The sequence below is a fragment of the Phyllobates terribilis genome, unplaced genomic scaffold (genome assembly GCF_046119375.1).
Source record: "Phyllobates terribilis strain yellow unplaced genomic scaffold, ASM4611937v1 Scaffold_63__1_contigs__length_7903474, whole genome shotgun sequence".
NCBI lineage: Eukaryota > Metazoa > Chordata > Amphibia > Anura > Dendrobatidae > Phyllobates > Phyllobates terribilis.
In genome coordinates, this window is record NW_027362823.1 from 2673770 (window position 1) to 3225054 (window position 551285).

Sequence of the window (551285 nt, forward strand, 5' to 3'; positions counted from 1 at the left end):
GAAGTAAGTGCGTGACTTGTTTTTCAGTGAAGAGGTATTTGGGAATCCTGCAGAAAATACCTGTGTGAATTGCTGTGAGTTGTTGAATTGTGACCTGCTGAGTGCTTTTCTACCTGTTTAGTTTTATTGGGCTTTTTAAAACCTATTTTCTCTCTACAGTTTTACAGTCTCCTATTTTACTACCTGTGTATTTAAGGGTTAACTAAATTGCACTTAAATCCTGACTTGTAGCTATACTCACAAGGTGTTACTTAAGGGTGAGGGGTCATAATTAAGGGTTTATAAGGAGCAGCTGGTTGGGGCATCCAGTCCTTTGGAAGTGCATTGAGCTGTGGGTTGAATTGCTGCTAAAAGGGGAAAAAAAAAACCTCTTTAAATCTTCTTCCTTAGCCAGTATGAAGGAGCTGAGTGTGACTGGAGTGTAAGTGCAAACGGAAGTAAGTGAGTGACTTGTTTTTCAGTGACTTGGATTCAGGGAGTTTGGAAGGGAGGAATTTGGACTGAATGGCTGTCTGTATTTTATTAATTCTTTACATTTCTTTTTACTTAACATTTCTATCTAGTGCAATCCCCATTAGGAAATGAGCTCCATTATTGACAATGCTATCCAGTGTACATCTTGCCACATATATGTGTGGCACCCCAGGGGTCTGGTTTCCACAGTAATAGCAGTATTACGTCTGTGAGCAGGTGGGAGGTCTCCTGGGCAGGAATCCTAAGCATGCCACACCTCCTGCCCAGTCCTGGGAGGGGAAGAACTTCCCCTACATAAACTGGGGCTGAGGCAGGGTTAGAGAGAGGAGTTCCAGACAGAGACGGAGTCTGGTCTGGACACGCAGAAACAGGGACAGATAGACATCAGGAGCTCTGTAGGAGCCAAGGAGAAGCGCCAGGGGCTGGAGCTGTGCAGAGCTCGCCCTGGGAGAAGGTACTAAAACCGGACACAGGAGTCCGAGGCTGTGGGGACTAAGATATACCCAGCAGCAGAATCCATCCGGCAGGGGATTCCAGGTCCTCTGGCCATAAAAGCCCGGAGGCTCAGTCACAACGAAGGGACCAGCACCGCCATCCCGGAGCGGAGGCTAACAGGAGGCCCCAGGTCACCAGCCATACGGGTGAGCACCACACGGTATACCCAGGGACGTGGGCTACTTGTAACCGCCGAAAGCAGGGTAGCCAGGAAGGGTACAGACTAATGGGAAGGCCTACAACTCCACCTGGACAGGGGAACTCCGGCTTACTCGCAGACTAACCAGGCCCCAACTACTAGCCAGTACTCCCGGGGGAATTTGCCTTGTACCATCAGTAAAGGCCCTGAACTGTACCCTCGCGTCTCCGTGCTTCCTTGTCGCACCGTTAGTGCTGGGACATCCACACCATCACTCCCAACATCACCCACATCCGCTGCCCTGAGGCCATACCTCTCCCGTTGGGGGTTATATCAACATTGCTGCACACCTATACCACCGGCCTCAGCGGTCTGCCCTGCAGCGGCGGTTTCATAACCGCATTCAACGGGTGGCGTAGTCGGACACTAATACCATCATACCAATAACTGCCACTTAGTTTGACCACCCTGGGCACGGACCGGGTCACCGCCACACGAAGACTACTACCCCCATCGGATCCGGCTCCGGGTATCCCCCGCGTGCACGCGCGCCGCACTACAGCACTGGCCCAGGGGGTGAGTCAACTTTGGCGTAGTCGGCAGGATTACGTGCCCGCAACCACCGGGTACTGCGTGCCTGAAAAAAAGAGACTTTTATACTTACCTGTGGTGAAGTTTCCCGCCGTCCGGAGTCGTTTCCCGCCATCTGGAGCCGATTCCCGCCATCCGACGCCATCTTCTGCCTTCTTCCTGCCATCCGTGGAGTTTTCCCGCCATTGGACGCCATCCTGAGGGCGCCGCGCGGGAAGAAGAGGGGCGTGGACTCCGAAAGCCCGCGAGAACTGAAGCCCCGCCTCACGTCCAGACGTTGCGTAAGGTCCTGGAAGGAGCCCAGCAGACGCCGACGTCACAGGAGCGCGACGGAAGGTCCTCAACCCTGACGATCCACTGCGGAGCCGCGGCCTACGGAAGAGGATCATCGCAAGGTAGGCCACGGTCCACTAGGGGGGAGGAGGATGTCGGATACGGAGGAGAGCTTCACCGCCACAGCCGCCGCCAGCGCCACCGCTGCTGCGGTCATGCCTTTCACCATGCCCTATATCCCGGGGGCAGCCTGGCTACCCCAGTACTCAGGGGAGTCACATACCCTAAATGACTTCAGAGAAAGGCTGGATAGCCTCTTCCAGGTGTATCCCCTCACGGAGGCGCAAAAAGTGAGCATCCTGGTGGCCCAATTAATCGGGGCAGCCCAAAGGGAGGTAAAGTCCTGGCCACCTGGGAGGAAGAGTACTGTCAGAGACATACTAACCCGGCTGAAAGACACATTTGACACCCGCACCTCAGCCGAAATAAAACTAAGATTTTATGGGTGCAAACAACGGGCACATGAGAGTATAAGAGACTATGCTCTAAACCTACAAGAGGCCCTGAGAGCCATTAAGCAGGCAGACCCTGACAGCGTGGGAAATGAAGATAAACTGTTGACTGAACAATTCATTGAGGGTCTACTGTGCAATGCCCACCGAACCCAGTTGCGGGCGATGGCCTTACAGGACCCTGACCTGGACTTTGCACAGTTCAAGGACAGAGCCATCCGGGTGCTCCGAGAACCGGCACCAGGTGGCGCTGTGACCCACAGGCGCCCTGCTATCACTTATCACCAGGAGACGGCGCCCTTGTCTGCAGGGCCTGTGGGAGCTGATGCGCAGGCTTTAAACAGTGACCCGGCTACAGACCTGCACCATCAGGTCCAAGAGCTAACTAAAAGCGTTGCCGCGCTAACCCGAACTGTGCAGTCTTTACAGGTTTCTACTGCAGGGAAGATCGAGCTGGCATCCGGACCGGAGGACATCCCGTGGCGCCGACCAAGGAGGACCCCACCGGCCAGAGGAAGACCCAGCGATCGATACAACGAGGACGGACGACTTATTTGCCGCCGCTGCAATCAACCCGGACATGTGGCAAGGTACTGTCATTTAAACGGGCACAACCTGGGGTAGAGGGCCAACCCCCAGGCATAAGACCATCAGGCCCATCAAACTGGCGTGATAAATACGTAGGGGGACGTCCAATCTTGCCTGTGGTACTGGATGGCATTCCTATGAGTGCCCTACTAGACACTGGGTCACAGGTCACCACCATCCCGTACGTGCTCTTCAAGCAGTACTGGAATGATTCGGACATAACCCACTACCCAGACGACGACCTGAGTATCATCGCCAGCAATGGTCAGCCCGTGCCGCAGGTGGGATTCAAGGAGGTGACCATTAAAATCGGTAAAGTCGAACTGGCGGCACAAGGACTGATTATAGTGGACATAGACCGTCATGAGAGTCACCCTAGAATCACCCTGGGAACCAATGTAATTGAAAATTGTCTTGCAGAGGTGATTCTCATTTTACAGCAGGTTGCCAAGAACGCCAGTTCCGGCCAGCAGCGTGTGCTCCAAAAAGAGATCCGGGCACTGATGAAGCGGCAACAGGTGGAACTATCTGGTGGTGAGATAGGTAGCGTGAGAATGTGTGACCCGTTCCCTATTGCCATGCCCCCAAAAAGTGAGATGATGATTTGGTGCCGGGCAGCTATTGGTCTAAGAGGTAGAGACTACCAAGCAATGGTAGAACCCGTCTACTCAGACAGTAGGCCCACCATTTTGACAGCACGGGGGGTGGTCGATGTACGCCATGGGAGGGTGCCCGTTCGCATCATAAATATCGGTGAGAGAGAAGTACACCTGCCCCGGTATGCCACGCTAGCTAAATTGTTCACCATAAACCAGAATTCTGTACAGGCCGTGGAACCCTTGCCTCCATCTCAACCAGAGGAAGGTAACGGCTCTAAGAAACCAGTGGAGGACTGGTGTCAGCAACTACATCTGGGTACTGACTCCACTCCCTCACACCAGAAACAAGGAGTCTATCGGGTGGTTCAAGAGTACGAGAGAGTGTTTAGTAAACACCCGTTAGACTTCGGGCGAGTAAAGGGGGTAGAACACCACATCCCCACGGGAGACCATCCTCCCATAAAGGAGAGATACCGACCCGTACCCCCTGCACACTACCAACACGCCAAGGGGATGCTTAGAGACATGAAGGAGGCTGGGGTAATCAGGGACAGCTGTAGCCCCTGGGCAGCTCCACTAGTCTTAGTGAAAAAGAAGGACAACACTATGAGAATGTGTGTAGACTACAGGAAGGTCAACCGTGTCACACACAAAGATGCGTACCCGTTACCAAGGATAGAAGAGTCCTTAGCTGCATTAAAATCTGCTAACTTCTTCTCTACTTTGGATCTCACTAGCGGGTACTGGCAGGTTCCTGTAGCAGAGGCAGACCGAGAGAAGACCGCATTCACCACCCCGATGGGTCTCAGCAAATTTAACTGTATGCCGTTCGGGCTCTGCAACGCACCAGGAACCTTCCAACGGTTGATGGAATGCTATCTGGGACACCGGAACTTCGAGACGGTCCTGTTATACCTGGACGATGTCATCGTCTATTCCAAGACCTACGAGGACCACCTGAAACACCTGGCAGAAGTGTTCGAAGCTCTGGCAAACTACGGCCTAAAGGTGAAACCCTCCAAGTGTCACCTCCTGAAACCAAAGGTGCAATACCTGGGACACGTGGTGAGTGCTGACGGAGTGGCTCCTGACCCTGATAAGATCACCGTGATTAAGGACTGGCCAAGACCCTCCAGCATAAAGGAAGTGCGGCAGTTCCTCGGGTTGGTAGGCTACTACCGAAGATTCATTCCCGGTTTCACCAAAATGGCAGCTCCTATGCAGGACCTCCTGATAGGTCAATCTCGAAAAGCCAAAAACCAGAAGCCGCCCTTCAGGTGGGAAAAGCTGGAAGAGGAGTCCTTTTGCCAGCTGAAGATGGCCCTCACGGGGGATGAAATCCTGGCATATCCAGACTACAGCCAGCCCTTTATCCTCCACACAGACGCAAGTAACATCGGGCTAGGAGCCGTGCTGTCCCAGATCCAGCAAGGAAAAGAACGAGTAATCGCTTACGCTAGCCGAAAGCTACGACCCACCGAGAGGAACCCTGAGAATTATAGCTCATTCAAGCTGGAGTTCCTGGCAGTAGTGTGGGCAGTGACCGAACGTTTCAAGCATTACCTTGCCTCCTCCAAATTCATCGTGTACACGGATAACAACCCGTTGACACACCTGGACACTGCAAGGCTCGGTGCTCTGGAACAGAGATGGATGGCTCGCCTGTCCAACTTTGAATTCACCATCAAATACCGGGCAGGACGCTCAAATGCCAACACGGATGCCCTGTCTAGAATGCCGAACTTACCGGACGTAGGGGAAGATCCAGAAGATCTGGAAGAAGTTGAGCTCCCTGCGTTCCACCGTCATGGGATTACCCTGTATTCCCACCGTGTGAAGGACAGACGCTCCGCGACGTTCAATCCCTTGCCCCACTACAACTGGGCGGAGACGCAAGATAGTGATCCTGCAGTCCGTCTGGTGAAGGAAATGCTGACCCAAGCCGATGCCAGTCTGGACCCAGACGCCCCAGAGGAGACTAAGCAACTGTGGAAGGAGAAAAGTAGGCTGTTCCTCTACAGGGAGAAGTTGTGCTGGAGAATGGTTAACTCTCGAACACATGAGTTGACCTGGCAGGTAGTGGTCCCCAGACGAGACGCGGCTATGATTCTGGAGGCGTACCACAACGGAGCAGGACATTTCGGGTGGAAGAAGCTGGAGTTCTTATTGCGTGAATGGTTCTACTGGGTAGGCATGAGAGGAGCCATCGAGAGGTGGTGCAGAGACTGTGGACCGTGCCACCTAAGAAGGAAGGACCGTGCCAGCCAGAAGACTCCCTTGCAGCCCATCATCACCCGACAGCCACTGGAACTGGCAGCCCTGGACCATGTGAAACTGGCTCCAAGCAGATCTGGGTATGTCTACGCCCTCACAATCGTAGATCATTACTCCCGGTTCCTGGTGGTGGTCCCGGTCAAGGACTTAACGGCTCAAACAGCAGCTAGAGCCTTCCAGCAGCACTTCTGCCGTCCACACGGGTACCCGGACCAAGTGCTGACAGACCAAGGGCCAGCCTTCGAAGCGGAAGTCTTCCAGGAGTTCTGCAACCTGTATGGCTGCACGAAGATAAGAACAACGCCCTATCACCCACAGACTAATGGACTCTGCGAGAAGATGAACCAGGTGGTGATAGACCTCCTGAAAACATTGCCCCTGGAAGAACGCAGTCTGTGGCCTGAGAAGCTGCCTGATCTGGTGGACCTATACAACCACATCCCTGTAGGTTCTACCAACTGTACCCCGGCTTACCTAATGAGAGCGAGGCCTGGTAAGCTGCCTATCGACCTGGATATGGGAGTCCTGACGCCCGAGGACACCTCGCCAGAGGCAGACTGGGATACAGGACGGCAGCAGCAGTATCGGAAAGTGCAGGAGAGCGTGGAGCGAAGTCTGTCTCAAGCTAGAGAAAGGCAAGAGAGGGCTTATAATCAGTATGCTCCCGCTGTTCCCCTGGTACCTGGAGAGCAGGTCTTGAAGAGGAAAAGACGGCTCCACAAGTTGGACGACCAGTGGGAGAAGGACCCGTACACCGTACTGCCATCAAGCCATGAGAACCCAAAGATTTGCGTGATCAGTAAGGATGGAGGAGAAACCACAGCCGTTGTCTCCAGAGACCACCTGAAGAAGTGTCCCGAGCAGCTGCAAAACCCTGAAGAGGAAGATCAAGAAAACCCTCGACCCGCAGAGGAAAGGGAAGAAATGATCAGGACTGTACTCGGAGACTTCCCCCGGTCTTGGACACAAGTAAACGGTGCTGTCGTGGTACCCGTCCTCACCTTTCTCCAGCCGGTCCCGCAAGTGCCTACAGAGGAACCAGTAGAGCTGGAAGAGCAGCCGACCCAAGAGGCAGAAGAGTCCACGCCAGCAGTACAGGAGGATCAACCCTCTGCTAGTAGTGAGCCTGCCGTGCCCCTAGTGAGCCAAAGAGTGCGCAGAAAGCTGCCCAGCCTGCCCATAACACCTCCTACACCCTGTAGTGCAGGACCAGTTAGTGAGCTCCGTAGGTCCACTAGGGTTACCAGAGGCCAGATGCCCGTACGTTGGAGAATCTAAGTTGGCTAGTTGCTTTAACTATTTTATGTTTACCTGTTTTGTTGTAGCCGTTGCTAATTATGTTTTTCAGTTACAGATTTCTTTATATGGACTGACAGGTTATGGACAGTGAGTAACCGGAACTCTGTTGTAAATATGTTTGGAGTGTAACCCAGGAATGGACTAAAGACTGTTAAAGACTCGGGGCAGGACAGACCCCTACCTGGTTACGGCTCCCTGTTCTTTGGTGAAATGGACACCCTTATTGCTTCCCGGTTACGGACACGCCGTGACCATCTCATGTATTTAATTGTTATTGTTTATACCCTGTTATGTTTTGAAAAAAAAAAAATATGTTTAGTCCGGGAGTACTAAATTTCACTAGGGGGGAATGTGGCACCCCAGGGGTCTGGTTTCCACAGTAATAGCAGTATTACGTCTGTGAGCAGGTGGGAGGTCTCCTGGGCAGGAATCCTAAGCATGCCACACCTCCTGCCCAGTCCTGGGAGGGGAAGAACTTCCCCTACATAAACTGGGGCTGAGGCAGGGTTAGAGAGAGGAGTTCCAGACAGAGACGGAGTCTGGTCTGGACACGCAGAAACAGGGACAGATAGACATCAGGAGCTCTGTAGGAGCCAAGGAGAAGCGCCAGGGGCTGGAGCTGTGCAGAGCTCGCCCTGGGAGAAGGTACTAAAACCGGACACAGGAGTCCGAGGCTGTGGGGACTAAGATATACCCAGCAGCAGAATCCATCCGGCAGGGGATTCCAGGTCCTCTGGCCATAAAAGCCCGGAGGCTCAGTCACAACGAAGGGACCAGCACCGCCATCCCGGAGCGGAGGCTAACAGGAGGCCCCAGGTCACCAGCCATACGGGTGAGCACCACACGGTATACCCAGGGACGTGGGCTACTTGTAACCGCCGAAAGCAGGGTAGCCAGGAAGGGTACAGACTAACGGGAAGGCCTACAACTCCACCTGGCCAGGGGAACTCCGGCTTACTCGCAGACTAACCAGGCCCCAACTACTAGCCAGTACTCCCGGGGGAATTTGCCTTGTACCATCAGTAAAGGCCCTGAACTGTACCCTCGCGTCTCCGTGCTTCCTTGTCGCACCGTTAGTGCTGGGACATCCACACCATCACTCCCAACATCACCCACATCCGCTGCCCTGAGGCCATACCTCTCCCGTTGGGGGTTATATCAACATTGCTGCACACCTATACCACCGGCCTCAGCGGTCTGCCCTGCAGCGGCGGTTTCATAACCGCATTCAACGGGTGGCGTAGTCGGACACTAATACCATCATACCAATAACTGCCACTTAGTTTGACCACCCTGGGCGCGGACCGGGTCACCGCCACACGAAGACTACTACCCCCATCGGATCCGGCTCCGGGTATCCCCCGCGCGCACGCGCGCCGCACTGCAGCACTGGCCCAGGGGGTGAGTCATATGAAATCCTTGAAAGGCCGGTCGTGGATGCATACTGCTGTGCTAGATGTGTGCACATTGTGCATTTGGAAGCCCAGGTACTGGATCTAAATGAGCAGCTGGCAACACTGAGATCCATTGACAATATGGAAAGGAGTCTGCTGCTCACTGAGGAGCTGCTCACTGGGGTAGATGTGGGGGAGGGTGGTAGTAGGGAGCTGCAGGACAGTGAGGCAGCTAGCTGGGTGACAGTTAGAAGGTGGGGTAGAGGGAAGAGTGCCAGGGAGGCTAGTCCTGATCTGGCACACCCCAATAAGTTTGCAAAGTTGGCAGATGAGGGGGGTGTCAGTACAGGGGTAGTACTGCTGCAGCAAGGCATGTCCTCTGAAAGCCGGAGGAGTGTTAGCTCCAGTAAGGGGGGAGATAAGAGAGCAGGGCAAGCAAGGCAGGTGCTGGTAGTGGGGGACTCAATTATTAGGGGAACAGATAGGGCAATCTGTCACAAAGACAGGGATCGTCGAACAGTGTGCTGCCTACCTGGCGCTCGAGTCCGGCACATCGCTGATCGGGTTGACAGATTAATGGGAGGGGCTGGTGAGGACCCAGCGGTCATGGTGCACATTGGCACAAATGACAAAGTTAGAGGTAGGTGGAAGGTCCTTAAAGATAATTTCAGGGAATTAGGCTGCAAGCTTAAAGCTAGGACCTCCAAGGTGGTATTCTCTGAAATACTACCTGTACCACGTGCCACGCCAGAGAGGCAATGGGAGATTAGGGAGATAAATAAGTGGCTCAAGAACTGGTGTAGGAAGGAGGGGTTTGGGTTCCTGGAGAACTAGGCTGACTTCTCAGTTGGCTACAGATTCTACGCTAGAGACGAGCTGCACCTCAATGGGGAGGGTGCAGCTTCGCTGGGGGAGAAAGGTTGGAGGAGTGTTTAAACTAGTGATTGGGGAGGAGGGTATTCATTTTATAGGTGGGGAAGATAGTGTAGATAGTGACCTGGGCACATATAAAGACATTGGGGGTGGGGTTAGAACAGTCAATATAGTAAGAAGGAATAGAGGTACAGAGAGATGCATAAAATACATGTACACTAATGCCAGAAGCCTCGCCAACAAAATGGAGGAATTAGAATTAATTTTGTTGGAAAATAATTATGACATGGTGGGGATATCTGAGACATGGCTGGACGAGAGCCATGACTGGTCAGTTAATTTACAGGGCTATAGTCTGTTCAGAAATGACCATACAAACAAGCGAGGGGGGGTGTGTGTTTATATGTAAAATCATCCTTAAAACCCATCTTGCGTGAGAATATATGTGAATCTAATGAAAACGTAGAGTCCCTGTGGGTGTAGATAAGGGGAGGGGGGAAAAATAATAAATTACTGATAGAGGTTTGCTATAAGTCTCCAAAAATAATGGAAGCAGCGGAGAATATCCTCATAAAGCAAATAGATGAAGCAGCGACTCAAGGAGAAATCATTATTCTGGGGGACTTCAACTACCCTGAAATACATTGGGGAACGGAAACCTGTAGTTCAAGCAAAGGTAATAGGTTTTTGACAACTATGAGAGACTTTCACAACTGGTGCAGGACCCAACAAGAAGGGGGGCACTGCTAGACCTAATATTAAACAACAGGCCAGACTGCATATCAAATATACGAGTTGAGGGTCACTTGGGTAATATTGATCACAAAATAATAAGTTTTCATGTATCCTTTAATAAGATGTGTAGTAGAGGGGTTACAAGGACACTAAACTTCAGGAAGGCAAATTTCCAATGGTTGAGAGATGATCTTAGTGCAATAAACTGGGACGATATCCTGAGACATAAAACTACACAAAGCAAATGGGAGACATTTATTAGCATCCTGAATAGGACCTGTGCACAATATATACCCTATGGGAATAAACATGCTAGAAATAGGAGGAAACCACTATGGCTAAATAGAGCTGTAAGGGGTGAAATAAGTGACAAAAATAAAGCATTTAGAGAACTAAAGCAAGTAGGTGTTAGAACTATCCTGTTTGTTTTTTCCATCTTGTGTTTTGCGCTCATGTGACCATCTGCCTTTATATTCCAGCTCTGCCCTTTTGGCTGTGCTGGACTTCAGTGTTTGACTGTTTGTCTAGTCAGGTGCTTCTGTGCCTTTCTCTGTCAGTTTGTTTGGTCCTTCTGGGACCTCTTGCACTTTCTTGTCTGTTTGTCTTTTTGTGTTCTGCAACAACTTCTCTATTTAGGAGGTGTCCCATTTTTTGTCCCAGTCCTTAGTTCTTTTAGGGACCCCTCCCCTTATGCTATAGGTCTTCATTCAGACTAGCCAAGGACTTAGGCGGGTCTGTTCGCTAGGAACAGGCAGCCCGCTACATCGTAAGGATTCAGCTTAGTTTTACTGTAGGGACAATTTTCCGTTAGCTTTCCTTAGTACATGTTGCAGATCATAACAGTAAGTTCAGCCCAAAAAAACTAAAAGGAAAGAAATTCGGGGATCAGTATAGTTTCCGTCCAGGATTTGGCTCAACGCCTGCAGAGATTGTCTCTGGAGGTGGCCAAGCTCCAGCAACACGTGAGTGGCTGTTCTGAAGCGCATTTTGTGGAACCCAAGGTAGGACTGCCTGATGTTTTTTATGGTAAACAGCAAGATTTTTTTTCCTTTAAAAATGCTTGTTTGTTATATTTTCGTTTGAGAGCAAGGTCCTCTGGGAATGAATCACAGCGCATTGGTTTTATTATGTCACTTTTGCGCAAAGAAACAACAGGGGTGGGCCTGTTCTCTCCAACCTAATGATCCATGTTTAAGGTCTGTAGAAGAATTTTTTTCTGCTATGGGGCTATTATATGACGATCCTGATCGAATCTCATCTGCTGAGGCAGACCTCAGGTGTTTGAATCAGGTGTCAGGTGATGTTGAAAATTATTGCACACACTTCAGAAGATTGGCCTCAGAAGTTAAATGGAATGATCCAGCTCTGAAATGTCTATTTCTTGCTGGTCTGAGTGAAAGGGTTAAGGATTTGCTAATTGCATTCCCCGCACCTGAGACTTGGCAGGATGCCATGTAATTAGCTGTTCGTGTGGATAGAGACTGAGATTTAGACGGAATGAGGTAAAGACTCCTGTAATGCCAGGTCCTAGTCCCCAGAAAATCTGCTCCTCTCAGGAAAGAGATCGGAGGTTTGCTGAGGGATTGTGTCTTTATTGTGGTAAAGCTGACCATTTGATTAAGTATTCTGAGCTTCGTTTAAGTAAAGAAAAAAAAAAGTTCAGTTACGCCCGTATAGCTTGTTTATGCTCTGCAGGAGTATTTCTTTCTGGGAGTACTACTTTATAGGAAAATTTGATTGAATTTCAGGTATTTGTGGATTGTGGTTCAACACTTAATGTGATTGATAAAGGGTTTTTGGAAAACCTTAAATTGAAATCCAAACTTTTGTCATCACCTATTTCTGTGATTGCAATTTATAACACTCCCTTGAAATGTATTACTCACAAGGTTGCTGCATTTCCCCTCACTATCAATGGAGTTCACCAAGAAATTTTGGACTTGGTGTATTAGATACTTTACCCTCTCCGGTCATTCTAGGATTGCCTTGGTTAAAACTGCACAATCCTTTGCTGGACTGGTCTACTAATGTGATTAAGTCTTGGAGTCTGAAGTGCTATGATAAATGTTGTAATGGTCGCATTGCGGCTGTGGAAAAAGGGAAATTACCTGTACCTATTCAAGATTTTTGGAGGGTTTTTTCAGAGTAGGAATCGCAAGTTTTACCTCCTCATAGGGATTATGATTGCACCATTGAGTTTGTTCCTGGAACTACTCTTCCCAAGAGTCGCTTGTTTAATCTGACTATCCCTGAAAGAAAGGCCTTGGAGGAGTACATACAGACTAGCCTGGCTGCAGGTCACATTAGACCTTCTAAGTCGCCTGTGGCAGTTGGATTTTTCTTTGTTAAAAAAAAGGACAGGGGTTTACATCCATGTCTGGATTTTCGGGAAATTAATAAGATTACCGTACGCAATTCCTACCCATTCCCTTTAATTCCTGACTTTTTTAACCAGTTGGTGGGGCCAAGTGGTTCTCTAAAATTGATCTCCAGGGTGCAAACAATTTGTTACGAGTGAAGGAGGGTGATGAATGGAAAACTGCTTTCAACACTCTGGTAGGTCATTTTGAGAATCTGGTGATGCCTTTTGGTCTTACCAATGCACCTGCATTTTTTCAGAACCTTATTAATGACATCCTGAGACCTTTGATTGGTAAGGATGTGGTTGTGTATTTGGATGACATTTTGATTTATTCACCAGATCTAGAGTCCCATTGGCAGAGTGTACGTGAAGTTTTGCAGTTATTGAGTGATAATTCACTCCTTGCTAAGCTGGAGAAATGTGAGTTCGCTGTGCAGAAAATTCGTTTTTTGGGCTACATTGTCTCCAGTGAGGGCTTTGAGATGGACCCGGTGAAGGTTCAGGCTGTGCAGGAACGGCTTAGGCCTATTGGTTTGAAATCTATACAGAGATTTTTGGGTTTTGCCAATTATTATAGGAATTTCATTAAGAATTTTTCTGCAATTGTTAAGCCTCTGACCAATCTCACCAGGAAAGGAGCGAATACAGTCCAGTGGACTACTGAGGCCATTGAAGCGTTTGAGTATCTCAAAGAGAGGTTCAGTTCTGCCCCTATCCTTATGCAGCCTGATGAGACTAAGCCTTTTTTGGTCGAGGTCGATGCTTAATCGGTGGAGGTCGGAGCAGTTTTGTCTCAGGAGAACAAAGATGGAGTACATCCTTGTGCCTTCTTTTCGAAAAAAATTTCGGAAACCAAACTGAATTATGATGTTGGAAATCGGGAGTTGCTGGCTATTAAACTTGCGTTTGAACATTGGTGTCATTTTTTGCAAGGTGCTGGATTTCATATTCAGGTTTTCACAGATCATAAGAATTTGATCTATCTGGATGCTGCCAATCGCTTGAATGCCCGTCAAGCTAGGTGGGCACTTTTTTTTTCTCGGTTTCATTTTTCTGTTACCTATTTCCCTGGTACTAAGAACGTTAAAGCTGATGCTTTATCTCGCAGCTTCTCTCCTATGGTCGGTGCCGAGGAGGAGGAGAGCATTTTACAGAAAGGAGTTGTGGTGGCGGCATTGGACTCCGTTTTGGAGAATGGGATTCTGAAAGCTCAAGATGATTCTCCATCTAACACTCCCCATGGGAGGTTGTTCGTGCCCAGAGCCTTTAGGAGAGATTTGTTTGTGGAGTGTCATGAGTCTCGGTTGGCAGGTCATCCAGGAATTTCGGAGACTAAGAGACTTGCCTAGAGCCTTTAGGAGAGATTTGTTTGTGGAGTGTCATGAGTCTTGGCTGGCAGATCATCCAGGAATTTCGGAGACTAAGAGACTTATCAGTCACAGTTTTTGGTGGCCTGGATGGCAGAAGGAAGTCATCTAGTGGGTGCCTCAATGTACTGTGTGTGCTAGGTCAAAGGCTTCACATACTCCTGCTGCGGGGTTGCTTTGCCATCTGGAGGTTCCTAGTGTGCCTTGGACGCATCTCACAATGGATTTTATTACTGATCTTCCTGTGTCCGAGGGTTTTACTGTCATCTGGGTGGTCGTGGACCGTTTTAGTAATATGTGTCATTTGGTTCCATTCATTAAGTTGCCCTGTTCCAAGACACTCGCTAAGGCATTTGTTAAGGAGATTGTCAAGCTCCATGGCGTTCCCACGGATATTGTTTCTGATAGAGGACCTCAGTTTGTGGCTCGCTTTTGGCGTGCTTTTTGTGACAGATTGGGAGTCCATTTGTCATTTTCGTCTGGGTATCATCCTGAGTCTAATGGACAGACTGAAACAAAGAACCAGGATGTTGAACAGTTTTTGCGTGGTTTTGTGGCGGACAATCAAGAGGGGTGGTCTGAGTTTCTGCCTCTCGCAGAATTTGCTCTTAACAATCATGCATCCTCCTCTGCAGGGTGTTCTCCTTTTTCTTGTAGTACTGGGAGACATCCGTCTTTTGGTTCGTTCTCCAAATTGGGGTCGGCGGTGCCGGAGGAGGAGAATTTTTCCGGTGATTTGGAGAGAGTTTGGACTAATGTACGTTGCAACCTTCAAGAGGCTAACAAAGTCCAAGAAGTATTTTGACAGGAAACGTAAGGAGGTTTTGTTTACGGTGGGTGACATGGTTTGGTTGTCCTCAAAGAACCTGCGGTTGAGGATTCCCTCTAAAAAACTGGGTCCTAAGTTTGTGGGTCCATTTAAAGTGCTTCAGATTGTTAACCCGTCTGCTGTTAGGTTGGATGTCCCTACTTACTGGAAGATTAATCCTTTGTTTCATGTTTCCTTGTTGAAAAAGGCTGATGTATCAGATAGGGATGCCACTGTCTCAGTTCCTCCTGTGGTGGAAGACGGCGAATATGAAATTTCTCGTATCTTGAATTCTAGATGGCATAGAGGGAGATTACAGTATCTTATCTCCTGGAAGGGTTTCGGTCCCGAAGACAACTCCTGGGTAAGGACGGATGAGGTCTCTGCTCCTAGGCTTGTTAAAGCTTTCCACAGGAGGCCTGGGCCAGGAGGATCCGGAGGATCCTCATAAAAGAGGGGGTACTGTTAGAACCCTCCTGTTTGTTTTTTCCTTCTTGTGTTTTGTGGTCACGTGACCATCGGCCTTTATATTCCAGCTCCGCCCTTTTGGCTGTGCTGGACTTCAGTGTTTGACTGTTTTTCTAGCCAGGTGCTTCTGTGCCTTTCTCTGTCAGTTCGTTTGGTCCTTCTGGGACCTCTAGTACTTTTTTGTCTGTTTGTCTTTTTGTGTTCTGTAACAATTTCTCTGTTTAGGAGGTGTCCCATTTTTTGTCCCAGTCATTAGTTCTTTTAGGGACCCCTCCCCTTATGCTATAGGTCCTCGTTCAGACTAGCCGAGGACTTAGGCGGGTCTGTTCGCTAGGAACAGGCAGTCCGCTACATCGTAGGGATTCAGCTTAGTTTTACTGTAGGGACAGTTTTCCCTTATCTTTCCTTAGTACATGTTGCAGATCATAACAGTCGGTAGTGATGAGGCATTAATTCAATACAGAAAATTAAATAAATTCTGTAAAAACCAAATCAAGGCAGCAAAGATTGAGACAGAGAGACTCATTGCCAGAGAAAGTAAAAATAATCTCAAAATATTCTTTAACTACATAAATAGTAAAAAACTAAAAAATGATAGCGTTGGCCCCCTTAAAAATAGTCTGGGTGAAATGGTGCATGAGGATGAGGAAAAAGCCAATATGCTAAATGATTTTTTTTCAACAGTATTTACACAAGAAAATCGCATGACAGAAAACATGATTAGTGATGACAAAAATTCTCCATTAAATGTCACTTGCTTAACCCAGCAGGAAGTACGGCGGCGTCTAAAAACCACTAAAGTTGACAAATCCCCGGGCCCGGATGGGATATACCCACGAGTACTGCAGGAATTAAGTAACGTCATAGATAGACCATTATTTTTAATCTTTAAAGATTCCATAATAACAGGGTCTGTACCACAGGACTGGTCTATTCGGGTGCTCTGAAGAAAAGAGTAATCTCAATAGCAAAAAGAACTTCGGCACTCCATACATGAAAATATAAGAAATATTGTATCTAGACTAATGTCACTTTGAAAAATGAAGGTTTTTTGCGCATAATTTGGCCAATTTATGTGTGCCCATCAACCACGACAAGGTCACCTTCGTATGATGGGAAACTACGCTACGCTACCACTGGATATGCCACTCTTGGGCTGTAAGCCTGTATGAACAATATGTCTCTGCTTGGGCTTTTAACCTACAATGTATGGGCTGGTAGAGCTAGTTAAAACCACCTGTGACTGAATGGGAGGGACACATGGTCAGAAAAAAGGCTGTCAAACTTCTAATAGTGTGAACACGTACCTGCTGCAATGCTCCAGCAGCGGGATCCCAAAAATGATTAATAGAAAAAAGAGAGGGGTCGCTCACTGGTCTATTCGGGTGCTCTGAAGAAAAAAGTAATCTCAATTGCAAAAAGAACTTCGGCACTCCATACATGAAAATATAAGAAATATTGTATCTGGACTAATGTCACTTTGAAAAATGAAGGTTTTTTGCGCATAATTTGGCCAATTTATGTGTGCCCATCAACCACGACAAGGTCACCTTCGTATGATGGGAAACTACGCTATGCTACCACTGGATATGCCACTCTTGGGCTGTAAGCCTGTATGGACAATATGTCTCTGCTTGGGCTTTTAACCTACAATGTATGGGCTGGTAGAGCTAGTTAAAACCACCTGTGACTGAATGGGAGGGACACATGGTCAGAAAAAAGGCTGTCAAACTTCTAATAGTGTGAACACGTACCTGCTGCAATGCTCCAGGAGCGGGATCCCAAAAATGATTAATAGAAAAAAGAGAGGGGTCGCTCACTGGTCTATTCGGGTGCTCTGAAGAAAAGAGTAATCTCAATAGCAAAAAGAACTTCGGCACTCCATACATGAAAATATAAGAAATATTGTATCTAGACTAATGTCACTTTGAAAAATGAAGGTTTTTTGCGCATAATTTGGCCAATTTATGTGTGCCCATCAACCACGACAAGGTCACCTTCGTATGATGGGAAACTACGCTATGCTACCACTGGATATGCCACTCTTGGGCTGTAAGCCTATATGGACAATATGTCTCTGCTTGGGCTTTTAACCTACAATGTATGGGCTGGTAGAGCTAGTTAAAACCACCTGTGACTGAATGGGAGGGACACATGGTCAGAAAAAAGGCTGTCAAACTTCTAATAGTGTGAACACGTACCTGCTGCAATGCTCCAGGAGCGGGATCCCAAAAATGATTAATAGAAAAAAGAGAGGGGTCGCTCACTGGTCTATTCGGGTGCTCTGAAGAAAAGAGTAATCTCAATAGCAAAAAGAACTTCGGCACTCCATACATGAAAATATAAGAAATATTGTATCTAGACTAATGTCACTTTGAAAAATGAAGGTTTTTTACGCATAATTTGGCCAATTTATGTGTGCCCATCAACCATGACAAGGTCACCTTCGTATGATGGGAAACTACGCTATGCTACCACTGGATATGCCACTCTTGGGCTGTAAGCCTGTATGGACAATATGTCTCTGCTTGGGCTTTTAACCTACAATGTATGGGCTGGTAGAGCTAGTTAAAACCACCTGTGACTGAATGGGAGGGACACATGGTCAGAAAAAAGGCTGTCAAACTTCTAATAGTGTGAACACGTACCTGCTGCAATGCTCCAGGAGCGGGATCCCAAAAATATTTCTTATATTTTCATGTATGGAGTGCCGAAGTTCTTTTTGCTATTGAGATTACTCTTTTCTTCAGAGCACCCGAATAGACCAGTGAGCGACCCCTCTCTTTTTTCTATTAATCATTTTTGGGATCCCGCTCCTGGAGCATTGCAGCAGGTACGTGTTCACACTATTAGAAGTTTGACAGCCTTTTTTCTGACCATGTGTCCCTCCCATTCAGTCACAGGTGGTTTTAACTAGCTCTACCAGCCCATACATTGTAGGTTAAAAGCCCAAGCAGAGACATATTGTCCATATAGGCTTACAGCCCAAGAGTGGCATATCCAGTGGTAGCATAGCGTAGTTTCCCATCATACGAAGGTGACCTTGTCGTGGTTGATGGGCACACATAAATTGGCCAAATTATGCGCAAAAAACCTTCATTTTTCAAAGTGACATTAGTCTAGATACAATATTTCTTATATTTTCATGTATGGAGTGCCGAAGTTCTTTTTGCTATTGAGATTACTCTTTTCTTCAGAGCACCCGAATAGACCAGTGAGCGACCCCTCTCTTTTTTCTATTAATCATTTTTGGGATCCCGCTCCTGGAGCATTGCAGCAGGTACGTGTTCACACTATTAGAAGTTTGACAGCCTTTTTTCTGACCATGTGTCCCTCCCATTCAGTCACAGGTGGTTTTAACTAGCTCTACCAGCCCATACATTGTAGGTTAAAAGCCCAAGCAGAGACATATTGTCCATACAGGCTTACAGCCCAAGAGTGGCATATCCAGTGGTAGCATAGCGTAGTTTCCCATCATACGAAGGTGACCTTGTCGTGGTTGATGGGCACACATAAATTGGCCAAATTATGCGCAAAAAACCTTCATTTTTCAAAGTGACAATAGTCTAGATACAATATTTCTTATATTTTCATGTATGGAGTGCCGAAGTTCTTTTTGCTATTGAGATTACTCTTTTCTTCAGAGCACCCGAATAGACCAGTGAGCGACCCCTCTCTTTTTTCTATTAATCATTTTTGGGATCCCGCTCCTGGAGCATTGCAGCAGGTACGTGTTCACACTATTAGAAGTTTGACAGCCTTTTTTCTGACCATGTGTCCCTCCCATTCAGTCACAGGTGGTTTTAACTAGCTCTACCAGCCCATACATTGTAGGTTAAAAGCCCAAGCAGAGACATATTGTCCATACAGGCTTACAGCCCAAGAGTGGCATATCCAGTGGTAGCATAGCGTAGTTTCCCATCATACGAAGGTGACCTTGTCGTGGTTGATGGGCACACATAAATTGGCCAAATTATGCGCAAAAAACCTTCATTTTTCAAAGTGACATTAGTCTAGATACAATATTTCTTATATTTTCATGTATGGAGTGCCGAAGTTCTTTTTGCTATTGAGATTACTCTTTTCTTCAGAGCACCCGAATAGACCAGTGAGCGACCCCTCTCTTTTTTCTATTAATCATTTTTGGGATCCCGCTCCTGGAGCATTGCAGCAGGTACGTGTTCACACTATTAGAAGTTTGACAGCCTTTTTTCTGACCATGTGTCCCTCCCATTCAGTCACAGGTGGTTTTAACTAGCTCTACCAGCCCATACATTGTAGGTTAAAAGCCCAAGCAGAGACATATTGTCCATACAGGCTTACAGCCCAAGAGTGGCATATCCAGTGGTAGCATAGCGTAGTTTCCCATCATACGAAGGTGACCTTGTCGTGGTTGATGGGCACACATAAATTGGCCAAATTATGCGCAAAAAACCTTCATTTTTCAAAGTGACATTAGTCTAGATACAATATTTCTTATATTTTCATGTATGGAGTGCCGAAGTTCTTTTTGCTATTGTACCACAGGACTGGCGTATAGCAAATGTGGTGCCAATGTTCAAAAAGGGGACAAAAACTGAACTTGGAAATTGTAGGCCAGTAAGCTTAACCTCTACTGTGGGTAAAATCCTGGAGGGTTTCCTAACAGATGCTATACTAGAGTATCTGAAGAAGAATAACCTCACGACCCAATATCAACATGGGTTTACGAGGGACCGTTCCTGTCAGACTAATCTGATCAGTTTTTATGAGGAGGCAAGTTCGGGACTGGACCAAGGAAATGCAGTGGATGTTGTGTATATGGACTTTTCAAAAGCTTTTGATACGGTTCCACACAAAAGGTTGATACATAAAATGAGAACAATGGGGATAGGGGAAAATATATGTATGTGGGTTAAGAACTGGCTTAGTGATAGGAAACTGTGGCGCCCTGCTACGCACTGGTGCTAAAGAACCCAGAAGGGTGCATGGATGGACTTCTCCACAAGAGGCCCTCACACATTCACACACCTCCACCCTACCACCTCAGACCAGCAGAGGGATCCCGTCAGGGATATACATAGGGAGGGTGGAGCTAGGCAGCTCAGATTAGAGTTCTAGTTTCAGATTAGTGTTCAGATACAGAGCGGAACACAGCTCAGAATTGAGCAGAGAGTGTGCTGATGCTCAGAGAGCAGAGAAGAGGCAGCGAGCTGGCTGCTTTGCTTAGGCGAGCCAAGGCCTACAGCACGTTTGAAAGCCTAGTGAGGGCCTTGGGTGGGCCGAAGGCAGAGAGAAGAAGGAAGAAGTAGCAAGGGGGCAGAGGAGCATACCAGGCTCACCCCGATATATATACCGGACACCGGGTCTGCACCTACAGGGACCCTTTATTCCCAGTAGGAACCACCGGAACCCCTGGAGGACTACAGGTCCCAGGTTCACCAAACGCTGACTACAGTACCAGGGCTAGGAGTCACGGAGGTCCCAGCGTCCAGGGAGAGTGATCTCCAAAGAGAAGGCCCTATCTGTTATGTTCTGCTACCAAAGCTAAGGAAAGAGAGGAGATCTGTCCCTACTATAGGACTCAGCTGAATCCCTACGATGTAACAGGGAACCTGATCCTGCGATCAGACCTGCTAAAGTCCTAATCTAGTCTGTACGGAGACCTATAGATGTGGGGAGGGAATCCCTACAAGTACTAAGGACTGGGAGGAATATGGGACACCTCCTAACAGAAATAGTAGCAGACAGACGAACAAACAAAATAGATAGAACATAGAGGTCCGTAGACCAAGCAAACTAACAGAGCTAGATACAGAGCACAGGCTAGCTAGAAAGTAGATATACAATGAAGTCCAGCAAAGCCAGAAGGGCGGAGCAGGATTAAATAGGCCAACAAGGTCATGTGACCAGCAAAGGAAAAAAAACCTAACAGCAAGGTTCTAACAGTACCCCCCCTTCTAAGAGGATCCTCCGGATCCCCTAGGACCAGGCTTATCAGGAAATCTCCTGTGAAACGCTCTGATAAGTCTGGACGCGGAAACATCATCTGACCTCACCCAAGAGTTATCCTCGGGTCCGAAACCTTTCCAGGCCACAAGATACTGCAAACTACCTCTATACCGTCTAGAGTCAAGGATGCGAGAAATTTCATATTCCCCGTCCTCCACCACCGGAGGAACAGAGGCAGAGGCGTCACCATCCGACACAACAGCTTTTTTTAACAGAGAGACATGAAAGACCGGATTAATTCTCCAGGAAGTAGGAACCTCCAACCTAACAGCAGATTGGTTGACAACCTGAAGCACCTTAAAGGGCCCTACAAACTTGGGACCCAATTTCTTAGAAGGAATCCTCAACCGCAGATTCCTAGAGGACAACCAAACCATGTCACCAACAGCGAACAAAACCTCCTGTCGTTTCCTATCAAAGTAGTCTTTAGATTTTCTGTTGGCCTCCTGAAGATTACCACGCACATCCGTCCAAACTCTTTCCAAATCACCGGAAAAATTCTCCTCCTCAGGCACGGCAGATCCCAACTTGGAGAACGACCCAAACGACGGATGTCTCCCAGAACAACAAAAAAAAGGCGAACAACCAGCAGAAGAAAGATACACAGCTCAGCAGACAGTATCACACAGTATAAGATTAGATACACAGCTCAGCAGACAGTATCACACAGTATAAGATTAGATACACTGCTCAGCAGACTATCACACAGCATAGGATTAGATACACGGCTCAACAGACAGTATCACACAGGAGAGGATTAGATACACAGCTCAGCAGACAGTATCACACAGGAGGGGATTAGATACACAGCTCAGGAGACAGTATCACACAGTATAAGATTAGATACACTGCTCAGCAGACAGTATCACACAGGAGAGGATTAGATACACAGCTCAGCAGACAGTACCACACAGTATAAGATTAGATACACTGCTCAGCAGACAGTATCACACAGGAGAGGATTAGATAAACAGCTCAGCAGACAGTATCACACAGGATAGGATTAGACACACTACTCAGCAGACGGTATCGCACAGGAGAGGATTAGATACACGGCTCAGCAGACAGTACCGCACAGGAGAGGATTAGATACACAGCTCAGCAGACAGTATCACACAGGAAAGGATTAGATACATAGCTCAGCAGACGGTATCACACAGGACAGGATTAGATGCACAGCTCAGCAGACAGTATCACACAGGAGAGGATTAGATGCACAGCTCAGCAGATGGTATCACACAGGATAGGATTAGATACACAGCTCAGCTGACAGTATCACATAGGACAGGATTAGATACACAGTTCATCAGACAGTATCACACAGGAGTGGATTAGATACACGGCTCAGCAGACAGTATCGCACAGGGCGGGATTAGATATATGACACAGCAGACAGTATCACACCGGAGAGGATTAGATACACAGCTCAGCTGACAGTATCACATAGGACAGGATTAGATACACAGTTCATCAGACATTATCACACAGGAGAGGATTAGATACACAGCTCAGCAGACAGTAACGCACAGGAGAGGATTAGATACACAGCTCAGCACACAGTATCACACAGGAGAGGATTAGATACACGGCTCAGCAGACAGTATCACACAGGAGAGGATTAGATACACAGGTCAGCAGACAGTATCACACAGGATAGGATTAGATACACTGCTCAGCAGATGGTATTACACAGGATAGGATTAGATACACAGCTCAGCTGACAGTATCACACAGGATAGGATTAGATACACGGCTCAGCAGACATTATCACACAGGAGATGATTAGATACACAGCATAGGATTAGATACACAGCTCAGCAGACAGTATGACACAGCATAGGATTAGATACACTTCTCAGCAGACAGAATCACACAGGAGGGGATTAGATACACAGCTCAGCAGACAGTATCACAGGATAAGATTAGATACACTGCTCAGCAGACGGTATCACACAGGACAGGTTTAGATATACAGCTCATCAAACAGTATCACACAGGATAGGATAAGATACACATCTCAGCACACAGTATCACACAGGAGAGGATTAGATACACGGCTCAGCAGACAGAGTCACACAGGAGAGGATTAGATACACAGCTCATCAGACAGTATCACACAGGAGAGGATTAGATACACAGCTCAGCAGACAGTATCACACAGGAGAGGATTAGATACACAGCTCAGCAGACAGTATCACACAGGAGAGGATTAGATACACAGTTCAGCTGACAGTATCACACAGGATAGGATTAGATACACAGCTCAGCAGACTGTATCACACAGGAGAGGATTAGAAACACAGTTCATCAGACAGTATCACACAGGAGAGGATTAGATACACAGCTCAGCAGATAGTATCACACAGGAGAGGATTAGATACACAGCTCAGCAGACAGTATCACACAGCATAGGATTAGATACACAGCTCAGCAGACTGTATCACACGGGTGGATTAGATACATGGCTCAGCAGACAGTATCGCACAGGGCGGGATTAGATACACGGCTCAGCAGACAGTATCACACAGGATAGGATTAGATACACAGCTCAGCAGACAGTATCACACAGGAGAGGATTAGAAACACAGTTCATCAGACAGTATCACACAGGAGAGGATTAGATACACAGCTCAGCAGACAGTATCACACAGCATAGGATTAGATACACAGCTCAGCAGACTGTATCACACGGGTGGATTAGATACATGGCTCAGCAGACAGTATCGCACAGGGCGGGATTAGATACACGGCTCAGCAGACAGTATCACACAGGATAGGATTAGATACACAGTTCATCAGACAGTATCACACAGGAGAGGATTAGATACACAGCTCAGCAGACAGTATCACACAGGAGAGGATTAGATACACAGCTCATCAGACAGTATCACACAGGAGAGGATTAGATACACAGCTCAGCACACAGTATCACACAGGAAAGGATTAGATACACAGCTCAGCAGAGAGTATCGCACAGGAGAGGATTAGATACACAGCTCAGCAGCCGGTATCACACAGGAGAGGATTAGATACACTGCTCAGCAGATGGTATCACACAGGAGAGGATTAGATACACGGTTGAGCAGACAGTATCACACAGGGTAGGATTAGAGATACAGCTCAGCAGACAGTATCACACAGCATAGGATTAGATACACAGCTCAGCAGACAGTATCACACAGGACAGGATTAGATACACAGCTCAGCTGACAATATCACACAGGAGAGGATTAGATACACGGCTCAGCAGACAGTATCACACAGTAGAGGATTATATACATGGCTCAGCAGACAGTATCACACAGGATAGGCTTAGATACACAGTTCAGCAGGCAGTATCTCACAGGAAAGAATTAGATACACAGCTCAGCAAACATTATCACACAGGAGAGGATTAGATACATAGCTCAGCAGACAGTATCACACAGGAGAGGATTAGATACACGGCTCAGCAGACGGTATCACACAGGAGAGGATTAGATACACAGCTCAGCAGACAGTATCACACAGGAAAGGATTAGATACACAGCTCAGCAGATGGTATCACACAGGATAGGATTAGATACACAACTCAGCTGACAGTATCACACAGCACAGGATTAGATACAAAGCTCAGCAGATAGTATCACACAGGAGTGGATTAGATACACGGCTCAGCAGACAGTATCACACAGGGCGGGATTAGATACACGGCTCAGCAGACAGTATCACACAGGATAGGATTAGATACACAGTTCATCAGACAGTATCACACAGGAGTGGATTAGATACACGGCTCAGCAGACAGTATCGCACAGGGCGGGGTTAGATACACAGCTCAGCAGACAGTATCACACAGGAGTGGATTAGATACACGGCTCAGCAGACAGTATCACACAGGATAGGATTAGATACACAGTTCATCAGACAGTATCACACAGGAGTGGATTAGATACACGGCTCAGCAGACAGTATCGCACAGGGCGGGATTAGATACACGGCTCAGCAGACAGTATCACACAGCATAGGATTAGATACACTGCTCAGCAGATAGTATCACACAGGATAGGATTAGATGCACAGCTCAGCAGACAGTATCACACAGGAGAGGATTAGATACACAGCTCAGCAGACAGTATCACACAGGAGAGGATTAGATACACAGCTCAGCAGACAGTATCACACAGGAGAGGATTAGATACACAGCTCAGCAGATGGTATCACACAAGATAGAAATTTTAAGCGCAGCAGAGTAACCAGCGCACATACCTGTTAGCTCAGGTGAGTTTAAAAGGCTGCTGTTGATAACAAGGGCATTTGCTAAATAGATGGTGTGTGTGCAACAATATACTGAAAGGTCAATTATATTGTGCAGCTTATCTCACCACCTGTAGTTATTTAGGTGAAAGCTCCAAAATGCTTGCCTAATATGTCTGTTTATCCAAAAGGAAGTAAAAAGGGAGAGCTAGAAAGATAGCATTGCATCACATTACATGGCAATGCAATGCACAGTTGCTGAAGTTGAACCAAAATGAGCTTGTAATCTGGCTTCTGCAACTTTGAACATGAAAAATCCAATGAGGAGAAGAAAAGCAAAGCCAAAGAGTCCATCCCAAAATCCGACAAACAAGCAAAATGAACAAAAAACATTGAATTCAATTCTTTCTGATTTTAGAAACTGCATTAAAGAAGGGGTGCACCGGTCCTGGAGATACTGCAATACCAGGTCAATGCGTGGAGTGGACAGAGCAAGCTCTTTTTCCATCTCCCTGTTCTAAAAATCCATTTAATATATGGTCCCCAGATAGGGGACGTATCAGATATTAAACTGATAAGAACAGATACTACACTTGATCTTAGCCAAAAGGCCGAGAAGCGATAACCAGAATTGGTTTCAAACTACGGAGCCACCCAAGGATCCTGAAAAGTCCATTTGTGGAGATGAGCTCCTGGACTCCCGTTAAGAAGACATGTTGTCAACCTCTAGATCCCTTACATGCCTGCACTTTTCGGCTTGCTGCTGCTGCAATCCACGCGTTTTAGATCTGCATAACTCCACCTCTTTAAACACAGCACCTTCACCCCCTGCTGTTCCCACCCGCCTCAACACCGTTGGAAGGGAGGAGAACCAATTAAGGCGGGGGGTGGGGTGGAACGAGCAGCTGTCTACCCTTAGCAGGAGGGCTCCTGATTACATACCTCTCCTGCTGCTGCTGCTGCTGGCTGTCCAGCAGCAGACTGAAGGTGGCTGCTGCTGTGCACAGGTATATAAAGGCTCAGAGCCTATTATGACACGCGCAGCCAGCGTTCCATTGCCACATTCCATCTACTGCAGGCAGGATACCTGGCTGGCTGAATGTCGCTGAGAAGCTCACAGAGACCGCCATAAGCAACAGTTTAACAGAATGCCACAGACTAATCAACCAAACTTTTTGGGTTGGGTTCTCTTTTATAGTCTGCAGGCATTAAATGAAAGAAGTCAGTGTTCCAGCAGAAGGAGACAACGTTTCAGAAAAGGCATTGTAGCAAACCAAAAAAGAAATTTTAAGCGCAGCAGAGTAACCAGCGCACATACCTGTTAGCTCAGGTGAGTTTAAAAGGCTGCTGTTGATAACAAGGGCATTTGCTAAATAGATGGTGTGTGTGCAACAATATACTGAAAGGTCAATTATATTGTGCAGCTTATCTCACCACCTGTAGTTATTTAGGTGAAAGCTCCAAAATGCTTGCCTAATATGTCTGTTTATCCAAAAGGAAGTAAAAAGGGAGAGCTAGAAAGATAGCATTGCATCACATTACATGGCAATGCAATGCACAGTTGCTGAAGTTGAACCAAAATGAGCTTGTAATCTGGCTTCTGCAACTTTGAACATGAAAAATCCAATGAGGAGAAGAAAAGCAAAGCCAAAGAGTCCATCCCAAAATCCGACAAACAAGCAAAATGAACAAAAAACATTGAATTCAATTCTTTCTGATTTTAGAAACTGCATTAAAGAAGGGGTGCACCGGTCCTGAAGATACTGCAATACCAGGTCAATGCGTGGAGTGGACAGAGCAAGCTCTTTTTCCATCTCCCTGTTCTAAAAATCCATTTAATATATGGTCCCCAGATAGGGGACGTATCAGATATTAAACTGATAAGAACAGATTTTTTTTTTTTTTTTTTTTTTGAAAGCCCGAATTCGTGTACAAAACCCGAGTGCGCTTAAAAAAGTGACAAGTGCCACAAAAAAAGTGCACTAGGATGCTGGTCTTCTTGAAACCCTCTCCAAAAGGAGAAGGGTCCCCCAAACCATTCCCCGTCCCTCCGAGCCAAAAGGCCACAGCGAGGAACAGGGACAAAAAGCCACCTCCAGCCGAAGCCAGAGGCGACCCAATCTTACCCCCAGCACCTGCCCAAGTTCTCACCCGAGCAAGGCACTGGGAGCCAAAGACTGTGCTCCCCTCCCGGAAGAGGGGAGCCAACAACGCTCTCCTCCCGAAAGAGGAGAGCCAGGGGGGTTCAGGGGGGAGCGGAACCTGATGGCCACACACTCCCCCCCTTGACCTGCCAAGAGAGGAACCCGTAAGGGAACCGCATCCCGACAAAATCCTAGTAGGACGTGACACACGTGAATAAGTGGACACACAGTGACAAAGAAATTAAATAAATAGTGAAGGTTTCACAGTATAATACTGCCCGGACCTTCGACCGGGAATTGAAAAATTCCCCATCCTAAGGCCAGAAGGCCCGGAATAAGGGTGTGTGCGAAGAAAGAAAATTTGAAGTGCTTGTGCAAATGTGCCATAAACTCAAGTGGGGTTCCCAATCCCAGTGAGTTAAGGCACCCCAGGGTCACCACTCCTGGGGCACTTCACACTTCGGGCTTTCGATCTTCCCCGGCCCAATGGCGTCGATCCTGGGGGGCCATGCTTTCCACCAGATGACTATATTAGCCACCTGGCGTACTAACAAGCGCCTAAACCCCAGTGTGCATAATGTATCAATCTACTAGGGCGGCCAACATCCAAAACCGCCTTTTCGAAAGATACTACACTTGATCTTAGCCAAAAGGCCGAGAAGCGATAACCAGAATTGGTTTCAAACTACGGAGCCACCCAAGGATCCTGAAAAGTCCATTTGTGGAGATGAGCTCCTGGACTCCCGTTAAGAAGACATGTTGTCAACCTCTAGATCCCTTACATGCCTGCATTTTTCGGCTTGCTGCTGCTGCAATCCACGCGTTTTAGATCTGCATAACTCCACCTCTTTAAACACAGCACCTTCACCCCCTGCTGTTCCCACCCGCCTCAACACCGTTGGAAGGGAGGAGAACCAATTAAGGCGGGGGGTGGGGTGGAACGAGCAGCTGTCTACCCTTAGCAGGAGGGCTCCTGATTACATACCTCTCCTGCTGCTGCTGCTGCTGGCTGTCCAGCAGCAGACTGAAGGTGGCTGCTGCTGTGCACAGGTATATAAAGGCTCAGAGCCTATTATGACACGCGCAGCCAGCGTTCCATTGTCACATTCCATCTACTGCAGGCAGGATACCTGGCTGGCTGAATGTCGCTGAGAAGCTCACAGAGACCGCCATAAGCAACAGTTTAACAGAATGCCACAGACTAATCAACCAAACTTTTTGGGTTGGGTTCTCTTTTATAGTCTGCAGGCATTAAATGAAAGAAGTCAGTGTTCCAGCAGAAGGAGACAACGTTTCAGAAAAGGCATTGTAGCAAACCAAAAAATAAATTTTAAGCGCAGCAGAGTAACCAGCGCACATACCTGTTAGCTCAGGTGAATTTAAAAGGCTGCTGTTGATAACAAGGGCATTTGCTAAATAGATGGTGTGTGTGCAACAATATACTGAAAGGTCAATTATATTGTGCAGCTTATCTCACCACCTGTAGTTATTTAGGTGAAAGCTCCAAAATGCTTGCCTAATATGTCTGTTTATCCAAAAGGAAGTAAAAAGGGAGAGCTAGAAAGATAGCATTGCATCACATTACATGGCAATGCAATGCACAGTTGCTGAAGTTGAACCAAAATGAGCTTGTAATCTGGCTTCTGCAACTTTGAACATGAAAAATCCAATGAGGAGAAGAAAAGCAAAGCCAAAGAGTCCATCCCAAAATCCGACAAACAAGCAAAATGAACAAAAAACATTGAATTCAATTCTTTCTGATTTTAGAAACTGCATTAAAGAAGGGGTGCACCGGTCCTGGAGATACTGCAATACCAGGTCAATGCGTGGAGTGGACAGAGCAAGCTCTTTTTCCATCTCCCTGTTCTAAAAATCCATTTAATATATGGTCCCCAGATAGGGGACGTATCAGATATTAAACTGATAAGAACAGATACTACACTTGATCTTAGCCAAAAGGCCGAGAAGCGATAACCAGAATTGGTTTCAAACTACGGAGCCACCCAAGGATCCTGAAAAGTCCATTTGTGGAGATGAGCTCCTGGACTCCCGTTAAGAAGACATGTTGTCAACCTCTAGATCCCTTACATGCCTGCACTTTTCGGCTTGCTGCTGCTGCAATCCACGCGTTTTAGATCTGCATAACTCCACCTCTTTAAACACAGCACCTTCACCCCCTGCTGTTCCCACCCGCCTCAACACCGTTGGAAGGGAGGAGAACCAATTAAGGCGGGGGGTGGGGTGGAACGAGCAGCTGTCTACCCTTAGCAGGAGGGCTCCTGATTACATACCTCTCCTGCTGCTGCTGATGCTGGCTGTCCAGCAGCAGACTGAAGGTGGCTGCTGCTGTGCACAGGTATATAAAGGCTCAGAGCCTATTATGACACGCGCAGCCAGCGTTCCATTGCCACATTCCATCTACTGCAGGCAGGATACCTGGCTGGCTGAATGTCGCTGAGAAGCTCACAGAGACCGCCATAAGCAACAGTTTAACAGAATGCCACAGACTAATCAACCAAACTTTTTGGGTTGGGTTCTCTTTTATAGTCTGCAGGCATTAAATGAAAGAAGTCAGTGTTCCAGCAGAAGGAGACAACGTTTCAGAAAAGGCATTGTAGCAAACCAAAAAAGAAATTTTAAGCGCAGCAGAGTAACCAGCGCACATACCTGTTAGCTCAGGTGAGTTTAAAAGGCTGCTGTTGATAACAAGGGCATTTGCTAAATAGATGGTGTGTGTGCAACAATATACTGAAAGGTCAATTATATTGTGCAGCTTATCTCACCACCTGTAGTTATTTAGGTGAAAGCTCCAAAATGCTTGCCTAATATGTCTGTTTATCCAAAAGGAAGTAAAAAGGGAGAGCTAGAAAGATAGCATTGCATCACATTACATGGCAATGCAATGCACAGTTGCTGAAGTTGAACCAAAATGAGCTTGTAATCTGGCTTCTGCAACTTTGAACATGAAAAATCCAATGAGGAGAAGAAAAGCAAAGCCAAAGAGTCCATCCCAAAATCCGACAAACAAGCAAAATGAACAAAAAACATTGAATTCAATTCTTTCTGATTTTAGAAACTGCATTAAAGAAGGGGTGCACCGGTCCTGGAGATACTGCAATACCAGGTCAATGCGTGGAGTGGACAGAGCAAGCTCTTTTTCCATCTCCCTGTTCTAAAAATCCATTTAATATATGGTCCCCAGATAGGGGACGTATCAGATATTAAACTGATAAGAACAGATTTTTTGATTGAAGCTGCATCCAAGGCACTGAAAAATGTGACCGAAGTCACACCAAAACAGCGCACGAGGCGAGGATTCATGTGGACCCTTCCCGGAGGAGAGGGTCCCCAATAAACCATCCCCATCCCTCCGAGCCAGAAGGCCACAGCGAGGGTCAGGGATCTCCGATGCTCTCCCTAGCCGAAGCCGGAGAAGAGCCGTTTTCGTGCTCCCAGCTTCCATCTAGGCTGCCACCCTAGTGGAGCTGGAGCCTGTGTTGGTTTCTCAGCCCAAAGCTGACCGGACCTCCGACCGGGTTTATAAAAATTCCCCTTCCTAGCCCGGAGGCCAGGAATAGGGGGGGTTGCTCAGAAAGTATGATTGGCAAAGGTGCGGCGTGCTACGAAGCCAAGTCTTTCTGGGTTTCCCAGTCCCAGTAAGCTTGGACTCCCACCAGGGCGCCTACTCCTGGGGCACATTGCTCCAAAGCCCTCACACTTACCCAGCCTAGTGACTTCGATCCTGGAGGGCCATGTTTTCCATCAGATAACTCTATGAGCCACCTGGCGTACTAACAAGTGCACCAAACCAGTGTGTAATATGCATCAATTTACTAGGGCAGCCCAAGGACAAAACTGCCTTTTCAAAAGATACTACACTTGATCTTAGCCAAAAGGCCGAGAAGCGATAACCAGAATTGGTTTCAAACTACGGAGCCACCCAAGGATCCTGAAAAGTCCATTTGTGGAGATGAGCTCCTGGACTCCCGTTAAGAAGACATGTTGTCAACCTCTAGATCCCTTACATGCCTGCACTTTTCGGCTTGCTGCTGCTGCAATCCACGCGTTTTAGATCTGCATAACTCCACCTCTTTAAACACAGCACCTTCACCCCCTGCTGTTCCCACCCGCCTCAACACCGTTGGAAGGGAGGAGAACCAATTAAGGCGGGGGGTGGGGTGGAACGAGCAGCTGTCTACCCTTAGCAGGAGGGCTCCTGATTAAATACCTCTCCTGCTGCTGCTGCTGCTGGCTGTCCAGCAGCAGACTGAAGGTGGCTGCTGCTGTGCACAGGTATATAAAGGCTCAGAGCCTATTATGACACGCGCAGCCAGCGTTCCATTGCCACATTCCATCTACTGCAGGCAGGATACCTGGCTGGCTGAATGTCGCTGAGAAGCTCACAGAGACCGCCATAAGCAACAGTTTAACAGAATGCCACAGACTAATCAACCAAACTTTTTGGGTTGGGTTCTCTTTTATAGTCTGCAGGCATTAAATGAAAGAAGTCAGTGTTCCAGCAGAAGGAGACAACGTTTCAGAAAAGGCATTGTAGCAAACCAAAAAAGAAATTTTAAGCGCAGCAGAGTAACCAGCGCACATACCTGTTAGCTCAGGTGAGTTTAAAAGGCTGCTGTTGATAACAAGGGCATTTGCTAAATAGATGGTGTGTGTGCAACAATATACTGAAAGGTCAATTATATTGTGCAGCTTATCTCACCACCTGTAGTTATTTAGGTGAAAGCTCCAAAATGCTTGCCTAATATGTCTGTTTATCCAAAAGGAAGTAAAAAGGGAGAGCTAGAAAGATAGCATTGCATCACATTACATGGCAATGCAATGCACAGTTGCTGAAGTTGAACCAAAATGAGCTTGTAATCTGGCTTCTGCAACTTTGAACATGAAAAATCCAATGAGGAGAAGAAAAGCAAGGGCAAAGAGTCCATCCCAAAATCCGACAAACAAGCAAAATGAACAAAAAACATTGAATTCAATTCTTTCTCATTTTAGAAACTGCATTAAAGAAGGGGTGCACCGGTCCTGGAGATACTGCAATACCAGGTCAATGCGTGGAGTGGACAGAGCAAGCTCTTTTTCCATCTCCCTGTTCTAAAAATCCATTTAATATATGGTCCCCAGATAGGGGACGTATCAGATATTAAACTGATAAGAACAGATACTACACTTGATCTTAGCCAAAAGGCCGAGAAGCGATAACCAGAATTGGTTTCAAACTACGGAGCCACCCAAGGATCCTGAAAAGTCCATTTGTGGAGATGAGCTCCTGGACTCCCGTTAAGAAGACATGTTGTCAACCTCTAGATCCCTTACATGCCTGCACTTTTCGGCTTGCTGCTGCTGCAATCCACGCGTTTTAGATCTGCATAACTCCACCTCTTTAAACACAGCACCTTCACCCCCTGCTGTTCCCACCCGCCTCAACACCGTTGGAAGGGAGGAGAACCAATTAAGGCGGGGGGTGGGGTGGAACGAGCAGCTGTCTACCCTTAGCAGGAGGGCTCCTGATTACATACCTCTCCTGCTGCTGCTGCTGCTGGCTGTCCAGCAGCAGACTGAAGGTGGCTGCTGCTGTGCACAGGTATATAAAGGCTCAGAGCCTATTATGACACGCGCAGCCAGCGTTCCATTGCCACATTCCATCTACTGCAGGCAGGATACCTGGCTGGCTGAATGTCGCTGAGAAGCTCACAGAGACCGCCATAAGCAACAGTTTAACAGAATGCCACAGACTAATCAACCAAACTTTTTGGGTTGGGTTCTCTTTTATAGTCTGCAGGCATTAAATGAAAGAAGTCAGTGTTCCAGCAGAAGGAGACAACGTTTCAGAAAAGGCATTGTAGCAAACCAAAAAAGAAATTTTAAGCGCAGCAGAGTAACCAGCGCACATACCTGTTAGCTCAGGTGAGTTTAAAAGGCTGCTGTTGATAACAAGGGCATTTGCTAAATAGATGGTGTGTGTGCAACAATATACTGAAAGGTCAATTATATTGTGCAGCTTATCTCACCACCTGTAGTTATTTAGGTGAAAGCTCCAAAATGCTTGCCTAATATGTCTGTTTATCCAAAAGGAAGTAAAAAGGGAGAGCTAGAAAGATAGCATTGCATCACATTACATGGCAATGCAATGCACAGTTGCTGAAGTTGAACCAAAATGAGCTTGTAATCTGGCTTCTGCAACTTTGAACATGAAAAATCCAATGAGGAGAAGAAAAGCAAAGCCAAAGAGTCCATCCCAAAATCCGACAAACAAGCAAAATGAACAAAAAACATTGAATTCAATTCTTTCTGATTTTAGAAACTGCATTAAAGAAGGGGTGCACCGGTCCTGGAGATACTGCAATACCAGGTCAATGCGTGGAGTGGACAGAGCAAGCTCTTTTTCCATCTCCCTGTTCTAAAAATCCATTTAATATATGGTCCCCAGATAGGGGACGTATCAGATATTAAACTGATAAGAACAGATACTACACTTGATCTTAGCCAAAAGGCCGAGAAGCGATAACCAGAATTGGTTTCAAACTACGGAGCCACCCAAGGATCCTGAAAAGTCCATTTGTGGAGATGAGCTCCTGGACTCCCGTTAAGAAGACATGTTGTCAACCTGTAGATCCCTTACATGCCTGCACTTTTCGGCTTGCTGCTGCTGCAATCCACGCGTTTTAGATCTGCATAACTCCACCTCTTTAAACACAGCACCTTCACCCCCTGCTGTTCCCACCCGCCTCAACACCGTTGGAAGGGAGGAGAACCAATTAAGGCGGGGGGTGGGGTGGAACGAGCAGCTGTCTACCCTTAGCAGGAGGGCTCCTGATTACATACCTCTCCTGCTGCTGCTGCTGCTGGCTGTCCAGCAGCAGACTGAAGGTGGCTGCTGCTGTGCACAGGTATATAAAGGCTCAGAGCCTATTATGACACGCGCAGCCAGCGTTCCATTGCCACATTCCATCTACTGCAGGCAGGATACCTGGCTGGCTGAATGTCGCTGAGAAGCTCACAGAGACCGCCATAAGCAACAGTTTAACAGAATGCCACAGACTAATCAACCAAACTTTTTGGGTTGGGTTCTCTTTTATAGTCTGCAGGCATTAAATGAAAGAAGTCAGTGTTCCAGCAGAAGGAGACAACGTTTCAGAAAAGGCATTGTAGCAAACCAAAAAAGAAATTTTAAGCGCAGCAGAGTAACCAGCGCACATACCTGTTAGCTCAGGTGAGTTTAAAAGGCTGCTGTTGATAACAAGGGCATTTGCTAAATAGATGGTGTGTGTGCAACAATATACTGAAAGGTCAATTATATTGTGCAGCTTATCTCACCACCTGTAGTTATTTAGGTGAAAGCTCCAAAATGCTTGCCTAATATGTCTGTTTATCCAAAAGGAAGTAAAAAGGGAGAGCTAGAAAGATAGCATTGCATCACATTACATGGCAATGCAATGCACAGTTGCTGAAGTTGAACCAAAATGAGCTTGTAATCTGGCTTCTGCAACTTTGAACATGAAAAATCCAATGAGGAGAAGAAAAGCAAAGCCAAAGAGTCCATCCCAAAATCCGACAAACAAGCAAAATGAACAAAAAACATTGAATTCAATTCTTTCTGATTTTAGAAACTGCATTAAAGAAGGGGTGCACCGGTCCTGGAGATACTGCAATACCAGGTCAATGCGTGGAGTGGACAGAGCAAGCTCTTTTTCCATCTCCCTGTTCTAAAAATCCATTTAATATATGGTCCCCAGATAGGGGACGTATCAGATATTAAACTGATAAGAACAGATACTACACTTGATCTTAGCCAAAAGGCCGAGAAGCGATAACCAGAATTGGTTTCAAACTACGGAGCCACCCAAGGATCCTGAAAAGTCCATTTGTGGAGATGAGCTCCTGGACTCCCGTTAAGAAGACATGTTGTCAACCTGTAGATCCCTTACATGCCTGCACTTTTCGGCTTGCTGCTGCTGCAATCCACGCGTTTTAGATCTGCATAACTCCACCTCTTTAAACACAGCACCTTCACCCCCTGCTGTTCCCACCCGCCTCAACACCGTTGGAAGGGAGGAGAACCAATTAAGGCGGGGGGTGGGGTGGAACGAGCAGCTGTCTACCCTTAGCAGGAGGGCTCCTGATTACATACCTCTCCTGCTGCTGCTGCTGCTGGCTGTCCAGCAGCAGACTGAAGGTGGCTGCTGCTGTGCACAGGTATATAAAGGCTCAGAGCCTATTATGACACGCGCAGCCAGCGTTCCATTGCCACATTCCATCTACTGCAGGCAGGATACCTGGCTGGCTGAATGTCGCTGAGAAGCTCACAGAGACCGCCATAAGCAACAGTTTAACAGAATGCCACAGACTAATCAACCAAACTTTTTGGGTTGGGTTCTCTTTTATAGTCTGCAGGCATTAAATGAAAGAAGTCAGTGTTCCAGCAGAAGGAGACAACGTTTCAGAAAAGGCATTGTAGCAAACCAAAAAAGAAATTTTAAGCGCAGCAGAGTAACCAGCGCACATACCTGTTAGCTCAGGTGAGTTTAAAAGGCTGCTGTTGATAACAAGGGCATTTGCTAAATAGATGGTGTGTGTGCAACAATATACTGAAAGGTCAATTATATTGTGCAGCTTATCTCACCACCTGTAGTTATTTAGGTGAAAGCTCCAAAATGCTTGCCTAATATGTCTGTTTATCCAAAAGGAAGTAAAAAGGGAGAGCTAGAAAGATAGCATTGCATCACATTACATGGCAATGCAATGCACAGTTGCTGAAGTTGAACCAAAATGAGCTTGTAATCTGGCTTCTGCAACTTTGAACATGAAAAATCCAATGAGGAGAAGAAAAGCAAAGCCAAAGAGTCCATCCCAAAATCCGACAAACAAGCAAAATGAACAAAAAACATTGAATTCAATTCTTTCTGATTTTAGAAACTGCATTAAAGAAGGGGTGCACCGGTCCTGGAGATACTGCAATACCAGGTCAATGCGTGGAGTGGACAGAGCAAGCTCTTTTTCCATCTCCCTGTTCTAAAAATCCATTTAATATATGGTCCCCAGATAGGGGACGTATCAGATATTAAACTGATAAGAACAGATACTACACTTGATCTTAGCCAAAAGGCCGAGAAGCGATAACCAGAATTGGTTTCAAACTACGGAGCCACCCAAGGATCCTGAAAAGTCCATTTGTGGAGATGAGCTCCTGGACTCCCGTTAAGAAGACATGTTGTCAACCTGTAGATCCCTTACATGCCTGCACTTTTCGGCTTGCTGCTGCTGCAATCCACGCGTTTTAGATCTGCATAACTCCACCTCTTTAAACACAGCACCTTCACCCCCTGCTGTTCCCACCCGCCTCAACACCGTTGGAAGGGAGGAGAACCAATTAAGGCGGGGGGTGGGGTGGAACGAGCAGCTGTCTACCCTTAGCAGGAGGGCTCCTGATTACATACCTCTCCTGCTGCTGCTGCTGCTGGCTGTCCAGCAGCAGACTGAAGGTGGCTGCTGCTGTGCACAGGTATATAAAGGCTCAGAGCCTATTATGACACGCGCAGCCAGCGTTCCATTGCCACATTCCATCTACTGCAGGCAGGATACCTGGCTGGCTGAATGTCGCTGAGAAGCTCACAGAGACCGCCATAAGCAACAGTTTAACAGAATGCCACAGACTAATCAACCAAACTTTTTGGGTTGGGTTCTCTTTTATAGTCTGCAGGCATTAAATGAAAGAAGTCAGTGTTCCAGCAGAAGGAGACAACGTTTCAGAAAAGGCATTGTAGCAAACCAAAAAAGAAATTTTAAGCGCAGCAGAGTAACCAGCGCACATACCTGTTAGCTCAGGTGAGTTTAAAAGGCTGCTGTTGATAACAAGGGCATTTGCTAAATAGATGGTGTGTGTGCAACAATATACTGAAAGGTCAATTATATTGTGCAGCTTATCTCACCACCTGTAGTTATTTAGGTGAAAGCTCCAAAATGCTTGCCTAATATGTCTGTTTATCCAAAAGGAAGTAAAAAGGGAGAGCTAGAAAGATAGCATTGCATCACATTACATGGCAATGCAATGCACAGTTGCTGAAGTTGAACCAAAATGAGCTTGTAATCTGGCTTCTGCAACTTTGAACATGAAAAATCCAATGAGGAGAAGAAAAGCAAAGCCAAAGAGTCCATCCCAAAATCCGACAAACAAGCAAAATGAACAAAAAACATTGAATTCAATTCTTTCTGATTTTAGAAACTGCATTAAAGAAGGGGTGCACCGGTCCTGGAGATACTGCAATACCAGGTCAATGCGTGGAGTGGACAGAGCAAGCTCTTTTTCCATCTCCCTGTTCTAAAAATCCATTTAATATATGGTCCCCAGATAGGGGACGTATCAGATATTAAACTGATAAGAACAGATTTTTGATTGAAGCTGCATCCAAGGCACTGAAAAATGTGACCGAAGTCACACCAAAACAGCGCACGAGGCGAGGATTCATGTGGACCCTTCCCGGAGGAGAGGGTCCCCAATAAACCATCCCCATCCCTCCGAACCAGAAGGCCACAGCGAGGGTCGGGGATCTCCGATGCTCTCTCTTGCCGAAGCCAGAGAAGAGCCGTTTTCGTGCTCCCAGCGTCCAGCTAGGCTGCCACCCTAGTGGAGCTGGAGCCTGTGTTGGTTTCTCAGCCCAAAGCTGACCGGACCTCCGACCGGGTTTATAAAAATTCCCCTTCCTAGCCCGGAGGCCAGGAATAGGGGGTGTTGCTCAGAAAGTATGATTGGCAAAGGTGCGGCGTGCTACGAAGCCCAAGTCTTTCTGGGGTTCCCAGTCCCAGTAAGCTTGGACTCCCACCAGGGCGCCTACTCCTGGGGCACATTGCTCCAAAGCCCTCACACTTACCCAGCCTAGTGACTTCGATCCTGGAGGGCCATGTTTTCCATCAGATGACTCTATGAGCCACCTGGCGTACTAACAAGTGCACCAAACCAGTGTGTAATGTGCATCAATTTACTAGAGCAGCCCAAGGACAAAACCGCCTTTTCAAAAGATACTACACTTGATCTTAGCCAAAAGGCCGAGAAGCGATAACCAGAATTGGTTTCAAACTACGGAGCCACCCAAGGATCCTGAAAAGTCCATTTGTGGAGATGAGCTCCTGGACTCCCGTTAAGAAGACATGTTGTCAACCTCTAGATCCCTTACATGCCTGCACTTTTCGGCTTGCTGCTGCTGCAATCCACGCGTTTTAGATCTGCATAACTCCACCTCTTTAAACACAGCACCTTCACCCCCTGCTGTTCCCACCCGCCTCAACACCGTTGGAAGGGAGGAGAACCAATTAAGGCGGGGGGTGGGGTGGAACGAGCAGCTGTCTACCCTTAGCAGGAGGGCTCCTGATTACATACCTCTCCTACTGCTGCTGCTGCTGGCTGTCCAGCAGCAGACTGAAGGTGGCTGCTGCTGTGCACAGGTATATAAAGGCTCAGAGCCTATTATGACACGCGCAGCCAGCGTTCCATTGCCACATTCCATCTACTGCAGGCAGGATACCTGGCTGGCTGAATGTCGCTGAGAAGCTCACAGAGACCGCCATAAGCAACAGTTTAACAGAATGCCACAGACTAATCAACCAAACTTTTTGGGTTGGGTTCTCTTTTATAGTCTGCAGGCATTAAATGAAAGAAGTCAGTGTTCCAGCAGAAGGAGACAACGTTTCAGAAAAGGCATTGTAGCAAACCAAAAAAGAAATTTTAAGCGCAGCAGAGTAACCAGCGCACATACCTGTTAGCTCAGGTGAGTTTAAAAGGCTGCTGTTGATAACAAGGGCATTTGCTAAATAGATGGTGTGTGTGCAACAATATACTGAAAGGTCAATTATATTGTGCAGCTTATCTCACCACCTGTAGTTATTTAGGTGAAAGCTCCAAAATGCTTGCCTAATATGTCTGTTTATCCAAAAGGAAGTAAAAAGGGAGAGCTAGAAAGATAGCATTGCATCACATTACATGGCAATGCAATGCACAGTTGCTGAAGTTGAACCAAAATGAGCTTGTAATCTGGCTTCTGCAACTTTGAACATGAAAAATCCAATGAGGAGAAGAAAAGCAAAGCCAAAGAGTCCATCCCAAAATCCGACAAACAAGCAAAATGAACAAAAAACATTGAATTCAATTCTTTCTGATTTTAGAAACTGCATTAAAGAAGGGGTGCACCGGTCCTGGAGATACTGCAATACCAGGTCAATGCGTGGAGTGGACAGAGCAAGCTCTTTTTCCATCTCCCTGTTCTAAAAATCCATTTAATATATGGTCCCCAGATAGGGGACGTATCAGATATTAAACTGATAAGAACAGATTTTTTTTGATTGAATATATCTTTTATTAGCACAAAAAATAAGTTAACAGACAGTGTACAGTGCCGCAGCCCAGTACTCACAGAATTCTACATCATATTTACATAGCATGAGGATACGACGCACTAACTAGACACATCACACCCCTATGCTACACAAAACACTCAATCTGAAAGAAAAAGCATGTCAATCAATACAGTACGACGAACCGTGATAAGGGATGGGGATTGGGAAAAAGGGGATGGGGAGGGGAAAATCACAGGCCCGAAGCTTTATTGAAAGACAAGACACATAAGGGGAGAGGGGGAGGAGGGGTTTAGTCCTCATCCTCGTCCTCCGGACCGTCCATGATGGAATAGTCTCTGAGCAGGCTGTGGATCAGCCTGCGGCAGTCCTGGATGGACATCCTCTCCCTCCTCAAGATGAGCCGGTTCCTGGCGACCCAAACGGCATCCTTGAAGCAGTTCATAAGGCGCCAAGCCTCCTGGATGGCTCCGACGGTATGAACCCCAGGGAAGAGTCCGTAAAGCACAGAATGGTGCGATAGGCTCGCCCTGGGGACAGAGTTCCTCAGGTCGTCCTCAAGTGCAGTCAATAGGCGCTGTGCAAATCCGCAGTCCCAAAAAGTGTGCAAAGATGTTTCCTCCACGAAGGGGCACCTTGGGCAGTACCGGGTCTTGCACAGGTTCCGGGCATGCATGAATGACCGGACGGGCAGTCCGCCCTGAATCGCCATCCACGACAAGTCCTTGTGCCCGTTGGTCAGCCTGTCAGACGACACATTTGTCCACACAGTCTCCAGCGTGTCCTGGTGAAGTCCTGTGATGTTCTCCACGTCATCCTTGGCTCTGATTAGCTTGTGGATAGTTTTGGGCTTCCACAAGTCGGGCTTGAGTCCCTCCAGTTGATGCTCCCCCACAAATCGAACGACGTCTCCGTAGAACCATGGCGTCGTCCAGTTGTAGGGGAAGGAGCTGTCCCACTTGTCCCAGCCGAGTCGCCTCCAAAGAGGAAGCAGGAAGAAGCGAGACATGGACCTGCCCGCGGAGCCATTCTTGACTTGCAAAGTCCGGCGGACACAATCACACACAAAAGAGGATCGCAGGAGGGTGGGGATATCTGGAACGCCCTTCCCACCCTTGCGAGGCTCCTTGTACATGACGGCCCGCCTGACTCTGTCCATCTTGGATCCCCAGACAAAGTGAAACACTGTCCTGGTAATGGCCCTGCACACAGTGACGTGTGGGGGCCAGGCCTGCGCCGTGTACTGCAAGACGGGCAGGACCTCATTACGCAGGACGAGTGCCTTACCCTCACAAGTGAGGTGTCTGAGGCTCCAGAGTCCGATCCGTTGCTTCACCTTGGCCAAGCGTTCTTGCCAGGACTTGAGGGCCGCTCCTTCCTTCCCGAACCAGACTCCCAGCACCTTGAGGAAATCCGGTTGAATGTTGAAGGGGAAGGGGGCGGAGGAGGCCGGCTGCCAATCCCCGAAGAGCATGGCTTCCGACTTCCTGCAGTTGACTTTGGCCCCTGAAGCCCGGCCGAACCTCTCACACGTCTGGACGAGGGCGTCGACTGAACCACGATCAGCGCAGAAGACGGTGACGTCGTCCATGTAGAGCGAGCACTTGACCTCGTGTCGTCCCGGACCCGGTGCGGTGATCCCTCTGATCTCTCCATTCTGCCGGATAGCCTCTGCGAAGAGTTCTATAACACAAACAAAAAGAAGAGGTGATAGAGGGCAGCCTTGTCTGACCCCAGAGAGGACAGGGAAGGGGTCAGTCTTCCAGCCGTTCACCAACACCGAGCTGTGGATATCAAAATACATCAGACGGACATACGAACAAAACATGTTACCCAAACCTAACCGGTGCAGAGCTCGGCCCATGAACTCGTGGGAAACCCGGTCGAAGGCCTTCTCCTGATCCAAGGGGACCAGGGCCGCGTGTGCGCGGCGGACCTTGATGTACTCGACCGTGTCCCGCACGAGAGCGAGGCTGTCTGCGATGCGACGTCCAGGGATGCCGCAGGTCTGGTCCGGGTGGATGATCCGTCCGATGACCGTCTTAAGTCGTGTCGCCATCGTCTTGGCCAGGATCTTGTAGTCCACGTTGAGCAGAGTGATGGGACGCCAATTCCTCAGGTCGCACCTCTCTCCCTTCCGCTTGTACAGGATCGTGACCATTCCTTCCCTCAAAGATGGAGGCATTCTACCCTCCACCACCATCTCCTCGTACAGGTCCAACAGGTCCGGACAGATGAGGTCTCCCAGCGCTACATAGAGCTCCGCTGGAAGACCATCACTGCCCGGGGTCCTGCCGGTCCTAAAGGATTTAGCGGCAGAGAGCAATTCGCCCACCATCAGAGGTTTGTCCAAGGCTGCCGTGCCTGCAGGATCAAGATGGTTAGTGATACCTGACAGGAACTTATCAGCAGCGTCAGGGTCAGTAGTCTTGTGGGAGTAGAGTTCGCTGTAGAAGTCGCTGACGACCCTCATCACGTCCTCCTTCCCACGTCGCATATTTCCGCTCTCGTCTCGCAGCTCGTTCAGGGGCGTGTGACCGGCATGAAGTTTCCTGAAAAAGAATGAGTTACATTTCTCACCCTTCTCCAGATTCTCCACTTTGGAACGGAAGACGATTCGCTTGGACTCCTCCTCAAAGTGCCTTTTCAGGCTCTTCTTGGTCTCCTCCAGCTCCTCCCTCACGTCCCAGCCGCAGTGAAGAAGGTCCTGCAGCGACCGCAGCTCGCGCTGCAGCCCTCTGAAGTCCCTCCTCTTCTCACACGCCTGTTGTCGACCCTTGGCCTGAAAGAAACAGCGAAACTCAAGTTTAACATATTCCCACCAATCAGAGACTGTTTGGAAGCTACCCTTGTAGGACTGCCACATTGCGTAGGCTGCTCTCATCTCCTCCACGACTTCATCCTGAGCCAGCAGAGCACAATTCAGCTTCCAGGAGCCGGGGCCGGACGGAAAACCGTCGCCGAGGACACCTTGTAAGTGAATGGCTCTGTGGTCGGAGAAGAAGCAGGAGACCATCGAGTGCCTACTCTGCCTGACTGCCCGAGAGGTGAACACAAAGTCAATCCTGGAGCGGAGTGAGCCATCGGGTCGGCTCCACGAATAGTTCGTGGAGCCTCTCCCCATGGAGCCCACCACGTCCTGAAGAGAGGCCTCGGTTACCATCTCGATGAGCAGCTTGGACGTGATGTCCAACTTGGCAGATGTGCCAGAACTACGACCATCCTCCTCGATGGGGCAGTTGAAATCCCCGGCCATCACTAAGGTCCTGGTGGTGGCAAGCTGAAGCCGCAGGGTCTGGAAAAGCTCCAAACGCTCATTCTTCAGTGGGGACGCATACACGTTGATGAACCTGACAGGTTCTCCCGCCCAGTTGCCATCTACAACAAGAGCCCTGCCGCAGATGAGCTCCTGGACGGACTCAAGCGTGAATGCGCCCCCCCTGATCAGAATTGCGACCCCCGCAGACTTGCAGTCACCCCCACCGGACCAGTAGGATGGACCGTGGGACCACTCCCTGGCCAGATGTTTGAAGGACCTAGAGGAGGGAAGGGAACATTCCTGCAACATATAAACATCACACAACTGGGAAGTAAGGAAGGCATAAATAGTCTGACGTCTGAACTTGTCCTTGATGCTCCTGACATTAATGGAAAATAAGTTAATATTAGCCATCATGTAGGGAAAAAAGAAAAAGTTAGCGCAGGCAATACACCTTAGTTACCACTCCGGTCGCGTGGTCCCTCGTCGGTGTTGACTGCTGGTGATGGGATCACCAGCAGGCCCTCTTCCTCCATCTGGTAAAGCAGCGCGGCCTCGATCTCGGCGACCACCAGTTCCTCCTCTTCTGGCTCGGCCACCAGGGTCTCAACCATGTGCTCCATCTCTTCTGGCTCAGGGAGGGTATCCTCCTTTTCGCCTACGAAATCCAGAATCTTCTTTTTGGAGGATTCAGTAGCAGGGCTGTCCTCCACCTTCCTCTTTCCCCGGGTTGGAACTGGGGAGACAAGAAGGGGAAAATCCTCCTCGGAATAGATAGCGGCGGGTGGAGGAAAGGTTAATTCCACCGCTACCATGGTCTGGGGAGGGAGAGTGGCTGCCGGGGCAGGGGAAAGGACACCTGCTGAGGAGTAGGGGAAGGAGGAAGAGAAAGTGGAATCCTCAGCAGGGGTGGCCGGGGTGGGGGGGAATTGGACGGGGGTGGCAGGGGGAGGGATCGAGAGAGGGGTGACAGAACTCTTACCCTCCTTTGACTTTTTCTTCTGCTTCGGAGCTGCTGGGACCGTCGCTGGGGCTTTGGCCACCGACTCCTTGACCGCTTTGGCCTTGGTCGTCTCGGCCTTGGCCGCTGGGGCCTTGGTCGTCGCGTCCTTGACCTTCACAGGCCTGGTCGTCGGGGCCTTGTCCTCCGTAGCTGGGGTCGTCGCAACCACCGATGCCCAGGATCTCTCACGCTTGGGGCAATCCTTGTACAGATGAGCCGCCAGCCCACACAGGTTGCAGGATGTCTTCTTCGGGCAGTCCTTCGAGCTGTGTCCCGTCACTCGACAAATCCTGCAGGCATCCTCCTTGCAGTCCTTCATCTCGTGGCCGTTCTTGCCGCATCTCCTGCAGTTCCGCGGCATGTCCGGGTAATAGATGAGGCCGTAGGAGTTGCCCAGGGAGGATGTCGGGGGCAGGTGCCGAAGTCCGTCTGAGTACGCTGTGAAGTCTAACGGTCACCGACCACTTACCTGTCCAGAAGCCGAGTCCATTCAGGATGTGAGAGGGTTCCTTCACAACCAAACAGAAGCGTCTCAGGAAGGTACAGATGTCTTGGCCTGGGGTGTGCGGGTTGCGCATGGAGACCGTGATCCTCCTTTCGTCCCTCTGGATAGGGCAGCTACCTGTAAAGGCAGAGAAAGAATTATCCGGTCCTTTTGCGCTTACCATTTCCCAGAACCTCCTGCAGGTGTTCACAGTGGCGAAGGTGACGAAGAAGATCCCCGTCAAGAAGGTCTGGATGCTGAGGGTGTCCGACCTGGAGAAGCCTCGATCCAGCAGCATCTTCTGGCAGAACACGTCCGAGGACATGTCCGGCACCCTCCCATCCACTTCCTTCAGCTTCAGGGCCACCGTCTGCCGCATCCATGGCTCCAGGGCTGGAGCTTCGTGGCGGGGCTTCTGGGGTCCCTTCTGCTGGCCAGTCGTGGAGGCAGAGTCCTTGGGGTCAGAATCGGCTCCTGGCTGGGCCCTCCTGGCTGTCCCCTGCTCCAGGCTCTTCTTTTCGGCCTTCCTCGCAGCGCTTGCCATGGCTTTCCTCCTGCAGTTACTTCTTGGAGCTGGATCTGGAACTCTTCCCGGAATGGGTGGAGCTATGCAGATTCTTCTCCCGTCGTGTTCTGGACAAATTCCCCGAAAGGTCTTTGTCTCGATGATTTTCTTCCTCGAAGATTCCACAGGACAGCCCAATTCTTCTCCGAGTCTTCGTCTTCTTCTGGATTCTTTAGAGCTTCTTCCTCCCACCGATATCCGCCTTCCTTCTCCGATGTCAGCTGGGCTCCGAAGCTCTTCTCCATCCGAGTTCGATCGCTCTCGTCAAGTGTAGATCGTAGCTCTTGTGTTCTTAAAAGAACAGATACTACACTTGATCTTAGCCAAAAGGCCGAGAAGCGATAACCAGAATTGGTTTCAAACTACGGAGCCACCCAAGGATCCTGAAAAGTCCATTTGTGGAGATGAGCTCCTGGACTCCCGTTAAGAAGACATGTTGTCAACCTCTAGATCCCTTACATGCCTGCACTTTTCGGCTTGCTGCTGCTGCAATCCACGCGTTTTAGATCTGCATAACTCCACCTCTTTAAACACAGCACCTTCACCCCCTGCTGTTCCCACCCGCCTCAACACCGTTGGAAGGGAGGAGAACCAATTAAGGCGGGGGGTGGGGTGGAACGAGCAGCTGTCTACCCTTAGCAGGAGGGCTCCTGATTACATACCTCTCCTGCTGCTGCTGCTGCTGGCTGTCCAGCAGCAGACTGAAGGTGGCTGCTGCTGTGCACAGGTATATAAAGGCTCAGAGCCTATTATGACACGCGCAGCCAGCGTTCCATTGCCACATTCCATCTACTGCAGGCAGGATACCTGGCTGGCTGAATGTCGCTGAGAAGCTCACAGAGACCGCCATAAGCAACAGTTTAACAGAATGCCACAGACTAATCAACCAAACTTTTTGGGTTGGGTTCTCTTTTATAGTCTGCAGGCATTAAATGAAAGAAGTCAGTGTTCCAGCAGAAGGAGACAACGTTTCAGAAAAGGCATTGTAGCAAACCAAAAAAGAAATTTTAAGCGCAGCAGAGTAACCAGCGCACATACCTGTTAGCTCAGGTGAGTTTAAAAGGCTGCTGTTGATAACAAGGGCATTTGCTAAATAGATGGTGTGTGTGCAACAATATACTGAAAGGTCAATTATATTGTGCAGCTTATCTCACCACCTGTAGTTATTTAGGTGAAAGCTCCAAAATGCTTGCCTAATATGTCTGTTTATCCAAAAGGAAGTAAAAAGGGAGAGCTAGAAAGATAGCATTGCATCACATTACATGGCAATGCAATGCACAGTTGCTGAAGTTGAACCAAAATGAGCTTGTAATCTGGCTTCTGCAACTTTGAACATGAAAAATCCAATGAGGAGAAGAAAAGCAAAGCCAAAGAGTCCATCCCAAAATCCGACAAACAAGCAAAATGAACAAAAAACATTGAATTCAATTCTTTCTGATTTTAGAAACTGCATTAAAGAAGGGGTGCACCGGTCCTGGAGATACTGCAATACCAGGTCAATGCGTGGAGTGGACAGAGCAAGCTCTTTTTCCATCTCCCTGTTCTAAAAATCCATTTAATATATGGTCCCCAGATAGGGGACGTATCAGATATTAAACTGATAAGAACAGATTTTTTTTTTTTGAAAGCCCGAATTCGTGTACAAAACCCGAGTGCGCTTAAAAAAGTGACAAGTGCCACAAAAAAAGTGCACTAGGATGCTGGTCTTCTTAAAACCCTCTCCAAAAGGAGAAGGGTCCCCCAAACCATTCCCCGTCCCTCCGAGCCAGAAGGCCACAGCGAGGAACAGGGACAAATAGCCACCTCCAGCCGGAGCCAGAGGCGACCCAATCTTACCCCCAATACCTGCCCGAGTTCTCACCCGAGCAAGGCACTGGGAGCCAAAGACTGTGCTCCCCTCCCGGAAGAGGGGAGCCAACAATGCTCTCCTCCCGAAAGAGGAGAGCCAGGGGGGAGCGGAACCTGATGGCCACACACTCCCCCCCTAGACCTGCCAAGAGAGGAACCCGTAAGGGAACCGCATCCCGACAAAATCCTAGTAAGGACGTGGACACACGTGAAAAAGTGGACACACAGTGACAAAAAAAATTAAATAAATAGTGAAGGTTTCACAGTATAATACTGCCCGGACCTTCGACCGGGAATTGAAAAATTCCCCATCCTAAGGCCAGAAGGCCCGGAATAAGGGTGTGTGTGAAGAAAGAAATATTGAAGTGCTAGTGCAAATGTGCCATAAACTCAAGTGGGGTTCCCAATCCCAGTGAGTTAAGGCACCCCAGGGTCACCACTCCTGGGGCACTTCACACTTCGGGCTTTCGATCTTCCCCGGCCCAATGGCGTCGATCCTGGGGGGCCATGCTTTCCACCAGATGACTATATTAGCCAACTGGCGTACTAACAAGCGCCTAAACCCCAGTGTGCATAATGTATCAATCTACTAGGGCGGCCAACATCCAAAACCGCCTTTTCGAAAGATACTACACTTGATCTTAGCCAAAAGGCCGAGAAGCGATAACCAGAATTGGTTTCAAACTACGGAGCCACCCAAGGATCCTGAAAAGTCCATTTGTGGAGATGAGCTCCTGGACTCCCGTTAAGAAGACATGTTGTCAACCTCTAGATCCCTTACATGCCTGCACTTTTCGGCTTGCTGCTGCTGCAATCCACGCGTTTTAGATCTGCATAACTCCACCTCTTTAAACACAGCACCTTCACCCCCTGCTGTTCCCACCCGCCTCAACACCGTTGGAAGGGAGGAGAACCAATTAAGGCGGGGGGTGGGGTGGAACGAGCAGCTGTCTACCCTTAGCAGGAGGGCTCCTGATTACATACCTCTCCTGCTGCTGCTGCTGCTGGCTGTCCAGCAGCAGACTGAAGGTGGCTGCTGCTGTGCACAGGTATATAAAGGCTCAGAGCCTATTATGACACGCGCAGCCAGCGTTCCATTGCCACATTCCATCTACTGCAGGCAGGATACCTGGCTGGCTGAATGTCGCTGAGAAGCTCACAGAGACCGCCATAAGCAACAGTTTAACAGAATGCCACAGACTAATCAACCAAACTTTTTGGGTTGGGTTCTCTTTTATAGTCTGCAGGCATTAAATGAAAGAAGTCAGTGTTCCAGCAGAAGGAGACAACGTTTCAGAAAAGGCATTGTAGCAAACCAAAAAAGAAATTTTAAGCGCAGCAGAGTAACCAGCGCACATACCTGTTAGCTCAGGTGAGTTTAAAAGGCTGCTGTTGATAACAAGGGCATTTGCTAAATAGATGGTGTGTGTGCAACAATATACTGAAAGGTCAATTATATTGTGCAGCTTATCTCACCACCTGTAGTTATTTAGGTGAAAGCTCCAAAATGCTTGCCTAATATGTCTGTTTATCCAAAAGGAAGTAAAAAGGGAGAGCTAGAAAGATAGCATTGCATCACATTACATGGCAATGCAATGCACAGTTGCTGAAGTTGAACCAAAATGAGCTTGTAATCTGGCTTCTGCAACTTTGAACATGAAAAATCCAATGAGGAGAAGAAAAGCAAAGCCAAAGAGTCCATCCCAAAATCCGACAAACAAGCAAAATGAACAAAAAACATTGAATTCAATTCTTTCTGATTTTAGAAACTGCATTAAAGAAGGGGTGCACCGGTCCTGGAGATACTGCAATACCAGGTCAATGCGTGGAGTGGACAGAGCAAGCTCTTTTTCCATCTCCCTGTTCTAAAAATCCATTTAATATATGGTCCCCAGATAGGGGACGTATCAGATATTAAACTGATAAGAACAGATACTACACTTGATCTTAGCCAAAAGGCCGAGAAGCGATAACCAGAATTGGTTTCAAACTACGGAGCCACCCAAGGATCCTGAAAAGTCCATTTGTGGAGATGAGCTCCTGGACTCCCGTTAAGAAGACATGTTGTCAACCTCTAGATCCCTTACATGCCTGCACTTTTCGGCTTGCTGCTGCTGCAATCCACGCGTTTTAGATCTGCATAACTCCACCTCTTTAAACACAGCACCTTCACCCCCTGCTGTTCCCACCCGCCTCAACACCGTTGGAAGGGAGGAGAACCAATTAAGGCGGGGGGTGGGGTGGAACGAGCAGCTGTCTACCCTTAGCAGGAGGGCTCCTGATTACATACCTCTCCTGCTGCTGCTGCTGCTGGCTGTCCAGCAGCAGACTGAAGGTGGCTGCTGCTGTGCACAGGTATATAAAGGCTCAGAGCCTATTATGACACGCGCAGCCAGCGTTCCATTGCCACATTCCATCTACTGCAGGCAGGATACCTGGCTGGCTGAATGTCGCTGAGAAGCTCACAGAGACCGCCATAAGCAACAGTTTAACAGAATGCCACAGACTAATCAACCAAACTTTTTGAGTTGGGTTCTCTTTTATAGTCTGCAGGCATTAAATGAAAGAAGTCAGTGTTCCAGCAGAAGTAGACAACGTTTCAGAAAAGGCATTGTAGCAAACCAAAAAAGAAATTTTAAGCGCAGCAGAGTAACCAGCGCACATACCTGTTAGCTCAGGTGAGTTTAAAAGGCTGCTGTTGATAACAAGGGCATTTGCTAAATAGATGGTGTGTGTGCAACAATATACTGAAAGGTCAATTATATTGTGCAGCTTATCTCACCACCTGTAGTTATTTAGGTGAAAGCTCCAAAATGCTTGCCTAATATGTCTGTTTATCCAAAAGGAAGTAAAAAGGGAGAGCTAGAAAGATAGCATTGCATCACATTACATGGCAATGCAATGCACAGTTGCTGAAGTTGAACCAAAATGAGCTTGTAATCTGGCTTCTGCAACTTTGAACATGAAAAATCCAATGAGGAGAAGAAAAGCAAAGCCAAAGAGTCCATCCCAAAATCCGACAAACAAGCAAAATGAACAAAAAACATTGAATTCAATTCTTTCTGATTTTAGAAACTGCATTAAAGAAGGGGTGCACCGGTCCTGGAGATACTGCAATACCAGGTCAATGCGTGGAGTGGACAGAGCAAGCTCTTTTTCCATCTCCCTGTTCTAAAAATCCATTTAATATATGGTCCCCAGATAGGGGACGTATCAGATATTAAACTGATAAGAACAGATACTACACTTGATCTTAGCCAAAAGGCCGAGAAGCGATAACCAGAATTGGTTTCAAACTACGGAGCCACCCAAGGATCCTGAAAAGTCCATTTGTGGAGATGAGCTCCTGGACTCCCGTTAAGAAGACATGTTGTCAACCTCTAGATCCCTTACATGCCTGCACTTTTCAGCTTGCTGCTGCTGCAATCCACGCGTTTTAGATCTGCATAACTCCACCTCTTTAAACACAGCACCTTCACCCCCTGCTGTTCCCACCCGCCTCAACACCGTTGGAAGGGAGGAGAACCAATTAAGGCGGGGGGTGGGGTGGAACGAGCAGCTGTCTACCCTTAGCAGGAGGGCTCCTGATTACATATCTCTCCTGCTGCTGCTGCTGCTGGCTGTCCAGCAGCAGACTGAAGGTGGCTGCTGCTGTGCACAGGTATATAAAGGCTCAGAGCCTATTATGACACGCGCAGCCAGCGTTCCATTGCCACATTCCATCTACTGCAGGCAGGATACCTGGCTGGCTGAATGTCGCTGAGAAGCTCACAGAGACCGCCATAAGCAACAGTTTAACAGAATGCCACAGACTAATCAACCAAACTTTTTGGGTTGGGTTCTCTTTTATAGTCTGCAGGCATTAAATGAAAGAAGTCAGTGTTCCAGCAGAAGGAGACAACGTTTCAGAAAAGGCATTGTAGCAAACCAAAAAATAAATTTTAAGCGCAGCAGAGTAACCAGCGCACATACCTGTTAGCTCAGGTGAGTTTAAAAGGCTGCTGTTGATAACAAGGGCATTTGCTAAATAGATGGTGTGTGTGCAACAATATACTGAAAGGTCAATTATATTGTGCAGCTTATCTCACCACCTGTAGTTATTTAGGTGAAAGCTCCAAAATGCTTGCCTAATATGTCTGTTTATCCAAAAGGAAGTAAAAAGGGAGAGCTAGAAAGATAGCATTGCATCACATTACATGGCAATGCAATGCACAGTTGCTGAAGTTGAACCAAAATGAGCTTGTAATCTGGCTTCTGCAACTTTGAACATGAAAAATCCAATGAGGAGAAGAAAAGCAAAGCCAAAGAGTCCATCCCAAAATCCGACAAACAAGCAAAATGAACAAAAAACATTGAATTCAATTCTTTCTGATTTTAGAAACTGCATTAAAGAAGGGGTGCACCGGTCCTGGAGATACTGCAATACCAGGTCAATGCGTGGAGTGGACAGAGCAAGCTCTTTTTCCATCTCCCTGTTCTAAAAATCCATTTAATATATGGTCCCCAGATAGGGGACGTATCAGATATTAAACTGATAAGAACAGATACTACACTTGATCTTAGCCAAAAGGCCGAGAAGCGATAACCAGAATTGGTTTCAAACTACGGAGCCACCCAAGGATCCTGAAAAGTCCATTTGTGGAGATGAGCTCCTGGACTCCCGTTAAGAAGACATGTTGTCAACCTCTAGATCCCTTACATGCCTGCACTTTTCGGCTTGCTGCTGCTGCAATCCACGCGTTTTAGATCTGCATAACTCCACCTCTTTAAACACAGCACCTTCACCCCCTGCTGTTCCCACCCGCCTCAACACCGTTGGAAGGGAGGAGAACCAATTAAGGCGGGGGGTGGGGTGGAACGAGCAGCTGTCTACCCTTAGCAGGAGGGCTCCTGATTACATACCTCTCCTGCTGCTGCTGCTGCTGGCTGTCCAGCAGCAGACTGAAGGTGGCTGCTGCTGTGCACAGGTATATAAAGGCTCAGAGCCTATTATGACACGCGCAGCCAGCGTTCCATTGCCACATTCCATCTACTGCAGGCAGGATACCTGGCTGGCTGAATGTCGCTGAGAAGCTCACAGAGACCGCCATAAGCAACAGTTTAACAGAATGCCACAGACTAATCAACCAAACTTTTTGGGTTGGGTTCTCTTTTATAGTCTGCAGGCATTAAATGAAAGAAGTCAGTGTTCCAGCAGAAGGAGACAACGTTTCAGAAAAGGCATTGTAGCAAACCAAAAAAGAAATTTTAAGCGCAGCAGAGTAACCAGCGCACATACCTGTTAGCTCAGGTGAGTTTAAAAGGCTGCTGTTGATAACAAGGCATTTGCTAAATAGATGGTGTGTGTGCAACAATATACTGAAAGGTCAATTATATTGTGCAGCTTATCTCACCACCTGTAGTTATTTAGGTGAAAGCTCCAAAATGCTTGCCTAATATGTCTGTTTATCCAAAAGGAAGTAAAAAGGGAGAGCTAGAAAGATAGCATTGCATCACATTACATGGCAATGCAATGCACAGTTGCTGAAGTTGAACCAAAATGAGCTTGTAATCTGGCTTCTGCAACTTTGAACATGAAAAATCCAATGAGGAGAAGAAAAGCAAAGCCAAAGAGTCCATCCCAAAATCCGACAAACAAGCAAAATGAACAAAAAACATTGAATTCAATTCTTTCTGATTTTAGAAACTGCATTAAAGAAGGGGTGCACCGGTCCTGGAGATACTGCAATACCAGGTCAATGCGTGGAGTGGACAGAGCAAGCTCTTTTTCCATCTCCCTGTTCTAAAAATCCATTTAATATATGGTCCCCAGATAGGGGACGTATCAGATATTAAACTGATAAGAACAGATTTTTTTGATTGAATATATCTTTTATTAGCACAAAAAATAAGTTAACAGACAGTGTACAGTGCCGCAGCCCAGTACACACAGAATTCTACATCATATTTACATAGCATGAGGATACGACGCACTAACTAGACACATCACACCCCTATGCTACACAAAACACTCAATCTGAAAGAAAAAGCATGTCAATCAATACAGTACGACGAACTGTGATAAGGGATGGGGATTGGGAAAAAGGGGATGTGGGGGGGGAAATCACAGGCCCGAAGCTTTATTGAAAGACAAGACACATAAGGGGAGAGGGGGAGGAGGGGTTTAGTCCTCATCCTCGTCCTCCGGACCGTCCATGATGGAATAGTCTCTGAGCAGGCTGTGGATCAGCCTGCGGCAGTCCTGGATGGACATCCTCTCCCTCCTCAAGATGAGCCGGTTCCTGGCGACCCAAACGGCATCCTTGAAGCAGTTCATAAGGCGCCAAGCCTCCTGGATGGCTCCGACGGTATGAACCCCAGGGAAGAGTCCGTAAAGCACAGAATGGTGCGATAGGCTCGCCCTGGGGACAGAGTTCCTCAGGTCGTCCTCAAGTGCAGTCAATAGGCGCTGTGCAAATCCGCAGTCCCAAAAAGTGTGCAAAGATGTTTCCTCCACGAAGGGGCACCTTGGGCAGTACCGGGTCTTGCACAGGTTCCGGGCATGCATGAATGACCGGACGGGCAGTCCGCCCTGAATCGCCATCCACGACAAGTCCTTGTGCCCGTTGGTCAGCCTGTCAGACGACACATTTGTCCACACAGTCTCCAGCGTGTCCTGGTGAAGTCCTGTGATGTTCTCCACGTCATCCTTGGCTCTGATTAGCTTGTGGATAGTTTTGGGCTTCCACAAGTCGGGCTTGAGTCCCTCCAGTTGATGCTCCCCCACAAATCGAACGACGTCTCCGTAGAACCATGGCGTCGTCCAGTTGTAGGGGAAGGAGCTGTCCCACTTGTCCCAGCCGAGTCACCTCCAAAGAGGAAGCAGGAAGAAGCGAGACATGGACCTGCCCGCGGAGCCATTCTTGACTTGCAAAGTCCGGCGGACACAATCACACACAAAAGAGGATCGCAGGAGGGTGGGGATATCTGGAACGCCCTTCCCACCCTTGCGAGGCTCCTTGTACATGACGGCCCGCCTGACTCTGTCCATCTTGGATCCCCAGACAAAGTGAAACACTGTCCTGGTAATGGCCCTGCACACAGTGACGTGTGGGGGCCAGGCCTGCGCCGTGTACTGCAAGACGGGCAGGACCTCATTACGCAGGACGAGTGCCTTACCCTCACAAGTGAGGTGTCTGAGGCTCCAGAGTCCGATCCGTTGCTTCACCTTGGCCAAGCGTTCTTGCCAGGACTTGAGGGCCGCTCCTTCCTTCCCAAACCAGACTCCCAGCACCTTGAGGAAATCCGGTTGAATGTTGAAGGGGAAGGGGGCGGAGGAGGCCGGCTGCCAATCCCCGAAGAGCATGGCTTCCGACTTCCTGCAGTTGACTTTGGCCCCTGAAGCCCGGCCGAACCTCTCACACGTCTGGACGAGGGCGTCGACTGAACCACGATCAGCGCAGAAGACGGTGACGTCGTCCATGTAGAGCGAGCACTTGACCTCGTGTCGTCCCGGACCCGGTGCGGTGATCCCTCTGATCTCTCCATTCTGCCGGATAGCCTCTGCGAAGAGTTCTATAACACAAACAAAAAGAAGAGGTGATAGAGGGCAGCCTTGTCTGACCCCAGAGAGGACAGGGAAGGGGTCAGTCTTCCAGCCGTTCACCAACACCGAGCTGTGGATATCAAAATACATCAGACGGACATACGAACAAAACATGTTATCCAAACCTAACCGGTGCAGAGCTCGGCCCATGAACTCGTGGGAAACCCGGTCGAAGGCCTTCTCCTGATCCAAGGAGACCAGGGCCGCGTGTGCGCGGCGGACCTTGATGTACTCGACCGTGTCCCGCACGAGAGCGAGGCTGTCTGCGATGCGACGTCCAGGGATGCCGCAGGTCTGGTCCGGGTGGATGATCCGTCCGATGACCGTCTTAAGTCGTGTCGCCATCGTCTTGGCCAGGATCTTGTAGTCCACGTTGAGCAGAGTGATGGGACGCCAATTCCTCAGGTCGCACCTCTCTCCCTTCCGCTTGTACAGGATCGTGACCATTCCTTCCCTCAAAGATGGAGGCATTCTACCCTCCACCACCATCTCCTCGTACAGGTCCAACAGGTCCGGACAGATGAGGTCTCCCAGCGCTACATAGAGCTCCGCTGGAAGACCATCACTGCCCGGGGTCCTGCCGGTCCTAAAGGATTTAGCGGCAGAGAGCAATTCGCCCACCATCAGAGGTTTGTCCAAGGCTGCCGTGCCTGCAGGATCAAGATGGTTAGTGATACCTGACAGGAACTTATCAGCAGCGTCGGGGTCGGTAGTCTTGTGGGAGTAGAGTTCGCTGTAGAAGTCGCTGACGACCCTCATCACGTCCTCCTTCCCACGTCGCATGTTTCCGCTCTCGTCTCGCAGCTCGTTCAGGGGCGTGTGACCGGCATGAAGTTTCCTGAAAAAGAATGAATTACATTTCTCACCCTTCTCCAGATTCTCCACTTTGGAACGGAAGACGATTCGCTTGGACTCCTCCTCAAAGTGCCTTTTCAGGCTCTTCTTGGTCTCCTCCAGCTCCTCCCTCACGTCCCAGCCGCAGTGAAGAAGGTCCTGCAGCGACCGCAGCTCGCGCTGCAGCCCTCTGAAGTCCCTCCTCTTCTCACACGCCTGTTGTCGACCCTTGGCCTGAAAGAAACAGCGAAACTCAAGTTTAACATATTCCCACCAATCAGAGACTGTTTGGAAGCTACCCTTGTAGGACTGCCACATTGCGTAGGCTGCTCTCAGCTCCTCCACGACTTCATCCTGAGCCAGCAGAGCACAATTCAGCTTCCAGGAGCCGGGGCCGGACGGAAAACCGTCGCCGAGGACACCTTGTAAGTGAATGGCTCTGTGGTCGGAGAAGAAGCAGGAGACCATCGAGTGCCTACTCTGCCTGACTGCCCGAGAGGTGAACACAAAGTCAATCCTGGAGCGGAGTGAGCCATCGGGTCGGCTCCACGAATAGTTCGTGGAGCCTCTCCCCATGGAGCCCACCACGTCCTGAAGAGAGGCCTCGGTTACCATCTCGATGAGCAGCTTGGACGTGATGTCCAACTTGGCAGATGTGCCAGAACTACGACCATCCTCCTCGATGGGGCAGTTGAAATCCCCGGCCATCACTAAGGTCCTGGTGGTGGCAAGCTGAAGCCGCAGGGTCTGGAAAAGCTCCAAACGCTCATTCTTCAGTGGGGACGCATACACGTTGATGAACCTGACAGGTTCTCCCGCCCAGTTGCCATCTACAACAAGAGCCCTGCCGCAGATGAGCTCCTGGACGGACTCAAGCGTGAATGCGCCCCCCCTGATCAGAATTGCGACCCCCGCAGACTTGCAGTCACCCCCACCGGACCAGTAGGATGGACCGTGGGACCACTCCCTGGCCAGATGTTTGAAGGACCTAGAGGAGGGAAGGGAACATTCCTGCAACATATAAACATCACACAACTGGGAAGTAAGGAAGGCATAAATAGTCTGACGTCTGAACTTGTCCTTGATGCTCCTGACATTAATGGAAAATAAGTTAATATTAGCCATCATGTAGGGAAAAAAGAAAAAGTTAGCGCAGGCAATACACCTTAGTTACCACTCCGGTCGGGTGGTCCCTCGTCGGTGTTGACTGCTGGTGACGGGATCACCAGCAGGCCCTCTTCCTCCATCTGGTCAAGCAGCGCGGCCTCGATCTCGGCGACCACCAGTTCCTCCTCTTCTGGCTCGGCCACCAGGGTCTCAACCATGTGCTCCATCTCTTCTGGCTCAGGGAGGGTATCCTCCTTTTCGCCTACGAAATCCAGAATCTTCTTTTTGGAGGATTCAGTAGCAGGGCTGTCCTCCACCTTCCTCTTTCCCCGGGTTGGAACTGGGGAGACAAGAAGGGGAAAATCCTCCTCGGAATAGATAGCGGCGGGTGGAGGAAAGGTTAATTCCACCGCTACCATGGTCTGGGGAGGGAGAGTGGCTGCCGGGGCAGGGGAAAGGACACCTGCTGAGGAGTAGGGGAAGGAGGAAGAGAAAGTGGAATCCTCAGCAGGGGTGGCCGGGGTGAGGGGGAATTGGACGGGGGTGGCAGGGGGAGGGATCGAGAGAGGGGTGACAGAACTCTTACCCTCCTTTGACTTTTTCTTCTGCTTCGGAGCTGCTGGGACCGTCGCTGGGGCTTTGGCCACCGACTCCTTGACCGCTTTGGCCTTGGTCGTCTCGGCCTTGGCCGCTGGGGCCTTGGTCGTCGCGTCCTTGACCTTCACAGGCCTGGTCGTCGGGGCCTTGTCCTCCGTAGCTGGGGTCGTCGCAACCACCGATGCCCAGGATCTCTCACGCTTGGGGCAATCCTTGTACAGATGAGCCGCCAGCCCACACAGGTTGCAGGATGTCTTCTTCGGGCAGTCCTTCGAGCTGTGTCCCGTCACTCGACAAATCCTGCAGGCATCCTCCTTGCAGTCCTTCATCTCGTGGCCGTTCTTGCCGCATCTCCTGCAGTTCCGCGGCATGTCCGGGTAATAGATGAGGCCGTAGGAGTTGCCCAGGGAGAATGTCGGGGGCAGGTGCCGAAGTCCGTCTGAGTACGCCAGGTCCCTGTGAAGTCTAACGGTCACCGACCACTTACCTGTCCAGAAGCCGAGTCCATTCAGGATGTGAGAGGGTTCCTTCACAACCAAACAGAAGCGTCTCAGGAAGGTACAGATGTCTTGGCCTGGGGTGTGCGGGTTGCGCATGGAGACCGTGATCCTCCTTTCGTCCCTCTGGATAGGGCAGCTACCTGTAAAGGCAGAGAAAGAATTATCCGGTCCTTTTGCGCTTACCATTTCCCAGAACCTCCTGCAGGTGTTCACAGTGGCGAAGGTGACGAAGAAGATCCCCGTCAAGAAGGTCTGGATGCTGAGGGTGTCCGACCTGGAGAAGCCTCGATCCAGCAGCATCTTCTGGCAGAACACGTCCGAGGACATATCCGGCACCCTCCCATCCACTTCCTTCAGCTTCAGGGCCACCGTCTGCCGCATCCATGGCTCCAGGGCTGGAGCTTCGTGGCGGGGCTTCTGGGGTCCCTTCTGCTGGCCAGTCGTGGAGGCAGAGTCCTTGGGGTCAGAATCGGCTCCTGGCTGGGCCCTCCTGGCTGTCCCCTGCTCCAGGCTCTTCTTTTCGGCCTTCCTCGCAGCGCTTGCCATGGCTTTCCTCCTGCAGTTACTTCTTGGAGCTGGATCTGGAACTCTTCCCGGAATGGGTGGAGCTATGCAGATTCTTCTCCCGTCGTGTTCTGGACAAATTCCCCGAAAGGTCTTTGTCTCGATGATTTTCTTCCTCGAAGATTCCACAGGACAGCCCGATTCTTCTCCGAGTCTTCGTCTTCTTCTGGATTCTTTAGAGCTTCTTCCTCCCACCGATATCCGCCTTCCTTCTCCGATGTCAGCTGGGCTCCGAAGCTCTTCTCCTTCCGAGTTCGATCGCTCTCGTCAAGTGTAGATCGTAGCTCTTGTGTTCTTAAAAGAACAGATACTACACTTGATCTTAGCCAAAAGGCCGAGAAGCGATAACCAGAATTGGTTTCAAACTACGGAGCCACCCAAGGATCCTGAAAAGTCCATTTGTGGAGATGAGCTCCTGGACTCCCGTTAAGAAGACATGTTGTCAACCTCTAGATCCCTTACATGCCTGCACTTCTCGGCTTGCTGCTGCTGCAATCCACGCGTTTTAGATCTGCATAACTCCACCTCTTTAAACACAGCACCTTCAACCCCTGCTGTTCCCACCCGCCTCAACACCGTTGGAAGGGAGGAGAACCAATTAAGGCGGGGGGTGGGGTGGAACGAGCAGCTGTCTACCCTTAGCAGGAGGGCTCCTGATTACATACCTCTCCTGCTGCTGCTGCTGCTGGCTGTCCAGCAGCAGACTGAAGGTGGCTGCTGCTGTGCACAGGTATATAAAGGCTCAGAGCCTATTATGACACGCGCAGCCAGCGTTCCATTGCCACATTCCATCTACTGCAGGCAGGATACCTGGCTGGCTGAATGTCGCTGAGAAGCTCACAGAGACCGCCATAAGCAACAGTTTAACAGAATGCCACAGACTAATCAACCAAACTTTTTGGGTTGGGTTCTCTTTTATAGTCTGCAGGCATTAAATGAAAGAAGTCAGTGTTCCAGCAGAAGGAGACAACGTTTCAGAAAAGGCATTGTAGCAAACCAAAAAAGAAATTTTAAGCGCAGCAGAGTAACCAGCGCACATACCTGTTAGCTCAGGTGAGTTTAAAAGGCTGCTGTTGATAACAAGGGCATTTGCTAAATAGATGGTGTGTGTGCAACAATATACTGAAAGGTCAATTATATTGTGCAGCTTATCTCACCACCTGTAGTTATTTAGGTGAAAGCTCCAAAATGCTTGCCTAATATGTCTGTTTATCCAAAAGGAAGTAAAAAGGGAGAGCTAGAAAGATAGCATTGCATCACATTACATGGCAATGCAATGCACAGTTGCTGAAGTTGAACCAAAATGAGCTTGTAATCTGGCTTCTGCAACTTTGAACATGAAAAATCCAATGAGGAGAAGAAAAGCAAAGCCAAAGAGTCCATCCCAAAATCCGACAAACAAGCAAAATGAACAAAAAACATTGAATTCAATTCTTTCTGATTTTAGAAACTGCATTAAAGAAGGGGTGCACCGGTCCTGGAGATACTGCAATACCAGGTCAATGCGTGGAGTGGACAGAGCAAGCTCTTTTTCCATCTCCCTGTTCTAAAAATCCATTTAATATATGGTCCCCAGATAGGGGACGTATCAGATATTAAACTGATAAGAACAGATACTACACTTGATCTTAGCCAAAAGGCCGAGAAGCGATAACCAGAATTGGTTTCAAACTACGGAGCCACCCAAGGATCCTGAAAAGTCCATTTGTGGAGATGAGCTCCTGGACTCCCGTTAAGAAGACATGTTGTCAACCTCTAGATCCCTTACATGCCTGCACTTTTCGGCTTGCTGCTGCTGCAATCCACGCGTTTTAGATCTGCATAACTCCACCTCTTTAAACACAGCACCTTCACCCCCTGCTGTTCCCACCCGCCTCAACACCGTTGGAAGGGAGGAGAACCAATTAAGGCGGGGGGTGGGGTGGAACGAGCAGCTGTCTACCCTTAGCAGGAGGGCTCCTGATTACATACCTCTCCTGCTGCTGCTGCTGCTGGCTGTCCAGCAGCAGACTGAAGGTGGCTGCTGCTGTGCACAGGTATATAAAGGCTCAGAGCCTATTATGACACGCGCAGCCAGCGTTCCATTGCCACATTCCATCTACTGCAGGCAGGATACCTGGCTGGCTGAATGTCGCTGAGAAGCTCACAGAGACCGCCATAAGCAACAGTTTAACAGAATGCCACAGACTAATCAACCAAACTTTTTGGGTTGGGTTCTCTTTTATAGTCTGCAGGCATTAAATGAAAGAAGTCAGTGTTCCAGCAGAAGGAGACAACGTTTCAGAAAAGGCATTGTAGCAAACCAAAAAAGAAATTTTAAGCGCAGCAGAGTAACCAGCGCACATACCTGTTAGCTCAGGTGAGTTTAAAAGGCTGCTGTTGATAACAAGGGCATTTGCTAAATAGATGGTGTGTGTGCAACAATATACTGAAAGGTCAATTATATTGTGCAGCTTATCTCACCACCTGTAGTTATTTAGGTGAAAGCTCCAAAATGCTTGCCTAATATGTCTGTTTATCCAAAAGGAAGTAAAAGGGAGAGCTAGAAAGATAGCATTGCATCACATTACATGGCAATGCAATGCACAGTTGCTGAAGTTGAACCAAAATGAGCTTGTAATCTGGCTTCTGCAACTTTGAACATGAAAAATCCAATGAGGAGAAGAAAAGCAAAGCCAAAGAGTCCATCCCAAAATCCGACAAACAAGCAAAATGAACAAAAAACATTGAATTCAATTCTTTCTGATTTTAGAAACTGCATTAAAGAAGGGGTGCACCGGTCCTGGAGATACTGCAATACCAGGTCAATGCGTGGAGTGGACAGAGCAAGCTCTTTTTCCATCTCCCTGTTCTAAAAATCCATTTAATATATGGTCCCCAGATAGGGGACGTATCAGATATTAAACTGATAAGAACAGATACTACACTTGATCTTAGCCAAAAGGCCGAGAAGCGATAACCAGAATTGGTTTCAAACTACGGAGCCACCCAAGGATCCTGCAAAGTCCATTTGTGGAGATGAGCTCCTGGACTCCCGTTAAGAAGACATGTTGTCAACCTCTAGATCCCTTACATGCCTGCACTTTTCGGCTTGCTGCTGCTGCAATCCACGCGTTTTAGATCTGCATAACTCCACCTCTTTAAACACAGCACCTTCACCCCCTGCTGTTCCCACCCGCCTCAACACCGTTGGAAGGGAGGAGAACCAATTAAGGCGGGGGGTGGGGTGGAACGAGCAGCTGTCTACCCTTAGCAGGAGGGCTCCTGATTACATACCTCTCCTGCTGCTGCTGCTGCTGGCTGTCCAGCAGCAGACTGAAGGTGGCTGCTGCTGTGCACAGGTATATAAAGGCTCAGAGCCTATTATGACACGCGCAGCCAGCGTTCCATTGCCACATTCCATCTACTGCAGGCAGGATACCTGGCTGGCTGAATGTCGCTGAGAAGCTCACAGAGACCGCCATAAGCAACAGTTTAACAGAATGCCACAGACTAATCAACCAAACTTTTTGGGTTGGGTTCTCTTTTATAGTCTGCAGGCATTAAATGAAAGAAGTCAGTGTTCCAGCAGAAGGAGACAACGTTTCAGAAAAGGCATTGTAGCAAACCAAAAAAGAAATTTTAAGCGCAGCAGAGTAACCAGCGCACATACCTGTTAGCTCAGGTGAGTTTAAAAGGCTGCTGTTGATAACAAGGGCATTTGCTAAATAGATGGTGTGTGTGCAACAATATACTGAAAGGTCAATTATATTGTGCAGCTTATCTCACCACCTGTAGTTATTTAGGTGAAAGCTCCAAAATGCTTGCCTAATATGTCTGTTTATCCAAAAGGAAGTAAAAAGGGAGAGCTAGAAAGATAGCATTGCATCACATTACATGGCAATGCAATGCACAGTTGCTGAAGTTGAACCAAAATGAGCTTGTAATCTGGCTTCTGCAACTTTGAACATGAAAAATCCAATGAGGAGAAGAAAAGCAAAGCCAAAGAGTCCATCCCAAAATCCGACAAACAAGCAAAATGAACAAAAAACATTGAATTCAATTCTTTCTGATTTTAGAAACTGCATTAAAGAAGGGGTGCACCGGTCCTGGAGATACTGCAATACCAGGTCAATGCGTGGAGTGGACAGAGCAAGCTCTTTTTCCATCTCCCTGTTCTAAAAATCCATTTAATATATGGTCCCCAGATAGGGGACGTATCAGATATTAAACTGATAAGAACAGATACTACACTTGATCTTAGCCAAAAGGCCGAGAAGCGATAACCAGAATTGGTTTCAAACTACGGAGCCACCCAAGGATCCTGAAAAGTCCATTTGTGGAGATGAGCTCCTGGACTCCCGTTAAGAAGACATGTTGTCAACCTCTAGATCCCTTACATGCCTGCACTTTTCGGCTTGCTGCTGCTGCAATCCACGCGTTTTAGATCTGCATAACTCCACCTCTTTAAACACAGCACCTTCACCCCCTGCTGTTCCCACCCGCCTCAACACCGTTGGAAGGGAGGAGAACCAATTAAGGCGGGGGGTGGGGTGGAACGAGCAGCTGTCTACCCTTAGCAGGAGGGCTCCTGATTACATACCTCTCCTGCTGCTGCTGCTGCTGGCTGTCCAGCAGCAGACTGAAGGTGGCTGCTGCTGTGCACAGGTATATAAAGGCTCAGAACCTATTATGACACGCGCAGCCAGCGTTCCATTGCCACATTCCATCTACTGCAGGCAGGATACCTGGCTGGCTGAATGTCGCTGAGAAGCTCACAGAGACCGCCATAAGCAACAGTTTAACAGAATGCCACAGACTAATCAACCAAACTTTTTGGGTTGGGTTCTCTTTTATAGTCTGCAGGCATTAAATGAAAGAAGTCAGTGTTCCAGCAGAAGGAGACAACGTTTCAGAAAAGGCATTGTAGCAAACCAAAAAAGAAATTTTAAGCGCAGCAGAGTAACCAGCGCACATACCTGTTAGCTCAGGTGAGTTTAAAAGGCTGCTGTTGATAACAAGGGCATTTGCTAAATAGATGGTGTGTGTGCAACAATATACTGAAAGGTCAATTATATTGTGCAGCTTATCTCACCACCTGTAGTTATTTAGGTGAAAGCTCCAAAATGCTTGCCTAATATGTCTGTTTATCCAAAAGGAAGTAAAAAGGGAGAGCTAGAAAGATAGCATTGCATCACATTACATGGCAATGCAATGCACAGTTGCTGAAGTTGAACCAAAATGAGCTTGTAATCTGGCTTCTGCAACTTTGAACATGAAAAATCCAATGAGGAGAAGAAAAGCAAAGCCAAAGAGTCCATCCCAAAATCCGACAAACAAGCAAAATGAACAAAAAACATTGAATTCAATTCTTTCTGATTTTAGAAACTGCATTAAAGAAGGGGTGCACCGGTCCTGGAGATACTGCAATACCAGGTCAATGCGTGGAGTGGACAGAGCAAGCTCTTTTTCCATCTCCCTGTTCTAAAAATCCATTTAATATATGGTCCCCAGATAGGGGACGTATCAGATATTAAACTGATAAGAACAGATACTACACTTGATCTTAGCCAAAAGGCCGAGAAGCGATAACCAGAATTGGTTTCAAACTGCGGAGCCACCCAAGGATCCTGAAAAGTCCATTTGTGGAGATGAGCTCCTGGACTCCCGTTAAGAAGACATGTTGTCAACCTCTAGATCCCTTACATGCCTGCACTTTTCGGCTTGCTGCTGCTGCAATCCACGCGTTTTAGATCTGCATAACTCCACCTCTTTAAACACAGCACCTTCACCCCCTGCTGTTCCCACCCGCCTCAACACCGTTGGAAGGGAGGAGAACCAATTAAGGCGGGGGGTGGGGTGGAATGAGCAGCTGTCTACCCTTAGCAGGAGGGCTCCTGATTACATACCTCTCCTGCTGCTGCTGCTGCTGCTGGCTGTCCAGCAGCAGACTGAAGGTGGCTGCTGCTGTGCACAGGTATATAAAGGCTCAGAGCCTATTATGACACGCGCAGCCAGCGTTCCATTGCCACATTCCATCTACTGCAGGCAGGATACCTGGCTGGCTGAATGTCGCTGAGAAGCTCACAGAGACCGCCATAAGCAACAGTTTAACAGAATGCCACAGACTAATCAACCAAACTTTTTGGGTTGGGTTCTCTTTTATAGTCTGCAGGCATTAAATGAAAGAAGTCAGTGTTCCAGCAGAAGGAGACAACGTTTCAGAAAAGGCATTGTAGCAAACCAAAAAAGAAATTTTAAGCGCAGCAGAGTAACCAGCGCACATACCTGTTAGCTCAGGTGAGTTTAAAAGGCTGCTGTTGATAACAAGGGCATTTGCTAAATAGATGGTGTGTGTGCAACAATATACTGAAAGGTCAATTATATTGTGCAGCTTATCTCACCACCTGTAGTTATTTAGGTGAAAGCTCCAAAATGCTTGCCTAATATGTCTGTTTATCCAAAAGGAAGTAAAAAGGGAGAGCTAGAAAGATAGCATTGCATCACATTACATGGCAATGCAATGCACAGTTGCTGAAGTTGAACCAAAATGAGCTTGTAATCTGGCTTCTGCAACTTTGAACATGAAAAATCCAATGAGGAGAAGAAAAGCAAAGCCAAAGAGTCCATCCCAAAATCCGACAAACAAGCAAAATGAACAAAAAACATTGAATTCAATTCTTTCTGATTTTAGAAACTGCATTAAAGAAGGGGTGCACCGGTCCTGGAGATACTGCAATACCAGGTCAATGCGTGGAGTGGACAGAGCAAGCTCTTTTTCCATCTCCCTGTTCTAAAAATCCATTTAATATATGGTCCCCAGATAGGGGACGTATCAGATATTAAACTGATAAGAACAGATTTTTTCTTTTTTTAAGCCCGAATTCGTGTACAAAACCCGAGTGCGCTTAAAAAAGTGACAAGTGCCACAAAAAAAGTGCACTAGGATGCTGGTCTAATTGAAACCCTCTCCAAAAGGAGAAGGGTCCCCCAAACCATTCCCCGTCCCTCCGAGCCAAAAGGCTACAGCGAGGAACAGGGACAAAAAGCCACCTCCAGCCGAAGCCAGAGGCGACCCAATCTTACCCCCAGCACCTGCCCGAGTTCTCACCCGAGCAAGGCACTGGGAGCCAAAGACTGTGCTCCCCACCCGGAAGAGGGGAGCCAACAACACTCTCCTCCCAAAAGAGGAGAGCCAGGGGGGTTCAGGGGGGAGCGGAACCTGATGGCCACACACTCTCCCCCTAGACCTGCCAAGAGAGGAACCCGTAAGGGAACCGCATCCCGACAAAATCCTAGTAGGACGTGACACACGTGAATAAGTGGACACACAGTGACAAAGAAATTAAATAAATAGTGAAGGTTTCACAGTATAATACTGCCCAGACCTTCGACCGGGAATTGAAAAATTCCCCATCCTAAGGCCAGAAGGCCCGGAATAAGGGTGTGTGCGAAGAAAGAAAATTTGAAGTGCTTGTGCAAATGTGCCATAAACTCAAGTGGGGTTCCCAATCCCAGTGAGTTAAGGCACCCCAGGGTCACCACTCCTGGGGCACTTCACACTTCGGGCTTTCGATCTTCCCCGGCCCAATGGCGTCGATCCTGGGGGGCCATGCTTTCCACCAGATGACTATATTAGCCACCTGGGGTACTAACAAGCGCCTAAACCCCAGTGTGCATAATGTATCAATCTACTAGGGCGGCCAACATCCAAAACCGCCTTTTCGAAAGATACTACACTTGATCTTAGCCAAAAGGCCGAGAAGCGATAACCAGAATTGGTTTCAAACTACGGAGCCACCCAAGGATCCTGAAAAGTCCATTTGTGGAGATGAGCTCCTGGACTCCCGTTAAGAAGACATGTTGTCAACCTCTAGATCCCTTACATGCCTGCACTTTTCGGCTTGCTGCTGCTGCAATCCACGCGTTTTAGATCTGCATAACTCCACCTCTTTAAACACAGCACCTTCACCCCCTGCTGTTCCCACCCGCCTCAACACCGTTGGAAGGGAGGAGAACCAATTAAGGCGTGGGGTGGGGTGGAACGAGCAGCTGTCTACCCTTAGCAGGAGGGCTCCTGATTACATACCTCTCCTGCTGCTGCTGCTGCTGGCTGTCCAGCAGCAGACTGAAGGTGGCTGCTGCTGTGCACAGGTATATAAAGGCTCAGAGCCTATTATGACACGCGCAGCCAGCGTTCCATTGCCACATTCCATCTACTGCAGGCAGGATACCTGGCTGGCTGAATGTCGCTGAGAAGCTCACAGAGACCGCCATAAGCAACAGTTTAACAGAATGCCACAGACTAATCAACCAAACTTTTTGGGTTGGGTTCTCTTTTATAGTCTGCAGGCATTAAATGAAAGAAGTCAGTGTTCCAGCAGAAGGAGACAACGTTTCAGAAAAGGCATTGTAGCAAACCAAAAAAGAAATTTTAAGCGCAGCAGAGTAACCAGCGCACATACCTGTTAGCTCAGGTGAGTTTAAAAGGCTGCTGTTGATAACAAGGGCATTTGCTAAATAGATGGTGTGTGTGCAACAATATACTGAAAGGTCAATTATATTGTGCAGCTTATCTCACCACCTGTAGTTATTTAGGTGAAAGCTCCAAAATGCTTGCCTAATATGTCTGTTTATCCAAAAGGAAGTAAAAAGGGAGAGCTAGAAAGATAGCATTGCATCACATTACATGGCAATGCAATGCACAGTTGCTGAAGTTGAACCAAAATGAGCTTGTAATCTGGCTTCTGCAACTTTGAACATGAAAAATCCAATGAGGAGAAGAAAAGCAAAGCCAAAGAGTCCATCCCAAAATCCGACAAACAAGCAAAATGAACAAAAAACATTGAATTCAATTCTTTCTGATTTTAGAAACTGCATTAAAGAAGGGGTGCACCGGTCCTGGAGATACTGCAATACCAGGTCAATGCGTGGAGTGGACAGAGCAAGCTCTTTTTCCATCTCCCTGTTCTAAAAATCCATTTAATATATGGTCCCCAGATAGGGGACGTATCAGATATTAAACTGATAAGAACAGATACTACACTTGATCTTAGCCAAAAGGCCGAGAAGCGATAACCAGAATTGGTTTCAAACTACGGAGCCACCCAAGGATCCTGAAAAGTCCATTTGTGGAGATGAGCTCCTGGACTCCCGTTAAGAAGACATGTTGTCAACCTCTAGATCCCTTACATGCCTGCACTTTTCGGCTTGCTGCTGCTGCAATCCACGCGTTTTAGATCTGCATAACTCCACCTCTTTAAACACAGCACCTTCACCCCCTGCTGTTCCCACCCGCCTCAACACCGTTGGAAGGGAGGAGAACCAATTAAGGCGGGGGGTGGGGTGGAACGAGCAGCTGTCTACCCTTAGCAGGAGGGCTCCTGATTACATACCTCTCCTGCTGCTGCTGCTGCTGGCTGTCCAGCAGCAGACTGAAGGTGGCTGCTGCTGTGCACAGGTATATAAAGGCTCAGAGCCTATTATGACACGCGCAGCCAGCGTTCCATTGCCACATTCCATCTACTGCAGGCAGGATACCTGGCTGGCTGAATGTCGCTGAGAAGCTCACAGAGACCGCCATAAGCAACAGTTTAACAGAATGCCACAGACTAATCAACCAAACTTTTTGGGTTGGGTTCTCTTTTATAGTCTGCAGGCATTAAATGAAAGAAGTCAGTGTTCCAGCAGAAGGAGACAACGTTTCAGAAAAGGCATTGTAGCAAACCAAAAAAGAAATTTTAAGCGCAGCAGAGTAACCAGCGCACATACCTGTTAGCTCAGGTGAGTTTAAAAGGCTGCTGTTGATAACAAGGGCATTTGCTAAATAGATGGTGTGTGTGCAACAATATACTGAAAGGTCAATTATATTGTGCAGCTTATCTCACCACCTGTAGTTATTTAGGTGAAAGCTCCAAAATGCTTGCCTAATATGTCTGTTTATCCAAAAGGAAGTAAAAAGGGAGAGCTAGAAAGATAGCATTGCATCACATTACATGGCAATGCAATGCACAGTTGCTGAAGTTGAACCAAAATGAGCTTGTAATCTGGCTTCTGCAACTTTGAACATGAAAAATCCAATGAGGAGAAGAAAAGCAAAGCCAAAGAGTCCATCCCAAAATCCGACAAACAAGCAAAATGAACAAAAAACATTGAATTCAATTCTTTCTGATTTTAGAAACTGCATTAAAGAAGGGGTGCACCGGTCCTGGAGATACTGCAATACCAGGTCAATGCGTGGAGTGGACAGAGCAAGCTCTTTTTCCATCTCCCTGTTCTAAAAATCCATTTAATATATGGTCCCCAGATAGGGGACGTATCAGATATTAAACTGATAAGAACAGATACTACACTTGATCTTAGCCAAAAGGCCGAGAAGCGATAACCAGAATTGGTTTCAAACTACGGAGCCACCCAAGGATCCTGAAAAGTCCATTTGTGGAGATGAGCTCCTGGACTCCCGTTAAGAAGACATGTTGTCAACCTCTAGATCCCTTACATGCCTGCACTTTTCGGCTTGCTGCTGCTGCAATCCACGCGTTTTAGATCTGCATAACTCCACCTCTTTAAACACAGCACCTTCACCCCCTGCTGTTCCCACCCGCCTCAACACCGTTGGAAGGGAGGAGAACCAATTAAGGCGGGGGGTGGGGTGGAACGAGCAGCTGTCTACCCTTAGCAGGAGGGCTCCTGATTACATACCTCTCCTGCTGCTGCTGCTGCTGGCTGTCCAGCAGCAGACTGAAGGTGGCTGCTGCTGTGCACAGGTATATAAAGGCTCAGAGCCTATTATGACACGCGCAGCCAGCGTTCCATTGCCACATTCCATCTACTGCAGGCAGGATACCTGGCTGGCTGAATGTCGCTGAGAAGCTCACAGAGACCGCCATAAGCAACAGTTTAACAGAATGCCACAGACTAATCAACCAAACTTTTTGGGTTGGGTTCTCTTTTATAGTCTGCAGGCATTAAATGAAAGAAGTCAGTGTTCCAGCAGAAGGAGACAACGTTTCAGAAAAGGCATTGTAGCAAACCAAAAAAGAAATTTTAAGCGCAGCAGAGTAACCAGCGCACATACCTGTTAGCTCAGGTGAGTTTAAAAGGCTGCTGTTGATAACAAGGGCATTTGCTAAATAGATGGTGTGTGTGCAACAATATACTGAAAGGTCAATTATATTGTGCAGCTTATCTCACCACCTGTAGTTATTTAGGTGAAAGCTCCAAAATGCTTGCCTAATATGTCTGTTTATCCAAAAGGAAGTAAAAAGGGAGAGCTAGAAAGATAGCATTGCATCACATTACATGGCAATGCAATGCACAGTTGCTGAAGTTGAACCAAAATGAGCTTGTAATCTGGCTTCTGCAACTTTGAACATGAAAAATCCAATGAGGAGAAGAAAAGCAAAGCCAAAGAGTCCATCCCAAAATCCGACAAACAAGCAAAATGAACAAAAAACATTGAATTCAATTCTTTCTGATTTTAGAAACTGCATTAAAGAAGGGGTGCACCGGTCCTGGAGATACTGCAATACCAGGTCAATGCGTGGAGTGGACAGAGCAAGCTCTTTTTCCATCTCCCTGTTCTAAAAATCCATTTAATATATGGTCCCCAGATAGGGGACGTATCAGATATTAAACTGATAAGAACAGATACTACACTTGATCTTAGCCAAAAGGCCGAGAAGCGATAACCAGAATTGGTTTCAAACTACGGAGCCACCCAAGGATCCTGAAAAGTCCATTTGTGGAGATGAGCTCCTGGACTCCCGTTAAGAAGACATGTTGTCAACCTCTAGATCCCTTACATGCCTGCACTTTTTGGCTTGCTGCTGCTGCAATCCACGCGTTTTAGATCTGCATAACTCCACCTCTTTAAACACAGCACCTTCACCCCCTGCTGTTCCCACCCGCCTCAACACCGTTGGAAGGGAGGAGAACCAATTAAGGCGGGGGGTGGGGTGGAACGAGCAGCTGTCTACCCTTAGCAGGAGGGCTCCTGATTACATACCTCTCCTGCTGCTGCTGCTGCTGGCTGTCCAGCAGCAGACTGAAGGTGGCTGCTGCTGTGCACAGGTATATAAAGGCTCAGAGCCTATTATGACACGCGCAGCCAGCGTTCCATTGCCACATTCCATCTACTGCAGGCAGGATACCTGGCTGGCTGAATGTCGCTGAGAAGCTCACAGAGACCGCCATAAGCAACAGTTTAACAGAATGCCACAGACTAATCAACCAAACTTTTTGGGTTGGGTTCTCTTTTATAGTCTGCAGGCATTAAATGAAAGAAGTCAGTGTCCCAGCAGAAGGAGACAACGTTTCAGAAAAGGCATTGTAGCAAACCAAAAAAGAAATTTTAAGCGCAGCAGAGTAACCAGCACACATACCTGTTAGCTCAGGTGAGTTTAAAAGGCTGCTGTTGATAACAAGGGCATTTGCTAAATAGATGGTGTGTGTGCAACAATATACTGAAAGGTCAATTATATTGTGCAGCTTATCTCACCACCTGTAGTTATTTAGGTGAAAGCTCCAAAATGCTTGCCTAATATGTCTGTTTATCCAAAAGGAAGTAAAAAGGGAGAGCTAGAAAGATAGCATTGCATCACATTACATGGCAATGCAATGCACAGTTGCTGAAGTTGAACCAAAATGAGCTTGTAATCTGGCTTCTGCAACTTTGAACATGAAAAATCCAATGAGGAGAAGAAAAGCAAAGCCAAAGAGTCCATCCCAAAATCCGACAAACAAGCAAAATGAACAAAAAACATTGAATTCAATTCTTTCTGATTTTAGAAACTGCATTAAAGAAGGGGTGCACTGGTCCTGGAGATACTGCAATACCAGGTCAATGCGTGGAGTGGACAGAGCAAGCTCTTTTTCCATCTCCCTGTTCTAAAAATCCATTTAATATATGGTCCCCAGATAGGGGACGTATCAGATATTAAACTGATAAGAACAGATACTACACTTGATCTTAGCCAAAAGGCCGAGAAGCGATAACCAGAATTAGTTTCAAACTACGGAGCCACCCAAGGATCCTGAAAAGTCCATTTGTGGAGATGAGCTCCTGGACTCCCGTTAAGAAGACATGTTGTCAACCTCTAGATCCCTTACATGCCTGCACTTTTCGGCTTGCTGCTGCTGCAATCCACGCGTTTTAGATCTGCATAACTCCACCTCTTTAAACACAGCACCTTCACCCCCTGCTGTTCCCACCCGCCTCAACACCGTTGGAAGGGAGGAGAACCAATTAAGGCGGGGGGTGGGGTGGAACGAGCAGCTGTCTACCCTTAGCAGGAGGGCTCCTGATTACATACCTCTCCTGCTGCTGCTGCTGCTGGCTGTCCAGCAGCAGACTGAAGGTGGCTGCTGCTGTGCACAGGTATATAAAGGCTCAGAGCCTATTATGACACGCGCAGCCAGCGTTCCATTGCCACATTCCATCTACTGCAGGCAGGATACCTGGCTGGCTGAATGTCGCTGAGAAGCTCACAGAGACCGCCATAAGCAACAGTTTAACAGAATGCCACAGACTAATCAACCAAACTTTTTGGGTTGGGTTCTCTTTTATAGTCTGCAGGCATTAAATGAAAGAAGTCAGTGTTCCAGCAGAAGGAGACAACGTTTCAGAAAAGGCATTGTAGCAAACCAAAAAAGAAATTTTAAGCGCAGCAGAGTAACCAGCGCACATACCTGTTAGCTCAGGTGAGTTTAAAAGGCTGCTGTTGATAACAAGGGCATTTGCTAAATAGATGGTGTGTGTGCAACAATATACTGAAAGGTCAATTATATTGTGCAGCTTATCTCACCACCTGTAGTTATTTAGGTGAAAGCTCCAAAATGCTTGCCTAATATGTCTGTTTATCCAAAAGGAAGTAAAAAGGGAGAGCTAGAAAGATAGCATTGCATCACATTACATGGCAATGCAATGCACAGTTGCTGAAGTTGAACCAAAATGAGCTTGTAATCTGGCTTCTGCAACTTTGAACATGAAAAATCCAATGAGGAGAAGAAAAGCAAAGCCAAAGAGTCCATCCCAAAATCCGACAAACAAGCAAAATGAACAAAAAACATTGAATTCAATTCTTTCTGATTTTAGAAACTGCATTAAAGAAGGGGTGCACCGGTCCTGGAGATACTGCAATACCAGGTCAATGCGTGGAGTGGACAGAGCAAGCTCTTTTTCCATCTCCCTGTTCTAAAAATCCATTTAATATATGGTCCCCAGATAGGGGACGTATCAGATATTAAACTGATAAGAACAGATACTACACTTGATCTTAGCCAAAAGGCCGAGAAGCGATAACCAGAATTGGTTTCAAACTACGGAGCCACCCAAGGATCCTGAAAAGTCCATTTGTGGAGATGAGCTCCTGGACTCCCGTTAAGAAGACATGTTGTCAACCTCTAGATCCCTTACATGCCTGCACTTTTCGGCTTGCTGCTGCTGCAATCCACGCGTTTTAGATCTGCATAACTCCACCTCTTTAAACACAGCACCTTCACCCCCTGCTGTTCCCACCCGCCTCAACACCGTTGGAAGGGAGGAGAACCAATTAAGGCGGGGGGTGGGGTGGAACGAGCAGCTGTCTACCCTTAGCAGGAGGGCTCCTGATTACATACCTCTCCTGCTGCTGCTGCTGCTGGCTGTCCAGCAGCAGACTGAAGGTGGCTGCTGCTGTGCACAGGTATATAAAGGCTCAGAGCCTATTATGACACGCGCAGCCAGCGTTCCATTGCCACATTCCATCTACTGCAGGCAGGATACCTGGCTGGCTGAATGTCGCTGAGAAGCTCACAGAGACCGCCATAAGCAACAGTTTAACAGAATGCCACAGACTAATCAACCAAACTTTTTGGGTTGGGTTCTCTTTTATAGTCTGCAGGCATTAAATGAAAGAAGTCAGTGTTCCAGCAGAAGGAGACAACGTTTCAGAAAAGGCATTGTAGCAAACCAAAAAAGAAATTTTAAGCGCAGCAGAGTAACCAGCGCACATATCTGTTAGCTCAGGTGAGTTTAAAAGGCTGCTGTTGATAACAAGGGCATTTGCTAAATAGATGGTGTGTGTGCAACAATATACTGAAAGGTCAATTATATTGTGCAGCTTATCTCACCACCTGTAGTTATTTAGGTGAAAGCTCCAAAATGCTTGCCTAATATGTCTGTTTATCCAAAAGGAAGTAAAAAGGGAGAGCTAGAAAGATAGCATTGCATCACATTACATGGCAATGCAATGCACAGTTGCTGAAGTTGAACCAAAATGAGCTTGTAATCTGGCTTCTGCAACTTTGAACATGAAAAATCCAATGAGGAGAAGAAAAGCAAAGCCAAAGAGTCCATCCCAAAATCCGACAAACAAGCAAAATGAACAAAAAACATTGAATTCAATTCTTTCTGATTTTAGAAACTGCATTAAAGAAGGGGTGCACCGGTCCTGGAGATACTGCAATACCAGGTCAATGCGTGGAGTGGACAGAGCAAGCTCTTTTTCCATCTCCCTGTTCTAAAAATCCATTTAATATATGGTCCCCAGATAGGGGACGTATCAGATATTAAACTGATAAGAACAGATACTACACTTGATCTTAGCCAAAAGGCCGAGAAGCGATAACCAGAATTGGTTTCAAACTACGGAGCCACCCAAGGATCCTGAAAAGTCCATTTGTGGAGATGAGCTCCTGGACTCCCGTTAAGAAGACATGTTGTCAACCTCTAGATCCCTTACATGCCTGCACTTTTCGGCTTGCTGCTGCTGCAATCCACGCGTTTTAGATCTGCATAACTCCACCTCTTTAAACACAGCACCTTCACCCCCTGCTGTTCCCACCCGCCTCAACACCGTTGGAAGGGAGGAGAACCAATTAAGGCGGGGGGTGGGGTGGAACGAGCAGCTGTCTACCCTTAGCAGGAGGGCTCCTGATTACATACCTCTCCTGCTGCTGCTGCTGCTGGCTGTCCAGCAGCAGACTGAAGGTGGCTGCTGCTGTGCACAGGTATATAAAGGCTCAGAGCCTATTATGACACGCGCAGCCAGCGTTCCATTGCCACATTCCATCTACTGCAGGCAGGATACCTGGCTGGCTGAATGTCGCTGAGAAGCTCACAGAGACCGCCATAAGCAACAGTTTAACAGAATGCCACAGACTAATCAACCAAACTTTTTGGGTTGGGTTCTCTTTTATAGTCTGCAGGCATTAAATGAAAGAAGTCAGTGTTCCAGCAGAAGGAGACAACGTTTCAGAAAAGGCATTGTAGCAAACCAAAAAAGAAATTTTAAGCGCAGCAGAGTAACCAGCGCACATACCTGTTAGCTCAGGTGAGTTTAAAAGGCTGCTGTTGATAACAAGGGCATTTGCTAAATAGATGGTGTGTGTGCAACAATATACTGAAAGGTCAATTATATTGTGCAGCTTATCTCACCACCTGTAGTTATTTAGGTGAAAGCTCCAAAATGCTTGCCTAATATGTCTGTTTATCCAAAAGGAAGTAAAAAGGGAGAGCTAGAAAGATAGCATTGCATCACATTACATGGCAATGCAATGCACAGTTGCTGAAGTTGAACCAAAATGAGCTTGTAATCTGGCTTCTGCAACTTTGAACATGAAAAATCCAATGAGGAGAAGAAAAGCAAAGCCAAAGAGTCCATCCCAAAATCCGACAAACAAGCAAAATGAACAAAAAACATTGAATTCAATTCTTTCTGATTTTAGAAACTGCATTAAAGAAGGGGTGCACCGGTCCTGGAGATACTGCAATACCAGGTCAATGCGTGGAGTGGACAGAGCAAGCTCTTTTTCCATCTCCCTGTTCTAAAAATCCATTTAATATATGGTCCCCAGATAGGGGACGTATCAGATATTAAACTGATAAGAACAGATACTACACTTGATCTTAGCCAAAAGGCCGAGAAGCGATAACCAGAATTGGTTTCAAACTACGGAGCCACCCAAGGATCCTGAAAAGTCCATTTGTGGAGATGAGCTCCTGGACTCCCGTTAAGAAGACATGTTGTCAACCTCTAGATCCCTTACATGCCTGCACTTTTCGGCTTGCTGCTGCTGCAATCCACGCGTTTTAGATCTGCATAACTCCACCTCTTTAAACACAGCACCTTCACCCCCTGCTGTTCCCACCCGCCTCAACACCGTTGGAAGGGAGGAGAACCAATTAAGGCGGGGGGTGGGGTGGAACGAGCAGCTGTCTACCCTTAGCAGGAGGGCTCCTGATTACATACCTCTCCTGCTGCTGCTGCTGCTGGCTGTCCAGCAGCAGACTGAAGGTGGCTGCTGCTGTGCACAGGTATATAAAGGCTCAGAGCCTATTATGACACGCGCAGCCAGCGTTCCATTGCCACATTCCATCTACTGCAGGCAGGATACCTGGCTGGCTGAATGTCGCTGAGAAGCTCATAGAGACCGCCATAAGCAACAGTTTAACAGAATGCCACAGACTAATCAACCAAACTTTTTGGGTTGGGTTCTCTTTTATAGTCTGCAGGCATTAAATGAAAGAAGTCAGTGTTCCAGCAGAAGGAGACAACGTTTCAGAAAAGGCATTGTAGCAAACCAAAAAAGAAATTTTAAGCGCAGCAGAGTAACCAGCGCACATACCTGTTAGCTCAGGTGAGTTTAAAAGGCTGCTGTTGATAACAAGGGCATTTGCTAAATAGATGGTGTGTGTGCAACAATATACTGAAAGGTCAATTATATTGTGCAGCTTATCTCACCACCTGTAGTTATTTAGGTGAAAGCTCCAAAATGCTTGCCTAATATGTCTGTTTATCCAAAAGGAAGTAAAAAGGGAGAGCTAGAAAGATAGCATTGCATCACATTACATGGCAATGCAATGCACAGTTGCTGAAGTTGAACCAAAATGAGCTTGTAATCTGGCTTCTGCAACTTTGAACATGAAAAATCCAATGAGGAGAAGAAAAGCAAAGCCAAAGAGTCCATCCCAAAATCCGACAAACAAGCAAAATGAACAAAAAACATTGAATTCAATTCTTTCTGATTTTAGAAACTGCATTAAAGAAGGGGTGCACCGGTCCTGGAGATACTGCAATACCAGGTCAATGCGTGGAGTGGACAGAGCAAGCTCTTTTTCCATCTCCCTGTTCTAAAAATCCATTTAATATATGGTCCCCAGATAGGGGACGTATCAGATATTAAACTGATAAGAACAGATACTACACTTGATCTTAGCCAAAAGGCCGAGAAGCGATAACCAGAATTGGTTTCAAACTACGGAGCCACCCAAGGATCCTGAAAAGTCCATTTGTGGAGATGAGCTCCTGGACTCCCGTTAAGAAGACATGTTGTCAACCTCTAGATCCCTTACATGCCTGCACTTTTCGGCTTGCTGCTGCTGCAATCCACGCGTTTTAGATCTGCATAACTCCACCTCTTTAAACACAGCACCTTCACCCCCTGCTGTTCCCACCCGCCTCAACACCGTTGGAAGGGAGGAGAACCAATTAAGGCGGGGGGTGGGGTGGAACGAGCAGCTGTCTACCCTTAGCAGGAGGGCTCCTGATTACATACCTCTCCTGCTGCTGCTGCTGCTGGCTGTCCAGCAGCAGACTGAAGGTGGCTGCTGCTGTGCACAGGTATATAAAGGCTCAGAGCCTATTATGACACGCGCAGCCAGCGTTCCATTGCCACATTCCATCTACTGCAGGCAGGATACCTGGCTGGCTGAATGTCGCTGAGAAGCTCACAGAGACCGCCATAAGCAACAGTTTAACAGAATGCCACAGACTAATCAACCAAACTTTTTGGGTTGGGTTCTCTTTTATAGTCTGCAGGCATTAAATGAAAGAAGTCAGTGTTCCAGCAGAAGGAGACAACGTTTCAGAAAAGGCATTGTAGCAAACCAAAAAAGAAATTTTAAGCGCAGCAGAGTAACCAGCGCACATACCTGTTAGCTCAGGTGAGTTTAAAAGGCTGCTGTTGATAACAAGGGCATTTGCTAAATAGATGGTGTGTGTGCAACCATATACTGAAAGGTCAATTATATTGTGCAGCTTATCTCACCACCTGTAGTTATTTAGGTGAAAGCTCCAAAATGCTTGCCTAATATGTCTGTTTATCCAAAAGGAAGTAAAAAGGGAGAGCTAGAAAGATAGCATTGCATCACATTACATGGCAATGCAATGCACAGTTGCTGAAGTTGAACCAAAATGAGCTTGTAATCTGGCTTCTGCAACTTTGAACATGAAAAATCCAATGAGGAGAAGAAAAGCAAAGCCAAAGAGTCCATCCCAAAATCCGACAAACAAGCAAAATGAACAAAAAACATTGAATTCAATTCTTTCTGATTTTAGAAACTGCATTAAAGAAGGGGTGCACCGGTCCTGGAGATACTGCAATACCAGGTCAATGCATGGAGTGGACAGAGCAAGCTCTTTTTCCATCTCCCTGTTCTAAAAATCCATTTAATATATGGTCCCCAGATAGGGGACGTATCAGATATTAAACTGATAAGAACAGATACTACACTTGATCTTAGCCAAAAGGCCGAGAAGCGATAACCAGAATTGGTTTCAAACTACGGAGCCACCCAAGGATCCTGAAAAGTCCATTTGTGGAGATGAGCTCCTGGACTCCCGTTAAGAAGACATGTTGTCAACCTCTAGATCCCTTACATGCCTGCACTTTTCGGCTTGCTGCTGCTGCAATCCACGCGTTTTAGATCTGCATAACTCCACCTCTTTAAACACAGCACCTTCACCCCCTGCTGTTCCCACCCGCCTCAACACCGTTGGAAGGGAGGAGAACCAATTAAGGCGGGGGGTGGGGTGGAACGAGCAGCTGTCTACCCTTAGCAGGAGGGCTCCTGATTACATACCTCTCCTGCTGCTGCTGCTGCTGGCTGTCCAGCAGCAGACTGAAGGTGGCTGCTGCTGTGCACAGGTATATAAAGGCTCAGAGCCTATTATGACACGCGCAGCCAGCGTTCCATTGCCACATTCCATCTACTGCAGGCAGGATACCTGGCTGGCTGAATGTCGCTGAGAAGCTCACAGAGACCGCCATAAGCAACAGTTTAACAGAATGCCACAGACTAATCAACCAAACTTTTTGGGTTGGGTTCTCTTTTATAGTCTGCAGGCATTAAATGAAAGAAGTCAGTGTTCCAGCAGAAGGAGACAACGTTTCAGAAAAGGCATTGTAGCAAACCAAAAAAGAAATTTTAAGCGCAGCAGAGTAACCAGCGCACATACCTGTTAGCTCAGGTGAGTTTAAAAGGCTGCTGTTGATAACAAGGGCATTTGCTAAATAGATGGTGTGTGTGCAACAATATACTGAAAGGTCAATTATATTGTGCAGCTTATCTCACCACCTGTAGTTATTTAGGTGAAAGCTCCAAAATGCTTGCCTAATATGTCTGTTTATCCAAAAGGAAGTAAAAAGGGAGAGCTAGAAAGATAGCATTGCATCATATTACATGGCAATGCAATGCACAGTTGCTGAAGTTGAACCAAAATGAGCTTGTAATCTGGCTTCTGCAACTTTGAACATGAAAAATCCAATGAGGAGAAGAAAAGCAAAGCCAAAGAGTCCATCCCAAAATCTGACAAACAAGCAAAATGAACAAAAAACATTGAATTCAATTCTTTCTGATTTTAGAAACTGCATTAAAGAAGGGGTGCACCGGTCCTGGAGATACTGCAATACCAGGTCAATGCGTGGAGTGGACAGAGCAAGCTCTTTTTCCATCTCCCTGTTCTAAAAATCCATTTAATATATGGTCCCCAGATAGGGGACGTATCAGATATTAAACTGATAAGAACAGATACTACACTTGATCTTAGCCAAAAGGCCGAGAAGCGATAACCAGAATTGGTTTCAAACTACGGAGCCACCCAAGGATCCTGAAAAGTCCATTTGTGGAGATGAGCTCCTGGACTCCCGTTAAGAAGACATGTTGTCAACCTCTAGATCCCTTACATGCCTGCACTTTTCGGCTTGCTGCTGCTGCAATCCACGCGTTTTAGATCTGCATAACTCCACCTCTTTAAACACAGCACCTTCACCCCCTGCTGTTCCCACCCGCCTCAACACCGTTGGAAGGGAGGAGAACCAATTAAGGCGGGGGGTGGGGTGGAACGAGCAGCTGTCTACCCTTAGCAGGAGGGCTCCTGATTACATACCTCTCCTGCTGCTGCTGCTGCTGGCTGTCCAGCAGCAGACTGAAGGTGGCTGCTGCTGTGCACAGGTATATAAAGGCTCAGAGCCTATTATGACACGCGCAGCCAGCGTTCCATTGCCACATTCCATCTACTGCAGGCAGGATACCTGGCTGGCTGAATGTCGCTGAGAAGCTCACAGAGACCGCCATAAGCAACAGTTTAACAGAATGCCACAGACTAATCAACCAAACTTTTTGGGTTGGGTTCTCTTTTATAGTCTGCAGGCATTAAATGAAAGAAGTCAGTGTTCCAGCAGAAGGAGACAACGTTTCAGAAAAGGCATTGTAGCAAACCAAAAAAGAAATTTTAAGCGCAGCAGAGTAACCAGCGCACATACCTGTTAGCTCAGGTGAGTTTAAAAGGCTGCTGTTGATAACAAGGGCATTTGCTAAATAGATGGTGTGTGTGCAACAATATACTGAAAGGTCAATTATATTGTGCAGCTTATCTCACCACCTGTAGTTATTTAGGTGAAAGCTCCAAAATGCTTGCCTAATATGTCTGTTTATCCAAAAGGAAGTAAAAAGGGAGAGCTAGAAAGATAGCATTGCATCACATTACATGGCAATGCAATGCACAGTTGCTGAAGTTGAACCAAAATGAGCTTGTAATCTGGCTTCTGCAACTTTGAACATGAAAAATCCAATGAGGAGAAGAAAAGCAAAGCCAAAGAGTCCATCCCAAAATCCGACAAACAAGCAAAATGAACAAAAAACATTGAATTCAATTCTTTCTGATTTTAGAAACTGCATTAAAGAAGGGGTGCACCGGTCCTGGAGATACTGCAATACCAGGTCAATGCGTGGAGTGGACAGAGCAAGCTCTTTTTCCATCTCCCTGTTCTAAAAATCCATTTAATATATGGTCCCCAGATAGGGGACGTATCAGATATTAAACTGATAAGAACAGATACTACACTTGATCTTAGCCAAAAGGCCGAGAAGCGATAACCAGAATTGGTTTCAAACTACGGAGCCACCCAAGGATCCTGAAAAGTCCATTTGTGGAGATGAGCTCCTGGACTCCCGTTAAGAAGACATGTTGTCAACCTCTAGATCCCTTACATGCCTGCACTTTTCGGCTTGCTGCTGCTGCAATCCACGCGTTTTAGATCTGCATAACTCCACCTCTTTAAACACAGCACCTTCACCCCCTGCTGATCCCACCTGCCTCAACACCGTTGGAAGGGAGGAGAACCAATTAAGGCGGGGGGTGGGGTGGAACGAGCAGCTGTCTACCCTTAGCAGGAGGGCTCCTGATTACATACCTCTCCTGCTGCTGCTGCTGCTGGCTGTCCAGCAGCAGACTGAAGGTGGCTGCTGCTGTGCACAGGTATATAAAGGCTCAGAGCCTATTATGACACGCGCAGCCAGCGTTCCATTGCCACATTCCATCTACTGCAGGCAGGATACCTGGCTGGCTGAATGTCGCTGAGAAGCTCACAGAGACCGCCATAAGCAACAGTTTAACAGAATGCCACAGACTAATCAACCAAACTTTTTGGGTTGGGTTCTCTTTTATAGTCTGCAGGCATTAAATGAAAGAAGTCAGTGTTCCAGCAGAAGGAGACAACGTTTCAGAAAAGGCATTGTAGCAAACCAAAAAAGAAATTTTAAGCGCAGCAGAGTAACCAGCGCACATACCTGTTAGCTCAGGTGAGTTTAAAAGGCTGCTGTTGATAACAAGGGCATTTGCTAAATAGATGGTGTGTGTGCAACAATATACTGAAAGGTCAATTATATTGTGCAGCTTATCTCACCACCTGTAGTTATTTAGGTGAAAGCTCCAAAATGCTTGCCTAATATGTCTGTTTATCCAAAAGGAAGTAAAAAGGGAGAGCTAGAAAGATAGCATTGCATCACATTACATGGCAATGCAATGCACAGTTGCTGAAGTTGAACCAAAATGAGCTTGTAATCTGGCTTCTGCAACTTTGAACATGAAAAATCCAATGAGGAGAAGAAAAGCAAAGCCAAAGAGTCCATCCCAAAATCCGACAAACAAGCAAAATGAACAAAAAACATTGAATTCAATTCTTTCTGATTTTAGAAACTGCATTAAAGAAGGGGTGCACCGGTCCTGGAGATACTGCAATACCAGGTCAATGCGTGGAGTGGACAGAGCAAGCTCTTTTTCCATCTCCCTGTTCTAAAAATCCATTTAATATATGGTCCCCAGATAGGGGACGTATCAGATATTAAACTGATAAGAACAGATACTACACTTGATCTTAGCCAAAAGGCCGAGAAGCGATAACCAGAATTGGTTTCAAACTACGGAGCCACCCAAGGATCCTGAAAAGTCCATTTGTGGAGATGAGCTCCTGGACTCCCGTTAAGAAGACATGTTGTCAACCTCTAGATCCCTTACATGCCTGCACTTTTCGGCTTGCTGCTGCTGCAATCCACGCGTTTTAGATCTGCATAACTCCACCTCTTTAAACACAGCACCTTCACCCCCTGCTGTTCCCACCCGCCTCAACACCGTTGGAAGGGAGGAGAACCAATTAAGGCGGGGGGTGGGGTGGAACGAGCAGCTGTCTACCCTTAGCAGGAGGGCTCCTGATTACATACCTCTCCTGCTGCTGCTGCTGGCTGTCCAGCAGCAGACTGAAGGTGGCTGCTGCTGTGCACAGGTATATAAAGGCTCAGAGCCTATTATGACACGCGCAGCCAGCGTTCCATTGCCACATTCCATCTACTGCAGGCAGGATACCTGGCTGGCTGAATGTCGCTGAGAAGCTCACAGAGACCGCCATAAGCAACAGTTTAACAGAATGCCACAGACTAATCAACCAAACTTTTTGGGTTGGGTTCTCTTTTATAGTCTGCAGGCATTAAATGAAAGAAGTCAGTGTTCCAGCAGAAGGAGACAACGTTTCAGAAAAGGCATTGTAGCAAACCAAAAAAGAAATTTTAAGCGCAGCAGAGTAACCAGCGCACATACCTGTTAGCTCAGGTGAGTTTAAAAGGCTGCTGTTGATAACAAGGGCATTTGCTAAATAGATGGTGTGTGTGCAACAATATACTGAAAGGTCAATTATATTGTGCAGCTTATCTCACCACCTGTAGTTATTTAGGTGAAAGCTCCAAAATGCTTGCCTAATATGTCTGTTTATCCAAAAGGAAGTAAAAAGGGAGAGCTAGAAAGATAGCATTGCATCACATTACATGGCAATGCAATGCACAGTTGCTGAAGTTGAACCAAAATGAGCTTGTAATCTGGCTTCTGCAACTTTGAACATGAAAAATCCAATGAGGAGAAGAAAAGCAAAGCCAAAGAGTCCATCCCAAAATCCGACAAACAAGCAAAATGAACAAAAATCATTGAATTCAATTCTTTCTGATTTTAGAAACTGCATTAAAGAAGGGGTGCACCGGTCCTGGAGATACTGCAATACCAGGTCAATGCGTGGAGTGGACAGAGCAAGCTCTTTTTCCATCTCCCTGTTCTAAAAATCCATTTAATATATGGTCCCCAGATAGGGGACGTATCAGATATTAAACTGATAAGAACAGATACTACACTTGATCTTAGCCAAAAGGCCGAGAAGCGATAACCAGAATTCGTTTCAAACTACGGAGCCACCCAAGGATCCTGAAAAGTCCATTTGTGGAGATGAGCTCCTGGACTCCCGTTAAGAAGACATGTTGTCAACCTCTAGATCCCTTACATGCCTGCACTTTTCGGCTTGCTGCTGCTGCAATCCACGCGTTTTAGATCTGCATAACTCCACCTCTTTAAACACAGCACCTTCACCCCCTGCTGTTCCCACCTGCCTCAACACCGTTGGAAGGGAGGAGAACCAATTAAGGCGGGGGGTGGGGTGGAACGAGCAGCTGTCTACCCTTAGCAGGAGGGCTCCTGATTACATACCTCTCCTGCTGCTGCTGCTGCTGGCTGTCCAGCAGCAGACTGAAGGTGGCTGCTGCTGTGCACAGGTATATAAAGGCTCAGAGCCTATTATGACACGCGCAGCCAGCGTTCCATTGCCACATTCCATCTACTGCAGGCAGGATACCTGGCTGGCTGAATGTCGCTGAGAAGCTCACAGAGACCGCCATAAGCAACAGTTTAACAGAATGCCACAGACTAATCAACCAAACTTTTTGGGTTGGGTTCTCTTTTATAGTCTGCAGGCATTAAATGAAAGAAGTCAGTGTTCCAGCAGAAGGAGACAACGTTTCAGAAAAGGCATTGTAGCAAACCAAAAAAGAAATTTTAAGCGCAGCAGAGTAACCAGCGCACATACCTGTTAGCTCAGGTGAGTTTAAAAGGCTGCTGTTGATAACAAGGGCATTTGCTAAATAGATGGTGTGTGTGCAACAATATACTGAAAGGTCAATTATATTGTGCAGCTTATCTCACCACCTGTAGTTATTTAGGTGAAAGCTCCAAAATGCTTGCCTAATATGTCTGTTTATCCAAAAGGAAGTAAAAAGGGAGAGCTAGAAAGATAGCATTGCATCACATTACATGGCAATGCAATGCACAGTTGCTGAAGTTGAACCAAAATGAGCTTGTAATCTGGCTTCTGCAACTTTGAACATGAAAAATCCAATGAGGAGAAGAAAAGCAAAGCCAAAGAGTCCATCCCAAAATCCGACAAACAAGCAAAATGAACAAAAAACATTGAATTCAATTCTTTCTGATTTTAGAAACTGCATTAAAGAAGGGGTGCACCGGTCCTGGAGATACTGCAATACCAGGTCAATGCGTGGAGTGGACAGAGCAAGCTCTTTTTCCATCTCCCTGTTCTAAAAATCCATTTAATATATGGTCCCCAGATAGGGGACGTATCAGATATTAAACTGATAAGAACAGATACTACACTTGATCTTAGCCAAAAGGCCGAGAAGCGATAACCAGAATTGGTTTCAAACTACGGAGCCACCCAAGGATCCTGAAAAGTCCATTTGTGGAGATGAGCTCCTGGACTCCCGTTAAGAAGACATGTTGTCAACCTCTAGATCCCTTACATGCCTGCACTTTTCGGCTTGCTGCTGCTGCAATCCACGCGTTTTAGATCTGCATAACTCCACCTCTTTAAACACAGCACCTTCACCCCCTGCTGTTCCCACCCGCCTCAACACCGTTGGAAGGGAGGAGAACCAATTAAGGCGGGGGGTGGGGTGGAACGAGCAGCTGTCTACCCTTAGCAGGAGGGCTCCTGATTACATACCTCTCCTGCTGCTGCTGCTGCTGGCTGTCCAGCAGCAGACTGAAGGTGGCTGCTGCTGTGCACAGGTATATAAAGGCTCAGAGCCTATTATGACACGCGCAGCCAGCGTTCCATTGCCACATTCCATCTACTGCAGGCAGGATACCTGGCTGGCTGAATGTCGCTGAGAAGCTCACAGAGACCGCCATAAGCAACAGTTTAACAGAATGCCACAGACTAATCAACCAAACTTTTTGGGTTGGGTTCTCTTTTATAGTCTGCAGGCATTAAATGAAAGAAGTCAGTGTTCCAGCAGAAGGAGACAACGTTTCAGAAAAGGCATTGTAGCAAACCAAAAAAGAAATTTTAAGCGCAGCAGAGTAACCAGCGCACATACCTGTTAGCTCAGGTGAGTTTAAAAGGCTGCTGTTGATAACAAGGGCATTTGCTAAATAGATGGTGTGTGTGCAACAATATACTGAAAGGTCAATTATATTGTGCAGCTTATCTCACCACCTGTAGTTATTTAGGTGAAAGCTCTAAAATGCTTGCCTAATATGTCTGTTTATCCAAAAGGAAGTAAAAAGGGAGAGCTAGAAAGATAGCATTGCATCACATTACATGGCAATGCAATGCACAGTTGCTGAAGTTGAACCAAAATGAGCTTGTAATCTGGCTTCTGCAACTTTGAACATGAAAAATCCAATGAGGAGAAGAAAAGCAAAGCCAAAGAGTCCATCCCAAAATCCGACAAACAAGCAAAATGAACAAAAAACATTGAATTCAATTCTTTCTGATTTTAGAAACTGCATTAAAGAAGGGGTGCACCGGTCCTGGAGATACTGCAATACCAGGTCAATGCGTGGAGTGGACAGAGCAAGCTCTTTTTCCATCTCCCTGTTCTAAAAATCCATTTAATATATGGTCCCCAGATAGGGGACGTATCAGATATTAAACTGATAAGAACAGATTTTTTTTTTTTTTTTTTTTTTTTTATTTCTTTTATCGAAAGCCCGAATTCGTGTACAAAACCCGAGTGCGCTTAAAAAAGTGACAAGTGCCACAAAAAAAAAGTGCACTAGGATGCTGGTCTTCTTGAAACCCTCTCCAAAAGGAGAAGGGTCCCCCAAACCATTCCCCGTCCCTCCGAGCCAGAAGGCCACAGCGAGGCACAGGGACAAATAGCCACCTCCAGCCGGAGCCAGAGGCGACCCAATCTTACCCTCAATACCTGCCCGAGTTCTCACCCGAGCAAGGAACTGGGAGCCAAAGACTGTGCTCCCCTCCCGGAAGAGGGGAGCCAACAACGCTCTCCTCCCGAAAGAGGAGAGCCAGGGGGGTTCAGGGGGGAGCGGAACCTGATGGCCACACACTCCCCCCCTAGACCTGCCAAGAGAGGAACCCGTAAGGGAACCGCATCCCGACAAAATCCTAGTAAGGACGTGGACACACGTGAAAAAGTGGACACACAGTGACAAAAAAAAATTAAATAAATAGTGAAGGTTTCACAGTATAATACTGCCCGGACCTTCGACCGGGAATTGAAAAATTCCCCATCCTAAGGCCAGAAGGCCCGGAATAAGGGTGTGTGTGAAGAAAGAAATATTGAAGTGCTAGTGCAAATGTGCCATAAACTCAAGTGGGGTTCCCAATCCCAGTGAGTTAAGGCACCCCAGGATCACCACTCCTGGGGCACTTCACACTTCGGGCTTTCGATCTTCCCCGGCCCAATGGCGTCGATCCTGGGGGGCCATGCTTTCCACCAGATGACTATATTAGCCACCTGGCGTACTAACAAGCGCCTAAACCCCAGTGTGCATAATGTATCAATCTACTAGGGCGGCCAACATCCAAAACCGCCTTTTCGAAAGATACTACACTTGATCTTAGCCAAAAGGCCGAGAAGCGATAACCAGAATTGGTTTCAAACTACGGAGCCACCCAAGGATCCTGAAAAGTCCATTTGTGGAGATGAGCTCCTGGACTCCCGTTAAGAAGACATGTTGTCAACCTCTAGATCCCTTACATGCCTGCACTTTTCGGCTTGCTGCTGCTGCAATCCACGCGTTTTAGATCTGCATAACTCCACCTCTTTAAACACAGCACCTTCACCCCCTGCTGTTCCCACCCGCCTCAACACCGTTGGAAGGGAGGAGAACCAATTAAGGCGGGGGGTGGGGTGGAACGAGCAGCTGTCTACCCTTAGCAGGAGGGCTCCTGATTACATACCTCTCCTGCTGCTGCTGCTGCTGGCTGTCCAGCAGCAGACTGAAGGTGGCTGCTGCTGTGCACAGGTATATAAAGGCTCAGAGCCTATTATGACACGCGCAGCCAGCGTTCCATTGCCACATTCCATCTACTGCAGGCAGGATACCTGGCTGGCTGAATGTCGCTGAGAAGCTCACAGAGACTGCCATAAGCAACAGTTTAACAGAATGCCACAGACTAATCAACCAAACTTTTTGGGTTGGGTTCTCTTTTATAGTCTGCAGGCATTAAATGAAAGAAGTCAGTGTTCCAGCAGAAGGAGACAACGTTTCAGAAAAGGCATTGTAGCAAACCAAAAAAGAAATTTTAAGCGCAGCAGAGTAACCAGCGCACATACCTGTTAGCTCAGGTGAGTTTAAAAGGCTGCTGTTGATAACAAGGGCATTTGCTAAATAGATGGTGTGTGTGCAACAATATACTGAAAGGTCAATTATATTGTGCAGCTTATCTCACCACCTGTAGTTATTTAGGTGAAAGCTCCAAAATGCTTGCCTAATATGTCTGTTTATCCAAAAGGAAGTAAAAAGGGAGAGCTAGAAAGATAGCATTGCATCACATTACATGGCAATGCAATGCACAGTTGCTGAAGTTGAACCAAAATGAGCTTGTAATCTGGCTTCTGCAACTTTGAACATGAAAAATCCAATGAGGAGAAGAAAAGCAAAGCCAAAGAGTCCATCCCAAAATCCGACAAACAAGCAAAATGAACAAAAAACATTGAATTCAATTCTTTCTGATTTTAGAAACTGCATTAAAGAAGGGGTGCACCGGTCCTGGAGATACTGCAATACCAGGTCAATGCGTGGAGTGGACAGAGCAAGCTCTTTTTCCATCTCCCTGTTCTAAAAATCCATTTAATATATGGTCCCCAGATAGGGGACGTATCAGATATTAAACTGATAAGAACAGATACTACACTTGATCTTAGCCAAAAGGCCGAGAAGCGATAACCAGAATTGGTTTCAAACTACGGAGCCACCCAAGGATCCTGAAAAGTCCATTTGTGGAGATGAGCTCCTGGACTCCCGTTAAGAAGACATGTTGTCAACCTCTAGATCCCTTACATGCCTGCACTTTTCGGCTTGCTGCTGCTGCAATCCACGCGTTTTAGATCTGCATAACTCCACCTCTTTAAACACAGCACCTTCACCCCCTGCTGTTCCCACCCGCCTCAACACCGTTGGAAGGGAGGAGAACCAATTAAGGCGGGGGGTGGGGTGGAACGAGCAGCTGTCTACCCTTAGCAGGAGGGCTCCTGATTACATACCTCTCCTGCTGCTGCTGCTGCTGGCTGTCCAGCAGCAGACTGAAGGTGGCTGCTGCTGTGCACAGGTATATAAAGGCTCAGAGCCTATTATGACACGCGCAGCCAGCGTTCCATTGCCACATTCCATCTACTGCAGGCAGGATACCTGGCTGGCTGAATGTCGCTGAGAAGCTCACAGAGACCGCCATAAGCAACAGTTTAACAGAATGCCACAGACTAATCAACCAAACTTTTTGGGTTGGGTTCTCTTTTATAGTCTGCAGGCATTAAATGAAAGAAGTCAGTGTTCCAGCAGAAGGAGACAACGTTTCAGAAAAGGCATTGTAGCAAACCAAAAAAGAAATTTTAAGCGCAGCAGAGTAACCAGCGCACATACCTGTTAGCTCAGGTGAGTTTAAAAGGCTGCTGTTGATAACAAGGGCATTTGCTAAATAGATGGTGTGTGTGCAACAATATACTGAAAGGTCAATTATATTGTGCAGCTTATCTCACCACCTGTAGTTATTTAGGTGAAAGCTCCAAAATGCTTGCCTAATATGTCTGTTTATCCAAAAGGAAGTAAAAAGGGAGAGCTAGAAAGATAGCATTGCATCACATTACATGGCAATGCAATGCACAGTTGCTGAAGTTGAACCAAAATGAGCTTGTAATCTGGCTTCTGCAACTTTGAACATGAAAAATCCAATGAGGAGAAGAAAAGCAAAGCCAAAGAGTCCATCCCAAAATCCGACAAACAAGCAAAATGAACAAAAAACATTGAATTCAATTCTTTCTGATTTTAGAAACTGCATTAAAGAAGGGGTGCACCGGTCCTGGAGATACTGCAATACCAGGTCAATGCGTGGAGTGGACAGAGCAAGCTCTTTTTCCATCTCCCTGTTCTAAAAATCCATTTAATATATGGTCCCCAGATAGGGGACGTATCAGATATTAAACTGATAAGAACAGATACTACACTTGATCTTAGCCAAAAGGCCGAGAAGCGATAACCAGAATTGGTTTCAAACTACGGAGCCACCCAAGGATCCTGAAAAGTCCATTTGTGGAGATGAGCTCCTGGACTCCCGTTAAGAAGACATGTTGTCAACCTCTAGATCCCTTACATGCCTGCACTTTTCGGCTTGCTGCTGCTGCAATCCACGCGTTTTAGATCTGCATAACTCCACCTCTTTAAACACAGCACCTTCACCCCCTGCTGTTCCCACCCGCCTCAACACCGTTGGAAGGGAGGAGAACCAATTAAGGCGGGGGGTGGGGTGGAACGAGCAGCTGTCTACCCTTAGCAGGAGGGCTCCTGATTACATACCTCTCCTGCTGCTGCTGCTGCTGGCTGTCCAGCAGCAGACTGAAGGTGGCTGCTGCTGTGCACAGGTATATAAAGGCTCAGAGCCTATTATGACACGCGCAGCCAGCGTTCCATTGCCACATTCCATCTACTGCAGGCAGGATACCTGGCTGGCTGAATGTCGCTGAGAAGCTCACAGAGACTGCCATAAGCAACAGTTTAACAGAATGCCACAGACTAATCAACCAAACTTTTTGGGTTGGGTTCTCTTTTATAGTCTGCAGGCATTAAATGAAAGAAGTCAGTGTTCCAGCAGAAGGAGACAACGTTTCAGAAAAGGCATTGTAGCAAACCAAAAAAGAAATTTTAAGCGCAGCAGAGTAACCAGCGCACATACCTGTTAGCTCAGGTGAGTTTAAAAGGCTGCTGTTGATAACAAGGGCATTTGCTAAATAGATGGTGTGTGTGCAACAATATACTGAAAGGTCAATTATATTGTGCAGCTTATCTCACCACCTGTAGTTATTTAGGTGAAAGCTCCAAAATGCTTGCCTAATATGTCTGTTTATCCAAAAGGAAGTAAAAAGGGAGAGCTAGAAAGATAGCATTGCATCACATTACATGGCAATGCAATGCACAGTTGCTGAAGTTGAACCAAAATGAGCTTGTAATCTGGCTTCTGCAACTTTGAACATGAAAAATCCAATGAGGAGAAGAAAAGCAAAGCCAAAGAGTCCATCCCAAAATCCGACAAACAAGCAAAATGAACAAAAAACATTGAATTCAATTCTTTCTGATTTTAGAAACTGCATTAAAGAAGGGGTGCACCGGTCCTGGAGATACTGCAATACCAGGTCAATGCGTGGAGTGGACAGAGCAAGCTCTTTTTCCATCTCCCTGTTCTAAAAATCCATTTAATATATGGTCCCCAGATAGGGGACGTATCAGATATTAAACTGATAAGAACAGATACTACACTTGATCTTAGCCAAAAGGCCGAGAAGCGATAACCAGAATTGGTTTCAAACTACGGAGCCACCCAAGGATCCTGAAAAGTCCATTTGTGGAGATGAGCTCCTGGACTCCCGTTAAGAAGACATGTTGTCAACCTCTAGATCCCTTACATGCCTGCACTTTTCGGCTTGCTGCTGCTGCAATCCACGCATTTTAGATCTGCATAACTCCACCTCTTTAAACACAGCACCTTCACCCCCTGCTGTTCCCACCCGCCTCAACACCGTTGGAAGGGAGGAGAACCAATTAAGGCGGGGGGTGGGGTGGAACGAGCAGCTGTCTACCCTTAGCAGGAGGGCTCCTGATTACATACCTCTCCTGCTGCTGCTGCTGCTGGCTGTCCAGCAGCAGACTGAAGGTGGCTGCTGCTGTGCACAGGTATATAAAGGCTCAGAGCCTATTATGACACGCGCAGCCAGCGTTCCATTGCCACATTCCATCTACTGCAGGCAGGATACCTGGCTGGCTGAATGTCGCTGAGAAGCTCACAGAGACCGCCATAAGCAACAGTTTAACAGAATGCCACAGACTAATCAACCAAACTTTTTGGGTTGGGTTCTCTTTTATAGTCTGCAGGCATTAAATGAAAGAAGTCAGTGTTCCAGCAGAAGGAGACAACGTTTCAGAAAAGGCATTGTAGCAAACCAAAAAAGAAATTTTAAGCGCAGCAGAGTAACCAGCGCACATACCTGTTAGCTCAGGTGAGTTTAAAAGGCTGCTGTTGATAACAAGGGCATTTGCTAAATAGATGGTGTGTGTGCAACAATATACTGAAAGGTCAATTATATTGTGCAGCTTATCTCACCACCTGTAGTTATTTAGGTGAAAGCTCCAAAATGCTTGCCTAATATGTCTGTTTATCCAAAAGGAAGTAAAAAGGGAGAGCTAGAAAGATAGCATTGCATCACATTACATGGCAATGCAATGCACAGTTGCTGAAGTTGAACCAAAATGAGCTTGTAATCTGGCTTCTGCAACTTTGAACATGAAAAATCCAATGAGGAGAAGAAAAGCAAAGCCAAAGAGTCCATCCCAAAATCCGACAAACAAGCAAAATGAACAAAAAACATTGAATTCAATTCTTTCTGATTTTAGAAACTGCATTAAAGAAGGGGTGCACCGGTCCTGGAGATACTGCAATACCAGGTCAATGCGTGGAGTGGACAGAGCAAGCTCTTTTTCCATCTCCCTGTTCTAAAAATCCATTTAATATATGGTCCCCAGATAGGGGACGTATCAGATATTAAACTGATAAGAACAGATTTTTTTTTTTTTTTTTCCATATTCCAGTTTATTTTCATTTTAACTTTAGAATTTCCATTTTTTACAGGGGGGTACATATGGTGCAACAAGAACATCACAAGGTAAGTACATTCCAATCTTTTTGCTTCCAAATTTCATTAGCTTTTTTATCACCAAACAACACCTTATCTCTCCAGAAATATAAAAACATATAACTTAGGCATAACTTAATACATTCTTGTACCGATACTTCCTTATGTTTAAAAATCAAAATATTCCGAGTTTTCCAAAGCGCCATTTTCACACAAGATAAAATTATCCATACAACCTTGAACACTTCATCCTTGACACCCAACCCGTAAAAAATCCTATTAAAATCTAGAAAATTAACACCACTTAGAGCTTTAACTAAATTACTAATCTTTCTCCATACTAATTGCGCATAACAACAGTTCCAAAAAATGTGCATAGCTGTTTCGCCAGCAGCACATTTACGTCTTGGGCATTTTTCAAACCGTACCAATCCTCTTCTATATTGGAAATCTCGAGTTGGCAGACAGTCTTTAATACTACACCATATTAAGTCCTTGTGTTCATTAGTCAAACACTTAAAATTTGCATTAATCCAAATTTTATCTACAACATTATCGGAAAATCGCTCTACCGGACTAGCTATCACCCTGCTTTCTAAGACTTTTAAAATGTTCTTATGATTTCCAAGTATTTTAAGATCCATATTCATTAATTTAAAATCCCTCAGAATTCTTTCTAAAATAATATAATTCCCAGATGGCATAAACTTATATGGCCGATCCAAATGCATTTGTAACCATTTGTATTTCCTAATAAAAAAACCCAAATTGTATGTTAAAAAGGTTTTCAGCCTAGAAACTGGTCCTAATAAAGTGCATATGCAATTAGCTAAATACTTGGCATAAATGAAGGTTCTGATGTCTGGGAAGCCTTTCCCTCCTTTCCCTTTAATTTTGTACAACTCTTCCCTTTTTACCCTTTCCATTTTTGACTTCCATAGGAAATTAAAACATAACTTAATTATCTTTTTCATTACATTAATAGGAGGTATAAAAACAGTTGAAATGTATAAAATTATCGGAAGTAAGACCTGCTTTATTATCAAGATTTTGCCTTCCATTGTTAAACTTCTCAAGTTCCAAAAATCAATCTTTTTCCTTACCCTTTCAAGCAGGGACTCCCAATTCCTCACATTCCCACATGTCTCTGTAAAAAATACCCCTAAAACTTTAATTTCCATTACTCTCATCAGCTTGCAATCCGAATTTAAAAGAAATTTACCCATAGTTAAAACACCTGATTTTTCTAAATTTATTTTAAAACCAGATGCTCCACCAAACCACACAACTGTCCTTAAAACTCTATGAAGACTCTTAATGTCCCGCACTAAAACTGACACATCATCCATATAAGCTAAAACCTTCACTTGGTCATTCCTACTGCCAGGAATAAAAAAGCCATTAATAACTTTATCTTTCCTAAAAGCAGTTAAAAGGGGTTCTATTGCACAAATGAAAAGTATAGGCGACAGGGGGCACCCCTGCTTAACCCCACAATTAATATTAATATTTTCCGATAAAAAACCATTAATAGAAATCTTACTAAAACATAACTTATACAGACATTTAATACGTTCAATAAAAACACCAGGACATCCTATTTTTTTTAAAACGGCAAATAAAAACTCATGAGCAACCCTATCATATGCCTCCTCAAAATCAAGGGAAACAAGGGCCAAGTCCTGCTTCCTATCAGCCACATCCCATATTATATCTCTCAGTAAGATTAGCGTGTCGGTAATCTTACGATTCGGGACTGCACAAGACTGATCCACCTCAATAACCGACCCTATCACACTCTTTAATCTATTGGCCAATAGTTTTGCATATACTTTATAGTCTGTATTTAGCAGCGTAATAGGCCTCCAATTTTTAATCAGTTCTTTTCCTCCTTTTTTATATAATAAAACAATAAGGCCTTCTGCCCATGACTTGGGAATATTAAAAGAGGACTCCACTTCTGAAAACAACTCATAAAAATCTTCCCCTATAATATCCCACACAACCCTGTAAAACTCCACAGGGAGGCCATCCACACCTGGTGTCTTCTGATTTTGTAAAGTGCAAATAGTATTAAATATCTCCTCCTTAGTAAACTCCCTAGATAAAAGTAATTTTTCTTCCTCACTAAGAGCTTTATCCAGAACCTCTAAAAAATGGTTTTTCAATGATTCATCAATCTTTTTTCGAGAAAACAGATCATCATAAAACATTTTGGCCTGCAATGCTTTCCCTTCTGGGCTCACCTCACCCTCTAAGACCTCAATAAAATCCTTTTTTCCACATATTTTTTTAAAGAAAAACTTAGTGCATTTCTCATCCTCATCCAGGACCTTTACCCTAGAGTTGAAGATGATTTCTTTTCCCTTCTCTTTTAGTGCATTCTGAATTTTCTCCTTTACCTCACTAATACTGCTGTCCATATTAACTCCATTGTTTTGAAAATAATAATAACACTGCAAATTAGCATTTAACGCATCATAAAACTGCCTTTTCTCATACGCTTTCCTCTTTCCCAATTTAACAAAGAAGGTTCTGATCTTACCCTTCATAAAATCCCACCAGTCTAAAATACACTTAAAACCCTTTTTGTTAAGTTTTAATTCATTATAAAAAACCTTAAAGTCTTCTTTAAAATTTTCCCCCTGTAATAAAGAAACATTCAGTTTCCAATGCGAAGGTTTTTTCTTACCGCAAGGGTCTATTGCTAAAGTGCATCCCAATAACTTATGATCCGAAAAAGGATTAATACTTGTCTTAAAAGAGGAACATTTAAAAGAATCAGACATAAAAAAGTGATCAATCCTAGACGTAAAACCTCTGTTTGACCACGTAACTTCAAATTCTTTTTTACTACCATCCATAGCCCATGCATCCTTTAAACTGAAGGCAGAAATTATGTTCTTAAGGCAGGTTACCGACCCATCCCGTACATTATTTAACTGGCAGTTAAAATCCCCACCAATTAAAATCGGATCCGCACCTGATAAAAAAAGCTGTAAAATCTCGAATAAATGTAATCTTTGATTTTTCTCAGTATGAGCATAAATATTAAAACAACGCACCCTTTTACCCTCCCTCATTACTTCTACACATAGAATACGACCAGGGTAAATTTCCTCATACTTCACCACCTCCCACTCACTAGAGCACAAAAAACCCACCCCATCACTTTTCAATTCATTCCCACCAGAAAAAAACATGTTACCCTTCCATATTCCACGTAAATATTCATAGCTCATTTTCCTTTCTAAATTACATTCTTGTAAAAAAATAAAATCGCATTTCTCATTATTCAAAAAATCATATAATGCAGTGCGTTTGTATAAATTGTTCAACCCCTGAACATTCAGGGATACAACAGTAATCATCTTCTAGTAATAGGCCCAGGGCTAATCCCTCCGCCCTCATCTACCAAAGGTGATTTCACATCCACAATTAAGGATTCTTGATCAGAAGAACTTGAGGGAGATACATCCCCAAACAAAGAAGACGCGTCACCACGAGATTTTTTCCCACCCAAGTCCTCCATGATCTCCTGTTGCTCTTCTTCCCATGTACTCCTTTTCAAAGATTTTGAACTTAAGTCCATATTTTCCTGGGCACAAGGAATCCCTGACGACATCTCTGATAATACCGCCAGAGCAGCAACTGTATCCACAATACCTTGTTGCCCCTCCTTTTCCTCTTCCAATGTTCCTTCCTCTCTTCCATCTTCTTTCCTCTCTCCTTCTTTCTTTTTATCTTCTTTCTTCTTGTCTTCCTTCTTCTTGTCTTCCTTCTTCTTTTCTTCCTTCTTCTTTACTTCCTTCTTCTTTTCTTCCTTCTTCCTTTCTTCTTTCTTCTTTTCTTCAGCTTTCTTCCTCTCTTCTCTTTTTTCTCTATTACTTAGAGGTGCCAGAACCTCTACTTCCTGCGCCACATTAGAAGAACTTTCTGATCCTCCATCCTCCATCTGCCCACCATCCCCTTGTTTATCTTCAGCATCAGCCTCAGATGTTTGCCTGGCTTGCATTGGGCACTCTCTCGCCTGATGAACCGGGCCAGAACATACTTCACAAGGGGCGCAATTTTCATCCATATGGCCATATTTCCGACATCGTTTACAATATGGTGGCATATTAGAAAAAAACAAAAAGCCTCTATCTCTATTTATGAACACGACTGGTGGGGGTCTTAAGACACCCCCCTCCACTGACGGGTCCTTTTTAAAAACGACCTGATACAGTCTCTTGCCGTTCCAGGCCCCAAAACCAGTCGTACAACGTTTTTTCATAATTAATACGGAGCAAAACCTTCTTAAGTATGAAGTCACTTGCTCATCAGATATGAAAGGGTTATACATATGTATTGTTAGCATCCTTTGATCAAATTGAAAGCGAGGCGTGGCTGAAATTCCTTCCAATACCTCACTATGCTCACAGGCTGCAGCATATCTAAAACTGGAAAAAACCCTCTCACATACACCAGCACCTCTCAAAGTCACATCGTGTACTCCTCTGTTAGAAAATGACTGAACACAAAAGTACTCATCCTTGCTGATATGCAAGATAGGAGTAAAGACTTTCCTGTACAAAAAGTCCAAGTTTTTAACTTGCCTAAATTCCACACTCACCACAAACCGGATGGTGTCCTTCATGTAGGCATCGTCCTGATCCAAATTCATCTCCATTTCCACACAGAGAAAATTCAAAAGAAAGCCCGATGACGTCCAAAAATAACAGCACCAGACTCGATCCCTTCTGTTCAGCAGCGTCCAGAACTCCAGTCCTGAAGAAATCCTCCTCCACGATCCAGAATTCCTTCCACGCCGAAAGGTACGAGAAACACCTTCCTTCCTTCCCAATAGCAGCAGTTCCAATCGGAAAAGGCCGAGAAAGAATTCCAGTGATCACGAACCTGCCTCCTGACACCAATCACAAGGATCGTGCCAAAAGGCCGAGAAGCGATAACCAGAATTGGTTTCAAACTACGGAGCCACCCAAGGATCCTGAAAAGTCCATTTGTGGAGATGAGCTCCTGGACTCCCGTTAAGAAGACATGTTGTCAACCTCTAGATCCCTTACATGCCTGCACTTTTCGGCTTGCTGCTGCTGCAATCCACGCGTTTTAGATCTGCATAACTCCACCTCTTTAAACACAGCACCTTCACCCCCTGCTGTTCCCACCCGCCTCAACACCGTTGGAAGGGAGGAGAACCAATTAAGGCGGGGGGTGGGGTGGAACGAGCAGCTGTCTACCCTTAGCAGGAGGGCTCCTGATTACATACCTCTCCTGCTGCTGCTGCTGCTGGCTGTCCAGCAGCAGACTGAAGGTGGCTGCTGCTGTGCACAGGTATATAAAGGCTCAGAGCCTATTATGACACGCGCAGCCAGCGTTCCATTGCCACATTCCATCTACTGCAGGCAGGATACCTGGCTGGCTGAATGTCGCTGAGAAGCTCACAGAGACCGCCATAAGCAACAGTTTAACAGAATGCCACAGACTAATCAACCAAACTTTTTGGGTTGGGTTCTCTTTTATAGTCTGCAGGCATTAAATGAAAGAAGTCAGTGTTCCAGCAGAAGGAGACAACGTTTCAGAAAAGGCATTGTAGCAAACCAAAAAAGAAATTTTAAGCGCAGCAGAGTAACCAGCGCACATACCTGTTAGCTCAGGTGAGTTTAAAAGGCTGCTGTTGATAACAAGGGCATTTGCTAAATAGATGGTGTGTGTGCAACAATATACTGAAAGGTCAATTATATTGTGCAGCTTATCTCACCACCTGTAGTTATTTAGGTGAAAGCTCCAAAATGCTTGCCTAATATGTCTGTTTATCCAAAAGGAAGTAAAAAGGGAGAGCTAGAAAGATAGCATTGCATCACATTACATGGCAATGCAATGCACAGTTGCTGAAGTTGAACCAAAATGAGCTTGTAATCTGGCTTCTGCAACTTTGAACATGAAAAATCCAATGAGGAGAAGAAAAGCAAAGCCAAAGAGTCCATCCCAAAATCCGACAAACAAGCAAAATGAACAAAAAACATTGAATTCAATTCTTTCTGATTTTAGAAACTGCATTAAAGAAGGGGTGCACCGGTCCTGGAGATACTGCAATACCAGGTCAATGCGTGGAGTGGACAGAGCAAGCTCTTTTTCCATCTCCCTGTTCTAAAAATCCATTTAATATATGGTCCCCAGATAGGGGACGTATCAGATATTAAACTGATAAGAACAGATACTACACTTGATCTTAGCCAAAAGGCCGAGAAGCGATAACCAGAATTGGTTTCAAACTACGGAGCCACCCAAGGATCCTGAAAAGTCCATTTGTGGAGATGAGCTCCTGGACTCCCGTTAAGAAGACATGTTGTCAACCTCTAGATCCCTTACATGCCTGCACTTTTCGGCTTGCTGCTGCTGCAATCCACGCGTTTTAGATCTGCATAACTCCACCTCTTTAAACACAGCACCTTCACCCCCTGCTGTTCCCACCCGCCTCAACACCGTTGGAAGGGAGGAGAACCAATTAAGGCGGGGGGTGGGGTGGAACGAGCAGCTGTCTACCCTTAGCAGGAGGGCTCCTGATTACATACCTCTCCTGCTGCTGCTGCTGCTGGCTGTCCAGCAGCAGACTGAAGGTGGCTGCTGCTGTGCACAGGTATATAAAGGCTCAGAGCCTATTATGACACGCGCAGCCAGCGTTCCATTGCCACATTCCATCTACTGCAGGCAGGATACCTGGCTGGCTGAATGTCGCTGAGAAGCTCACAGAGACCGCCATAAGCAACAGTTTAACAGAATGCCACAGACTAATCAACCAAACTTTTTGGGTTGGGTTCTCTTTTATAGTCTGCAGGCATTAAATGAAAGAAGTCAGTGTTCCAGCAGAAGGAGACAACGTTTCAGAAAAGGCATTGTAGCAAACCAAAAAAGAAATTTTAAGCTCAGCAGAGTAACCAGCGCACATACCTGTTAGCTCAGGTGAGTTTAAAAGGCTGCTGTTGATAACAAGGGCATTTGCTAAATAGATGGTGTGTGTGCAACAATATACTGAAAGGTCAATTATATTGTGCAGCTTATCTCACCACCTGTAGTTATTTAGGTGAAAGCTCCAAAATGCTTGCCTAATATGTCTGTTTATCCAAAAGGAAGTAAAAAGGGAGAGCTAGAAAGATAGCATTGCATCACATTACATGGCAATGCAATGCACAGTTGCTGAAGTTGAACCAAAATGAGCTTGTAATCTGGCTTCTGCAACTTTGAACATGAAAAATCCAATGAGGAGAAGAAAAGCAAAGCCAAAGAGTCCATCCCAAAATCCGACAAACAAGCAAAATGAACAAAAAACATTGAATTCAATTCTTTCTGATTTTAGAAACTGCATTAAAGAAGGGGTGCACCGGTCCTGGAGATACTGCAATACCAGGTCAATGCATGGAGTGGACAGAGCAAGCTCTTTTTCCATTTCCCTGTTCTAAAAATCCATTTAATATATGGTCCCCAGATAGGGGACGTATCAGATATTAAACTGATAAGAACAGATACTACACTTGATCTTAGCCAAAAGGCCGAGAAGCGATAACCAGAATTGGTTTCAAACTACGGAGCCACCCAAGGATCCTGAAAAGTCCATTTGTGGAGATGAGCTCCTGGACTCCCGTTAAGAAGACATGTTGTCAACCTCTAGATCCCTTACATGCCTGCACTTTTCGGCTTGCTGCTGCTGCAATCCACGCGTTTTAGATCTGCATAACTCCACCTCTTTAAACACAGCACCTTCACCCCCTGCTGTTCCCACCCGCCTCAACACCGTTGGAAGGGAGGAGAACCAATTAAGGCGGGGGGTGGGGTGGAACGAGCAGCTGTCTACCCTTAGCAGGAGGGCTCCTGATTACATACCTCTCCTGCTGCTGCTGCTGCTGGCTGTCCAGCAGCAGACTGAAGGTGGCTGCTGCTGTGCACAGGTATATAAAGGCTCAGAGCCTATTATGACACGCGCAGCCAGCGTTCCATTGCCACATTCCATCTACTGCAGGCAGGATACCTGGCTGGCTGAATGTCGCTGAGAAGCTCACAGAGACCGCCATAAGCAACAGTTTAACAGAATGCCACAGACTAATCAACCAAACTTTTTGGGTTGGGTTCTCTTTTATAGTCTGCAGGCATTAAATGAAAGAAGTCAGTGTTCCAGCAGAAGGAGACAACGTTTCAGAAAAGGCATTGTAGCAAACCAAAAAAGAAATTTTAAGCGCAGCAGAGTAACCAGCGCACATACCTGTTAGCTCAGGTGAGTTTAAAAGGCTGCTGTTGATAACAAGGGCATTTGCTAAATAGATGGTGTGTGTGCAACAATATACTGAAAGGTCAATTATATTGTGCAGCTTATCTCACCACCTGTAGTTATTTAGGTGAAAGCTCCAAAATGCTTGCCTAATATGTCTGTTTATCCAAAAGGAAGTAAAAAGGGAGAGCTAGAAAGATAGCATTGCATCACATTACATGGCAATGCAATGCACAGTTGCTGAAGTTGAACCAAAATGAGCTTGTAATCTGGCTTCTGCAACTTTGAACATGAAAAATCCAATGAGGAGAAGAAAAGCAAAGCCAAAGAGTCCATCCCAAAATCCGACAAACAAGCAAAATGAACAAAAAACATTGAATTCAATTCTTTCTGATTTTAGAAACTGCATTAAAGAAGGGGTGCACCGGTCCTGGAGATACTGCAATACCAGGTCAATGCGTGGAGTGGACAGAGCAAGCTCTTTTTCCATTTCCCTGTTCTAAAAATCCATTTAATATATGGTCCCCAGATAGGGGACGTATCAGATATTAAACTGATAAGAACAGATACTACACTTGATCTTAGCCAAAAGGCCGAGAAGCGATAACCAGAATTGGTTTCAAACTACGGAGCCACCCAAGGATCCTGAAAAGTCCATTTGTGGAGATGAGCTCCTGGACTCCCGTTAAGAAGACATGTTGTCAACCTCTAGATCCCTTACATGCCTGCACTTTTCGGCTTGCTGCTGCTGCAATCCACGCGTTTTAGATCTGCATAACTCCACCTCTTTAAACACAGCACCTTCACCCCCTGCTGTTCCCACCCGCCTCAACACCGTTGGAAGGGAGGAGAACCAATTAAGGCGGGGGGTGGGGTGGAACGAGCAGCTGTCTACCCTTAGCAGGAGGGCTCCTGATTACATACCTCTCCTGCTGCTGCTGCTGCTGGCTGTCCAGCAGCAGACTGAAGGTGGCTGCTGCTGTGCACAGGTATATAAAGGCTCAGAGCCTATTATGACACGCGCAGCCAGCGTTCCATTGCCACATTCCATCTACTGCAGGCAGGATACCTGGCTGGCTGAATGTCGCTGAGAAGCTCACAGAGACCGCCATAAGCAACAGTTTAACAGAATGCCACAGACTAATCAACCAAACTTTTTGGGTTGGGTTCTCTTTTATAGTCTGCAGGCATTAAATGAAAGAAGTCAGTGTTCCAGCAGAAGGAGACAACGTTTCAGAAAAGGCATTGTAGCAAACCAAAAAAGAAATTTTAAGCGCAGCAGAGTAACCAGCGCACATACCTGTTAGCTCAGGTGAGTTTAAAAGGCTGCTGTTGATAACAAGGGCATTTGCTAAATAGATGGTGTGTGTGCAACAATATACTGAAAGGTCAATTATATTGTGCAGCTTATCTCACCACCTGTAGTTATTTAGGTGAAAGCTCCAAAATGCTTGCCTAATATGTCTGTTTATCCAAAAGGAAGTAAAAAGGGAGAGCTTGAAAGATAGCATTGCATCACATTACATGGCAATGCAATGCACAGTTGCTGAAGTTGAACCAAAATGAGCTTGTAATCTGGCTTCTGCAACTTTGAACATGAAAAATCCAATGAGGAGAAGAAAAGCAAAGCCAAAGAGTCCATCCCAAAATCCGACAAACAAGCAAAATGAACAAAAAACATTGAATTCAATTCTTTCTGATTTTAGAAACTGCATTAAAGAAGGGGTGCACCGGTCCTGGAGATACTGCAATACCAGGTCAATGCGTGGAGTGGACAGAGCAAGCTCTTTTTCCATCTCCCTGTTCTAAAAATCCATTTAATATATGGTCCCCAGATAGGGGACGTATCAGATATTAAACTGATAAGAACAGATACTACACTTGATCTTAGCCAAAAGGCCGAGAAGCGATAACCAGAATTGGTTTCAAACTACGGAGCCACCCAAGGATCCTGAAAAGTCCATTTGTGGAGATGAGCTCCTGGACTCCCGTTAAGAAGACATGTTGTCAACCTCTAGATCCCTTACATGCCTGCACTTTTCGGCTTGCTGCTGCTGCAATCCACGCGTTTTAGATCTGCATAACTCCACCTCTTTAAACACAGCACCTTCACCCCCTGCTGTTCCCACCTGCCTCAACACCGTTGGAAGGGAGGAGAACCAATTAAGGCGGGGGGTGGGGTGGAACGAGCAGCTGTCTACCCTTAGCAGGAGGGCTCCTGATTACATACCTCTCCTGCTGCTGCTGCTGCTGGCTGTCCAGCAGCAGACTGAAGGTGGCTGCTGCTGTGCACAGGTATATAAAGGCTCAGAGCCTATTATGACACGCGCAGCCAGCGTTCCATTGCCACATTCCATCTACTGCAGGCAGGATACCTGGCTGGCTGAATGTCGCTGAGAAGCTCACAGAGACCGCCATAAGCAACAGTTTAACAGAATGCCACAGACTAATCAACCAAACTTTTTGGGTTGGGTTCTCTTTTATAGTCTGCAGGCATTAAATGAAAGAAGTCAGTGTTCCAGCAGAAGGAGACAACGTTTCAGAAAAGGCATTGTAGCAAACCAAAAAAGAAATTTTAAGCGCAGCAGAGTAACCAGCGCACATACCTGTTAGCTCAGGTGAGTTTAAAAGGCTGCTGTTGATAACAAGGGCATTTGCTAAATAGATGGTGTGTGTGCAACAATATACTGAAAGGTCAATTATATTGTGCAGCTTATCTCACCACCTGTAGTTATTTAGGTGAAAGCTCCAAAATGCTTGCCTAATATGTCTGTTTATCCAAAAGGAAGTAAAAAGGGAGAGCTAGAAAGATAGCATTGCATCACATTACATGGCAATGCAATGCACAGTTGCTGAAGTTGAACCAAAATGAGCTTGTAATCTGGCTTCTGCAACTTTGAACATGAAAAATCCAATGAGGAGAAGAAAAGCAAAGCCAAAGAGTCCATCCCAAAATCCGACAAACAAGCAAAATGAACAAAAAACATTGAATTCAATTCTTTCTGATTTTAGAAACTGCATTAAAGAAGGGGTGCACCGGTCCTGGAGATACTGCAATACCAGGTCAATGCGTGGAGTGGACAGAGCAAGCTCTTTTTCCATCTCCCTGTTCTAAAAATCCATTTAATATATGGTCCCCAGATAGGGGACGTATCAGATATTAAACTGATAAGAACAGATACTACACTTGATCTTAGCCAAAAGGCCGAGAAGCGATAACCAGAATTGGTTTCAAACTACGGAGCCACCCAAGGATCCTGAAAAGTCCATTTGTGGAGATGAGCTCCTGGACTCCCGTTAAGAAGACATGTTGTCAACCTCTAGATCCCTTACATGCCTGCACTTTTCGGCTTGCTGCTGCTGCAATCCACGCGTTTTAGATCTGCATAACTCCACCTCTTTAAACACAGCACCTTCACCCCCTGCTGTTCCCACCCGCCTCAACACCGTTGGAAGGGAGGAGAACCAATTAAGGCGGGGGGTGGGGTGGAACGAGCAGCTGTCTACCCTTAGCAGGAGGGCTCCTGATTACATACCTCTCCTGCTGCTGCTGCTGCTGGCTGTCCAGCAGCAGACTGAAGGTGGCTGCTGCTGTGCACAGGTATATAAAGGCTCAGAGCCTATTATGACACGCGCAGCCAGCGTTCCATTGCCACATTCCATCTACTGCAGGCAGGATACCTGGCTGGCTGAATGTCGCTGAGAAGCTCACAGAGACCGCCATAAGCAACAGTTTAACAGAATGCCACAGACTAATCAACCAAACTTTTTGAGTTGGGTTCTCTTTTATAGTCTGCAGGCATTAAATGAAAGAAGTCAGTGTTCCAGCAGAAGGAGACAACGTTTCAGAAAAGGCATTGTAGCAAACCAAAAAAGAAATTTTAAGCGCAGCAGAGTAACCAGCGCACATACCTGTTAGCTCAGGTGAGTTTAAAAGGCTGCTGTTGATAACAAGGGCATTTGCTAAATAGATGGTGTGTGTGCAACAATATACTGAAAGGTCAATTATATTGTGCAGCTTATCTCACCACCTGTAGTTATTTAGGTGAAAGCTCCAAAATGCTTGCCTAATATGTCTGTTTATCCAAAAGGAAGTAAAAAGGGAGAGCTAGAAAGATAGCATTGCATCACATTACATGGCAATGCAATGCACAGTTGCTGAAGTTGAACCAAAATGAGCTTGTAATCTGGCTTCTGCAACTTTGAACATGAAAAATCCAATGAGGAGAAGAAAAGCAAAGCCAAAGAGTCCATCCCAAAATCCGACAAACAAGCAAAATGAACAAAAAACATTGAATTCAATTCTTTCTGATTTTAGAAACTGCATTAAAGAAGGGGTGCACCGGTCCTGGAGATACTGCAATACCAGGTCAATGCGTGGAGTGGACAGAGCAAGCTCTTTTTCCATCTCCCTGTTCTAAAAATCCATTTAATATATGGTCCCCAGATAGGGGACGTATCAGATATTAAACTGATAAGAACAGATACTACACTTGATCTTAGCCAAAAGGCCGAGAAGCGATAACCAGAATTGGTTTCAAACTACGGAGCCACCCAAGGATCCTGAAAAGTCCATTTGTGGAGATGAGCTCCTGGACTCCCGTTAAGAAGACATGTTGTCAACCTCTAGATCCCTTACATGCCTGCACTTTTCGGCTTGCTGCTGCTGCAATCCACGCGTTTTAGATCTGCATAACTCCACCTCTTTAAACACAGCACCTTCACCCCCTGCTGTTCCCACCCGCCTCAACACCGTTGGAAGGGAGGAGAACCAATTAAGGCGGGGGGTGGGGTGGAACGAGCAGCTGTCTACCCTTAGCAGGAGGGCTCCTGATTACATACCTCTCCTGCTGCTGCTGCTGGCTGTCCAGCAGCAGACTGAAGGTGGCTGCTGCTGTGCACAGGTATATAAAGGCTCAGAGCCTATTATGACACGCGCAGCCAGCGTTCCATTGCCACATTCCATCTACTGCAGGCAGGATACCTGGCTGGCTGAATGTCGCTGAGAAGCTCACAGAGACCGCCATAAGCAACAGTTTAACAGAATGCCACAGACTAATCAACCAAACTTTTTGGGTTGGGTTCTCTTTTATAGTCTGCAGGCATTAAATGAAAGAAGTCAGTGTTCCAGCAGAAGGAGACAACGTTTCAGAAAAGGCATTGTTGCAAACCAAAAAAGAAATTTTAAGCGCAGCAGAGTAACCAGCGCACATACCTGTTAGCTCAGGTGAGTTTAAAAGGCTGCTGTTGATAACAAGGGCATTTGCTAAATAGATGGTGTGTGTGCAACAATATACTGAAAGGTCAATTATATTGTGCAGCTTATCTCACCACCTGTAGTTATTTAGGTGAAAGCTCCAAAATGCTTGCCTAATATGTCTGTTTATCCAAAAGGAAGTAAAAAGGGAGAGCTAGAAAGATAGCATTGCATCACATTACATGGCAATGCAATGCACAGTTGCTGAAGTTGAACCAAAATGAGCTTGTAATCTGGCTTCTGCAACTTTGAACATGAAAAATCCAATGAGGAGAAGAAAAGCAAAGCCAAAGAGTCCATCCCAAAATCCGACAAACAAGCAAAATGAACAAAAAACATTGAATTCAATTCTTTCTGATTTTAGAAACTGCATTAAAGAAGGGGTGCACCGGTCCTGGAGATACTGCAATACCAGGTCAATGCGTGGAGTGGACAGAGCAAGCTCTTTTTCCATCTCCCTGTTCTAAAAATCCATTTAATATATGGTCCCCAGATAGGGGACGTATCAGATATTAAACTGATAAGAACAGATACTACACTTGATCTTAGCCAAAAGGCCGAGAAGCGATAACCAGAATTGGTTTCAAACTACGGAGCCACCCAAGGATCCTGAAAAGTCCATTTGTGGAGATGAGCTCCTGGACTCCCGTTAAGAAGACATGTTGTCAACCTCTAGATCCCTTACATGCCTGCACTTTTCGGCTTGCTGCTGCTGCAATCCACGCGTTTTAGATCTGCATAACTCCACCTCTTTAAACACAGCACCTTCACCCCCTGCTGTTCCCACCCGCCTCAACACCGTTGGAAGGGAGGAGAACCAATTAAGGCGGGGGGTGGGGTGGAACGAGCAGCTGTCTACCCTTAGCAGGAGGGCTCCTGATTACATACCTCTCCTGCTGCTGCTGCTGCTGGCTGTCCAGCAGCAGACTGAAGGTGGCTGCTGCTGTGCACAGGTATATAAAGGCTCAGAGCCTATTATGACACGCGCAGCCAGCGTTCCATTGCCACATTCCATCTACTGCAGGCAGGATACCTGGCTGGCTGAATGTCGCTGAGAAGCTCACAGAGACCGCCATAAGCAACAGTTTAACAGAATGCCACAGACTAATCAACCAAACTTTTTGAGTTGGGTTCTCTTTTATAGTCTGCAGGCATTAAATGAAAGAAGTCAGTGTTCCAGCAGAAGGAGACAACGTTTCAGAAAAGGCATTGTAGCAAACCAAAAAAGAAATTTTAAGCGCAGCAGAGTAACCAGCGCACATACCTGTTAGCTCAGGTGAGTTTAAAAGGCTGCTGTTGATAACAAGGGCATTTGCTAAATAGATGGTGTGTGTGCAACAATATACTGAAAGGTCAATTATATTGTGCAGCTTATCTCACCACCTGTAGTTATTTAGGTGAAAGCTCCAAAATGCTTGCCTAATATGTCTGTTTATCCAAAAGGAAGTAAAAAGGGAGAGCTAGAAAGATAGCATTGCATCACATTACATGGCAATGCAATGCACAGTTGCTGAAGTTGAACCAAAATGAGCTTGTAATCTGGCTTCTGCAACTTTGAACATGAAAAATCCAATGAGGAGAAGAAAAGCAAAGCCAAAGAGTCCATCCCAAAATCCGACAAACAAGCAAAATGAACAAAAAACATTGAATTCAATTCTTTCTGATTTTAGAAACTGCATTAAAGAAGGGGTGCACCGGTCCTGGAGATACTGCAATACCAGGTCAATGCGTGGAGTGGACAGAGCAAGCTCTTTTTCCATCTCCCTGTTCTAAAAATCCATTTAATATATGGTCCCCAGATAGGGGACATATCAGATATTAAACTGATAAGAACAGATACTACACTTGATCTTAGCCAAAAGGCCGAGAAGCGATAACCAGAATTGGTTTCAAACTACGGAGCCACCCAAGGATCCTGAAAAGTCCATTTGTGGAGATGAGCTCCTGGACTCCCGTTAAGAAGACATGTTGTCAACCTCTAGATCCCTTACATGCCTGCACTTTTCGGCTTGCTGCTGCTGCAATCCACGCGTTTTAGATCTGCATAACTCCACCTCTTTAAACACAGCACCTTCACCCCCTGCTGTTCCCACCCGCCTCAACACCGTTGGAAGGGAGGAGAACCAATTAAGGCGGGGGGTGGGGTGGAACGAGCAGCTGTCTACCCTTAGCAGGAGGGCTCCTGATTACATACCTCTCCTGCTGCTGCTGCTGGCTGTCCAGCAGCAGACTGAAGGTGGCTGCTGCTGTGCACAGGTATATAAAGGCTCAGAGCCTATTATGACACGCGCAGCCAGCGTTCCATTGCCACATTCCATCTACTGCAGGCAGGATACCTGGCTGGCTGAATGTCGCTGAGAAGCTCACAGAGACCGCCATAAGCAACAGTTTAACAGAATGCCACAGACTAATCAACCAAACTTTTTGGGTTGGGTTCTCTTTTATAGTCTGCAGGCATTAAATGAAAGAAGTCAGTGTTCCAGCAGAAGGAGACAACGTTTCAGAAAAGGCATTGTTGCAAACCAAAAAAGAAATTTTAAGCGCAGCAGAGTAACCAGCGCACATACCTGTTAGCTCAGGTGAGTTTAAAAGGCTGCTGTTGATAACAAGGGCATTTGCTAAATAGATGGTGTGTGTGCAACAATATACTGAAAGGTCAATTATATTGTGCAGCTTATCTCACCACCTGTAGTTATTTAGGTGAAAGCTCCAAAATGCTTGCCTAATATGTCTGTTTATCCAAAAGGAAGTAAAAAGGGAGAGCTAGAAAGATAGCATTGCATCACATTACATGGCAATGCAATGCACAGTTGCTGAAGTTGAACCAAAATGAGCTTGTAATCTGGCTTCTGCAACTTTGAACATGAAAAATCCAATGAGGAGAAGAAAAGCAAAGCCAAAGAGTCCATCCCAAAATCCGACAAACAAGCAAAATGAACAAAAAACATTGAATTCAATTCTTTCTGATTTTAGAAACTGCATTAAAGAAGGGGTGCACCGGTCCTGGAGATACTGCAATACCAGGTCAATGCGTGGAGTGGACAGAGCAAGCTCTTTTTCCATCTCCCTGTTCTAAAAATCCATTTAATATATGGTCCCCAGATAGGGGACGTATCAGATATTAAACTGATAAGAACAGATTTTTTTTTTTTTTTTATCGAAAGCCCGAATTCGTGTACAAAACGCGAGTGCGCTTAAAAAAGTGACAAGTGCCACAAAAAAAGTGCACTAGGATGCTGGTCTTCTTGAAACCCTCTCCAAAAGGAGAAGGGTCCCCCAAACCATTCCCCGTCCCTCCGAGCCAAAAGGCCACAGCGAGGAACAGGGACAAAAAGCCACCTCCAGCCGAAGCCAGAGGCGACCCAATCTTACCCCCAGCACCTGCCCGAGTTCTCACCCGAGCAAGGCACTGGGAGCCAAAGACTGTGCTCCCCTCCCGGAAGAGGGGAGCCAACAACGCTCTCCTCCCAAAAGAGGAGAGCCAGGGGGGTTCAGGGGGGAGCGGAACCTGATGGCCACACACTCCCCCCCTAGACCTGCCAAGAGAGGAACCCGTAAGGGAACCGCATCCCGACAAAATCCTAGTAGGACGTGACACACGTGAATAAGTGGACACACAGTGACAAAGAAATTAAATAAATAGTGAAGGTTTCACAGTATAATACTGCCCGGACCTTCGACCGGGAATTGAAAAATTCCCCATCCTAAGGCCAGAAGGCCCGGAATAAGGGTGTGTGCGAAGAAAGAAAATTTGAAGTGCTTGTGCAAATGTGCCATAAACTCAAGTGGGGTTCCCAATCCCAGTGAGTTAAGGCACCCCAGGGTCACCACTCCTGGGGCACTTCACACTTCGGGCTTTCGATCTTCCCCGGCCCAATGGCGTCGATCCTGGGGGGCCATGCTTTCCACCAGATGACTATATTAGCCACCTGGCGTACTAACAAGCGCCTAAACCCCAGTGTGCATAATGTATCAATCTACTAGGGCGGCCAACATCCAAAACCGCCTTTTCGAAAGATACTACACTTGATCTTAGCCAAAAGGCCGAGAAGCGATAAGAACAGATACTACACTTGATCTTAGCCAAAAGGCCGAGAAGCGATAACCAGAATTGGTTTCAAACTACGGAGCCACCCAAGGATCCTGAAAAGTCCATTTGTGGAGATGAGCTCCTGGACTCCCGTTAAGAAGACATGTTGTCAACCTCTAGATCCCTTACATGCCTGCACTTTTCGGCTTGCTGCTGCTGCAATCCACGCGTTTTAGATCTGCATAACTCCACCTCTTTAAACACAGCACCTTCACCCCCTGCTGTTCCCACCCGCCTCAACACCGTTGGAAGGGAGGAGAACCAATTAAGGCGGGGGGTGGGGTGGAACGAGCAGCTGTCTACCCTTAGCAGGAGGGCTCCTGATTACATACCTCTCCTGCTGCTGCTGCTGCTGGCTGTCCAGCAGCAGACTGAAGGTGGCTGCTGCTGTGCACAGGTATATAAAGGCTCAGAGCCTATTATGACACGCGCAGCCAGCGTTCCATTGCCACATTCCATCTACTGCAGGCAGGATACCTGGCTGGCTGAATGTCGCTGAGAAGCTCACAGAGACCGCCATAAGCAACAGTTTAACAGAATGCCACAGACTAATCAACCAAACTTTTTGGGTTGGGTTCTCTTTTATAGTCTGCAGGCATTAAATGAAAGAAGTCAGTGTTCCAGCAGAAGGAGACAACGTTTCAGAAAAGGCATTGTAGCAAACCAAAAAAGAAATTTTAAGCGCAGCAGAGTAACCAGCGCACATACCTGTTAGCTCAGGTGAGTTTAAAAGGCTGCTGTTGATAACAAGGGCATTTGCTAAATAGATGGTGTGTGTGCAACAATATACTGAAAGGTCAATTATATTGTGCAGCTTATCTCACCACCTGTAGTTATTTAGGTGAAAGCTCCAAAATGCTTGCCTAATATGTCTGTTTATCCAAAAGGAAGTAAAAAGGGAGAGCTAGAAAGATAGCATTGCATCACATTACATGGCAATGCAATGCACAGTTGCTGAAGTTGAACCAAAATGAGCTTGTAATCTGGCTTCTGCAACTTTGAACATGAAAAACCCAATGAGGAGAAGAAAAGCAAAGCCAAAGAGTCCATCCCAAAATCCGACAAACAAGCAAAATGAACAAAAAACATTGAATTCAATTCTTTCTGATTTTAGAAACTGCATTAAAGAAGGGGTGCACCGGTCCTGGAGATACTGCAATACCAGGTCAATGCGTGGAGTGGACAGAGCAAGCTCTTTTTCCATTTCCCTGTTCTAAAAATCCATTTAATATATGGTCCCCAGATAGGGGACGTATCAGATATTAAACTGATAAGAACAGATACTACACTTGATCTTAGCCAAAAGGCCGAGAAGCGATAACCAGAATTGGTTTCAAACTACGGAGCCACCCAAGGATCCTGAAAAGTCCATTTGTGGAGATGAGCTCCTGGACTCCCGTTAAGAAGACATGTTGTCAACCTCTAGATCCCTTACATGCCTGCACTTTTCGGCTTGCTGCTGCTGCAATCCACGCGTTTTAGATCTGCATAACTCCACCTCTTTAAACACAGCACCTTCACCCCCTGCTGTTCCCACCCGCCTCAACACCGTTGGAAGGGAGGAGAACCAATTAAGGCGGGGGGTGGGGTGGAACGAGCAGCTGTCTACCCTTAGCAGGAGGGCTCCTGATTACATACCTCTCCTGCTGCTGCTGCTGCTGGCTGTCCAGCAGCAGACTGAAGGTGGCTGCTGCTGTGCACAGGTATATAAAGGCTCAGAGCCTATTATGACACGCGCAGCCAGCGTTCCATTGCCACATTCCATCTACTGCAGGCAGGATACCTGGCTGGCTGAATGTCGCTGAGAAGCTCACAGAGACCGCCATAAGCAACAGTTTAACAGAATGCCACAGACTAATCAACCAAACTTTTTGGGTTGGGTTCTCTTTTATAGTCTGCAGGCATTAAATGAAAGAAGTCAGTGTTCCAGCAGAAGGAGACAACGTTTCAGAAAAGGCATTGTAGCAAACCAAAAAAGAAATTTTAAGCGCAGCAGAGTAACCAGCGCACATACCTGTTAGCTCAGGTGAGTTTAAAAGGCTGCTGTTGATAACAAGGGCATTTGCTAAATAGATGGTGTGTGTGCAACAATATACTGAAAGGTCAATTATATTGTGCAGCTTATCTCACCACCTGTAGTTATTTAGGTGAAAGCTCCAAAATGCTTGCCTAATATGTCTGTTTATCCAAAAGGAAGTAAAAAGGGAGAGCTAGAAAGATAGCATTGCATCACATTACATGGCAATGCAATGCACAGTTGCTGAAGTTGAACCAAAATGAGCTTGTAATCTGGCTTCTGCAACTTTGAACATGAAAAATCCAATGAGGAGAAGAAAAGCAAAGCCAAAGAGTCCATCCCAAAATCCGACAAACAAGCAAAATGAACAAAAAACATTGAATTCAATTCTTTCTGATTTTAGAAACTGCATTAAAGAAGGGGTGCACCGGTCCTGGAGATACTGCAATACCAGGTCAATGCGTGGAGTGGACAGAGCAAGCTCTTTTTCCATCTCCCTGTTCTAAAAATCCATTTAATATATGGTCCCCAGATAGGGGACGTATCAGATATTAAACTGATAAGAACAGATACTACACTTGATCTTAGCCAAAAGGCCGAGAAGCGATAACCAGAATTGGTTTCAAACTACGGAGCCACCCAAGGATCCTGAAAAGTCCATTTGTGGAGATGAGCTCCTGGACTCCCGTTAAGAAGACATGTTGTCAACCTCTAGATCCCTTACATGCCTGCACTTTTCGGCTTGCTGCTGCTGCAATCCACGCGTTTTAGATCTGCATAACTCCACCTCTTTAAACACAGCACCTTCACCCCCTGCTGTTCCCACCCGCCTCAACACCGTTGGAAGGGAGGAGAACCAATTAAGGCGGGGGGTGGGGTGGAACGAGCAGCTGTCTACCCTTAGCAGGAGGGCTCCTGATTACATACCTCTCCTGCTGCTGCTGCTGCTGGCTGTCCAGCAGCAGACTGAAGGTGGCTGCTGCTGTGCACAGGTATATAAAGGCTCAGAGCCTATTATGACACGCGCAGCCAGCGTTCCATTGCCACATTCCATCTACTGCAGGCAGGATACCTGGCTGGCTGAATGTCGCTGAGAAGCTCACAGAGACCGCCATAAGCAACAGTTTAACAGAATGCCACAGACTAATCAACCAAACTTTTTGGGTTGGGTTCTCTTTTATAGTCTGCAGGCATTAAATGAAAGAAGTCAGTGTTCCAGCAGAAGGAGACAACGTTTCAGAAAAGGCATTGTAGCAAACCAAAAAAGAAATTTTAAGCGCAGCAGAGTAACCAGCGCACATACCTGTTAGCTCAGGTGAGTTTAAAAGGCTGCTGTTGATAACAAGGGCATTTGCTAAATAGATGGTGTGTGTGCAACAATATACTGAAAGGTCAATTATATTGTGCAGCTTATCTCACCACCTGTAGTTATTTAGGTGAAAGCTCCAAAATGCTTGCCTAATATGTCTGTTTATCCAAAAGGAAGTAAAAAGGGAGAGCTAGAAAGATAGCATTGCATCACATTACATGGCAATGCAATGCACAGTTGCTGAAGTTGAACCAAAATGAGCTTGTAATCTGGCTTCTGCAACTTTGAACATGAAAAATCCAATGAGGAGAAGAAAAGCAAAGCCAAAGAGTCCATCCCAAAATCCGACAAACAAGCAAAATGAACAAAAAACATTGAATTCAATTCTTTCTGATTTTAGAAACTGCATTAAAGAAGGGGTGCACCGGTCCTGGAGATACTGCAATACCAGGTCAATGCGTGGAGTGGACAGAGCAAGCTCTTTTTCCATCTCCCTGTTCTAAAAATCCATTTAATATATGGTCCCCAGATAGGGGACGTATCAGATATTAAACTGATAAGAACAGATACTACACTTGATCTTAGCCAAAAGGCCGAGAAGCGATAACCAGAATTGGTTTCAAACTACGGAGCCACCCAAGGATCCTGAAAAGTCCATTTGTGGAGATGAGCTCCTGGACTCCCGTTAAGAAGACATGTTGTCAACCTCTAGATCCCTTACATGCCTGCACTTTTCGGCTTGCTGCTGCTGCAATCCACGCGTTTTAGATCTGCATAACTCCACCTCTTTAAACACAGCACCTTCACCCCCTGCTGTTCCCACCCGCCTCAACACCGTTGGAAGGGAGGAGAACCAATTAAGGCGGGGGGTGGGGTGGAACGAGCAGCTGTCTACCCTTAGCAGGAGGGCTCCTGATTACATACCTCTCCTGCTGCTGCTGCTGCTGGCTGTCCAGCAGCAGACTGAAGGTGGCTGCTGCTGTGCACAGGTATATAAAGGCTCAGAGCCTATTATGACACGCGCAGCCAGCGTTCCATTGCCACATTCCATCTACTGCAGGCAGGATACCTGGCTGGCTGAATGTCGCTGAGAAGCTCACAGAGACCGCCATAAGCAACAGTTTAACAGAATGCCACAGACTAATCAACCAAACTTTTTGGGTTGGGTTCTCTTTTATAGTCTGCAGGCATTAAATGAAAGAAGTCAGTGTTCCAGCAGAAGGAGACAACGTTTCAGAAAAGGCATTGTAGCAAACCAAAAAAGAAATTTTAAGCGCAGCAGAGTAACCAGCGCACATACCTGTTAGCTCAGGTGAGTTTAAAAGGCTGCTGTTGATAACAAGGGCATTTGCTAAATAGATGGTGTGTGTGCAACAATATACTGAAAGGTCAATTATATTGTGCAGCTTATCTCACCACCTGTAGTTATTTAGGTGAAAGCTCCAAAATGCTTGCATAATATGTCTGTTTATCCAAAAGGAAGTAAAAAGGGAGAGCTAGAAAGATAGCATTGCATCACATTACATGGCAATGCAATGCACAGTTGCTGAAGTTGAACCAAAATGAGCTTGTAATCTGGCTTCTGCAACTTTGAACATGAAAAATCCAATGAGGAGAAGAAAAGCAAAGCCAAAGAGTCCATCCCAAAATCCGACAAACAAGCAAAATGAACAAAAAACATTGAATTCAATTCTTTCTGATTTTAGAAACTGCATTAAAGAAGGGGTGCACCGGTCCTGGAGATACTGCAATACCAGGTCAATGCGTGGAGTGGACAGAGCAAGCTCTTTTTCCATCTCCCTGTTCTAAAAATCCATTTAATATATGGTCCCCAGATAGGGGACGTATCAGATATTAAACTGATAAGAACAGATACTACACTTGATCTTAGCCAAAAGGCCGAGAAGCGATAACCAGAATTGGTTTCAAACTACGGAGCCACCCAAGGATCCTGAAAAGTCCATTTGTGGAGATGAGCTCCTGGACTCCCGTTAAGAAGACATGTTGTCAACCTCTAGATCCCTTACATGCCTGCACTTTTCGGCTTGCTGCTGCTGCAATCCACGCGTTTTAGATCTGCATAACTCCACCTCTTTAAACACAGCACCTTCACCCCCTGCTGTTCCCACCCGCCTCAACACCGTTGGAAGGGAGGAGAACCAATTAAGGCGGGGGGTGGGGTGGAACGAGCAGCTGTCTACCCTTAGCAGGAGGGCTCCTGATTACATACCTCTCCTGCTGCTGCTGCTGCTGGCTGTCCAGCAGCAGACTGAAGGTGGCTGCTGCTGTGCACAGGTATATAAAGGCTCAGAGCCTATTATGACACGCGCAGCCAGCGTTCCATTGCCACATTCCATCTACTGCAGGCAGGATACCTGGCTGGCTGAATGTCGCTGAGAAGCTCACAGAGACCGCCATAAGCAACAGTTTAACAGAATGCCACAGACTAATCAACCAAACTTTTTGGGTTGGGTTCTCTTTTATAGTCTGCAGGCATTAAATGAAAGAAGTCAGTGTTCCAGCAGAAGGAGACAACGTTTCAGAAAAGGCATTGTAGCAAACCAAAAAAGAAATTTTAAGCGCAGCAGAGTAACCAGCGCACATACCTGTTAGCTCAGGTGAGTTTAAAAGGCTGCTGTTGATAACAAGGGCATTTGCTAAATAGATGGTGTGTGTGCAACAATATACTGAAAGGTCAATTATATTGTGCAGCTTATCTCACCACCTGTAGTTATTTAGGTGAAAGCTCCAAAATGCTTGCCTAATATGTCTGTTTATCCAAAAGGAAGTAAAAAGGGAGAGCTAGAAAGATAGCATTGCATCACATTACATGGCAATGCAATGCACAGTTGCTGAAGTTGAACCAAAATGAGCTTGTAATCTGGCTTCTGCAACTTTGAACATGAAAAATCCAATGAGGAGAAGAAAAGCAAAGCCAAAGAGTCCATCCCAAAATCCGACAAACAAGCAAAATGAACAAAAAACATTGAATTCAATTCTTTCTGATTTTAGAAACTGCATTAAAGAAGGGGTGCACCGGTCCTGGAGATACTGCAATACCAGGTCAATGCGTGGAGTGGACAGAGCAAGCTCTTTTTCCATCTCCCTGTTCTAAAAATCCATTTAATATATGGTCCCCAGATAGGGGACGTATCAGATATTAAACTGATAAGAACAGATACTACACTTGATCTTAGCCAAAAGGCCGAGAAGCGATAACCAGAATTGGTTTCAAACTACGGAGCCACCCAAGGATCCTGAAAAGTCCATTTGTGGAGATGAGCTCCTGGACTCCCGTTAAGAAGACATGTTGTCAACCTCTAGATCCCTTACATGCCTGCACTTTTCGGCTTGCTGCTGCTGCAATCCACGCGTTTTAGATCTGCATAACTCCACCTCTTTAAACACAGCACCTTCACCCCCTGCTGTTCCCACCCGCCTCAACACCGTTGGAAGGGAGGAGAACCAATTAAGGCGGGGGGTGGGGTGGAACGAGCAGCTGTCTACCCTTAGCAGGAGGGCTCCTGATTACATACCTCTCCTGCTGCTGCTGCTGCTGGCTGTCCAGCAGCAGACTGAAGGTGGCTGCTGCTGTGCACAGGTATATAAAGGCTCAGAGCCTATTATGACACGCGCAGCCAGCGTTCCATTGCCACATTCCATCTACTGCAGGCAGGATACCTGGCTGGCTGAATGTCGCTGAGAAGCTCACAGAGACCGCCATAAGCAACAGTTTAACAGAATGCCACAGACTAATCAACCAAACTTTTTGGGTTGGGTTCTCTTTTATAGTCTGCAGGCATTAAATGAAAGAAGTCAGTGTTCCAGCAGAAGGAGACAACGTTTCAGAAAAGGCATTGTAGCAAACCAAAAAAGAAATTTTAAGCGCAGCAGAGTAACCAGCGCACATACCTGTTAGCTCAGGTGAGTTTAAAAGGCTGCTGTTGATAACAAGGGCATTTGCTAAATAGATGGTGTGTGTGCAACAATATACTGAAAGGTCAATTATATTGTGCAGCTTATCTCACCACCTGTAGTTATTTAGGTGAAAGCTCCAAAATGCTTGCCTAATATGTCTGTTTATCCAAAAGGAAGTAAAAAGGGAGAGCTAGAAAGATAGCATTGCATCACATTACATGGCAATGCAATGCACAGTTGCTGAAGTTGAACCAAAATGAGCTTGTAATCTGGCTTCTGCAACTTTGAACATGAAAAATCCAATGAGGAGAAGAAAAGCAAAGCCAAAGAGTCCATCCCAAAATCCGACAAACAAGCAAAATGAACAAAAAACATTGAATTCAATTCTTTCTGATTTTAGAAACTGCATTAAAGAAGGGGTGCACCGGTCCTGGAGATACTGCAATACCAGGTCAATGCGTGGAGTGGACAGAGCAAGCTCTTTTTCCATCTCCCTGTTCTAAAAATCCATTTAATATATGGTCCCCAGATAGGGGACGTATCAGATATTAAACTGATAAGAACAGATACTACACTTGATCTTAGCCAAAAGGCCGAGAAGCGATAACCAGAATTGGTTTCAAACTACGGAGCCACCCAAGGATCCTGAAAAGTCCATTTGTGGAGATGAGCTCCTGGACTCCCGTTAAGAAGACATGTTGTCAACCTCTAGATCCCTTACATGCCTGCACTTTTCGGCTTGCTGCTGCTGCAATCCACGCGTTTTAGATCTGCATAACTCCACCTCTTTAAACACAGCACCTTCACCCCCTGCTGTTCCCACCCGCCTCAACACCGTTGGAAGGGAGGAGAACCAATTAAGGCGGGGGGTGGGGTGGAACGAGCAGCTGTCTACCCTTAGCAGGAGGGCTCCTGATTACATACCTCTCCTGCTGCTGCTGCTGCTGGCTGTCCAGCAGCAGACTGAAGGTGGCTGCTGCTGTGCACAGGTATATAAAGGCTCAGAGCCTATTATGACACGCGCAGCCAGCGTTCCATTGCCACATTCCATCTACTGCAGGCAGGATACCTGGCTGGCTGAATGTCGCTGAGAAGCTCACAGAGACCGCCATAAGCAACAGTTTAACAGAATGCCACAGACTAATCAACCAAACTTTTTGGGTTGGGTTCTCTTTTATAGTCTGCAGGCATTAAATGAAAGAAGTCAGTGTTCCAGCAGAAGGAGACAACGTTTCAGAAAAGGCATTGTAGCAAACCAAAAAAGAAATTTTAAGCGCAGCAGAGTAACCAGCGCACATACCTGTTAGCTCAGGTGAGTTTAAAAGGCTGCTGTTGATAACAAGGGCATTTGCTAAATAGATGGTGTGTGTGCAACAATATACTGAAAGGTCAATTATATTGTGCAGCTTATCTCACCACCTGTAGTTATTTAGGTGAAAGCTCCAAAATGCTTGCCTAATATGTCTGTTTATCCAAAAGGAAGTAAAAAGGGAGAGCTAGAAAGATAGCATTGCATCACATTACATGGCAATGCAATGCACAGTTGCTGAAGTTGAACCAAAATGAGCTTGTAATCTGGCTTCTGCAACTTTGAACATGAAAAATCCAATGAGGAGAAGAAAAGCAAAGCCAAAGAGTCCATCCCAAAATCCGACAAACAAGCAAAATGAACAAAAAACATTGAATTCAATTCTTTCTGATTTTAGAAACTGCATTAAAGAAGGGGTGCACCGGTCCTGGAGATACTGCAATACCAGGTCAATGCGTGGAGTGGACAGAGCAAGCTCTTTTTCCATCTCCCTGTTCTAAAAATCCATTTAATATATGGTCCCCAGATAGGGGACGTATCAGATATTAAACTGATAAGAACAGATACTACACTTGATCTTAGCCAAAAGGCCGAGAAGCGATAACCAGAATTGGTTTCAAACTACGGAGCCACCCAAGGATCCTGAAAAGTCCATTTGTGGAGATGAGCTCCTGGACTCCCGTTAAGAAGACATGTTGTCAACCTCTAGATCCCTTACATGCCTGCACTTTTCGGCTTGCTGCTGCTGCAATCCACGCGTTTTAGATCTGCATAACTCCACCTCTTTAAACACAGCACCTTCACCCCCTGCTGTTCCCACCCGCCTCAACACCGTTGGAAGGGAGGAGAACCAATTAAGGCGGGGGGTGGGGTGGAACGAGCAGCTGTCTACCCTTAGCAGGAGGGCTCCTGATTACATACCTCTCCTGCTGCTGCTGCTGGCTGTCCAGCAGCAGACTGAAGGTGGCTGCTGCTGTGCACAGGTATATAAAGGCTCAGAGCCTATTATGACACGCGCAGCCAGCGTTCCATTGCCACATTCCATCTACTGCAGGCAGGATACCTGGCTGGCTGAATGTCGCTGAGAAGCTCACAGAGACCGCCATAAGCAACAGTTTAACAGAATGCCACAGACTAATCAACCAAACTTTTTGGGTTGGGTTCTCTTTTATAGTCTGCAGGCATTAAATGAAAGAAGTCAGTGTTCCAGCAGAAGGAGACAACGTTTCAGAAAAGGCATTGTAGCAAACCAAAAAAGAAATTTTAAGCGCAGCAGAGTAACCAGCGCACATACCTGTTAGCTCAGGTGAGTTTAAAAGGCTGCTGTTGATAACAAGGGCATTTGCTAAATAGATGGTGTGTGTGCAACAATATACTGAAAGGTCAATTATATTGTGCAGCTTATCTCACCACCTGTAGTTATTTAGGTGAAAGCTCCAAAATGCTTGCCTAATATGTCTGTTTATCCAAAAGGAAGTAAAAAGGGAGAGCTAGAAAGATAGCATTGCATCACATTACATGGCAATGCAATGCACAGTTGCTGAAGTTGAACCAAAATGAGCTTGTAATCTGGCTTCTGCAACTTTGAACATGAAAAATCCAATGAGGAGAAGAAAAGCAAAGCCAAAGAGTCCATCCCAAAATCCGACAAACAAGCAAAATGAACAAAAAACATTGAATTCAATTCTTTCTGATTTTAGAAACTGCATTAAAGAAGGGGTGCACCGGTCCTGGAGATACTGCAATACCAGGTCAATGCGTGGAGTGGACAGAGCAAGCTCTTTTTCCATCTCCCTGTTCTAAAAATCCATTTAATATATGGTCCCCAGATAGGGGACGTATCAGATATTAAACTGATAAGAACAGATACTACACTTGATCTTAGCCAAAAGGCCGAGAAGCGATAACCAGAATTGGTTTCAAACTACGGAGCCACCCAAGGATCCTGAAAAGTCCATTTGTGGAGATGAGCTCCTGGACTCCCGTTAAGAAGACATGTTGTCAACCTCTAGATCCCTTACATGCCTGCACTTTTCGGCTTGCTGCTGCTGCAATCCACGCGTTTTAGATCTGCATAACTCCACCTCTTTAAACACAGCACCTTCACCCCCTGCTGTTCCCACCCGCCTCAACACCGTTGGAAGGGAGGAGAACCAATTAAGGCGGGGGGTGGGGTGGAACGAGCAGCTGTCTACCCTTAGCAGGAGGGCTCCTGATTACATACCTCTCCTGCTGCTGCTGCTGCTGGCTGTCCAGCAGCAGACTGAAGGTGGCTGCTGCTGTGCACAGGTATATAAAGGCTCAGAGCCTATTATGACACGCGCAGCCAGCGTTCCATTGCCACATTCCATCTACTGCAGGCAGGATACCTGGCTGGCTGAATGTCGCTGAGAAGCTCACAGAGACCGCCATAAGCAACAGTTTAACAGAATGCCACAGACTAATCAACCAAACTTTTTGGGTTGGGTTCTCTTTTATAGTCTGCAGGCATTAAATGAAAGAAGTCAGTGTTCCAGCAGAAGGAGACAACGTTTCAGAAAAGGCATTGTAGCAAACCAAAAAAGAAATTTTAAGCGCAGCAGAGTAACCAGCGCACATACCTGTTAGCTCAGGTGAGTTTAAAAGGCTGCTGTTGATAACAAGGGCATTTGCTAAATAGATGGTGTGTGTGCAACAATATACTGAAAGGTCAATTATATTGTGCAGCTTATCTCACCACCTGTAGTTATTTAGGTGAAAGCTCCAAAATGCTTGCCTAATATGTCTGTTTATCCAAAAGGAAGTAAAAAGGGAGAGCTAGAAAGATAGCATTGCATCACATTACATGGCAATGCAATGCACAGTTGCTGAAGTTGAACCAAAATGAGCTTGTAATCTGGCTTCTGCAACTTTGAACATGAAAAATCCAATGAGGAGAAGAAAAGCAAAGCCAAAGAGTCCATCCCAAAATCCGACAAACAAGCAAAATGAACAAAAAACATTGAATTCAATTCTTTCTGATTTTAGAAACTGCATTAAAGAAGGGGTGCACCGGTCCTGGAGATACTGCAATACCAGGTCAATGCGTGGAGTGGACAGAGCAAGCTCTTTTTCCATCTCCCTGTTCTAAAAATCCATTTAATATATGGTCCCCAGATAGGGGACGTATCAGATATTAAACTGATAAGAACAGATACTACACTTGATCTTAGCCAAAAGGCCGAGAAGCGATAACCAGAATTGGTTTCAAACTACGGAGCCACCCAAGGATCCTGAAAAGTCCATTTGTGGAGATGAGCTCCTGGACTCCCGTTAAGAAGACATGTTGTCAACCTCTAGATCCCTTACATGCCTGCACTTTTCGGCTTGCTGCTGCTGCAATCCACGCGTTTTAGATCTGCATAACTCCACCTCTTTAAACACAGCACCTTCACCCCCTGCTGTTCCCACCCGCCTCAACACCGTTGGAAGGGAGGAGAACCAATTAAGGCGGGGGGTGGGGTGGAACGAGCAGCTGTCTACCCTTAGCAGGAGGGCTCCTGATTACATACCTCTCCTGCTGCTGCTGCTGCTGGCTGTCCAGCAGCAGACTGAAGGTGGCTGCTGCTGTGCACAGGTATATAAAGGCTCAGAGCCTATTATGACACGCGCAGCCAGCGTTCCATTGCCACATTCCATCTACTGCAGGCAGGATACCTGGCTGGCTGAATGTCGCTGAGAAGCTCACAGAGACCGCTATAAGCAACAGTTTAACAGAATGCCACAGACTAATCAACCAAACTTTTTGGGTTGGGTTCTCTTTTATAGTCTGCAGGCATTAAATGAAAGAAGTCAGTGTTCCAGCAGAAGGAGACAACGTTTCAGAAAAGGCATTGTAGCAAACCAAAAAAGAAATTTTAAGCGCAGCAGAGTAACCAGCGCACATACCTGTTAGCTCAGGTGAGTTTAAAAGGCTGCTGTTGATAACAAGGGCATTTGCTAAATAGATGGTGTGTGTGCAACAATATACTGAAAGGTCAATTATATTGTGCAGCTTATCTCACCACCTGTAGTTATTTAGGTGAAAGCTCCAAAATGCTTGCCTAATATGTCTGTTTATCCAAAAGGAAGTAAAAAGGGAGAGCTAGAAAGATAGCATTGCATCACATTACATGGCAATGCAATGCACAGTTGCTGAAGTTGAACCAAAATGAGCTTGTAATCTGGCTTCTGCAACTTTGAACATGAAAAATCCAATGAGGAGAAGAAAAGCAAAGCCAAAGAGTCCATCCCAAAATCCGAGAAACAAGCAAAATGAACAAAAAACATTGAATTCAATTCTTTCTGATTTTAGAAACTGCATTAAAGAAGGGGTGCACCGGTCCTGGAGATACTGCAATACCAGGTCAATGCGTGGAGTGGACAGAGCAAGCTCTTTTTCCATCTCCCTGTTCTAAAAATCCATTTAATATATGGTCCCCAGATAGGGGACGTATCAGATATTAAACTGATAAGAACAGATTTTTTTTTTTTTTTTTTTTGAAAGCCCGAATTCGTGTACAAAACCCGAGTGCGCTTAAAAAAGTGACAAGTGCCACAAAAAAAGTGCACTAGGATGCTGGTCTTCTTGAAACCCTCTCCAAAAGGAGAAGGGTCCCCCAAACCATTCCCCGTCCCTCCGAGCCAAAAGGCCACAGCGAGGAACAGGGACAAAAAGCCACCTCCAGCCGAAGCCAGAGGCGACCCAATCTTACCCCCAGCACCTGCCCGAGTTCTCACCCGAGCAAGGCACTGGGAGCCAAAGACTGTGCTCCCCTCCCGGAAGAGGGGAGCCAACAACGCTCTCCTCCCGAAAGAGGAGAGCCAGGGGGGTTCAGGGGGGAGCGGAACCTGATGGCCACACACTCCCCCCCTAGACCTGCCAAGAGAGGAACCCGTAAGGGAACCGCATCCCGACAAAATCCTAGTAGGACGTGACACACGTGAATAAGTGGACACACAGTGACAAAGAAATTAAATAAATAGTGAAGGTTTCACAGTATAATACTGCCCGGACCTTCGACCGGGAATTGAAAAATTCCCCATCCTAAGGCCAGAAGGCCCGGAATAAGGGTGTGTGCGAAGAAAGAAAATTTGAAGTGCTTGTGCAAATGTGCCATAAACTCAAGTGGGGTTCCCAATCCCAGTGAGTTAAGGCACCCCAGGGTCACCACTCCTGGGGCACTTCACACTTCGGGCTTTCGATCTTCCCCGGCCCAATGGCGTCGATCCTGGGGGGCCATGCTTTCCACCAGATGACTATATTAGCCACCTGGCGTACTAACAAGCGCCTAAACCCCAGTGTGCATAATGTATCAATCTACTAGGGCGGCCAACATCCAAAACCGCCTTTTCGAAAGATCAGGTTTCAACATAATTTATTAAGTGCGTAAAAGATGGTTTACAATCAAAAACAACAACACAAACAGTACATTATTAAAACACAGAATTCCACCCATAAAAACCCCATATACGATTGGCATCCCTTCTCCCAATACATTTGACATCCCTCAAGTAATAAATATACATCTGGCTAAAAGCAATTTTAAGACAATCCTTCACAGAAATAGCATCACGTTTAAAAAGTAAAATATTGCGTGCCTTCCAAAGGGCGTCTTTAAAACAGTTAATCATACACCAACATATACAATACTGTTGAGGGGTCGGACATTTAAAAAGGCCATATAAAACATATTCATGGTTAAAATCTCTTAAACCGCAAGTCCATTTTAAAAGAATCCCAACTTTGTGCCAAAGTTCCTGTGCAAATGGGCAATTCCACATAAGGTGCAAGGTGGTTTCGTCATTAACACATGAGTCTCTGGGGCATTTGGCTCTGGCCACCAGGCCTCTCCTGTGTTGAAATTCTCTGGTGGGGAGGCACTGGTGGACCACCATCCATGCGATGTCCTTATGTCCATTTGCTAAGAATTTCCCGAAGACATTCTTCCAAACTTGCTTCGATCTCTCTTCTGAGAAATTTACTATGGGGGTCACATCTTCATTCCTCCTCAGAAAAGATAAAAGCTTCTTGCGGTCTTTAAAAATGTCCATATTAAAATCACCAAGGCTATAAAATCGAACAGTCTTTTCTAAGATTGCTTGGTGTTTGGGGGGGCATAGTAAAACAGGGGAATTCAACGACAACTTAAACCATCTTTTAAAAATCATCCCACAAGTATATTTTAAAAAATAACTTAGCGCACTATTACCATTAAAATGTTTGAAACAAAAGCAGAAATAATTTAAATACAAATAAATATGTAAGTCGGGGACATCCCTTCCGCCGTTCATTTTATTCTTCCTCATTATTTCTCGCCTTAATTTTTCCATTTTGGAGTTCCATAAAAACATAAAGATCATCCTAGTCATTTTTTTAATTAAAACATCAGAGGGGGGGTACACCATAGCTATATACAGTATGAGGGGTAACAACACTGATTTTATAATTAAAATTTTCCCCTCCATTGTTAGGGACCTCAAACCCCAAAATGATATTTTCTTTGACATTTTTTCTATGACATTCTCCCAGCTTTGAGTTCCCACATTCTCCTCGTTAAAAACAACTCCAAGAATTTTTACATTGTCTCGTTTTATAGTGAGCTGCGGGAGTTGGGCGGTGTCCCAGGATCCCAAAGTCAGACATTCAGATTTATTTAAATTAAGTTTAAACCCGGATGCCTGGGAAAAAAATTCAATGCGCAACACCGCCCTCCGGAGGGAAGCAGGGTCCACGCACACAACTGTCACGTCATCCATGTAGCCAAAGACTCTCACATCACTGCCACCTCCGCCTGGAACAGGAACCCCTCTAATCACTTTGTCTTTCCTTATTGCGCTCAGCAGGGGCTCCATGGCGCAGATGAACAGGATGGGCGACAAGGGGCATCCCTGCTTCACTCCGGACTCAAGGGGAACTCCATCTGTTAAAAAGCCATTAAGAGAAATTTGACTAAAACAATTTTTATATAAAATCTTAATACAATTTAAAAGCATATTAGGGATACCCATTCTTTTTAAAACTCTAAAAAGAAATCTATGAGAGACTCTATCGAAAGCTTTTTCAAAATCTAGGGCTAAAAGAGCTACATTTTGACCCCGGTCTCTGGAATACCAAATTACATCCCTTAATACGTTTAAAACCTCTGAAATACTTCTGCCTGGTACACTACAAACCTGCTCAGGCTGGATTAGTTTGGCAATGACACTCCTGAGCCGGTCTGCAACCACCTTAGCAAGTACCTTGTAATCAACATTTAGGAGAGTTATGGGTCTCCAATTCGCTAGAGTACTGCGGTCACCTTTTTTATATATCAAAGACACCACTCCTCTCCTCCACGAAAATGGCAACTGTTCACAAATAAAAACTTCTTTAAAAAGCATAAAAAGGTCCTCTTTTAAAATGTCCCAAAAAGTAAGGTAAAATTCTACAGGTAGTCCGTCACACCCAGGTGCTTTACCCTTAGAGAAACTTTTAAAAACATAAAATAATTCCTCTAAAACAATATCGCGTTCTAAAAACTCCTGGTCTGTAAAATTTAACTTAAAATCGAGATCATTAAGAGCATCAGATAAAAAGGACTCATCTATACACTTTTTACTAAAAAGATGCTTATAAAAGTTAAAAGTAGCATTCAACATTCCCTGCATAGATGTTTCACCCTCTAGATTTGTGATCACTTCTCTTTTATCCATGACTTTTTTGAAGAAGAAGCGAGAGCACTTCTCCCCCTCCTCCAAGTGCTGCACTCTAGAGTTAAAAATAATCTCTTTCCCCTTTGTGTCTATGCAGTTCTGAATTTCAGTTTTTAGGCTAGCAATATCATCTCCCACCTCCACCCCTAGCTCTTTGAATTTAAAAAGTGTTTGCAGTTTGGTGTTAAGATCACTAAAACATCTTTTTTTCTCTCTAGCTTTACGTCTCCCTGCTTTTATAAAAAACATTCTGACTTTTTTTTTCAAATTTTCCCACCAGGTTACCATAGGGGCATCAGAAGGTTTTTGTCGCCGCCAGGCTTGATAGGCTTTACCAAAGTCTTGTCGAATCAGAGGGTCCTCCAGCAGGTAAGTACTTAGACGCCAGAGGCCCCTGTTGACCCTCTGTTCATCCCGGTATTCTAGATGCACCTCCAAGCCCTTATGGTCAGAAAATATATTTGATGTTAAAACACATTTTACAGGGTTAAAATCATCTGATAGGAAAATAAAATCGATCCTGGAGGACACCCCTCTTCCGGACCACGTATAACCAGGGTCCGTCGGCAGGAGTGACCTCCACGCATCGCATAATTTAAAATCAGTTATAAAATCTTTCAATAGATGACATGACTTATCCAATTTGCGTAAAGGGTCACCCCCTGCTCGTTGTTCACTAGCACAAAGACAATTAAAATCACCCCCTACGACCAGGGGAGATGACCCAGTACAGTACAATGGCAATATCCCAAATAAATTAATTCTCTCTTGCTTATCAGGGGGAGCATAAATATTCATTACACGTAGGGTAAAACCATTAAATTTAAAATGCACTAAAACCACTCTGCCTGGTACTATTTCTGTGACAGCATTTATAGTAATATTTCTCCCACGACAGAGGAAGCCCACCCCCGCTGACTTGTTGTCATTGGAGCCAGACCAGATGGAGGGCCCCAGTCTCCAATCTGTCTTGATATCATTATAATTTAGTGCATGTTGTATCCCGCATTCCTGTAATAAACATATGTCAAAGTCAGTGGTTTCTAAATACTTGAATAGAGCAGCCCTACGAACTGGGCTCTTTAATGACCTCACATTCAGTGAGACAAGTCTTATTGTGGGCATTCATAGGTCAGGGTGGTGGATCTTCCATGAGGACACCTGACTCAAAGCCCTGTATATCAAATTGCTCCAGGACATCCGGGCTAGAAGACCCAAACGACTCGATATTCTGTGAGCCGGCGGTTGCCCCCTCGTAGGTCACGGTTCCCAGCCACATTCCAGGAGACGCTGGGGATTCGACATTCCGTCTCTTTTTCGGGGCAGACTCCACTAGGTCACTGGTGCAGTCCTCCTCTTCCTCCACCTCCTCCAGGGGGGGAGACTGGTCCATCAGGACAAGATCAGCAACACAGATTTCCTGATGTTCGCCACCTAGAAGCAAAGCCCCCTCATGTGGCTGGCTAATCGCCCTGGAAGATCCTGAGGCCATCGCTGCGTGGTCCCCTGTAGCCAACCGCACAGGGGCACCACCCTCCAGCCCAACAGGATCGGTATCGGGAACCATCGATACGGAGGATACCCTCCCAGAAGGAGGACCCCCCCGCTCCGGTCCATGCGAGGTCCGCCCATCGTTAAGGGACTTCGATGCAGGTGCCGCCCCAGAGGGGCCTCCGACTCCCTGCTCCATCCCAGCCTTCTCGCCCTTCGAACCGCCCTCCGACGCCGGCCTGCCAGTGAAGACCGGTGGGCGCATCGGCTCAGCTTCAGAAGATGCAGCTTCTGCGTAGGTCCTGGTCCTGGTCCTGTTGGGGCATCCTCGGAACATGTGCCCCGCCTCACCGCAGAGATTACATTTCCTCCCAGCGGGACAGTCCTTCATTAAATGTCCGTAACAGCTGCAATTATTGCAGCGGTCTACTTTCCTGCCCGTGCAGGACGTTTGGGTATGACCCATTTGTCCACAGTTCCTGCAACATACTGGCATTCCAGGATAAAATAAGTAGCCTCTGCTCTTACCGATTACGAAGGTTGAGGGAGGGTGTAGCATTCCTCCCACTCCACTAAGGTCCCTCTTTAGACGGGCCATATACCTTCTCTTGCCGCACCAGAAGCCTACCGCGTTCTTCACAGTACCCAGGTATCTCAGATCATCACAATAGCGGGTAAGGTAGGTCGAGATGTCTGCAGCTTCCACAAAGGGGTTCGGGAAATGCACCACGATGGGGATCTCGTCATAAGCATACAAGAGACAAAAGGTTAGTCCATCCAACTCATCTAAGTAGTTTTTCTCGTTTACCTTTTGTACGAGTTGCTGACAGCATCCCTGGCTCTTGAAGGTGATGGTGTATGTCCCCTTGTACTCGTTGTCCTGGAAGCAGAATACGTCTTCCCGCCGAAACTCCAGAACTCCAAGAAGAATCCTATGGCAGATGTAGTCCAAATTCTTCTCCATCCTCGATGCTGCTCCAACTTCAATCCTCACGGTGTTCCGCATCCGGGCATCACCCGATGAATATGTGAGCGTTGCCGGCATCCTTCACTCAGGAACGTACCGACTCTTCTCTCTGAAAGGCGCAAGCCTTCATGGGATCCCTTCCCGTTGCTCCCGGACTAATCCTTCCTCCCAATAGCAGCAGGGGGGTTAAGTCCCTCCGAAGAGGAACGATCCCCCCAGGCCGAGAGAAAGGGTACCAAGAGCACCTCACAGGCAAGACCACACAGGTAAACCTGATAGATCGTGCCAAAAGGCCGAGAAGCGATAACCAGAATTGGTTTCAAACTACGGAGCCACCCAAGGATCCTGAAAAGTCCATTTGTGGAGATGAGCTCCTGGACTCCCGTTAAGAAGACATGTTGTCAACCTCTAGATCCCTTACATGCCTGCACTTTTCGGCTTGCTGCTGCTGCAATCCACGCGTTTTAGATCTGCATAACTCCACCTCTTTAAACACAGCACCTTCACCCCCTGCTGTTCCCACCCGCCTCAACACCGTTGGAAGGGAGGAGAACCAATTAAGGCGGGGGGTGGGGTGGAACGAGCAGCTGTCTACCCTTAGCAGGAGGGCTCCTGATTACATACCTCTCCTGCTGCTGCTGCTGCTGGCTGTCCAGCAGCAGACTGAAGGTGGCTGCTGCTGTGCACAGGTATATAAAGGCTCAGAGCCTATTATGACACGCGCAGCCAGCGTTCCATTGCCACATTCCATCTACTGCAGGCAGGATACCTGGCTGGCTGAATGTCGCTGAGAAGCTCACAGAGACCGCCATAAGCAACAGTTTAACAGAATGCCACAGACTAATCAACCAAACTTTTTGGGTTGGGTTCTCTTTTATAGTCTGCAGGCATTAAATGAAAGAAGTCAGTGTTCCAGCAGAAGGAGACAACGTTTCAGAAAAGGCATTGTAGCAAACCAAAAAAGAAATTTTAAGCGCAGCAGAGTAACCAGCGCACATACCTGTTAGCTCAGGTGAGTTTAAAAGGCTGCTGTTGATAACAAGGGCATTTGCTAAATAGATGGTGTGTGTGCAACAATATACTGAAAGGTCAATTATATTGTGCAGCTTATCTCACCACCTGTAGTTATTTAGGTGAAAGCTCCAAAATGCTTGCCTAATATGTCTGTTTATCCAAAAGGAAGTAAAAAGGGAGAGCTAGAAAGATAGCATTGCATCACATTACATGGCAATGCAATGCACAGTTGCTGAAGTTGAACCAAAATGAGCTTGTAATCTGGCTTCTGCAACTTTGAACATGAAAAATCCAATGAGGAGAAGAAAAGCAAAGCCAAAGAGTCCATCCCAAAATCCGACAAACAAGCAAAATGAACAAAAAACATTGAATTCAATTCTTTCTGATTTTAGAAACTGCATTAAAGAAGGGGTGCACCGGTCCTGGAGATACTGCAATACCAGGTCAATGCGTGGAGTGGACAGAGCAAGCTCTTTTTCCATCTCCCTGTTCTAAAAATCCATTTAATATATGGTCCCCAGATAGGGGACGTATCAGATATTAAACTGATAAGAACAGATACTACACTTGATCTTAGCCAAAAGGCCGAGAAGCGATAACCAGAATTGGTTTCAAACTACGGAGCCACCCAAGGATCCTGAAAAGTCCATTTGTGGAGATGAGCTCCTGGACTCCTGTTAAGAAGACATGTTGTCAACCTCTAGATCCCTTACATGCCTGCACTTTTCGGCTTGCTGCTGCTGCAATTCACGCGTTTTAGATCTGCATAACTCCACCTCTTTAAACACAGCACCTTCACCCCCTGCTGTTCCCACCCGCCTCAACACCGTTGGAAGGGAGGAGAACCAATTAAGGCGGGGGGTGGGGTGGAACGAGCAGCTGTCTACCCTTAGCAGGAGGGCTCCTGATTACATACCTCTCCTGCTGCTGCTGGCTGTCCAGCAGCAGACTGAAGGTGGCTGCTGCTGTGCACAGGTATATAAAGGCTCAGAGCCTATTATGACACGCGCAGCCAGCGTTCCATTGCCACATTCCATCTACTGCAGGCAGGATACCTGGCTGGCTGAATGTCGCTGAGAAGCTCACAGAGACCGCCATAAGCAACAGTTTAACAGAATGCCATAGACTAATCAACCAAACTTTTTGGGTTGGGTTCTCTTTTATAGTCTGCAGGCATTAAATGAAAGAAGTCAGTGTTCCAGCAGAAGGAGACAACGTTTCAGAAAAGGCATTGTAGCAAACCAAAAAAGAAATTTTAAGCGCAGCAGAGTAACCAGCGCACATACCTGTTAGCTCAGGTGAGTTTAAAAGGCTGCTGTTGATAACAAGGGCATTTGCTAAATAGATGGTGTGTGTGCAACAATATACTGAAAGGTCAATTATATTGTGCAGCTTATCTCACCACCTGTAGTTATTTAGGTGAAAGCTCCAAAATGCTTGCCTAATATGTCTGTTTATCCAAAAGGAAGTAAAAAGGGAGAGCTAGAAAGATAGCATTGCATCACATTACATGGCAATGCAATGCACAGTTGCTGAAGTTGAACCAAAATGAGCTTGTAATCTGGCTTCTGCAACTTTGAACATGAAAAATCCAATGAGGAGAAGAAAAGCAAAGCCAAAGAGACCATCCCAAAATCCGACAAACAAGCAAAATGAACAAAAATCATTGAATTCAATTCTTTCTGATTTTAGAAACTGCATTAAAGAAGGGGTGCACCGGTCCTGGAGATACTGCAATACCAGGTCAATGCGTGGAGTGGACAGAGCAAGCTCTTTTTCCATCTCCCTGTTCTAAAAATCCATTTAATATATGGTCCCCAGATAGGGGACGTATCAGATATTAAACTGATAAGAACAGATACTACACTTGATCTTAGCCAAAAGGCCGAGAAGCGATAACCAGAATTGGTTTCAAACTACGGAGCCACCCAAGGATCCTGAAAAGTCCATTTGTGGAGATGAGCTCCTGGACTCCCGTTAAGAAGACATGTTGTCAACCTCTAGATCCCTTACATGCCTGCACTTTTCGGCTTGCTGCTGCTGCAATCCACGCGTTTTAGATCTGCATAACTCCACCTCTTTAAACACAGCACCTTCACCCCCTGCTGTTCCCACCCGCCTCAACACCGTTGGAAGGGAGGAGAACCAATTAAGGCGGGGGGTGGGGTGGAACGAGCAGCTGTCTACCCTTAGCAGGAGGGCTCCTGATTACATACCTCTCCTGCTGCTGCTGCTGCTGGCTGTCCAGCAGCAGACTGAAGGTGGCTGCTGCTGTGCACAGGTATATAAAGGCTCAGAGCCTATTATGACACGCGCAGCCAGTGTTCCATTGCCACATTCCATCTACTGCAGGCAGGATACCTGGCTGGCTGAATGTCGCTGAGAAGCTCACAGAGACCGCCATAAGCAACAGTTTAACAGAATGCCACAGACTAATCAACCAAACTTTTTGGGTTGGGTTCTCTTTTATAGTCTGCAGGCATTAAATGAAAGAAGTCAGTGTTCCAGCAGAAGGAGACAACGTTTCAGAAAAGGCATTGTAGCAAACCAAAAAAGAAATTTTAAGCGCAGCAGAGTAACCAGCGCACATACCTGTTAGCTCAGGTGAGTTTAAAAGGCTGCTGTTGATAACAAGGGCATTTGCTAAATAGATGGTGTGTGTGCAACAATATACTGAAAGGTCAATTATATTGTGCAGCTTATCTCACCACCTGTAGTTATTTAGGTGAAAGCTCCAAAATGCTTGCCTAATATGTCTGTTTATCCAAAAGGAAGTAAAAAGGGAGAGCTAGAAAGATAGCATTGCATCACATTACATGGCAATGCAATGCACAGTTGCTGAAGTTGAACCAAAATGAGCTTGTAATCTGGCTTCTGCAACTTTGAACATGAAAAATCCAATGAGGAGAAGAAAAGCAAAGCCAAAGAGTCCATCCCAAAATCCGAGAAACAAGCAAAATGAACAAAAAACATTGAATTCAATTCTTTCTGATTTTAGAAACTGCATTAAAGAAGGGGTGCACCGGTCCTGGAGATACTGCAATACCAGGTCAATGCGTGGAGTGGACAGAGCAAGCTCTTTTTCCATCTCCCTGTTCTAAAAATCCATTTAATATATGGTCCCCAGATAGGGGACGTATCAGATATTAAACTGATAAGAACAGATTTTTTTTTTTTTTTTTTTTGAAAGCCCGAATTCGTGTACAAAACCCGAGTGCGCTTAAAAAAGTGACAAGTGCCACAAAAAAAGTGCACTAGGATGCTGGTCTTCTTGAAACCCTCTCCAAAAGGAGAAGGGTCCCCCAAACCATTCCCCGTCCCTCCCAGCCAAAAGGCCACAGCGAGGAACAGGGACAAAAAGCCACCTCCAGCCGAAGCCAGAGGCGACCCAATCTTACCCCCAGCACCTGCCCGAGTTCTCACCCGAGCAAGGCACTGGGAGCCAAAGACTGTGCTCCCCTCCCGGAAGAGGGGAGCCAACAACGCTCTCCTCCCGAAAGAGGAGAGCCAGGGGGGTTCAGGGGGGAGCGGAACCTGATGGCCACACACTCCCCCCCTAGACCTGCCAAGAGAGGAACCCGTAAGGGAACCGCATCCCGACAAAATCCTAGTAGGACGTGACACACGTGAATAAGTGGACACACAGTGACAAAGAAATTAAATAAATAGTGAAGGTTTCACAGTATAATACTGCCCGGACCTTCGACCGGGAATTGAAAAATTCCCCATCCTAAGGCCAGAAGGCCCGGAATAAGGGTGTGTGCGAAGAAAGAAAATTTGAAGTGCTTGTGCAAATGTGCCATAAACTCAAGTGGGATTCCCAATCCCAGTGAGTTAAGGCACCCCAGGGTCACCACTCCTGGGGCACTTCACACTTCGGGCTTTCGATCTTCCCCGGCCCAATGGCGTCGATCCTGGGGGGCCATGCTTTCCACCAGATGACTATATTAGCCACCTGGCGTACTAACAAGCGCCTAAACCCCAGTGTGCATAATGTATCAATCTACTAGGGCGGCCAACATCCAAAACCGCCTTTTCGAAAGATACTACACTTGATCTTAGCCAAAAGGCCGAGAAGCGATAACCAGAATTGGTTTCAAACTACGGAGCCACCCAAGGATCCTGAAAAGTCCATTTGTGGAGATGAGCTTCTGGACTCCCGTTAAGAAGACATGTTGTCAACCTCTAGATCCCTTACATGCCTGCACTTTTCGGCTTGCTGCTGCTGCAATCCACGCGTTTTAGATCTGCATAACTCCACCTCTTTAAACACAGCACCTTCACCCCCTGCTGTTCCCACCCGCCTCAACACCGTTGGAAGGGAGGAGAACCAATTAAGGCGGGGGGTGGGGTGGAACGAGCAGCTGTCTACCCTTAGCAGGAGGGCTCCTGATTACATACCTCTCCTGCTGCTGCTGCTGCTGGCTGTCCAGCAGCAGACTGAAGGTGGCTGCTGCTGTGCACAGGTATATAAAGGCTCAGAGCCTATTATGACACGCGCAGCCAGCGTTCCATTGCCACATTCCATCTACTGCAGGCAGGATACCTGGCTGGCTGAATGTCGCTGAGAAGCTCACAGAGACCGCCATAAGCAACAGTTTAACAGAATGCCACAGACTAATCAACCAAACTTTTTGGGTTGGGTTCTCTTTTATAGTCTGCAGGCATTAAATGAAAGAAGTCAGTGTTCCAGCAGAAGGAGACAACGTTTCAGAAAAGGCATTGTAGCAAACCAAAAAAGAAATTTTAAGCGCAGCAGAGTAACCAGCGCACATACCTGTTAGCTCAGGTGAGTTTAAAAGGCTGCTGTTGATAACAAGGGCATTTGCTAAATAGATGGTGTGTGTGCAACAATATACTGAAAGGTCAATTATATTGTGCAGCTTATCTCACCACCTGTAGTTATTTAGGTGAAAGCTCCAAAATGCTTGCCTAATATGTCTGTTTATCCAAAAGGAAGTAAAAAGGGAGAGCTAGAAAGATAGCATTGCATCACATTACATGGCAATGCAATGCACAGTTGCTGAAGTTGAACCAAAATGAGCTTGTAATCTGGCTTCTGCAACTTTGAACATGAAAAATCCAATGAGGAGAAGAAAAGCAAAGCCAAAGAGTCCATCCCAAAATCCGACAAACAAGCAAAATGAACAAAAAACATTGAATTCAATTCTTTCTGATTTTAGAAACTGCATTAAAGAAGGGGTGCACCGGTCCTGGAGATACTGCAATACCAGGTCAATGCGTGGAGTGGACAGAGCAAGCTCTTTTTCCATCTCCCTGTTCTAAAAATCCATTTAATATATGGTCCCCAGATAGGGGACGTATCAGATATTAAACTGATAAGAACAGATTTTTTTTTTTTTTTAATTTGGCTATCCCCTGCAGAGGGATAAAACCGTTTATTAAAACTTTAACAAATTACAAGCATAATTAGACAAATACCAAACGTTAAAAGACAAATGAAATTTACAAAACAAAAAAATACAAAGATTTTAAATAATTAGGTTCCATTGGTCAACAAGCCATTTTTTGGAAATATGTACATTCTTCTTTTTGTCAATTAAATAATAAGTATACATTTCACATAAACATAAACTTAAAACATCATTCACTGATAAAACATCTTGTTTAAAAATAGCAATATTGCGCGCTTTCCAGAGAGATGACTTGGCGCAGTTCACTGTCTTCCAAGCCATTGTGTACTGGTCCATTGTGGGGCATTCCATAAGTCCGTATAGCACAGTTTTATATGTAAAGTCCTTGAGGTCTGCCACCCTTTCCAGTAGGGGGAGCAGTCTTCTCCAGAAATCCTTTGCAAAATTACATGTCCATAATAGATGTTCCACCGTTTCCTCTTCTTGGCATCCGGCTCTTGGGCAGATGGCAGACCTCACAAATCCTCTTCTGTATTGGAATGCCCGGCAAGGAAGACAGCGGTGCATGCAACTCCAAGCCAGATCTCTCTGTTCATTAAAAAGATAAAAAACGTTAATCATTTTCCAGATAGACATAGATTTGTCATCATCATATCTGTCAACATTACATATTTCCTCACTTTTACGTATTTCTTTAATTAGTTTATTACTATTTCTTAATTCCTCTATTTTCTTAGTCCCTAAATTAAAATCGGACACTATTTTCCTTAAAATCTCATAATGCGTCGACAAATTAAAAGCATGGGGCACAGATATATTAACTTCATACCATCCAAACTTTCTCATAAAAAATCCTGTATTAAAACGCATAAAAAAGGACCAATAGTGATTCTTAAAAAGGGCATTAAAACAGTAAATGAACAGATGGATTAAAAGAAACCTATTAAAATCTGGAAAATCTTTACCACCTTTTACTTTTGATTTCATCACGATTTCTCTTTTCAGCTTTTCCATTTTTGAGTTCCAAAAGAAGGTAAAACAGGTTTTGGTTATCTTTTTTAAAACATTAACAGGCGGGGGGAAAACCATGCTAAGATACAATAAAAGAGGTAAAATCACCATCTTTAAAACCAATACTTTACCCTCCATTGTAAGTCTCCTCATGTTCCACATACATATTTTCGTATTTACTTTCTGTGTAACTGTTTCCCAACTATTATAACCATCATTATTTTTAGTGAATGATATACCTAAAATGGAAATGGATTCGGAGACATTAATTGGTACATCACGTAAAATCATCCCCCCAACACTTAAAATGTTACACTTATTAAAATTGATTTTAAAACCAGAAGCTAGACAAAAGGATTGCACTTGATGGAGAGTGGCCGTAAGTGATGGTGCATCTCTACACAAGACCGCCACGTCATCCATGTAGCCTACAACCTTGGCCTCCAAACCACCGCTTCCAGGCAGAGGGACACCGCATATCTGTTTATTTTGGCGTATTGTACATAACATTGGTTCCAGTGCACAGATAAACAGTAGGGGGGACAGAGGGCATCCCTGTTTCACCCCTGACCGTAAAAATACCTCTTGTGTCTTAAAACCATTCACTAAAATCTTACTTGTACAATCCTTGTAAAATGCTTTAAGCGATAGTAAAAACCCTTCTGGTATGCCCATTTTCTCTAAAACTTTAAAAAGATAAAAGTGTGAGACACGGTCAAATGCTTTTTCAAAATCAATAGATAAAATCGCCATTTTCCCCTTTCTGTCTTTCACATCCTCAATACAGTCTTTCACTAAATTCAGATTGTCCCATATACTGCGCCCCGGCACCCCACACACTTGATTAGAATGAATAACTTTGCTGATGACTTCTTTTAGACGATTTGCACAAATTTTAGCCATTATTTTATAGTCACAATTTAAAAGTGTTATTGGTCTCCAGTTTTCTAATTTTGATTTATCGCCTTTTTTGTATAGGAGGGAGACTTCACCTTTCTTCCAGGAATTTAATAAAACCTTATTATTAAAAACCTCAGTAAACAAATAAAACAAACCATCTTTTAAAATATCATAAAAACATACATAAAATTCTATTGGGATGCCATCAGGACCAGGGACCTTTCCAGTTTTAAAACTTTTAATAGTTTTTAACACTTCTTGTTCCGTTAAAACTTGGGATAAAAACTCTTGGGATGCGGGATCTAAAACAGCTGTTAGTCCTTGCAGTGAATCATCCATTAATTTATTATCTATATTTTTTCCATTAAAAAGATTAGAAAAAAAAACCTCAACTTTACCCAGCATATTTTTTATATTATTCTCACCATCTATATGGTCAATTATCACTTTTTCTTTTTTATTTTTCCTAAAAAAATATCTGGAACACTTTTCATTTTCTTCTATATGTTGTACTCTAGAACGAAAAATTATCTCTTTTCCTTTTTGTTCTAGCCATTTTGAAATCTCTTCTTTTAAGTTTGAAATATCAACTTGTACATCTATCCCATTGTCTCTGAGCTTAAATAATGTTTGTAGGCGGGTATTTAAAATTCTATATTCTTCATATTTTTCTTTGGCTCTACATATACTCTTTTTAATAAAAAAGTCTTTTATTTTTACTTTCATTCTATCCCACCATACACTCATAGTCTCATTTGTTTTTTTCCCTTTTCTACATTTCCTATAAAACTCAATAAAATCTGATAAAATCTGCGGGTCGGTTAAAAGGGATACGTTCATTTTCCAGCTTTTCTTACCACATTTTTTGTTGTCATTTACTTTTATGGTAAAGGATAAAAGTTTATGGTCTGAAAATATATTAGTTAAAACTTCACATTTGGCAGGTATTGTTTTATCTGAACCAAAAATAAAATCAATCCTAGAGCTACAATTAGCATTGCTCCAAGTGAAACCGGCGTCCTCTGTGCTGTCACTATGACACTCTTTATATATGTCTATCAATTTAGCATCTTTGACTATATCATGTAGCATACCTGAGGTTTTATCGTAGTTCCTGCTTACAGAGCTGGAGCGCCGGTTTTCACCTTTTAAAACACAATTAAAATCCCCTGCTAAGATAAAAGGTTCAGAGTTATTAATAAATAATGGTAAAAGATCAAGCATTTCGGCTCTTTCATTTTTCTCTGGGGATCCATAAAAATGTAAAAACTGCCATCTAATACCATCAATAAAAGCTTTCACTAATAAAATACGACCTGGTAAAATTTCCTGAATAAAATCAATTAAAACGTTCCCTTTAAAAAGTATGGCTACACCCGCTGATCCTGCAGCATTCGATCCGGACCAGACAGATGGCCCACACTTCCACTCATCTTTATATTTTTGATATGACATTTCATGTGGGATATTACATTCTTGCAGAAAAAATACAGATGCAGTAAAACACGTAAAAAAATTAAAAAGAGCAGTTCTTCTCGTGTTAGATTTTATGCCTCTCACGTTGAGGGAAATACCTTTGAGTTCAGCCATCATTAGAAAATGTAGAAATTTTACTTAGGTAACTAAGAGCAACGGATTTACCTGTCCGATGAACCTGATCAGACCACTGGGCTTGCGCCTCCCTCCTCATCTGATATTATCGTCACGAGAGTCTCCGTGGAGGAGGAAAGATTACCACATTTATATAAACCCGACGCTACACTGGCATAGCTCGGAGGGCTGGCTGGCAGAACCCGCTGGGTCTCCATTGGCTGGCCATGCAGTTCCTCATCAGGTGGGTCCCCGAGGGGTTCCGACGCCCCTGTTTGACCTGTAGAAGGTCGTCCTAAAGGAGGAGGTTGCGCACAAGGCAGAGCCTCTGACTCTTCAGAGGCAGCAAGATCCCGGTCCCCACCTGTAGCAGCGGAGACCGAAACCCCTGAGGGTCCAGCGTCCACGTCCCCTTCTGGAGAAGTGTCCATCTGTTCACCTCCTGCTGCCTCCTCCGAACCACCCTTTTTCTTTTTCTTAGGACCCACCTTTATCCACTCAGCGCCCTCAGCACTAGGAGACCCAGACTGGGCATGGGCTTCTGTGTCGGCCTTTTGCCGGTCCCTTTTGACCTTACCAGTAGTGCCCTTCTGCTCCTTCTCAGCCCTCCTTTTGGACTCCCGCAGGTCCTGCAGCCAGGTTTTGGGATTTGGTATTTTACCTGTCATAGACTCTGGAGACACTTCACTATTTGGTACGCCCTTATTGTCTCCAGAGGCTCCAGGTTGTTGTTCCTCCTCCTGAGGGGTGGTCTGATCTTTTGGTCCTTGGTCGGACGTCTTGGACTTCCCCTTTTGCTCATCTTCCCGAAATCTGTGAGGGCAAGAAAAATAAAAGTGACCTGGAGTCTGGCAAAAACTGCATTTCTTTTCCTTAGGGCATTCTTTTGTCTCATGTTCTTCACTAGCACAATTTCTACATGATACATGACAGTTTTCTTTTGAATGACCATAGCGCCCACAATTTCTGCAATATACTGGCATCCCAGAAAAGAAGAAATCCCCATTTGTTTGCCCAATTTTGAAACGGGCAGGGGGGAGCCGTATACCACCTGGTGTATTTGGATCTCTTGTACACTTCACAAGGAATTTCCACTTAGATGTCCATATGTTATATTCGTTTAATATCTTCCCAATACATTTAACACTTTTAAAATAAATTGCTAGAAATGACATTACTTCTGGAGCAGAAACAAAGGGCGAAAATATTTTTACAATAACCAGTCTTACCTCATCCAGGACGTGCTCAACAATTTGTATCCCTTTCAAAACAGGACTATTTTCAACTTTTTTTAACTTTTCTAGTACATCTCTAAAAATACCTTCTCCGGTGAATGTGATGTCATAGTCACCTCTTCTGGGATAATCCTGGATGGAGAGAATTTCATTCCTTTGTACGCTAAGAAGGTTCCTGAGCACGTCCTGGACTACATACCCTAATTTCTTCATATCCGAGCCACCCGCCGTGAAGTGAACTCGGATAGAGTTTTTTAGCCTCGCATAAAGAGGCACGAGGTTAGGGTCAACCTCCATGGAAAAAGGCAACAAGGTTGCAAATTGCAGCCGCTTGCAATCTGCGCTCCCAGTGTTCTTGCAGCGAAAAACACCTGGAAGCTGGGGGATCGCAACTCGTTACCCTGGGACTAAGCCCTCTCCCTAATAGCAGCAAGCAGGTTAAGTCCACCAAAGTGGACGATCCTGCCAGGCCAAGGAGAGGGGTACCCGAGTGCCCTTCAACCACAATCTCCTGCAATAAAGCACTTGATCGTAGCCAAAAGGCCGAGAAGCGATAACCAGAATTGGTTTCAAACTACGCAGCCACCCAAGGATCCTGAAAAGTCCATTTGTGGAGATGAGCTCCTGGACTCCCGTTAAGAAGACATGTTGTCAACCTCTAGATCCCTTACATGCCTGCACTTTTCGGCTTGCTGCTGCTGCAATCCACGCGTTTTAGATCTGCATAACTCCACCTCTTTAAACACAGCACCTTCACCCCCTGCTGTTCCCACCCGCCTCAACACCGTTGGAAGGGAGGAGAACCAATTAAGGCGGGGGGTGGGGTGGAACGAGCAGCTGTCTACCCTTAGCAGGAGGGCTCCTGATTACATACCTCTCCTGCTGCTGCTGCTGCTGGCTGTCCAGCAGCAGACTGAAGGTGGCTGCTGCTGTGCACAGGTATATAAAGGCTCAGAGCCTATTATGACACGCGCAGCCAGCGTTCCATTGCCACATTCCATCTACTGCAGGCAGGATACCTGGCTGGCTGAATGTCGCTGAGAAGCTCACAGAGACCGCCATAAGCAACAGTTTAACAGAATGCCACAGACTAATCAACCAAACTTTTTGGGTTGGGTTCTCTTTTATAGTCTGCAGGCATTAAATGAAAGAAGTCAGTGTTCCAGCAGAAGGAGACAACGTTTCAGAAAAGGCATTGTAGCAAACCAAAAAAGAAATTTTAAGCGCAGCAGAGTAACCAGCGCACATACCTGTTAGCTCAGGTGAGTTTAAAAGGCTGCTGTTGATAACAAGGGCATTTGCTAAATAGATGGTGTGTGTGCAACAATATACTGAAAGGTCAATTATATTGTGCAGCTTATCTCACCACCTGTAGTTATTTAGGTGAAAGCTCCAAAATGCTTGCCTAATATGTCTGTTTATCCAAAAGGAAGTAAAAAGGGAGAGCTAGAAAGATAGCATTGCATCACATTACATGGCAATGCAATGCACAGTTGCTGAAGTTGAACCAAAATGAGCTTGTAATCTGGCTTCTGCAACTTTGAACATGAAAAATCCAATGAGGAGAAGAAAAGCAAAGCCAAAGAGTCCATCCCAAAATCCGACAAACAAGCAAAATGAACAAAAAACATTGAATTCAATTCTTTCTGATTTTAGAAACTGCATTAAAGAAGGGGTGCACCGGTCCTGGAGATACTGCAATACCAGGTCAATGCGTGGAGTGGACAGAGCAAGCTCTTTTTCCATCTCCCTGTTCTAAAAATCCATTTAATATATGGTCCCCAGATAGGGGACGTATCAGATATTAAACTGATAAGAACAGATACTACACTTGATCTTAGCCAAAAGGCCGAGAAGCGATAACCAGAATTGGTTTCAAACTACGGAGCCACCCAAGGATCCTGAAAAGTCCATTTGTGGAGATGAGCTCCTGGACTCCCGTTAAGAAGACATGTTGTCAACCTCTAGATCCCTTACATGCCTGCACTTTTCGGCTTGCTGCTGCTGCAATCCACGTGTTTTAGATCTGCATAACTCCACCTCTTTAAACACAGCACCTTCACCCCCTGCTGTTCCCACCCGCCTCAACACCGTTGGAAGGGAGGAGAACCAATTAAGGCGGGGGGTGGGGTGGAACGAGCAGCTGTCTACCCTTAGCAGGAGGGCTCATGATTACATACCTCTCCTGCTGCTGCTGCTGCTGGCTGTCCAGCAGCAGACTGAAGGTGGCTGCTGCTGTGCACAGGTATATAAAGGCTCAGAGCCTATTATGACACGCGCAGCCAGCGTTCCATTGCCACATTCCATCTACTGCAGGCAGGATACCTGGCTGGCTGAATGTCGCTGAGAAGCTCACAGAGACCGCCATAAGCAACAGTTTAACAGAATGCCACAGACTAATCAACCAAACTTTTTGGGTTGGGTTCTCTTTTATAGTCTGCAGGCATTAAATGAAAGAAGTCAGTGTTCCAGCAGAAGGAGACAACGTTTCAGAAAAGGCATTGTAGCAAACCAAAAAAGAAATTTTAAGCGCAGCAGAGTAACCAGCGCACATACCTGTTAGCTCAGGTGAGTTTAAAAGGCTGCTGTTGATAACAAGGGCATTTGCTAAATAGATGGTGTGTGTGCAACAATATACTGAAAGGTCAATTATATTGTGCAGCTTATCTCACCACCTGTAGTTATTTAGGTGAAAGCTCCAAAATGCTTGCCTAATATGTCTGTTTATCCAAAAGGAAGTAAAAAGGGAGAGCTAGAAAGATAGCATTGCATCACATTACATGGCAATGCAATGCACAGTTGCTGAAGTTGAACCAAAATGAGCTTGTAATCTGGCTTCTGCAACTTTGAACATGAAAAATCCAATGAGGAGAAGAAAAGCAAAGCCAAAGAGTCCATCCCAAAATCCGACAAACAAGCAAAATGAACAAAAAACATTGAATTCAATTCTTTCTGATTTTAGAAACTGCATTAAAGAAGGGGTGCACCGGTCCTGGAGATACTGCAATACCAGGTCAATGCGTGGAGTGGACAGAGCAAGCTCTTTTTCCATCTCCCTGTTCTAAAAATCCATTTAATATATGGTCCCCAGATAGGGGACGTATCAGATATTAAACTGATAAGAACAGATACTACACTTGATCTTAGCCAAAAGGCCGAGAAGCGATAACCAGAATTGGTTTCAAACTACGGAGCCACCCAAGGATCCTGAAAAGTCCATTTGTGGAGATGAGCTCCTGGACTCCCGTTAAGAAGACATGTTGTCAACCTCTAGATCCCTTACATGCCTGCACTTTTCGGCTTGCTGCTGCTGCAATCCACGCGTTTTAGATCTGCATAACTCCACCTCTTTAAACACAGCACCTTCACCCCCTGCTGTTCCCACCCGCCTCAACACCGTTGGAAGGGAGGAGAACCAATTAAGGCGGGGGGTGGGGTGGAACGAGCAGCTGTCTACCCTTAGCAGGAGGGCTCCTGATTACATACCTCTCCTGCTGCTGCTGCTGCTGGCTGTCCAGCAGCAGACTGAAGGTGGCTGCTGCTGTGCACAGGTATATAAAGGCTCAGAGCCTATTATGACACGCGCAGCCAGCGTTCCATTGCCACATTCCATCTACTGCAGGCAGGATACCTGGCTGGCTGAATGTCGCTGAGAAGCTCACAGAGACCGCCATAAGCAACAGTTTAACAGAATGCCACAGACTAATCAACCAAACTTTTTGGGTTGGGTTCTCTTTTATAGTCTGCAGGCATTAAATGAAAGAAGTCAGTGTTCCAGCAGAAGGAGACAACGTTTCAGAAAAGGCATTGTAGCAAACCAAAAAAGAAATTTTAAGCGCAGCAGAGTAACCAGCGCACATACCTGTTAGCTCAGGTGAGTTTAAAAGGCTGCTGTTGATAACAAGGGCATTTGCTAAATAGATGGTGTGTGTGCAACAATATACTGAAAGGTCAATTATATTGTGCAGCTTATCTCACCACCTGTAGTTATTTAGGTGAAAGCTCCAAAATGCTTGCCTAATATGTCTGTTTATCCAAAAGGAAGTAAAAAGGGAGAGCTAGAAAGATAGCATTGCATCACATTACATGGCAATGCAATGCACAGTTGCTGAAGTTGAACCAAAATGAGCTTGTAATCTGGCTTCTGCAACTTTGAACATGAAAAATCCAATGAGGAGAAGAAAAGCAAAGCCAAAGAGTCCATCCCAAAATCCGACAAACAAGCAAAATGAACAAAAAACATTGAATTCAATTCTTTCTGATTTTAGAAACTGCATTAAAGAAGGGGTGCACCGGTCCTGGAGATACTGCAATACCAGGTCAATGCGTGGAGTGGACAGAGCAAGCTCTTTTTCCATCTCCCTGTTCTAAAAATCCATTTAATATATGGTCCCCAGATAGGGGACGTATCAGATATTAAACTGATAAGAACAGATTTTTTTTTTTTAATTTGGCTATCCCCTGCAGAGGGATAAAACCGTTTATTAAAACTTTAACAAATTACAAGCATAATTAAACAAATACCAAACGTTAAAAGACAAATGAAATTTACAAAACAAAAAAATACAAAGATTTTAAATAATTAGGTTCCATTGGTCAACAAGCCATTTTTTGGAAATATGTACATTCTTCTTTTTGTCAATTAAATAATAAGTATACATTTCACATAAACATAAACTTAAAACATCATTCACTGATAAAACATCTTGTTTAAAAATAGCAATGTTGCGCGCTTTCCAGAGAGATGACTTGGCGCAGTTCACTGTCTTCCAAGCCATTGTGTACTGGTCCATTGTGGGGCATTCCATAAGTCCGTATAGCACAGTTTTATATGTAAAGTCCTTGAGGTCTGCCACCCTTTCCAGTAGGGGGAGCAGTCTTCTCCAGAAATCCTTTGCAAAATTACATGTCCATAATAGATGTTCCACCGTTTCCTCGTCTTGGCATCCGGTTCTTGGGCAGATGGCAGACCTCACAAATCCTCTTCTGTATTGGAATGCCCGGCAAGGAAGACAGCGGTGCATGCAACTCCAAGCCAGATCTCTCTGTTCATTAAAAAGATAAAAAACGTTAATCATTTTCCAGATAGACATAGATTTGTCATCATCATATCTGTCAACATTACATATTTCCTCACTTTTACGTATTTCTTTAATTAATTTCTTACTATTTCTTAATTCCTCTATTTTCTTAGTCCCTAAATTAAAATCGGACACTATTTTCCTTAAAATCTCATAATGCGTCGACAAATTAAAAGCATGGGGCACAGATATATTAACTTCATACCATCCAAACTTTCTCATAAAAAATCCTGTATTAAAACGCATAAAAAAGGACCAATAGTGATTCTTAAAAAGGGCATTAAAACAGTAAACGAACAGATGGATTAAAAGAAACCTATTAAAATCTGGAAAATCTTTACCACCTTTTACTTTTGATTTCATCACGATTTCTCTTTTCAGCTTTTCCATTTTTGAGTTCCAAAAGAAGGTAAAACAGGTTTTGGTTATCTTTTTTAAAACATTAACAGGCGGGGGGAAAACCATGCTAAGATACAATAAAAGAGGTAAAATCACCATCTTTAAAACCAATACTTTACCCTCCATTGTAAGTCTCCTCATGTTCCACATACATATTTTCGTATTTACTTTCTGTGTAACTGTTTCCCAACTATTATAACCATCATTATTTTCAGTGAATGATATACCTAAAATGGAAATGGATTCGGAGACATTAATTGGTACATCACGTAAAATCATCCCCCCAACACTTAAAATGTTACACTTATTAAAATTGATTTTAAAACCAGAAGCTAGGCAAAAGGATTGCACTTGATGGAGAGTGGCCGTAAGTGATGGTGCATCTGTACACAAGACCGCCACGTCATCCATGTAGCCTACAACCTTGGCCCCCAAACCACCGCTTCCAGGCAGAGGGACACCGCATATCTGTTTATTTTGGCGTATTGCACATAACATTGGTTCCAGTGCACAGATAAACAGTAGGGGGGACAGAGGGCATCCCTGTTTCACCCCTGACCGTAAAAATACCTCTTGTGTCTTAAAACCATTCACTAAAATCTTACTTGTACAATCCTTGTAAAATGCTTTAAGCGATAGTAAAAACCCTTCTGGTATGCCCATTTTCTCTAAAACTTTAAAAAGATAAAAGTGTGAGACACGGTCAAATGCTTTTTCAAAATCAATAGATAAAATCGCCATTTTCCCCTTTCTGTCTTTCACATCCTCAATACAGTCTTTCACTAAATTCAGATTGTCCCATATACTGCGCCCCGGCACCCCACACACTTGATTAGAATGAATAACTTTGCTGATGACTTCTTTTAGACGATTTGCACAAATTTTAGCCATTATTTTATAGTCACAATTTAAAAGTGTTATTGGTCTCCAGTTTTCTAATTTTGATTTATCACCTTTTTTGTATAGGAGGGAGACTTCACTTTTCTTCCAGGAATTTAATAAAACCTTATTATTAAAAACCTCAGTAAACAAATAAAACAAATCATCTTTTAAAATATCATAAAAACATACATAAAATTCTATTGGGATGCCATCAGGACCAGGGACCTTTCCAGTTTTAAAACTTTTAATAGTTTTTAACACTTCTTGTTCCGTTAAAACTTGGGATAAAAACTCTTGGGATGCGGGATCTAAAACAGCTGTTAGTCCTTGCAGCGAATCATCCATTAATTTATTATCTATATTTTTTCCATTAAAAAGATTAGAAAAAAAAAACTCAACTTTACCCAGCATATTTTTTAGATTATTCTCACCATCTATATGGTCAATTATCACTTTTTCTTTTTTATTTTTCCTAAAAAAATATCTGGAACACTTTTCATTTTCTTCTATATGTTGTACTCTAGAACGAAAAATTATCTCTTTTCCTTTTTGTTCTAGCCATTTTGAAATCTCTTCTTTTAAGTTTGAAATATCAAGTTGTACATCTATCCCATTGTCTCTGAGCTTAAATAATGTTTGTAGGCGGGTATTTAAAATTCTATATTCTTCATATTTTTCTTTGGCTCTACATATACTCTTTTTAATAAAAAAGTCTTTTATTTTTACTTTCATTCTATCCCACCATACACTCATAGTCTCATTTGTTTTTTTCCCTTTTCTACATTTCCTATAAAACTCAATAAAATCTGATAAAATCTGCGGGTCGGTTAAAAGGGATACGTTCATTTTCCAGCTTTTCTTACCACATTTTTTGTTGTCATTTACTTTTATGGTAAAGGATAAAAGTTTATGGTCTGAAAATATATTAGTTAAAACTTCACATTTGGCAGGTATTGTTTTATCTGAACCAAAAATAAAATCAATCCTAGAGCTACAATTAGCATTGCTCCAAGTGAAACCGGCGTCCTCTGGGCTGTCACTATGACACTCTTTATATATGTCTATCAATTTAGCATCTTTGACTATATCATGTAGCATACCTGAGGTTTTATCGTAGTTCCTGCTTACAGAGCTGGAGCGCCGGTTTTCACCTTTTAAAACACAATTAAAATCCCCTGCTAAGATAAAAGGTTCAGAGTTATTAATAAATAATGGTAAAAGATCAAGCATTTCGGCTCTTTCATTTTTCTCTGGGGATCCATAAAAATTTAAAAACTGCCATCTAATACCATCAATAAAAGCTTTCACTAATAAAATACGACCTGGTAAAATTTCCTGAATAAAATCAATTAAAACGTTCCCTTTAAAAAGTATGGCTACACCCGCTGATCCTGCAGCATTCGATCCGGACCAGACAGATGGCCCACACTTCCACTCATCTTTATATTTTTGATATGACATTTCATGTGGGATATTACATTCTTGCAGAAAAAATACAGATGCAGTAAAACACGTAAAAAAATTAAAAAGAGCAGTTCTTCTCGTGTTAGATTTTATGCCTCTCACGTTGAGGGAAATACCTTTGAGTTCAGCCATCATTAGAAAATGTAGAAATTTTACTTAGGTAACTAAGAGCAACGGATTTACCTGTCCGATGAACCTGATCAGACCACTGGGCTTGCGCCTCCCTCCTCATCTGATAGTATCGTCACGAGAGTCTCCGTGGAGGAGGAAAGATTACCACATTTATATAAACCCGACGCTACACTGGCATAGCTCGGAGGGCTGGCTGGCAGAACCCGCTGGGTCTCCATTGGCTGGCCATGCAGTTCCTCATCAGGTGGGTCCCCGAGGGGTTCCGCCGCCCCTGTTTGACCTGTAGAAGGTCGTCCTATAGGAGGAGGTTGCGCACAAGGCAGAGCCTCTGACTCTTCAGAGGCAGCAAGATCCCGGTCCTCACCTGTAGCAGCGGAGACCGAAACCCCTGAGGGTCCAGCGTCCACGTCCCCTTCTGGAGAAGTGTCCATCTGTTCACCTCCTGCTGCCTCCTCCGAACCACCCTTTTTCTTTTTCTTAGGACCCACCTTTATCCACTCAGCGCCCTCAGCACTAGGAGACCCAGACTGGGCATGGGCTTCTGTGTCGGCCTTTTGCCGGTCCCTTTTGACCTTACCAGTAGTGCCCTTCTGCTCCTTCTCAGCCCTCCTTTTGGACTCTCGCAGGTCCTGCAGCCAGGTTTTGGGATTTGGTATTTTACCTGTCATAAACTCTGGAGACATTTCACTATTTGGTACGCCCTTATTGTCTCCAGAGGCTCCAGGTTGTTGTTCCTCCTCCTGAGGGGTGGTCTGATCTTTTGGTCCTTGGTCGGACGTCTTGGACTTTCCCTTTTGCTCATCTTCCCGAAATCTGTGAGGGCAAGAAAAATAAAAGTGACCTGGAGTCTGGCAAAAACTACATTTCTTTTCCTTAGGGCATTCTTTTGTCTCATGTTCTTCACTAGCACAATTTCTACATGATACATTACAGTTTTCTTTTGAATGACCATAGCGCCCACAATTTCTGCAATATACTGGCATCCCAGAAAAGAAGAAATCCCCATTTGTTTGTCCAATTTTAAAACGGGCAGGGGGAAGCCGTATACCACCTGGTGTATTTGGATCTCTTATACACTTCACAAGAAATTTCCACTTAGATGTCCATATGTTATATTCATTAAGTATCTTCCCAATACATTTAACACTTTTAAAATAAATTGCTAAAAATGACATAATTTCTGGAGCAGAAACAAAAGGCGAAAATACTTTTACGACAACAAGTCTTACCTCATCCAGGACGTGCTCAACAATTTGTATCCCTTTCAGAACAGGACTATTTTCAACTTTTTTTAACTTTTCTAGAACATCTCTGAAAATACCTTCTCCGGTGAATGTGATGTCATAGTCACCTCTTCTAGGATAATCCTGGATGGACAGAATTTCATTCCTCTGCACGCCAAGAAGGTTCCTGAGCACGTCCTGGACTACATACCCTAATTTCCTCATATCCGAGCCACCCGCCGTGAAGTGAACTCGGATAGAGTTTTTTAGCCTCGCATAAAGAGGCACGAGGTTAGGGTCAACCTCCATGGAAACCGCAACAAGGTTGCAAATTGCAGCCGCTTGCAATCTGCGCTCCCAGTGTTCTTGCAGCGAAAGACACCTGGAAGCTGGGGGATCGCAACACGTTACCCTGGGACTAAGCCCTCTCCCTAATAGCAGCAAGCAGGTTAAGTCCACCAAAGTGGACGATCCTGCCAGGCCAAGGAGAGGGGTACCCGAGTACCCTTCAACTACAATCTCCTGCAATAAAGCACTTGATCTTAGCCAAAAGGCCGAGAAGCGATAACCAGAATTGGTTTCAAACTACGGAGCCACCCAAGGATCCTGAAAAGTCCATTTTTGGAGATGAGCTCCTGGACTCCCGTTAAGAAGACATGTTGTCAACCTCTAGATCCCTTACATGCCTGCACTTTTCGGCTTGCTGCTGCTGCAATCCACGCGTTTTAGATCTGCATAACTCCACCTCTTTAAACACAGCACCTTCACCCCCTGCTGTTCCCACCCGCCTCAACACCGTTGGAAGGGAGGAGAACCAATTAAGGCGGGGGGTGGGGTGGAACGAGCAGCTGTCTACCCTTAGCAGGAGGGCTCCTGATTACATACCTCTCCTGCTGCTGCTGCTGCTGGCTGTCCAGCAGCAGACTGAAGGTGGCTGCTGCTGTGCACAGGTATATAAAGGCTCAGAGCCTATTATGACACGCGCAGCCAGCGTTCCATTGCCACATTCCATCTACTGCAGGCAGGATACCTGGCTGGCTGAATGTCGCTGAGAAGCTCACAGAGACCGCCATAAGCAACAGTTTAACAGAATGCCACAGACTAATCAACCAAACTTTTTGGGTTGGGTTCTCTTTTATAGTCTGCAGGCATTAAATGAAAGAAGTCAGTGTTCCAGCAGAGGGAGACAACGTTTCAGAAAAGGCATTGTAGCAAACCAAAAAAGAAATTTTAAGCGCAGCAGAGTAACCAGCGCACATACCTGTTAGCTCAGGTGAGTTTAAAAGGCTGCTGTTGATAACAAGGGCATGTGCTAAATAGATGGTGTGTGTGCAACAATATACTGAAAGGTCAATTATATTGTGCAGCTTATCTCACCACCTGTAGTTATTTAGGTGAAAGCTCCAAAATGCTTGCCTAATATGTCTGTTTATCCAAAAGGAAGTAAAAAGGGAGAGCTAGAAAGATAGCATTGCATCACATTACATGGCAATGCAATGCACAGTTGCTGAAGTTGAACCAAAATGAGCTTGTAATCTGGCTTCTGCAACTTTGAACATGAAAAATCCAATGAGGAGAAGAAAAGCAAAGCCAAAGAGTCCATCCCAAAATCCGACAAACAAGCAAAATGAACAAAAAACATTGAATTCAATTCTTTCTGATTTTAGAAACTGCATTAAAGAAGGGGTGCACCGGTCCTGGAGATACTGCAATACCAGGTCAATGCGTGGAGTGGACAGAGCAAGCTCTTTTTCCATCTCCCTGTTCTAAAATTCCATTTAATATATGGTCCCCAGATAGGGGACGTATCAGATATTAAACTGATAAGAACAGATACTACACTTGATCTTAGCCAAAAGGCCGAGAAGCGATAACCAGAATTGGTTTCAAACTACGGAGCCACCCAAGGATCCTGAAAAGTCCATTTGTGGAGATGAGCTCCTGGACTCCCGTTAAGAAGACATGTTGTCAACCTCTAGATCCCTTACATGCCTGCACTTTTCGGCTTGCTGCTGCTGCAATCCACGCGTTTTAGATCTGCATAACTCCACCTCTTTAAACACAGCACCTTCACCCCCTGCTGTTCCCACCCGCCTCAACACCGTTGGAAGGGAGGAGAACCAATTAAGGCGGGGGGTGGGGTGGAACGAGCAGCTGTCTACCCTTAGCAGGAGGGCTCCTGATTACATACCTCTCCTGCTGCTGCTGCTGCTGGCTGTCCAGCAGCAGACTGAAGGTGGCTGCTGCTGTGCACAGGTATATAAAGGCTCAGAGCCTATTATGACACGCGCAGCCAGCGTTCCATTGCCACATTCCATCTACTGCAGGCAGGATACCTGGCTGGCTGAATGTCGCTGAGAAGCTCACAGAGACCGCCATAAGCAACAGTTTAACAGAATGCCACAGACTAATCAACCAAACTTTTTGGGTTGGGTTCTCTTTTATAGTCTGCAGGCATTAAATGAAAGAAGTCAGTGTTCCAGCAGAGGGAGACAACGTTTCAGAAAAGGCATTGTAGCAAACCAAAAAAGAAATTTTAAGCGCAGCAGAGTAACCAGCGCACATACCTGTTAGCTCAGGTGAATTTAAAAGGCTGCTGTTGATAACAAGGGCATTTGCTAAATAGATGGTGTGTGTGCAACAATATACTGAAAGGTCAATTATATTGTGCAGCTTATCTCACCACCTGTAGTTATTTAGGTGAAAGCTCCAAAATGCTTGCCTAATATGTCTGTTTATCCAAAAGGAAGTAAAAAGGGAGAGCTAGAAAGATAGCATTGCATCACATTACATGGCAATGCAATGCACAGTTGCTGAAGTTGAACCAAAATGAGCTTGTAATCTGGCTTCTGCAACTTTGAACATGAAAAATCCAATGAGGAGAAGAAAAGCAAAGCCAAAGAGTCCATCCCAAAATCCGACAAACAAGCAAAATGAACAAAAAACATTGAATTCAATTCTTTCTGATTTTAGAAACTGCATTAAAGAAGGGGTGCACCGGTCCTGGAGATACTGCAATACCAGGTCAATGCGTGGAGTGGACAGAGCAAGCTCTTTTTCCATCTCCCTGTTCTAAAAATCCATTTAATATATGGTCCCCAGATAGGGGACGTATCAGATATTAAACTGATAAGAACAGATACTACACTTGATCTTAGCCAAAAGGCCGAGAAGCGATAACCAGAATTGGTTTCAAACTACGGAGCCACCCAAGGATCCTGAAAAGTCCATTTGTGGAGATGAGCTCCTGGACTCCCGTTAAGAAGACATGTTGTCAACCTCTAGATCCCTTACATGCCTGCACTTTTCGGCTTGCTGCTGCTGCAATCCACGCGTTTTAGATCTGCATAACTCCACCTCTTTAAACACAGCACCTTCACCCCCTGCTGTTCCCACCCGCCTCAACACCGTTGGAAGGGAGGAGAACCAATTAAGGCGGGGGGTGGGGTGGAACGAGCAGCTGTCTACCCTTAGCAGGAGGGCTCCTGATTACATACCTCTCCTGCTGCTGCTGCTGCTGGCTGTCCAGCAGCAGACTGAAGGTGGCTGCTGCTGTGCACAGGTATATAAAGGCTCAGAGCCTATTATGACACGCGCAGCCAGCGTTCCATTGCCACATTCCATCTACTGCAGGCAGGATACCTGGCTGGCTGAATGTCGCTGAGAAGCTCACAGAGACCGCCATAAGCAACAGTTTAACAGAATGCCACAGACTAATCAACCAAACTTTTTGGGTTGGGTTCTCTTTTATAGTCTGCAGGCATTAAATGAAAGAAGTCAGTGTTCCAGCAGAGGGAGACAACGTTTCAGAAAAGGCATTGTAGCAAACCAAAAAAGAAATTTTAAGCGCAGCAGAGTAACCAGCGCACATACCTGTTAGCTCAGGTGAGTTTAAAAGGCTGCTGTTGATAACAAGGGCATTTGCTAAATAGATGGTGTGTGTGCAACAATATACTGAAAGGTCAATTATATTGTGCAGCTTATCTCACCACCTGTAGTTATTTAGGTGAAAACTCCAAAATGCTTGCCTAATATGTCTGTTTATCCAAAAGGAAGTAAAAAGGGAGAGCTAGAAAGATAGCATTGCATCACATTACATGGCAATGCAATGCACAGTTGCTGAAGTTGAACCAAAATGAGCTTGTAATCTGGCTTCTGCAACTTTGAACATGAAAAATCCAATGAGGAGAAGAAAAGCAAAGCCAAAGAGTCCATCCCAAAATCCGACAAACAAGCAAAATGAACAAAAAACATTGAATTCAATTCTTTCTGATTTTAGAAACTGCATTAAAGAAGGGGTGCACCGGTCCTGGAGATACTGCAATACCAGGTCAATGCGTGGAGTGGACAGAGCAAGCTCTTTTTCCATCTCCCTGTTCTAAAAATCCATTTAATATATGGTCCCCAGATAGGGGACGTATCAGATATTAAACTGATAAGAACAGATACTACACTTGATCTTAGCCAAAAGGCCGAGAAGCGATAACCAGAATTGGTTTCAAACTACGGAGCCACCCAAGGATCCTGAAAAGTCCATTTGTGGAGATGAGCTCCTGGACTCCCGTTAAGAAGACATGTTGTCAACCTCTAGATCCCTTACATGCCTGCACTTTTCGGCTTGCTGCTGCTGCAATCCACGCGTTTTAGATCTGCATAACTCCACCTCTTTAAACACAGCACCTTCACCCCCTGCTGTTCCCACCCGCCTCAACACCGTTGGAAGGGAGGAGAACCAATTAAGGCGGGGGGTGGGGTGGAACGAGCAGCTGTCTACCCTTAGCAGGAGGGCTCCTGATTACATACCTCTCCTGCTGCTGCTGCTGCTGGCTGTCCAGCAGCAGACTGAAGGTGGCTGCTGCTGTGCACAGATATATAAAGGCTCAGAGCCTATTATGACACGCGCAGCCAGCGTTCCATTGCCACATTCCATCTACTGCAGGCAGGATACCTGGCTGGCTGAATGTCGCTGAGAAGCTCACAGAGACCGCCATAAGCAACAGTTTAACAGAATGCCACAGACTAATCAACCAAACTTTTTGGGTTGGGTTCTCTTTTATAGTCTGCAGGCATTAAATGAAAGAAGTCAGTGTTCCAGCAGAGGGAGACAACGTTTCAGAAAAGGCATTGTAGCAAACCAAAAAAGAAATTTTAAGCGCAGCAGAGTAACCAGCGCACATACCTGTTAGCTCAGGTGAGTTTAAAAGGCTGCTGTTGATAACAAGGGCATTTGCTAAATAGATGGTGTGTGTGCAACAATATACTGAAAGGTCAATTATATTGTGCAGCTTATCTCACCACCTGTAGTTATTTAGGTGAAAGCTCCAAAATGCTTGCCTAATATGTCTGTTTATCCAAAAGGAAGTAAAAAGGGAGAGCTAGAAAGATAGCATTGCATCACATTACATGGCAATGCAATGCACAGTTGCTGAAGTTGAACCAAAATGAGCTTGTAATCTGGCTTCTGCAACTTTGAACATGAAAAATCCAATGAGGAGAAGAAAAGCAAAGCCAAAGAGTCCATCCCAAAATCCGACAAACAAGCAAAATGAACAAAAAACATTGAATTCAATTCTTTCTGATTTTAGAAACTGCATTAAAGAAGGGGTGCACCGGTCCTGGAGATACTGCAATACCAGGTCAATGCGTGGAATGGACAGAGCAAGCTCTTTTTCCATCTCCCTGTTCTAAAAATCCATTTAATATATGGTCCCCAGATAGGGGACGTATCAGATATTAAACTGATAAGAACAGATACTACACTTGATCTTAGCCAAAAGGCCGAGAAGCGATAACCAGAATTGGTTTCAAACTACGGATCCACCCAAGGATCCTGAAAAGTCCATTTGTGGAGATGAGCTCCTGGACTCCCGTTAAGAAGACATGTTGTCAACCTCTAGATCCCTTACATGCCTGCACTTTTCGGCTTGCTGCTGCTGCAATCCACGCGTTTTAGATCTGCATAACTCCACCTCTTTAAACACAGCACCTTCACCCCCTGCTGTTCCCACCCGCCTCAACACCGTTGGAAGGGAGGAGAACCAATTAAGGCGGGGGGTGGGGTGGAACGAGCAGCTGTCTACCCTTAGCAGGAGGGCTCCTGATTACATACCTCTCCTGCTGCTGCTGCTGGCTGTCCAGCAGCAGACTGAAGGTGGCTGCTGCTATGCACAGGTATATAAAGGCTCAGAGCCTATTATGACACGCGCAGCCAGCGTTCCATTGCCACATTCCATCTACTGCAGGCAGGATACCTGGCTGGCTGAATGTTGCTGAGAAGCTCACAGAGACCGCCATAAGCAACAGTTTAACAGAATGCCACAGACTAATCAACCAAACTTTTTGGGTTGGGTTCTCTTTTATAGTCTGCAGGCATTAAATGAAAGAAGTCAGTGTTCCAGCAGAGGGAGACAACGTTTCAGAAAAGGCATTGTAGCAAACCAAAAAAGAAATTTTAAGCGCAGCAGAGTAACCAGCGCACATACCTGTTAGCTCAGGTGAGTTTAAAAGGCTGCTGTTGATAACAAGGGCATTTGCTAAATAGATGGTGTGTGTGCAACAATATACTGAAAGGTCAATTATATTGTGCAGCTTATCTCACCACCTGTAGTTATTTAGGTGAAAGCTCCAAAATGCTTGCCTAATATGTCTGTTTATCCAAAAGGAAGTAAAAAGGGAGAGCTAGAAAGATAGCATTGCATCACATTACATGGCAATGCAATGCACAGTTGCTGAAGTTGAACCAAAATGAGCTTGTAATCTGGCTTCTGCAACTTTGAACATGAAAAATCCAATGAGGAGAAGAAAAGCAAAGCCAAAGAGTCCATCCCAAAATCCGACAAACAAGCAAAATGAACAAAAAACATTGAATTCAATTCTTTCTGATTTTAGAAACTGCATTAAAGAAGGGGTGCACCGGTCCTGGAGATACTGCAATACCAGGTCAATGCGTGGAGTGGACAGAGCAAGCTCTTTTTCCATCTCCCTGTTCTAAAAATCCATTTAATATATGGTCCCCAGATAGGGGACGTATCAGATATTAAACTGATAAGAACAGATACTACACTTGATCTTAGCCAAAAGGCCGAGAAGCGATAACCAGAATTGGTTTCAAACTACGGAGCCACCCAAGGATCCTGAAAAGTCCATTTGTGGAGATGAGCTCCTGGACTCCCGTTAAGAAGACATGTTGTCAACCTCTAGATCCCTTACATGCCTGCACTTTTCGGCTTGCTGCTGCTGCAATCCACGCGTTTTAGATCTGCATAACTCCACCTCTTTAAACACAGCACCTTCACCCCCTGCTGTTCCCACCCGCCTCAACACCGTTGGAAGGGAGGAGAACCAATTAAGGCGGGGGGTGGGGTGGAACGAGCAGCTGTCTACCCTTAGCAGGAGGGCTCCTGATTACATACCTCTCCTGCTGCTGCTGCTGCTGGCTGTCCAGCAGCAGACTGAAGGTGGCTGCTGCTGTGCACAGGTATATAAAGGCTCAGAGCCTATTATGACACGCGCAGCCAGCGTTCCATTGCCACATTCCATCTACTGCAGGCAGGATACCTGGCTGGCTGAATGTCGCTGAGAAGCTCACAGAGACCGCCATAAGCAACAGTTTAACAGAATGCCACAGACTAATCAACCAAACTTTTTGGGTTGGGTTCTCTTTTATAGTCTGCAGGCATTAAACGAAAGAAGTCAGTGTTCCAGCAGAGGGAGACAACGTTTCAGAAAAGGCATTGTAGCAAACCAAAAAAGAAATTTTAAGCGCAGCAGAGTAACCAGCGCACATACCTGTTAGCTCAGGTGAGTTTAAAAGGCTGCTGTTGATAACAAGGGCATTTGCTAAATAGATGGTGTGTGTGCAACAATATACTGAAAGGTCAATTATATTGTGCAGCTTATCTCACCACCTGTAGTTATTTAGGTGAAAGCTCCAAAATGCTTGCCTAATATGTCTGTTTATCCAAAAGGAAGTAAAAAGGGAGAGCTAGAAAGATAGCATTGCATCACATTACATGGCAATGCAATGCACAGTTGCTGAAGTTGAACCAAAATGAGCTTGTAATCTGGCTTCTGCAACTTTGAACATGAAAAATCCAATGAGGAGAAGAAAAGCAAAGCCAAAGAGTCCATCCCAAAATCCGACAAACAAGCAAAATGAACAAAAAACATTGAATTCAATTCTTTCTGATTTTAGAAACTGCATTAAAGAAGGGGTGCACCGGTCCTGGAGATACTGCAATACCAGGTCAATGCGTGGAGTGGACAGAGCAAGCTCTTTTTCCATCTCCCTGTTCTAAAAATCCATTTAATATATGGTCCCCAGATAGGGGACATATCAGATATTAAACTGATAAGAACAGATACTACACTTGATCTTAGCCAAAAGGCCGAGAAGCGATAACCAGAATTGGTTTCAAACTACGGAGCCACCCAAGGATCCTGAAAAGTCCATTTGTGGAGATGAGCTCCTGGACTCCCGTTAAGAAGACATGTTGTCAACCTCTAGATCCCTTACATGCCTGCACTTTTCGGCTTGCTGCTGCTGCAATCCACGCGTTTTAGATCTGCATAACTCCACCTCTTTAAACACAGCACCTTCACCCCCTGCTGTTCCCACCCGCCTCAACACCGTTGGAAGGGAGGAGAACCAATTAAGGCGGGGGGTGGGGTGGAACGAGCAGCTGTCTACCCTTAGCAGGAGGGCTCCTGATTACATACCTCTCCTGCTGCTGCTGCTGCTGGCTGTCCAGCAGCAGACTGAAGGTGGCTGCTGCTGTGCACAGGTATATAAAGGCTCAGAGCCTATTATGACACGCGCAGCCAGCGTTCCATTGCCACATTCCATCTACTGCAGGCAGGATACCTGGCTGGCTGAATGTCGCTGAGAAGCTCACAGAGACCGCCATAAGCAACAGTTTAACAGAATGCCACAGACTAATCAACCAAACTTTTTAGGTTGGGTTCTCTTTTATAGTCTGCAGGCATTAAATGAAAGAAGTCAGTGTTCCAGCAGAGGGAGACAACGTTTCAGAAAAGGCATTGTAGCAAACCAAAAAAGAAATTTTAAGCGCAGCATTAACCAGCGCACATACCTGTTAGCTCAGGTGAGTTTAAAAGGCTGCTGTTGATAACAAGGGCATTTGCTAAATAGATGGTGTGTGTGCAACAATATACTGAAAGGTCAATTATATTGTGCAGCTTATCTCACCACCTGTAGTTATTTAGGTGAAAGCTCCAAAATGCTTGCCTAATATGTCTGTTTATCCAAAAGGAAGTAAAAAGGGAGAGCTAGAAAGATAGCATTGCATCACATTACATGGCAATGCAATGCACAGTTGCTGAAGTTGAACCAAAATGAGCTTGTAATCTGGCTTCTGCAACTTTGAACATGAAAAATCCAATGAGGAGAAGAAAAGCAAAGCCAAAGAGTCCATCCCAAAATCCGACAAACAAGCAAAATGAACAAAAAACATTGAATTCAATTCTTTCTGATTTTAGAAACTGCATTAAAGAAGGGGTGCACCAGTCCTGGAGATACTGCAATACCAGGTCAATGCGTGGAGTGGACAGAGCAAGCTCTTTTTCCATCTCCCTGTTCTAAAAATCCATTTAATATATGGTCCCCAGATAGGGGACGTATCAGATATTAAACTGATAAGAACAGATACTACACTTGATCTTAGCCAAAAGGCCGAGAAGCGATAACCAGAACTGGTTTCAAACTACGGAGCCACCCAAGGATCCTGAAAAGTCCATTTGTGGAGATGAGCTCCTGGACTCCCGTTAAGAAGACATGTTGTCAACCTCTAGATCCCTTACATGCCTGCACTTTTCGGCTTGCTGCTGCTGCAATCCACGCGTTTTAGATCTGCATAACTCCACCTCTTTAAACACAGCACCTTCACCCCCTGCTGTTCCCACCCGCCTCAACACCGTTGGAAGGGAGGAGAACCAATTAAGGCGGGGGGTGGGGTGGAACGAGCAGCTGTCTACCCTTAGCAGGAGGGCTCCTGATTACATACCTCTCCTGCTGCTGCTGCTGCTGGCTGTCCAGCAGCAGACTGAAGGTGGCTGCTGCTGTGCACAGGTATATAAAGGCTCAGAGCCTATTATGACACGCGCAGCCAGCGTTCCATTGCCACATTCCATCTACTGCAGGCAGGATACCTGGCTGGCTGAATGTCGCTGAGAAGCTTACAGAGACCGCCATAAGCAACAGTTTAACAGAATGCCACAGACTAATCAACCAAACTTTTTGGGTTGGGTTCTCTTTTATAGTCTGCAGGCATTAAATGAAAGAAGTCAGTGTTCCAGCAGAGGGAGACAACGTTTCAGAAAAGGCATTGTAGCAAACCAAAAAAGAAATTTTAAGCGCAGCAGAGTAACCAGCGCACATACCTGTTAGCTCAGGTGAGTTTAAAAGGCTGCTGTTGATAACAAGGGCATTTGCTAAATAGATGGTGTGTGTGCAACAATATACTGAAAGGTCAATTATATTGTGCAGCTTATCTCACCACCTGTAGTTATTTAGGTGAAAGCTCCAAAATGCTTGCCTAATATGTCTGTTTATCCAAAAGGAAGTAAAAAGGGAGAGCTAGAAAGATAGCATTGCATCACATTACATGGCAATGCAATGCACAGTTGCTGAAGTTGAACCAAAATGAGCTTGTAATCTGGCTTCTGCAACTTTGAACATGAAAAATCCAATGAGGAGAAGAAAAGCAAAGCCAAAGAGTCCATCCCAAAATCCGACAAACAAGCAAAATGAACAAAAAACATTGAATTCAATTCTTTCTGATTTTAGAAACTGCATTAAAGAAGGGGTGCACCGGTCCTGGAGATACTGCAATACCAGGTCAATGCGTGGAGTGGACAGAGCAAGCTCTTTTTCCATCTCCCTGTTCTAAAAATCCATTTAATATATGGTCCACAGATAGGGGACGTATCAGATATTAAACTGATAAGAACAGATACTACACTTGATCTTAGCCAAAAGGCCGAGAAGCGATAACCAGAATTGGTTTCAAACTACGGAGCCACCCAAGGATCCTGAAAAGTCCATTTGTGGAGATGAGCTCCTGGACTCCCGTTAAGAAGACATGTTGTCAACCTCTAGATCCCTTACATGCCTGCACTTTTCGGCTTGCTGCTGCTGCAATCCACGCGTTTTAGATCTGCATAACTCCACCTCTTTAAACACAGCACCTTCACCCCGTGCTGTTCCCACCCGCCTCAACACCGTTGGAAGGGAGGAGAACCAATTAAGGCGGGGGGTGGTGTGGAACGAGCAGCTGTCTACCCTTAGCAGGAGGGCTCCTGATTACATACCTCTCCTGCTGCTGCTGCTGCTGGCTGTCCAGCAGCAGTCTGAAGGTGGCTGCTGCTGTACACAGGTATATAAAGGCTCAGAGCCTATTATGACACGCGCAGCCAGCGTTCCATTGCCACATTCCATCTACTGCAGGCAGGATACCTGGCTGGCTGAATGTCGCTGAGAAGCTCACAGAGACCGCCATAAGCAACAGTTTAACAGAATGCCACAGACTAATCAACCAAACTTTTTGGGTTGGGTTCTCTTTTATAGTCTGCAGGCATTAAATGAAAGAAGTCAGTGTTCCAGCAGAGGGAGACAACGTTTCAGAAAAGGCATTGTAGCAAACCAAAAAAGAAATTTTAAGCGCAGCAGAGTAACCAGCGCACATACCTGTTAGCTCAGGTGAGTTTAAAAGGCTGCTGTTGATAACAAGGGCATTTGCTAAATAGATGGTGTGTGTGCAACAATATACTGAAAGGTCAATTATATTGTGCAGCTTATCTCACCACCTGTAGTTATTTAGGTGAAAGCTCCAAAATGCTTGCCTAATATGTCTGTTTATCCAAAAGGAAGTAAAAAGGGAGAGCTAGAAAGATAGCATTGCATCACATTACATGGCAATGCAATGCACAGTTGCTGAAGTTGAACCAAAATGAGCTTGTAATCTGGCTTCTGCAACTTTGAACATGAAAAATCCAATGAGGAGAAGAAAAGCAAAGCTAAAGAGTCCATCCCAAAATCCGACAAACAAGCAAAATGAACAAAAAACATTGAATTCAATTCTTTCTGATTTTAGAAACTGCATTAAAGAAGGGGTGCACCGGTCCTGGAGATACTGCAATACCAGGTCAATGCGTGGAGTGGACAGAGCAAGCTCTTTTTCCATCTCCCTGTTCTAAAAATCCATTTAATATATGGTCCCCAGATAGGGGACGTATCAGATATTAAACTGATAAGAACAGATACTACACTTGATCTTAGCCAAAAGGCCGAGAAGCGATAACCAGAATTGGTTTCAAACTACGGAGCCACCCAAGGATCCTGAAAAGTCCATTTGTGGAGATGAGCTCCTGGCCTCCCGTTAAGAAGACATGTTGTCAACCTCTAGATCCCTTACATGCCTGCACTTTTCGGCTTGCTGCTGCTGCAATCCACGCGTTTTAGATCTGCATAACTCCACCTCTTTAAACACAGCACCTTCACCCCCTGCTGTTCCCACCTGCCTCAACACCGTTGGAAGGGAGGAGAACCAATTAAGGCGGGGGGTGGGGTGGAACGAGCAGCTGTCTACCCTTAGCAGGAGGGCTCCTGATTACATACCTCTCCTGCTGCTGCTGCTGCTGGCTGTCCAGCAGCAGACTGAAGGTGGCTGCTGCTGTGCACAGGTATATAAAGGCTCAGAGCCTATTATGACACGCGCAGCCAGCGTTCCATTGCCACATTCCATCTACTGCAGGCAGGATACCTGGCTGGCTGAATGTCGCTGAGAAGCTCACAGAGACCGCCATAAGCAACAGTTTAACAGAATGCCACAGACTAATCAACCAGACTTTTTGGGTTGGGTTCTCTTTTATAGTCTGCAGGCATTAAATGAAAGAAGTCAGTGTTCCAGCAGAGGGAGACAACGTTTCAGAAAAGGCATTGTAGCAAACCAAAAAAGAAATTTTAAGCGCAGCAGAGTAACCAGCGCACATACCTGTTAGCTCAGGTGAGTTTAAAAGGCTGCTGTTGATAACAAGGGCATTTGCTAAATAGATGGTGTGTGTGCAACAATATACTGAAAGGTCAATTATATTGTGCAGCTTATCTCACCACCTGTAGTTATTTAGGTGAAAGCTCCAAAATGCTTGCCTAATATGTCTGTTTATCCAAAAGGAAGTAAAAAGGGAGAGCTAGAAAGATAGCATTGCATCACATTACATGGCAATGCAATGCACAGTTGCTGAAGTTGAACCAAAATGAGCTTGTAATCTGGCTTCTGCAACTTTGAACATGAAAAATCCAATGAGGAGAAGAAAAGCAAAGCCAAAGAGTCCATCCCAAAATCCGACAAACAAGCAAAATGAACAAAAAACATTGAATTCAATTCTTTCTGATTTTAGAAACTGCATTAAAGAAGGGGTGCACCGGTCCTGGAGATACTGCAATACCAGGTCAATGCGTGGAGTGGACAGAGCAAGCTCTTTTTCCATCTCCCTGTTCTAAAAATCCATTTAATATATGGTCCCCAGATAGGGGACGTATCAGATATTAAACTGATAAGAACAGATTTTTTTTTTTTGAAAGCCCGAATTCGTGTACAAAACCCGAGTGCGCTTAAAAAAGTGACAAGTGCCACAAAAAAAGTGCACCAGGATGCTGGTCTTCTTGAAACCCTCTCCAAAAGGAGAAGGGTCCCCCAAACCATTCCCCGTCCCTCCGAGCCAAAAGGCCACAGCGAGGAACAGGGACAAAAAGCCACCTCCAGCCGAAGCCAGAGGCGACCCAATCTTACCCCCAGCACCTGCCCGAGTTCTCACCCGAGCAAGGCACTGGGAGCCAAAGACTGTGCTCCCCTCCCGGAAGAGGGGAGCCAACAACGCTCTCCTCCCGAAAGAGGAGAGCCAGGGGGGTTCAGGGGGGAGCGGAACCTGATGGCCACACACTCCCCCCCTAGACCTGCCAAGAGAGGAACCCGTAAGGGAACCGCATCCCGACAAAATCCTAGTAGGACGTGACACACGTGAATAAGTGGACACACAGTGACAAAGAAATTAAATAAATAGTGAAGGTTTCACAGTATAATACTGCCCGGACCTTCGACCGGGAATTGAAAAATTCCCCATCCTAAGGCCAGAAGGCCCGGAATAAGGGTGTGTGCGAAGAAAGAAAATTTGAAGTGCTTGTGCAAATGTGCCATAAACTCAAGTGGGGTTCCCAATCCCAGTGAGTTAAGGCACCCCAGGGTCACCACTCCTGGGGCACTTCACACTTCGGGCTTTCGATCTTCCACGGCCCAATGGCGTCGATCCTGGGGGGCCATGCTTTCCACCAGATGACTATATTAGCCACCTGGCGTACTAACAAGCGCCTAAACCCCAGTGTGCATAATGTATCAATCTACTAGGGCGGCCAACATCCAAAACCGCCTTTTCGAAAGATACTACACTTGATCTTAGCCAAAAGGCCGAGAAGCGATAACCAGAATTGGTTTCAAACTACGGAGCCACCCAAGGATCCTGAAAAGTCCATTTGTGGAGATGAGCTCCTGGACTCCCGTTAAGAAGACATGTTGTCAACCTCTAGATCCCTTACATGCCTGCACTTTTCGGCTTGCTGCTGCTGCAATCCACGCGTTTTAGATCTGCATAACTCCACCTCTTTAAACACAGCACCTTCACCCCCTGCTGTTCCCACCCGCCTCAACACCGTTGGAAGGGAGGAGAACCAATTAAGGCGGGGGGTGGGGTGGAACGAGCAGCTGTCTACCCTTAGCAGGAGGGCTCCTGATTACATACCTCTCCTGCTGCTGCTGCTGCTGGCTGTCCAGCAGCAGACTGAAGGTGGCTGCTGCTGTGCACAGGTATATAAAGGCTCAGAGCCTATTATGACACGCGCAGCCAGCGTTCCATTGCCACATTCCATCTACTGCAGGCAGGATACCTGGCTGGCTGAATGTCGCTGAGAAGCTCACAGAGACCGCCATAAGCAACAGTTTAACAGAATGCCACAGACTAATCAACCAGACTTTTTGGGTTGGGTTCTCTTTTATAGTCTGCAGGCATTAAATGAAAGAAGTCAGTGTTCCAGCAGAGGGAGACAACGTTTCAGAAAAGGCATTGTAGCAAACCAAAAAAGAAATTTTAAGCGCAGCAGAGTAACCAGCGCACATACCTGTTAGCTCAGGTGAGTTTAAAAGGCTGCTGTTGATAACAAGGGCATTTGCTAAATAGATGGTGTGTGTGCAACAATATACTGAAAGGTCAATTATATTGTGCAGCTTATCTCACCACCTGTAGTTATTTAGGTGAAAGCTCCAAAATGCTTGCCTAATATGTCTGTTTATCCAAAAGGAAGTAAAAAGGGAGAGCTAGAAAGATAGCATTGCATCACATTACATGGCAATGCAATGCACAGTTGCTGAAGTTGAACCAAAATGAGCTTGTAATCTGGCTTCTGCAACTTTGAACATGAAAAATCCAATGAGGAGAAGAAAAGCAAAGCCAAAGAGTCCATCCCAAAATCCGACAAACAAGCAAAATGAACAAAAAACATTGAATTCAATTCTTTCTGATTTTAGAAACTGCATTAAAGAAGGGGTGCACCGGTCCTGGAGATACTGCAATACCAGGTCAATGCGTGGAGTGGACAGAGCAAGCTCTTTTTCCATCTCCCTGTTCTAAAAATCCATTTAATATATGGTCCCCAGATAGGGGACGTATCAGATATTAAACTGATAAGAACAGATACTACACTTGATCTTAGCCAAAAGGCCGAGAAGCGATAACCAGAATTGGTTTCAAACTACGGAGCCACCCAAGGATCCTGAAAAGTCCATTTGTGGAGATGAGCTCCTGGACTCCCGTTAAGAAGACATGTTGTCAACCTCTAGATCCCTTACATGCCTGCACTTTTCGGCTTGCTGCTTCTGCAATCCACGCGTTTTAGATCTGCATAACTCCACCTCTTTAAACACAGCACCTTCACCCCCTGCTGTTCCCACCCGCCTCAACACCGTTGGAAGGGAGGAGAACCAATTAAGGCGGGGGGTGGGGTGGAACGAGCAGCTGTCTACCCTTAGCAGGAGGGCTCCTGATTACATACCTCTCCTGCTGCTGCTGCTGCTGCTGGCTGTCCAGCAGCAGACTGAAGGTGGCTGCTGCTGTGCACAGGTATATAAAGGCTCAGAGCCTATTATGACACGCGCAGCCAGCGTTCCATTGCCACATTCCATCTACTGCAGGCAGGATACCTGGCTGGCTGAATGTCGCTGAGAAGCTCACAGAGACCGCCATAAGCAACAGTTTAACAGAATGCCACAGACTAATCAACCAAACTTTTTGGGTTGGGTTCTCTTTTATAGTCTGCAGGCATTAAATGAAAGAAGTCAGTGTTCCAGCAGAGGGAGACAACGTTTCAGAAAAGGCATTGTAGCAAACCAAAAAAGAAATTTTAAGCGCAGCAGAGTAACCAGCGCACATACCTGTTAGCTCAGGTGAGTTTAAAAGGCTGCTGTTGATAACAAGGGCATTTGCTAAATAGATGGTGTGTGTGCAACAATATAAGATAAGATAAGATAAGATAAGATAAGATAAGATAAGATAAGATATACTTTATTTATCCCGTAGGAAATTGCGGTATCACAGCAGCAGAACACAGATCTCGAACATGACACATATGATAACATAACATTTGGAATACTTTAGACATTGCTTTTCAGACATTTGTTAAACACCCCCATAGCTGTTGGAACAAACGATCTCCTGTATTTTTCCTTTTTACACCTTAGTTGTATTAGGCGATTGCTGAATGTGCTCTTCTGTTTCGCAAACAGTTCATAAAGCGGGTGTGTGTTGTTGCCCATTATAGCTCTGCACTTCTTCTTAATCCTTTCCTCTACCACCTCTTCAAAAGTCCGAAGCTGTAGGCCCACCGTCGCGCTAGCCTTCTTTATAAGTTTGTTGAGCTTGTTGGCGTCAGCAACACGCACACTGTTACCCCAGCAAATTATTGCCGCAAAGGTGGCACTAGCCACAATGGATTGGTAGAACACCTCAAGCATTTTGCCACACACACCTTAACTTCCTTAGGAAGTACAATCTACTCATCCCCTTCTTGTAGACCTTCTCCACGTGGCACTTCCAGTCTAGCTTGCTATCCAGGTAAACCCCCAAATATTTGAAACTGTCCACCATCTCCACATCCTGACCGTCAATGGTAACAGGTAGGCATACCTTCTTGCACCTTCCATAGCTCATCACCAACTCCCTGGTTTTCTTAACATTTAGTTCTAGATGGTTAGCCTGGCACCATACTACAAAGTCCGCAACCACCCTTCTATATTCCTCTTCATCCTGGTCCTTCCCAATACCGCCAACTATCACAGAGTCATCCGAGTACTTCTGGAGGTAACAACGGTCTGATTTATACTGAAAGTCAGCTGTGTACAATGTAAAGAGGAATGGCGACAGCACTGTTCCCTGCGGGGCTCCGACACTGCTCAGTACACTATCTGATGTAGCCGTCCCCCACCTAACAAACTGTGGCCTATCCGACAGGTAGTCAATTATCCAATTCACAAGTCCCTCATCCACCGCCATTTTAATCAACTTTCCACGCAGTAAGAGTGGCTGTAATGTGTTGAACGCACTAGAGAAATCAAAGAACAAAGCACGCACTGTGGTTCCATCATTGTCCAAAAAGGAATGTACTGTTTGTAGCAGAGACGCTACAGCATCGTCCACCCCCAGTCCCTGCCGGTACGCAAACTGAAGATCATCAGTATGCGCCATCACCCTCGGACACAAGTGAGCAAGTACTATTCTCTCCAAGGACTTCATCGCATGCGATGTTAAGGCCACCGGTCTATAGTCCCCCGGGGAAGTCGGGAAGGTAGTCTTGGGAACCGGCACCAGGCAGGAAGTCTTCCATAGCACTGGTACTCTCTTTGATTGTAAGCTCTGGTTAAAGAGATGCTGGAAGACAGTACACAACTCATTTGCACACACTCTGAGGACACGTGGACTGAGACCGTCAGGCCCTGCTGCTTTGCCAATGGCCAGCTTACTAAACTGGTCCCTCACGACATTTTTGGAGACCGAGAAATGATCTATTTCACCCCCTGTTAATTTAGCTAGTTGTTCCCCGGCCTCCTCCCCCTTCCCTGCTGCTACCGCACCTTTATTGCTGAATCTATTGAAGAACTCATTCATTTCATTAGCCATTCTAAGTCCACCACCCACCTGCTCCGACCTTGCCTTAAACCCAGTCACTAGCTTCATTCCAGCCCACACCTCTCTGGAGCTTTTTCGTGCAAATTGATTTTCTAATTTAACTCTGAATGCCTCACGGGCAATCTTAATTTTCCCCTTTAGGTCTCGCTGTATAATTTTCAATGCCTCCTTGTCCTTCCTTTTAAAAGCCAGTTTTTTCATGTTTAGTAAATGTTTCAACTCTTTTGTAATCCATGGCTTATTGTTTGCATAACACCGAATCTCTTGAACAGGTACTACAATGTCCATACAGAAGTTGATGTAATCAGTAACTCTGCCAGTAATCTCATTAACATCACAATTCTCTTTCATGGTACACAACACCTCCCAGTCTGTACAATCAAAGCAGTCTTGTAACGCCTCCTCTGCTGCTGGACACCACTTCCTTATCTTTTTAATTGTCACTGGTTGTTTGCGGACGTCTGGTTGGTAAGCAGGAGACAATAGTATGAGGTTGTGGTCAGATTTCCCCAGGGGGGGTAATGCAGCCGATGAATAAGCATTCTTAACATTAGCAATATAGCAATATACTGAAAGGTCAATTATATTGTGCAGCTTATCTCACCACCTGTAGTTATTTAGGTGAAAGCTCCAAAATGCTTGCCTAATATGTCTGTTTATCCAAAAGGAAGTAAAAAGGGAGAGCTAGAAAGATAGCATTGCATCACATTACATGGCAATGCAATGCACAGTTGCTGAAGTTGAACCAAAATGAGCTTGTAATCTGGCTTCTGCAACTTTGAACATGAAAAATCCAATGAGGAGAAGAAAAGCAAAGCCAAAGAGTCCATCCCAAAATCCGACAAACAAGCAAAATGAACAAAAAACATTGAATTCAATTCTTTCTGATTTTAGAAACTGCATTAAAGAAGGGGTGCACCGGTCCTGGAGATACTGCAATACCAGGTCAATGCGTGGAGTGGACAGAGCAAGCTCTTTTTCCATCTCCCTGTTCTAAAAATCCATTTAATATATGGTCCCCAGATAGGGGACGTATCAGATATTAAACTGATAAGAACAGATACTACACTTGATCTTAGCCAAAAGGCCGAGAAGCGATAACCAGAATTGGTTTCAAACTACGGAGCCACCCAAGGATCCTGAAAAGTCCATTTGTGGAGATGAGCTCCTGGACTCCCGTTAAGAAGACATGTTGTCAACCTCTAGATCCCTTACATGCCTGCACTTTTCGGCTTGCTGCTGCTGCAATCCACGCGTTTTAGATCTGCATAACTCCACCTCTTTAAACACAGCACCTTCACCCCCTGCTGTTCCCACCCGCCTCAACACCGTTGGAAGGGAGGAGAACCAATTAAGGCGGGGGGTGGGGTGGAACGAGCAGCTGTCTACCCTTAGCAGGAGGGCTCCTGATTACATACCTCTCCTGCTGCTGCTGCTGCTGGCTGTCCAGCAGCAGACTGAAGGTGGCTGCTGCTGTGCACAGGTATATAAAGGCTCAGAGCCTATTATGACACGCGCAGCCAGCGTTCCATTGCCACATTCCATCTACTGCAGGCAGGATACCTGGCTGGCTGAATGTCGCTGAGAAGCTCACAGAGACCGCCATAAGCAACAGTTTAACAGAATGCCACAGACTAATCAACCAAACTTTTTGGGTTGGGTTCTCTTTTATAGTCTGCAGGCATTAAATGAAAGAAGTCAGTGTTCCAGCAGAGGGAGACAACGTTTCAGAAAAGGCATTGTAGCAAACCAAAAAAGAAATTTTAAGCGCAGCAGAGTAACCAGCGCACATACCTGTTAGCTCAGGTGAGTTTAAAAGGCTGCTGTTGATAACAAGGGCATTTGCTAAATAGATGGTGTGTGTGCAACAATATACTGAAAGGTCAATTATATTGTGCAGCTTATCTCACCACCTGTAGTTATTTAGGTGAAAGCTCCAAAATGCTTGCCTAATATGTCTGTTTATCCAAAAGGAAGTAAAAAGGGAGAGCTAGAAAGATAGCATTGCATCACATTACATGGCAATGCAATGCACAGTTGCTGAAGTTGAACCAAAATGAGCTTGTAATCTGGCTTCTGCAACTTTGAACATGAAAAATCCAATGAGGAGAAGAAAAGCAAAGCCAAAGAGTCCATCCCAAAATCCGACAAACAAGTAAAATGAACAAAAAACATTGAATTCAATTCTTTCTGATTTTAGAAACTGCATTAAAGAAGGGGTGCACCGGTCCTGGAGATACTGCAATACCAGGTCAATGCGTGGAGTGGACAGAGCAAGCTCTTTTTCCATCTCCCTGTTCTAAAAATCCATTTAATATATGGTCCCCAGATAGGGGACGTATCAGATATTAAACTGATAAGAACAGATACTACACTTGATCTTAGCCAAAAGGCCGAGAAGCGATAACCAGAATTGGTTTCAAACTACGGAGCCACCCAAGGATCCTGAAAAGTCCATTTGTGGAGATGAGCTCCTGGACTCCCGTTAAGAAGACATGTTGTCAACCTCTAGATCCCTTACATGCCTGCACTTTTCGGCTTGCTGCTGCTGCAATCCACGCGTTTTAGATCTGCATAACTCCACCTCTTTAAACACAGCACCTTCACCCCCTGCTGTTCCCACCCGCCTCAACACCATTGGAAGGGAGGAGAACCAATTAAGGCGGGGGGTGGGGTGGAACGAGCAGCTGTCTACCCTTAGCAGGAGGGCTCCTGATTACATACCTCTCCTGCTGCTGCTGCTGCTGGCTGTCCAGCAGCAGACTGAAGGTGGCTGCTGCTGTGCACAGGTATATAAAGGCTCAGAGCCTATTATGACACGCGCAGCCAGCGTTCCATTGCCACATTCCATCTACTGCAGGCAGGATACCTGGCTGGCTGAATGTCGCTGAGAAGCTCACAGAGACCGCCATAAGCAACAGTTTAACAGAATGCCACAGACTAATCAACCAAACTTTTTGGGTTGGGTTCTCTTTTATAGTCTGCAGGCATTAAATGAAAGAAGTCAGTGTTCCAGCAGAGGGAGACAACGTTTCAGAAAAGGCATTGTAGCAAACCAAAAAAGAAATTTTAAGCGCAGCAGAGTAACCAGCGCACATACCTGTTAGCTCAGGTGAGTTTAAAAGGCTGCTGTTGATAACAAGGGCATTTGCTAAATAGATGGTGTGTGTGCAACAATATACTGAAAGGTCAATTATATTGTGCAGCTTATCTCACCACCTGTAGTTATTTAGGTGAAAGCTCCAAAATGCTTGCCTAATATGTCTGTTTATCCAAAAGGAAGTAAAAAGGGAGAGCTAGAAAGATAGCATTGCATCACATTACATGGCAATGCAATGCACAGTTGCTGAAGTTGAACCAAAATGAGCTTGTAATCTGGCTTCTGCAACTTTGAACATGAAAAATCCAATGAGGAGAAGAAAAGCAAAGCCAAAGAGTCCATCCCAAAATCCGACAAACAAGCAAAATGAACAAAAAACATTGAATTCAATTCTTTCTGATTTTAGAAACTGCATTAAAGAAGGGGTGCACCGGTCCTGGAGATACTGCAATACCAGGTCAATGCGTGGAGTGGACAGAGCAAGCTCTTTTTCCATCTCCCTGTTCTAAAAATCCATTTAATATATGGTCCCCAGATAGGGGACGTATCAGATATTAAACTGATAAGAACAGATTTTTTTTTTTTTGACTTGGAATGTACCCAAACATAGGTACACCCGTTTATTGGATAAAACTTAATTACAATACATTAGATATGAACATAAAATCATTACATTTTAAAATGCATTCGTACATAAATTGATTTCAGTTCAATAAGGCAGTAAAATTACATTAAAATACAGACAATGTGTTTAGATTGCTGTGTTCCATTCTTTTACCAGCCATTGTTTTGATAAAATTACATTTCTCTTTTTATCCAATAAATAATACATATACATTTCACTAAAAGCCAACTCTAAAACATCTTTCACAGATAAAACATCGTGTTTAAAAAGAAGGATGTTCCTGGCCTTCCATAGAGCTTCTTTGATGGTACTGATTGTCTTCCATGCGATGATCCTCTTGCTGGCGTTGGGGCACTCCACACGACCAAATAAGACAGTTTCAAAAGTAAGATCCTTAATGTTTGTCATTTTTTGAAGCAAAGGAAATATTGTAGTCCATGTTTGTCGTGCAAAGTGACAAGTCCATAAAACATGTAAAACAGTCTCATCTCCGAGGCATCTTTGTCTTGGACATCTGGCAGTTCTCACGAGTCCTCTTCGGTGTTGGAATGCCCGACATGGAAGACAATCATGCACACAGCTCCAGGCCAGGTCCTTCTGGGAATTAAAAAGATAGGGTTCATTAATAACTTTCCATATGTCAGTACATTTATTATCATTAAAATTCCCAATCTGTACAATTGATTCCTTTTGTTTGAAACCATTTAAAATCATCTTGCTATCTCTTAAGTCTTCTGCACTTTTCCCTTTTAAGTCATACGTGTTTACAATAGTTCCTAAAATCTTATAGCTTTCTGGTGTATTAAGAGCATATGGGGAACTTAAAACTGTTTCAAACCATCCATGACGTTTCATAAAATAACCTGTGTTAAAACGGATGAAATATGACCAATAACTATTTTTCGACAGTGCATTAAAACATAAAACAAAAAATCTTATTAAAACAAAAGCTCTAAAATCGGGGAAATCTTTACCGCCTTTCTCTTTAGGCTTGACCACTAACTCTCTTTTCAATTTCTCCATCTTGGAGCTCCAGAAAAAAGTGAAACAAGCTTTGATTATTTTCGTAAAGGTATGTGTGGGGGGGGGAAACACCAAACTTAAGTACAATAACAAAGGCACAATTACCATTTTTATAACTAGTACCTTCCCTTCCATTGTTAATTTCCTCAACCTCCACATACATAGTTTTTGATTTACCTTTTGTGCCACAAGATCCCAGCTTTCTTTACCTTTGTTTGTTTCGTTAAAAATCACACCTAGAATCTTTACAGAGTCACATTCAGGAACCGGTACATCATTTAAAATCATATTCCCCACATTTAAAATACAGCTTTTGTTAAAATTTACTTTAAAACCAGATCCACCACAGAAGTATTCCACTTGCCGTAGTGTTTTCCGGATAGACAGGTCATCTTTACATGTTATGGCTACATCATCCATATATCCAGTAACTTTTGCTTCTAGCCCTCCCCCACCTGGCAAATGGACGCCTCGGATTTGCTTGTCTCTCCTTAAGACACTGAGTAGGGGTTCAAGGGCACAAATAAATAACAAGGGGGACAGAGGGCAACCTTGTTTTACACCAGAATTTAAAAACACATCACTTGTCTTAAAACCATTTACTAAAACCTTACTAGTGCAACCATGATAAAATGCTTTGAGAGAGCATAAAAAACCTTCTGGTATACCCATTTTAGCTAAAATATTAAAAAGGAATTGGTGTGACACTCTATCAAATGCTTTTTCAAAGTCGAGAGACAGGACTGCCAGCTTACTTCCCCTCGACTTTGTGTCATCTATTACATCTTTGATTAGATTCAAATTTTCCCAAACACTCCTTCCTGGTATGCCACACACTTGGTTTGGGTGGATTATGTTACCTATTACCTTTTTAAGTCTATTTGCACAAATTTTTGCCATTATTTTGTAATCACAATTTAGAAGGGTGATAGGTCTCCAATTTCTTAGTTGCGTTTTGTCTTCCTTTTTGTATATAAGGGAGACCTCACCTTTCTTCCAGGAGTTCGGTAGGGTTTTTGTATTAAAAACCTCGTTAAAAACATAAAATAAATCCTCCTGTAAAATATCATAAAAAACCTTATAAAATTCTATGGGTATACCATCAGGCCCCGGTACTTTACCAGACTTAAAGCTTCTTATGGTCTCAGATATCTCATCTTCAGTTAGACTCTGTAATAAAACATCTTGTGAGACAGGGTCTAAAACAGTTGTAATTTCATCCAAAGTACTTTTCATAAAATGGTCATCAACAGATTTTGTGTTAAAAAGCTCGGAATAAAATTCATGCACTTTAGCTAAAATACCCTCTATGTCTTGTTTACCTTCCATTGATTCAATAAAAACACGATTTTTCACCATACATTTAAAAAAATATCGTGAACAGGTTTCATTATTTTCAACATGTTGGACCTTTGCATGGAAAATTAACTCTTTACCTCTCTGTTCTAAGGTATGCTGAATTTCACTTTTTAAGTCACTAATTTCTTTATCTACTTCAATCTCATGGCTCTTCAATTTATATAAGGTCTCCAATCTAGTGTTGAGTTGGCAATAAAATTCTCTTTTCTCTTTAGCTTTCTGGACCCCAACCTTCATAAAAAAATCTCTTATGTTCTTTTTCATCTTTTCCCACCACCTACTTATAGGGATATGGGGGTCTCTTATTCTTTTAAAATGTAAATAAAATTCAGTAAAATCAGATAAAACTTGGGGGTCTTCTAAAAGGGAAATGTTTAACTTCCAGGTACCTTTTCCTTTTTTCTTAAAATCATTACATTTCACATAAAAGGATAAAAGTTTGTGATCAGAAAAAACATTAGATAAAAGCTCACATTTAAAAGGCAATACATTTTTAGAGCAGAAAATAAAATCAATCCTGGAGCTACAATTCACGTTGCTCCAGGTTACCCATTCCTCTGCAGGCAAGTCTTTATTACACTCCTTAAAAACATCTGTTAAATTAAAATCTTGTATGACATTTTTTAACATAAAACACGTTTTATCATAATTCCTACTTGTGGAGCTTGAGAACCTTTTTTCTCCACCTAAAATGCAATTAAAATCTCCTGATAAAATAAGAGGGACAGAATCATTAATAAATAAGGGTAACATATTCAACATATCAGCTCTTTCTTGCTTATCTGTGGCTCCATAAAAGTTTAAAAATTGCCATTTAAAACCATCAATAAAAGCTTTTACTAATAAAATTCTACCTGGTAAAACCTCTTGAACAGAGTCAATAAAAACATTCCCTTTAAAAAGAATGGCGACCCCTGCTGACCTGGACCCGTTTGATCCTGACCATACTGAGGGTCCATGTGCCCAATCAGTCTCATATTCTGTATAATTTAAACTGTGTGGGATGCAGCATTCCTGTAAAAAGAAAACTGTAGCTGTTAGAGAGGATAAAAAATCAAAGAGAGCAACTCTTCTGGTCTTAGTTTTCAACCCTCTAGCGTTAAGAGAAAAACCGCTAATCCCTGCCATAAGAGAAAAAAAGGAAATTTAGCATTCTTTCAAACTCTTACCTCAGCTGGTTTATATTTCTATTCCAGGAGATGAGGGATCATTGATCGTCAACAGAGAGCCCGTCACGGAGGACTCCTCATCTGTTAGTGTCCCAGACCGTAGACCTCCCAGGATATACTCTTGTTCCATTCTGTCCAACTCTGCTTGGTCGTATTGCCTGCCTCTTTGCTCACGAACCCCCATTTGGACCCCTATCGAGGCACCATCTGGGGGAATCGTATCGAGCACATGCGTCTCAGACGTTGACCACTTATTTTCAGGAGTTTCCAGGATCACTGAGTCAGCCATCTCCATCTCCCCCTCCATTTCTGAAGGGGGTGGGACATTGGCAACCTCCTCACCCTGTAAAGGCACCGTTTGAGGTTTCCCACTTCCATCCGGGGGTTCCGGTGGGGGTACTTCCTTAGGTGCCCTATCCACTCCGTGCAACCTGCGTTTTTTTGGCCCAGACTGTTCGCGCCCTTGAGTATTCCCAGGAGGATTCGAAGGTGAGGATTGGCCTGTAGCACCCACCCTCGGTCCCTCCGCAGGGGTTTCTGTTTGTGGGTTACCACGCCGTTCCCTCTTTTGCTTCGAGTTTCCAACAGTACACCATGGCTCACCATCCTCGGTCGGTATTTCCATACTCTCCCCCTCATTCTCCTCCGCGGGCTTGTCCGAACCAGCCGAGGGTTGGTCAGGGGGTGAGGGCTTTTCTGGTTCAGGGGGTGAAGGTCTCTCTGTTTGCCCAGCTTGAGCTCTCTTTGAGGTATTCCTAAAAGGACAATGAGAAAAAGCATGACCTCTGGAAACACAGTTGCTACAAAAAATTCCAGTTGTACAATTTTCAGTTTTATGGTCTTTGCTCCCACAGGCTACACAAGTAATGTCACAGTTAGAATGGCCGTATTTTTTGCATTTCCTACAGAATGCCGGCATCCCATTAAAAAAGAGGTCACCATTCGTGTTTCCAATTCTAAAACGTGCTGGGGGAAGTCTTATGCCCCCCGGGCTTGAAGGGTCCTTAATACATGTCACCGTAAATTTCCACTTACACGCCCAAACTCCGCACTCATTCATAACTTTTCCATGGCTTACCACTTTGCTGAAATAATTGGATAAAAATGAAATAACATCGCTTTCTTTTGTATAAGGAGAGTAAATTTTAACAATTACAGTTTTTATCACATCTAATTCATGTTCGACAATTTTAACACCTTTAAAGATTGGCTTTCTCTGGTAAATTATATCAGGATCATTCATTTTACGGCAAAAATCTTGGTGGATACCTTTTTCAGTGAATGTGACATCGTATACACCACGCTTCGGGTAGTCTTGGATTGCCAGGATCTCGGATTTCTGGATTGAAAAAAATTTCACAAGAAGATCATCCACAATAAAACGTAAACCTCTGTTATCTTTACCTCCCTCATGGAAGTAAAACCGCACCGTATGCCGTAACCGGGCATAGGTCGGAATTTCACCTGGATCTGAATCCATGGTGAAACAAGGATTTCCGCAACAGGAAAACGGGGATTTCCGCAACCAATAATGGGGGATTTCCGCAACTAAGGAGTCGCTGAACAATCCTAGGACTGTACAGCTGGGATCGCAACCCGTTGCCCAGGGACTAAGCCCACCTCCTTATAGCAGCAAGGGCCTAAGCCCCACTACAGAGTGGGACCCGAACCCAAGGCCAAGAGGCGGGGTACCCCAGGCACCTTCCAACTACAACCAATGCCAGTAAAACCAACACTAGATCGCAGCCATAAGGCCGAGAAGCGATAACCAGAATTGGTTTCAAACTACGGAGCCACCCAAGGATCCTGAAAAGTCCATTTGTGGAGATGAGCTCCTGGACTCCCGTTAAGAAGACATGTTGTCAACCTCTAGATCCCTTACATGCCTGCACTTTTCGGCTTGCTGCTGCTGCAATCCACGCGTTTTAGATCTGCATAACTCCACCTCTTTAAACACAGCACCTTCACCCCCTGCTGTTCCCACCCGCCTCAACACCGTTGGAAGGGAGGAGAACCAATTAAGGCGGGGGGTGGGGTGGAACGAGCAGCTGTCTACCCTTAGCAGGAGGGCTCCTGATTACATACCTCTCCTGCTGCTGCTGCTGCTGGCTGTCCAGCAGCAGACTGAAGGTGGCTGCTGCTGTGCACAGGTATATAAAGGCTCAGAGCCTATTATGACACGCGCAGCCAGCGTTCCATTGCCACATTCCATCTACTGCAGGCAGGATACCTGGCTGGCTGAATGTCGCTGAGAAGCTCACAGAGACCGCCATAAGCAACAGTTTAACAGAATGCCACAGACTAATCAACCAAACTTTTTGGGTTGGGTTCTCTTTTATAGTCTGCAGGCATTAAATGAAAGAAGTCAGTGTTCCAGCAGAGGGAGACAACGTTTCAGAAAAGGCATTGTAGCAAACCAAAAAAGAAATTTTAAGCGCAGCAGAGTAACCAGCGCACATACCTGTTAGCTCAGGTGAGTTTAAAAGGCTGCTGTTGATAACAAGGGCATTTGCTAAATAGATGGTGTGTGTGCAACAATATACTGAAAGGTCAATTATATTGTGCAGCTTATCTCACCACCTGTAGTTATTTAGGTGAAAGCTCCAAAATGCTTGCCTAATATGTCTGTTTATCCAAAAGGAAGTAAAAAGGGAGAGCTAGAAAGATAGCATTGCATCACATTACATGGCAATGCAATGCACAGTTGCTGAAGTTGAACCAAAATGAGCTTGTAATCTGGCTTCTGCAACTTTGAACATGAAAAATCCAATGAGGAGAAGAAAAGCAAAGCCAAAGAGTCCATCCCAAAATCCGACAAACAAGCAAAATGAACAAAAAACATTGAATTCAATTCTTTCTGATTTTAGAAACTGCATTAAAGAAGGGGTGCACCGGTCCTGGAGATACTGCAATACCAGGTCAATGCGTGGAGTGGACAGAGCAAGCTCTTTTTCCATCTCCCTGTTCTAAAAATCCATTTAATATATGGTCCCCAGATAGGGGACGTATCAGATATTAAACTGATAAGAACAGATACTACACTTGATCTTAGCCAAAAGGCCGAGAAGCGATAACCAGAATTGGTTTCAAACTACGGAGCCACCCAAGGATCCTGAAAAGTCCATTTGTGGAGATGAGCTCCTGGACTCCCGTTAAGAAGACATGTTGTCAACCTCTAGATCCCTTACATGCCTGCACTTTTCGGCTTGCTGCTGCTGCAATCCACGCGTTTTAGATCTGCATAACTCCACCTCTTTAAACACAGCACCTTCACCCCCTGCTGTTCCCACCCGCCTCAACACCGTTGGAAGGGAGGAGAACCAATTAAGGCGGGGGGTGGGGTGGAATGAGCAGCTGTCTACCCTTAGCAGGAGGGCTCCTGATTACATACCTCTCCTGCTGCTGCTGCTGCTGGCTGTCCAGCAGCAGACTGAAGGTGGCTGCTGCTGTGCACAGGTATATAAAGGCTCAGAGCCTATTATGACACGCGCAGCCAGCGTTCCATTGCCACATTCCATCTACTGCAGGCAGGATACCTGGCTGGCTGAATGTCGCTGAGAAGCTCACAGAGACCGCCATAAGCAACAGTTTAACAGAATGCCACAGACTAATCAACCAAACTTTTTGGGTTGGGTTCTCTTTTATAGTCTGCAGGCATTAAATGAAAGAAGTCAGTGTTCCAGCAGAGGGAGACAACGTTTCAGAAAAGGCATTGTAGCAAACCAAAAAAGAAATTTTAAGCGCAGCAGAGTAACCAGCGCACATACCTGTTAGCTCAGGTGAGTTTAAAAGGCTGCTGTTGATAACAAGGGCATTTGCTAAATAGATGGTGTGTGTGCAACAATATACTGAAAGGTCAATTATATTGTGCAGCTTATCTCACCACCTGTAGTTATTTAGGTGAAAGCTCCAAAATGCTTGCCTAATATGTCTGTTTATCCAAAAGGAAGTAAAAAGGGAGAGCTAGAAAGATAGCATTGCATCACATTACATGGCAATGCAATGCACAGTTGCTGAAGTTGAACCAAAATGAGCTTGTAATCTGGCTTCTGCAACTTTGAACATGAAAAATCCAATGAGGAGAAGAAAAGCAAAGCCAAAGAGTCCATCCCAAAATCCGACAAACAAGCAAAATGAACAAAAAACATTGAATTCAATTCTTTCTGATTTTAGAAACTGCATTAAAGAAGGGGTGCACCGGTCCTGGAGATACTGCAATACCAGGTCAATGCGTGGAGTGGACAGAGCAAGCTCTTTTTCCATCTCCCTGTTCTAAAAATCCATTTAATATATGGTCCCCAGATAGGGGACGTATCAGATATTAAACTGATAAGAACAGATACTACACTTGATCTTAGCCAAAAGGCCGAGAAGCGATAACCAGAATTGGTTTCAAACTACGGAGCCACCCAAGGATCCTGAAAAGTCCATTTGTGGAGATGAGCTCCTGGACTCCCGTTAAGAAGACATATTGTCAACCTCTAGATCCCTTACATGCCTGCACTTTTCGGCTTGCTGCTGCTGCAATCCACGCGTTTTAGATCTGCATAACTCCACCTCTTTAAACACAGCACCTTCACCCCCTGCTGTTCCCACCCGCCTCAACACCGTTGGAAGGGAGGAGAACCAATTAAGGCGGGGGGTGGGGTGGAACGAGCAGCTGTCTACCCTTAGCAGGAGGGCTCCTGATTACATACCTCTCCTGCTGCTGCTGCTGCTGGCTGTCCAGCAGCAGACTGAAGGTGGCTGCTGCTGTGCACAGGTATATAAAGGCTCAGAGCCTATTATGACACGCGCAGCCAGCGTTCCATTGCCACATTCCATCTACTGCAGGCAGGATACCTGGCTGGCTGAATGTCGCTGAGAAGCTCACAGAGACCGCCATAAGCAACAGTTTAACAGAATGCCACAGACTAATCAACCAAACTTTTTCGGTTGGGTTCTCTTTTATAGTCTGCAGGCATTAAATGAAAGAAGTCAGTGTTCCAGCAGAGGGAGACAACGTTTCAGAAAAGGCATTGTAGCAAACCAAAAAAGAAATTTTAAGCGCAGCAGAGTAACCAGCGCACATACCTGTTAGCTCAGGTGAGTTTAAAAGGCTGCTGTTGATAACAAGGGCATTTGCTAAATAGATGGTGTGTGTGCAACAATATACTGAAAGGTCAATTATATTGTGCAGCTTATCTCACCACCTGTAGTTATTTAGGTGAAAGCTCCAAAATGCTTGCCTAATATGTCTGTTTATCCAAAAGGAAGTAAAAAGGGAGAGCTAGAAAGATAGCATTGCATCACATTACATGGCAATGCAATGCACAGTTGCTGAAGTTGAACCAAAATGAGCTTGTAATCTGGCTTCTGCAACTTTGAACATGAAAAATCCAATGAGGAGAAGAAAAGCAAAGCCAAAGAGTCCATCCCAAAATCCGACAAACAAGCAAAATGAACAAAAAACATTGAATTCAATTCTTTCTGATTTTAGAAACTGCATTAAAGAAGGGGTGCACCGGTCCTGGAGATACTGCAATACCAGGTCAATGCGTGGAGTGGACAGAGCAAGCTCTTTTTCCATCTCCCTGTTCTAAAAATCCATTTAATATATGGTCCCCAGATAGGGGACGTATCAGATATTAAACTGATAAGAACAGATACTACACTTGATCTTAGCCAAAAGGCCGAGAAGCGATAACCAGAATTGGTTTCAAACTACGGAGCCACCCAAGGATCCTGAAAAGTCCATTTGTGGAGATGAGCTCCTGGACTCCCGTTAAGAAGACATGTTGTCAACCTCTAGATCCCTTACATGCCTGCACTTTTCGGCTTGCTGCTGCTGCAATCCACGCGTTTTAGATCTGCATAACTCCACCTCTTTAAACACAGCACCTTCACCCCCTGCTGTTCCCACCCGCCTCAACACCGTTGGAAGGGAGGAGAACCAATTAAGGCGGGGGGTGGGGTGGAACGAGCAGCTGTCTACCCTTAGCAGGAGGGCTCCTGATTACATACCTCTCCTGCTGCTGCTGCTGCTGGCTGTCCAGCAGCAGACTGAAGGTGGCTGCTGCTGTGCACAGGTATATAAAGGCTCAGAGCCTATTATGACACGCGCAGCCAGCGTTCCATTGCCACATTCCATCTACTGCAGGCAGGATACCTGGCTGGCTGAATGTCGCTGAGAAGCTCACAGAGACCGCCATAAGCAACAGTTTAACAGAATGCCACAGACTAATCAACCAAACTTTTTCGGTTGGGTTCTCTTTTATAGTCTGCAGGCATTAAATGAAAGAAGTCAGTGTTCCAGCAGAGGGAGACAACGTTTCAGAAAAGGCATTGTAGCAAACCAAAAAAGAAATTTTAAGCGCAGCAGAGTAACCAGCGCACATACCTGTTAGCTCAGGTGAGTTTAAAAGGCTGCTGTTGATAACAAGGGCATTTGCTAAATAGATGGTGTGTGTGCAACAATATACTGAAAGGTCAATTATATTGTGCAGCTTATCTCACCACCTGTAGTTATTTAGGTGAAAGCTCCAAAATGCTTGCCTAATATGTCTGTTTATCCAAAAGGAAGTAAAAAGGGAGAGCTAGAAAGATAGCAATGCATCACATTACATGGCAATGCAATGCACAGTTGCTGAAGTTGAACCAAAATGAGCTTGTAATCTGGCTTCTGCAACTTTGAACATGAAAAATCCAATGAGGAGAAGAAAAGCAAAGCCAAAGAGTCCATCCCAAAATCCGACAAACAAGCAAAATGAACAAAAAACATTGAATTCAATTCTTTCTGATTTTAGAAACTGCATTAAAGAAGGGGTGCACCGGTCCTGGAGATACTGCAATACCAGGTCAATGCGTGGAGTGGACAGAGCAAGCTCTTTTTCCATCTCCCTGTTCTAAAAATCCATTTAATATATGGTCCCCAGATAGGGGACGTATCAGATATTAAACTGATAAGAACAGATACTACACTTGATCTTAGCCAAAAGGCCGAGAAGCGATAACCAGAATTGGTTTCAAACTACGGAGCCACCCAAGGATCCTGAAAAGTCCATTTGTGGAGATGAGCTCCTGGACTCCCGTTAAGAAGACATGTTGTCAACCTCTAGATCCCTTACATGCCTGCACTTTTCGGCTTGCTGCTGCTGCAATCCACGCGTTTTAGATCTGCATAACTCCACCTCTTTAAACACAGCACCTTCACCCCCTGCTGTTCCCACCCGCCTCAACACCGTTGGAAGGGAGGAGAACCAATTAAGGCGGGGGGTGGGGTGGAACGAGCAGCTGTCTACCCTTAGCAGGAGGGCTCCTGATTACATACCTCTCCTGCTGCTGCTGCTGCTGGCTGTCCAGCAGCAGACTGAAGGTGGCTGCTGCTGTGCACAGGTATATAAAGGCTCAGAGCCTATTATGACACGCGCAGCCAGCGTTCCATTGCCACATTCCATCTACTGCAGGCAGGATACCTGGCTGGCTGAATGTCGCTGAGAAGCTCACAGAGACCGCCATAAGCAACAGTTTAACAGAATGCCACAGACTAATCAACCAAACTTTTTGGGTTGGGTTCTCTTTTATAGTCTGCAGGCATTAAATGAAAGAAGTCAGTGTTCCAGCAGAGGGAGACAACGTTTCAGAAAAGGCATTGTAGCAAACCAAAAAAGAAATTTTAAGTGCAGCAGAGTAACCAGCGCACATACCTGTTAGCTCAGGTGAGTTTAAAAGGCTGCTGTTGATAACAAGGGCTTTTGCTAAATAGATGGTGTGTGTGCAACAATATACTGAAAGGTCAATTATATTGTGCAGCTTATCTCACCACCTGTAGTTATTTAGGTGAAAGCTCCAAAATGCTTGCCTAATATGTCTGTTTATCCAAAAGGAAGTAAAAAGGGAGAGCTAGAAAGATAGCATTGCATCACATTACATGGCAATGCAATGCACAGTTGCTGAAGTTGAACCAAAATGAGCTTGTAATCTGGCTTCTGCAACTTTGAACATGAAAAATCCAATGAGGAGAAGAAAAGCAAAGCCAAAGAGTCCATCCCAAAATCCGACAAACAATCAAAATGAACAAAAAACATTGAATTCAATTCTTTCTGATTTTAGAAACTGCATTAAAGAAGGGGTGCACCGGTCCTGGAGATACTGCAATACCAGGTCAATGCGTGGAGTGGACAGAGCAAGCTCTTTTTCCATCTCCCTGTTCTAAAAATCCATTTAATATATGGTCCCCAGATAGGGGACGTATCAGATATTAAACTGATAAGAACAGATACTACACTTGATCTTAGCCAAAAGGCCGAGAAGCGATAACCAGAATTGGTTTCAAACTACGGAGCCACCCAAGGATCCTGAAAAGTCCATTTGTGGAGATGAGCTCCTGGACTCCCGTTAAGAAGACATGTTGTCAACCTCTAGATCCCTTACATGCCTGCACTTTTCGGCTTGCTGCTGCTGCAATCCACGCGTTTTAGATCTGCATAACTCCACCTCTTTAAACACAGCACCTTCACCCCCTGCTGTTCCCACCCGCCTCAACACCGTTGGAAGGGAGGAGAACCAATTAAGGCGGGGGGTGGGGTGGAACGAGCAGCTGTCTACCCTTAGCAGGAGGGCTCCTGATTACATACCTCTCCTGCTGCTGCTGGCTGTCCAGCAGCAGACTGAAGGTGGCTGCTGCTGTGCACAGGTATATAAAGGCTCAGAGCCTATTATGACACGCGCAGCCAGCGTTCCATTGCCACATTCCATCTACTGCAGGCAGGATACCTGGCTGGCTGAATGTCGCTGAGAAGCTCACAGAGACCGCCATAAGCAACAGTTTAACAGAATGCCACAGACTAATCAACCAAACTTTTTGGGTTGGGTTCTCTTTTATAGTCTGCAGGCATTAAATGAAAGAAGTCAGTGTTCCAGCAGAGGGAGACAACGTTTCAGAAAAGGCATTGTAGCAAACCAAAAAAGAAATTTTAAGCGCAGCAGAGTAACCAGCGCACATACCTGTTAGCTCAGGTGAGTTTAAAAGGCTGCTGTTGATAACAAGGGCATTTGCTAAATAGATGGTGTGTGTGCAACAATATACTGAAAGGTCAATTATATTGTGCAGCTTATCTCACCACCTGTAGTTATTTAGGTGAAAGCTCCAAAATGCTTGCCTAATATGTCTGTTTATCCAAAAGGAAGTAAAAAGGGAGAGCTAGAAAGATAGCATTGCATCACATTACATGGCAATGCAATGCACAGTTGCTGAAGTTGAACCAAAATGAGCTTGTAATCTGGCTTCTGCAACTTTGAACATGAAAAATCCAATGAGGAGAAGAAAAGCAAAGCCAAAGAGTCCATCCCAAAATCCGACAAACAAGCAAAATGAACAAAAAACATTGAATTCAATTCTTTCTGATTTTAGAAACTGCATTAAAGAAGGGGTGCACCGGTCCTGGAGATACTGCAATACCAGGTCAATGCGTGGAGTGGACAGAGCAAGCTCTTTTTCCATCTCCCTGTTCTAAAAATCCATTTAATATATGGTCCCCAGATAGGGGACGTATCAGATATTAAACTGATAAGAACAGATACTACACTTGATCTTAGCCAAAAGGCCGAGAAGCGATAACCAGAATTGGTTTCAAACTACGGAGCCACCCAAGGATCCTGAAAAGTCCATTTGTGGAGATGAGCTCCTGGACTCCCGTTAAGAAGACATGTTGTCAACCTCTAGATCCCTTACATGCCTGCACTTTTCGGCTTGTTGCTGCTGCAATCCACGCGTTTTAGATCTGCATAACTCCACCTCTTTAAACACAGCACCTTCACCCCCTGCTGTTCCCACCCGCCTCAACACCGTTGGAAGGGAGGAGAACCAATTAAGGCGGGGGGTGGGGTGGAACGAGCAGCTGTCTACCCTTAGCAGGAGGGCTCCTGATTACATACCTCTCCTGCTGCTGCTGCTGCTGGCTGTCCAGCAGCAGACTGAAGGTGGCTGCTGCTGTGCACAGGTATATAAAGGCTCAGAGCCTATTATGACACGCGCAGCCAGCGTTCCATTGCCACATTCCATCTACTGCAGGCAGGATACCTGGCTGGCTGAATGTCGCTGAGAAGCTCACAGAGACCGCCATAAGCAACAGTTTAACAGAATGCCACAGACTAATCAACCAAACTTTTTGGGTTGGGTTCACTTTTATAGTCTGCAGGCATTAAATGAAAGAAGTCAGTGTTCCAGCAGAGGGAGACAACGTTTCAGAAAAGGCATTGTAGCAAACCAAAAAAGAAATTTTAAGCGCAGCAGAGTAACCAGCGCACATACCTGTTAGCTCAGGTGAGTTTAAAAGGCTGCTGTTGATAACAAGGGCATTTGCTAAATAGATGGTGTGTGTGCAACAATATACTGAAAGGTCAATTATATTGTGCAGCTTATCTCACCACCTGTAGTTATTTAGGTGAAAGCTCCAAAATGCTTGCCTAATATGTCTGTTTATCCAAAAGGAAGTAAAAAGGGAGAGCTAGAAAGATAGCATTGCATCACATTACATGGCAATGCAATGCACAGTTGCTGAAGTTGAACCAAAATGAGCTTGTAATCTGGCTTCTGCAACTTTGAACATGAAAAATCCAATGAGGAGAAGAAAAGCAAAGCCAAAGAGTCCATCCCAAAATCCGACAAACAAGCAAAATGAACAAAAAACATTGAATTCAATTCTTTCTGATTTTAGAAACTGCATTAAAGAAGGGGTGCACCGGTCCTGGAGATACTGCAATACCAGGTCAATGCGTGGAGTGGACAGAGCAAGCTCTTTTTCCATCTCCCTGTTCTAAAAATCCATTTAATATATGGTCCCCAGATAGGGGACGTATCAGATATTAAACTGATAAGAACAGATACTACACTTGATCTTAGCCAAAAGGCCGAGAAGCGATAACCAGAATTGGTTTCAAACTACGGAGCCACCCAAGGATCCTGAAAAGTCCATTTGTGGAGATGAGCTCCTGGACTCCCGTTAAGAAGACATGTTGTCAACCTCTAGATCCCTTACATGCCTGCACTTTTCGGCTTGCTGCTGCTGCAATCCACGCGTTTTAGATCTGCATAACTCCACCTCTTTAAACACAGCACCTTCACCCCCTGCTGTTCCCACCCGCCTCAACACCGTTGGAAGGGAGGAGAACCAATTAAGGCGGGGGGTGGGGTGGAACGAGCAGCTGTCTACCCTTAGCAGGAGGGCTCCTGATTACATACCTCTCCTGCTGCTGCTGCTGCTGGCTGTCCAGCAGCAGACTGAAGGTGGCTGCTGCTGTGCACAGGTATATAAAGGCTCAGAGCCTATTATGACACGCGCAGCCAGCGTTCCATTGCCACATTCCATCTACTGCAGGCAGGATACCTGGCTGGCTGAATGTCGCTGAGAAGCTCACAGAGACCGCCATAAGCAACAGTTTAACAGAATGCCACAGACTAATCAACCAAACTTTTTGGGTTGGGTTCTCTTTTATAGTCTGCAGGCATTAAATGAAAGAAGTCAGTGTTCCAGCAGAGGGAGACAACGTTTCAGAAAAGGCATTGTAGCAAACCAAAAAATAAATTTTAAGCGCAGCAGAGTAACCAGCGCACATACCTGTTAGCTCAGGTGAGTTTAAAAGGCTGCTGTTGATAACAAGGGCATTTGCTAAATAGATGGTGTGTGTGCAACAATATACTGAAAGGTCAATTATATTGTGCAGCTTATCTCACCACCTGTAGTTATTTAGGTGAAAGCTCCAAAATGCTTGCCTAATATGTCTGTTTATCCAAAAGGAAGTAAAAAGGGAGAGCTAGAAAGATAGCATTGCATCACATTACATGGCAATGCAATGCACAGTTGCTGAAGTTGAACCAAAATGAGCTTGTAATCTGGCTTCTGCAACTTTGAACATGAAAAATCCAATGAGGAGAAGAAAAGCAAAGCCAAAGAGTCCATCCCAAAATCCGACAAACAAGCAAAATGAACAAAAAACATTGAATTCAATTCTTTCTGATTTTAGAAACTGCATTAAAGAAGGGGTGCACCGGTCCTGGAGATACTGCAATACCAGGTCAATGCGTGGAGTGGACAGAGCAAGCTCTTTTTCCATCTCCCTGTTCTAAAAATCCATTTAATATATGGTCCCCAGATAGGGGACGTATCAGATATTAAACTGATAAGAACAGATACTACACTTGATCTTAGCCAAAAGGCCGAGAAGCGATAACCAGAATTGGTTTCAAACTACGGAGCCACCCAAGGATCCTGAAAAGTCCATTTGTGGAGATGAGCTCCTGGACTCCCGTTAAGAAGACATGTTGTCAACCTCTAGATCCCTTACATGCCTGCACTTTTCGGCTTGCTGCTGCTGCAATCCACGCGTTTTAGATCTGCATAACTCCACCTCTTTAAACACAGCACCTTCACCCCCTGCTGTTCCCACCCGCCTCAACACCGTTGGAAGGGAGGAGAACCAATTAAGGCGGGGGGTGGGGTGGAACGAGCAGCTGTCTACCCTTAGCAGGAGGGCTCCTGATTACATACCTCTCCTGCTGCTGCTGCTGCTGGCTGTCCAGCAGCAGACTGAAGGTGGCTGCTGCTGTGCACAGGTATATAAAGGCTCAGAGCCTATTATGACACGCGCAGCCAGCGTTCCATTGCCACATTCCATCTACTGCAGGCAGGATACCTGGCTGGCTGAATGTCGCTGAGAAGCTCACAGAGACCGCCATAAGCAACAGTTTAACAGAATGCCACAGACTAATCAACCAAACTTTTTGGGTTGGGTTCTCTTTTATAGTCTGCAGGCATTAAATGAAAGAAGTCAGTGTTCCAGCAGAGGGAGACAACGTTTCAGAAAAGGCATTGTAGCAAACCAAAAAAGAAATTTTAAGCGCAGCAGAGTAACCAGCGCACATACCTGTTAGCTCAGGTGAGTTTAAAAGGCTGCTGTTGATAACAAGGGCATTTGCTAAATAGATGGTGTGTGTGCAACAATATACTGAAAGGTCAATTATATTGTGCAGCTTATCTCACCACCTGTAGTTATTTAGGTGAAAGCTCCAAAATGCTTGCCTAATATGTCTGTTTATCCAAAAGGAAGTAAAAAGGGAGAGCTAGAAAGATAGCATTGCATCACATTACATGGCAATGCAATGCACAGTTGCTGAAGTTGAACCAAAATGAGCTTGTAATCTGGCTTCTGCAACTTTGAACATGAAAAATCCAATGAGGAGAAGAAAAGCAAAGCCAAAGAGTCCATCCCAAAATCCGACAAACAAGCAAAATGAACAAAAAACATTGAATTCAATTCTTTCTGATTTTAGAAACTGCATTAAAGAAGGGGTGCACCGGTCCTGGAGATACTGCAATACCAGGTCAATGCGTGGAGTGGACAGAGCAAGCTCTTTTTCCATCTCCCTGTTCTAAAAATCCATTTAATATATGGTCCCCAGATAGGGGACGTATCAGATATTAAACTGATAAGAACAGATAAGGTTTCAACATAAATTTATTCAGATATAAAAAAGTACAAAAACACATTATTCTTATTTACAGCGTTAATAGAGCTCTTTCCACAGACATTATTAGTACAAAATAGTATTCCACATGTAAAAACACCATCTTCTATTCGCTTCGTGTTTACCCACATCTTTGACATCTTTCAAATAATAAATATACATTTCGCTAAAAACCATTCTAATACAATCATTGATGGAAATACAGTCACGTTTGAACAACAAAATATTCCTCACTTTCCACATAGCACTTTTTGCACAATTTATTATACACCAGCATATTTTGGTTTGATGTAAAGTTGGGCAATTAAAAAGTCCGTATAAAACATATTCGTGACAAAAGTCTTTCAGACCACAAACCCATTTCAAAAGCACCCCCAGTCTCCGCCAAAGTTCTTGCGCATAAAAACAGTTCCAAAACAGATGTAAAACCGTCTCATCACTTCCACACGAGTCTCTAGGACATTTTGCCCGCGCCGCCAGGCCTCTCCTGTGCTGAAAGTCTCTAGTTGGGAGGCACTGGTGGACGGACATCCAGGCAAGGTCTTTATGAATATTTGCGAGAAACTTTCCAAACACATTCCTCCAGACTCGCTTGGATCTGCTCCAGGAAAAGTTGATTACTTCAGATACTCTTTCTTCCCTTCTCAGATGAGTTATCAATTTCCTTCGGTCTTGAAGAATATCAGTATCCAAGTCTCTTAATTTATAATTTCTACATACTTTCTCTAAGATGATAAGATGCTTTGGGGGACATAATAAAACAGGCGAAGATAAGGATGGCCGTAGCCATCTCTTAAAAACATAACCACAAGTATATTTTAAAAACAGACTAAAAACACTGTTAGAATTAAGAAGCTTAAAACAGAAACAGAAGAAATTTATATACAAAAACATGCTCAAATCCGGGACATCCTTTCCACCATTTTGATGCCTTTTATACATTTCTGTGCGTTTTACTTTTTCCATCTTCGAGCCCCAAATAAATATAAACATGCAGCGAGTCAGCTTTTTGAGCATTAAGTCGGAGGGAGGGTACACAATTGCAACATATAACATCATTGGCAATAATACAGACTTAATAATTAGAACTTTCCCTTCGATTGACAAACTACGCAAATTCCAAAAGGATAGTTTCTTCACCATTTTCTCCTGGACCTCCCCCCAACTCACAACCCCGTCATTTTCTTTATTAAAAGTAATGCCCAAAATTTTAACTTTATCACACTTCATTTTGACTGCTGGTAGGTCCACTGTATCCCAGGAACCAATTGTCAAACACTCAGTTTTATTAAAATTCAACTTAAAACCTGAAGCCTGACTAAAAAAACTGGTACACCTCACCACCCTCCGGAGGGAAGCAGGATCCGTGCAGATGGCAGTAACATCGTCCATATACCCGAAGACTTTAATTTGGGCCCCCCCTCCACCCGGAACAGGGACCCCACGGATCACTTTATCTTTCCTAATTTGGCATAATAAAGGCTCCATAGCACAAATAAACAGGATCGGGGACAAAGGGCAGCCCTGCTTCACTCCGGATTCCAGCGGTATTTCACCTGTTAAGAAGCCATTAACAGAGATTTGACAATATGAATCTTTATACAAAATCTTAATTAGAGACATGATAAAATCCGGGATCGCCATCTTCTTTAAAACACTAAAAAGATACTTGTGCGATACCCTGTCGAACGCCTTCTCAATGTCCAGCGCCAACAGGGCTAAATTCTGACCACGATCCCTAGTATACCATATTGCATCTCTTATGACATTTAACACCTCCGCAATACTCCTTCCCGGTACACCACAAACTTGTTCTGGTTGTATCAACTTATCAATTATCATTTTAAGCCGGCATGCAATAAATTTGGCTAATACTTTATAATCCATGTTGAGGAGGGTGATAGGCCTCCAATTTGCAAGGTCCTCACGAGCCCCTTTCTTTTTAAAGATCAAGGACACTATTCCCCTCCTCCATCCCTTGGGCAACCGTTTACACTTAAAAACCTCCTTAAAAAGTGCTAAAAGATCATCCTTTAAAATATCCCAGAAAGTCAGATAAAATTCGACGGGGAGACCGTCTGCTCCCGGAGCTTTGCCCTTTGAAAAACTTTTAAAAATGTTAAAAAGTTCCTCTAAGCTAAAATCCCGTATTAAAAACTCCTGATCTGACTGATTCAACTTAAAATCTAGGACATTAAGAGCATCTTGTAAAAAGGAATCATCCACACTTTTCTCACTAAAAAGGAGTCGGTAAAAATCAAAAGCCACGTTCTTCATGCCCTGTATAGTGGATTCTTCACCTAAACAAGTAATCGCATCTTTCCTCTCCATTGCTTTTTTAAAAAAGAAGCGTGTACATTTTTCATCTTCTTCTAACTGCTTTACCTTTGAATTAAAAATAACCTCTCTCCCCTTCTGCTCCAAAAGTGTATGTATTTCTGCTTTTAGGCTGACAATGTCTTCCTCCACCTCCAACCCAATCTCTTTAAATTTATAAAGTGTCTGCAGCCTAGTATTTAGATTTGAGAAAAATTGTTTTTTCTGTCTTGATTTCTTCCTCCCTGCCGTGATAAAAAAAAGCCTAATTTTATTTTTAATCTTTTCCCACCAAGACAACATTTTTATATAAGGAGGCCTATGTTGTCTCCATTCCTGGTAGGCTGTACAAAAATCCGACCTTATCTGAGGATCCTCCAGCAGATGTGTCCCCAAACGCCACAGTCCTTTGTTTATTCTCTGCTCTCCTTGGTATTCTAACTGTAATTTTAACATTTTGTGATCGGAAAATAAATTAGACATTAGATCAAACATCACCGGCTTAAAATCCACAGATAAAAACATAAAATCGATCCTAGAGGCCACTCCCCGACCGGACCATGTAAATCCAGGGTCCGTCGGTGAAAGAGACCTCCAGGCATCGCATAGCTTAAAATCAGTTTGAAAATTTTTTAGCAGAAAACATGACTTATCCAACTTACGGAGAGGGTCCCCTCCTACTCGTTGTTCGCCGACACTAAGGCAGTTGAAATCCCCACCTATCAGGAGGGGAGAAGACCCAACACAAAATACAGGCAAAATTTCAAACAATTGGATGCGCTCTTGCTTGTCGGGAGGAGCATACACATTAATTATGCGAAAACTAAAATTATTAATATGCAAATGTACTAACATTGCCCTGCCTGGTGTAATCTCTGTAACAGAGGAAAACACGATGTTATTACCACGACAGAGCAAACCCACTCCAGCAGACGTATTCACATTTGAGCCGGACCACACTGACGGTCCCGACTTCCAATCCTTTTTAAGCTCGTCATAATTAATTGAGTGTTGTAGTCCACATTCCTGCAATAAACACACATCAAAGTCTAAAGTCTCTAAATATTGAAAAAGAGCAGCCCTGCGAACAGGGCTCTTTAAAGATCTCACATTCAGTGAGAGGCATTTTATGGACGGCATTAAAGTCAAGGTGGGAGGGAGTCATCCAGAATCATCTTGACCTGTTCAGGACTATGATCCAACAGTGCCTCCAAGATCCCTGACTCCGGGGAAAAGGAAATGTTCATTGGATCCGAGGCAGTGACCGGGTATCCAGCTCCTGCTCCCTGCAGCCACAAATCACCGACACCCAAGGAAACATCCGGTGAATCCGGACAGACATCCGCACGCATCTTTTTCCCGCTGGGTTCAGGTAGGTCACTAGTGCAATCTTCTCCCACTACTGCCTCATGGTCTCTCTTCTCGAGGTCGTCACCTAGGGAAAAACACACTGCGTCCTGCTGGCTCGACACTTGAATAGCATCTGGGGCCTTCGCAGCAGGGCCCACCAGTGCCAACATACTGGGGGCACCCTGCTCCAGCACACCAGAAACACACACATCTTCAGGGGCCATCGACACAGAGACACCCTCCCGAACAGAAGAGCATCCCTGCTCCGGTCCCTGGACGGACCGCCCATAGTCCCCTTTTTGCGGGGGCTTCTTCTTTGCCACCTCCACTACAGAGGGGCCAGTAGAGCTTAGCTCAGTCCTGTCAAGGGGATCCTCCCCGACGGACACTGAGGGGCGAGCTAGAGATTGTCTTCGCCAGGGACCCCCAGTTGCCTCTGCATATGTCCGTACCTTGGTTCTCTGGGGGCAACTCCGGAATACATGTCCATCCTCCCCGCACAGATTACACTGTTTCTTGTGAGGACAGTCTTTCGTCAAGTGTCCATACTGGCTGCAATTATTACAACGGGCAGCCCTCCTCTCCTGGCAAGCGTCTTGGGTATGCCCCATTGTGCCACAATTCCTACAATACAAGGGCATACCTTGATAGAAGAGGTATCCTCGGCTCTTCCCGATTGTGAAGGTGGAGGGAGGGTGCTGTGTTCCTCCGACTCCCGTTGGATCCTTCTTTAATCGTGCCAGGAACCTCCGCTTCCCACACCAAAAATTAACTGCATTTTTAATTTTTCCTAAAAAGGACACGTCATCGCAATAGCGACGCAAGAAAGTCAAAATATCCAGCACTTCCACAAAAGGGTTAGGGAAGTGAACCACAATCTGGACTTCTTCATAAACAAATAATAAGGAAAAAATCAAACCTTCCATTTCGTCCATGTGGCTATTTTCGTTCACTTTCTGGACCAGTTGTTGGCAGCACCCTTGACTCCTAAAAGTGATGGTGTAGGTACCTTTCGATTCGTTGTCCTGGAAGCAGATGTCCTCTCTACTAAATCCCAGAAGTCCAAGAAGGATGATGTTGCAAACATACTGGATGTTTTTCTCACAGCGAAACTTCTCCAAAACGTCAATTCGCACTGTATTTCTCATCCGGGGTTCACCCGATGCATATGACAGCACAGCCGGCATCTCTTCCAAAAAAAGTACGCCAACTACGGAAAGAAAAAAAAGGCATATGCCTTTTTAGGGGATCACTTCCCGTTGCTCCCGGACTAAGCCTCTCTCCCTATAGCAGCAGGGGGGTGAAGTCCCTCCGAAGAGGAACGATCCCCCCAGGCCGAGAGAGAGGGTACCGGAAGCACCCAGATAGACAACAACCAAACAGACAAGCTGTAAGATCGAAGCCAAAAGGCCGAGAAGCGATAACCAGAATTGGTTTCAAACTACGGAGCCACCCAAGGATCCTGAAAAGTCCATTTGTGGAGATGAGCTCCTGGACTCCCGTTAAGAAGACATGTTGTCAACCTCTAGATCCCTTACATGCCTGCACTTTTCGGCTTGCTGCTGCTGCAATCCACGCGTTTTAGATCTGCATAACTCCACCTCTTTAAACACAGCACCTTCACCCCCTGCTGTTCCCACCCGCCTCAACACCGTTGGAAGGGAGGAGAACCAATTAAGGCGGGGGGTGGGGTGGAACGAGCAGCTGTCTACCCTTAGCAGGAGGGCTCCTGATTACATACCTCTCCTGCTGCTGCTGCTGCTGGCTGTCCAGCAGCAGACTGAAGGTGGCTGCTGCTGTGCACAGGTATATAAAGGCTCAGAGCCTATTATGACACGCGCAGCCAGCGTTCCATTGCCACATTCCATCTACTGCAGGCAGGATACCTGGCTGGCTGAATGTCGCTGAGAAGCTCACAGAGACCGCCATAAGCAACAGTTTAACAGAATGCCACAGACTAATCAACCAAACTTTTTGGGTTGGGTTCTCTTTTATAGTCTGCAGGCATTAAATGAAAGAAGTCAGTGTTCCAGCAGAGGGAGACAACGTTTCAGAAAAGGCATTGTAGCAAACCAAAAAAGAAATTTTAAGCGCAGCAGAGTAACCAGCGCACATACCTGTTAGCTCAGGTGAGTTTAAAAGGCTGCTGTTGATAACAAGGGCATTTGCTAAATAGATGGTGTGTGTGCAACAATATACTGAAAGGTCAATTATATTGTGCAGCTTATCTCACCACCTGTAGTTATTTAGGTGAAAGCTCCAAAATGCTTGCCTAATATGTCTGTTTATCCAAAAGGAAGTAAAAAGGGAGAGCTAGAAAGATAGCATTGCATCACATTACATGGCAATGCAATGCACAGTTGCTGAAGTTGAACCAAAATGAGCTTGTAATCTGGCTTCTGCAACTTTGAACATGAAAAATCCAATGAGGAGAAGAAAAGCAAAGCCAAAGAGTCCATCCCAAAATCCGACAAACAAGCAAAATGAACAAAAAACATTGAATTCAATTCTTTCTGATTTTAGAAACTGCATTAAAGAAGGGGTGCACCGGTCCTGGAGATACTGCAATACCAGGTCAATGCGTGGAGTGGACAGAGCAAGCTCTTTTTCCATCTCCCTGTTCTAAAAATCCATTTAATATATGGTCCCCAGATAGGGGACGTATCAGATATTAAACTGATAAGAACAGATACTACACTTGATCTTAGCCAAAAGGCCGAGAAGCGATAACCAGAATTGGTTTCAAACTACGGAGCCACCCAAGGATCCTGAAAAGTCCATTTGTGGAGATGAGCTCCTGGACTCCCGTTAAGAAGACATGTTGTCAACCTCTAGATCCCTTACATGCCTGCACTTTTCGGCTTGCTGCTGCTGCAATCCACGCGTTTTAGATCTGCATAACTCCACCTCTTTAAACAAAGCACACCCCCTGCTGTTCCCACCCGCCTCAACACCGTTGGAAGGGAGGAGAACCAATTAAGGCGGGGGGTGGGGTGGAACGAGCAGCTGTCTACCCTTAGCAGGAGGGCTCCTGATTACATACCTCTCCTGCTGCTGCTGCTGCTGGCTGTCCAGCAGCAGACTGAAGGTGGCTGCTGCTGTGCACAGGTATATAAAGGCTCAGAGCCTATTATGACACGCGCAGCCAGCGTTCCATTGCCACATTCCATCTACTGCAGGCAGGATACCTGGCTGGCTGAATGTCGCTGAGAAGCTCACAGAGACCGCCATAAGCAACAGTTTAACAGAATGCCACAGACTAATCAACCAAACTTTTTGGGTTGGGTTCTCTTTTATAGTCTGCAGGCATTAAATGAAAGAAGTCAGTGTTCCAGCAGAGGGAGACAACGTTTCAGAAAAGGCATTGTAGCAAACCAAAAAAGAAATTTTAAGCGCAGCAGAGTAACCAGCGCACATACCTGTTAGCTCAGGTGAGTTTAAAAGGCTGCTGTTGATAACAAGGGCATTTGCTAAATAGATGGTGTGTGTGCAACAATATACTGAAAGGTCAATTATATTGTGCAGCTTATCTCACCACCTGTAGTTATTTAGGTGAAAGCTCCAAAATGCTTGCCTAATATGTCTGTTTATCCAAAAGGAAGTAAAAAGGGAGAGCTAGAAAGATAGCATTGCATCACATTACATGGCAATGCAATGCACAGTTGCTGAAGTTGAACCAAAATGAGCTTGTAATCTGGCTTCTGCAACTTTGAACATGAAAAATCCAATGAGGAGAAGAAAAGCAAAGCCAAAGAGTCCATCCCAAAATCCGACAAACAAGCAAAATGAACAAAAAACATTGAATTCAATTCTTTCTGATTTTAGAAACTGCATTAAAGAAGGGCCTGTGGAACCTCTCTGTAAGCAAATAGCAGGTGTGGGAGGTAACACTCCCAGTCGCGACCCTGGGTTTCAACCAGCATTTTTAACATCTGTTTGAGGGTACCGTTGAATCGCTCACACAAACCATTGGTCTGTGGGTGATACGCGCTCGATACCAAATGCTGCTCCTGCATTTTCTTACATAGGGCCTCCATTAAGTGTGACATGAACTGGGTCCCCTGGTTGGTAAGCATCTCCCTGGGAAATCCTACTCGCGAAAAGATGGCCAAGAGGGCATCCGCCACCTTATCCACCCTAATTGAGGACAGGGCTACTGCCTCCGGATACCGGGTAGCATAGTCTACCACGGTAAGGATGAAACATTTTCCAGAGCTGCTGGGTATGGCCAGTGGTCCCACAATGTCCACAGCAATCCTCTGGAAAGGCTCCTCTATCACTGGCAAGGAGATCAGGGGGGCTTTGGGGGCCGGCCCTGACTTTCCCACTCTTTGACATGTGGTACAGGAGCGACAGTAGTTCACCACATCTGTCCTCATTTTGGGCCAATAAAAGTGATGAGACAGCCGGGCCTTGGTTTTGCTGACCCCCAAGTGTCCAGCGAGTAGAATTTCATGGGCGATCCGCAACAACTCATCCCTGAATTGGTAGGGGACGACCAGGTGTCTTTCCCTCAGCCACTCCTGTTGGGGTGTACAGGGAACTGTCTACCGGTACAACCTCCCTTGGTCCCAGAATACCCTCTCCTTATCCGACTCGGAGGTGGGTTCCTCAGCGATGCTCCTTAACGTCTCCAGGCTAGCATCTGAGTGCAGAGCTGCCTGAAACTCCTGGCTGGAGGAAACCAGAAATGAGGTTAAGGCCACATCCTCACTGGGACCCTCTGGGACCGGCCCTGGGTCCATACATGATCCTGTTATTCCTCTGCTCGAGAAGGGTCCAGAAGGCAGGGCGTTACTTGCATTCTGGGCACTCTGACTGCAGGTAACAGCGGCTATATAGGCCGTCTCCCCGGGGAATAACACCATCTCATTAGCCTGCGAGGCCATGAGAACTACTTCTCCATCATCCTCCATTACCTCAGGCACAGTGCTACGTATGGGGCAGCGACTATCAGCCAGGTCACCTTCTGTTGTGACTAGTGTTGAGCCACCCCCGTAGTGTTCGAGTTCGGTTCGGTTCGTCGAACACCCGTGTGTTCGCCGAACTGTTCGTCGAACTGTTCGTCGAACACCTTCGAACACCGTTAAAACCAATGGCAGGCAAACAAAAACACATAGAAACACATAGAAAACACCTTCAAAGGTGTCCAAAAGCTGACAAACTGCTCAGAAGACACAACTAACACATGGAAAAGTGACAAGTACATATAGTCATGCGAAAAGAAAAGAGGTGGAGGAGTAAAAGGAGGGGGAGACACAGATATAGGCATGTCATGCCCTTCTAAAATCCAAAAAGTGAGAAGCCGAGACGGCCAGTCCGCTCCTGCCCGTGCCACCTCCGTGTCGCCGGGTTTGTGCCAGAGCCGCGGTGAACCCTGACGGCCAGCCCCCCTCTCCCAATACTGGTGCCTGTCCGCTGGTGGGTCGAGAGAGCCCCCCTGTGGTGGAGGCAGCTCTAAGCTTTTTAATTTAAATTGTCCCTCTAATTTGAATGAATACACTTTAAATCCATTTACAAGGATCTATTGGAGGGCAAGTCTCATGCCAGCAGCCGCGTAATTCCAGCTCCAGTAGCGTCCACTAAAGCTGCTGCAGTTAAAAAGCTTTTATAAGGATCGAGCTCGGCTGTCCACCGCAAGGCATCCTAGTGCCAGTCCCAGCCCCTATGCCTTGGGGTGCCTCCTGATGCTCTTCACTGAGTATCCCGTGGTCCCAAAGCATTTCCTTTGAAAAAATTAAGTGTCCAAACTACAGGTGGTGTAGCTTGCTTAACAGCCGGGATAATCCGCTGACTAGCAGACACTGCTACTAGGCACAAAGTATTTCCTGGGCTAGATGCAGTTAAAAATTTGTAAGTAGATACTCTCGTTGGATGCTGAGAAAGCATTCCATAGAGTCTCCTGGCACGCCATATATGATTCTCTTAAAAAGCTTGGGGTAGGGGTCTAGGGGACCCTTTTATAGCCAAAATCACGGCCCTGTATCACAATACGTCACCTAGGCTGAAGATAAATGGAACTGTAGCACCGAGGGCTCGGTTGCTACAGACGTATTGCACCTCACCCAGAGGTGTGATATCTCACTCTCAGATAAGGATGGAGTGTGGATCAGGACCCGACACCTGCATGCATTACACCACATTGCCGTGGGGCAGGGCGACCAATATGCCCCTGAGATGGGCACGACAGTCCCTGTCCCTGGCTGGAGTGGGGGGAGGGAACACTAAGGAAGGGGAACCCTGCAGTGCAGGAGCAGGGAGGAAGCAGTTCCTGGGTGCATTGAGAAGGGAGTATAAAAGGTGGGCACCATCTTAGTTCAGTGCAGAGAAGTCTGAGCAGAAGTGGCAGGGAGCAGGGGCTCTGCATGAGCTCTGCTCCGGAGGCGGGCCTAGTAACAGAGGCCCAGGCCTGCAAGAGGGAGAAGGAAGGAAGAGGAGCGGAGAAGGCTCCAGGAACGAGGAATGAAGGGATCCCAGGGGTGCGGACGGGCGAGTCGCCACCGCACGCCCGAATCCACCTGCGTGGAGGGGTCAGGCCAAAGGGGGAGACCGGTCCCCGAACTAGTGGAGGCAGGAAAGACCCTCAGCTAGAAACCGGAGGCTCTGACATTTTATGTGGCGCAGCCCCTTGCTCCACCCGCTAGGAAGGCACCACATAGGGTCAGGGAAACTGGCGCCAAGTTTACCAAGAGGAGGCCCGAGGCAGCCGGACAGAAGTGTTGGTAAGAAAGGCCAGACAAAGGACACACAAAGGGGGTCCTGTGAAGCGCTCCAAAGTTATCTGGGAGTTGTCTGAGCCCCTCACCTGGTGAGCACAGTACGACGTGGGCAGCCGTTACCTGCAGACGTGGTCTGGATAATAAGAACTGTGAGTAAAGGCCCTGAACTGCATCACTGACTCCGTGTCATTACTGCTGCTGCCCTGCACCATCACCCCCATCCTCCGCATACACTGCCCTGAGGCTATACTCCTACCGTGGGGAGTTATGCTACGCTCTGCTGCACCCACAACACCAGCCTTAGCGGTCTGCCCTGTAGCGGCGGTTCACTCTGACCGCAATCCACGGGTGGCGTAGTCGGACATTTAAACATCAAAACCACATAAATAGTTCCGCCACTGGTTTGACCGCCCTGAGCCACGGAACCGGATCGCCGCCACGAAGACTACAACCACCAGCATCCACCAAAAAGGGTCCGGCTCCGGGTGTCCCAAGGCCCAGGGGGTGCGTCAGAACATTTTCATCACCTTTCACAATCACCAATGGGACAAGGCAGGGATGTCCTCTGTCCCCTCTCTTATACATCCTAGTGACGGAGCACCTGCTCTCATCAATTCGCCATAACCCCAATATTAGGTGGATTGAGGTGGGAGGCACCGAGTACAAGTGCTCTCTATTTGCTGATGATGTCCTAGTATATATCACTCAATCACATATATCCATCCCTGCTGTTATGGCTGAAATAGATCACTTTGTTACATGGTAAAATTTTAAAATCAATGCAGCGAAGTCTGAGGCCCTCGATGTCTCCCTCCCTAAATCCATATAGGATTCCATCCAGTCCAACTTTCCCTTTGCCTGGCCCTCACAGGGTATCAAATACTTAGGAATTCCTATTCATAGAGACCTCTCCCATCTATGTTATCTTAATTTTGGGCCCTTTATTGAACAATTCCATACAGACCACGGTTGGCAAGTTAGAACTGTAAGATTCACTACGTGAACCACTGGTGTTTTGTGGAAAAGCACATGTACACCGCGTTCCAAATTATTATGCAAAAAGTGTTTAGGAGCGATAAGGGAAGAATTTGTTTGTTTGTCAGTTAAACTCATTGATGGTGATGTGTGTCAGGGCTCTTTATATCACTGTAAGCAATTGCAGACACCTGTGCTAATTAGTTTGGCAGGTGTGTCCAATGAAAGGCAAGACTACTTAAGAAGGCTCTCTCACATTATTAAGCAGCCTACATTTTCTGCCAAAATGGGAAAGAAAAAGGATGTGTCGGCTGCTGAGAAGCAACAAATTGTGGAGTGTTTAGGTCAAGGCATGACTACAATCAACATTGTGCGATGATCAGGATGAAGTGTCTTGGCAATCAAGAAGTATGTAGCTGATTCACAGTACACACGTGTGCGTGCTGATAAGGGCAAATTGAGGACTCTTTCCTACAGGCAATTACGTCAGGTTGAAAGAGCAGCGGCAAAAAAGCCTTGTCATAGCAGCAGACAAGTTTTTGAAGCTGCTTGTGCCTCCAACGTCCCCCGAACAACAAGATGCAGGGTCCTTCAGAGGTTTGCAGCTGTGCATACGCCATCCTGTCGACCTCCTCTATCCACTTCACACAAGCAGAAACGGCTCCAGTGGGCCAAACATTACATGAAGACTGATTTCAAAACTGTTTTGTTCACGGATGAGTGCCGTGCAGCGCTCGATGGTCCAGATGAATGGAGTGGAGGATGGCTGGTTGATGGACACCCCACGCAAACACGGCTACAGCGCCAACAAGGAGGAGGTGGAGTAATGTTTTGGGCTGGAATCATGGGGAGAGAGATTGTCGGCCCCTTTAGGATCCCTGAAGGCGCTAAAGATGAACTCCATAATGTATGTGGATTTTCTCAAACAGCACTTCCTGCCATGGTTCAAGAAGAAGAACCGTGTATTTCACAGCAAGATCATTTTTCTGCATGATAATGCACCATCTCATGCTGCACATAAAACATCTGCATCTCTGGCTGATATGGGCATAAAAGGGGACAAACTTATGGTGTGACCCCCATGCTCCCCTGACCTCTACCCCATTCAGAACCTTTGGAGCATCATTAAAAGGAGTGTCTATGATGGCGGGAGGCAGTTCACATCTAAGCAACAGCTCTGGGAGGGTATTCTGTCCTCATGCAAAACAATTGAAGCAGAAACCATCCAAAACCTGACAAATTCAATGGACGAGAGAGTTCAGAAGCTCCTTTCGAACAAGGGGTCCTATGTGAAAATGTAACATCACCTAGAATAAAGTTTTGAGTTGAAAACTGTTTGATTTCAGTTTCTAACAACCTGCTAATGCTTATAATTTCAAAAATGACCATTTTTTTGGTCTTTATTAAAATGAAAAGGTTGATCGAAAAGTTTGGGGGATCTAAGAGTGTGGCAACCCAGTAGTCATGATTACTTCGAATTCTGACAATATGAGGGTCATGCTGCAGGTAGTGCAGCAAGAAGGCACTTATGTGTCTTGCGCATCTCGGAGCCCCAAAATTATTTTCCGGGCTAGATGCAGCTAAAAATTATTTTTAATTTTAAATCTGGTGAAGCTTATTATAGATGGCCTAATAGGATCAGTGCTGCACACTGCTACAAAGCCCAAATTATTTTCCAGTCAAGATACAGATAAACATGATTAGTAATTTGAAAGCTTAAAACGGTTGGTAGGGTGATTTTAACCAATCATCAAGCTTTTACTCTCCCCAGGATGACACAGGGGTAGAAAAGTCGTTTCGGATCCATGATTTGTTCATCTTTATGAACGTGAGTCTGTCTACATTATCAGTGGAGAGCCGCGTGCGCTTATCTGTCAGCACACCACCAGCAGCGCTGAACACACGTTCAGACAGAACGCTGGCTGCGGGGCATGACAAGATCTCCAAGGCGTAAGTGGCTAGCTCCGGCCATTTATCCAGATTGGAAGCCCAAAAAGAGCAAGGGTCCAGTGACACAGTCGTGGCTTCAGTGTTTACTTGGAGATACTCCTGTACCATCGTCTCTAGGCGTTGACTATGTGTCAGACTTCTTGTCTCCTGTGGCCTTGCAAAGGATGGGCTAAAAAAGTGGTGAAATGATTCCGCAAAATTGATGTTACCAGCAGATACTGTGGTTCTGTTACGGTTTGAGTGCTGAACACTTGACGGTCCCACGGTTGGCAAGTTGGAACTGTGAGATTCACTACGTGCACCACTGGTATTTTGTGGAAAAGCACATGTAAGATTCTGCAACAGTCTCTGCTGATACTCCTGCATGCGTGCATCCCTTTCTATGGCAGGAATAATTTCTGCAAATTTACTTTTGTACCGGGGATCTAACAGTGTGGCAACCCAGTAGTCAGGATTATTTCTAATTCTCACAATTCGAGGGTCATGTTGCAGGTAGTGCAGCAAGAAGGCACTCATGTGTGTTGCGCATCCAGGAGCACCAAGTCCCTGTTGTGTTGGTGGCGAGGTAACAATCATGCTTCCTTCCTCTGTCCTCTCCCCCCAACCTCGCACAACAGAAATGTGATCAAGGTCTCCCTCATCTGATGAGTCTTCCATCAGTTCGTCCTCCACTTCTTCCTGGGCTCCTGCACCTTCCTCACTAGTTTGGCTGCTACCATGCGCCCTGGTAAAATCATCTCCCCCACCCTCACATGCCTGCCGCCTTGGTGCTGCCGACCGTCTGGACCTTGCAGATGTTAGCCCTTCCGCATACAACTCCTCCTCCTCTACTTCCTCCACCTCCTCTTGTGCCACCACCTGACTCCGAATTCTGTTTAACATGTGCTCCAGCATGTAAATCACCGGAATAGTCATGCTGATAATGGCATCGTCAGCACTAAACATCTTCGTCGCCATTTCAAAACTGTGCAGAAGGGTGCATAGGTCCCTGATCTGAGACCACTCCTCCAGCGTGATTTGCCCCACCTCTGAATCTCGTTGGCCCAGGCTATACGTCAGAACGTATTGCACCAGGGCTTGTCGGTGCTGCCACAGTCGCTGCAACATGTGCAGAGTTGAATTCCACCGGGTAGGCACATCGCATTTTAGCCGGTGAAGTGGCAGGCCCAACGACTTCTGTAGAGATGTAAGTCGCTGAGCTGCGGGATGTGAACGGCGGAAGTGAGCACACAGCGACCGTGCCCTCTGCAGAAGGCCATCTAGTCTGGGATAGTGGGCTAAAAATTGCTGGACAACCAGGTTCAACACGTGAGCCATACAAGGCACGTGTGTGACATTGCCCCGGCGAAGGGCCGCACCCAGGTTTGCAGCATTGTCGCACACGGCCTTCCCTGGTTTCAGGTCCAGTGGAGACAACCATTCATGAAATTGGTTCTCCAGAGCTGACCACAACTCCTCAGCTGTGTGACTCACATTTCCCAGACATTTCAATGTAAAAACGTTGAGCCCTACTGCCAGCATAGTAAGGAGGTGTGCAGGATCCCTTCTGCGCAGTTAGAAAGCTTGTGGCATGACCAGACAGGCTTTGGGTGCAGGTGGAAGACCGAGAGGAGGTTGAGGAGGCAGAAGCAGTGGAGGAACTTTGACATAAAGAGGATTGACGCACAACTCGTGGGGACGGCAAGACTTGGACAGCAGCCCCTTGTCCTGCTATCACCATAGTTACCCAGTGCCCAGTCAGCGACATGTAACGCCCCTGTCCATGCCTACTCGTCCAAGTGTCTGTGGTGAAATGCACCCTGTCACACACAGAGTTTCTCAAAGAAGCGGTGATGTTGTGTGCGACATGCTGGTGGAGCGCAGGCACACCTTTCTTTGAGAAGTAGTGCCGACTGGGCATCTGGTACTGGGGCACTGCGACGGACATAAGGTCTCGAAAATCCTCTGTGTCCACCAGGCGGAAAGGCAGCATTTCTGTAGCCAAGAGCTTGCAGATGGTGAAATTCAACCTCTTAGCTTTCTCATGGCTAGGAGGAAATGGTCTTTTACTTGTCCACATCTGAGGGACCGAGGGCTGGCTATTGTGCTTAGACGGGGTTGATAAGGGTGTCCCCGGCAAACTGCCGGTCTGTGAGGAAGATGCAGGCGGACATGTTAGGTTGCCTTGATCCAAAGGTGGTGCTATCGATGTCGGACAGCGCTCAAGACCAGCTGGTGTTACCACCTCCAAAGAAAATGATGACCTGCCAATCACGCTGGCTGTTGCGGGTAAAGAGGTGGCAGGTCTGCGCCCCAAAACAGGTGTGACTGCTGTCCCCCCAGTCACAGAGGATGAAGAGGCCGCGGATGCACAAGATATGGCAGACGGTGGTTGGCCCGGCCGGCTAGGCCGCATTGTAGCACACTGAGCTTCCCACTGCAACTTATGCTTCATGTCCATGTGCCGGTTCATGCATGAAGTACTCAAACTATGTATTTTTTGGCCTCTACTTAGCTTTTGCTGACAAATGTTACAGATAACACGAGTTGGGTCATCTTTATCGATCTGAAAAAATGCCCAGGCTATGCAAGGCTTAGCACCCATGCGACCTGAAGAGCCACCACGACTTGTGGTGAGAGGCAGAGTTGTGTTTGAGGATGCAGTTGTTGACGTGCTTCCAGTACTACGTCTCTGTCCAGGAAGGCGCAACCTGACCTCGTCGTCACTAGCATCTTCCTCCACCTCCTCTGCTGACCTCATCTCTTGGCTGACTGTGGGTTGACAGTAAGTGGGATCTCCGACCTCATCATCATCACCCTGTGCGTTATCACACCCGTCGTCCTCAGAGCCAACCTGTTCCTGCCCTGACAAAAAACTAAAGTTGTCGCTCCAATCAGGTATTTGAGTCTTATCATCGTCTTCCTCATTGTCTCCACCAACAGGAGTTACAGTTTGGGAATGAGGGTCTACATTATGGTCAGAACCTTCTGCGTCTGGTCCTGGATCCGACTCATAAAGATTCTGGGCATCAGTGCAGATCATTTCCTCGTCTGGATTCACAGAAGCGCTGGAGTCGACCTCTGATTCCCAGGCTATAGTATGAGTAAACAGCTCTGCAGACTCAACCATCTGTTCTACCTCATACTCAGACGGGCAGCTGGAGATTTGGGAGCTGTGAGGAAGCAAGTGCGATTTGGGTGACACCTTTGAGGACTGGAGTATTTGTGATGTTGAAGTTGATGTGGAGGAGAGCCCACTTAAAGGAGCACTTGATATCCGTTGAAGCACCTGCTGTTTTTGTGCCTCATCTGGAATTTGTAGCGATTGGCGTGGCCGTAAGAAAGGGATCTTATCACATTGTCCGCTAAAAGAAGTAGACATTTTAGTTTGGCTGGAAGATGGTCTTTCTTCTGCACCTACCCCACGGACACAACCTTTTTTCCCCTTCCCAACACGCCTATTCCCCTTTCCACCAGCAGCAGGCCTTTTTCCACTCATTTTGGTGGTTAACTAATTCACAACTCTGGAGTTGTTTGCACAAAAAAACAATGGATGGTAACCGAGCAGAGCTGAGTGGCCAAACTGTGGTATTAGGCCAAAACTATTGGCTGGGTTAGATGCTGAAAAAAATTATTTTTAATTTGCAACCTGATGGAGGTCAGTATAGATGGACTAATAGACCAAGTCCCACACACCGCTAGAAGCCCAAATATTTTTTCAGAGCTAGATGCAGAAATTTTTTTTATTCAATTTGCAACCTGATGGAGGTCAGTATAGATGGACTAATAGACCAAGTCCCACACACTGCTAGAAGCCCAAATATTTTTTCAGAGCTAGATGCAGAAAAAAATTATTTTTAATTTGCAACCTGATGGAGGTCAGTATAGATGGACTAATAGACCAAGTCCCACACACCGCTAGAAGCCCAAATATTTTTTCAGAGCTAGATGCAGAAAAAAATTATATTCAATTTGCAACCTGCTGGAGGTCAGTATAGAAGGACTAATAGAACAAGTCCCACACACTGCTAGAAGCCCAAATATTTTTTCAGAGCTAAATGAAGAAAAAAATTATTTTTAATTTGCAACCTGATGGAGGTCAGTATAGATGGACTAATAGACCAAGTCCCACACACTGCTAGAAGCCCAAATAGTTTTTCAGAGCTAGATGCAGAAAAAAATTATTTTTAATTTGCAACCTGATGGAGGTCAGTATAGATGGACTAATAGAACAAGTCCCACACGCTGCTAGAAGCCCAAATATTTTTTCAGAGATAAATGAAGAAAAAAATTATTTTTAATTTGCAACCTGATGGAGGTCAGTATAGATGGACTAATAGACCAAGTCCCACACACTGCTAGAAGCCCAAATATTTTTTCAGAGCTAGATGCAGAAAAAAATTATTTTTAATTTGCAACCTGATGGAGGTCAGTATAGATGGACTAATAGACCAAGTCCCACACACTGCTAGAAGCCCAAATATTTTTTCAGAGCTAGATGCAGAAAAAAATTATTTTTAATTTGCAACCTGATGGAGGTCAGTATAGATGGACTAATAGAACAAGTCCCACACGCTGCTAGAAGCCCAAATATTTTTTCAGAGATAAATGAAGAAAAAAATTATTTTTAATTTTCAACCTGATGGAGGTCAGTATAGATGGACTAATAGACCAAGTCCCACACACTGCTAGAAGCCCAAATATTTTTTCAGAGCTAGATGCAGAAAAAAATTATTTTTAATTTGCAACCTGATGGAGGTCAGTATAGATGGACTAATAGAATGATGCTATGCCCAAAAGATTTTACTTCACTAGGTGCAGTAAAAAAATTGGTATTCTATACACAGGTGGTATATCTTGCAACACAGATAGGCTACTCCACTGACTAACACACTCTGCAATAGGCCAAAAAGGATTAGCTTTGCTAGATTCAGCCAAATGCTGTGAAAAAAACTTGCACAGCACTGGCACAGACCTGCCTGGCAAAAACTGATAGGAACTGATGTAACCTAGTCCTGAAAAGGACTCCAATTACAATTAGTCTTTACTCCCACAATCTATCTATTTAAGAGCACAGACCTGCTTGATAAAAGTCGTAGGAAATGCTGTAACCTAGTCCTTAAAAGGACTGCAATCACAACTATTCCCTACTCCCAAGCTATCTGTATATTTGTGCGAAAATTGGCTTGAAATTAACAAGGTATAGCGCACACAGCAACAGCGGTGCCGTCTAACACGCAGCTGCAGCAGTGAGAAAATGGTGGCGACGGGGAAAATGGCTTGGTCTTATAGGGCAAGGACATGTGACATACACTGCCAATCACACATGCCCTTGCTTGTGTGAAAAAAAGCACTTCGCTCCGTGTGTGCGCTGCTGATAGGCTGACAGATTGCACCTCCCCACTGCAAATGCGGGAAAGAGAAAAAAAAATGGAGATCTTCATTGTTCCTGCAGAGATCCATCCCCTGCCCCTCCCCCCGCCCCGCTGTACACTCAAACTGCGTATTAACATTAATTTTCATCATTACTGAGAAAAAATCCAGTTATGATTTTGGTGCACGAACAGTTATCGAACATAACCTCGAACAGCCGAATTTTTCTCAAATTGTTCGTGTTCGCCGACCGGCTCGAACACCGCCCAAAACAGCTCGAATTTGAGATTGGCGAACAGTTCGAGTAGAACAACGCTCATCTCTAGTTGTGACACTGGTCACTGGCACAGCACCACCTGCTTCATGGTCTTCGTGCCTCTCCCCATTACCCTTGGCACTGACATTTGCTCCTGCTAGGGGATCCTCAGCAACATCACCCCGCAGAGTGACATCGCTGAGTTCTCCTGCACCTTCCAATACAACATTATTAGTGTTGAGCGAACATGCTCGACACTGCTCGGTACTCGCCCGAGCATCACGCTACTCGGGATGTTCGGCGAGCTCCGAGCATTTCCGGGTTACTCGGGCGGGAGCTCGGGTCTCCGCCCTACATGTTTGGCGCTCTTTACAGAGCCAATGAACATGCAGGGATTGCCAGCCAGTCACTGTAATGCCGCAGCCATGTTGTTTGTGGGCATTACAGTGATTGGCTGGCCGCACAGCGTCACCTTGAGTATTTAAAACCGGGCGCCGCCATCTTGGACACAGTCGCTCCGGATCAGACAGTGTAGGGACAGCGCTGCTGATTTAGGGAGAGATATATGCTGCAAAATAGTTAGTGTAGGGTCTGTAAAGGCTGCCAGATCAAACAAACAGTCCTTCTCAGGACTAATATCCATCCCAGGTATATCAGGCAGGCAGGCAGGCTGTATAGGAGACGCAGTGGTTATACCAGCAAACGCTGCATTACAGTCCTGTGTGCTGCTCCTGTTGCTGAAATTGCTGGACTTAGCTCCAGGTCCCGGGGGCCAGGAAAAATCCTTTTTTTTATCTAAATCCTCTTTTTTTTTCCCTCCTTCACAATGTACAAATACCCATCTTATTAACCTTTTGGTGTCCCCCCCCCCCAAAAAAAAAAAGTGTGCCTCTGATTTTTCAGACACAAATATATCTGTTGAAAATAGTCTGGTGTAGGCCAGAGAAATAGAAGTGTGGTTTTGCAGTTCTATGGGCCATTTGTATCTAAAAAAAACAGTTTGAGTGTGTCGCTCACTGTTCAGCCGCAAATATATATATTTAAAAAAGTCTGGTATACACCAGTAAATTATTACTGTGGTTTTGATGTTCCACAGTAAAACATCTCTATTATCCTGTTTTTGGCATTTTTTGCTGTATAAAAATAATAATAGTGTCTCCCTGATTTTTCAGACACAAATATATCTGTTGAAAATAGTCTGGTGTAGGCCAGAGAGACAGAAGTGTGCTTTTGCTGTTCCACGGTAAAAAATCTCTATTATCCTGCTTTTTGCATTTTTTGCTGTAAAAAAAAAATAATAGTGTCTCCCTGATTTTTCAGACACAAATATATCTGTTGAAAATAGTCTGGTGTAGGCCCGAGAAATACAAGTGTGGTTTTGCAGTTCCACGGTTCAAACCTCTGTATTATCCACTTTTGGGCCATTTGTATCTAAAAAAAACAGTTTGAGTGTGTCGCTCACTGTTCAGCCGCAAATATATATATATTTTAAAAAGCCTGGTATACACCAGTAAATTATAATTGTGGTTTTGCCATCCCACGGTAAAAAATCTCTATTATTCAGGTTTTGGTAGTTTTTTCCGTAAAGAAAAACAGTAGTGTCTCCTGACTGTTGTGACACAAAAATATATCTGTTGAAAATAGTCTTGTGTAGGCCCGACATCCCAGTGTGGTTTCGCAGTTCCACGGGTCAAATCGCTGTACTATCCAGTTTTGGGCCTTTGGTATCTAAAAAAAAGCAGTTTGAGTGTGTCGCTCACTGTTGAGCCGCAAATATCTCTATTTAAAAAAGTGTGGTATACTCCAGTAAACAATAACTGTGGTTTTCCTCTTCCACGGTTCTAATCTACTCTTTATTACCCTTTTTCCATTGATAGTGCAAGTGTAAGCTATTTTACTTCATTTACAATGGGCAAGGTGCGTGGCAAGGGACGTGGAAGTGGACGTTTTGGTGATGGTTCGAGCAGAGGACGGGGCCGTGGCCAAGGTGAAAATGTGCCACAACCAACAGCCACATCTTCTCGCTCCCACTTCTTGACCGAATTACTAGGGAAGCACAGAACAACACCAGTATTGAGAACTGATCAGTGTGAACAGGTTATTAATTGGATAGCAGACAATACTTCCAGTTACCTGGGCACCACCACCTCCGGTCTGTCTTCCACACGGTCAACTCTTAGTAGCCGTGAGTCTCGACCGCATACTCCACCTCACCCTGATGCTCCTTCATCCCACCATGCCGAGTGTAGTCAGACAGCAAGTGATCCCACACTTGGACACTCTGAAGAGCTGTTCACTGGTCCATTTCCATATTTGGGCCCCTCGCCTGATACGCTTGAAGTGGTGGAAGAGGAGATCCCATGTTGCGATGCCCAAATATTTGAACAGCCACGGCCACAGGAAGTCAACGTTGGCAATCTGTCACAAGAGGTGGACGATGACGAGACACAATTGCCAGGAAGTGAGGAGGAGGATCGTGGTGCGCAAGTGGAAGATGAGGAGGTGGTGGATGATCTAGTAACTGACCCAACGTGGAAGGAGGACATGCAGAGTGAGGCCAGCAGCACACAGGGGGAGGGAGGCAGAGTACCCCAACAGGCAGGAAGAAGCAGTGTGGTGGCCGCAGACAGAAGGCAGGCAACCGTTCCCCGTAACACCAACACGAGGGACGTTGCCAGTACAAGCGGTAGGTCTTCCAGAGTCCGGAATTTTTTTAAAGACTCTGCTGATAACCCCAAAAAGGCCATATGTTCCACCTGCCATGCCAGCATCAGCAGGGGTGACAAAACTACCAGCCTGACCACCACCAGCATGATCAGGCACATGGCAGCAAAGCACCCGACTTTGTGGGGCGAAACCCAGGGTCCACGACCAGTGTCAGCGGGTGTCACCACTGCTTCTTCCACTGTTGTGCGTGCAATAGAACCCCCTGTTGTGTGTGCAAGGCAATCCCCTGTCCATACTGCATATAAAGATGCCCCCTCCTCTCAGTCTTCACTAGAGATGAGCGTTGTTCTACTCGAACTGTTCACCAATCTCAAATTCGAGCTGTTTTGGGCGGTGTTCGAGCCGTTCGGCGAACACGAACAATTTGAGAAAAATTCGGCTGTTCGAGGTTATGTTCGATAACTGTTCGTGCACCAAAATCATAACTGGATTTTTGCTCAGTAATGATGAAAATTAATGTTAATACGCAGTTTGAGTGTACAGCGGGGTGGGGGGAGGGGCAGGGGATGGATCTCTGCAGGAACAATGAAGATCTCCATTTTTTTTCTCTTTCCCGCATTTGCAGTGGGGAGGTGCAATCTGTCAGCCTATCAGCAGCGCACACACGGAGCGAAGTGCTTTTTTTCACACAAGCAAGGGCATGTGTGATTGGCAGTGTATGTCACATGTCCTTGCCCTATAAGACCAAGCCATTTTCCCCGTCGCCACCATTTTCTCACTGCTGCAGCTGCGTGTTAGACGGCACCGCTGTTGCTGTGTGCGCTATACCTTGTTAATTTCAAGCCAATTTTCGCACAAATCTACAGATAGCTTGGGAGTAGGGAATAGTTGTGATTGCAGTCCTTTTAAGGACTAGGTTACAGCATTTCCTACGACTTTTATCAGGCAGGTCTGTGCTCTTAAATAGATAGGTTGTGGGAGTAAAGACTAATTGTAATTGGAGTCCTTTTCAGGACTAGGTTACATCAGTTCCTATCAGTTTTTGCCAGGCAGGTCTGTGCCAGTGCTGTGCAAGTTTTTTTCACAGCATTTGGCTGAATCTAGCAAAGCTAATCCTTTTTGGCCTATTGCAGAGTGTGTTAGTCAGTGGAGTAGCCTATCTGTGTTGCAAGATATACCACCTGTGTATAGAATACCAATTTTTTTACTGCACCTAGTGAAGTAAAATCTTTTGGGCATAGCATCATTCTATTAGTCCATCTATACTGACCTCCATCAGGTTGCAAATTGAATATAATTTTTTTCTGCATCTAGCTCTGAAAAAATATTGGGCTTCTAGCTGTGTGTGGGACTTGTTCTATTAATCCATCTATACAGACCTCCATCAGGTTGCAAACTGAATATATTTTTTTCTGCATCTACCTCTGAAAAAATATTGGGCTTCTAGCTGTGTGTGGGACTTGTTCTATTAATCCATCTATACAGACCTCCATCAGGTTGCAAACTGAATATATATTTTTCTGCATCTACCTCTGAAAAAATATTCGGCTTCTAGCAGTGTGTGGGACTTGTTCTATTAATCCATCTATACAGACCTCCATCAGGTTGCAAACTGAATATATTTTTTTCTGCATCTACCTCTGAAAAAATATTGGGCTTCTAGCTGTGTGTGGGACTTGTTGTATTAGTCCATCTATACTGACCTCCATCAGGTTGCAAACTGAATATATTTTTTTCTGCATCTACCTCTGAAAAAATATTGGGCTTCTAGCTGTGTGTGGGACTTGTTCTATTAATCCATCTATACAGACCTCCATCAGGTTGCAAACTGAATATATTTTTTTCTGCATCTACCTCTGAAAAAATATTGGGCTTCTAGCTGTGTGTGGGAATTGTTCTATTAATCCATCTATACAGACCTCCATCAGGTTGCAAACTGAATATATTTTTTTCTGCATCTACCTCTGAAAAAATATTGGGCTTCTAGCTCTGTGTGGGACTTGTTCTATTAATCCATCTATACAGACCTCCATCAGGTTGCAAACTGAATATAATTTTTTTCTGCATCTACCTCTGAAAAAATATTTGGGCTTCTAGCTGTGTGTGGGACTTGTTCTATTAGTCCATCTATACTGACCTCCATAAGGTTTCAAACTGAATATAATTTTTTTCTGCATCTACCTCTGAAAAAATATTTGGCCTTCTAGCTGTGTGTGGGACTTGTTCTATTAGTCCATCTATACTGACCTCCATCAGGTTGCAAATTGAATATAATATTTTTCTGCATCTAGCTCTGAAAAAATGTTTGGCCTTCTAGCAGTGTGTGGGACTTGTTCTATTAGTCCATCTATACTGACCTCCATCAGGTTGCAAACTGAATATAATTTGTTTCTGCATCTACCTCTGAAAAAATATTTGGGCTTCTAGCTGTGTGTGGGACTTGTTCTATTAGTCCATCTATACTGACCTCCATAAGGTTGCAAACTGAATATAATTTTTTTCTGCATCTAGCTCTGAAAAAATGTTTGGCCTTCTAGCAGTGTGTGGGACTTGTTCTATTAGTCCATCTATACTGACCTCCATCAGGTTGCAAACTGAATATAATTTTTTTCTGCATCTACCTCTGAAAAAATATTTGGGCTTCTAGCTGTATGTGGGACTTGTTCTATTAGTCCATCTATACTGACCTCCATAAGGTTGCAAACTGAATATAATTTTTTTCTGCATCTACCTCTGAAAAAATATTTGGCCTTCTAGCTGTGTGTGGGACTTGTTCTATTAGTCCATCTATACTGACCTCCATCAGGTTGCAAACTGAATATAATTTTTTTCTGCATCTACCTCTGAAAAAATATTTGGGCTTCTAGCTGTGTGTGGGACTTGTTCTATTAGTCCATCTATACTGACCTCCATAAGGTTGCAAACTGAATATAATTTTTTTCTGCATCTACCTCTGAAAAAATATTTGGCCTTCTAGCTGTGTGTGGGACTTGTTCTATTAGTCCATCTATACTGACCTCCATCAGGTTGCAAATTGAATATAATATTTTTCTGCATCTAGCTCTGAAAAAATGTTTGGCCTTCTAGCAGTGTTCTGGGACTTGCTCTATTAGTCCATCTATACTGACCTCCATCAGGTTGCAAACTGAATATATTTTTTTCTGCATCTACCTCTGAAAAAATATTGGGCTTCTAGCTGTGTGTGGGACTTGTTCTATTAATCCATCTATACAGACCTCCATCAGGTTGCAAACTGAATATATTTTTTTCTGCATCTACCTCTGAAAAAATATTGGGCTTCTAGCTGTGTGTGGGACTTGTTCTATTAATCCATCTATACTGACCTCCATCAGGTTGCAAATTGAATATAATATTTTTCTGCATCTAGCTCTGAAAAAATGTTTGGCCTTCTAGCAGTGTGTGGGACTTGTTCTATTAGTCCATCTATACTGACCTCCATCAGGTTGCAAACTGAATATAATTTTTTTCTGCATCTACCTCTGAAAAAATATTTGGGCTTCTAGCTGTGTGTGGGACTTGTTCTATTAGTCCATCTATACTGACCTCCATCAGGTTGCAAATTGAATATAATTTTTTTCTGCATCTAGCTCTGAAAAAATGTTTGGCCTTCTAGCAGTGTGTGGGACTTGTTCTATTAGTCCATCTATACTGACCTCCATCAGGTTGCAAACTGAATATAATTTTTTTCTGCATCTACCTCTGAAAAAATATTTGGCCTTCTAGCTGTGTGTGGGACTTGTTCTATCAGTCCATCTATACTGACCTCCATCAGGTTGCAAATTGAATATAATATTTTTCTGCATCTAGCTCTGAAAAAATGTTTGGCCTTCTAGCAGTATGTGGGACTTGTTCTATTAGTCCATCTATACTGACCTCCATCAGGTTGCAAACTGAATATATTTTTTTCTGCATCTACCTCTGAAAAAATATTGGGCTTCTAGCTGTGTGTGGGACTTGTTCTATTAATCCATCTATACAGACCTCCATCAGGTTGCAAACTGAATATATTTTTTTCTGCATCTACCTCTGAAAAAATATTGGGCTTCTAGCTGTGTGTGGGACTTGTTCTATTAATCCATCTATACAGACCTCCATCAGGTCGCAAACTGAATATAATTTTTTTCTGCATCTACCTCTGAAAAAATATTTGGGCTTCTAGCTGTGTGTGGGATTTGTTCTATTAGTCCATCTATACTGACCTCCATAAGGTTGCAAACTGAATATAATTTTTTTCTGCATCTAGCACTGAAAAAATATTTGGCCTTCTAGCAGTGTGTGGGACTTGTTCTATTAGTCATCTATACTGACCTCCATCAGGTTGCAAATTCAAAATAATTTTTTGTCTGCACCTACCTCTGAAAAAATATTTGGCCTTCTAGCAGTGTGTGGGACTTGTTCTATTAATCCATCTATACTGACCTCCATCAGGTTGCAAACTGAATATAATTTTTTTCTGCATCTAACTCTGAAAAAATATTTGGCCTTCTAGCAGTGTGTGGGTCTCATTGTGTTAGGCCATCTATACCAAGCTCCACCAGCTTTTCAATTAATAATAATTTTTCGCTGCATCTAGCCCTGAAAATAATTTTTCTTCCCAATAGTGGTAGCAATAGAAATATGGGGCGCGCTCCTGGCTTACAAAAATATACGCTTCATAACAAAAAACACCAGCTTAGCGCACTGCATTAATAAGATGGCATCATCGTCTCTCCCAGTGCTAGGCCTACTACCCAGGCTAGCATTCCTGTGCCTAAAACACAATGTATGGGTCCGCGCTAGCCACTATGCTGAGGGGTTTAAAGCTGCTGCTAACGCTTTATAACAATTCAATTGGCAGATTTTCACAGAGCTCTTCCACAAGGCCCACCCATCGGGACAACAGTTGCCCACCTTCCCTATGGGATCTAGTGGCGAATAGTTGATGCCATTAATCAGAGCGTCAGTTGCCCCGTCGACGTGGCAAGCATACGGTAAGGCATGGGAAGAGTGGACACGACTAGTAGCAGGCAGACGGGTTGACCAATGTGAACAAGCCAGATCACAAGTCACCATAGAATTTCTCCACCAGCTAATGATGAGGGGCATATCAGGGGCGTCAGCGCAGCGGTGTCTGACCGGAGTAGCATTTCACTTCCAACTACTGAATTGGGGAGATGTGACAAAGATTCATCATCAGACAATCCATAAAAGGGTGGAAAAGGGGTCAGCCAAGTCAGGAGTGTAGACGTCCCGTCCCGTGTCACTAAAACTGATTTCTCACATCATATCCCTAACACCATTAACATGACACTCACAATTTGAAGCAACACTACTGTCTACTGCATTTGTGATCGCCTTCTTCGGGGCGCTATGCATAAGCGAATTAGTCCCTCAATCCAAAATTAGCACCAGTGGAGGCTTATTACACCAGGACGTAGTCATAGGCAATAATGCAATACGTCTACGCATACACAAATCGAAAATGGTTCCAGCGGGCAGGGGCACTTGGGTACTTCTACAACCCACAAGCGGTACACTGAGTCGGGTAACAATAGTAAAACCATATCTAACCATCAGATCACAAAGTAATTTGTTCCTATCACACATTGATGGGACGCCATTATCAAGATACCAGTTCCAAGCTATATTTAATAAATGCATAACATCGGCAGGGAACCACCCCAAAGATTACGGGACACACTCATTCCGCATAGACGCGGCCACAGAAGCAGCAAGAGCAGGACTGTCAGAAACGGAAGTTCAGAGGATAGAGAGATGGTGATCCACGTGTTTGGCAAGATACATAAGACCGGACTTGTTATCCTAACGTGGTTTGTTTCTTTTACAGGTGACGCTAAGCCAACAGTGTGGGTGATAGGCCACTCGTATATATATTGGGCAGATTAAAGGGCGAAAGTTCGCCCAGGCGGGAGGAAATTAGAGTTTCATAACACATGTTTCAACTGGAGAGGTATTAGAGGCCTGCTATGGCCACAGGTACTAATGGAGGTAATCAAGGTAGGGAGAGAGGCAAGATGTCTGGTCATCTTAGTTATACAGGCCGGGGGAAACAACCTAGGTCATCACAAGAGCGCATAACTAATGGCAATAATGAAACTAGACACTGAGCGCTTCAGAGAATTTTTCACAAAACTAGCTATAGTATGGTCAGAGATTGTGCCGATAGCGGTATGGCAAGGTGCGCGAGACATCACGGCCATCGAACGGACAAGGCGGGTAATAAATATTCGGATGGCAAAATTTAGAAGAGACAGAGGCGGTGTAGTGGTACGACACCGACAACTGGAAGGAGATAAAGCAGGCCTCATACGGCCCGACGGTGTTCACTTAATGGATATTGGACTGGACATATTCCTGTCAGGACTCCAGGACGGAGTGGAACAAGCGTTAAGAGTGATGGGTGGGGGTCAGAGTCCTGCATACGAGTACGCAGGATCCTCCGTGGCCTGGAAATAGAAAGGACATGTTGGAGAGTTACACTTGTTGGCCAAGTTGCCGGAGTGGAGACCCAGGGCATGCTGCAACAAGCTGAATTATTTTAGAAATAAAATGTCTTTCTAATGGAATGAGTATAAAGAGTTAATAAAGCTGTGACCGATCCTCACCCATCCAGTTGTAAGAGTTACATTATTGTATTGTCAAGGAAAGGGGGGCGGTAGGGGGGCTGAGCATCTGGGTTTGGTTGGGAGTCCCCACAGTCTGCCTAGGCTAGATGCATTTAAAAATTCTTATTAGATACACAGGCGGTGCAGCTTGCTTCGCAGCTGGGCTACTACGCCCAAAGTATTGCCTAGGCTAGATGCAGTTAAAAATTCTACGCTGACTAGCAGACACTGAAGATTTGGAGCAGACTTCTGAGTAAACAGCTCTTCAGACTCAATCATCTCAATCATCTGTGTTACCCCAAGCCATAGTGTATGTAGTTTCTTACAGTTAAAAGGGGGGGGGGAGCGACCCAACCCACTTGGAATTGACGATGCCAACGTCACGTAAGACACAGCAAGGGGACTCCAAAAAGAGTTTCCATTTTTTCCCAAAATTGTGGCACAGACACCACTTAACCCTAGAACGCATACCTGGGGCCTCGCAGTCCCGCCCTGTTAATTGTTTTCTATTTTCTGCAAGATTACTTTAGTTAGAATTTTGAAACTCTAGGTATTCTTCATGTATATAGTTGTTTGTCATTTGAGTTTGACTTATTCAATGTTATTTGCACACGGGCCTAAAAGGCCCCAGGTATATGAAAGTGTAGATTTTTATGGTCATGCGTTCTAGGGTTAAGTGGCATCAATTGCCCCACAGTTGCTTAAAACGGTTGGTGAGGTGATATTACCAAATCCTCAAGCTTTTAGCCTCCCAAGGATAACACAGGATTAGAAAAGTCCTTGCGAATCCATGATTTGTTCATCTTTATGAACGTGAGTCTGTCTACATTCTCAGTGGACAGCCGCGTGCGCTTATCTGTCAGCACACCATCAGCAGCGCTGAACACACGTTCAGAGAGAACACTGGCTGCAGGGCATGACAAGATCTCCAAGGCGTGAGTGGCGAGCTCCGGCCATTTTTCCAGATTGGAATACCAAAATGAGCAAGGGTCCAGTGACACAGTCATGGCTTCGATGTTCACTTGGAGATACTCCTGCACCATCCTCTCTAGGCATTGACTATGTGTCAGACTTCTTGTCTCCTGTGGCCTTGCAAAGGATGGTCTAAAAAAGTGGTGAAACGATTTCACAAAATTGCTGTTACCAGCAGATACTGTGTTACTGTTACGGTTTGAGTGATGAAGACTCGACAGTCCCGCGGTTGGCAAGTTAGAACTGTGAGATTCACTTCGTGCATCACTGGTGTTTTGTGGAAAAGCACATGTAAGATTCTGCAACAGCGTCTGCAGATACTCCTGCATGCGTCAATCCCTTTTTATGGCAGGAATTATTTCGGCAAATTTACTTTTGTACCGGGGATCTAAGAGTGTGGCAACCCAGTAGTCGAGATTACTTCGAATTCTGCAATCTGAGGGTCATGTTGCAGGTAGTGCAGCAAGAAGGCACTCATGTGTCTTGCGCATCCAGGAGGACCAAGTCCTTGTTGTGTTGGTAGCGAGGTAAGAATCATGCTTCTTTCCTCAGCCCTCTCCCCCCAACCTCGCACAACAGAAATGTGATCAAGGTCTCCCTCATCTGAGTCTTCCATGCCCATCGCCAGTTCATCCTCCACTTCTTCCTCGGCTCCTGCACCTTCCTCAACAGTTTGGCTGCTACCATGCGCCCTGTTTAATCCCTCTCCCCCACCCTCCCATGCCTGCCTCCTTGGTGCTGCCAACCGTCTGGACCTTGGAGATGTTATCCCTTCCGCATACGACTCCTCCTCTACTTCCTCCACCTCCTCTTGTCCGACCACCTGACTCTGAATTCTGTTTAATGTGTGCTCCAGCATGTAAATCACCGGAATAGTTATGCTGATAATGGCATCGTCGTCAGCACTAAACATCTTCGTCGCCATTTCAAAACTGTGCAGAAAGGTGTGTGGCGCCCCTGAGGGTGCAGTCACCACAGAGTTACTGCATCTCACCCAGAGGTGTGGTATCTCACCCTCAGGTAAGGAAGGCGTATGGCTCGGGACCCTAACACCTGCATCCAACACATACCCGCAGTGGGGTTAGGGCGAGATTGCTCCTAAGGGAGAGCACAGTCCCAGGTCCCTAGCTGGTGGGAGGATCCTATGTAGTGGGTGCTTAGGGGAGCAGCTTAGGGGAGCACATGACAGGGAGAGTATAAATAGGAAGCCATCTTAGAAAGAGCAAGCCAGTCAGAGGAGGAAAAGTGACAGGAGCAGAGGCTCGGCATGAGCTCTGCTCCGGAGGCGGGCCTAGCCTGGGAGGCCCAGGACTGAAGGAGAGAAGAGAGGAGTGGGAGCAGGAAGGCTCCAGGAACCGAAGGGACCCTAGGGCTACGGGCCGTGCAGAAGGCCACCTGTACTCCCGCTGCTACCAGGAGGTAGAGGGGTCAGGCCAGATAAGGGGAACCGGTCCCTCAACTAGAGGAGAAACAGCAAGGCTCAACTAGAAACCGGAGGCTGCAGCATTTCATGTACTGCAGGCAAAAGTCCACACCAGTCTCACTAAGAAGGTAGCCACATAGGACCCAGGGGACAGAACACAAGTCGCCCGCCAAGGCCCGAGGATACCGGATAGAAGTGTCACTGGGTGTGAGGTGCAGGGAGAAGGCCAGAGAAAGGACACACAGAAGGGGGTCCTGCTAAGTACTCCGGAGCTATCTGGGGGTGGACTGAGCCCCTCACTGAGTACGCACAGCACGACGGGTGAGATAGCTCTGGTACCTGTAATCTGGACTGCAACAACTGTGAGTAAAGATCTTGGGACTGCATCACACGGACTCTGTGTTCATTACTGACTCCCTGCACTACAACCACCATCATCCACCCACACTGCCCTGAAGCTACACTCTTCCTGTGGTGAGTAATAATACCATTGCAGCAAAACCACCAGCTTCAGAGTACTGTTCCGCAGCAGCGGCCCCTTTGGCCGCACTCCACAGGTGGCGTAGTCGGACATTATAAAATCCATATATACAAATTACCGTTGGATTGACCGCCCTGGGTCACGGACCGGGTCACCGCCACAGTGACTACAACCCCCAGCGTCTACCGGCCCGGCTCCGGGTACCCCACGGCCCAGGGGGCGCGTCAACTTCATAGGTCCCTGATCTGAGACCACTCCTGCTGTGTGATTTGCCCCACCTCTGGATCTCATTGGCCCAGGCTATACGTCAGAAACTATTGCACCAGGGCTTGTCGGTGCTGCCACAGTCGCTGCAACATGTGCAGAGTTGAATTCCACCGTGTCGGCACATCGCATTTCAGCCGGTGAACTGGCAGGCCCAACGACTTCTGTAGAGATGTAAGTCGTTGAGCTGTGGGATGCGAACGGCGGAAGTGAGCACACAGCGACCGTGCCCTCTGCAGAAGGCCATCTAGTCCGGGATAGTGGGCTAAAAATTTATGGACAACCAGGTTCAACACGTGAGCCATACAAGGCACGTGTGTAACATTGCCCCGGCGAAGGGCCGCACCCAGGTTTGCAGCATTGTCGCACACGGCCTTCCCTGGTTGCAGGTCCAGTGGAGACAACCATTCATGAAACTGGGTCTCCAGAGCTGACCACAAGTCCTCAGCTGTGTGACTCACATTTCCCAGACATTTCAAAGTAAACACTGATGCCGTTGAGCCCTGCTGCCAGCATAGTAAGGAGGTGCGCAGTTAGAAAGCAGGTGGCATTACCAGACAGGCTTTGGGTGCAGGTGGAGGACCGAGAGGAGGTTGAGGAGGCAGAAGCAGTGGAGGAACTTCTAGATAAAGAGGATTGACGTACAACTCGCGGGGACGACAAGACTTGGACAGCAGCCCCTTGTCCTGCTGTCACCATAGTTACCCAGTGCCCTGTCAGCGACATGTAACGCCCCTGTCCATGCCTACTCGTCCAAGTGTCTGTGGTGAAATGCACCCTGTCACACACAGAGTTTCTCAAAGAAGCGGTGATGTTGTGTGCGACATGCTGGTGGAGCGCAGGCACACCTTTCTTTGAGAAGTAGTGCCGACTGGGCATCTGGTACTGGGGCACTGCGACGGACATAAGGTCTCAAAAATCCACTGTGTCCTCCAGGCGGAAAGGCAGCATTTCTGTAGCCAACAGCTTGCAGATGGTGAAATTCAACCTCTTAGCTTTCTCATGGCTAGGAGGAAATGGTCTTTTACTTGTCCACATCTGAGGGACCGAGGGCTGGCTGTTGTGCTTTGACGGGGTTGAGTAGGGTGTCCCTGGCAAACTGCCGGTCTGTGAGGAAGATGCAGGCGGACATGTTAGGTTGCCTTGATCCAAAGGTGGTGCTCTCGATGTCAGAGAGCTCTCAACACCAGCAGGTGTTTCCACTTCCCAATGAACTGACGACCTGCCAATCACACTGGCTGTTGCAGGTAAAGAGGTGGCAGGTCTGCGTCCAAAAACATGTGTGACTGCTGTCCCCCCAGTCACAGAGGATGAAGAGGCCGCGGATGCACAAGACGGGGCAGACGGTGGTTGGCCCAGCCTGCTAGGCCGCATTGTAGCACAGTGAGCTTCCCACTGCAACTTATGCTTCATATCCATGTGACGGTACATGCATGAAGTACTCAAACTATGGATTTTTTGGCCTCTACTTAGCTTTTGGTGACAAATATTACAGATAACACGAGTTGGGTCATCCTTATCGATCTGAATAAATGCCCAGGCTATGCAAGGCTTAGAGCCCATGCGACCTGAAGAGCCACTACGACTTGTGGTCAGAGGCGGAGTTGTGGTTGAGGATGCAGTTGTTGACGTGCTTCCAGTACTCCGTCTCTGTCCAGGAAGGCGCAACCTAACCTCGTCGTCAATAGCATCTGTGACGCCCCGCTGCGCTTGGTATCACAGATCCTAGAAGAGTGTATTGATGGAATCCTCCACAAGAGGCCCCCATAAACATTCACACATCTCCACCTTCCACCTCAGACCAGCAGAGGGAGCCCGTTAGGGATATAAATAGGGAAGGTGGAGCTAGGCAGTTCAGTTCCTCTGAAGAGTTCCTGCAGTAGAGAAGCCTAAGAGAGGTCAGTCTGCAGTGGAGCTCAGTCTAGTCTAGAGAACTCAGTTAATAGTTCAGCAGTGGAGCACGAGGCTCCTGCTAGCTAGATTCAGGGAGCCCAGATAGAGCTTAAGGTGTGCCGGCGTCATAAGATCGGTGAAGCGCGGCAAGCTGCCGTTAGTGTGTATAGCCTATTGAGGGCCCGAGTAGGCCGAAGGCGAGTGGCGAGTTAGTACATAAGGGGCAGAGGAGCTTAACCAGCTCACCCCGAAGCATTTACCGGACACCGGATCCGAGCTTACCGGGATCTCTATGACCCAGTAAGGCATAACCGGAATCCCTGGAGAACTACAAGTCCCAGGATCGCTAAGGTGCTGATACGTAACAGAGCCAGGAGACGCTTAGGCCCCGCATACTGGGAGCGTGAACTTCAAGAGAAGGCCCTACCACAAGGTCAGCCAGCGCAGGACAGAGACAAAGTTAGGCCTAGCTCCAGGCAGGTCAGAAACTTACTGCGCAGAGGCAAGAAACAGGAGGCCCTACACCCGCTCATTGGGGAGGATCCTGATATGCACCCTTCACCCTACAGTGCTCCAGGATGTGCCTGAATTTCCTCCAGTAAAAGGTACTGAAGTGACTACCGTGTCCGTTTCCGTTCTTGCTCTGACCCAGCTGGGTCTCGCCTGTCCTGCATTCCCCCTGCATACGCTGCCCTGAGACCTAGCTCCACCTGTGGGGAGCTATACCATCGAGCTGCCTTATCATGGGCCTCAGTGGACTGCTGCAGCGCTGGTGCTTCTCACCAGATACCACAGGTGGTGTCACAAACTCTTATAAAATTAACAATTATCCACCCTTTTAAAGAGTGACCCCAGGGTACGGGCCAGGGAGCCGACCACCGCGACATCCCAAAGGCCAGGCAAAGGCAAGGGTGACCTCATCGACTGGCTGACTGTGGGTTGACAGTAAGTGGGATCTCCAACCTTGTCATCATCACCCTGTGTGTTATCACACCCGTCGTCCTCAAAGCCAACCTCTTCCTGCCCTGACCGAAAAATCAAGTTGTCGCTCCAATCAGGTATTTGAGTCTCATCATCGTCTTCATCATTGTCTCCACCAACAGGAGTTACAGTTTGGGAACGAGGGTCTACATTATGCTGAGAACCTTCTTCATCTGGTCCTGGATCCGACTTATAAAGATTCTGGGCATCAGTGCAGATCATTTCCTCGTCTGGATTAACAGAAGCTCTGGAGCAGACCTCCGTTTCCCAGGCTATAGTATGAGTAAACAGCTGTGCAGACTCAACCATCTGTGTTACCCCATACTCAGACGGGCAGCTGGAGACTTGGGAGCTGTGAGGAAGCAAGTGCGATTGGGGTGACACCTCTGAGGACTGGAGTATTTGTGATGTTGAAGTTGAGGTGGAGGAGAGCCCACTTGAAGGAGCACTTGATATCCGCTGAAGCACCTGCTGTTTTTGTGCCTCATCTGGAATTTGTAGCGATGGGCGTGTCCGTAACAAAGGGATCGTATCACATTGTCCACGAAAAGAAGTCGACATGTTAGTTTGGCTGGAAGATGGTCTTTCCTCTGCAGATGTTACTCCCCCCCGACCGCGGGGGGCTCGACCCACCAGCGGACAGGCACCAGTATTAGGAGAGGGGGGCTGGCCGTCAGGGTCCACCGCGGCTCTGGCACAAACCCGTCGACACGGAGGTGGCACGGGCAGGAACGGACTGGCCGTGTCGGCTTCTCACTTTTTGGATTTTAGAAGGGCATGACATGCCTATATCTGTGTCTCCCCCTCCTTTTACTCCTCCACCTCTTTTATTTTCGCATGACTATATGTACTTGTCATTTTTCCATGTGTTAGTTATGTCTTCTGAGCAGTTTGTCAGCTTTTGGACACCTTTGAAGGTGTTTTCTATGTGTTTCTATGTGTTTTTGTTTGCCTGCCATTGGTTTTAACGGTGTTCGAAGGTGTTCGACGAACAGTTCGACGAACAGTTTGGCGAACACACGGGTGTTCGACGAACCGAACCGAACTCGAACACTACGGGGGTGGCTCAACACTAGTCTTCACTTGTTATGGCAGTTTCTCAAGAAACAGCATCAACGTCCACGTCCACGTCCCACCGCAGCGTTCAATTGTCCATATCCCAGACCTTTGAACGAAAGCGGAAATTCGCAGCTAATGCCCCACAGGCCACAGTCCTAAATTCGCACATTTCACGACTGCTTGCATTGGAAATGCTGCCTTTTAGGCTGGTGGAGACGGAATCCTTCCGCAATCTTATGGCGGTGGCCGTCCCTCGGTACTCGGTCCCCTGCCGACACTATTTTGCCCGGTGTGCCATCCCCGCACTACACAAGCACGTGTCCCAAAGCATCTGCCGTGCCCTCAACAATGCAGTTACTGGGAGAGTCCACCTGACAACGGACACGTGGACAAGTGCTTGTGGCCAGGGACGGTACATCTCTCTGACGGCACACTGGGTAAACATAGTGGAAGCCGGGACCTAGTCGGACCTTGGGACGGAACACATCCTCCCCACACCGAGGATTGCGGGCCCTATGTCAGTCAGAGTTGCCCCCACAGTGTACAGCTCCTGCGCATCCTCCTCCTCCTCCTCCTCCTCCTCATGTTCAGCCTCCATCTCAGATATCACCACTAGTGTTGAGCCACCCCCGTAGTGTTCGGGTTCGGTTCGGTTCATCGAACACCGGGATGTTCGAGGAACTGTTCGTCGAACTGTTCGTCGAACACCTTAGAACACCGTCGAACACCGTTAAAACCAATGGCAGGCAAACAAAAACACATAGAAACACATAGAAAACACCTGCAAAGGTGTCCAAAAGCTGACAAACTGCTCAGAAGACACTCTCTTTAAAAAAGCCGGCCGGCAAATTCAGCAGCGACATACACCGGTACCCGACAATTTAGACAAGAAGGAATAGAGCATCACACATAGATTAGATAGAAACATGTCAGTCACACATATAAGAAGCACAGTGACAGTGTTGGTTACTGCACTTGTCATTTAGTGTAAAGGATTTATTAAAAAAAATATTAGTGTTTTCATGCACCGTCTCTTTAAAAAAGCCGGCCGGCAATTCAGCATCTGTACCCGACAATTTAGAACAGAAAGAATAGAGCTTCACACATAGATTAGATAGATAGAAACATGTCAGTCACATATATAATAAGTACAGTGATAGTGTTGCTTACTGTACTTGTCATTTAGTGTAAAGGATTTATTTAAAAAAATAATAGTGTTTTCATGCACTGTCTCTTTAAAAAAGCCGGCCGGCAATTCAGCAGCGGTACCCGACAATTTAGAACAGAAAGATAGAGCATCACACATAGATTAGATAGATAGAAACATGTCAGTCACATATATATGAAGTACAGTGATAGTGTTGGTTACTGTACTTGTCATTTAGTATTAAAATAAAGGATTTATTATTAAAAAAATTGGCGTGGGGTTCCCCTTAATTTTAGGCTCTAGCGGAGGTTAAGCAGACGGCTGGGGCAGATGTTTGAAGCCTGGGAAGGGGGTAATACCTACGGAGCTTCCCAGGCTACTAATATCAGCCCCCAGCTGAATACATAGCCTTTACTAGCTATTAAAATGGGGGACCCCCCAAAAAAAATGACGTGGGGTCCCCCCTAATTTAATAGCTAGCAAAGGCTAGGCAGACAGCTGGGGGCTGATATTAATAGCCCAGGAAGGGAGCCATGAATATTGGCCCCCTCCCAGGCTAGAAACACCAACCGTCAGCCGCCCCAGAAATGGCGCATTCATAGGATGCGCCAATTCTGGCACTTAGCCACAAATGGACTTTTCAGGATCCTTGGGTGGCTCCGTAGTTTGAAACCAATTCTGGTTATCGCTTCTCGGCCTTTTGGCTAAGATCAAGTGTAGTATCTGTTCTTATCAGTTTAATATCTGATACGTCCCCTATCTGGGGACCATATATTAAATGGATTTTTAGAACAGGGAGATGGAAAAAGAGCTTGCTCTGTCCACTCCACGCATTGACCTGGTATTGCAGTATCTCCAGGACCGGTGCACCCCTTCTTTAATGCAGTTTCTAAAATCAGAAAGAATTGAATTCAATGTTTTTTGTTCATTTTGCTTGTTTGTCGGATTTTGGGATGGACTCTTTGGCTTTGCTTTTCTTCTCCTCATTGGATTTTTCATGTTCAAAGTTGCAGAAGCCAGATTACAAGCTCATTTTGGTTCAACTTCAGCAACTGTGCATTGCATTGCCATGTAATGTGATGCAATGCTATCTTTCTAGCTCTCCCTTTTTACTTCCTTTTGGATAAACAGACATATTAGGCAAGCATTTTGGAGCTTTCACCTAAATAACTACAGGTGGTGAGATAAGCTGCACAATATAATTGACCTTTCAGTATATTGTTGCACACACACCATCTATTTAGCAAATGCCCTTGTTATCAACAGCAGCCTTTTAAACTCACCTGAGCTAACAGGTATGTGCGCTGGTTACTCTGCTGCGCTTAAAATTTATTTTTTGGTTTGCTACAATGCCTTTTCTGAAACGTTGTCTCCCTCTGCTGGAACACTGACTTCTTTCATTTAATGCCTGCAGACTATAAAAGAGAACCCAACCCAAAAAGTTTGGTTGATTAGTCTGTGGCATTCTGTTAAACTGTTGCTTATGGCGGTCTCTGTGAGCTTCTCAGCGACATTCAGCCAGCCAGGTATCCTGCCTGCAGTAGATGGAATGTGGCAATGGAACGCTGGCTGCGCGTGTCATAATAGGCTCTGAGCCTTTATATACCTGTGCACAGCAGCAGCCACCTTCAGTCTGCTGCTGGACAGCCAGCAGCAGCAGCAGCAGGAGAGGTATGTAATCAGGAGCCCTCCTGCTAAGGGTAGACAGCTGCTCGTTCCACCCCACCCCCCGCCTTAATTGGTTCTCCTCCCTTCCAACGGTGTTGAGGCGGGTGGGAACAGCAGGGGGTGAAGGTGCTGTGTTTAAAGAGGTGGAGTTATGCAGATCTAAAACGCGTGGATTGCAGCAGCAGCAAGCCGAAAAGTGCAGGCATGTAAGGGATCTAGAGGTTGACAACATGTCTTCTTAACGGGAGTCCAGGAGCTCATCTCCACAAATGGACTTTTCAGGATCCTTGGGTGGCTCCGTAGTTTGAAACCAATTCTGGTTATCGCTTCTCGGCCTTTTGGCTAAGATCAAGTGTAGTATCTGTTCTTATCAGTTTAATATCTGATACGTCCCCTATCTGGGGACCATATATTAAATGGATTTTTAGAACAGGGAGATGGAAAAAGAGCTTGCTCTGTCCACTCCACGCATTGACCTGGTATTGCAGTATCTCCAGGACCGGTGCACCCCTTCTTTAATGCAGTTTCTAAAATCAGAAAGAATTGAATTCAATGTTTTTTGTTCATTTTGCTTGTTTGTCGGATTTTGGGATGGACTCTTTGGCTTTGCTTTTCTTCTCCTCATTGGATTTTTCATGTTCAAAGTTGCAGAAGCCAGATTACAAGCTCATTTTGGTTCAACTTCAGCAACTGTGCATTGCATTGCCATGTAATGTGATGCAATGCTATCTTTCTAGCTCTCCCTTTTTACTTCCTTTTGGATAAACAGACATATTAGGCAAGCATTTTGGAGCTTTCACCTAAATAACTACAGGTGGTGAGATAAGCTGCACAATATAATTGACCTTTCAGTATATTGTTGCACACACACCATCTATTTAGCAAATGCCCTTGTTATCAACAGCAGCCTTTTAAACTCACCTGAGCTAACAGGTATGTGCGCTGGTTACTCTGCTGCGCTTAAAATTTCTTTTTTGGTTTGCTACAATGCCTTTTCTGAAACATTGTCTCCCTCTGCTGGAACACTGACTTCTTTCATTTAATGCCTGCAGACTATAAAAGAGAACCCAACCCAAAAAGTTTGGTTGATTAGTCTGTGGCATTCTGTTAAACTGTTGCTTATGGCGGTCTCTGTGAGCTTCTCAGCGACATTCAGCCAGCCAGGTATCCTGCCTGCAGTAGATGGAATGTGGCAATGGAACGCTGGCTGCGCGTGTCATAATAGGCTCTGAGCCTTTATATACCTGTGCACAGCAGCAGCCACCTTCAGTCTGCTGCTGGACAGCCAGCAGCAGCAGCAGCAGGAGAGGTATGTAATCAGGAGCCCTCCTGCTAAGGGTAGACAGCTGCTCGTTCCACCCCACCCCCCGCCTTAATTGGTTCTCCTCCCTTCCAACGGTGTTGAGGCGGGTGGGAACAGCAGGGGGTGAAGGTGCTGTGTTTAAAGAGGTGGAGTTATGCAGATCTAAAACGCGTGGATTGCAGCAGCAGCAAGCCGAAAAGTGCAGGCATGTAAGGGATCTAGAGGTTGACAACATGTCTTCTTAACGGGAGTCCAGGAGCTCATCTCCACAAATGGACTTTTCAGGATCCTTGGGTGGCTCCGTAGTTTGAAACCAATTCTGGTTATCGCTTCTCGGCCTTTTGGCTAAGATCAAGTGTAGTATCTGTTCTTATCAGTTTAATATCTGATACGTCCCCTATCTGGGGACCATATATTAAATGGATTTTTAGAACAGGGAGATGGAAAAAGAGCTTGCTCTGTCCACTCCACGCATTGACCTGGTATTGCAGTATCTCCAGGACCGGTGCACCCCTTCTTTAATGCAGTTTCTAAAATCAGAAAGAATTGAATTCAATGTTTTTTGTTCATTTTGCTTGTTTGTCGGATTTTGGGATGGACTCTTTGGCTTTGCTTTTCTTCTCCTCATTGGATTTTTCATGTTCAAAGTTGCAGAAGCCAGATTACAAGCTCATTTTGGTTCAACTTCAGCAACTGTGCATTGCATTGCCATGTAATGTGATGCAATGCTATCTTTCTAGCTCTCCCTTTTTACTTCCTTTTGGATAAACAGACATATTAGGCAAGCATTTTGGAGCTTTCACCTAAATAACTACAGGTGGTGAGATAAGCTGCACAATATAATTGACCTTTCAGTATATTGTTGCACACACACCATCTATTTAGCAAATGCCCTTGTTATCAACAGCAGCCTTTTAAACTCACCTGAGCTAACAGGTATGTGCGCTGGTTACTCTGCTGCGCTTAAAATTTCTTTTTTGGTTTGCTACAATGCCTTTTCTGAAACGTTGTCTCCCTCTGCTGGAACACTGACTTCTTTCATTTAATGCCTGCAGACTATAAAAGAGAACCCAACCCAAAAAGTTTGGTTGATTAGTCTGTGGCATTCTGTTAAACTGTTGCTTATGGCGGTCTCTGTGAGCTTCTCAGCGACATTCAGCCAGCCAGGTATCCTGCCTGCAGTAGATGGAATGTGGCAATGGAACGCTGGCTGCGCGTGTCATAATAGGCTCTGAGCCTTTATATACCTGTGCACAGCAGCAGCCACCTTCAGTCTGCTGCTGGACAGCCAGCAGCAGCAGCAGCAGGAGAGGTATGTAATCAGGAGCCCTCCTGCTAAGGGTAGACAGCTGCTCGTTCCACCCCACCCCCCGCCTTAATTGGTTCTCCTCCCTTCCAACGGTGTTGAGGCGGGTGGGAACAGCAGGGGGTGAAGGTGCTGTGTTTAAAGAGGTGGAGTTATGCAGATCTAAAACGCGTGGATTGCAGCAGCAGCAAGCCGAAAAGTGCAGGCATGTAAGGGATCTAGAGGTTGACAACATGTCTTCTTAACGGGAGTCCAGGAGCTCATCTCCACAAATGGACTTTTCAGGATCCTTGGGTGGCTCCGTAGTTTGAAACCAATTCTGGTTATCGCTTCTCGGCCTTTTGGCTAAGATCAAGTGTAGTATCTGTTCTTATCAGTTTAATATCTGATACGTCCCCTATCTGGGGACCATATATTAAATGGATTTTTAGAACAGGGAGATGGAAAAAGAGCTTGCTCTGTCCACTCCACGCATTGACCTGGTATTGCAGTATCTCCAGGACCGGTGCACCCCTTCTTTAATGCAGTTTCTAAAATCAGAAAGAATTGAATTCAATGTTTTTTGTTCATTTTGCTTGTTTGTCGGATTTTGGGATGGACTCTTTGGCTTTGCTTTTCTTCTCCTCATTGGATTTTTCATGTTCAAAGTTGCAGAAGCCAGATTACAAGCTCATTTTGGTTCAACTTCAGCAACTGTGCATTGCATTGCCATGTAATGTGATGCAATGCTATCTTTCTAGCTCTCCCTTTTTACTTCCTTTTGGATAAACAGACATATTAGGCAAGCATTTTGGAGCTTTCACCTAAATAACTACAGGTGGTGAGATAAGCTGCACAATATAATTGACCTTTCAGTATATTGTTGCACACACACCATCTATTTAGCAAATGCCCTTGTTATCAACAGCAGCCTTTTAAACTCACCTGAGCTAACAGGTATGTGCGCTGGTTACTCTGCTGCGCTTAAAATTTCTTTTTTGGTTTGCTACAATGCCTTTTCTGAAACGTTGTCTCCCTCTGCTGGAACACTGACTTCTTTCATTTAATGCCTGCAGACTATAAAAGAGAACCCAACCCAAAAAGTTTGGTTGATTAGTCTGTGGCATTCTGTTAAACTGTTGCTTATGGCGGTCTCTGTGAGCTTCTCAGCGACATTCAGCCAGCCAGGTATCCTGCCTGCAGTAGATGGAATGTGGCAATGGAACGCTGGCTGCGCGTGTCATGATAGGCTCTGAGCCTTTATATACCTGTGCACAGCAGCAGCCACCTTCAGTCTGCTGCTGGACAGCCAGCAGCAGCAGCAGCAGGAGAGGTATGTAATCAGGAGCCCTCCTGCTAAGGGTAGACAGCTGCTCGTTCCACCCCACCCCCCGCCTTAATTGGTTCTCCTCCCTTCCAATGGTGTTGAGGCGGGTGGGAACAGCAGGGGGTGAAGGTGCTGTGTTTAAAGAGGTGGAGTTATGCAGATCTAAAACGCGTGGATTGCAGCAGCAGCAAGCCGAAAAGTGCAGGCATGTAAGGGATCTAGAGGTTGACAACATGTCTTCTTAACGGGAGTCCAGGAGCTCATCTCCACAAATGGACTTTTCAGGATCCTTGGGTGGCTCCGTAGTTTGAAACCAATTCTGGTTATCGCTTCTCGGCCTTTTGGCTAAGATCAAGTGTAGTATCTGTTCTTATCAGTTTAATATCTGATACGTCCCCTATCTGGGGACCATATATTAAATGGATTTTTAGAACAGGGAGATGGAAAAAGAGCTTGCTCTGTCCACTCCACGCATTGACCTGGTATTGCAGTATCTCCAGGACCGGTGCACCCCTTCTTTAATGCAGTTTCTAAAATCAGAAAGAATTGAATTCAATGTTTTTTGTTCATTTTGCTTGTTTGTCGGATTTTGGGATGGACTCTTTGGCTTTGCTTTTCTTCTCCTCATTGGATTTTTCATGTTCAAAGTTGCAGAAGCCAGATTACAAGCTCATTTTGGTTCAACTTCAGCAACTGTGCATTGCATTGCCATGTAATGTGATGCAATGCTATCTTTCTAGCTCTCCCTTTTTACTTCCTTTTGGATAAACAGACATATTAGGCAAGCATTTTGGAGCTTTCACCTAAATAACTACAGGTGGTGAGATAAGCTGCACAATATAATTGACCTTTCAGTATATTGTTGCACACACACCATCTATTTAGCAAATGCCCTTGTTATCAACAGCAGCCTTTTAAACTCACCTGAGCTAACAGGTATGTGCGCTGGTTACTCTGCTGCGCTTAAAATTTCTTTTTTGGTTTGCTACAATGCCTTTTCTGAAACGTTGTCTCCCTCTGCTGGAACACTGACTTCTTTCATTTAATGCCTGCAGACTATAAAAGAGAACCCAACCCAAAAAGTTTGGTTGATTAGTCTGTGGCATTCTGTTAAACTGTTGCTTATGGCGGTCTCTGTGAGCTTCTCAGCGACATTCAGCCAGCCAGGTATCCTGCCTGCAGTAGATGGAATGTGACAATGGAACGCTGGCTGCGCGTGTCATAATAGGCTCTGAGCCTTTATATACCTGTGCACAGCAGCAGCCACCTTCAGTCTGCTGCTGGACAGCCAGCAGCAGCAGCAGCAGGAGAGGTATGTAATCAGGAGCCCTCCTGCTAAGGGTAGACAGCTGCTCGTTCCACCCCACCCCCCGCCTTAATTGGTTCTCCTCCCTTCCAACGGTGTTGAGGCGGGTGGGAACAGCAGGGGGTGAAGGTGCTGTGTTTAAAGAGGTGGAGTTATGCAGATCTAAAACGCGTGGATTGCAGCAGCAGCAAGCCGAAAAGTGCAGGCATGTAAGGGATCTAGAGGTTGACAACATGTCTTCTTAACGGGAGTCCAGGAGCTCATCTCCACAAATGGACTTTTCAGGATCCTTGGGTGGCTCCGTAGTTTGAAACCAATTCTGGTTATCGCTTCTCGGCCTTTTGGCTAAGATCAAGTGTAGTATCTGTTCTTATCAGTTTAATATCTGATACGTCCCCTATCTGGGGACCATATATTAAATGGATTTTTAGAACAGGGAGATGGAAAAAGAGCTTGCTCTGTCCACTCCACGCATTGACCTGGTATTGCAGTATCTCCAGGACCGGTGCACCCCTTCTTTAATGCAGTTTCTAAAATCAGAAAGAATTGAATTCAATGTTTTTTGTTCATTTTGCTTGTTTGTCGGATTTTGGGATGGACTCTTTGGCTTTGCTTTTCTTCTCCTCATTGGATTTTTCATGTTCAAAGTTGCAGAAGCCAGATTACAAGCTCATTTTGGTTCAACTTCAGCAACTGTGCATTGCATTGCCATGTAATGTGATGCAATGCTATCTTTCTAGCTCTCCCTTTTTACTTCCTTTTGGATAAACAGACATATTAGGCAAGCATTTTGGAGCTTTCACCTAAATAACTACAGGTGGTGAGATAAGCTGCACAATATAATTGACCTTTCAGTATATTGTTGCACACACACCATCTATTTAGCAAATGCCCTTGTTATCAACAGCAGCCTTTTAAACTCACCTGAGCTAACAGGTATGTGCGCTGGTTACTCTGCTGCGCTTAAAATTTCTTTTTTGGTTTGCTACAATGCCTTTTCTGAAACGTTGTCTCCCTCTGCTGGAACACTGACTTCTTTCATTTAATGCCTGCAGACTATAAAAGAGAACCCAACCCAAAAAGTTTGGTTGATTAGTCTGTGGCATTCTGTTAAACTGTTGCTTATGGCGGTCTCTGTGAGCTTCTCAGCGACATTCAGCCAGCCAGGTATCCTGCCTGCAGTAGATGGAATGTGGCAATGGAACGCTGGCTGCGCGTGTCATAATAGGCTCTGAGCCTTTATATACCTGTGCACAGCAGCAGCCACCTTCAGTCTGCTGCTGGACAGCCAGCAGCAGCAGCAGCAGGAGAGGTATGTAATCAGGAGCCCTCCTGCTAAGGGTAGACAGCTGCTCGTTCCACCCCACCCCCCGCCTTAATTGGTTCTCCTCCCTTCCAACGGTGTTGAGGCGGGTGGGAACAGCAGGGGGTGAAGGTGCTGTGTTTAAAGAGGTGGAGTTATGCAGATCTAAAACGCGTGGATTGCAGCAGCAGCAAGCCGAAAAGTGCAGGCATGTAAGGGATCTAGAGGTTGACAACATGTCTTCTTAACGGGAGTCCAGGAGCTCATCTCCACAAATGGACTTTTCAGGATCCTTGGGTGGCTCCGTAGTTTGAAACCAATTCTGGTTATCGCTTCTCGGCCTTTTGGCTAAGATCAAGTGTAGTATCTGTTCTTATCAGTTTAATATCTGATACGTCCCCTATCTGGGGACCATATATTAAATGGATTTTTAGAACAGGGAGATGGAAAAAGAGCTTGCTCTGTCCACTCCACGCATTGACCTGGTATTGCAGTATCTCCAGGACCGGTGCACCCCTTCTTTAATGCAGTTTCTAAAATCAGAAAGAATTGAATTCAATGTTTTTTGTTCATTTTGCTTGTTTGTCGGATTTTGGGATGGACTCTTTGGCTTTGCTTTTCTTCTCCTCATTGGATTTTTCATGTTCAAAGTTGCAGAAGCCAGATTACAAGCTCATTTTGGTTCAACTTCAGCAACTGTGCATTGCATTGCCATGTAATGTGATGCAATGCTATCTTTCTAGCTCTCCCTTTTTACTTCCTTTTGGATAAACAGACATATTAGGCAAGCATTTTGGAGCTTTCACCTAAATAACTACAGGTGGTGAGATAAGCTGCACAATATAATTGACCTTTCAGTATATTGTTGCACACACACCATCTATTTAGCAAATGCCCTTGTTATCAACAGCAGCCTTTTAAACTCACCTGAGCTAACAGGTATGTGCGCTGGTTACTCTGCTGCGCTTAAAATTTCTTTTTTGGTTTGCTACAATGCCTTTTCTGAAACGTTGTCTCCCTCTGCTGGAACACTGACTTCTTTCATTTAATGCCTGCAGACTATAAAAGAGAACCCAACCCAAAAAGTTTGGTTGATTAGTCTGTGGCATTCTGTTAAACTGTTGCTTATGGCGGTCTCTGTGAGCTTCTCAGCGACATTCAGCCAGCCAGGTATCCTGCCTGCAGTAGATGGAATGTGGCAATGGAACGCTGGCTGCGCGTGTCATAATAGGCTCTGAGCCTTTATATACCTGTGCACAGCAGCAGCCACCTTCAGTCTGCTGCTGGACAGCCAGCAGCAGCAGCAGCAGGAGAGGTATGTAATCAGGAGCCCTCCTGCTAAGGGTAGACAGCTGCTCGTTCCACCCCACCCCCCGCCTTAATTGGTTCTCCTCCCTTCCAACGGTGTTGAGGCGGGTGGGAACAGCAGGGGGTGAAGGTGCTGTGTTTAAAGAGCTGGAGTTATGCAGATCTAAAACGCGTGGATTGCAGCAGCAGCAAGCCGAAAAGTGCAGGCATGTAAGGGATCTAGAGGTTGACAACATGTCTTCTTAACGGGAGTCCAGGAGCTCATCTCCACAAATGGACTTTTCAGGATCCTTGGGTGGCTCCGTAGTTTGAAACCAATTCTGGTTATCGCTTCTCGGCCTTTTGGCTAAGATCAAGTGTAGTATCTGTTCTTATCAGTTTAATATCTGATACGTCCCCTATCTGGGGACCATATATTAAATGGATTTTTAGAACAGGGAGATGGAAAAAGAGCTTGCTCTGTCCACTCCACGCATTGACCTGGTATTGCAGTATCTCCAGGACCGGTGCACCCCTTCTTTAATGCAGTTTCTAAAATCAGAAAGAATTGAATTCAATGTTTTTTGTTCATTTTGCTTGTTTGTCGGATTTTGGGATGGACTCTTTGGCTTTGCTTTTCTTCTCCTCATTGGATTTTTCATGTTCAAAGTTGCAGAAGCCAGATTACAAGCTCATTTTGGTTCAACTTCAGCAACTGTGCATTGCATTGCCATGTAATGTGATGCAATGCTATCTTTCTAGCTCTCCCTTTTTACTTCCTTTTGGATAAACAGACATATTAGGCAAGCATTTTGGAGCTTTCACCTAAATAACTACAGGTGGTGAGATAAGCTGCACAATATAATTGACCTTTCAGTATATTGTTGCACACACACCATCTATTTAGCAAATGCCCTTGTTATCAACAGCAGCCTTTTAAACTCACCTGAGCTAACAGGTATGTGCGCTGGTTACTCTGCTGCGCTTAAAATTTCTTTTTTGGTTTGCTACAATGCCTTTTCTGAAACGTTGTCTTCCTCTGCTGGAACACTGACTTCTTTCATTTAATGCCTGCAGACTATAAAAGAGAACCCAACCCAAAAAGTTTGGTTGATTAGTCTGTGGCATTCTGTTAAACTGTTGCTTATGGCGGTCTCTGTGAGCTTCTCAGCGACATTCAGCCAGCCAGGTATCCTGCCTGCAGTAGATGGAATGTGGCAATGGAACGCTGGCTGCGCGTGTCATAATAGGCTCTGAGCCTTTATATACCTGTGCACAGCAGCAGCCACCTTCAGTCTGCTGCTGGACAGCCAGCAGCAGCAGCAGCAGGAGAGGTATGTAATCAGGAGCCCTCCTGCTAAGGGTAGACAGCTGCTCGTTCCACCCCACCCCCCGCCTTAATTGGTTCTCCTCCCTTCCAACGGTGTTGAGGCGGGTGGGAACAGCAGGGGGTGAAGGTGCTGTGTTTAAAGAGGTGGAGTTATGCAGATCTAAAACGCGTGGATTGCAGCAGCAGCAAGCCGAAAAGTGCAGGCATGTAAGGGATCTAGAGGTTGACAACATGTCTTCTTAACGGGAGTCCAGGAGCTCATCTCCACAAATGGACTTTTCAGGATCCTTGGGTGGCTCCGTAGTTTGAAACCAATTCTGGTTATCGCTTCTCGGCCTTTTGGCTAAGATCAAGTGTAGTATCTGTTCTTATCAGTTTAATATCTGATACGTCCCCTATCTGGGGACCATATATTAAATGGATTTTTAGAACAGGGAGATGGAAAAAGAGCTTGCTCTGTCCACTCCACGCATTGACCTGGTATTGCAGTATCTCCAGGACCGGTGCACCCCTTCTTTAATGCAGTGTCTAAAATCAGAAAGAATTGAATTCAATGTTTTTTGTTCATTTTGCTTGTTTGTCGGATTTTGGGATGGACTCTTTGGCTTTGCTTTTCTTCTCCTCATTGGATTTTTCATGTTCAAAGTTGCAGAAGCCAGATTACAAGCTCATTTTGGTTCAACTTCAGCAACTGTGCATTGCATTGCCATGTAATGTGATGCAATGCTATCTTTCTAGCTCTCCCTTTTTACTTCCTTTTGGATAAACAGACATATTAGGCAAGCATTTTGGAGCTTTCACCTAAATAACTACAGGTGGTGAGATAAGCTGCACAATATAATTGACCTTTCAGTATATTGTTGCACACACACCATCTATTTAGCAAATGCCCTTGTTATCAACAGCAGCCTTTTAAACTCACCTGAGCTAACAGGTATGTGCGCTGGTTACTCTGCTGCGCTTAAAATTTCTTTTTTGGTTTGCTACAATGCCTTTTCTGAAACGTTGTCTTCCTCTGCTGGAACACTGACTTCTTTCATTTAATGCCTGCAGACTATAAAAGAGAACCCAACCCAAAAAGTTTGGTTGATTAGTCTGTGGCATTCTGTTAAACTGTTGCTTATGGCGGTCTCTGTGAGCTTCTCAGCGACATTCAGCCAGCCAGGTATCCTGCCTGCAGTAGATGGAATGTGGCAATGGAACGCTGGCTGCGCGTGTCATAATAGGCTCTGAGCCTTTATATACCTGTGCACAGCAGCAGCCACCTTCAGTCTGCTGCTGGACAGCCAGCAGCAGCAGCAGCAGGAGAGGTATGTAATCAGGAGCCCTCCTGCTAAGGGTAGACAGCTGCTCGTTCCACCCCACCCCCCGCCTTAATTGGTTCTCCTCCCTTCCAACGGTGTTGAGGCGGGTGGGAACAGCAGGGGGTGAAGGTGCTGTGTTTAAAGAGGTGGAGTTATGCAGATCTAAAACGCGTGGATTGCAGCAGCAGCAAGCCGAAAAGTGCAGGCATGTAAGGGATCTAGAGGTTGACAACATGTCTTCTTAACGGGAGTCCAGGAGCTCATCTCCACAAATGGACTTTTCAGGATCCTTGGGTGGCTCCGTAGTTTGAAACCAATTCTGGTTATCGCTTCTCGGCCTTTTGGCTAAGATCAAGTGTAGTATCTGTTCTTATCAGTTTAATATCTGATACGTCCCCTATCTGGGGACCATATATTAAATGGATTTTTAGAACAGGGAGATGGAAAAAGAGCTTGCTCTGTCCACTCCACGCATTGACCTGGTATTGCAGTATCTCCAGGACCGGTGCACCCCTTCTTTAATGCAGTGTCTAAAATCAGAAAGAATTGAATTCAATGTTTTTTGTTCATTTTGCTTGTTTGTCGGATTTTGGGATGGACTCTTTGGCTTTGCTTTTCTTCTCCTCATTGGATTTTTCATGTTCAAAGTTGCAGAAGCCAGATTACAAGCTCATTTTGGTTCAACTTCAGCAACTGTGCATTGCATTGCCATGTAATGTGATGCAATGCTATCTTTCTAGCTCTCCCTTTTTACTTCCTTTTGGATAAACAGACATATTAGGCAAGCATTTTGGAGCTTTCACCTAAATAACTACAGGTGGTGAGATAAGCTGCACAATATAATTGACCTTTCAGTATATTGTTGCACACACACCATCTATTTAGCAAATGCCCTTGTTATCAACAGCAGCCTTTTAAACTCACCTGAGCTAACAGGTATGTGCGCTGGTTACTCTGCTGCGCTTAAAATTTCTTTTTTGGTTTGCTACAATGCCTTTTCTGAAACGTTGTCTCCCTCTGCTGGAACACTGACTTCTTTCATTTAATGCCTGCAGACTATAAAAGAGAACCCAACCCAAAAAGTTTGGTTGATTAGTCTGTGGCATTCTGTTAAACTGTTGCTTATGGCGGTCTCTGTGAGCTTCTCAGCGACATTCAGCCAGCCAGGTATCCTGCCTGCAGTAGATGGAATGTGGCAATGGAACGCTGGCTGCGCGTGTCATAATAGGCTCTGAGCCTTTATATACCTGTGCACAGCAGCAGCCACCTTCAGTCTGCTGCTGGACAGCCAGCAGCAGCAGCAGCAGGAGAGGTATGTAATCAGGAGCCCTCCTGCTAAGGGTAGACAGCTGCTCGTTCCACCCCACCCCCCGCCTTAATTGGTTCTCCTCCCTTCCAACGGTGTTGAGGCGGGTGGGAACAGCAGGGGGTGAAGGTGCTGTGTTTAAAGAGGTGGAGTTATGCAGATCTAAAACGCGTGGATTGCAGCAGCAGCAAGCCGAAAAGTGCAGGCATGTAAGGGATCTAGAGGTTGACAACATGTCTTCTTAACGGGAGTCCAGGAGCTCATCTCCACAAATGGACTTTTCAGGATCCTTGGGTGGCTCCGTAGTTTGAAACCAATTCTGGTTATCGCTTCTCGGCCTTTTGGCTAAGATCAAGTGTAGTATCTGTTCTTATCAGTTTAATATCTGATACGTCCCCTATCTGGGGACCATATATTAAATGGATTTTTAGAACAGGGAGATGGAAAAAGAGCTTGCTCTGTCCACTCCACGCATTGACCTGGTATTGCAGCATCTCCAGGACCGGTGCACCCCTTCTTTAATGCAGTTTCTAAAATCAGAAAGAATTGAATTCAATGTTTTTTGTTCATTTTGCTTGTTTGTCGGATTTTGGGATGGACTCTTTGGCTTTGCTTTTCTTCTCCTCATTGGATTTTTCATGTTCAAAGTTGCAGAAGCCAGATTACAAGCTCATTTTGGTTCAACTTCAGCAACTGTGCATTGCATTGCCATGTAATGTGATGCAATGCTATCTTTCTAGCTCTCCCTTTTTACTTCCTTTTGGATAAACAGACATATTAGGCAAGCATTTTGGAGCTTTCACCTAAATAACTACAGGTGGTGAGATAAGCTGCACAATATAATTGACCTTTCAGTATATTGTTGCACACACACCATCTATTTAGCAAATGCCCTTGTTATCAACAGCAGCCTTTTAAACTCACCTGAGCTAACAGGTATGTGTGCTGGTTACTCTGCTGCGCTTAAAATTTCTTTTTTGGTTTGCTACAATGCCTTTTCTGAAACGTTGTCTCCCTCTGCTGGAACACTGACTTCTTTCATTTAATGCCTGCAGACTATAAAAGAGAACCCAACCCAAAAAGTTTGGTTGATTAGTCTGTGGCATTCTGTTAAACTGTTGCTTATGGCGGTCTCTGTGAGCTTCTCAGCGACATTCAGCCAGCCAGGTATCCTGCCTGCAGTAGATGGAATGTGGCAATGGAACGCTGGCTGCGCGTGTCATAATAGGCTCTGAGCCTTTATATACCTGTGCACAGCAGCAGCCACCTTCAGTCTGCTGCTGGACAGCCAGCAGCAGCAGCAGCAGGAGAGGTATGTAATCAGGAGCCCTCCTGCTAAGGGTAGACAGCTGCTCGTTCCACCCCACCCCCCGCCTTAATTGGTTCTCCTCCCTTCCAACGGTGTTGAGGCGGGTGGGAACAGCAGGGGGTGAAGGTGCTGTGTTTAAAGAGGTGGAGTTATGCAGATCTAAAACGCGTGGATTGCAGCAGCAGCAAGCCGAAAAGTGCAGGCATGTAAGGGATCTAGAGGTTGACAACATGTCTTCTTAACGGGAGTCCAGGAGCTCATCTCCACAAATGGACTTTTCAGGATCCTTGGGTGGCTCCGTAGTTTGAAACCAATTCTGGTTATCGCTTCTCGGCCTTTTGGCTAAGATCAAGTGTAGTATCTGTCCTTATCAGTTTAATATCTGATACGTCCCCTATCTGGGGACCATATATTAAATGGATTTTTAGAACAGGGAGATGGAAAAAGAGCTTGCTCTGTCCACTCCACGCATTGACCTGGTATTGCAGTATCTCCAGGACCGGTGCACCCCTTCTTTAATGCAGTTTCTAAAATCAGAAAGAATTGAATTCAATGTTTTTTGTTCATTTTGCTTGTTTGTCGGATTTTGGGATGGACTCTTTGGCTTTGCTTTTCTTCTCCTCATTGGATTTTTCATGTTCAAAGTTGCAGAAGCCAGATTACAAGCTCATTTTGGTTCAACTTCAGCAACTGTGCATTGCATTGCCATGTAATGTGATGCAATGCTATCTTTCTAGCTCTCCCTTTTTACTTCCTTTTGGATAAACAGACATATTAGGCAAGCATTTTGGAGCTTTCACCTAAATAACTACAGGTGGTGAGATAAGCTGCACAATATAATTGACCTTTCAGTATATTGTTGCACACACACCATCTATTTAGCAAATGCCCTTGTTATCAACAGCAGCCTTTTAAACTCACCTGAGCTAACAGGTATGTGCGCTGGTTACTCTGCTGCGCTTAAAATTTATTTTTTGGTTTGCTACAATGCCTTTTCTGAAACGTTGTCTCCCTCTGCTGGAACACTGACTTCTTTCATTTAATGCCTGCAGACTATAAAAGAGAACCCAACCCAAAAAGTTTGGTTGATTAGTCTGTGGCATTCAGTTAAACTGTTGCTTATGGCGGTCTCTGTGAGCTTCTCAGCGACATTCAGCCAGCCAGGTATCCTGCCTGCAGTAGATGGAATGTGGCAATGGAACGCTGGCTGCGCGTGTCATAATAGGCTCTGAGCCTTTATATACCTGTGCACAGCAGCAGCCACCTTCAGTCTGCTGCTGGACAGCCAGCAGCAGCAGCAGCAGGAGAGGTATGTAATCAGGAGCCCTCCTGCTAAGGGTAGACAGCTGCTCGTTCCACCCCACCCCCCGCCTTAATTGGTTCTCCTCCCTTCCAACGGTGTTGAGGCGGGTGGGAACAGCAGGGGGTGAAGGTGCTGTGTTTAAAGAGGTGGAGTTATGCAGATCTAAAACGCGTGGATTGCAGCAGCAGCAAGCCGAAAAGTGCAGGCATGTAAGGGATCTAGAGGTTGACAACATGTCTTCTTAACGGGAGTCCAGGAGCTCATCTCCACAAATGGACTTTTCAGGATCCTTGGGTGGCTCCGTAGTTTGAAACCAATTCTGGTTATCGCTTCTCGGCCTTTTGGCTAAGATCAAGTGTAGTATCTGTTCTTATCAGTTTAATATCTGATACGTCCCCTATCTGGGGACCATATATTAAATGGATTTTTAGAACAGGGAGATGGAAAAAGAGCTTGCTCTGTCCACTCCACACATTGACCTGGTATTGCAGTATCTCCAGGACCGGTGCACCCCTTCTTTAATGCAGTTTCTAAAATCAGAAAGAATTGAATTCAATGTTTTTTGTTCATTTTGCTTGTTTGTCGGATTTTGGGATGGACTCTTTGGCTTTGCTTTTCTTCTCCTCATTGGATTTTTCATGTTCAAAGTTGCAGAAGCCAGATTACAAGCTCATTTTGGTTCAACTTCAGCAACTGTGCATTGCATTGCCATGTAATGTGATGCAATGCTATCTTTCTAGCTCTCCCTTTTTACTTCCTTTTGGATAAACAGACATATTAGGCAAGCATTTTGGAGCTTTCACCTAAATAACTACAGGTGGTGAGATAAGCTGCACAATATAATTGACCTTTCAGTATATTGTTGCACACACACCATCTATTTAGCAAATGCCCTTGTTATCAACAGCAGCCTTTTAAACTCACCTGAGCTAACAGGTATGTGCGCTGGTTACTCTGCTGCGCTTAAAATTTCTTTTTTGGTTTGCTACAATGCCTTTTCTGAAACGTTGTCTCCCTCTGCTGGAACACTGACTTCTTTCATTTAATGCCTGCAGACTATAAAAGAGAACCCAACCCAAAAAGTTTGGTTGATTAGTCTGTGGCATTCTGTTAAACTGTTGCTTATGGCGGTCTCTGTGAGCTTCTCAGCGACATTCAGCCAGCCAGGTATCCTGCCTGCAGTAGATGGAATGTGGCAATGGAACGCTGGCTGCGCGTGTCATAATAGGCTCTGAGCCTTTATATACCTGTGCACAGCAGCAGCCACCTTCAGTCTGCTGCTGGACAGCCAGCAGCAGCAGGAGAGGTATGTAATCAGGAGCCCTCCTGCTAAGGGTAGACAGCTGCTCATTCCACCCCACCCCCCGCCTTAATTGGTTCTCCTCCCTTCCAACGGTGTTGAGGCGGGTGGGAACAGCAGGGGGTGAAGGTGCTGTGTTTAAAGAGGTGGAGTTATGCAGATCTCAAACGCGTGGATTGCAGCAGCAGCAAGCCGAAAAGTGCAGGCATGTAAGGGATCTAGAGGTTGACAACATGTCTTCTTAACGGGAGTCCAGGAGCTCATCTCCACAAATGGACTTTTCAGGATCCTTGGGTGGCTCCGTAGTTTGAAACCAATTCTGGTTATCGCTTCTCAGCCTTTTGGCTAAGATCAAGTGTAGTATCTGTTCTTATCAGTTTAATATCTGATACGTCCCCTATCTGGGGACCATATATTAAATGGATTTTTAGAACAGGGAGATGGAAAAAGAGCTTGCTCTGTCCACTCCACGCATTGACCTGGTATTGCAGTATCTCCAGGACCGGTGCACCCCTTCTTTAATGCAGTTTCTAAAATCAGAAAGAATTGAATTCAATGTTTTTTGTTCATTTTGCTTGTTTGTCGGATTTTGGGATGGACTCTTTGGCTTTGCTTTTCTTCTCCTCATTGGATTTTTCATGTTCAAAGTTGCAGAAGCCAGATTACAAGCTCATTTTGGTTCAACTTCAGCAACTGTGCATTGCATTGCCATGTAATGTGATGCAATGCTATCTTTCTAGCTCTCCCTTTTTACTTCCTTTTGGATAAACAGACATATTAGGCAAGCATTTTGGAGCTTTCACCTAAATAACTACAGGTGGTGAGATAAGCTGCACAATATAATTGACCTTTCAGTATATTGTTGCACACACACCATCTATTTAGCAAATGCCCTTGTTATCAACAGCAGCCTTTTAAACTCACCTGAGCTAACAGGTATGTGCGCTGGTTACTCTGCTGCGCTTAAAATTTCTTTTTTGGTTTGCTACAATGCCTTTTCTGAAACGTTGTCTCCCTCTGCTGGAACACTGACTTCTTTCATTTAATGCCTGCAGACTATAAAAGAGAACCCAACCCAAAAAGTTTGGTTGATTAGTCTGTGGCATTCTGTTAAACTGTTGCTTATGGCGGTCTCTGTGAGCTTCTCAGCGACATTCAGCCAGCCAGGTATCCTGCCTGCAGTAGATGGAATGTGGCAATGGAACGCTGGCTGCGCGTGTCATAATAGGCTCTGAGCCTTTATATACCTGTGCACAGCAGCAGCCACCTTCAGTCTGCTGCTGGACAGCCAGCAGCAGCAGCAGCAGCAGGAGAGGTATGTAATCAGGAGCCCTCCTGCTAAGGGTAGACAGCTGCTCGTTCCACCCCACCCCCCGCCTTAATTGGTTCTCCTCCCTTCCAACGGTGTTGAGGCGGGTGGGAACAGCAGGGGGTGAAGGTGCTGTGTTTAAAGAGGTGGAGTTATGCAGATCTAAAACGCGTGGATTGCAGCAGCAGCAAGCCGAAAAGTGCAGGCATGTAAGGGATCTAGAGGTTGACAACATGTCTTCTTAACGGGAGTCCAGGAGCTCATCTCCACAAATGGACTTTTCAGGATCCTTGGGTGGCTCCGTAGTTTGAAACCAATTCTGGTTATCGCTTCTCGGCCTTTTGGCTAAGATCAAGTGCAGTGATCTACCAGTTGCTGCCTTGGCCTTGGCTAGGAGGTGCCCAGGGTACCCGGCTCCTTGGCCTGGGGGGATCGCTTTGTCTAACGGCAGGGCTTCACCCTCCTGCTGCTATTGGGGAGTCGGATTAGTCCCTGGGCAACGAGAGGCGATCACCGTGTCACCACACATAGCTGTGGGGGGCAGTTCTTTTGGAGGAAGAAGATGGAGTTGCCGAGGAAGAGGAACTGTTTACGGTTCTATGTGAAGACGGAGTTGGAGGATTTTTCGTTGGAGGAGAATCAGATCTTGGATATTCTGTTCAAGTATGGGACGATCATTGAAGAGGACATTTTTTGTATGCAAGAAATCAAGTTTAAAAAGGTATTTGACGTAACACTGAAGTCTGAACAAAAGTGTATTTGTCTTCTCAAGAATTGGGAAGGAAAAGAAATTGGCGTTAATGCTCTTTTTGCTGGAAGGCCGAAAAAGGTGGTTATCTGTATGGATGACCCCTTTGTAGAGATGGAGGAAGTGATGGAGTTTTTGAAGCCATGGAGTATTTTGGTAAAATTCCAGAAGGACTACTTAAATAAAGTGGGAGTCTGGAATGGGAAGAGAAGTTTCCTAGTTTGGGAAAATGGACAAAATGAACTAAGTTTAGGTAGGATTGTTATAAATGGTAAATGTGGATTCAGTTATGTGGAAAATGGTAAAAGAAGAATTGATAACGGGAAACCTGGATTTTGTTATGAGGAAGGTGGGAAAAAAGAGGAGAAAGGGAAAAAGATATTTGAAGAATCGTTTGAAGATTGTAAAGAGAAAGAAGACAAAGATATACAAGTAGTTGAAAATAAGAAGGAGTTTGTGGGAGAGAAGCAGGAGTTCTCAGGAGTTGGGGACTCTATGTTTTGCAGACTGGAGAGAGTACCTAGAAGTAAAGACGTTAAGGAAAAAAGGAAGGTGGATGATAAGGGAAAAGAGAAAGTAATGCAGGATTGTGTTGATACCAGTGCTGAAGGTGAAGAAGATGAAAAGATATTGCTGCAAGGTTTTGACTGGAAATTGTTGGACATGTCATGGAGGAAGAAGAAACGTGGAAGAAGAAAAATGTTGAGTTGATGTTTTTGTTGGAAGTTTTTTGTTGTTGACGTAAGGATATGTTATGTTATGTTTTATTTATTAATTATCATTAAATTTTCTTAAAAAAAACAAAAAGTTGAATTCGGATGATGAAGGCGTAGGCGACATTTTTTGGTTATCCATGCAAATGGAATTTAATTTATGTCGCGTCTTCTGACGCATTCAATTGAAAAAAAAAAAATCTGTTCTTATCAGTTTAATATCTGATACGTCCCCTATCTGGGGACCATATATTAAATGGATTTTTAGAACAGGGAGATGGAAAAAGAGCTTGCTCTGTCCACTCCACGCATTGACCTGGTATTGCAGTATCTCCAGGACCGGTGCACCCCTTCTTTAATGCAGTTTCTAAAATCAGAAAGAATTGAATTCAATGTTTTTTGTTCATTTTGCTTGTTTGTCGGATTTTGGGATGGACTCTTTGGCTTTGCTTTTCTTCTCCTCATTGGATTTTTCATGTTCAAAGTTGCAGAAGCCAGATTACAAGCTCATTTTGGTTCAACTTCAGCAACTGTGCATTGCATTGCCATGTAATGTGATGCAATGCTATCTTTCTAGCTCTCCCTTTTTACTTCCTTTTGGATAAACAGACATATTAGGCAAGCATTTTGGAGCTTTCACCTAAATAACTACAGGTGGTGAGATAAGCTGCACAATATAATTGACCTTTCAGTATATTGTTGCACACACACCATCTATTTAGCAAATGCCCTTGTTATCAACAGCAGCCTTTTAAACTCACCTGAGCTAACAGGTATGTGCGCTGGTTACTCTGCTGCGCTTAAAATTTATTTTTTGGTTTGCTACAATGCCTTTTCTGAAACGTTGTCTCCCTCTGCTGGAACACTGACTTCTTTCATTTAATGCCTGCAGACTATAAAAGAGAACCCAACCCAAAAAGTTTGGTTGATTAGTCTGTGGCATTCTGTTAAACTGTTGCTTATGGCGGTCTCTGTGAGCTTCTCAGCGACATTCAGCCAGCCAGGTATCCTGCCTGCAGTAGATGGAATGTGGCAATGGAACGCTGGCTGCGCGTGTCATAATAGGCTCTGAGCCTTTATATACCTGTGCACAGCAGCAGCCACCTTCAGTCTGCTGCTGGACAGCCAGCAGCAGCAGCAGCAGGAGAGGTATGTAATCAGGAGCCCTCCTGCTAAGGGTAGACAGCTGCTCGTTCCACCCCACCCCCCGCCTTAATTGGTTCTCCTCCCTTCCAATGGTGTTGAGGCGGGTGGGAACAGCAGGGGGTGAAGGTGCTGTGTTTAAAGAGGTGGAGTTATGCAGATCTAAAACGCGTGGATTGCAGCAGCAGCAAGCTGAAAAGTGCAGGCATGTAAGGGATCTAGAGGTTGACAACATGTCTTCTTAACGGGAGTCCAGGAGCTCATCTCCACAAATGGACTTTTCAGGATCCTTGGGTGGCTCCGTAGTTTGAAACCAATTCTGGTTATCGCTTCTCGGCCTTTTGGCTAAGATCAAGTGTAGTATCTGTCCTTATCAGTTTAATATCTGATACGTCCCCTATCTGGGGACCATATATTAAATGGATTTTTAGAACAGGGAGATGGAAAAAGAGCTTGCTCTGTCCACTCCACGCATTGACCTGGTATTGCAGTATCTCCAGGACCGGTGCACCCCTTCTTTAATGCAGTTTCTAAAATCAGAAAGAATTGAATTCAATGTTTTTTGTTCATTTTGCTTGTTTGTCGGATTTTGGGATGGACTCTTTGGCTTTGCTTTTCTTCTCCTCATTGGATTTTTCATGTTCAAAGTTGCAGAAGCCAGATTACAAGCTCATTTTGGTTCAACTTCAGCAACTGTGCATTGCATTGCCATGTAATGTGATGCAATGCTATCTTTCTAGCTCTCCCTTTTTACTTCCTTTTGGATAAACAGACATATTAGGCAAGCATTTTGGAGCTTTCACCTAAATAACTACAGGTGGTGAGATAAGCTGCACAATATAATTGACCTTTCAGTATATTGTTGCACACACACCATCTATTTAGCAAATGCCCTTGTTATCAACAGCAGCCTTTTAAATTCACCTGAGCTAACAGGTATGTGCGCTGGTTACTCTGCTGCGCTTAAAATTTCTTTTTTGGTTTGCTACAATGCCTTTTCTGAAACGTTGTCTCCCTCTGCTGGAACACTGACTTCTTTCATTTAATGCCTGCAGACTATAAAAGAGAACCCAACCCAAAAAGTTTGGTTGATTAGTCTGTGGCATTCTGTTAAACTGTTGCTTATGGCGGTCTCTGTGAGCTTCTCAGCGACATTCAGCCAGCCAGGTATCCTGCCTGCAGTAGATGGAATGTGGCAATGGAACGCTGGCTGCGCGTGTCATAATAGGCTCTGAGCCTTTATATACCTGTGCACAGCAGCAGCCACCTTCAGTCTGCTGCTGGACAGCCAGCAGCAGCAGCAGCAGGAGAGGTATGTAATCAGGAGCCCTCCTGCTAAGGGTAGACAGCTGCTCGTTCCACCCCACCCCCCGCCTTAATTGGTTCTCCTCCCTTCCAACGGTGTTGAGGCGGGTGGGAACAGCAGGGGGTGAAGGTGCTGTGTTTAAAGAGGTGGAGTTATGCAGATCTAAAACGCGTGGATTGCAGCAGCAGCAAGCCGAAAAGTGCAGGCATGTAAGGGATCTAGAGGTTGACAACATGTCTTCTTAACGGGAGTCCAGGAGCTCATCTCCACAAATGGACTTTTCAGGATCCTTGGGTGGCTCCGTAGTTTGAAACCAATTCTGGTTATCGCTTCTCGGCCTTTTGGCTAAGATCAAGTGTAGTATCTGTTCTTATCAGTTTAATATCTGATACGTCCCCTATCTGGGGACCATATATTAAATGGATTTTTAGAACAGGGAGATGGAAAAAGAGCTTGCTCTGTCCACTCCACGCATTGACCTGGTATTGCAGTATCTCCAGGACCGGTGCACCCCTTCTTTAATGCAGTTTCTAAAATCAGAAAGAATTGAATTCAATGTTTTTTGTTCATTTTGCTTGTTTGTCGGATTTTGGGATGGACTCTTTGGCTTTGCTTTTCTTCTCCTCATTGGATTTTTCATGTTCAAAGTTGCAGAAGCCAGATTACAAGCTCATTTTGGTTCAACTTCAGCAACTGTGCATTGCATTGCCATGTAATGTGATGCAATGCTATCTTTCTAGCTCTCCCTTTTTACTTCCTTTTGGATAAACAGACATATTAGGCAAGCATTTTGGAGCTTTCACCTAAATAACTACAGGTGGTGAGATAAGCTGCACAATATAATTGACCTTTCAGTATATTGTTGCACACACACCATCTATTTAGCAAATGCCCTTGTTATCAACAGCAGCCTTTTAAACTCACCTGAGCTAACAGGTATGTGCGCTGGTTACTCTGCTGCGCTTAAAATTTATTTTTTGGTTTGCTACAATGCCTTTTCTGAAACGTTGTCTCCCTCTGCTGGAACACTGACTTCTTTCATTTAATGCCTGCAGACTATAAAAGAGAACCCAACCCAAAAAGTTTGGTTGATTAGTCTGTGGCATTCTGTTAAACTGTTGCTTATGGCGGTCTCTGTGAGCTTCTCAGCGACATTCAGCCAGCCAGGTATCCTGCCTGCAGTAGATGGAATGTGGCAATGGAACGCTGGCTGCGCGTGTCATAATAGGCTCTGAGCCTTTATATACCTGTGCACAGCAGCAGCCACCTTCAGTCTGCTGCTGGACAGCCAGCAGCAGCAGCAGCAGGAGAGGTATGTAATCAGGAGCCCTCCTGCTAAGGGTAGACAGCTGCTCGTTCCACCCCACCCCCCGCCTTAATTGGTTCTCCTCCCTTCCAACGGTGTTGAGGCGGGTGGGAACAGCAGGGGGTGAAGGTGCTGTGTTTAAAGAGGTGGAGTTATGCAGATCTAAAACGCGTGGATTGCAGCAGCAGCAAGCCGAAAAGTGCAGGCATGTAAGGGATCTAGAGGTTGACAACATGTCTTCTTAACGGGAGTCCAGGAGCTCATCTCCACAAATGGACTTTTCAGGATCCTTGGGTGGCTCCGTAGTTTGAAACCAATTCTGGTTATCGCTTCTCGGCCTTTTGGCTCAGATCAAGTGTCTGGACATCAGGTTCCTTGAGTGCTAGCCCTCGGCCTTCCAGCATCGCCACTCCGGTGGCTTAAGCTGGATGCTGCTATAGGGGGAGAGTGAGGAGGAAACGGGAAGGCGATTTCCGTGGCTGACTATGGGAGTCAAGCTGAAATTTGCTGGGACCGGGGACCCCCGGGTCAAGAATGGATTTCGCATTGAGATTTCCGAGGAGAAGAAGGGACATTTTTCCATGTCCTACCTGGTGAATGCCATCTTCTATGAAGCATTGAAGATTAAGAAGTCGGACATTCTTTGCCTGCAGGAATTTAGAAGTCATGGAAGGTATGTGCTGGTTCTTTCTACTATGGCTGCTTGCCAAAATCTTTATAGAACCTTGAAAGGCCATACTGAGAACTCCCTCCTAGATGGACTCACTTTTACTGTCCTCTATTCAAAGGGGGATGTTCCTGTTGTTGTGTTTATGCACAATCCCTTTATCCCCCAGGAGGACATTACTGTATTCTTGAGGAGGCATTGTACTTATGTGCATTTTTCCCACAAGATCTCGAATGAAGAAGGCTTGTGGACTGGCAAATACAAGTACTTTGTTTGTTTTGCTACAGACCCCGAGGGGCCAGGGGGCATACATTATCCTCCTATGAGTTTCTCTATTGGGAGAGACACTGGTTTCTTGTACTTTCCTGATGCTCCTTTTTTCTGCAGAAGATGTAACAAGTATGGTCATGTCCAGGAGTCCTGCAGGTATCCGCCAACCTGCAGGAGGTGTAACACGTCTGGTCATATGGCGAAAGACTGCAAGAACCAGGTAAAGTGTGATGCTTGTGGTGAGGAGGGGCATGTTCTTAGGCAGTGTCAAGCTAGAACCACTCCTAAGTCTTTTGCTCAAGTGGTCGCGGAGGGGCCTGCTGTTCCTTCGACTTCTACTAGGGTTCCACAAGGTCCCCTTCCGGATGTCGGGGAGGCAACTGCTCCCCAAGAGGAAGAGGATGGCACTCAGATGGACGACATATTTGAAGATGCCCAGCTTCAGCCTCCTGCGTCAGGAGGCTTTGACATGGTGATTCCAGAGGTGATGTCACCTTTCCCTCCCCAGTTTGGTGTCCGTGGTGAGGGGGAAATGGACTTGTCCAATTCTCCTGTCATATCTTGGTGCAATACTGCTTCAGAGGAGATCGGGGGCGGTGGCCAAGGGGACTTGTCTGCTGTCCGTTTCTCTGATGAGGAGGATCCTGATGTGGTCAAGAAGAAGCCAAGGACTGAGTGTTCATCCATTGCTGCCGTGTGTGATAGCCCGGTGGACTCTCGTGCTTACCCGTCAGATGTATTTTCTCCTGACATTGTTACATTTGGCATTCAGCCAGATGGTAATAGCTTTGCTTTGCTTGATGAAGTTTGAGTTGATGTTTTCTTTCTTTTTTTTTCAGGTTATGTGTGATCCCCTTTAGTTATGCCGCATCATTCTGGATGGGACATTGTGTCCCTTAATGTTAGGCAAATTAGATCTGTTACCCGAAGAACAACAGTTCTGGATTATCTAAAGGGTTTGAGTGCAGATGTCTATTGTCTACAAGAGTGTGGGATTACTGAATCTCCAGGGGATAAGGACTGGCCTTATGGCCAGTATGTTTGGTCGGGGTCCAGCTTTAACAAAAATGATGGTGTGGGGATTTTAGTTGGTAATAAGAATATTACTATTGATAGTTACACGGTTGTGGAGGTGGGTCGCTGCATTATTGTTTTTTTGAGTTATAGGGGGTGGAAGGTTAGAATGATTAATTTATATTGTCCTACTAAAAAAGAGGAGCGGCTTGCTCTTCTTGAGAAATTGAGTTTTTTTCTCCCTGGAAAAATTCCTACAGTTTTTGTTGGTGACTGTAATTGTGTCACAGAAGGTAATGTGGACATTACGGGAAAAAAGTTATCTCAACTTATTTCTGATTTTTCTTTCTTAGACGCTGCAATACTTGAGTATGGCATTCCACCACCGCCTACATATTATGCTGACCGTGGTAATATTTCATCGAGGATAGATAGGATGTTATTTTCCAAAAATATGGTTTGTTCAAGTTATGTTCAACATAAGGTACCTTTTTCTGATCATGAGTGTTTGCGTGGAGTTTTTAGTGCGAATGGGGACATGGTGTTTGGGGGTGGGGTTTGGAAATTGAATACGAGGTTGTTGGAGGATGAGGAGGTGATGAGTGAGTTGGAGAAAAGGTATGCAAGTTGGAGGTGGCGTAAGCGTGATTTTGGTAGTGTGCTTGAATGGTGGGATTGGGTGAAATTACAGTTAAAAACTTTCTTTAAAAAAATGGGGCTACAAAAAAGCTGCCAGATATCGTAATAGATTTAATGACTTAAGTAGACGGATTGATTGGTTGCGTGGGTGTGTTAGGAAAGGAATGGATATGTCTGATCAGCTTGAGGTTGCTAAGAATGAGTTAAAATGTCTTCTGGATGAAAAAGGTAAAGAGATTATTTACCGTACCAAGTTAGAGCATTTGGAAAAGAATGAAAAGTGCACCAGGTACTTTTTTAAAAAAATGAATGGAAGGAAGTTGGATTTGAGTGAAGTGGTAGGTGAAGATGGATCTAGTGTGGTTGGGAAGAATGTGTTGAATGAGGTGAATGGCTTCTATAGTAAGTTGTACGATGAGAAATGGATTGATCCTGGACTTGTGTCGCATGTATTGAGTGGTATGGAGAAGAGACTTGGTTCGGATGAATGTGATGCTTTGTGTGAGGATGTTATTTTGGATGAGGTGAGGAATGTTGTTATGAGTGCTAAAACGAATAAGACGCCTGGGAAGGATGGGTTGCCTGTGGAGCTGTATGTGAAAGCTTGGGAGTTTTTGGGTAAGGACTTGACTGAGGTTTGTAGGTATATGTGGATGAATGGTGTTTTGTGTGACAGTATGAAAGAGGGTATAGTGGTTCTTGTGTTTAAGAAGGGTGAGAAAAAGCGTTTGGAGAACTGGAGACCCATATCATTGCTTAACGCTGATTATAAGGTCTACAGTAAATTGTTAGCAAATCGTATGCGTGAGGTGATTGGTAGGGTTGTGGAGGATGACCAAGTGTGTGCCGTGCCTGGTCGGAGTATAAGTGATAATTTGTTATTGTTAAGGGATATGCTTGGGGATTGTAAGACTAGAAAGCAGAAGTGTATGGTGTTAGCAATTGATTTCGAAAAGGCTTTTGATAGAGTTTCGCATGTGTTTCTGTTTAAAGTATTGGAGAGGATGGGTTTCCCTAGGGTTTTTCTGAATGGAGTTAAGTCTTTATATGATTATGTGTCAAGTGAGTTTTTAGTGAATGGATGGTTGTCTGACAAAGTGATGATTAGGTCTGGTGTAAGACAGGGGTGCCCTATGTCCCCTGTCTTGTTTGTATGTGTGATTGAGCCTTTGCTGTGTTTAGTGAGACGTGAGAAAATGATGAGAGGATTCTTAGTGCCTGGGAGTGGTGGTAAGCATGTGAAGGTGTTAGGTTACATGGATGATGTTGTGATGGTGAGTGAAAGTATGGCTTCAATGAGTAGGGTGAGGTTGCTTTTGGATTTTTTCTGTGGTGCATCAGGTTTTAGAGTTAACTGGACTAAGTGTAGTTTCAAATGCTTTGGAGATGACAGTATTCGTATGGAAGGTGTTAAGTATGAGGAGAGTGCAATTAAGGTTTTAGGGGTATTTTTCAATGATGATCTGAAAGGAAATGAGAGTTGGGACGAGTGTGGTATGCGTGTTGAGCGAAAATTGAATTTTTGGAGAATGAGAGATCTTTCTTTGCGGGGCAAAGTTCTAGTTATCAAAGCAGTGATCTTACCCATTCTGCTTTTTGTGGCCATAATTTTTCCATCCCCTTTTAGGAAAGTGAAGAGAGTTGAGAAAATGATTTTTTCCTTTTTCTGGTGCAGCAAGATGGAGAAGCTGAAGAGGGAAAGCCTTTATAAGGCCTGCCAGCATGGTGGTTTGGGATTTCCTAATGTTGAGGTTTTTTTAGGGCTCTATTATATTAAGACGATTGTGGTATTGTTGGGTAAAGGTAATAAGGGTGCATGTATGGCAAGTTATTCTGCAGGATGGATGTTGTATGGGTTAGGTTGGAGAAAGAGGGATGCGAGAGTGCCTGTGTCTTTTAAGTGTCCGGTGTGGTATGAGGTGATTGAGAAGTTTGTCAAGAAGTATGATTTGCTGAGTGTGCCGGTGGATGAGTTTAGAATGACTAAGAGGGTGTATAGGAAATTGTGTGCAAATGAGGTCGAGTCTAATATTGTTGGTTTGAGAGGGAATGAGGTTGCGGATGCTTGGAGAAAGTTGGGTATGTATGGGATGTCCAACAAACAGAAGGATGTAGTGTGGATGGCGTTTCACAATATTCTTCCAGTGAGAGACGTTCAAAAGAAGAGAGGTTTGATTAGGTCGGATGTTTGTCCAAGAGATGGATGTAATGGTTGTGAGACGGTTATGCATCTGATGTGGAATTGTGATTTTGCGCAAGACGTGTGGAAATGTGTAGGGGGGTTGTGTAGGAGTTTGGCAGGAGTGACTTTTGTGGATTGGCGTGTGGTTATGTTTGGTATTGGTGCAAGTGGACGTGTAAAGGAGAGAGTTTTGTGGTTAATTATGGCTTGTGTGTTAGAAAGTTTGTGGGATGTGAGGAATCTTTGTGTATTTAAAAGGAAATCAATTACAGTAAATGAATGTATTAGGATTATTCTTTCTAGGCTATTTTTGATTTACAAGATGGATAGTAGTAGCGGTGGTGGAACAGATGCCGAGGGAATATGGAAATTTAAAAAGTGGAGGCATATTGTAAAATTTCAGTGATCTTTTGGTTTATATTAATAAGATGTTCTTCTTTCTGTAATATTAGGTTACTTTATGCTTAATAAATATGGCCATGATGATGAGAAGTTTTTTTTGCAACAGTTTTGGTATATCCTACTGATTTGCTATAAAACTAACCTGAATGGTTTAAAAAAAAAAAAAAAAATCTGTTCTTATCAGTTTAATATCTGATACGTCCCCTATCTGGGGACCATATATTAAATGGATTTTTAGAACAGGGAGATGGAAAAAGAGCTTGCTCTGTCCACTCCACGCATTGACCTGGTATTGCAGTATCTCCAGGACCGGTGCACCCCTTCTTTAATGCAGTTTCTAAAATCAGAAAGAATTGAATTCAATGTTTTTTGTTCATTTTGCTTGTTTGTCGGATTTTGGGATGGACTCTTTGGCTTTGCTTTTCTTCTCCTCATTGGATTTTTCATGTTCAAAGTTGCAGAAGCCAGATTACAAGCTCATTTTGGTTCAACTTCAGCAACTGTGCATTGCATTGCCATGTAATGTGATGCAATGCTATCTTTCTAGCTCTCCCTTTTTACTTCCTTTTGGATAAACAGACATATTAGGCAAGCATTTTGGAGCTTTCACCTAAATAACTACAGGTGGTGAGATAAGCTGCACAATATAATTGACCTTTCAGTATATTGTTGCACACACACCATCTATTTAGCAAATGCCCTTGTTATCAACAGCAGCCTTTTAAACTCACCTGAGCTAACAGGTATGTGCGCTGGTTACTCTGCTGCGCTTAAAATTTCTTTTTTGGTTTGCTACAATGCCTTTTCTGAAACGTTGTCTCCTTCTGCTGGAACACTGACTTCTTTCATTTAATGCCTGCAGACTATAAAAGAGAACCCAACCCAAAAAGTTTGGTTGATTAGTCTGTGGCATTCTGTTAAACTGTTGCTTATGGCGGTCTCTGTGAGCTTCTCAGCGACATTCAGCCAGCCAGGTATCCTGCCTGCAGTAGATGGAATGTGGCACTGGAACGCTGGCTGCGCGTGTCATAATAGGCTCTGAGCCTTTATATACCTGTGCACAGCAGCAGCCACCTTCAGTCTGCTGCTGGACAGCCAGCAGCAGCAGCAGCAGGAGAGGTATGTAATCAGGAGCCCTCCTGCTAAGGGTAGACAGCTGCTCGTTCCACCCCACCCCCCGCCTTAATTGGTTCTCCTCCCTTCCAACGGTGTTGAGGCGGGTGGGAACAGCAGGGGGTGAAGGTGCTGTGTTTAAAGAGGTGGAGTTATGCAGATCTAAAACGCGTGGATTGCAGCAGCAGCAAGCCGAAAAGTGCAGGCATGTAAGGGATCTAGAGGTTGACAACATGTCTTCTTAACGGGAGTCCAGGAGCTCATCTCCACAAATGGACTTTTCAGGATCCTTGGGTGGCTCCGTAGTTTGAAACCAATTCTGGTTATCGCTTCTCGGCCTTTTGGCTAAGATCAAGTGTAGTATCTGTTCTTATCAGTTTAATATCTGATACGTCCCCTATCTGGGGACCATATATTAAATGGATTTTTAAAACAGGGAGATGGAAAAAGAGCTTGCTCTGTCCACTCCACCCATTGACCTGGTATTGCAGTATCTCCAGGACCGGTGCACCCCTTCTTTAATGCAGTTTCTAAAATCAGAAAGAATTGAATTCAATGTTTTTTGTTCATTTTGCTTGTTTGTCGGATTTTGGGATGGACTCTTTGGCTTTGCTTTTCTTCTCCTCATTGGATTTCTCATGTTCAAAGTTGCAGAAGCCAGATTACAAGCTCATTTTGGTTCAACTTCAGCAACTGTGCATTGCATTGCCATGTAATGTGATGCAATGCTATCTTTCTAGCTCTCCCTTTTTACTTCCTTTTGGATAAACAGACATATTAGGCAAGCATTTTGGAGCTTTCACCTAAATAACTACAGGTGGTGAGATAAGCTGCACAATATAATTGACCTTTCAGTATATTGTTGCACACACACCATCTATTTAGCAAATGCCCTTGTTATCAACAGCAGCCTTTTAAACTCACCTGAGCTAACAGGTATGTGCGCTGGTTACTCTGCTGCGCTTAAAATTTCTTTTTTGGTTTGCTACAATGCCTTTTCTGAAACGTTGTCTCCTTCTGCTGGAACACTGACTTCTTTCATTTAATGCCTGCAGACTATAAAAGAGAACCCAACCCAAAAAGTTTGGTTGATTAGTCTGTGGCATTCTGTTAAACTGTTGCTTATGGCGGTCTCTGTGAGCTTCTCAGCGACATTCAGCCAGCCAGGTATCCTGCCTGCAGTAGATGGAATGTGGCAATGGAACGCTGGCTGCGCGTGTCATAATAGGCTCTGAGCCTTTATATACCTGTGCACAGCAGCAGCCACCTTCAGTCTGCTGCTGGACAGCCAGCAGCAGCAGCAGCAGGAGAGGTATGTAATCAGGAGCCCTCCTGCTAAGGGTAGACAGCTGCTCGTTCCACCCCACCCCCCGCCTTAATTGGTTCTCCTCCCTTCCAACGGTGTTGAGGCGGGTGGGAACAGCAGGGGGTGAAGGTGCTGTGTTTAAAGAGGTGGAGTTATGCAGATCTAAAACGCGTGGATTGCAGCAGCAGCAAGCCGAAAAGTGCAGGCATGTAAGGGATCTAGAGGTTGACAACATGTCTTCTTAACGGGAGTCCAGGAGCTCATCTCCACAAATGGACTTTTCAGGATCCTTGGGTGGCTCCGTAGTTTGAAACCAATTCTGGTTATCGCTTCTCGGCCTTTTGGCTAAGATCAAGTGTAGTATCTGTTCTTATCAGTTTAATATCTGATACGTCCCCTATCTGGGGACCATATATTAAATGGATTTTTAAAACAGGGAGATGGAAAAAGAGCTTGCTCTGTCCACTCCACCCATTGACCTGGTATTGCAGTATCTCCAGGACCGGTGCACCCCTTCTTTAATGCAGTTTCTAAAATCAGAAAGAATTGAATTCAATGTTTTTTGTTCATTTTGCTTGTTTGTCGGATTTTGGGATGGACTCTTTGGCTTTGCTTTTCTTCTCCTCATTGGATTTCTCATGTTCAAAGTTGCAGAAGCCAGATTACAAGCTCATTTTGGTTCAACTTCAGCAACTGTGCATTGCATTGCCATGTAATGTGATGCAATGCTATCTTTCTAGCTCTCCCTTTTTACTTCCTTTTGGATAAACAGACATATTAGGCAAGCATTTTGGAGCTTTCACCTAAATAACTACAGGTGGTGAGATAAGCTGCACAATATAATTGACCTTTCAGTATATTGTTGCACACACACCATCTATTTAGCAAATGCCCTTGTTATCAACAGCAGCCTTTTAAACTCACCTGAGCTAACAGGTATGTGCGCTGGTTACTCTGCTGCGCTTAAAATTTCTTTTTTGGTTTGCTACAATGCCTTTTCTGAAACGTTGTCTCCTTCTGCTGGAACACTGACTTCTTTCATTTAATGCCTGCAGACTATAAAAGAGAACCCAACCCAAAAAGTTTGGTTGATTAGTCTGTGGCATTCTGTTAAACTGTTGCTTATGGCGGTCTCTGTGAGCTTCTCAGCGACATTCAGCCAGCCAGGTATCCTGCCTGCAGTAGATGGAATGTGGCAATGGAACGCTGGCTGCGCGTGTCATAATAGGCTCTGAGCCTTTATATACCTGTGCACAGCAGCAGCCACCTTCAGTCTGCTGCTGGACAGCCAGCAGCAGCAGCAGCAGGAGAGGTATGTAATCAGGAGCCCTCCTGCTAAGGGTAGACAGCTGCTCGTTCCACCCCACCCCCCGCCTTAATTGGTTCTCCTCCCTTCCAACGGTGTTGAGGCGGGTGGGAACAGCAGGGGGTGAAGGTGCTGTGTTTAAAGAGGTGGAGTTATGCAGATCTAAAACGCGTGGATTGCAGCAGCAGCAAGCCGAAAAGTGCAGGCATGTAAGGGATCTAGAGGTTGACAACATGTCTTCTTAACGGGAGTCCAGGAGCTCATCTCCACAAATGGACTTTTCAGGATCCTTGGGTGGCTCCGTAGTTTGAAACCAATTCTGGTTATCGCTTCTCGGCCTTTTGGCTAAGATCAAGTGTAGTATCTGTTCTTATCAGTTTAATATCTGATACGTCCCCTATCTGGGGACCATATATTAAATGGATTTTTAAAACAGGGAGATGGAAAAAGAGCTTGCTCTGTCCACTCCACGCATTGACCTGGTATTGCAGTATCTCCAGGACCGGTGCACCCCTTCTTTAATGCAGTTTCTAAAATCAGAAAGAATTGAATTCAATGTTTTTTGTTCATTTTGCTTGTTTGTCGGATTTTGGGATGGACTCTTTGGCTTTGCTTTTCTTCTCCTCATTGGATTTTTCATGTTCAAAGTTGCAGAAGCCAGATTACAAGCTCATTTTGGTTCAACTTCAGCAACTGTGCATTGCATTGCCATGTAATGTGATGCAATGCTATCTTTCTAGCTCTCCCTTTTTACTTCCTTTTGGATAAACAGACATATTAGGCAAGCATTTTGGAGCTTTCACCTAAATAACTACAGGTGGTGAGATAAGCTGCACAATATAATTGACCTTTCAGTATATTGTTGCACACACACCATCTATTTAGCAAATGCCCTTGTTATCAACAGCAGCCTTTTAAACTCACCTGAGCTAACAGGTATGTGCGCTGGTTACTCTGCTGCGCTTAAAATTTCTTTTTTGGTTTGCTACAATGCCTTTTCTGAAACGTTGTCTCCTTCTGCTGGAACACTGACTTCTTTCATTTAATGCCTGCAGACTATAAAAGAGAACCCAACCCAAAAAGTTTGGTTGATTAGTCTGTGGCATTCTGTTAAACTGTTGCTTATGGCGGTCTCTGTGAGCTTCTCAGCGACATTCAGCCAGCCAGGTATCCTGCCTGCAGTAGATGGAATGTGGCAATGGAACGCTGGCTGCGCGTGTCATAATAGGCTCTGAGCCTTTATATACCTGTGCACAGCAGCAGCCACCTTCAGTCTGCTGCTGGACAGCCAGCAGCAGCAGCAGCAGGAGAGGTATGTAATCAGGAGCCCTCCTGCTAAGGGTAGACAGCTGCTCGTTCCACCCCACCCCCCGCCTTAATTGGTTCTCCTCCCTTCCAACGGTGTTGAGGCGGGTGGGAACAGCAGGGGGTGAAGGTGCTGTGTTTAAAGAGGTGGAGTTATGCAGATCTAAAACGCGTGGATTGCAGCAGCAGCAAGCCGAAAAGTGCAGGCATGTAAGGGATCTAGAGGTTGACAACATGTCTTCTTAACGGGAGTCCAGGAGCTCATCTCCACAAATGGACTTTTCAGGATCCTTGGGTGGCTCCGTAGTTTGAAACCAATTCTGGTTATCGCTTCTCGGCCTTTTGGCTAAGATCAAGTGTAGTATCTGTTCTTATCAGTTTAATATCTGATACGTCCCCTATCTGGGGACCATATATTAAATGGATTTTTAAAACAGGGAGATGGAAAAAGAGCTTGCTCTGTCCACTCCACCCATTGACCTGGTATTGCAGTATCTCCAGGACCGGTGCACCCCTTCTTTAATGCAGTTTCTAAAATCAGAAAGAATTGAATTCAATGTTTTTTGTTCATTTTGCTTGTTTGTCGGATTTTGGGATGGACTCTTTGGCTTTGCTTTTCTTCTCCTCATTGGATTTCTCATGTTCAAAGTTGCAGAAGCCAGATTACAAGCTCATTTTGGTTCAACTTCAGCAACTGTGCATTGCATTGCCATGTAATGTGATGCAATGCTATCTTTCTAGCTCTCCCTTTTTACTTCCTTTTGGATAAACAGACATATTAGGCAAGCATTTTGGAGCTTTCACCTAAATAACTACAGGTGGTGAGATAAGCTGCACAATATAATTGACCTTTCAGTATATTGTTGCACACACACCATCTATTTAGCAAATGCCCTTGTTATCAACAGCAGCCTTTTAAACTCACCTGAGCTAACAGGTATGTGCGCTGGTTACTCTGCTGCGCTTAAAATTTCTTTTTTGGTTTGCTACAATGCCTTTTCTGAAACGTTGTCTCCTTCTGCTGGAACACTGACTTCTTTCATTTAATGCCTGCAGACTATAAAAGAGAACCCAACCCAAAATTTTGGTTGATTAGTCTGTGGCATTCTGTTAAACTGTTGCTTATGGCGGTCTCTGTGAGCTTCTCAGCGACATTCAGCCAGCCAGGTATCCTGCCTGCAGTAGATGGAATGTGGCAATGGAACGCTGGCTGCGCGTGTCATAATAGGCTCTGAGCCTTTATATACCTGTGCACAGCAGCAGCCACCTTCAGTCTGCTGCTGGACAGCCAGCAGCAGCAGCAGCAGGAGAGGTATGTAATCAGGAGCCCTCCTGCTAAGGGTAGACAGCTGCTCGTTCCACCCCACCCCCCGCCTTAATTGGTTCTCCTCCCTTCCAACGGTGTTGAGGCGGGTGGGAACAGCAGGGGGTGAAGGTGCTGTGTTTAAAGAGGTGGAGTTATGCAGATCTAAAACGCGTGGATTGCAGCAGCAGCAAGCCGAAAAGTGCAGGCATGTAAGGGATCTAGAGGTTGACAACATGTCTTCTTAACGGGAGTCCAGGAGCTCATCTCCACAAATGGACTTTTCAGGATCCTTGGGTGGCTCCGTAGTTTGAAACCAATTCTGGTTATCGCTTCTCGGCCTTTTGGCTAAGATCAAGTGTAGTATCTGTTCTTATCAGTTTAATATCTGATACGTCCCCTATCTGGGGACCATATATTAAATGGATTTTTAAAACAGGGAGATGGAAAAAGAGCTTGCTCTGTCCACTCCACGCATTGACCTGGTATTGCAGTATCTCCAGGACCGGTGCACCCCTTCTTTAATGCAGTTTCTAAAATCAGAAAGAATTGAATTCAATGTTTTTTGTTCATTTTGCTTGTTTGTCGGATTTTGGGATGGACTCTTTGGCTTTGCTTTTCTTCTCCTCATTGGATTTTTCATGTTCAAAGTTGCAGAAGCCAGATTACAAGCTCATTTTGGTTCAACTTCAGCAACTGTGCATTGCATTGCCATGTAATGTGATGCAATGCTATCTTTCTAGCTCTCCCTTTTTACTTCCTTTTGGATAAACAGACATATTAGGCAAGCATTTTGGAGCTTTCACCTAAATAACTACAGGTGGTGAGATAAGCTGCACAATATAATTGACCTTTCAGTATATTGTTGCACACACACCATCTATTTAGCAAATGCCCTTGTTATCAACAGCAGCCTTTTAAACTCACCTGAGCTAACAGGTATGTGCGCTGGTTACTCTGCTGCGCTTAAAATTTCTTTTTTGGTTTGCTACAATGCCTTTTCTGAAACGTTGTCTCCTTCTGCTGGAACACTGACTTCTTTCATTTAATGCCTGCAGACTATAAAAGAGAACCCAACCCAAAAAGTTTGGTTGATTAGTCTGTGGCATTCTGTTAAACTGTTGCTTATGGCGGTCTCTGTGAGCTTCTCAGCGACATTCAGCCAGCCAGGTATCCTGCCTGCAGTAGATGGAATGTGGCAATGGAACGCTGGCTGCGCGTGTCATAATAGGCTCTGAGCCTTTATATACCTGTGCACAGCAGAAGCCACCTTCAGTCTGCTGCTGGACAGCCAGCAGCAGCAGCAGCAGGAGAGGTATGTAATCAGGAGCCCTCCTGCTAAGGGTAGACAGCTGCTCGTTCCACCCCACCCCCCGCCTTAATTGGTTCTCCTCCCTTCCAACGGTGTTGAGGCGGGTGGGAACAGCAGGGGGTGAAGGTGCTGTGTTTAAAGAGGTGGAGTTATGCAGATCTAAAACGCGTGGATTGCAGCAGCAGCAAGCCGAAAAGTGCAGGCATGTAAGGGATCTAGAGGTTGACAACATGTCTTCTTAACGGGAGTCCAGGAGCTCATCTCCACAAATGGACTTTTCAGGATCCTTGGGTGGCTCCGTAGTTTGAAACCAATTCTGGTTATCGCTTCTCGGCCTTTTGGCTAAGATCAAGTGTAGTATCTGTTCTTATCAGTTTAATATCTGATACGTCCCCTATCTGGGGACCATATATTAAATGGATTTTTAGAACAGGGAGATGGAAAAAGAGCTTGCTCTGTCCACTCCACGCATTGACCTGGTATTGCAGTATCTCCAGGACCGGTGCACCCCTTCTTTAATGCAGTTTCTAAAATCAGAAAGAATTGAATTCAATGTTTTTTGTTCATTTTGCTTGTTTGTCGGATTTTGGGATGGACTCTTTGGCTTTGCTTTTCTTCTCCTCATTGGATTTTTCATGTTCAAAGTTGCAGAAGCCAGATTACAAGCTCATTTTGGTTCAACTTCAGCAACTGTGCATTGCATTGCCATGTAATGTGATGCAATGCTATCTTTCTAGCTCTCCCTTTTTACTTCCTTTTGGATAAACAGACATATTAGGCAAGCATTTTGGAGCTTTCACCTAAATAACTACAGGTGGTGAGATAAGCTGCACAATATAATTGACCTTTCAGTATATTGTTGCACACACACCATCTATTTAGCAAATGCCCTTGTTATCAACAGCAGCCTTTTAAACTCACCTGAGCTAACAGGTATGTGCGCTGGTTACTCTGCTGCGCTTAAAATTTCTTTTTTGGTTTGCTACAATGCCTTTTCTGAAACGTTGTCTCCTTCTGCTGGAACACTGACTTCTTTCATTTAATGCCTGCAGACTATAAAAGAGAACCCAACCCAAAAAGTTTGGTTGATTAGTCTGTGGCATTCTGTTAAACTGTTGCTTATGGCGGTCTCTGTGAGCTTCTCAGCGACATTCAGCCAGCCAGGTATCCTGCCTGCAGTAGATGGAATGTGGCAATGGAACGCTGGCTGCGCGTGTCATAATAGGCTCTGAGCCTTTATATACCTGTGCACAGCAGCAGCCACCTTCAGTCTGCTGCTGGACAGCCAGCAGCAGCAGCAGCAGGAGAGGTATGTAATCAGGAGCCCTCCTGCTAAGGGTAGACAGCTGCTCGTTCCACCCCACCCCCCGCCTTAATTGGTTCTCCTCCCTTCCAACGGTGTTGAGGCGGGTGGGAACAGCAGGGGGTGAAGGTGCTGTGTTTAAAGAGGTGGAGTTATGCAGATCTAAAACGCGTGGATTGCAGCAGCAGCAAGCCGAAAAGTGCAGGCATGTAAGGGATCTAGAGGTTGACAACATGTCTTCTTAACGGGAGTCCAGGAGCTCATCTCCACAAATGGACTTTTCAGGATCCTTGGGTGGCTCCGTAGTTTGAAACCAATTCTGGTTATCGCTTCTCGGCCTTTTGGCTAAGATCAAGTGTAGTATCTGTTCTTATCAGTTTAATATCTGATACGTCCCCTATCTGGGGACCATATATTAAATGGATTTTTAGAACAGGGAGATGGAAAAAGAGCTTGCTCTGTCCACTCCACGCATTGACCTGGTATTGCAGTATCTCCAGTACCGGTGCACCCCTTCTTTAATGCAGTTTCTAAAATCAGAAAGAATTGAATTCAATGTTTTTTGTTCATTTTGCTTGTTTGTCGGATTTTGGGATGGACTCTTTGGCTTTGCTTTTCTTCTCCTCATTGGATTTTTCATGTTCAAAGTTGCAGAAGCCAGATTACAAGCTCATTTTGGTTCAACTTCAGCAACTGTGCATTGCATTGCCATGTAATGTGATGCAATGCTATCTTTCTAGCTCTCCCTTTTTACTTCCTTTTGGATAAACAGACATATTAGGCAAGCATTTTGGAGCTTTCACCTAAATAACTACAGGTGGTGAGATAAGCTGCACAATATAATTGACCTTTCAGTATATTGTTGCACACACACCATCTATTTAGCAAATGCCCTTGTTATCAACAGCAGCCTTTTAAACTCACCTGAGCTAACAGGTATGTGCGCTGGTTACTCTGCTGCGCTTAAAATTTCTTTTTTGGTTTGCTACAATGCCTTTTCTGAAACGTTGTCTCCTTCTGCTGGAACACTGACTTCTTTCATTTAATGCCTGCAGACTATAAAAGAGAACCCAACCCAAAAAGTTTGGTTGATTAGTCTGTGGCATTCTGTTAAACTGTTGCTTATGGCGGTCTCTGTGAGCTTCTCAGCGACATTCAGCCAGCCAGGTATCCTGCCTGCAGTAGATGGAATGTGGCAATGGAACGCTGGCTGCGCGTGTCATAATAGGCTCTGAGCCTTTATATACCTGTGCACAGCAGCAGCCACCTTCAGTCTGCTGCTGGACAGCCAGCAGCAGCAGCAGCAGGAGAGGTATGTAATCAGGAGCCCTCCTGCTAAGGGTAGACAGCTGCTCGTTCCACCCCACCCCCCGCCTTAATTGGTTCTCCTCCCTTCCAACGGTGTTGAGGCGGGTGGGAACAGCAGGGGGTGAAGGTGCTGTGTTTAAAGAGGTGGAGTTATGCAGATCTAAAACGCGTGGATTGCAGCAGCAGCAAGCCGAAAAGTGCAGGCATGTAAGGGATCTAGAGGTTGACAACATGTCTTCTTAACGGGAGTCCAGGAGCTCATCTCCACAAATGGACTTTTCAGGATCCTTGGGTGGCTCCGTAGTTTGAAACCAATTCTGGTTATCGCTTCTCGGCCTTTTGGCTAAGATCAAGTGTAGTATCTGTTCTTATCAGTTTAATATCTGATACGTCCCCTATCTGGGGACCATATATTAAATGGATTTTTAGAACAGGGAGATGGAAAAAGAGCTTGCTCTGTCCACTCCACGCATTGACCTGGTATTGCAGTATCTCCAGGACCGGTGCACCCCTTCTTTAATGCAGTTTCTAAAATCAGAAAGAATTGAATTCAATGTTTTTTGTTCATTTTGCTTGTTTGTCGGATTTTGGGATGGACTCTTTGGCTTTGCTTTTCTTCTCCTCATTGGATTTTTCATGTTCAAAGTTGCAGAAGCCAGATTACAAGCTCATTTTGGTTCAACTTCAGCAACTGTGCATTGCATTGCCATGTAATGTGATGCAATGCTATCTTTCTAGCTCTCCCTTTTTACTTCCTTTTGGATAAACAGACATATTAGGCAAGCATTTTGGAGCTTTCACCTAAATAACTACAGGTGGTGAGATAAGCTGCACAATATAATTGACCTTTCAGTATATTGTTGCACACACACCATCTATTTAGCAAATGCCCTTGTTATCAACAGCAGCCTTTTAAACTCACCTGAGCTAACAGGTATGTGCGCTGGTTACTCTGCTGCGCTTAAAATTTCTTTTTTGGTTTGCTACAATGCCTTTTCTGAAACGTTGTCTCCTTCTGCTGGAACACTGACTTCTTTCATTTAATGCCTGCAGACTATAAAAGAGAACCCAACCCAAAAAGTTTGGTTGATTAGTCTGTGGCATTCTGTTAAACTGTTGCTTATGGCGGTCTCTGTGAGCTTCTCAGCGACATTCAGCCAGCCAGGTATCCTGCCTGCAGTAGATGGAATGTGGCAATGGAACGCTGGCTGCGCGTGTCATAATAGGCTCTGAGCCTTTATATACCTGTGCACAGCAGCAGCCACCTTCAGTCTGCTGCTGGACAGCCAGCAGCAGCAGCAGCAGGAGAGGTATGTAATCAGGAGCCCTCCTGCTAAGGGTAGACAGCTGCTCGTTCCACCCCACCCCCCGCCTTAATTGGTTCTCCTCCCTTCCAACGGTGTTGAGGCGGGTGGGAACAGCAGGGGGTGAAGGTGCTGTGTTTAAAGAGGTGGAGTTATGCAGATCTAAAACGCGTGGATTGCAGCAGCAGCAAGCCGAAAAGTGCAGGCATGTAAGGGATCTAGAGGTTGACAACATGTCTTCTTAACGGGAGTCCAGGAGCTCATCTCCACAAATGGACTTTTCAGGATCCTTGGGTGGCTCCGTAGTTTGAAACCAATTCTGGTTATCGCTTCTCGGCCTTTTGGCTAAGATCAAGTGTAGTATCTGTTCTTATCAGTTTAATATCTGATACGTCCCCTATCTAGGGACCATATATTAAATGGATTTTTAGAACAGGGAGATGGAAAAAGAGCTTGCTCTGTCCACTCCACGCATTGACCTGGTATTGCAGTATCTCCAGGACCGGTGCACCCCTTCTTTAATGCAGTTTCTAAAATCAGAAAGAATTGAATTCAATGTTTTTTGTTCATTTTGCTTGTTTGTCGGATTTTGGGATGGACTCTTTGGCTTTGCTTTTCTTCTCCTCATTGGATTTTTCATGTTCAAAGTTGCAGAAGCCAGATTACAAGCTCATTTTGGTTCAACTTCAGCAACTGTGCATTGCATTGCCATGTAATGTGATGCAATGCTATCTTTCTAGCTCTCCCTTTTTACTTCCTTTTGGATAAACAGACATATTAGGCAAGCATTTTGGAGCTTTCACCTAAATAACTACAGGTGGTGAGATAAGCTGCACAATATAATTGACCTTTCAGTATATTGTTGCACACACACCATCTATTTAGCAAATGCCCTTGTTATCAACAGCAGCCTTTTAAACTCACCTGAGCTAACAGGTATGTGCGCTGGTTACTCTGCTGCGCTTAAAATTTCTTTTTTGGTTTGCTACAATGCCTTTTCTGAAACGTTGTCTCCTTCTGCTGGAACACTGACTTCTTTCATTTAATGCCTGCAGACTATAAAAGAGAACCCAACCCAAAAAGTTTGGTTGATTAGTCTGTGGCATTCTGTTAAACTGTTGCTTATGGCGGTCTCTGTGAGCTTCTCAGCGACATTCAGCCAGCCAGGTATCCTGCCTGCAGTAGATGGAATGTGGCAATGGAACGCTGGCTGCGCGTGTCATAATAGGCTCTGAGCCTTTATATACCTGTGCACAGCAGCAGCCACCTTCAGTCTGCTGCTGGACAGCCAGCAGCAGCAGCAGCAGGAGAGGTATGTAATCAGGAGCCCTCCTGCTAAGGGTAGACAGCTGCTCGTTCCACCCCACCCCCCGCCTTAATTGGTTCTCCTCCCTTCCAACGGTGTTGAGGCGGGTGGAAACAGCAGGGGGTGAAGGTGCTGTGTTTAAAGAGGTGGAGTTATGCAGATCTAAAACGCGTGGATTGCAGCAGCAGCAAGCCGAAAAGTGCAGGCATGTAAGGGATCTAGAGGTTGACAACATGTCTTCTTAACGGGAGTCCAGGAGCTCATCTCCACAAATGGACTTTTCAGGATCCTTGGGTGGCTCCGTAGTTTGAAACCAATTCTGGTTATCGCTTCTCGGCCTTTTGGCTAAGATCAAGTGTAGTATCTTTCGAAAAGGCGGTTTTGGATGTTGGCCGCCCTAGTAGATTGATACATTATGCACACTGGGGTTTAGGCGCTTGTTAGTACGCCAGGTGGCTAATATAGTCATCTGGTGGAAAGCATGGCCCTCCAGGATCGACGCCATTGGGCCGGGGAAGATCGAAAGCCCGAAGTGTGAAGTGCCCCAGGAGTGGTGACCCTGGGGTGCCTTAACTCACTGGGATTGGGAACCCCACTTGAGTTTATGGCACATTTGCACTAGCACTTCAATATTTCTTTCTTCACACACACCCTTATTCCGGGCCTTGTGGCCTTAGGATGGGGAATTTTTCAATTCCCGGTCGAAGGTCCGGGCAGTATTATACTGTGAAACCTTCACTATTTATTTAATTTTTTTTTTTTTGTCACTGTGTGTCCACTTTTTCACGTGTGTCCACGTCCTTACTAGGATTTTGTCGGGATGCGGTTCCCTTACGGGTTCCTCTCTTGGCAGGTCTAGGGGGGGAGTGTGTGGCCATCAGGTTCCGCTCCCCCCTGAACCCCCTTGGCTCTATTCTTTCAGGAGGAGAGCGTTGTTGGCTCCCCTCTTCCGGGAGGGGAGCACAGTCTTTGGCTCCCAGTGCCTTGCTCGGGTGAGAACTCGGGCAGGTATTGGGGGTAAGATTGGGTCGCCTCTGGCTCCGGCTGGAGGTGGCTATTTGTCCCTGTTCCTCGCTGTGGCCTTCTGGCTCGGAGGGATGGGGAATGGTTTGGGGGACCCTTCTCCTTTTGGAGAGGGTTTCAAGAAGACCAGCATCCTAGTGCACTTTTTTTGTGGCACTTGTCACTTTTTTAAGCGCACTCGGGTTTTGTACACGAATTCGGGCTTTCGAAAAAAAAAAAAAAAAAAAAAAATCTGTTCTTATCAGTTTAATATCTGATACGTCCCCTATCTGGGGACCATATATTAAATGGATTTTTAGAACAGGGAGATGGAAAAAGAGCTTGCTCTGTCCACTCCACGCATTGACCTGGTATTGCAGTATCTCCAGGACCGGTGCACCCCTTCTTTAATGCAGTGTCTAAAATCAGAAAGAATTGAATTCAATGTTTTTTGTTCATTTTGCTTGTTTGTCGGATTTTGGGATGGACTCTTTGGCTTTGCTTTTCTTCTCCTCATTGGATTTTTCATGTTCAAAGTTGCAGAAGCCAGATTACAAGCTCATTTTGGTTCAACTTCAGCAACTGTGCATTGCATTGCCATGTAATGTGATGCAATGCTATCTTTCTAGCTCTCCCTTTTTACTTCCTTTTGGATAAACAGACATATTAGGCAAGCATTTTGGAGCTTTCACCTAAATAACTACAGGTGGTGAGATAAGCTGCACAATATAATTGACCTTTCAGTATATTGTTGCACACACACCATCTATTTAGCAAATGCCCTTGTTATCAACAGCAGCCTTTTAAACTCACCTGAGCTAACAGGTATGTGCGCTGGTTACTCTGCTGCGCTTAAAATTTCTTTTTTGGTTTGCTACAATGCCTTTTCTGAAACGTTGTCTCCTTCTGCTGGAACACTGACTTCTTTCATTTAATGCCTGCAGACTATAAAAGAGAACCCAACCCAAAAAGTTTGGTTGATTAGTCTGTGGCATTCTGTTAAACTGTTGCTTATGGCGGTCTCTGTGAGCTTCTCAGCGACATTCAGCCAGCCAGGTATCCTGCCTGCAGTAGATGGAATGTGGCAATGGAACGCTGGCTGCGCGTGTCATAATAGGCTCTGAGCCTTTATATACCTGTGCACAGCAGCAGCCACCTTCAGTCTGCTGCTGGACAGCCAGCAGCAGCAGCAGCAGGAGAGGTATGTAATCAGGAGCCCTCCTGCTAAGGGTAGACAGCTGCTCGTCCCACCCCACCCCCCGCCTTAATTGGTTCTCCTCCCTTCCAACGGTGTTGAGGCGGGTGGGAACAGCAGGGGGTGAAGGTGCTGTGTTTAAAGAGGTGGAGTTATGCAGATCTAAAACGCGTGGATTGCAGCAGCAGCAAGCCGAAAAGTGCAGGCATGTAAGGGATCTAGAGGTTGACAACATGTCTTCTTAACGGGAGTCCAGGAGCTCATCTCCACAAATGGACTTTTCAGGATCCTTGGGTGGCTCCGTAGTTTGAAACCAATTCTGGTTATCGCTTCTCGGCCTTTTGGCTAAGATCAAGTGTAGTATCTGTTCTTATCAGTTTAATATCTGATACGTCCCCTATCTGGGGACCATATATTAAATGGATTTTTAGAACAGGGAGATGGAAAAAGAGCTTGCTCTGTCCACTCCACGCATTGACCTGGTATTGCAGTATCTCCAGGACCGGTGCACCCCTTCTTTAATGCAGTTTCTAAAATCAGAAAGAATTGAATTCAATGTTTTTTGTTCATTTTGCTTGTTTGTCGGATTTTGGGATGGACTCTTTGGCTTTGCTTTTCTTCTCCTCATTGGATTTTTCATGTTCAAAGTTGCAGAAGCCAGATTACAAGCTCATTTTGGTTCAACTTCAGCAACTGTGCATTGCATTGCCATGTAATGTGATGCAATGCTATCTTTCTAGCTCTTCCTTTTTACTTCCTTTTGGATAAACAGACATATTAGGCAAGCATTTTGGAGCTTTCACCTAAATAACTACAGGTGGTGAGATAAGCTGCACAATATAATTGACCTTTCAGTATATTGTTGCACACACACCATCTATTTAGCAAATGCCCTTGTTATCAACAGCAGCCTTTTAAACTCACCTGAGCTAACAGGTATGTGCGCTGGTTACTCTGCTGCGCTTAAAATTTCTTTTTTGGTTTGCTACAATGCCTTTTCTGAAACGTTGTCTCCTTCTGCTGGAACACTGACTTCTTTCATTTAATGCCTGCAGACTATAAAAGAGAACCCAACCCAAAAAGTTTGGTTGATTAGTCTGTGGCATTCTGTTAAACTGTTGCTTATGGCGGTCTCTGTGAGCTTCTCAGCGACATTCAGACAGCCAGGTATCCTGCCTGCAGTAGATGGAATGTGGCAATGGAACGCTGGCTGCGCGTGTCATAATAGGCTCTGAGCCTTTATATACCTGTGCACAGCAGCAGCCACCTTCAGTCTGCTGCTGGACAGCCAGCAGCAGCAGCAGCAGGAGAGGTATGTAATCAGGAGCCCTCCTGCTAAGGGTAGACAGCTGCTCGTTCCACCCCACCCCCCGCCTTAATTGGTTCTCCTCCCTTCCAACGGTGTTGAGGCGGGTGGGAACAGCAGGGGGTGAAGGTGCTGTGTTTAAAGAGGTGGAGTTATGCAGATCTAAAACGCGTGGATTGCAGCAGCAGCAAGCCGAAAAGTGCAGGCATGTAAGGGATCTAGAGGTTGACAACATGTCTTCTTAACGGGAGTCCAGGAGCTCATCTCCACAAATGGACTTTTCAGGATCCTTGGGTGGCTCCGTAGTTTGAAACCAATTCTGGTTATCGCTTCTCGGCCTTTTGGCTAAGATCAAGTGTAGTATCTGTTCTTATCAGTTTAATATCTGATACGTCCCCTATCTGGGGACCATATATTAAATGGATTTTTAGAACAGGGAGATGGAAAAAGAGCTTGCTCTGTCCACTCCACGCATTGACCTGGTATTGCAGTATCTCCAGGACCGGTGCACCCCTTCTTTAATGCAGTTTCTAAAATCAGAAAGAATTGAATTCAATGTTTTTTGTTCATTTTGCTTGTTTGTCGGATTTTGGGATGGACTCTTTGGCTTTGCTTTTCTTCTCCTCATTGGATTTTTCATGTTCAAAGTTGCAGAAGCCAGATTACAAGCTCATTTTGGTTCAACTTCAGCAACTGTGCATTGCATTGCCATGTAATGTGATGCAATGCTATCTTTCTAGCTCTTCCTTTTTACTTCCTTTTGGATAAACAGACATATTAGGCAAGCATTTTGGAGCTTTCACCTAAATAACTACAGGTGGTGAGATAAGCTGCACAATATAATTGACCTTTCAGTATATTGTTGCACACACACCATCTATTTAGCAAATGCCCTTGTTATCAACAGCAGCCTTTTAAACTCACCTGAGCTAACAGGTATGTGCGCTGGTTACTCTGCTGCGCTTAAAATTTCTTTTTTGGTTTCCTACAATGCCTTTTCTGAAACGTTGTCTCCTTCTGCTGGAACACTGACTTCTTTCATTTAATGCCTGCAGACTATAAAAGAGAACCCAACCCAAAAAGTTTGGTTGATTAGTCTGTGGCATTCTGTTAAACTGTTGCTTATGGCGGTCTCTGTGAGCTTCTCAGCGACATTCAGCCAGCCAGGTATCCTGCCTGCAGTAGATGGAATGTGGCAATGGAACGCTGGCTGCGCGTGTCATAATAGGCTCTGAGCCTTTATATACCTGTGCACAGCAGCAGCCACCTTCAGTCTGCTGCTGGACAGCCAGCAGCAGCAGCAGCAGGAGAGGTATGTAATCAGGAGCCCTCCTGCTAAGGGTAGACAGCTGCTCGTTCCACCCCACCCCCCGCCTTAATTGGTTCTCCTCCCTTCCAACAGTGTTGAGGCGGGTGGGAACAGCAGGGGGTGAAGGTGCTGTGTTTAAAGAGGTGGAGTTATGCAGATCTAAAACGCGTGGATTGCAGCAGCAGCAAGCCGAAAAGTGCAGGCATGTAAGGGATCTAGAGGTTGACAACATGTCTTCTTAACGGGAGTCCAGGAGCTCATCTCCACAAATGGACTTTTCAGGATCCTTGGGTGGCTCCGTAGTTTGAAACCAATTCTGGTTATCGCTTCTCGGCCTTTTGGCTAAGATCAAGTGTAGTATCTGTTCTTATCAGTTTAATATCTGATACGTCCCCTATCTGGGGACCATATATTAAATGGATTTTTAGAACAGGGAGATGGAAAAAGAGCTTGCTCTGTCCACTCCACGCATTGACCTGGTATTGCAGTATCTCCAGGACCGGTGCACCCCTTCTTTAATGCAGTTTCTAAAATCAGAAAGAATTGAATTCAATGTTTTTTGTTCATTTTGCTTGTTTGTCGGATTTTGGGATGGACTCTTTGGCTTTGCTTTTCTTCTCCTCATTGGATTTTTCATGTTCAAAGTTGCAGAAGCCAGATTACAAGCTCATTTTGGTTCAACTTCAGCAACTGTGCATTGCATTGCCATGTAATGTGATGCAATGCTATCTTTCTAGCTCTCCCTTTTTACTTCCTTTTGGATAAACAGACATATTAGGCAAGCATTTTGGAGCTTTCACCTAAATAACTACAGGTGGTGAGATAAGCTGCACAATATAATTGACCTTTCAGTATATTGTTGCACACACACCATCTATTTAGCAAATGCCCTTGTTATCAACAGCAGCCTTTTAAACTCACCTGAGCTAACAGGTATGTGCGCTGGTTACTCTGCTGCGCTTAAAATTTCTTTTTTGGTTTGCTACAATGCCTTTTCTGAAACGTTGTCTCCTTCTGCTGGAACACTGACTTCTTTCATTTAATGCCTGCAGACTATAAAAGAGAACCCAACCCAAAAAGTTTGGTTGATTAGTCTGTGGCATTCTGTTAAACTGTTGCTTATGGCGGTCTCTGTGAGCTTCTCAGCGACATTCAGCCAGCCAGGTATCCTGCCTGCAGTAGATGGAATGTGGCAATGGAACGCTGGCTGCGCGTGTCATAATAGGCTCTGAGCCTTTATATACCTGTGCACAGCAGCAGCGACCTTCAGTCTGCTGCTGGACAGCCAGCAGCAGCAGCAGCAGGAGAGGTATGTAATCAGGAGCCCTCCTGCTAAGGGTAGACAGCTGCTCGTTCCACCCCACCCCCCGCCTTAATTGGTTCTCCTCCCTTCCAACGGTGTTGAGGCGGGTGGGAACAGCAGGGGGTGAAGGTGCTGTGTTTAAAGAGGTGGAGTTATGCAGATCTAAAACGCGTGGATTGCAGCAGCAGCAAGCCGAAAAGTGCAGGCATGTAAGGGATCTAGAGGTTGACAACATGTCTTCTTAACGGGAGTCCAGGAGCTCATCTCCACAAATGGACTTTTCAGGATCCTTGGGTGGCTCCGTAGTTTGAAACCAATTCTGGTTATCGCTTCTCGGCCTTTTGGCTAAGATCAAGTGCAGTGATCTACCGGTTGCTGCCTTGGTCTTGGCTGAGAGGTGCCTTGGGTACCCGGCTCCTTGGCCTCGGGGGATCGCTGCATGTAGCAGTGCGGCTTCACCCCCTTGCTGCTTTTGGGGAGCCGGATTAGTCCCTGGGCAACGAGGGGCGATCAGCCTGCCTGCTTTTTTTAAGTAGGCGAGGAGGATTTTTGCCACGTTTGGTGTGAAGATATGGACGGGAGAAGCCCAAATATGCTGACCTGTGAAGAGGTCCCAGTTTTTGCAAGACTGAAGAATGCAGTGCGGTTTATTTTTTTGGATCCAGAGAAGAAGAAGTCTGGCTTGTTTTTTTTGGTAGAGAAGATTTTGTTTGGACTATTGGAAGTTCAAATGGAACAAGTTTTGTCTATGTTGGAGTTCCCGAAGAGAGGGATATATGATGTTATTTTTTGTTCAGAAGATATCTTTTCTGACTTTTGGAAGAGAATGGATCTAGTGAAGGAAGATTCGATACTTGAAGGTGTTTTTTTTGTGTCGCATTTTCCTAGGAAGGAAAGGCTAATAGTAATAAGGATGTATAGTCCTTTCATATTGGAAGAAGAGATCATGACCTTTTTATCCCGGTACTGTGAGAAAGTGAGTTCTGCTGGCAAAATGTTTAACCGATATGGTTTTTGGACCACGAGGTGGAGGTTCCTGGTCAAGTTCAAGGAAAGTTCGGATGGTGTTGTGGTACTCCCACCAAGCAGATTCAAAATCGGGACAGTTAATGGAGATATGTTCTTTACAGGTATGCCGAAGTTTTGTAGGCGTTGTAAACAGTATGGCCATGAAAAGGATTCCTGTACATTACAGTGGTGTGCCAAGTGTAAAGAAGTGGGACATAAGGCAGAGAATTGTGAAAAAAGTAAGAAATGTAATCTATGTGGTGGCAGTGGTCATTTATATGATTGCTGTCCTGTCAATAAAAGGGAGGAGAAGTCAGTTGACAAGGAAGATGGAAATGAAGAAGAGTCTGAAGCTGCCCCCCATGATGAAACGGAAGAGAACATATCTCAAAAGAAGGAGGAACAAATAAGAGATATAAGAAAAGAAGGTGATCATATGGAAGAAGATACTGAGAGTGATATCACAGGCGTTGAGATTGAAAATACTAGCTTGGAAGAAGAAGTGGAGGTGGATAGGGAGTCAGAAGATCAGGAGGAAAGTGAGTCCTCCAGTCAGGATGAAAAGGAAGGTGCTGTAAGTAATATGGAAGAGGAGGAGGAGGGTGAAGAAACTAGTGAAGAAGAAAGAGAGGATGTCGCATGTGAAGCCAGAGAAGAAATTGAAGGAGTTTTGTCATCTGGGAAGGACTCTAGTGAAGCAAAGGATGTTTCAGAAAAAAATATGAGGGAGATGGAGGAGAGACAAGAAGTGTTGAAAATGCTAGAGAGTTGTGAAGGGGGGAGTCAGGCTAGTCTAAGGCGCAAAGTGTGGAATAACATTTATAGCGATATGCATCGTTTTTTTTCAACTTACAGAATACCTCAGTCGTTGGCTAAAGAGGTAGAAGAAGCTTGGGATGGTCGGTTTCTGGATGGAAGGCTTTTGAATGCCTTGGCAGCATATGGCCTGAAGAGAGGAATGTTGCCTTAAATCGTAATGGTAAAGATTGTAATGTTGTGATGTAAAGAATATGGAATAACTGTATTGTGATAATATAAACGTATATATATAAAATAAGATTGGAAAAATGGATATATGACCCACAATGATGGATAACAACCTAATACCATTTGGAAATCATTGCAAAGCATGAAATGGTAAATATGGGACTTGCAATCTGAGTGGAAAAAAAAAAAAAAAAAAAAAAAAAAAATCTGTTCTTATCAGTTTAATATCTGATACGTCCCCTATCTGGGGACCATATATTAAATGGATTTTTAGAACAGGGAGATGGAAAAAGAGCTTGCTCTGTCCACTCCACGCATTGACCTGGTATTGCAGTATCTCCAGGACCGGTGCACCCCTTCTTTAATGCAGTTTCTAAAATCAGAAAGAATTGAATTCAATGTTTTTTGTTCATTTTGCTTGTTTGTCGGATTTTGGGATGGACTCTTTGGCTTTGCTTTTCTTCTCCTCATTGGATTTTTCATGTTCAAAGTTGCAGAAGCCAGATTACAAGCTCATTTTGGTTCAACTTCAGCAACTGTGCATTGCATTGCCATGTAATGTGATGCAATGCTAGCTTTCTAGCTCTCCCTTTTTACTTCCTTTTGGATAAACAGACATATTAGGCAAGCATTTTGGAGCTTTCACCTAAATAACTACAGGTGGTGAGATAAGCTGCACAATATAATTGACCTTTCAGTATATTGTTGCACACACACCATCTATTTAGCAAATGCCCTTGTTATCAACAGCAGCCTTTTAAACTCACCTGAGCTAACAGGTATGTGCGCTGGTTACTCTGCTGCGCTTAAAATTTCTTTTTTGGTTTGCTACAATGCCTTTTCTGAAACGTTGTCTCCTTCTGCTGGAACACTGACTTCTTTCATTTAATGCCTGCAGACTATAAAAGAGAACCCAACCCAAAAAGTTTGGTTGATTAGTCTGTGGCATTCTGTTAAACTGTTGCTTATGGCGGTCTCTGTGAGCTTCTCAGCGACATTCAGCCAGCCAGGTATCCTGCCTGCAGTAGATGGAATGTGGCAATGGAACGCTGGCTGCGCGTGTCATAATAGGCTCTGAGCCTTTATATACCTGTGCACAGCAGCAGCCACCTTCAGTCTGCTGCTGGACAGCCAGCAGCAGCAGCAGCAGGAGAGGTATGTAATCAGGAGCCCTCCTGCTAAGGGTAGACAGCTGCTCGTTCCACCCCACCCCCCGCCTTAATTGGTTCTCCTCCCTTCCAACGGTGTTGAGGCGGGTGGGAACAGCAGGGGGTGAAGGTGCTGTGTTTAAAGAGGTGGAGTTATGCAGATCTAAAACGCGTGGATTGCAGCAGCAGCAAGCCGAAAAGTGCAGGCATGTAAGGGATCTAGAGGTTGACAACATGTCTTCTTAACGGGAGTCCAGGAGCTCATCTCCACAAATGGACTTTTCAGGATCCTTGGGTGGCTCCGTAGTTTGAAACCAATTCTGGTTATCGCTTCTCGGCCTTTTGGCTAAGATCAAGTGTAGTATCTGTTCTTATCAGTTTAATATCTGATACGTCCCCTATCTGGGGACCATATATTAAATGGATTTTTAGAACAGGGAGATGGAAAAAGAGCTTGCTCTGTCCACTCCACGCATTGACCTGGTATTGCAGTATCTCCAGGACCGGTGCACCCCTTCTTTAATGCAGTTTCTAAAATCAGAAAGAATTGAATTCAATGTTTTTTGTTCATTTTGCTTGTTTGTCGGATTTTGGGATGGACTCTTTGGCTTTGCTTTTCTTCTCCTCATTGGATTTTTCATGTTCAAAGTTGCAGAAGCCAGATTACAAGCTCATTTTGGTTCAACTTCAGCAACTGTGCATTGCATTGCCATGTAATGTGATGCAATGCTATCTTTCTAGCTCTCCCTTTTTACTTCCTTTTGGATAAACAGACATATTAGGCAAGCATTTTGGAGCTTTCACCTAAATAACTACAGGTGGTGAGATAAGCTGCACAATATAATTGACCTTTCAGTATATTGTTGCACACACACCATCTATTTAGCAAATGCCCTTGTTATCAACAGCAGCCTTTTAAACTCACCTGAGCTAACAGGTATGTGCGCTGGTTACTCTGCTGCGCTTAAAATTTCTTTTTTGGTTTGCTACAATGCCTTTTCTGAAACGTTGTCTCCTTCTGCTGGAACACTGACTTCTTTCATTTAATGCCTGCAGACTATAAAAGAGAACCCAACCCAAAAAGTTTGGTTGATTAGTCTGTGGCATTCTGTTAAACTGTTGCTTATGGCGGTCTCTGTGAGCTTCTCAGCGACATTCAGACAGCCAGGTATCCTGCCTGCAGTAGATGGAATGTGGCAATGGAACGCTGGCTGCGCGTGTCATAATAGGCTCTGAGCCTTTATATACCTGTGCACAGCAGCAGCCACCTTCAGTCTGCTGCTGGACAGCCAGCAGCAGCAGCAGCAGGAGAGGTATGTAATCAGGAGCCCTCCTGCTAAGGGTAGACAGCTGCTCGTTCCACCCCACCCCCCGCCTTAATTGGTTCTCCTCCCTTCCAACGGTGTTGAGGCGGGTGGGAACAGCAGGGGGTGAAGGTGCTGTGTTTAAAGAGGTGGAGTTATGCAGATCTAAAACGCGTGGATTGCAGCAGCAGCAAGCCGAAAAGTGCAGGCATGTAAGGGATCTAGAGGTTGACAACATGTCTTCTTAACGGGAGTCCAGGAGCTCATCTCCACAAATGGACTTTTCAGGATCCTTGGGTGGCTCCGTAGTTTGAAACCAATTCTGGTTATCGCTTCTCGGCCTTTTGGCTAAGATCAAGTGTAGTATCTGTTCTTATCAGTTTAATATCTGATACGTCCCCTATCTGGGGACCATATATTAAATGGATTTTTAGAACAGGGAGATGGAAAAAGAGCTTGCTCTGTCCACTCCACGCATTGACCTGGTATTGCAGTATCTCCAGGACCGGTGCACCCCTTCTTTAATGCAGTTTCTAAAATCAGAAAGAATTGAATTCAATGTTTTTTGTTCATTTTGCTTGTTTGTCGGATTTTGGGATGGACTCTTTGGCTTTGCTTTTCTTCTCCTCATTGGATTTTTCATGTTCAAAGTTGCAGAAGCCAGATTACAAGCTCATTTTGGTTCAACTTCAGCAACTGTGCATTGCATTGCCATGTAATGTGATGCAATGCTATCTTTCTAGCTCTCCCTTTTTACTTCCTTTTGGATAAACAGACATATTAGGCAAGCATTTTGGAGCTTTCACCTAAATAACTACAGGTGGTGAGATAAGCTGCACAATATAATTGACCTTTCAGTATATTGTTGCACACACACCATCTATTTAGCAAATGCCCTTGTTATCAACAGCAGCCTTTTAAACTCACCTGAGCTAACAGGTATGTGCGCTGGTTACTCTGCTGCGCTTAAAATTTCTTTTTTGGTTTGCTACAATGCCTTTTCTGAAACGTTGTCTCCTTCTGCTGGAACACTGACTTCTTTCATTTAATGCCTGCAGACTATAAAAGAGAACCCAACCCAAAAAGTTTGGTTGATTAGTCTGTGGCATTCTGTTAAACTGTTGCTTATGGCGGTCTCTGTGAGCTTCTCAGCGACATTCAGCCAGCCAGGTATCCTGCCTGCAGTAGATGGAATGTGGCAATGGAACGCTGGCTGCGCGTGTCATAATAGGCTCTGAGCCTTTATATACCTGTGCACAGCAGCAGCCACCTTCAGTCTGCTGCTGGACAGCCAGCAGCAGCAGCAGCAGGAGAGGTATGTAATCAGGAGCCCTCCTGCTAAGGGTAGACAGCTGCTCGTTCCACCCCACCCCCCGCCTTAATTGGTTCTCCTCCCTTCCAACAGTGTTGAGGCGGGTGGGAACAGCAGGGGGTGAAGGTGCTGTGTTTAAAGAGGTGGAGTTATGCAGATCTAAAACGCGTGGATTGCAGCAGCAGCAAGCCGAAAAGTGCAGGCATGTAAGGGATCTAGAGGTTGACAACATGTCTTCTTAACGGGAGTCCAGGAGCTCATCTCCACAAATGGACTTTTCAGGATCCTTGGGTGGCTCCGTAGTTTGAAACCAATTCTGGTTATCGCTTCTCGGCCTTTTGGCTAAGATCAAGTGTAGTATCTGTTCTTATCAGTTTAATATCTGATACGTCCCCTATCTGGGGACCATATATTAAATGGATTTTTAGAACAGGGAGATGGAAAAAGAGCTTGCTCTGTCCACTCCACGCATTGACCTGGTATTGCAGTATCTCCAGGACCGGTGCACCCCTTCTTTAATGCAGTTTCTAAAATCAGAAAGAATTGAATTCAATGTTTTTTGTTCATTTTGCTTGTTTGTCGGATTTTGGGATGGACTCTTTGGCTTTGCTTTTCTTCTCCTCATTGGATTTTTCATGTTCAAAGTTGCAGAAGCCAGATTACAAGCTCATTTTGGTTCAACTTCAGCAACTGTGCATTGCATTGCCATGTAATGTGATGCAATGCTATCTTTCTAGCTCTCCCTTTTTACTTCCTTTTGGATAAACAGACATATTAGGCAAGCATTTTGGAGCTTTCACCTAAATAACTACAGGTGGTGAGATAAGCTGCACAATATAATTGACCTTTCAGTATATTGTTGCACACACACCATCTATTTAGCAAATGCCCTTGTTATCAACAGCAGCCTTTTAAACTCACCTGAGCTAACAGGTATGTGCGCTGGTTACTCTGCTGCGCTTAAAATTTCTTTTTTGGTTTGCTACAATGCCTTTTCTGAAACGTTGTCTCCTTCTGCTGGAACACTGACTTCTTTCATTTAATGCCTGCAGACTATAAAAGAGAACCCAACCCAAAAAGTTTGGTTGATTAGTCTGTGGCATTCTGTTAAACTGTTGCTTATGGCGGTCTCTGTGAGCTTCTCAGCGACATTCAGCCAGCCAGGTATCCTGCCTGCAGTAGATGGAATGTGGCAATGGAACGCTGGCTGCGCGTGTCATAATAGGCTCTGAGCCTTTATATACCTGTGCACAGCAGCAGCGACCTTCAGTCTGCTGCTGGACAGCCAGCAGCAGCAGCAGCAGGAGAGGTATGTAATCAGGAGCCCTCCTGCTAAGGGTAGACAGCTGCTCGTTCCACCCCACCCCCCGCCTTAATTGGTTCTCCTCCCTTCCAACGGTGTTGAGGCGGGTGGGAACAGCAGGGGGTGAAGGTGCTGTGTTTAAAGAGGTGGAGTTATGCAGATCTAAAACGCGTGGATTGCAGCAGCAGCAAGCCGAAAAGTGCAGGCATGTAAGGGATCTAGAGGTTGACAACATGTCTTCTTAACGGGAGTCCAGGAGCTCATCTCCACAAATGGACTTTTCAGGATCCTTGGGTGGCTCCGTAGTTTGAAACCAATTCTGGTTATCGCTTCTCGGCCTTTTGGCTAAGATCAAGTGCAGTGATCTACCGGTTGCTGCCTTGGTCTTGGCTGAGAGGTGCCTTGGGTACCCGGCTCCTTGGCCTCGGGGGATCGCTGCATGTAGCAGTGCGGCTTCACCCCCTTGCTGCTTTTGGGGAGCCGGATTAGTCCCTGGGCAACGAGGGGCGATCAGCCTGCCTGCTTTTTTTAAGTAGGCGAGGAGGATTTTTGCCACGTTTGGTGTGAAGATATGGACGGGAGAAGCCCAAATATGCTGACCTGTGAAGAGGTCCCAGTTTTTGCAAGACTGAAGAATGCAGTGCGGTTTATTTTTTTGGATCCAGAGAAGAAGAAGTCTGGCTTGTTTTTTTTGGTAGAGAAGATTTTGTTTGGACTATTGGAAGTTCAAATGGAACAAGTTTTGTCTATGTTGGAGTTCCCGAAGAGAGGGATATATGATGTTATTTTTTGTTCAGAAGATATCTTTTCTGACTTTTGGAAGAGAATGGATCTAGTGAAGGAAGATTCGATACTTGAAGGTGTTTTTTTTGTGTCGCATTTTCCTAGGAAGGAAAGGCTAATAGTAATAAGGATGTATAGTCCTTTCATATTGGAAGAAGAGATCATGACCTTTTTATCCCGGTACTGTGAGAAAGTGAGTTCTGCTGGCAAAATGTTTAACCGATATGGTTTTTGGACCACGAGGTGGAGGTTCCTGGTCAAGTTCAAGGAAAGTTCGGATGGTGTTGTGGTACTCCCACCAAGCAGATTCAAAATCGGGACAGTTAATGGAGATATGTTCTTTACAGGTATGCCGAAGTTTTGTAGGCGTTGTAAACAGTATGGCCATGAAAAGGATTCCTGTACATTACAGTGGTGTGCCAAGTGTAAAGAAGTGGGACATAAGGCAGAGAATTGTGAAAAAAGTAAGAAATGTAATCTATGTGGTGGCAGTGGTCATTTATATGATTGCTGTCCTGTCAATAAAAGGGAGGAGAAGTCAGTTGACAAGGAAGATGGAAATGAAGAAGAGTCTGAAGCTGCCCCCCATGATGAAACGGAAGAGAACATATCTCAAAAGAAGGAGGAACAAATAAGAGATATAAGAAAAGAAGGTGATCATATGGAAGAAGATACTGAGAGTGATATCACAGGCGTTGAGATTGAAAATACTAGCTTGGAAGAAGAAGTGGAGGTGGATAGGGAGTCAGAAGATCAGGAGGAAAGTGAGTCCTCCAGTCAGGATGAAAAGGAAGGTGCTGTAAGTAATATGGAAGAGGAGGAGGAGGGTGAAGAAACTAGTGAAGAAGAAAGAGAGGATGTCGCATGTGAAGCCAGAGAAGAAATTGAAGGAGTTTTGTCATCTGGGAAGGACTCTAGTGAAGCAAAGGATGTTTCAGAAAAAAATATGAGGGAGATGGAGGAGAGACAAGAAGTGTTGAAAATGCTAGAGAGTTGTGAAGGGGGGAGTCAGGCTAGTCTAAGGCGCAAAGTGTGGAATAACATTTATAGCGATATGCATCGTTTTTTTTCAACTTACAGAATACCTCAGTCGTTGGCTAAAGAGGTAGAAGAAGCTTGGGATGGTCGGTTTCTGGATGGAAGGCTTTTGAATGCCTTGGCAGCATATGGCCTGAAGAGAGGAATGTTGCCTTAAATCGTAATGGTAAAGATTGTAATGTTGTGATGTAAAGAATATGGAATAACTGTATTGTGATAATATAAACGTATATATATAAAATAAGATTGGAAAAATGGATATATGACCCACAATGATGGATAACAACCTAATACCATTTGGAAATCATTGCAAAGCATGAAATGGTAAATATGGGACTTGCAATCTGAGTGGAAAAAAAAAAAAAAAAAAAAAAAAAAAATCTGTTCTTATCAGTTTAATATCTGATACGTCCCCTATCTGGAGACCATATATTAAATGGATTTTTAGAACAGGGAGATGGAAAAAGAGCTTGCTCTGTCCACTCCACGCATTGACCTGGTATTGCAGTATCTCCAGGACCGGTGCACCCCTTCTTTAATGCAGTTTCTAAAATCAGAAAGAATTGAATTCAATGTTTTTTGTTCATTTTGCTTGTTTGTCGGATTTTGGGATGGACTCTTTGGCTTTGCTTTTCTTCTCCTCATTGGATTTTTCATGTTCAAAGTTGCAGAAGCCAGATTACAAGCTCATTTTGGTTCAACTTCAGCAACTGTGCATTGCATTGCCATGTAATGTGATGCAATGCTATCTTTCTAGCTCTCCCTTTTTACTTCCTTTTGGATAAACAGACATATTAGGCAAGCATTTTGGAGCTTTCACCTAAATAACTACAGGTGGTGAGATAAGCTGCACAATATAATTGACCTTTCAGTATATTGTTGCACACACACCATCTATTTAGCAAATGCCCTTGTTATCAACAGCAGCCTTTTAAACTCACCTGAGCTAACAGGTATGTGCGCTGGTTACTCTGCTGCGCTTAAAATTTCTTTTTTGGTTTGCTACAATGCCTTTTCTGAAACGTTGTCTCCTTCTGCTGGAACACTGACTTCTTTCATTTAATGCCTGCAGACTATAAAAGAGAACCCAACCCAAAAAGTTTGGTTGATTAGTCTGTGGCATTCTGTTAAACTGTTGCTTATGGCGGTCTCTGTGAGCTTCTCAGCGACATTCAGCCAGCCAGGTATCCTGCCTGCAGTAGATGGAATGTGGCAATGGAACGCTGGCTGCGCGTGTCATAATAGGCTCTGAGCCTTTATATACCTGTGCACAGCAGCAGCCACCTTCAGTCTGCTGCTGGACAGCCAACAGCAGCAGCAGCAGCAGGAGAGGTATGTAATCAGGAGCCCTCCTGCTAAGGGTAGACAGCTGCTCGTTCCACCCCACCCCCCGCCTTAATTGGTTCTCCTCCCTTCCAACGGTGTTGAGGCGGGTGGGAACAGCAGGGGGTGAAGGTGCTGTGTTTAAAGAGGTGGAGTTATGCAGATCTAAAACGCGTGGATTGCAGCAGCAGCAAGCCGAAAAGTGCAGGCATGTAAGGGATCTAGAGGTTGACAACATGTCTTCTTAACGGGAGTCCAGGAGCTCATCTCCACAAATGGACTTTTCAGGATCCTTGGGTGGCTCCGTAGTTTGAAACCAATTCTGGTTATCGCTTCTCGGCCTTTTGGCTAAGATCAAGTGTAGTATCTGTTCTTATCAGTTTAATATCTGATACGTCCCCTATCTGGGGACCATATATTAAATGGATTTTTAGAACAGGGAGATGGAAAAAGAGCTTGCTCTGTCCACTCCACGCATTGACCTGGTATTGCAGTATCTCCAGGACCGGTGCACCCCTTCTTTAATGCAGTTTCTAAAATCAGAAAGAATTGAATTCAATGTTTTTTGTTCATTTTGCTTGTTTGTCGGATTTTGGGATGGACTCTTTGGCTTTGCTTTTCTTCTCCTCATTGGATTTTTCATGTTCAAAGTTGCAGAAGCCAGATTACAAGCTCATTTTGGTTCAACTTCAGCAACTGTGCATTGCATTGCCATGTAATGTGATGCAATGCTATCTTTCTAGCTCTCCCTTTTTACTTCCTTTTGGATAAACAGACATATTAGGCAAGCATTTTGGAGCTTTCACCTAAATAACTACAGGTGGTGAGATAAGCTGCACAATATAATTGACCTTTCAGTATATTGTTGCACACACACCATCTATTTAGCAAATGCCCTTGTTATCAACAGCAGCCTTTTAAACTCACCTGAGCTAACAGGTATGTGCGCTGGTTACTCTGCTGCGCTTAAAATTTCTTTTTTGGTTTGCTACAATGCCTTTTCTGAAACGTTGTCTCCTTCTGCTGGAACACTGACTTCTTTCATTTAATGCCTGCAGACTATAAAAGAGAACCCAACCCAAAAAGTTTGGTTGATTAGTCTGTGGCATTCTGTTAAACTGTTGCTTATGGCGGTCTCTGTGAGCTTCTCAGCGACATTCAGCCAGCCAGGTATCCTGCCTGCAGTAGATGGAATGTGGCAATGGAACGCTGGCTGCGCGTGTCATAATAGGCTCTGAGCCTTTATATACCTGTGCACAGCAGCAGCCACCTTCAGTCTGCTGCTGGACAGCCAGCAGCAGCAGCAGCAGCAGGAGAGGTATGTAATCAGGAGCCCTCCTGCTAAGGGTAGACAGCTGCTCGTTCCACCCCACCCCCCGCCTTAATTGGTTCTCCTCCCTTCCAACGGTGTTGAGGCGGGTGGGAACAGCAGGGGGTGAAGGTGCTGTGTTTAAAGAGGTGGAGTTATGCAGATCTAAAACGCGTGGATTGCAGCAGCAGCAAGCCGAAAAGTGCAGGCATGTAAGGGATCTAGAGGTTGACAACATGTCTTCTTAACGGGAGTCCAGGAGCTCATCTCCACAAATGGACTTTTCAGGATCCTTGGGTGGCTCCGTAGTTTGAAACCAATTCTGGTTATCGCTTCTCGGCCTTTTGGCTAAGATCAAGTGTAGTATCTGTTCTTATCAGTTTAATATCTGATACGTCCCCTATCTGGGGACCATATATTAAATGGATTTTTAGAACAGGGAGATGGAAAAAGAGCTTGCTCTGTCCACTCCACGCATTGACCTGGTATTGCAGTATCTCCAGGACCGGTGCACCCCTTCTTTAATGCAGTTTCTAAAATCAGAAAGAATTGAATTCAATGTTTTTTGTTCATTTTGCTTGTTTGTCGGATTTTGGGATGGACTCTTTGGCTTTGCTTTTCTTCTCCTCATTGGATTTTTCATGTTCAAAGTTGCAGAAGCCAGATTACAAGCTCATTTTGGTTCAACTTCAGCAACTGTGCATTGCATTGCCATGTAATGTGATGCAATGCTATCTTTCTAGCTCTCCCTTTTTACTTCCTTTTGGATAAACAGACATATTAGGCAAGCATTTTGGAGCTTTCACCTAAATAACTACAGGTGGTGAGATAAGCTGCACAATATAATTGACCTTTCAGTATATTGTTGCACACACACCATCTATTTAGCAAATGCCCTTGTTATCAACAGCAGCCTTTTAAACTCACCTGAGCTAACAGGTATGTGCGCTGGTTACTCTGCTGCGCTTAAAATTTCTTTTTTGGTTTGCTACAATGCCTTTTCTGAAACGTTGTCTCCTTCTGCTGGAACACTGACTTCTTTCATTTAATGCCTGCAGACTATAAAAGAGAACCCAACCCAAAAAGTTTGGTTGATTAGTCTGTGGCATTCTGTTAAACTGTTGCTTATGGCGGTCTCTGTGAGCTTCTCAGCGACATTCAGCCAGCCAGGTATCCTGCCTGCAGTAGATGGAATGTGGCAATGGAACGCTGGCTGCGCGTGTCATAATAGGCTCTGAGCCTTTATATACCTGTGCACAGCAGCAGCCACCTTCAGTCTGCTGCTGGACAGCCAGCAGCAGCAGCAGCAGCAGGAGAGGTATGTAATCAGGAGCCCTCCTGCTAAGGGTAGACAGCTGCTCGTTCCACCCCACCCCCCGCCTTAATTGGTTCTCCTCCCTTCCAACGGTGTTGAGGCGGGTGGGAACAGCAGGGGGTGAAGGTGCTGTGTTTAAAGAGGTGGAGTTATGCAGATCTAAAACGCGTGGATTGCAGCAGCAGCAAGCCGAAAAGTGCAGGCATGTAAGGGATCTAGAGGTTGACAACATGTCTTCTTAACGGGAGTCCAGGAGCTCATCTCCACAAATGGACTTTTCAGGATCCTTGGGTGGCTCCGTAGTTTGAAACCAATTCTGGTTATCGCTTCTCGGCCTTTTGGCTAAGATCAAGTGTAGTATCTGTTCTTATCAGTTTAATATCTGATACGTCCCCTATCTGGGGACCATATATTAAATGGATTTTTAGAACAGGGAGATGGAAAAAGAGCTTGCTCTGTCCACTCCACGCATTGACCTGGTATTGCAGTATCTCCAGGACCGGTGCACCCCTTCTTTAATGCAGTTTCTAAAATCAGAAAGAATTGAATTCAATGTTTTTTGTTCATTTTGCTTGTTTGTCGGATTTTGGGATGGACTCTTTGGCTTTGCTTTTCTTCTCCTCATTGGATTTTTCATGTTCAAAGTTGCAGAAGCCAGATTACAAGCTCATTTTGGTTCAACTTCAGCAACTGTGCATTGCATTGCCATGTAATGTGATGCAATGCTATCTTTCTAGCTCTCCCTTTTTACTTCCTTTTGGATAAACAGACATATTAGGCAAGCATTTTGGAGCTTTCACCTAAATAACTACAGGTGGTGAGATAAGCTGCACAATATAATTGACCTTTCAGTATATTGTTGCACACACACCATCTATTTAGCAAATGCCCTTGTTATCAACAGCAGCCTTTTAAACTCACCTGAGCTAACAGGTATGTGCGCTGGTTACTCTGCTGCGCTTAAAATTTCTTTTTTGGTTTGCTACAATGCCTTTTCTGAAACGTTGTCTCCTTCTGCTGGAACACTGACTTCTTTCATTTAATGCCTGCAGACTATAAAAGAGAACCCAACCCAAAAAGTTTGGTTGATTAGTCTGTGGCATTCTGTTAAACTGTTGCTTATGGCGGTCTCTGTGAGCTTCTCAGCGACATTCAGCCAGCCAGGTATCCTGCCTGCAGTAGATGGAATGTGGCAATGGAACGCTGGCTGCGCGTGTCATAATAGGCTCTGAGCCTTTATATACCTGTGCACAGCAGCAGCCACCTTCAGTCTGCTGCTGGACAGCCAGCAGCAGCAGCAGCAGGAGAGGTATGTAATCAGGAGCCCTCCTGCTAAGGGTAGACAGCTGCTCGTTCCACCCCACCCCCCGCCTTAATTGGTTCTCCTCCCTTCCAACGGTGTTGAGGCGGGTGGGAACAGCAGGGGGTGAAGGTGCTGTGTTTAAAGAGGTGGAGTTATGCAGATCTAAAACGCGTGGATTGCAGCAGCAGCAAGCCGAAAAGTGCAGGCATGTAAGGGATCTAGAGGTTGACAACATGTCTTCTTAACGGGAGTCCAGGAGCTCATCTCCACAAATGGACTTTTCAGGATCCTTGGGTGGCTCCGTAGTTTGAAACCAATTCTGGTTATCGCTTCTCGGCCTTTTGGCTAAGATCAAGTGTAGTATCTGTTCTTATCAGTTTAATATCTGATACGTCCCCTATCTGGGGACCATATATTAAATGGATTTTTAGAACAGGGAGATGGAAAAAGAGCTTGCTCTGTCCACTCCACGCATTGACCTGGTATTGCAGTATCTCCAGGACCGGTGCACCCCTTCTTTAATGCAGTTTCTAAAATCAGAAAGAATTGAATTCAATGTTTTTTGTTCATTTTGCTTGTTTGTCGGATTTTGGGATGGACTCTTTGGCTTTGCTTTTCTTCTCCTCATTGGATTTTTCATGTTCAAAGTTGCAGAAGCCAGATTACAAGCTCATTTTGGTTCAACTTCAGCAACTGTGCATTGCATTGCCATGTAATGTGATGCAATGCTATCTTTCTAGCTCTCCCTTTTTACTTCCTTTTGGATAAACAGACATATTAGGCAAGCATTTTGGAGCTTTCACCTAAATAACTACAGGTGGTGAGATAAGCTGCACAATATAATTGACCTTTCAGTATATTGTTGCACACACACCATCTATTTAGCAAATGCCCTTGTTATCAACAGCAGCCTTTTAAACTCACCTGAGCTAACAGGTATGTGCGCTGGTTACTCTGCTGCGCTTAAAATTTCTTTTTTGGTTTGCTACAATGCCTTTTCTGAAACGTTGTCTCCTTCTGCTGGAACACTGACTTCTTTCATTTAATGCCTGCAGACTATAAAAGAGAACCCAACCCAAAAAGTTTGGTTGATTAGTCTGTGGCATTCTGTTAAACTGTTGCTTATGGCGGTCTCTGTGAGCTTCTCAGCGACATTCAGCCAGCCAGGTATCCTGCCTGCAGTAGATGGAATGTGGCAATGGAACGCTGGCTGCGCGTGTCATAATAGGCTCTGAGCGTTTATATACCTGTGCACAGCAGCAGCCACCTTCAGTCTGCTGCTGGACAGCCAGCAGCAGCAGCAGCAGGAGAGGTATGTAATCAGGAGCCCTCCTGCTAAGGGTAGACAGCTGCTCGTTCCACCCCACCCCCCGCCTTAATTGGTTCTCCTCCCTTCCAACGGTGTTGAGGCGGGTGGGAACAGCAGGGGGTGAAGGTGCTGTGTTTAAAGAGGTGGAGTTATGCAGATCTAAAACGCGTGGATTGCAGCAGCAGCAAGCCGAAAAGTGCAGCCATGTAAGGGATCTAGAGGTTGACAACATGTCTTCTTAACGGGAGTCCAGGAGCTCATCTCCACAAATGGACTTTTCAGGATCCTTGGGTGGCTCCGTAGTTTGAAACCAATTCTGGTTATCGCTTCTCGGCCTTTTGGCTAAGATCAAGTGTAGTATCTGTTCTTATCAGTTTAATATCTGATACGTCCCCTATCTGGGGACCATATATTAAATGGATTTTTAGAACAGGGAGATGGAAAAAGAGCTTGCTCTGTCCACTCCACGCATTGACCTGGTATTGCAGTATCTCCAGGACCGGTGCACCCCTTCTTTAATGCAGTTTTCAAAATCAGAAAGAATTGAATTCAATGTTTTTTGTTCATTTTGCTTGTTTGTCGGATTTTGGGATGGACTCTTTGGCTTTGCTTTTCTTCTCCTCATTGGATTTTTCATGTTCAAAGTTGCAGAAGCCAGATTACAAGCTCATTTTGGTTCAACTTCAGCAACTGTGCATTGCATTGCCATGTAATGTGATGCAATGCTATCTTTCTAGCTCTCCCTTTTTACTTCCTTTTGGATAAACAGACATATTAGGCAAGCATTTTGGAGCTTTCACCTAAATAACTACAGGTGGTGAGATAAGCTGCACAATATAATTGACCTCTCAGTATATTGTTGCACACACACCATCTATTTAGCAAATGCCCTTGTTATCAACAGCAGCCTTTTAAACTCACCTGAGCTAACAGGTATGTGCGCTGGTTACTCTGCTGCGCTTAAAATTTCTTTTTTGGTTTGCTACAATGCCTTTTCTGAAACGTTGTCTCCTTCTGCTGGAACACTGACTTCTTTCATTTAATGCCTGCAGACTATAAAAGAGAACCCAACCCAAAAAGTTTGGTTGATTAGTCTGTGGCATTCTGTTAAACTGTTGCTTATGGCGGTCTCTGTGAGCTTCTCAGCGACATTCAGCCAGCCAGGTATCCTGCCTGCAGTAGATGGAATGTGGCAATGGAACGCTGGCTGCGCGTGTCATAATAGGCTCTGAGCCTTTATATACCTGTGCACAGCAGCAGCCACCTTCAGTCTGCTGCTGGACAGCCAGCAGCAGCAGCAGCAGGAGAGGTATGTAATCAGGAGCCCTCCTGCTAAGGGTAGACAGCTGCTCGTTCCACCCCACCCCCCGCCTTAATTGGTTCTCCTCCCTTCCAACGGTGTTGAGGCGGGTGGGAACAGCAGGGGGTGAAGGTGCTGTGTTTAAAGAGGTGGAGTTATGCAGATCTAAAACGCGTGGATTGCAGCAGCAGCAAGCCGAAAAGTGCAGGCATGTAAGGGATCTAGAGGTTGACAACATGTCTTCTTAACGGGAGTCCAGGAGCTCATCTCCACAAATGGACTTTTCAGGATCCTTGGGTGGCTCCGTAGTTTGAAACCAATTCTGGTTATCGCTTCTCGGCCTTTTGGCTAAGATCAAGTGTAGTATCTGTTCTTATCAGTTTAATATCTGATACGTCCCCTATCTGGGGACCATATATTAAATGGATTTTTAGAACAGGGAGATGGAAAAAGAGCTTGCTCTGTCCACTCCACGCATTGACCTGGTATTGCAGTATCTCCAGGACCGGTGCACCCCTTCTTTAATGCAGTTTCTAAAATCAGAAAGAATTGAATTCAATGTTTTTTGTTCATTTTGCTTGTTTGTCGGATTTTGGGATGGACTCTTTGGCTTTGCTTTTCTTCTCCTCATTGGATTTTTCATGTTCAAAGTTGCAGAAGCCAGATTACAAGCTCATTTTGGTTCAACTTCAGCAACTGTGCATTGCATTGCCATGTAATGTGATGCAATGCTATCTTTCTAGCTCTCCCTTTTTACTTCCTTTTGGATAAACAGACATATTAGGCAAGCATTTTGGAGCTTTCACCTAAATAACTACAGGTGGTGAGATAAGCTGCACAATATAATTGACCTTTCAGTATATTGTTGCACACACACCATCTATTTAGCAAATGCCCTTGTTATCAACAGCAGCCTTTTAAACTCACCTGAGCTAACAGGTATGTGCGCTGGTTACTCTGCTGCGCTTAAAATTTCTTTTTTGGTTTGCTACAATGCCTTTTCTGAAACGTTGTCTCCTTCTGCTGGAACACTGACTTCTTTCATTTAATGCCTGCAGACTATAAAAGAGAACCCAACCCAAAAAGTTTGGTTGATTAGTCTGTGGCATTCTGTTAAACTGTTGCTTATGGCGGTCTCTGTGAGCTTCTCAGCGACATTCAGCCAGCCAGGTATCCTGCCTGCAGTAGATGGAATGTGGCAATGGAACGCTGGCTGCGCGTGTCATAATAGGCTCTGAGCCTTTATATACCTGTGCACAGCAGCAGCCACCTTCAGTCTGCTGCTGGACAGCCAGCAGCAGCAGCAGCAGGAGAGGTATGTAATCAGGAGCCCTCCTGCTAAGGGTAGACAGCTGCTCGTTCCACCCCACCCCCCGCCTTAATTGGTTCTCCTCCCTTCCAACGGTGTTGAGGCGGGTGGGAACAGCAGGGGGTGAAGGTGCTGTGTTTAAAGAGGTGGAGTTATGCAGATCTAAAACGCGTGGATTGCAGCAGCAGCAAGCCGAAAAGTGCAGGCATGTAAGGGATCTAGAGGTTGACAACATGTCTTCTTAACGGGAGTCCAGGAGCTCATCTCCACAAATGGACTTTTCAGGATCCTTGGGTGGCTCCGTAGTTTGAAACCAATTCTGGTTATCGCTTCTCGGCCTTTTGGCTAAGATCAAGTGTAGTATCTGTTCTTATCAGTTTAATATCTGATACGTCCCCTATCTGGGGACCATATATTAAATGGATTTTTAGAACAGGGAGATGGAAAAAGAGCTTGCTCTGTCCACTCCACGCATTGACCTGGTATTGCAGTATCTCCAGGACCGGTGCACCCCTTCTTTAATGCAGTTTCTAAAATCAGAAAGAATTGAATTCAATGTTTTTTGTTCATTTTGCTTGTTTGTCGGATTTTGGGATGGACTCTTTGGCTTTGCTTTTCTTCTCCTCATTGGATTTTTCATGTTCAAAGTTGCAGAAGCCAGATTACAAGCTCATTTTGGTTCAACTTCAGCAACTGTGCATTGCATTGCCATGTAATGTGATGCAATGCTATCTTTCTAGCTCTCCCTTTTTACTTCCTTTTGGATAAACAGACATATTAGGCAAGCATTTTGGAGCTTTCACCTAAATAACTACAGGTGGTGAGATAAGCTGCACAATATAATTGACCTTTCAGTATATTGTTGCACACACACCATCTATTTAGCAAATGCCCTTGTTATCAACAGCAGCCTTTTAAACTCACCTGAGCTAACAGGTATGTGCGCTGGTTACTCTGCTGCGCTTAAAATTTCTTTTTTGGTTTGCTACAATGCCTTTTCTGAAACGTTGTCTCCTTCTGCTGGAACACTGACTTCTTTCATTTAATGCCTGCAGACTATAAAAGAGAACCCAACCCAAAAAGTTTGGTTGATTAGTCTGTGGCATTCTGTTAAACTGTTGCTTATGGCGGTCTCTGTGAGCTTCTCAGCGACATTCAGCCAGCCAGGTATCCTGCCTGCAGTAGATGGAATGTGGCAATGGAACGCTGGCTGCGCGTGTCATAATAGGCTCTGAGCCTTTATATACCTGTGCACAGCAGCAGCCACCTTCAGTCTGCTGCTGGACAGCCAGCAGCAGCAGCAGCAGGAGAGGTATGTAATCAGGAGCCCTCCTGCTAAGGATAGACAGCTGCTCGTTCCACCCCACCCCCCGCCTTAATTGGTTCTCCTCCCTTCCAACGGTGTTGAGGCGGGTGGGAACAGCAGGGGGTGAAGGTGCTGTGTTTAAAGAGGTGGAGTTATGCAGATCTAAAACGCGTGGATTGCAGCAGCAGCAAGCCGAAAAGTGCAGGCATGTAAGGGATCTAGAGGTTGACAACATGTCTTCTTAACGGGAGTCCAGGAGCTCATCTCCACAAATGGACTTTTCAGGATCCTTGGGTGGCTCCGTAGTTTGAAACCAATTCTGGTTATCGCTTCTCGGCCTTTTGGCTAAGATCAAGTGTAGTATCTGTTCTTATCAGTTTAATATCTGATACGTCCCCTATCTGGGGATCATATATTAAATGGATTTTTAGAACAGGGAGATGGAAAAAGAGCTTGCTCTGTCCACTCCACGCATTGACCTGGTATTGCAGTATCTCCAGGACCGGTGCACCCCTTCTTTAATGCAGTTTCTAAAATCAGAAAGAATTGAATTCAATGTTTTTTGTTCATTTTGCTTGTTTGTCGGATTTTGGGATGGACTCTTTGGCTTTGCTTTTCTTCTCCTCATTGGATTTTTCATGTTCAAAGTTGCAGAAGCCAGATTACAAGCTCATTTTGGTTCAACTTCAGCAACTGTGCATTGCATTGCCATGTAATGTGATGCAATGCTATCTTTCTAGCTCTCCCTTTTTACTTCCTTTTGGATAAACAGACATATTAGGCAAGCATTTTGGAGCTTTCACCTAAATAACTACAGGTGGTGAGATAAGCTGCACAATATAATTGACCTTTCAGTATATTGTTGCACACACACCATCTATTTAGCAAATGCCCTTGTTATCAACAGCAGCCTTTTAAACTCACCTGAGCTAACAGGTATGTGCGCTGGTTACTCTGCTGCGCTTAAAATTTCTTTTTTGGTTTGCTACAATGCCTTTTCTGAAACGTTGTCTCCTTCTGCTGGAACACTGACTTCTTTCATTTAATGCCTGCAGACTATAAAAGAGAACCCAACCCAAAAAGTTTGGTTGATTAGTCTGTGGCATTCTGTTAAACTGTTGCTTATGGCGGTCTCTGTGAGCTTCTCAGCGACATTCAGCCAGCCAGGTATCCTGCCTGCAGTAGATGGAATGTGGCAATGGAACGCTGGCTGCGCGTGTCATAATAGGCTCTGAGCCTTTATATACCTGTGCACAGCAGCAGCCACCTTCAGTCTGCTGCTGGACAGCCAGCAGCAGCAGCAGCAGGAGAGGTATGTAATCAGGAGCCCTCCTGCTAAGGGTAGACAGCTGCTCGTTCCACCCCACCCCCCGCCTTAATTGGTTCTCCTCCCTTCCAACGGTGTTGAGGCGGGTGGGAACAGCAGGGGGTGAAGGTGCTGTGTTTAAAGAGGTGGAGTTATGCAGATCTAAAACGCGTGGATTGCAGCAGCAGCAAGCCGAACAGTGCAGGCATGTAAGGGATCTAGAGGTTGACAACATGTCTTCTTAACGGGAGTCCAGGAGCTCATCTCCACAAATGGACTTTTCAGGATCCTTGGGTGGCTCCGTAGTTTGAAACCAATTCTGGTTATCGCTTCTCGGCCTTTTGGCTAAGATCAAGTGTAGTATCTTTCGAAAAGGCGGTTTTGGATGTTGGCCGCCCTAGTAGATTGATACATTATGCACACTGGGGTTTAGGCGCTTGTTAGTACGCCAGGTGGCTAATATAGTCATCTGGTGGAAAGCATGGCCCCCCAGGATCGACGCCATTGGGCCGGGGAAGATCGAAAGCCCGAAGTGTGAAGTGCCCCAGGAGTGGTGACCCTGGGGTGCCTTAACTCACTGGGATTGGGAACCCCACTTGAGTTTATGGCACATTTGCACAAGCACTTCAAATTTTCTTTCTTCGCACACACCCTTATTCCGGGCCTTCTGGCCTTAGGATGGGGAATTTTTCAATTCCCGGTCGAAGGTCCGGGCAGTATTATACTGTGAAACCTTCACTATTTATTTAATTTCTTTGTCACTGTGTGTCCACTTATTCACGTGTGTCACGTCCTACTAGGATTTTGTCGGGATGCGGTTCCCTTACGGGTTCCTCTCTTGGCAGGTCTAGGGGGGGAGTGTGTGGCCATCAGGTTCCGCTCCCCCCTGAACCCCCCTGGCTCTCCTCTTTCGGGAGGAGAGCGTTGTTGGCTCCCCTCTTTCGGGAGGGGAGCACAGTCTTTGGCTCCCAGTGCCTTGCTCGGGTGAGAACTCGGGCAGGTGCTGGTGGTAAGATTGGGTCGCCTCTGGCTTCTGCTGGAGGTGGCTTTTTGTCCCTGTTCCTCGCTGTGGCCTTTTGGCTCGGAGGGACGGGGAATGGTTTGGGGGACCCTTCTCCTTTTGGAGAGGGTTTCATGAAGACCAGCATCCTAGTGCACTTTTTTTGTGGCACTTGTCACTTTTTTAAGCGCACTCGGGTTTTGTACACGAATTCGGGCTTTCGCCAAAAAAAAAAAAATCTGTTCTTATCAGTTTAATATCTGATACGTCCCCTATCTGGGGACCATATATTAAATGGATTTTTAGAACAGGGAGATGGAAAAAGAGCTTGCTCTGTCCACTCCACGCATTGACCTGGTATTGCAGTATCTCCAGGACCGGTGCACCCCTTCTTTAATGCAGTTTCTAAAATCAGAAAGTATTGAATTCAATGTTTTTTGTTCATTTTGCTTGTTTGTCGGATTTTGGGATGGACTCTTTGGCTTTGCTTTTCTTCTCCTCATTGGATTTTTCATGTTCAAAGTTGCAGAAGCCAGATTACAAGCTCATTTTGGTTCAACTTCAGCAACTGTGCATTGCATTGCCATGTAATGTGATGCAATGCTATCTTTCTAGCTCTCCCTTTTTACTTCCTTTTGGATAAACAGACATATTAGGCAAGCATTTTGGAGCTTTCACCTAAATAACTACAGGTGGTGAGATAAGCTGCACAATATAATTGACCTTTCAGTATATTGTTGCACACACACCATCTATTTAGCAAATGCCCTTGTTATCAACAGCAGCCTTTTAAACTCACCTGAGCTAACAGGTATGTGCGCTGGTTACTCTGCTGCGCTTAAAATTTCTTTTTTGGTTTGCTACAATGCCTTTTCTGAAACGTTGTCTCCTTCTGCTGGAACACTGACTTCTTTCATTTAATGCCTGCAGACTATAAAAGAGAACCCAACCCAAAAAGTTTGGTTGATTAGTCTGTGACATTCTGTTAAACTGTTGCTTATGGCGGTCTCTGTGAGCTTCTCAGCGACATTCAGCCAGCCAGGTATCCTGCCTGCAGTAGATGGAATGTGGCAATGGAACGCTGGCTGCGCGTGTCATAATAGGCTCTGAGCCTTTATATACCTGTGCACAGCAGCAGCCACCTTCAGTCTGCTGCTGGACAGCCAGCAGCAGCAGCAGCAGGAGAGGTATGTAATCAGGAGCCCTCCTGCTAAGGGTAGACAGCTGCTCGTTCCACCCCACCCCCCGCCTTAATTGGTTCTCCTCCCTTCCAACGGTGTTGAGGCGGGTGGGAACAGCAGGGGGTGAAGGTGCTGTGTTTAAAGAGGTGGAGTTATGCAGATCTAAAACGCGTGGATTGCAGCAGCAGCAAGCCGAAAAGTGCAGGCATGTAAGGGATCTAGAGGTTGACAACATGTCTTCTTAACGGGAGTCCAGGAGCTCATCTCCACAAATGGACTTTTCAGGATCCTTGGGTGGCTCCGTAGTTTGAAACCAATTCTGGTTATTGCTTCTCGGCCTTTTGGCTAAGATCAAGTGTAGTATCTGTTCTTATCAGTTTAATATCTGATACGTCCCCTATCTGGGGACCATATATTAAATGGATTTTTAGAACAGGGAGATGGAAAAAGAGCTTGCTCTGTCCACTCCACGCATTGACCTGTTATTGCAGTATCTCCAGGACCGGTGCACCCCTTCTTTAATGCAGTTTCTAAAATCAGAAAGAATTGAATTCAATGTTTTTTGTTCATTTTGCTTGTTTGTCGGATTTTGGGATGGACTCTTTGGCTTTGCTTTTCTTCTCCTCATTGGATTTTTCATGTTCAAAGTTGCAGAAGCCAGATTACAAGCTCATTTTGGTTCAACTTCAGCAACTGTGCATTGCATTGCCATGTAATGTGATGCAATGCTATCTTTCTAGCTCTCCCTTTTTACTTCCTTTTGGATAAACAGACATATTAGGCAAGCATTTTGGAGCTTTCACCTAAATAACTACAGGTGGTGAGATAAGCTGCACAATATAATTGACCTTTCAGTATATTGTTGCACACACACCATCTATTTAGCAAATGCCCTTGTTATCAACAGCAGCCTTTTAAACTCACCTGAGCTAACAGGTATGTGCGCTGGTTACTCTGCTGCGCTTAAAATTTCTTTTTTGGTTTGCTACAATGCCTTTTCTGAAACGTTGTCTCCTTCTGCTGGAACACTGACTTCTTTCATTTAATGCCTGCAGACTATAAAAGAGAACCCAACCCAAAAAGTTTGGTTGATTAGTCTGTGGCATTCTGTTAAACTGTTGCTTATGGCGGTCTCTGTGAGCTTCTCAGCGACATTCAGCCAGCCAGGTATCCTGCCTGCAGTAGATGGAATGTGGCAATGGAACGCTGGCTGCGCGTGTCATAATAGGCTCTGAGCCTTTATATACCTGTGCACAGCAGCAGCCACCTTCAGTCTGCTGCTGTACAGCCAGCAGCAGCAGCAGCAGGAGAGGTATGTAATCAGGAGCCCTCCTGCTAAGGGTAGACAGCTGCTCGTTCCACCCCACCCCCCGCCTTAATTGGTTCTCCTCCCTTCCAATGGTGTTGAGGCGGGTGGGAACAGCAGGGGGTGAAGGTGCTGTGTTTAAAGAGGTGGAGTTATGCAGATCTAAAACGCGTGGATTGCAGCAGCAGCAAGCCGAAAAGTGCAGGCATGTAAGGGATCTAGAGGTTGACAACATGTCTTCTTAACGGGAGTCCAGGAGCTCATCTCCACAAATGGACTTTTCAGGATCCTTGGGTGGCTCCGTAGTTTGAAACCAATTCTGGTTATCGCTTCTCGGCCTTTTGGCTAAGATCAAGTGTAGTATCTGTTCTTATCAGTTTAATATCTGATACGTCCCCTATCTGGGGACCATATATTAAATGGATTTTTAGAACAGGGAGATGGAAAAAGAGCTTGCTCTGTCCACTCCACGCATTGACCTGGTATTGCAGTATCTCCAGGACCGGTGCACCCCTTCTTTAATGCAGTTTCTAAAATCAGAAAGAATTGAATTCAATGTTTTTTGTTCATTTTGCTTGTTTGTCGGATTTTGGGATGGACTCTTTGGCTTTGCTTTTCTTCTCCTCATTGGATTTTTCATGTTCAAAGTTGCAGAAGCCAGATTACAAGCTCATTTTGGTTCAACTTCAGCAACTGTGCATTGCATTGCCATGTAATGTGATGCAATGCTATCTTTCTAGCTCTCCCTTTTTACTTCCTTTTGGATAAACAGACATATTAGGCAAGCATTTTGGAGCTTTCACCTAAATAACTACAGGTGGTGAGATAAGCTGCACAATATAATTGACCTTTCAGTATATTGTTGCACACACACCATCTATTTAGCAAATGCCCTTGTTATCAACAGCAGCCTTTTAAACTCACCTGAGCTAACAGGTATGTGCGCTGGTTACTCTGCTGCGCTTAAAATTTCTTTTTTGGTTTGCTACAATGCCTTTTCTGAAACGTTTTCTCCTTCTGCTGGAACACTGACTTCTTTCATTTAATGCCTGCAGACTATAAAAGAGAACCCAACCCAAAAAGTTTGGTTGATTAGTCTGTGGCATTCTGTTAAACTGTTGCTTATGGCGGTCTCTGTGAGCTTCTCAGCGACATTCAGCCAGCCAGGTATCCTGCCTGCAGTAGATGGAATGTGGCAATGGAACGCTGGCTGCGCGTGTCATAATAGGCTCTGAGCCTTTATATACCTGTGCACAGCAGCAGCCACCTTCAGTCTGCTGCTGTACAGCCAGCAGCAGCAGCAGCAGGGGAGGTATGTAATCAGGAGCCCTCCTGCTAAGGGTAGACAGCTGCTCGTTCCACCCCACCCCCGCCTTAATTGGTTCTCCTCCCTTCCAATGGTGTTGAGGCGGGTGGGAACAGCAGGGGGTGAAGGTGCTGTGTTTAAAGAGGTGGAGTTATGCAGATCTAAAACGCGTGGATTGCAGCAGCAGCAAGCCGAAAAGTGCAGGCATGTAAGGGATCTAGAGGTTGACAACATGTCTTCTTAACGGGAGTCCAGGAGCTCATCTCCACAAATGGACTTTTCAGGATCCTTGGGTGGCTCCGTAGTTTGAAACCAATTCTGGTTATCGCTTCTCGGCCTTTTGGCTAAGATCAAGTGTAGTATCTGTTCTTATCAGTTTAATATCTGATACGTCCCCTATCTGGGGACCATATATTAAATGGATTTTTAGAACAGGGAGATGGAAAAAGAGCTTGCTCTGTCCACTCCACGCATTGACCTGGTATTGCAGTATCTCCAGGACCGGTGCACCCCTTCTTTAATGCAGTTTCTAAAATCAGAAAGAATTGAATTCAATGTTTTTTGTTCATTTTGCTTGTTTGTCGGATTTTGGGATGGACTCTTTGGCTTTGCTTTTCTTCTCCTCATTGGATTTTTCATGTTCAAAGTTGCAGAAGCCAGATTACAAGCTCATTTTGGTTCAACTTCAGCAACTGTGCATTGCATTGCCATGTAATGTGATGCAATGCTATCTTTCTAGCTCTCCCTTTTTACTTCCTTTTGGATAAACAGACATATTAGGCAAGCATTTTGGAGCTTTCACCTAAATAACTACAGGTGGTGAGATAAGCTGCACAATATAATTGACCTTTCAGTATATTGTTGCACACACACCATCTATTTAGCAAATGCCCTTGTTATCAACAGCAGCCTTTTAAACTCACCTGAGCTAACAGGTATGTGCGCTGGTTACTCTGCTGCGCTTAAAATTTCTTTTTTGGTTTGCTACAATGCCTTTTCTGAAACGTTGTCTCCTTCTGCTGGAACACTGACTTCTTTCATTTAATGCCTGCAGACTATAAAAGAGAACCCAACCCAAAAAGTTTGGTTGATTAGTCTGTGGCATTCTGTTAAACTGTTGCTTATGGCGGTCTCTGTGAGCTTCTCAGCGACATTCAGCCAGCCAGGTATCCTGCCTGCAGTAGATGGAATGTGGCAATGGAACGCTGGCTGCGCGTGTCATAATAGGCTCTGAGCCTTTATATACCTGTGCACAGCAGCAGCCACCTTCAGTCTGCTGCTGGACAGCCAGCAGCAGCAGCAGCAGGAGAGGTATGTAATCAGGAGCCCTCCTGCTAAGGGTAGACAGCTGCTCGTTCCACCCCACCCCCCGCCTTAATTGGTTCTCCTCCCTTCCAACGGTGTTGAGGCGGGTGGGAACAGCAGGGGGTGAAGGTGCTGTGTTTAAAGAGGTGGAGTTATGCAGATCTAAAACGCGTGGATTGCAGCAGCAGCAAGCCGAAAAGTGCAGGCATGTAAGGGATCTAGAGGTTGACAACATGTCTTCTTAACGGGAGTCCAGGAGCTCATCTCCACAAATGGACTTTTCAGGATCCTTGGGTGGCTCCGTAGTTTGAAACCAATTCTGGTTATCGCTTCTCGGCCTTTTGGCTAAGATCAAGTGTAGTATCTGTTCTTATCAGTTTAATATCTGATACGTCCCCTATCTGGGGACCATATATTAAATGGATTTTTAGAACAGGGAGATGGAAAAAGAGCTTGCTCTGTCCACTCCACGCATTGACCTGGTATTGCAGTATCTCCAGGACCGGTGCACCCCTTCTTTAATGCAGTTTCTAAAATCAGAAAGAATTGAATTCAATGTTTTTTGTTCATTTTGCTTGTTTGTCGGATTTTGGGATGGACTCTTTGGCTTTGCTTTTCTTCTCCTCATTGGATTTTTCATGTTCAAAGTTGCAGAAGCCAGATTACAAGCTCATTTTGGTTCAACTTCAGCAACTGTGCATTGCATTGCCATGTAATGTGATGCAATGCTATCTTTCTAGCTCTCCCTTTTTACTTCCTTTTGGATAAACAGACATATTAGGCAAGCATTTTGGAGCTTTCACCTAAATAACTACAGGTGGTGAGATAAGCTGCACAATATAATTGACCTTTCAGTATATTGTTGCACACACACCATCTATTTAGCAAATGCCCTTGTTATCAACAGCAGCCTTTTAAACTCACCTGAGCTAACAGGTATGTGCGCTGGTTACTCTGCTGCGCTTAAAATTTCTTTTTTGGTTTGCTACAATGCCTTTTCTGAAACGTTGTCTCCTTCTGCTGGAACACTGACTTCTTTCATTTAATGCCTGCAGACTATAAAAGAGAACCCAACCCAAAAAGTTTGGTTGATTAGTCTGTGGCATTCTGTTAAACTGTTGCTTATGGCGGTCTCTGTGAGCTTCTCAGCGACATTCAGCCAGCCAGGTATCCTGCCTGCAGTAGATGGAATGTGGCAATGGAACGCTGGCTGCGTGTGTCATAATAGGCTCTGAGCCTTTATATACCTGTGCACAGCAGCAGCCACCTTCAGTCTGCTGCTGGACAGCCAGCAGCAGCAGCAGCAGGAGAGGTATGTAATCAGGAGCCCTCCTGCTAAGGGTAGACAGCTGCTCGTTCCACCCCACCCCCCGCCTTAATTGGTTCTCCTCCCTTCCAACGGTGTTGAGGCGGGTGGGAACAGCAGGGGGTGAAGGTGCTGTGTTTAAAGAGGTGGAGTTATGCAGATCTAAAACGCGTGGATTGCAGCAGCAGCAAGCCGAAAAGTGCAGGCATGTAAGGGATCTAGAGGTTGACAACATGTCTTCTTAACGGGAGTCCAGGAGCTCATCTCCACAAATGGACTTTTCAGGATCCTTGGGTGGCTCCGTAGTTTGAAACCAATTCTGGTTATCGCTTCTCGGCCTTTTGGCTAAGATCAAGTGTAGTATCTGTTCTTATCAGTTTAATATCTGATACGTCCCCTATCTGGGGACCATATATTAAATGGATTTTTAGAACAGGGAGATGGAAAAAGAGCTTGCTCTGTCCACTCCACGCATTGACCTGGTATTGCAGTATCTCCAGGACCGGTGCACCCCTTCTTTAATGCAGTTTCTAAAATCAGAAAGAATTGATTTCAATGTTTTTTGTTCATTTTGCTTGTTTGTCGGATTTTGGGATGGACTCTTTGGCTTTGCTTTTCTTCTCCTCATTGGATTTTTCATGTTCAAAGTTGCAGAAGCCAGATTACAAGCTCATTTTGGTTCAACTTCAGCAACTGTGCATTGCATTGCCATGTAATGTGATGCAATGCTATCTTTCTAGCTCTCCCTTTTTACTTCCTTTTGGATAAACAGACATATTAGGCAAGCATTTTGGAGCTTTCACCTAAATAACTACAGGTGGTGAGATAAGCTGCACAATATAATTGACCTTTCAGTATATTGTTGCACACACACCATCTATTTAGCAAATGCCCTTGTTATCAACAGCAGCCTTTTAAACTCACCTGAGCTAACAGGTATGTGCGCTGGTTACTCTGCTGCGCTTAAAATTTCTTTTTTGGTTTGCTACAATGCCTTTTCTGAAACGTTGTCTCCTTCTGCTGGAACACTGACTTCTTTCATTTAATGCCTGCAGACTATAAAAGAGAACCCAACCCAAAAAGTTTGGTTGATTAGTCTGTGGCATTCTGTTAAACTGTTGCTTATGGCGGTCTCTGTGAGCTTCTCAGCGACATTCAGCCAGCCAGGTATCCTGCCTGCAGTAGATGGAATGTGGCAATGGAACGCTGGCTGCGCGTGTCATAATAGGCTCTGAGCCTTTATATACCTGTGCACAGCAGCAGCCACCTTCAGTCTGCTGCTGGACAGCCAGCAGCAGCAGCAGGAGAGGTATGTAATCAGGAGCCCTCCTGCTAAGGGTAGACAGCTGCTCGTTCCACCCCACCCCCCGCCTTAATTGGTTCTCCTCCCTTCCAACGGTGTTGAGGCGGGTGGGAACAGCAGGGGGTGAAGGTGCTGTGTTTAAAGAGGTGGAGTTATGCAGATCTAAAACGCGTGGATTGCAGCAGCAGCAAGCCGAAAAGTGCAGGCATGTAAGGGATCTAGAGGTTGACAACATGTCTTCTTAACGGGAGTCCAGGAGCTCATCTCCACAAATGGACTTTTCAGGATCCTTGGGTGGCTCCGTAGTTTGAAACCAATTCTGGTTATCGCTTCTCGGCCTTTTGGCTAAGATCAAGTGTAGTATCTGTTCTTATCAGTTTAATATCTGATACGTCCCCTATCTGGGGACCATATATTAAATGGATTTTTAGAACAGGGAGATGGAAAAAGAGCTTGCTCTGTCCACTCCACGCATTGACCTGGTATTGCAGTATCTCCAGGACCGGTGCACCCCTTCTTTAATGCAGTTTCTAAAATCAGAAAGAATTGAATTCAATGTTTTTTGTTCATTTTGCTTGTTTGTCGGATTTTGGGATGGACTCTTTGGCTTTGCTTTTCTTCTCCTCATTGGATTTTTCATGTTCAAAGTTGCAGAAGCCAGATTACAAGCTCATTTTGGTTCAACTTCAGCAACTGTGCATTGCATTGCCATGTAATGTGATGCAATGCTATCTTTCTAGCTCTCCCTTTTTACTTCCTTTTGGATAAACAGACATATTAGGCAAGCATTTTGGAGCTTTCACCTAAATAACTACAGGTGGTGAGATAAGCTGCACAATATAATTGACCTTTCAGTATATTGTTGCACACACACCATCTATTTAGCAAATGCCCTTGTTATCAACAGCAGCCTTTTAAACTCACCTGAGCTAACAGGTATGTGCGCTGGTTACTCTGCTGCGCTTAAAATTTCTTTTTTGGTTTGCTACAATGCCTTTTCTGAAACGTTGTCTCCTTCTGCTGGAACACTGACTTCTTTCATTTAATGCCTGCAGACTATAAAAGAGAACCCAACCCAAAAAGTTTGGTTGATTAGTCTGTGGCATTCTGTTAAACTGTTGCTTATGGCGGTCTCTGTGAGCTTCTCAGCGACATTCAGCCAGCCAGGTATCCTGCCTGCAGTAGATGGAATGTGGCAATGGAACGCTGGCTGCGCGTGTCATAATAGGCTCTGAGCCTTTATATACCTGTGCACAGCAGCAGCCACCTTCAGTCTGCTGCTGGACAGCCAGCAGCAGCAGCAGCAGGAGAGGTATGTAATCAGGAGCCCTCCTGCTAAGGGTAGACAGCTGCTCGTTCCACCCCACCCCCCGCCTTAATTGGTTCTCCTCCCTTCCAACGGTGTTGAGGCGGGTGGGAACAGCAGGGGGTGAAGGTGCTGTGTTTAAAGAGGTGGAGTTATGCAGATCTAAAACGCGTGGATTGCAGCAGCAGCAAGCCGAAAAGTGCAGGCATGTAAGGGATCTAGAGGTTGACAACATGTCTTCTTAACGGGAGTCCAGGAGCTCATCTCCACAAATGGACTTTTCAGGATCCTTGGGTGGCTCCGTAGTTTGAAACCAATTCTGGTTATCGCTTCTCGGCCTTTTGGCTAAGATCAAGTGTAGTATCTTTCGAAAAGGCGGTTTTGGATGTTGGCCGCCCTAGTAGATTGATACATTATGCACACTGGGGTTTAGGCGCTTGTTAGTACGCCAGGTGGCTAATAGAGTCATCTGGTGGAAAGCATGGCCCCCCAGGATCGACGCCATTGGGCCGGGGAAGATCGAAAGCCCGAAGTGTGAAGTGCCCCAGGAGTGGTGACCCTGGGGTGCCTTAACTCACTGGGATTGGGAACCCCACTTGAGTTTATGGCACATTTGCACAAGCACTTCAAATTTTCTTTCTTCGCACACACCCTTATTCCGGGCCTTCTGGCCTTAGGATGGGGAATTTTTCAATTCCCGGTCGAAGGTCCGGGCAGTATTATACTGTGAAACCTTCACTATTTATTTAATTTCTTTGTCACTGTGTGTCCACTTATTCACGTGTGTCACGTCCTACTAGGATTTTGTCGGGATGCGGTTCCCTTACGGGTTCCTCTCTTGGCAGGTCTAGGGGGGGAGTGTGTGGCCATCAGGTTCCGCTCCCCCCTGAACCCCCCTGGCTCTCCTCTTTCGGGAGGAGAGCGTTGTTGGCTCCCCTCTTCCGGGAGGGGAGCACAGTCTTTGGCTCCCAGTGCCTTGCTCGGGTGAGAACTCGGGCAGGTGCTGGGGGTAAGATTGGGTCGCCTCTGGCTTCGGCTGGAGGTGGCTTTTTGTCCCTGTTCCTCGCTGTGGCCTTTTGGCTCGGAGGGACGGGGAATGGTTTGGGGGACCCTTCTCCTTTTGGAGAGGGTTTCAAGAAGACCAGCATCCTAGTGCACTTTTTTTGTGGCACTTGTCACTTTTTTAAGCGCACTCGGGTTTTGTACACGAATTCGGGCTTTCACAAAAAAAAAAAAAAAAAAAAATCTGTTCTTATCAGTTTAATATCTGATACGTCCCCTATCTGGGGACCATATATTAAATGGATTTTTAGAACAGGGAGATGGAAAAAGAGCTTGCTCTGTCCACTCCACGCATTGACCTGGTATTGCAGTATCTCCAGGACCGGTGCACCCCTTCTTTAATGCAGTTTCTAAAATCAGAAAGAATTGAATTCAATGTTTTTTGTTCATTTTGCTTGTTTGTCGGATTTTGGGATGGACTCTTTGGCTTTGCTTTTCTTCTCCTCATTGGATTTTTCATGTTCAAAGTTGCAGAAGCCAGATTACAAGCTCATTTTGGTTCAACTTCAGCAACTGTGCATTGCATTGCCATGTAATGTGATGCAATGCTATCTTTCTAGCTCTCCCTTTTTACTTCCTTTTGGATAAACAGACATATTAGGCAAGCATTTTGGAGCTTTCACCTAAATAACTACAGGTGGTGAGATAAGCTGCACAATATAATTGACCTTTCAGTATATTGTTGCACACACACCATCTATTTAGCAAATGCCCTTGTTATCAACAGCAGCCTTTTAAACTCACCTGAGCTAACAGGTATGTGCGCTGGTTACTCTGCTGCGCTTAAAATTTCTTTTTTGGTTTGCTACAATGCCTTTTCTGAAACGTTGTCTCCTTCTGCTGGAACACTGACTTCTTTCATTTAATGCCTGCAGACTATAAAAGAGAACCCAACCCAAAAAGTTTGGTTGATTAGTCTGTGGCATTCTGTTAAACTGTTGCTTATGGCGGTCTCTGTGAGCTTCTCAGCGACATTCAGCCAGCCAGGTATCCTGCCTGCAGTAGATGGAATGTGGCAATGGAACGCTGGCTGCGTGTGTCATAATAGGCTCTGAGCCTTTATATACCTGTGCACAGCAGCAGCCACCTTCAGTCTGCTGCTGGACAGCCAGCAGCAGCAGCAGCAGGAGAGGTATGTAATCAGGAGCCCTCCTGCTAAGGGTAGACAGCTGCTCGTTCCACCCCACCCCCCGCCTTAATTGGTTCTCCTCCCTTCCAACGGTGTTGAGGCGGGTGGGAACAGCAGGGGGTGAAGGTGCTGTGTTTAAAGAGGTGGAGTTATGCAGATCTAAAACGCGTGGATTGCAGCAGCAGCAAGCCGAAAAGTGCAGGCATGTAAGGGATCTAGAGGTTGACAACATGTCTTCTTAACGGGAGTCCAGGAGCTCATCTCCACAAATGGACTTTTCAGGATCCTTGGGTGGCTCCGTAGTTTGAAACCAATTCTGGTTATCGCTTCTCGGCCTTTTGGCTAAGATCAAGTGTAGTATCTGTTCTTTTAAGAACACAAGAGCTACGATCTACACTTGACGAGAGCGATCGAACTCGGAAGGAGAAGAGCTTCGGATCCCAGCTGACATCGGAGAACGAAGGCGGATATCGGTGGGAGGAAGAAGCTCTAAAGAATCCAGAAGAAGACGAAGACTCGGAGAAGAATCGGGCTGTCCTGTGGAATCTTCGAGGAAGAAAATCATCGAGACAAAGACCTTTCGGGGAATTTGTCCAGAACACGACGGGAGAAGAATCTGCATAGCTCCACCCATTCCGGGAAGAGTTCCAGATCCAGCTCCAAGAAGTAACTGCAGGAGGAAAGCCATGGCAAGCGCTGCGAGGAAGGCCGAAAAGAAGAGCCTGGAGCTGGGGACAGCCAGGAGGGCCCAGCCAGGAGCCGATTCTGACCCCAAGGACTCTGCCTCCACGACTGGCCAGCAGAAGGGACCCCAGAAGCCCCGCCACGAAGCTCCAGCCCTGGAGCCATGGATGCGGCAGACGGTGGCCCTGAAGCTGAAGGAAGTGGATGGGAGGGTGCCGGACATGTCCTCGGACGTGTTCTGCCAGAAGATGCTGCTGGATCGAGGCTTCTCCAGGTCGGACACCCTCAGCATCCAGACCTTCTTGACGGGGATCTTCTTCGTCACCTTCGCCACTGTGAACACCTGCAGGAGGTTCTGGGAAATGGTAAGCGCAAAAGGACCGGATAATTCTTTCTCTGCCTTTACAGGTAGCTGCCCTATCCAGAGGGATGAAAGGAGGATCACGGTCTCCATGCGCAACCCGCACACCCCAGGCCAAGACATCTGTACCTTCCTGAGACGCTTCTGTTTGGTTGTGAAGGAACCCTCTCACATCCTGAATGGACTCGGCTTCTGGACAGGTAAGTGGTCGGTGACCGTTAGACTTCACAGGGACCTGGCGTACTCAGACGGACTTCGGCACCTGCCCCCGACATTCTCCCTGGGCAACTCCTACGGCCTCATCTATTACCCGGACATGCCGCGGAACTGCAGGAGATGCGGCAAGAACGGCCACGAGATGAAGGACTGCAAGGAGGATGCCTGCAGGATTTGTCGAGTGACGGGACACAGCTCGAAGGACTGCCCGAAGAAGACGTCCTGCAACCTGTGTGGGCTGGCGGCTCATCTGTACAAGGATTGCCCCAGGCGTGAGAGATCCTGGGCATCGGTGGTTGCGACGACCCCAGCTACGGAGGACAAGGCCCCGACGACCAGGCCTGTGAAGGTCAAGGACGCGACGACCAAGGCCCCAGCGGCCAAGGCCGAGACGACCAAGGCCAAAGCGGTCAAGGAGTCGGTGGCCAAAGCCCCAGCGACGGTCCCAGCAGCTCCGAAGCAGAAGAAAAAGTCAAAGGAGGGTAAGAGTTCTGTCACCCCTCTCTCGATCCCTCCCCCTGCCACCCCCGTCCAATCCCCCCCCACCCCGGCCACCCCTGCTGAGGATTCCACTTCCTCTTCCTCCTTCCCCTACTCCTCAGCAGGTGTCCTTTCCCCTGCCCCGGCAGCCACTCTCCCTCCCCAGACCATGGTAGCGGTGGAATTAACCTTTCCTCCACCCGCCGCTATCTATTCCGAGGAGGATTTTCCCCTTCTTGTCTCCCCAGTTCCAACCCGGGGAAAGAGGAAGGTGGAGGACAGCCCTGCTACTGAATCCTCCAAAAAGAAGATTCTGGATTTCGTAGGCGAAAAGGAGGATACCCTCCCTGAGCCAGAAGAGATGGAGCACATGGTTGAGACCCTGGTGGCCGAGCCAGAAGAGGAGGAACTGGTGGTCGCCGAGATCGAGGCCGCGCTGCTTGACCAGATGGAGGAAGAGGGCCTGCTGGTGATCCCGTCACCAGCAGTCAACACCGACGAGGGACCACCCGACCGGAGTGGTAACTAAGGTGTATTGCCTGCGCTAACTTTTTCTTTTTTCCCTACATGATGGCTAATATTAACTTATTTTCCATTAATGTCAGGAGCATCAAGGACAAGTTCAGACGTCAGACTATTTATGCCTTCCTTACTTCCCAGTTGTGTGATGTTTATATGTTGCAGGAATGTTCCCTTCCCTCCTCTAGGTCCTTCAAACATCTGGCCAGGGAGTGGTCCCACGGTCCATCCTACTGGTCCGGTGGGGGTGACTGCAAGTCTGCGGGGGTCGCAATTCTGATCAGGGGGGACGCATTCACGCTTGAGTCCGTCCAGGAGCTCATCTGCGGCAGGGCTCTTGTTGTAGATGGCAACTGGGCGGGAGAACCTGTCAGGTTCATCAACGTGTATGCGTCCCCACTGAAGAATGAGCGTTTGGAGCTTTTCCAGACCCTGCGGCTTCAGCTTGCCACCACCAGGACCTTAGTGATGGCCGGGGATTTCAACTGCCCCATCGAGGAGGACGGTCGTAGTTCTGGCACATCTGCCAAGTTGGACATCACGTCCAAGCTGCTCATCGAGATGGTAACCGAGGCCTCTCTTCAGGACGTGGTGGGCTCCATGGGGAGAGGCTCCACGAACTATTCGTGGAGCCGACCCGATGGCTCACTCCGCTCCAGGATTGACTTTGTGTTCACCTCTCGGGCAGTCAGGCAGAGTAGGCACTCGATGGTCTCCTGCTTCTTCTCCGACCACAGAGCCATTCACTTACAAGGTGTCCTCGGCGACGGTTTTCCGTCCGGCCCCGGCTCCTGGAAGCTGAATTGTGCTCTGCTGGCTCAGGATGAAGTCGTGGAGGAGCTGAGAGCAGCCTACGCAATGTGGCAGTCCTACAAGGGTAGCTTCCAAACAGTCTCTGATTGGTGGGAATATGTTAAACTTGAGTTTCGCTGTTTCTTTCAGGCCAAGGGTCGACAACAGGCGTGTGAGAAGAGGAGGGACTTCAGAGGGCTGCAGCGCGAGCTGCGGTCGCTGCAGGACCTTCTTCACTGCGGCTGGGACGTGAGGGAGGAGCTGGAGGAGACCAAGAAGAGCCTGAAAAGGCACTTTGAGGAGGAGTCCAAGCGAATCATCTTCCGTTCCAAAGTGGAGAATCTGGAGAAGGGTGAGAAATGTAACTCATTCTTTTTCAGGAAACTTCATGCCGGTCACACGCCCCTGAACGAGCTGCGAGACGAGAGCGGAAACATGCGACGTGGGAAGGAGGACGTGATGAGGGTCGTCAGCGACTTCTACAGCGAACTCTACTCCCACAAGACTACCGACCCCGACGCTGCTGATAAGTTCCTGTCAGGTATCACTAACCATCTTGATCCTGCAGGCACGGCAGCCTTGGACAAACCTCTGATGGTGGGCGAATTGCTCTCTGCCGCTAAATCCTTTAGGACCGGCAGGACCCCGGGCAGTGATGGTCTTCCAGCGGAGCTCTATGTAGCGCTGGGAGACCTCATCTGTCCGGACCTGTTGGACCTGTACGAGGAGATGGTGGTGGAGGGTAGAATGCCTCCATCTTTGAGGGAAGGAATGGTCACGATCCTGTACAAGCGGAAGGGAGAGAGGTGCGACCTGAGGAATTGGCGTCCCATCACTCTGCTCAACGTGGACTACAAGATCCTGGCCAAGACGATGGCGACACGACTTAAGACGGTCATCGGACGGATCATCCACCCGGACCAGACCTGCGGCATCCCTGGACGTCGCATCGCAGACAGCCTCGCTCTCGTGCGGGACACGGTCGAGTACATCAAGGTCCGCCGCGCACACGCGGCCCTGGTCTCCTTGGATCAGGAGAAGGCCTTCGACCGGGTTTCCCACGAGTTCATGGGCCGAGCTCTGCACCGGTTAGGTTTGGGTAACATGTTTTGTTCGTATGTCCGTCTGATGTATTTTGATATCCACAGCTCGGTGTTGGTGAACGGCTGGAAGACTGACCCCTTCCCTGTCCTCTCTGGGGTCAGACAAGGCTGCCCTCTATCACCTCTTCTTTTTGTTTGTGTTATAGAACTCTTCGCAGAGGCTATCCGGCAGAATGGAGAGATCAGAGGGATCACCGCACCGGGTCCGGGACGACACGAGGTCAAGTGCTCGCTCTACATGGACGACGTCACCGTCTTCTGCGCTGATCGTGGTTCAGTCGACGCCCTCGTCCAGACGTGTGAGAGGTTCGGCCGGGCTTCAGGGGCCAAAGTCAACTGCAGGAAGTCGGAAGCCATGCTCTTCGGGGATTGGCAGCCGGCCTCCTCCGCCCCCTTCCCCTTCAACATTCAACCAGATTTCCTCAAGGTGCTGGGAGTCTGGTTCGGGAAGGAAGGAGCGGCCCTCAAGTCCTGGCAAGAACGCTTGGCCAAGGTGAAGCAACGGATCGGACTCTGGAGCCTCAGACACCTCACTTGTGAGGGTAAGGCACTCATCCTGCGTAATGAGGTCCTGCCCGTCTTGCAGTACACGGCGCAGGCCTGGCCCCCACACGTCACTGTGTGCAGGGCCATTACCAGGACAGTGTTTCACTTTGTCTGGGGATCCAAGATGGACAGAGTCAGGCGGGCCGTCATGTACAAGGAGCCTCGCAAGGGTGGGAAGGGCGTTCCAGATATCCCCACCCTCCTGCGATCCTCTTTTGTGTGTGATTGTGTCCGCCGGACTTTGCAAGTCAAGAATGGCTCCGCGGGCAGGTCCATGTCTCGCTTCTTCCTGCTTCCTCTTTGGAGGCGACTCGGCTGGGACAAGTGGGACAGCTCCTTCCCCTACAACTGGACGACGCCATGGTTCTACGGAGACGTCGTTCGATTTGTGGGGGAGCATCAACTGGAGGGACTCAAGCCCGACTTGTGGAAGCCCAAAACTATCCACAAGCTAATCAGAGCCAAGGATGACGTGGAGAACATCACAGGACTTCACCAGGACACGCTGGAGACTGTGTGGACAAATGTGTCGTCTGACAGGCTGACCAACGGGCACAAGGACTTGTCGTGGATGGCGATTCAGGGCGGACTGCCCGTCCGGTCATTCATGCATGCCCGGAACCTGTGCAAGACCCGGTACTGCCCAAGGTGCCCCTTCGTGGAGGAAACATCTTTGCACACTTTTTGGGACTGCGGATTTGCACAGCGCCTATTGACTGCACTTGAGGACGACCTGAGGAACTCTGTCCCCAGGGCGAGCCTATCGCACCATTCTGTGCTTTACGGACTCTTCCCTGGGGTTCATACCGTCGGAGCCATCCAGGAGGCTTGGCGCCTTATGAACTGCTTCAAGGATGCCGTTTGGGTCGCCAGGAACCGGCTCATCTTGAGGAGGGAGAGGATGTCCATCCAGGACTGCCGCAGGCTGATCCACAGCCTGCTCAGAGACTATTCCATCATGGACGGTCCGGAGGACGAGGACGAGGACTAAACCCCTCCTCCCCCTCTCCCCTTATGTGTCTTGTCTTTCAATAAAGCTTCGGGCCTGTGATTTTCCCCTCCCCATCCCCTTTTTCCCAATCCCCATCCCTTATCACGGTTCGTCGTACTGTATTGATTGACATGCTTTTCTTTCAGATTGAGTGTTTTGTGTAGCATAGGGGTGTGATGTGTCTAGTTAGTGCGTCGTATCCTCATGCTATGTAAATATGATGTAGAATTCTGTGTGTACTGGGCTGCGGCACTGTACACTGTCTGTTAACTTATTTTTTGTGCTAATAAAAGATATATTCAATCAAAAAAAAAAAAATCTGTTCTTATCAGTTTAATATCTGATACGTCCCCTATCTGGGGACCATATATTAAATGGATTTTTAGAACAGGGAGATGGAAAAAGAGCTTGCTCTGTCCACTCCACGCATTGACCTGGTATTGCAGTATCTCCAGGACCGGTGCACCCCTTCTTTAATGCAGTTTCTAAAATCAGAAAGAATTGAATTCAATGTTTTTTGTTCATTTTGCTTGTTTGTCGGATTTTGGGATGGACTCTTTGGCTTTGCTTTTCTTCTCCTCATTGGATTTTTCATGTTCAAAGTTGCAGAAGCCAGATTACAAGCTCATTTTGGTTCAACTTCAGCAACTGTGCATTGCATTGCCATGTAATGTGATGCAATGCTATCTTTCTAGCTCTCCCTTTTTACTTCCTTTTGGATAAACAGACATATTAGGCAAGCATTTTGGAGCTTTCACCTAAATAACTACAGGTGGTGAGATAAGCTGCACAATATAATTGACCTTTCAGTATATTGTTGCACACACACCATCTATTTAGCAAATGCCCTTGTTATCAACAGCAGCCTTTTAAACTCACCTGAGCTAACAGGTATGTGCGCTGGTTACTCTGCTGCGCTTAAAATTTCTTTTTTGGTTTGCTACAATGCCTTTTCTGAAACGTTGTCTCCTTCTGCTGGAACACTGACTTCTTTCATTTAATGCCTGCAGACTATAAAAGAGAACCCAACCCAAAAAGTTTGGTTGATTAGTCTGTGGCATTCTGTTAAACTGTTGCTTATGGCGGTCTCTGTGAGCTTCTCAGCGACATTCAGCCAGCCAGGTATCCTGCCTGCAGTAGATGGAATGTGGCAATGGAACGCTGGCTGCGCGTGTCATAATAGGCTCTGAGCCTTTATATACCTGTGCACAGCAGCAGCCACCTTCAGTCTGCTGCTGGACAGCCAGCAGCAGCAGCAGCAGCAGGAGAGGTATGTAATCAGGAGCCCTCCTGCTAAGGGTAGACAGCTGCTCGTTCCACCCCACCCCCCGCCTTAATTGGTTCTCCTCCCTTCCAACGGTGTTGAGGCGGGTGGGAACAGCAGGGGGTGAAGGTGCTGTGTTTAAAGAGGTGGAGTTATGCAGATCTAAAACGCGTGGATTGCAGCAGCAGCAAGCCGAAAAGTGCAGGCATGTAAGGGATCTAGAGGTTGACAACATGTCTTCTTAACGGGAGTCCAGGAGCTCATCTCCACAAATGGACTTTTCAGGATCCTTGGGTGGCTCCGTAGTTTGAAACCAATTCTGGTTATCGCTTCTCGGCCTTTTGGCTAAGATCAAGTGTAGTATCTGTTCTTATCAGTTTAATATCTGATACGTCCCCTATCTGGGGACCATATATTAAATGGATTTTTAGAACAGGGAGATGGAAAAAGAGCTTGCTCTGTCCACTCCACGCATTGACCTGGTATTGCAGTATCTCCAGGACCGGTGCACCCCTTCTTTAATGCAGTTTCTAAAATCAGAAAGAATTGAATTCAATGTTTTTTGTTCATTTTGCTTGTTTGTCGGATTTTGGGATGGACTCTTTGGCTTTGCTTTTCTTCTCCTCATTGGATTTTTCATGTTCAAAGTTGCAGAAGCCAGATTACAAGCTCATTTTGGTTCAACTTCAGCAACTGTGCATTGCATTGCCATGTAATGTGATGCAATGCTATCTTTCTAGCTCTCCCTTTTTACTTCCTTTTGGATAAACAGACATATTAGGCAAGCATTTTGGAGCTTTCACCTAAATAACTACAGGTGGTGAGATAAGCTGCACAATATAATTGACCTTTCAGTATATTGTTGCACACACACCATCTATTTAGCAAATGCCCTTGTTATCAACAGCAGCCTTTTAAACTCACCTGAGCTAACAGGTATGTGCGCTGGTTACTCTGCTGCGCTTAAAATTTCTTTTTTGGTTTGCTACAATGCCTTTTCTGAAACGTTGTCTCCTTCTGCTGGAACACTGACTTCTTTCATTTAATGCCTGCAGACTATAAAAGAGAACCCAACCCAAAAAGTTTGGTTGATTAGTCTGTGGCATTCTGTTAAACTGTTGCTTATGGCGGTCTCTGTGAGCTTCTCAGCGACATTCAGCCAGCCAGGTATCCTGCCTGCAGTAGATGGAATGTGGCAATGGAACGCTGGCTGCGCGTGTCATAATAGGCTCTGAGCCTTTATATACCTGTGCACAGCAGCAGCCACCTTCAGTCTGCTGCTGGACAGCCAGCAGCAGCAGCAGCAGCAGGAGAGGTATGTAATCAGGAGCCCTCCTGCTAAGGGTAGACAGCTGCTCGTTCCACCCCACCCCCCGCCTTAATTGGTTCTCCTCCCTTCCAACGGTGTTGAGGCGGGTGGGAACAGCAGGGGGTGAAGGTGCTGTGTTTAAAGAGGTGGAGTTATGCAGATCTAAAACGCGTGGATTGCAGCAGCAGCAAGCCGAAAAGTGCAGGCATGTAAGGGATCTAGAGGTTGACAACATGTCTTCTTAACGGGAGTCCAGGAGCTCATCTCCACAAATGGACTTTTCAGGATCCTTGGGTGGCTCCGTAGTTTGAAACCAATTCTGGTTATCGCTTCTCGGCCTTTTGGCTAAGATCAAGTGTAGTATCTGTTCTTATCAGTTTAATATCTGATACGTCCCCTATCTGGGGACCATATATTAAATGGATTTTTAGAACAGGGAGATGGAAAAAGAGCTTGCTCTGTCCACTCCACGCATTGACCTGGTATTGCAGTATCTCCAGGACCGGTGCACCCCTTCTTTAATGCAGTTTCTAAAATCAGAAAGAATTGAATTCAATGTTTTTTGTTCATTTTGCTTGTTTGTCGGATTTTGGGATGGACTCTTTGGCTTTGCTTTTCTTCTCCTCATTGGATTTTTCATGTTCAAAGTTGCAGAAGCCAGATTACAAGCTCATTTTGGTTCAACTTCAGCAACTGTGCATTGCATTGCCATGTAATGTGATGCAATGCTATCTTTCTAGCTCTCCCTTTTTACTTCCTTTTGGATAAACAGACATATTAGGCAAGCATTTTGGAGCTTTCACCTAAATAACTACAGGTGGTGAGATAAGCTGCACAATATAATTGACCTTTCAGTATATTGTTGCACACACACCATCTATTTAGCAAATGCCCTTGTTATCAACAGCAGCCTTTTAAACTCACCTGAGCTAACAGGTATGTGCGCTGGTTACTCTGCTGCGCTTAAAATTTCTTTTTTGGTTTGCTACAATGCCTTTTCTGAAACGTTGTCTCCTTCTGCTGGAACACTGACTTCTTTCATTTAATGCCTGCAGACTATAAAAGAGAACCCAACCCAAAAAGTTTGGTTGATTAGTCTGTGGCATTCTGTTAAACTGTTGCTTATGGCGGTCTCTGTGAGCTTCTCAGCGACATTCAGCCAGCCAGGTATCCTGCCTGCAGTAGATGGAATGTGGCAATGGAACGCTGGCTGCGCGTGTCATAATAGGCTCTGAGCCTTTATATACCTGTGCACAGCAGCAGCCACCTTCAGTCTGCTGCTGGACAGCCAGCAGCAGCAGCAGCAGGAGAGGTATGTAATCAGGAGCCCTCCTGCTAAGGGTAGACAGCTGCTCGTTCCACCCCACCCCCCGCCTTAATTGGTTCTCCTCCCTTCCAACGGTGTTGAGGCGGGTGGGAACAGCAGGGGGTGAAGGTGCTGTGTTTAAGAGGTGGAGTTATGCAGATCTAAAACGCGTGGATTGCAGCAGCAGCAAGCCGAAAAGTGCAGGCATGTAAGGGATCTAGAGGTTGACAACATGTCTTCTTAACGGGAGTCCAGGAGCTCATCTCCACAAATGGACTTTTCAGGATCCTTGGGTGGCTCCGTAGTTTGAAACCAATTCTGGTTATCGCTTCTCGGCCTTTTGGCTAAGATCAAGTGTAGTATCTGTTCTTATCAGTTTAATATCTGATAAGTCCCCTATCTGGGGACCATATATTAAATGGATTTTTAGAACAGGGAGATGGAAAAAGAGCTTGCTCTGTCCACTCCACGCATTGACCTGGTATTGCAGTATCTCCAGGACCGGTGCACCCCTTCTTTAATGCAGTTTCTAAAATCAGAAAGAATTGAATTCAATGTTTTTTGTTCATTTTGCTTGTTTGTCGGATTTTGGGATGGACTCTTTGGCTTTGCTTTTCTTCTCCTCATTGGATTTTTCATGTTCAAAGTTGCAGAAGCCAGATTACAAGCTCATTTTGGTTCAACTTCAGCAACTGTGCATTGCATTGCCATGTAATGTGATGCAATGCTATCTTTCTAGCTCTCCCTTTTTACTTCCTTTTGGATAAACAGACATATTAGGCAAGCATTTTGGAGCTTTCACCTAAATAACTACAGGTGGTGAGATAAGCTGCACAATATAATTGACCTTTCAGTATATTGTTGCACACACACCATCTATTTAGCAAATGCCCTTGTTATCAACAGCAGCCTTTTAAACTCACCTGAGCTAACAGGTATGTGCGCTGGTTACTCTGCTGCGCTTAAAATTTCTTTTTTGGTTTGCTACAATGCCTTTTCTGAAACGTTGTCTCCTTCTGCTGGAACACTGACTTCTTTCATTTAATGCCTGCAGACTATAAAAGAGAACCCAACTCAAAAAGTTTGGTTGATTAGTCTGTGGCATTCTGTTAAACTGTTGCTTATGGCGGTCTCTGTGAGCTTCTCAGCGACATTCAGCCAGCCAGGTATCCTGCCTGCAGTAGATGGAATGTGGCAATGGAACGCTGGCTGCGCGTGTCATAATAGGCTCTGAGCCTTTATATACCTGTGCACAGCAGCAGCCACCTTCAGTCTGCTGCTGGACAGCCAGCAGCAGCAGCAGCAGGAGAGGTATGTAATCAGGAGCCCTCCTGCTAAGGGTAGACAGCTGCTCGTTCCACCCCACCCCCCGCCTTAATTGGTTCTCCTCCTTTCCAACGGTGTTGAGGCGGGTGGGAACAGCAGGGGGTGAAGGTGCTGTGTTTAAAGAGGTGGAGTTATGCAGATCTAAAACGCGTGGATTGCAGCAGCAGCAAGCCGAAAAGTGCAGGCATGTAAGGGATCTAGAGGTTGACAACATGTCTTCTTAACGGGAGTCCAGGAGCTCATCTCCACAAATGGACTTTTCAGGATCCTTGGGTGGCTCCGTAGTTTGAAACCAATTCTGGTTATCGCTTCTCGGCCTTTTGGCTAAGATCAAGTGTAGTATCTGTTCTTATCAGTTTAATATCTGATACGTCCCCTATCTGGGGACCATATATTAAATGGATTTTTAGAACAGGGAGATGGAAAAAGAGCTTGCTCTGTCCACTCCACGCATTGACCTGGTATTGCAGTATCTCCAGGACCGGTGCACCCCTTCTTTAATGCAGTTTCTAAAATCAGAAAGAATTGAATTCAATGTTTTTTGTTCATTTTGCTTGTTTGTCGGATTTTGGGATGGACTCTTTGGCTTTGCTTTTCTTCTCCTCATTGGATTTTTCATGTTCAAAGTTGCAGAAGCCAGATTACAAGCTCATTTTGGTTCAACTTCAGCAACTGTGCATTGCATTGCCATGTAATGTGATGCAATGCTATCTTTCTAGCTCTCCCTTTTTACTTCCTTTTGGATAAACAGACATATTAGGCAAGCATTTTGGAGCTTTCACCTAAATAACTACAGGTGGTGAGATAAGCTGCACAATATAATTGACCTTTCAGTATATTGTTGCACACACACCATCTATTTAGCAAATGCCCTTGTTATCAACAGCAGCCTTTTAAACTCACCTGAGCTAACAGGTATGTGCGCTGGTTACTCTGCTGCGCTTAAAATTTCTTTTTTGGTTTGCTACAATGCCTTTTCTGAAACGTTGTCTCCTTCTGCTGGAACACTGACTTCTTTCATTTAATGCCTGCAGACTATAAAAGAGAACCCAACCCAAAAAGTTTGGTTGATTAGTCTGTGGCATTCTGTTAAACTGTTGCTTATGGCGGTCTCTGTGAGCTTCTCAGCGACATTCAGCCAGCCAGGTATCCTGCCTGCAGTAGATGGAATGTGGCAATGGAACGCTGGCTGCGTGTGTCATAATAGGCTCTGAGCCTTTATATACCTGTGCACAGCAGCAGCCACCTTCAGTCTGCTGCTGGACAGCCAGCAGCAGCAGCAGCAGGAGAGGTATGTAATCAGGAGCCCTCCTGCTAAGGGTAGACAGCTGCTCGTTCCACCCCACCCCCCGCCTTAATTGGTTCTCCTCCCTTCCAACGGTGTTGAGGCGGGTGGGAACAGCAGGGGGTGAAGGTGCTGTGTTTAAAGAGGTGGAGTTATGCAGATCTAAAACGCGTGGATTGCAGCAGCAGCAAGCCGAAAAGTGCAGGCATGTAAGGGATCTAGAGGTTGACAACATGTCTTCTTAACGGGAGTCCAGGAGCTCATCTCCACAAATGGACTTTTCAGGATCCTTGGGTGGCTCCGTAGTTTGAAACCAATTCTGGTTATCGCTTCTCGGCCTTTTGGCTAAGATCAAGTGTAGTATCTGTTCTTATCAGTTTAATATCTGATACGTCCCCTATCTGGGGACCATATATTAAATGGATTTTTAGAACAGGGAGATGGAAAAAGAGCTTGCTCTGTCCACTCCACGCATTGACCTGGTATTGCAGTATCTCCAGGACCGGTGCACCCCTTCTTTAATGCAGTTTCTAAAATCAGAAAGAATTGAATTCAATGTTTTTTGTTCATTTTGCTTGTTTGTCGGATTTTGGGATGGACTCTTTGGCTTTGCTTTTCTTCTCCTCATTGGATTTTTCATGTTCAAAGTTGCAGAAGCCAGATTACAAGCTCATTTTGGTTCAACTTCAGCAACTGTGCATTGCATTGCCATGTAATGTGATGCAATGCTATCTTTCTAGCTCTCCCTTTTTACTTCCTTTTGGATAAACAGACATATTAGGCAAGCATTTTGGAGCTTTCACCTAAATAACTACAGGTGGTGAGATAAGCTGCACAATATAATTGACCTTTCAGTATATTGTTGCACACACACCATCTATTTAGCAAATGCCCTTGTTATCAACAGCAGCCTTTTAAACTCACCTGAGCTAACAGGTATGTGCACTGGTTACTCTGCTGCGCTTAAAATTTCTTTTTTGGTTTGCTACAATGCCTTTTCTGAAACGTTGTCTCCTTCTGCTGGAACACTGACTTCTTTCATTTAATGCCTGCAGACTATAAAAGAGAACCCAACCCAAAAAGTTTGGTTGATTAGTCTGTGGCATTCTGTTAAACTGTTGCTTATGGCGGTCTCTGTGAGCTTCTCAGCGACATTCAGCCAGCCAGGTATCCTGCCTGCAGTAGATGGAATGTGGCAATGGAACGCTGGCTGCGCGTGTCATAATAGGCTCTGAGCCTTTATATACCTGTGCACAGCAGCAGCCACCTTCAGTCTGCTGCTGGACAGCCAGCAGCAGCAGCAGCAGGAGAGGTATGTAATCAGGAGCCCTCCTGCTAAGGGTAGACAGCTGCTCGTTCCACCCCACCCCCCGCCTTAATTGGTTCTCCTCCCTTCCAACGGTGTTGAGGTGGGTGGGAACAGCAGGGGGTGAAGGTGCTGTGTTTAAAGAGGTGGAGTTATGCAGATCTAAAACGCGTGGATTGCAGCAGCAGCAAGCCGAAAAGTGCAGGCATGTAAGGGATCTAGAGGTTGACAACATGTCTTCTTAACGGGAGTCCAGGAGCTCATCTCCACAAATGGACTTTTCAGGATCCTTGGGTGGCTCCGTAGTTTGAAACCAATTCTGGTTATCGCTTCTCGGCCTTTTGGCTAAGATCAAGTGTAGTATCTGTTCTTATCAGTTTAATATCTGATACGTCCCCTATCTGGGGACCATATATTAAATGGATTTTTAGAACAGGGAGATGGAAAAAGAGCTTGCTCTGTCCACTCCACGCATTGACCTGGTATTGCAGTATCTCCAGGACCGGTGCACCCCTTCTTTAATGCAGTTTCTAAAATCAGAAAGAATTGAATTCAATGTTTTTTGTTCATTTTGCTTGTTTGTCGGATTTTGGGATGGACTCTTTGGCTTTGCTTTTCTTCTCCTCATTGGATTTTTCATGTTCAAAGTTGCAGAAGCCAGATTACAAGCTCATTTTGGTTCAACTTCAGCAACTGTGCATTGCATTGCCATGTAATGTGATGCAATGCTATCTTTCTAGCTCTCCCTTTTTACTTCCTTTTGGATAAACAGACATATTAGGCAAGCATTTTGGAGCTTTCACCTAAATAACTACAGGTGGTGAGATAAGCTGCACAATATAATTGACCTTTCAGTATATTGTTGCACACACACCATCTATTTAGCAAATGCCCTTGTTATCAACAGCAGCCTTTTAAACTCACCTGAGCTAACAGGTATGTGCGCTGGTTACTCTGCTGCGCTTAAAATTTCTTTTTTGGTTTGCTACAATGCCTTTTCTGAAACGTTGTCTCCTTCTGCTGGAACACTGACTTCTTTCATTTAATGCCTGCAGACTATAAAAGAGAACCCAACCCAAAAAGTTTGGTTGATTAGTCTGTGGCATTCTGTTAAACTGTTGCTTATGGCGGTCTCTGTGAGCTTCTCAGCGACATTCAGCCAGCCAGGTATCCTGCCTGCAGTAGATGGAATGTGGCAATGGAACGCTGGCTGCGCGTGTCATAATAGGCTCTGAGCCTTTATATACCTGTGCACAGCAGCAGCCACCTTCAGTCTGCTGCTGGACAGCCAGCAGCAGCAGCAGCAGGAGAGGTATGTAATCAGGAGCCCTCCTGCTAAGGGTAGACAGCTGCTCGTTCCACCCCACCCCCCGCCTTAATTGGTTCTCCTCCCTTCCAACGGTGTTGAGGCGGGTGGGAACAGCAGGGGGTGAAGGTGCTGTGTTTAAAGAGGTGGAGTTATGCAGATCTAAAACGCGTGGATTGCAGCAGCAGCAAGCCGAAAAGTGCAGGCATGTAAGGGATCTAGAGGTTGACAACATGTCTTCTTAACGGGAGTCCAGGAGCTCATCTCCACAAATGGACTTTTCAGGATCCTTGGGTGGCTCCGTAGTTTGAAACCAATTCTGGTTATCGCTTCTCGGCCTTTTGGCTAAGATCAAGTGTAGTATCTGTTCTTATCAGTTTAATATCTGATACGTCCCCTATCTGGGGACCATATATTAAATGGATTTTTAGAACAGGGAGATGGAAAAAGAGCTTGCTCTGTCCACTCCACGCATTGACCTGGTATTGCAGTATCTCCAGGACCGGTGCACCCCTTCTTTAATGCAGTTTCTAAAATCAGAAAGAATTGAATTCAATGTTTTTTGTTCATTTTGCTTGTTTGTCGGATTTTGGGATGGACTCTTTGGCTTTGCTTTTCTTCTCCTCATTGGATTTTTCATGTTCAAAGTTGCAGAAGCCAGATTACAAGCTCATTTTGGTTCAACTTCAGCAACTGTGCATTGCATTGCCATGTAATGTGATGCAATGCTATCTTTCTAGCTCTCCCTTTTTACTTCCTTTTGGATAAACAGACATATTAGGCAAGCATTTTGGAGCTTTCACCTAAATAACTACAGGTGGTGAGATAAGCTGCACAATATAATTGACCTTTCAGTATATTGTTGCACACACACCATCTATTTAGCAAATGCCCTTGTTATCAACAGCAGCCTTTTAAACTCACCTGAGCTAACAGGTATGTGCGCTGGTTACTCTGCTGCGCTTAAAATTTCTTTTTTGGTTTGCTACAATGCCTTTTCTGAAACGTTGTCTCCTTCTGCTGGAACACTGACTTCTTTCATTTAATGCCTGCAGACTATAAAAGAGAACCCAACCCAAAAAGTTTGGTTGATTAGTCTGTGGCATTCTGTTAAACTGTTGCTTATGGCGGTCTCTGTGAGCTTCTCAGCGACATTCAGCCAGCCAGGTATCCTGCCTGCAGTAGATGGAATGTGGCAATGGAACGCTGGCTGCGCGTGTCATAATAGGCTCTGAGCCTTTATATACCTGTGCACAGCAGCAGCCACCTTCAGTCTGCTGCTGGACAGCCAGCAGCAGCAGCAGCAGGAGAGGTATGTAATCAGGAGCCCTCCTGCTAAGGGTAGACAGCTGCTCGTTCCACCCCACCCCCCGCCTTAATTGGTTCTCCTCCCTTCCAACGGTGTTGAGGCGGGTGGGAACAGCAGGGGGTGAAGGTGCTGTGTTTAAAGAGGTGGAGTTATGCAGATCTAAAACGCGTGGATTGCAGCAGCAGCAAGCCGAAAAGTGCAGGCATGTAAGGGATCTAGAGGTTGACAACATGTCTTCTTAACGGGAGTCCAGGAGCTCATCTCCACAAATGGACTTTTCAGGATCCTTGGGTGGCTCCGTAGTTTGAAACCAATTCTGGTTATCGCTTCTCGGCCTTTTGGCTAAGATCAAGTGTAGTATCTGTTCTTATCAGTTTAATATCTGATACGTCCCCTATCTGGGGACCATATATTAAATGGATTTTTAGAACAGGGAGATGGAAAAAGAGCTTGCTCTGTCCACTCCACGCATTGACCTGGTATTGCAGTATCTCCAGGACCGGTGCACCCCTTCTTTAATGCAGTTTCTAAAATCAGAAAGAATTGAATTCAATGTTTTTTGTTCATTTTGCTTGTTTGTCGGATTTTGGGATGGACTCTTTGGCTTTGCTTTTCTTCTCCTCATTGGATTTTTCATGTTCAAAGTTGCAGAAGCCAGATTACAAGCTCATTTTGGTTCAACTTCAGCAACTGTGCATTGCATTGCCATGTAATGTGATGCAATGCTATCTTTCTAGCTCTCCCTTTTTACTTCCTTTTGGATAAACAGACATATTAGGCAAGCATTTTGGAGCTTTCACCTAAATAACTACAGGTGGTGAGATAAGCTGCACAATATAATTGACCTTTCAGTATATTGTTGCACACACACCATCTATTTAGCAAATGCCCTTGTTATCAACAGCAGCCTTTTAAACTCACCTGAGCTAACAGGTATGTGCGCTGGTTACTCTGCTGCGCTTAAAATTTCTTTTTTGGTTTGCTACAATGCCTTTTCTGAAACGTTGTCTCCTTCTGCTGGAACACTGACTTCTTTCATTTAATGCCTGCAGACTATAAAAGAGAACCCAACCCAAAAAGTTTGGTTGATTAGTCTGTGGCATTCTGTTAAACTGTTGCTTATGGCGGTCTCTGTGAGCTTCTCAGCGACATTCAGCCAGCCAGGTATCCTGCCTGCAGTAGATGGAATGTGGCAATGGAACGCTGGCTGCGCGTGTCATAATAGGCTCTGAGCCTTTATATACCTGTGCACAGCAGCAGCCACCTTCAGTCTGCTGCTGGACAGCCAGCAGCCGCAGCAGCAGGAGAGGTATGTAATCAGGAGCCCTCCTGCTAAGGGTAGACAGCTGCTCGTTCCACCCCACCCCCCGCCTTAATTGGTTCTCCTCCCTTCCAACGGTGTTGAGGCGGGTGGGAACAGCAGGGGGTGAAGGTGCTGTGTTTAAAGAGGTGGAGTTATGCAGATCTAAAACGCGTGGATTGCAGCAGCAGCAAGCCGAAAAGTGCAGGCATGTAAGGGATGTAGAGGTTGACAACATGTCTTCTTAACGGGAGTCCAGGAGCTCATCTCCACAAATGGACTTTTCAGGATCCTTGGGTGGCTCCGTAGTTTGAAACCAATTCTGGTTATCGCTTCTCGGCCTTTTGGCTAAGATCAAGTGTAGTATCTGTTCTTATCAGTTTAATATCTGATACATCCCCTATCTGGGGACCATATATTAAATGGATTTTTAGAACAGGGAGATGGAAAAAGAGCTTGCTCTGTCCACTCCACGCATTGACCTGGTATTGCAGTATCTCCAGGACCGGTGCACCCCTTCTTTAATGCAGTTTCTAAAATCAGAAAGAATTGAATTCAATGTTTTTTGTTCATTTTGCTTGTTTGTCGGATTTTGGGATGGACTCTTTGGCTTTGCTTTTCTTCTCCTCATTGGATTTTTCATGTTCAAAGTTGCAGAAGCCAGATTACAAGCTCATTTTGGTTCAACTTCAGCAACTGTGCATTGCATTGCCATGTAATGTGATGCAATGCTATCTTTCTAGCTCTCCCTTTTTACTTCCTTTTGGATAAACAGACATATTAGGCAAGCATTTTGGAGCTTTCACCTAAATAACTACAGGTGGTGAGATAAGCTGCACAATATAATTGACCTTTCAGTATATTGTTGCACACACACCATCTATTTAACAAATGCCCTTGTTATCAACAGCAGCCTTTTAAACTCACCTGAGCTAACAGGTATGTGCGCTGGTTACTCTGCTGCGCTTAAAATTTCTTTTTTGGTTTGCTACAATGCCTTTTCTGAAACGTTGTCTCCTTCTGCTGGAACACTGACTTCTTTCATTTAATGCCTGCAGACTATAAAAGAGAACCCAACCCAAAAAGTTTGGTTGATTAGTCTGTGGCATTCTGCTAAACTGTTGCTTATGGCGGTCTCTGTGAGCTTCTCAGCGACATTCAGCCAGCCAGGTATCCTGCCTGCAGTAGATGGAATGTGGCAATGGAACGCTGGCTGCGCGTGTCATAATAGGCTCTGAGCCTTTATATACCTGTGCACAGCAGCAGCCACCTTCAGTCTGCTGCTGGACAGCCAGCAGCAGCAGCAGCAGGAGAGGTATGTAATCAGGAGCCCTCCTGCTAAGGGTAGACAGCTGCTCGTTCCACTCCACCCCCCGCCTTAATTGGTTCTCCTCCCTTCCAACGGTGTTGAGGCGGGTGGGAACAGCAGGGGGTGAAGGTGCTGTGTTTAAAGAGGTGGAGTTATGCAGATCTAAAACGCGTGGATTGCAGCAGCAGCAAGCCGAAAAGTGCAGGCATGTAAGGGATCTAGAGGTTGACAACATGTCTTCTTAACGGGAGTCCAGGAGCTCATCTCCACAAATGGACTTTTCAGGATCCTTGGGTGGCTCCGTAGTTTGAAACCAATTCTGGTTATCGCTTCTCGGCCTTTTGGCTAAGATCAAGTGTAGTATCTGTTCTTATCAGTTTAATATCTGATACGTCCCCTATCTGGGGACCATATATTAAATGGATTTTTAGAACAGGGAGATGGAAAAAGAGCTTGCTCTGTCCACTCCACGCATTGACCTGGTATTGCAGTATCTCCAGGACCGGTGCACCCCTTCTTTAATGCAGTTTCTAAAATCAGAAAGAATTGAATTCAATGTTTTTTGTTCATTTTGCTTGTTTGTCGGATTTTGGGATGGACTCTTTGGCTTTGCTTTTCTTCTCCTCATTGGATTTTTCATGTTCAAAGTTGCAGAAGCCAGATTACAAGCTCATTTTGGTTCAACTTCAGCAACTGTGCATTGCATTGCCATGTAATGTGATGCAATGCTATCTTTCTAGCTCTCCCTTTTAACTTCCTTTTGGATAAACAGACATATTAGGCAAGCATTTTGGAGCTTTCACCTAAATAACTACAGGTGGTGAGATAAGCTGCACAATATAATTGACCTTTCAGTATATTGTTGCACACACACCATCTATTTAGCAAATGCCCTTGTTATCAACAGCAGCCTTTTAAACTCACCTGAGCTAACAGGTATGTGCGCTGGTTACTCTGCTGCGCTTAAAATTTCTTTTTTGGTTTGCTACAATGCCTTTTCTGAAACGTTGTCTCCTTCTGCTGGAACACTGACTTCTTTCATTTAATGCCTGCAGACTATAAAAGAGAACCCAACCCAAAAAGTTTGGTTGATTAGTCTGTGGCATTCTGTTAAACTGTTGCTTATGGCGGTCTCTGTGAGCTTCTCAGCGACATTCAGCCAGCCAGGTATCCTGCCTGCAGTAGATGGAATGTGGCAATGGAACGCTGGCTGCGCGTGTCATAATAGGCTCTGAGCCTTTATATACCTGTGCACAGCAGCAGCCACCTTCAGTCTGCTGCTGGACAGCCAGCAGCAGCAGCAGGAGAGGTATGTAATCAGGAGCCCTCCTGCTAAGGGTAGACAGCTGCTCGTTCCACCCCACCCCCCGCCTTAATTGGTTCTCCTCCCTTCCAACGGTGTTGAGGCGGGTGGGAACAGCAGGGGGTGAAGGTGCTGTGTTTAAAGAGGTGGAGTTATGCAGATCTAAAACGCGTGGATTGCAGCAGCAGCAAGCCGAAAAGTGCAGGCATGTAAGGGTTCTAGAGGTTGACAACATGTCTTCTTAACGGGAGTCCAGGAGCTCATCTCCACAAATGGACTTTTCAGGATCCTTGGGTGGCTCCGTAGTTTGAAACCAATTCTGGTTATCGCTTCTCGGCCTTTTGGCTAAGATCAAGTGTAGTATCTGTTCTTATCAGTTTAATATCTGATACGTCCCCTATCTGGGGACCATATATTAAATGGATTTTTAGAACAGGGAGATGGAAAAAGAGCTTGCTCTGTCCACTCCACGCATTGACCTGGTATTGCAGTATCTCCAGGACCGGTGCACCCCTTCTTTAATGCAGTTTCAAAAATCAGAAAGAATTGAATTCAATGTTTTTTGTTCATTTTGCTTGTTTGTCGGATTTTGGGATGGACTCTTTGGCTTTGCTTTTCTTCTCCTCATTGGATTTTTCATGTTCAAAGTTGCAGAAGCCAGATTACAAGCTCATTTTGGTTCAACTTCAGCAACTGTGCATTGCATTGCCATGTAATGTGATGCAGTGCTATCTTTCTAGCTCTCCCTTTTTACTTCCTTTTGGATAAACAGACATATTAGGCAAGCATTTTGGAGCTTTCACCTAAATAACTACAGGTGGTGAGATAAGCTGCACAATATAATTGACCTTTCAGTATATTGTTGCACACACACCATCTATTTAGCAAATGCCCTTGTTATCAACAGCAGCCTTTTAAACTCACCTGAGCTAACAGGTATGTGCGCTGGTTACTCTGCTGCGCTTAAAATTTCTTTTTTGGTTTGCTATAATGCCTTTTCTGAAACGTTGTCTCCTTCTGCTGGAACACTGACTTCTTTCATTTAATGCCTGCAGACTATAAAAGAGAACCCAACCCAAAAAGTTTGGTTGATTAGTCTGTGGGATTCTGTTAAACTGTTGCTTATGGCGGTCTCTGTGAGCTTCTCAGCGACATTCAGCCAGCCAGGTATCCTGCCTGCAGTAGATGGAATGTGGCAATGGAACGCTGGCTGCGCGTGTCATAATAGGCTCTGAGCCTTTATATACCTGTGCACAGCAGCAGCCACCTTCAGTCTGCTGCTGGACAGCCAGCAGCAGCAGCAGCAGGAGAGGTATGTAATCAGGAGCCCTCCTGCTAAGGGTAGACAGCTGCTCGTTCCACCCCACCCCCCGCCTTAATTGGTTCTCCTCCCTTCCAACGGTGTTGAGGCGGGTGGGAACAGCAGGGGGTGAAGGTGCTGTGTTTAAAGAGGTGGAGTTATGCAGATCTAAAACGCGTGGATTGCAGCAGCAGCAAGCCGAAAAGTGCAGGCATGTAAGGGATCTAGAGGTTGACATCATGTCTTCTTAACGGGAGTCCAGGAGCTCATCTCCACAAATGGACTTTTCAGGATCCTTGGGTGGCTCCGTAGTTTGAAACCAATTCTGGTTATCGCTTCTCGGCCTTTTGGCTTAGATCTTGTATCTGGTCAGAAGGATCCTATAGTGTCTCCCCCTCGGCCTTGCAGCATCGCCACTTAGGTGGCTTAAGCTGCCTGCTGCTATTGGGGGGGGTCCAGAGGAAACGAGAGGTGATAATGGGCGTCAAGATTCGCTATGCCGGGACTGATGATATTCGGGTCAAAAATGCTTTTCGCATTGATATTGAGGAGTCGAAGAGGAATTTCTTTAACCTGCGGTTCTTGGTGGAAGTCGTCATCTTCAAGATTTTGAATGTTGGTCGTGGAGACATCATTTGCCTACAGGAGTTCCCAAAGAATGGCCGGTACGTTTTAGTCCTTGATCGTATGGCAGCTTGCCAGAATCTTTTCAAGACTCTAAAGGATCAGCAAGCCTTGGATCATCCGGCTCTTGATGGGCTTACATTCACGGTATTGTATACTAAGGGGGAAGTGCCAGTTGTTGTGTTTATGCACAACCCCCTTGTGGATGTGGAGGACATTACTAGATTCCTGAACCGTCATTGCAGCTATGTGTCCTACTCACACAAGGTGAGGAATGAGGTGGGCTTGTGGACTGGCAAACACAAGTTTTTTGTTCGGTTCCAGGAGGACCCCCAGGGACCTGGGGGTATCCACTACCCTCCCCTCAGTTTTGCCATCGGGAGGGATAGAGGGTATATGTTTTTTCCTGGTGCTCCGCGTTTTTGCAGGAAGTGTAAATCCTTTGGACACTACCAAGAGGACTGCACGGTGGAGAAGTTTTGTGGGAAATGCAATAAAGAGGGTCATCTGGCAATGGAGTGTACTAACTCCATGGTTTGTAATGCATGTGGCGAGGAGGGACACGCTTTCAAGGACTGTCCCCATCGTTCCAGGTCATATGCAGAGGCCGTGTCCCCACGTCCTACTACTGCCGCCACTATTGGTGAGGCGATCGAGGCAGTAAGGGACTTCATGGAAGAGATGGAGCAAGCACCCGATCCTGCTGGTGGAAGCGCTGTTGAGATAGAGCCTGCAGATATGTCAATTCTGCTTGATGTGAGTGGTGAGGGAGAAGTGAGCGGTTCACTCTCCACAACGCCGGTGTTGGCTTTGGAAAGCTCAGAGGCAATTCATGAAGGTGGTGGTGGCCAGGGTGACTTCACCGGGGCTGTGGTGAGGCCCCCTGATGAGGACTCTGATGTGTCTTCTGCAAAGAAGTTCCGGCCAGATTTTTCACCTGCCAGTATTGGGAGCATCAGCCCCTTAAGTGATAGGAGCTATCCCGAGAGCTACAGTGCCTCTCCTAGGAGGTCTTTTTTTGAGGAGGGGGCCAGCATTCTCTGCTTAACATCAGGAATCGAGTTTCAAGACGAGAAAGGTTGACTCTTCGGTGGGGGGTATGTTCTTTTTTACCGAATATGGTTAAAAAATGGGCTCCAACGTGGGCTGTAGTGTACTGTCAATAAATGTAAGGCTTATAAAATCTAAGCCTAGAAGATTGGCTATACTGGAAGAACTAAAAAATCTTGGAGCAAATATTTACTGTCTGCAAGAGTGCGGAATTGAAGAGTCACCTCCTGAAAAGGACTGGGTATATGGGCATAGTATTTGGTCAGGTTCAATGACAAACAAAAATGATGGTGTGGGGATTTTGTTGGGGAATAGGGATTTAAGTTTTGAAAATTATATGGTGGTGGAGCCAGGTCGTTGTATAATGGCAGTGGTTAAGGGGAGAGGGTGGAGGGTGAAAATTGTTAACGTGTATTGTCCAATTAACAAAGGGGATAGGTTAGCACTATTAGAGAAAATATGTTTATTTTTGCCTGGAAGGATTCCAATATTATTAGTTGGTGATTTCAATTGTGTTTCTGAAGGGGAAATTGATGTCACGGGTAAGGTCCTTAATCAAATTACATCTGATTTTTCTTTTTTAGATGCAGCGGAATTTTTGAGTAAGCCACCACCGGCCACATATAGAGCTGATAGGGGAGGAATAGTGTCCAGGATTGACCGCATGCTGTATACAAATAGAGGTTTGGTGTGTAAATTTTTTAAACAGCATGTTTTTTCTTTCACAGACCATGAATGTTTGTGGGGTATGTTTGAAGGTGATAAAAAAAAGGTGCATGGTGTTGGGGTATGGAAGCTAAATGTTAGGTTGTTAGAGGATGTTAGGGTTATGAGAGACTTCGAAAGTAAGTATGAATGGTGGAGGTCTAGGAAAAATAATTTTGTGGATGTGACTGTATGGTGGGATTGGGTGAAAGTGGAAATTAAGAATTTTTTTAGGAGGTGGGGTTATAAAAAAGCAGCAATTGAAAGAGGCAGATTTAAAGATTTAAATATGAGGATTGAGTGGTTACATAAAATGAGTATGAAAGGAATTGATGTTAGTGATCAACTCAGAGGAGCGAGAGATGAGATGAAGCGTGTTTTGGAAAAGCGTGGGAAGGAAATTATTTTTAGGACGAGAGTTGAGCATTTGGATATGGATGAGAAGTGTACGAGGTACTTTTTTAAAAAAATGTGCAGTAAAAAAGATGAGTTGGATGAGGTTGTAAATGATAATGGTATGACTGTGGTTGGAAGGGAAGTGTTGGATGAGGTACATAGTTTCTATAGTAGTTTATTTGAGTCTAAATGGGTGGATGGGGGTTTGAAAGAGCATGTGTTAGGTATGTTGGAGAGTCAGCTTGAATCAGGGGAACGTGAGTGTTTGAGTGAGGATATTGTTTTTGATGAGGTTAAAAAGGCGGTGGATGGTGCGAAAAAGAATAAAACACCTGGGAAAGATGGGTTGCCTGTGAAGTTTTATGTAAAAGCATGGGATGTGATTGGTGTTGATTTTGTGGAGGTATGTCAATATATGTGGATGAATGGTGTACTTTGTAATTCCATGAAAGAAGGAGTAGTTGTTTTACTATATAAGAAGGGTGAGAAAAAGAATTTGCGTAATTGGAGGCCGATTACATTACTCAATGCAGATTATAAAGTCTTTAGCAAAATTCTGGCTAACCGTATGCGTGGGGTGATTGGAAGTGTGGTTGGTGATGATCAAGTGTGCGCGGTGCCAGGTAGGTGTGTGACTGATAACCTCTTGTTGTTGAGAGACGTAATTGGAGATTGTATGTTTAGGAAGGGGAAATGTATGGTTTTTTGTGTGGATTTTGAGAAAGCTTTTGATAGAGTGTCGCATGCGTTTATGTTTGAGGTGTTATTTAGGATGGGTTTTCCTAGTGTTTTTGTGAATGCCATAAGGTGTTTGTATGATGGTGTGGTGAGTGAAGTGTTAGTGAATGGATGTTTGAGTGAGAAGGTGTGCATAAAATCAGGGGTCAGGCAGGGGTGTCCGTTGTCCCCTGTCCTGTTTATAAGTGTGATTGAGCCCCTGTTGTGCATGATTCGGAAAGAGAAAGTGATGAATGGTCTTCTGATCCCAGGGAGTGGTGGAAAGACTGTAAAGGTAATGGGGTATATGGACGATGTTGTTGTGGTGAGTGATAATATGGCTGCTATGAATCGAGCAAGGTTGCTTTTAGATTTCTTTTGTGGTGCATCTGGTTTTAGGGTGAATTGGGGGAAGTGTAGCTTTAAGTGTTTCGGGGATTCGAGTGTTAGGATGGATGGTGTGATATGTGAAGAAGGTGCTATTAAGGTTTTGGGGGTGTGGTTTAACAAAGATCTGAAAGGGAATGAGAGTTGGGATGAATGCGGTAAGAGGATTGAACAGAAGTTAAATTTTTGGAGGTTACGGGACTTGACATTGTCAGGCAAAGTCCTTATTATTAAGTCAGTGATTCTTCCTATGTTACTTTTTGTGTCAGTGGTTTTTCCAGCCCCTTATAGGGGTTTTAGGCGGATTGAGAAGCTAATTTTTACGTTTTATTGGGGAAGTAAGATGGAAAAACTTAAAAGGGAATATTTGTGTAAGTTACGTGAACATGGGGGAATGGATTTCCCAAATTTTGAATTTTGTCTTGGTTTAAATTATATTAAAACGGTGGTTGTTCTGTTAGGTAGGGATAACAAGACGGCTTTTATGATTAAATATATGGCTGGATGGATGTTGTTTGGGTTGAAATGGATGAGAAGGGATGCAAGAGTGCCTGTTTCGTTTAAATGTCCAGTGTGGTATGAGTTTGTTGAAAAATTTGTTGTCAAGCATGATTTGTTGGATGTTCCTATGGGTGATTTCAAAGTGATAAGGAATGTAAGGAGAAGGATGCGTGTTAGAGAGTTTGAATGTAACATTAGGGGCTTGAGATCGAGTGAAGCGTTGTGTGTATGGAGGAACCTGAGTATAAAAGGAATATCGAATAGGCAGCGTGATATCGTATGGATGAGTTTGCATGAGATTTTACCTGTGAGAGAGGTACAGAAGAGGAGGGATCTGATTAGAACAGAGGTATGTCCGAGGGATGGATGTGGGGCGAGTGAAACTGTTATGCATTTGGTTTGGAATTGTGATTATGCTCAGAGTGTTTGGAAGGGAGTGGGTGGTTTATGCAAGGAACTAGCGGGCGTGAATTTTATAAATTGGAGAGTGGTAATGTTTGGGATGGGTGCAAGTAGCCGGGTGAAAGAGAGATCGTTGTGGTTGATAATGGCATGTGTAATAGAAAGTCTGTGGGACGTTAGGAATTTGTGTTTATTTAAAAGGAAAATAATCTCAGTTAATAATTGTGTTAGGATGGTTTTGTCAAGGTTATACATAGTTTATTTATGGGACAGCCGTGGCGGTGGTGGCTCTGATTCAGAAGGTTTTTGGAAAGTCAAAAAATGGAGGTCACTGGTAAAGTACCAGTAAGTCCTTGTTTAAGTGTTGTGATCTGTCTTTTTTTATGATAATGGTATGTTTTATAGTTTTTTGTCCATTCAAAAGGTATTACAACTGTTTCAGTATAAAGTTATAAATATGAAATAAAGAAAGTACCATTATGATGTAAGACTGGGCAACGTAGTATGAGTTTTTATACTATTGATTGTTGCTTGAAAAATTTTACTGAATGGTATAAAAAAAAAAAAAATCTGTTCTTATCAGTTTAATATCTGATACGTCCCCTATCTGGGGACCATATATTAAATGGATTTTTAGAACAGGGAGATGGAAAAAGAGCTTGCTCTGTCCACTCCACGCATTGACCTGGTATTGCAGTATCTCCAGGACCGGTGCACCCCTTCTTTAATGCAGTTTCTAAAATCAGAAAGAATTGAATTCAATGTTTTTTGTTCATTTTGCTTGTTTGTCGGATTTTGGGATGGACTCTTTGGCTTTGCTTTTCTTCTCCTCATTGGATTTTTCATGTTCAAAGTTGCAGAAACCAGATTACAAGCTCATTTTGGTTCAACTTCAGCAACTGTGCATTGCATTGCCATGTAATGTGATGCAATGCTATCTTTCTAGCTCTCCCTTTTTACTTCCTTTTGGATAAACAGACATATTAGGCAAGCATTTTGGAGCTTTCACCTAAATAACTACAGGTGGTGAGATAAGCTGCACAATATAATTGACCTTTCAGTATATTGTTGCACACACACCATCTATTTAGCAAATGCCCTTGTTATCAACAGCAGCCTTTTAAACTCACCTGAGCTAACAGGTATGTGCGCTGGTTACTCTGCTGCGCTTAAAATTTCTTTTTTGGTTTGCTACAATGCCTTTTCTGAAACGTTGTCTCCTTCTGCTGGAACACTGACTTCTTTCATTTAATGCCTGCAGACTATAAAAGAGAACCCAACCCAAAAAGTTTGGTTGATTAGTCTGTGGCATTCTGTTAAACTGTTGCTTATGGCGGTCTCTGTGAGCTTCTCAGCGACATTCAGCCAGCCAGGTATCCTGCCTGCAGTAGATGGAATGTGGCAATGGAACGCTGGCTGCGCGTGTCATAATAGGCTCTGAGCCTTTATATACCTGTGCACAGCAGCAGCCACCTTCAGTCTGCTGCTGGACAGCCAGCAGCAGCAGCAGCAGGAGAGGTATGTAATCAGGAGCCCTCCTGCTAAGGGTAGACAGCTGCTCGTTCCACCCCACCCCCCGCCTTAATTGGTTCTCCTCCCTTCCAACGGTGTTGAGGCGGGTGGGAACAGCAGGGGGTGAAGGTGCTGTGTTTAAAGAGGTGGAGTTATGCAGATCTAAAACGCGTGGATTGCAGCAGCAGCAAGCCGAAAAGTGCAGGCATGTAAGGGATCTAGAGGTTGACAACATGTCTTCTTAACGGGAGTCCAGGAGCTCATCTCCACAAATTGACTTTTCAGGATCCTTGGGTGGCTCCGTAGTTTGAAACCAATTCTGGTTATCGCTTCTCGGCCTTTTGGCTAAGATCAAGTGTAGTATCTGTTCTTATCAGTTTAATATCTGATACGTCCCCTATCTGGGGACCATATATTAAATGGATTTTTAGAACAGGGAGATGGAAAAAGAGCTTGCTCTGTCCACTCCACGCATTGACCTGGTATTGCAGTATCTCCAGGACCGGTGCACCCCTTCTTTAATGCAGTTTCTAAAATCAGAAAGAATTGAATTCAATGTTTTTTGTTCATTTTGCTTGTTTGTCGGATTTTGGGATGGACTCTTTGGCTTTGCTTTTCTTCTCCTCATTGGATTTTTCATGTTCAAAGTTGCAGAAGCCAGATTACAAGCTCATTTTGGTTCAACTTCAGCAACTGTGCATTGCATTGCCATGTAATGTGATGCAATGCTATCTTTCTAGCTCTCCCTTTTTACTTCCTTTTGGATAAACAGACATATTAGGCAAGCATTTTGGAGCTTTCACCTAAATAACTACAGGTGGTGAGATAAGCTGCACAATATAATTGACCTTTCAGTATATTGTTGCACACACACCATCTATTTAGCAAATGCCCTTGTTATCAACAGCAGCCTTTTAAACTCACCTGAGCTAACAGGTATGTGCGCTGGTTACTCTGCTGCGCTTAAAATTTCTTTTTTGGTTTGCTACAATGCCTTTTCTGAAACGTTGTCTCCTTCTGCTGGAACACTGACTTCTTTCATTTAATGCCTGCAGACTATAAAAGAGAACCCAACCCAAAAAGTTTGGTTGATTAGTCTGTGGCATTCTGTTAAACTGTTGCTTATGGCGGTCTCTGTGAGCTTCTCAGCGACATTCAGCCAGCCAGGTATCCTGCCTGCAGTAGATGGAATGTGGCAATGGAACGCTGGCTGCGCGTGTCATAATAGGCTCTGAGCCTTTATATACCTGTGCACAGCAGCAGCCACCTTCAGTCTGCTGCTGGACAGCCAGCAGCAGCAGCAGTAGGAGAGGTATGTAATCAGGAGCCCTCCTGCTAAGGGTAGACAGCTGCTCGTTCCACCCCACCCCCCGCCTTAATTGGTTCTCCTCCCTTCCAACGGTGTTGAGGCGGGTGGGAACAGCAGGGGGTGAAGGTGCTGTGTTTAAAGAGGTGGAGTTATGCAGATCTAAAACGCGTGGATTGCAGCAGCAGCAAGCCGAAAAGTGCAGGCATGTAAGGGATCTAGAGGTTGACAACATGTCTTCTTAACGGGAGTCCAGGAGCTCATCTCCACAAATTGACTTTTCAGGATCCTTGGGTGGCTCCGTAGTTTGAAACCAATTCTGGTTATCGCTTCTCGGCCTTTTGGCTAAGATCAAGTGTAGTATCTGTTCTTATCAGTTTAATATCTGATACGTCCCCTATCTGGGGACCATATATTAAATGGATTTTTAGAACAGGGAGATGGAAAAAGAGCTTGCTCTGTCCACTCCACGCATTGACCTGGTATTGCAGTATCTCCAGGACCGGTGCACCCCTTCTTTAATGCAGTTTCTAAAATCAGAAAGAATTGAATTCAATGTTTTTTGTTCATTTTGCTTGTTTGTCGGATTTTGGGATGGACTCTTTGGCTTTGCTTTTCTTCTCCTCATTGGATTTTTCATGTTCAAAGTTGCAGAAGCCAGATTACAAGCTCATTTTGGTTCAACTTCAGCAACTGTGCATTGCATTGCCATGTAATGTGATGCAATGCTATCTTTCTAGCTCTCCCTTTTTACTTCCTTTTGGATAAACAGACATATTAGGCAAGCATTTTGGAGCTTTCACCTAAATAACTACAGGTGGTGAGATAAGCTGCACAATATAATTGACCTTTCAGTATATTGTTGCACACACACCATCTATTTAGCAAATGCCCTTGTTATCAACAGCAGCCTTTTAAACTCACCTGAGCTAACAGGTATGTGCGCTGGTTACTCTGCTGCGCTTAAAATTTCTTTTTTGGTTTGCTACAATGCCTTTTCTGAAACGTTGTCTCCTTCTGCTGGAACACTGACTTTTTTCATTTAATGCCTGCAGACTATAAAAGAGAACCCAACCCAAAAAGTTTGGTTGATTAGTCTGTGGCATTCTGTTAAACTGTTGCTTATGGCGGTCTCTGTGAGCTTCTCAGCGACATTCAGCCAGCCAGGTATCCTGCCTGCAGTAGATGGAATGTGGCAATGGAACGCTGGCTGCGCGTGTCATAATAGGCTCTGAGCCTTTATATACCTGTGCACAGCAGCAGCCACCTTCAGTCTGCTGCTGGACAGCCAGCAGCAGCAGGAGAGGTATGTAATCAGGAGCCCTCCTGCTAAGGGTAGACAGCTGCTCGTTCCACCCCACCCCCCGCCTTAATTGGTTCTCCTCCCTTCCAACGGTGTTGAGGCGGGTGGGAACAGCAGGGGGTGAAGGTGCTGTGTTTAAAGAGGTGGAGTTATGCAGATCTAAAACGCGTGGATTGCAGCAGCAGCAAGCCGAAAAGTGCAGGCATGTAAGGGATCTAGAGGTTGACAACATGTCTTCTTAACGGGAGTCCAGGAGCTCATCTCCACAAATGGACTTTTCAGGATCCTTGGGTGGCTCCGTAGTTTGAAACCAATTCTGGTTATCGCTTCTCGGCCTTTTGGCTAAGATCAAGTGTAGTATCTTTCGAAAAGGCGGTTTTGGATGTTGGCCGCCCTAGTAGATTGATACATTATGCACACTGGGGTTTAGGCGCTTGTTAGTACGCCAGGTGGCTAATATAGTCATCTGGTGGAAAGCATGGCCCCCAGGATCGACGCCATTGGGCCGGGGAAGATCGAAAGCCCGAAGTGTGAAGTGCCCCAGGAGTGGTGACCCTGGGGTGCCTTAACTCACTGGGATTGGGAACCCCACTTGAGTTTATGGCACATTTGCACTAGCACTTCAATATTTCTTTCTTCACACACACCCTTATTCCGGGCCTTCTGGCCTTAGGATGGGGAATTTTTCAATTCCCGGTCGAAGGTCCGGGCAGTATTATACTGTGAAACCTTCACTATTTATTTAATTTTTTTGTCACTGTGTGTCCACTTTTTCACGTGTGTCCACGTCCTTACTAGGATTTTGTCGGGATGCGGTTCCCTTACGGGTTCCTCTCTTGGCAGGTCTAGGGGGGGAGTGTGTGGCCATCAGGTTCCGCTCCCCCCTGAACCCCCCTGGCTCTCCTTTTTCGGGAGGAGAGCGTTGTTGGCTCCCCTCTTCCGGGAGGGGAGCACAGTCTTTGGCTCCCAGTGCCTTGCTCGGGTGAGAACTCGGGCAGGTGCTGGGGGTAAGATTGGGTCGCCTCTGGCTCCGGCTGGAGGTGGCTATTTGTCCCTGTTCCTCGCTGTGGCCTTCTGGCTCGGAGGGACGGGGAATGGTTTGGGGGACCCTTCTCCTTTTGGAGAGGGTTTCAAGAAGACCAGCATCCTAGTGCACTTTTTTTGTGGCACTTGTCACTTTTTTAAGCGCACTCGGGTTTTGTACACGAATTCGGGCTTTCGAAAGAAAAAAAAATCTGTTCTTATCAGTTTAATATCTGATACGTCCCCTATCTGGGGACCATATATTAAATGGATTTTTAGAACAGGGAGATGGAAAAAGAGCTTGCTCTGTCCACTCCACGCATTGACCTGGTATTGCAGTATCTCCAGGACCGGTGCACCCCTTCTTTAATGCAGTTTCTAAAATCAGAAAGAATTGAATTCAATGTTTTTTGTTCATTTTGCTTGTTTGTCGGATTTTGGGATGGACTCTTTGGCTTTGCTTTTCTTCTCCTCATTGGATTTTTCATGTTCAAAGTTGCAGAAGCCAGATTACAAGCTCATTTTGGTTCAACTTCAGCAACTGTGCATTGCATTGCCATGTAATGTGATGCAATGCTATCTTTCTAGCTCTCCCTTTTTACTTCCTTTTGGATAAACAGACATATTAGGCAAGCATTTTGGAGCTTTCACCTAAATAACTACAGGTGGTGAGATAAGCTGCACAATATAATTGACCTTTCAGTATATTGTTGCACACACACCATCTATTTAGCAAATGCCCTTGTTATCAACAGCAGCCTTTTAAACTCACCTGAGCTAACAGGTATGTGCGCTGGTTACTCTGCTGCGCTTAAAATTTCTTTTTTGGTTTGCTACAATGCCTTTTCTGAAACGTTGTCTCCTTCTGCTGGAACACTGACTTCTTTCATTTAATGCCTGCAGACTATAAAAGAGAACCCAACCCAAAAAGTTTGGTTGATTAGTCTGTGGCATTCTGTTAAACTGTTGCTTATGGCGGTCTCTGTGAGCTTCTCAGCGACATTCAGCCAGCCAGGTATCCTGCCTGCAGTAGATGGAATGTGGCAATGGAACGCTGGCTGCGCGTGTCATAATAGGCTCTGAGCCTTTATATACCTGTGCACAGCAGCAGCCACCTTCAGTCTGCTGCTGGACAGCCAGCAGCAGCAGCAGCAGGAGAGGTATGTAATCAGGAGCCCTCCTGCTAAGGGTAGACAGCTGCTCGTTCCACCCCACCCCCCGCCTTAATTGGTTCTCCTCCCTTCCAACGGTGTTGAGGCGGGTGGGAACAGCAGGGGGTGAAGGTGCTGTGTTTAAAGAGGTGGAGTTATGCAGATCTAAAACGCGTGGATTGCAGCAGCAGCAAGCCGAAAAGTGCAGGCATGTAAGGGATCTAGAGGTTGACAACATGTCTTCTTAACGGGAGTCCAGGAGCTCATCTCCACAAATGGACTTTTCAGGATCCTTGGGTGGCTCCGTAGTTTGAAACCAATTCTGGTTATCGCTTCTCGGCCTTTTGGCTAAGATCAAGTGTAGTATCTGTTCTTATCAGTTTAATATCTGATACGTCCCCTATCTGGGGACCATATATTAAATGGATTTTTAGAACAGGGAGATGGAAAAAGAGCTTGCTCTGTCCACTCCACGCATTGACCTGGTATTGCAGTATCTCCAGGACCGGTGCACCCCTTCTTTAATGCAGTTTCTAAAATCAGAAAGAATTGAATTCAATGTTTTTTGTTCATTTTGCTTGTTTGTCGGATTTTGGGATGGACTCTTTGGCTTTGCTTTTCTTCTCCTCATTGGATTTTTCATGTTCAAAGTTGCAGAAGCCAGATTACAAGCTCATTTTGGTTCAACTTCAGCAACTGTGCATTGCATTGCCATGTAATGTGATGCAATGCTATCTTTCTAGCTCTCCCTTTTTACTTCCTTTTGGATAAACAGACATATTAGGCAAGCATTTTGGAGCTTTCACCTAAATAACTACAGGTGGTGAGATAAGCTGCACAATATAATTGACCTTTCAGTATATTGTTGCACACACACCATCTATTTAGCAAATGCCCTTGTTATCAACAGCAGCCTTTTAAACTCACCTGAGCTAACAGGTATGTGCGCTGGTTACTCTGCTGCGCTTAAAATTTCTTTTTTGGTTTGCTACAATGCCTTTTCTGAAACGTTGTCTCCCTCTGCTGGAACACTGACTTCTTTCATTTAATGCCTGCAGACTATAAAAGAGAACCCAACCCAAAAAGTTTGGTTGATTAGTCTGTGGCATTCTGTTAAACTGTTGCTTATGGCGGTCTCTGTGAGCTTCTCAGCGACATTCAGCCAGCCAGGTATCCTGCCTGCAGTAGATGGATTGTGGCAATGGAACGCTGGCTGCGCGTGTCATAATAGGCTCTGAGCCTTTATATACCTGTGCACAGCAGCAGCCACCTTCAGTCTGCTGCTGGACAGCCAGCAGCAGCAGCAGCAGGAGAGGTATGTAATCAGGAGCCCTCCTGCTAAGGGTAGACAGCTGCTCGTTCCACCCCACCCCCCGCCTTAATTGGTTCTCCTCCCTTCCAACGGTGTTGAGGCGGGTGGGAACAGCAGGGGGTGAAGGTGCTGTGTTTAAAGAGGTGGAGTTATGCAGATCTAAAACGCGTGGATTGCAGCAGCAGCAAGCCGAAAAGTGCAGGCATGTAAGGAATCTAGAGGTTGACAACATGTCTTCTTAACGGGAGTCCAGGAGCTCATCTCCACAAATGGACTTTTCAGGATCCTTGGGTGGCTCCGTAGTTTGAAACCAATTCTGGTTATCGCTTCTCGGCCTTTTGGCTAGGATCAGGTGCAGTGATCTAAAGGTTGCTGCCTTGGTCTCGGCTAGGAGGTGCCTGGGGTACCCGACTTGTTGGCCTTGGGGGATCGCTCTCTCTTAACGGAGGGAGCTTCACCTCCTTGCAGCTATTGGCATGTCGGCTTAGTCCCCGGACAACGGGGAGCGATCGCGTCTTGTCTTCGGGGCGACCCGAGGAAATAAGGGCGTTTTCCTTTGCTGAGCTTTATCGCTTAGTGGGCTGTGTAAGTTCTTGGGGTACCCCTCCCTCGGTCTTGGGTTTGTTCCTGCTTTTGTGGGATTCATTCCCTTGTTACTATTGGGGGAGGGCTTAGTCCCTGAGGGCCGAAAATGCCTTTTCCTTTTGGATTTGCGGTGGGGGAGACTCCACTGCGACAGTCCATTAGAATCATGGTGGATGAATGCCAGCGCCATGAGAAGAATCTGCAGTACATCGTGCATGAGATTCTTTTTGGGTTCTTCCACCTGGAGCGAGATAAGATCCTGTGTCTTTACGATCAGGAATTCCGTGGGCGATATACCATTTCCTTTATGGCTAAATCATGCTGTGATAATATCCATGCAGCACTGATGGTTGCGGACAAGGACGATGAGAGACTGAACGGGCTGAGCTTTGACTTCCTGTACGGTGAAGAGGAAGTACCCTTGGTGATCTTCATGTACAGCCCATTCGTCTCTGAGGGCGATATCGAAACCTTTTTGAAGCGTTACTGCAAGTCAGTGCGCTTCTCACATGATATCCTCAACTCCCAGCGCTTCTGGAATGGGAAGAGGAAATACCTGGTGAAGTTCCATCCAGATCAGAGCGGCATTGGTGGTCTTCACCACCCGCCTGCTAATTTTGCCATTGGTAATGTCAGGGGATTCCTACGCTACCCAGGAATGCCCCTTCAATGCCGGAATTGTCATGAATATGGGCATACACGAGAAAATTGTACAAGGGCTCATGTAGTCTTTTGCAACAAGTGCGGTAAGAGTGGGCACACCTCCGCTACGTGTGACTCTGAGATCGTATGTAACCTATGTGGGAAGGCAGGTCACGCCTTCAGGAATTGTCCGAGCAAAAAGTCAAAAACATATGACATGTTTAAGTCAGGTCAACTGACTATCCAAGAATACTTCGGAGGGAGTATTACTACACCTGCCCCTGGACCTGGGTTGGCGCACGCTGACGGGTCCGGAACAAATCCTTCAACGGCTCCGCCAGAGGGCCCGCTCGTAGTTCCACAGAAGGACGGTCGTAGGGGTTCCATAAGATTAACCGAGGGTTCGCTCTCTGTGGAATTGATCGATGTTCTGGCTCTAGATGTTGCCGTATCTCAGAGTCAAGAGGAAGGGTCCTCATCCAGCATGAATGCACCACCGGCATTATGTGGAACTGAGGAGACCTCTAGTACCCCGATTAAGCAAGCACCCAGATTCGCCACACCATCATCGGTGATCTTGGGTAAGGGCAAAAAGGGTACGCTCCTTAATCGATCAACCAGTGTGTCGGATAGAGAGACCTCTAGGGCGCGAAGTAAAAAGGACCCGGCTAAGACCCAGTCGAGCCCTGGTCCTCGAACCAGAAGTCGCAGTAGTTCCGTGACCAGACCAGAGGACAAGACGACCCAGAGGGATGACACCCGTTCCATAGACCAGACCGCCATGAGGACTGCAGATGCACAGGACTTGGAAAAGATGGACAGCTCCCAGCCTCTGAAAAGGCAACGGGAGGACGTAAAGCAACCTGATATCCAAAGAAAACACGGATGTCGAGGTCCAGATGAGGAGTCAAAAGTGGATGATGCCTTTTTGCCTGCTTCAGATCCCGGTAATATTAAACAAATCCTGACCCCTGGAGATGCGGAGGAGGAGGTGCCGTGTATTGACTTCTTCCCATCTTCAGATCCTGATTCTTCTTAATGTCTGTTCCTTTTAAAATCTCCTCACTAAATGTGAGGTCCCTAAAGAGCCCTACACGTAGGGCTGCTTTATTTTCTTATTTAGAGACATTGGACTTTGATTTCTGGTTTCTACAAGAATGTGGTATACAGAGTAATTTAAATTATAAGGACTTAAAAGAAGACTGGAAACTGGGCGCTTCTGTGTGGTCCGGTGCTAATGACTGTCGTGCTGCCGGAGTTGGACTACTTTGCCGTGGACATTCTACCATCATTCAATCTGTGACTGAAATTATACCTGGCAGAGCTATTTTAATACATCTTGTTTTTAATGGACTTTCTTTACGTTTATTAAATGTGTACGCTCCTCCTGGGAAGCAGGAAAGGGCGGATTTACTTGAAATATTGCCATTATTTTGTGTTGGGTCAACCCCCCTGCTAGTGGGAGGAGATTTTAATTGTTTACGTGATGGGGAATCCCGGCAGGGTGGGGATGTGAATCGTAAAGACCGTACCTCCTATTTGTTGAAAAGTTTAATTGATGATTTTAGATTACAGGACTGCTGGAAGGAACTCTTGCCGGCGGATCCAGGTGTTACATGGTCCAATGGAAGAGTTTCTTCTAGAATTGATTTCATATTTGCTTCTACTGCCTTTAAACCTTGTAAATGTTTTCTTTTATCTAATTTATTCTCTGATCATAAAGTTTTATCTGTGTTTTTAGAGTTAGCAGGGGAACAAAATACCTCAAGAGGCCCATGGAGATTAAATACAACTCTCCTAGAGGATATTGATATTCAAAAGAGGTTTGTGCAGGCCTACCAGTGCTGGCAATCAAAGAGAGACCCCCGCGCCTCGATGCTGGATTGGTGGGAGAGCATTAAACCTAAGATTAAATTATTTTTTATTAAGGCAGGGAAAATGAAAGCAAAAAAGAAAAAGTAGTGGTTTTATGTTTTTAATATGAGATTACAAGTACTCTTTAAACTAAAAGAAGTTGGTATTGATGTGGATGATGATATTGCAAATCTTAAGTCTGAAATAAAAAATGCTCTTAATGAAAAAGGAAAACAAATAATTTTTAACTCCCATGTACAGCACCTGGAGGAAGGAGAGAAATGCTCCCGATTCTTCTTCAAAAAGGTAATGGGGAGGAGGGACGCAATCCTAAATCTTGAAGGTGAAAATGATATTAAGGGTATGTTAGGAAAAGCTTTTAATTTTTATCAACTTCTTTTTAACACTAAAGTTATAGATCCATCCTTTTTAGAGTATGCTATTAATTCCCTTGATTTTAAGTTAGATATTTTAGACCAGGGTATTTTATCTAGGGATCTCACCAGTGAGGAACTTTTACAGATTTTTAAAAGTTTCTCCAGTGGGAAAGCCCCTGGGGAAGACGGTCTACCGATTGAGTTTTATCTGACTTTTTGGGGAATTTTAAAGAACGATATGTTTTTATTGTTTAAAGAAGCTTTTAATACTAATAAATTACCCCCATCTTGGAGGAGAGGTCTGGTATCTTTAATATATAAAAAAGGGGATAGGAGCCAACTTAAAAACTGGCGGCCTATTACGCTTTTAAACCTTGATTATAAAATTTTAGCTAAACTTATTGCAGTCCGTTTAAAACCCTTTATAGCCAAATTAATTCACCCTAACCAGGAATGTGGTGTTCCCGGAAGAACCATAGCTGAGTCCCTCAACATAATTAGGGATACCATATGGTATTCAAAAGAGAGAAGTCAAAACCTTGCTATTTTATCCTTAGACTTTGAAAAAGCTTTTGACAGGGTATCGCATGAATTTCTTTTTATGGTTCTTAAAAAAATGGCGTTTCCAGAGAAAATTTTAACCCGCATTATGCTTTTATATCATTCTTGTTTTAGTCAAATTTCTGTAAATGGGTTTTTAACGAAGGGGGTTCCTCTATTATCAGGGGTGAAACAAGGGTGCCCTCTCTCACCACTGCTCTTTATCTGTGTTATGGAACCACTATTAACCATACTGAGAAAAGATAAAGTAATTAAAGGGGTACCTATTCCCGGGAGTAGGGGTATGCAACTTAAAGCCCTAAGTTACATGGATGATGTTACCATACTATGTCCAGATTCCACATCTCTGAGGAGGGTATTGAGAAACACACAATTTTTCTGTGAAGCCTCAGGTTTTAAATTAAATATAGATAAATGTGACTGTTTTAATGTGGGGGGATGGGACTCCTCTTTGACCCCTGGGATAGTGATACAGAAAAATCACATAAAAATTTTAGGAATTATTTTTAACCAAGCCAATGAGGGGGACCCTAACTGGGACTCTGCAATGGATAAAATAGAAAAAAAGATCTCATTGTGGAATTTAAGGAACCTTAGTATGGAAGGTAAAATTTTAATTATTAAAGCTGTTTTAATTCCCATTATGTTGTATGTTGCAATGGTGTTTCCCCCTTCCAATTTACAAATCAAGAAAGTAACAAGAATTGTTTTTATGTTTTTATGGGGTTCAAAAATGGAAAAGTTAAAAAGAGATCTGATGTACAAATGTAAATCTAATGGAGGTAAAGATGTACCCAATTTTTTTACCTTTTTCTATATAAAGTATTTCTGCTTCTGTTTTAAGGTTTTTAAATCTGATGGCATTTTTAGTTATTTTTTAAAATATGCAGCAGGAATGATTTTTAAAAGGTGGTTTAGCCTACCTTTAAGTTCTCCTGTGCTCCTGTGCCCACCTAAACAGTATGTGATACTTGAGAAAACGGTCAGACTTTTAGGTCTCCAGGAATTGGAGCCTGATATATTGGGGGACCAAAGGAAGGTATCTATTGCTTGCAGACACTCTGAGGACACAATTCCTGTCTCCAATTTTTCACAGGCAAGGTCCAAAACGGTGTGGCGAAATGTGTACGGGAAATATCTTGCAAATGTACACAAGGACCTTGCCTGGGCTATCGTCCACCAGTGCCTCCCTACCCGTGAGTTTCAACATAGGCGGGGGCTGGTGGCGAGAGCCAAATGTCCAAGAGATATATGCGGGGAAAGTGAGTCTGTATTGCATCTCTTTTGGAATTGTCATTTTGCACAGGAGGTTTGGAGAAAGGTAGGCCCACTTTTAAAATGGGCATGTGGCCTGAAAGATTTTAATCACTTTTATGTCTTTTATGGTCTTTTTAAGTATCCAAATTTTAAACAATTCCGAGTTGCCTGGATTATTATTAATTGTTTTAAAAATGCCATGTGGAAAGTTAGAAATATTTTACTCTTCAAACATGATCATATTGATTCAACAGACTGTATAAAAATTGCTTTAAGTGAAATGTATATTTACTATCTCAGAGATAAAAAACTGTATGGAGCAAAAGAAGCGGCTTCTATGTGGTGTGTACAATTATGGAACACAATTAGTGGTAATTAAATAAACCCAAGTACATCTGTAATTATGATTTTCTTAATTGTTACAATGGTTTTATGATGGTAAATTGTGTTTTTACAAAAAACTTGAATTGATTATTATCATGTTTTATCATTTTATTGTAATGTTATAAATGTTCTTTTTTAAAACCTTTGTAAATATACTTTTGAATCAATAAAATTGCGTTGAAACCTTATCTGTTCTTATCAGTTTAATATCTGATACGTCCCCTATCTGGGGACCATATATTAAATGGATTTTTAGAACAGGGAGATGGAAAAAGAGCTTGCTCTGTCCACTCCACGCATTGACCTGGTATTGCAGTATCTCCAGGACCGGTGCACCCCTTCTTTAATGCAGTTTCTAAAATCAGAAAGAATTGAATTCAATGTTTTTGTTCATTTTGCTTGTTTGTCGGATTTTGGGATGGACTCTTTGGCTTTGCTTTTCTTCTCCTCATTGGATTTTTCATGTTCAAAGTTGCAGAAGCCAGATTACAAGCTCATTTTGGTTCAACTTCAGCAACTGTGCATTGCATTGCCATGTAATGTGATGCAATGCTATCTTTCTAGCTCTCCCTTTTTACTTCCTTTTGGATAAACAGTCATATTAGGCAAGCATTTTGGAGCTTTCACCTAAATAACTACAGGTGGTGAGATAAGCTGCACAATATAATTGACCTTTCAGTATATTGTTGCACACACACCATCTATTTAGCAAATGCCCTTGTTATCAACAGCAGCCTTTTAAACTCACCTGAGCTAACAGGTATGTGCGCTGGTTACACTGCTGCGCTTAAAATTTCTTTTTTGGTTTGCTACAATGCCTTTTCTGAAACGTTGTCTCCTTCTGCTGGAACACTGACTTCTTTCATTTAATGCCTGCAGACTATAAAAGAGAACCCAACCCAAAAAGTTTGGTTGATTAGTCTGTGGCATTCTGTTAAACTGTTGCTTATGGCGGTCTCTGTGAGCTTCTCAGCGACATTCAGCCAGCCAGGTATCCTGCCTGCAGTAGATGGAATGTGGCAATGGAACGCTGGCTGCGCGTGTCATAATAGGCTCTGAGCCTTTATATACCTGTGCACAGCAGCAGCCACCTTCAGTCTGCTGCTGGACAGCCAGCAGCAGCAGCAGCAGGAGAGGTATGTAATCAGGAGCCCTCCTGCTAAGGGTAGACAGCTGCTCGTTCCACCCCACCCCCCGCCTTAATTGGTTCTCCTCCCTTCCAACGGTGTTGAGGCGGGTGGGAACAGCAGGGGGTGAAGGTGCTGTGTTTAAAGAGGTGGAGTTATGCAGATCTAAAATGCGTGGATTGCAGCAGCAGCAAGCCGAAAAGTGCAGGCATGTAAGGGATCTAGAGGTTGACAACATGTCTTCTTAACGGGAGTCCAGGAGCTCATCTCCACAAATGGACTTTTCAGGATCCTTGGGTGGCTCCGTAGTTTGAAACCAATTCTGGTTATCGCTTCTCGGCCTTTTGGCTAAGATCAAGTGTAGTATCTGTTCTTATCAGTTTAATATCTGATACGTCCCCTATCTGGGGACCATATATTAAATGGATTTTTAGAACAGGGAGATGGAAAAAGAGCTTGCTCTGTCCACTCCACGCATTGACCTGGTATTGCAGTATCTCCAGGACCGGTGCACCCCTTCTTTAATGCAGTTTCTAAAATCAGAAAGAATTGAATTCAATGTTTTTTGTTCATTTTGCTTGTTTGTCGGATTTTGGGATGGACTCTTTGGCTTTGCTTTTCTTCTCCTCATTGGATTTTTCATGTTCAAAGTTGCAGAAGCCAGATTACAAGCTCATTTTGGTTCAACTTCAGCAACTGTGCATTGCATTGCCATGTAATGTGATGCAATGCTATCTTTCTAGCTCTCCCTTTTTACTTCCTTTTGGATAAACAGACATATTAGGCAAGCATTTTGGAGCTTTCACCTAAATAACTACAGGTGGTGAGATAAGCTGCACAATATAATTGACCTTTCAGTATATTGTTGCACACACACCATCTATTTAGCAAATGCCCTTGTTATCAACAGCAGCCTTTTAAACTCACCTGAGCTAACAGGTATGTGCGCTGGTTACTCTGCTGCGCTTAAAATTTCTTTTTTGGTTTGCTACAATGCCTTTTCTGAAACGTTGTCTCCTTCTGCTGGAACACTGACTTCTTTCATTTAATGCCTGCAGACTATAAAAGAGAACCCAACCCAAAAAGTTTGGTTGATTAGTCTGTGGCATTCTGTTAAACTGTTGCTTATGGCGGTCTCTGTGAGCTTCTCAGCGACATTCAGCCAGCCAGGTATCCTGCCTGCAGTAGATGGAATGTGGCAATGGAACGCTGGCTGCGCGTGTCATAATAGGCTCTGAGCCTTTATATACCTGTGCACAGCAGCAGCCACCTTCAGTCTGCTGCTGGACAGCCAGCAGCAGCAGCAGCAGGAGAGGTATGTAATCAGGAGCCCTCCTGCTAAGGGTAGACAGCTGCTCGTTCCACCCCACCCCCCGCCTTAATTGGTTCTCCTCCCTTCCAACGGTGTTGAGGCGGGTGGGAACAGCAGGGGGTGAAGGTGCTGTGTTTAAAGAGGTGGAGTTATGCAGATCTAAAACGCGTGGATTGCAGCAGCAGCAAGCCGAAAAGTGCAGGCATGTAAGGGATCTAGAGGTTGACAACATGTCTTCTTAACGGGAGTCCAGGAGCTCATCTCCACAAATGGACTTTTCAGGATCCTTGGGTGGCTCCGTAGTTTGAAACCAATTCTGGTTATCGCTTCTCGGCCTTTTGGCTAAGATCAAGTGTAGTATCTGTTCTTATCAGTTTAATATCTGATACGTCCCCTATCTGGGGACCATATATTAAATGGATTTTTAGAACAGGGAGATGGAAAAAGAGCTTGCTCTGTCCACTCCACGCATTGACCTGGTATTGCAGTATCTCCAGGACCGGTGCACCCCTTCTTTAATGCAGCTTCTAAAATCAGAAAGAATTGAATTCAATGTTTTTTGTTCATTTTGCTTGTTTGTCGGATTTTGGGATGGACTCTTTGGCTTTGCTTTTCTTCTCCTCATTGGATTTTTCATGTTCAAAGTTGCAGAAGCCAGATTACAAGCTCATTTTGGTTCAACTTCAGCAACTGTGCATTGCATTGCCATGTAATGTGATGCAATGCTATCTTTCTAGCTCTCCCTTTTTACTTCCTTTTGGATAAACAGACATATTAGGCAAGCATTTTGGAGCTTTCACCTAAATAACTACAGGTGGTGAGATAAGCTGCACAATATAATTGACCTTTCAGTATATTGTTGCACACACACCATCTATTTAGCAAATGCCCTTGTTATCAACAGCAGCCTTTTAAACTCACCTGAGCTAACAGGTATGTGCGCTGGTTACTCTGCTGCGCTTAAAATTTCTTTTTTGGTTTGCTACAATGCCTTTTCTGAAACGTTGTCTCCTTCTGCTGGAACACTGACTTCTTTCATTTAATGCCTGCAGACTATAAAAGAGAACCCAACCCAAAAAGTTTGGTTGATTAGTCTGTGGCATTCTGTTAAACTGTTGCTTATGGCGGTCTCTGTGAGCTTCTCAGCGACATTCAGCCAGCCAGGTATCCTGCCTGCAGTAGATGGAATGTGGCAATGGAACGCTGGCTGCGCGTGTCATAATAGGCTCTGAGCCTTTATATACCTGTGCACAGCAGCAGCCACCTTCAGTCTGCTGCTGGACAGCCAGCAGCAGCAGCAGCAGGAGAGGTATGTAATCAGGAGCCCTCCTGCTAAGGGTAGACAGCTGCTCGTTCCACCCCACCCCCCGCCTTAATTGGTTCTCCTCCCTTCCAACGGTGTTGAGGCGGGTGGGAACAGCAGGGGGTGAAGGTGCTGTGTTTAAAGAGGTGGAGTTATGCAGATCTAAAACGCGTGGATTGCAGCAGCAGCAAGCCGAAAAGTGCAGGCATGTAAGGGATCTAGAGGTTGACAACATGTCTTCTTAACGGGAGTCCAGGAGCTCATCTCCACAAATGGACTTTTCAGGATCCTTGGGTGGCTCCGTAGTTTGAAACCAATTCTGGTTATCGCTTCTCGGCCTTTTGGCTAAGATCAAGTGTAGTATCTGTTCTTATCAGTTTAATATCTGATACGTCCCCTATCTGGGGACCATATATTAAATGGATTTTTAGAACAGGGAGATGGAAAAAGAGCTTGCTCTGTCCACTCCACGCATTGACCTGGTATTGCAGTATCTCCAGGACCGGTGCACCCCTTCTTTAAAGCAGTTTCTAAAATCAGAAAGAATTGAATTCAATGTTTTTTGTTCATTTTGCTTGTTTGTCGGATTTTGGGATGGACTCTTTGGCTTTGCTTTTCTTCTCCTCATTGGATTTTTCATGTTCAAAGTTGCAGAAGCCAGATTACAAGCTCATTTTGGTTCAACTTCAGCAACTGTGCATTGCATTGCCATGTAATGTGATGCAATGCTATCTTTCTAGCTCTCCCTTTTTACTTCCTTTTGGATAAACAGACATATTAGGCAAGCATTTTGGAGCTTTCACCTAAATAACTACAGGTGGTGAGATAAGCTGCACAATATAATTGACCTTTCAGTATATTGTTGCACACACACCATCTATTTAGCAAATGCCCTTGTTATCAACAGCAGCCTTTTAAACTCACCTGAGCTAACAGGTATGTGCGCTGGTTACTCTGCTGCGCTTAAAATTTCTTTTTTGGTTTGCTACAATGCCTTTTCTGAAACGTTGTCTCCTTCTGCTGGAACACTGACTTCTTTCATTTAATGCCTGCAGACTATAAAAGAGAACCCAACCCAAAAAGTTTGGTTGATTAGTCTGTGGCATTCTGTTAAACTGTTGCTTATGGCGGTCTCTGTGAGCTTCTCAGCGACATTCAGCCAGCCAGGTATCCTGCCTGCAGTAGATGGAATGTGGCAATGGAACGCTGGCTGCGCGTGTCATAATAGGCTCTGAGCCTTTATATACCTGTGCACAGCAGCAGCCACCTTCAGTCTGCTGCTGGACAGCCAGCAGCAGCAGCAGCAGGAGAGGTATGTAATCAGGAGCCCTCCTGCTAAGGGTAGACAGCTGCTCGTTCCACCCCACCCCCCGCCTTAATTGGTTCTCCTCCCTTCCAACGGTGTTGAGGCGGGTGGGAACAGCAGGGGGTGAAGGTGCTGTGTTTAAAGAGGTGGAGTTATGCAGATCTAAAACGCGTGGATTGCAGCAGCAGCAAGCCGAAAAGTGCAGGCATGTAAGGGATCTAGAGGTTGACAACATGTCTTCTTAACGGGAGTCCAGGAGCTCATCTCCACAAATGGACTTTTCAGGATCCTTGGGTGGCTCCGTAGTTTGAAACCAATTCTGGTTATCGCTTCTCGGCCTTTTGGCTAAGATCAAGTGTAGTATCTGTTCTTATCAGTTTAATATCTGATACGTCCCCTATCTGGGGACCATATATTAAATGGATTTTTAGAACAGGGAGATGGAAAAAGAGCTTGCTCTGTCCACTCCACGCATTGACCTGGTATTGCAGTATCTCCAGGACCGGTGCACCCCTTCTTTAATGCAGTTTCTAAAATCAGAAAGAATTGAATTCAATGTTTTTTGTTCATTTTGCTTGTTTGTCGGATTTTGGGATGGACTCTTTGGCTTTGCTTTTCTTCTCCTCATTGGATTTTTCATGTTCAAAGTTGCAGAAGCCAGATTACAAGCTCATTTTGGTTCAACTTCAGCAACTGTGCATTGCATTGCCATGTAATGTGATGCAATGCTATCTTTCTAGCTCTCCCTTTTTACTTCCTTTTGGATAAACAGACATATTAGGCAAGCATTTTGGAGCTTTCACCTAAATAACTACAGGTGGTGAGATAAGCTGCACAATATAATTGACCTTTCAGTATATTGTTGCACACACACCATCTATTTAGCAAATGCCCTTGTTATCAACAGCAGCCTTTTAAACTCACCTGAGCTAACAGGTATGTGCGCTGGTTACTCTGCTGCGCTTAAAATTTCTTTTTTGGTTTGCTACAATGCCTTTTCTGAAACGTTGTCTCCTTCTGCTGGAACACTGACTTCTTTCATTTAATGCCTGCAGACTATAAAAGAGAACCCAACCCAAAAAGTTTGGTTGATTAGTCTGTGGCATTCTGTTAAACTGTTGCTTATGGCGGTCTCTGTGAGCTTCTCAGCGACATTCAGCCAGCCAGGTATCCTGCCTGCAGTAGATGGAATGTGGCAATGAAACGCTGGCTGCGCGTGTCATAATAGGCTCTGAGCCTTTATATACCTGTGCACAGCAGCAGCCACCTTCAGTCTGCTGCTGGACAGCCAGCAGCAGCAGCAGCAGGAGAGGTATGTAATCAGGAGCCCTCCTGCTAAGGGTAGACAGCTGCTCGTTCCACCCCACCCCCCGCCTTAATTGGTTCTCCTCCCTTCCAACGGTGTTGAGGCGGGTGGGAACAGCAGGGGGTGAAGGTGCTGTGTTTAAAGAGGTGGAGTTATGCAGATATAAAACGCGTGGATTGCAGCAGCAGCAAGCCGAAAAGTGCAGGCATGTAAGGGATCTAGAGGTTGACAACATGTCTTCTTAACGGGAGTCCAGGAGCTCATCTCCACAAATGGACTTTTCAGGATCCTTGGGTGGCTCCGTAGTTTGAAACCAATTCTGGTTATCGCTTCTCGGCCTTTTGGCTAAGATCAAGTGTAGTATCTGTTCTTATCAGTTTAATATCTGATACGTCCCCTATCTGGGGACCATATATTAAATGGATTTTTAGAACAGGGAGATGGAAAAAGAGCTTGCTCTGTCCACTCCACGCATTGACCTGGTATTGCAGTATCTCCAGGACCGGTGCACCCCTTCTTTAATGCAGTTTCTAAAATCAGAAAGAATTGAATTCAATGTTTTTTGTTCATTTTGCTTGTTTGTCGGATTTTGGGATGGACTCTTTGGCTTTGCTTTTCTTCTCCTCATTGGATTTTTCATGTTCAAAGTTGCAGAAGCCAGATTACAAGCTCATTTTGGTTCAACTTCAGCAACTGTGCATTGCATTGCCATGTAATGTGATGCAATGCTATCTTTCTAGCTCTCCCTTTTTACTTCCTTTTGGATAAACAGACATATTAGGCAAGCATTTTGGAGCTTTCACCTAAATAACTACAGGTGGTGAGATAAGCTGCACAATATAATTGACCTTTCAGTATATTGTTGCACACACACCATCTATTTAGCAAATGCCCTTGTTATCAACAGCAGCCTTTTAAACTCACCTGAGCTAACAGGTATGTGCGCTGGTTACTCTGCTGCGCTTAAAATTTCTTTTTTGGTTTGCTACAATGCCTTTTCTGAAACGTTGTCTCCTTCTGCTGGAACACTGACTTCTTTCATTTAATGCCTGCAGACTATAAAAGAGAACCCAACCCAAAAAGTTTGGTTGATTAGTCTGTGGCATTCTGTTAAACTGTTGCTTATGGCGGTCTCTGTGAGCTTCTCAGCGACATTCAGCCAGCCAGGTATCCTGCCTGCAGTAGATGGAATGTGGCAATGGAACGCTGGCTGCGCGTGTCATAATAGGCTCTGAGCCTTTATATACCTGTGCACAGCAGCAGCCACCTTCAGTCTGCTGCTGGACAGCCAGCAGCAGCAGCAGCAGGAGAGGTATGTAATCAGGAGCCCTCCTGCTAAGGGTAGACAGCTGCTCGTTCCACCCCACCCCCCGCCTTAATTGGTTCTCCTCCCTTCCAACGGTGTTGAGGCGGGTGGGAACAGCAGGGGGTGAAGGTGCTGTGTTTAAAGAGGTGGAGATATGCAGATCTAAAACGCGTGGATTGCAGCAGCAGCAAGCCAAAAAGTGCATTCATGTAAGGGATCTACAGGTTGACAACATGTCTTCTTAACGGGAGTCCAGGAGCTCATCTCCACAAATGGACTTTTCAGGATCCTTGGGTGGCTCCGTAGTTTGAAACCAATTCTGGTTATCGCTTCTCGGCCTTTTGGCTAAGATCAAGTGTAGTATCTGTTCTTATCAGTTTAATATCTGATACGTCCCCTATCTGGGGACCATATATTAAATGGATTTTTAGAACAGGGAGATGGAAAAAGAGCTTGCTCTGTCCACTCCACGCATTGACCTGGTATTGCAGTATCTCCAGGACCGGTGCACCCCTTCTTTAATGCAGTTTCTAAAATCAGAAAGAATTGAATTCAATGTTTTTTGTTCATTTTGCTTGTTTGTCGGATTTTGGGATGGACTCTTTGGCTTTGCTTTTCTTCTCCTCATTGGATTTTTCATGTTCAAAGTTGCAGAAGCCAGATTACAAGCTCATTTTGGTTCAACTTCAGCAACTGTGCATTGCATTGCCATGTAATGTGATGCAATGCTATCTTTCTAGCTCTCCCTTTTTACTTCCTTTTGGATAAACAGACATATTAGGCAAGCATTTTGGAGCTTTCACCTAAATAACTACAGGTGGTGAGATAAGCTGCACAATATAATTGACCTTTCAGTATATTGTTGCACACACACCATCTATTTAGCAAATGCCCTTGTTATCAACAGCAGCCTTTTAAACTCACCTGAGCTAACAGGTATGTGCGCTGGTTACTCTGCTGCGCTTAAAATTTCTTTTTTGGTTTGCTACAATGCCTTTTCTGAAACGTTGTCTCCTTCTGCTGGAACACTGACTTCTTTCATTTAATGCCTGCAGACTATAAAAGAGAACCCAACCCAAAAAGTTTGGTTGATTAGTCTGTGGCATTCTGTTAAACTGTTGCTTATGGCGGTCTCTGTGAGCTTCTCAGCGACATTCAGCCAGCCAGGTATCCTGCCTGCAGTAGATGGAATGTGGCAATGGAACGCTGGCTGCGCGTGTCATAATAGGCTCTGAGCCTTTATATACCTGTGCACAGCAGCAGCCACCTTCAGTCTGCTGCTGGACAGCCAGCAGCAGCAGCAGCAGCTGGAGAGGTATGTAATCAGGAGCCCTCCTGCTAATGGTAGACAGCTGCTCGTTCCACCCCACCCCCCGCCTTAATTGGTTCTCCTCCCTTCCAACGGTGTTGAGGCGGGTGGGAACAGCAGGGGGTGAAGGTGCTGTGTTTAAAGAGGTGGAGTTATGCAGATCTAAAACGCGTGGATTGCAGCAGCAGCAAGCCGAAAAGTGCAGGCATGTAAGGGATCTAGAGGTTGACAACATGTCTTCTTAACGGGAGTCCAGGAGCTCATCTCCACAAATGGACTTTTCAGGATCCTTGGGTGGCTCCGTAGTTTGAAACCAATTCTGGTTATCGCTTCTCTGCCTTTTGGCTAAGATCAAGTGTAGTATCTGTTCTTATCAGTTTAATATCTGATACGTCCCCTATCTGGGGACCATATATTAAATGGATTTTTAGAACAGGGAGATGGAAAAAGAGCTTGCTCTGTCCACTCCACGCATTGACCTGGTATTGCAGTATCTCCAGGACCGGTGCACCCCTTCTTTAATGCAGTTTCTAAAATCAGAAAGAATTGAATTCAATGTTTTTTGTTCATTTTGCTTGTTTGTCGGATTTTGGGATGGACTCTTTGGCTTTGCTTTTCTTCTCCTCATTGGATTTTTCATGTTCAAAGTTGCAGAAGCCAGATTACAAGCTCATTTTGGTTCAACTTCAGCAACTGTGCATTGCATTGCCATGTAATGTGATGCAATGCTATCTTTCTAGCTCTCCCTTTTTACTTCCTTTTGGATAAACAGACATATTAGGCAAGCATTTTGGAGCTTTCACCTAAATAACTACAGGTGGTGAGATAAGCTGCACAATATAATTGACCTTTCAGTATATTGTTGCACACACACCATCTATTTAGCAAATGCCCTTGTTATCAACAGCAGCCTTTTAAACTCACCTGAGCTAACAGGTATGTGCGCTGGTTACTCTGCTGCGCTTAAAATTTCTTTTTTGGTTTGCTACAATGCCTTTTCTGAAACGTTGTCTCCTTCTGCTGGAACACTGACTTCTTTCATTTAATGCCTGCAGACTATAAAAGAGAACCCAACCCAAAAAGTTTGGTTGATTAGTCTGTGGCATTCTGTTAAACTGTTGCTTATGGCGGTCTCTGTGAGCTTCTCAGCGACATTCAGCCAGCCAGGTATCCTGCCTGCAGTAGATGGAATGTGGCAATGGAACGCTGGCTGCGCGTGTCATAATAGGCTCTGAGCCTTTATATACCTGTGCACAGCAGCAGCCACCTTCAGTCTGCTGCTGGACAGCCAGCAGCAGCAGCAGCAGGAGAGGTATGTAATCAGGAGCCCTCCTGCTAAGGGTAGACAGCTGCTCGTTCCACCCCACCCCCCGCCTTAATTGGTTCTCCTCCCTTCCAACGGTGTTGAGGCGGGTGGGAACAGCAGGGGGTGAAGGTGCTGTGTTTAAAGAGGTGGAGTTATGCAGATCTAAAACGCGTGGATTGCAGCAGCAGCAAGCCGAAAAGTGCAGGCATGTAAGGGATCTAGAGGTTGACAACATGTCTTCTTAACGGGAGTCCAGGAGCTCATCTCCACAAATGGACTTTTCAGGATCCTTGGGTGGCTCCGTAGTTTGAAACCAATTCTGGTTATCGCTTCTCGGCCTTTTGGCTAAGATCAAGTGTAGTATCTGTTCTTATCAGTTTAATATCTGATACGTCCCCTATCTGGGGACCATATATTAAATGGATTTTTAGAACAGGGAGGTGGAAAAAGAGCTTGCTCTGTCCACTCCACGCATTGACCTGGTATTGCAGTATCTCCAGGACCGGTGCACCCCTTCTTTAATGCAGTTTCTAAAATCAGAAAGAATTGAATTCAATGTTTTTTGTTCATTTTGCTTGTTTGTCGGATTTTGGGATGGACTCTTTGGCTTTGCTTTTCTTCTCCTCATTGGATTTTTCATGTTCAAAGTTGCAGAAGCCAGATTACAAGCTCATTTTGGTTCAACTTCAGCAACTGTGCATTGCATTGCCATGTAATGTGATGCAATGCTATCTTTCTAGCTCTCCCTTTTTACTTCCTTTTGGATAAACAGACATATTAGGCAAGCATTTTGGAGCTTTCACCTAAATAACTACAGGTGGTGAGATAAGCTGCACAATATAATTGACCTTTCAGTATATTGTTGCACACACACCATCTATTTAGCAAATGCCCTTGTTATCAACAGCAGCCTTTTAAACTCACCTGAGCTAACAGGTATGTGCGCTGGTTACTCTGCTGCGCTTAAAATTTCTTTTTTGGTTTGCTACAATGCCTTTTCTGAAACGTTGTCTCCTTCTGCTGGAACACTGACTTCTTTCATTTAATGCCTGCAGACTATAAAAGAGAACCCAACCCAAAAAGTTTGGTTGATTAGTCTGTGGCATTCTGTTAAACTGTTGCTTATGGCGGTCTCTGTGAGCTTCTCAGCGACATTCAGCCAGCCAGGTATCCTGCCTGCAGTAGATGGAATGTGGCAATGGAACGCTGGCTGCGCGTGTCATAATAGGCTCTGAGCCTTTATATACCTGTGCACAGCAGCAGCCACCTTCAGTCTGCTGCTGGACAGCCAGCAGCAGCAGCAGCAGGAGAGGTATGTAATCAGGAGCCCTCCTGCTAAGGGTAGACAGCTGCTCGTTCCACCCCACCCCCCGCCTTAATTGGTTCTCCTCCCTTCCAACGGTGTTGAGGCGGGTGGGAACAGCAGGGGGTGAAGGTGCTGTGTTTAAAGAGGTGGAGTTATGCAGATCTAAAACGCGTGGATTGCAGCAGCAGCAAGCCGAAAAGTGCAGGCATGTAAGGGATCTAGAGGTTGACAACATGTCTTCTTAACGGGAGTCCAGGAGCTCATCTCCACAAATGGACTTTTCAGGATCCTTGGGTGGCTCCGTAGTTTGAAACCAATTCTGGTTATCGCTTCTCGGCCTTTTGGCTAAGATCAAGTGTAGTATCTGTTCTTATCAGTTTAATATCTGATACGTCCCCTATCTGGGGACCATATATTAAATGGATTTTTAGAACAGGGAGATGGAAAAAGAGCTTGCTCTGTCCACTCCACGCATTGACCTGGTATTGCAGTATCTCCAGGACCGGTGCACCCCTTCTTTAATGCAGTTTCTAAAATCAGAAAGAATTGAATTCAATGTTTTTTGTTCATTTTGCTTGTTTGTCGGATTTTGGGATGGACTCTTTGGCTTTGCTTTTCTTCTCCTCATTGGATTTTTCATGTTCAAAGTTGCAGAAGCCAGATTACAAGCTCATTTTGGTTCAACTTCAGCAACTGTGCATTGCATTGCCATGTAATGTGATGCAATGCTATCTTTCTAGCTCTCCCTTTTTACTTCCTTTTGGATAAACAGACATATTAGGCAAGCATTTTGGAGCTTTCACCTAAATAACTACAGGTGGTGAGATAAGCTGCACAATATAATTGACCTTTCAGTATATTGTTGCACACACACCATCTATTTAGCAAATGCCCTTGTTATCAACAGCAGCCTTTTAAACTCACCTGAGCTAACAGGTATGTGCGCTGGTTACTCTGCTGCGCTTAAAATTTCTTTTTTGGTTTGCTACAATGCCTTTTCTGAAACGTTGTCTCCTTCTGCTGGAACACTGACTTCTTTCATTTAATGCCTGCAGACTATAAAAGAGAACCCAACCCAAAAAGTTTGGTTGATTAGTCTGTGGCATTCTGTTAAACTGTTGCTTATGGCGGTCTCTGTGAGCTTCTCAGCGACATTCAGCCAGCCAGGTATCCTGCCTGCAGTAGATGGAATGTGGCAATGGAACGCTGGCTGCGCGTGTCATAATAGGCTCTGAGCCTTTATATACCTGTGCACAGCAGCAGCCACCTTCAGTCTGCTGCTGGACAGCCAGCAGCAGCAGCAGCAGGAGAGGTATGTAATCAGGAGCCCTCCTGCTAAGGGTAGACAGCTGCTCGTTCCACCCCACCCCCCGCCTTAATTGGTTCTCCTCCCTTCCAACGGTGTTGAGGCGGGTGGGAACAGCAGGGGGTGAAGGTGCTGTGTTTAAAGAGGTGGAGTTATGCAGATCTAAAACGCGTGGATTGCAGCAGCAGCAAGCCGAAAAGTGCAGGCATGTAAGGGATCTAGAGGTTGACAACATGTCTTCTTAACGGGAGTCCAGGAGCTCATCTCCACAAATGGACTTTTCAGGATCCTTGGGTGGCTCCGTAGTTTGAAACCAATTCTGGTTATCGCTTCTCGGCCTTTTGGCTAAGATCAAGTGTAGTATCTGTTCTTATCAGTTTAATATCTGATACGTCCCCTATCTGGGGACCATATATTAAATGGATTTTTAGAACAGGGAGATGGAAAAAGAGCTTGCTCTGTCCACTCCACGCATTGACCTGGTATTGCAGTATCTCCAGGACCCGTGCACCCCTTCTTTAATGCAGTTTCTAAAATCAGAAAGAATTGAATTCAATGTTTTTTGTTCATTTTGCTTGTTTGTCGGATTTTGGGATGGACTCTTTGGCTTTGCTTTTCTTCTCCTCATTGGATTTTTCATGTTCAAAGTTGCAGAAGCCAGATTACAAGCTCATTTTGGTTCAACTTCAGCAACTGTGCATTGCATTGCCATGTAATGTGATGCAATGCTATCTTTCTAGCTCTCCCTTTTTACTTCCTTTTGGATAAACAGACATATTAGGCAAGCATTTTGGAGCTTTCACCTAAATAACTACAGGTGGTGAGATAAGCTGCACAATATAATTGACCTTTCAGTATATTGTTGCACACACACCATCTATTTAGCAAATGCCCTTGTTATCAACAGCAGCCTTTTAAACTCACCTGAGCTAACAGGTATGTGCGCTGGTTACTCTGCTGCGCTTAAAATTTCTTTTTTGGTTTGCTACAATGCCTTTTCTGAAACGTTGTCTCCTTCTGCTGGAACACTGACTTCTTTCATTTAATGCCTGCAGACTATAAAAGAGAACCCAACCCAAAAAGTTTGGTTGATTAGTCTGTGGCATTCTGTTAAACTGTTGCTTATGGCGGTCTCTGTGAGCTTCTCAGCGACATTCAGCCAGCCAGGTATCCTGCCTGCAGTAGATGGAATGTGGCAATGGAACGCTGGCTGCGCGTGTCATAATAGGCTCTGAGCCTTTATATACCTGTGCACAGCAGCAGCCACCTTCAGTCTGCTGCTGGACAGCCAGCAGCAGCAGCAGCAGGAGAGGTATGTAATCAGGAGCCCTCCTGCTAAGGGTAGACAGCTGCTCGTTCCACCCCACCCCCCGCCTTAATTGGTTCTCCTCCCTTCCAACGGTGTTGAGGCGGGTGGGAACAGCAGGGGGTGAAGGTGCTGTGTTTAAAGAGGTGGAGTTATGCAGATCTAAAACGCGTGGATTGCAGCAGCAGCAAGCCGAAAAGTGCAGGCATGTAAGGGATCTAGAGGTTGACAACATGTCTTCTTAACGGGAGTCCAGGAGCTCATCTCCACAAATGGACTTTTCAGGATCCTTGGGTGGCTCCGTAGTTTGAAACCAATTCTGGTTATCGCTTCTCGGCCTTTTGGCTAAGATCAAGTGTAGTATCTTTCGAAAAGGCGGTTTTGGATGTTGGCCGCCCTAGTAGATTGATACATTATGCACACTGGGGTTTAGGCGCTTGTTAGTACGCCAGGTGGCTAATATAGTCATCTGGTGGAAAGCATGGCCCCCCAGGATCGACGCCATTGGGCCGGGGAAGATCGAAAGCCCGAAGTGTGAAGTGCCCCAGGAGTGGTGACCCTGGGGTGCCTTAACTCACTGGGATTGGGAACCCCACTTGAGTTTATGGCACATTTGCACTAGCACTTCAATATTTCTTTCTTCACACACACCCTTATTCCGGGCCTTCTGGCCTTAGGATGGGGAATTTTTCAATTCCCGGTCGAAGGTCCGGGCAGTATTATACTGTGAAACCTTCACTATTTATTTAATTTTTTTTTGTCACTGTGTGTCCACTTTTTCACGTGTGTCCACGTCCTTACTAGGATTTTGTCGGGATGCGGTTCCCTTACGGGTTCCTCTCTTGGCAGGTCTAGGGGGGGAGTGTGTGGCCATCAGGTTCCGCTCCCCCCTGAACCCCACTGGCTCTCCTCTTTCGGGAGGAGAGCGTTGTTGGCTCCCCTCTTCCGGGAGGGGAGCACAGTCTTTGGCTCCCAGTGCCTTGCTCGGGTGAGAACTCGGGCAGGTATTGGGGGTAAGATTGGGTCGCCTCTGGCTCCGGCTGGAGGTGGCTATTTGTCCCTGTTCCTCGCTGTGGCCTTCTGGCTCGGAGGGACGGGGAATGGTTTGGGGGACCCTTCTCCTTTTGGAGAGGGTTTCAAGAAGACCAGCATCCTAGTGCACTTTTTTTTGTGGCACTTGTCACTTTTTTAAGCGCACTCGGGTTTTGTACACGAATTCGGGCTTTCGATAAAAAAAAAAAAAAAATCTGTTCTTATCAGTTTAATATCTGATACGTCCCCTATCTGGGGACCATATAATAAATGGATTTTTAGAACAGGGAGATGGAAAAAGAGCTTGCTCTGTCCACTCCACGCATTGACCTGGTATTGCAGTATCTCCAGGACCGGTGCACCCCTTCTTTAATGCAGTTTCTAAAATCAGAAAGAATTGAATTCAATGTTTTTTGTTCATTTTGCTTGTTTGTCGGATTTTGGGATGGACTCTTTGGCTTTGCTTTTCTTCTCCTCATTGGATTTTTCATGTTCAAAGTTGCAGAAGCCAGATTACAAGCTCATTTTGGTTCAACTTCAGCAACTGTGCATTGCATTGCCATGTAATGTGATGCAATGCTATCTTTCTAGCTCTCCCTTTTTACTTCCTTTTGGATAAACAGACATATTAGGCAAGCATTTTGGAGCTTTCACCTAAATAACTACAGGTGGTGAGATAAGCTGCACAATATAATTGACCTTTCAGTATATTGTTGCACACACACCATCTATTTAGCAAATGCCCTTGTTATCAACAGCAGCCTTTTAAACTCACCTGAGCTAACAGGTATGTGCGCTGGTTACTCTGCTGCGCTTAAAATTTCTTTTTTGGTTTGCTACAATGCCTTTTCTGAAACGTTGTCTCCTTCTGCTGGAACACTGACTTCTTTCATTTAATGCCTGCAGACTATAAAAGAGAACCCAACCCAAAAAGTTTGGTTGATTAGTCTGTGGCATTCTGTTAAACTGTTGCTTATGGCGGTCTCTGTGAGCTTCTCAGCGACATTCAGCCAGCCAGGTATCCTGCCTGCAGTAGATGGAATGTGGCAATGGAACGCTGGCTGCGCGTGTCATAATAGGCTCTGAGCCTTTATATACCTGTGCACAGCAGCAGCCACCTTCAGTCTGCTGCTGGACAGCCAGCAGCAGCAGCAGCAGGAGAGGTATGTAATCAGGAGCCCTCCTGCTAAGGGTAGACAGCTGCTCGTTCCACCCCACCCCCCGCCTTAATTGGTTCTCCTCCCTTCCAACGGTGTTGAGGCGGGTGGGAACAGCAGGGGGTGAAGGTGCTGTGTTTAAAGAGGTGGAGTTATGCAGATCTAAAACGCGTGGATTGCAGCAGCAGCAAGCCGAAAAGTGCAGGCATGTAAGGGATCTAGAGGTTGACAACATGTCTTCTTAACGGGAGTCCAGGAGCTCATCTCCACAAATGGACTTTTCAGGATCCTTGGGTGGCTCCGTAGTTTGAAACCAATTCTGGTTATCGCTTCTCGGCCTTTTGGCTAAGATCAAGTGTAGTATCTGTTCTTATCAGTTTAATATCTGATACGTCCCCTATCTGGGGACCATATATTAAATGGATTTTTAGAACAGGGAGATGGAAAAAGAGCTTGCTCTGTCCACTCCACGCATTGACCTGGTATTGCAGTATCTCCAGGACCGGTGCACCCCTTCTTTAATGCAGTTTCTAAAATCAGAAAGAATTGAATTCAATGATTTTTGTTCATTTTGCTTGTTTGTCGGATTTTGGGATGGTCTCTTTGGCTTTGCTTTTCTTCTCCTCATTGGATTTTTCATGTTCAAAGTTGCAGAAGCCAGATTACAAGCTCATTTTGGTTCAACTTCAGCAACTGTGCATTGCATTGCCATGTAATGTGATGCAATGCTATCTTTCTAGCTCTCCCTTTTTACTTCCTTTTGGATAAACAGACATATTAGGCAAGCATTTTGGAGCTTTCACCTAAATAACTACAGGTGGTGAGATAAGCTGCACAATATAATTGACCTTTCAGTATATTGTTGCACACACACCATCTATTTAGCAAATGCCCTTGTTATCAACAGCAGCCTTTTAAACTCACCTGAGCTAACAGGTATGTGCGCTGGTTACTCTGCTGCGCTTAAAATTTCTTTTTTGGTTTGCTACAATGCGTTTTCTGAAACGTTGTCTCCTTCTGCTGGAACACTGACTTCTTTCATTTAATGCCTGCAGACTATAAAAGAGAACCCAACCCAAAAAGTTTGGTTGATTAGTCTGTGGCATTCTGTTAAACTGTTGCTTATGGCGGTCTCTGTGAGCTTCTCAGCGACATTCAGCCAGCCAGGTATCCTGCCTGCAGTAGATGGAATGTGGCAATGGAACGCTGGCTGCGCGTGTCATAATAGGCTCTGAGCCTTTATATACCTGTGCACAGCAGCAGCCACCTTCAGTCTGCTGCTGGACAGCCAGCAGCAGCAGCAGCAGGAGAGGTATGTAATCAGGAGCCCTCCTGCTAAGGGTAGACAGCTGCTCGTTCCACCCCACCCCCCGCCTTAATTGGTTCTCCTCCCTTCCAACGGTGTTGAGGCGGGTGGGAACAGCAGGGGGTGAAGGTGCTGTGTTTAAAGAGGTGGAGTTATGCAGATCTAAAACGCGTGGATTGCAGCAGCAGCAAGCCGAAAAGTGCAGGCATGTAAGGGATCTAGAGGTTGACAACATGTCTTCTTAACGGGAGTCCAGGAGCTCATCTCCACAAATGGACTTTTCAGGATCCTTGGGTGGCTCCGTAGTTTGAAACCAATTCTGGTTATCGCTTCTCGGCCTTTTGGCTAAGATCAAGTGTAGTATCTGTTCTTATCAGTTTAATATCTGATACGTCCCCTATCTGGGGACCATATATTAAATGGATTTTTAGAACAGGGAGATGGAAAAAGAGCTTGCTCTGTCCACTCCACGCATTGACCTGGTATTGCAGTATCTCCAGGACCGGTGCACCCCTTCTTTAATGCAGTTTCTAAAATCAGAAAGAATTGAATTCAATGATTTTTGTTCATTTTGCTTGTTTGTCGGATTTTGGGATGGTCTCTTTGGCTTTGCTTTTCTTCTCCTCATTGGATTTTTCATGTTCAAAGTTGCAGAAGCCAGATTACAAGCTCATTTTGGTTCAACTTCAGCAACTGTGCATTGCATTGCCATGTAATGTGATGCAATGCTATCTTTCTAGCTCTCCCTTTTTACTTCCTTTTGGATAAACAGACATATTAGGCAAGCATTTTGGAGCTTTCACCTAAATAACTACAGGTGGTGAGATAAGCTGCACAATATAATTGACCTTTCAGTATATTGTTGCACACACACCATCTATTTAGCAAATGCCCTTGTTATCAACAGCAGCCTTTTAAACTCACCTGAGCTAACAGGTATGTGCGCTGGTTACTCTGCTGCGCTTAAAATTTCTTTTTTGGTTTGCTACAATGCCTTTTCTGAAACGTTGTCTCCTTCTGCTGGAACACTGACTTCTTTCATTTAATGCCTGCAGACTATAAAAGAGAACCCAACCCAAAAAGTTTGGTTGATTAGTCTGTGGCATTCTGTTAAACTGTTGCTTATGGCGGTCTCTGTGAGCTTCTCAGCGACATTCAGCCAGCCAGGTATCCTGCCTGCAGTAGATGGAATGTGGCAATGGAACGCTGGCTGCGCGTGTCATAATAGGCTCTGAGCCTTTATATACCTGTGCACAGCAGCAGCCACCTTCAGTCTGCTGCTGGACAGCCAGCAGCAGCAGCAGCAGGAGAGGTATGTAATCAGGAGCCCTCCTGCTAAGGGTAGACAGCTGCTCGTTCCACCCCACCCCCCGCCTTAATTGGTTCTCCTCCCTTCCAACGGTGTTGAGGCGGGTGGGAACAGCAGGGGGTGAAGGTGCTGTGTTTAAAGAGGTGGAGTTATGCAGATCTAAAACGCGTGGATTGCAGCAGCAGCAAGCCGAAAAGTGCAGGCATGTAAGGGATCTAGAGGTTGACAACATGTCTTCTTAACGGGAGTCCAGGAGCTCATCTCCACAAATGGACTTTTCAGGATCCTTGGGTGGCTCCGTAGTTTGAAACCAATTCTGGTTATCGCTTCTCGGCCTTTTGGCTAAGATCAAGTGTAGTATCTGTTCTTATCAGTTTAATATCTGATACGTCCCCTATCTGGGGACCATATATTAAATGGATTTTTAGAACAGGGAGATGGAAAAAGAGCTTGCTCTGTCCACTCCACGCATTGACCTGGTATTGCAGTATCTCCAGGACCGGTGCACCCCTTCTTTAATGCAGTTTCTAAAATCAGAAAGAATTGAATTCAATGTTTTTTGTTCATTTTGCTTGTTTGTCGGATTTTGGGATGGACTCTTTGGCTTTGCTTTTCTTCTCCTCATTGGATTTTTCATGTTCAAAGTTGCAGAAGCCAGATTACAAGCTCATTTTGGTTCAACTTCAGCAACTGTGCATTGCATTGCCATGTAATGTGATGCAATGCTATCTTTCTAGCTCTCCCTTTTTACTTCCTTTTGGATAAACAGACATATTAGGCAAGCATTTTGGAGCTTTCACCTAAATAACTACAGGTGGTGAGATAAGCTGCACAATATAATTGACCTTTCAGTATATTGTTGCACACACACCATCTATTTAGCAAATGCCCTTGTTATCAACAGCAGCCTTTTAAACTCACCTGAGCTAACAGGTATGTGCGCTGGTTACTCTGCTGCGCTTAAAATTTCTTTTTTGGTTTGCTACAATGCCTTTTCTGAAACGTTGTCTCCTTCTGCTGGAACACTGACTTCTTTCATTTAATGCCTGCAGACTATAAAAGAGAACCCAACCCAAAAAGTTTGGTTGATTAGTCTGTGGCATTCTGTTAAACTGTTGCTTATGGCGGTCTCTGTGAGCTTCTCAGCGACATTCAGCCAGCCAGGTATCCTGCCTGCAGTAGATGGAATGTGGCAATGGAACGCTGGCTGCGCGTGTCATAATAGGCTCTGAGCCTTTATATACCTGTGCACAGCAGCAGCCACCTTCAGTCTGCTGCTGGACAGCCAGCAGCAGCAGCAGCAGGAGAGGTATGTAATCAGGAGCCCTCCTGCTAAGGGTAGACAGCTGCTCGTTCCACCCCACCCCCCGCCTTAATTGGTTCTCCTCCCTTCCAACGGTGTTGAGGCGGGTGGGAACAGCAGGGGGTGAAGGTGCTGTGTTTAAAGAGTTGGAGTTATGCAGATCTAAAACGCGTGGATTGCAGCAGCAGCAAGCCGAAAAGTGCAGGCATGTAAGGGATCTAGAGGTTGACAACATGTCTTCTTAACGGGAGTCCAGGAGCTCATCTCCACAAATGGACTTTTCAGGATCCTTGGGTGGCTCCGTAGTTTGAAACCAATTCTGGTTATCGCTTCTCGGCCTTTTGGCTAAGATCAAGTGTAGTATCTGTTCTTATCAGTTTAATATCTGATATGTCCCCTATCTGGGGACCATATATTAAATGGATTTTTAGAACAGGGAGATGGAAAAAGAGCTTGCTCTGTCCACTCCACGCATTGACCTGGTATTGCAGTATCTCCAGGACCGGTGCACCCCTTCTTTAATGCAGTTTCTAAAATCAGAAAGAATTGAATTCAATGATTTTTGTTCATTTTGCTTGTTTGTCGGATTTTGGGATGGTCTCTTTGGCTTTGCTTTTCTTCTCCTCATTGGATTTTTCATGTTCAAAGTTGCAGAAGCCAGATTACAAGCTCATTTTGGTTCAACTTCAGCAACTGTGCATTGCATTGCCATGTAATGTGATGCAATGCTATCTTTCTAGCTCTCCCTTTTTACTTCCTTTTGGATAAACAGACATATTAGGCAAGCATTTTGGAGCTTTCACCTAAATAACTACAGGTGGTGAGATAAGCTGCACAATATAATTGACCTTTCAGTATATTGTTGCACACACACCATCTATTTAGCAAATGCCCTTGTTATCAACAGCAGCCTTTTAAACTCACCTGAGCTAACAGGTATGTGCGCTGGTTACTCTGCTGCGCTTAAAATTTCTTTTTTGGTTTGCTACAATGCCTTTTCTGAAACGTTGTCTCCTTCTGCTGGAACACTGACTTCTTTCATTTAATGCCTGCAGACTATAAAAGAGAACCCAACCCAAAAAGTTTGGTTGATTAGTCTGTGGCATTCTGTTAAACTGTTGCTTATGGCGGTCTCTGTGAGCTTCTCAGCGACATTCAGCCAGCCAGGTATCCTGCCTGCAGTAGATGGAATGTGGCAATGGAACGCTGGCTGCGCGTGTCATAATAGGCTCTGAGCCTTTATATACCTGTGCACAGCAGCAGCCACCTTCAGTCTGCTGCTGGACAGCCAGCAGCAGCAGCAGCAGGAGAGGTATGTAATCAGGAGCCCTCCTGCTAAGGGTAGACAGCTGCTCGTTCCACCCCACCCCCCGCCTTAATTGGTTCTCCTCCCTTCCAACGGTGTTGAGGCGGGTGGGAACAGCAGGGGGTGAAGGTGCTGTGTTTAAAGAGTTGGAGTTATGCAGATCTAAAACGCGTGGATTGCAGCAGCAGCAAGCCGAAAAGTGCAGGCATGTAAGGGATCTAGAGGTTGACAACATGTCTTCTTAACGGGAGTCCAGGAGCTCATCTCCACAAATGGACTTTTCAGGATCCTTGGGTGGCTCCGTAGTTTGAAACCAATTCTGGTTATCGCTTCTCGGCCTTTTGGCTAAGATCAAGTGTAGTATCTTTCGAAAAGGCGGTTTTGGATGTTGGCCGCCCTAGTAGATTGATACATTATGCACACTGGGGTTTAGGCGCTTGTTAGTACGCCAGGTGGCTAATATAGTCATCTGGTGGAAAGCATGGCCCCCCAGGATCGACGCCATTGGGCCGGGGAAGATCGAAAGCCCGAAGTGTGAAGTGCCCCAGGAGTGGTGACCCTGGGGTGCCTTAACTCACTGGGATTGGGAACCCCACTTGAGTTTATGGCACATTTGCACAAGCACTTCAAATTTTCTTTCTTCGCACACACCCTTATTCCGGGCCTTCTGGCCTTAGGATGGGGAATTTTTCAATTCCCGGTCGAAGGTCCGGGCAGTATTATACTGTGAAACCTTCACTATTTATTTAATTTCTTTGTCACTGTGTGTCCACTTATTCACGTGTGTCACGTCCTACTAGGATTTTGTCGGGATGCGGTTCCCTTACGGGTTCCTCTCTTGGCAGGTCTAGGGGGGGAGTGTGTGGCCATCAGGTTCCGCTCCCCCCTGAACCCCCCTGGCTCTCCTCTTTCGGGAGGAGAGCGTTGTTGGCTCCCCTCTTCCGGGAGGGGAGCACAGTCTTTGGCTCCCAGTGCCTTGCTCGGGTGAGAACTCGGGCAGGTGCTGGGGGTAAGATTGGGTCGCCTCTGGCTTCGGCTGGAGGTGGCTTTTTGTCCCTGTTCCTTGCTGTGGCCTTTTGGCTCGGAGGGACGGGGAATGGTTTGGGGGACCCTTCTCCTTTTGGAGAGGGTTTCAAGAAGACCAGCATCCTAGTGCACTTTTTTTGTGGCACTTGTCACTTTTTTAAGCGCACTCGGGTTTTGTACACGAATTCGGGCTTTCAAAAAAAAAAAAAAAAAAATCTGTTCTTTTCAGTTTAATATCTGATACGTCCCCTATCTGGGGACCATATATTAAATGGATTTTTAGAACAGGGAGATGGAAAAAGAGCTTGCTCTGTCCACTCCACGCATTGACCTGGTATTGCAGTATCTCCAGGACCGGTGCACCCCTTCTTTAATGCAGTTTCTAAAATCAGAAAGAATTGAATTCAATGTTTTTTGTTCATTTTGCTTGTTTCTCGGATTTTGGGATGGACTCTTTGGCTTTGCTTTTCTTCTCCTCATTGGATTTTTCATGTTCAAAGTTGCAGAAGCCAGATTACAAGCTCATTTTGGTTCAACTTCAGCAACTGTGCATTGCATTGCCATGTAATGTGATGCAATGCTATCTTTCTAGCTCTCCCTTTTTACTTCCTTTTGGATAAACAGACATATTAGGCAAGCATTTTGGAGCTTTCACCTAAATAACTACAGGTGGTGAGATAAGCTGCACAATATAATTGACCTTTCAGTATATTGTTGCACACACACCATCTATTTAGCAAATGCCCTTGTTATCAACAGCAGCCTTTTAAACTCACCTGAGCTAACAGGTATGTGCGCTGGTTACTCTGCTGCGCTTAAAATTTCTTTTTTGGTTTGCTACAATGCCTTTTCTGAAACGTTGTCTCCTTCTGCTGGAACACTGACTTCTTTCATTTAATGCCTGCAGACTATAAAAGAGAACCCAACCCAAAAAGTTTGGTTGATTAGTCTGTGGCATTCTGTTAAACTGTTGCTTATGGCGGTCTCTGTGAGCTTCTCAGCGACATTCAGCCAGCCAGGTATCCTGCCTGCAGTAGATGGAATGTGGCAATGGAACGCTGGCTGCGCGTGTCATAATAGGCTCTGAGCCTTTATATACCTGTGCACAGCAGCAGCCACCTTCAGTCTGCTGCTGGACAGCCAGCAGCAGCAGCAGCAGGAGAGGTATGTAATCAGGAGCCCTCCTGCTAAGGGTAGACAGCTGCTCGTTCCACCCCACCCCCCGCCTTAATTGGTTCTCCTCCCTTCCAACGGTGTTGAGGCGGGTGGGAACAGCAGGGGGTGAAGGTGCTGTGTTTAAAGAGGTGGAGTTATGCAGATCTAAAACGCGTGGATTGCAGCAGCAGCAAGCCGAAAAGTGCAGGCATGTAAGGGATCTAGAGGTTGACAACATGTCTTCTTAACGGGAGTCCAGGAGCTCATCTCCACAAATGGACTTTTCAGGATCCTTGGGTGGCTCCGTAGTTTGAAACCAATTCTGGTTATCGCTTCTCGGCCTTTTGTCTAAGATCAAGTGTAGTATCTGTTCTTATCAGTTTAATATCTGATACGTCCCCTATCTGGGGACCATATATTAAATGGATTTTTAGAACAGGGAGATGGAAAAAGAGCTTGCTCTGTCCACTCCACGCATTGACCTGGTATTGCAGTATCTCCAGGACCGGTGCACCCCTTCTTTAATGCAGTTTCTAAAATCAGAAAGAATTGAATTCAATGTTTTTTGTTCATTTTGCTTGTTTGTCGGATTTTGGGATGGACTCTTTGGCTTTGCTTTTCTTCTCCTCATTGGATTTTTCATGTTCAAAGTTGCAGAAGCCAGATTACAAGCTCATTTTGGTTCAACTTCAGCAACTGTGCATTGCATTGCCATGTAATGTGATGCAATGCTATCTTTCTAGCTCTCCCTTTTTACTTCCTTTTGGATAAACAGACATATTAGGCAAGCATTTTGGAGCTTTCACCTAAATAACTACAGGTGGTGAGATAAGCTGCACAATATAATTGACTTTTCAGTATATTGTTGCACACACACCATCTATTTAGCAAATGCCCTTGTTATCAACAGCAGCCTTTTAAACTCACCTGAGCTAACAGGTATGTGCGCTGGTTACTCTGCTGCGCTTAAAATTTCTTTTTTGGTTTGCTACAATGCCTTTTCTGAAACGTTGTCTCCTTCTGCTGGAACACTGACTTCTTTCATTTAATGCCTGCAGACTATAAAAGAGAACCCAACCCAAAAAGTTTGGTTGATTAGTCTGTGGCATTCTGTTAAACTGTTGCTTATGGCGGTCTCTGTGAGCTTCTCAGCGACATTCAGCCAGCCAGGTATCCTGCCTGCAGTAGATGGAATGTGGCAATGGAACGCTGGCTGCGCGTGTCATAATAGGCTCTGAGCCTTTATATACCTGTGCACAGCAGCAGCCACCTTCAGTCTGCTGCTGGACAGCCAGCAGCAGCAGGAGAGGTATGTAATCAGGAGCCCTCCTGCTAAGGGTAGACAGCTGCTCGTTCCACCCCACCCCCCGCCTTAATTGGTTCTCCTCCCTTCCAACGGTGTTGAGGCGGGTGGGAACAGCAGGGGGTGAAGGTGCTGTGTTTAAAGAGGTGGAGTTATGCAGATCTAAAACGCGTGGATTGCAGCAGCAGCAAGCCGAAAAGTGCAGGCATGTAAGGGATCTAGAGGTTGACAACATGTCTTCTTAACGGGAGTCCAGGAGCTCATCTCCACAAATGGACTTTTCAGGATCCTTGGGTGGCTCCGTAGTTTGAAACCAATTCTGGTTATCGCTTCTCGGCCTTTTGGCTAAGATCAAGTGTAGTATCTTTCGAAAAGGCGGTTTTGGATGTTGGCCGCCCTAGTAGATTGATACATTATGCACACTGGGGTTTAGGCGCTTGTTAGTACGCCAGGTGGCTAATATAGTCATCTGGTGGAAAGCATGGCCCCCCAGGATCGACGCCATTGGGCCGGGGAAGATCGAAAGCCCGAAGTGTGAAGTGCCCCAGGAGTGGTGACCCTGGGGTGCCTTAACTCACTGGGATTGGGAACCCCACTTGAGTTTATGGCACATTTGCACAAGCACTTCAAATTTTCTTTCTTCGCACACACCCTTATTCCGGGCCTTCTGGCCTTAGGATGGGGAATTTTTCAATTCCCGGTCGAAGGTCCGGGCAGTATTATACTGTGAAACCTTCACTATTTATTTAATTTCTTTGTCACTGTGTGTCCACTTATTCACGTGTGTCACGTCCTACTAGGATTTTGTCGGGATGCGGTTCCCTTACGGGTTCCTCTCTTGGCAGGTCTAGGGGGGGAGTGTGTGGCCATCAGGTTCCGCTCCCCCCTGAACCCCCCTGGCTCTCCTCTTTCGGGAGGAGAGCGTTGTTGGCTCCCCTCTTCCGGGAGGGGAGCACAGTCTTTGGCTCCCAGTGCCTTGCTCGGGTGAGAACTCGGGCAGGTGCTGGGGGTAAGATTGGGTCGCCTCTGGCTTCGGCTGGAGGTGGCTTTTTGTCCCTGTTCCTCGCTGTGGCCTTTTGGCTCGGAGGGACGGGGAATGGTTTGGAGGACCCTTCTCCTTTTGGAGAGGGTTTCAAGAAGACCAGCATCCTAGTGCACTTTTTTTGTGGCACTTGTCACTTTTTTAAGCGCACTCGGGTTTTGTACACGAATTCGGGCTTTCAAAAAAAAAAAAAAAAAAAATCTGTTCTTATCAGTTTAATATCTGATACGTCCCCTATCTGGGGACCATATATTAAATGGATTTTTAGAACAGGGAGATGGAAAAAGAGCTTGCTCTGTCCACTCCACGCATTGACCTGGTATTGCAGTATCTCCAGGACCGGTGCACCCCTTCTTTAATGCAGTTTCTAAAATCAGAAAGAATTGAATTCAATGTTTTTTGTTCATTTTGCTTGTTTCTCGGATTTTGGGATGGACTCTTTGGCTTTGCTTTTCTTCTCCTCATTGGATTTTTCATGTTCAAAGTTGCAGAAGCCAGATTACAAGCTCATTTTGGTTCAACTTCAGCAACTGTGCATTGCATTGCCATGTAATGTGATGCAATGCTATCTTTCTAGCTCTCCCTTTTTACTTCCTTTTGGATAAACAGACATATTAGGCAAGCATTTTGGAGCTTTCACCTAAATAACTACAGGTGGTGAGATAAGCTGCACAATATAATTGACCTTTCAGTATATTGTTGCACACACACCATCTATTTAGCAAATGCCCTTGTTATCAACAGCAGCCTTTTAAACTCACCTGAGCTAACAGGTATGTGCGCTGGTTACTCTGCTGCGCTTAAAATTTCTTTTTTGGTTTGCTACAATGCCTTTTCTGAAACGTTGTCTCCTTCTGCTGGAACACTGACTTCTTTCATTTAATGCCTGCAGACTATAAAAGAGAACCCAACCCAAAAAGTTTGGTTGATTAGTCTGTGGCATTCTGTTAAACTGTTGCTTATGGCGGTCTCTGTGAGCTTCTCAGCGACATTCAGCCAGCCAGGTATCCTGCCTGCAGTAGATGGAATGTGGCAATGGAACGCTGGCTGCGCGTGTCATAATAGGCTCTGAGCCTTTATATACCTGTGCACAGCAGCAGCCACCTTCAGTCTGCTGCTGGACAGCCAGCAGCAGCAGCAGCAGGAGAGGTATGTAATCAGGAGCCCTCCTGCTAAGGGTAGACAGCTGCTCGTTCCACCCCACCCCCCGCCTTAATTGGTTCTCCTCCCTTCCAACGGTGTTGAGGCGGGTGGGAACAGCAGGGGGTGAAGGTGCTGTGTTTAAAGAGGTGGAGTTATGCAGATCTAAAACGCGTGGATTGCAGCAGCAGCAAGCCGAAAAGTGCAGGCATGTAAGGGATCTAGAGGTTGACAACATGTCTTCTTAACGGGAGTCCAGGAGCTCATCTCCACAAATGGACTTTTCAGGATCCTTGGGTGGCTCCGTAGTTTGAAACCAATTCTGGTTATCGCTTCTCGGCCTTTTGGCTAAGATCAAGTGTAGTATCTGTTCTTATCAGTTTAATATCTGATACGTCCCCTATCTGGGGACCATATATTAAATGGATTTTTAGAACAGGGAGATGGAAAAAGAGCTTGCTCTGTCCACTCCACGCATTGACCTGGTATTGCAGTATCTCCAGGACCGGTGCACCCCTTCTTTAATGCAGTTTCTAAAATCAGAAAGAATTGAATTCAATGTTTTTTGTTCATTTTGCTTGTTTGTCGGATTTTGGGATGGACTCTTTGGCTTTGCTTTTCTTCTCCTCATTGGATTTTTCATGTTCAAAGTTGCAGAAGCCAGATTACAAGCTCATTTTGGTTCAACTTCAGCAACTGTGCATTGCATTGCCATGTAATGTGATGCAATGCTATCTTTCTAGCTCTCCCTTTTTACTTCCTTTTGGATAAACAGACATATTAGGCAAGCATTTTGGAGCTTTCACCTAAATAACTACAGGTGGTGAGATAAGCTGCACAATATAATTGACCTTTCAGTATATTGTTGCACACACACCATCTATTTAGCAAATGCCCTTGTTATCAACAGCAGCCTTTTAAACTCACCTGAGCTAACAGGTATGTGCGCTGGTTACTCTGCTGCGCTTAAAATTTCTTTTTTGGTTTGCTACAATGCCTTTTCTGAAACGTTGTCTCCTTCTGCTGGAACACTGACTTCTTTCATTTAATGCCTGCAGACTATAAAAGAGAACCCAACCCAAAAAGTTTGGTTGATTAGTCTGTGGCATTCTGTTAAACTGTTGCTTATGGCGGTCTCTGTGAGCTTCTCAGCGACATTCAGCCAGCCAGGTATCCTGCCTGCAGTAGATGGAATGTGGCAATGGAACGCTGGCTGCGCGTGTCATAATAGGCTCTGAGCCTTTATATACCTGTGCACAGCAGCAGCCACCTTCAGTCTGCTGCTGGACAGCCAGCAGCAGCAGCAGCAGGAGAGGTATGTAATCAGGAGCCCTCCTGCTAAGGGTAGACAGCTGCTCGTTCCACCCCACCCCCCGCCTTAATTGGTTCTCCTCCCTTCCAACGGTGTTGAGGCGGGTGGGAACAGCAGGGGGTGAAGGTGCTGTGTTTAAAGAGGTGGAGTTATGCAGATCTAAAACGCGTGGATTGCAGCAGCAGCAAGCCGAAAAGTGCAGGCATGTAAGGGATCTAGAGGTTGACAACATGTCTTCTTAACGGGAGTCCAGGAGCTCATCTCCACAAATGGACTTTTCAGGATCCTTGGGTGGCTCCGTAGTTTGAAACCAATTCTGGTTATCGCTTCTCGGCCTTTTGGCTAAGATCAAGTGTAGTATCTGTTCTTATCAGTTTAATATCTGATACGTCCCCTATCTGGGGACCATATATTAAATGGATTTTTAGAACAGGGAGATGGAAAAAGAGCTTGCTCTGTCCACTCCACGCATTGACCTGGTATTGCAGTATCTCCAGGACCGGTGCACCCCTTCTTTAATGCAGTTTCTAAAATCAGAAAGAATTGAATTCAATGTTTTTTGTTCATTTTGCTTGTTTGTCGGATTTTGGGATGGACTCTTTGGCTTTGCTTTTCTTCTCCTCATTGGATTTTTCATGTTCAAAGTTGCAGAAGCCAGATTACAAGCTCATTTTGGTTCAACTTCAGCAACTGTGCATTGCATTGCCATGTAATGTGATGCAATGCTATCTTTCTAGCTCTCCCTTTTTACTTCCTTTTGGATAAACAGACATATTAGGCAAGCATTTTGGAGCTTTCACCTAAATAACTACAGGTGGTGAGATAAGCTGCACAATATAATTGACCTTTCAGTATATTGTTGCACACACACCATCTATTTAGCAAATGCCCTTGTTATCAACAGCAGCCTTTTAAACTCACCTGAGCTAACAGGTATGTGCGCTGGTTACTCTGCTGCGCTTAAAATTTCTTTTTTGGTTTGCTACAATGCCTTTTCTGAAACGTTGTCTCCTTCTGCTGGAACACTGACTTCTTTCATTTAATGCCTGCAGACTATAAAAGAGAACCCAACCCAAAAAGTTTGGTTGATTAGTCTGTGGCATTCTGTTAAACTGTTGCTTATGGCGGTCTCTGTGAGCTTCTCAGCGACATTCAGCCAGCCAGGTATCCTGCCTGCAGTAGATGGAATGTGGCAATGGAACGCTGGCTGCGCGTGTCATAATAGGCTCTGAGCCTTTATATACCTGTGCACAGCAGCAGCCACCTTCAGTCTGCTGCTGGACAGCCAGCAGCAGCAGCAGCAGGAGAGGTATGTAATCAGGAGCCATCCTGCTAAGGGTAGACAGCTGCTCGTTCCACCCCACCCCCCGCCTTAATTGGTTCTCCTCCCTTCCAACGGTGTTGAGGCGGGTGGGAACAGCAGGGGGTGAAGGTGCTGTGTTTAAAGAGGTGGAGTTATGCAGATCTAAAACGCGTGGATTGCAGCAGCAGCAAGCCGAAAAGTGCAGGCATGTAAGGGATCTAGAGGTTGACAACATGTCTTCTTAACGGGAGTCCAGGAGCTCATCTCCACAAATGGACTTTTCAGGATCCTTGGGTGGCTCCGTAGTTTGAAACCAATTCTGGTTATCGCTTCTCGGCCTTTTGGCTAAGATCAAGTGTAGTATCTTTCGAAAAGGCGGTTTTGGATGTTGGCCGCCCTAGTAGATTGATACATTATGCACACTGGGGTTTAGGCGCTTGTTAGTACGCCAGGTGGCTAATATAGTCATCTGGTGGAAAGCATGGCCCCCCAGGATCGACGCCATTGGGCCGGGGAAGATCGAAAGCCCGAAGTGTGAAGTGCCCCAGGAGTGGTGACCCTGGGGTGCCTTAACTCACTGGGATTGGGAACCCCACTTGAGTTTATGGCACATTTGCACAAGCACTTCAAATTTTCTTTCTTCGCACACACCCTTATTCCGGGCCTTCTGGCCTTAGGATGGGGAATTTTTCAATTCCCGGTCGAAGGTCCGGGCAGTATTATACTGTGAAACCTTCACTATTTATTTAATTTCTTTGTCACTGTGTGTCCACTTATTCACGTGTGTCACGTCCTACTAGGATTTTGTCGGGATGCGGTTCCCTTACGGGTTCCTCTCTTGGCAGGTCTAGGGGGGGAGTGTGTGGCCATCAGGTTCCGCTCCCCCCTGAACCCCCCTGGCTCTCCTCTTTCGGGAGGAGAGCGTTGTTGGCTCCCCTCTTCCGGGAGGGGAGCACAGTCTTTGGCTCCCAGTGCCTTGCTCGGGTGAGAACTCGGGCAGGTGCTGGGGTAAGATTGGGTCGCCTCTGGCTTCGGCTGGAGGTGGCTTTTTGTCCCTGTTCCTCGCTGTGGCCTTTTGGCTCGGAGGGACGGGGAATGGTTTGGGGGACCCTTCTCCTTTTGGAGAGGGTTTCAAGAAGACCAGCATCCTAGTGCACTTTTTTTGTGGCACTTGTCACTTTTTTAAGCGCACTCGGGTTTTGTACACGAATTCGGGCTTTCGAAAAAAAGCAAAAAAAAAAAAAAAAAAAAATCTGTTCTTATCAGTTTAATATCTGATACGTCCCCTATCTGGGGACCATATATTAAATGGATTTTTAGAACAGGGAGATGGAAAAAGAGCTTGCTCTGTCCACTCCACGCATTGACCTGGTATTGCAGTATCTCCAGGACCGGTGCACCCCTTCTTTAATGCAGTTTCTAAAATCAGAAAGAATTGAATTCAATGTTTTTTGTTCATTTTGCTTGTTTGTCGGATTTTGGGATGGACTCTTTGGCTTTGCTTTTCTTCTCCTCATTGGATTTTTCATGTTCAAAGTTGCAGAAGCCAGATTACAAGCTCATTTTGGTTCAACTTCAGCAACTGTGCATTGCATTGCCATGTAATGTGATGCAATGCTATCTTTCAAGCTCTCCCTTTTTACTTCCTTTTGGATAAACAGACATATTAGGCAAGCATTTTGGAGCTTTCACCTAAATAACTACAGGTGGTGAGATAAGCTGCACAATATAATTGACCTTTCAGTATATTGTTGCACACACACCATCTATTTAGCAAATGCCCTTGTTATCAACAGCAGCCTTTTAAACTCACCTGAGCTAACAGGTATGTGCGCTGGTTACTCTGCTGCGCTTAAAATTTCTTTTTTGGTTTGCTACAATGCCTTTTCTGAAACGTTGTCTCCTTCTGCTGGAACACTGACTTCTTTCATTTAATGCCTGCAGACTATAAAAGAGAACCCAACCCAAAAAGTTTGGTTGATTAGTCTGTGGCATTCTGTTAAACTGTTGCTTATGGCGGTCTCTGTGAGCTTCTCAGCGACATTCAGCCAGCCAGGTATCCTGCCTGCAGTAGATGGAATGTGGCAATGGAACGCTGGCTGCGCGTGTCATAATAGGCTCTGAGCCTTTATATACCTGTGCACAGCAGCAGCCACCTTCAGTCTGCTGCTGGACAGCCAGCAGCAGCAGCAGCAGGAGAGGTATGTAATCAGGAGCCCTCCTGCTAAGGGTAGACAGCTGCTCGTTCCACCCCACCCCCCGCCTTAATTGGTTCTCCTCCCTTCCAACGGTGTTGAGGCGGGTGGGAACAGCAGGGGGTGAAGGTGCTGTGTTTAAAGAGGTGGAGTTATGCAGATCTAAAACGCGTGGATTGCAGCAGCAGCAAGCCGAAAAGTGCAGGCATGTAAGGGATCTAGAGGTTGACAACATGTCTTCTTAACGGGAGTCCAGGAGCTCATCTCCACAAATGGACTTTTCAGGATCCTTGGGTGGCTCCGTAGTTTGAAACCAATTCTGGTTATCGCTTCTCGGCCTTTTGGCACGATCCTTGTGATTGGTGTCAGGAGGCAGGTTCGTGATCACTGGAATTCTTTCTCGGCCTTTTCCGATTGGAACTGCTGCTATTGGGAAGGAAGGAAGGTGTTTCTCGTACCTTTCGGCGTGGAAGGAATTCTGGATCGTGGAGGAGGATTTCTTCAGGACTGGAGTTCTGGACGCTGCTGAACAGAAGGGATCGAGTCTGGTGCTGTTATTTTTGGACGTCATCGGGCTTTCTTTTGAATTTTCTCTGTGTGGAAATGGAGATGAATTTGGATCAGGACGATGCCTACATGAAGGACACCATCCGGTTTGTGGTGAGTGTGGAATTTAGGCAAGTTAAAAACTTGGACTTTTTGTACAGGAAAGTCTTTACTCCTATCTTGCATATCAGCAAGGATGAGTACTTTTGTGTTCAGTCATTTTCTAACAGAGGAGTACACGATGTGACTTTGAGAGGTGCTGGTGTATGTGAGAGGGTTTTTTCCAGTTTTAGATATGCTGCAGCCTGTGAGCATAGTGAGGTATTGGAAGGAATTTCAGCCACGCCTCGCTTTCAATTTGATCAAAGGATGCTAACAATACATATGTATAACCCTTTCATATCTGATGAGCAAGTGACTTCATACTTAAGAAGGTTTTGCTCCGTATTAATTATGAAAAAACGTTGTACGACTGGTTTTGGGGCCTGGAACGGCAAGAGACTGTATCAGGTCGTTTTTAAAAAGGACCCGTCAGTGGAGGGGGGTGTCTTAAGACCCCCACCAGTCGTGTTCATAAATAGAGATAGAGGCTTTTTGTTTTTTTCTAATATGCCACCATATTGTAAACGATGTCGGAAATATGGCCATATGGATGAAAATTGCGCCCCTTGTGAAGTATGTTCTGGCCCGGTTCATCAGGCGAGAGAGTGCCCAATGCAAGCCAGGCAAACATCTGAGGCTGATGCTGAAGATAAACAAGGGGATGGTGGGCAGATGGAGGATGGAGGATCAGAAAGTTCTTCTAATGTGGCGCAGGAAGTAGAGGTTCTGGCACCTCTAAGTAATAGAGAAAAAAGAGAAGAGAGGAAGAAAGCTGAAGAAAAGAAGAAAGAAGAAAGGAAGAAGGAAGAAAAGAAGAAGGAAGTAAAGAAGAAGGAAGAAAAGAAGAAGGAAGACAAGAAGAAGGAAGACAAGAAGAAAGAAGATAAAAAGAAAGAAGGAGAGAGGAAAGAAGATGGAAGAGAGGAAGGAACATTGGAAGAGGAAAAGGAGGGGCAACAAGGTATTGTGGATACAGTTGCTGCTCTGGCGGTATTATCAGAGATGTCGTCAGGGATTCCTTGTGCCCAGGAAAATATGGACTTAAGTTCAAAATCTTTGAAAAGGAGTACATGGGAAGAAGAGCAACAGGAGATCATGGAGGACTTGGGTGGGAAAAAATCTCGTGGTGACGCGTCTTCTTTGTTTGGGGATGTATCTCCCTCAAGTTCTTCTGATCAAGAATCCTTAATTGTGGATGTGAAATCACCTTTGGTAGATGAGGGCGGAGGGATTAGCCCTGGGCCTATTACTAGAAGATGATTACTGTTGTATCCCTGAATGTTCAGGGGTTGAACAATTTATACAAACGCACTGCATTATATGATTTTTTGAATAATGAGAAATGCGATTTTATTTTTTTACAAGAATGTAATTTAGAAAGGAAAATGAGCTATGAATATTTACGTGGAATATGGAAGGGTAACATGGTTTTTTCTGGTGGGAATGAATTGAAAAGTGATGGGGTGGGTTTTTTGTGCTCTAGTGAGTGGGAGGTGGTGAAGTATGAGGAAATTTACCCTGGTCGTATTCTATGTGTAGAAGTAATGAGGGAGGGTAAAAGGGTGCGTTGTTTTAATATTTATGCTCATACTGAGAAAAATCAAAGATTACATTTATTCGAGATTTTACAGCTTTTTTTATCAGGTGCGGATCCGATTTTAATTGGTGGGGATTTTAACTGCCAGTTAAATAATGTACGGGATGGGTCGGTAACCTGCCTTAAGAACATAATTTCTGCCTTCAGTTTAAAGGATGCATGGGCTATGGATGGTAGTAAAAAAGAATTTGAAGTTACGTGGTCAAACAGAGGTTTTACGTCTAGGATTGATCACTTTTTTATGTCTGATTCTTTTAAATGTTCCTCTTTTAAGACAAGTATTAATCCTTTTTCGGATCATAAGTTATTGGGATGCACTTTAGCAATAGACCCTTGCGGTAAGAAAAAACCTTCGCATTGGAAACTGAATGTTTCTTTATTACAGGGGGAGAATTTTAAAGAAGACTTTAAGGTTTTTTATAATGAATTAAAACTTAACAAAAAGGGTTTTAAGTGTATTTTAGACTGGTGGGATTTTATGAAGGGTAAGATCAGAACCTTCTTTGTTAAATTGGGAAAGAGGAAAGCGTATGAGAAAAGGCAGTTTTATGATGCGTTAAATGCTAATTTGCAGTGTTATTATTATTTTCAAAACAATGGAGTTAATATGGACAGCAGTATTAGTGAGGTAAAGGAGAAAATTCAGAATGCACTAAAAGAGAAGGGAAAAGAAATCATCTTCAACTCTAGGGTAAAGGTCCTGGATGAGGATGAGAAATGCACTAAGTTTTTCTTTAAAAAAATATGTGGAAAAAAGGATTTTATTGAGGTCTTAGAGGGTGAGGTGAGCCCAGAAGGGAAAGCATTGCAGGCCAAAATGTTTTATGATGATCTGTTTTCTCGAAAAAAGATTGATGAATCATTGAAAAACCATTTTTTAGAGGTTCTGGATAAAGCTCTTAGTGAGGAAGAAAAATTACTTTTATCTAGGGAGTTTACTAAGGAGGAGATATTTAATACTATTTGCACTTTACAAAATCAGAAGACACCAGGTGTGGATGGCCTCCCTGTGGAGTTTTACAGGGTTGTGTGGGATATTATAGGGGAAGATTTTTATGAGTTGTTTTCAGAAGTGGAGTCCTCTTTTAATATTCCCAAGTCATGGGCAGAAGGCCTTATTGTTTTATTATATAAAAAAGGAGGAAAAGAACTGATTAAAAATTGGAGGCCTATTACGCTGCTAAATACAGACTATAAAGTATATGCAAAACTATTGGCCAATAGATTAAAGAGTGTGATAGGGTCGGTTATTGAGGTGGATCAGTCTTGTGCAGTCCCGAATCGTAAGATTACCGACACGCTAATCTTACTGAGAGATATAATATGGGATGTGGCTGATAGGAAGCAGGACTTGGCCCTTGTTTCCCTTGATTTTGAGAAGGCATATGATAGGGTTGCTCATGAGTTTTTATTTGCCGTTTTAAAAAAAATAGGATGTCCTGGTGTTTTTATTGAACGTATTAAATGTCTGTATAAGTTATGTTTTAGTAAGATTTCTATTAATGGTTTTTTATCGGAAAATATTAATATTAATTGTGGGGTTAAGCAGGGGTGCCCCCTGTCGCCTATACTTTTCATTTGTGCAATAGAACCCCTTTTAACTGCTTTTAGGAAAGATAAAGTTATTAATGGCTTTTTTATTCCTGGCAGTAGGAATGACCAAGTGAAGGTTTTAGCTTATATGGATGATGTGTCAGTTTTAGTGCGGGACATTAAGAGTCTTCATAGAGTTTTAAGGACAGTTGTGTGGTTTGGTGGAGCATCTGGTTTTAAAATAAATTTAGAAAAATCAGGTGTTTTAACTATGGGTAAATTTCTTTTAAATTCGGATTGCAAGCTGATGAGAGTAATGGAAATTAAAGTTTTAGGGGTATTTTTTACAGAGACATGTGGGAATGTGAGGAATTGGGAGTCCCTGCTTGAAAGGGTAAGGAAAAAGATTGATTTTTGGAACTTGAGAAGTTTAACAATGGAAGGCAAAATCTTGATAATAAAGCAGGTCTTACTTCCGATAATTTTATACATTTCAACTGTTTTTATACCTCCTATTAATGTAATGAAAAAGATAATTAAGTTATGTTTTAATTTCCTATGGAAGTCAAAAATGGAAAGGGTAAAAAGGGAAGAGTTGTACAAAATTAAAGGGAAAGGAGGGAAAGGCTTCCCAGACATCAGAACCTTCATTTATGCCAAGTATTTAGCTAATTGCATATGCACTTTATTAGGACCAGTTTCTAGGCTGAAAACCTTTTTAACATACAATTTGGGGTTTTTTATTAGGAAATACAAATGGTTACAAATGCATTTGGATCGGCCATATAAGTTTATGCCATCTGGGAATTATATTATTTTAGAAAGAATTCTGAGGGATTTTAAATTAATGAATATGGATCTTAAAATACTTGGAAATCATAAGAACATTTTAAAAGTCTTAGAAAGCAGGGTGATAGCTAGTCCGGTAGAGCGATTTTCCGATAATGTTGTAGATAAAATTTGGATTAATGCAAATTTTAAGTGTTTGACTAATGAACACAAGGACTTAATATGGTGTAGTATTAAAGACTGTCTGCCAACTCGAGATTTCCAATATAGAAGAGGATTGGTACGGTTTGAAAAATGCCCAAGACGTAAATGTGCTGCTGGCGAAACAGCTATGCACATTTTTTGGAACTGTTGTTATGCGCAATTAGTATGGAGAAAGATTAGTAATTTAGTTAAAGCTCTAAGTGGTGTTAATTTTCTAGATTTTAATAGGATTTTTTACGGGTTGGGTGTCAAGGATGAAGTGTTCAAGGTTGTATGGATAATTTTATCTTGTGTGAAAATGGCGCTTTGGAAAACTCGGAATATTTTGATTTTTAAACATAAGGAAGTATCGGTACAAGAATGTATTAAGTTATGCCTAAGTTATATGTTTTTATATTTCTGGAGAGATAAGGTGTTGTTTGGTGATAAAAAAGCTAATGAAATTTGGAAGCAAAAAGATTGGAATGTACTTACCTTGTGATGTTCTTGTTGCACCATATGTACCCCCCTGTAAAAAATGGAAATTCTAAAGTTAAAACGAAAATAAACTGGAATATGGAAAAAAAAAAAAAAAAAAAAATCTGTTCTTATCAGTTTAATATCTGATACGTCCCCTATCTGGGGACCATATATTAAATGGATTTTTAGAACAGGGAGATGGAAAAAGAGCTTGCTCTGTCCACTCCACGCATTGACCTGGTATTGCAGTATCTCCAGGACCGGTGCACCCCTTCTTTAATGCAGTTTCTAAAATCAGAAAGAATTGAATTCAATGTTTTTTGTTCATTTTGCTTGTTTGTCGGATTTTGGGATGGACTCTTTGGCTTTGCTTTTCTTCTCCTCATTGGATTTTTCATGTTCAAAGTTGCAGAAGCCAGATTACAAGCTCATTTTGGTTCAACTTCAGCAACTGTGCATTGCATTGCCATGTAATGTGATGCAATGCTATCTTTCTAGCTCTCCCTTTTTACTTCCTTTTGGATAAACAGACATATTAGGCAAGCATTTTGGAGCTTTCACCTAAATAACTACAGGTGGTGAGATAAGCTGCACAATATAATTGACCTTTCAGTATATTGTTGCACACACACCATCTATTTAGCAAATGCCCTTGTTATCAACAGCAGCCTTTTAAACTCACCTGAGCTAACAGGTATGTGCGCTGGTTACTCTGCTGCGCTTAAAATTTCTTTTTTGGTTTGCTACAATGCCTTTTCTGAAACGTTGTCTCCTTCTGCTGGAACACTGACTTCTTTCATTTAATGCCTGCAGACTATAAAAGAGAACCCAACCCAAAAAGTTTGGTTGATTAGTCTGTGGCATTCTGTTAAACTGTTGCTTATGGCGGTCTCTGTGAGCTTCTCAGCGACATTCAGCCAGCCAGGTATCCTGCCTGCAGTAGATGGAATGTGGCAATGGAACGCTGGCTGCGCGTGTCATAATAGGCTCTGAGCCTTTATATACCTGTGCACAGCAGCAGCCACCTTCAGTCTGCTGCTGGACAGCCAGCAGCAGCAGCAGCAGGAGAGGTATGTAATCAGGAGCCCTCCTGCTAAGGGTAGACAGCTGCTCGTTCCACCCCACCCCCCGCCTTAATTGGTTCTCCTCCCTTCCAACGGTGTTGAGGCGGGTGGGAACAGCAGGGGGTGAAGGTGCTGTGTTTAAAGAGGTGGAGTTATGCAGATCTAAAACGCGTGGATTGCAGCAGCAGCAAGCCGAAAAGTGCAGGCATGTAAGGGATCTAGAGGTTGACAACATGTCTTCTTAACGGGAGTCCAGGAGCTCATCTCCACAAATGGACTTTTCAGGATCCTTGGGTGGCTCCGTAGTTTGAAACCAATTCTGGTTATCGCTTCTCGGCCTTTTGGCTAAGATCAAGTGTAGTATCTGTTCTTATCAGTTTAATATCTGATACGTCCCCTATCTGGGGACCATATATTAAATGGATTTTTAGAACAGGGAGATGGAAAAAGAGCTTGCTCTGTCCACTCCACGCATTGACCTGGTATTGCAGTATCTCCAGGACCGGTGCACCCCTTCTTTAATGCAGTTTCTAAAATCAGAAAGAATTGAATTCAATGTTTTTTGTTCATTTTGCTTGTTTGTCGGATTTTGGGATGGACTCTTTGGCTTTGCTTTTCTTCTCCTCATTGGATTTTTCATGTTCAAAGTTGCAGAAGCCAGATTACAAGCTCATTTTGGTTCAACTTCAGCAACTGTGCATTGCATTGCCATGTAATGTGATGCAATGCTATCTTTCTAGCTCTCCCTTTTTACTTCCTTTTGGATAAACAGACATATTAGGCAAGCATTTTGGAGCTTTCACCTAAATAACTACAGGTGGTGAGATAAGCTGCACAATATAATTGACCTTTCAGTATATTGTTGCACACACACCATCTATTTAGCAAATGCCCTTGTTATCAACAGCAGCCTTTTAAACTCACCTGAGCTAACAGGTATGTGCGCTGGTTACTCTGCTGCGCTTAAAATTTCTTTTTTGGTTTGCTACAATGCCTTTTCTGAAACGTTGTCTCCTTCTGCTGGAACACTGACTTCTTTCATTTAATGCCTGCAGACTATAAAAGAGAACCCAACCCAAAAAGTTTGGTTGATTAGTCTGTGGCATTCTGTTAAACTGTTGCTTATGGCGGTCTCTGTGAGCTTCTCAGCGACATTCAGCCAGCCAGGTATCCTGCCTGCAGTAGATGGAATGTGGCAATGGAACGCTGGCTGCGCGTGTCATAATAGGCTCTGAGCCTTTATATACCTGTGCACAGCAGCAGCCACCTTCAGTCTGCTGCTGGACAGCCAGCAGCAGCAGGAGAGGTATGTAATCAGGAGCCCTCCTGCTAAGGGTAGACAGCTGCTCGTTCCACCCCACCCCCCGCCTTAATTGGTTCTCCTCCCTTCCAACGGTGTTGAGGCAGGTGGGAACAGCAGGGGGTGAAGGTGCTGTGTTTAAAGAGGTGGAGTTATGCAGATCTAAAACGCGTGGATTGCAGCAGCAGCAAGCCGAAAAGTGCAGGCATGTAAGGGATCTAGAGGTTGACAACATGTCTTCTTAACGGGAGTCCAGGAGCTCATCTCCACAAATGGACTTTTCAGGATCCTTGGGTGGCTCCGTAGTTTGAAACCAATTCTGGTTATCGCTTCTCGGCCTTTTGGCTAAGATCAAGTGTAGTATCTGTTCTTATCAGTTTAATATCTGATACGTCCCCTATCTGGGGACCATATATTAAATGGATTTTTAGAACAGGGAGATGGAAAAAGAGCTTGCTCTGTCCACTCCACGCATTGACCTGGTATTGCAGTATCTCCAGGACCGGTGCACCCCTTCTTTAATGCAGTTTCTAAAATCAGAAAGAATTGAATTCAATGTTTTTTGTTCATTTTGCTTGTTTGTCGGATTTTGGGATGGACTCTTTGGCTTTGCTTTTCTTCTCCTCATTGGATTTTTCATGTTCAAAGTTGCAGAAGCCAGATTACAAGCTCATTTTGGTTCAACTTCAGCAACTGTGCATTGCATTGCCATGTAATGTGATGCAATGCTATCTTTCTAGCTCTCCCTTTTTACTTCCTTTTGGATAAACAGACATATTAGGCAAGCATTTTGGAGCTTTCACCTAAATAACTACAGGTGGTGAGATAAGCTGCACAATATAATTGACCTTTCAGTATATTGTTGCACACACACCATCTATTTAGCAAATGCCCTTGTTATCAACAGCAGCCTTTTAAACTCACCTGAGCTAACAGGTATGTGCGCTGGTTACTCTGCTGCGCTTAAAATTTCTTTTTTGGTTTGCTACAATGCCTTTTCTGAAACGTTGTCTCCTTCTGCTGGAACACTGACTTCTTTCATTTAATGCCTGCAGACTATAAAAGAGAACCCAACCCAAAAAGTTTGGTTGATTAGTCTGTGGCATTCTGTTAAACTGTTGCTTATGGCGGTCTCTGTGAGCTTCTCAGCGACATTCAGCCAGCCAGGTATCCTGCCTGCAGTAGATGGAATGTGGCAATGGAACGCTGGCTGCGCGTGTCATAATAGGCTCTGAGCCTTTATATACCTGTGCACAGCAGCAGCCACCTTCAGTCTGCTGCTGGACAGCCAGCAGCAGCAGCAGCAGGAGAGGTATGTAATCAGGAGCCCTCCTGCTAAGGGTAGACAGCTGCTCGTTCCACCCCACCCCCCGCCTTAATTGGTTCTCCTCCCTTCCAACGGTGTTGAGGCGGGTGGGAACAGCAGGGGGTGAAGGTGCTGTGTTTAAAGAGGTGGAGTTATGCAGATCTAAAACGCGTGGATTGCAGCAGCAGCAAGCCGAAAAGTGCAGGCATGTAAGGGATCTAGAGGTTGACAACATGTCTTCTTAACGGGAGTCCAGGAGCTCATCTCCACAAATGGACTTTTCAGGATCCTTGGGTGGCTCCGTAGTTTGAAACCAATTCTGGTTATCGCTTCTCGGCCTTTTGGCTAAGATCAAGTGTAGTATCTGTTCTTATCAGTTTAATATCTGATACGTCCCCTATCTGGGGACCATATATTAAATGGATTTTTAGAACAGGGAGATGGAAAAAGAGCTTGCTCTGTCCACTCCACGCATTGACCTGGTATTGCAGTATCTCCAGGACCGGTGCACCCCTTCTTTAATGCAGTTTCTAAAATCAGAAAGAATTGAATTCAATGTTTTTTGTTCATTTTGCTTGTTTGTCGGATTTTGGGATGGACTCTTTGGCTTTGCTTTTCTTCTCCTCATTGGATTTTTCATGTTCAAAGTTGCAGAAGCCAGATTACAAGCTCATTTTGGTTCAACTTCAGCAACTGTGCATTGCATTGCCATGTAATGTGATGCAATGCTATCTTTCTAGCTCTCCCTTTTTACTTCCTTTTGGATAAACAGACATATTAGGCAAGCATTTTGGAGCTTTCACCTAAATAACTACAGGTGGTGAGATAAGCTGCACAATATAATTGACCTTTCAGTATATTGTTGCACACACACCATCTATTTAGCAAATGCCCTTGTTATCAACAGCAGCCTTTTAAACTCACCTGAGCTAACAGGTATGTGCGCTGGTTACTCTGCTGCGCTTAAAATTTCTTTTTTGGTTTGCTACAATGCCTTTTCTGAAACGTTGTCTCCTTCTGCTGGAACACTGACTTCTTTCATTTAATGCCTGCAGACTATAAAAGAGAACCCAACCCAAAAAGTTTGGTTGATTAGTCTGTGGCATTCTGTTAAACTGTTGCTTATGGCGGTCTCTGTGAGCTTCTCAGCGACATTCAGCCAGCCAGGTATCCTGCCTGCAGTAGATGGAATGTGGCAATGGAACGCTGGCTGCGCGTGTCATAATAGGCTCTGAGCCTTTATATACCTGTGCACAGCAGCAGCCACCTTCAGTCTGCTGCTGGACAGCCAGCAGCAGCAGGAGAGGTATGTAATCAGGAGCCCTCCTGCTAAGGGTAGACAGCTGCTCGTTCCACCCCACCCCCCGCCTTAATTGGTTCTCCTCCCTTCCAACGGTGTTGAGGCAGGTGGGAACAGCAGGGGGTGAAGGTGCTGTGTTTAAAGAGGTGGAGTTATGCAGATCTAAAACGCGTGGATTGCAGCAGCAGCAAGCCGAAAAGTGCAGGCATGTAAGGGATCTAGAGGTTGACAACATGTCTTCTTAACGGGAGTCCAGGAGCTCATCTCCACAAATGGACTTTTCAGGATCCTTGGGTGGCTCCGTAGTTTGAAACCAATTCTGGTTATCGCTTCTCGGCCTTTTGGCTAAGATCAAGTGTAGTATCTGTTCTTATCAGTTTAATATCTGATACGTCCCCTATCTGGGGACCATATATTAAATGGATTTTTAGAACAGGGAGATGGAAAAAGAGCTTGCTCTGTCCACTCCACGCATTGACCTGGTATTGCAGTATCTCCAGGACCGGTGCACCCCTTCTTTAATGCAGTTTCTAAAATCAGAAAGAATTGAATTCAATGTTTTTTGTTCATTTTGCTTGTTTGTCGGATTTTGGGATGGACTCTTTGGCTTTGCTTTTCTTCTCCTCATTGGATTTTTCATGTTCAAAGTTGCAGAAGCCAGATTACAAGCTCATTTTGGTTCAACTTCAGCAACTGTGCATTGCATTGCCATGTAATGTGATGCAATGCTATCTTTCTAGCTCTCCCTTTTTACTTCCTTTTGGATAAACAGACATATTAGGCAAGCATTTTGGAGCTTTCACCTAAATAACTACAGGTGGTGAGATAAGCTGCACAATATAATTGACCTTTCAGTATATTGTTGCACACACACCATCTATTTAGCAAATGCCCTTGTTATCAACAGCAGCCTTTTAAACTCACCTGAGCTAACAGGTATGTGCGCTGGTTACTCTGCTGCGCTTAAAATTTCTTTTTTGGTTTGCTACAATGCCTTTTCTGAAACGTTGTCTCCTTCTGCTGGAACACTGACTTCTTTCATTTAATGCCTGCAGACTATAAAAGAGAACCCAACCCAAAAAGTTTGGTTGATTAGTCTGTGGCATTCTGTTAAACTGTTGCTTATGGCGGTCTCTGTGAGCTTCTCAGCGACATTCAGCCAGCCAGGTATCCTGCCTGCAGTAGATGGAATGTGGCAATGGAACGCTGGCTGTGCGTGTCATAATAGGCTCTGAGCCTTTATATACCTGTGCACAGCAGCAGCCACCTTCAGTCTGCTGCTGGACAGCCAGCAGCAGCAGCAGCAGGAGAGGTATGTAATCAGGAGCCCTCCTGCTAAGGGTAGACAGCTGCTCGTTCCACCCCACCCCCCGCCTTAATTGGTTCTCCTCCCTTCCAACGATGTTGAGGCGGGTGGGAACAGCAGGGGGTGAAGGTGCTGTGTTTAAAGAGGTGGAGTTATGCAGATCTAAAACGCGTGGATTGCAGCAGCAGCAAGCCGAAAAGTGCAGGCATGTAAGGGATCTAGAGGTTGACAACATGTCTTCTTAACGGGAGTCCAGGAGCTCATCTCCACAAATGGACTTTTCAGGATCCTTGGGTGGCTCCGTAGTTTGAAACCAATTCTGGTTATCGCTTCTCGGCCTTTTGGCTAAGATCAAGTGTAGTATCTTTTGAAAAGGCAGTTTTGTCCTTGGGCTGCCCTAGTAAATTGATGCATATTACACACTGGTTTGGTGCACTTGTTAGTACGCCAGGTGGCTCATAGAGTTATCTGATGGAAAACATGGCCCTCCAGGATCGAAGTCACTAGGCTGGGTAAGTGTGAGGGCTTTGGAGCAATGTGCCCCAGGAGTAGGCGCCCTGGTGGGAGTCCAAGCTTACTGGGACTGGGAACCCCAGAAAGATTTGGCTTCGTAGCACGCCGCACCTTTGCCAATCATACTTTCTGAGCAACCCCCCCTATTCCTGGCCTCCGGGCTAGGAAGGGGAATTTTTATAAACCCGGTCGGAGGTCCGGTCAGCTTTGGGCTGAGAAACCAACACAGGCTCCAGCTCCACTAGGGTGGCAGCCTAGATGGAAGCTGGGAGCACGAAAACGGCTCTTCTCCGGCTTCGGCTAGGGAGAGCATCGGAGATCCCTGACCCTCGCTGTGGCCTTCTGGCTCGGAGGGATGGGGATGGTTTATTGGGGACCCTCTCCTCCGGGAAGGGTCCACATGAATCCTCGCCTCGTGCGCTGTTTTGGTGTGACTTCGGTCACATTTTTCAGTGCCTTGGATGCAGCTTCAATCAAAAAAATCTGTTCTTATCAGTTTAATATCTGATACGTCCCCTATCTGGGGACCATATATTAAATGGATTTTTAGAACAGGGAGATGGAAAAAGAGCTTGCTCTGTCCACTCCACGCATTGACCTGGTATTGCAGTATCTCCAGGACCGGTGCACCCCTTCTTTAATGCAGTTTCTAAAATCAGAAAGAATTGAATTCAATGTTTTTTGTTCATTTTGCTTGTTTGTCGGATTTTGGGATGGACTCTTTGGCTTTGCTTTTCTTCTCCTCATTGGATTTTTCATGTTCAAAGTTGCAGAAGCCAGATTACAAGCTCATTTTGGTTCAACTTCAGCAACTGTGCATTGCATTGCCATGTAATGTGATGCAATGCTATCTTTCTAGCTCTCCCTTTTTACTTCCTTTTGGATAAACAGACATATTAGGCAAGCATTTTGGAGCTTTCACCTAAATAACTACAGGTGGTGAGATAAGCTGCACAATATAATTGACCTTTCAGTATATTGTTGCACACACACCATCTATTTAGCAAATGCCCTTGTTATCAACAGCAGCCTTTTAAACTCACCTGAGCTAACAGGTATGTGCGCTGGTTACTCTGCTGCGCTTAAAATTTCTTTTTTGGTTTGCTACAATGCCTTTTCTGAAACGTTGTCTCCTTCTGCTGGAACACTGACTTCTTTCATTTAATGCCTGCAGACTATAAAAGAGAACCCAACCCAAAAAGTTTGGTTGATTAGTCTGTGGCATTCTGTTAAACTGTTGCTTATGGCGGTCTCTGTGAGCTTCTCAGCGACATTCAGCCAGCCAGGTATCCTGCCTGCAGTAGATGGAATGTGGCAATGGAACGCTGGCTGCGCGTGTCATAATAGGCTCTGAGCCTTTATATACCTGTGCACAGCAGCAGCCACCTTCAGTCTGCTGCTGGACAGCCAGCAGCAGCAGCAGCAGGAGAGGTATGTAATCAGGAGCCCTCCTGCTAAGGGTAGACAGCTGCTCGTTCCACCCCACCCCCCGCCTTAATTGGTTCTCCTCCCTTCCAACGGTGTTGAGGCGGGTGGGAACAGCAGGGGGTGAAGGTGCTGTGTTTAAAGAGGTGGAGTTATGCAGATCTAAAACGCGTGGATTGCAGCAGCAGCAAGCCGAAAAGTGCAGGCATGTAAGGGATCTAGAGGTTGACAACATGTCTTCTTAACGGGAGTCCAGGAGCTCATCTCCACAAATGGACTTTTCAGGATCCTTGGGTGGCTCCGTAGTTTGAAACCAATTCTGGTTATCGCTTCTCGGCCTTTTGGCTAAGATCAAGTGTAGTATCTGTTCTTATCAGTTTAATATCTGATACGTCCCCTATCTGGGGACCATATATTAAATGGATTTTTAGAACAGGGAGATGGAAAAAGAGCTTGCTCTGTCCACTCCACGCATTGACCTGGTATTGCAGTATCTCCAGGACTGGTGCACCCCTTCTTTAATGCAGTTTCTAAAATCAGAAAGAATTGAATTCAATGTTTTTTGTTCATTTTGCTTGTTTGTCGGATTTTGGGATGGACTCTTTGGCTTTGCTTTTCTTCTCCTCATTGGATTTTTCATGTTCAAAGTTGCAGAAGCCAGATTACAAGCTCATTTTGGTTCAACTTCAGCAACTGTGCATTGCATTGCCATGTAATGTGATGCAATGCTATCTTTCTAGCTCTCCCTTTTTACTTCCTTTTGGATAAACAGACATATTAGGCAAGCATTTTGGAGCTTTCACCTAAATAACTACAGGTGGTGAGATAAGCTGCACAATATAATTGACCTTTCAGTATATTGTTGCACACACACCATCTATTTAGCAAATGCCCTTGTTATCAACAGCAGCCTTTTAAACTCACCTGAGCTAACAGGTATGTGCGCTGGTTACTCTGCTGCGCTTAAAATTTCTTTTTTGGTTTGCTACAATGCCTTTTCTGAAACGTTGTCTCCTTCTGCTGGAACACTGACTTCTTTCATTTAATGCCTGCAGACTATAAAAGAGAACCCAACCCAAAAAGTTTGGTTGATTAGTCTGTGGCATTCTGTTAAACTGTTGCTTATGGCGGTCTCTGTGAGCTTCTCAGCGACATTCAGCCAGCCAGGTATCCTGCCTGCAGTAGATGGAATGTGGCAATGGAACGCTGGCTGCGCGTGTCATAATAGGCTCTGAGCCTTTATATACCTGTGCACAGCAGCAGCCACCTTCAGTCTGCTGCTGGACAGCCAGCAGCAGCAGCAGCAGGAGAGGTATGTAATCAGGAGCCCTCCTGCTAAGGGTAGACAGCTGCTCGTTCCACCCCACCCCCCGCCTTAATTGGTTCTCCTCCCTTCCAACGGTGTTGAGGCGGGTGGGAACAGCAGGGGGTGAAGGTGCTGTGTTTAAAGAGGTGGAGTTATGCAGATCTAAAACGCGTGGATTGCAGCAGCAGCAAGCCGAAAAGTGCAGGCATGTAAGGGATCTAGAGGTTGACAACATGTCTTCTTAACGGGAGTCCAGGAGCTCATCTCCACAAATGGACTTTTCAGGATCCTTGGGTGGCTCCGTAGTTTGAAACCAATTCTGGTTATCGCTTCTCGGCCTTTTGGCTAAGATCAAGTGTAGTATCTGTTCTTATCAGTTTAATATCTGATACGTCCCCTATCTGGGGACCATATATTAAATGGATTTTTAGAACAGGGAGATGGAAAAAGAGCTTGCTCTGTCCACTCCACGCATTGACCTGGTATTGCAGTATCTCCAGGACCGGTGCACCCCTTCTTTAATGCAGTTTCTAAAATCAGAAAGAATTGAATTCAATGTTTTTTGTTCATTTTGCTTGTTTGTCGGATTTTGGGATGGACTCTTTGGCTTTGCTTTTCTTCTCCTCATTGGATTTTTCATGTTCAAAGTTGCAGAAGCCAGATTACAAGCTCATTTTGGTTCAACTTCAGCAACTGTGCATTGCATTGCCATGTAATGTGATGCAATGCTATCTTTCTAGCTCTCCCTTTTTACTTCCTTTTGGATAAACAGACATATTAGGCAAGCATTTTGGAGCTTTCACCTAAATAACTACAGGTGGTGAGATAAGCTGCACAATATAATTGACCTTTCAGTATATTGTTGCACACACACCATCTATTTAGCAAATGCCCTTGTTATCAACAGCAGCCTTTTAAACTCACCTGAGCTAACAGGTATGTGCGCTGGTTACTCTGCTGCGCTTAAAATTTCTTTTTTGGTTTGCTACAATGCCTTTTCTGAAACGTTGTCTCCTTCTGCTGGAACACTGACTTCTTTCATTTAATGCCTGCAGACTATAAAAGAGAACCCAACCCAAAAAGTTTGGTTGATTAGTCTGTGGCATTCTGTTAAACTGTTGCTTATGGCGGTCTCTGTGAGCTTCTCAGCGACATTCAGCCAGCCAGGTATCCTGCCTGCAGTAGATGGAATGTGGCAATGGAACACTGGCTGCGCGTGTCATAATAGGCTCTGAGCCTTTATATACCTGTGCACAGCAGCAGCCACCTTCAGTCTGCTGCTGGACAGCCAGCAGCAGCAGCAGCAGGAGAGGTATGTAATCAGGAGCCCTCCTGCTAAGGGTAGACAGCTGCTCGTTCCACCCCACCCCCCGCCTTAATTGGTTCTCCTCCCTTCCAACGGTGTTGAGGCGGGTGGGAACAGCAGGGGGTGAAGGTGCTGTGTTTAAAGAGGTGGAGTTATGCAGATCTAAAACGCGTGGATTGCAGCAGCAGCAAGCCGAAAAGTGCAGGCATGTAAGGGATCTAGAGGTTGACAACATGTCTTCTTAACGGGAGTCCAGGAGCTCATCTCCACAAATGGACTTTTCAGGATCCTTGGGTGGCTCCGTAGTTTGAAACCAATTCTGGTTATCGCTTCTCGGCCTTTTGGCTAAGATCAAGTGTAGTATCTGTTCTTATCAGTTTAATATCTGATACGTCCCCTATCTGGGGACCATATATTAAATGGAATTTTAGAACAGGGAGATGGAAAAAGAGCTTGCTCTGTCCACTCCACGCATTGACCTGGTATTGCAGTATCTCCAGGACCGGTGCACCCCTTCTTTAATGCAGTTTCTAAAATCAGAAAGAATTGAATTCAATGTTTTTTGTTCATTTTGCTTGTTTGTCGGATTTTGGGATGGACTCTTTGGCTTTGCTTTTCTTCTCCTCATTGGATTTTTCATGTTCAAAGTTGCAGAAGCCAGATTACAAGCTCATTTTGGTTCAACTTCAGCAACTGTGCATTGCATTGCCATGTAATGTGATGCAATGCTATCTTTCTAGCTCTCCCTTTTTACTTCCTTTTGGATAAACAGACATATTAGGCAAGCATTTTGGAGCTTTCACCTAAATAACTACAGGTGGTGAGATAAGCTGCACAATATAATTGACCTTTCAGTATATTGTTGCACACACACCATCTATTTAGCAAATGCCCTTGTTATCAACAGCAGCCTTTTAAACTCACCTGAGCTAACAGGTATGTGCGCTGGTTACTCTGCTGCGCTTAAAATTTCTTTTTTGGTTTGCTACAATGCCTTTTCTGAAACGTTGTCTCCTTCTGCTGGAACACTGACTTCTTTCATTTAATGCCTGCAGACTATAAAAGAGAACCCAACCCAAAAAGTTTGGTTGATTAGTCTGTGGCATTCTGTTAAACTGTTGCTTATGGCGGTCTCTGTGAGCTTCTCAGCGACATTCAGCCAGCCAGGTATCCTGCCTGCAGTAGATGGAATGTGGCAATGGAACGCTGGCTGCGCGTGTCATAATAGGCTCTGAGCCTTTATATACCTGTGCACAGCAGCAGCCACCTTCAGTCTGCTGCTGGACAGCCAGCAGCAGCAGCAGCAGGAGAGGTATGTAATCAGGAGCCCTCCTGCTAAGGGTAGACAGCTGCTCGTTCCACCCCACCCCCCGCCTTAATTGGTTCTCCTCCCTTCCAACGGTGTTGAGGCAGGTGGGAACAGCAGGGGGTGAAGGTGCTGTGTTTAAAGAGGTGGAGTTATGCAGATCTAAAACGCGTGGATTGCAGCAGCAGCAAGCCGAAAAGTGCAGGCATGTAAGGGATCTAGAGGTTGACAACATGTCTTCTTAACGGGAGTCCAGGAGCTCATCTCCACAAATGGACTTTTCAGGATCCTTGGGTGGCTCCGTAGTTTGAAACCAATTCTGGTTATCGCTTCTCAGCCTTTTGGCTAAGATCAAGTGTAGTATCTGTTCTTATCAGTTTAATATCTGATACGTCCCCTATCTGGGGACCATATATTAAATGGATTTTTAGAACAGGGAGATGGAAAAAGAGCTTGCTCTGTCCACTCCACGCATTGACCTGGTATTGCAGTATCTCCAGGACCGGTGCACCCCTTCTTTAATGCAGTTTCTAAAATCAGAAAGAATTGAATTCAATGTTTTTTGTTCATTTTGCTTGTTTGTCGGATTTTGGGATGGACTCTTTGGCTTTGCTTTTCTTCTCCTCATTGGATTTTTCATGTTCAAAGTTGCAGAAGCCAGATTACAAGCTCATTTTGGTTCAACTTCAGCAACTGTGCATTGCATTGCCATGTAATGTGATGCAATGCTATCTTTCTAGCTCTCCCTTTTTACTTCCTTTTGGATAAACAGACATATTAGGCAAGCATTTTGGAGCTTTCACCTAAATAATTACAGGTGGTGAGATAAGCTGCACAATATAATTGACCTTTCAGTATATTGTTGCACACACACCAACTATTTAGCAAATGCCCTTGTTATCAACAGCAGCCTTTTAAACTCACCTGAGCTAACAGGTATGTGCGCTGGTTACTCTGCTGCGCTTAAAATTTCTTTTTTGGTTTGCTACAATGCCTTTTCTGAAACGTTGTCTCCTTCTGCTGGAACACTGACTTCTTTCATTTAATGCCTGCAGACTATAAAAGAGAACCCAACCCAAAAAGTTTGGTTGATTAGTCTGTGGCATTCTGTTAAACTGTTGCTTATGGCGGTCTCTGTGAGCTTCTCAGCGACATTCAGCCAGCCAGGTATCCTGCCTGCAGTAGATGGAATGTGGCAATGGAACGCTGGCTGCGCGTGTCATAATAGGCTCTGAGCCTTTATATACCTGTGCACAGCAGCAGCCACCTTCAGTCTGCTGCTGGACAGCCAGCAGCAGCAGCAGGAGAGGTATGTAATCAGGAGCCCTCCTGCTAAGGGTAGACAGCTGCTCGTTCCACCCCACCCCCCGCCTTAATTGGTTCTCCTCCCTTCCAACGATGTTGAGGCGGGTGGGAACAGCAGGGGGTGAAGGTGCTGTGTTTAAAGAGGTGGAGTTATGCAGATCTAAAACGCGTGGATTGCAGCAGCAGCAAGCCGAAAAGTGCAGGCATGTAAGGGATCTAGAGGTTGACAACATGTCTTCTTAACGGGAGTCCAGGAGCTCATCTCCACAAATGGACTTTTCAGGATCCTTGGGTGGCTCCGTAGTTTGAAACCAATTCTGGTTATCGCTTCTCGGCCTTTTGGCTAAGATCAAGTGTAGTATCTGTTCTTATCAGTTTAATATCTGATACGTCCCCTATCTGGGGACCATATATTAAATGGATTTTTAGAACAGGGAGATGGAAAAAGAGCTTGCTCTGTCCACTCCACGCATTGACCTGGTATTGCAGTATCTCCAGGACTGGTGCACCCCTTCTTTAATGCAGTTTCTAAAATCAGAAAGAATTGAATTCAATGTTTTTTGTTCATTTTGCTTGTTTGTCGGATTTTGGGATGGACTCTTTGGCTTTGCTTTTCTTCTCCTCATTGGATTTTTCATGTTCAAAGTTGCAGAAGCCAGATTACAAGCTCATTTTGGTTCAACTTCAGCAACTGTGCATTGCATTGCCATGTAATGTGATGCAATGCTATCTTTCTAGCTCTCCCTTTTTACTTCCTTTTGGATAAACAGACATATTAGGCAAGCATTTTGGAGCTTTCACCTAAATAACTACAGGTGGTGAGATAAGCTGCACAATATAATTGACCTTTCAGTATATTGTTGCACACACACCATCTATTTAGCAAATGCCCTTGTTATCAACAGCAGCCTTTTAAACTCACCTGAGCTAACAGGTATGTGCGCTGGTTACTCTGCTGCGCTTAAAATTTCTTTTTTGGTTTGCTACAATGCCTTTTCTGAAACGTTGTCTCCTTCTGCTGGAACACTGACTTCTTTCATTTAATGCCTGCAGACTATAAAAGAGAACCCAACCCAAAAAGTTTGGTTGATTAGTCTGTGGCATTCTGTTAAACTGTTGCTTATGGCGGTCTCTGTGAGCTTCTCAGCGACATTCAGCCAGCCAGGTATCCTGCCTGCAGTAGATGGAATGTGGCAATGGAACGCTGGCTGCGCGTGTCATAATAGGCTCTGAGCCTTTATATACCTGTGCACAGCAGCAGCCACCTTCAGTCTGCTGCTGGACAGCCAGCAGCAGCAGCAGCAGGAGAGGTATGTAATCAGGAGCCCTCCTGCTAAGGGTAGACAGCTGCTCGTTCCACCCCACCCCCCGCCTTAATTGGTTCTCCTCCCTTCCAACGGTGTTGAGGCGGGTGGGAACAGCAGGGGGTGAAGGTGCTGTGTTTAAAGAGGTGGAGTTATGCAGATCTAAAACGCGTGGATTGCAGCAGCAGCAAGCCGAAAAGTGCAGGCATGTAAGGGATCTAGAGGTTGACAACATGTCTTCTTAACGGGAGTCCAGGAGCTCATCTCCACAAATGGACTTTTCAGGATCCTTGGGTGGCTCCGTAGTTTGAAACCAATTCTGGTTATCGCTTCTCGGCCTTTTGGCTAAGATCAAGTGTAGTATCTTTCGAAAAGGCGGTTTTGGATGTTGGCCGCCCTAGTAGATTGATACATTATGCACACTGGGGTTTAGGCGCTTGTTAGTACGCCAGGTGGCTAATATAGTCATCTGGTGGAAAGCATGGCCCCCCAGGATCGACGCCATTGGGCCGGGGAAGATCGAAAGCCCGAAGTGTGAAGTGCCCCAGGAGTGGTGACCCTGGGGTGCCTTAACTCACTGGGATTGGGAACCCCACTTGAGTTTATGGCACATTTGCACAAGCACTTCAAATTTTCTTTCTTCGCACACACCCTTATTCCGGGCCTTCTGGCCTTAGGATGGGGAATTTTTCAATTCCCGGTCGAAGGTCCGGGCAGTATTATACTGTGAAACCTTCACTATTTATTTAATTTCTTTGTCACTGTGTGTCCACTTATTCACGTGTGTCACGTCCTACTAGGATTTTGTCGGGATGCGGTTCCCTTACGGGTTCCTCTCTTGGCAGGTCTAGGGGGGGAGTGTGTGGCCATCAGGTTCCGCTCCCCCCTGAACCCCCCTGGCTCTCCTCTTTCGGGAGGACAGCGTTGTTGGCTCCCCTCTTCCGGGAGGGGAGCACAGTCTTTGGCTCCCAGTGCCTTGCTCGGGTGAGAACTCGGGCAGGTGCTGGGGGTAAGATTGGGTCGCCTCTGGCTTCGGCTGGAGGTGGCTTTTTGTCCCTGTTCCTCGCTGTGGCCTTTTGGCTCGGAGGGACGGGGAATGGTTTGGGGGACCCTTCTCCTTTTGGAGAGGGTTTCAAGAAGACCAGCATCCTAGTGCACTTTTTTTGTGGCACTTGTCACTTTTTTAAGCGCACTCGGGTTTTGTACACGAATTCGGGCTTTCGATAAAAGAAAAAAAATCTGTTCTTATCAGTTTAATATCTGATACGTCCCCTATCTGGGGACCATATATTAAATGGATTTTTAGAACAGGGAGATGGAAAAAGAGCTTGCTCTGTCCACTCCACGCATTGACCTGGTATTGCAGTATCTCCAGGACTGGTGCACCCCTTCTTTAATGCAGTTTCTAAAATCAGAAAGAATTGAATTCAATGTTTTTTGTTCATTTTGCTTGTTTGTCGGATTTTGGGATGGACTCTTTGGCTTTGCTTTTCTTCTCCTCATTGGATTTTTCATGTTCAAAGTTGCAGAAGCCAGATTACAAGCTCATTTTGGTTCAACTTCAGCAACTGTGCATTGCATTGCCATGTAATGTGATGCAATGCTATCTTTCTAGCTCTCCCTTTTTACTTCCTTTTGGATAAACAGACATATTAGGCAAGCATTTTGGAGCTTTCACCTAAATAACTACAGGTGGTGAGATAAGCTGCACAATATAATTGACCTTTCAGTATATTGTTGCACACACACCATCTATTTAGCAAATGCCCTTGTTATCAACAGCAGCCTTTTAAACTCACCTGAGCTAACAGGTATGTGCGCTGGTTACTCTGCTGCGCTTAAAATTTCTTTTTTGGTTTGCTACAATGCCTTTTCTGAAACGTTGTCTCCTTCTGCTGGAACACTGACTTCTTTCATTTAATGCCTGCAGACTATAAAAGAGAACCCAACCCAAAAAGTTTGGTTGATTAGTCTGTGGCATTCTGTTAAACTGTTGCTTATGGCGGTCTCTGTGAGCTTCTCAGCGACATTCAGCCAGCCAGGTATCCTGCCTGCAGTAGATGGAATGTGGCAATGGAACGCTGGCTGCGCGTGTCATAATAGGCTCTGAGCCTTTATATACCTGTGCACAGCAGCAGCCACCTTCAGTCTGCTGCTGGACAGCCAGCAGCAGCAGCAGCAGGAGAGGTATGTAATCAGGAGCCCTCCTGCTAAGGGTAGACAGCTGCTCGTTCCACCCCACCCCCCGCCTTAATTGGTTCTCCTCCCTTCCAACGGTGTTGAGGCGGGTGGGAACAGCAGGGGGTGAAGGTGCTGTGTTTAAAGAGGTGGAGTTATGCAGATCTAAAACGCGTGGATTGCAGCAGCAGCAAGCCGAAAAGTGCAGGCATGTAAGGGATCTAGAGGTTGACAACATGTCTTCTTAACGGGAGTCCAGGAGCTCATCTCCACAAATGGACTTTTCAGGATCCTTGGGTGGCTCCGTAGTTTGAAACCAATTCTGGTTATCGCTTCTCGGCCTTTTGGCTAAGATCAAGTGTAGTATCTGTTCTTATCAGTTTAATATCTGATACGTCCCCTATCTGGGGACCATATATTAAATGGATTTTTAGAACAGGGAGATGGAAAAAGAGCTTGCTCTGTCCACTCCACGCATTGACCTGGTATTGCAGTATCTCCAGGACCGGTGCACCCCTTCTTTAATGCAGTTTCTAAAATCAGAAAGAATTGAATTCAATGTTTTTTGTTCATTTTGCTTGTTTGTCGGATTTTGGGATGGACTCTTTGGCTTTGCTTTTCTTCTCCTCATTGGATTTTTCATGTTCAAAGTTGCAGAAGCCAGATTACAAGCTCATTTTGGTTCAACTTCAGCAACTGTGCATTGCATTGCCATGTAATGTGATGCAATGCTATCTTTCTAGCTCTCCCTTTTTACTTCCTTTTGGATAAACAGACATATTAGGCAAGCATTTTGGAGCTTTCACCTAAATAACTACAGGTGGTGAGATAAGCTGCACAATATAATTGACCTTTCAGTATATTGTTGCACACACACCATCTATTTAGCAAATGCCCTTGTTATCAACAGCAGCCTTTTAAACTCACCTGAGCTAACAGGTATGTGCGCTGGTTACTCTGCTGCGCTTAAAATTTCTTTTTTGGTTTGCTACAATGCCTTTTCTGAAACGTTGTCTCCTTCTGCTGGAACACTGACTTCTTTCATTTAATGCCTGCAGACTATAAAAGAGAACCCAACCCAAAAAGTTTGGTTGATTAGTCTGTGGCATTCTGTTAAACTGTTGCTTATGGCGGTCTCTGTGAGCTTCTCAGCGACATTCAGCCAGCCAGGTATCCTGCCTGCAGTAGATGGAATGTGGCAATGGAACGCTGGCTGCGCGTGTCATAATAGGCTCTGAGCCTTTATATACCTGTGCACAGCAGCAGCCACCTTCAGTCTGCTGCTGGACAGCCAGCAGCAGCAGGAGAGGTATGTAATCAGGAGCCCTCCTGCTAAGGGTAGACAGCTGCTCGTTCCACCCCACCCCCCGCCTTAATTGGTTCTCCTCCCTTCCAACGGTGTTGAGGCGGGTGGGAACAGCAGGGGGTGAAGGTGCTGTGTTTAAAGAGGTGGAGTTATGCAGATCTAAAACGCGTGGATTGCAGCAGCAGCAAGCCGAAAAGTGCAGGCATGTAAGGGATCTAGAGGTTGACAACATGTCTTCTTAACGGGAGTCCAGGAGCTCATCTCCACAAATGGACTTTTCAGGATCCTTGGGTGGCTCCGTAGTTTGAAACCAATTCTGGTTATCGCTTCTCGGCCTTTTGGCTAAGATCAAGTGTAGTATCTGTTCTTATCAGTTTAATATCTGATACGTCCCCTATCTGGGGACCATATATTAAATGGATTTTTAGAACAGGGAGATGGAAAAAGAGCTTGCTCTGTCCACTCCACGCATTGACCTGGTATTGCAGTATCTCCAGGACCGGTGCACCCCTTCTTTAATGCAGTTTCTAAAATCAGAAAGAATTGAATTCAATGTTTTTTGTTCATTTTGCTTGTTTGTCGGATTTTGGGATGGACTCTTTGGCTTTGCTTTTCTTCTCCTCATTGGATTTTTCATGTTCAAAGTTGCAGAAGCCAGATTACAAGCTCATTTTGGTTCAACTTCAGCAACTGTGCATTGCATTGCCATGTAATGTGATGCAATGCTATCTTTCTAGCTCTCCCTTTTTACTTCCTTTTGGATAAACAGACATATTAGGCAAGCATTTTGGAGCTTTCACCTAAATAACTACAGGTGGTGAGATAAGCTGCACAATATAATTGACCTTTCAGTATATTGTTGCACACACACCATCTATTTAGCAAATGCCCTTGTTATCAACAGCAGCCTTTTAAACTCACCTGAGCTAACAGGTATGTGCGCTGGTTACTCTGCTGCGCTTAAAATTTCTTTTTTGGTTTGCTACAATGCCTTTTCTGAAACGTTGTCTCCTTCTGCTGGAACACTGACTTCTTTCATTTAATGCCTGCAGACTATAAAAGAGAACCCAACCCAAAAAGTTTGGTTGATTAGTCTGTGGCATTCTGTTAAACTGTTGCTTATGGCGGTCTCTGTGAGCTTCTCAGCGACATTCAGCCAGCCAGGTATCCTGCCTGCAGTAGATGGAATGTGGCAATGGAACGCTGGCTGCGCGTGTCATAATAGGCTCTGAGCCTTTATATACCTGTGCACAGCAGCAGCCACCTTCAGTCTGCTGCTGGACAGCCAGCAGCAGCAGCAGCAGGAGAGGTATGTAATCAGGAGCCCTCCTGCTAAGGGTAGACAGCTGCTCGTTCCACCCCACCCCCCGCCTTAATTGGTTCTCCTCCCTTCCAACGGTGTTGAGGCGGGTGGGAACAGCAGGGGGTGAAGGTGCTGTGTTTAAAGAGGTGGAGTTATGCAGATCTAAAACGCGTGGATTGCAGCAGCAGCAAGCCGAAAAGTGCAGGCATGTAAGGGATCTAGAGGTTGACAACATGTCTTCTTAACGGGAGTCCAGGAGCTCATCTCCACAAATGGACTTTTCAGGATCCTTGGGTGGCTCCGTAGTTTGAAACCAATTCTGGTTATCGCTTCTCGGCCTTTTGGCTAAGATCAAGTGTAGTATCTGTTCTTATCAGTTTAATATCTGATACGTCCCCTATCTGGGGACCATATATTAAATGGATTTTTAGAACAGGGAGATGGAAAAAGAGCTTGCTCTGTCCACTCCACGCATTGACCTGGTATTGCAGTATCTCCAGGACCGGTGCACCCCTTCTTTAATGCAGTTTCTAAAATCAGAAAGAATTGAATTCAATGTTTTTTGTTCATTTTGCTTGTTTGTCGGATTTTGGGATGGACTCTTTGGCTTTGCTTTTCTTCTCCTCATTGGATTTTTCATGTTCAAAGTTGCAGAAGCCAGATTACAAGCTCATTTTGGTTCAACTTCAGCAACTGTGCATTGCATTGCCATGTAATGTGATGCAATGCTATCTTTCTAGCTCTCCCTTTTTACTTCCTTTTGGATAAACAGACATATTAGGCAAGCATTTTGGAGCTTTCACCTAAATAACTACAGGTGGTGAGATAAGCTGCACAATATAATTGACCTTTCAGTATATTGTTGCACACACACCATCTATTTAGCAAATGCCCTTGTTATCAACAGCAGCCTTTTAAACTCACCTGAGCTAACAGGTATGTGCGCTGGTTACTCTGCTGCGCTTAAAATTTCTTTTTTGGTTTGCTACAATGCCTTTTCTGAAACGTTGTCTCCTTCTGCTGGAACACTGACTTCTTTCATTTAATGCCTGCAGACTATAAAAGAGAACCCAACCCAAAAAGTTTGGTTGATTAGTCTGTGGCATTCTGTTAAACTGTTGCTTATGGCGGTCTCTGTGAGCTTCTCAGCGACATTCAGCCAGCCAGGTATCCTGCCTGCAGTAGATGGAATGTGGCAATGGAACGCTGGCTGCGCGTGTCATAATAGGCTCTGAGCCTTTATATACCTGTGCACAGCAGCAGCCACCTTCAGTCTGCTGCTGGACAGCCAGCAGCAGCAGCAGCAGGAGAGGTATGTAATCAGGAGCCCTCCTGCTAAGGGTAGACAGCTGCTCGTTCCACCCCACCCCCCGCCTTAATTGGTTCTCCTCCCTTCCAACGGTGTTGAGGCGGGTGGGAACAGCAGGGGGTGAAGGTGCTGTGTTTAAAGAGGTGGAGTTATGCAGATCTAAAACACGTGGATTGCAGCAGCAGCAAGCCGAAAAGTGCAGGCATGTAAGGGATCTAGAGGTTGACAACATGTCTTCTTAACGGGAGTCCAGGAGCTCATCTCCACAAATGGACTTTTCAGGATCCTTGGGTGGCTCCGTAGTTTGAAACCAATTCTGGTTATCGCTTCTCGGCCTTTTGGCTAAGATCAAGTGTAGTATCTGTTCTTATCAGTTTAATATCTGATACGTCCCCTATCTGGGGACCATATATTAAATGGATTTTTAGAACAGGGAGATGGAAAAAGAGCTTGCTCTGTCCACTCCACGCATTGACCTGGTATTACAGTATCTCCAGGACCGGTGCACCCTTTCTTTAATGCAGTTTCTAAAATCAGAAAGAATTGAATTCAATGTTTTTTGTTCATTTTGCTTGTTTGTCGGATTTTGGGATGGACTCTTTGGCTTTGCTTTTCTTCTCCTCATTGGATTTTTCATGTTCAAAGTTGCAGAAGCCAGATTACAAGCTCATTTTGGTTCAACTTCAGCAACTGTGCATTGCATTGCCATGTAATGTGATGCAATGCTATCTTTCTAGCTCTCCCTTTTTACTTCCTTTTGGATAAACAGACATATTAGGCAAGCATTTTGGAGCTTTCACCTAAATAACTACAGGTGGTGAGATAAGCTGCACAATATAATTGACCTTTCAGTATATTGTTGCACACACACCATCTATTTAGCAAATGCCCTTGTTATCAACAGCAGCCTTTTAAACTCACCTGAGCTAACAGGTATGTGCGCTGGTTACTCTGCTGCGCTTAAAATTTCTTTTTTGGTTTGCTACAATGCCTTTTCTGAAACGTTGTCTCCTTCTGCTGGAACACTGACTTCTTTCATTTAATGCCTGCAGACTATAAAAGAGAACCCAACCCAAAAAGTTTGGTTGATTAGTCTGTGGCATTCTGTTAAACTGTTGCTTATGGCGGTCTCTGTGAGCTTCTCAGCGACATTCAGCCAGCCAGGTATCCTGCCTGCAGTAGATGGAATGTGGCAATGGAACGCTGGCTGCGCGTGTCATAATAGGCTCTGAGCCTTTATATACCTGTGCACAGCAGCAGCCACCTTCAGTCTGCTGCTGGACAGCCAGCAGCAGCAGCAGCAGGAGAGGTATGTAATCAGGAGCCCTCCTGCTAAGGGTAGACAGCTGCTCGTTCCACCCCACCCCCCGCCTTAATTGGTTCTCCTCCCTTCCAACGGTGTTGAGGCGGGTGGAAACAGCAGGGGGTGAAGGTGCTGTGTTTAAAGAGGTGGAGTTATGCAGATCTAAAACGCGTGGATTGCAGCAGCAGCAAGCCGAAAAGTGCAGGCATGTAAGGGATCTAGAGGTTGACAACATGTCTTCTTAACGGGAGTCCAGGAGCTCATCTCCACAAATGGACTTTTCAGGATCCTTGGGTGGCTCCGTAGTTTGAAACCAATTCTGGTTATCGCTTCTCGGCCTTTTGGCTAAGATCAAGTGTAGTATCTGTTCTTATCAGTTTAATATCTGATACGTCCCCTATCTGGGGACCATATATTAAATGGATTTTTAGAACAGGGAGATGGAAAAAGAGCTTGCTCTGTCCACTCCACGCATTGACCTGGTATTGCAGTATCTCCAGGACCGGTGCACCCCTTCTTTAATGCAGTTTCTAAAATCAGAAAGAATTGAATTCAATGTTTTTTGTTCATTTTGCTTGTTTGTCGGATTTTGGGATGGACTCTTTGGCTTTGCTTTTCTTCTCCTCATTGGATTTTTCATGTTCAAAGTTGCAGAAGCCAGATTACAAGCTCATTTTGGTTCAACTTCAGCAACTGTGCATTGCATTGCCATGTAATGTGATGCAATGCTATCTTTCTAGCTCTCCCTTTTTACTTCCTTTTGGATAAACAGACATATTAGGCAAGCATTTTGGAGCTTTCACCTAAATAACTACAGGTGGTGAGATAAGCTGCACAATATAATTGACCTTTCAGTATATTGTTGCACACACACCATCTATTTAGCAAATGCCCTTGTTATCAACAGCAGCCTTTTAAACTCACCTGAGCTAACAGGTATGTGCGCTGGTTACTCTGCTGCGCTTAAAATTTCTTTTTTGGTTTGCTACAATGCCTTTTCTGAAACGTTGTCTCCTTCTGCTGGAACACTGACTTCTTTCATTTAATGCCTGCAGACTATAAAAGAGAACCCAACCCAAAAAGTTTGGTTGATTAGTCTGTGGCATTCTGTTAAACTGTTGCTTATGGCGGTCTCTGTGAGCTTCTCAGCGACATTCAGCCAGCCAGGTATCCTGCCTGCAGTAGATGGAATGTGGCAATGGAACGCTGGCTGCGCGTGTCATAATAGGCTCTGAGCCTTTATATACCTGTGCACAGCAGCAGCCACCTTCAGTCTGCTGCTGGACAGCCAGCAGCAGCAGCAGCAGGAGAGGTATGTAATCAGGAGCCCTCCTGCTAAGGGTAGACAGCTGCTCGTTCCACCCCACCCCCCGCCTTAATTGGTTCTCCTCCCTTCCAACGGTGTTGAGGCGGGTGGGAACAGCAGGGGGTGAAGGTGCTGTGTTTAAAGAGGTGGAGTTATGCAGATCTAAAACGTGTGGATTGCAGCAGCAGCAAGCCGAAAAGTGCAGGCATGTAAGGGATCTAGAGGTTGACAACATGTCTTCTTAACGGGAGTCCAGGAGCTCATCTCCACAAATGGACTTTTCAGGATCCTTGGGTGGCTCCGTAGTTTGAAACCAATTCTGGTTATCGCTTCTCGGCCTTTTGGCTAAGATCAAGTGTAGTATCTGTTCTTATCAGTTTAATATCTGATACGTCCCCTATCTGGGGACCATATATTAAATGGATTTTTAGAACAGGGAGATGGAAAAAGAGCTTGCTCTGTCCACTCCACGTATTGACCTGGTATTGCAGTATCTCCAGGACCGGTGCACCCCTTCTTTAATGCAGTTTCTAAAATCAGAAAGAATTGAATTCAATGTTTTTTGTTCATTTTGCTTGTTTGTCGGATTTTGGGATGGACTCTTTGGCTTTGCTTTTCTTCTCCTCATTGGATTTTTCATGTTCAAAGTTGCAGAAGCCAGATTACAAGCTCATTTTGGTTCAACTTCAGCAACTGTGCATTGCATTGCCATGTAATGTGATGCAATGCTATCTTTCTAGCTCTCCCTTTTTACTTCCTTTTGGATAAACAGACATATTAGGCAAGCATTTTGGAGCTTTCACCTAAATAACTACAGGTGGTGAGATAAGCTGCACAATATAATTGACCTTTCAGTATATTGTTGCACACACACCATCTATTTAGCAAATGCCCTTGTTATCAACAGCAGCCTTTTAAACTCACCTGAGCTAACAGGTATGTGCGCTGGTTACTCTGCTGCGCTTAAAATTTCTTTTTTGGTTTGCTACAATGCCTTTTCTGAAACGTTGTCTCCTTCTGCTGGAACACTGACTTCTTTCATTTAATGCCTGCAGACTATAAAAGAGAACCCAACCCAAAAAGTTTGGTTGATTAGTCTGTGGCATTCTGTTAAACTGTTGCTTATGGCGGTCTCTGTGAGCTTCTCAGCGACATTCAGCCAGCCAGGTATCCTGCCTGCAGTAGATGGAATGTGGCAATGGAACGCTGGCTGCGCGTGTCATAATAGGCTCTGAGCCTTTATATACCTGTGCACAGCAGCAGCCACCTTCAGTCTGCTGCTGGACAGCCAGCAGCAGCAGCAGCAGGAGAGGTATGTAATCAGGAGCCCTCCTGCTAAGGGTAGACAGCTGCTCGTTCCACCCCACCCCCCGCCTTAATTGGTTCTCCTCCCTTCCAACGGTGTTGAGGCGGGTGGGAACAGCAGGGGGTGAAGGTGCTGTGTTTAAAGAGGTGGAGTTATGCAGATCTAAAACGCGTGGATTGCAGCAGCAGCAAGCCGAAAAGTGCAGGCATGTAAGGGATCTAGAGGTTGACAACATGTCTTCTTAACGGGAGTCCAGGAGCTCATCTCCACAAATGGACTTTTCAGGATCCTTGGGTGGCTCCGTAGTTTGAAACCAATTCTGGTTATCGCTTCTCGGCCTTTTGGCTAAGATCAAGTGTAGTATCTGTTCTTATCAGTTTAATATCTGATACGTCCCCTATCTGGGGACCATATATTAAATGGATTTTTAGAACAGGGAGATGGAAAAAGAGCTTGCTCTGTCCACTCCACGCATTGACCTGGTATTGCAGTATCTCCAGGACCGGTGCACCCCTTCTTTAATGCAGTTTCTAAAATCAGAAAGAATTGAATTCAATGTTTTTTGTTCATTTTGCTTGTTTGTCGGATTTTGGGATGGACTCTTTGGCTTTGCTTTTCTTCTCCTCATTGGATTTTTCATGTTCAAAGTTGCAGAAGCCAGATTACAAGCTCATTTTGGTTCAACTTCAGCAACTGTGCATTGCATTGCCATGTAATGTGATGCAATGCTATCTTTCTAGCTCTCCCTTTTTACTTCCTTTTGGATAAACAGACATATTAGGCAAGCATTTTGGAGCTTTCACCTAAATAACTACAGGTGGTGAGATAAGCTGCACAATATAATTGACCTTTCAGTATATTGTTGCACACACACCATCTATTTAGCAAATGCCCTTGTTATCAACAGCAGCCTTTTAAACTCACCTGAGCTAACAGGTATGTGTGCTGGTTACTCTGCTGCGCTTAAAATTTCTTTTTTGGTTTGCTACAATGCCTTTTCTGAAACGTTGTCTCCTTCTGCTGGAACACTGACTTCTTTCATTTAATGCCTGCAGACTATAAAAGAGAACCCAACCCAAAAAGTTTGGTTGATTAGTCTGTGGCATTCTGTTAAACTGTTGCTTATGGCGGTCTCTGTGAGCTTCTCAGCGACATTCAGCCAGCCAGGTATCCTGCCTGCAGTAGATGGAATGTGGCAATGGAACGCTGGCTGCGCGTGTCATAATAGGCTCTGAGCCTTTATATACCTGTGCACAGCAGCAGCCACCTTCAGTCTGCTGCTGGACAGCCAGCAGCAGCAGCAGCAGGAGAGGTATGTAATCAGGAGCCCTCCTGCTAAGGGTAGACAGCTGCTCGTTCCACCCCACCCCCCGCCTTAATTGGTTCTCCTCCCTTCCAACGGTGTTGAGGCGGGTGGGAACAGCAGGGGGTGAAGGTGCTGTGTTTAAAGAGGTGGAGTTATGCAGATCTAAAACGCGTGGATTGCAGCAGCAGCAAGCCGAAAAGTGCAGGCATGTAAGGGATCTAGAGGTTGACAACATGTCTTCTTAACGGGAGTCCAGGAGCTCATCTCCACAAATGGACTTTTCAGGATCCTTGGGTGGCTCCGTAGTTTGAAACCAATTCTGGTTATCGCTTCTCGGCCTTTTGGCTAAGATCAAGTGTAGTATCTTTTGAAAAGGCAGTTTTGTCCTTGGGCTGCCCTAGTAAATTGATGCATATTACACACTGGTTTGGTGCACTTGTTAGTACGCCAGGTGGCTCATAGAGTTATCTGATGGAAAACATGGCCCTCCAGGATCGAAGTCACTAGGCTGGGTAAGTGTGAGGGCTTTGGAGCAATGTGCCCCAGGAGTAGGCGCCCTGGTGGGAGTCCAAGCTTACTGGGACTGGGAACCCCAGAAAGACTTGGCTTCGTAGCACGCCGCACCTTTGCCAATCATACTTTCTGAGCAACCCCCCCTATTCCTGGCCTCCGGGCTAGGAAGGGGAATTTTTATAAACCCGGTCGGAGGTCCGGTCAGCTTTGGGCTGAGAAACCAACACAGGCTCCAGCTCCACTAGGGTGGCAGCCTAGATGGAAGCTGGGAGCACGAAAACGGCTCTTCTCCGGCTTCGGCTAGGGAGAGCATCGGAGATCCCTGACCCTCGCTGTGGCCTTCTGGCTCGGAGGGATGGGGATGGTTTATTGGGGACCCTCTCCTCCGGGAAGGGTCCACATGAATCCTCGCCTCGTGCGCTGTTTTGGTGTGACTTCGGTCACATTTTTCAGTGCCTTGGATGCAGCTTCAATCAAAAAATCTGTTCTTATCAGTTTAATATCTGATACGTCCCCTATCTGGGGACCATATATTAAATGGATTTTTAGAACAGGGAGATGGAAAAAGAGCTTGCTCTGTCCACTCCACGCATTGACCTGGTATTGCAGTATCTCCAGGACCGGTGCACCCCTTCTTTAATGCAGTTTCTAAAATCAGAAAGAATTGAATTCAATGTTTTTTGTTCATTTTGCTTGTTTGTCGGATTTTGGGATGGACTCTTTGGCTTTGCTTTTCTTCTCCTCATTGGATTTTTCATGTTCAAAGTTGCAGAAGCCAGATTACAAGCTCATTTTGGTTCAACTTCAGCAACTGTGCATTGCATTGCCATGTAATGTGATGCAATGCTATCTTTCTAGCTCTCCCTTTTTACTTCCTTTTGGATAAACAGACATATTAGGCAAGCATTTTGGAGCTTTCACCTAAATAACTACAGGTGGTGAGATAAGCTGCACAATATAATTGACCTTTCAGTATATTGTTGCACACACACCATCTATTTAGCAAATGCCCTTGTTATCAACAGCAGCCTTTTAAACTCACCTGAGCTAACAGGTATGTGCGCTGGTTACTCTGCTGCGCTTAAAATTTCTTTTTTGGTTTGCTACAATGCCTTTTCTGAAACGTTGTCTCCTTCTGCTGGAACACTGACTTCTTTCATTTAATGCCTGCAGACTATAAAAGAGAACCCAACCCAAAAAGTTTGGTTGATTAGTCTGTGGCATTCTGTTAAACTGTTGCTTATGGCGGTCTCTGTGAGCTTCTCAGCGACATTCAGCCAGCCAGGTATCCTGCCTGCAGTAGATGGAATGTGGCAATGGAACGCTGGCTGCGCGTGTCATAATAGGCTCTGAGCCTTTATATACCTGTGCACAGCAGCAGCCACCTTCAGTCTGCTGCTGGACAGCCAGCAGCAGCAGCAGCAGGAGAGGTATGTAATCAGGAGCCCTCCTGCTAAGGGTAGACAGCTGCTCGTTCCATCCCACCCCCCGCCTTAATTGGTTCTCCTCCCTTCCAACGGTGTTGAGGCGGGTGGGAACAGCAGGGGGTGAAGGTGCTGTGTTTAAAGAGGTGGAGTTATGCAGATCTAAAACGCGTGGATTGCAGCAGCAGCAAGCCGAAAAGTGCAGGCATGTAAGGGATCTAGAGGTTGACAACATGTCTTCTTAACGGGAGTCCAGGAGCTCATCTCCACAAATGGACTTTTCAGGATCCTTGGGTGGCTCCGTAGTTTGAAACCAATTCTGGTTATCGCTTCTCGGCCTTTTGGCTAAGATCAAGTGTAGTATCTGTTCTTATCAGTTTAATATCTGATACGTCCCCTATCTGGGGACCATATATTAAATGGATTTTTAGAACAGGGAGATGGAAAAAGAGCTTGCTCTGTCCACTCCACGCATTGACCTGGTATTGCAGTATCTCCAGGACCGGTGCACCCCTTCTTTAATGCAGTTTCTAAAATCAGAAAGAATTGAATTCAATGTTTTTTGTTCATTTTGCTTGTTTGTCGGATTTTGGGATGGACTCTTTGGCTTTGCTTTTCTTCTCCTCATTGGATTTTTCATGTTCAAAGTTGCAGAAGCCAGATTACAAGCTCATTTTGGTTCAACTTCAGCAACTGTGCATTGCATTGCCATGTAATGTGATGCAATGCTATCTTTCTAGCTCTCCCTTTTTACTTCCTTTTGGATAAACAGACATATTAGGCAAGCATTTTGGAGCTTTCACCTAAATAACTACAGGTGGTGAGATAAGCTGCACAATATAATTGACCTTTCAGTATATTGTTGCACACACACCATCTATTTAGCAAATGCCCTTGTTATCAACAGCAGCCTTTTAAACTCACCTGAGCTAACAGGTATGTGCGCTGGTTACTCTGCTGCGCTTAAAATTTCTTTTTTGGTTTGCTACAATGCCTTTTCTGAAACGTTGTCTCCTTCTGCTGGAACACTGACTTCTTTCATTTAATGCCTGCAGACTATAAAAGAGAACCCAACCCAAAAAGTTTGGTTGATTAGTCTGTGGCATTCTGTTAAACTGTTGCTTATGGCGGTCTCTGTGAGCTTCTCAGCGACATTCAGCCAGCCAGGTATCCTGCCTGCAGTAGATGGAATGTGGCAATGGAACGCTGGCTGCGCGTGTCATAATAGGCTCTGAGCCTTTATATACCTGTGCACAGCAGCAGCCACCTTCAGTCTGCTGCTGGACAGCCAGCAGCAGCAGCAGCAGGAGAGGTATGTAATCAGGAGCCCTCCTGCTAAGGGTAGACAGCTGCTCGTTCCACCCCACCCCCCGCCTTAATTGGTTCTCCTCCCTTCCAACGGTGTTGAGGCGGGTGGGAACAGCAGGGGGTGAAGGTGCTGTGTTTAAAGAGGTGGAGTTATGCAGATCTAAAACGCGTGGATTGCAGCAGCAGCAAGCCGAAAAGTGCAGGCATGTAAGGGATCTAGAGGTTGACAACATGTCTTCTTAACGGGGTCCAGGAGCTCATCTCCACAAATGGACTTTTCAGGATCCTTGGGTGGCTCCGTAGTTTGAAACCAATTCTGGTTATCGCTTCTCGGCCTTTTGGCTAAGATCAAGTGTAGTATCTGTTCTTATCAGTTTAATATCTGATACGTCCCCTATCTGGGGACCATATATTAAATGGATTTTTAGAACAGGGAGATGGAAAAAGAGCTTGCTCTGTCCACTCCACGCATTGACCTGGTATTGCAGTATCTCCAGGACCGGTGCACCCCTTCTTTAATGCAGTTTCTAAAATCAGAAAGAATTGAATTCAATGTTTTTTGTTCATTTTGCTTGTTTGTCGGATTTTGGGATGGACTCTTTGGCTTTGCTTTTCTTCTCCTCATTGGATTTTTCATGTTCAAAGTTGCAGAAGCCAGATTACAAGCTCATTTTGGTTCAACTTCAGCAACTGTGCATTGCATTGCCATGTAATGTGATGCAATGCTATCTTTCTAGCTCTCCCTTTTTACTTCCTTTTGGATAAACAGACATATTAGGCAAGCATTTTGGAGCTTTCACCTAAATAACTACAGGTGGTGAGATAAGCTGCACAATATAATTGACCTTTCAGTATATTGTTGCACACACACCATCTATTTAGCAAATGCCCTTGTTATCAACAGCAGCCTTTTAAACTCACCTGAGCTAACAGGTATGTGCGCTAGTTACTCTGCTGCGCTTAAAATTTCTTTTTTGGTTTGCTACAATGCCTTTTCTGAAACGTTGTCTCCTTCTGCTGGAACACTGACTTCTTTCATTTAATGCCTGTAGACTATAAAAGAGAACCCAACCCAAAAAGTTTGGTTGATTAGTCTGTGGCATTCTGTTAAACTGTTGCTTATGGCGGTCTCTGTGAGCTTCTCAGCGACATTCAGCCAGCCAGGTATCCTGCCTGCAGTAGATGGAATGTGGCAATGGAACGCTGGCTGCGCGTGTCATAATAGGCTCTGAGCCTTTATATACCTGTGCACAGCAGCAGCCACCTTCAGTCTGCTGCTGGACAGCCAGCAGCAGCAGCAGCAGGAGAGGTATGTAATCAGGAGCCCTCCTGCTAAGGGTAGACAGCTGCTCGTTCCACCCCACCCCCCGCCTTAATTGGTTCTCCTCCCTTCCAACGGTGTTGAGGCGGGTGGGAACAGCAGGGGGTGAAGGTGCTGTGTTTAAAGAGGTGGAGTTATGCAGATCTAAAACGCGTGGATTGCAGCAGCAGCAAGCCGAAAAGTGCAGGCATGTAAGGGATCTAGAGGTTGACAACATGTCTTCTTAACGGGAGTCCAGGAGCTCATCTCCACAAATGGACTTTTCAGGATCCTTGGGTGGCTCCGTAGTTTGAAACCAATTCTGGTTATCGCTTCTCGGCCTTTTGGCTAAGATCAAGTGTAGTATCTTTCGAAAAGGCGGTTTTGGATGTTGGCCGCCCTAGTAGATTGATACATTATGCACACTGGGGTTTAGGCGCTTGTTAGTACGCCAGGTGGCTAATATAGTCATCTGGTGGAAAGCATGTCCCCCCAGGATCGACGCCATTGGGCCGGGGAAGATCGAAAGCCCGAAGTGTGAAGTGCCCCAGGAGTGGTGACCCTGGGGTGCCTTAACTCACTGGGATTGGGAACCCCACTTGAGTTTATGGCACATTTGCACAAGCACTTCAAATTTTCTTTCTTCGCACACACCCTTATTCCGGGCCTTCTGGCCTTAGGATGGGGAATTTTTCAATTCCCGGTCGAAGGTCCGGGCAGTATTATACTGTGAAACCTTCACTATTTATTTAATTTCTTTGTCACTGTGTGTCCACTTATTCACGTGTGTCACGTCCTACTAGGATTTTGTCGGGATGCGGTTCCCTTACGGGTTCCTCTCTTGGCAGGTCTAGGGGGGGAGTGTGTGGCCATCAGGTTCCGCTCCCCCCTGAACCCCCCTGGCTCTCCTCTTTCGGGAGGAGAGCGTTGTTGGCTCCCCTCTTCCGGGAGGGGAGCACAGTCTTTGGCTCCCAGTGCCTTGCTCGGGTGAGAACTCGGGCAGGTGCTGGGGGTAAGATTGGGTCGCCTCTGGCTTCGGCTGGAGGTGGCTTTTTGTCCCTGTTCCTCGCTGTGGCCTTTTGGCTCGGAGGGACGGGGAATGGTTTGGGGGACCCTTCTCCTTTTGGAGAGGGTTTCAAGAAGACCAGCATCCTAGTGCACTTTTTTTGTGGCACTTGTCACTTTTTTAAGCGCACTCGGGTTTTGTACACGAATTCGGGCTTTCAAAAAAAAAAAAAAAAAAAAAATCTGTTCTTATCAGTTTAATATCTGATACGTCCCCTATCTGGGGACCATATATTAAATGGATTTTTAGAACAGGGAGATGGAAAAAGAGCTTGCTCTGTCCACTCCACGCATTGACCTGGTATTGCAGTATCTCCAGGACCGGTGCACCCCTTCTTTAATGCAGTTTCTAAAATCAGAAAGAATTGAATTCAATGTTTTTTGTTCATTTTGCTTGTTTGTCGGATTTTGGGATGGACTCTTTGGCTTTGCTTTTCTTCTCCTCATTGGATTTTTCATGTTCAAAGTTGCAGAAGCCAGATTACAAGCTCATTTTGGTTCAACTTCAGCAACTGTGCATTGCATTGCCATGTAATGTGATGCAATGCTATCTTTCTAGCTCTCCCTTTTTACTTCCTTTTGGATAAACAGACATATTAGGCAAGCATTTTGGAGCTTTCACCTAAATAACTACAGGTGGTGAGATAAGCTGCACAATATAATTGACCTTTCAGTATATTGTTGCACACACACCATCTATTTAGCAAATGCCCTTGTTATCAACAGCAGCCTTTTAAACTCACCTGAGCTAACAGGTATGTGCGCTGGTTACTCTGCTGCGCTTAAAATTTCTTGTTTGGTTTGCTACAATGCCTTTTCTGAAACGTTGTCTCCTTCTGCTGGAACACTGACTTCTTTCATTTAATGCCTGCAGACTATAAAAGAGAACCCAACCCAAAAAGTTTGGTTGATTAGTCTGTGGCATTCTGTTAAACTGTTGCTTATGGCGGTCTCTGTGAGCTTCTCAGCGACATTCAGCCAGCCAGGTATCCTGCCTGCAGTAGATGGAATGTGGCAATGGAACGCTGGCTGCGCGTGTCATAATAGGCTCTGAGCCTTTATATACCTGTGCACAGCAGCAGCCACCTTCAGTCTGCTGCTGGACAGCCAGCAGCAGCAGCAGCAGGAGAGGTATGTAATCAGGAGCCCTCCTGCTAAGGGTAGACAGCTGCTCGTTCCACCCCACCCCCCGCCTTAATTGGTTCTCCTCCCTTCCAACGGTGTTGAGGCGGGTGGGAACAGCAGGGGGTGAAGGTGCTGTGTTTAAAGAGGTGGAGTTATGCAGATCTAAAACGCGTGGATTGCAGCAGCAGCAAGCCGAAAAGTGCAGGCATGTAAGGGATCTAGAGGTTGACAACATGTCTTCTTAACGGGAGTCCAGGAGCTCATCTCCACAAATGGACTTTTCAGGATCCTTGGGTGGCTCCGTAGTTTGAAACCAATTCTGGTTATCGCTTCTCGGCCTTTTGGCTAAGATCAAGTGTAGTATCTGTTCTTATCAGTTTAATATCTGATACGTCCCCTATCTGGGGACCATATATTAAATGGATTTTTAGAACAGGGAGATGGAAAAAGAGCTTGCTCTGTCCACTCCACGCATTGACCTGGTATTGCAGTATCTCCAGGACCGGTGCACCCCTTCTTTAATGCAGTTTCTAAAATCAGAAAGAATTGAATTCAATGTTTTTTGTTCATTTTGCTTGTTTGTCGGATTTTGGGATGGACTCTTTGGCTTTGCTTTTCTTCTCCTCATTGGATTTTTCATGTTCAAAGTTGCAGAAGCCAGATTACAAGCTCATTTTGGTTCAACTTCAGCAACTGTGCATTGCATTGCCATGTAATGTGATGCAATGCTATCTTTCTAGCTCTCCCTTTTTACTTCCTTTTGGATAAACAGACATATTAGGCAAGCATTTTGGAGCTTTCACCTAAATAACTACAGGTGGTGAGATAAGCTGCACAATATAATTGACCTTTCAGTATATTGTTGCACACACACCATCTATTTAGCAAATGCCCTTGTTATCAACAGCAGCCTTTTAAACTCACCTGAGCTAACAGGTATGTGCGCTGGTTACTCTGCTGCGCTTAAAATTTCTTTTTTGGTTTGCTACAATGCCTTTTCTGAAACGTTGTCTCCTTCTGCTGGAACACTGACTTCTTTCATTTAATGCCTGCAGACTATAAAAGAGAACCCAACCCAAAAAGTTTGGTTGATTAGTCTGTGGCATTCTGTTAAACTGTTGCTTATGGCGGTCTCTGTGAGCTTCTCAGCGACATTCAGCCAGCCAGGTATCCTGCCTGCAGTAGATGGAATGTGGCAATGGAACGCTGGCTGCGCGTGTCATAATAGGCTCTGAGCCTTTATATACCTGTGCACAGCAGCAGCCACCTTCAGTCTGCTGCTGGACAGCCAGCAGCAGCAGCAGCAGGAGAGGTATGTAATCAGGAGCCCTCCTGCTAAGGGTAGACAGCTGCTCGTTCCACCCCACCCCCCGCCTTAATTGGTTCTCCTCCCTTCCAACGGTGTTGAGGCGGGTGGGAACAGCAGGGGGTGAAGGTGCTGTGTTTAAAGAGGTGGAGTTATGCAGATCTAAAACGCGTGGATTGCAGCAGCAGCAAGCCGAAAAGTGCAGGCATGTAAGGGATCTAGAGGTTGACAACATGTCTTCTTAACGGGAGTCCAGGAGCTCATCTCCACAAATGGACTTTTCAGGATCCTTGGGTGGCTCCGTAGTTTGAAACCAATTCTGGTTATCGCTTCTCGGCCTTTTGGCTAAGATCAAGTGTAGTATCTGTTCTTATCAGTTTAATATCTGATACGTCCCCTATCTGGGGACCATATATTAAATGGATTTTTAGAACAGGGAGATGGAAAAAGAGCTTGCTCTGTCCACTCCACGCATTGACCTGGTATTGCAGTATCTCCAGGACCGGTGCACCCCTTCTTTAATGCAGTTTCTAAAATCAGAAAGAATTGAATTCAATGTTTTTTGTTCATTTTGCTTGTTTGTCGGATTTTGGGATGGACTCTTTGGCTTTGCTTTTCTTCTCCTCATTGGATTTTTCATGTTCAAAGTTGCAGAAGCCAGATTACAAGCTCATTTTGGTTCAACTTCAGCAACTGTGCATTGCATTGCCATGTAATGTGATGCAATGCTATCTTTCTAGCTCTCCCTTTTTACTTCCTTTTGGATAAACAGACATATTAGGCAAGCATTTTGGAGCTTTCACCTAAATAACTACAGGTGGTGAGATAAGCTGCACAATATAATTGACCTTTCAGTATATTGTTGCACACACACCATCTATTTAGCAAATGCCCTTGTTATCAACAGCAGCCTTTTAAACTCACCTGAGCTAACAGGTATGTGCGCTGGTTACTCTGCTGCGCTTAAAATTTCTTTTTTGGTTTGCTACAATGCCTTTTCTGAAACGTTGTCTCCTTCTGCTGGAACACTGACTTCTTTCATTTAATGCCTGCAGACTATAAAAGAGAACCCAACCCAAAAAGTTTGGTTGATTAGTCTGTGGCATTCTGTTAAACTGTTGCTTATGGCGGTCTCTGTGAGCTTCTCAGCGACATTCAGCCAGCCAGGTATCCTGCCTGCAGTAGATGGAATGTGGCAATGGAACGCTGGCTGCGCGTGTCATAATAGGCTCTGAGCCTTTATATACCTGTGCACAGCAGCAGCCACCTTCAGTCTGCTGCTGGACAGCCAGCAGCAGCAGCAGCAGGAGAGGTATGTAATCAGGAGCCCTCCTGCTAAGGGTAGACAGCTGCTCGTTCCACCCCACCCCCCGCCTTAATTGGTTCTCCTCCCTTCCAACGGTGTTGAGGCGGGTGGGAACAGCAGGGGGTGAAGGTGCTGTGTTTAAAGAGGTGGAGTTATGCAGATCTAAAACGCGTGGATTGCAGCAGCAGCAAGCCGAAAAGTGCAGGCATGTAAGGGATCTAGAGGTTGACAACATGTCTTCTTAACGGGAGTCCAGGAGCTCATCTCCACAAATGGACTTTTCAGGATCCTTGGGTGGCTCCGTAGTTTGAAACCAATTCTGGTTATCGCTTCTCGGCCTTTTGGCTAAGATCAAGTGTAGTATCTGTTCTTATCAGTTTAATATCTGATACGTCCCCTATCTGGGGACCATATATTAAATGGATTTTTAGAACAGGGAGATGGAAAAAGAGCTTGCTCTGTCCACTCCACGCATTGACCTGGTATTGCAGTATCTCCAGGACCGGTGCACCCCTTCTTTAATGCAGTTTCTAAAATCAGAAAGAATTGAATTCAATGTTTTTTGTTCATTTTGCTTGTTTGTCGGATTTTGGGATGGACTCTTTGGCTTTGCTTTTCTTCTCCTCATTGGATTTTTCATGTTCAAAGTTGCAGAAGCCAGATTACAAGCTCATTTTGGTTCAACTTCAGCAACTGTGCATTGCATTGCCATGTAATGTGATGCAATGCTATCTTTCTAGCTCTCCCTTTTTACTTCCTTTTGGATAAACAGACATATTAGGCAAGCATTTTGGAGCTTTCACCTAAATAACTACAGGTGGTGAGATAAGCTGCACAATATAATTGACCTTTCAGTATATTGTTGCACACACACCATCTATTTAGCAAATGCCCTTGTTATCAACAGCAGCCTTTTAAACTCACCTGAGCTAACAGGTATGTGCGCTGGTTACTCTGCTGCGCTTAAAATTTCTTTTTTGGTTTGCTACAATGCCTTTTCTGAAACGTTGTCTCCTTCTGCTGGAACACTGACTTCTTTCATTTAATGCCTGCAGACTATAAAAGAGAACCCAACCCAAAAAGTTTGGTTGATTAGTCTGTGGCATTCTGTTAAACTGTTGCTTATGGCGGTCTCTGTGAGCTTCTCAGCGACATTCGGCCAGCCAGGTATCCTGCCTGCAGTAGATGGAATGTGGCAATGGAACGCTGGCTGCGCGTGTCATAATAGGCTCTGAGCCTTTATATACCTGTGCACAGCAGCAGCCACCTTCAGTCTGCTGCTGGACAGCCAGCAGCAGCAGCAGCAGGAGAGGTATGTAATCAGGAGCCCTCCTGCTAAGGGTAGACAGCTGCTCGTTCCACCCTACCCCCCGCCTTAATTGGTTCTCCTCCCTTCCAACGGTGTTGAGGCGGGTGGGAACAGCAGGGGGTGAAGGTGCTGTGTTTAAAGAGGTGGAGTTATGCAGATCTAAAACGCGTGGATTGCAGCAGCAGCAAGCCAAAAAGTGCAGGCATGTAAGGGATCTAGAGGTTGACAACATGTCTTCTTAACGGGAGTCCAGGAGCTCATCTCCACAAATGGACTTTTCAGGATCCTTGGGTGGCTCCGTAGTTTGAAACCAATTCTGGTTATTGCTTCTCGGCCTTTTGGCTAAGATCAAGTGTAGTATCTGTTCTTATCAGTTTAATATCTGATACGTCCCCTATCTGGGGACCATATATTAAATGGATTTTTAGAACAGGGAGATGGAAAAAGAGCTTGCTCTGTCCACTCCACGCATTGACCTGGTATTGCAGTATCTCCAGGACCGGTGCACCCCTTCTTTAATGCAGTTTCTAAAATCAGAAAGAATTGAATTCAATGTTTTTTGTTCATTTTGCTTGTTTGTCGGATTTTGGGATGGACTCTGGCTTTGCTTTTCTTCTCCTCATTGGATTTTTCATGTTCAAAGTTGCAGAAGCCAGATTACAAGCTCATTTTGGTTCAACTTCAGCAACTGTGCATTGCATTGCCATGTAATGTGATGCAATGCTATCTTTCTAGCTCTCCCTTTTTACTTCCTTTTGGATAAACAGACATATTAGGCAAGCATTTTGGAGCTTTCACCTAAATAACTACAGGTGGTGAGATAAGCTGCACAATATAATTGACCTTTCAGTATATTGTTGCACACACACCATCTATTTAGCAAATGCCCTTGTTATCAACAGCAGCCTTTTAAACTCACCTGAGCTAACAGGTATGTGCGCTGGTTACTCTGCTGCGCTTAAAATTTCTTTTTTGGTTTGCTACAATGCCTTTTCTGAAACGTTGTCTCCTTCTGCTGGAACACTGACTTCTTTCATTTAATGCCTGCAGACTATAAAAGAGAACCCAACCCAAAAAGTTTGGTTGATTAGTCTGTGGCATTCTGTTAAACTGTTGCTTATGGCGGTCTCTGTGAGCTTCTCAGCGACATTCAGCCAGCCAGGTATCCTGCCTGCAGTAGATGGAATGTGGCAATGGAACGCTGGCTGCGCGTGTCATAATAGGCTCTGAGCCTTTATATACCTGTGCACAGCAGCAGCCACCTTCAGTCTGCTGCTGGACAGCCAGCAGCAGCAGCAGCAGGAGAGGTATGTAATCAGGAGCCCTCCTGCTAAGGGTAGACAGCTGCTCGTTCCACCCCACCCCCCGCCTTAATTGGTTCTCCTCCCTTCCAACGGTGTTGAGGCGGGTGGGAACAGCAGGGGGTGAAGGTGCTGTGTTTAAAGAGGTGGAGTTATGCAGATCTAAAACGCGTGGATTGCAGCAGCAGCAAGCCGAAAAGTGCAGGCATGTAAGGGATCTAGAGGTTGACAACATGTCTTCTTAACGGGAGTCCAGGAGCTCATCTCCACAAATGGACTTTTCAGGATCCTTGGGTGGCTCCGTAGTTTGAAACCAATTCTGGTTATCGCTTCTCGGCCTTTTGGCTAAGATCAAGTGTAGTATCTGTTCTTTTAAGAACACAAGAGCTACGATCTACACTTGACGAGAGCGATCGAACTCGGAAGGAGAAGAGCTTCGGAGCCCAGCTGACATCAGAGAACGAAGGCGGATATCGGTGGGAGGAAGAAGCTCTAAAGAATCCAGAAGAAGACGAAGACTCGGAGAAGAATCGGGCTGTCCTGTGGAATCTTCGAGGAAGAAAATCATCGAGACAAAGACCTTTCGGGGAATTTGTCCAGAACACGACGGGAGAAGAATCTGCATAGCTCCACCCATTCCGGGAAGAGTTCCAGATCCAGCTCCAAGAAGTAACTGCAGGAGGAAAGCCATGGCAAGCGCTGCGAGGAAGGCCGAAAAGAAGAGCCTGGAGCTGGGGACAGCCAGGAGGGCCCAGCCAGGAGCCGATTCTGACCCCAAGGACTCTGCCTCCACGACTGGCCAGCAGAAGGGACCCCAGAAGCCCCGCCACGAAGCTCCAGCCCTGGAGCCATGGATGCGGCAGACGGTGGCCCTGAAGCTGAAGGAAGTGGATGGGAGGGTGCCGGACATGTCCTCGGACGTGTTCTGCCAGAAGATGCTGCTGGATCGAGGCTTCTCCAGGTCGGACACCCTCAGCATCCAGACCTTCTTGACGGGGATCTTCTTCGTCACCTTCGCCACTGTGAACACCTGCAGGAGGTTCTGGGAAATGGTAAGCGCAAAAGGACCGGATAATTCTTTCTCTGCCTTTACAGGTAGCTGCCCTATCCAGAGGGATGAAAGGAGGATCACGGTCTCCATGCGCAACCCGCACACCCCAGGCCAAGACATCTGTACCTTCCTGAGACGCTTCTGTTTGGTTGTGAAGGAACCCTCTCACATCCTGAATGGACTCGGCTTCTGGACAGGTAAGTGGTCGGTGACCGTTAGACTTCACAGGGACCTGGCGTACTCAGACGGACTTCGGCACCTGCCCCCGACATTCTCCCTGGGCAACTCCTACGGCCTCATCTATTACCCGGACATGCCGCGGAACTGCAGGAGATGCGGCAAGAACGGCCACGAGATGAAGGACTGCAAGGAGGATGCCTGCAGGATTTGTCGAGTGACGGGACACAGCTCGAAGGACTGCCCGAAGAAGACGTCCTGCAACCTGTGTGGGCTGGCGGCTCATCTGTACAAGGATTGCCCCAGGCGTGAGAGATCCTGGGCATCGGTGGTTGCGACGATCCCAGCTACGGAGGACAAGGCCCCGACGACCAGGCCTGTGAAGGTCAAGGACGCGACGACCAAGGCCCCAGCGGCCAAGGCCGAGACGACCAAGGCCAAAGCGGTCAAGGAGTCGGTGGCCAAAGCCCCAGCGACGGTCCCAGCAGCTCCGAAGCAGAAGAAAAAGTCAAAGGAGGGTAAGAGTTCTGTCACCCCTCTCTCGATCCCTCCCCCTGCCACCCCCGTCCAATCCCCCCCCACCCCGGCCACCCCTGCTGAGGATTCCACTTCCTCTTCCTCCTTCCCCTACTCCTCAGCAGGTGTCCTTTCCCCTGCCCCGGCAGCCACTCTCCCTCCCCAGACCATGGTAGCGGTGGAATTAACCTTTCCTCCACCCGCCGCTATCTATTCCGAGGAGGATTTTCCCCTTCTTGTCTCCCCAGTTCCAACCCGGGGAAAGAGGAAGGTGGAGGACAGCCCTGCTACTGAATCCTCCAAAAAGAAGATTCTGGATTTCGTAGGCGAAAAGGAGGATACCCTCCCTGAGCCAGAAGAGATGGAGCACATGGTTGAGACCCTGGTGGCCGAGCCAGAAGAGGAGGAACTGGTGGTCGCCGAGATTGAGGCCGCGCTGCTTGACCAGATGGAGGAAGAGGGCCTGCTGGTGATCCCGTCACCAGCAGTCAACACCGACGAGGGACCACCCGACCGGAGTGGTAACTAAGGTGTATTGCCTGCGCTAACTTTTTCTTTTTTCCCTACATGATGGCTAATATTAACTTATTTTCCATTAATGTCAGGAGCATCAAGGACAAGTTCAGACGTCAGACTATTTATGCCTTCCTTACTTCCCAGTTGTGTGATGTTTATATGTTGCAGGAATGTTCCCTTCCCTCCTCTAGGTCCTTCAAACATCTGGCCAGGGAGTGGTCCCACGGTCCATCCTACTGGTCCGGTGGGGGTGACTGCAAGTCTGCGGGGGTCGCAATTCTGATCAGGGGGGGCGCATTCACGCTTGAGTCCGTCCAGGAGCTCATCTGCGGCAGGGCTCTTGTTGTAGATGGCAACTGGGCGGGAGAACCTGTCAGGTTCATCAACGTGTATGCGTCCCCACTGAAGAATGAGCGTTTGGAGCTTTTCCAGACCCTGCGGCTTCAGCTTGCCACCACCAGGACCTTAGTGATGGCCGGGGATTTCAACTGCCCCATCGAGGAGGACGGTCGTAGTTCTGGCACATCTGCCAAGTTAGACATCACGTCCAAGCTGCTCATCGAGATGGTAACCGAGGCCTCTCTTCAGGACGTGGTGGGCTCCATGGGGAGAGGCTCCACGAACTATTCGTGGAGCCGACCCGATGGCTCACTCCGCTCCAGGATTGACTTTGTGTTCACCTCTCGGGCAGTCAGGCAGAGTAGGCACTCGATGGTCTCCTGCTTCTTCTCCGACCACAGAGCCATTCACTTACAAGGTGTCCTCGGCGACGGTTTTCCGTCCGGCCCCGGCTCCTGGAAGCTGAATTGTGCTCTGCTGGCTCAGGATGAAGTCGTGGAGGAGCTGAGAGCAGCCTACGCAATGTGGCAGTCCTACAAGGGTAGCTTCCAAACAGTCTCTGATTGGTGGGAATATGTTAAACTTGAGTTTCGCTGTTTCTTTCAGGCCAAGGGTCGACAACAGGAGTGTGAGAAGAGGAGGGACTTCAGAGGGCTGCAGCGCGAGCTGCGGTCGCTGCAGGACCTTCTTCACTGCGGCTGGGACGTGAGGGAGGAGCTGGAGGAGACCAAGAAGAGCCTGAAAAGGCACTTTGAGGAGAAGTCCAAGCGAATCATCTTCCGTTCCAAAGTGGAGAATCTGGAGAAGGGTGAGAAATGTAACTCATTCTTTTTCAGGAAACTTCATGCCGGTCACACGCCCCTGAACGAGCTGCGAGACGAGAGCGGAAACATGCGACGTGGGAAGGAGGACGTGATGAGGGTCGTCAGCGACTTCTACAGCGAACTCTACTCCCACAAGACTACCGACCCCGACGCTGCTGATAAGTTCCTGTCAGGTATCACTAACCATCTTGATCCTGCAGGCACGGCAGCCTTGGACAAACCTCTGATGGTGGGCGAATTGCTCTCTGCCGCTAAATCCTTTAGGACCGGCAGGACCCCGGGCAGTGATGGTCTTCCAGCGGAGCTCTATGTAGCGCTGGGAGACCTCATCTGTCCGGACCTGTTGGACCTGTACGAGGAGATGGTGGTGGAGGGTAGAATGCCTCCATCTTTGAGGGAAGGAATGGTCACGATCCTGTACAAGCGGAAGGGAGAGAGGTGCGACCTGAGGAATTGGCGTCCCATCACTCTGCTCAACGTGGACTACAAGATCCTGGCCAAGACGATGGCGACACGACTTAAGACGGTCATCGGACGGATCATCCACCCGGACCAGACCTGCGGCATCCCTGGACGTCGCATCGCAGACAGCCTCGCTCTCGTGCGGGACACGGTCGAGTACATCAAGGTCCGCCGCGCACACGCGGCCCTGGTCTCCTTGGATCAGGAGAAGGCCTTCGACCGGGTTTCCCACGAGTTCATGGGCCGAGCTCTGCACCGGTTAGGTTTGGGTAACATGTTTTGTTCGTATGTCCGTCTGATGTATTTTGATATCCACAGCTCGGTGTTGGTGAACGGCTGGAAGACTGACCCCTTCCCTGTCCTCTCTGGGGTCAGACAAGGCTGCCCTCTATCACCTCTTCTTTTTGTTTGTGTTATAGAACTCTTCGCAGAGGCTATCCGGCAGAATGGAGAGATCAGAGGGATCACCGCACCGGGTCCGGGACGACACGAGGTCAAGTGCTCGCTCTACATGGACGACGTCACCGTCTTCTGCGCTGATCGTGGTTCAGTCGACGCCCTCGTCCAGACGTGTGAGAGGTTCGGCCGGGCTTCAGGGGCCAAAGTCAACTGCAGGAAGTCGGAAGCCATGCTCTTCGGGGATTGGCAGCCGGCCTCCTCCGCCCCCTTCCCCTTCAACATTCAACCGGATTTCCTCAAGGTGCTGGGAGTCTGGTTCGGGAAGGAAGGAGCGGCCCTCAAGTCCTGGCAAGAACGCTTGGCCAAGGTGAAGCAACGGATCGGACTCTGGAGCCTCAGACACCTCACTTGTGAGGGTAAGGCACTCGTCCTGCGTAATGAGGTCCTGCCCGTCTTGCAGTACACGGCGCAGGCCTGGCCCCCACACGTCACTGTGTGCAGGGCCATTACCAGGACAGTGTTTCACTTTGTCTGGGGATCCAAGATGGACAGAGTCAGGCGGGCCGTCATGTACAAGGAGCCTCGCAAGGGTGGGAAGGGCGTTCCAGATATCCCCACCCTCCTGCGATCCTCTTTTGTGTGTGATTGTGTCCGCCGGACTTTGCAAGTCAAGAATGGCTCCGCGGGCAGGTCCATGTCTCGCTTCTTCCTGCTTCCTCTTTGGAGGCGACTCGGCTGGGACAAGTGGGACAGCTCCTTCCCCTACAACTGGACGACGCCATGGTTCTACGGAGACGTCGTTCGATTTGTGGGGGAGCATCAACTGGAGGGACTCAAGCCCGACTTGTGGAAGCCCAAAACTATCCACAAGCTAATCAGAGCCAAGGATGACGTGGAGAACATCACAGGACTTCACCAGGACACGCTGGAGACTGTGTGGACAAATGTGTCGTCTGACAGGCTGACCAACGGGCACAAGGACTTGTCGTGGATGGCGATTCAGGGCGGACTGCCCGTCCGGTCATTCATGCATGCCCGGAACCTGTGCAAGACCCGGTACTGCCCAAGGTGCCCCTTCGTGGAGGAAACATCTTTGCACACTTTTTGGGACTGCGGATTTGCACAGCGCCTATTGACTGCACTTGAGGACGACCTGAGGAACTCTGTCCCCAGGGCGAGCCTATCGCACCATTCTGTGCTTTACGGACTCTTCCCTGGGGTTCATACCGTCGGAGCCATCCAGGAGGCTTGGCGCCTTATGAACTGCTTCAAGGATGCCGTTTGGGTCGCCAGGAACCGGCTCATCTTGAGGAGGGAGAGGATGTCCATCCAGGACTGCCGCAGGCTGATCCACAGCCTGCTCAGAGACTATTCCATCATGGACGGTCCGGAGGACGAGGACGAGGACTAAACCCCTCCTCCCCCTCTCCCCTTATGTGTCTTGTCTTTCAATAAAGCTTCGGGCCTGTGATTTTCCCCTCCCCATCCCCTTTTTCCCAATCCCCATCCCTTATCACGGTTCGTCGTACTGTATTGATTGACATGCTTTTTCTTTCAGATTGAGTGTTTTGTGTAGCATAGGGGTGTGATGTGTCTAGTTAGTGCGTCGTATCCTCATGCTATGTAAATATGATGTAGAATTCTGTGTGTACTGGGCTGCGGCACTGTACACTGTCTGTTAACTTATTTTTTGTGCTAATAAAAGATATATTCAATCAAAAATCTGTTCTTATCAGTTTAATATCTGATACGTCCCCTATCTGGGGACCATATATTAAATGGATTTTTAGAACAGGGAGATGGAAAAAGAGCTTGCTCTGTCCACTCCACGCATTGACCTGGTATTGCAGTATCTCCAGGACCGGTGCACCCCTTCTTTAATGCAGTTTCTAAAATCAGAAAGAATTGAATTCAATGTTTTTTGTTCATTTTGCTTGTTTGTCGGATTTTGGGATGGACTCTTTGGCTTTGCTTTTCTTCTCCTCATTGGATTTTTCATGTTCAAAGTTGCAGAAGCCAGATTACAAGCTCATTTTGGTTCAACTTCAGCAACTGTGCATTGCATTGCCATGTAATGTGATGCAATGCTATCTTTCTAGCTCTCCCTTTTTACTTCCTTTTGGATAAACAGACATATTAGGCAAGCATTTTGGAGCTTTCACCTAAATAACTACAGGTGGTGAGATAAGCTGCACAATATAATTGACCTTTCAGTATATTGTTGCACACACACCATCTATTTAGCAAATGCCCTTGTTATCAACAGCAGCCTTTTAAACTCACCTGAGCTAACAGGTATGTGCGCTGGTTACTCTGCTGCGCTTAAAATTTCTATCTTGTGTGATACCATCTGCTGAGCTGTGTATCTAATGCTCTCCTGTGTGATACAGTCCGCTGAGCTATGTATCTAATCCTCCCCTGTGCGATATTGTCTGCTGAGCTGTGTATCTAATCCTCTCCTGTGTGATACTGTCTGCTGAGCTGTGCATCTAATCCTATCCTGTGTGATACTATCTGCTGAGCAGTGTATCTAATCCTATGCTGTGTGATACTGTCTGCTGAGCCGTGTATCTAATCCCGCCCTGTGCGATACTGTCTGCTGAGCCGTGTATCTAATCCACTCCTGTGTGATACTGTCTGATGAACTGTGTATCTAATCCTATCCTGTGTGATACTGTCTGCTGAGCCGTGTATCTAATCCACTCCTGTGTGATACTGTCTGCTGAGCTGTGTATCTAACCCCGCCCTGTGCGATACTGTCTGCTGAGCCGTGTATCTAATCCACTCCTGTGTGATACTGTCTGATGAACTGTGTATCTAATCCTATCCTGTGTGATACTGTCTGCTGAGCCGTGTATCTAATCCCGCCCTGTGTGATACTGTCTGCTGAGCCGTGTATCTAATCCACTCCTGTGTGATACTATCTGCTGAGCTTTGTATCTAATCCTGTGCTGTGTGATACTGTCAGCTGAGTTGTGTATCTAATCCTATCCTGTGTGATACCATCTGCTGAGCTGTGTATCTAATCCTTTCCTGTGTGATACTGTCTGCTGAGCTGTGTATCTAATCCTCTCCTGTGTGATACCGTCTGCTGAGCCGTGTATCTAATCCTCTCCTGTGTGATACTGTCTGCTGAGCTATGTATCTAATCCTCTCCTGTGTGATAATGTTTGCTGAGCTGTGTATCTAATTCTTTCCTGTGAGATACTGCCTGCTGAACTGTGTATCTAAGCCTATCCTGTGTGATACTGTCTGCTGAGCCATGTATATAATCCTCTACTGTGTGATACTGTCAAGTGAGCTGTGTATCTAATCCTCTCCTGTGTGATATTGTCAGCTGAGCTGTGTATCTAATCCTGTCCTGTGTGATACTGTCTGCTGAGCAGTGTATCTAATTCCATCCTGTTTGATACCATCTGCTGATCCGTGTATCTAATACTCTCCTGTGTGATACTGACTGCTGTGCTGTGTATCTAATCCTATGCTGTGTGATACTGTCTGCTGAGCTGTGTATCTAATCCTATGCTGTGTGATACTGTCTGCTGAGCTGTATCTCTAATCCTACCCTGTGTGATACTGTCTGCTCAACCGTGTATCTAATCCTCTCCTGTGTGATACCATCTGCTGAGCAGTGTATCTAATCCTCTCCTGTGTGATACCGGCTGCTGAGCTGTGTATCTAATCCTCTCCTGTGCGATACTCTCTGCTGAGCTGTGTATCTAATCCTTTCCTGTGTGATACTGTGTGCTGAGCTGTGTATCTAATCCTCTCCTGTGTGATACTGTCTGATGAGCTGTGTATCTAATCCTCTCCTGTGTGATACTGTCTGCTGAGCTGTGTATCTAATCCTCTCCTGTGTGATACTGTCTGATGAACTGTGTATCTAATCCTATCCTGTGTGATACTGTCTGCTGAGCCGTGTATCTAATCCCGCCCTGTGCGATACTGTCTGCTGAGCCATGTATCTAATCCACCCGTGTGATACAGTCTGCTGAGCTGTGTATCTAATCCTATGCTGTGTGATACTGTCTGCTGAGCTGTGTATCTAATCCTCTCCTGTGTGATACTGTCTGATGAACTGTGTTTCTAATCCTCTCCTGTGTGATACTGTCTGCTGAGCTGTGTATCTAATCCTCTCCTGTGTGATACTGTCTGCTGAGCTGTGTATCTAATCCTCTCCTGTGTGATACTGTCTGATGAGCTGTGTATCTAATCCTCTCCTGTGTGACTCTGTCTGCTGAGCCGTGTATCTAATCCTCTCCTGTGTGATACTGTGTGCTGAGATGTGTATCTTATCCTATCCTGTGTGATACTGTTTGATGAGCTGTATATCTAAACCTGTCCTGTGTGATACCGTCTGCTGAGCCGTGTATCTAATCCTATCCTGTGTGATACTGTCTGCTGAGCCGTGTATCTAATCTTATCCTGTGATACTGTCTGCTGAGCTGTGTATCTAATCCCCTCCTGTGTGATTCTGTCTGCTGAGAAGTGTATCTAATCCTATGCTGTGTCATACTGTCTGCTGAGCTGTGTATCTAATCCTATGCTGTGTATCTAATCATCTCCTGTGTGATAATGTCTGCTGAGCCGTGTATCTAATCCTATCCTGTGTGATACTGTCAGCTGAGCTGTGTATCTAATCCTATCCTGTGTAATACCATCTGCTGAGCAGTGTATCTAATCTTATACTGTGTGATACTGTCTGCTGAGCTGTGTATCTTTCTTCTGCTGGTTGTTCGCCTTTTTTTTGTTGTTCTGGGAGACATCCGTCGTTTGGGTCGTTCTCCAAGTTGGGATCTGCCGTGCCTGAGGAGGAGAATTTTTCCGGTGATTTGGAAAGAGTTTGGACGGATGTGCGTGGTAATCTTCAGGAGGCCAACAGAAAATCTAAAGACTACTTTGATAGGAAACGACAGGAGGTTTTGTTCGCTGTTGGTGACATGGTTTGGTTGTCCTCTAGGAATCTGCGGTTGAGGATTCCTTCTAAGAAATTGGGTCCCAAGTTTGTAGGGCCCTTTAAGGTGCTTCAGGTTGTCAACCAATCTGCTGTTAGGTTGGAGGTTCCTACCTCCTGGAGAATTAATCCGGTCTTTCATGTCTCTCTGTTAAAAAAAGCTGTTGTGTCGGATGGTGACGCCTCTGCCTCTGTTCCTCCGGTGGTGGAGGACGGGGAATATGAAATTTCTCGCATCCTTGACTCTAGACGGTATAGAGGTAGTTTGCAGTATCTTGTGGCCTGGAAAGGTTTCGGACCCGAGGATAACTCTTGGGTGAGGTCAGATGATGTTTCCGCGTCCAGACTTATCAGAGCGTTTCACAGGAGATGTCCTGATAAGCCTGGTCCTAGGGGATCCGGAGGATCCTCTTAGAAGGGGGGGTACTGTTAGAACCTTGCTGTTAGGTTTTTTTTCCTTTGCTGGTCACATGACCTTGTTGGCCTATTTAATCCTGCTCCGCCCTTCTGGCTTTGCTGGACTTCATTGTATATCTACTTTCTAGCTAGCCTGTGCTCTGTATCTAGCTCTGTTAGTTTGCTTGGTCTACGGACCTCTATGTTCTATCTATTTTGTTTGTTCGTCTGTCTGCTACTATTTCTGTTAGGAGGTGTCCCATATTCCTCCCAGTCCCTAGTACTTGTAGGGATTCCCTCCCCACATCTATAGGTCTCCGTACAGACTAGATTAGGACTTTAGCAGGTCTGATCGCAGGATCAGGTTCCCTGTTACATCGTAGGGATTCAGCTGAGTCCTATAGTAGGGACAGATCTCCTCTCTTTCCTTAGCTTTGGTAGCAGAACATAACAGATAGGGCCTTCTCTTTGGAGATCACTCTCCCTGGACGCTGGGACCTCCGTGACTCCTAGCCCTGGTACTGTAGTCAGCGTTTGGTGAACCTGGGACCTGTAGTCCTCCAGGGGTTCCGGTGGTTCCTACTGGGAATAAAGGGTCCCTGTAGGTGCAGACCCGGTGTCCGGTATATATATCGGGGTGAGCCTGGTATGCTCCTCTGCCCCCTTGCTACTTCTTCCTTCTTCTCTCTGCCTTCGGCCCACCCAAGGCCCTCACTAGGCTTTCAAACGTGCTGTAGGCCTTGGCTCGCCTAAGCAAAGCAGCCAGCTCGCTGCCTCTTCTCTGCTCTCTGAGCATCAGCACACTCTCTGCTCAATTCTGAGCTGTGTTCCGCTCTGTATCTGAACACTAATCTGAAACTAGAACTCTAATCTGAACTGCCTAGCTCCACCCTCCCTATGTATATCCCTGACGGGATCCCTCTGCTGGTCTGAGGTGGTAGGGTGGAGGTGTGTGAATGTGTGAGGGCCTCTTGTGGAGAAGTCCATCCATGCACCCTTCTGGGTTCTTTAGCACCAGTGCGTAGCAGGGCGCCACAGTTTCCTATCACTAAGCCAGTTCTTAACCCACATACATATATTTTCCCCTATCCCCATTGTTCTCATTTTATGTATCAACCTTTTGTGTGGAACCGTATCAAAAGCTTTTGAAAAGTCCATATACACAACATCCACTGCATTTCCTTGGTCCAGTCCCGAACTTGCCTCCTCATAAAAACTGATCAGATTAGTCTGACAGGAACGGTCCCTCGTAAACCCATGTTGATATTGGGTCGTGAGGTTATTCTTCTTCAGATACTCTAGTATAGCATCTGTTAGGAAACCCTCCAGGATTTTACCCACAGTAGAGGTTAAGCTTACTGGCCTACAATTTCCAAGTTCAGTTTTTGTCCCCTTTTTGAACATTGGCACCACATTTGCTATACGCCAGTCCTGTGGTACAATAGCAAAAAGAACTTCGGCACTCCATACATGAAAATATAAGAAATATTGTATCTAGACTAATGTCACTTTGAAAAATGAAGGTTTTTTGCGCATAATTTGGCCAATTTATGTGTGCCCATCAACCACGACAAGGTCACCTTCGTATGATGGGAAACTACGCTATGCTACCACTGGATATGCCACTCTTGGGCTGTAAGCCTGTATGGACAATATGTCTCTGCTTGGGCTTTTAACCTACAATGTATGGGCTGGTAGAGCTAGTTAAAACCACCTGTGACTGAATGGGAGGGACACATGGTCAGAAAAAAGGCTGTCAAACTTCTAATAGTGTGAACACGTACCTGCTGCAATGCTCCAGGAGCGGGATCCCAAAAATGATTAATAGAAAAAAGAGAGGGGTCGCTCACTGGTCTATTCGGGTGCTCTGAAGAAAAGAGTAATCTCAATAGCAAAAAGAACTTCGGCACTCCATACATGAAAATATAAGAAATATTGTATCTAGACTAATGTCACTTTGAAAAATGAAGGTTTTTTGCGCATAATTTGGCCAATTTATGTGTGCCCATCAACCACGACAAGGTCACCTTCGTATGATGGGAAACTACGCTATGCTACCACTGGATATGCCACTCTTGGGCTGTAAGCCTGTATGGACAATATGTCTCTGCTTGGGCTTTTAACCTACAATGTATGGGCTGGTAGAGCTAGTTAAAACCACCTGTGACTGAATGGGAGGGACACATGGTCAGAAAAAAGGCTGTCAAACTTCTAATAGTGTGAACACGTACCTGCTGCAATGCTCCAGGAGCGGGATCCCAAAAATGATTAATAGAAAAAAGAGAGGGGTCGCTCACTGGTCTATTCGGGTGCTCTGAAGAAAAGAGTAATCTCAATAGCAAAAAGAACTTCGGCACTCCATACATGAAAATATAAGAAATATTGTATCTAGACTATTGTCACTTTGAAAAATGAAGGTTTTTTGCGCATAATTTGGCCAATTTATGTGTGCCCATCAACCACGACAAGGTCACCTTCGTATGATGGGAAACTACGCTATGCTACCACTGGATATGCCACTCTTGGGCTGTAAGCCTGTATGGACAATATGTCTCTGCTTGGGCTTTTAACCTACAATGTATGGGCTGGTAGAGCTAGTTAAAACCACCTGTGACTGAATGGGAGGGACACATGGTCAGAAAAAAGGCTGTCAAACTTCTAATAGTGTGAACACGTACCTGCTGCAATGCTCCAGGAGCGGGATCCCAAAAATGATTAATAGAAAAAAGAGAGGGGTCGCTCACTGGTCTATTCGGGTGCTCTGAAGAAAAGAGTAATCTCAATAGCAAAAAGAACTTCGGCACTCCATACATGAAAATATAAGAAATATTGTATCTAGACTAATGTCACTTTGAAAAATGAAGGTTTTTTGCGCATAATTTGGCCAATTTATGTGTGCCCATCAACCACGACAAGGTCACCTTCGTATGATGGGAAACTACGCTATGCTACCACTGGATATGCCACTCTTGGGCTGTAAGCCTATATGGACAATATGTCTCTGCTTGGGCTTTTAACCTACAATGTATGGGCTGGTAGAGCTAGTTAAAACCACCTGTGACTGAATGGGAGGGACACATGGTCAGAAAAAAGGCTGTCAAACTTCTAATAGTGTGAACACGTACCTGCTGCAATGCTCCAGGAGCGGGATCCCAAAAATGATTAATAGAAAAAAGAGAGGGGTCGCTCACTGGTCTATTCGGGTGCTCTGAAGAAAAGAGTAATCTCAATAGCAAAAAGAACTTCGGCACTCCATACATGAAAATATAAGAAATATTTTTGGGATCCCGCTCCTGGAGCATTGCAGCAGGTACGTGTTCACACTATTAGAAGTTTGACAGCCTTTTTTCTGACCATGTGTCCCTCCCATTCAGTCACAGGTGGTTTTAACTAGCTCTACCAGCCCATACATTGTAGGTTAAAAGCCCAAGCAGAGACATATTGTCCATACAGGCTTACAGCCCAAGAGTGGCATATCCAGTGGTAGCATAGCGTAGTTTCCCATCATACGAAGGTGACCTTGTCATGGTTGATGGGCACACATAAATTGGCCAAATTATGCGTAAAAAACCTTCATTTTTCAAAGTGACATTAGTCTAGATACAATATTTCTTATATTTTCATGTATGGAGTGCCGAAGTTCTTTTTGCTATTGAGATTACTCTTTTCTTCAGAGCACCCGAATAGACCAGTGAGCGACCCCTCTCTCTTTTCTATTAATCATTTTTGGGATCCCGCTCCTGGAGCATTGCAGCAGGTACGTGTTCACACTATTAGAAGTTTGACAGCCTTTTTTCTGACCATGTGTCCCTCCCATTCAGTCACAGGTGGTTTTAACTAGCTCTACCAGCCCATACATTGTAGGTTAAAAGCCCAAGCAGAGACATATTGTCCATATAGGCTTACAGCCCAAGAGTGGCATATCCAGTGGTAGCATAGCGTAGTTTCCCATCATACGAAGGTGACCTTGTCGTGGTTGATGGGCACACATAAATTGGCCAAATTATGCGCAAAAAACCTTCATTTTTCAAAGTGACATTAGTCTAGATACAATATTTCTTTTATTTTCATGTATGGAGTGCCGAAGTTCTTTTTGCTATTGAGATTACTCTTTTCTTCAGAGCACCCGAATAGACCAGTGAGCGACCCCTCTCTTTTTTCTATTAATCATTTTTGGGATCCCGCTCCTGGAGCATTGCAGCAGGTACGTGTTCACACTATTAGAAGTTTGACAGCCTTTTTTCTGACCATGTGTCCCTCCCATTCAGTCACAGGTGGTTTTAACTAGCTCTACCAGCCCATACATTGTAGGTTAAAAGCCCAAGCAGAGACATATTGTCCATACAGGCTTACAGCCCAAGAGTGGCATATCCAGTGGTAGCATAGCGTAGTTTCCCATCATACGAAGGTGACCTTGTCGTGGTTGATGGGCACACATAAATTGGCCAAATTATGCGCAAAAAACCTTCATTTTTCAAAGTGACATTAGTCCAGATACAATATTTCTTATATTTTCATGTATGGAGTGCCGAAGTTCTTTTTGCAATTGAGATTACTTTTTTCTTCAGAGCACCCGAATAGACCAGTGAGCGACCCCTCTCTTTTTTCTATTAATCATTTTTGGGATCCCGCTGCTGGAGCATTGCAGCAGGTACGTGTTCACACTATTAGAAGTTTGACAGCCTTTTTTCTGACCATGTGTCCCTCCCATTCAGTCACAGGTGGTTTTAACTAGCTCTACCAGCCCATACATTGTAGGTTAAAAGCCCAAGCAGAGACATATTGTCCATACAGGCTTACAGCCCAAGAGTGGCATATCCAGTGGTAGCGTAGCGTAGTTTCCCATCATACGAAGGTGACCTTGTCGTGGTTGATGGGCACACATAAATTGGCCAAATTATGCGCAAAAAACCTTCATTTTTCAAAGTGACATTAGTCTAGATACAATATTTCTTATATTTTCATGTATGGAGTGCCGAAGTTCTTTTTGCTATTGAGATTACTCTTTTCTTCAGAGCACCCGAATAGACCAGTCCTGTGGTACAGACCCTGTTATTATGGAATCTTTAAAGATTAAAAATAATGGTCTATCTATGACGTTACTTAATTCCTGCAGTACTCGTGGGTATATCCCATCCGGGCCCGGGGATTTGTCAACTTTAGTGATTTTTAGATGCCGCCAGACTTCCTGCTGGGTTAAGCAAGTGACATTTAATGGAGAATTTTTGTCATCACTAATCATGTTTTCTGTCATGCGATTTTCTTGTGTAAATACTGTTGAAAAAAAATCATTTAGCATATTGGCTTTTTCCTCATCCTCATCCACCATTTCACCCAGACTATTTTTAAGGGGGCCAACGCTATCATTTTTTAGTTTTTTACTATTTATGTAGTTAAAGAATATTTTGAGATTATTTTTACTTTCTCTGGCAATGAGTCTCTCTGTCTCAATCTTTGCTGCCTTGATTTGGTTTTTACAGAATTTATTTAATTTTCTGTATTGAATTAATGCCTCATCACTACCGACTGTTATGATCTGCAACATGTACTAAGGAAAGATAAGGGAAAACTGTCCCTACAGTAAAACTAAGCTGAATCCCTACGATGTAGCGGACTGCCTGTTCCTAGCGAACAGACCCGCCTAAGTCCTCGGCTAGTCTGAACGAGGACCTATAGCATAAGGGGAGGGGTCCCTAAAAGAACTAATGACTGGGACAAAAAATGGGACACCTCCTAAACAGAGAAATTGTTACAGAACACAAAAAGACAAACAGACAAAAAAGTACTAGAGGTCCCAGAAGGACCAAACGAACTGACAGAGAAAGGCACAGAAGCACCTGGCTAGAAAAACAGTCAAACACTGAAGTCCAGCACAGCCAAAAGGGCGGAGCTGGAATATAAAGGCCGATGGTCACGTGACCACAAAACACAAGAAGGAAAAAACAAACAGGAGGGTTCTAACAGTACCCCCTCTTTTATGAGGATCCTCCGGATCCTCCTGGCCCAGGCCTCCTGTGGAAAGCTTTAACAAGCCTAGGAGCAGAGACCTCATCCGTCCTTACCCAGGAGTTGTCTTCGGGACCGAAACCCTTCCAGGAGATAAGATACTGTAATCTCCCTCTATGCCATCTAGAATTCAAGATACGAGAAATTTCATATTCGCCGTCTTCCACCACAGGAGGAACTGAGACAGTGGCATCCCTATCTGATACATCAGCCTTTTTCAACAAGGAAACATGAAACAAAGGATTAATCTTCCAGTAAGTAGGGACATCCAACCTAACAGCAGACGGGTTAACAATCTGAAGCACTTTAAATGGACCCACAAACTTAGGACCCAGTTTTTTAGAGGGAATCCTCAACCGCAGGTTCTTTGAGGACAACCAAACCATGTCACCCACCGTAAACAAAACCTCCTTACGTTTCCTGTCAAAATACTTCTTGGACTTTGTTAGCCTCTTGAAGGTTGCAACGTACATTAGTCCAAACTCTCTCCAAATCACCGGAAAAATTCTCCTCCTCCGGCACCGCCGACCCCAATTTGGAGAACGAACCAAAAGACGGATGTCTCCCAGTACTACAAGAAAAAGGAGAACACCCTGCAGAGGAGGATGCATGATTGTTAAGAGCAAATTCTGCGAGAGGCAGAAACTCAGACCACCCCTCTTGATTGTCCGCCACAAAACCACGCAAAAACTGTTCAACATCCTGGTTCTTTGTTTCAGTCTGTCCATTAGACTCAGGATGATACCCAGACGAAAATGACAAATGGACTCCCAATCTGTCACAAAAAGCACGCCAAAAGCGAGCCACAAACTGAGGTCCTCTATCAGAAACAATATCCGTGGGAACGCCATGGAGCTTGACAATCTCCTTAACAAATGCCTTAGCGAGTGTCTTGGAACAGGGCAACTTAATGAATGGAACCAAATGACACATATTACTAAAACGGTCCACGACCACCCAGATGACAGTAAAACCCTCGGACACAGGAAGATCAGTAATAAAATCCATTGTGAGATGCGTCCAAGGCACACTAGGAACCTCCAGATGGCAAAGCAACCCCGCAGCAGGAGTATGTGAAGCCTTTGACCTAGCACACACAGTACATTGAGGCACCCACTAGATGACTTCCTTCTGCCATCCAGGCCACCAAAAACTGTGACTGATAAGTCTCTTAGTCTCCGAAATTCCTGGATGATCTGCCAGCCAAGACTCATGACACTCCACAAACAAATCTCTCCTAAAGGCTCTAGGCAAGTCTCTTAGTCTCCGAAATTCCTGGATGACCTGCCAACCGAGACTCATGACACTCCACAAACAAATCTCTCCTAAAGGCTCTGGGCACGAACAACCTCCCATGGGGAGTGTTAGATGGAGAATCATCTTGAGCTTTCAGAATCCCATTCTCCAAAACGGAGTCCAATGCCGCCACCACAACTCCTTTCTGTAAAATGCTCTCCTCCTCCTCGGCACCGACCATAGGAGAGAAGCTGCGAGATAAAGCATCAGCTTTAACGTTCTTAGTACCAGGGAAATAGGTAACAGAAAAATGAAACCGAGAAAAAAAAAGTGCCCACCTAGCTTGACGGGCATTCAAGCGATTGGCAGCATCCAGATAGATCAAATTCTTATGATCTGTGAAAACCTGAATATGAAATCCAGCACCTTGCAAAAAATGACACCAATGTTCAAACGCAAGTTTAATAGCCAGCAACTCCCGATTTCCAACATCATAATTCAGTTTGGTTTCCGAAATTTTTTTCGAAAAGAAGGCACAAGGATGTACTCCATCTTTGTTCTCCTGAGACAAAACTGCTCCGACCTCCACCGATTAAGCATCGACCTCGACCAAAAAAGGCTTAGTCTCATCAGGCTGCATAAGGATAGGGGCAGAACTGAACCTCTCTTTGAGATACTCAAACGCTTCAATGGCCTCAGTAGTCCACTGGACTGTATTCGCTCCTTTCCTGGTGAGATTGGTCAGAGGCTTAACAATTGCAGAAAAATTCTTAATGAAATTCCTATAATAATTGGCAAAACCCAAAAATCTCTGTATAGATTTCAAACCAATAGGCCTAAGCCGTTCCTGCACAGCCTGAACCTTCACCGGGTCCATCTCAAAGCCCTCACTGGAGACAATGTAGCCCAAAAAACGAATTTTCTGCACAGCGAACTCACATTTCTCCAGCTTAGCAAGGAGTGAATTATCACTCAATAACTGCAAAACTTCACGTACACTCTGCCAATGGGACTCTAGATCTGGTGAATAAATCAAAATGTCATCCAAATACACAACCACATCCTTACCAATCAAAGGTCTCAGGATGTCATTAATAAGGTTCTGAAAAAATGCAGGTGCATTGGTAAGACCAAAAGGCATCACCAGATTCTCAAAATGACCTACCAGAGTGTTGAAAGCAGTTTTCCATTCATCACCCTCCTTCACTCGTAACAAATTGTTTGCACCCTGGAGATCAATTTTAGAGAACCACTTGGCCCCACCAACTGGTTAAACAAGTCAGGAATTAACGGGAATGGGTAGGAATTGCGTACGGTAATCTTATTAATTTCCCGAAAATCCAGACATGGATGTAAACCCCTGTCCTTTTTTTTAACAAAGAAAAATCCAACTGCCACAGGCGACTTAGAAGGTCTAATGTGACCTGCAGCCAGGCTAGTCTGTATGTACTCCTCCAAGGCCTTTCTTTCAGGGATAGTCAGATTAAACAAGCGACTCTTGGGAAGAGTAGTTCCAGGAACAAACTCAATGGTGCAATCATAATCCCTATGAGGAGGTAAAACTTGCGATTCCTACTCTGAAAAAACTCTCCAAAAATCTTGAATAGGTACAGGTAATTTCCCTTTTTCCACAGCCGCAATGCGACCATTACAACATTTATCATAGCACTTCAGACTCCAAGACTTAATCACATTAGTAGACCAGTCCAGCAAAGGATTGTGCAGTTTTAACCAAGGCAATCCTAGAATGACCGGAGAGGGTAAAGTATCTAATACACCAAGTCCAAAATTTCTTGGTGAACTCCATTGATAGTGAGGGGAAATGCAGCAACCTTGTGAGTAATACATTTCAAGGGAGTGTTATAAATTGCAATCACAGAAATAGGTGATGACAAAAGTTTGGATTTCAATTTAAGGTTTTCCAAAAACCCTTTATCAATCACATTAAGTGTTGAACCACAATCCACAAATACCTGAAATTCAATCAAATTTTCCTATAAAGTAGTACTCCCAGAAAGAAATACTCCTGCAGAGCATAAACAAGCTATACGGGCGTAACTGAACTTTTTTTTTTCTTTACTTAAACGAAGCTCAGAATACTTAATCAAATGGTCAGCTTTACCACAATAAAGACACAATCCCTCAGCAAACCTCCGATCTCTTTCCTGAGAGGAGCAGATTTTCTGGGGACTAGGACCTGGCATTACAGGAGTCTTTACCTCATTCCGTCTAAATCTCAGTCTCTATCCACACGAACAGCTAATTACATGGCATCCTGCCAAGTCTCAGGTGCGGGGAATGCAATTAGCAAATCCTTAACCCTTTCACTCAGACCAGCAAGAAATAGACATTTCAGAGCTGGATCATTCCATTTAACTTCTGAGGCCAATCTTCTGAAGTGTGTGCAATAATTTTCAACATCACCTGACACCTGATTCAAACACCTGAGGTCTGCCTCAGCAGATGAGATTCGATCAGGATCGTCATATAATAGCCCCATAGCAGAAAAAAATTCTTCTACAGACCTTAAACATGGATCATTAGGTTGGAGAGAACAGGCCCACCCCTGTTGTTTCTTTGCGCAAAAGTGACATAATAAAACCAATGCGCTGTGATTCATTCCCAGAGGACCTTGCTCTCAAACGAAAATATAACAAACAAGCATTTTTAAAGGAAAAAAAATCTTGCTGTTTACCATAAAAAACATCAGGCAGTCCTACCTTGGGTTCCACAAAATGCGCTTCAGAACAGCCACTCACGTGTTGCTGGAGCTTGGCCACCTCCAGAGACAATCTCTGCAGGCGTTGAGCCAAATCCTGGACGGAAACTATACTGATCCCCGAATTTCTTTCCTTTTAGTTTTTTTGGGCTGAACTTACTGTTATGATCTGCAACATGTACTAAGGAAAGCTAACGGAAAATTGTCCCTACAGTAAAACTAAGCTGAATCCTTACGATGTAGCGGGCTGCCTGTTCCTAGCGAACAGACCCGCCTAAGTCCTTGGCTAGTCTGAATGAAGACCTATAGCATAAGGGGAGGGGTCCCTAAAAGAACTAAGGACTGGGACAAAAAATGGGACACCTCCTAAATAGAGAAGTTGTTGCAGAACACAAAAAGACAAACAGACAAGAAAGTGCAAGAGGTCCCAGAAGGACCAAACAAACTGACAGAGAAAGGCACAGAAGCACCTGACTAGACAAACAGTCAAACACTGAAGTCCAGCACAGCCAAAAGGGCAGAGCTGGAATATAAAGGCAGATGGTCACATGAGCGCAAAACACAAGATGGAAAAAACAAACAGGATAGTTCTAACACCTACTTGCTTTAGTTCTCTAAATGCTTTATTTTTGTCACTTATTTCACCCCTTACAGCTCTATTTAGCCATAGTGGTTTCCTCCTATTTCTAGCATGTTTATTCCCATAGGGTATATATTGTGCACAGGTCCTATTCAGGATGCTAATAAATGTCTCCCATTTGCTTTGTGTAGTTTTATGTCTCAGGATATCGTCCCAGTTTATTGCACTAAGATCATCTCTCAACCATTGGAAATTTGCCTTCCTGAAGTTTAGTGTCCTTGTAACCCCTCTACTACACATCTTATTAAAGGATACATGAAAACTTATTATTTTGTGATCAATATTACCCAAGTGACCCTCAACTCGTATATTTGATATGCAGTCTGGCCTGTTGTTTAATATTAGGTCTAGCAGTGCCCCCCTTCTTGTTGGGTCCTGCACCAGTTGTGAAAGTCTCTCATAGTTGTCAAAAACCTATTACCTTTGCTTGAACTACAGGTTTCCGTTCCCCAATGTATTTCAGGGTAGTTGAAGTCCCCCAGAATAATGATTTCTCCTTGAGTCGCTGCTTCATCTATTTGCTTTATGAGGATATTCTCCGCTGCTTCCATTATTTTTGGAGACTTATAGCAAACCTCTATCAGTAATTTATTATTTTTCCCCCCTCCCCTTATCTACACCCACAGGGACTCTACGTTTTCATTAGATTCACATATATTCTCACGCAAGATGGGTTTTAAGGATGATTTTACATATAAACACACACCCCCCCTCGCTTGTTTGTATGGTCATTTCTGAACAGACTATAGCCCTGTAAATTAACTGACCAGTCATGGCTCTCGTCCAGCCATGTCTCAGATATCCCCACCATGTCATAATTATTTTCCAACAAAATTAATTCTAATTCCTCCATTTTGTTGGCGAGGCTTCTGGCATTAGTGTACATGTATTTTATGCATCTCTCTGTACCTCTATTCCTTCTTACTATATTGACTGTTCTAACCCCACCCCCAATGTCTTTATATGTGCCCAGGTCACTATCTACACTATCTTCCCCACCTATAAAATGAATACCCTCCTCCCCAATCACTAGTTTAAACACTCCTCCAACCTTTCTCCCCCAGCGAAGCTGCACCCTCCCCATTGAGGTGCAGCTCGTCTCTAGCGTAGAATCTGTAGCCAACTGAGAAGTCAGCCTAGTTCTCCAGGAACCCAAACCCCTCCTTCCTACACCAGTTCTTGAGCCACTTATTTATCTCCCTAATCTCCCATTGCCTCTCTGGCGTGGCACGTGGTACAGGTAGTATTTCAGAGAATACCACCTTGGAGGTCCTAGCTTTAAGCTTGCAGCCTAATTCCCTGAAATTATCTTTAAGGACCTTCCACCTACCTCTAACTTTGTCATTTGTGCCAATGTGCACCATGACCGCTGGGTCCTCACCAGCCCCTCCCATTAATCTGTCAACCCGATCAGCGATGTGCCGGACTCGAGCGCCAGGTAGGCAGCACACTGTTCGACGATCCCTGTCTTTGTGACAGATTGCCCTATCTGTTCCCCTAATAATTGAGTCCCCCACTACCAGCACCTGCCTTGCTTGCCCTGCTCTCTTATCTCCCCCCTTACTGGAGCTAACACTCCTCCGGCTTTCAGAGGACATGCCTTGCTGCAGCAGTACTACCCCTGTACTGACACCCCCCTCATCTGCCAACTTTGCAAACTTATTGGGGTGTGCCAGATCAGGACTAGCCTCCCTGGCACTCTTCCCTCTACCCCACCTTCTAACTGTCACCCAGCTAGCTGCCTCACTGTCCTGCAGCTCCCTACTACCACCCTCCCCCACATCTACCCCAGTGAGCAGCTCCTCAGTGAGCAGCAGACTCCTTTCCATATTGTCAATGGATCTCAGTGTTGCCAGCTGCTCATTTAGATCCAGTACCTGGGCTTCCAAATGCACAATGTGCACACATCTAGCACAGCAGTATGCATCCACGACCGGCCTTTCAAGGATTTCATATGACTCACCCCCTGGGCCAGTGCTGCAGTGCGGCGCGCGTGCGCGCGGGGGATACCCGGAGCCGGATCCGATGGGGGTAGTAGTCTTCGTGTGGCGGTGACCCGGTCCGCGCCCAGGGTGGTCAAACTAAGTGGCAGTTATTGGTATGATGGTATTAGTGTCCGACTACGCCACCCGTTGAATGCGGTTATGAAACCGCCGCTGCAGGGCAGACCGCTGAGGCCGGTGGTATAGGTGTGCAGCAATGTTGATATAACCCCCAACGGGAGAGGTATGGCCTCAGGGCAGCGGATGTGGGTGATGTTGGGAGTGATGGTGTGGATGTCCCAGCACTAACGGTGCGACAAGGAAGCACGGAGACGCGAGGGTACAGTTCAGGGCCTTTACTGATGGTACAAGGCAAATTCCCCCGGGAGTACTGGCTAGTAGTTGGGGCCTGGTTAGTCTGCGAGTAAGCCGGAGTTCCCCTGGCCAGGTGGAGTTGTAGGCCTTCCCGTTAGTCTGTACCCTTCCTGGCTACCCTGCTTTCGGCGGTTACAAGTAGCCCACGTCCCTGGGTATACCGTGTGGTGCTCACCCGTATGGCTGGTGACCTGGGGCCTCCTGTTAGCCTCCGCTCCGGGATGGCGGTGCTGGTCCCTTCGTTGTGACTGAGCCTCCGGGCTTTTATGGCCAGAGGACCTGGAATCCCCTGCCGGATGGATTCTGCTGCTGGGTATATCTTAGTCCCCACAGCCTCGGACTCCTGTGTCCGGTTTTAGTACCTTCTCCCAGGGCGAGCTCTGCACAGCTCCAGCCCCTGGCGCTTCTCCTTGGCTCCTACAGAGCTCCTGATGTCTATCTGTCCCTGTTTCTGCGTGTCCAGACCAGACTCCGTCTCTGTCTGGAACTCCTCTCTCTAACCCTGCCTCAGCCCCAGTTTATGTAGGGGAAGTTCTTCCCCTCCCAGGACTGGGCAGGAGGTGTGGCATGCTTAGGATTCCTGCCCAGGAGACCTCCCACCTGCTCACAGACGTAATACTGCTATTACTGTGGAAACCAGACCCCTGGGGTGCCACATTCCCCCCTAGTGAAATTTAGTACTCCCGGACTAAACATATTTTTTTTTTTTCAAAACATAACAGGGTATAAACAATAACAATTAAATACATGAGATGGTCACGGCGTGTCCGTAACCGGGAAGCAATAAGGGTGTCCATTTCACCAAAGAACAGGGAGCCGTAACCAGGTAGGGGTCTGTCCTGCCCCGAGTCTTTAACAGTCTTTAGTCCATTCCTGGGTTACACTCCAAACATATTTACAACAGAGTTCCGGTTACTCACTGTCCATAACCTGTCAGTCCATATAAAGAAATCTGTAACTGAAAAACATAATTAGCAACGGCTACAACAAAACAGGTAAACATAAAATAGTTAAAGCAACTAGCCAACTTAGATTCTCCAACGTACGGGCATCTGGCCTCTGGTAACCCTAGTGGACCTACGGAGCTCACTAACTGGTCCTGCACTACAGGGTGTAGGAGGTGTTATGGGCAGGCTGGGCAGCTTTCTGCGCACTCTTTGGCTCACTAGGGGCACGGCAGGCTCACTACTAGCAGAGGGTTGATCCTCCTGTACTGCTGGCGTGGACTCTTCTGCCTCTTGGGTCGGCTGCTCTTCCAGCTCTACTGGTTCCTCTGTAGGCACTTGCGGGACCGGCTGGAGAAAGGTGAGGACGGGTACCACGACAGCACCGTTTACTTGTGTCCAAGACCGGGGGAAGTCTCCGAGTACAGTCCTGATCATTTCTTCCCTTTCCTCTGCGGGTCGAGGGTTTTCTTGATCTTCCTCTTCAGGGTTTTGCAGCTGCTCGGGACACTTCTTCAGGTGGTCTCTGGAGACAACGGCTGTGGTTTCTCCTCCATCCTTACTGATCACGCAAATCTTTGGGTTCTCATGGCTTGATGGCAGTACGGAGTACGGGTCCTTCTCCCACTGGTCGTCCAACTTGTGGAGCCGTCTTTTCCTCTTCAAGACCTGCTCTCCAGGTACCAGGGGAACAGCGGGAGCATACTGATTATATGCCCTCTCTTGCCTTTCTCTAGCTTGAGACAGACTTCGCTCCACGCTCTCCTGCACTTTCCGATACTGCTGCTGCCGTCCTGTATCCCAGTCTGCCTCTGGCGAGGTGTCCTCGGGCGTCAGGACTCCCATATCCAGGTCGATAGGCAGCTTACCAGGCCTCGCTCTCATTAGGTAAGCCGGGGTACAGTTGGTAGAACCTACAGGGATGTGGTTGTATAGGTCCACCAGATCAGGCAGCTTCTCAGGCCACAGACTGCGTTCTTCCAGGGGCAATGTTTTCAGGAGGTCTATCACCACCTGGTTCATCTTCTCGCAGAGTCCATTAGTCTGTGGGTGATAGGGCGTTGTTCTTATCTTCGTGCAGCCATACAGGTTGCAGAACTCCTGGAAGACTTCCGCTTCGAAGGCTGGCCCTTGGTCTGTCAGCACTTGGTCCGGGTACCCGTGTGGACGGCAGAAGTGCTGCTGGAAGGCTCTAGCTGCTGTTTGAGCCGTTAAGTCCTTGACCGGGACCACCACCAGGAACCGGGAGTAATGATCTACGATTGTGAGGGCGTAGACATACCCAGATCTGCTTGGAGCCAGTTTCACATGGTCCAGGGCTGCCAGTTCCAGTGGCTGTCGGGTGATGATGGGCTGCAAGGGAGTCTTCTGGCTGGCACGGTCCTTCCTTCTTAGGTGGCACGGTCCACAGTCTCTGCACCACCTCTCGATGGCTCCTCTCATGCCTACCCAGTAGAACCATTCACGCAATAAGAACTCCAGCTTCTTCCACCCGAAATGTCCTGCTCCGTTGTGGTACGCCTCCAGAATCATAGCCGCGTCTCGTCTGGGGACCACTACCTGCCAGGTCAACTCATGTGTTCGAGAGTTAACCATTCTCCGGCACAACTTCTCCCTGTAGAGGAACAGCCTACTTTTCTCCTTCCACAGTTGCTTAGTCTCCTCTGGGGCGTCTGGGTCCAGACTGGCATCGGCTTGGGTCAGCATTTCCTTCACCAGACGGACTGCAGGATCACTATCTTGCGTCTCCGCCCAGTTGTAGTGGGGCAAGGGATTGAACGTCGCGGATCGTCTGTCCTTCACACGGTGGGAATACAGGGTAATCCCATGACGGTGGAACGCAGGGAGCTCAACTTCTTCCAGATCTTCTGGATCTTCCCCTACGTCCGGTAAGTTCGGCATTCTAGACAGGGCATCCGTGTTGGCATTTGAGCGTCCTGCCCGGTATTTGATGGTGAATTCAAAGTTGGACAGGCGAGCCATCCATCTCTGTTCCAGAGCACCGAGCCTTGCAGTGTCCAGGTGTGTCAACGGGTTGTTATCCGTGTACACGATGAATTTGGAGGAGGCAAGGTAATGCTTGAAACGTTCGGTCACTGCCCACACTACTGCCAGGAACTCCAGCTTGAATGAGCTATAATTCTCAGGGTTCCTCTCGGTGGGTCGTAGCTTTCGGCTAGCGTAAGCGATTACTCGTTCTTTTCCTTGCTGGATCTGGGACAGCACGGCTCCTAGCCCGATGTTACTTGCGTCTGTGTGGAGGATAAAGGGCTGGCTGTAGTCTGGATATGCCAGGATTTCATCCCCCGTGAGGGCCATCTTCAGCTGGCAAAAGGACTCCTCTTCCAGCTTTTCCCACCTGAAGGGCGGCTTCTGGTTTTTGGCTTTTCGAGATTGACCTATCAGGAGGTCCTGCATAGGAGCTGCCATTTTGGTGAAACCGGGAATGAATCTTCGGTAGTAGCCTACCAACCCGAGGAACTGCCGCACTTCCTTTATGCTGGAGGGTCTTGGCCAGTCCTTAATCACGGTGATCTTATCAGGGTCAGGAGCCACTCCGTCAGCACTCACCACGTGTCCCAGGTATTGCACCTTTGGTTTCAGGAGGTGACACTTGGAGGGTTTCACCTTTAGGCCGTAGTTTGCCAGAGCTTCGAACACTTCTGCCAGGTGTTTCAGGTGGTCCTCGTGGGTCTTGGAATAGACGATGACATCGTCCAGGTATAACAGGACCGTCTCGAAGTTCCGGTGTCCCAGATAGCATTCCATCAACCGTTGGAAGGTTCCTGGTGCGTTGCAGAGCCCGAACGGCATACAGTTAAATTTGCTGAGACCCATCGGGGTGGTGAATGCGGTCTTCTCTCGGTCTGCCTCTGCTACAGGAACCTGCCAGTACCCGCTAGTGAGATCCAAAGTAGAGAAGAAGTTAGCAGATTTTAATGCAGCTAAGGACTCTTCTATCCTTGGTAACGGGTACGCATCTTTGTGTGTGATACGGTTGACCTTCCTGTAGTCTACACACATTCTCATAGTGTTGTCCTTCTTTTTCACTAAGACTAGTGGAGCTGCCCAGGGGCTACAGCTGTCCCTGATTACCCCAGCCTCCTTCATGTCTCTAAGCATCCCCTTGGCGTGTTGGTAGTGTGCAGGGGGTACGGGTCGGTATCTCTCCTTTATGGGAGGATGGTCTCCCGTGGGGATGTGGTGTTCTACCCCCTTTACTCGCCCGAAGTCTAACGGGTGTTTACTAAACACTCTCTCGTACTCTTGAACCACCCGATAGACTCCTTGTTTCTGGTGTGAGGGAGTGGAGTCAGTACCCAGATGTAGTTGCTGACACCAGTCCTCCACTGGTTTCTTAGAGCCGTTACCTTCCTCTGGTTGAGATGGAGGCAAGGGTTCCACGGCCTGTACAGAATTCTGGTTTATGGTGAACAATTTAGCTAGCGTGGCATACCGGGGCAGGTGTACTTCTCTCTCACCGATATTTATGATGCGAACGGGCACCCTCCCATGGCGTACATCGACCACCCCCCGTGCTGTCAAAATGGTGGGCCTACTGTCTGAGTAGACGGGTTCTACCATTGCTTGGTAGTCTCTACCTCTTAGACCAATAGCTGCCCGGCACCAAATCATCATCTCACTTTTTGGGGGCATGGCAATAGGGAACGGGTCACACATTCTCACGCTACCTATCTCACCACCAGATAGTTCCACCTGTTGCCGCTTCATCAGTGCCCGGATCTCTTTTTGGAGCACACGCTGCTGGCCGGAACTGGCGTTCTTGGCAACCTGCTGTAAAATGAGAATCACCTCTGCAAGACAATTTTCAATTACATTGGTTCCCAGGGTGATTCTAGGGTGACTCTCATGACGGTCTATGTCCACTATAATCAGTCCTTGTGCCGCCAGTTCGACTTTACCGATTTTAATGGTCACCTCCTTGAATCCCACCTGCGGCACGGGCTGACCATTGCTGGCGATGATACTCAGGTCGTCGTCTGGGTAGTGGGTTATGTCCGAATCATTCCAGTACTGCTTGAAGAGCACGTACGGGATGGTGGTGACCTGTGACCCAGTGTCTAGTAGGGCACTCATAGGAATGCCATCCAGTACCACAGGCAAGATTGGACGTCCCCCTACGTATTTATCACGCCAGTTTGATGGGCCTGATGGTCTTATGCCTGGGGGTTGGCCCTCTACCCCAGGTTGTGCCCGTTTAAATGACAGTACCTTGCCACATGTCCGGGTTGATTGCAGCGGCGGCAAATAAGTCGTCCGTCCTCGTTGTATCGATCGCTGGGTCTTCCTCTGGCCGGTGGGGTCCTCCTTGGTCGGCGCCACGGGATGTCCTCCGGTCCGGATGCCAGCTCGATCTTCCCTGCAGTAGAAACCTGTAAAGACTGCACAGTTCGGGTTAGCGCGGCAACGCTTTTAGTTAGCTCTTGGACCTGATGGTGCAGGTCTGTAGCCGGGTCACTGTTTAAAGCCTGCGCATCAGCTCCCACAGGCCCTGCAGACAAGGGCGCCGTCTCCTGGTGATAAGTGATAGCAGGGCGCCTGTGGGTCACAGCGCCACCTGGTGCCGGTTCTCGGAGCACCCGGATGGCTCTGTCCTTGAACTGTGCAAAGTCCAGGTCAGGGTCCTGTAAGGCCATCGCCCGCAACTGGGTTCGGTGGGCATTGCACAGTAGACCCTCAATGAATTGTTCAGTCAACAGCTTATCTTCATTTCCCACGCTGTCAGGGTCTGCCTGCTTAATGGCTCTCAGGGCCTCTTGTAGGTTTAGAGCATAGTCTCTTATACTCTCATGTGCCCGTTGTTTGCACCCATAAAATCTTAGTTTTATTTCGGCTGAGGTGCGGGTGTCAAATGTGTCTTTCAGCCGGGTTAGTATGTCTCTGACAGTACTCTTCCTCCCAGGTGGCCAGGACTTTACCTCCCTTTGGGCTGCCCCGATTAATTGGGCCACCAGGATGCTCACTTTTTGCGCCTCCGTGAGGGGATACACCTGGAAGAGGCTATCCAGCCTTTCTCTGAAGTCATTTAGGGTATGTGACTCCCCTGAGTACTGGGGTAGCCAGGCTGCCCCCGGGATATAGGGCATGGTGAAAGGCATGACCGCAGCAGCGGTGGCGCTGGCGGCGGCTGTGGCGGTGAAGCTCTCCTCCGTATCCGACATCCTCCTCCCCCCTAGTGGACCGTGGCCTACCTTGCGATGATCCTCTTCCGTAGGCCGCGGCTCCGCAGTGGATCGTCAGGGTTGAGGACCTTCCGTCGCGCTCCTGTGACGTCGGCGTCTGCTGGGCTCCTTCCAGGACCTTACGCAACGTCTGGACGTGAGGCGGGGCTTCAGTTCTCGCGGGCTTTCGGAGTCCACGCCCCTCTTCTTCCCGCGCGGCGCCCTCAGGATGGCGTCCAATGGCGGGAAAACTCCACGGATGGCAGGAAGAAGGCAGAAGATGGCGTCGGATGGCGGGAATCGGCTCCAGATGGCGGGAAACAACTCCGGACGGCGGGAAACTTCACCACAGGTAAGTATAAAAGTCTCTTTTTTTCAGGCACGCAGTACCCGGTGGTTGCGGGCACGTAATCCTGCCGACTACGCCAAAGTTGACTCACCCCCTGGGCCAGTGCTGTAGTGCGGCGCGCGTGCACGCGGGGGATACCCGGAGCCGGATCCGATGGGGGTAGTAGTCTTCGTGTGGCGGTGACCCGGTCCGTGCCCAGGGTGGTCAAACTAAGTGGCAGTTATTGGTATGATGGTATTAGTGTCCGACTACGCCACCCGTTGAATGCGGTTATGAAACCGCCGCTGCAGGGCAGACCGCTGAGGCCGGTGGTATAGGTGTGCAGCAATGTTGATATAACCCCCAACGGGAGAGGTATGGCCTCAGGGCAGCGGATGTGGGTGATGTTGGGAGTGATGGTGTGGATGTCCCAGCACTAACGGTGCGACAAGGAAGCACGGAGACGCGAGGGTACAGTTCAGGGCCTTTACTGATGGTACAAGGCAAATTCCCCCGGGAGTACTGGCTAGTAGTTGGGGCCTGGTTAGTCTGCGAGTAAGCCGGAGTTCCCCTGTCCAGGTGGAGTTGTAGGCCTTCCCATTAGTCTGTACCCTTCCTGGCTACCCTGCTTTCGGCGGTTACAAGTAGCCCACGTCCCTGGGTATACCGTGTGGTGCTCACCCGTATGGCTGGTGACCTGGGGCCTCCTGTTAGCCTCCGCTCCGGGATGGCGGTGCTGGTCCCTTCGTTGTGACTGAGCCTCCGGGCTTTTATGGCCAGAGGACCTGGAATCCCCTGCCGGATGGATTCTGCTGCTGGGTATATCTTAGTCCCCACAGCCTCGGACTCCTGTGTCCGGTTTTAGTACCTTCTCCCAGGGCGAGCTCTGCACAGCTCCAGCCCCTGGCGCTTCTCCTTGGCTCCTACAGAGCTCCTGATGTCTATCTGTCCCTGTTTCTGCGTGTCCAGACCAGACTCCGTCTCTGTCTGGAACTCCTCTCTCTAACCCTGCCTCAGCCCCAGTTTATGTAGGGGAAGTTCTTCCCCTCCCAGGACTGGGCAGGAGGTGTGGCATGCTTAGGATTCCTGCCCAGGAGACCTCCCACCTGCTCACAGACGTAATACTGCTATTACTGTGGAAACCAGACCCCTGGGGTGCCACACATATATGTGGCAAGATGTACACTGGATAGCATTGTCAATAATGGAGCTCATTTCCTAATGGGGATTGCACTAGATAGAAATGTTAAGTAAAAAGAAATGTAAAGAATTAATAAAATACAGACAGCCATTCAGTCCAAATTCCTCCCTTCCAAACTCCCTGAATCCAAGTCACTGAAAAACAAGTCACTCACTTACTTCCGTTTGCACTTACACTCCAGTCACACTCAGCTCCTTCATACTGGCTAAGGAAGAAGATTTAAAGAGGTTTTTTTTTCCCCCTTTTAGCAGCAATTCAACCCACAGCTCAATGCACTTCCAAAGGACTGGATGCCCCAACCAGCTGCTCCTTATAAACCCTTAATTATGACCCCTCACCCTTAAGTAACACCTTGTGAGTATAGCTACAAGTCAGGATTTAAGTGCAATTTAGTTAACCCTTAAATACACAGGTAGTAAAATAGGAGACTGTAAAACTGTAGAGAGAAAATAGGTTTTAAAAAGCCCAATAAAACTAAACAGGTAGAAAAGCACTCAGCAGGTCACAATTCAACAACTCACAGCAATTCACACAGGTATTTTCTGCAGGATTCCCAAATACCTCTTCACTGAAAAACAAGTCACGCACTTACTTCCGTTTGCACTTACGCTCCGGTCACACTCAGCTTGTTTACACTCGCTAAAGAAGAAGATTTAAAGAGTTTTTTTTTTCCCTTTTTGCAGCAATTCAACCCACAGCTCAATGCACTTCCAAAGGGCATGATATATAATAATGCATAAAAGATAATCAAAGAAGAAATGCTTAGAACTATCTTAGCAATAGATATCATTCTCAACGGACAAACACAACAATAGCAACTTACATGTGATTCCTGTAATAGTTCAAGGAGTTGTCCAGCTGTTCACAAAAAATGTACAGCTTCCCTATGTGACTGCATTGTATAGCATGACATGATATACTGTCGCTAAACGTATAAGGCGTTACTCCTGTGTGTGACCGTATGTAACTGCAACTCCATCTTTCTTTTAGAAACCTCATTGCAAGAAGGATAGTTAAAAACCTAAAAATAAAAATACCAAAAATCAGGTATTCAGAAGCCTCCACCAATAGGTCTAACCAGAAATGAAACGAGAGGTAAAATGAGGATCTGTGACATGTAAATCTGGAATTATAGAGGGTAACACCAGTCACCTGCAGCCTGGAAGCTTCACTGCAGTCAAGAGGGGCACATGAAGCTGGAGACCGTCCATTCAAGTCACACTACTACAGCGAAAGGCCACCTTTGTGTATCATCTTCATTGTAGGCTTTTGATTTTATTTATATTGTTTAGATTACAGTGATGTTTATCCATTACATTTTGTGACAAAAGAGCTGACATTCTATATATATATATATGTATATATATATAGATATATATAGATATATATATATATATATATATATATATATATATATACATACAGTACAGACAAAAATTTTGGACACACCTTCTCATTTAAAGATTTTTCTGTATTTTCTTGACTATGAAAATTGGACATTCACACTGAAGGCATCAAAACTATGAATTAACACATGTGGAATTATATACTTAACAAAAAAGTGTGAAACAACTGAAAATATGGCTTATATTCTAGGTTCTTCAAAGTAGCCACCTTTTGCTTTGATGACTGCTTTGCACACTCTTGGCATTCTCTTGATGAGCTTCAAGAGGTAGTCACAGGAAATGGTCTCCCAACAATCTCGAAGGAGTTCCCAGAGATGCTTAGCACTTGTTGGCCCTTTTGCCTTCACTCTGCGGTGCAGCTAACCCCAAACCATCTCGATTGGGTTCAGGTCTGGTGACTGTGGAGGCCCGGTCATCTGGCGTAGCACCCCATCACTCTCCTTCTTGGTCAAATAACCCTTACACAGCCTGGAGGTGTGTTAGGGGTCATTGTCCTGTTGATAAATAAATGATGGGCCAACAAAACGCAAACCGGAAGGAATAGCATGCTGCTGCAAGATGCTGTGGTAGCCATGCTGGTTCAGTATGCCTTCAATTTTGAATAAATCCCCAACAGTGTCACCAGCAATGCACCCCCACACACCCACAGTGGCTCTGAGCGAAAGACGCGGACATAAAGTTTGCCTCTGCTCCCGAGTCCACACAAGCTCCTATCTCCACAGTCTTCTGATCAAGAATGACTGAGGAAGGCAACAGAATTTTGGAGGAAACAAATTCATTTTCTTGTGACTCGCCTCCAACAGACACTAGAACTCCCCGTTTAACATGCGGAGAGCGACTGGCGCATCGCCCAGACACCCGAGGGGTGTGGGACAATAGACTGGATTTTATTGACTGTTTGGGAAGACAAAGACCCTCCGTGCGTGACACCTCCATGGGCACAGAAGGGTCGAAATTGCCCGAACCCTCACTCAGAGGCTCTGAGAAGGTTAGAGCAGAACGCTTCTGTAGCTTCTCAGCAGTCACCTCCAGTCGTCTCTCGGCAAACTGAAGGTCAATTCTGGTAGCGAGATTAATCAATGCCTCAGTCGTTACTGGCAGCTCTCGGGTAGCCAATGCATCTTTTACATGGGAGGCCAGACCTCTCCAGAAAATGAGAATCAGAGCTTTGTCTGGCCAATCCAACTCAGCTGCTAGGGTGCGGAAACTCACCGCATAGTCGCTTACGGACGACGTAGCCTGACTAATAACGAGAATACGCATGGCAGTGTCATTGGTGACCTCAGGACCCAAGAAAACCTGTTTGAGGGCTGTTGCGAAACCGGCTACAGTCTACACAACTGGATCCGACCATTCCCAGAGTGGAGTAGCCCACTCCAGCGCCCACTCAGAAAGCAAGGAAAATATAAATCCCACCCTAGACCTATCAGTGGGGTACACCTGCGGTTGTAACTCGAAGTGCACCGCACATTGATTGAGAAACCCCTGACAGGTCCGAGCGCTCCCAGAAAACTTACTTGGAAGCGCTAGGCGAGGAGATGGGACAGGGGAGGGTATTAGGGCGGGTACCGTCTGGCCCACAGCCTGAGCGGTCAGAGTCGGAATGTCCAGAGTCGGCGGACATTGTTCTACTCGTTGCAACCGAGACTCCAGCTGCTGGATATGGCGTTGCATCGAGGATGAGCCGTTCTGACTCTGTGCAGTAGCCGTCACACTCAGCCAGACCCTGGCCTAGTCTAATGTTATGCTGGCGTGTCCTTTAATAAAATAAAACTTAAAGGACACATCGGGGGTCCATCGGACTGCAGAGGAGCTGCAGCAGCTGAGTCCCGGAGGAATGTTCAGCTAAGCACAGAGAAAGAAATGAACTAGTGTGTTAAGTGCACACACAAGTAGTAACTAACAAGGTACAATGCTGGGAGTTAGCAACACTCCAAAAATGAAACTAATAAACTTCTGCACTGCAAGATACCGCTGTGCAGAGCAGGAAGGATTTGGCAGCATGAAATGTCTGAGCACTAGGTGGCGGCGTATAGAGCTGCAGATAGCTGCAGGCCTAAAGAGGAGGAGGATCTCGGCAGCACCCAACACATGGGTGTAAAAGTGGCAGTGTGACCACACATACAATGGCGGACCCTGGGATGCTGGATCGGTAGCAAGGACGCCTCCGTGGCGTGGACACCAACCGGTGAACCAACACGGTAGAGCGTGCTGCTCACAGCATTCCCCTAGCCCTAATTGATGACTAGGATGACTAGGGAGCTTTCAGCAGGAACCCTTGACAACGACTCTAATGGTGACCCCCATCACAGTATTATTCTCCAACTGTAATCCCCACACAGTCCTCCATACAGTATAATGGCCTCACATAGTCCTCCATATGGCATAAGGACCCCACATAGTCCTCCATACAGTATAATGGGCACAAAAAGTCCTCCATACAGTATAATGGCCCCACATAGTCCTCCATACAGTATAATGGACCCCACATAGTCCTCCATACAATATAATGGGCCCGACATAGTCCTCCATACAGTATAATGGGCACAAAAAGTCCTCCATACAGTATAATGGGCCCCACATAGTCCTCCATACAGTATAATGGCCCCACATAGTCCTCCATACAGTATAATGGGCCCCACATAGTGCTCAATACAGTATAATGGCCCCACATAGTCCGCCATACAGTATAATGGCCACAAAAAGTGCTCCATACAGTAATTTCCCCACACAGTGCTCCATATAGTGTAATGGCCCCACATAGTCCTCCATACACTGTATTGGCCCCACATAGTGCTCCATACAGTATAATTGCCACAAAAGTGCTTCATACAAGTGTAATGGCCCCACATAGTCCTCCATACAGTCTAATGGCCCCACATAGTCCTCCATATAGTGTAATGGGCCTCACATAGTCCTCCATACAGTGTAATGGGCCCCACATAGTGCTCCATACAGTATAATGGCCCCACATAGTCTGTCATATAGTGTAATGGCCCCACATGATGTTCCATGTTGTATAATGGCCCCACATAGTGCTCCATACAGTATAATGGCCCCACACAGTCCTCCATACAGTGTAATGGGCCCCACATAGTCCTCCATACAGCAAAATGGACCTCACATAGTGCTCCATACAAATGGGCCCCACATAGTCCTCCATACAGTATAATTGCCACAAAAAGTGCTTCATACAGTGTAATGGCCCCACATAGTCCTCCATACAGTATAATGGGCCCCACATAGTCCTCCATACAGTATAATGGCCTCACATAGTCCTCCATACAGAATAATGGGCCCCACATGATGCTCCATACTGTATAATGGTCCCACATAGTGTTCCATACTGTATAATGGCCCCACATGATGCTCCATACTGTATAATGGCCCCACATGATGCTCCATACTGTATAATGGCCCCACATGATGCTCCATACTGTATAATGATCCCAGATGATGCTCCATACAGTATAATAGCCCCATATAGTGCTCCATACTATAAAATGGCCCCACATGATGCTCCATACTTTATAATGGCCCCACATGATGCTCCATACTGTATAATGGCCCCTCATGATGCTTCATACTGTATAATTGCCCCACATGATGCTCCATACTGTATAACGACCCCACATAATGCTCCATACTTTATAATGGCCCCAAATGATGCTCCATACTGTATAATGGCCCCACATGATGCTCCATACTGTATAACGGCCCCACATGATGCTCCATACAGTATAATGGCCCCACATGATGCTCCATACTGTATAATGGCCCCACATAGTGCTCTATACTGTATAAAAGCCCTTAATGATGCTCCATACTGTATAATGGCCCCACATGATGATCCATACTTTATAACTGCCCCACATGATGCTTCATACAGTATAATGGCCCCACATGATGCTCCATACTGTATAATGGCCCATCATGATACTCCATACAGTATAATGGCCCCACATGATGCTCCATACTGTATAACGGCCCCACATGATGCTCCATACAGTATAATGGCCCCACATGATACTCCATACTGTATAATGGCCCCACATAGTGCTCCATACTGTATAAAAGCCCCACATGATGTTCCATATTGTATAATGGCCCCACATAGTGCTCCATACAGTATAATGGCCCCACACAGTCCTCCATACAGTGTAATGGGCCCCACATGATGCTCCAAAGAGTATAATGGACCTCACATAGTGCTCCATACAAATGGGCCCCACATAGTCTTCCATACAGTATAATTGCCACAAAACGTGCTTCATACAGTGTAATGGCCCCACATAGTCCTCCATACAGTATAATGGGCCCCACATAGTACTCCATACAGTGTAATGGGCCCCACGTAGTCCTCCATACAGTTTAATGGCCTCACATAGTCCTCCATACAGAATAATGGGCCCCACATGATGCTCCATACTGTATAATGGCCCCACATGATGCTCCATACTGTATAATGACCCCAGATGATGCTCCATACAGTATAATGGCCCCATACGATGCTCCATACTGTATAATGGCCCCACATGATGCTCCATACAGTATAATGGCCCCACATGATGCTCCATGCTATATAATGACCCCAGATGATGCTCCATACAGTATAATAGCCCCATATAGTGCTCCATACTATATAATGGCCCCACATGATGCTCCATACTGTATAATGGCCCTGCATGATGTTCCATACTGTATAATGACCCCATATGATGCTCCATACTGTATAATAGCCCCATATAGTGCTCCATACTTTATAAAGGCCCCACATGATGCTCCATACTTTATAATGGCCCCACATGATGCTCCATACTGTATAATGGCCCCTCATCATTCTCCATACTGTATAATGGCCCCACATGATGCTCCATACTGTATAACGGCCCCACATGATGCTCAATACAGTATAATGGCCCCACATGATGCTCCATACTGTATAATGGCCCCACATAGTGCTCCATACTGTATAAAAGCCCTTAATGATGCTCCATACTGTATAATGGCCCCACATGATGCTCCATAGTGTATAACGGCCCCACATGATGCTCCATACTTTATAATGGCCCCACATGATGCTCCATACTGTATAATGGCCCCTCATGATGCTCCATACTGTATAATGGCCCCACATGATGCTCCATACTATATAATGACCCCAGATGATGCTCCATACAGTATAATGGCCCCATATGATGCTCCATACTGTATAATGGCCCCACATGATGCTCCATACAGTATAATGGCCCCACATGATGCTCCATGCTGTATAATGACCCCAGATGATGCTCTATACAGTATAATAGTCCCATATAGTGCTCCATACTATAAAATGGCCCCACATGATGCTCCATACTGTATAATGGCCCTACATGATGTTCCATACTGTATAATGACCCCTTATGATGCTCCATACTGTATAATAGCCCCATATAGTGCTCCATACTTTATAAAGGCCCCACATGATGCTCCATACTTTATAATGGCCCCACATGATGCTCCATACTGTATAATGGCCCCTCATCATGCTCCATACTGTATAATGGCCCCACATGATGCTCCATACTGTATAATGGCCCTACATGATGTTCCATACTGTATAATGACCCCATATGATGCTCCATACTGTATAATAGCCCCATATAGTGCTCCATACTTTATAAAGGCCCCACATGATGCTCCATACTGTATAATGGTCCCACATAGTGTTCCATACTGTATAATGGCCCCACATGATGCTCTATACTGTATAATGGCCCCACATGATGCTCCATACTGTATAATGGCCCCACATGATGCTCCATACTGTATAATGATCCCAGATGATGCTCCATACTGTATAATTGCCCCACATGATGCTCCATACTGTATAATGGCCCCTCATGATGCTCCATACTGTATAATTGCCCCACATGATGCTCCATACTGTATAACGACCCCACATGATGCTCCATACTTTATAATGGCCCCAAATGATGCTCCATACTGTATAATGGCCCCACATGATGCTCCATACTGTATAACGGCCCCACATGATGCTCCATACAGTATAATGGCCCCACATGATGCTCCATACTGTATAATGGCCCCACATAGTGCTCTATACTGTATAAAAGCCCTTAATGATGCTCCATACTGTATAATGGCCCCACATGATGATCCATACTTTATAACTGCCCCACATGATGCTCCATACAGTATAATGGCCCATCATGATGCTCCATACAGTATAATGGCCCCACATGATGCTCCATACTGTATAACGGCCCCACATGATGCTCCATACAGTATAATGGCCCCACATGATACTCCATACTGTATAATGGCCTTACATGATGTTCCATACTGTATAATGACCCCATATGATGCTCCATACTGTATAATAGCCCCATATAGTGCTCCATACTTTATAAAGGCCCCACATGATGCTCCATACTTTATAATGGCCCCACATGATGCTCCATACTGTATAACGGCCCCACATGATGCTCAATACAGTATAATGGCCCCACATGATGCTCCATACTGTATAATGGCCCCACATAGTGCTCCATACTGTATAAAAGCCCCTAATGATGCTCCATACTGTATAATGGCCCCACATGATGCTCCATAGTGTATAACGGCCCCGCATGATGCTCCATACTGTATAATGGCCTCACATGATGCTCCATACTGTATAATGGCCCCACATGATGCTCCATACTGTATAATGGCCCCACATAGTGCTCTATACTGTATAAAAGCCCCTAATGATGCTCCATACTGTATAATGGCCACACATGATGCTCCATACTGTATAACGGCCCCACATGATGCTCCATACAGTATAATGGCCCCACAAGATGCTCCGTACTGTATAATGGCCCCTCATGATGCTCCATTCTGTATAATGGCCCCATATGATGCTCCATACTGTATAACAGCCCCACATGATGCTCCATACAGTATAATGGCCCCACATGATGCTCCATACTGTATAATGGCCCCACATAGTGCTCCATACTGTATAAAAGCCCCTAATGATGCTCCATACTGTATAATGGCCCCACATGATGCTCCATGCTGTACAATGGCCCCACATTATGCTCCATACTGTATAATGGCCCCACATGATGCTCCATACTGTACAATGGCCCCACATGATTCTCCATACTGTTTAAAGGCCCCAGATTAAATACCTCTGCCCCTCACAACACTATCTGGTCTCTTCATATAGCGCAGTCCTGACTGTGGGCCTACACACCATCTCTCCAGCGCGCACGTTACCGCAGAATTAGTGCCGCTGCCACTCTCCTCTGTACGCGTGCCTTCCCATCAGGCCGTGTGCCCTCCCATCAGGCTGTGCGCTAATGAAAGAGGGATGGCGCGCGGGCTGAGGAAAGTTGTGACGGCAGCAGTGCTGGGGAAATGACGCTCGTGCCCACCAGGAGGGCACTGCTTACCATAGGTTTGCCACTGCATTCTTATGGTATGGGATTGCATTAGTGCCTATGGCATGCACAGGTGTCACATCTTGATAGGTACCATCAATGTTGAGTATTATATAAAGGTTTTAGTACAACATATGCTACCATCCAAGCAACATATAATTCAGCAAGACAATGCTAAATCCCATACTGCATCCATCTGGACTCTTCACAGAAAAAGAGTTCAGATGATGAACTTACCTGCCTGCAGTCCAGGGCATTATGAAATGAAAAATCCAGCAGAGATGACCCAGGACTGTGGAATAGAATCCTACAACAGACAAGAATAAGACGACATTCCTTTCTCAAATCTCCAGCAATTGTTCTCCTCACTTCCCAGATGTTTACAGACTGTTGTGAAAAGAAGAGTGAGTGCATGCTACACAATGGTAGACATGGCCCTGTCCCAACTTTTAGGGATGTGTTGTTGCCATCAATTTCTAAATAATTAAATTTTTACAGCTAAAATGGAAACATTTTCAACTTCTGATCTGTGTTGTATGTTTTGAATAAGATATGGCTATAAGAGAGTTTTAGAGCATTGCATTCTTGTTTTCTTTACATTTTACTCAGCGTGGTTCTTTATATGGTGGTGTGGACTAGGACGTGTAGCTATTTCAGGAGGGTGTATCTTGCATTTACAAGCTACAGTGGGGAAAAAAGTATTTAGTCAGCCACCAATTGTGCAAGTTCTCCCACTTAAAAAGATGAGCGAGGCCTGTAATTGACATAGGTAGACCTCAACTATGAGACAAAATGAGAGAAAAAATCCTGAAAATCACATTGTCTGATTTGGAAAGAATTTTTTTTCAAATTTTGGTGGAAAATAAGTATTTGGTCAATTACCAAAGTTCATCTCAATACTTTGTTATATATCCTTTGTTGGCAATGACAGAGGTCAAATGTTTTCTGTAAGTCTTCACAAGGTTGGCACACACTGTTGCTGGTATGTTGTCCCATTCGTCTATGCAGATCTCCTCTAGAGCAGTGATGTTTTGGGGCTGTCGCTGGGCAACACAGACTTTCAACTCCCTCCAAAGTTTTCTATAGGGTATAGATCTGGACACTGGCTAGGCCACTCCAGGGCCTTGAAATGCTTCTTTCGAAGCTAGTCCTTCGTTGCCTTGGCGGTGTACTTGGCATCATTGTCATGCTGAAAGACCTAGCCACATTTCATCTTCAATGCCCTTGCTGATGGAAGGAGGTTTGCACTCAAAATCTGACGATACATGGCCCCATTCATTCTTTCATGTACATGGATCAGTCGTCCTGGTTCCTTGGCACAGAAACAGCCCCAAAGCATGATGTTGCCACCCCCATGCTTCACAGTAGGTATGGTGTTCTTTGGATGCAACTCAGCATTCTTTCTCCTCCAACACGACGAGTTGTGTTTTTACCAAACAGTTCTACTTTGGTTTCATCTGACCATATGACATTCTCCCAATACTCTTCTGGATCATCCAAATCCTCTCTAGCAAACTTCAGACGTGCCCGGACATGTAATGGCTTAAGCAGGTGGACACGTCTGGCACTGCAGGATCTGAGCCTGTGTAATGTTGGTTCCAGCTCTCTGCAGGTCATTCACTAGGTCCCATGTGTGGTTATGGGATTTTTGCTCACTGTTCTTGAGATCATTTTGACCCCACGGGGTGAGGTCTTGTGTGGAGCCCCAGATCGAGGGAGATTGTCCCATTTTCTAATTATTGCTCCCACAGTTGATTTCTTCACACCAAGCTGCTTGCCTATTGCAGATTCAGTCTTCCCAGCCTGGTGCAGGGCTACAATTTTGTTTCTGGTGTCCTTCGACAGCTCTTTGGTCTTCACCATAGTGGAGTTTGGAGTGTGACTGTTTGAGGTTGCGGACAGGCGTCTTTTATACTGATAACAAGTTCAAACAGGTGCCAGTACTACAGGTAATGAGTGGAGGACAGAGGAGCCAGTACTACAGGTAATGAGTGGAGGAAAGAGGAGCCAGTACTATAGGTAATGAGTGGAGGAAAGAGGAGCCAGTACTACAGGTAATGAGTGGAGGAAAGAGGAGCCAGTACTACAGGTAATGAGTGGAGGACAGAGGAGCCAGTACTACAGGTAATGAGTGGAGGAAAGAGGAGCCAGTACTACAGGTAATAAGTGGAGGACAGAGGAGCCAGTACTACAGGTAATGAGTGGAGGACAGAGGAGCCAGTACTACAGGTAATGAGTGGAGGACAGAGGAGCCAGTACTACAGGTAATGAGTGGAGGAAAGAGGAGCCAGTACTACAGGTAATGAGTGGAGGACAGAGGAGCCTCTTAAAGAAGTTACAGGTCTGTGAGAGCCAGAAATCTTGCTTGTTTGTTATTGACCAAATACTTATTTTCCACCAAAATTTGAAAACAATTTCTTTCCAAATCAGACAATGTGATTTTCAGGATTTGTTTTCTCATTTTGTCTCTCATAGTTGAGGTCGACCTATGATGTCAATTACAGGCCTCTCATCTTTTTAAGTGGGAGAACTTGCACAATTGGTGGCTGACTAAATACTTTTTTTCCCCATTGTATGGTCCATTTTTCAAAGTGGAGTGTTCCTTTGTTGTCTTTTCGAGTATATATGTATTATATGAGTGTTTCCCACTTCACAGCAGCTATAGATAATACACTGCAGCAAGTAAAATGGGATATTCATTTTACCATTTGCTTTTTGTTGTCTTTAGCATATTACACAGAGCAGGGGGTGGGTGCCCTGTGGACAATGCATTTAAATCCCATTCCTGCATACTACACGTATATCACACTGCCAAGGGGGTGCCTTGTCTACAGAGTAAGGAAGTTTCACTGTGCATTACATGTATATTACTGTGGCGGGGGGGCGTCCTATGCATAATGTATGGAAATCATGCTGATGTTATTACATGTATTTTGCAATGTCAAGGCTGTTCAGTGCTGGTGGAAAACGTGCAACATATTAAATAGTGAGGGCATTATCCATGTGCCTTTTCTTGTCTGAAGCATTTTCCAGTGTCGGGAGTGATCCTGGTCCTCAGTGCATATGTAAATTACATTGCTGCTCATTAAATGCTGCTGCTTAAATTACAGTCCGCAGTGTGTATGGAAATCACGCTGCTGCACATTGCATGTAAATTACAGTATCACGGCTGTCCCTGTACATAGAGTTATGGAGAAAACATGCAGTACACTAAATGGTGAGTTCATTTTCTCTTGCGTTTTTGTTGTTCTGCAGCATATTACTGTGTCCGTAGTTACAGTGGCTTGCAAATGTATTCAACGCCCCCCCTCCTCCCCGGCATTTTTCATGTTTTACTACCTCACCACCGGGAATCTCTTTTTTTTTCTGAGGGTTTACATCAGTTCATGTAAAGAACATGACTACAATTGTGAACATTTGGTGTTCTTTTTATTGTGAAGCAAACAAATAGAACAAAATAACTGAAAACTTCAGCGTGCATAACTATTCACCCCCCTAAAGTCAGTACTTTGTAGAGCCTCCTTTTGCGGCAATTATAGCTGCAAGTTGCTTTGGATAAGTCTCTATGAGCTTTCCACATCTTGCCACTGGATTGTTGCCTATTCCTTAAGGCAAAACGGCTTCAGCTCCTTCAAGTTAGATGGTTTCCTCTGGTGAACAGCAATCTTCAAGTCTGACCATAGATTCTCAATTGGATTAAGGTCTGGGCTTTGACTAGGCCACTCCAAAACATTTACACGTTTCCCCTTAAACCACTCGAGTGTTACTTTACCAGTATGCTTTAGGTCATTGTCTTGTTGGAAAGTGAACCTCCGTCCTAGTTTCAAATTACTGACAGACTGAAACAGGTTTTGCTAAAGAATCTCCCTGTATTTCTCACCATCCATCTTTCCCCTCGACTCAGAACATTTTCCCTGTCCTTGCTGCCAAAAAACATGGTTGATGGTCTTGGGGTGATGACCTTTGTTGGTTTGGTGCCACACATAGCGTTTGCCTTGGTGGCCAAAAAGTTAAATTTTGGTCTCATCTGACCACAGCACCTTCCTCCATTCATTCGGGGAGCCTCCGACATGTCTTTAAGCAAACTCAAACTGAGCATTACAATTTTTGTATGTTTGTAAAGATTTTTTTCTGCTCACTCTTCCATAAAGGCCAACTCAATGGAGCGTACGTCTTATTGTGGTCATATGCACAGATACTCCAGTCTCTGCTTGGGAACTCTGCAGCTCCTTCAGGGTTACATTCGGCCTCTGTGCTGCCTCTCGGATTAATGCCCTCCTTGTCCGGGCTGAGAGTTTTGGTGGGCGACCCTCTCTTGGCAGGTTTGTTGTGGTACCAGGTTTTTTCCATTTGATTATAATGGATTAGATGGTGCTCCGGGTAATCCTCGGAGATTGGGATATTTTTTCTATAACCCAACCCTGACTTGTACTTCTCAACAACTTTGTCCCTGACATGTTTGGGGATCTCCTTGGTCTTCATGGTGTTGTTTGGTTAGCGGTGCCTCTTGCTTAATGGTGTTGAAGCCTCTGTTACTTTTCAGAAAAGGTAAAGTATATACTGACAGACCATGTGACACTTACATTGCACACAGGCGGACTTCCTTTTACTAAGCATGTGACCTATGAAAGTAATTGCTTGCACCAGACGTTTTAAGAGACTACATAGCAAAAGGGGGAATACATATGCACATGCCAATTTTTGTTTATTTGATCCCATAAATTTAAATGTATGCCTATATTTTTCTCACTTCATTAATTTAGACTATTTAGTGCGGATGTATCACACACAAATCGGATTACAAAAGTATTTAAGCACAGGTTGTAATGTAACAAAATAAGTAAAAAGTCGAGGGGTTGAATACTTTCAAAGCCACTGTATTCCTGGTCTTCATTGTTTCTACAAATGACATTGCTGCTTATTACAGGCTGCTTCTTATATTACAGTCCACAGTGTGTATGTAAACCATGCAGATGTACAGTACAGTTTTCAGGGCTGTATCTGTACTTATTATTTATGGAAAACACATGGAGCACATTAAATGGCGAGTTCATTTCTTACAAGTTTTCTGTCTGTAGCATATTACAGTGTCCGGTGTTATCCCAGTCCTCAATGTTTCTAGGAATCACATTGCTACTTATTACAAGCTGCTGATTATATTACAGGCCACAGTGTTTGCAGAAATGGTGCAGCTGCATATTACATCGTCAGAACTCTACATAAACCTATGGCTGACACGTGACGCACAGTAAATGGTGAGTTCATTTCTCATCTGCTTTTCATTATCTGCAGTATATTGCAGTGATTCCTGGTCCTCAGTGTTAACACAAATCACACTGCTATTTATTTAAGGTACAAGTGCTTCTCACTAAATTAGAATATCATCAAACTGTTAATTTGAGTTCTTCAATACAAAAAGTGAAACTCGTATATTATATAGAGTCATTACACACAGAGTGATCTATTTCACGTGTTTATTTCTGTTAATGTTGATGATTATGGCTTACAGCCAATGAAAACACAGCAGTCATTATCTCAGTAAATTAGAATACTTTACAACAACAGCTTGAAAAATGTTATTAAAATCCGAAATATTGGCCTACGAAATGTATGGTCAGTAAATGCACTCAGTACTTGGTCGGGGCTCCTTTTGCATCAATTACTGCATCAATGCGGCAATGTGGCATGGAGGCGATCAGCCTGTGGCCCTGCTGAGGTGTTATGGAAGCCCAGGTGGCTTTGATAGCAGCCATCAGCTCGTCTGCATTGTTGGGTCTGGTGTCTCTCATCTTCCTCTTGACAATACCCGATAGATTCTCTATGGGGTTAAGGTCAGGCGAGTTTGCTGCCAATCAAGCACAGTGATACTGTTGTGTGTAAACCAGGTATTGGTACTTTTGGCCGTGTGGACAGGGGCTAAGTCCTGCTGGAGAATGACATTTCCATCTCCAAAAAGCTTGTCGGCAGAGGGAAGCATGAAGTGCTCTAAAATTTCCACGTAGATGGCTGTTCTGACTTTGGTCTTGATAAAACACAGTGGACCTACACCAGCAGATGACATGGCTCCCAAAACCATCACTGATTGTGGAAACTTCACACTAGACCTCAAGCAGGTTGGATTGTGGCCTCTCCACTCTTCCTCCAGACTCTGGGACATTGATTTCCAAATGAAATGCAAAATTTACTTTAATCTGAAAACAACACATTGGACCACTGAGCAACAGTCCAGGTCTTTTTCTCCTTGGCCCAGGTAAGACGCTTCTGACGTTGTCTATTGGTCATGAGTGGCTTGACACAGGGAATGCGACACGTCTGTGTGTGGTGGCTCTTGAAGCAATGACTCCAGCAGCAGTCCACTCCTTACGAATCTCCCCCAAATTTTTGAATGGGCTTTTCTTAACAATCCTTTCAAGCCTGCTGTTATCCCAGTAGAGATGAGCGTTGTTCGACTCGAACTGTTCGCCAATCTCAAATTCGAGCTGTTTTGGGCGGTGTTCGAGCCGTTCGGCGAACACGAACGATTTGAGAAAAATTCGGCTGTTCGAGGTTATGTTCGATAACTGTTCGTGCACCAAAATCATAACTGGATTTTTTCTCAGTAATGATGAAAATTAATGTTAATACGCAGTTTGAGTGTACAGCGGGGTGGGGGGAGGGGCAGGGGATGGATCTCTGCAGGAACAATGAAGATCTCCATTTTTTTTTCTCTTTCCCGCATTTACAGTGGGGAGGTGCAATCTGTCAGCCTATCAGCAGCGCACACACGGAGCGAAGTGCTTTTTTTCACACAAGCAAGGGCATGTGTCATTGGCAGTGTATGTCACATGTCCTTGCCCTATAAGACCAAGTCATTTTCCCCGTCGCCACCATTTTCTCACTGCTGCAGCTGCGTGTTAGACGGCACCGCTGTTGCTGTGTGCGCTATACCTTGTTAATTTCAAGCCAATTTTCGCACAAATCTACAGATAGCTTGGGAGTAGGGAATAGTTGTGATTGCAGTCCTTTTAAGGACTAGGTTACATCAGTTCCTATCAGTTTTTGCCAGGCAGGTCTGTGCCAGTGCTGTGCAAGTTTTTTTCACAGCATTTGGCTGAATCTAGCAAAGCTAATCCTTTTTGGCCTATTGCAGAGTGTGTTAGTCAGTGGAGTAGCCTATCTGTGTTGCAAGATATACCACCTGTGTATAGAACACCAATTTTTTTACTGCACCTAGTGAAGTAAAATCTTTTGGGCATAGCATCATTCTATTAGTCCATCTATACTGACCTCCATCAGGTTGCAAACTGAATATAATTTTTTTCTGCATCTAGCTCTGAAAAAATATTTGGGCTTCTAGCAGTGTGTGGGACTTTCTCTATTAGTCCATCTATACTGACCTCCATCAGGTTGCAAATTAAAAATAATTTTTATCTGCATCTACCTCTGAAAAAATATTTGGCCTTCTAGCAGTGTGTGGGACTTTCTCTATTAGTCCATCTATACTGACCTCCATCAGGTTGCAAATTAAAAATAATTTTTATCTGCATCTACCTCTGAAAAAATATTTGGCCTTCTAGCAGTGTGTGGGACTTTCTCTATTAGTCCATCTATACTGACCTCCATCAGGTTGCAAATTCAAAATAATTTTTTGTCTGCATCTAGCTCTGAAAAAATATTTGGCCTTCTAGCAGTGTGTGGGACTTTCTCTATTAGTCCATCTATACTGACCTCCATCAGGCTGCAAATTAAAAATAATTTTTATCTGCATCTACCTCTGAAAAAATATTTGGCCTTCTAGCTGTGTGTGGGACTTGTTCTATTATTCCATCTATACTGACCTCCATCAGGTTGCAAACTGAATATAATTTTTTTCTGCATCTAGCTCTGAAAAAATATTTGGCCTTCTAGCAGTGTGTGGGACTTTCTCTATTAGTCCATCTATACTGACCTCCATCAGGTTGCAAATTAAAAATAATTTTTATCTGCATCTAGCTCTGAAAAAATATTTGGCCTTCTAGCAGTGTGTGGGACTTTCTCTATTAGTCCATCTATACTGACCTCCATCAGGTTGCAAATTAAAAATAATTTTTATCTGCATCTAGCTCTGAAAAAATATTTGGCCTTCTAGCAGTGTGTGGGACTTTCTCTATTAGTCCATCTATACTGACCTCCATCAGGTTGCAAATTCAAAATAATTTTTTGTCTGCATCTAGCTCTGAAAAAATATTTGGCCTTCTAGCAGTGTGTGGGACTTTCTCTATTACTCCATCTATACTGACCTCCATCAGGCTGCAAATTAAAAATAATTTTTATCTGCATCTACCTCTGAAAAAATATTTGGCCTTCTAGCTGTGTGTGGGACTTGTTCTATTAGTCCATCTATACTGACCTCCATCAGGTTGCAAACTGAATATAATTTTTTTCTGCATCTAGCTCTGAAAAAATATTTGGCCTTCTAGCAGTGTGTGGGACTTGTTCTATTAGTCCATCTATACTGACCTCCATCAGGTTGCAAATTAAATATAATTTATATCTGCATCTAGCTCTGAAAAAATATTTGGCCTTCTAGCAGTGTGTGGGACTTTCTCTATTAGTCCATCTATACTGACCTCCATCAGGTTGCAAATTAAAAATATTTTTTTGTCTGCATCTAGCTCTGAAAAAATATTTGGCCTTCTAGCAGTGTGTGGGACTTTCTCTATTAGTCCATCTATACTGACCTCCATCAGGTTGCAAATTAAAAATAATTTATATCTGCATCTAGCTCTGAAAAAATATTTGGCCTTCTAGCAGTGTGTGGGACTTTCTCTATTAGTCCATCTATACTGACCTCCATCAGGTTGCAAATTAAAAATAATTTTTTGTCTGCATCTAGCTTTGAAAAAATATTTGGCCTTCTAGCAGTGTGTGGGACTTTCTCTATTAGTCCATCTATACTGACCTCCATCAGGTTGCAAATTAAAAATAATTTATATCTGCATCTAGCTCTGAAAAAATATTTGGCCTTCTAGCAGTGTGTGGGACTTTCTCTATTAGTCCATCTATACTGACCTCCATCAGGTTGCAAACTGAATAAAAAATTTTTCTGCATCTACCTCTGAAAAAATATTTGGGCTTCTAGCTGTGTGTGGGACTTGTTCTATTAGTCCATCTATACTGACCTCCATCAGGTTGCAAATTGAATATAATTTTTTTCTGCATCTAACCCAGCCAATAGTTTTGGCCTAATACCACAGTTTGGCCACTCAGCTCTGCTCGGTTACCATCCATTGTTTTTTTGTGCAAACAACTCCAGAGTTGTGAATTAGTTAACCACCAAAATGAGTGGAAAAAGGCCTGCTGCTGGTGGAAAGGGGAATAGGCGTGTTGGGAAGGGGAAAAAAGGTTGTGTCCGTGGGGTAGGTGTTAAAGCAACAGTAACATCTGCAGAAGAAAGACCATCTTCCAGCCAAACTAAAATGTCTACTTCTTTTAGCGGACAATGTGATAAGATCCCTTTCTTACGGCCACGCCAATCGCTACAAATTCCAGATGAGGCACAAAAACAGCAGGTGCTTCAACGGATATCAAGTGCTCCTTTAAGTGGGCTCTCCTCCACATCAACTTCAACATCACAAATACTCCAGTCCTCAAAGGTGTCACCCCAATCGCACTTGCTTCCTCACAGCTCCCAAATCTCCAGCTGCCCGTCTGAGTATGAGGTAGAACAGATGGTTGAGTCTGCAGAGCTGTTTACTCATACTATAGCCTGGGAATCAGAGGTCAACTCCAGCGCTTCTGTGAATCCAGACGAGGAAATGATCTGCACTGATGCCCAGAATCTTTATGAGTCGGATCCAGGACCAGACGCAGAAGGTTCTGACCATAATGTAGACCCTCATTCCCAAACTGTAACTCCTGTTGGTGGAGACAATGAGGAAGACGATGATGAGACTCAAATACCTGATTGGAGCGACAACTTTAGTTTTTTGTCAGGGCAGGAACAGGTTGGCTCTGAGGACGACGGGTGTGATAACGCACAGGGTGATGATGATGAGGTCGGAGATCCCACTTACTGTCAACCCACAGTCAGCCAAGAGATGAGGTCAGCAGAGGAGGTGGAGGAAGATGCTAGTGACGACGAGGTCAGGTTGCGCCTTCCTGGACAGAGACGTAGTACTGGAAGCACGTCAACAACTGCATCCTCAAACACAACTCTGCCTCTCACCACAAGTCGTGGTGGCTCTTCAGGTCGCATGGGTGCTACGCCTTGCATAGCCTGGGCATTTTTTCAGATTGATAAAGATGACCCAACTCGTGTTATCTGTAACATTTGTCAGCAAAAGCTAAGTAGAGGCCAAAAAATACATAGTTTGAGTACTTCATGCATGAACCGGCACATGGACATGAAGCATAAGTTGCAGTGGGAAGCTCAGTGTGCTACAATGCGGCCTAGCCGGCCGGGCCAACCGCCGTCTGCCATATCTTGTGCATCCGCGTCCTCTTCATCCTCTGTGACTGGGGGGACAGCAGCCACACCTGTTTTGGGGCGCAGACCTGCCACCTCTTTACCCGCAACAGCCAGCGTGATTGGCAGGTCATCATTTTCTTTGGAGGTGGTAACACCAGCTGGTGTTGAGCGCTGTCCGACATCGATAGCACCACCTTTGGATCAAGGCAACCTAACATGTCCGCCTGCATCTTCCTCACAGACCGGCAGTTTGCCGGGGACACCCTTATCAACCCCGTCTAAGCACAATAGCCAGCCCTCGGTCCCTCAGATGTGGACAAGTAAAAGACCATTTCCTCCTAGCCATGAGAAAGCTAAGAGGTTGAATTTCACCATCTGCAAGCTCTTGGCTACAGAAATGCTGCCTTTCCGCCTGGTGGACACAGAGGATTTTCGAGACCTTATGTCCGTCGCAGTGCCCCAGTACCAGATGCCCAGTCGGCACTACTTCTCAAAGAAAGGTGTGCCTGCGCTCCACCAGCATGTCGCACACAACATCACCGCTTCTTTGAGAAACTCTGTGTGTGACAGGGTGCATTTCACCACAGAGACTTGGACGAGTAGGCATGGACAGGGGCGTTACATGTCGCTGACTGGGCACTGGGTAACTATGGTGACAGCAGGACAAGGGGCTGCTGTCCAAGTCTTGCCGTCCCCACGAGTTGTGCGTCAATCCTCTTTATGTCAAAGTTCCTCCACTGCTTCTGCCTCCTCAACCTCCTCTCGGTCTTCCACCTGCACCCAAAGCCTGTCTGGTCATGCCACAAGCTTTCTAACTGCGCAGAAGGGATCCTGCACACCTCCTTACTATGCTGGCAGTAGGGCTCAACGTCATCAGGCGGTTTTTACTTTGAAATGTCTGGGAAATGTGAGTCACACAGCTAAGGAGTTGTGGTCAGCTCTGGAGAACCAATTTCATGAATGGTTGTCTCCACTGGACCTGAAACCAGGGAAGGCCGTGTGCGACAATGCTGCAAACCTGGGTGCGGCCCTTCGCCGGGGCAATGTCACACACGTGCCTTGTATGGCTCACGTGTTGAACCTGGTTGTCCAGCAATTTTTAGCCCACTATCCCAGACTAGATGGCCTTCTGCAGAGGGCACGGTCGCTGTGTGCTCACTTCCGCCATTCGCATCCCGCAGCTCAGCGACTTACATCTCTACAGAAGTCGTTGGGCCTGCCACTTCACCGGCTAAAATGCGATGTGCCTACCCGGTGGAATTCAACTCTGCACATGTTGCAGTGACTGTGGCAGCACCGACAAGCCCTGGTGCAATACGTTCTGACGTATAGCCTGGGCCAACGAGATCCAGAGGTGGGGCAAATCATGCTGGAGGAGTGGTCTCAGATCAGGGACCTATGCACCCTTCTGCACAGTTTTGAAATGGCGACGAAGATGTTTAGTGCTGACGATGCCATTATCAGCATGACTATTCCGGTGATTTACATGCTGGAGCACATGTTAAACAGAATTCGGAGTCAGGTGGTGGCACAAGAGGAGGTGGAGGAAGTAGAGGAGGAGGAGTTGTATGCGGAAGGGCTAACATCTGCAAGGTCCAGACGGTCGGCAGCACCAAGGCGGCAGGCATGTGAGGGTGGGGGAGATGGTTTTACCAGGGCGCATGGTAGCAGCCAAACTAGTGAGGAAGGTGCAGGAGCCCAGGAAGAAGTGGAGGACGAACTGAAGGGAGACCTTGATCACATTTCTGTTGTGCGAGGTTGGGGGGAGAGGACAGAGGAAGGAAGCATGATTGTTACCTCGCCACCAACACAACAGGGACTTGGTGCTCCTGGATGCGCAACACACATGAGTGCCTTCTTGCTGCACTACCTGCAACATAACCCTCGAATTGTGAGAATTAGAAATAATCCTGACTACTGGGTTGCCACACTGTTAGAACCCCGGTACAAAAGTAAATTTGCAGAAATTATTCCTGCCATAGAAAGGGATGCACGCATGCAGGAGTATCAGCAGAGACTGTTGCAGAATCTTACATGTGCTTTTCCACAAAACACCAGTGGTGCACGTAGTGAATCTCACAGTTCCAACTTGCCAACCGTGGGACCGTCAAGTGTTCAGCACTCAAACCGTAACAGAACCACAGTATCTGCTGGTAACATCAATTTTGCGGAATCATTTCACCACTTTTTTAGCCCATCCTTTGCAAGGCCACAGGAGACAAGAAGTCTGACACATAGTCAACGCCTAGAGACGATGGTACAGGAGTATCTCCAAGTAAACATTGAAGCCATGACTGTGTCACTGGACCCTTGCTCTTTTTGGGCTTCCAATCTGGATAAATGGCCGGAGCTAGCCACTTACGCCTTGGAGATCTTGTCATGCCCCGCAGCCAGCGCTCTGTCTGAACGTGTGTTCAGCGCTGCTGGTGGTGTGCTGACAGATAAGCGCACGCGGCTCTCCACTGATAATGTAGACAGACTCACGTTCATAAAGATGAACAAATCATGGATCCGAAACGACTTTTCTACCCCTGTGTCATCCTGGGGAGAGTAAAAGCTTGATGATTGGTTAAAATCACCCTACCAACCGTTTTAAGCTTTCAAATTACTAATCATGTTTATCTGTATCTTGGCTGGAAAATAATTTGGGCTTTGTAGCAGTGTGCAGCACTGATTTTATTAGGCCATCTATAATAAGCTCCACCAGATTTAAAATTACTAATCATGTTTATCTGTATCTTGACTGGAAAATAATTTGGGCTTTGTAGCAGTGTGCAGCACTGATCCTATTAGGCCATCTATACTAAGCTCCACCAGATTTAAAATTAATAATAATTTTTAGTTGCATCTAGCCCGGAAAATAATTTTGGGGCTCCGAGATGCGCAAGACACATAAGTGCCTTCTTGCTGCACTACCTGCAACATGACCCTCATATTGTCAGAATTCGAAGTAATCATGACTACTGGGTTGCCACACTCTTAGATCCCCCAAACTTTTCGATCAACCTTTTCATTTTAATAAAGACCAAAAAATGGTCATTTTTGAAATTATAAGCATTAGCAGGTTATTAGAAACTGAAATCAAACAGTTTTCAACTCAAAACTTTATTCTAGGTGATGTTACATTTTCACATAGGACCCCTTGTTCGAAAGGAGCTTCTGAACTCTCTCGTCCATTGAATTTGTCAGGTTTTGGATGGTTTCTGCTTCAATTGTTTTGCATGAGGACAGAATACCCTCCCAGAGCTGTTGCTTAGATGTGAACTGCCTCCCGCCATCATAGACACTCCTTTTGATGATGCTCCAGAGGTTCTGAATGGGGTAGAGGTCAGGGGAGCATGGGGGTCACACCATAAGTTTGTCCCCTTTTATGCCCATATCAGCCAGTGATGCAGATGTTTTATGTGCAGCATGAGATGGTGCATTATCATGCAAAAAAATGATCTTGCTGTGAAATACACGGTTCTTCTTCTTGAACCATGGCAGGAAGTGCTGTTTGAGAAAATCCACATACATTATGGAGTTCATCTTTAGCGCCTTCAGGGATCCTAAAGGGGCCGACAATCTCTCTCCCCATGATTCCAGCCCAAAACATTACTCCACCTCCTCCTTGTTGGCGCTGTAGCCGTGTTTGCGTAGGGTGTCCATCAACCAGCCATCCTCCACTCCATCCATCTGGACCATCGAGCGCTGCACGGCACTCATCCGTGAACAAAACAGTTTTGAAATCAGTCTTCATGTAATGTTTGGCCCACTGGAGCCGTTTCTGCTTGTGTGAAGTGGATAGAGGAGGTCGACAGGATGGCGTATGCACAGCTGCAAACCTCTGAAGGACCCTGCATCTTGTTGTTCGGGGGACGTTGGAGGCACCAGCAGCTTCAAAAACTTGTCTGCTGCTATGACAAGGCTTTTTTGCCGCTGCTCTTTTAACCTGACGTAATTGCCTGTAGGAAAGAGTCCTCAATTTTCCCTTATCAGCACGCACACGTGTGTACTGTGAATCAGCTACATACTTCTTGATTGCCAAGACACTTCATCCTGATCATCGCACAATGTTGATTGTAGTCATGCCTTGACCTAAACACTCCACAATTTGTTGCTTCTCAGCAGCCGACACATCCTTTTTCTTTCCCATTTTGGCAGAAAATGTAGGCTGCTTAATAATGTGAGACAGCCTTCTTAAGTAGTCTTGCCTTTCATTGGACACACCTGCCAAACTAATTAACACAGGTGTCTGCAATTGCTTACAGTGATATAAAGAGCCCTGACACACATCACCATCAATGAGTTTAACTGACAAACAAACAAATTCTTCCCTTATCACTCCTAAACACTTTTTGTATAATAATTTGGAACGCAGTGTACATGTGCTTTTCCACAAAACACCAGTGGTTCACGTAGTGAATCTTACAGTTCTAACTTGCCAACCGTGGTCTGTATGGAGTTGTTCAATAAAGGGCCCAAAATTAAGATAACATAGATGGGAGAGGTCTCTATGAATAGGAATTCCTAAGTATTTGATACCCTGTGAGGGCCAGGCAAAGGGAAAGTTGGACTGGATGGAATCCTATATGGATTTGGGGAGGGAGACATCGAGGGCCTCAGACTTCGCTGCATTGATTTTAAAATTTGACCATGTAACAAAGTGATCTATTTCAGCCATAACAGCAGGGATGGATATATGTGATTGAGTGATATATACTAGGACATCATCAGCAAATAGAGAGCACTTGTACTCGGTGCCTCCCACCTCAATCCACCTAATATTGGGGTTATGGCGAATTGATGAGAGCAGGTGCTCCGTCACTAGGATGTATAAGAGAGGGGACAGAGGACATCCCTGCCTTGTCCCATTGGTGATCGTGAAAGGTGATGAAAATGTTCTGATGCACCCCCTGGGCCTTGGGACACCCGCAGCCGGACCCTTTTTGGTGGATGCTGGTGGTTGTAGTCTCCGTGGCGGCGACCCGGTTCCGTGGCTCAGGGCGGTCAAACCAGTGGCGGAACTATTTATGTGGTTTTGATGTTTAAATGTCCGACTACGCCACCCGTGGATTGCGGTCAGAGTGAACCGCTGCTACAGGGCAGACCGCTGAGGCTGGTGTTGTGGGTGCAGCAGAGCGTAGCATAACTCCCCACGGGAGGAGTATAGCCTTAGGGCAGTGTATGCGGAGGATGGGGGTGATGGTGCAGGGCAGCAGCAGTAACGAAACGGAGTCAGTGATGCAGTCCAGGGCCTTTTCTCACAGTTCTTATTATCCAGACCACGTCTGCAGGTAACGGCTGCCCACGTCGTACTGTGCTCACCAGGTGAGGGGCTCAGACAACTCCCAGATAACTTTGGAGCGCTTCACAGGACCCCCTTTGTGTGTCCTTTCTCTGGCCTTTCTTACCAACCCTTCTGTCCGGCTGCCTCGGGCCTCCTCTTGGTAAACTTGGCGCCAGTTTCCCTGACCCTATGTGGTGCCTTCCTAGCGGGTGTAGCGAGGGGCTGCGCCACATAAAATGTCACAGCCTCCGGTTTCTAGCTGAGGGTCGTTTCCTGCCTCCACTAGTTTCGGGGACCGGTCTCCCCCTTTGGCCTGACCCGTCCACGCAGGTGGATTCGGGCGTGCGGTGGCGACTCGCCCATCCGCACCCCTGGGATCCCTTCATTCCTCGTTCCTGGAGCCTTCTCCGCTCCTCTTCCTTCCTTCTCCCTCTTCCAGGCCTGGGCCTCTGTTACTAGGCCCGCCTCCGGAGCAGAGCTCATGCAGAGCCCCTGCTCCCTGCCACTTCTGCTCAGACTTCTCTGCACTAAACTAAGATGGTGCCCACCTTTTATACTCCCTTCTCAATGCACCCAGGAACTGCTTCCTCCCTGCTCCTGAACTACAGGGTTCCCCTTCCTCAGTGTTCCCTCCCCCCACTCCAGCCAGAGACAGGGACTGTCGTGCTCATCTCAGGGGCATATTGGTCGCCCTGCCCCACGGCAATGTGGTGTAATGCATGCAGGTGTCGGGTCCTGATCCACACTCCATCCTTACCTGAGAGTGAGATATCACACCTCTGGGTGAGGTGCAATACCTCTGTAGCAACCGAGCCCTCAGGGTGCTACAGTTCCATTTATCTTCAGCCTAGGTGACGTATTGTGATACAGGGCCGTGATTTTGGCTATAAAAGGGTCCCCTAGACCCCTACCCCAAGCTTTTTAAGAGAATCATATATGGCGTGCCAGGAGACTCTATGGAATGCTTTCTCAGCATCCAACGAGAGTATCTAATTACAAATTTTTAACTGCATCTAGCCCAGGAAATACTTTGTGCCTAGTAGCAGTGTCTGCTAGTCAGCGGATTATCCCGGCTGTTAAGCAAGCTACACCACCTGTAGTTTGGACACTTAATTTTTTCAAAGGAAATGCTTCGGGACCACGGGATACTCAGTGAAGAGCATCAGGAGGCACCCCAAGGCATAGGGGCTGGGACTGGCAGTAGGATGCCTTGCGGTGGACAGCCGAGCTCGATCCTTATAAAAGCTTTTTAACTGCAGCAGCTTTAGTGGACGCTACTGGAGCTGGAATTACGCGGCTGCTGGCATGAGACTTGCCCTCCAATAGATCCTTGTAAATGGATTTAAAGTGTATTCATTCAAATTAGAGAGACAATTTAAATTAAAAAGCTTAGAGCTGCCTCCACCACAGGGGGGCTCGCTCGACCCACCAGCGGACAGGCACCAGTATTGGGAGAGGGGGGCTGGCCGTCAGGGTTCACCGCGGCTCTGGCACAAACCCGGCGACGCGGAGGTGGCACGGGCAGGAGCGGACTGGCCGTCTCGGCTTCTCACTTTTTGGATTTTAGAAGGGCATGACATGCCTATATCTGTGTCTCCCCCTCCTTTTACTCCTCCACCTCTTTTCTTTTCTCATGACTATATATGTACTTGTCACTTTTCCATGTGTTAGTTGTGTCTTCTCAGCAGTTTGTCAGCTTTTGGAAACCTTTGAAGGTGTTTTCTATGTGTTTCTATGTGTTTTTGTTTGCCTGCCATTGGTTTTAACGGTGTTCGAAGGTGTTCGACGAACCGAACCGAACTCGAACACTACGGGGGGTGGCTCAACACTACTGCTGAGCTGTATCTCTAATCCAACCCTGTGTGATACTGTCTGCTGAGCCGTGTATCTAATCCTCTCCTGTGTGATACCGTCTGCTGAGCAGTGTATCTAATCCTCTCCTGTGTGATACCGTCTGCTGAGCAGTGTATCTAATCCTCTCCTGTGTGATACTCTCTGCTGAGCAGTGTATGTAATCGTATACTGTGTGATACTGTCTGCTGAGCTGTGTATGTATCTAATCCTCTCCTGTGTGATACTGTCTGCTGAGCTGTGTATCTAATCCTCTCCTGTGTGATACTGTTTGCTGAGCTGTGTATCTAATCCAGTCCTGTATGATACTATCTGCAGAGCAGTGTATCTAATCCTCTCCTGTGTGATACTGTCTCCTGAGCTGTGTATCTAATCCCCTCCTGTGTGATACTGTCTGCTGAGCAGTGTATCTAATCCTCTCCTGTGTGATACAGTCTCCTGAGCTGTATCTCTAATCCTCTCCTGTGTGATACTGTCTGCTGAGCTGTGTATCTAATCCTCTCCTGTGTGATACTGTCTGCTGAGCTGTGTATCTAATCCTCTCCTGTGTGATACTTTCTGCTGAGCTGTGTATCTAATCCTCTCCTGTGTGATACCAGCTGCTGAGCAGTGTATCTAATCCTCTCCTGTGTGATACTGTCTGCTGAGCTGTGTATCTAATCCTATGCTGTGTGATACAGTCAGCTGAGCCGTGTATCTAATCCTCTCCTGTGCGATACTTTCTGCTGAGCTGTGTATCTAATCCTCTCCTGTGTGATACTTTCTGCTGAGCTGTGTATCTAATCCTCTCCTGTGTGATACAGTCAGCTGAGCAGTGTATCTAATCCTCTCCTTTGCGATACTTTCTGCTGAGCTGTGTATCTAATCCTACCCTGTGTGATACTGTCTGCTGAGCCGTGTATCTAATCCTCTCCTGTGTGATACCGTCTGCTGAGCAGTGTATCTAATCCTCTCCTGTGTGATACTCTCTGCTGAGCTGTGTATGTATCTAATCCTCTCCTGTGTGATACTGTTTGCTGAGCTGTGTATCTAATCCAGTCCTGTATGATACTATCTGCAGAGCAGTGTATCTAATCCTCTCCTGTGTGTTACTGTCTGCTGATCTGTGTATCTAATCCTCTCCTGTGTGATACCGGCTGCTGAGCAGTGTATCTAATCCTCTCCTGTGTGATACTGTCTGCTGAGCTGTGTATCTAATCCTATGCTGTGTGATACAGTCAGCTGAGCCGTGTATCTAATCCTCTCCTGTGCGATACTTTCTCCTGAGCTGTGTATCTAATCCTCTCCTGTGTGATACTTTCTGCTGAGCTGTGTATCTAATCCTATGCTGTGTGATACAGTCAGCTGAGCAGTGTATCTAATCCTCTCCTCTGCGATACTTTCTGCTGAGCTGTGTATCTAATCCTACCCTGTGTGATACTGTCTGCTGAGCCGTGTATCTAAACCTCTCCTGTGTGATACTGTCTGCTGAGCCGTGTATCTAATCCTTTCCTGTGTAATACTGTGTGCTGAGCTGTGTATCTAATCCTATCCTGTGTGATACTGTCTGCTGAGCTGTGTATCTAATCCTCTCCTGTGTGATACTGTCTGATGAACTGTGTATCTAATCCTATCCTGTGTGATACTGTCTGCTGAGCCGTGTATCTAATCCACTCCTGTGTGATACGGTGTGCTGAGCTGTGTATCTAATCCTATGCTGTGTGATTCTGTCTGCTGAGCTGTGTATCTAATCCACTCCTGTGTGATACTATCTGCTGAGCTGTGTATCTAATCCTATGCTGAGTGATACTGTCAGCTGAGCTGTGTATCTAATCCTCTCCTGTGTGATAATGTCTGCTGAGCTGTGTATCTAATCCTCTCCTAGGTGATACTGTCTGCTGAGCTATGTATCTAATCCTCTCCTGTGTGATACCGTCTGCTGAGCTGTGTATCTAATCCTCTCCTGTGTGATACTGTCTGCTGAGCCGTGTATCTAATCCTCTCCTGTGTGATACTGTCTGCTGAGCCGTGTATCTAATCCTCTCCTGTCTGATAGTGTCTGCTGAGCCATGTATCTAATCCTCTCCTGTATGATACTGTCTGCTGAGCTGTGTATCTAATCCTACCCTGTATGATACTGTCTGCTGAGCTGTATTGCTAATCCTACCCTGTGTGATACTGTCTGCTGAGCAGTGTATCTAATCCTCTCCTGTGTGATACTGTCTGCTGAGCCGTGTATCTAATCCTCTCCTGTCTGATACTGTCTGCTGAGCCATGTATCTAATCCTCTCCTGTGTGATACTGTCTGCTGAGCTGTGTATCTAATCCTTTCCTGTGTGATACTGTCTGCTGAGCCGTGTATCTAATCCTCTCCTGTGTGGTACTGTCTGCTGAGCTGTGTATCTAATCCTATCCTGTGTGATACTGTCTGCTGAGCTGTGTATCTAATCCTCTCCTGTGTGGTACTGTCTGCTTAGCTGTATCGCTAATCCTACCCTGGGTGATACTGTCTGATGAACTGTGTATCTAATCCTCTCCTGTGTGATACTGTATGCTGAGCAGTGTATCTAATCCTACCCTGTATGATACTGTCTGCTGAGCTGTGTATCTAATCCTCTCCTGTGTGATACTGTCTGCTGAGCCGTGTATCTAATCCTTTCCTGTGTGATACTGTCTGCTGAGCTGTGTATCTAATCCTTTCCTCTGTGATACTGTCTGCTGAGCTGTATCTCTAATCCTCTCCTGTGTGATACTGTCTGCGGAGCCGTGTATCTAATCCTCTCCTGTGTGATACTGACTGCTGTGCTGTGTATCTATTCCTCTCCTGTGTGATACTGACTGCTGTGCTGTGTATCTAATCCTATGCTGTGTATCTAATTCTATGCTGTATGATACTGTCTGCTGAGCAGTGTATCTAATCCTCTCCTGTGTCATACCGGCTGCTGAGCTGTGTATCTAATCCTATCCTGTGCGATACTGTCTGCTGAGCTGTGTATCTAATCCTTTCCTGTGTGATACTGTCTGCTGAGCTGTGTATCTAATCCTATCCTGTGTGATACTGTCTGCTGAGCTGTGTATCTAATCCTTTCCTGTGTGATACTGTCTGCTGAGCTGTGTATCTAATCCTCTCCTGTGTGATACTGTCTGCTGAGCTGTGTATCTAATCCTCTCCTGTGTGATACTGTCTGATGAACTGTGTATCTAATCCTATTCTGTGTGATACTGTCTGCTGAGCCGTGTATCTAATCCCGCCCTGTGCGATACTGTCTGCTGAGCCGTGTATCTAATCCACTCCTGTGTGATACTGTCTGCTGAGCTGTGTATCTAATCCTCTCCTGTGTGATACTGTCTGATGAACTGTGTATCTAATCATCTCCTGTGTGATACTCTCTGCAGAGCTGTGTATCTACTCCTCTCCTGTGTGATACTGTCTGCTGAGCTGTGTATCTAATCCTCTCCTCTGTGATACTGTCAGCTGAGCTGTGTATCTAATCCTCTCCTATGTGATACTGTCAGCTGAGCTGTGTATCTAATACTCTCCTGTGTGATACTGTCTGCTGAGCTGTGTATCTAATCCTCTCATGTGTGATACTGTCTGCTGAGCTGTGTATCTAATTCTCCTGTGTGATACTGTCTGCTGAGCCGTGTATCTAATCCACTCCTGTGTGATACTGTCTGCTGAGCAGTGTATCTAATCCTCTCCTGTGTGATACTGTCTGCTGAGCTGTGTATCTAATCCTCTCCTGTGTGATACTCTCTGCTGAGCAGTGTATGTAATCTTATACTGTGTGATACTATCTGCTGAGCTGTGTATCTAATCCTCTCCTGTGTGATACTGTCTGATGAGCTGTGCATCTAATCCTCTCCTGTGTGATACCATCTGCTGAGCTGTGTATCTAATCCTCTCCTGTGTGATACTGTCTGCTGAGCTGTGTATCTAATCCTCTCCTGTGTGATACTGTCTGCTGAGCTGTGTATCTAATCCTCTCCTGTGTGATACTGTCTGCTGAGCTGTGTATCTAATCCTACCCTGTGATACTGTCTGCTGACCCGTGTATCTAATCCTCTCCTGTGTGATACCGTCTGCTGAGCAGTGTATCTAATCCTCTCCTGTGTGATACTGTCTGCTGAGCTGTGTATCTAATCCTCTCCTGTGTGATACTCTCTGCTGAGCAGTGTATGTAATCTTATACTGTGTGATACTATCTGCTGAGCTGTGTATCTAATCCTCTCCTGTGTGATACTGTCTGATGAGCTGTGCATCTAATCCTCTCCTGTGTGATACCATCTGCTGAGCTGTGTATCTAATCCTCTCCTGTGTGATACTGTCTGCTGAGCTGTGTATCTAATCCTCTCCTGTGTGATACTGTCTGCTGAGCTGTGTATCTAATCCTCTCCTGTGTGATACTGTCTGCTGAGCCGTTTATCTAATCCTCTCCTGTGTGATACTGTCTGCTGAGCTGTGTATCTAATCCTATGCTGTGTGATACTGTCTGCTGAGCCGTGTATCTAATCCTATCCTGTGTGATACTGTCTGCTGAGCTGTGTATCTAATCCTCTCCTGTGTGATACTGTCTGCTGAGCCGTGTATCTAATCCTCTCCTTTGTGGTACTGTCTGCTGAGCTGTGTATCTAATCCTCTCCTGTGTGATACTGTCTGCTGAGCTGTGTATCTAATCCTCTCCTGTGTGATACTGTCAGCTGAGCTGTGTATCTAATCCTCTCCTGTGTGATACTGTCTGCTGAGCCGTGTATCTAATCCTATCCTGTGTGATACTGTCTGCTGAGCTGTGTATCTAATCCTCTCCTGTGTGATACTGTCTGCTGAGCTGTGTATCTAATCCTCTCCTGTGTGATACTGTCTGCTGAGCTGTGTATCTAATCCTCTCCTGTGTGATACCGTCTGCTGAGCAGTGTATCTAATCCTCTCCTGTGTGATACTCTCTGCTGAGCAGTGTATGTAATCGTATACTGTGTGATACTGTCTCCTGAGCTGTGTATGTATCTAATCCTCTCCTGTGTGATACTGTCTGCTGAGCTGTGTATCTAATCCTCTCCTGTGTGATACTGTTTGCTGAGCTGTGTATCTAATCCAGTCCTGTATGATACTATCTGCAGAGCAGTGTATCTAATCCTCTCCTGTGTGATACTGTCTCCTGAGCTGTGTATCTAATCCCCTCCTGTGTGATACTGTCTGCTGAGCCGTGTATCTAATCCTCTCCTGTGTGATACAGTCTCCTGAGCTGTATCTCTAATCCTCTCCTGTGTGATACTGTCTGCTGAGCTGTGTATCTAATCCTCTCCTGTGTGACACTGTCTGCTGAGCTGTGTATCTAATCCTCTCCTGTGTGATACCGGCTGCTGAGCAGTGTATCTAATCCTCTCCTGTGCGATACTTTCTGCTGAGCTGTGTATCTAATCCTCTCCTGTGTGATACCAGCTGCTGAGCAGTGTATCTAATCCTCTCCTGTGTGATACTGTCTGCTGAGCTGTGTATCTAATCCTATGCTGTGTGATACAGTCAGCTGAGCCGTGTATCTAATCCTCTCCTGTGCGATACTGTCTGCTGAGCAGTGTATCTAATCCTCTCCTGTGTGATACTTTCTGCTGAGCTGTGTATCTAATCCTATGCTGTGTGATACAGTCAGCTGAGCAGTGTATCTAATCCTCTCCTTTGCGATACTTTCTGCTTAGCTGTGTATCTAATCCTACCCTGTGTGATACTGTCTGCTGAGCCGTGTATCTAATCCTCTCCTGTGTGATACCGTCTGCTGAGCAGTGTATCTAATCCTCTCCTGTGTGATACTCTCTGCTGAGCTGTGTATGTATCTAATCCTCTCCTGTGTGATACTGTTTGCTGAGCTGTGTATCTAATCCAGTCCTGTATGATACTATCTGCAGAGCAGTGTATCTAATCCTCTCCTGTGTGTTACTGTCTGCTGATCTGTGTATCTAATCCTCTCCTGTGTGATACCGGCTGCTGAGCAGTGTATCTAATCCTCTCCTGTGTGATACTGTCTGCTGAGCTGTGTATCTAATCCTATGCTGTGTGATACAGTCAGCTGAGCCGTGTATCTAATCCTCTCCTGTGCGATACTTTCTCCTGAGCTGTGTATCTAATCCTCTCCTGTGTGATACTTTCTGCTGAGCTGTGTATCTAATCCTATGCTGTGTGATACAGTCAGCTGAGCAGTGTATCTAATCCTCTCCTCTGCGATACTTTCTGCTGAGCTGTGTATCTAATCCTACCCTGTGTGATACTGTCTGCTGAGCCGTGTATCTAAACCTCTCCTGTGTGATACTGTCTGCTGAGCCGTGTATCTAATCCTTTCCTGTGTAATACTGTGTGCTGAGCTGTGTATCTAATCCTATCCTGTGTGATACTGTCTGCTGAGCTGTGTATCTAATCCTCTCCTGTGTGATACTGTCTGATGAACTGTGTATCTAATCCTATCCTGTGTGATACTGTCTGCTGAGCCGTGTATCTAATCCACTCCTGTGTGATACGGTCTGCTGAGCTGTGTATCTAATCCTATGCTGTGTGATTCTGTCTGCTGAGCTGTGTATCTAATCCACTCCTGTGTGATACTATCTGCTGAGCTGTGTATCTAATCCTATGCTGTGTGATACTGTCAGCTGAGCTGTGTATCTAATCCTCTCCTGTGTGATAATGTCTGCTGAGCTGTGTATCTAATCCTCTCCTAGGTGATACTGTCTGCTGAGCTATGTATCTAATCCTCTCCTGTGTGATACCGTCTGCTGAGCTGTGTATCTAATCCTCTCCTGTGTGATACTGTCTGCTGAGCCGTGTATCTAATCCTCTCCTGTGTGATACTGTCTGCTGAGCCGTGTATCTAATCCTCTCCTGTCTGATACTGTCTGCTGAGCCATGTATCTAATCCTCTCCTGTATGATACTGTCTGCTGAGCTGTGTATCTAATCCTACCCTGTATGATACTGTCTGCTGAGCTGTATTGCTAATCCTACCCTGTGTGATACTGTCTGCTGAGCTGTGTATCTAATCCTTTCCTGTGTGATACTGTCTGATGAACTGTGTATCTAATCCTCTCCTGTGTGATACTGTCTGCTGAGCAGTGTATCTAATCCTACCCTGTATGATACTGTCTGCTGAGCTGTGTATCTAATCCTCTCCTGTGTGATACTGTCTGCTGAGCCGTGTATCTAATCCTTTCCTGTGTGATACTGTCTGCTGAGCTGTGTATCTAATCCTTTCCTCTGTGATACTGTCTGCTGAGCTGTATCTCTAATCCTCTCCTGTGTGATACTGTCTGCGGAGCCGTGTATCTAATCCTCTCCTCTTTGATACCGTCTGCTGAGCTGTGTATCTAATCCTCTCCTGTGTGATACTGACTGCTGTGCTGTGTATCTAATCCTATGCTGTGTATCTAATTCTATGCTGTATGATACTGTCTGCTGAGCAGTGTATCTAATCCTCTCCTGTGTCATACCGGCTGCTGAGCTGTGTATCTAATCCTATCCTGTGCGATACTGTCTGCTGAGCTGTGTATCTAATCCTTTCCTGTGTGATACTGTCTGCTGAGCTGTGTATCTAATCCTATCCTGTGTGATACTGTCTGCTGAGCTGTGTATCTAATCCTTTCCTGTGTGATACTGTCTGCTGAGCTGTGTATCTAATCCTCTCCTGTGTGATACTGTCAGCTGAGCCGTGTATCTAATCCTCTCCTGTGTGATACTGTCTGCTGAGCTGTGTATCTAATCCTATCCGGTGTAATACTGTCTGCTGAGCTGTATCTCTAATCCTCTCCTGTGTGATACTGTCTGCTGAGCTGTGTATCTAATCCTCTCCTGTGTGATACTGTCTGATGAACTGTGTATCTAATCCTATTCTGTGTGATACTGTCTGCTGAGCCGTGTATCTAATCCCGCCCTGTGCGATACTGTCTGCTGAGCCGTGTATCTAATCCACTCCTGTGTGATACTGTCTGCTGAGCTGTGTATCTAATCCTCTCCTGTGTGATACTGTCTGATGAACTGTGTATCTAATCATCTCCTGTGTGATACTCTCTGCAGAGCTGTGTATCTACTCCTCTCCTGTGTGATACTGTCTGCTGAGCTGTGTATCTAATCCTCTCCTCTGTGATACTGTCAGCTGAGCTGTGTATCTAATCCTCTCCTATGTGATACTGTCAGCTAAGCTGTGTATCTAATCCTCTCCTGTGTGATACTGTCTGCTGAGCTGTGTATCTAATCCTCTCATGTGTGATACTGTCTGCTGAGCTGTGTATCTAATCCTCCTGTGTGATACTGTCTGCTGAGCCGTGTATCTAATCCTCTCCTGTGTGATACTGTGTGCTGAGTCGTGTATCTAATCCTATGCTGTGTGATGCTGTCTGCTGAGCTGTATCTCTAATCCTACCCTGTGATACTGTCTGCTGACCCGTGTATCTAATCCTCTCCTGTGTGATACCGTCTGCTGAGCAGTGTATCTAATCCTCTCCTGTGTGATACTGTCTGCTGAGCTGTGTATCTAATCCTCTCCTGTGTGATACTCTCTGCTGAGCAGTGTATGTAATCTTATACTGTGTGATACTATCTGCTCAGCTGTGTATCTAATCCTCTCCTGTGTGATACTGTCTGATGAGCTGTGCATCTAATCCTCTCCTGTGTGATACCATCTGCTGAGCTGTGTATCTAATCCTCTCCTGTGTGATACTGTCTGCTGAGCTGTGTATCTAATCCTCTCCTGTGTGATACTGTCAGCTGAGCTGTGTATCTAATCCTCTCCTGTGTGATACTGTCTGCTGAGCTGTGTATCTAATCCTCTCCTGTATGATACTGTCTGCTGAGCCGTGTATCTAATCCTCTCCTGTGAGAAACTGTGTGCTGAGCCGTGTATCTAATCCTCTCCTGTGTGATACTGTCTGCTGAGCTGTGTATCTAATCCTATCCTGTGTGATACTGTCTGCTGAGCCTTGTATCTAATACTCTCCTGCGTGATACTGTCTGCTGAGCAGTGTATCTAATCCTGTCCTGTGTGATACTGTCTGCTGAGCTGTGTATCTAATCCTCTGCTGTGTGATACTGTCTGTTGAGCCTTGTATCTAATACTCTCCTGTGTGATACTGTCTGCTGAGCTGTGTATCTAATCCTCTCCTGTGTGATACTCTCTGCTGAGCAGTGTATGTAATCTTATACTGTGTGATACTATCTGCTGAGCTGTGTATCTAATCCTCTCCTGTGTGATACTGTCTGATGAGCTGTGCATCTAATCCTCTCCTGTGTGATACCATCTGCTGAGCTGTGTATCTAATCCTCTCCTGTGTGATACTGTCTGCTGAGCTGTGTATCTAATCCTCTCCTGTGTGATACTGTCTGCTGAGCTGTGTATCTAATCCTATCCTGTGTGATACTGTCTGCTGAGCTGTGTATCTAATCCTCTCCTGTGTGATACTGTCTGCTGAGCCGTTTATCTAATCCTCTCCTGTGTGATACTGTCTGCTGAGCCGTGTATCTAATCCTCTCCTTTGTGGTACTGTCTGCTGAGCTGTGTATCTAATCCTCTCCTGTGTGATACTGTCTGCTGAGCTGTGTATCTAATCCTCTCCTGTGTGATACTGTCAGCTGAGCTGTGTATCTAATCCTCTCCTGTGTGATACTGTCTGCTGAGCTGTGTATCTAATCCTCTCCTGTGTGATACTGTCTGCTGAGCTGTGTATCTAATCCTCTCCTGTGTGATACTGTCTGCTGAGCTGTGTATCTAATCCTCTCCTGTGTGATACTGTCTGCTGAGCCGTGTATCTAATCCTCTCCTTTGTGGTACTGTCTGCTGAGCTGTGTATCTAATCCTCTCCTGTGTGATACTGTCTGCTGAGCTGTGTATCTAATCCTCTCCTGTGTGATACTGTCAGCTGAGCTGTGTATCTAATCCTCTCCTGTGTGATACTGTCTGCTGAGCTGTGTATCTAATCCTCTCCTGTATGATACTGTCTGCTGAGCCGTGTATCTAATCCTCTCCTGTGAGAAACTGTGTGCTGAGCCGTGTATCTAATCCTCTCCTGTGTGATACTGTCTGCTGAGCTGTGTATCTAATCCTATCCTGTGTGATACTGTCTGCTGAGCCTTGTATCTAATACTCTCCTGCGTGATACTGTCTGCTGAGCAGTGTATCTAATCCTGTCCTGTGTGATACTGTCTGCTGAGCTGTGTATCTAATCCTCTGCTGTGTGATACTGTCTGTTGAGCCTTGTATCTAATACTCTCCTGTGTGATACTGTCTGCTGAGCTGTGTATCTAATCCTCTCCTGTGTGATACTGTCTGCTGAGCCGTATATCTAATCTTTTCCTGTGTGATACTGTCTGCTGAGCTGTGTATCTAATACTCTCCTGTGTGATACTGTCTGCTGAGCTGTGTATCTAATCCTCTGCTGTGTGATACCGTCTGCTGAGCAGTCTATCTATTCCTCTCCTGTGTGATACTGACTGCTGTGCTGTGTATCTAATCCTATGCTGTGTATCTAATTCTATGCTGTGTGATACTGTCTGCTGAGCCATGTATCTAATCTTCTCCTGTGTGATACTGTCTGCTGAGCCGTGTATCTAATCCTCTCCTGTGTCATACCGGCTGCTGAGCTGTGTATCTAATCCTATCCTGTGCGATACTGTCTGCTGAGCTGTGTATCTAATCCTTTCCTGTGTGATACTGTCTACTGAGCTGTGCATCTAATCCTCTCCTGTGTGATACTGTCTGATGAGCTGTGTATCTAATCCTCTCCTGTGTGATATTGTCTGCTGAGCTGTGTATCTAATCCTCTCCTGTGTGATACTGTCTGATGAACTGTGTATCTAATCCTATTCTGTGTGATACTGTCTGCTGAGCCGTGTATCTAATCCTCTCCTATGTGATACTGTCAGCTGAGCTGTGTATCTAATCCTCTCCTGTGTGATACTGTCTGCTGAGCTGTGTATCTAATCCTCTCCTATGTGATACTGTCAGCTGAGCTGTGTATCTAATCCTCTCCTGTGTGATACTGTCTGCTGAGCTGTGTATCTAATCCTCCTGTGTGATACTGTCTGCTGAGCCGTGTATCTAATCCTCTCCTGTGTGATACTGTGTGCTGAGCCGTGTATCTAATCCTATGCTGTGTGATGCTGTCTGCTGAGCTGTATCTCTAATCCTACCCTGTGATACTGTCTGCTGAGCCGTGTATCTAATCCTCTCCTGTGTGATACCGTCTGCTGAGCAGTGTATCTAATCCTCTCCTGTGTGATACTGTCTGCTGAGCTGTGTATCTAATCCTCTCCTGTGTGATACTCTCTGCTGAGCAGTGTATCTAATCCTCTCCTGTTAGATACTGTCTGCTGATCTGTGTATCTAATCCTCTCCTGTGTGATACTGTCTGCTGAGCTGTGTATCTAATCCTCTCCTGTGTGATACTGTCAGCTGAGCTGTGTATCTAATCCTCTCCTGTGTGATACTGTCTGCTGAGCTGTGTATCTAATCCTCTCCTGTGTGATACTGTCTGCTGAGCCGTGTATCTAATCCTCTCCTTTGTGGTACTGTCTGCTGAGCCGTGTATCTAATCCTGCCCTGTGTGATACTGTCTGCTGAGCCGTGTATCTAATCCTATCCTGTGTGATACTGTCTGATGAACTGTGCATCTAATCCTCTCCTGTGTGATACTGTCTGCTGAGCAGTGTATCTAATCCTACCCTGTATGATACTGTCTGCTGAGCTGTGTATCTAATCCTTTCCTTTGTGATACTGTCTGCTGAGCTGTGTATCTAATCCTTTCCTTTGTGATACTGTCTGCTGAGCTGTGTATCTAATCCTTTCCTCTGTGATACTGTCTGCTGAGCTGTATCTCTAATCCTCTCCTGTGTGATACTGTCTGCGGAGCCGTGTATCTAATCCTCTCCTGTGTGATACCGTCTGCTGAGCAGTGTATCTATTCCTCTCCTGTGTGATACTGACTGCTGTGCTGTGTATCTAATCCTATGCCGTGTATCTATTTCTATGCTGTGTATCTAATCCTCTCCTGTGTCATACCGGCTGCTGAGCTGTGTATCTAATCCTATCCTGTGCGATACTGTCTGCTGAGCTGTGTATCTAATCCTTTCCTGTGTGATACTGTCTGCTGAGCTGTGTATCTAATCCTATCCTGTGTGATACTGTCTGCTGAGCCGTGTATCTAATCCTTTCCTTTGTGATACTGTCTGCTGAGCTGTGTATCTAATCCTTTCCTCTGTGATACTGTCTGCTGAGCTGTATCTCTAATCCTCTCCTGTGTGATACTGTCTGCGGAGCCGTGTATCTAATCCTCTCCTGTGTGATACCGTCTGCTGAGCAGTGTATCTATTCCTCTCCTGTGTGATACTGACTGCTGTGCTGTGTATCTAATCCTATGCCGTGTATCTAATTCTATGCTGTGTATCTAATCCTCTCCTGTGTCATACCGGCTGCTGAGCTGTGTATCTAATCCTATCCTGTGCGATACTGTCTGCTGAGCTGTGTATCTAATCCTTTCCTGTGTGATACTGTCTGCTGAGCTGTGTATCTAATCCTATCCTGTGTGATACTGTCTGCTGAGCTGTGTATCTAATCCTTTCTGGTGTGATACTGTCTGCTGAGCTGTGTATCTAATCCTCTCCTGTGTGATACTGTCTGCTGAGCTGTGTATCTAATCCTCTCCTGTGTGATACTGTCTGATGAACTGTGTATCTAATCCTATTCTGTGTGATACTGTCTGCTGAGCCGTGTATCTAATCCCGCCCTGTGCGATACTGTCTGCTGAGCCGTGTATCTAATCCACTCCTGTGTGATACTGTCTGCTGAGCTGTGTATCTAATCCTATGCTGTGTGATACTGTCTGCTGAGCTGTGTATCTAATCCTCTCCTGTGTGATACTGTCTGATGAGCTGTGTATCTAATCCTCTCCTCTGTGATACTGTCAGCTGAGCTGTGTATCTAATCCTCTCCTATGTGATACTGTCAGCTGAGCTGTGTATCTAATCCTCTCCTGTGTGATACTGTCTGCTGAGCTGTGTATCTAATCCTCTCATGTGTGATACTGTCTGCTGAGCTGTGTATCTAATCCTCCTGTGTGATACTGTCTGCTGAGCCGTGTATCTAATCCTCTCCTGTGTGATACTGTGTGCTGAGCCGTGTATCTAATCCTATGCTGTGTGATACTGTCTGCTGAGCTGTATCTCTAATCCTACCCTGTGATACTGTCTGCTGAGCCGTGTATCTAATCCTCTCCTGTGTGATACTGTCTGCTGAGCTGTGTATGTAATCCTCTCCTGTGTGATACTGTCTGCTGAGCTGTGTATCTAATCCTCTCCTGTGTGATACTGTCTGCTGAGCCGTTTATCTAATCCTCTCCTGTGTGATACTGTCTGCTGAGCCGTGTATCTAATCCTCTCCTTTGTGGTACTGTCTGCTGAGCTGTGTATCTAATCCTCTCCTGTGTGATACTGTTTGCTGAGCTGTGTATCTAATCCTCTCCTGTGTGATACTGTCAGCTGAGCTGTGTATCTAATCCTCTCCTGTGTGATACTGTCTGCTGAGCTGTGTATCTAATCCTCTCCTGTGTGATACTGTCTGCTGAGCTGTGTATCTAATCCTCTCCTGTGTGATACTGTCTGCTGAGCCGTGTATCTAATCCTCTCCTTTGTGGTACTGTCTGCTGAGCTGTGTATCTAATCCTCTCCTGTGTGATACTGTCTGCTGAGCTGTGTATCTAATCCTCTCCTGTGTGATACTGTCAGCTGAGCTGTGTATCTAATCCTCTCCTGTGTGATACTGTCTGCTGAGCTGTGTATCTAATCCTCTCCTGTATGATACTGTCTGCTGAGCCGTGTATCTAATCCTCTCCTGTGAGAAACTGTGTGCTGGGCCGTGTATCTAATCCTCTCCTGTGTGATACTGTCTGCTGAGCTGTGTATCTAATCCTATCCTGTGTGATACTGTCTGCTGAGCCTTGTATCTAATACTCTCCTGTGTGATACTGTCTGTTGAGCAGTGTATCTAATCCTGTCCTGTGTGATACTGTCTGCTGAGCTGTGTATCTAATCCTCTGCTGTGTGATACTGTCTGTTGAGCCTTGTATCTAATCCTCTCCTGTGTGATACTGTCTGCTGAGCTGTGTATCTAATCCTCTCCTGTGTGATACTGTCTGCTGAGCCGTGTATCTAATCCTCTCCTTTGTGGTACTGTCTGCTGAGCCGTGTATCTAATCCTGCCCTGTGTGATACTGTCTGCTGAGCCGTGTATCTAATCCTATCCTGTGTGATACTGTCTGATGAACTGTGCATCTAATCCTCTCCTGTGTGATACTGTCTGCTGAGCAGTGTATCTAATCCTCTCCTGTGTGATACTGTCTGCTGAGCCGTGTATCTAATCCTTTCCTTTGTGATACTGTCTGCTGAGCTGTGTATCTAATCCTTTCCTCTGTGATACTGTCTGCTGAGCTGTATCTCTAATCCTCTCCTGTGTGATACTGTCTGCGGAGCCGTGTATCTAATCCTCTCCTGTGTGATACCGTCTGCTGAGCAGTGTATCTATTCCTCTCCTGTGTGATACTGACTGCTGTGCTGTGTATCTAATCCTATGCCGTGTATCTAATTCTATGCTGTGTATCTAATCCTCTCCTGTGTCATACCGGCTGCTGAGCTGTGTATCTAATCCTATCCTGTGCGATACTGTCTGCTGAGCTGTGTATCTAATCCTTTCCTGTGTGATACTGTCTGCTGAGCTGTGTATCTAATCCTATCCTGTGTGATACTGTCTGCTGAGCTGTGTATCTAATCCTTTCCTGTGTGATACTGTCTGCTGAGCTGTGTATCTAATCCTCTCCTGTGTGATACTGTCTGCTGAGCTGTGTATCTAATCCTCTCCTGTGTGATACTGTCTGATGAACTGTGTATCTAATCCTATTCTGTGTGATACTGTCTGCTGAGCCGTGTATCTAATCCCGCCCTGTGCGATACTGTCTGCTGAGCCGTGTATCTAATCCACTCCTGTGTGATACTGTCTGCTGAGCTGTGTATCTAATCCTATGCTGTGTGATACTGTCTGCTGAGCTGTGTATCTAATCCTCTCCTGTGTGATACTGTCTGATGAACTGTGTATCTAATCATCTCCTGTGTGATACTCTCTGCAGAGCTGTGTATCTACTCCTCTCCTGTGTGATACTGTCTGCTGAGCTGTGTATCTAATCCTCTCCTCTGTGATACTGTCAGCTGAGCTGTGTATCTAATCCTCTCCTATGTGATACTGTCAGCTGAGCTGTGTATCTAATCCTCTCCTGTGTGATACTGTCTGCTGAGCTGTGTATCTAATCCTCTCATGTGTGATACTGTCTGCTGAGCTGTGTATCTAATCCTCCTGTGTGATACTGTCTGCTGAGCCGTGTATCTAATCCTCTCCTGTGTGATACTGTGTGCTGAGCCGTGTATCTAATCCTATGCTGTGTGATACTGTCTGCTGAGCTGTATCTCTAATCCTACCCTGTGATACTGTCTGCTGAGCCGTGTATCTAATCCACTCCTGTGTGATACTGTCTGCTGAGCTGTGTATCTAATCCTCTCCTGTGTGATACTGTCTGCTGAACTGTGCATCTAATCCTCTCCTGTGTGATACCATCTGCTGAGCTGTGTATCTAATCCTCTCCTGTGTGATACTGTCTGCTGAGCTGTGTATGTAATCCTCTCCTGTGTGATACTGTCTGCTGAGCTGTGTATCTAATCCTCTCCTGTGTGATACTGTCTGCTGAGCCGTTTATCTAATCCTCTCCTGTGTGATACTGTCTGCTGAGCCGTGTATCTAATCCTCTCCTTTGTGGTACTGTCTGCTGAGCTGTGTATCTAATCCTCTCCTGTGTGATACTGTTTGCTGAGCTGTGTATCTAATCCTCTCCTGTGTGATACTGTCAGCTGAGCTGTGTATCTAATCCTCTCCTGTGTGATACTGTCTGCTGAGCTGTGTATCTAATCCTCTCCTGTGTGATACTGTCTGCTGAGCTGTGTATCTAATCCTCTCCTGTGTGATACTGTCTGCTGAGCTGTGTATCTAATCCTCTCCTGTGTGATACTGTCTGCTGAGCCGTGTATCTAATCCTCTCCTTTGTGGTACTGTCTGCTGAGCTGTGTATCTAATCCTCTCCTGTGTGATACTGTCTGCTGAGCTGTGTATCTAATCCTCTCCTGTGTGATACTGTCTGCTGAGCCGTGTATCTAATCCTCTCCTTTGTGGTACTGTCTGCTGAGCTGTGTATCTAATCCTCTCCTGTGTGATACTGTCTGCTGAGCTGTGTATCTAATCCTCTCCTGTGTGATACTGTCTGCTGAGCTGTGTATCTAATACTCTCCTGTGAGAAACTGTGTGCTGAGCCGTGTATCTAATCCTCTCCTGTGTGATACTGTCTGCTGAGCTGTGTATCTAATCCTATCCTGTGTGATATTATCTGCTGAGCCTTGTATCTAATACTCTCCTGTGTGATACTGTCTGCTGAGCAGTGTATCTAATCCTGTCCTGTGTGATACTGTCTGCTGAGCTGTGTATCTAATCCTCTGCTGTGTGATACTGTCTCTTGAGCCTTGTATCTAATACTCTCCTGTGTGATACTGTCTGCTGAGCTGTGTATCTAATCCTCTCCTGTGTGATACTGTCTGCTGAGCCGTATATCTAATCTTTTCCTGTGTGATACTGTCTGCTGAGCCTATTATCTAATACTCTCCTGTGTGATACTGTCTGCTGAGCTGTGTATCTAATCCTCTGCTGTGTGATACCGTCTGCTGAGCAGTCTATCTATTACTCTCCTGTGTGATACTGACTGCTGTGCTGTGTATCTAATTCTATGCTGTGTGATACTGTCTGCTGAGCAGTGTATCTAATCCTCTCCTGTGTCATACCGGCTGCTGAGCTGTGTATCTAATCCTATCCTGTGCGATACTGTCTGCTGAGCTGTGTATCTAATCCTTTCCTGTGTGATACTGTCTAATGAGCTGTGCATCTAATCCTCTCCTGTGTGATACTGTCTGATGAGCTCTGTATCTAATCCTCTCCTGTGTGATACTGTCTGCTGAGCTGTGTATCTAATCCTCTCCTGTGTGATACTGTCTGATGAACTGTGTATCTAATCCTATTCTGTGTGATACTGTCTGCTGAGCCGTGTATCTAATCCCGCCCTGTGCGATACTGTCTGCTGAGCCGTGTATCTAATCCACTCCTGTGTGATACTGTCTGCTGAGCTGTGTATCTAATCTTCTCCTGTGTGATACTCTCTGCTGAGCTGTGTATCTAATCCTATGCTGTGTGATACTGTCTGCTGAGCTGTGTATCTAATCCTATCCTGTGTGATACTGTCTGCTGAGCCATGTATCTAATCCTATCCTGTGTGATACTGTCTGCTGAGCTGTGTATCTAATCCTCTCCTGTGTGATACTGTCTGCTGAGCTGTGTATCTAATCCTATCCTGTGTGATACTGTCTGCTGAGCTGTGTATCTAATCCTCTCCTGTGTGATACTGTCTGCTGAGCTGTGTATCTACTCCTCTCCTGTGTGATTCTGTCTGCTGAGCTGTGTATCTAATCTTCTCCTGTGTGATACTGTCTGCTGAGCTGTGTATCTAATCCTATCCTGTGTGATACTGTCTGCTGAGCTGTGTATCTAATCCTCTCCTGTGTGATACTGTCTGCTGAGCTGTGTATCTACTCCTCTCCTGTGTGATACTGTCTGCTGAGCTGTGTATCTAATCCTCCTGTGTGATACTGTCTGCTGAGCCGTGTATCTAATCCTCTCCTGTGTGATACTGTGTGCTGAGCCGTGTATCTAATCCTATGCTGTGTGAAGCTGTCTGCTGAGCTGTATCTCTAATCCTACCCTGTGATACTGTCTGCTGAGCCGTGTATCTAATCCTCTCCTGTGTGATACCGTCTGCTGAGCAGTGTATCTAATCCTCTCCTGTGTGATACTGTCTGCTGAGCTGTGTATCTAATCCTCTCCTGTGTGATACTGTCTGCTGAGCTGTGTATCTAATCCTCTCCTGTGTGATACTGTCTGCTGAGCTGTGTATCTAATCCTCTCCTGTGTGATACTGTCTGCTGAGCTGTGTATCTAATCCTATCCTGTGTGACACTGTCTGCTGAGCTGTGTATCTAATCCTCTCCTGTGTGATACTGTCTGCTGAGCTGTGTATCTAATCCTTTCCTCTGTGATACTGTCTGCTGAGCTGTATCTCTAATCCTCTCCTGTGTGATACTGTCTGCGGAGCCGTGTATCTAATCCTCTCCTGTGTGATACCGTCTGCTGAGCAGTGTATCTATTCCTCTCCTGTGTGATACTGACTGCTGTGCTGTGTATCTAATCCTATGCCGTGTATCTAATTCTATGCTGTGTATCTAATCCTCTCCTGTGTCATACCGGCTGCTGAGCTGTGTATCTAATCCTATCCTGTGCGATACTGTCTGCTGAGCTGTGTATCTAATCCTTTCCTGTGTGATACTGTCTGCTGAGCTGTGTATCTAATCCTATCCTGTGTGATACTGTCTGCTGAGCTGTGTATCTAATCCTTTCCTGTGTGATACTGTCTGCTGAGCTGTGTATCTAATCCTCTCCTGTGTGATACTGTCTGCTGAGCTGTGTATCTAATCCTCTCCTGTGTGATACTGTCTGATGAACTGTGTATCTAATCCTATTCTGTGTGATACTGTCTGCTGAGCCGTGTATCTAATCCCGCCCTGTGCGATACTGTCTGCTGAGCCGTGTATCTAATCCACTCCTGTGTGATACTGTCTGCTGAGCTGTGTATCTAATCCTATGCTGTGTGATACTGTCTGCTGAGCTGTGTATCTAATCCTCTCCTGTGTGATACTGTCTGATGAACTGTGTATCTAATCATCTCCTGTGTGATACTCTCTGCAGAGCTGTGTATCTACTCCTCTCCTGTGTGATACTGTCTGCTGAGCTGTGTATCTAATCCTCTCCTCTGTGATACTGTCAGCTGAGCTGTGTATCTAATCCTCTCCTATGTGATACTGTCAGCTGAGCTGTGTATCTAATCCTCTCCTGTGTGATACTGTCTGCTGAGCTGTGTATCTAATCCTCTCATGTGTGATACTGTCTGCTGAGCTGTGTATCTAATCCTCCTGTGTGATACTGTCTGCTGAGCCGTGTATCTAATCCTCTCCTGTGTGATACTGTGTGCTGAGCCGTGTATCTAATCCTATGCTGTGTGATACTGTCTGCTGAGCTGTATCTCTAATCCTACCCTGTGATACTGTCTGCTGAGCCGTGTATCTAATCCTCTCCTGTGTGATACTGTCTGCTGAACTGTGCATCTAATCCTCTCCTGTGTGATACCATCTGCTGAGCTGTGCATCTAATCCTCTCCTGTGTGATACCATCTGCTGAGCTGTGTATCTAATCCTCTCCTGTGTGATACTGTCTGCTGAGCTGTGTATGTAATCCTCTCCTGTGTGATACTGTCTGCTGAGCTGTGTATCTAATCCTCTCCTGTGTGATACTGTCTGCTGAGCCGTTTATCTAATCCTCTCCTGTGTGATACTGTCTGCTGAGCCGTGTATCTAATCCTCTCCTTTGTGGTACTGTCTGCTGAGCTGTGTATCTAATCCTCTCCTGTGTGATACTGTTTGCTGAGCTGTGTATCTAATCCTCTCCTGTGTGATACTGTCAGCTGAGCTGTGTATCTAATCCTCTCCTGTGTGATACTGTCTGCTGAGCTGTGTATCTAATCCTCTCCTGTGTGATACTGTCTGCTGAGCTGTGTATCTAATCCTCTCCTGTGTGATACTGTCTGCTGAGCTGTGTATCTAATCCTCTCCTGTGTGATACTGTCTGCTGAGCCGTGTATCTAATCCTCTCCTTTGTGGTACTGTCTGCTGAGCTGTGTATCTAATCCTCTCCTGTGTGATACTGTCTGCTGAGCTGTGTATCTAATCCTCTCCTGTGTGATACTGTCAGCTGAGCTGTGTATCTAATCCTCTCCTGTGTGATACTGTCTGCTGAGCTGTGTATCTAATCCTCTCCTGTATGATACTGTCTGCTGAGCCGTGTATCTAATCCTCTCCTGTGAGAAACTGTGTGCTGAGCCGTGTATCTAATCCTCTCCTGTGTGATACTGTCTGCTGAGCTGTGTATCTAATCCTATCCTGTGTGATACTGTCTGCTGAGCCTTGTATCTAATACTCTCCTGTGTGATACTGTCTGCTGAGCAGTGTATCTAATCCTGTCCTGTGTGATACTGTCTGCTGAGCTGTGTATCTAATCCTCTGCTGTGTGATACTGTCTGTTGAGCCTTGTATCTAATACTCTCCTGTGTGATACTGTCTGCTGAGCTGTGTATCTAATCCTCTCCTGTGTGATACTGTCTGCTGAGCCGTATATCTAATCTTTTCCTGTGTGATACTGTCTGCTGAGCCTATTATCTAATACTCTCCTGTGTGATACTGTCTGCTGAGCTGTGTATCTAATCCTCTGCTGTGTGATACCGTCTGCTGAGCAGTCTATCTATTACTCTCCTGTGTGATACTGTCTGCTGAGCTGTGTATCTAATCCTCTGCTGTGTGATACCGTCTGCTGAGCAGTCTATCTATTCCTCTCCTGTGTGATACTGACTGCTGTGCTGTGTATCTAATCCTATGCTGTGTATCTAATTCTATGCTGTGTGATACTGTCTGCTGAGCAGTGTATCTAATCCTCTCCTGTGTCATACCGGCTGCTGAGCTGTGTATCTAATCCTATCCTGTGCGATACTGTCTGCTGAGCTGTGTATCTAATCCTTTCCTGTGTGATACTGTCTAATGAGCTGTGCATCTAATCCTCTCCTGTGTGATACTGTCTGATGAGCTCTGTATCTAATCCTCTCCTGTGTGATACTGTCTGCTGAGCTGTGTATCTAATCCTCTCCTGTGTGATACTGTCTGATGAACTGTGTATCTAATCCTATTCTGTGTGATACTGTCTGCTGAGCCGTGTATCTAATCCCGCCCAGTGCGATACTGTCTGCTGAGCCGTGTATCTAATCCACTCCTGTGTGATACTGTCTGCTGAGCTGTGTATCTAATCCTATGCTGTGTGATACTGTCTGCTGAGCTGTGTATCTAATCTTCTCCTGTGTGATACTCTCTGCTGAGCTGTGTATCTAATCCTATGCTGTGTGATACTGTCTGCTGAGCTGTGTATCTACTCCTCTCCTGTGTGATACTGTCTGCTGAGCTGTGTATCTAATCCTCCTGTGTGATACTGTCTGCTGAGCCGTGTATCTAATCCTCTCCTGTGTGATACTGTGTGCTGAGCCGTGTATCTAATCCTATGCTGTGTGAAGCTGTCTGCTGAGCTGTATCTCTAATCCTACCCTGTGATACTGTCTGCTGAGCCGTGTATCTAATCCTCTCCTGTGTGATACCGTCTGCTGAGCAGTGTATCTAATCCTCTCCTGTGTGATACTGTCTGCTGAGCTGTGTATCTAATCCTCTCCTGTGTGATACTGTCTGCTGAGCTGTGTATCTAATCCTCTCCTGTGTGATACTGTTTGCTGAGCTGTGTATCTAATCCTCTCCTGTGTGATACTGTCTGCTGAGCTGTGTATCTAATCCTCTCCTGTGTGATACTGTCTGCTGAGCAGTGTATCTAATCCTCTCCTTTGTGGTACTGTCTGCTGAGCTGTGTATCTAATCCTCTCCTGGGTGATACTGTCTGCTGAGCTGTGTATCTAATCCTCTCCTGGGTGATACTGTCAGCTGAGCTGTGTATCTAATCCTCTCCTGTGTGATACTGTCTGCTGAGCTGTGTATCTAATTCTCTCCTGTGTGATACTGTCTGCTGAGCTGTGTATCTAATCCTCTCCTGTGTGATACTGTCTGCTGAGCTGTGTATCTAATCCTCTCCTGTGTGATACTGTCTGCTGAGCCGTGTATCTAATCCTCTCCTGTGAGAAACTGTCTGCTGAGCCTTGTATCTAATACTCTCCTGTGTGATACTGTCTGCTGAGCCGTGTATCTAATCCTCTCCTGTGTGATACTGTCTGCTGAGCCGTGTATCTAATCCTCTCCTTTGTGGTACTGTCTGCTGAGCTGTGTATCTAATCCTCTCCTGGGTGATACTGTCTGCTGAGCTGTGTATCTAATCCTCTCCTGTGTGATACTGTCAGCTGAGCTGTGTATCTAATCCTCTCCTGTGTGATACTGTCTGCTGAGCTGTGTATCTAATCCTCTCCTGTGTGATACTGTCTGCTGAGCTGTGTATCTAATCCTCTCCTGTGTGATACTGTCTGCTGAACCGTGTATCTAATCCTCTCCTTTGTGGTACTGTCTGCTGAGCTGTGTATCTAATCCTCTCCTGTGTGATACTGTCTGCTGAGCTGTGTATCTAATCCTCTCCTGTGTGATACTGTCAGCTGAGCTGTGTATCTAATCCTCTCCTGTGTGATACTGTCTGCTGAGCTGTGTATCTAATCCTCTCCTGTATGATACTGTCTGCTGAGCCGTGTATCTAATCCTCTCCTGTGAGAAACTGTCTGCTGAGCCTTGTATCTAATACTCTCCTGTGTGATACTGTCAGCTGAGCAGTGTATCTAATCCTGTCCTGTGTGATACTGTGTGCTGAGCTGTGTATCTAATCCTCTGCTGTGTGATACTGTCTGTTGAGCCTTGTATCTAATACTCTCCTGTGTGATACTGTCTGCTGAGCTGTGTATCTAATCCTCTCCTGTGTGATACTGTCTGCTGAGCTGTGTATCTAATCCTCTCCTGTGTGATACTGTCTGCTGAGCAGTGTATCTAATACTCTCCTGTGTGATACTGTCTGCTGAACCTTGTATCTAATACTCTCCTGTGTGATACTGTCTGCTGAGCAGTGTATCTAATCCTGTCCTGTGTGATACTGTCTGCTGAGCTGTGTATCTAATCCTCTCCTGTGCGATACTGTCTGTTGAGCTATGTATCTAATCCTCTCCTGTGTGAAACTGTCTGCTGAGCCATGTATCTAATCCTCTCCTGTGAGATAATGTCTGCTGAGCCGTGTATCTAATCCTCTCCTGTGAGATACTGTGTGCTGAGCTGTGTATCTAATCCTCTCCTGTGTGATACTGTCTTCTGAGCTGTGTATCTAATCCTCTCCTGTGTGATACTGTCTTCTGAACTGTGTATCTAATCCTGTCCTGTGTGATACTGTCTGCTGAGCTGTGCATCTAATCCTCTCCTATGTGATACTGTCTGCTGAGCTGTGTATCTAATCCTCTCCTGTGTGATACTGTCTGCAGAGCAGTGTATCTAATCTTATACTGTGTAATACTGTCTGCTGAGCTGTGTATCTAATCCTCTCCTGTGTGATACTGTCTGCTGAGCCGTGTATCTAATCCCCTCCTGTGTGATACTGTCTGCTGAGCCGTGTATCTAATCCTATGCTGTGTGATACTGTCTGCTGAGCTGTGTATCTAATCCTATGCTGTGTATCTAATCCTCTCCTGTGTGATAATGTCTGCTGAGCTGTGTATCTAATCCTATCCTGTGTGATACTGTCTGCTGAGCAGTGTATCTAATCCTCTCCTGTGTGATACTGTCTGCTGAGCTGTGTATCTAATCCTATGCTGTGTATCTAATCCTCTCCTGTGTGATAATGTCTGCTGAGCTGTGTATCTAATCCTATCCTGTGTGATACTGTCTGCTGAGCAGTGTATCTAATCCTCTCCTGTGTGATACTCTCTGCTGAGCAGTGTATGTAATCTTATACTGTGTGATACTGTCTGCTGAGCTGTGTATGTATCTAATCCTCTCCTGTGTGATACTGTCTGCTGAGCTGTGTATCTAATCCTCTCCTGTGTGATACTGTCAAGTGAGCTGTGTATCTAATCCTCTCCTGTGTGATACTGTCTGCTGAGCTGTGTATCTAATCCTCTCCTGTGTGATACTGTCTGCTGAGCTGTGTATCTAATCCTCTCCTGTGTGATACTGTCTGCTGAGCTGTGTATCTAATCCTCTCCTGTGTGATACTGTCTGCTGAGCCGTTTATCTAATCCTCTCCTGTGTGATACTGTCTGCTGAGCCGTGTATCTAATCCTCTCCTGTGTGATACTGTCTGCTGAGCAGTGTATCTAATCCTGTTCTGTGTGATACTGTCTGCTGAGCTGTGTATCTAATCCTCTGCTGTGTGATACTGTCTGTTGAGCCTTGTATCTAATACTCTCCTGTGTGATACCGTCTGCTGAGCTCTGTATCTAATCCTCTCCTGTGTGATACTGTCTGCTGAGCCGTATATCTAATCTTTTCCTGTGTGATACTGTCTGCTGAGCCTTGTATCTAATACTCTCCTGTGCGATACCGTCTGCTGAGCTGTGTATCTAATCCTATCCGGTGTGATACTGTCTGCTGAGCTGTGTATCTAATCCTCTCCTGTATGATACTGTCTGCTGAACTGTGTATCTAATCCTCTCCTGTGAGAAACTGTCTGCTGAGCCGTGTATCGAATCCTCTCCTGTGTGATACTGTCTGCTGATCTGTGTATCTAATCCTCTCCTGTGTGATACTGTCTGCTGAGCTGTGTATCTAATACTCTCCTGTGTGATACTGTCTGCTGAGCAGTGTATCTAATACTCTCCTGTGTGATACTGTCTGCTGAACCTTGTATCTAATCCTCTCCTGTGTGATACTGTCTGCTGAGCAGTGTATCTAATACTCTCCTGTGTGATACTGTCTGCTGAACCTTGTATCTAATCCTCTCCTGTGTGATACTGTCAGCTGAGCTGTGTATCTAATCCTCTCCTGTGTGATACTGTCTGCTGAGCTGTGTATCTAATCCTCTCCTGTGTGGTACTGTCTGCTGAGCCGTGTATCTAATCCTCTCCTGTGTGATACTGTCTGCTGAGCTGTGTATCTAATCCTATCCTGTGTGATACTGTCTGCTGAGCCTTGTATCTAATACTCTCCTGTGTGATACTGTCTGCTGAGCAGTGTATCTAATCCTGTTCTGTGTGATACTGTCTGCTGAGCTGTGTATCTAATCCTCTGCTGTGTGATACTGTCTGTTGAGCCTTGTATCTAATACTCTCCTGTGTGATACTGTCTGCTGAGCTGTGTATCTAATCCTCTCCTGTGAGAAACTGTGTGCTGAGCCGTGTATCTAATCCTCTCCTGTGTGATACTGTCAGCTGAGCTGTGTATCTAATCCTCTCCTGTGTGGTACTGTCTGCTGAGCCGTGTATCTAATCCTCTCCTGTGAGAAACTGTGTGCTGAGCCGTGTATCTAATCCTCTCCTGTGTGATACTGTCTGCTGAGCTGTGTATCTAATCCTCTCCTGTGTGATACTGTCTGCTGAGCAGTGTATCTAATACTCTCCTGTGTGATACTGTCTGCTGAACCTTGTATCTAATACTCTCCTGTGTGATACTGTCTGCTGAGCAGTGTATCTAATCCTGTCCTGTGTGATACTGTCTGCTGAGCTGTGTATCTAATCCTCTCCTGTGCGATACTGTCTGTTGAGCTATGTATCTAATCCTCTCCTGTGTGAAACTGTCTGCTGAGCCATGTATCTAATCCTCTCCTGTGAGATAATGTCTGCTGAGCCGTGTATCTAATCCTCTCCTGTGAGATACTGTGTGCTGAGCTGTGTATCTAATCCTCTCCTGTGTGATACTGTCTTCTGAGCTGTGTATCTAATCCTCTCCTGTGTGATACTGTCTTCTGAACTGTGTATCTAATCCTGTCCTGTGTGATACTGTCTGCTGAGCTGTGCATCTAATCCTCTCCTATGTGATACTGTCTGCTGAGCTGTGTATCTAATCCTCTCCTGTGTGATACTGTCTGCAGAGCAGTGTATCTAATCTTATACTGTGTAATACTGTCTGCTGAGCTGTGTATCTAATCCTCTCCTGTGTGATACTGTCTGCTGAGCCGTGTATCTAATCCCCTCCTGTGTGATACTGTCTGCTGAGCCGTGTATCTAATCCTATGCTGTGTGATACTGTCTGCTGAGCTGTGTATCTAATCCTATGCTGTGTATCTAATCCTCTCCTGTGTGATAATGTCTGCTGAGCTGTGTATCTAATCCTATCCTGTGTGATACTGTCTGCTGAGCAGTGTATCTAATCCTCTCCTGTGTGATACTGTCTGCTGAGCTGTGTATCTAATCCTATGCTGTGTATCTAATCCTCTCCTGTGTGATAATGTCTGCTGAGCTGTGTATCTAATCCTATCCTGTGTGATACTGTCTGCTGAGCAGTGTATCTAATCCTCTCCTGTGTGATACTCTCTGCTGAGCAGTGTATGTAATCTTATACTGTGTGATACTGTCTGCTGAGCTGTGTATGTATCTAATCCTCTCCTGTGTGATACTGTCTGCTGAGCTGTGTATCTAATCCTCTCCTGTGTGATACTGTCAAGTGAGCTGTGTATCTAATCCTCTCCTGTGTGATACTGTCTGCTGAGCTGTGTATCTAATCCTCTCCTGTGTGATACTGTCTGCTGAGCTGTGTATCTAATCCTCTCCTGTGTGATACTGTCTGCTGAGCTGTGTATCTAATCCTCTCCTGTGTGATACTGTCTGCTGAGCCGTTTATCTAATCCTCTCCTGTGTGATACTGTCTGCTGAGCCGTGTATCTAATCCTCTCCTGTGTGATACTGTCTGCTGAGCAGTGTATCTAATCCTGTTCTGTGTGATACTGTCTGCTGAGCTGTGTATCTAATCCTCTGCTGTGTGATACTGTCTGTTGAGCCTTGTATCTAATACTCTCCTGTGTGATACCGTCTGCTGAGCTCTGTATCTAATCCTCTCCTGTGTGATACTGTCTGCTGAGCCGTATATCTAATCTTTTCCTGTGTGATACTGTCTGCTGAGCCTTGTATCTAATACTCTCCTGTGCGATACCGTCTGCTGAGCTGTGTATCTAATCCTATCCGGTGTGATACTGTCTGCTGAGCTGTGTATCTAATCCTCTCCTGTATGATACTGTCTGCTGAACTGTGTATCTAATCCTCTCCTGTGAGAAACTGTCTGCTGAGCCGTGTATCGAATCCTCTCCTGTGTGATACTGTCTGCTGATCTGTGTATCTAATCCTCTCCTGTGTGATACTGTCTGCTGAGCTGTGTATCTAATACTCTCCTGTGTGATACTGTCTGCTGAGCAGTGTATCTAATACTCTCCTGTGTGATACTGTCTGCTGAACCTTGTATCTAATCCTCTCCTGTGTGATACTGTCTGCTGAGCAGTGTATCTAATACTCTCCTGTGTGATACTGTCTGCTGAACCTTGTATCTAATCCTCTCCTGTGTGATACTGTCAGCTGAGCTGTGTATCTAATCCTCTCCTGTGTGATACTGTCTGCTGAGCTGTGTATCTAATCCTCTCCTGTGTGGTACTGTCTGCTGAGCCGTGTATCTAATCCTCTCCTGTGTGATACTGTCTGCTGAGCTGTGTATCTAATCCTATCCTGTGTGATACTGTCTGCTGAGCCTTGTATCTAATACTCTCCTGTGTGATACTGTCTGCTGAGCAGTGTATCTAATCCTGTTCTGTGTGATACTGTCTGCTGAGCTGTGTATCTAATCCTCTGCTGTGTGATACTGTCTGTTGAGCCTTGTATCTAATACTCTCCTGTGTGATACTGTCTGCTGAGCTGTGTATCTAATCCTCTCCTGTGAGAAACTGTGTGCTGAGCCGTGTATCTAATCCTCTCCTGTGTGATACTGTCAGCTGAGCTGTGTATCTAATCCTCTCCTGTGTGGTACTGTCTGCTGAGCCGTGTATCTAATCCTCTCCTGTGAGAAACTGTGTGCTGAGCCGTGTATCTAATCCTCTCCTGTGTGATACTGTCTGCTGAGCTGTGTATCTAATCCTATCCTGTGTGATACTGTCTGCTGAGCCTTGTATCTAATACTCTCCTGTGTGATACTGTCTGCTGAGCTGTGTATCTAATCCTGTTCTGTGTGATACTGTCTGCTGAGCTGTGTATCTAATCCTCTGCTGTGTGATACTGTCTGTTGAGCCTTGTATCTAATCCTCTCCTGTGTGATACTGTCTGCTGAGCTGTGTATCTAATCCTCTGCTGTGTGATACTGTCTGTTGAGCCTTGTATCTAATACTCTCCTGTGTGATACTGTCTGCTGAGCAGTGTATCTAATCCTGTTCTGTGTGATACTGTCTGCTGAGCTGTGTATCTAATCCTCTGCTGTGTGATACTGTCTGTTGAGCCTTGTATCTAATCCTCTCCTGTGTGATACTGTCTTCTGAGCTGTGTATCTAATCCTCTCCTGTGTGATACTGTCTGCTGAGCCGTATATCTAATATTTTCCTGTGTGATACTGTCTGCTGAGCCTTGTATCTAATACTCTCCTGTGTGATACTGTCTGCTGAGCTGTGTATCTAATCCTCTGCTGTGTGATACCGTCTGCTGAGCAGTCTATCTATTCCTCTCCTGTGTGATACTAACTGCTGAGCTGTGTATCTAATCCTCTCCTGTGTGATACTGTCTGCTGTGCTGTGTATCTAATCCTATGCTGTGTATCTAATTCTATGCTGTGTGATACTGTCTGCTGAGCAGTGTATCTAATCCTCTCCTGTGTCATACCGGCTGCTGAGCTGTGTATCTAATCCTATCCTGTGCGATACTGTCTGCTGAGCTGTGTATCTAATCCTTTCCTGTGTGATACTGTCTACTAAGCTGTGCATCTAATCCTCTCCTGTGTGATACTGTCTGATGAGCTGTGTATCTAATCCTCTCCTGTGTGATACTGTCTGCTGTGCTGTGTATCTAATCCTCTCCTGTGTGATACTGTCTGATGAACTGTGTATCTAATCCTATTCTGTGTGATACTGTCTGCTGAGCCCTGTATCTAATCCCGCCCTGTGCGATACTGTCTGCTGAGCCGTGTATCTAATCCACTCCTGTGTGATACTGTCTGCTGAGCTGTGTATCTAATCCTATGCTGTGTGATACTGTCTGCTGAGCTGTGTATCTAATCCTCTCCTGTGTGATACTGTCTGCTGAGCTGTGTATCTAATCCTCTCCTGTGTGATACTGTCAGCTGAGCTGTGTATCTAATCATCTCCTGTGTGATACTGTCTGCTGAGCTGTGTATCTAATCCTCTCCTATGTGATACTGTCAGCTGAGCTGTGTATCTAATCCTCTCCTGTGTGATACTGTCTGCTGAGCCGTGTATCTAATCCACTCCTGTGTGATACTGTCTGCTGAGCTGTGTATCTAATCCTATGCTGTGTGATACTGTCTGCTGAGCTGTGTATCTAATCCTCTCCTGTGTGATACTGTCTGCTGAGCTGTGTATCTAATCATCTCCTGTGTGATACTGTCTGCTGAGCTGTGTATCTAATCCTCTCCTATGTGATACTGTCAGCTGAGCTGTGTATCTAATCCTCTCCTGTGTGATACTGTCTGCTGAGCTGTGTATCTAATCCTCTCCTGTGTGATACTGTCGCTGAGCTGTGTATCTAATCCTCCTGTGTGATACTGTCTGCTGAGCCGTGTATCTAATCCTATGCTGTGTGATGCTGTCTGCTGAGCTGTATCTCTAATCCTACCCTGTGATACTGTCTGCTGAGCCGTGTATCTAATCCTCTCCTGTGTGATACCGTCTGCTGATCAGTGTATCTAATCCTCTCCTGTGTGATACTGTCTGCTGAGCCGTGTATCTAATCCTCTCCTTTGTGGTACTGTCTGCTGAGCTGTGTATCTAATCCTCTCCTGTGTGATACTGTCTGCTGAGCTGTGTATCTAATCCTCTCCTGTGTGAAACTGTCTGCTGAGCCATGTATCTAATCCTCTCCTGTGAGATACTGTCTGCTGAGCCGTGTATCTAATCCTCTCCTGTGAGATACTGTGTGCTGAGCTGTGTATCTAATCCTCTCCTGTGTGATACTGTCTTCTGAGCTGTGTATCTAATCCTCTCCTGTGTGACACCTTCTGCTGAGCTATGTATCTAATCCTGTCCTGTGTGATACTGTCTGCAGAGCAGTGTATCTAATCTTATACTGTGTAATACTGTCTGCTGAGCTGTGTATCTAATCACTTCCTGTGTGATACTGTCTGCTGAGCTGTGTATCTAATCCCCTCCTGTGTGATACTGTCTGCTGAGCCGTGTATCTAATCCTATGCTGTGTGATACTGTCTGCTGAGCTGTGTATCTAATCCTCTCCTGTGTGATACTGTCTACTGAGCTGTGTATCTAATCCTATCCTGTGTGATACTGTCTGCTGAGCAGTGTATCTAATCCTCTCCTGTGTGATACTGTCTGCTGAGCTGTGTATCTAATCCTATACTGTGTGATACCATCTGCTGAGCCATGTAACTAATTCTATCCTGTGTGATACTGTCTGCTGAGAAGTGTATCTAATCATATCCTGTGTGATACCATCTGCTGAGCAGTGTATCTAAACCTATCCCGTGTTATACTGTCTGCTGAGCTGTGTATCTAATCCTCTCCTGTGTGATACTGTCTACTGAGCCGTGTATCTAATCCTCTCCTGTGTGATACTATCTGCTGAGCTGTGTATCTAATCCTCTCCTGTGTGATACTGTATGCTGAGCCGTGTATCTAATCCTCTCCTGTGTGGTACTGTCTGCTGAGCCATGTATCTAATCCTATCCTGTGTGATACCATCTGCTGAGTTGTGTATTTAATCCTCTCCTGTGTGATAGTCTGCTGAGCCGTGTATCTAATCCTCTCCTGTGTGATACTGCCTACTGAGCCGTGTCTATCTAATCCTATCCTGTGTGATACCATCTGCTGAGCAGTGTATATAATCCTATCCTGTGTGATACCATCTGCTGAGCTGTGTATCTAATCCTATCCTGTGTGATACTGTCTGCTGAGGGGTGTATCTAATCCTATCCTGTGTGATACTGCCTACTGAGCCGTGTATCTAATCCTATCCTGTGTGATACCATCTGCTGAGCAGTGTATCTAATTCTATCCTGTGTGATACCATCTGCTGAGTTGTGTATCTAATCCTCTCCTGTGTGATACTGTCTGCTGAGCTGTGTATCTAATCCACTCCTGTGTGATACTGTCTGCTGAGCTGTGTATCTAATCATATCCTGTGTGATACTGTCTACTGAGCCATGTATCTAATCCTCTCCTGTGTGATACCATCTGCTGAGCAGTGTATCTAATCCTATCCTGTGTGATACCATCTGCTGAGCTGTGTATCTAATCCTATCCTGTGTGATACTGTCTGCTGAGGGGTGTATCTAATCCTATCCTGTGTGATACTGTCTGCTGAGCCGTGTATCTAATCCTATCCTGTGTGATACCATCTGCTGAGCAGTGTATCTAATCCTATCCTGTGTGATACCATCTGCTGAGTTGTGTATCTAATCCTCTCCTGTGTGATACTGTCTGCTGAGCTGTGTATCTAATCCACTCCTGTGTGATACTGTCTGCTGAGCTGTGTATCTAATCCACTCCTGTGTGATACTGTCTGCTGAGCTGTGTATCTAATCCTCTCCTGTGTGATACTGTCTGCTGAGCTGTGTATCTAATCCTATGCTGTGTGATACTGTCTGCTGAGCTGTGTATCTAATCCTATGCTGTGTGATACTGTCTGCTGAGCCGTGTATCTAATCCTCTCCTATGTGATACTGTCTGATGAGCTGTGTATCTAATCCTCTCCTGTGTGATAATCTCTGCTGAGCCGTGTTTCTAATCCTATCCTGTGTGATACTGTCTGCTGAGCCGTGTATCTAATCCTCTCCTGTCTGATACTGTCTGCTGAGCTGTGTATCTAATCCTACCCTGTATGATACTGTCTGCTGAGCTGTGTATCTAATCCTACCCTGTGTGATACTGTCTGCTGAGCAGTGTATCTAATCCTGCCCTGTGTGATACTGTCTGATGAACTGTGTATCTAATCCTCTCTTGTGTGATACTGTCTGCTGAGCTGTGTATCTAATCCTCTCCTGTGTGATACTGTCTGCTGAGCCGTGTATCTAATCCTCTCCTGTCTGATACTGTCTGCTGAGCCATGTATCTAATCCTCTCCTGTGTGATACTGTCTGCTGAGCTGTGTATCTAATCCTTTCCTGTGTGATACTGTCTGCTGAGCAGTGTATCTAATCCTACCCTGTATGATACTGTCTGCTGAGCAGTGTATCTAATCCTGCCCTGTGTGATACTGTCTGATGAACTGTGTATCTAATCCTCTCCTGTGTGATACTGTCTGCTGAGCAGTGTATCTAATCCTACCCTGTATGATACTGTCTGCTGAGCAGTGTATCTAATCCTGCCCTGTGTGATACTGTCTGATGAACTGTGCATCTAATCCTCTCCTGTGTGATACTGTCTGCTGAGCAGTGTATCTAATCCTACCCTGTATGATACTGTCTGCTGAGCTGTGTATCTAATCCTCTCCTATGTGATACTGTCTGCTGAGCCGTGTATCTAATCCTATCCTGTGTGATACTGTCTGCTGAGCTGTGTATCTAATCCTCTCCTGTGTGATACTGTCTGCTGAGCTGTGTATCTAATCCTCTCCTGTGTGATACCGTCTGCTGAGCAGTGTATCTATTCCTCTCCTGTGTGATACTGACTGCTGTGCTGTGTATCTAATCCTATGCTGTGTATCTAATTATATGCTGTGTGATACTGTCTGATGAGCAGTGTATCTAATCCTCTCCTGTGTGATACTGTCTGCTGAGTCGTGCATCTAATCCTCTCCTGTGTGATACTCTCTGATGAACTGTGTATCTAATCCTATTCTGTGTGATACTGTCTGCTGAGCCGTGTATCTAATCCCGCCCTGTGCGATACTGTCTGCTGAGCCGTGTATCTAATCCACTCCTGTGTGATACTGTCTGCTGAGCAGTGTATCTAATCCTGTCCAGTGTGATACTGTCTGCTGAGCTGTGTATCTAATCCTCTGCTGTGTGATACTGTCTGTTGAGCCTTGTATCTAATACTCTCCTGTGTGATATTGTCTGCTGAGCTGTGTATCTAATCCTCTCCTGTGTGATACTGTCTGCTGAGCCGTATATTTAATCTTTTCCTGTGTGATACTGTCTGCTGAGCCTTGTATCTAATACTCTCCTGTGTGATACTGTCTGCTGAGCTGTGTATCTAATCCTCTGCTGTGTGATACCGTCTGCTGAGCAGTCTATCTATTCCTCTCCTGTGTGATACTGACTGCTGTGCTGTGTATCTAATCCTATGCTGTGTATCTAATCCTATGCTGTGTATCTAATTCTATGCTGTGTGATACTGTCTGCTGAGCAGTGTATCTAATCCTCTCCTGTGCGATACTGTCTGCTGAGCTGTGTATCTAATCCTTTCCTGTGTGATACTGTCTACTGAGCTGTGCATCTAATCCTCTCCTGTGTGATACTGTCTGATGAGCTGTGTATCTAATCCTCTCCTGTGTGATACTGTCTGCTGAGCTGTGTATCTAATCCTCTCCTGTGTGATACTGTCTGATGAACTGTGTATCTAATCCTATTCTGTGTGATACTGTCTGCTGAGCCGTGTATCTAATCCCGCCCTGTGCGATACTGTCTGCTGAGCCGTGTATCTAATCCACTCCTGTGTGATACTGTCTGCTGAGCCGTGTATCTAATCCTATGCTGTGTGATACTGTCTGCTGAGCTGTGTATCTAATCCTCTCCTGTGTGATACTGTCTGATGAACTGTGTATCTAATCCTCTCCTATGTGATACTGTCAGCTGAGCTGTGTATCTAATACTCTCCTGTGTGATACTGTCTGCTGAGCTGTGTATCTAATCCTCTCCTGTGTGATACTGTCAGCTGAGCTGTGTATCTAATCCTCTCCTATGTGATACTGTCAGCTGAGCTGTGTATCTAATCCTCTCCTGTGTGATACTGTCTGCTGAGCTGTGTATCTAATCCTCTCCTGTGTGAAACTGTCTGCTGAGCTGTGTATCTAATCCTCCTGTGTGATACTGTCTGCTGAGCCGTGTATCTAATCCTCTCCTGTGTGATACTGTGTGCTGAGCCGTGTATCTAATCCTATGCTGTGTGATGCTGTCTGCTGAGCTGTATCTCTAATCCTACCCTGTGATACTGTCTGCTGAGCCGTGTATCTAATCCTCTCCTGTGTGATACCGTCTGCTGAGCAGTGTATCTAATCCTCTCCTGTGTGATACTGTCTGCTGAGCTGTGTATCTAATCCTCTCCTGTGTGATACTGTCTGCTGAGCTGTGTATCTAATCCTATCCTGTGTGATACTGTCTGCTGAGCCGTTTATCTAATCCTCTCCTGTGTGATACTGTCTGCTGAGCCGTGTATCTAATCCCGCCCTGTGCGATACTGTCTGCTGAGCTGTGTATCTAATCCTCTCCTGTGTGATACTGTCTGCTGAGCTGTGTATCTAATCCTATCCTGTGTGATACTGTCTGCTGAGCCTTGTATCTAATACTCTCCTGTGTGATACTGTCTGCTGAGCAGTGTATCTAATCCTGTTCTGTGTGATACTGTCTGCTGAGCTGTGTATCTAATCCTCTGCTGTGTGATACTGTCTGTTGAGCCTTGTATCTAATCCTCTCCTGTGTGATACTGTCTGCTGAGCTGTGTATCTAATCCTCTGCTGTGTGATACTGTCTGTTGAGCCTTGTATCTAATCCTGTCCTGTGTGATACTGTCTGCTGAGCCGTATATCTAATCTTTTCCTGTGTGATACTGTCTGCTGAGCCTTGTATCTAATCCTCTCCTGTGTGATACTGTCTGCTGAGCTGTGTATCTAATCCTCTCCTGTGTGATGCTGTCTGCTGAGCAGTGTATCTAATACTCTCCTGTGTGATACTGTCTGCTGAGCAGTGTATCTAATCCCCTCCTGTGTGATACTGTCTGCTGAGCAGTGTATCTAATCCCCTCCTGTGTGATACTCTCTGCTGAGCCGTGTATCTAATCCTATGCTGTGTGATACTGTCTGCTGAGCCGTGTATCTAATCCTATGCTGTGTATCTAATCCTCTTCTGTGTGATACTGTCTGCTGAGCCGTATATCTAATCTTTTCCTGTGTGATACTGTCTGCTGATCCTTGTATCTAATACTCTCCTGTGTGATACTGTCTGCTGAGCTGTGTATCTAATCCTCTCCTGTGAGAAACTGTCTGCTGAGCCGTGTATCTAATCCTCTCCTGTGTGATAGTGTCTGCTGAGCAGTGTATCTAATACTCTCCTATGTGATACTGTCTGCTGAGCTGTATCTTTAATCCTTCCCTGTGTGATACCGTCTGCTGAGCTGTGTATCTAATCCTCTCCTGTGCGATACTGTCTGTTGAGCTATGTATCTAATCCTCTCCTGTGTGAAACTGTCTGCTGAGCCATGTATCTAATCCTCTCCTGTGAGATACTGTCTGCTGAGCCGTGTATCTAATCCTCTCCTGTGAGATACTGTGTGCTGAGCTGTGTATCTAATCCTCTCCTGTGTGATACTGTCTTCTGAGCTGTGTATCTAATCCTATCCTGTGTGATACTGTCTGCTGAGCTGTGTATCTAATCCTCTCCTGTGTGACACCTTCTGCTGAGCTATGTATCTAATCCTGTCCTGTGTGATACTGTCTGCTGAGCTGTGCATCTAATCTTATACTGTGTAATACTGTCTGCTGAGCTGTGTATCTAATCACCTCCTGTGTGATACTGTCTGCTGAGCTGTGTATCTAATCCCCTCCTGTGTGATACTGTCTGCTGAGCCGTGTATCTAATCCTATGCTGTGTGATACTGTCTGCTGAGCTGTGTATCTAATCCTATGCTGTGTATCTAATCCTCTCCTGTGTGATAATGTCTGCTGAGCTGTGTATCTAATCCTCTCCTGTGTGATACTGTCTGCTGAGCTGTGTATCTAATCCTATCCTGTGTGATACTGTCTGCTGAGCAGTGTATCTAATCCTGTTCTGTGTGATACTGTCTGCTGAGCTGTGTATCTAATCCTCTCCTGTGTGATACTGTCTACTGAGCTGTGTATGTAATCCTATCCTGTGTGATACTGTCTGCTGAGCTGTGTATCTAATCCTCTCCTGTGTGATACTGTCTGCTGAGCTGTGTATCTAATCCTCTCCTGTGTGATACTGTCTGCTGAGCTGTGTATCTAATCCTCTCCTGTGCGATACTATCTGCTGAGCTGTGTATGTATCTAATCCTCTCCTGTGTGATACTGTCTGCTGAGCTGTGTATCTAATCCTCTCCTGTGTGATACTGTCTGCTGAGCTGTGTATCTAATCCTCTCCTGTGTGATACTGTCTGCTGAGCTGTGTATCTAATCCTCTCCTGTGTGATACTGTCTGCTGAGCTGTGTATCTAATCCTCTCCTTTGTGGTACTGTCTGCTGAGCTGTGTATCTAATCCTCTCCTGTGTGATACTGTCTGCTGAGCTGTGTATCTAATCCTCTCCTGTGTGATACTGTCAGCTGAGCTGTGTATCTAATCCTCTCCTGTGTGATACTGTCTGCTGAGCTGTGTATCTAATCCTCTCCTGTGTGGTACTGTCTGCTGAGCTGTGTATCTAATCCTCTCCTGTGTGGTACTGTCTGCTGAGCCGTGTATCTAATCCTCTCCTGTGTGATACTGTCTGCTGAGCAGTGTATCTAATCCTGTTCTGTGTGATACTGTCTGCTGAGCTGTGTATCTAATCCTCTGCTGTGTGATACTGTCTGTTGAGCCTTGTATCTAATACTCTCCTGTGTGATACTGTCTGCTGAGCTGTGTATCTAATCCTCTCCTGTGAGAAACTGTGTGCTGAGCCGTGTATCTAATCCTCTCCTGTGTGATACTGTCAGCTGAGCTGTGTATCTAATCCTCTCCTGTGTGGTACTGTCTGCTGAGCCTTGTATCTAATACTCTCCTGTGTGATACTGTCTGCTGAGCAGTGTATCTAATCCTGTTCTGTGTGATACTGTCTGCTGAGCTGTGTATCTAATCCTCTGCTGTGTGATACTGTCTGTTGAGCCTTGTATCTAATACTCTCCTGTGTGATACTGTCTGCTGAGCTGTGTATCTAATCCTCTCCTGTGTGATACTGTCTGCTGAGCCTTGTATCTAATACTCTCCTGTGTGATACTGTCTGCTGAGCTGTGTATCTAATACTCTCCTGTGTGATACTGACTGCTGTGCTGTGTATCTAATCCTATGCTGTGTATCTAATTCTATGCTGTGTGATACTGTCTGCTGAGCAGTGTATCTAATCCTCTCCTGTGTCATAACGGCTGCTGAGCTGTGTACCTAATCCTATCCTGTGCGATACTGTCTGCTGAGCTGTGTATCTAATCCTTTCCTGTGTGATACTGTCTACTGAGCTGTGCATCTAATCCTCTCCTGTGTGATACTGTCTGATGAGCTGTGTATCTAATCCTCTCCTGTGTGATACTGTCTCCTGAGCTGTGTATCTAATCCTCTCCTGTGTGATACTGTCTGATGAACTGTGTATCTAATCCTATTCTGTGTGATACTGTCTGCTGAGCCGTGTATCTAATCCCGCCCTGTGCGATACTGTCTGCTGAGCCGTGTATCTAATCCACTCCTGTGTGATCCTGTCTGCTGAGCTATGTATCTAATCTTATGCTGTGTGATACTGTCTGCTGAGCTGTGTATCTAATCCTCTCCTGTGTGATACTGTCTGATGAACTGTGTATCTAATCATCTCCTGTGTGATACTCTCTGCAGAGCTGTGTATCTACTCCTCTCCTGTGTGATACTGTCTGCTGAGCTGTGTATCTAATCATCTCCTGTGTGATACTGTCAGCTGAGCTGTGTATCTAATCCTCTCCTATGTGATACTGTCAGCTGAGCTGTGTATCTAATCCTCTCCTGTGTGATACTGTCTGCTGAGCTGTGTATCTAATCCTCCTGTGTGATACTGTCTGCTGAGCCGTGTATCTAATCCTCTCCTGTGTGATACTGTCTGCTGAGCCGTGTATCTAATCCTATGCTGTGTGATGCCGTCTGCTGAGCTGTATCTCTAATCCTCTCCTGTGTGATACCGTCTACTGAGCAGTGTATCTAATCCTCTCCTGTGTGATACTGTCTGCTGAGCTGTGTATCTAATCCTCTCCTGTGTGATACCGTCTACTGAGCAGTGTATCTAATCCTCTCCTGTGTGATACTGTCTGCTGAGCTGTGTATCTAATCCTCTCCTGTGTGATACTGTCTGCTGAGCTGTGTATCTAATCCTCTCCTGTGTGATACTGTCTGCTGAGCCGTTTATCTAATCCTCTCCTGTGTGATACTGTCTGCTGAGCCGTGTATCTAATCCTCTCCTTTGTGGTACTGTCTGCTGAGCTGTGTATCTAATCCTCTCCTGCGTGATACTGTCTGCTGAGCTGTGTATCTAATCCTCTCCTGTGTGATACTGTCAGCTGAGCTGTGTATCTAATCCTCTCCTGTGTGATACTGTCTGCTGAGCTGTGTATCTAATCCTCTCCTGTGTGATACTGTCTGCTGAGCTGTGTATCTAATCCTCTCCTGTGTGATACTGTCTGCTGAGCTGTGTATCTAATCCTCTCCTGTGTGATACTGTCTGCTGAGCCGTTTATCTAATCCTCTCCTGTGTGATACTGTCTGCTGAGCCGTGTATCTAATCCTCTCCTTTGTGGTACTGTCTGCTGAGCTGTGTATCTAATCCTCTCCTGCGTGATACTGTCTGCTGAGCTGTGTATCTAATCCTCTCCTGTGTGATACTGTCTGCTGAGCCTTGTATCTAATCCTCTCCTGTGTGATACTGTCTGCTGAGCTGTGTATCTAATCCTGTCCTGTGTGATACTGTCTGCTGAGCTGTGTATCTAATCCTCTCCTGTGTGATACTGTCTGTTGAGCCTTTTATCTAATACTCTCCTGTGTGATACTGTCTGCTGAGCTGTGTATCCAATCCTCTCCTGTGTGATACTGTCTGCTGAGCCGTGTATCTAATCCTCTCCTGTGTGATACTGTCTGCTGAGCTGTGTATCTAATCCTCTCCTGTGTGATACTGTCTGCTGAGCTGTGTATCTAATCCTCTGCTGTGTGATGCTGTCTGCTGATCCTTGTATCTAATACTCTCCTGTGTGATACTGTCTGCTGAGCTGTGTATCTAATCCTCTCCTGTGAGAAACTGTCTGCTGAGCTGTGTATCTAATCCCCTCCTGTGTGATACTGTCTGCTGAACCTTGTATCTAATCCTCTCCTGTGTGATAATGTCTGCTGAGCTGTGTATCTAATCCTCTCCTGTGTGATACTGTCTGCTGAGCTGTGTATCTAATCCTATCCTGTGTGATACTGTCTGCTGAGCAGTGTATCTAATCCTGTTCTGTGTGATACTGTCTGCTGAGCTGTGTATCTAATCCTCTCCTGTGTGATACTGTCTGCTGAGCTGTGTATCTAATCCTCTCCTGTGTGATACTGTCTGCTGAGCTGTGTATCTAATCCTCTCCTGTGTGATACTGTCTGCTGAGCTGTGTATCTAATCCTCTCCTGTGCGATACTATCTGCTGAGCTGTGTATGTATCTAATCCTCTCCTGTGTGATACTGTCTGCTGAGCTGTGTATCTAATCCTCTCCTGTGTGATACTGTCTGCTGAGCTGTGTATCTAATCCTCTCCTGTGTGATACTGTCTGCTGAGCTGTGTATCTAATCCTCTCCTGTGTGATACTGTCTGCTGAGCAGTGTATCTAATCCTCTCCTTTGTGGTACTGTCTGCTGAGCTGTGTATCTAATCCTCTCCTGTGTGATACTGTCTGCTGAGCTGTGTATCTAATCCTCTCCTGTGTGATACTGTCAGCTGAGCTGTGTATCTAATCCTCTCCTGTGTGATACTGTCTGCTGAGCTGTGTATCTAATCCTCTCCTGTGTGGTACTGTCTGCTGAGCTGTGTATCTAATCCTCTCCTGTGTGGTACTGTCTGCTGAGCCGTGTATCTAATCCTCTCCTGTGTGATACTGTCTGCTGAGCAGTGTATCTAATCCTGTTCTGTGTGATACTGTCTGCTGAGCTGTGTATCTAATCCTCTGCTGTGTGATACTGTCTGTTGAGCCTTGTATCTAATACTCTCCTGTGTGATACTGTCTGCTGAGCTGTGTATCTAATCCTCTCCTGTGAGAAACTGTGTGCTGAGCCGTGTATCTAATCCTCTCCTGTGTGATACTGTCAGCTGAGCTGTGTATCTAATCCTCTCCTGTGTGGTACTGTCTGCTGAGCCTTGTATCTAATACTCTCCTGTGTGATACTGTCTGCTGAGCAGTGTATCTAATCCTGTTCTGTGTGATACTGTCTGATGAGCTGTGTATCTAATCCTCTCCTGTGTGATACTGTCTGTTGAGCCTTGTATCTAATACTCTCCTGTGTGATACTGTCTGCTGAGCCTTGTATCTAATACTCTCCTGTGTGATACTGTCTGCTGAGCTGTGTATCTAATACTCTCCTGTGTGATACTGACTGCTGTGCTGTGTATCTAATCCTATGCTGTGTATCTAATTCTATGCTGTGTGATACTGTCTGCTGAGCAGTGTATCTAATCCTCTCCTGTGTAATAACGGCTGCTGAGCTGTGTATCTAATCCTATCCTGTGCGATACTGTCTGCTGAGCTGTGCATCTAATCCTCTCCTGTGTGATACTGTCTGATGAGCTGTGTATCTAATCCTCTCCTGTGTGATAATGTCTGCTGAGCCATGTATCTAATCCTCTCCTGTGTGATACTGTCTCCTGAGCTGTGTATCTAATCCTCTCCTGTGTGATACTGTCTGATGAACTGTGTATCTAATCCTATTCTGTGTGATACTGTCTGCTGAGCCGTGTATCTAATCCCGCCCTGTGCGATACTGTCTACTGAGCCGTGTATCTAATCCACTCCTGTGTGATCCTGTCTGCTGAGCTATGTATCTAATCCTATGCTGTGTGATACTGTCTGCTGAGCTGTGTATCTAATCCTCTCCTGTGTGATACTGTCTGATGAACTGTGTATCTAATCATCTCCTGTGTGATACTCTCTGCAGAGCTGTGTATCTACTCCTCTCCTGTGTGATACTGTCTGCTGAGCTGTGTATCTAATCATCTCCTGTGTGATACTGTCAGCTGAGCTGTGTATCTAATCCTCTCCTATGTGATACTGTCAGCTGAGCTGTGTATCTAATCCTCTCCTGTGTGATACTGTCTGCTGAGCTGTGTATCTAATCCTCCTGTGTGATACTGTCTGCTGAGCCGTGTATCTAATCCTCTCCTGTGTGATACTGTGTGCTGAGCCGTGTATCTAATCCTGCCCTGTGTGATGCTGTCTGCTGAGCTGTATCTCTAATCCTCTCCTGTGTGATACCGTCTACTGAGCAGTGTATCTAATCCTCTCCTGTGTGATACTGTCTGCTGAGCTGTGTATCTAATCCTCTCCTGTGTGATACTGTCTGCTGAGCTGTGTATCTAATCCTCTCCTGTGTGATACTGTCTGCTGAGCCGTTTATCTAATCCTCTCCTTTGTGGTACTGTCTGCTGAGCTGTGTATCTAATCCTCTCCTGCGTGATACTGTCTGCTGAGCTGTGTATCTAATCCTCTCCTGTGTGATACTGTCAGCTGAGCTGTGTATCTAATCCTCTCCTGTGTGATACTGTCTGCTGAGCTGTGTATCTAATCCTCTCCTGTGTGATACTGTCTGCTGAGCTGTGTATCTAATCCTCTCCTGTGTGATACTGTCTGCTGAGCTGTGTATCTAATCCTCTCCTGTGTGATACTGTCTGCTGAGCCGTTTATCTAATCCTCTCCTGTGTGATACTGTCTGCTGAGCCGTGTATCTAATCCTCTCCTTTGTGGTACTGTCTGCTGAGCTGTGTATCTAATCCTCTCCTGCGTGATACTGTCTGCTGAGCTGTGTATCTAATCCTCTCCTGTGTGATACTGTCTGCTGAGCCTTGTATCTAATCCTCTCCTGTGTGATACTGTCTGCTGAGCTGTGTATCTAATCCTGTCCTGTGTGATACTGTCTGCTGAGCTGTGTATCTAATCCTCTGCTGTGTGATACTGTCTGTTGAGCCTTTTATCTAATACTCTCCTGTGTGATACTGTCTGCTGAGCTGTGTATCCAATCCTCTCCTGTGTGATACTGTCTGCTGAGCCGTGTATCTAATCCTCTCCTGTGTGATACTGTCTGCTGAGCCATGTATCTAATCCTCTCCTGTGAGATACTGTCTGCTGAGCCGTGTATCTAATCCTCTCCTGTGAGATACTGTGTGCTGAGCTGTGTATCTAATCCTCTCCTGTGTGATACTGTCTTCTGAGCTGTGTATCTAATCCTCTCCTGTGTGACACCTTCTGCTGAGCTGTGTATCTAATCTTATCCTGTGTGATACTGTTTGCTGAGCTGTGTATCTAATCCTCTCCTGTGTGATACTGTTTGCTGAGCTGTGTATCTAATCCTGTCCTGTGTGATACTGTCTGCTGAGCTGTGCATCTAATCCTCTCCTGTGTGATACTGTCTGCTGAGCTATGTATCTAATCACCTCCTGTGTGATACTGTCTGCTGAGCTGTGTATCTAATCCCCTCCTGTGTGATACTGTCTGCTGAGCCGTGTATCTAATCCTATGCTGTGTGATACTGTCTGCTGAGCTGTGTATCTAATCCTCTCCTGTGTGATACTGTCTGCTGAGCTGTGTATCTAATCCTCTCCTGTGTGATAATGTCTGCTGAGCCGTGTATCTAATCCTCTCCTGTGTGATATTGTCTACTGAGCTGTGTATCTAATCCTATCCTGTGTGATACTGTCTGCTGAGCAGTGTATCTAATCCTGTTCTGTGTGATACTGTCTGCTGAGCTGTGTATCTAATCCTCTCCTGTGTGATACTGTCTACTGAGCTGTGTATCTAATCCTATCCTGTGTGATACTGTCTGCTGAGCAGTGTATCTAATCCTCTCCTGTGTGATACTGTCTGCTGAGCTGTGTATCTAATCCTATCCTGTGTGATACTGTCTGCTGAGCAGTGTATCTCATCCTATCCTGTGTGATACTGTCTGCTGAGCAGTGTATCTAATCCTATCCTGTGTGATACTGTCTGCTGAGCAGTGTATCTAATCCTCTCCTGTGTGATACTGTCTGCTGAGCTGTGTATCTAATCCTATCCTGTGTGATACTGTCTGCTGAGCTGTGTATCTAATCCTATCCTGTGTGATACTGTCTGCTGAGCAGTGTATCTAATCCTCTCCTGTGTGATACTATCTGCTGAGCTGTGTATCTAATCCTCTCCTGTGTGATACCATCTGCTGAGCAATGTATCTAATCCTCTCCTGTGTGATACTGTCTGCTGAGCTGTGTATCTAATCCTATCCTGTGTGATACTGTCTACTGAGCTGTGTATCTAATCCTATCCTGTGTGATACTGTCTGCTGAGCAGTGTATCTAATCCTCTCCTGTGTGATACTGTCTGCTGAGCAGTGTATCTAATCCTATCCTGTGTGATACTGTCTGCTGAGCAGTGTATCTAATCCTCTCCTGTGTGATACTGTCTGCTGAGCTGTGTATCTAATCCTATCCTGTGTGATACTGTCTGCTGAGCTGTGTATCTAATCCTATCCTGTGTGATACTGTCTGCTGAGCAGTGTATCTAATCCTCTCCTGTGTGATACTGTCTACTGAGCTGTGTATCTAATCCTATCCTGTGTGATACTGTCTGCTGAGCAGTGTATCTAATCCTATCCTGTGTGATACTGTCTGCTAAGCAGTGTATCTAATCCTATCCTGTGTGATACCATCTGCTGAGCCATGTAACTAATCCTATCCTGTGTGATACTGTCTGCTGAGCTGTGTATCTAATCATGTCCTGTGTGATACCATCTGCTGAGCCATGTAACTAATCCTATCCCGTGTTATACTGTCTGCTGAGCTGTGTATCTAATCCTCTCCTGTGTGATACTGTCTACTGAACAGTGTATCTAATCCTATCCTGTGTGATACTGTCTGCTGAGCTATGTATCTAATCCTATCCTGTGTGATACCATCTGCTGAGCCATGTAACTAATCCTATCCCGTGTTATACTGTCTGCTGAGCTGTGTATCTAATCCTCTCCTGTGTGATACTGTCTACTGAACAGTGTATCTAATCCTATCCTGTGTGATACTGTCTGCTGAGCTGTGCATCTAATCCTATCCTGTGTGATACTGTCTGCTGAGCAGTGTATCTAATCCTATCCTGTGTGATACCATCTGCTGAGCCATGTAACTAATCCTATCCTGTGTGATACTGTCTGCTGAGCTGTGTATCTAATCATGTCCTGTGTGATACCATCTGCTGAGCAGTGTATCTAATCCTATCCCGTGTTATACTGTCTGCTGAGCTGTGTATCTAATCCTATCCTGTGTGATACTGTCTGCTGAGCAGTGTATCTAATCCTATGCTGTGTGATACTGTCTGCTGAGCAGTGTATCTAATCCTATCCTGTGTGATACTGTCTACTGAGCTGTGTATCTAATCCTATCCTGTGATACTGTCTGCTGAGCAGTGTATCTAATCCTATCCTGTGTGATACTGTCTGCTGAGCTGTGTATCTAATCCTATCCTGTGTGATACTGTCTGCTGAGCAGTGTATCTAATCCTCTCCTGTGTGATACTGTCTACTGAGCTGTGTATCTAATCCTATCCTGTGTGATACTGTCTGCTGAGCTGTGTATCTAATCCTCTCCTGTGTGATACTGTCTGCTGAGCTGTGTATCTAATCCTCTCCTGTGTGATACTGTCTGCTGAGCAGTGTATCTAATCCTATCCTGTGTGATACCATCTGCTGAGCCATGTAACTAATCCTATCCTGTGTGATACTGTCTGCTGAGCTGTGTATCTAATCATGTCCTGTGTGATACCATCTGCTGAGCTGTGTATCTAATCCTATCCTGTGTGATACCATCTGCTGAGCAGTGTATCTAATCCTATCCTGTGTGATACTGTCTGCTGAGCTGTGTATCTAATCCTATCCTGTGTTATACCATCTGCTGAGCTGTGTATCTAATCCTATCCTGTGTGATACTGTCTGCTGAGGGGTGTATCTAATCCTATCCTGTGTGATACTGCCTACTGAGCCGTGTATCTAATCCTATCCTGTGTGATACCATCTGCTGAGCAGTGTATCTAATCCTATCCTGTGTGATACCATCTGCTGAGTTGTGTATCTAATCCTCTCCTGTGTGATACTGTCTGCTGAGCTGTGTATCTAATCCACTCCTGTGTGATACTGTCTGCTGAGCTGTGTATCTAATCCACTCCTGTGTGATACTGTCTGCTGAGCTGTGTATCTAATCCTATGCTGTGTGATACTGTCTGCTGAGCTGTGTATCTAATCCTATGCTGTGTGATACTGTCTGCTGAGCCGTGTATCTAATCCACTCCTGTGTGATACTGTCTGCTGAGCTGTGTATCTAATCCTATGCTGTGTGATACTGTCTGCTGAGCTGTGTATCTAATCCACTCCTGTGTGATACTGTCTGCTGAGCTGTGTATCTAATCCACTCCTGTGTGATACTGTCTGCTGAGCTGTGTATCTAATCCTATGCTGTGTGATACTGTCTGCTGAGCTGTGTATCTAATCCTATGCTGTGTGATACTGTCTGCTGAGCTGTGTATCTAATCCACTCCTGTGTGATACTGTCTGCTGAGCTGTGTATCTAATCCACTCCTGTGTGATACTGTCTGCTGAGCTGTGTATCTAATCCTATGCTGTGTGATACTGTCTGCTGAGCTGTGTATCTAATCCTATGCTGTGTGATACTGTCTGCTGAGCTGTGTATCTAATCCTCTCCTATGTGATACTGTCTGATGAACTGTGTATCTAATCCTCTCCTGTGTGATACTGTCTGCTGAGCTGTGTATCTAATCCTATGCTGTGTGATACTCTCTGCTGAGCCGTGTATCTAATCCTCTCCAGTGTGATACTGTCTGCTGAGCTGTGTATCTAATCCTCTCCTACGAGAGTCCCTATCCACATTCTACAAGTACTCAACAACAGGCCCAGCCGATCTAACCTTCCCGTCGCACCTGAGAAGGAAGATTAATTTCAATCATTAAATTTCTTTCTATGTTTTATGTTTTTATCATATTAGCCTGGAGCATTTTTAAAGAAATTTGTACACTAATCCTGGTGATACATATCACCCTTTTAAAACTTTTTTTTTTCCCACCCCCATATATTTTATATTTTATATCTTAATAAAAGCTTCAAGCAAATTAAGTTATCCACCTCTGGTTTTCTTTCTCCAAACCCACTACCATTAGCGCGAATTTACACAATTATCTTAACCCTAGATCAAAAGATCCTCTAAAGCTAGACATCATGCTGCGATCCAAAGAAATTCAGGACCAAATGAGAAACAAAGTAATTGAGATCTATCAGTCTGGAAAAAGGTCTAAAGCCATTTCTAAAGATTTGGGACTCCAGCGAACCACAGTGGGAGTCATTATCCACAATAGGCGAAAATATGGAACAATGGTGAACTTTCCTAGGCGTGGCCGGCTGATCAAAATTACCCCAAGAGCGCAGCAACGACTCATCCAAGAGGTCACAAAAGACCCCACAACAACATCCAGAGAACTGCAGGTCTCACTTGCCTCAGTTAAGGACAGTGTTCATGACTACACCAAAAGAAAGAGACTGGGCAAAAATGACACGCATAGCAGAGTTCCAAGATGAAAACCACTGCTGAGCAATAAGAACAAAGGCTCATCTCAGTTTTGGCAGAAAACATCTTGATGATCGCCAAGACTTTTGGGAGAATACTCTGTGGACTGACAAGACAAAAGTTGAACTTTTTGGAAAGTGTATGTCCCATTACATCTGGCGTAGAAGTAACACTGCATTTCAAAAAAGGAACATCATACCAACAGTAAAATATGGTGGCGGTAGCATGATGGTCTGGGACTGTTATGCTGCTTCAGGACCTGGAAGACTTGCTGTGGTAAATGGAACCATGAATTCTGCTGGTTAACCAAAAAATCCTGAAAGAGAATGTCCAGCCATCTGTTCATGACCTCAAGCTGAAGTGCACTTGGGTTATGCAGCAGGACAATGATCCAAAACACACCATTAAGTCCACCTCTGAATGGCTTAAGGAAAACAAAGTTAAGACTTTGCAGTGGCTTAGTCAAAGTCCTGACCTTAAGAAAGCGGTTCATGCTCGGAAACCCTCCAATGTGGCTAAATTACAACAATTTTGCAAAGATGAGTGGGCAAAAATTCCTCCAGAGTGTTGTAAAAGACTCATTGCCAATTATCCCAAACACTTGATTGTAGTTGTTGTTGCTGAGGGTGCTTCAACCAGTTATTAGGTTTAGAGGGCAATCACTTTTTCACACAGGGCCCTGTAGGTTTGGATTTCTTTTTCCCTTAATAATTAGGATCTTCATTTAAAAACTGCATTTTGTGTTTACTTGTATTATCTTTGTCTAATATTAAAATTTGTTTTGAGATCTGAAATATTTAAGTATGACAAACATGCAAAAGAATGAGAAATCAGGAAGGGGCAAACAACTTTTCTAACATACACATATACATATATATACAGTGGCGTACCGACAATGGCGGCAGACCACGCGACTGCTATGGGGCCCGTGAGCCGAGAGGGCCCCATAGCAGTCCAAGGGTGGATATACCGACGCCGGTGCAGCTGTGCCGTGTCCCCACCATGGAGCTGCACCAAGGGGCCCGCAAGGTGCAGCTGCTCCCTGCACGCAGCGCGCAGGGAGCGATCCCTGCAGCTCCACTGCTGTCAGGAGAAGAATAGCAGCGGAGTTGCAGGGATCGTCCTCTGCTTCCTCCCTGACCCAGGCGCGCGCAGCTTCATGACATCATCATCCAGCGCGTGCCTGGGGTCAGGAAGAAAGCTGCCGGCAACCAGGGGAATGCTGCAGGGGAGCGAGCTGAGCTGCTCAGGTAAGTTTTTATTTTATTTATTTTTTTTACTGAAACGCTGGGGAGGGGAGGCGCTGGGACAGAGCAATATGGAGGCGCTGGGACAGAGCAATATGGAGGCGCTGGGACAGAGCAATATGGAGGCGCTGGGACAGAGCAATATGGAGGCACTAGGAGAGAGCAATATGGAGGCGCTAGGACAGAGCAATATGGAGGCGCTGGGACAGAGCAATATGGTGGTGCTGGGAGAGAGCAATATGGTGGCGCTGGGACAGAGCAATATGGTGGCGCTGGGACAGAGCAATATGGAGGTGCTGGGACAGAGCAATATGGAGGCGCTGGGACAGAGCAATATGGAGGCGCTGGGACAGAGCAATATGGAGGCGCTGGGACAGAGCAATATGGAGGCGCTGGGACAGAGCAATATGGAGGCGCTAGGAGAGAGCAATATGGAGGCGCTGGGACAGAGCAATATGGAGGCGCTGGGACAGAGCAATATGGAGGCGCTGGGACAGAGCAATATGGAGGCGCTGGGACAGAGCAATATGGAGGCGCTGGGACAGAGCAATATGGAGGCGCTAGGAGAGAGCAATATGGAGGCGCTGGGACAGAGCAATATGGAGGCGCTGGGACAGAGCAATATGGTGGTGCTGGGAGAGAGCAATATGGTGGTGCTGGGAGAGAGCAATATGGTGGCGCTGGGACAGAGCAATATGGAGGCGCTGGGACAGAGCAATATGGAGGCGCTAGGAGAGAGCAATATGGAGGCGCTGGGACAGAGCAATATGGAGGCGCTGGGACAGAGCAATATGGTGGTGCTGGGAGAGAGCAATATGGTGGCGCTGGGACAGAGCAATATGGTGGCGCTGGGACAGAGCAATATGGAGGCGCTGGGACAGAGCAATGACGAGGGCACTGGGACAGAGCAATGACGGGGGCGCTGGGACAGAGCAATATGGAGGCGCTGGGACAGAGCAATGACGGGGGTGCTGGGACAGAGCAATGACGGGGGTGCTGGGACAGAGCAATGATGGGGGTGCTGGGACAGAGCAATGACGGGGGTGCTGGGACAGAGCAATGACGGGGGTGCTGCGACAGAGCAATGACGGGGGTGCTGGGACGGAGCAATGACGGGGGTACTGGGAGAGAGCAATGACGGGGGTGCTGGGAGAGAGCAATGATGGGGGTGCTGGGAGAGAGCAATGATCGGGGTGCTGGGAGAGAGCAATGATGGGGGTGCTGGGAGAGAGCAATGATGTGGGTCTCTTTGCTTGTACTGTGAAGCCTTGTATGTTTTCCGTGTGCACATAGCCTTACAGTTAATTGGGGAGAGTCACAGAGACTGAATAATTTATATTATTGGCCGGTGCAGATTATAGTTAGTGGGGGGCACAGTGCTGCTTATCACTTTATATTTTGAATACTAGGTGGTTAATAGTATATTAATGGGGGGGGGGGTTACATATCTGTATTCGAGGACGCAGAGCTGGGGAGACACATGTATACATACAATATGTGACCTTGTTATTTTCTAGGCTGGAGATCATCGTGACAAGACGAGTCGTGGCTGGGAGATGTCGACATGAAGGTCTGACCAGACGGAGAAGAAGCAGCAGAAACCGACTCTGATCAGATGAGACGTCAGCGGTAAGTGCCTGGATGTAAATATTATTCTGTATCTGCACTGTGTGACTTGGAGTGATAATGTTATCTGTAAAATCCCTTAGGCCACATTCTCACATTTGTGTGAAATGTCCGTGTGCTGCCAGATTTTTTTATCGGATGGTTCACGGACTCGTAGAGTTTTATAGATCCATTCACACATCCATGAAAATCACGGATCTGAGAATGAGATCTAAGAGGGTCAGAGAATGTCCTGTTCTGATCCGATTTTGAGGATTAGAATAGGACATGCTCAATGCGTCGGTAAAACAGGGCAGCACACCGACACTGCACACAGATGCAGGAATGTAGCTGTATTATATATAGCACAGTCCCTTAGTATATAGTGTACTCACTTACTATGTATAGCGCCATCCTTAGTTATATAGTTTCCTCTTTTATTATGTATAACACCCTCCCTTATTATGTACCATCATCTCTAGCTCTAGGGGCTCACAGTTGGGGGATCATACTGTGTTGGGGTCAGCATACTTTACCCTGGGAGTTGAGGTGGGGTACAGTAGGGTCATTATGCTGCGCATATGGAGGAATTCACCATGGGGGTATCATACTGTTTGGGGGGCCCTTTTATTGGCATCACACTTTATGGGGCAATGAAAGATCTAGGACGTCAGCAGGAGGAAAATTACTATGTAAAGGATGGAAAGTTGTGAGATCTGATCTTTGGTGACCCCGACAATTATTTTATTTATTTTTTTTTGGGGGGGGAGGGCCCAATCAGAGCTTCTGCTATGGGGCCCCCTGATTCCTATGTACGCCCCTGTATATATATATATATTCATCCCACAATGTCACATTCATGGTAGAAGAGAGGGATTGGTAAGATGGGACAACCATTACAAACCAGCCACCTGATCAGCCGTTATTGAACACCTTTCCAGAAGCTTTAATCAATCTTATCTGCTGTTATTTTCTGAGGAGAGGAAACAAATGTCCTAAAAATAAAAAAATATAAAAATGAAAGTTAAGAAAAAAAAAATAATAATAATCGGCTCACCTCCACTATGAGCATTTTTTGCTCTTCTAATAATCCAAGCTTTCCTAATTGTTCTTCTATTTGCTCCTGCGTCTTCATATTCCTCTCCAGCACAAATGATGCATGCTGGGGCTGTAAGAGCTGTAATAGAAGCCTAGAAGAACCATCAGAGGTCAGGCCCATCTGGTTACAGAAAGAACACAGATACACGCTGTATAAGACAATGGGATGGAAACAAGATTTATCAAACACTTTTATACTCCACTGGATAGGTCATTAATATAAGATAGGTGGGGGTCCAACCATCGGCGCACCGATGATCAGCTGTCATCACCTCTAGCAAGATGCAGGCAATGTTCAAAGTGGAACAAAACCGCTCCGTACACTGCGGCCGCTGCCGGGTGCAGACCAGCTATTGAGGAGTACCGGAGGTGATCTGCAGCACCAGGCAGTGGCCACTGGGGTGCGCTCTGTTCACAAGTTACATCCGGCCGTTGCCAGAGCTATAAACAGCTTATTGGTGGGGAGCCAAGAGTCGGACCTACAACGATCTGATATAGACCACCTATTTTATGCATAAATCATCTGCATTAAAGTATTAGAGAACGTCTTTAAGAGCCCTGCATTTTCAGAGCCAAACTTCAGTCAACATCTAATAACCAATTACAAGGTCTTTCTTAGGACTCGTTCACACGAATGTATTTTCAGTAGGAAAGTTGTCTGTGGAACAAATGGACGGCACTCAGACCAATGGGATTCAATGGGAAAGTGCAGAGGAGTCATTTTTCTTTTTTGTCACTGATCGAATCTGTGTGTGAGCAAAAAATAAAGAAAGAAAATGGCAGCATGTCCTCGTTTCATCCGTCAGACAAGATTCACCCATTCAAGTCTATGGGTACAGAAAAAAATCTGCTTTATACAGATACATTGCAATCCTGTAGCCCTGGAAACTGTAAATGGTTAAAAAGCCAGATTAGATCTGGACTGCACATGGACGACAAGTGAGAAAAGAATTCTCCCACTTTTCTGGATGAAACTCTGAATGATATTTTATCTGCTTGTGTGAACAGGCCCTTAGAGGTCTCGACAAGACGGAGGAGCTGATCCAGAGTGTCCAGGTAAAGCTAGCAGTCCAGGTAATGGCGGATACGGAGGCAACCATCCACATCGTGCTCCATGCCCTTCTAATCTGACCTCCGTGACAGTGATGCTCAGTGTAAAGCCTGAGCTCAGGAGATGTGGGCTCGGACCCTGTTCAGACACACTGGAACTGATCAATCTCCATTCAACATTATGAACGTAAAACTGGAGCACTGGCCCCACTCAAATATATTGTATTATGGTCAAATCATTCCCTTTAGGAGCTGAGTGCTGTGTAATAGAGGAGGATAAGGCCCCCCGTATACAGCCATCTATTCTCTGATAGGCGAGAGGGCAGAGACGTCATCTCCTCCTTTCTGATAATGTCCCCTGTATCCTGCTGACAGTGATTGTGCCATCCCAGCAGGTGGCACTAGAGCCGCTCCCCGCTCTTAGGCTATGTGCCCATGTAAAACCGTCTGCCATGCAAAGCAATGTGAATTGGGATGTGCTGTGCACATGATGCGCTAATTAGCGCGCCGAAATTGCATTGCATTGTAACACGCAGCATGACCATTTCTACCGCGATTACGCGGCCATTGAAAAGCAGCAAACCCGCAGGTATATGTGGATTTGCTGCGTTTCAATTAAATTCAATGGCCGAGAATTTGCAGCGTAATCGGGGTGCGTGTGGTACCCAGGATGAAGAAGAGACTACAACTCCTCTTCATCCCGGCTACCAAGCCGTGAAAAAAAGAAATAAATAAGTTAAAAATAAAGAAACCTGTATACTCCCCTCTCCGGTCTGCTCCCGGCGGCGATCCTCTCTCCTAGGCGTCCAGCGGTGTACTGGCAGGACCTGCGGTGACGTCATCTAGTCAGCTGATGGTCACGCGACCGCTGACGTCAGAGGTCAGGTGATGGTCGCGTGACCATTAGCTGACTAAATGACGTCACCGCAGGTCCTGCCAGTATACCGCGGGACGCTGAAGAGAGAGAACGCTGCCGGGAGGAGACTGGAGAGATGAGTATACAGGTTTTTGTTTTTTTTTACTATAGATGCAGCATTTAAAGCATCTAAGTTGGTCACACAATATAAATCCATGCCGGTTGCATGGATTTATATTGTGTGACCAACTTGTCAAGCACTTTTCCAAGTGATGCTCAAAATCACTTGGAAAAGTGCTTGAAAAAACGCATGCGAAAACGCTGAAAAAATGCTGAAAAAACACTTCTCTCTGGCAGAAAATCTGCATGTAAATCTGCATGTAAATCTGCATGTAAATCTGCATGCGTTTTTTTCTGCCAGAGAGAGGCAAAAACGCTCTGCATCAAATCTGCTACGTGGGCACATAGCCTTAGCGTGTATGTGCTGTACTTATCATTCAGGACTGTGCAAAGACCTGCCTGTGACCAAAAGAACAACAAGGCTGTGTGCACACGCTGCAGATTTGGTGCGTTTTTCAATGGAACAGGCTGCCACGAGAGGTGGTGAATTCTCCTTCAATGGAAGTCTTCAAACAGAGGCTGGACAGACATTTGTCTGAGATGCTTTAGTGAATCCTGCATTGAGCAGGGGTTGGACACTAGGACCCTGGAGGTTCCTCCAATTCTAATGTTCTAGGATTCTATGTATAAACACCAGCTGCAATCTTCCATGGAGAAGTAACTGTGGTTTCAGGAGAACTTGCAGCAGAAGGTCTGTGCCTTCCGCTAGCTCCTCCCCCTTCCACTAGCTCCTCCCCTTCCTTCTGTAAAGAGTATTAATAGCACTAACTGTCATCTATCTCACTAATAGGAAAGTTTGTCTTCACTGAATACAGATTTTACAGATGTTACCGCGAATTGAGACTGAAAGATCAATCCAGCAGGAAAAAGAAGACTTCTCTGATAAGATTATAAAATTACTTATTTTCATGTGTAATATTAATTTACAAAACAAAAATTAAAACAACGGTTATTCTTTAACTAATAAAGCACTTAGGACACGGATTCATTAAGACTGGCCATATTCAAGCTGCTCTTGATGAGGGAGCGTGCTGGAGTCAGACGGTCCAGATTCATTAAGTGGCACATGAATTATACGCTTCTGACAAGTGGTGTGCGCTCCATGCCACAAATCTTACTCCAGTCACGGACTGGAGTAAGATTTCTGGTGTAAGGGAAGCCACAGTTCGCTATGAATTAGACAAGCTGTGGTGCCACACTTCCATCCTGCCCCAACTCTGCCCATTTTGGTGAAGCTGGGCAAAACTGACGTGAAAACACCAAACGTCACAACATTTTTAATCAACTCAACAATGCACAAAAATTGTGACTTTTCAAAGTAATTTACACCAGAATTCTGGCATAATTGCATTGATCAATCAGGACTATAGTGTCCTAAGTTTTTATACTTCATTAAAACATCCTCCTCCTCCCAAGAGGTGGTCCTAGGTCCTGACCCTCGCAGTGTTCGGTCACTTCTGCTGCAGGACTGCTTGTCCGGCTTCTCGGTACAGATGAGATCCTCTATATACCTTGCCCTAATGAAGCCGGCACAGGACCACGTCCACAGCTGCCCCCTGTGTGTGGGGGCCGTCCACTTCTATTCCAGGGTCCTAGTACGGAGGGATCAGCTCTGGATACAGTGGGGTGGTCTGTTCTGGCAATGTCATGTATACATTGCTGGGGGGCTCCCAGTGATGTCTGAGCACATAAGCTGAATCTATGGCAGTTCTGTGATGGATCCTCGCAGTCAGTGATGGAGGAAAAGCCTCATGGAAGATTCAGCCGGACAAATCCACAACTGTGGACTGAATGGAGGCAGAGAAATCAGTGGCTGCAAACAAGACATTTCTTCTTGTAGATTCCCAGATGATTGGGAATAGTTGCTTGAAGATGTAAGACCCCGGTCAGGTGATCGCTGTTATTAACTCCTTTTGCCTAAAAAAAATACAAATAAAATCTGCAGTCACTTTTGATAATTTTTGGTCACAGCTTCGAGCCTTAGTCTTTCTTCTCTAATTCTATCCAGTAATGGAGATTACAATGATCGCATACACGGTACCATCTAGAGCCACAATACATTTATATGGAAAGGAGTTCTAGAATAGCAGAAAATGGCTGTTTCGTCACAGAAACAATCACATTAAATAGGATCTGTCACTTGTCATAAATCTAGAACATTTATTTGGTGTAAATGCCGCTGTTCTTCTGGATCTGGGATTGGTTTTATTCCCTTTTCCATCGGCCACTCCACTCCTCTTACTTATATATTCATCTTGTCCCTTTAGCTAAGTGGTAGTGATACAAAACTCCTCTACATGGGGGTCTTTTTAACCCCTTAATGACCGGAGCATTTTCCATTTTTGCATTTTCATTTTTTGCTCCCCTTCTTCCCAGACCCATAGCCTTTTTATTTTTAGGTCAATATTGCCATGTGAGGGCTTATTTTTTGCGGGACAAGTTGTACTTTTAAACGCCATCACTGGTTTTACCATATCATGTACTGGAGAACGGGGACAAAAATTCCAAGCGCGGTGAAATTGCAAAAAAAATGCAATTCCACGGTTGTTTTTTTTTACCACGTTCACTGAATGCTATAACTGACCTGCAATTATGACTCTCCAGGTCATTACGAGTTTGTAGACACCAAACATGTATAGGTTCTTTTTTATTTAAGTGGTGAAAAAAAATCCAAAGTTTGCTAAAAATGGCGCCATTTTCCGAGACCCGTAGAGTCTCCATTTTTCGGGATCTGGGGCCAAGTGAGGGCTTATGTTTTGCGTGTCGAGCTGATCGCCCGTTATTCCATTTTATTTCAATGTTGTGACGACCAAAAAACATAATTCTGGCGTTTAGAATTTTCTCGTTACGCCGTTTACTGATCGGATTAATTCTTTTTTTTATATTGATAGAATGGGCGATTGTGAACGCAGCAATACCAAATATGTGTATGTGTTTTTTCTTTATTATTATTATTATTTTATTTTGAATGGGGTGAAAGGGGGGCGATTTAAACTTTTATATATTGTTTTACTTTTTTCATATTTTTTAAAACATTTTTTTCCACTTTCTTCATGCGTCAATAGTCTCCACAGGAGACCAGAAGCTGCAGTTACCTGACCGGCTCGGCTTCAGAAAGGCGATGAGCAGATTGCCTCTATGTAGCAGAAATGCTCTTGTGCTATGAGCGCCAACCACTAGGTGGCGCTCATAGCAAGCAAGACATGACAACCACAGGGGTCTGCTGCAGACCCCGGATTGACATGCCCACGCATCGGTAACCCGCGATCACGTGACAGGTCACCGATGGGCGGGGCTAATGCCGCTGTCGGAGATTGACAGCGGCATTTAAGTGGTTAACAGCTGCGGGTGGATCGCAATTCCACCAACGGCTGTTGCAGCCACATGTAAGCTGTAAGAATCAGCTGACATGTGCCTGGTTCAGTGCGGGCTCAGCACCGGAGCCAGTGCTGAACCGGGGGTGATGGCCTGGGGCGTACTAATACGCCCCTGGCCAGTAAGGGGTTAAAGACCACTCCGAGTTGGCTAAAAAGACTACTTTACACAAGGCGTAAAGTGCCATATTTTAGAAACGAAGGGGCACAGGAAAGAAAAACAAAATGACGCAGATTCATGAGAACGGAAAAAATTACACATTTATGTCAAGTGACAGCTTCTCTACAAAGGAAGTTGTTCAACAGAAAAAGTTGTCTTAATGTACTTAAAATAAAAACTGCTGAAACTTCCGGTAACACGGCTGGGTGTGGACCCACTGCTCCTGGGGCCGGGCTTACCCTGGAGTGGCGTGACTAAGCAACTAACTGGTTTTCACTTGAGCCTCTGGTGGCGAGGATAGTCTTGGCCGCAGGTAGTCGCCAGGTACCACTCCTGATCTCTGCAGGACAAAGCAGGGTTAAATTCCTGCAGAGACCGGCCACGCCCCCTAAGGCCAAAGGGAAAACACCATGCTGTTGCAGCTGTGCAGAGGAGCGCGGCAAGAGGCAAACCTCAGCGAGCCGACCTGATGGGAGGAGACGCCGAACGCTGACGATGGAGAGTAGGACGACGCTGAGGAGGCACGTGAGTTACTGCTGTGACAGCACCCCCCTTACGCCCCACTGTTCTTTAGGCCAACCCGACGGAGAAACTGCTCAAAAATCGCAGGGGGGAGAACGATGCTGTCGGCAGGCTCCCAAAACCTTTCCTCAGGACCGAAACCCCTCCAATCAACTAGAGAGGCAGGTGTGGAAAAATGCTGCATAGTGAAAATGGTTTAAAAAGTAGAAGTGGGGAGCGTGGCCTGGGCTTGGCTGATGTAGGTTGCAGAAGAGCTGAGCTCCGTACAGGCAACCATATCAAAGCTATCTCAAAGCAATTTAAATGAGGAAATCCCAAATGCTCCTACAAAATCCGTCCGGGGAACGTCTCAGGAGTATTTTGAGACCTTCCCTGAAGAAATCGCACCAAAATTGAAGTTGTTCCAGCTACTTGAAGCCGGCGGCTGCACTTTCCCACCATCAGAAGCACAGCTCAAGTTCCCAAGGGAGAAGAGGGAAGGCGACAGCACCTCAGGCACCATTAACAAGCTGTGCCTCATCACAAACCCACATCCTTCCTGACACCCTTGGATCACGAAAAGGCCGACCGAGGTCCCACACAGGAAGGCACGGAGGAGAAGATCCAGCACCACGGTGAGGAGGACAGCGCGGACTGCACGGAGGGAGCGAAGAGGACACCGGATCAGCGGAGACATAGTACAGGCTAGTACATACTCCCCCGTCCCGTCCCCCCCTACTACCCGGCGAACGAAGGAATCATGGCGTCCTTCTCAGCTCCCACAGTGTGAATACAGACTGCTGACTGCTCTGCATTTAAATATTAACTGGACCTTGTGGCACATTGAGTTCCACAAGAGACAGAACTGCAATGTATATATGCAGAGTGTGAATACAGATTGCCATCTGCATATCACAGCTACAACTCCCCTAACACCTACAGTGTTACACCTGACAGTCAACTGCCTCAACAGCAGAATCTAAGTGCATCTCGCAGCACTAATTGGAATTGCAAAACGTAACACTGTTCCCTACTTGAATCTACAGAATTACTTCTGCCAACTGCCAATCTTGAGCATAGATCACATCTGAATGCAAAATCTATGACACATATAACACGACAAAGTTGTGACTTCCTCAATTTTGGCACAATAAATCAGTGCTACTGATCTCTTAAGGTTCAATTCTCGTATCATATACTTGGATCCCCTACAAAACTCTCCTATGTTCAGGCAATAAGTCTCAACCTGTCACTGGAAAAGAAGGAAAATCATATTAAACGTTAGGATTACAGAGTCCCACGGACTTATTTCCAACCGTCTAACTTGTATTTTTCTCACTTAGTAATACAGGTTAATTATATCTCTGACAGATTACCTCTGCTTGGTTGTTATCATTTAATATCCAATAACATTTTTTTTTCTTTACAAAAACCTATAAACTACAGAGGTGTCGGATAAACTCATTTCAAAATCAAATCCTGTCTAAAAATTTCAAATTTTGCTCTAACTGACACAGTCAAACATGAGCTCTACTAAAAAAAGTGCTACTGCAAGTAGCAAATCCTCTAATTCTACAAATAAATCTAAAAATCCTGCCGAGAAAAATCCTGATTACCACACATACTGTAATACCCTGGAGGACTCTCCAAATACAGCCAGCCCTCTCAAGTCCAGATCTCCCCTCAAAAGGGAAGAAACATCAACCTCCAGAAAAAATTCCCAAAAAGAAGTGTCACAAACTTCTTTCCAAAATCCCTCTTCCTCTATCCTATCCCCTCCAACAGTCATAAACAAGGACCATCCTCCTTCAATCGCACCTAACAATCTGAACTTTGAGGGAATGGACACCTCAATATCTCATAAAAGATCAAAACCTGAAAGCTGGGGTCACAAGGGCACAGTGTGCCAGGATCACGCTGAGTCTGACTCAGACTCTGACTTCACAGACTCATCCCCAAATCATAGCCCGGAAAAAAATAAGCAGAAAACAGATCACGGGCCCAAGACCCCCGATAAAGCTTCTTACAATTCAGGCAGTTTCAAGGAATTTCCACCTCCCTCAAATAACACTGAATCTTACATGTTAGAATTGGCCAGAGTGATCAACGATAATATGAAAATTACTCTGGACAAACAAACAGAAACAATAAATTCCACTTTCCAAGTTTTCAATAAAAGACTGGAGGATTATGAAAAAAGACTTACTCTAGTAGAAGTCAAAACCGAAAAAACAACAAACGACCAGTATAATACCCACGCAGAGATCAACAAGCTCAGAGCAAAACTTGCGGATTTGGAGGACCGTAACCGCAGGAACAACCTCAAAATACGAGGTATCCCGGAGACAGTCCCACCACAAGATCTATCTGAATACGCTAAATCAGTGTTCAAAAAATCTCTGCCCTTATTATCCAATCAAGAACTCACTATAGACAGGATCCACAGACTACCCCGTCCCAACTCAGTTGCAGCCGACACCCCAAGAGATACAATCTTACGAATTCACTTCTACCAAACAAAAGAAAAAATTCAAAACTTTATCAAGGTAGAAAAAACCTTTCCTGAACCATTTAAAGATCTAAAAATCTACACAGACCTGTCTAAGGAAACAATAGATGCCAGAAAATCCTTCAGAGACACCACGACATATTTGAGAGAATCGGGAGTGCCCTACAGATGGGGCTTCCCGCTAAAACTATTAGTTTTTCACAAAGGAAAAACCATCGTTCTTTTCTCCCCCGAGGAAGGGCGTAAATTTATTGCCTCGCTGAAGGACGATTCCTCATTTAAAGTCCCTCCTCTCTCCCAAAGGGACAATCGTTGAACTTCCGGCTAACCATTACCTTTTCTAAAAATTTGTTTACTGCTTAAAGCTGCAGTTTCCCTCCACGTTGTTGAAGGATTTAATGTTATGTTATAATTATATAACCTTTTCATCATACAGGTATTATGCGTTTCGTAGTGTGTTATATACCAACTGTATGCAATCCTAACTGGACCTCTTCACACTGGGATTTTCTCTTCTAACAACTTGGTTGTTCTACATCGGACAATTTCACAAACTTTTTTCCCCCAGAAAAAAAACCCTACGGACTAGTAGGTATCCCCTGGAGGTTTGTCTAGAAGTCGTGATTTTATTACACAAATATTCACTTCGCTTATCACGTACAATCCTAAAGTTGTGTTATTGTTCTCATTTGTTTGTTGTTTGCATTGTGAATTGTTCACACATTTTATGACACATTTATAATAACTCACCTGTGTAGTCATCTAAAAAGCTTTAACATACTACCTGATTCCAACTCCTAAATCTCTCCACCTTTCCCAATTGAATATAAGCATTCTCCAACTTGAGTATTAAAATATCATCATATAATGTTAAGGGACTAAATAGCCTGAATAAAAGATTATCCCTCTGGAAAGAAATTAACTCCCAAAAAGCGGACATTATCTGTCTACAAGAGACAAAATTCTCTGAATCCAATCATCCCAAATTCGGCCACAAAAACTTTACTAACATTTTTGAGTCTACAAACAAGAATACAAAAAAAAGCGGGGGTCGCCACTATAATCAAAAATACCGTCCCCTTTAAACTTGAAGAAGAGGTTTCTGACCCTAATGGCAGATATCACATTCTTGTTTGTGGGGTCAATAACAAGATTTGTACAATTGTAAACATTTATGCTCCCAACAAAAGACAAATCAGCTTTCTTAACAAGGTGATGAAAAAGATTTCCAAAATCAAGAAGGGAGAACTGTTTATACTGGGTGATTTCAATATGGTTCCTGATGGTCATATGGACTCCTCATCCCCCAGAAGATGTCTATCTGCTTCCCTAAACCCGTGGCTAATAAAAAACGAGCTGTTTGACGCATTTAGGTGTATCAACACTACCTCAAAAGAGTACACGTTTTTTTCAGACGTCCACCAGACTGCGTCCAGAATAGTCCTTATTCTAACTGATGTCTTTTCCATCTTAAAAATTGAAAAAATTGAAATTCTCCCAAAAACTATCTCTGACCACTCCCCTTAGCTGGGAGAAATTAGGTTAGGCCCACCCCTCACTAATAGCTTTCTTTGGAAATGCAACCCGTCCCTCCTTTATTCACCAGAGTACAGATCTATAATGGAGGAAAATTTAAAACAATACTTCAATGAAAATGAAGATGAAACCATTAGTCCATTTACTCTCTGGAATGCTCATAAGGCAGTCCTCAGAGGGACATTGCTGAAACTGTTATCCTCCATCAAAAAGAAAAATAGGGCTAAAATTATAGAACTCCAAGCCTTAATTAGATCTAAGGAGGAGATCCAAACCAACACTTACCCACCCTCTCGAAAAATTGGCCAAGAAATTCATAATTTAAGAGTAGAACTCAAAGAATTATTTGCCCCCTTCGAATCTCTAGTCAAGAACTCACAATTTAAAGTATATGCATCCTTGAACAAACCGACTAAATTTATGATGAACCGTATTAAGAAAAAGAGGATACAAAACAGGATTAATAAAGTTCTATCGGAGGATGGCACACTTAGACATCACCCAAATGAGATAGTATTTCTCAAAAGTGGAGACTATCATAGACTATATAATATTAACACAAATGATTCCATACCAAAGCCTAACAAAGAACTCATCAACAAATTCCTTTCCTCAATTAATCTACCAAAAGCCAGTAAACATGACTTAGAAACGTTATCATCCCCCTTTACAGAAAAAAAGGTCGTCGAGGCATTAACACAACTAAAACCCTATAAATCCCCAGGCCCCGACGGATTCACCAACCAATATTTCAAAACGTTCAAATCTATTCTTACCCCTCACCTCACCCAAGTATTTAATAAGGCAGCGTCTCAGGGCTCATTCCCAGACGAAATGCTGGAAGCCATAATCATACTTATACCCAAACCCAAAGGAAATCCGGAGGATGTCAAAAACTTCAGGCCCATCTCCCTTATAAACACCGATGCCAAACTATACTCCAAAGTGTTGGCAAATAGATTAAAATCTATATTACCTACCTTAATAAACAACGATCAAATTGGCTTTGTCGAAAAAAGACAATCTACAGACGGAACGAGACGCCTCATTAATATTATCAAATTATTGAATTTATCCAAAACCCCATCAATCCTCCTGACTCTTGACGCTGAAAAAGCGTTCGATCGTCTCAACTTGCTATATTTAAAACTTGCACTAATGAAATTTGGTTTTGGCGAAAAAATTTTGTCTTCCATCCTCGCGTTATACTCTAACCCCTCTGCCAAAATATACGCCAACAATCACTTATCTAGCCCAATAAAAATAAATAACGGAACCAGGCAGGGTTGCCCCCTATAACCTCTTTTGTTTGCTTTGGCAATTGAACCCCTCGCACAAAAAATCAGGGAAAATGAAAATATCAAAGGGATACAGGCAGGCTCCCCACAATTTACAATTAGTCTGTTTGCAGACGATATCCTCCTTACACTAGCTGACCCCCTCAATTCGGTCAAAGAGGTAACAAACACCCTGGAAAAATTCTCGGAAATATCGTATTTCAAAATAAACAACAAAAAATCAAAAATAATCCAAATCAACCTAAGCAACTGCATAATAAATAAAATCAAAAAAGACTAACTACGATTGGGAAGAGGAAGAATTCACATACCTAGGAATCATCATCACAAAAAATATAAACTCAATTATCACCAAAAATATGGTTTCAATAACAGAAACAATAAAGACTTACAATACTTTAACGACAAAGACCTATCGTGGCTAGGCAAGTCGCTAATCCTGAAAGCATTTGCACTTCCTAAAATCTTATACGTACTAAGAAACCTTCCCTTAATTATTCCCGCCCCATACATAACCAAGATGCAATGCCTTATCAATACATTCTTTTGGAGCGGTAAAAAAGTGAGGACCCCGACAGCTTTGCTATATAAAAGCAAAGTTAACGGTGGCATTGGTCTCATCAATGTGAAAGCTTACTATTTAGCAAATTTAATTAAACAAAGCCAATACTGGTTACATTCAAAACACCCTCCAGCATGGATTGAATTGGAGACATTGCTCAATGGTAACCTTCTTCCCCAAAATCTACTCCTTAATAATCTTTTCAAAATATCCCGGTATACTCCATCCCACCCTATCTTCCAAGCTGCTTTATTTGCTTGGGGAAAGTTCATTACTCTCAATAGAAGCAAAAACAATTCAAATAACTCACTGAATTTTCCTCTTTCATATATCGCAGCAATCTACAATCACCCATTCCCCTCTCATTGGCCCATCATAGGAATAAGCAAAATCAAAGACATTTTTAACAGTAGCAATTTTATTCCCTTCGCAGAACTAAAATCCAAATTTAAATTGACATCCGACGAGTTCTTCTACTACTCAATGACTAAGGACATGATTGGAATATTTCTATCCAGCAGGAAATCAATGTCTGAGGCCTCTATAAACTTACTTCGTAATACAAACCATAACATCTTCTGGAGTCTGAAATATATTTACTCAAGTTTTAACAAAGACGCATTTTTAAAAAAAACTACATTCATGAAAAAATGGGAAGTAGACTTAAATACATCCTTCACAATGGAGATGTGGGAAAACGCCCTCTGCTCATCATATTCCTCCAACATTTGCATGGCGTTACATGAGGGATACTATAAAACGTTATCACGTTGGTACTATACCCCTTTAAGACCCTCGCATATAGACCCCAACAATTCCCCTCTCTGTTGGAGAAATTGCGGGCAATACGGAGATCTGATCCACATTTTCTGGAACTGCCCCAAAATTAAAAAAATCTGGGCTCAGACGTCTAAACTAATTAATAACCTAACCAACCAAGAAATCGCCCTTACACCTCAGAAGGCTCTCTGGTCCTTAGAGTTGGAATCACTGACCTCACACACTAGATACCTTATCATCCACATATGTTTGGTAATAAAAAATTCAATCGCATATAACTTGAAGAAACCAGATCCCCCTCGTTTCTTCGAACTTCTAGGCAGAATCTCACTCCATAAATCGTACGAGTTCAGATATGCTTCCAGCATAAATGGCTCAACAAGAAACTTAAAAAAATGGTCATTATGGTCAAAAAAATTCCCCGATTAAAGAGAAACCATAGACAGACAATCGTCATTCCCAAACCTTTCACACAGGTTTAACATGTTGTTCCAATGTGTCATTGCTAAGCGTATTCGCTTTTACTTGTTCTGTTTTGTTTTGATTTATATTATCTTGGATAAACAATGCTAATGTACCTGATTACCCTCCTTCCCCTTTCACAAATTCTCCCCCCCCCTTTCCCTCCCTCCCCACCCCCCCCATACGAACCATGTTCGAGTTCGTGTTTAAATGTTGATAAAATTCAATAAAAATATTGTGAAACAAAATTAGAAAAATTTTGTCTCTGTCCAAATATATATGGACCTAACTGTAAGTTTACCACTAAAAGTACAATGTGTCAAAAACAAACAACCCAATCTCAATCATTGGGATTTGAAGCGTTCAGAGTTACTACAATATAAAGTGGCAGTGGTCTAAATTGTACAAGTTGGCCTAGTCATGAAGGTGAAACAAGGGTGAAGGGGTTAAAGAACTGATTAGCTCTTCACATGACATGGCTATCATTATCAGAAGGGATATTTTTACCACTTTTAAAATTACATTCATTGGGCAAGAAAAAAGCGAAAAGGACATCTACAGAATGGGAAGAATAGAACCAAGCAACAGCACATGTGAAAAAGACTTGGGTATAATAATAGATCACAGACTGCACATAAGTCAACAGTGTGATGCAGCAGAAATAAAGGCAAACAGTTCTGGGATGTATTAAGAGAAGCATAGAATCTAGATAAAGGGAAGTAATTATCCCCCTCTACTCCTCCATGGTCAGACCTCATCTGAAATACTGTGTCCACTTCTGGGCACCACATTTGAAAAAGACATCAAAAAACTGGAACAAGTTCAGAGAAGATCCACGAGGATATTGAGCGGACTGCAAACTATGTCCAACGAGGAACGGTTAAAGGATCTGAGAATGTTTAGCTTGCAAAAAGAAGGCCAAGAGGAGACTTAATAGCTGTCTACAAATATCTGAAGGGATGGGACAGTGTAGAGGGATCATCTTTATTCTAATTTGCACATGGAAACACGAGAAGCAATGGAATAAAACTGAAAAGGGAGCAGATACAGATTAGATATTAGAAAAAACATTTTGACAGGGTGATCAATGAGTGGAACAGGCTGCCACGAGAGGTGGCGAGTTCGCCTTCAATAGAAGTCTTCAAACAGAGGCTGGACAGACATCTGTCCGGAGATGGTTTATTGAACCTTGCATTGAGCAGGGGGTTGAACACGATGAACCTGGAGGTCACTTACAGCTACGAATCTATGATTCTATTCAATGGCCCCAATTTTGATAGGTTGGGGTATCCTCATTATGAAAAAGCTAAATCTGTATAGTAATATTATGGACCAGGTTATCAATGAGACTTCTGATGCTCTGGCAGAAATCTCTTTAGAATTAGAACAGACATGTAGAGTAGCAGATTTCTTACTGGCAGCTCAAGGTTGTGTGTTCATTCGTGGAGGATTAATGTTGTATCTTTGATAGCTCTGAAGTTGTGATTGAGCATCTCAAGAATGTAAAAGAGCTCCAAGTGATAGCATCCAAAATAGGTTCCCTAGGAGCTCAGTTGATTGAGTTCTTTGTTTCATTCCTCAAAACCTATTGTTGCAATTTGTGTTATTATAATTCTAGACATTGCAAATACACATGAATATTCAAAATAGAAACAGTACTTTTAAGCTTGAAAAAGTAGCTATTGCTTTTAATTTTGTGATTCATAGAGTTGTTTACGTGCAAAACAAAGGTGGGAACTGATGAAAATAATCCGTATAGCTATTATAACAAGTAATATAACATATTGGCAAATGATGGATTATATGTCAGCTTTATAAAGTGATGTTTTGTTTCAGCTAAAAGAAACCAATTCTAATCAGGGGCGTATCTAAGGGGGTGCAGGTGTGGCATTAAACTTCAGTGCAGCCGGCCAGGGGGCGCCATCGGGCCACCTAAAGTCGCGGTCAGACGCGTCTCTGCCGCCCCCATAGTGGGATTCAGCTATTAGCTTGATGGCCGGCTCAGAGAAGGTGCAACAACGGCTCCCAGCAATCAACTTTACTCACGTCTTTCATGCACAAGAACAATTCAAGCACTGACTTCCCGCACTTCTGGGTCAGGGCGACGTCAGCAGCGTCATCAGGTCATCTGATTATACTGCTGATGACACTCTTCAGCGACACATAGGCGTGAAGAATGTCTGTTGGTGTGGCAAGCGCTCCAATTAAGCTGAAGGAACCAAAGAATTATTGTAATGCTGGGTGAATTTGAGGAGACAGTATGGAGAGAATGTGTGAAGAAACAGTACGGAGAGCGAGGGGAGAATGTGTGAGGAAACAGCATAGTGAGCGGGGGTGAGGAATGGGTGTGGAAACACTGCGGGGAGGGAATGTGCGAGGAGCAAGCGTGAATGGGTGTGTGGAAATAATGAGGAACGGGGGGGGGATGTGTGCAGAAATAGTATAAGGAATGGTGGGGGGGGGTGTCAGGAGACAGTATAGGAGGAGAAAAGTTAGTGCGGGCACATAATAGAGACTGGGTAATGTGGGGAAAGGGGTAACATGAAGAGACAGTGTGAGGACATACCAAGGAGGAGACAGTACATGTACTGATGGTGGTTCTGGTGTTGTACTGTACTGATGAGGGTTGTGATGCTGTATTTTTGCATACTGCTGGTACTTGCACTCACATGACCTTTCAGGATTCTCCTGTGCTGGAGGAAAGGTGAAAGTGTGCAGTGCATGCGCTGCGAGTATTCAGAAGTCTGCAGCCACCTAGAGTTACTGCCGACTTTAATCACAAACCTGGACAACCCTTTTAATTATAAAATTAAGTACTGTAGCATGCCCAACCTTAACAGCGTGCAATATACTCAATGTCAGGATTCAGCTCTGCTAGCTGGGTCCAGCAGACACCACATGACCACTCGTATGTGATTTTCATACTTACGGTTATGTGACAACTAGCCTTTAATCCTGCTTCTCTTCATGAAATAGGGGCTGTCGTTTTTCACTGAAATTGAGAGAATTAGGAAGAGCAGCTAGTCACGTGACTGTCAAAAAGCAAATCGTATATGAGCGGTCACATGACTACTATTCAAACTGCATGAGCGGTGTGTGTGGGGGGCGCCAAACTGAATTCTTGCTCCGGGTGCCGGAAAACAGATCTGCCTCTGTGCTAAGCTTCCGATATGGTCAGAAGGTTCTGTAAGACATTGCACTATAGATCAGATATTCTTCCAGAAACAAACCGCCTGGAAGCCTCCTTGTCAGATTTATGCTTAAGTACTAATTATATTTTACTTTAAATATTTCTAATAAAGAAAATAATCAATACAGTAATTATAATCCATAATTTTCCAATATGTTATATTACTTGTGATACGTCTGATATAGTCTAGCTTTATTAAATCATGTTTTGTTTCTGTAAGGGAAATCAAGGCTGAGCCTGCAGATATTGTTAGAAAGTTCTGTACCATGTTATTCCATAGATAAAATGTACTCACAGAAACCAGGCGTCTGGAGGTCTCCTGCAACAGACTTATCCTTGAGAACTAAGAATTGTAATGTTTAATCTGAACATGCATGGAAACTTTGTTACTGTGAGCCAGAACTTTGGTTTAGATCCTGCACTCTTCTGTAACAGAGTAGGTCCCGCTCTCATTCATAGGGGTCCTGTATACGCATTTTATGTCTCATCTCCATCTCTGAACTGTAACTATTATTCAAAATACATTTTTCTCTCATTCAAATCACCTGTGAATATGGATGTTTTGCTTGGAATACAGATTTCCATGTCATTTCATTATATTGTCTGGGCGTGCGTGGAAACTCCATGCATGAGAGAAATTTACATTTAAATACTGCACCCTTTTGCAAGAAGGCAGACCCACTTCTCATTCATAGAGGTTTCTGTATAAGTTTTTTATATCTTATCCTTATCTATACCTTTACTTGTAACTTTATTCTAAATAAACCTCCATTTTATTCAATTACCTATGAAGACCTGGTTTGGCCATTCCAGCAGTGTCAGCACTGGCTCTCCCGGGGCCCGCGATCCCTGCGGCCAATCAGAGGTGTCGTCACTCTCTCGTACTTTGGAGGAATTGACCGCTGCAGCTGCTCTCCCACCTCCTCCAGATGTCAATGATGTCTGTAGGAGAGGAAAGTGAAGCCAGCACTGAATGTCACGCCAAATATGGCAGCCCTCCTATTATATAAATCTCACTATAACTCCACCACCAGCCTATCACATTCCTAGTTCCACATCCAACCTCCATATCAAACCCTGTAATAAACCCTTCATTACCTGGTCTTGTCAGGACCTCAATAAACCCAGCCTTTTTGAGGGCTAGTTCTGTACGGCCATTAATAATGCACTGGTGTAAATAATGTGTGTGAGGTAAATTGTGTGGAAAACCGGATTGTAATCAAGCAATGATTTCTTCAATTGGACTGCAATGTCCTGAACCATACGACTGGTACCAGTCATGTGACTTATGCTGCCCCAGGACTACAGCCATATTGGCCAAAGCTGTGATATCAGAGGCACATACCAGCATGTGGAAGCATGGCAACATAGCGATGACATCACAATGGCAGGTGCCGGAATGTGGAATCTATGACATAGCGATGACATCACAATGGCAGGTGCCTGCATACATAGGAGCGCAGGTGAGAGGAGACACACGGGAGCTCACAAACCACAAGGAAGGCAAGAAGAATCGATTGGAGAATAGGGACAGGAGAAAGCCAAGAAGAACAGAATAACCCGCTTCTTAGCCTTCACTGAGCCATGACAAGACTGACAGGATGGAAGCTGAGGAGGAGACCCAGGACCCCGTCACATCCACCTGAATGATGAGAAAGGGGAGAAATTATGTAGATTATGGAGCAGAATTACAACTATTCTCGTTACCCATAGCAACCAGTCAGAGCTCAGCTTTTATTACAGGGGTATTCCCATCTCCAAAATCCTCTCCCAATATGGAGTAGGTTGTAGTGGAGAGAAGATTTCCCTTTTTCGGCGCTTCCAGAGGATAAGGATCGTTACAGATGAATTTTTTTTCTCAAAATCAGATTTATTCGGACACTATATTAAGAACAAACAACGCGTTTCTGCCAGCAACAGCCTTCATCAGGTATAATATGCACTTGTAAGGACTTTAAGGGAAGACAATCTTTATAGACTAGTTACTCTTAAGATGTCGTGTTTTTTTTTTTCTTCTTTCCTTGACTTGGTTGAATTGATTAGGATTGACACCACACCCCAATTAAGTTAGGAGAGTGGGTAGTTGTTCAGCATTACATTCTAGCACCATTCTGTGTACTAGAATGGTAGATTTTTTGATATTAGAATGAACATATATATAATAAAATTCCTTTCTCTTATCATTTCCTTCACTTTCCCCTCCTTATATATATAGAAAGAGAAAGTGATATATAATAGTAATTTTAGAATACATAGTTGTGATTAAAATATACCTGGTGATGGTTATATTTATATATAAAAAAATAAATTACATAGTACTGATCATAAAAATACATAATTGTTAGTCTAGTATATAAAAAATTCATAAAATATAAAACAGTTATTTTTACAGGAATGAAATCTTACAATAAAACAAATATTATTTTCAGTATTGGTAAATAGGGCTGTGCATTATTAAATATACATTTTTTTTCTTCTTTTTCCCCCTCACACATTTTCCACTATATCATTAAGACCATCTGGATATAGGGTTTTCAATCTAAAGATCCAATAAGACTCTTTTCTGTTTAGTTTCTGGAGTTACCTTTATGTCAAATTGTTTGTGGTGTTTAACTAAAAGGTGTCTGGACAAACTGTGTTTTAAAAAACCTTTTTTGGTGTTGTGTCTGTGGCCATTCATACGCGACCGCAGTGTCTGTGTAGTGCGGCCCACGTATTGAAGACCACAGGCACAATTGATCACGTAGATAATGTGATCACTCTCACAAGTAAGGTGCTGGTTTATATTTATTGTCTCTCCTGTGCTTTTTGATGTGATACATTTTTGTTTGTGACTAATGATATTGCAGCAATGACATTTTTTTGATCCACATCTAAAAACTCCAAGGGAATTTTGTATAAGAGTCTTTTTTGGTCTTAAAGGAGAGAGGGGTTTCCCTAAGACACTAGGCGCAATAATGTTCCCAATAGTAACCCCCCTCCGGAATGTGATACCAGGATTCTCCGGTAGCCACTTTTTGAGAAAGGAATCCCTTCTTAGAATGTACCAATACTTTTTTTAAAAATAATAAATACAAAAATACTGAAAAAATATCATTCAATACCAAAGACAATATTTCAAAATCAGAGAAGTTAGCTCTCAAACAATTGAAAAATAATAAAAAATAGTCATCAGACAAGCTGATAAAGGAGGTGGAGTGGTCATTCAGGACAGGGAAACATATCTGCAGGAAGCTCACAATATCCTAGCAGATAAAAAATACTATAAAAAATTAGATACAGATCCTGCAAAAACATTTAAATCAGAATACCACATGTTCATAAATGTAGCATATTCACAAAATATTATCAATAAAAAAGAAAAACGTTTCCTGACAAACAAAAACCCAAACACAGCAATTTTTTATCATTTACCAAAGGTCGACAAAAACCCTGTAGTACCACCAGGTAGACCGATTATTTCTGGTATTGGATCTCTAACTAGTCAGTTATCTCACTATATAGACTTACATCTTCAGGACCTTGTAAAAAAGCTACCGTCTTTCCTCCACGATTCTTACCAACTTATAAAGGAATGTAGTTCTTTAAACTGGGAAAATGATTATCTTTTCATTACACTGGACGTGAATGCTCTGTACTCCAATATAGAACATAATATGGGAGTTGAAGCAGTATCACACTATTTATCTGAGATTCCAAATATGCCGTCGGCCCAGAGAGATTTCCTTCTATCAGGCTTAAAGTTTATATTGGAGCATAATGTTTTTGAATTCCAGGGTGAATTGTTCCTGCAGCAGTTTGGCACCGCGATGGGGACTCGGGTCGCGCCAAGTTTCGCTAATCTTTTTATGGGGCGATTCGAGTCCTCATCGCCCATCAGCCAAACACCATATAAGGAACACATATTGCTATATAGGCGCTATATAGATGATTTAATCATCTTCTGGAAGGGCACAGAAAAACAAGCTATTTCTCTTATAGAGGAACTTAACAAAAATAGTTGGGGTATTTCATTCACATATAACATGGATAAAGAAAAAATCCATTATCTGGACCTGGAAATCAGTCACTCTAATAATAAAATTATAAGTAAAACCTTTTTTAAAAAAAACGGATTCTAATGGATTTTTGGACTTTCGGAGCGCACATTATCCAAAATGGAAGCAGAACATACTGTTCAGCCAATACCTGCGCATCCGAAAGACAAAGATTATGTGGAACAATCCAAAATTCGGACTAAAAAATTCTTGGATAAAAAATACCCAAAAAAATTGATAGCAGAAGCCTATGAAACCAACCTGAAAAAAACTCAAAATGAATGTCTGTATGAAAAACTCACAGAAAAAAAACAGTGCTCTGTTATAGACAATGAACAAACAAATAAGTACAAAAAGAGAGATAAAGAAAATAATACAAGATGGCAATATAATTTTATTACTGCTTTTAATCAGGGAAGTGTGAAAGTAAGACAGATTTTAAAAAAGTATTGGTACATTCTAAGAAGGGATTCCTTTCTCAAAAAGTGGCTACCGGAGAATCCTGGTATCACATTCCGGAGGGGGGTTACTATTGGGGACATTATTGCGCCTAGTGTCTTAGGGAAACCCCTCTCTCCTTTAAGACCAAAAAAGACTCCTATACAAAATCCCCTTGGAGTTTTTAGATGTGGATCAAAAAAATGTCATTGCTGCAATATCATTAGTCACAAACAAAAATGTATCACATCAAGAAGCACAGGACAGACAATAAATATAAACCAGCACCTTACTTGTGAGAGTGATCACGTTATCTACGTGATCAATTGTGCCTGTGGTCTTCAATACGTGGGCCGCACTACACAGACACTGCAGTCGCGTATGAATGGCCACAGACACAACACCAAAAAAGGTTTTTTAAAACACAGTTTGTCCAGACACCTTTTAGTTAAACACCACAAACAATTTGACATAAAGGTAACTCCAGAAACTAAACAGAAAAGAGTCTTATTGGATCTTTAGATTGAAAACCCTATATCCAGATGGTCTTAATGATATAGTGGAAAATGTGTGAGGGGGAAAAAGAAGAAAAAAAAATTATATTTAATAATGCACAGGCCTATTTACCAATACTGAAAATAATATTTGTTTTATTGTAAGATTTCATTCCTGTAAAAATAACTTATATTTTATGGATTTTTTTATATACTAGACTAACAATTATGTATTGTTATGATCAGTACTATGTAATTTATTTATTATTATTTTTTTATATATAAATATAACCATCACCAGGTATATTTTAATTACAACTATGTATTCTAAAATTACTATTATATATCACTTTCTCTTTCTATATATATAAGGAGGGGAAAGTGAAGGAAATGATAAGAGAAAGGAATTTTATTATATATATGTTCATTCTAATATCAAAAAATATACCATTCTAGTACACAGAATGGTGCTAGAATGTAATGCTGAACAACTACCCACTCTCCTAACTTAATTGGGGTGTGGTGTCAATCCTAATCAATTCAACCAAGTCAAGGAAAGAAAAAAAAAAAAAACACGACATCTTAAGAGTAACTAGTCTATAAAGATGGTCTTCCCTTAAAGTCCTTACAAGTGCATATTATACCTGATGAAGGCCGTTGCTGGCAGAAACACGTTGTTTGCTCTTAATATAGTGTCCGAATAAATCTGATTTTGAGAAAAAGAATTCATCTGTAACGATCCTTATCCTCTGGAAGCGCCGAAAAAGGGAAATCTTCTCTCCACTACAATATCCAACATGCAAGCCTTATACCAGGGCTGACATAGTTCCCGCATTTGTGCTGCAGACCAGAGGATTGCAAAGAGCTGATCCACTATACAGATCATTTGAGTGAAAATACAAGACATCTAAAGGGTGAGTGCAAAAAACAAATATTGTTGTGGCAAATGCACATATTCATCTACACTTAGACTCTGCGCCCCTTGTCTCCCCTTTTTATTCTTTTTTTATATCACTGTGGAATATGGAGTAGGTGTAATAATAATAATGTTAGCAAATACCTCCAATTAGAAATGTAGAATAGTTTTTCTGATTCGCCATGTCTCTTCCCTCATGTGCAGGCATTGCAGGACCTTAGCTATCCATGCTTACAACCACTTATAGCGATAGTTATCTAGTTGCTAGTGGTCGTAACCATAGATACCTAAGGTCCTGCAATGCCTGCACATGAGGAAAGAAACATAGCGAATCAGAAAAACTATTCTACATTTCTTATTGGAGGTATTTGCTAATATTATTATTATTACACCTACTATATATTGGGATAGGATCTTGGAGATGGGAATACCCTTTTAATTTCTGATTGCTATGGGTAACTAGGAGAGTTTTTTGTTGCTCAGCTTTGATAAGGGATGATAGATTTTACTAGGCTAAGTGGATATCATTGGTGCAACCAGTGCAGCTGCACAGGGGACTAATAGGTTAGGGGCTACCCTCTGGTGACTGTGGGGCGGTCATAAAACTACCCTCTGGTGACTGTGGGGCGGTCATAAAACTACCCTCTGCTGACTGTGGGACGGTCAAAAAACTACCCCCTCGGCTGACTGTGGGACGGTCAAAAAACTACCCCCTCGGCTGACTGTGGGGCGGTCAAAAAACTACCCCCTCGGCTGACTGTGGGGCGGTCAAAAAACTACCCCCACGGCTGACTGTGGGGCGGTCAAAAAACTACCCCCTCGGCTGACTGTGGGGCGGTCAAAAAACTACCCCCTCGGCTGACTGTGGGGCGGTCAAAAAACTACCCCCTCGGCTGACTGTGGGGCGGTCAAAAAGCTACCCCCTCGGCTGACTGTGGGGCGGTCAAAAAGCTACCCCCTCGGCTGACTGTGGGGCGGTCAAAAAGCTACCCCCTCGGCTGACTGTGGGGCGGTCAAAAAACTACCCCCTCGGCTGACTGTGGGGCGGTCAAAAAACTACCCCCTCGGCTGACTGTGGGGCGGTCAAAAAACTACCCCCTCGGCTGACTGTGGGCGGTTCTCAAACTACTCCTAGTGCTGGCGGGCGGGTTCTAGTACTGCTCCTGGCGGGGAGGTTCTAGTACTGCTCCTGTCGGGGCGGCTCTAGTACTGCTCCTGGCGGGGCGGCTCTAGTACTGCTCCTGGCGGGGCGGCTCTAGTACTGCTCCTGGCGGGGCGGCTCTAGTACTGCTCCTGGCGGGGCGGCTCTAGTACTGCTCCTGGCGGGGCGGCTCTAGTACTGCTCCTGGCGGGGCGGCTCTAGTACTGCTCCTGGCGGGGCGGTTCTAGTTCTGCTCCTGGCGCTGGCGGTTCTAGTCCTGCTCCTGGTGCTGGCGGTTCTAGTCCTGCTCCTGCTGCTGGTGGGCGGGTCTAGTACTGCTCCTGGCGGGGCGGGTCTAGTACTGCTCCTGGCGGGGCGGGTCTAGTACTGCTCCTGGCGGGGCGAGTCTAGTACTGCTCCTGGCGGGGCGGGTCTAGTACTGCTCCTGGCGGGGCGGGTCTAGTACTGCTCCTGGCGGGGCGGGTCTAGTACTGCTCCTGGCGGGGCGGGTCTAGTACTGCTCCTGGCGGGGCGGGTCTAGTACTGCTCCTGGCGGGGCGGGTCTAGTACTACACCTGGTGCTGGCGGTTCTAGTACTGCTCCTGGCGGGGCGGTTCTAGTACTGCTCCTGGTGATGGCGGTTCTAGTACTGCTCCTGGTGATGGCGGTTCTAGTACTGCTCCTGGTGCTGCCGGTTCTACTGTAGTACTGCTCCTGGTGCTGGCAGTTCTAGTACTGCTCCTGGTGCTGGTGGTTCTAGAACAACCCCTGGCGGGCGGTTCTGGAACAACCCCTGGTGCTGATGGGCGGTTTTAGAACTACTCCTAGTGTGCAGTTCTAGTACTGCTCCTGGTGGGCGGTTCTATAACTACTCCTAGTTTTGGTGGGCGGTTCTAGAACTACCCCTGGCGGGTGGTTCCTGAACAACCCCTGGTGATGGTGGGCGGTTCTAGAATTACTCCTGGTGGTTGGTTCTAGAACTACCCCTAGTTTTGGTGGGCGGTTCTAGAACTACCCCTGGTGGGCGGTTCCAGAACAACCCCTGGTGATGGTGGGCGGTTCTAGAATTACTCCTGGTGCTGGAGGGCGGTTCTAGATCTACCCCTGGCGGGCGGTTCCTGAACAACCCCTGGTGCCGGTGGGCGGTTCTAGAATTACTCCTAGCGTGCAAGTCCTCGTGGGCGGTTCTAGTACTGTTCCTGGTATGCTCCTGGTGGGCGGTTCCAGTACGACCCCTGGCGCCAGTGGGCGGTTC

General features: G+C 45.5%; 200 non-coding genes and 33 pseudogenes across 200 annotated transcripts; 133 read left to right on the forward strand and 100 right to left on the reverse strand.

Annotated features, from left to right (window-relative positions):
- Positions 1 to 25910: 25910 nt before the first annotated feature.
- Positions 25911 to 26101, reverse strand: LOC141192736 (U2 spliceosomal RNA). The gene has a single exon (XR_012266044.1). It is a non-coding gene; the product is annotated as a U2 spliceosomal RNA (small nuclear RNA).
- A 1115-nt stretch (positions 26102 to 27216) lies between these two features.
- Positions 27217 to 27402, reverse strand: LOC141192595 (U2 spliceosomal RNA). Its single transcript, XR_012265954.1, has one exon. It is a non-coding gene; the product is annotated as a U2 spliceosomal RNA (small nuclear RNA).
- A 794-nt stretch (positions 27403 to 28196) lies between these two features.
- LOC141192633 (U2 spliceosomal RNA) lies at positions 28197 to 28288 on the reverse strand (annotated as a pseudogene).
- A 1115-nt stretch (positions 28289 to 29403) lies between these two features.
- On the reverse strand, positions 29404 to 29594 carry LOC141192747 (U2 spliceosomal RNA). The gene has a single exon (XR_012266055.1). It is a non-coding gene; the product is annotated as a U2 spliceosomal RNA (small nuclear RNA).
- Positions 29595 to 30709: 1115 nt separating this feature from the next.
- On the reverse strand, positions 30710 to 30891 carry LOC141193131 (U2 spliceosomal RNA). The gene has a single exon (XR_012266427.1). It is a non-coding gene; the product is annotated as a U2 spliceosomal RNA (small nuclear RNA).
- A 524-nt stretch (positions 30892 to 31415) lies between these two features.
- LOC141192619 (U2 spliceosomal RNA) lies at positions 31416 to 31531 on the reverse strand (annotated as a pseudogene).
- Positions 31532 to 32646: 1115 nt separating this feature from the next.
- LOC141192760 (U2 spliceosomal RNA) lies at positions 32647 to 32837 on the reverse strand. The gene has a single exon (XR_012266067.1). It is a non-coding gene; the product is annotated as a U2 spliceosomal RNA (small nuclear RNA).
- Positions 32838 to 33952: 1115 nt separating this feature from the next.
- Positions 33953 to 34143, reverse strand: LOC141192772 (U2 spliceosomal RNA). Its single transcript, XR_012266079.1, has one exon. It is a non-coding gene; the product is annotated as a U2 spliceosomal RNA (small nuclear RNA).
- A 1115-nt stretch (positions 34144 to 35258) lies between these two features.
- LOC141192783 (U2 spliceosomal RNA) lies at positions 35259 to 35449 on the reverse strand. Its single transcript, XR_012266090.1, has one exon. It is a non-coding gene; the product is annotated as a U2 spliceosomal RNA (small nuclear RNA).
- A 1115-nt stretch (positions 35450 to 36564) lies between these two features.
- LOC141192794 (U2 spliceosomal RNA) lies at positions 36565 to 36755 on the reverse strand. The gene has a single exon (XR_012266101.1). It is a non-coding gene; the product is annotated as a U2 spliceosomal RNA (small nuclear RNA).
- Positions 36756 to 37870: 1115 nt separating this feature from the next.
- LOC141193138 (U2 spliceosomal RNA) lies at positions 37871 to 38051 on the reverse strand (annotated as a pseudogene).
- Positions 38052 to 38576: 525 nt separating this feature from the next.
- LOC141192627 (U2 spliceosomal RNA) lies at positions 38577 to 38692 on the reverse strand (annotated as a pseudogene).
- Positions 38693 to 39807: 1115 nt separating this feature from the next.
- LOC141193146 (U2 spliceosomal RNA) lies at positions 39808 to 40002 on the reverse strand. Its single transcript, XR_012266441.1, has one exon. It is a non-coding gene; the product is annotated as a U2 spliceosomal RNA (small nuclear RNA).
- Positions 40003 to 45558: 5556 nt separating this feature from the next.
- LOC141192609 (U2 spliceosomal RNA) lies at positions 45559 to 45636 on the reverse strand (annotated as a pseudogene).
- Positions 45637 to 46751: 1115 nt separating this feature from the next.
- LOC141192569 (U2 spliceosomal RNA) lies at positions 46752 to 46927 on the reverse strand (annotated as a pseudogene).
- Positions 46928 to 47714: 787 nt separating this feature from the next.
- Positions 47715 to 47806, reverse strand: LOC141192630 (U2 spliceosomal RNA; annotated as a pseudogene).
- Positions 47807 to 48921: 1115 nt separating this feature from the next.
- Positions 48922 to 49112, reverse strand: LOC141192806 (U2 spliceosomal RNA). The gene has a single exon (XR_012266112.1). It is a non-coding gene; the product is annotated as a U2 spliceosomal RNA (small nuclear RNA).
- A 1115-nt stretch (positions 49113 to 50227) lies between these two features.
- Positions 50228 to 50418, reverse strand: LOC141192817 (U2 spliceosomal RNA). Its single transcript, XR_012266123.1, has one exon. It is a non-coding gene; the product is annotated as a U2 spliceosomal RNA (small nuclear RNA).
- Positions 50419 to 51533: 1115 nt separating this feature from the next.
- Positions 51534 to 51724, reverse strand: LOC141192828 (U2 spliceosomal RNA). The gene has a single exon (XR_012266134.1). It is a non-coding gene; the product is annotated as a U2 spliceosomal RNA (small nuclear RNA).
- Positions 51725 to 52838: 1114 nt separating this feature from the next.
- Positions 52839 to 53032, reverse strand: LOC141193143 (U2 spliceosomal RNA). Its single transcript, XR_012266438.1, has one exon. It is a non-coding gene; the product is annotated as a U2 spliceosomal RNA (small nuclear RNA).
- A 5564-nt stretch (positions 53033 to 58596) lies between these two features.
- Positions 58597 to 58674, reverse strand: LOC141192607 (U2 spliceosomal RNA; annotated as a pseudogene).
- A 1115-nt stretch (positions 58675 to 59789) lies between these two features.
- On the reverse strand, positions 59790 to 59980 carry LOC141192840 (U2 spliceosomal RNA). Its single transcript, XR_012266145.1, has one exon. It is a non-coding gene; the product is annotated as a U2 spliceosomal RNA (small nuclear RNA).
- Positions 59981 to 61094: 1114 nt separating this feature from the next.
- On the reverse strand, positions 61095 to 61285 carry LOC141192852 (U2 spliceosomal RNA). Its single transcript, XR_012266156.1, has one exon. It is a non-coding gene; the product is annotated as a U2 spliceosomal RNA (small nuclear RNA).
- Positions 61286 to 62400: 1115 nt separating this feature from the next.
- On the reverse strand, positions 62401 to 62591 carry LOC141192863 (U2 spliceosomal RNA). The gene has a single exon (XR_012266167.1). It is a non-coding gene; the product is annotated as a U2 spliceosomal RNA (small nuclear RNA).
- Positions 62592 to 63706: 1115 nt separating this feature from the next.
- LOC141192875 (U2 spliceosomal RNA) lies at positions 63707 to 63897 on the reverse strand. Its single transcript, XR_012266179.1, has one exon. It is a non-coding gene; the product is annotated as a U2 spliceosomal RNA (small nuclear RNA).
- A 1118-nt stretch (positions 63898 to 65015) lies between these two features.
- LOC141193155 (U2 spliceosomal RNA) lies at positions 65016 to 65223 on the reverse strand (annotated as a pseudogene).
- A 762-nt stretch (positions 65224 to 65985) lies between these two features.
- On the reverse strand, positions 65986 to 66077 carry LOC141192631 (U2 spliceosomal RNA; annotated as a pseudogene).
- Positions 66078 to 67192: 1115 nt separating this feature from the next.
- LOC141192886 (U2 spliceosomal RNA) lies at positions 67193 to 67383 on the reverse strand. The gene has a single exon (XR_012266190.1). It is a non-coding gene; the product is annotated as a U2 spliceosomal RNA (small nuclear RNA).
- Positions 67384 to 68498: 1115 nt separating this feature from the next.
- On the reverse strand, positions 68499 to 68689 carry LOC141192897 (U2 spliceosomal RNA). Its single transcript, XR_012266201.1, has one exon. It is a non-coding gene; the product is annotated as a U2 spliceosomal RNA (small nuclear RNA).
- A 1115-nt stretch (positions 68690 to 69804) lies between these two features.
- LOC141192908 (U2 spliceosomal RNA) lies at positions 69805 to 69995 on the reverse strand. The gene has a single exon (XR_012266212.1). It is a non-coding gene; the product is annotated as a U2 spliceosomal RNA (small nuclear RNA).
- A 1115-nt stretch (positions 69996 to 71110) lies between these two features.
- Positions 71111 to 71301, reverse strand: LOC141192511 (U2 spliceosomal RNA). Its single transcript, XR_012265893.1, has one exon. It is a non-coding gene; the product is annotated as a U2 spliceosomal RNA (small nuclear RNA).
- A 1115-nt stretch (positions 71302 to 72416) lies between these two features.
- Positions 72417 to 72607, reverse strand: LOC141192919 (U2 spliceosomal RNA). Its single transcript, XR_012266223.1, has one exon. It is a non-coding gene; the product is annotated as a U2 spliceosomal RNA (small nuclear RNA).
- Positions 72608 to 73722: 1115 nt separating this feature from the next.
- On the reverse strand, positions 73723 to 73913 carry LOC141192931 (U2 spliceosomal RNA). Its single transcript, XR_012266234.1, has one exon. It is a non-coding gene; the product is annotated as a U2 spliceosomal RNA (small nuclear RNA).
- Positions 73914 to 75028: 1115 nt separating this feature from the next.
- On the reverse strand, positions 75029 to 75219 carry LOC141192943 (U2 spliceosomal RNA). The gene has a single exon (XR_012266245.1). It is a non-coding gene; the product is annotated as a U2 spliceosomal RNA (small nuclear RNA).
- A 1115-nt stretch (positions 75220 to 76334) lies between these two features.
- On the reverse strand, positions 76335 to 76525 carry LOC141192954 (U2 spliceosomal RNA). Its single transcript, XR_012266256.1, has one exon. It is a non-coding gene; the product is annotated as a U2 spliceosomal RNA (small nuclear RNA).
- A 1115-nt stretch (positions 76526 to 77640) lies between these two features.
- On the reverse strand, positions 77641 to 77831 carry LOC141193028 (U2 spliceosomal RNA). Its single transcript, XR_012266327.1, has one exon. It is a non-coding gene; the product is annotated as a U2 spliceosomal RNA (small nuclear RNA).
- Positions 77832 to 78946: 1115 nt separating this feature from the next.
- LOC141192966 (U2 spliceosomal RNA) lies at positions 78947 to 79137 on the reverse strand. Its single transcript, XR_012266267.1, has one exon. It is a non-coding gene; the product is annotated as a U2 spliceosomal RNA (small nuclear RNA).
- A 1115-nt stretch (positions 79138 to 80252) lies between these two features.
- On the reverse strand, positions 80253 to 80443 carry LOC141192977 (U2 spliceosomal RNA). Its single transcript, XR_012266278.1, has one exon. It is a non-coding gene; the product is annotated as a U2 spliceosomal RNA (small nuclear RNA).
- Positions 80444 to 81558: 1115 nt separating this feature from the next.
- On the reverse strand, positions 81559 to 81749 carry LOC141192989 (U2 spliceosomal RNA). Its single transcript, XR_012266291.1, has one exon. It is a non-coding gene; the product is annotated as a U2 spliceosomal RNA (small nuclear RNA).
- Positions 81750 to 82861: 1112 nt separating this feature from the next.
- Positions 82862 to 83052, reverse strand: LOC141193001 (U2 spliceosomal RNA). The gene has a single exon (XR_012266302.1). It is a non-coding gene; the product is annotated as a U2 spliceosomal RNA (small nuclear RNA).
- A 1115-nt stretch (positions 83053 to 84167) lies between these two features.
- Positions 84168 to 84358, reverse strand: LOC141193012 (U2 spliceosomal RNA). Its single transcript, XR_012266313.1, has one exon. It is a non-coding gene; the product is annotated as a U2 spliceosomal RNA (small nuclear RNA).
- Positions 84359 to 85473: 1115 nt separating this feature from the next.
- Positions 85474 to 85674, reverse strand: LOC141192592 (U2 spliceosomal RNA; annotated as a pseudogene).
- An 800-nt stretch (positions 85675 to 86474) lies between these two features.
- On the reverse strand, positions 86475 to 86566 carry LOC141192634 (U2 spliceosomal RNA; annotated as a pseudogene).
- A 1115-nt stretch (positions 86567 to 87681) lies between these two features.
- Positions 87682 to 87872, reverse strand: LOC141193025 (U2 spliceosomal RNA). The gene has a single exon (XR_012266324.1). It is a non-coding gene; the product is annotated as a U2 spliceosomal RNA (small nuclear RNA).
- Positions 87873 to 88987: 1115 nt separating this feature from the next.
- LOC141193036 (U2 spliceosomal RNA) lies at positions 88988 to 89178 on the reverse strand. Its single transcript, XR_012266335.1, has one exon. It is a non-coding gene; the product is annotated as a U2 spliceosomal RNA (small nuclear RNA).
- A 1115-nt stretch (positions 89179 to 90293) lies between these two features.
- Positions 90294 to 90484, reverse strand: LOC141193047 (U2 spliceosomal RNA). The gene has a single exon (XR_012266346.1). It is a non-coding gene; the product is annotated as a U2 spliceosomal RNA (small nuclear RNA).
- A 1115-nt stretch (positions 90485 to 91599) lies between these two features.
- LOC141192584 (U2 spliceosomal RNA) lies at positions 91600 to 91775 on the reverse strand (annotated as a pseudogene).
- Positions 91776 to 97889: 6114 nt separating this feature from the next.
- LOC141193058 (U2 spliceosomal RNA) lies at positions 97890 to 98080 on the reverse strand. The gene has a single exon (XR_012266357.1). It is a non-coding gene; the product is annotated as a U2 spliceosomal RNA (small nuclear RNA).
- A 1115-nt stretch (positions 98081 to 99195) lies between these two features.
- LOC141193086 (U2 spliceosomal RNA) lies at positions 99196 to 99386 on the reverse strand. The gene has a single exon (XR_012266383.1). It is a non-coding gene; the product is annotated as a U2 spliceosomal RNA (small nuclear RNA).
- Positions 99387 to 100501: 1115 nt separating this feature from the next.
- Positions 100502 to 100692, reverse strand: LOC141193081 (U2 spliceosomal RNA). The gene has a single exon (XR_012266378.1). It is a non-coding gene; the product is annotated as a U2 spliceosomal RNA (small nuclear RNA).
- Positions 100693 to 101807: 1115 nt separating this feature from the next.
- Positions 101808 to 101998, reverse strand: LOC141193070 (U2 spliceosomal RNA). Its single transcript, XR_012266368.1, has one exon. It is a non-coding gene; the product is annotated as a U2 spliceosomal RNA (small nuclear RNA).
- Positions 101999 to 103113: 1115 nt separating this feature from the next.
- Positions 103114 to 103304, reverse strand: LOC141193082 (U2 spliceosomal RNA). The gene has a single exon (XR_012266379.1). It is a non-coding gene; the product is annotated as a U2 spliceosomal RNA (small nuclear RNA).
- Positions 103305 to 104419: 1115 nt separating this feature from the next.
- Positions 104420 to 104610, reverse strand: LOC141193093 (U2 spliceosomal RNA). Its single transcript, XR_012266391.1, has one exon. It is a non-coding gene; the product is annotated as a U2 spliceosomal RNA (small nuclear RNA).
- A 1112-nt stretch (positions 104611 to 105722) lies between these two features.
- Positions 105723 to 105913, reverse strand: LOC141193105 (U2 spliceosomal RNA). The gene has a single exon (XR_012266403.1). It is a non-coding gene; the product is annotated as a U2 spliceosomal RNA (small nuclear RNA).
- Positions 105914 to 107028: 1115 nt separating this feature from the next.
- On the reverse strand, positions 107029 to 107219 carry LOC141192571 (U2 spliceosomal RNA). Its single transcript, XR_012265939.1, has one exon. It is a non-coding gene; the product is annotated as a U2 spliceosomal RNA (small nuclear RNA).
- Positions 107220 to 108331: 1112 nt separating this feature from the next.
- On the reverse strand, positions 108332 to 108514 carry LOC141192554 (U2 spliceosomal RNA). Its single transcript, XR_012265926.1, has one exon. It is a non-coding gene; the product is annotated as a U2 spliceosomal RNA (small nuclear RNA).
- An 842-nt stretch (positions 108515 to 109356) lies between these two features.
- Positions 109357 to 109447, reverse strand: LOC141192605 (U2 spliceosomal RNA; annotated as a pseudogene).
- Positions 109448 to 110562: 1115 nt separating this feature from the next.
- Positions 110563 to 110753, reverse strand: LOC141193083 (U2 spliceosomal RNA). Its single transcript, XR_012266380.1, has one exon. It is a non-coding gene; the product is annotated as a U2 spliceosomal RNA (small nuclear RNA).
- A 1115-nt stretch (positions 110754 to 111868) lies between these two features.
- Positions 111869 to 112059, reverse strand: LOC141193117 (U2 spliceosomal RNA). The gene has a single exon (XR_012266414.1). It is a non-coding gene; the product is annotated as a U2 spliceosomal RNA (small nuclear RNA).
- A 1115-nt stretch (positions 112060 to 113174) lies between these two features.
- LOC141193128 (U2 spliceosomal RNA) lies at positions 113175 to 113365 on the reverse strand. The gene has a single exon (XR_012266424.1). It is a non-coding gene; the product is annotated as a U2 spliceosomal RNA (small nuclear RNA).
- Positions 113366 to 114480: 1115 nt separating this feature from the next.
- Positions 114481 to 114671, reverse strand: LOC141193139 (U2 spliceosomal RNA). The gene has a single exon (XR_012266434.1). It is a non-coding gene; the product is annotated as a U2 spliceosomal RNA (small nuclear RNA).
- Positions 114672 to 115786: 1115 nt separating this feature from the next.
- LOC141193150 (U2 spliceosomal RNA) lies at positions 115787 to 115977 on the reverse strand. Its single transcript, XR_012266444.1, has one exon. It is a non-coding gene; the product is annotated as a U2 spliceosomal RNA (small nuclear RNA).
- A 1115-nt stretch (positions 115978 to 117092) lies between these two features.
- LOC141192517 (U2 spliceosomal RNA) lies at positions 117093 to 117283 on the reverse strand. Its single transcript, XR_012265899.1, has one exon. It is a non-coding gene; the product is annotated as a U2 spliceosomal RNA (small nuclear RNA).
- Positions 117284 to 118398: 1115 nt separating this feature from the next.
- Positions 118399 to 118589, reverse strand: LOC141192529 (U2 spliceosomal RNA). The gene has a single exon (XR_012265908.1). It is a non-coding gene; the product is annotated as a U2 spliceosomal RNA (small nuclear RNA).
- Positions 118590 to 119701: 1112 nt separating this feature from the next.
- LOC141192540 (U2 spliceosomal RNA) lies at positions 119702 to 119892 on the reverse strand. The gene has a single exon (XR_012265914.1). It is a non-coding gene; the product is annotated as a U2 spliceosomal RNA (small nuclear RNA).
- A 1115-nt stretch (positions 119893 to 121007) lies between these two features.
- LOC141192553 (U2 spliceosomal RNA) lies at positions 121008 to 121198 on the reverse strand. The gene has a single exon (XR_012265925.1). It is a non-coding gene; the product is annotated as a U2 spliceosomal RNA (small nuclear RNA).
- Positions 121199 to 122313: 1115 nt separating this feature from the next.
- LOC141192560 (U2 spliceosomal RNA) lies at positions 122314 to 122497 on the reverse strand. Its single transcript, XR_012265932.1, has one exon. It is a non-coding gene; the product is annotated as a U2 spliceosomal RNA (small nuclear RNA).
- Positions 122498 to 129557: 7060 nt separating this feature from the next.
- LOC141192565 (U2 spliceosomal RNA) lies at positions 129558 to 129748 on the reverse strand. Its single transcript, XR_012265936.1, has one exon. It is a non-coding gene; the product is annotated as a U2 spliceosomal RNA (small nuclear RNA).
- Positions 129749 to 130857: 1109 nt separating this feature from the next.
- LOC141192578 (U2 spliceosomal RNA) lies at positions 130858 to 131048 on the reverse strand. Its single transcript, XR_012265944.1, has one exon. It is a non-coding gene; the product is annotated as a U2 spliceosomal RNA (small nuclear RNA).
- A 1115-nt stretch (positions 131049 to 132163) lies between these two features.
- Positions 132164 to 132347, reverse strand: LOC141192562 (U2 spliceosomal RNA). Its single transcript, XR_012265933.1, has one exon. It is a non-coding gene; the product is annotated as a U2 spliceosomal RNA (small nuclear RNA).
- Positions 132348 to 133141: 794 nt separating this feature from the next.
- On the reverse strand, positions 133142 to 133233 carry LOC141192635 (U2 spliceosomal RNA; annotated as a pseudogene).
- A 1115-nt stretch (positions 133234 to 134348) lies between these two features.
- On the reverse strand, positions 134349 to 134542 carry LOC141192534 (U2 spliceosomal RNA). The gene has a single exon (XR_012265911.1). It is a non-coding gene; the product is annotated as a U2 spliceosomal RNA (small nuclear RNA).
- Positions 134543 to 140932: 6390 nt separating this feature from the next.
- LOC141192589 (U2 spliceosomal RNA) lies at positions 140933 to 141123 on the reverse strand. The gene has a single exon (XR_012265950.1). It is a non-coding gene; the product is annotated as a U2 spliceosomal RNA (small nuclear RNA).
- A 1115-nt stretch (positions 141124 to 142238) lies between these two features.
- On the reverse strand, positions 142239 to 142429 carry LOC141192601 (U2 spliceosomal RNA). Its single transcript, XR_012265958.1, has one exon. It is a non-coding gene; the product is annotated as a U2 spliceosomal RNA (small nuclear RNA).
- Positions 142430 to 143544: 1115 nt separating this feature from the next.
- Positions 143545 to 143735, reverse strand: LOC141192530 (U2 spliceosomal RNA). The gene has a single exon (XR_012265909.1). It is a non-coding gene; the product is annotated as a U2 spliceosomal RNA (small nuclear RNA).
- A 6389-nt stretch (positions 143736 to 150124) lies between these two features.
- LOC141193065 (U2 spliceosomal RNA) lies at positions 150125 to 150315 on the reverse strand. The gene has a single exon (XR_012266363.1). It is a non-coding gene; the product is annotated as a U2 spliceosomal RNA (small nuclear RNA).
- A 1115-nt stretch (positions 150316 to 151430) lies between these two features.
- On the reverse strand, positions 151431 to 151621 carry LOC141192614 (U2 spliceosomal RNA). The gene has a single exon (XR_012265960.1). It is a non-coding gene; the product is annotated as a U2 spliceosomal RNA (small nuclear RNA).
- Positions 151622 to 152736: 1115 nt separating this feature from the next.
- On the reverse strand, positions 152737 to 152927 carry LOC141192625 (U2 spliceosomal RNA). The gene has a single exon (XR_012265961.1). It is a non-coding gene; the product is annotated as a U2 spliceosomal RNA (small nuclear RNA).
- Positions 152928 to 154042: 1115 nt separating this feature from the next.
- Positions 154043 to 154233, reverse strand: LOC141193054 (U2 spliceosomal RNA). The gene has a single exon (XR_012266353.1). It is a non-coding gene; the product is annotated as a U2 spliceosomal RNA (small nuclear RNA).
- Positions 154234 to 155345: 1112 nt separating this feature from the next.
- LOC141192636 (U2 spliceosomal RNA) lies at positions 155346 to 155536 on the reverse strand. Its single transcript, XR_012265962.1, has one exon. It is a non-coding gene; the product is annotated as a U2 spliceosomal RNA (small nuclear RNA).
- Positions 155537 to 156651: 1115 nt separating this feature from the next.
- LOC141192657 (U2 spliceosomal RNA) lies at positions 156652 to 156842 on the reverse strand. Its single transcript, XR_012265967.1, has one exon. It is a non-coding gene; the product is annotated as a U2 spliceosomal RNA (small nuclear RNA).
- A 1113-nt stretch (positions 156843 to 157955) lies between these two features.
- Positions 157956 to 158146, reverse strand: LOC141193049 (U2 spliceosomal RNA). Its single transcript, XR_012266348.1, has one exon. It is a non-coding gene; the product is annotated as a U2 spliceosomal RNA (small nuclear RNA).
- Positions 158147 to 159261: 1115 nt separating this feature from the next.
- On the reverse strand, positions 159262 to 159452 carry LOC141193104 (U2 spliceosomal RNA). Its single transcript, XR_012266402.1, has one exon. It is a non-coding gene; the product is annotated as a U2 spliceosomal RNA (small nuclear RNA).
- Positions 159453 to 160567: 1115 nt separating this feature from the next.
- On the reverse strand, positions 160568 to 160758 carry LOC141192647 (U2 spliceosomal RNA). Its single transcript, XR_012265963.1, has one exon. It is a non-coding gene; the product is annotated as a U2 spliceosomal RNA (small nuclear RNA).
- Positions 160759 to 161873: 1115 nt separating this feature from the next.
- Positions 161874 to 162049, reverse strand: LOC141192570 (U2 spliceosomal RNA; annotated as a pseudogene).
- A 794-nt stretch (positions 162050 to 162843) lies between these two features.
- LOC141192637 (U2 spliceosomal RNA) lies at positions 162844 to 162935 on the reverse strand (annotated as a pseudogene).
- Positions 162936 to 164050: 1115 nt separating this feature from the next.
- Positions 164051 to 164241, reverse strand: LOC141192654 (U2 spliceosomal RNA). Its single transcript, XR_012265964.1, has one exon. It is a non-coding gene; the product is annotated as a U2 spliceosomal RNA (small nuclear RNA).
- A 3356-nt stretch (positions 164242 to 167597) lies between these two features.
- LOC141192655 (U2 spliceosomal RNA) lies at positions 167598 to 167788 on the reverse strand. The gene has a single exon (XR_012265965.1). It is a non-coding gene; the product is annotated as a U2 spliceosomal RNA (small nuclear RNA).
- A 1115-nt stretch (positions 167789 to 168903) lies between these two features.
- Positions 168904 to 169094, reverse strand: LOC141192656 (U2 spliceosomal RNA). Its single transcript, XR_012265966.1, has one exon. It is a non-coding gene; the product is annotated as a U2 spliceosomal RNA (small nuclear RNA).
- A 1115-nt stretch (positions 169095 to 170209) lies between these two features.
- LOC141192541 (U2 spliceosomal RNA) lies at positions 170210 to 170401 on the reverse strand. Its single transcript, XR_012265915.1, has one exon. It is a non-coding gene; the product is annotated as a U2 spliceosomal RNA (small nuclear RNA).
- Positions 170402 to 176846: 6445 nt separating this feature from the next.
- LOC141192658 (U2 spliceosomal RNA) lies at positions 176847 to 177037 on the reverse strand. Its single transcript, XR_012265968.1, has one exon. It is a non-coding gene; the product is annotated as a U2 spliceosomal RNA (small nuclear RNA).
- Positions 177038 to 178152: 1115 nt separating this feature from the next.
- Positions 178153 to 178343, reverse strand: LOC141192659 (U2 spliceosomal RNA). The gene has a single exon (XR_012265969.1). It is a non-coding gene; the product is annotated as a U2 spliceosomal RNA (small nuclear RNA).
- A 1115-nt stretch (positions 178344 to 179458) lies between these two features.
- Positions 179459 to 179649, reverse strand: LOC141192660 (U2 spliceosomal RNA). Its single transcript, XR_012265970.1, has one exon. It is a non-coding gene; the product is annotated as a U2 spliceosomal RNA (small nuclear RNA).
- Positions 179650 to 180764: 1115 nt separating this feature from the next.
- Positions 180765 to 180955, reverse strand: LOC141192661 (U2 spliceosomal RNA). Its single transcript, XR_012265971.1, has one exon. It is a non-coding gene; the product is annotated as a U2 spliceosomal RNA (small nuclear RNA).
- A 1115-nt stretch (positions 180956 to 182070) lies between these two features.
- LOC141192662 (U2 spliceosomal RNA) lies at positions 182071 to 182261 on the reverse strand. The gene has a single exon (XR_012265972.1). It is a non-coding gene; the product is annotated as a U2 spliceosomal RNA (small nuclear RNA).
- A 1109-nt stretch (positions 182262 to 183370) lies between these two features.
- LOC141192663 (U2 spliceosomal RNA) lies at positions 183371 to 183561 on the reverse strand. Its single transcript, XR_012265973.1, has one exon. It is a non-coding gene; the product is annotated as a U2 spliceosomal RNA (small nuclear RNA).
- A 1115-nt stretch (positions 183562 to 184676) lies between these two features.
- LOC141192664 (U2 spliceosomal RNA) lies at positions 184677 to 184867 on the reverse strand. Its single transcript, XR_012265974.1, has one exon. It is a non-coding gene; the product is annotated as a U2 spliceosomal RNA (small nuclear RNA).
- Positions 184868 to 185982: 1115 nt separating this feature from the next.
- On the reverse strand, positions 185983 to 186173 carry LOC141192665 (U2 spliceosomal RNA). Its single transcript, XR_012265975.1, has one exon. It is a non-coding gene; the product is annotated as a U2 spliceosomal RNA (small nuclear RNA).
- Positions 186174 to 187288: 1115 nt separating this feature from the next.
- LOC141193153 (U2 spliceosomal RNA) lies at positions 187289 to 187471 on the reverse strand. The gene has a single exon (XR_012266447.1). It is a non-coding gene; the product is annotated as a U2 spliceosomal RNA (small nuclear RNA).
- A 6201-nt stretch (positions 187472 to 193672) lies between these two features.
- On the reverse strand, positions 193673 to 193863 carry LOC141192666 (U2 spliceosomal RNA). Its single transcript, XR_012265976.1, has one exon. It is a non-coding gene; the product is annotated as a U2 spliceosomal RNA (small nuclear RNA).
- Positions 193864 to 224584: 30721 nt separating this feature from the next.
- LOC141192667 (U2 spliceosomal RNA) lies at positions 224585 to 224775 on the forward strand. Its single transcript, XR_012265977.1, has one exon. It is a non-coding gene; the product is annotated as a U2 spliceosomal RNA (small nuclear RNA).
- Positions 224776 to 225890: 1115 nt separating this feature from the next.
- Positions 225891 to 226081, forward strand: LOC141192669 (U2 spliceosomal RNA). The gene has a single exon (XR_012265979.1). It is a non-coding gene; the product is annotated as a U2 spliceosomal RNA (small nuclear RNA).
- Positions 226082 to 227196: 1115 nt separating this feature from the next.
- On the forward strand, positions 227197 to 227387 carry LOC141192670 (U2 spliceosomal RNA). Its single transcript, XR_012265980.1, has one exon. It is a non-coding gene; the product is annotated as a U2 spliceosomal RNA (small nuclear RNA).
- A 1115-nt stretch (positions 227388 to 228502) lies between these two features.
- On the forward strand, positions 228503 to 228693 carry LOC141192671 (U2 spliceosomal RNA). Its single transcript, XR_012265981.1, has one exon. It is a non-coding gene; the product is annotated as a U2 spliceosomal RNA (small nuclear RNA).
- A 1115-nt stretch (positions 228694 to 229808) lies between these two features.
- Positions 229809 to 229999, forward strand: LOC141192672 (U2 spliceosomal RNA). The gene has a single exon (XR_012265982.1). It is a non-coding gene; the product is annotated as a U2 spliceosomal RNA (small nuclear RNA).
- A 1115-nt stretch (positions 230000 to 231114) lies between these two features.
- On the forward strand, positions 231115 to 231305 carry LOC141192673 (U2 spliceosomal RNA). The gene has a single exon (XR_012265983.1). It is a non-coding gene; the product is annotated as a U2 spliceosomal RNA (small nuclear RNA).
- Positions 231306 to 232420: 1115 nt separating this feature from the next.
- On the forward strand, positions 232421 to 232611 carry LOC141192674 (U2 spliceosomal RNA). The gene has a single exon (XR_012265984.1). It is a non-coding gene; the product is annotated as a U2 spliceosomal RNA (small nuclear RNA).
- Positions 232612 to 233726: 1115 nt separating this feature from the next.
- LOC141192675 (U2 spliceosomal RNA) lies at positions 233727 to 233917 on the forward strand. The gene has a single exon (XR_012265985.1). It is a non-coding gene; the product is annotated as a U2 spliceosomal RNA (small nuclear RNA).
- A 1115-nt stretch (positions 233918 to 235032) lies between these two features.
- LOC141192676 (U2 spliceosomal RNA) lies at positions 235033 to 235223 on the forward strand. The gene has a single exon (XR_012265986.1). It is a non-coding gene; the product is annotated as a U2 spliceosomal RNA (small nuclear RNA).
- A 1115-nt stretch (positions 235224 to 236338) lies between these two features.
- On the forward strand, positions 236339 to 236529 carry LOC141192677 (U2 spliceosomal RNA). Its single transcript, XR_012265987.1, has one exon. It is a non-coding gene; the product is annotated as a U2 spliceosomal RNA (small nuclear RNA).
- A 1115-nt stretch (positions 236530 to 237644) lies between these two features.
- Positions 237645 to 237835, forward strand: LOC141193067 (U2 spliceosomal RNA). Its single transcript, XR_012266365.1, has one exon. It is a non-coding gene; the product is annotated as a U2 spliceosomal RNA (small nuclear RNA).
- Positions 237836 to 238950: 1115 nt separating this feature from the next.
- LOC141193087 (U2 spliceosomal RNA) lies at positions 238951 to 239141 on the forward strand. Its single transcript, XR_012266384.1, has one exon. It is a non-coding gene; the product is annotated as a U2 spliceosomal RNA (small nuclear RNA).
- A 1115-nt stretch (positions 239142 to 240256) lies between these two features.
- Positions 240257 to 240447, forward strand: LOC141193077 (U2 spliceosomal RNA). Its single transcript, XR_012266374.1, has one exon. It is a non-coding gene; the product is annotated as a U2 spliceosomal RNA (small nuclear RNA).
- Positions 240448 to 241556: 1109 nt separating this feature from the next.
- LOC141193041 (U2 spliceosomal RNA) lies at positions 241557 to 241747 on the forward strand. The gene has a single exon (XR_012266340.1). It is a non-coding gene; the product is annotated as a U2 spliceosomal RNA (small nuclear RNA).
- Positions 241748 to 244161: 2414 nt separating this feature from the next.
- LOC141192516 (U2 spliceosomal RNA) lies at positions 244162 to 244354 on the forward strand. Its single transcript, XR_012265898.1, has one exon. It is a non-coding gene; the product is annotated as a U2 spliceosomal RNA (small nuclear RNA).
- Positions 244355 to 245469: 1115 nt separating this feature from the next.
- On the forward strand, positions 245470 to 245660 carry LOC141193088 (U2 spliceosomal RNA). Its single transcript, XR_012266385.1, has one exon. It is a non-coding gene; the product is annotated as a U2 spliceosomal RNA (small nuclear RNA).
- Positions 245661 to 246775: 1115 nt separating this feature from the next.
- LOC141192678 (U2 spliceosomal RNA) lies at positions 246776 to 246966 on the forward strand. Its single transcript, XR_012265988.1, has one exon. It is a non-coding gene; the product is annotated as a U2 spliceosomal RNA (small nuclear RNA).
- A 6110-nt stretch (positions 246967 to 253076) lies between these two features.
- On the forward strand, positions 253077 to 253253 carry LOC141192538 (U2 spliceosomal RNA; annotated as a pseudogene).
- A 1115-nt stretch (positions 253254 to 254368) lies between these two features.
- On the forward strand, positions 254369 to 254559 carry LOC141193100 (U2 spliceosomal RNA). Its single transcript, XR_012266398.1, has one exon. It is a non-coding gene; the product is annotated as a U2 spliceosomal RNA (small nuclear RNA).
- Positions 254560 to 255674: 1115 nt separating this feature from the next.
- LOC141193101 (U2 spliceosomal RNA) lies at positions 255675 to 255865 on the forward strand. The gene has a single exon (XR_012266399.1). It is a non-coding gene; the product is annotated as a U2 spliceosomal RNA (small nuclear RNA).
- Positions 255866 to 256980: 1115 nt separating this feature from the next.
- On the forward strand, positions 256981 to 257171 carry LOC141193033 (U2 spliceosomal RNA). The gene has a single exon (XR_012266332.1). It is a non-coding gene; the product is annotated as a U2 spliceosomal RNA (small nuclear RNA).
- A 1115-nt stretch (positions 257172 to 258286) lies between these two features.
- On the forward strand, positions 258287 to 258477 carry LOC141193102 (U2 spliceosomal RNA). Its single transcript, XR_012266400.1, has one exon. It is a non-coding gene; the product is annotated as a U2 spliceosomal RNA (small nuclear RNA).
- Positions 258478 to 259591: 1114 nt separating this feature from the next.
- On the forward strand, positions 259592 to 259782 carry LOC141193034 (U2 spliceosomal RNA). The gene has a single exon (XR_012266333.1). It is a non-coding gene; the product is annotated as a U2 spliceosomal RNA (small nuclear RNA).
- A 1115-nt stretch (positions 259783 to 260897) lies between these two features.
- LOC141192680 (U2 spliceosomal RNA) lies at positions 260898 to 261088 on the forward strand. Its single transcript, XR_012265990.1, has one exon. It is a non-coding gene; the product is annotated as a U2 spliceosomal RNA (small nuclear RNA).
- Positions 261089 to 262203: 1115 nt separating this feature from the next.
- Positions 262204 to 262394, forward strand: LOC141193095 (U2 spliceosomal RNA). Its single transcript, XR_012266393.1, has one exon. It is a non-coding gene; the product is annotated as a U2 spliceosomal RNA (small nuclear RNA).
- A 1115-nt stretch (positions 262395 to 263509) lies between these two features.
- On the forward strand, positions 263510 to 263700 carry LOC141192681 (U2 spliceosomal RNA). The gene has a single exon (XR_012265991.1). It is a non-coding gene; the product is annotated as a U2 spliceosomal RNA (small nuclear RNA).
- Positions 263701 to 264815: 1115 nt separating this feature from the next.
- Positions 264816 to 265006, forward strand: LOC141193094 (U2 spliceosomal RNA). Its single transcript, XR_012266392.1, has one exon. It is a non-coding gene; the product is annotated as a U2 spliceosomal RNA (small nuclear RNA).
- Positions 265007 to 266121: 1115 nt separating this feature from the next.
- LOC141192638 (U2 spliceosomal RNA) lies at positions 266122 to 266213 on the forward strand (annotated as a pseudogene).
- An 802-nt stretch (positions 266214 to 267015) lies between these two features.
- On the forward strand, positions 267016 to 267203 carry LOC141192582 (U2 spliceosomal RNA). The gene has a single exon (XR_012265947.1). It is a non-coding gene; the product is annotated as a U2 spliceosomal RNA (small nuclear RNA).
- Positions 267204 to 268318: 1115 nt separating this feature from the next.
- On the forward strand, positions 268319 to 268509 carry LOC141192682 (U2 spliceosomal RNA). Its single transcript, XR_012265992.1, has one exon. It is a non-coding gene; the product is annotated as a U2 spliceosomal RNA (small nuclear RNA).
- A 1115-nt stretch (positions 268510 to 269624) lies between these two features.
- LOC141192683 (U2 spliceosomal RNA) lies at positions 269625 to 269815 on the forward strand. Its single transcript, XR_012265993.1, has one exon. It is a non-coding gene; the product is annotated as a U2 spliceosomal RNA (small nuclear RNA).
- Positions 269816 to 270930: 1115 nt separating this feature from the next.
- Positions 270931 to 271121, forward strand: LOC141192684 (U2 spliceosomal RNA). The gene has a single exon (XR_012265994.1). It is a non-coding gene; the product is annotated as a U2 spliceosomal RNA (small nuclear RNA).
- Positions 271122 to 274074: 2953 nt separating this feature from the next.
- On the forward strand, positions 274075 to 274265 carry LOC141192590 (U2 spliceosomal RNA). The gene has a single exon (XR_012265951.1). It is a non-coding gene; the product is annotated as a U2 spliceosomal RNA (small nuclear RNA).
- Positions 274266 to 275380: 1115 nt separating this feature from the next.
- On the forward strand, positions 275381 to 275571 carry LOC141192685 (U2 spliceosomal RNA). The gene has a single exon (XR_012265995.1). It is a non-coding gene; the product is annotated as a U2 spliceosomal RNA (small nuclear RNA).
- A 1115-nt stretch (positions 275572 to 276686) lies between these two features.
- On the forward strand, positions 276687 to 276877 carry LOC141192686 (U2 spliceosomal RNA). Its single transcript, XR_012265996.1, has one exon. It is a non-coding gene; the product is annotated as a U2 spliceosomal RNA (small nuclear RNA).
- Positions 276878 to 277992: 1115 nt separating this feature from the next.
- On the forward strand, positions 277993 to 278183 carry LOC141192687 (U2 spliceosomal RNA). The gene has a single exon (XR_012265997.1). It is a non-coding gene; the product is annotated as a U2 spliceosomal RNA (small nuclear RNA).
- Positions 278184 to 281136: 2953 nt separating this feature from the next.
- On the forward strand, positions 281137 to 281327 carry LOC141192600 (U2 spliceosomal RNA). The gene has a single exon (XR_012265957.1). It is a non-coding gene; the product is annotated as a U2 spliceosomal RNA (small nuclear RNA).
- Positions 281328 to 282445: 1118 nt separating this feature from the next.
- LOC141192688 (U2 spliceosomal RNA) lies at positions 282446 to 282636 on the forward strand. The gene has a single exon (XR_012265998.1). It is a non-coding gene; the product is annotated as a U2 spliceosomal RNA (small nuclear RNA).
- Positions 282637 to 283754: 1118 nt separating this feature from the next.
- LOC141192689 (U2 spliceosomal RNA) lies at positions 283755 to 283945 on the forward strand. The gene has a single exon (XR_012265999.1). It is a non-coding gene; the product is annotated as a U2 spliceosomal RNA (small nuclear RNA).
- A 1118-nt stretch (positions 283946 to 285063) lies between these two features.
- LOC141192691 (U2 spliceosomal RNA) lies at positions 285064 to 285254 on the forward strand. The gene has a single exon (XR_012266001.1). It is a non-coding gene; the product is annotated as a U2 spliceosomal RNA (small nuclear RNA).
- A 1115-nt stretch (positions 285255 to 286369) lies between these two features.
- LOC141192692 (U2 spliceosomal RNA) lies at positions 286370 to 286560 on the forward strand. Its single transcript, XR_012266002.1, has one exon. It is a non-coding gene; the product is annotated as a U2 spliceosomal RNA (small nuclear RNA).
- A 1115-nt stretch (positions 286561 to 287675) lies between these two features.
- On the forward strand, positions 287676 to 287866 carry LOC141192693 (U2 spliceosomal RNA). The gene has a single exon (XR_012266003.1). It is a non-coding gene; the product is annotated as a U2 spliceosomal RNA (small nuclear RNA).
- A 1115-nt stretch (positions 287867 to 288981) lies between these two features.
- LOC141192694 (U2 spliceosomal RNA) lies at positions 288982 to 289172 on the forward strand. The gene has a single exon (XR_012266004.1). It is a non-coding gene; the product is annotated as a U2 spliceosomal RNA (small nuclear RNA).
- Positions 289173 to 290287: 1115 nt separating this feature from the next.
- On the forward strand, positions 290288 to 290478 carry LOC141192695 (U2 spliceosomal RNA). The gene has a single exon (XR_012266005.1). It is a non-coding gene; the product is annotated as a U2 spliceosomal RNA (small nuclear RNA).
- Positions 290479 to 291593: 1115 nt separating this feature from the next.
- Positions 291594 to 291784, forward strand: LOC141193062 (U2 spliceosomal RNA). Its single transcript, XR_012266360.1, has one exon. It is a non-coding gene; the product is annotated as a U2 spliceosomal RNA (small nuclear RNA).
- Positions 291785 to 292899: 1115 nt separating this feature from the next.
- LOC141192639 (U2 spliceosomal RNA) lies at positions 292900 to 292991 on the forward strand (annotated as a pseudogene).
- A 787-nt stretch (positions 292992 to 293778) lies between these two features.
- On the forward strand, positions 293779 to 293965 carry LOC141193152 (U2 spliceosomal RNA). The gene has a single exon (XR_012266446.1). It is a non-coding gene; the product is annotated as a U2 spliceosomal RNA (small nuclear RNA).
- Positions 293966 to 295080: 1115 nt separating this feature from the next.
- LOC141193110 (U2 spliceosomal RNA) lies at positions 295081 to 295271 on the forward strand. The gene has a single exon (XR_012266408.1). It is a non-coding gene; the product is annotated as a U2 spliceosomal RNA (small nuclear RNA).
- A 1115-nt stretch (positions 295272 to 296386) lies between these two features.
- Positions 296387 to 296577, forward strand: LOC141192697 (U2 spliceosomal RNA). The gene has a single exon (XR_012266006.1). It is a non-coding gene; the product is annotated as a U2 spliceosomal RNA (small nuclear RNA).
- Positions 296578 to 297691: 1114 nt separating this feature from the next.
- LOC141192698 (U2 spliceosomal RNA) lies at positions 297692 to 297882 on the forward strand. Its single transcript, XR_012266007.1, has one exon. It is a non-coding gene; the product is annotated as a U2 spliceosomal RNA (small nuclear RNA).
- A 1115-nt stretch (positions 297883 to 298997) lies between these two features.
- Positions 298998 to 299188, forward strand: LOC141192699 (U2 spliceosomal RNA). Its single transcript, XR_012266008.1, has one exon. It is a non-coding gene; the product is annotated as a U2 spliceosomal RNA (small nuclear RNA).
- Positions 299189 to 300303: 1115 nt separating this feature from the next.
- LOC141192700 (U2 spliceosomal RNA) lies at positions 300304 to 300494 on the forward strand. The gene has a single exon (XR_012266009.1). It is a non-coding gene; the product is annotated as a U2 spliceosomal RNA (small nuclear RNA).
- Positions 300495 to 301606: 1112 nt separating this feature from the next.
- LOC141192701 (U2 spliceosomal RNA) lies at positions 301607 to 301797 on the forward strand. The gene has a single exon (XR_012266010.1). It is a non-coding gene; the product is annotated as a U2 spliceosomal RNA (small nuclear RNA).
- Positions 301798 to 302912: 1115 nt separating this feature from the next.
- Positions 302913 to 303004, forward strand: LOC141192629 (U2 spliceosomal RNA; annotated as a pseudogene).
- Positions 303005 to 303798: 794 nt separating this feature from the next.
- On the forward strand, positions 303799 to 303985 carry LOC141192581 (U2 spliceosomal RNA). Its single transcript, XR_012265946.1, has one exon. It is a non-coding gene; the product is annotated as a U2 spliceosomal RNA (small nuclear RNA).
- Positions 303986 to 305100: 1115 nt separating this feature from the next.
- LOC141192613 (U2 spliceosomal RNA) lies at positions 305101 to 305178 on the forward strand (annotated as a pseudogene).
- Positions 305179 to 310741: 5563 nt separating this feature from the next.
- On the forward strand, positions 310742 to 310941 carry LOC141193154 (U2 spliceosomal RNA). The gene has a single exon (XR_012266448.1). It is a non-coding gene; the product is annotated as a U2 spliceosomal RNA (small nuclear RNA).
- A 1118-nt stretch (positions 310942 to 312059) lies between these two features.
- Positions 312060 to 312250, forward strand: LOC141192703 (U2 spliceosomal RNA). Its single transcript, XR_012266012.1, has one exon. It is a non-coding gene; the product is annotated as a U2 spliceosomal RNA (small nuclear RNA).
- A 1118-nt stretch (positions 312251 to 313368) lies between these two features.
- On the forward strand, positions 313369 to 313559 carry LOC141192704 (U2 spliceosomal RNA). The gene has a single exon (XR_012266013.1). It is a non-coding gene; the product is annotated as a U2 spliceosomal RNA (small nuclear RNA).
- Positions 313560 to 314673: 1114 nt separating this feature from the next.
- LOC141193038 (U2 spliceosomal RNA) lies at positions 314674 to 314864 on the forward strand. Its single transcript, XR_012266337.1, has one exon. It is a non-coding gene; the product is annotated as a U2 spliceosomal RNA (small nuclear RNA).
- A 1115-nt stretch (positions 314865 to 315979) lies between these two features.
- LOC141192705 (U2 spliceosomal RNA) lies at positions 315980 to 316170 on the forward strand. The gene has a single exon (XR_012266014.1). It is a non-coding gene; the product is annotated as a U2 spliceosomal RNA (small nuclear RNA).
- Positions 316171 to 317285: 1115 nt separating this feature from the next.
- Positions 317286 to 317476, forward strand: LOC141192706 (U2 spliceosomal RNA). The gene has a single exon (XR_012266015.1). It is a non-coding gene; the product is annotated as a U2 spliceosomal RNA (small nuclear RNA).
- A 1115-nt stretch (positions 317477 to 318591) lies between these two features.
- On the forward strand, positions 318592 to 318782 carry LOC141192707 (U2 spliceosomal RNA). The gene has a single exon (XR_012266016.1). It is a non-coding gene; the product is annotated as a U2 spliceosomal RNA (small nuclear RNA).
- Positions 318783 to 319897: 1115 nt separating this feature from the next.
- Positions 319898 to 320088, forward strand: LOC141192708 (U2 spliceosomal RNA). Its single transcript, XR_012266017.1, has one exon. It is a non-coding gene; the product is annotated as a U2 spliceosomal RNA (small nuclear RNA).
- Positions 320089 to 321203: 1115 nt separating this feature from the next.
- LOC141192709 (U2 spliceosomal RNA) lies at positions 321204 to 321394 on the forward strand. The gene has a single exon (XR_012266018.1). It is a non-coding gene; the product is annotated as a U2 spliceosomal RNA (small nuclear RNA).
- A 1115-nt stretch (positions 321395 to 322509) lies between these two features.
- Positions 322510 to 322700, forward strand: LOC141193069 (U2 spliceosomal RNA). The gene has a single exon (XR_012266367.1). It is a non-coding gene; the product is annotated as a U2 spliceosomal RNA (small nuclear RNA).
- A 1115-nt stretch (positions 322701 to 323815) lies between these two features.
- LOC141192710 (U2 spliceosomal RNA) lies at positions 323816 to 324006 on the forward strand. Its single transcript, XR_012266019.1, has one exon. It is a non-coding gene; the product is annotated as a U2 spliceosomal RNA (small nuclear RNA).
- Positions 324007 to 325118: 1112 nt separating this feature from the next.
- Positions 325119 to 325309, forward strand: LOC141192711 (U2 spliceosomal RNA). Its single transcript, XR_012266020.1, has one exon. It is a non-coding gene; the product is annotated as a U2 spliceosomal RNA (small nuclear RNA).
- A 6100-nt stretch (positions 325310 to 331409) lies between these two features.
- LOC141192519 (U2 spliceosomal RNA) lies at positions 331410 to 331597 on the forward strand. The gene has a single exon (XR_012265900.1). It is a non-coding gene; the product is annotated as a U2 spliceosomal RNA (small nuclear RNA).
- A 1115-nt stretch (positions 331598 to 332712) lies between these two features.
- Positions 332713 to 332903, forward strand: LOC141192713 (U2 spliceosomal RNA). Its single transcript, XR_012266021.1, has one exon. It is a non-coding gene; the product is annotated as a U2 spliceosomal RNA (small nuclear RNA).
- Positions 332904 to 334018: 1115 nt separating this feature from the next.
- On the forward strand, positions 334019 to 334209 carry LOC141192715 (U2 spliceosomal RNA). Its single transcript, XR_012266023.1, has one exon. It is a non-coding gene; the product is annotated as a U2 spliceosomal RNA (small nuclear RNA).
- A 1109-nt stretch (positions 334210 to 335318) lies between these two features.
- LOC141192640 (U2 spliceosomal RNA) lies at positions 335319 to 335410 on the forward strand (annotated as a pseudogene).
- Positions 335411 to 336200: 790 nt separating this feature from the next.
- LOC141192547 (U2 spliceosomal RNA) lies at positions 336201 to 336383 on the forward strand. Its single transcript, XR_012265920.1, has one exon. It is a non-coding gene; the product is annotated as a U2 spliceosomal RNA (small nuclear RNA).
- Positions 336384 to 337498: 1115 nt separating this feature from the next.
- Positions 337499 to 337689, forward strand: LOC141192716 (U2 spliceosomal RNA). Its single transcript, XR_012266024.1, has one exon. It is a non-coding gene; the product is annotated as a U2 spliceosomal RNA (small nuclear RNA).
- Positions 337690 to 344294: 6605 nt separating this feature from the next.
- LOC141192524 (U2 spliceosomal RNA) lies at positions 344295 to 344483 on the forward strand. Its single transcript, XR_012265904.1, has one exon. It is a non-coding gene; the product is annotated as a U2 spliceosomal RNA (small nuclear RNA).
- Positions 344484 to 345597: 1114 nt separating this feature from the next.
- LOC141192717 (U2 spliceosomal RNA) lies at positions 345598 to 345788 on the forward strand. Its single transcript, XR_012266025.1, has one exon. It is a non-coding gene; the product is annotated as a U2 spliceosomal RNA (small nuclear RNA).
- Positions 345789 to 346903: 1115 nt separating this feature from the next.
- Positions 346904 to 347094, forward strand: LOC141192718 (U2 spliceosomal RNA). Its single transcript, XR_012266026.1, has one exon. It is a non-coding gene; the product is annotated as a U2 spliceosomal RNA (small nuclear RNA).
- A 1115-nt stretch (positions 347095 to 348209) lies between these two features.
- On the forward strand, positions 348210 to 348400 carry LOC141192719 (U2 spliceosomal RNA). The gene has a single exon (XR_012266027.1). It is a non-coding gene; the product is annotated as a U2 spliceosomal RNA (small nuclear RNA).
- Positions 348401 to 349515: 1115 nt separating this feature from the next.
- LOC141192720 (U2 spliceosomal RNA) lies at positions 349516 to 349706 on the forward strand. The gene has a single exon (XR_012266028.1). It is a non-coding gene; the product is annotated as a U2 spliceosomal RNA (small nuclear RNA).
- Positions 349707 to 350821: 1115 nt separating this feature from the next.
- Positions 350822 to 351012, forward strand: LOC141192721 (U2 spliceosomal RNA). Its single transcript, XR_012266029.1, has one exon. It is a non-coding gene; the product is annotated as a U2 spliceosomal RNA (small nuclear RNA).
- Positions 351013 to 352127: 1115 nt separating this feature from the next.
- LOC141192722 (U2 spliceosomal RNA) lies at positions 352128 to 352318 on the forward strand. The gene has a single exon (XR_012266030.1). It is a non-coding gene; the product is annotated as a U2 spliceosomal RNA (small nuclear RNA).
- Positions 352319 to 353436: 1118 nt separating this feature from the next.
- LOC141193040 (U2 spliceosomal RNA) lies at positions 353437 to 353627 on the forward strand. The gene has a single exon (XR_012266339.1). It is a non-coding gene; the product is annotated as a U2 spliceosomal RNA (small nuclear RNA).
- A 1115-nt stretch (positions 353628 to 354742) lies between these two features.
- On the forward strand, positions 354743 to 354933 carry LOC141193039 (U2 spliceosomal RNA). The gene has a single exon (XR_012266338.1). It is a non-coding gene; the product is annotated as a U2 spliceosomal RNA (small nuclear RNA).
- Positions 354934 to 356048: 1115 nt separating this feature from the next.
- On the forward strand, positions 356049 to 356239 carry LOC141192723 (U2 spliceosomal RNA). The gene has a single exon (XR_012266031.1). It is a non-coding gene; the product is annotated as a U2 spliceosomal RNA (small nuclear RNA).
- A 1115-nt stretch (positions 356240 to 357354) lies between these two features.
- On the forward strand, positions 357355 to 357545 carry LOC141193078 (U2 spliceosomal RNA). The gene has a single exon (XR_012266375.1). It is a non-coding gene; the product is annotated as a U2 spliceosomal RNA (small nuclear RNA).
- A 1115-nt stretch (positions 357546 to 358660) lies between these two features.
- Positions 358661 to 358752, forward strand: LOC141192641 (U2 spliceosomal RNA; annotated as a pseudogene).
- A 799-nt stretch (positions 358753 to 359551) lies between these two features.
- On the forward strand, positions 359552 to 359734 carry LOC141192591 (U2 spliceosomal RNA). The gene has a single exon (XR_012265952.1). It is a non-coding gene; the product is annotated as a U2 spliceosomal RNA (small nuclear RNA).
- Positions 359735 to 360849: 1115 nt separating this feature from the next.
- LOC141192724 (U2 spliceosomal RNA) lies at positions 360850 to 361040 on the forward strand. The gene has a single exon (XR_012266032.1). It is a non-coding gene; the product is annotated as a U2 spliceosomal RNA (small nuclear RNA).
- Positions 361041 to 362155: 1115 nt separating this feature from the next.
- LOC141192726 (U2 spliceosomal RNA) lies at positions 362156 to 362346 on the forward strand. The gene has a single exon (XR_012266034.1). It is a non-coding gene; the product is annotated as a U2 spliceosomal RNA (small nuclear RNA).
- Positions 362347 to 363461: 1115 nt separating this feature from the next.
- Positions 363462 to 363652, forward strand: LOC141192727 (U2 spliceosomal RNA). Its single transcript, XR_012266035.1, has one exon. It is a non-coding gene; the product is annotated as a U2 spliceosomal RNA (small nuclear RNA).
- Positions 363653 to 364767: 1115 nt separating this feature from the next.
- Positions 364768 to 364958, forward strand: LOC141192668 (U2 spliceosomal RNA). The gene has a single exon (XR_012265978.1). It is a non-coding gene; the product is annotated as a U2 spliceosomal RNA (small nuclear RNA).
- A 1115-nt stretch (positions 364959 to 366073) lies between these two features.
- On the forward strand, positions 366074 to 366165 carry LOC141192642 (U2 spliceosomal RNA; annotated as a pseudogene).
- Positions 366166 to 366959: 794 nt separating this feature from the next.
- LOC141192598 (U2 spliceosomal RNA) lies at positions 366960 to 367142 on the forward strand. Its single transcript, XR_012265956.1, has one exon. It is a non-coding gene; the product is annotated as a U2 spliceosomal RNA (small nuclear RNA).
- Positions 367143 to 368257: 1115 nt separating this feature from the next.
- LOC141193124 (U2 spliceosomal RNA) lies at positions 368258 to 368448 on the forward strand. Its single transcript, XR_012266421.1, has one exon. It is a non-coding gene; the product is annotated as a U2 spliceosomal RNA (small nuclear RNA).
- Positions 368449 to 369557: 1109 nt separating this feature from the next.
- LOC141192643 (U2 spliceosomal RNA) lies at positions 369558 to 369649 on the forward strand (annotated as a pseudogene).
- A 794-nt stretch (positions 369650 to 370443) lies between these two features.
- On the forward strand, positions 370444 to 370627 carry LOC141192563 (U2 spliceosomal RNA). The gene has a single exon (XR_012265934.1). It is a non-coding gene; the product is annotated as a U2 spliceosomal RNA (small nuclear RNA).
- A 1115-nt stretch (positions 370628 to 371742) lies between these two features.
- LOC141192728 (U2 spliceosomal RNA) lies at positions 371743 to 371933 on the forward strand. The gene has a single exon (XR_012266036.1). It is a non-coding gene; the product is annotated as a U2 spliceosomal RNA (small nuclear RNA).
- Positions 371934 to 373048: 1115 nt separating this feature from the next.
- LOC141192729 (U2 spliceosomal RNA) lies at positions 373049 to 373239 on the forward strand. The gene has a single exon (XR_012266037.1). It is a non-coding gene; the product is annotated as a U2 spliceosomal RNA (small nuclear RNA).
- A 1115-nt stretch (positions 373240 to 374354) lies between these two features.
- LOC141192644 (U2 spliceosomal RNA) lies at positions 374355 to 374446 on the forward strand (annotated as a pseudogene).
- Positions 374447 to 375239: 793 nt separating this feature from the next.
- Positions 375240 to 375434, forward strand: LOC141192588 (U2 spliceosomal RNA). Its single transcript, XR_012265949.1, has one exon. It is a non-coding gene; the product is annotated as a U2 spliceosomal RNA (small nuclear RNA).
- A 6114-nt stretch (positions 375435 to 381548) lies between these two features.
- On the forward strand, positions 381549 to 381728 carry LOC141192586 (U2 spliceosomal RNA; annotated as a pseudogene).
- Positions 381729 to 382843: 1115 nt separating this feature from the next.
- LOC141192730 (U2 spliceosomal RNA) lies at positions 382844 to 383034 on the forward strand. The gene has a single exon (XR_012266038.1). It is a non-coding gene; the product is annotated as a U2 spliceosomal RNA (small nuclear RNA).
- A 1109-nt stretch (positions 383035 to 384143) lies between these two features.
- On the forward strand, positions 384144 to 384334 carry LOC141192731 (U2 spliceosomal RNA). Its single transcript, XR_012266039.1, has one exon. It is a non-coding gene; the product is annotated as a U2 spliceosomal RNA (small nuclear RNA).
- Positions 384335 to 385449: 1115 nt separating this feature from the next.
- LOC141192732 (U2 spliceosomal RNA) lies at positions 385450 to 385640 on the forward strand. Its single transcript, XR_012266040.1, has one exon. It is a non-coding gene; the product is annotated as a U2 spliceosomal RNA (small nuclear RNA).
- Positions 385641 to 386749: 1109 nt separating this feature from the next.
- LOC141192733 (U2 spliceosomal RNA) lies at positions 386750 to 386940 on the forward strand. Its single transcript, XR_012266041.1, has one exon. It is a non-coding gene; the product is annotated as a U2 spliceosomal RNA (small nuclear RNA).
- Positions 386941 to 388055: 1115 nt separating this feature from the next.
- Positions 388056 to 388171, forward strand: LOC141192620 (U2 spliceosomal RNA; annotated as a pseudogene).
- A 524-nt stretch (positions 388172 to 388695) lies between these two features.
- Positions 388696 to 388878, forward strand: LOC141193135 (U2 spliceosomal RNA). Its single transcript, XR_012266431.1, has one exon. It is a non-coding gene; the product is annotated as a U2 spliceosomal RNA (small nuclear RNA).
- Positions 388879 to 389993: 1115 nt separating this feature from the next.
- Positions 389994 to 390184, forward strand: LOC141193050 (U2 spliceosomal RNA). The gene has a single exon (XR_012266349.1). It is a non-coding gene; the product is annotated as a U2 spliceosomal RNA (small nuclear RNA).
- Positions 390185 to 391299: 1115 nt separating this feature from the next.
- On the forward strand, positions 391300 to 391490 carry LOC141192734 (U2 spliceosomal RNA). The gene has a single exon (XR_012266042.1). It is a non-coding gene; the product is annotated as a U2 spliceosomal RNA (small nuclear RNA).
- Positions 391491 to 392605: 1115 nt separating this feature from the next.
- On the forward strand, positions 392606 to 392796 carry LOC141193066 (U2 spliceosomal RNA). Its single transcript, XR_012266364.1, has one exon. It is a non-coding gene; the product is annotated as a U2 spliceosomal RNA (small nuclear RNA).
- A 1115-nt stretch (positions 392797 to 393911) lies between these two features.
- Positions 393912 to 394102, forward strand: LOC141193042 (U2 spliceosomal RNA). Its single transcript, XR_012266341.1, has one exon. It is a non-coding gene; the product is annotated as a U2 spliceosomal RNA (small nuclear RNA).
- Positions 394103 to 395214: 1112 nt separating this feature from the next.
- LOC141193051 (U2 spliceosomal RNA) lies at positions 395215 to 395405 on the forward strand. The gene has a single exon (XR_012266350.1). It is a non-coding gene; the product is annotated as a U2 spliceosomal RNA (small nuclear RNA).
- A 1115-nt stretch (positions 395406 to 396520) lies between these two features.
- LOC141192645 (U2 spliceosomal RNA) lies at positions 396521 to 396612 on the forward strand (annotated as a pseudogene).
- A 789-nt stretch (positions 396613 to 397401) lies between these two features.
- LOC141192531 (U2 spliceosomal RNA) lies at positions 397402 to 397586 on the forward strand. The gene has a single exon (XR_012265910.1). It is a non-coding gene; the product is annotated as a U2 spliceosomal RNA (small nuclear RNA).
- Positions 397587 to 398701: 1115 nt separating this feature from the next.
- LOC141192735 (U2 spliceosomal RNA) lies at positions 398702 to 398892 on the forward strand. The gene has a single exon (XR_012266043.1). It is a non-coding gene; the product is annotated as a U2 spliceosomal RNA (small nuclear RNA).
- Positions 398893 to 400001: 1109 nt separating this feature from the next.
- On the forward strand, positions 400002 to 400192 carry LOC141192737 (U2 spliceosomal RNA). The gene has a single exon (XR_012266045.1). It is a non-coding gene; the product is annotated as a U2 spliceosomal RNA (small nuclear RNA).
- A 1115-nt stretch (positions 400193 to 401307) lies between these two features.
- Positions 401308 to 401498, forward strand: LOC141192738 (U2 spliceosomal RNA). Its single transcript, XR_012266046.1, has one exon. It is a non-coding gene; the product is annotated as a U2 spliceosomal RNA (small nuclear RNA).
- Positions 401499 to 402613: 1115 nt separating this feature from the next.
- Positions 402614 to 402804, forward strand: LOC141193037 (U2 spliceosomal RNA). Its single transcript, XR_012266336.1, has one exon. It is a non-coding gene; the product is annotated as a U2 spliceosomal RNA (small nuclear RNA).
- Positions 402805 to 403919: 1115 nt separating this feature from the next.
- LOC141192739 (U2 spliceosomal RNA) lies at positions 403920 to 404110 on the forward strand. Its single transcript, XR_012266047.1, has one exon. It is a non-coding gene; the product is annotated as a U2 spliceosomal RNA (small nuclear RNA).
- A 1115-nt stretch (positions 404111 to 405225) lies between these two features.
- LOC141193057 (U2 spliceosomal RNA) lies at positions 405226 to 405416 on the forward strand. Its single transcript, XR_012266356.1, has one exon. It is a non-coding gene; the product is annotated as a U2 spliceosomal RNA (small nuclear RNA).
- A 1115-nt stretch (positions 405417 to 406531) lies between these two features.
- Positions 406532 to 406722, forward strand: LOC141192740 (U2 spliceosomal RNA). The gene has a single exon (XR_012266048.1). It is a non-coding gene; the product is annotated as a U2 spliceosomal RNA (small nuclear RNA).
- A 1115-nt stretch (positions 406723 to 407837) lies between these two features.
- On the forward strand, positions 407838 to 407953 carry LOC141192621 (U2 spliceosomal RNA; annotated as a pseudogene).
- A 524-nt stretch (positions 407954 to 408477) lies between these two features.
- LOC141193132 (U2 spliceosomal RNA) lies at positions 408478 to 408659 on the forward strand. Its single transcript, XR_012266428.1, has one exon. It is a non-coding gene; the product is annotated as a U2 spliceosomal RNA (small nuclear RNA).
- A 1115-nt stretch (positions 408660 to 409774) lies between these two features.
- Positions 409775 to 409965, forward strand: LOC141192741 (U2 spliceosomal RNA). The gene has a single exon (XR_012266049.1). It is a non-coding gene; the product is annotated as a U2 spliceosomal RNA (small nuclear RNA).
- Positions 409966 to 411079: 1114 nt separating this feature from the next.
- On the forward strand, positions 411080 to 411270 carry LOC141192742 (U2 spliceosomal RNA). The gene has a single exon (XR_012266050.1). It is a non-coding gene; the product is annotated as a U2 spliceosomal RNA (small nuclear RNA).
- A 1115-nt stretch (positions 411271 to 412385) lies between these two features.
- Positions 412386 to 412477, forward strand: LOC141192632 (U2 spliceosomal RNA; annotated as a pseudogene).
- A 794-nt stretch (positions 412478 to 413271) lies between these two features.
- LOC141192579 (U2 spliceosomal RNA) lies at positions 413272 to 413457 on the forward strand. Its single transcript, XR_012265945.1, has one exon. It is a non-coding gene; the product is annotated as a U2 spliceosomal RNA (small nuclear RNA).
- A 1115-nt stretch (positions 413458 to 414572) lies between these two features.
- LOC141192743 (U2 spliceosomal RNA) lies at positions 414573 to 414763 on the forward strand. The gene has a single exon (XR_012266051.1). It is a non-coding gene; the product is annotated as a U2 spliceosomal RNA (small nuclear RNA).
- A 1115-nt stretch (positions 414764 to 415878) lies between these two features.
- LOC141192744 (U2 spliceosomal RNA) lies at positions 415879 to 416069 on the forward strand. The gene has a single exon (XR_012266052.1). It is a non-coding gene; the product is annotated as a U2 spliceosomal RNA (small nuclear RNA).
- Positions 416070 to 417184: 1115 nt separating this feature from the next.
- On the forward strand, positions 417185 to 417375 carry LOC141192745 (U2 spliceosomal RNA). The gene has a single exon (XR_012266053.1). It is a non-coding gene; the product is annotated as a U2 spliceosomal RNA (small nuclear RNA).
- Positions 417376 to 418490: 1115 nt separating this feature from the next.
- LOC141193031 (U2 spliceosomal RNA) lies at positions 418491 to 418681 on the forward strand. Its single transcript, XR_012266330.1, has one exon. It is a non-coding gene; the product is annotated as a U2 spliceosomal RNA (small nuclear RNA).
- Positions 418682 to 419794: 1113 nt separating this feature from the next.
- On the forward strand, positions 419795 to 419872 carry LOC141192611 (U2 spliceosomal RNA; annotated as a pseudogene).
- Positions 419873 to 425436: 5564 nt separating this feature from the next.
- Positions 425437 to 425628, forward strand: LOC141193145 (U2 spliceosomal RNA). Its single transcript, XR_012266440.1, has one exon. It is a non-coding gene; the product is annotated as a U2 spliceosomal RNA (small nuclear RNA).
- Positions 425629 to 551285: the final 125657 nt, after the last annotated feature.